The 576,716-nt window shown below is 41.5% G+C and overlaps 1 protein-coding gene and 1 long non-coding RNA gene across 12 annotated transcripts; one reads left to right on the forward strand and one right to left on the reverse strand.

Annotated features, from left to right (window-relative positions):
* Window positions 1–27,315: 27,315 nt before the first annotated feature.
* LDB2 (LIM domain binding 2) lies at window positions 27,316–416,130 on the reverse strand. Of its 11 annotated transcripts, none has more exons than XM_064584318.1 (9): window positions 415,611–416,124; window positions 272,285–272,387; window positions 113,542–113,714; window positions 106,212–106,334; window positions 103,461–103,544; window positions 37,480–37,603; window positions 34,374–34,519; window positions 31,648–31,790; window positions 27,316–28,700 (listed from the first exon to the last, which is right to left on the reverse strand). In XM_064584318.1, the coding sequence occupies exons 1-8, from the start codon at window positions 415,740–415,742 to the stop codon at window positions 31,686–31,688; spliced, it is 990 nt and encodes a 329-aa protein (XP_064440388.1). In that variant the 5' UTR covers window positions 415,743–416,124; the 3' UTR covers window positions 27,316–28,700; window positions 31,648–31,685. The 11 variants fall into 11 exon arrangements, with proteins under 11 accessions (XP_064440388.1, XP_045737389.1, XP_064440387.1 ...); XM_045881433.3 differs by having other exon boundaries at window positions 34,368–34,519; window positions 415,611–416,123; XM_064584317.1 differs by having other exon boundaries at window positions 34,368–34,516; window positions 415,611–416,122.
* LOC135363574 (uncharacterized) lies at window positions 140,844–155,506 on the forward strand. Its single transcript, XR_010409311.1, has 3 exons — window positions 140,844–140,963; window positions 141,233–141,324; window positions 155,045–155,506. It is a non-coding gene; the product is annotated as an uncharacterized LOC135363574 (long non-coding RNA).
* Window positions 416,131–576,716: the final 160,586 nt, after the last annotated feature.

The raw sequence follows: 576,716 nt of genomic DNA on the forward strand, positions 1-576,716 counted from the left end.
AAGCAATAACTGACAGAACCAAAGGATCAAGACAGTCCAGGTTTACGACTGGAGATTGCAATAGGGCTCTTTCCATAAATGACAGAACAGGGAGACGGAAGACCCATAAGGACGCTGAGGATTTGAAGATGTTGAGAGATGGCAGAAGCAGGATTCAAACCCAGGAAGTTCCACACCAGAGCCCTTACCCTCAGTCTAGCCTGTATGTGGTGGCCATGAGGACATTTCACTGTGTCACTGGGTAGAAGGGCACAATGAACCCATTCAGAATAAATTCACTGAGCAAAGAGTACCAGTCTTACCCAATTTTCAAAGATGTTTTCTTTCTTTCTTAGGGAGAAGGCTTGGGGGAGATGTCATTTACACAGGAGCTTGAAGACCAGGTAAGATTCCCCATCTTCCGAGGCCATCATTCTCCCAGAATAGGAAAAGGCTCACTCCTGCAACATGCACTGAAGTTGATATGGTCCTAGGCTTAGTCAGTCTCTGGAGGAATTTCTTGGATGAAACACTCTGATATCAAAGGAGTAGCTTTGAGCAATTCACATGGCATGTAGAGCTGGTTTTACATATGGCCAAAGTAGCAGGTTTCCTACACCCGGCCTGTGGATTAACATGCTTGGTGGAGGCCCCTCTGCCTCTTGTCTTGCCTTTTGCTTAACTTCTTCGTGCTTTCAAGAATTTTCATCCTTGAGCTTTAAAGTGCAGATGTCCCTCACTGGGTTGGTATGTTTGGGCTTATGACTACATGGTCTAATATAATGAATACTGAACTGGGAGTTCAAATCTCAGATATGCTGCTTATTAGCCAGACATTCAGCTACTCTGAATGTCAGCTTCATCTCTTTTCAATTAGGTTCACAATGGTGGTTGTGAAAATTGAATGAGATTATGTTTCCTACTCAGCACCTACTCATCTGGTCCTTCCCATCTTCTGCTTCCTTCTTTCCTAATGAATGAAGAAAAGCATGGAGAAGACCCAGGACGAGGACAGAGAGGAAGAGAAGGGGCTGGCAGTCCATGTGAAAGAGCTAATTTCTTTATCTGCATGACTGTAGACTGCTATCTTATTTTTTTCCCCTGCCAAAAGCTACTCTACATAAATAAAATCAGCTGAAATAAAATTTTTATTTTTTATTTTTTAAGATGTTGCAAAAAAAGCTTGCCCCAAGCAATAATGTTCCAGGCTATGGCAGAATTCACTCTAACTTTACTCCGAGTATTTGATCTTGGAGCAGAAAATTAGCAAATGGAATTGATAATGCTGTTCATCCTTGAAAGTTGCTGAAGGGTTAATTCACTAGGTAGAGGTTTAAAAATAACACCTGAGTTATTTCAGAGCCATTTTCCTAAAGAGGCTGGTGGAGCTCCTGAAACAATGTTCTTAAAAGCTTTTTCAGTCCTTCAACCCCCCAGAGATCATTTAAGGAGAAGAATAAAACTTTATGTGATGAGATGAGCACCGGAGGAGAATGTGATAAGAAGTGTTTAATGACGACATCAAGTCAAGTGTTTGCCAAATGTCTCCTAAATGCATTGACAAAAGAGAATCCACTGAAAGTCCACACGGACGTTCAAGAGAGGGGTTCCTGACTGCATCAGATTTGGACGAAGGATGGAAAGCCACACTTTTAAGTTAAAGTGATACAAGAGAAACAATGTCGTCAGAGGAACTGTTGCTAGTCCTTTGAAGATGTGATATTATTCATTCTTTTTTATGTTGCAGTATGTTGATCTATACAATGGGAACAATAATAATATTCACCTCAAAAGGTTGTTATGAAAATTGAATGAAAAAATTAATTAAAATGTCTTAGAATGGTGCCTGGCCTACAGTAAGTACTCAATAAATTAGCTATTCTTAATCTTATTAATTACTTTCTTCCATCAAACTGTAGCACCTACCATGTGCTTGGTGTTGCGGGAAGACATAGCGTATTAATTGGGCTCATAGTTGCAAAACAACAGAATATATGGTAGCTCATAGAATCTCTGGAAGGGCTGGCTATTGCCCAACACTGACAGCCACAATGCCAATTTCTTCCAGATGACTGCTCCCATGCGCCCTCTGCTCTTGCCTGCAGCTGTTACTGAAAGGCAAATGTCCATCTTGCTGGAGTGGCTTCCACGTGGTCTCCCCTTCTTCAGGATACTACATCTGAACCGAAATTTCTCATGAGTTCGCTGACTGGAGGAGCCTAGCTCACATGCTTAGGTGCCCAAGCTGCAAGGGAATCTGGTGATGTGCATTCTAGATTTTAACTTGGAGTAAGATTCCCCAAAAGCCATGACAAACATCCATTGGACCTAGTCTCTGCCTTCCAAGAGCTCATTCTAGCGCCCAAATCAGAGACACGAATAAATAATTACAATATCAGGAGCATGGATGTTTGTATTACTATTCAGCAAATACTCATTTTCATTCTGCTTGATGTTATACTTGGCCACGTGGCTTGTTTTTGTTTGTGGAATTGTGAGTGGAAACAATGGTTTGCTGTATCCAAGCAGAGGTCTTAAAAGTTCTCACACATATTCTCCAACTTTTATTTTGTATTCCCACCCTCTACCATGAGAACTTAACGTTCCTGATTAGGGATTTTTCTTCAGCCTGGGTACTTGAATGAGAAAAACATGTGGATCAGATCCAGACTCAATCGCAACCTGGCAGGATGCTCCTGAAATGCAACATGAGCAAGAAATACCTATTTGTGGGGGCGCCTGGGTGGCTCAGTCACTTAAATGTCTGCCTTCGGCTCAGGTCATGATCCTGGAACCTCGGGATCGAGCCCCACATCAAGCTTCCTGCTGGGTGGGGAGCCTGCTTCTCCCTCACCCTCTGTCTGCTCCCCCTGCTTGTGCTCTCTCTCTCTGTTAAATAAATAAATAAAATCTAAAAAAAACCCCAAAGAAACACATATATGTATTTGTAAGTCTCTGAGATGGGGAGGTTGTTATACACTGTTGTTGCAGACAAAGCTGACTCATGATACAAGGAGATACAGAAAGATATAGGTATAGACCATGTGCCAAAGGAAACCCAGGGTAGGGAATAAGGGACTGGAGACCCCAGGGAAGGCATAACAAAGGCAATTAACTTGATGAAACATTTTGGAAGCATTTAGGTTTTATCCAGGTAGAAAAGCACAGGGAAGTTTATTTCAGGATAAAATATCCATATACAAAGGCACAGAGGAGTGAAATGGTCAACCATGTTCTGGGAAATTCAGTATTTCCCAAATTGTAGTAATGTCATCTGCAAGCCACTAGTACAATTTTACTTAACATTTGTGTTCAAATCAGTTTACTTCTCTGCCTTACCCCCTTCCTTAGTATCATTATAAACAGAAATATTTCTAAAATCTCGTTTGTTTTACTAGTCATTTTTTTCTAATACACAATTAAAACAAATGCTTAAAAAGTTAAAACAGTTTTCCATATACCACCAAAGTTGTGTGCCCAATGCTGTGTTCGGCACCACTATGGTCTACAAAATATCCCGTTGTCCCTGCTATCTGCTAGCAGAACCCTGTTTCGTTGGGGGTGGTACTGGGCGTGACTAAAAATGTTCACTTCTCCAGACTCCTTTGCAAACATCCCCTGGGTGCCCACATGACCCAGTTCTGGCCAAAGAAATGTGAATCCATTGGGTGGTGCTTTGGGGAAGGCTATTGTTTTCCTGATGGAAAAAGACAGATTTAGCTGGCAGGTGCCTTTTGCATTTTATTATTCTGTTTCCTCTTCCTTTCTTTTCTGGAGCATAGATTCCGTCCCTAAAAGTGTAGCAGCCATGGGCTGCTATGGGATGAAAGGCATTTGCTAAGGATTGGAGAGCAGGAAGCTAGCAGGAGCCTGTTGCTTTCCTTCAGCAGCTACACTAGCCCCAGATCTATTTTCAGTTAAGTCATTACAGATGATGTATCCCACTGATACATATGTTTTGGGAAGCCCTGGGATTGACCCATAGGGTGCAGTTTGGGAGAGCAGGAGATGATGCTTCAAAGGCAGATAAGGGCCACATCCCAAAGGGCCTTGCAGAGCAGGCAAGCAGGTGCAGCTTTTATTCTGTAGACAATGGAGTGGAACAGTTTGGAAGGTAGGGCTTCTTGGATTTAGGGCCTGGTCCTAGTCTTCAGTGTGATTCCTGACTAATCATCTGGACTATATTTAGCCCTTCTTCCACTGTTATCAAACTCATCTAGGACCCTTATTCGAGATCTTGATTCTAGATCCAATTACATTAACCACGAGCTAGAAAAATCACAACAGCTCTGGACCTCAATTTGTTTAACTGTAAAATGCCATGGATGTCTGTATTAGTTTTCTGGGGCTGCTATAACAAAGAACCACACACTGGGTTCTACTAATATTGTCTCAGAGCTGGAAGCTGGAAGTCTGACATCAAGGCATTGGCAAGGTTGGTTCCTTCTGAGAGTTGCAAGGGAGAAATTGTTCCAGGCTTCTTTCCTAGCTTCTGAGGGCCTTAGACATTCCTTGGCTTGTAGCTAGTATTCTCCCCATGTCTTCACATCACCTTCTTCTGTATGTGTCTGTCTCTGTGTCCCAATTTTCCCTTTTCACAAATACATGGTCATACTGGATTGGGGGCATTCTTGACCATCTGCATCTGCAAAAACCTTATTGCACTGCAAAACTAAATCATCTGCAAAAACCTTATTTCCACATAAGATCACATTCACAGGTACTGGGGGTTAAGGCTTGAACATCTTTTTGGAGGACACAATTTGACCCATAACAGTGTCCATCTCTTGGATTTGTTCATAATACAGGTCATGCATTGGTATGGATTGGAAAACCAGGGGCTATGGAGGGTGAAGAATTGCAAGACATATGTGCTGGTACATTGAAGGAAGAGAATATGATAGCCTAAAGAAGCAAAGTGATGGAAGAGAAGCCCTGGGCCATGAATCAAGACACTCACTCACCAGCCAGTGTCTGGGAAAGCCATTTCCTTACTTTCATTTCAGTTTCCATGACTGTATAATAAACAATCCCACTGGTTCCCTTCTGCCAAGTGTCTTGATATTGTTGGATGCTCTGGGCCAACACTCTGAACTTCCACTGAAACATTTCTTTCCCCAGGGCTTTCTGACATTAAGCCCTGACCTAAGTCAGGTGGGCTCTTGCTGAGGTCTGAGTAGGAAAGAGCACAATGGTGGTAATGAAAGTAATAAGCTTATAACAGTAACAAAGCCAATTGGACCACTCTTAGAAAGGTCTAAGATATTATTTATCTAACTGATGAGAGGATTAGCTTGAGCTGAGAGGGTTTCTGTGGCGCGCAGCAGTTGATTAAGTTGGATGCTGGGGAATTCTCTACAGTGTGAACTGTTTGTTGTGGGAAAAATCTTGAGTACACAACCGATGAAAATGCAGGACAAGCAGTCCCATCCTTTATCCCTAGAAAAGACGTCTTATTTCTTGTTCAGTTTCTTTAATTGCTTTATGAAAAAGATTTTTTTTTTCCAGAGTAAAATGTTTTCAATATCGCCTGAATTTAAAATTGGTTACAATGAATCGTGGATCACCACATCAAAAACTAATAATGTATTGTATGGTGATTAACATAACATAATAAAATAAAATAAAATAAAATAAATAATAAAATTGGTTAAGGAGGTCAACACCACAAGACCCAACTTAAATGTCCAAAGAGCCAATCACAAGGATATTTTGCATAGATGCTGTGGGCTACCTGGAGCGAATTTTATTTCCAAGACGACAGTTTCATTTAAATTCATCTTGGAACATGAGAGGGGTTTCTATTAAATTAACAAGGGACAATTTCTTATTCTGCCTTTGCTTTTCTAATTAAGGATTCAGGTTTGTGGCTGCCCTTCCAGCCAGGTTCACTCTGAACCAGCAGACTCAACTGTTTGGAAATAGGACTTGGGCTCTGGAGTTTAATATTCCTTGGTTCAAGTCCAAGTTCTACCACTTACCAGTGCTGTGACTTTGGGAATTTCATTTCTGGGACTCAACTGTAAGATGGGGACAATAAAATAAAATAGCAAGTTTAATTTGATCTCTTGAGTGGATGCCCAATAAATCTTTAATTTCACTTATTTTCCTTTTATGGAATCTTCCTTCCAGGATTCTGCTGTACCAAATAAACCTTTGAACCTGCTGCATTTAGTCATCTGTTTGTCTGCCAATCTATCATCTATCTATCATCTATCATCTATCTATCTATATCTATTATCTATCTATCATCTATCATCTATCTATCATCTACTTACCTACCTATCTACTTTTCATCTATCTCCATCCATCCACCTAACCATCCATCCATCCATCTATCCATCCATCCAACCATCCATCCATATTTTGACCATTCCTTCTTCCCTTTTACTACCACCCCAAACGTATTCTTCCTGTGTTCTGTCCTAGAAGCTCTCTGGACATCTGAAATTTATCATATAAATAAATTCATGGGAGTATTTATAGAACATTTTAAACTCAGGAAGATCTTGAGGATTTTAGTCCATATCTCTTAATTTACTTATGAAAAGAAGTTGAGTAACATGGGTAATGTTTCATGGTTTAGTGGGAATATTACACTAATTTGTGTAGGTTCCCTGGCCTTGAATACAGTGAATCTAAATAGATAAAATATTTTTCCATGCTGTATTTTATCATGAGGAAAGATAATGATGATGATAATGTTGATGATGGTAATGATGTTGATGATAATAACAGGCATTCTTCTCAGTCCTTTCACACACCCAGGACTATATTTCTTTTTTACTTCATTTTATTCTCTACAAAACCCTTGGAGGCATATGTTGCAATTTTATATATGAGAAAACTGAGACATAGAGAGGTTAAGTGATTTGCCTAAGGTAACACAGCTGTTAAGTGGAAGAACCAAAATTTGAAAATTCCAACCAAAATTCTTTGTCAGAATTCAAATGCATATTCTTACTCTCTACCTTCTTCACCTGTCTAATCAGGCCAGAAAGTGATGATGAAGATGATGATGATGATGGTGGTGATGATGGTGATGGTGTTGATGATACCACCAAATGCTTATTGAGCATTTACTGTATGCCAAGCACACTTTTGAATATGAATTAACACATTTAACCTTCACACCAACCCAATGAAGTTAGCACTATTATTATGTCTAGTTTTTAGATGTGACTACCAAGGCACAGACAGGAAGTTAAGGAACTTGTCCCACAGCTGGCAAATGGTAAACCAAAATTCCAGCCCAGACACTCTGGTTTTGGTGACCCCACTCCAAACCACTGCATAGAGCAGCCTATTTTGCAAAGGCCAGGAGTCTTATAGGCTGGGCTGTGAAGTAGAAAGCAAGGCTGTAGGGCAGTTCCCACAGGAAAGCAATGTGTACACGTCTGGCTAATGAGATAATGTAGGCAAAGGTACGTTGTAAACTCTAAAACACAATCATGGCTACCACATGGCCGGCAACAGCCTGCCAGGTTGATTACCAGTCAGGAAGTCTTACTGGCTGTGCCTGGGATGCAGACTCTGTCCACTGACAGCTCATAACCAGAATAGTCTGGAACTGGGACTGCAGACCCAAATGCCCATGGCGCCAGGGAAACAGTGTGATTGAGTGAAGGTGTTGGGTAAGAAACACAGCTATTGTTTACAGACTAAACCCATAGGAAAAGTTTTTACTTCAAAAAAAAAAAAAAAAAGGCTGCTCACATTTTTCTTAACATACGAAGTCACTTCCTTTATTTTTCAACTCTTGAAAAGGAAAATATTGGAAATCTCACTTTCTTCATAATCCTCCCAAAAGTGGAGTGATAAATAACTCATTTGCTACCCAGCCTTGGAATGGGAGGCAGATGGGTGTTGGGGTAAAAGAGTGAGCTCTGGACTCAGCAGAGGGGGCAACTCCTACTCAGCAATTACTGGCACAAGTACCCTATATTGGTGAGGGTCTATGAGGAAAATCAAAACACATCAATCATTTTGACATGGAGAATGGTAAGGAATGGTTAAGCAGAGACTAGAGGACTGAGAAGACAAAGGAGCACCCTGAGATAATGCTGAGCTGATAACTGCAAGAGGCTGCCACACTGCTGGTGCTGGGGAATGAGCGGCAGAGGGAGGGGGCTTCCTAGAACAGGGAGCTGTGACATCCAATATGGTAGCCACCAGCTCCATTTGGCTTTTGAACACTTGAAACGTAGCCAGTCTGAGTTGTGAAATCCTCTATGTGTAAAATACATACGGAATTTCAAAGACTCAGTATAAAAAAAGGATGCAAGTTATCTCACTAATGATGTTTTTAATATTGATTACATGTTGAGATCACAGTTTGGATAGATTGCGATGAGTAAAATTTATTGCTGAAATTAATTTCTCCAGCTTCTTTTTTAAAAATCGTTTTTAAAGTGACTACCAGAAAATTTCAAATTACTTCCGTGACTTGCATTTGTGCCTCTCATTGTCCTTGTCTCAGACAGTGCTAATCTAGGACCTGAGAGAGGGCGCCATGGAGTGTGGACCCAGGCATCTGAGAGGGAATGCCAGCTGGCTGGTGCCTGAATATCAGTGAGGGCTACAGCTGTACTTGTTGGGAGGTGTAGATAAACCACAGACTGGAACCTCTGCCCTGTCCAGGTCAGGAATGGTTGCTGGGGTGTCAATGACAGGAAGAGGAAGGATCCAGGAAGGTGTGTGTTCTTTCTTCCTCCTCCAGCCTTTCAGACTCTTCGTCTCTAACACCTTCTATGGGCAGAATCTAACAGGAAACCAGCTGGCACAAAAGCAATGTTAGCAGAGTCCTCTTGCCAGCATCATAGACCAGACAATGGAAGGATGGATTTGGGTATGGTTTAATAACCAGCATGCGGGGCATTGTAAGAGTTACTTGTTTTTCAAGAGAAGCAACTCTACATTTCTTTTTATGAGAAATTTTCCAAATAGTTCCAAATGCTGCTGACTAATTAAATATTTTCCAAAACATTATGCATCCAAACAAATTAGATCTGTAGTTCACATTGCCTATGGGCAATAATCTGGGGACTTTAGTCTAGATGTCCCAAGATCCCCTCCAGTTCTGAGTGTCTGTGGTTCCGTGAGCCTTTAATTGAGTGTTTTAAAGATAATAGAAGTTCTCTGGAGAGAGAGCACTGTAGGCTGTGGTCTGGGAAGCCTTCCTGGAGTTGGGGAGGCCTGGACTAGGGACTTGGATATTCTTTCTTATAAAAAGACCCTCCTGCAATGTCCCTGGTCAATCATTTATAGCTTTTTCATCTGCTTGCCTCCAGGAGACTGCAAATACTGGTCCCAACATTGTTTATACCTGAAAGTGAGATTTACCTGGGTCACAAGCTGAGTTCCTGATCAGGGCCCAAACAAGGAGGCCCACTGACAACTCCCAAAATGCCTTAGAGACAAGTGATGACTTTCAGACCAGGGGTGGGGGATAAGGGGGCATCTCAAAACTGCTCAGATACAGTGGATCTTCTCTGTTGTGGTATTTTTGTTGTTGTTCATATCAAAAGGGGGTGAATCTCAAAAGTAGAAGTGTTTCCATTTCCAACTGTTTGTGTTTGTTTACTGATATGGGAGGAATAATATGTAATAAATCTTTCAGAAATTAAAATGCTAATGCTAATATTAAAAGTTTAATAAGGAAGACACTTTAAGTGTGCTTATGCAAATCTAATATGGAATGATTATTTGCATTTTAAAATTCTGAAAATTATAACCTGGATCATAATGTTGTCCAAGCCAGGCTTTCCTCTAAGGAAAAACAATATATGCATTCCTTTGTTTATAAGAAAAAGTAGTTGTAGGTATACCCTCTGATTGATTCACCCCTGATTTTGGCTCCTGAGTCTCATGGGAGCCCCACTCTCCTGGATGTCCCTTTCATTCGGCCAGCTTCACTGGAGCCCACTGAAGGCTCCAACTTAAAGAATCCCTACAGCCCCTGGGGTTTGGAACTTGGCAGTCTTCAGTTCATGCCCTGTTTCCATGCACCTGGTTGGAGGCTACTTCTGAATCTGGTTGGGATTAGCTAATGGTGGCATCTGTAAAGACTGTACATTCAGTGGACTTTGCTCAGGAAAGTGTTTCTAAACACTTCACTTGTGATTTACAGATGAAAGCAGGTCTATTGCACAAGCTCCAGCTGCAGACAATGCATTAACATATGAGCCAAAGGTGACTGACCCAGAAAATTGGCTGTGACATGGCTAGCCACCTCTAGGGTGACTTGGGATAAACTCGAGCTAACAGGGATGCTCCATGCTGAGTGGTGGCAATATCAACAGACCAATATTTTTGTAGAAATAGAAATTCAAGATAAATAAGGAAGGTACCTCATTCAAGGCTTCCTTTTGAAGCAATGACGAGTGTTTTCTTTGACTTTCTGTTGACTTTTGTACATACTCCAATTCAAAGTTGCTGGAATGCAATTGTATGGTTGATTCATTCTTCCACTCATGTATTTATTAAAATGTCTAGTATAGGACAATCACTTTGCTAGACACTGGGCATATGACCAACTACAAAACAGTCTTTACCGTCATAGAACATACTCCCTACCAGTGGGGAAAGACAGTAAGAAGACAACTGCAAGACAGTATGTACCTTCTGTGATGGAAGTAAGCACAGGGTGATATGGAAGCACAGAGAAGGCAACATACCTAGTCTGAGGGTGTTAGGGAAGCTTCTGGAAGAAGTGTGGTGTAAACCCAGCACTGAACAATACATGTGACATAGCCATATGATGATGGGTCTTTCAAAGCTATCCCAAGTTTCTTGCAATAAACCTCCATTTCTGAAGGTCACCTGTGCATGACCTTGGGTCTCTAAGGAATTTTTCCCTAGTTGACTAGTAAAAGTTTGGAGCTTAGTGGCCTTAGCAGATAAATCTTTGACATAGAGAAACTCTGATCCAAGCTTCTACCCTACCTCCAGCCCATGTGTTGGACATGTTTGAAAAGTGTGGTGGAGCACCCACAGGCAGTCATTGTAGAGAAGTCAGAAAAAGACAGTGGGTAGCTCAGACCCCTCTCTGACTCGTATGCACAGAACTTCAGGGAAGAATTCGATCTTAGAATACAGAAAAGAAAGTGGCATGCCCCCAGAAGTTTAGCAGTTCTTTCTAAATTAACATTGCTCTTTACTAGCCATGCACTTAGGTATGAGGTGAACCCCAACCTCAATTCTATTCAATTCCTGCCCTGACATGAAAGCTTAATTCAAAACTCATCTCTTCTCCAGGTGGAATAAATACTTTTTTCCTCCTGTATTTCCATAGTGCATGTTCTCTGTTCTCTAACATCATAGCTTTCTGTTGGGGGGCAGGTGGGAGTGGCCTATGGGTGTATCCAAAACCCTGAATAGATTGAGCACCCCCGGAAAGCAAGACCCACTTTTTCTCAAGTCCTTGCATATCATAGGAATTCCAAAAATAATTTTTAAAATGAATTGTTGTGTTGAATTTGCCTTAAGCCACAGCCACCATCCTCTGGACAGATAACTTGGCTTAGGAGCAGTTTTTATGCTTACTGGTATTTGGTTAGGAAGGTATCTACAGATGAAGAGAATGTCGGAGAGAATTTGAAATTTTAACACATATTGCTCCCAAAACTTGGCTGGAGCTGCACATGACACCTATTACAAAGAATCTGAGCTTTGGAGAGTTAAATTCTGTTCTGTTCTGTGACCTGTATTTCCTGCTGTGATGCTGTCACAAGGACTACTTTCCTGGGTCAGTGTCTTAGGTGACTCTTACAAGAAGAGGTCAAGGGCTATTATAATGGAGGGCCGTGAAGAGTGTGCACTCAATAAATGTTAGTTCAGTTCTTACTATTATCTCACAAATCTGAAGAATTGGAATCTCATAGGTGAACTCAAATGACAGAATACAACATGGTTTTGAGCTTTCTTCTTGTTCTTCTTCTCTATCCCTCCTCAATACCATGACTCTCTGAAACTTCACTCTTAGTAGTTCATTCCTTTGTAACTAACACAGTCCTATATTAAAAGACATTCTCTCCCCTGTGGGGAGTAACCATTCAGATCCTATGAATGAAGCTCAAAGATTGTTTTTGCTGCTGTTATCAGTATAAAGGCATTGGTCTTGGCGGACATGGAAGGGGTCCATTGCTTTGAAAAGGAAGTTTGGATCATAGCACTGGGAATTCAAGTTTTAGCACTAGGAATGTTTACTTTCTAAGAAACTGCTTAATCTTTGGACCCCAGTATTGGAATAGGGGGTAATGGGATATATGTGCCGCATTCCTTGTGGAAGGAGATCCACTAGCTTAGTGCTCCTTTAGTGTTCCTGACCTCTCTCAACCCTCCTGCCTGGGCAGTGGAGTGTCCTACTGGATCCATGATTTTGAGAAGGGAAACTAGATGCAACCCTCTGCCCTCTCCTTGCTCTTGTGAAGAAAACACACATTCTGCCAGCTTGGCTTCCTGTCACGTGGAGAGGCAGGCCTCCTGGGGAGGTCTTCAGGTCTGCAGGGCCACCTCTGACTGGCTGACTAAGTCTGTCTAATTCATTCCAGGAAAGCTGCATGCCTGCAGATATAAACCACATTCTCCATATCGGCATTTTCCATAATAAGGCTGTATTTTGATATCCACATAATTTAACCCATATTTAACTCTAAAATGATTGAAAACTTGGTCAGGAAAGTGGCTCCTTTGGGATCCCCCCCAACTCCGATATACAAAAATCATCATTCATAATTCCCCCATTGCCTTAGCTGTCAGGAAATCCAGATTCCAAATGGTTAAGTGGTCAACTTAAGTTTACTAATACACAGCAAGATGTAAATAAAATGCAAAAGGATTCTGATATAACTTTCCTACTTTTCTTGTATAAGGAACTGGTGAAATCACTTGACCAGCTGTGAATAAAAGAACTGTTTTTATTTGTCATGGTCCCAATTTCTCTTTATTTGTTGCTCGGGTTCTGCTGGTTTTCACCAGTTTATCCGCCATAACGTTGGTCCTAGGTCAGTCGCCAGGGTGTTTGCTTTTCCTTGTCTATTGACATGATGTGAGACTACAGACCAAAATCTTGGTTTCTGCATACCATTGTTCAAAACTAAAATTATAAATATAAGCACTTAATGAAAACTATTTCTGAAAAGGTATTGTCCCAAGAATGGATGCCTTGTGCCTTCACATGGCCCTGCCCATCTCAGTCTCTGATAGTCCTCTACATCTGCATTTCTTCTTTTCAAGTCTGCCTGGTGGTGTGTTTATATTCCACTCTTCTCGGCAATAAGAGCAACCCTTTGATTTGGGTCTGATCTGAAAATGGATTCCTCCTTTGAGCAGAAACTCAGACGCTATTACATCGACTATAAAAATGATTAAACATGTCTCTCTCTTTCCCAAGCACAGCAGCTAGAGTTTTATTGTTTAACCACTTCATGCCCATGGTAATGGGGTTTACAGCTTCACCTCCCCGAGCCTCCGATTTTTCAACCATGAGGAACCAAATATATGTTCTCTGGCCTCCGAGTCCCTATTTCCCCTTTCTTCCTTTCTAAGTGAATCAGGTATCCATGGAAACAACTGAAGATTAATACTCAAAATAGACAATCATTCCTTACTCTCTGAACAATACAACAAAAATAAAGACGGTATTAGGAACGATCTCAATTCTTACAACAAATTATGAGGTTCAGTTGCAGAATAGAAGTGGAAAGGAAGAAGTCACCCCTCTAAACATTTTTTTGAGCTTCTCAATATAAAAATCATGAAGTCCAGAGACAAGCAATTATCATACAAAGGAGCACCAACTTTCATAAGCACTGGATTTTGTCACTTAACAAATACTTCCTAGGATCAGGTCCCGCCAGATTTCAGTGGTGCTGTGGTGCCATCCATATTTTTATGATAGAGGGGACCCGGGTCAAGCTGGTCCTACTAGGGCCCTGACTAGAGCAGCTGCAGGAAGGTTCTAGCCCATTTTCTTGTTTTGTGTTCTTTGTAGCACCATAACCATCTGAGATTACTTACTTATTTTCTTTCTTCCCCAACTAGATTTGCTGGGAGTGATACCTGAATGATCTATCTGGATCACAAGCCACATCCTTGGCTATTGGAGAGTAGAACTCCTTGATTTCCAGTCCTACCAATATGTCACCCAACAAAGAATTAAATAGACCATTGTTACTAGAAGGAAGGAGAATGGGTGCTACAAGGCCAGAAGACAATCCATGTCAGTTACAGAGTAAGAGAGAGAGAGAGAGCACATGCAGATGCAGAATGACTGCACTGAGCCATGACAGAGGGAAGCAATGGTTCATGGAAATAGTGGGGAATGAGCTAGAATTCCTCTGGCTATAAAACTTGGAGAGTGAGTTGAGTTAGTTGACTGCACCTGATATCTAAGATACAGGTAGATGGCTGCTGTATTTTTTTGATTACCAATGGGTTGACCATTTGTCATATATTTATTAATAAACATAGTTTTATAAATTGTATCATACTCTGCCTATTTTTTCCTGTTGTATCATTTTTGCAATTAATAAATGATTTTTATTTTAATAGAAATGGTAACCATTCGTGTAGTAGATTTGTTATACTTAATTCTCCCAGTTAATGATTTCCTTTTGATCTTCATGTTGTGAAGAAGTTTTAAATTTTTACAACATAAAGTCAAATAATTTTTTTCACAAAATTTTCTCTATTGTTATTGTGCTTGGGAAGTTGGTCTCTTAGATCAGAGAGATATTACAGCTATATTTTCTTCTTATTTTATGCTTTTTTTTTAAAAAAAAGATTTTATTTATTTATTTGACAGAGAGAGACAGCGAGAGAGGGAACACAAGCAGGGGGGAGTGGGAGAGGGAGAAGCAGGCTTCCTGCAGGGAGCTCAATGTGGGGCTCGATCCCAGGACCCTGCCAAAGGCAGACACTTAACCAACTGAGCCACCCAGACACCCCTGGAATAGGTACTATTATGGGACTCATTTGACAAATGAGGTCTAGAAAAATTACTTATCTTTCTGAAAATCACATAGCTGATTAGAGGCAGAGTCAGAGTTTAGGCTTAGGTCTGTCTCTAGTACTTGTATATGAGAGAGTCCTCCAATTGCTTTGTGTATTTTATTTTTTTTTATCTTAGGAGAGTTTTATTGTTTTGCCCATAGATGTTTTGTGCTTTTAAAATTAAGATTATTAGAGAATAAATAAATAAAATTAAGATTATTTCTAGATATTTTATATGTACTTTCACTTTTGTTTATTCTATTTCTCTATGGTTATTTGTGACATATATAAATCATGCTCATTTTTATATTTTGCCATTTAGAAAACTGTTAAAAATGCTTCCAAGGGGCGCATGGGTAGCTCAGTCAGTTAAATGTCCAACTCTTGATTTTGGCTCAGGTCATGATCTCAGGATCATGCGATCTCAGGGTCGTGTGATCGAGATAGAAAGTGGGGGGTGGAGGGTTAGAGGGTGGAGGGGGAGAGAGAGAGAGAGAATGAGAATCTTTTTTTTTTTTTTTAAGATTTTATTTATTTATTTGACAGAGAGAGAGAGAGTAGGGGGAGTGGGAGAGGAAGAAGCAGGCTTCCCGCCGAGCATGGAGCCTGATGCGGGGCTCGATCCCAGGACCCTGGGATCATGACCTGAGCCAAAGGCAGCCGCTTAACCGACTGAGCCACCCAGGCCCCCCGAGAATGAGAATCTTATTTATTTATTTATTTATTTATTTATTTATTTATTTATTTAAGAGAGAGAATGAGATAGAGAGAGAGAGAATGGGAGGGGGGAGGGTCAGAGTTCGGAGAAGCAGACTCCCCGCTGAGCAGGGAGCCCCATGCAGGACTCGATCGCCGGACTCCAGGATCATGACCTGAGCTGAAGGCAGTCGCTTAACCAACTGAGCCACCCAGGCGCCCCTGAGAATGAGAATCTTAAGCAGTCTCCATGCTAGGCATGCAGCCCGACCTGGGGCTCAATCTCATGACCCTGAGATCATGACCTGAGCCAAAATCAGGAGTCAGATGCTTAAAAGACTGAGCCACATAGGCGCCCCTGAATTGTATATTTTAAATAGATAAATTATATGTTACATGAATTATATCTCAGTAAAGCTGTTGTAAAAAATAATTTTATATTCTTTCTGATAGGTACACCTATTATTTCCTGTTTCATTGTGATAGACACAACAAATACCACACATGGAATCATACGCTCTCATGAATGCTGGGTCTGGTCACTTAATGATAACCTTCTAGGTAACCTTCTAGGCTTGGATCCTACTGGACTTCAGTGGACCTGGGGCGCCATTTTGTTTGATTAGCTGAAACTTTAAAAATCACTAAATTTATTGTATTCTTATTATGTGCTTCTTTCCTTTCCAAGTATTTTCTTTTACCTGTATTACTATCCTCATTTTAATACATAAGCAAATTTAAAAATATTGAATAAACATGGTAGGAAGAATACAGTGGGACTGTTAATCCTTATAAAAATTTGAGGGACCCTCAAACACTGTCACTAGATGGAAATTACTAGTTTCAATTTGTATCATTCTCAAGCAACAAAGAATGGAAATTAAAAAGTCAAGCTTCAACTCAGTGAATCCCAAAAGCCCAGTGAAATAAAGGTAAGAAAAACAAAATAGAAAATACTCCTAAAAATAACAACGAAATTAATTAATTAATTTTTATATTGGTTTGAAGTGAACTTAAATCTCGGAAGAAAAATCATAACAGTGCTTTCAAAAGCACTCGGGGGTCATATAGTTATACCTAAACTATTTAAACTATTATAGAACCCAGAAAAGCCAGGATCCTTTCAAGCCCATTCTATGCAAATAGCATAATTGAGCAAAAATAGAACAAAGGAGGAAAGCAGTAGCCTATTTCCTCTCTGAACACAAACGTATGCAGCATAAATGAAATAATAACAAATATAATGTAACAGCATATTAAGAGAATAATTTACCATGACCAAGTAGAGTTTAACCTAGTGAAGTTAGGAAATAAATCAACAACATATATCTCACTAGTAGCACCAAAGGGAAAAGTAAACTTGATGATGTCCTTAGTTGACAAAATGGCATTTGCTAAAATTGAACTTCTATTGAGGATTGAATAAAAAGTATTAGAAAATCTTAGAAGATTGTCTCCTTTACCTATCATAGAACTGACAATATCATATTAAGTGAAGAAACACACAAGAATCAATTCCATTGAAACCAAGATTAATACAAAAATGCCTGTTATCACCATCACTATTTAACACAGTTTAAATTTTAGAAAGTGCATTAAGCAAAGTAATGAAAACAGAAGATACATCTGTTGGAAAGATGGAGAGAAAATTTTCAATATTCACAGGAAAATTGATTATATACTTTAAAAAGCACAAGAGAATGGAATGAAAAACTATTAGAATTAATGAGAAAATTCAGTAAAGTTGTCCAATGAAGATGTCAGTGTATAAAAATCACAGCAATAACCAGAGGATAGAATGGGAAAAAAATACCATAGGTTTTTATGAGTAATGGTTTCAATTTCCTTATTTCAAAATAGCATGCACATATTAATTTTATTTGCTCTTTGACCCAATTGTTATTTAGGAAAATGTCTTAAATTTTTGAATGTCTGGTTAAGAATATTTTATCTACATTTCTGTTAAACATTTTTGTGTCATTATATTGTGATCAATGTATGGAATCTGTATAATGACTGCATTGGCGAAATGCTTTAAAAGGCTTTTTTTTCTTGGACTTATTATTTGGTAAGTTTTTGTATATATTACTTAAAATGTGGCATACTTGTTAATTCTCTAAAGATAAATACACATCTATTAGTTCAATCTATTCTATTGTGTGGGAGTCAAATTCCTGGGATCTAACAGTCTCTATTGTGATGCTATGTTGCTTGGAATATAGTAGCAATTTTCATCAATATAAAATTTAATATTTTTAAGACAAATTTTAACGTGTCTAAAATTAATATATTTAAAATTAATATATTTAGAGAGAGAGAGAGAACACATGAGTGGTGGGAGGGGAAGAGGGAGAGGGAGAGAAGCAGACTCCCTGCTGAGTGTGGAGCCTGATTTGGGGCTTGATCACAGGACCCCAAGATCATGACCTGAGCTGAAATCAAGAGACAGCTGCTGAACCAACTGAGCCACCCAGGTGTCCCTAAGATTAAGACTTTTTAAGTTTTTTTTATTTTTAAGTAATCTTTACACCCGATATGGGGCTCAAACCTACAACCCAGAGATCAAGAGTTGCACATTCAACTGACTGAGCCAGCCAGACGCCCCTAAAATTAAAACTTTAACTCTTGATTTTTTTGTTTATGTATAACTGATAAATAATTTCCCATCTTTTAATTGTCATTTCGGGTCACTTTTGTTTCATGCATCTTTTCTTAATTGCTGAGTATCGATTCTTTCTGTCTTCGTCTCTCTTTCATGGTTTGCCTTTTAACAAGGGAACCTAAATCAGTTAAGCTTATTACCATAGCTCTTACATTGACCTTACTTGTATTGTCTTGTATTTTCTAATTTTTATATGTTCTTGACATCTACTTTGTCTTTTACTATAAAAATATTAATACAAACAATTCATAGTGTTGACTTCTTACTATGTGCAACATGTTTTGCATATCATACCATATTTAATTCATAACAACTTTTTGAGTAGGAACTATTAAACATTTTATTTTATTTTATTTTTTATTTTTTAATGTTTAAAAAATATTTTATTTTTATTTATTTAAGAGAGAGAAAGTGAGAGAGAGCATGATTGGGGAGGAGGGGCAGAGGGAGAAGGAGAAGCAGAGCAGGGAGTCCGACTTGGAGCTCCATGCCAGGACCCTGGAATCATGTCTTGAGCCAAAGGCAGAAGCATAACCAACTGAGCCACTCAGGAGTGCCAGAACATATTTGTTTTACAGAGAAGGCAAATCAGAGGGTATCAGAGAAGTTGATTAATTTGCCCCAGGTCACACAGACAATATGCATCAAGGTCAGAATATGGACCCAGGTCTAACTCTCTCTGGAGTTCAGATGCTTCACAATTCAATATTGTCTACCAAATATGTTTATTTAAAACAAAAAATAAAAACCAAAAAACTTTCTTGTCTTGGTATTTAGAGAAGAGAGGTCATTTTTTAATTCCTATTTTAATAATTTTCTGTTTTCTTCTAGTGCTTTTTTTTTTTATGTTTCAGGCTTTAATTTGGCTGAAATTTTTACATGTGGTCTAAGGTAAGGATATAAGATTATCATTTTGAAATGTATATCCAATTAGTTAAATGTTATTTAATCCCATCCTTTTCTCACAGACATAAAATACCCTAAATTTAGATACATATGTTGGTACATTTCTGAACTCTCTACTGACACATCCACTTTTGGGCACTGTCACACCATTTGCACTTCAATTTGGTGTGCCTTGGGGTCAGGTTCCCCTCATTATTCTTCATTTTCAAGAATGTTTTGGGCAGGGCCACCTGGGTGGCTCAGTCGGTTAAGCGTCTGCCTTCAGCTCAGGTCATCATCCCAGGGTCCTGGAATCGAGTCCCACATTGGGCTCCTTGCTCAGTGGGGAGCCTGCTTCTCCCTCTTCCTCTGCCTGCCACTCCCCCTGCTTGTGCTCTATATCTTTCTCTGACAAATAAATAAAATCTTTAAAAAAAAAAAGAATGTTTTGGGCAGCAGCTTCCATATTTGGTTTTGATGGCTGTAACATCAATTGTCCTCTGTTTCAAGGACAGTGGCTAGAAGCCATGTTAAACTGGGGGTCATTTTAAATCAGAAGTTATCCACGAACCTCTTTCCTAGAAATATGAAGCAGTGATTCATCTGGTTCTTTAAAATGTGGAGCCAAATTTGTGTACCTATTGGAAGGAAGGAGAGAATTAAGGATGTCGGTGGTCTCAGTGGCTAGCAAGATTAAATTTGCTAATGGAGACAATTTGCTCTCTTTTAAAAAATACTGTGTCCTCCCACTAAAAATTACAGCCTATGTGGGGAAGGGAGGCACTTGGGTGGCTCGGCTGAGTGTCCAACACTCGATCTCAGCTTAGGTCTTGATCTCAGGGTCATGAGTTCAAGCCCCGTGTTGGGCTCCAGGCTGGGCATGGAGACTACTTAAAAAAAAAAAAAATACAGCCTGGAGATTACGCCACCTCATTATCTGAATTCTACAGTAAGAGGTCAGCAACATTCTGACACTCTTGGGTGGTGGTAGAAGGGTAGATCTAGTGGTTGAGTTAGGGAAAAGCCCACCCTGGAGATTTCTCCTCTCACCCCAGACAGCAACTTTCCTTTCTAATAATGTTGTAAAGAATCTGTCAAGGTGCACTTGGCAAATACAAACTCCCCAAACCCAGTTGCAGAGGTAACTGGACTGAGTGCAAAGGAGACACAGATGTGCTACCTGCTCTCTTGCCTTAAGCAAAATCACAGTCCAGTCATCAGGCTGGATTAGCCTCCATTGCAGTGGAAAGGGAGGTTTTCATTGGGCCAAATGGGATGATCCTTGGCTGTCTGGTAGGTTCTTTTTTTTTTTTTTTTTTAAGATTTTATTTATTTATTTGAGAGAGAGAGAATGAGAGAGAGCGAGCACATGAGAGGGGGGAGGGTCAGAGGGAGAAGCAGACTCCCTGCCAAGCAGGGATCCCGATGTGGGACTCGATCCAGGGACTCCTGGATCATGACCTGAGCCGAAGGCAGTTGCCCAACCAACTGAGCCACCCAGGTGCCCGCGTCTGTGTAGGTTCTTGATGTCATCTCTCTGAATACGTTCTCATTGGCCAAATGCAATAGTGCACAGTGGCTTTTGGAATCATTAGCATGACTGAGCCAGTGGAGTTTTTCTGTAGCTGAGTGACAGTGGGAGCATCCAGGTGTGTACCTGGCTTGCTCAACCAAGACTCTGGCTCCTCAGGAATTTTTCTGGGTTTCGTGATCTCTGATGCTTGATTGCTCCTCTTAGCTTCACATATTGTACTTACCTTGGTCTTATTTAGAATAAAAGTTCAAAGCCATCGATGTAGCAGAGAAAGCACAGGCTGTGAGCCAGTCATACCTGAGATCAGATCTCAGCTCTGCTGCTTATTAGCTGGAGGTCCTTGGACATCTTCCTTTATGTTTGTTTGCTCCAGTTTCCCTACCAGTAACATGATAACATTAATGCGCCCGCTCCTTTCCAGAGTGGGTGTGAGGCTTACAATCCCTGCACTTAGCCTAAGTGCCTGGAATCCAGGAGATCCTCTGCAAGTATTGGTTGTGAATTATGATTCATCTGTTTTGCTGCAAGTATGGGCAGGTTTGCCTGGAAGTGAGGAATTTCCCTGGATGAGGGACATTTAGTGTTAACACTGGGATAGTTTTAGGAAAGTGGGGTGGGTCACCCCGTTGCAGGGACACCATCCTGAGAATTCCAGAGGCCTCTGCTTTTGAAATGCTTGTGATTTAGGGTGGAGAAGGCAAATGCAGGGAATCTGAGCCCTCCTTTACCATGGTTGGCTTGGTCAATATTCACACCTTTCTTCTCCCTGAGTGAGCTCTGCAGCTTTCCCAGCACAACAGATTTGCTAGTGTCGGTCAGTACTGGCTAGAGGAGGCCAAACGTATTTGATCCTTTAGACAGTGTCCAGGTTTTACACAATTCACTCTTTCTACAAAATGTTACATTTTCACTTTTGTGACAATGGACTTCAGCTAGGCCTCAGAAGTTAAAGCCAGTTCACACTCATTTGAGAATTTTTGCAGATTTGTCTGAAAGCATCAACACTTTCATGACAGAAGAACCTGCAAATCCCCAAAGAGTGAATACTACTTTTAATGAATGGCTTACTATCGGAGAAGGGCTCAAGATGACATCATGCCAACTCTGGAAGAGACACAGAGAAGCACTTCCATCAGAACAGGTTTGCTTAACTCAGGAATAAATATTTTCCAGAAATTCTTTGAAAGTCATTGGGAAATAAACATTTACTTTGTCCAGGATGGTGAAATTCTGGAAGGAAAAGATAAGGCTGGGTGGGGCCAGAGACATTGCTTTACCAGTTCCCTTAATTTATAGTTTTAATAATCTTTCAATGCCTTTTCCAGCTCAATGGTTTCAAGTGCTGAAAATAACTTCAGTAAACACCAACAGTGCTGATGTTTTAGGTTTTGTTCAAAACCCAAACTCCTCAATATTCCCAATGATCAGAGACATTGTCTTGACAGTAGTGATGGACAAAAGATGAAACCAGAGAGCAAATTGAGAGAGGCGGCCAGATACTTGGATGTATCCATGCGTTTGTCCGCTCTCGCTCTGCCATGAACTCATTCTTGCCAACACAGTCACAGCATTTGCTGTTTGCCCAGGGTTTTCCTGTGGCTTACCAGCAAAAGAACAGGGTTTGGAGTCTTGTGCTGGTTCAAACCTGACCTTGTTATTTTCAATCTGTAAGGCCTTGAGCAAGTTATTCAACCTCTCTGAGCTTCATACAAAACACTTGCATCCCCCAGTTGTGGTGAAGACTAAATGAGATGCAAAGCATGATACAGTAGAGCACAATGAATGTAAATTAAATGCCTTTAAACTCCCAGAGGTTTTATTCTCTGTGCTTTGTTGACACTTTGAATATATTCAGCCTTATATTCTTGGACAGCATTTTATGTACTTGTCCTCTAACCCAAGTGAATTGTAAGCACCTTGAGGGTGGGACCAGGTAAAGGAATCCCGAGTAATGCTCAGCATGGTGCTGGGCACATGGCAAATACCCAGTAAGTGAACTTTGATTTAACAAACTCTTATCAACCTTGGGCCAGCTTATTAATGATTATGAAATTCTAATGGGATGTAAAAAAGGGAGCTGATCAACCATAAATAAATGGCTTAATACATTATGGTATATTCCATTAGTGGATCATTATATGGAAATTAAAATCATGTTTTTAAAGAATAGTTAACAGAGGTGGCTCATGAGACAATATTATAGGAAAAGGGCAGGACACATAATTGTCTTTTCTGTATCTTATCAACACCGCAATGTATATGAGCCAAGAAGAAAAAACTGGAAAGATATGTATCAGAATATTAGCAATGTTTATATGGGGGTAGTGGAATTACTTTATTTTCTTCTTGTTCCTGTTTGTTCAGATGATCTACAATGAACATGTATTACTTATTCAGAACAAAAAACTGGTAATTTTTTTATGGAGAATGGAGGGGTACCCCATTATAAAATGAATTTCCCAAGGATGCTGCCAATGCCAATCCCGATTTGGGGACATTGAAATTGTTGGCCTTGTTCCCACCACAGCCCACCCCATGTAGAATCAGTGTGGGTTGTGTTATCCTATTGCATTAAATGCTCACCTCAAGGTTAAGAAGAAATGGAGAGAGAAAAAAAATCCCTGCAGGGACTGGGTCACTTATTTCTAAATCCCTTGTCAGATGCCCTTGAGATTTCAAGGTCTTAAATGGGGGCCTCCCTGCTTCATTCCATTACCAGGTAAATGGCAATTCTTGATCTCTGGCATCCTTTTTGACAACCCCTGAAAATACATAGCTAATGGTAGAAAGGTGGATACCAGGACCCCTCTCCCAGGCCAGGGAACACCTCCAAATACCCGACCTGCAGCCTGTGTACCTGATAGTAACTCTGAGAAAGTGGTTTAGAGTCAAGGGGACATGATGCTGTCACTTGTGAGCTCTGTGACCTTGGGGAAACTGTTTAACTGCTCCAAGTACCATCAGCAAAATGGGGGATGATAACATTACCTTACCCACAGGGATATTGCAAAGATTCAATGCAATCATACCTGCTACATTCCTAACCCAACCCACAGAGGATAACCACTACTGTGAATCTGATTAAACCAGCATGGTTTGGTGAAAGGAGCATTGGCTTTGGCCCTGCAAGCCCCCTTCACCACTTACTAGCTGGGTGACAAATGGGGTCAACTAACCTGCTTGAACATTAGTCCTCACATCTGTAAACTGGGGCCCACAATGCTAACTTCCAAATGTGGTTTTAAGGAGTAGAGAGCATGGGTGTAATAGCTACCATAGTCTGTAGAAGCCAGGCAGGTGGAGTGAATTAGTGAGTTGGGTTGAGTGGTGACGAGCTGAAGAGCCTTCAAGCAAGGTAGCTGTGACTCAGGACCAGCCAACTGTTACCATCCAGGGATTCAGAAATGTGAATTGTTGTTCAATCTGATTTGTTAAGAGAGGCATGAAATTTTAATTTGAAAATTACTTTTTAAATGTTGACAATTAATTAGAAGTTTTTCAGGCCATGTGTAGGTCAGCAGTGGTAGATTGGATTCCCACTTGTTTATTCACACCCTTGGCCATGGGACTTGGCAGGAGGCAGAGTAGATCTCCCCACCCCACTGATGTTGGGCTTGTCCTTATGACTTGCTTTGGCCGGTGGATGCAGGGTGAACAGATGTGTATGGGTGATTTGGCTTATCCTATTTTCACTTTTTCCAGAATCTGCCAAGAGAGGAGCATGCTCCTGGAACTCGCTGTCCCAGAATGAGATCTGAGGGGCTGACCTGATGCAGAGTTGCCCCAGGTGACCCATAGTCCCATGAGTGAGAAAAATAAGACCTCCTGTTGTTGTAAACTGCTGAGTTTTGGATATTTTTACAAAGCAAAATCTAACTCATGCACCACCCTTGGATACCCAGTTTGAGACCACCCAGGTAAAGCACCTTGCAAATGACTGATATGTAGTGTGTACTTAATAATGGTTGCCCTTGGGATTATTCAGGGCATGACAAATCTCTTGGGGTTCCTATAAGAGAAGTTAGGCTTAGGCCAATGCAATGCAATGTTTGTTTTGTGCTGATTTGACCCCTAAGAAACTTGAACCCGTCCATCTCTGTCTATTACCTTCTTGTATATCTGCAAGGATAACTGTCCCCCTACATTGTGCCTTAGAATTACAGACTGTAAAACTGAACAGGATGATACATGGTAAACAGTGTTTTCATGATTTCTTGCTTGGGAGTTTTTAACTATATATGTTCCATCAACATGTATGATAGAACTAGATATTAAGAATTCAGATGGAAATGATTAACAGCTCAGACCTGGGACAGTTTAGGGGGACAGTGAGTTGTATTCAGCAGCATCAACAAAACCTTGTAAGGAAAACCCTAAGGTAGAAGCAAGAACCAAGCGTCTCTTGGATCTCAGAGGGATCAGTAGATCCTGGCCATAGCTGGGGAGGCAGCTCTGCAGACAGGAGAATCAAGCCGGGCTTTTAAAGATGAAGAACTTTGGTTATGTAAGAAGGTGGGGGATGATTCTAAGAAGTAAAAACATATGCAAAGTCATGTATGACATGAGCAATTGGTGTATTCAGAAAATTGGGAGGAGCCTAGGTAGATGGCGAATCAGGTGCAAGTGGGGAGGGGCTAAAACCACAACAGGAAGGTAAGCGAGGACCAGGATGTGAACTGCACTGGATGTTGTAGATGTTTGTTTCCAAAAATGGCTGCCGTCAGTTCCTCCCCTTTCTGTATGCACACACCACTTACCCATCAAAGAGTAGAGGCTATGGCTCCAGGCCTTGGATCGGGGCTGCTTTGACGTATAGCACAAAGAAGTGACCTTGGGTTAGTTCTACCCTTGGCAGTTTACGTTTCTCCTCTCTTGGGATGCCGGCTCTTGGAATACTCCCTCTCAGAACCCAACCATCATTCTGTGAGAACTTTGTGGAGAGGTTACACGAAGGCACTCCAGTTAACAGAACTGGCTAAGCTCCTACCTCATAGCTAGCAGTGTGAATACACCATTTTGGATGTCCAGCCTGGTCAAGCCTCTGATGACTCCAGCCCCAGTCAGTGTGTGAGCCCCTAAGTGCAGACCACCCGACAGAGACCAGTGAGCTCTCGGAAAGGTAACTGATAATAAATTGTCCTCTTGAGTTTTGGGTTGATTTGCCATGCAGCAATAGATAACTGGAACAGGTGTCAAATAATATGTCATCAACTGTAATACATATTGGTGGCTTAGAAGACTTGACAAAATGGTGAGGTGGGTGGGGGATAAACTGGAAGTTCTCTTAGCAGTACTCTGGTGTGTAAGCAATAAAGTAGCGGTTCCCTATATGTCCTTTGGCTCTTTTGCTATTGTACTGCACATCTTTTCTCAAAATGCTAATATTCTAGAGAAGCGATGTGATATTCGAGAAAGGATGTAGGCTTTGTAGTCAAGAGAGATCCAGATTCAAACCCCAACTATGTCACCCATGAGTTATGAGATGAGACAAGTCACTTAATGGAGTAGACTGTGCCCTGTTTAGATGCCCTTTCTGAGACCGGCACACCCACACCAGCACACTATGACTGTTGCCTTCTATTTGGCCATCTTACTCTCTGCAGCACTGCCCTGAGCTGATGGGGGCCATCTTGTTCCAAAGGTTACAGTCTCCTATACCCTGCGGATGGCTCCAGACAACGACTGACTCGTACAGGTACACAAAAGTTGGGTGGCTCAGCTCAGGAAGGGGCAGTTCTACAGTGAGGTCTGTATTCTGAGCTCTCCCTTCATGGACCAGGTCCAGAATGTAGACTACATGAGTCCACAGCTTTTCTAGACTCTTTCCCCTTCCCCATCCTGTTCTCCCCGACTTTCTTAAAGATTCCTTTTCTTTCACCTGAAGAACACTCCCTCAGTCATCTTGTGCCCCAAAATCCTGATCTCAGGCTCTGCTTCTGGGAATCCCACGTGGCCTCCCTTAGCTTTTCTTTTTCAAATTCCCCTTTCCAGAATTTGCCAAGATGATAAATTAAAATCGCCTGGCACTTAAAACACATCCAACACATGCTAACAAATTTCATCTCTCATCTTCCTCACTGGTGGAAAACAAAGTGGAGAAACACAAGGGAATTTCTTTAAACAAAAAAGTCCTCGTGTGAATTTTCCAGGGTCTCGTATAGCAGCTTTTGAGAAAAACAGGCAAGCAAGATATTGATTTTTAAAAACGAAGATATTAATGCTAACTTTGTGAAGCTCTGAGGATGAGCTGAAATAATGTCCGTGGACCTGAAGTAGGGTTGGTTGGTGCAAAATATACTCTCAGCGAGTGGAAGCTACCACTCTTCCACTTGCCAAGCTCCAGAAGCACAAGCCAGATCTTCCTTGCTCAGAGCAGACACTCTCACATCTGCCCAAGTGAACTGCAGTGAGTAGGGAAAGGAATCAGACTTGACAAAGAATAATGCAGCTTTCACAAGTCCACTCCATGTGTAGGCTGGGCGCTAACTCCAAGCTCCAGACTTCTCATAATTGTGGGCAGATTTCTCCGCCCATGCTCACAAACAGCCAGATCCACTTGCGTTGGTCGTTAACACAGTTTATTATTGGCACACTTATCGGTAAAGCATACATAAAATACAGCTGTTTTATAACACACGGAGCCACTGTGTCTTTACATGTGTGGCAGAACATATTAATATGCAAATGGAAAAATTAGTTCTCTTATAAAGTTTCACATAAATACACTGGAATTGCCCCAAAAGAAAAATCCCCATAAAAGAACCAAGGGAGGGCTTTACAAAATATTATACAAGAAATATACTATGAAAAGAAACAACAGTCAACTCAGATACAATAAAAAACACAAAAAAGTTTCAGATTTATTAAACTGCCCACAAAATTAATGGATTACATGGCTTGAAAAGATCTGGATCAACAGCAATTTTACAAACGCATCAGTTCTCAACGGGCCAGGTAGGTGTCTTTCTTTACATAAAAAATCCACCTCGGCGTCTTCGATGACAAAAAGACATTTCTTGTTTCAGCACTTGGGCTCAATTGAACCAACTCGGGTTGGAGAACCGATTGACATTAGCTCACCCATAAATTACCCTGCTAGGCCCTCTTAGCTGTTACCCAATGAAGGAAAAGGTGAAGAAAGTAATAAAAATTAATAAGGATACACTTAAATTACTGTCCAAAAGCTGATTTTTTTTCTTTTCTTTTTTTACTGAAACAAGAAACTCTCAGATGCAAGTCAAAAAGCAGAAAATATTTTACAATATTAAAAAGTCATCTGTGGTTAGGGTCGGCATATAACGAGACCCTGAGCACTGAGGGCGTATTGACAATATGGCCTTGGTTGGGTTGGGCTGGGTTAGGTTGGGCGGGGCGGGGCGGGGCGGGGCGGGGCGGGGCGTGTAATTAACAAACATGTGGTTAACACCGAGCCAGGAGAAGCGCGAGCGTTCGCTCTGGTTTTAATTACCATCAGTGCCAGTATCTGTGTTACCTGCGAAGGCCTCCAGGGAAGGGTCATGGAAGTTTACTGGAATAATCCTCTCAATTCAAAAAGGAACAAAGAAAGAAACTCGAACTCAGATCATTGTGATTTAGAAATAGGTATTCGCATGGAAAAGTTTTTATTTCTCCTCCTTCCTCTCCTGTAGGCAAGGATCTGCAAGCGTGGGTGTGTGTACCCCACGGCCTACTGACAGTGGGTGCAGGTGCGGGTCAGTCTCACTGGGGAGCCTGGGGCGGGGCGTTTTCTGATTTGGTCTCTTGAGCGGCGGGGGGTTTACTGCTCCACGGGCTGCTGTTCCCCAGGGCGGGGGGGCTGTTGAAGTCTTCCTCGTCGTCCACGCCGTTGGCCGCGTCATATTGCGTGTTTTCTAATCTAGTGATTAGCCTTTCGTCCTCGTCCCCAAACTCACCTCCCATCAGAGTTGGCTCTCCTACCACCATCACATCCTGTGAACAGCAGCTGACATTATTACAGGGAAACCTTGGGACAGAGAAGCTCAGCTTAAAACACTAGCGGGAGGGGCTGGGCGATCTAGGACAGACACACTCGTGTACTGTGTCCCGGGGGTCAAGTCTCAAAGTCGGGGGGTGGGGGCGAGACGCATATTTGATTTCTACAGGAAATAAACATTGCCTCCTGATGGGGAACAACCACGCGAGTTTATGTCCTTAGTGCGCAGCCTGACCTCGGAGAACGAGCAATGCTAGCAATCTGCAGAAATAAAAAAATCGATTTTTCAAAATTAAAAAAATCCACGCTTTTAACTTGCCGACATTGGGGACTTCAGAGAGGGCTGTGGAACCTTCTGCTGGGTGCTTTCCAATACCGCCAAAACTCCGCCACTTTTTATTTAGGGCCTCTGAATGGTTTTGGAAACCAGCAGCCAACGTGGGGAGGATGCTGTTCTACGATATTCACGCAACTCATTCCGAATGGCATTTTCTCTGTCCCAAGGACGGTATACATTTTAATTGAAGACAGAATCTCTCTTTTTTCTACTCAGCCAGGCCCTTTTATGCAGCCAATATCCTTGACATTCTGCTACTTAATTATGGTAATTAATTTAGGTAAAGTTTTCGATAAAAACAATGTTCACACTGATTTGACAATTTGCATAGCTAATTAAGTCATTAGCAAAAACCTGCTGATTGCCAACAAGCCCTGAATTTACCATCTGTTATCTCATGGTGCCTGTCACCTATCCCCACACAGGCAACCCTGCCACCAATCTGGGCAGTAAAGAGAACCAGTCTGTCCAGCTGGTGCCATAAAAGGAAGATGAAGAGCACTAATTATAATTACATTGATGAAGCTGGTAGTCATCAGAAATGGAAGCGTGCAAGAAGAATCCATCTAATCACTCCTTTAAGTACAAACTGTCCTTCCATGCAAACAAGGAAGCCACCTACTGTAGCTGGGAGCTTCGTGGAGGCCACTGCTGGAGAGGGACGGGGGAGAAGGACGCATACACAGGGCACAGCTCCAGCCTCTTTGTTCAAAGGGGGCCGTATGGGGTTGATGGGTGACCTGGGCATGGGACAGGACACCTGTCAGGTGATACTGCTGGGCAAGCTGTGAGCAATGGTCTACTCAAAAGTGCAGTGACTCCAGGAGAGTGCCCAGTGCTGTCAGCTTCTGCCTCTGCCAGAAAAAGCAGGGCTGAGCCAGATGCTTTTGGGCATATAAGGGTGCGTTTCCTGACAGGGAGGCTATGCCTTGGACAAAATGCCTTGGTAACTGGGCAAAAAATTGCCCTCACTGGGGGCAAGAGAGGCTTTCCTGGGACAGTATGGTAGACTACTGCCTTTGGTCAGGAGAAGGTCCAGTGGACCCTCCAGTTTCCTTCTAGAATTCTGAAGGTGCCAACTGAACAGAACCCTTAATGTCCGCCTGGTCGATTTTGTAATGGAAAATTTGGTTTGTTTGATTGACTGATTGATTGGTTCCCCGAGAACTATGGGGAAGGTCATCAGTGGATTTCCAAACTGTGTTTTCTGACTAATCACTCTTGTGACTTGACAAACGTGATTTTAAAGAGCTATGTCCCAGGTTAAGTAAATGCCTCAAATACAAATTGGATAAACTCAGCGATCTAGGTGCTGGCAGGGAAATCAGCAGTGTGCTTCGAAGAACATATTGATTATGCAGCGAAGAGCCAGACGTGACACTGACGTGGACTCAAGGTGAGGAACAACACAGACAGACTCTGACTGGCAAGAGTACGGACAGGACTGGAGGTGGAATGGGCTCTCCAGAGAGGAGGGGACGTTATCGGGTTAGCCACACCGCCCGCTGAAGGTGTTCTGGACAAAAAAGAAAGCCACTTGGTTACAGGCAATCGGGAGACAGTGCTTATGGACCAGGAACAAAGGTGAGGGGAAAGAATAGGGCAAGACTGGGGAGAGGATGACGTGGGTTAATCTCATTTCATGACTTACGTGCAGCACACTTTGGAAGGGTTGGAACACACATGCGTGAGGTGTCACAGGACAGGAGAAGGGCGTGGGGACCGACCACGTGGGTCTGCATTAGTATCGTGAGTCCAAGGTCGTCGAGAGAGGCTGGGACAGTGTGGGAGGTAAGCATAATTTGGAAACAGAGGAGAAAAATCAGAAGGCAGCTTAAGCGTGACATTAGGAAAAGGTCCTCAACACTCCAGGTGCCTCCATGGCATCAGAAAAATAATGGTCATTCACGAAAAGTACTATGAAAATCGTGATTTGAATCACTCCAAATGGGGCCGGTATCAGCTCATAGTGTTTGGAACAGCTGGAAAGATGCCCAGGCATAGATCCTTGTCAGCATCCTAAATTTCAGAGAGATGCCACATTTGCCTTGCTGATTATAAAAGAAAAGCCTTAACCAGATACGTAATCCTGTGTGTACGCGCGGGAGGGATGGATAGATGGCAAGCTATGAAAGAGATGTGTGCTGGGGGTTCTTAGGCGCGTACGTACTTAAGGCCACTTACACACACTTACACAAGTATGCACAGGGCTCTGCCTGGAACCTACGTCTACGGAACCTGCAGACGAGACGAGTGGTTCTCTGCTCAGGCGGTCTCGATTTGTTAGCCTCGCACAAAATGAATGGAGACATAGTGCACATTCGGGGCCGCCTCTCACTAGTGGAAGTGGGCTCCATTATCCCCACCCGCACATCTTTAAAAATCCCCCCAACATTCAACATCGGCCGTGAGAGGTGCATTTCCTTCCCACGTGTGCTTTCTCGTGTGTCCCGCAGGAGGCAGGGCCGGTGTGTCTGAGAGTGACCCAGATGCCCTCGGCTCCCCGTGAGGCAGACCTCTCTGCTCCTCGCTGGAGGCCTGGAGGTGCCACCAGCTCTTGCCCATGTCACATCTTCTCACTAATCCCCCGTGCAAGGACCACCAACCTCTGAGGAGGACTGGAAGTGACTCCTTTCAGGGCCCCTCAATGCTTCTCCTTAAATTGGCCAGAAGGGGTCACTGCTGTAGAATGACACAGGTCTCCATCCCTCCCAGGGTTGAGGCTGCAGTTCGGGATCGCTCCTAGCCCCTGCTCATGGAGTGAGAAGCAGAATCCAAGGATTAAACCCTAGTCCTCGCCAGACGCACACGCTGCTGCCGCGGCAGCTAGGCGGACCACAGCTGTGGTCACGGTGGCACATAAACTCTGGTCATGCCTGGGAACGAGGCGGCCAGGGCTGCAGACCGCGTTCTGTTTTAACAGTAATGTCGTGTCGGTAGTTCAGTACACAGGGTTAAAAGATGTGGCCACTACAAGCCAGACGATGCTTATCATTTAATGTCCTTTCAACTGGAGTGCACACAGAAATGTGCACCTTTTTCCTAGCCTGGTTGCCTTTCCCTGCCCCTCTTGGCCCTCTGTAAGCTTTACTTGGTTAAAACCTCTTTTAATTGCATGGAGTGGGGATGGTGCTGAAATTCTGCTCTCACTTTCTGATGGTGCCTTGTTCTCACCAAGTCCAAAGGGTCTCAATTCACCAAGAACCCTCTGGACACAGGTATCCTCCACTAAGATGCAGTTGGGGGATTGGAGGAAAGGAGCATCAGGAAGTAGAACAAACTACGTGCCCTTTAAGATAAAATTGAAATGTTTCCAACGAGGCCAGGTATGTCGAAATACATGAAACTTATGCTGCTATTCTACACCTGAGGCAGACATCGAGGATGGACGGCTCACCAAACCCAGGCTGGGCCTCAGAATTCCACTCAGTGCTGGACCCTGTTAGCTGACCCCAGGAGACTGAGCTGGCAGGAGAGAGGAAACCTCTTGGCCATCCCTTGAGTAGACATGAGCTCTTCAATGACAGGGCCTGGGTTTTTGCTGTCTTTTGTTTGTTTACTCTTGGTATAGTGGGGGGCACATAGTCGGAGCTCAGAAAACATTTGTTGAACTGAGCTGAATTCTGGCAGCCACTGTGCCTTTAAGTAGTGATGTCACAGTTCCAGAATTCTCTGGAATGCACTGTCATTTGCAAGGGGAAACTAACAAATGTTAGTTTCTAAAACTCCAGGAGTAGATGAATAATGGGTTACTTGTGAGCACTTCTGGGTTGATTTATTTATACCAGGCCATTTTCTCTATGCATTTTCCAGTTTAACCAGGAGTGGGCCTAGCTTATTGGTACCTTCATAAAAAGACTGTTTTTCTTCTTTGATTTTTTTTTTTTTTTTCCTGACTCTTTAGCCCAGTTCAGAAAACAGAGGTGAGTCTGGCATTATTTAAAGACTATAATTCCTAGCGGTCTTAAAAACAAAATGGTACCTTCCCCACAGGCTGGCCACTCTCTCCATGACCCTTTCTTTCTAGTGCAGTGAGGATGAAAACCATACCCTCTGCCTACGGAAGACAGAAGAGTTTCAGTGGACCCGGGGATTCTCAGGTACTGATGGGGTTGGTTTTAGCCAAAGAAAACGGACTGATGGAAAGTGGCTAAAGTGGGTCGGGGACAGATCTGAAAGACACATTTAGAAGTAAGTGGAGAATCCCCATGAAAGAAGGGTCCACTCTCACATGGGGAGAGATGTGAGGACGACAGATCAAGAGGGGAAAAAAGGTGAGAAAGAGGGAAAAGGTCAAATTGCATTGGTTAAGGGAAGTAACAAGAAATAGAGCCCATTTCCCAAGACATGGCATCTAGAGGATGCCACCCAGCACCACGAAGGTGTTGGCGCTCAAACGACAGTCAAACGCCTGGTGACAGGGTGGTGTGGCTAGGGCAGCAGAGAAGGAGCACCCACAAGTAATCGTGGAGGGGACAAGGGACAAGAAATGCTTAGAGGAGCATGAGAATTTAAAAGCGATAAATGGTCGGACACTGGGCTGAGGGATTTGGAGTCAGGAAGGAATTGGGCAGACAGGACAGGACTTGAAAGTAAAAGTAATAGGAGATGAAGAAAGATGAAGAAAAGGCCCACGCGGTGTACACTCTTTGGGGACACCCGTCCGCTGTCAGCCTTGGAGTTCAAAGAAGCCCCCCTTCTCAGTGGCCCATTTCCTTTGTCAAGACCCAGAAATGAAAGAAAGGGTCAAGAGGTCAAGAGAGCTGAGACCAAACCAGGGGCCCACCCTCCCCCTGAGCTCATGAAATGGGTAAAGTGGAATCCACTGAGCTGCATTTTGAGTGGCCGGGAGTTAATTACCTGAGTCTTAAAATAGGAAGGGACACCCAGGTCGGGAAGGCCCAATCCAATTACAATACGCAGTCTGAACGCCGGGAGCTAGCTTCCAGTGGAGCACGGGGTCTCCAGTGATGGTGCCGAGAGCCCCTCTGTGCCACCAGGCATTGCTGCTAAGTGATATTTTAATTAAACCTTAAGTGACATATCTCCTGTCTGTGACTCTGACGGCTTTTTAATTCAGGTCCCTGCGCAGCACAGACTCTTAATATTCCTTTCTAATTCCCAGGTTGCAAGGAAGGGTTTCCATGGCAGGACTCCTCCCTCCCCTGCCCCCTCCCCCGCCTCCACCCCCAGCCCGGCCTTGCCCTCCCCCGCCCCCAACCTGCCCAGAACGGCCTGGCAGCTCAGGGAGGCTTTCGCGCGGGCCCCTGCAGGGGGGAGACAGGCAAAGGCAGGAGTGCAGGCCTAAGAGCAAAGCGAGACTTACAGGTACCTGACTGGACAGACTCAGGTTGGCGGCCGGAGTCTTCTTCTTGCCGCCGGTGCTGTTGGTGGTGTTCCCGGCGCTGCTGTTGGACGTGCTGCTCGTGGAGTTTTTCCTTTTTCTCCGCTTGGTTGTCGGCTGCCTTGTGGGTTCTGCTGCACAATGGAAAATGGACAGGGGATCAGTTCCGGGGCGACGGTCAGAATACTGTCCCTCCAAGGAGCCTGTGCTTGCGAATTGAAAAGAGTAGACTCTACATTGGTCCCATTTTTTTTAAATGTACGTGGAGTAAAGGGAGGAAGCGCTTGTTTTATTTTTAGCCCCCAGTGCGTGCAACCCTCTTCTTTGGTATCTAGATAGAATGATTTGTGTTTTATTGTGTTTCGCGAATGTTGTATGTCTGGAATCTATCCATATATTTTAAGGGCCAGCCGCAAATACCACTTTTATAGTTGAGTTAAAAATATCATTACCATTTCAAAATTGGGGAAAACATTTTTCTCTGGACTGTCGTGTCTTTAGAGCAAAAGGAGGGCCCAGGGCTCCCTTGGGTTGGCAGGGAGGGAGCTTCTGAGAGATGAGGGAAAGGATGAAGCCAAGTGAAGGGGGTGAACCTGTGTAGGAGCCGTGTCTCTGGGTAAGCGCCCAGCACCATCACAGCTGGAGATGCTCGAGTACAAAGAAGAGGAAGCGTGAGTTCTGTCGGCCATGGGCTCCCAAGCTCAGTTCTCAAGTTGCATGGTTTGGACCCTGATGTTTAAAGAATGCTACTAATTTCAACTTTCCTGAGGGAAAAATGTCTTAGTGGGCCACGGCCAGCATATTCATGAAGGGGAACTAGATCTTTTCAGGAAAGTCCTGTTTAGAAACAGGAAAATATTTTGGACTGGATGGATGGGCAGTGTCTTCTTGGAAGCATAGGGACCCGTGGTGATGTGCGGTCAGATGAATATTATTTATTTATACATCATGTAGTGAGTTTTATCAAATGTTTTCATGTTCTTCATGGTTTCTATGTCATGACTATCTTATATCCATAGCAACTCTATTAATTAGATGCTATTCTAATCTGTGCTTTGTAAATGAGAAATGTTCGGAAACTTTTTCCAGGCAGTTACTCAGTTGGAAATGGAATGTAAGAGCATCCTTTTTGCTAACCCTAGTCTTGACCCAACTCTGAAGGAGAGAAGGTGAGCCGGGGCCATATTGGAACCAAGTGAGAGGGCCTCGTGGCATTTTCTTAAAACACTTATGCTGCTTCTGATGGGCAGTGGCCAGGATCTCCTTTAAGGCTCATTTCAAAGACCACCTAGTCCACCAAATTATCCCTGACTTTTGAGGAAGAAGGGGATTATGTTCCTATTTATATACCACTTTTTTCCCTTCATGAATATTTTGTCTCTTATGATCAGAGATGTTCATCAAAGGGCCTAACATGTCTGTCCACAGAGAGTCATGGGTGCTTGTCCTGAAGGTTGAGGAAACAGGAAATAGAATTGGTCCAGCTCAGGGTGCCAGAAAAGAGTTGAGTTACACGTTCAAGGTCAAGCAAATACTCAGTTCCCCTGACAAACATCTTCTTCCTTTACCTCAAGAATTAAAATTGGCTACTTTTTTTTGATATCTGTACTTCTTTTGTGAAATTTGGGGGAAATATACCGACACTGCCTACTCTGGATTACTCCCATTGGCAGCAGGTAGCTGAGGTCATAGAGTCATGAACTCTGGAGATGTAAGCACTTATTGTGACACAGACCTCCTTCACTGATCAGCTATGAGACCGCCTTTGGCAAATTACTGCTTAAATCTCAGGCCCTGTACACTTAAAATGGAAGTAATATTAAATACCGCATAAGGTTATTGTGAGGATTCAGAAAGAGAATGGAGGGTCTGGGCGGGCTGGGATTTCTGATTGTTTCATTCGGTGCTGTACCCCTTAGTGACTGGAACAGTACCTGGCACCTAGTAGGGGCTTAATCAATAACTACTGAATGAATGATTGAGTTAATAAATAATATATAAATTATATACACATATGCTGGAAAATATAGGTTCTCAAAGCATTCATTGAGTGAAATATTTTTTCCCATAAAGCCTTATTGATATTGAAAGAGAAAATAATCTAAGCACATTCAATAGATTTGAAAAATAATGTTTCAAATATCTAAAATTCCTCTAAGACAGGGATGTAAATATTCTATGTAAAATGATGCTCGTAGGGTGGCTCCGTAGCGCAATGGATAGCGCATTGGACTTCTAAAATGATGCTTGTTTTCTCAGATTTCTAAATATGTACTTAGTTAAATCTACTATATTCATTTCCTATAAAATGCCTGGCCCATTACCAGTGGAAGGTGACCATTCTATTTTGTGATTCAGAAAGCTATGTGCTTCGTGTTAATAATTACTCTTTATAAAAATAATTTTTAGCGAACGGATACGTTTTGCTTTTATGATCAATGAGGCTCGACACACGCCCGGGAGTAAAAATGTATTAGATAGAATGACAATTAATGATGACTGGAAGCAGTAATTTCAGAGCCCCAGCAGGAGACTATAGTATCTAAACTGCATTCTAAGGAAGTGAGGAAAATGGAATCTTTTATGTATTCTCTTCATGATCAGAGTACCCTTTGATACTAGATCTATCTTAAAAAAGGGAGCAAATTTATTTATTTATTTTTCTTTATTTCCTTCCTTCCTTTTCCCCCTTCCATCCTCCCTCCCTCCCTTTCTTCCCATAATTTAGATCATTCTTAAAGAAAAAAAACAGGCAAAAGAACAATGGACCATGAGAAGACATCAGTCTTGTCCAGTGGAATAGCCACTGGCCTGGGAGACAGGAAACCTTGCTTCTGATTTCGGCTTTGCCAATGATTTTGGTAACATTAAATAAATCAATTGACTTCTCTGGGTTTCAGGTCCTAAGTGAGATGATAGATGATTCCTAAGGATGCTGGTACTTCACAAATTCTACGTCCCCACATCCAAATATCCATAAGAAACTAGTCTTCCTGACAAATTTATGATTCCTTCCTTCCTTTTCACATCCCTTCGTCCCCCAAAGAGGCCTCAGAAAATGCATTTAGAACAAGAGTGAAGAACGAGCTCGTACCTGGGGGTGCCACCATCCGCTGCCACTTCTGAAACAAGCAGGTCTTCAGGCAGTCTCGTGGACTGAGGTTGTAAGTTTTATGTCTCGACATCAGTTCCTGCATTGGCTCCAGTATTACACACAACTGCAAAAAAGTTCAAAGACATCCGTGTTTCACTACTTGATAATATGATTTGCAATAAATAATGTTAACAGCTGGAAACAATTAGAAACCTCAAAGGTACTTTTCTTTTTCCCCCTGGTTTTGATTTTCTCTGTCCAAGTTTGGAGGAAAAGAAATATCACCAACACTTGATAATGCCCACTTAATTTACTATTACTTATAATACCATATTACAGCTGAATGTGATTTACACACACACACACACACACACACACATACACATCCAGACACATTCTGTACAAACTGTTGGGTGGATATATGTAGCTCTATTCTGAATTCAAATGATTCTCTCTGGTTAAAGAAAAAAGCTCTCTTCCATGGCGCACAGCATGCTCTGATTTCTGCTCTGGTTTCTGCTGTTGTTCCTGTTTGTATAACCACACACTGTGAGTTACAATGCTAGTTTATGTAGATTATATGGCAGTGAAAGCCATCTTTTAAACTGGAGAACAAAGTGGCAACTACAAGTACTTTCTGGATCCTAATTCTTATCAAGGCCCACGATGAACACTATTTTATTTTTATTCATGTACTCATTTGTATTTTACACATAACGATAATGTCAGTAACATATGCCAACATGAGTTCAGAGTGGGAGCTTTTTCTGTGACTCTGTACACGGTTGCTTTCTTGTCTCCTTTGGCTAGATTTTTCAGATTTACTTTGGTCCAAGACATCCGATGACAAAGATTAATGAATGAGCAAGAAGGTAAATCCATTTAGGATTGCCTTGAACTTTTCTGAATTCCTTCTCAGTTGGAAGCTCATCAGAATACTGCTGCATTGAGAGTGCTGTATCTGAGAAGACAAAGACCACAACACAGCTGTACACATATTGGCAAAGCACCCACCCTTCCATGTGGAAAGACAGCATTTCATTATAAAAGGCAGATGTGCCCTCACTGCCCATCTTTTTTACCACTCCCTTCCCTTCTGTCATTACTCAGAGGACATGCTGCTTTTTGTCCACTGGTCCACTGGGTTCCCTCTACTTGGAATTCTTCCCTCCCCTCTTCTTGGCTAATGCCCACTCATCCTTGAAGACAAGGTTACTTCTTCTGTTACACTTGTGTACCTCTCCCTATGCGGGCTGAACTGGGTGCCTCCCTACAGCTCTCCCATGGCACTCAGCCCTTTCTGCTCTATGAACTTACTCATCCATGCTTTGCAACCCTCTGCTTCCAAGTCTCTTTTCTACTTGACCTTGAACTCTTTGAATGCCCAGACTGTGCCTTTTTTCTCTGTTTTCCTAGGTTTGGCTCAAGTGAATGGATGCATTTAAGGTGTTCTTATAAATACCGGAAGATCTTTTCATGCCAATGTTCCTGAGAGTATGGTCTAAGGAATACTTCTGTCAGAACCAAACGAGTTCCAAACGAGTTGATCATTAAAAATGCAGATTTCCAGGCTCTTCCCCTTCTGTTTCACTAGGTATGGAACTAGGGTCCTGAATCTGCCTTTTGGAAAAGCATGCTCATGTCTGATTCTGATACATAGTACTAAAGTTTGAGGTCTGCTTTAGGATGGATACATATAAACAGCAAGACATGTGCAAATTCCCCGTGGCTTCCAGTTTGAACTCCACTTTTTTCTCACTTAACCCCACTTGCCCATGCTCTTCCTCTCTTCTCAAGCCTAAGCATGATAATCAAGATTACCTTCATCTAGAAAAATTTCTCTGCTCTTTTTACCTATCGATGATCTAAACTTGGCCCAAACCGCTAACTCCATTGACAGGACAACTGCAGTCACTTTCCCACTGCAGTTTCTCAGGAAGAAGAGAGCAAGATTTTAAAGCCTGAATGACACAAGTACAGTGTGAGACAAAGATACACTTTGGCCAAAGAGACACTCAACCCTAGTGAACCAGGCTGTCAGGTAATGAGATCTGGATTAGTTATGGGGCATCTTCAGTCTTGTCTATCTTCTTGCTTCAGAGTCCTTTCTGAAATTTAAAATGTTGGTAAGGAAGACCCCATGAAAGCGAGGAATTCCTGTGCAATTAACTCCACATTCCCACACTGTGAAGACTCGATGTGTATCTTTCCTCCATAAGGAATTCCTCACTGGAAATCAAAGTCTATGCAAGCTAAAGACAGCCTCAGGTCTGCCCCAGCCACTGATGCTCACCAGTCCAAACAGAGCGAAGTAGTCCACTGTCATCTCTACAAACAGAGATAAGAGTGGATTATCCACCAAAGGAGAACCACTGCTAGATTCAGACAGGGTCAGAAGATGTTTGCATCTATTATTAAGCTAGGTTAGCAAGAAGAGGTTTCAGGGAAATTCTAAGGGATGGAAAAATGTTTTGTTTTGTTTTTTAATTAAAATAACAAAGTTAGGTTTTCAACCATTTCCTTTGGCCCATTCCCCATTTTTGAGAAATGGGCTTACCGTGGATATAAAAATACATGGATGGAGCAGAACAAGCACAGACTTAGAAGCCAAGAGGTCTAGGTATGGATTTTAATTCTGTCCCTAGGTGTGCATCCTTGGCTGAGCCCCTTAAGAGTGCTGGCTCTCAGTTTCACCTGTAAGACAATACCCATCTTGCGTAGCATTGTGAGAATTTGAGATGTTATGTCCGACAGGTCAGAGTTCAACAAACAGTAGATATGATGATTCTGTATTAGCAAGAACAGCACAGACTGTGAAACAAACACCGCTTCTATTCCTTTAAATCAACAAGCATTTATAGAGCTTCTTCCTAAGGGTCAGGCACTCTGCTTCGGCGCTGCGGACATAACGAGTAGGATAACATCATCTCTATCCTCAGCGAGGATACAGCCCCCTTTGGGATGATTTAAGCATATTAAGAAAACGACTCGGGTGTACAGCTAAGCATCTTTGGGAATCACATGTTTATGAAGCAAGTATTTTCATTACGTGACAAGTTAGATGGCAGAAGTGACCTCTGTGGACCCAGAAGGGCAGTGGGCATGGAGCATACCAGCAGGGAGAGCTGCATTTACTGAGAGAACCCTTAAGCTCATTATCTACTTCTTTCTTGTGGGGCGTGGTTTCCTCCCTGGGTTTTGGGCAGCACTTTTTTCAGGTGCTAATCCTCAGGGTTTATCCATTCCCCTTGAATGTAAAAATATCTTCCCATCGCTGTAACCCACCCCAAAGGAGTTCCTATCTCTGAATACTAATCAGGAATCTCCAAAGCCATTTTTCTTCCAGAGGAGGGTTCCCAGGCTGGAGAGGCAGGCTTCCCCCGGATTCGTGTGTGCAAACGAGCCTGCCGTAGAGCTGGGCTGGTTTTGCTGGGCTGGTTTTGCTGGGCTGCGTGCTGTAGGTGGCAGAACCACCTCAGACAAGAGGCTGACTTCTCAGGCAGCGAGCCAGTGCATTTTGGCAACAGCGAAGGCCTGGGGCGTTCTGAAATGCGATCAGGAAGACGGTTGGGGGAGTGGGCTCCCGCAGTCACTCGCCAGTTCCTTCTGGAGCCAGGATTCCTGCTGTCCCTGGGGTCTTGGACCCCCTTGAGAATCTGGGGAAGGCTAGGCAGCCTCTCTTTCAAAGTTTGTACAAAATATCTGGAGGTTTATGAATCCTCTTATATCCCCATCCATTGACTCTAAGTAAAGAGTTCCCTGTTTGTAATAAGTATAAACCAGTCTACATGCCTTTTCCTCCATGCTACACACACACACACACAGAGGCATGCACACATCAGTCAAATGCATATTAATGGGGCTAAGCATAACAACACAGAGTCTTTTGATTTAAAGGAACAATTGTATCTGCAGAGTCGGGCCTGCTACAAAGTTCTCAGTGGACCAGCCCTTTTGGACAAGGGAGGCCACAGCATTTCTGCAACATCTGCAGCAGCCTGCACCCAGGGCTGCCACTTAGTTTGGCTTCCTCCTGCTGTGGTGTTGGGGGATAGCGGGAGGAATTCTAGAACATCATAGAAGGGGCAGGAGTCAGCAAGGCCTGAGACCTCATTTTGAGTATGAAGCTCCTGAATGTGTAGTCCCTGCCAGGTCCATCTAGGATCCCCAAAAAAGATCTTGCCCATCCCAGCAAAGCTGCAAGTACACCTTTCTGCAGATTTAGTGAGAATTTTAAGTTAGGTCGATGTCCCTATGCTTCTGACGTCATTTTCTGGGATTCTGGCCCCAGCACTGACCCTTTGGTATGGAATCAAAACCTGGAACTACAAAAGCAACTTGCTGAGTGAGTAAAAGGATAGATGGATGGAAAGATAGATGGGTGGGTGGGTGGATGGATGGATGGGTGGGTGGGTGGGTGGATGGGTGGATGGATGGATGGGTGGGTGGGTGGATAATAGACAGATTGGCCAGATTTACAGCAAGGAGTCATTTCCTAATAGCAGACAAATCAAGCCTTGTCTTGGAGGCTTAGAGGTGACGTATTTGTGCATGTGATAAATAACGGATTGCCTCCCCCGTACAGAAGGCTTTGCACAAATGCACATGTGTGTACCCGATTACTGTATGTCCTGGCCAGGCAGGAAGATCTCAGCACATCCTGGGACTTTTCGTAGTAACAAAGGGCCCAGTAAATGTAGACAGTATTGTGTTTTGCTTTGTTTTCATCTGACAGTTCTCCTGGAGAAATTTGATTCTCCTTAGCTATGTGTTCACACTTATTCTTCTTGCTCAACTCCTTGCCCAAACCCAATTCTAGAAATAGGTGATGCTTGTCAGAGTGGGCGGTGGCCTATGAAAAAGCTGATGCCCTGGAGTTGGCATTTGGCTAACTCCCAAACCTAGGTCCTGTCTACTGCCAACATTTTGATTCAATGTTTTCTGGATGATGGATGACATCCTCTGAGCTTGAGCCACCTAATCTTTGCATATAGGCTTGCCCGAGGTTACTATTTCAATACCAGCTCAGGCCTTTGTTCATGTTGTTCTTCTTGCCTAGAAGACCTCCCCTCTTTCCTGGCCCTTTTAACCAGAGGTTGGCAAGCTAGGGCCTATGGGCTGAATACGGCCATGCTTACGTAATGTTGGTAGCTGCTTTTGTGATATGACACCAGAGTTGAATAGTTCTGACAGAGTTCCTATAGCCCACAGACCTGAAAATATTTACTATCTGGCCTTTCACAGAAAGGTTGCTGACCTCTGTTCTAAACCACTGCTGTTCAACGTAGGTGATCTGCAAACTATTTGTTGTGCTTCTGTCACAGGAGAAGCAGCTTGAGACAGAGTACAATTCAGTTCACTGCTTCCTTCACTGAGAAAGTCTTATGTCAAAAAAAAAAAAAAAAAAGTCAGATGAACTAAACAATGTGTTCAACAATGTAGTCGATTTACATTCCAGAGCAAGCTTCCTCGTCTTGTCGTGGACCACTAAGAGTTTACAGTCTGGCACTGGCCTGCAAACCACATTTGAATCTCACCAGCATGACCATTAATGTCCTCCAAGGTCCAGCTCAAAGCCCACATCTGTCTCTGACCGTGCCCGCCCGCAAGGGACCCCTGCTTCTATTGCACTTATTACTAATCTAGGTACAGCCCAGTGTTGATATTTGCATTGGGAATATTCCTTTCTTGTGGACTTGTTTCATCTTATCTACAGCAAGCCATATATCCCTTTGCTCTCCCTTCTATTTAGTACCGTATTAGGCATACTCAAATATTTGCTGAGTCGTAAGTTAATAATCACCATGGAGTATCTAACTTATGCCCGTCCCTGGAGTATGTATCTGACATATACTATATCATTAACCCTCACCAGGTCCTGGCTCACTTTTACAGGCGAGGAAACTCAAACTCACAGCCATTAAATCACCTAGAGCTGAGAGTGTGATTCTTATAATGTAGCCAAGGTTTTACAACCATTTGAAGGGCAAAGAAGTTCATAGTCAAGTCTGCCTGGTTCCAACACTGTGTTCTCAACAACTAACTGCTCTGTTGTCTACCTCTCTAAATAGGAGTGGCTTAAATCGCTGCTATACCAAGTTCAAAGGCTCTCATTGTCTTCATATTGCTCCCTGTACACGGTATTGACCTCTACATAGAGATTTAGGTCATACATGAGTGGTGCAGGCTTTGGAACCAGATTCATGTGGGTTCAAACCCCCAAGTCTGCCATTTACGAACGGTGTGTTCTTGGCCAAGAATTGCAGCCTCTCTGAATCTCCTCGTCTGTAAAATGGGGATAATGATACTTATCTCTGATAGTTTGAAACAACATATGGAAATACTTAATGCAATGCCTGGAACAAGGTCAGTCCTCAAAGGATAGAAATTGGTATTATGATAAAACCTGGTTGCATCGGTGGCTCTTTACTGAGCCAGGAGATCAGTGTGTGATGTGATTGGTTAGCTACTGGGGAGTAAATCATTTGGTCTCCTTGAGACTTAGGGGGTCACTAGATATAATACTCCAAGGGATGGTAATTAGGCCAACAGTTACATTGCATTTCGATGGCTAACGTCGCTAATAAAAATCCATTTTTAGAATTCAGTGATAAATACAGTATGTTCAAATCCACAAACCAGAGTTCTTTCTTTCCCCGCGCTCTCCAGTACCTTACTCCTCTGGCTGAATCTGAATTAAAAAGATGTCAGAGTGTTGGGGGTGGTTAAGAAACAAACTCTTATCTAAGATGAAGGAGTATCTCCTAATTAAGAAACACCTAACAGAAAGAGATCTTCCACTAAAACAATAAAAAGATACACAGAATCTAAAAGAAAAACAAAACAAAGCAAAATAAATAGATAATCACACCTAGAAACAGATAAGAATGAATAACAGGCATCCACTGGAGTAAAACCCACTCTGCCTCAGAGGATGAAAAACAAGAGGGAAGGAAATGTTTTCCCTTAGAAGCGATGCAATTCTAAAATTTCAGATTATGATTTGGGTTTATTTCCTGATAGGATTAAAGGTAGATTGGTTGTAAAATTCAAAACATCCTCTTTTTTATCTGAAGATTCAACCAGGGGAGCCTTTGCCTTTTCTCGTTTTGCAAATTGATTACTGCGGAAAGTTATCACATCCAACCCTGGAGACAGACAGCCCTCTTCTGCTCTGGGAGAGGAGGGGTGGTGGTGCTGAGGAGCTGGCTTTGCCATGGGAGCTGCCACTTCAGAAGCCATCCTTCTGCTGGAATGAGCAGGCCATGCACACGCATTTCAATATCTATGCCTTGATCTCAGTTTTGAGGCTCCCAGAAAGGACTCCTCTACGTGACCACTGGCTGCTTGTCTGACCGCCCCACGAGAGAAGGGCTGGGGCTGTTGTCCTGAGCTACGGAGGCCCCATCAGACTAGCCAGGCTTCAGTGTCTCTGCCATACTTGTCAGGCCAATGAACAGACAGTTCAAAGCCTTGGAAGTACATTCTCTTCCTTCTGACCCTAGGGCCCTCATTTTTCCTCTGCGTCCTCTGGTATGGGCATCCCTTTCCATAGTGCCCTGGTTATTTGTCTATTCGCTCTTAGACCCACCCCTTCCTTCCAGCTCTGTATTGCAGAGGACAGACCCCTGCACACTATTTGCCAGCTCTTTTGCCAACCTGCTTCGGATGAAGTTTGGCCAGTTGGAGGCACCGGGGGAGATTGGAGGGAAGTGGGTTGAGTTCGTTTCCTAGGGCTGCCATAACAAAGTACCACAACCTCAGTTCTGGAGGCTAGAAGTCTGAAATCAAGGTGTTGGCAGGGCCACACTCCCTACAAAGGCTCTAGGGTAGAATCCTTGCTCACCTCTCCCAGCTTCTATTGGCTCTGGCAATCCTTGGTGTTCCTTGGCTTGTAACTACGTCACTCCAATCTCTATCTTCACATGGCCTTCTCCCCTATGTCTCTGTGTCTTCTCCTCTTCCTATAAGGACCCTGGTCACTAGATTTCCAAATAAGGTCACACCATGAGGTTCCAGGTGAACATGAATTTTTGAGGGGTACTTTTCAATCTACTACATGAGTAAAGAAATAAGTGAGGGTATTTCTTGTCTTCTCTGGTTCAGATGGCCTCTCCAACAGCTGTGACCATAGGTCCACTATGGTCCCAGTTTCTACCAGGTGACCTGACAGTAATGCCTCCTGCCTTTTTACCCTGGAGTGGCAGTTGCTAATCTTAGGGTTGCCTCTTCTTCCTCTGGTTGCTTTTCCAGCTCCAACATCTTTGTACATAAAATGCCATATTAAATTTCCTCTACTAAATTACCTGGTGGGGGTTTTGTTCCCCTGGATAGACTCCAATTGACATTGTGGTTTGTAAGAAATTAGGCAATATATAAAAGATGAAGGACTTCAGGTATAAGAGGGCATCATAGGCAGTGGGGTTAAGCATGCAAATTTGGCTTGGGTTCAAATCCCAGCTACTTAATAACTGAGCGACCTTGGATGAATTACTCAATCTCTTGGTCTTTCCGGAAAGTCAGGATAACCATAGGACTTAACTAATTGGGTTGTTAGGAGAAACAACAAAATCCACTTAAAGTATACACCTAGGTCCTAACATATGCATGCCTATTATGATTAGTGTATAACCAAGTTGGGGGTGGCAGGGGCTTCATGGAAGACATTTTGAAACTTGTCAAGATGTACTTGAAATTGTATAGATGTTCCCTGTCCTATATGTGTGTGTGTGTGTGTGTGTATAGACACATATGTACAAAGCCTAAAAATTAGATTTTGGTAATATAACAGACAGCTAAAATGTTTAGTCAATATGTCTTTCCTATAAATAACTTGTCCTGACCACTGGGCCATTGCTTCAGATACCCTATCCATGGATTCTACCAGCATCTCTAAGTTCTACAGCATCATAGCTGGAATGTTTCCAAAGGAAAGAGAAAATATCTGCCTGGAAATACTCCACGATGATTAACAAACATCTAAGGAGTGCTGTCTGTCACTTGGAAGGCTATGAGTAAATTTCAGATAAATTTTAAAAATTCTTTTTTTTTTAATTTAAATTCAATTAATTAACATATAGTGTATTAGTTTCAGAGGTAGAGTTCAGTGATTCATCAGTTGTATATAACACCAAGTGCTCATTATTACATCACGTGTCCTCCTGAATGTCCATCGCCTAGTTACCCCATCCCCCTACCCCTTCCCCTCCAGCAACCCTCTGTTTGCTTCCTATGATTAAGAGTCTGTTATGGTTTGTCTCCCTCTCTGATTTCGTCTTGTTTTACTTTTCCCTCCCTTCCCCTATGTTTATCTGTTTTGTTTCTTAAATTCCATATATGAGTGAAATCATATGATAATTGCCTTTCTCTGATTGATTTATTTCACTTAGCATAATACCCTCTAGTTCCATCTACATCACTGTAAATGGCAAGATTTCATTTTTTTGATGGCTGCATAATATTCCATTGTATATATACAACATCTTTATCCATTCATCTGTCGATGGACATCTGGGCTCTTTCCATAGTTTGATTATTGTGGAGATTGCTGCTATAAACATTGGGGTGCAGGTGCCCCTTGGGATCACTACATTTGTATCTTTGGGGTAAATACCTAGTAGTGCAATTGCTAGATCGTAGGGTAGCCCTATTTTTAACTTTAAAGTTTTACTTAAATACTGTTTTCCAGAGTGGCTGCACCAGCTTGCATTCCCACAACAGTGCAAGAGGGTTCCCCTTCCTCTATATCCTTGACAACATCTGTCATTTCCTGACTTGTTAATTTTAGCCATTCTGACTGGTGTGAGGTGGTACCTCATTGTGGTTTTGATTTGTATTTCCCAATTTTAAAAATTGTTATTGACCAAATGGTGTGCTTTCAGACAAGTCAGACAGTGAAAGTGAGGACCAGTCACTCAGGGCTACTAAATGGCCTCTGGCCGACACTGTCTCTTTATTGTATTTAGGTTCTCTAGAGTAATAGAACCAACAGGCAGTGCATGCTTGTATGTATGTATTTTAAGGGATTGGCTCACATTATCGTAGGGGACAGCAAGTCTGAAATCCAGTTTCCATGGGCTGGAAACTCAGGCAGGAGTCAATGCTTCAGTCTTGAGGCAGATTCTCCTCTCCTCCAGGGAACCTCAGTTTCGCTCTTAGAAACTTCAATGCTTGAACGAAGCTCACTGAATAGTAATCTGTTTTACTTCAAGTCAACTGGTTATAGACAATAAACATACTTGCACAATACCTTCATAGCAAAACCTAGATTGGCATTTGATTGAATAACTGGCACTATGGCTGCCCTGAACTGAATGGTGGCTCCTCAAATTCACATGTTGAAGCCTAACCCCCAATATGACTGTGTTTAGAGAGAGGGCCTTTAGGAGGCAATTAAGGTTAAATGAGACCATAAACTGATGGCCTGGTGGCCTTGTAAGAAGAGGAAGAGACACCAGAGAGCTCTTTCTCATTGTGCACACACTGAGGACCGGCTAAGTGAGCACACAGCAAGAAGGCGGCCATCTGCAAGTCAGGAAGAGAGCTCTCACCAGAGGTCTCTACTGGACCATGATCTTGGACTTGGTAGCTTCCAGATTTATGAGAAAACAGATTTCTGTTGTTTAAGCCACCCAGTCTATGGTGTTTTGTTCAGGCAGCCTGAGCAAACGGAGCCAAGAGCCTAGCTGAGATGACACATAACACTGCCAGTCCTCCACTAGACTGTAAAGAACTAGAAAGCTGGATTGTGTCCTATGGTTTTTTTATTGTTATTTGTTATATTACCTAGCACCCAGCAATGGATCTAATGTTTGTGGAATTAATGAATGCTTGGCTACATGAATATGACAGAATGGACAACAAAAACAAATAGGTAATTAGACATCAGAAAATAGGTTAGCTCTTGCTTCATGCACGGCATGGTTATAGTTACTTGGGTACCAGGGAGGCAGCAGTGAACATCACAGGCACAGCCTCCCTTCCCAGGAGGGAGACAGGTGATAAACGAGACTCCCAGATGGGCTGGCAACGCTAAAGAAGGGCAAGGGCTGTCAGGAAAGGTTGCCAGGAAGAACTGATAATTAAGTTGAGACCTAAAAAGATGACTTAGGAGTCAGCCAGGTGAAAGAAGAGGCAGCTAGGACCAAGGTTGGGTGAACATCTGCAACTGAGGGAATACAGATGTGAATGCAAGAGAGAACACGGTGTAGGAGGTCACCCATAATGGACTCAGAGAGCCAGCTACAGTGGCAAGGCAGGCAGTGGTCAGATTTGTCAGGGCCTCAGCTTCTGGCCTACAGCAGAGAGGTGAGACTGATGTAGGCCAAAGCATTCTGTGCAGGATCTGCCCCCACCAGCGCTGTCAGCATGGACGCTGAACTGCAATATATGGTAAATATCATTCTGTTATTTCTTCCATCCACATTTCCTAAGCATGAGAAAAGCATCAGTATTTTGATGCGTTTGGCTAAACAAAAGCACCAAATATCCCCAAAGGCAAACGTTGGCTGTTTCGAGTCTCAAGCTGTGGAGACGGCCCCCAAGCTAAGTGCTGTTGATCACAGTGCTGGGGCGTTTGCACTTGTCGGCGCTGTTCCTCACCGGAAAGAGGTAGCTTTTGTAGCATGCTGGTTATTTCTCCCAAGAAGCCAAGAGACTGTGTACTTGCAGTGAGGTAACATTTAAACACTAGCATATATAAATGGGGCCTGATAATCTTAATACTGCGAGTAAGGGAATTTGCATATGGTCCTTGGGAGCTGTCAGTGACAGTTTCCAAGGAACATGGCTATCTTGTTCGTGCAGTTATAATCCCTTCTGAACATTAACTGCCTGGTTACGCCTGCCTCCTGCCCTGGTGTAAATACCCACAAGGCTGCTAAAGACAGCATTGTGCTCTGGGGTTTGGGCTAGCATCCCCACGGCCGCTGTTTGGGAGGATTTCTGGGCTATGGTCAGTGTGGGAATAGGAACTTCTTTCTCTTGGCCCTGAGCACCCGGTGCACGGCTATGTTTGGAATGCTTGCCTGCCTGCCTGCCTTCTTGGGAGCTTCTGCCAGGCAACAGCCCTCCAGCTCCACTCTGACAGAAAGGAGGGAGCAATTTCTCAGTAATGTGGCGCTCAGCTGCTCAATTGCTCCCGCCGGCCGTGATCATTGTGCGCCCGTGGAGCCTTGTATCAGCAGCCATTTCTCCTCCCAGTGATAGAAGTGAGATTGGTGAAAAGCAGGATTCGTGTTGACAATGGCAACACCGTATGAAAATGGAGTTGGCAGAGATTGGGATTCATTCATTTATTCACTCATTCATTCAACACATACTAACTGAACTTGTACTATGTGCCCCATGTGTGTTCTAGGTGCTGGGGATGTGGTTAACAGAAATAAAGAAAATCACTGCTCTTAATGCAACTACATTCCAGTGATGGAGACAGATAAGTAAGCATGAGATATACGTTAGTGATAAGCAAGCAGGGAAAGCAAGCAGGGAAGGGACGCAGGACATGTTGAAGTTGGGAGGATTGAGAATCTGGATACTCTGGCTAAAATCACTGCTTGGAAGAGTGGCTCCACAGAGCGGTCCGTGCCCTAATCCGTTGAGTCTGGGAATGTGTCAGGCTACGTGGCAAAGGGAGCTAAATTTGCTGATGAGCTGACCTTGAGAAGGAGAGATTAGTCTGAATTATCTAGGTGGGTCCAATATAATCACAAGAGCATCTAAGAGTGAAAAGGGTATCCGAGAGTGAGAAAGATGGCAGTATGAGAAGGACCTGATATGATGTTGCTGGCTTTGGAGAAGGAAGGGGGTCAGGAGCCAAGGCATGTGGGTGGCCTCTAGAACCTGGACAAGGTAAGGAAACAGATTCTGCCCTAGAGCCTCCAGAAAGGAGCACAGCCTTGCCAGCGCCTTGAGTTTAATGCCGTGAGATCCATGCCAAGACTTCTAGTCTACCGTCAGATGATAAATCTCTGGTAATTTGTCTCAGCAGCAATAGAAAAGGACTACAATCACCCAGAAGATGACATCTGAGTAAAGATCAGATGGTGAGGTTATATCTGGCAAATAAAAATATAGAATGCCCAGTTACATTTGAATTTCAGATGATAAAAATAATTTATTATAATAATAAATATAATAGTAATTTATTCATTATTTATCTGATATTTAGATTCAACTGGGAGTCCTGTATTTAATCTGGTCATCTTAATCTCAGAGGAAGCCAGGAAGTGAGGTATTTGGGGAAAAACATTTCAGGCAGAAGGAACAGCATTCTGAGCAGAAGGAACAGCAAGGGTAAAGGCCTGGGAGCTTTGAGAAACATCTAGGAGAGGAGTATGGTGGCCATGGAGAGAATGAGACAGGGGAGAAGATGAGTTCAGAGAGGCTGTGGGGTACTGGATCATGAAGGTCATTAGGAGGATGTTGGCCTTTGGTCTGAGGCGGACAGGAAGACATTGGAGGGTTTGGGGCAGGGGAATGCCAACATTTGGGGTCTCCTGAGAATGGAGAGATACTGACTGTAAGCAACTTGAGGACAAGGTCTAGTCTATTTTTGCATTGCCCTGGAGCTAGCAGAGGTGGGTATTCAAGCATGCACATGGTGGGAGGGCAGCAGGTTTTTTAATTGGTACAAGTCAGTGCTGTGACATCTGACATGAAACCAGAAAGGTATAAGGACGTTCGTGGTAGGAGAAGGGAAGATTTAAGAGGAAAGAAGTGGTTCATGAAGAGAAATCTGAAGTCTGTAAGGAGATCAGTAAGGGTGGGAAAAGAATAGATGTGTGGGGACTTCATGAAGGTGAAGACATTACAGACAAAGCTTGATTCTACTCTGGAATCAAGTGTTAGGAAACTCAGGGAGAAGAGGGGCATGTCCACAACTACTCCAGTTAATTCAGAGCAACAGAGTCTAAACTAAGACCCAAGGAAGCCATGTTTCAACTCTTCAGTCACATGAAGATTTCCTTGAAAAAGTTGCAAGAGGGAGGAAAACTGTGATCATAAAACTTTTTTAAGCAGCTTGCTAATGAATCACTCACTACCTCTAATCATGACTAGCGCTCAGGGTTCACCAGGCACCGAGCAGTGGGCTTAGTGCCTCCCATGGGTTTCTCACTTCACCTTCCAGCACATTAACTACACAGACATACAGATGAGGAAAGGGAGACCAGAGAGGGTAGGCAATTGGTCCAAAGTTACAGAGCTTTCAGGGACTCCTTAGCTTTGACTTCTTTGCACTTAGCCCCCAAACTAAGTGTTTACTCCTCTTAACTTTCATCCCCATGCTTATGAACACATCTCCATCATCCAGCATTATAACAAGCTGCCTCTCTAACAAGATTGGGATCCTGGTGGCGAGGAGAGTTGTCCACCTTTACATCATCAGAAGTTGACACTTAGTAGGTAAGCATAAAAACAAATTAATTCTGAATGAATGAGTGAATGAGTGAATGAATGAAGGAAGGAAATGTCCTCTTAGTCTCAATGCATACCCTTCAGTGTAAAAAGACTGATGAGGCCCGGCTGCAGGTAGAGCAGGCCACTTGTTCCTTCCTCCTCAGCAGAGCTGTTAGGTACTGAGGGTCCCTCCCCTTTGCTACTTTTTTTCTGGGGTTCCATGAAAACTTGAGTATGCATCGCCTCTAATTTCACTGTGCTTGTTTTCCTACAGAGAGTATTAAAAGTCTCAAGAGGGATCACGGACCGTAGGTCCTGTTTTTATTTTTCTTTCATCTATCTATAAGTTACACACATTGGAAGCTCTCCTTCCTTATCTGTCTTCATGTGTTTGTCTAATTGTTTTCCTTTCACTTCTGTGCTTTGAGAACATCCCTGGACCCCGGGCCCTTGACAGAAGATCTGTATAGGATGATTGAAAATCTGCTCCTGTTCTAGTCATTAAATCGATCCAGCAAGCAGGAGCTTTACCCTCCATCCTTTCTTCGTGTGTGCGCGTGTGCGTGTGTGCATGTGTGTTTCAGGGAGTTTTATGGTGGACTTCTGCCTGACCTTGCCCTCTTTGGCGCTGAATCCTTAGACTTGAGAAAGAATGGGTTCCTCAGACCTTCTGACACAGCAAGGAGCTTGGGGTGGGCATCTTCGTGCGAGCTGCCGGGACCAATTAGCAGAACTAACATGGAAGCCTTCCAGCAAGAAATAAGAAACAAGTTCACTCTAGGCCACTGCATTTGGATGGAGTCACAGATTCTCAAAAATTATTTATAAAACAGATAGCACAAGGCTCCTAAAATTACAGACTCTTGAAAGCTGGAAATCTCTTGGATATTTTTATAATCATAGAGCTCATAGGGTTCAAGAGGTTCTGCCTGATCCCACCTGTTGAGTTGGGTTCAGCCTGGGAACTGTGGTCTTTTCTCTTCTTGCTCAGGGTCTGTCCTTTCCACCACACTGTGACACTTGGTAAGGTGTTCCCCTTAACAAATAAGACAGTTTCTTTCCTTTGAGTCTGGTTTCAGCTCTCTTAGCTAGCACTTGGAAAATTCTTGCAACCTGAAATTCTCCCGTGGCATCCAGGACTTTCTGTTTTGCTCTGCTGTTATGTGTGGGCAAATCTCAGTTTGGCCACTAAGAAAAATAAGTACCTTGCAAGTGGGGTCCATCTCCATATCCCTCATGATCTGAGGCAGAACCTAATGCCCTAAGTCTTGAAGAGGTACCAGATCATTTCGGTTTAAAAGCACATATTCATTTGGTATGAACATAGACAGAATGGGGGGGTGGGGTCACCATATTCCTCCATTCTTATGGAATTTTTTGCATGATAAAAGCTTGTTTTGAAAGCCTAGAGAAGCTTCCCAACATGACAAGTTCCCACTTCCCCCACAGAAACACTCTCAAAGTTTGTTCTTCCTTGACTTTTACTCACCTGAGCCAGCACCTAAAAGCTCATCTATTATTTTGGGGGGTTTGGCACCCCATTTAAACTTCACAATAGCTCTATGACTTAGGTATTACTATCTTCATTTTGCGGATGAGCAATCTGAGGCTTGGCAAGATTTAAGTGACTCACCATTCGTAATTTATCTCATCTTATCTTCACAACAAGTGGGTTAGGACCTATTATCCCCATTTCCAAGAGGCTACCACCAGAGTTCCAGAGAAGCTAAGTGCTTTGTTCCCAGACCCACAACTAGACGTTAATGGAGCCAGATTTGAGCATAACTCCTTTTAATTCTAGAGCCACAAATGTGCTCAACACATAGCAGGTGCTCGGGGCACCTGGGTGGCTCAGTCGGTTGGGCATCTGCCTTCAGCTCAGGTCATGATCCCGGGGTCCTGGGATCAAGTCCCACATCGGGCTCCCTGCTCAGCAGGGAGCCTGCTTCTCCCCCTGCCCTTCCCCCTACTCGTGCTTTCTTTCTCTCTCTCAAATAAATAAATAAATCTTAAAAAAAAAAACACACATAGCAGGTGCTCAATAAACATCAATTAAAGAGACGAATTATTCCAAAGCTCACCTTCTCTCCACTGCCCTCGACTATTGCAAAGTTGTTAACCTCTTCCGTTGGCACATGGTTTTGAAACCAAGGCTGATTAAAAAGCATTCTGCCAAGTCCTTGTTTCTGGGGCCAGCTCTGGGCCGCCCAGTTCCTTTACCTCCCTGGAACCCTTTGCTCCCAGCCATATCTTTCGGAAGCAGCCTAGGAAACGACAATTTCCCAGTCTACCATCTTTCTTCCCTATCTCATGTGAAGCTGCAGAATGACATTTCCTTCCTCTTAATTTCTCCAAAAGGCAAACAGCACATTATTCAGGAGTTCTGCGTCAAATCCGAACACCTGATACGTCCGATATGCAAACTGCTCACTTTTTCTGTTTGTGCAGCAATGAGACCTTATCGCTCTCACTGCTCTTCCTTGTGATTATGAAATGCGTCCCCTATCACTCTTCACCTGTGTCCTTGGCAGCTCCCTGAGCTTCACGTGGCTTCTCAAAGGCTATTTGTCTTGTTCGAGTTCTTCTGGGTGCAAAATAAATCATGGATTTAGAGAAATCATCACTGTGTCATCCATGCTTGAGTGCTGGCATGGCTAATAGACAGACAGACATTCAAACCAGGGATGTGGTTGAGGAAAACCTTACTGTTGGAATCATTTTTATCTAGGAATGTTCTGTCCAAAAGCACCCAAAAAGGATGTCATTGCATAAGGCATCATATAAGGAAATATGTCAATCAGTCATTTTTCCATGGCCACTTTGCAGTCCAAACTGATGAAGGAAAGCAGAATAGGACCGAACAGGAGTGCCACACAGTTTTCATTTAGGGAAAAAAAGGTTCTAATAAAAGGCTGTTCTGGGGTTTCATTCTAGCTTGGCATGATCATTTCGTGCACTAAAAATAAACAGAGATTATGCATAGCTAGGGTTCTGGGGGGAAAAAATCTGCTTCTCTCTTTATCCTTCTCTCTCCACTCCTCCTTTTACTTTTTCTCTTTTAATTTTCAGGATGCCCAAAAAGAAGGCTTCAGGAGAATAACAAATTATTGATTTGAGGCATCACCATGTTTTCTCCAGGTACACACACACACACACACACACACACACACACACACCCTTCCATGTTTCTCTACCATGGCTAAAACAGAAATGTACTGTTTTTACAGAACTGAGGCTATTTTTAGACTAAATTATAGGAAGTTTGCTGCATTAATAAGTGGACAAGAAGCACAGAACCATAGCACATGGTAATATGCCAACGCAAAAGCTAACTTGGCCTTTAGCCAATGAACTGTGATTAGATGTTGCAGCCATGAAAGTAAAAACACCGCTTACAAAGGAATGATTAATAAGCTGACAAACTTGCAGGCACTTACTTCCTATTTTTTAGTGCCAGCTATATTAATACTAGCATATTTTCAACTTTATTAGTACAGTCTTGCAGCCTGGTATTCTTTGGTGTGTACGCAGAGGGCTTCTTAAATCAGCTGCAAATTTTCTAGACAGGGGAATATTTGATAAACATTGCTTTTCTTTCCCCCCCTGTCACCCTATAGCCCAGGTCTGTTTATTTCTCTCCAAGACACCTTGTACTAACAATAACTGTTATGTTTCCCCAAATCCAAAGCTGGAGGAAATCTTCTCTGACGGAGGGACAAGCATCTGGTGGTAGCTGCTCCATGGGCCAGTTAGTGTGACTTTCTGGGTCCTGTTGGTTGTTGAAGAGCTCTGCCCTTCACGGTGGCAAACCGCTCCCTCCATGTGAGTTTGACATTCCTTGGGTGTCAACCACTTCCTACAGGGGGAGCCAGTCAGTAGACTCCAATCCCCTCTCTGGGATAAACTCTTGATCATAGTCATCTAGGAAGATGGAATAAGATGAGGAATGATGGCATGGAATTAGGGTGATTAGCTTGGTCCAGTGTGCCTGGGACTGGTCCAGATTTTAAAACTGGAAGTCCCATTTCCCAGGAAAGCCCTCAGTCCCCTTCAAATGGGACATTTGGTTACCCTAGATCAAAGAGTCACCAACTTGACCCTGTGAGAAGCCAGGAAGGAGCTTGGGCCTTAGAGGCAGACCCAAATTCAAATCCTCGTTGGGGCCTACAAACTAACTGTGTTACCCTGGTGAGGCTTCCATGTCCTCGAGCCTCAGCGTTACCACAATGGGGTAACAATGCCTAGTCTTAGATTGTTCTGAGGTTTGCCTAAGATAAGGTATTTGAGCTCTAGAATACAGTGCCCTCTCTCCTGCCCATCCGCACACCATTTCTGAAGTTATAAAACCATTCATGTCTGTAAAAATGCAAATAGGATCAGCTACCCCTCAAATCTGAGGAAAGAAGGAAAAATCATATGTGTGAAAGTATCTGCTCATTTAAGAAGAGCAAACTTCGGAACCCAGGTCAGTGGGTTCCAAAGTAGTTTGAAATGGACCCTCAAGAGCGAGCACTAAGAAAGTAACAGCAAAGGACAGAGCCAAATCATATCCTCTACGGCGTTCTCCTCCTTTTGACTCTGAACTTGGTTTTATTCTTATCCATAAAGCTGCAACTTTTCCCAGGAGAGCAAGACTCCCACGGAGGAGGCTGGCCCCCTTCACTGTCTCCCTGACACCACGGCGGCCTTGTCTGAGGGATGTCACCCTGGCTGGACAGATGGGGGCTTATATAAAAGACCTTGACCTCCAATAAAATTTCATTTTGGGGTTACATAAAAACAACAATTACTGGGAAGTCAAAATTTTTAATTAAATGTATTCAAAGGGAGTACAGATTAATGCCTCTAAGCAAGACAGTATTTAATGCTTACAGGCCAGCTCATGCCTGCTAAAGCAAAAATCTCACTGCCAGCAAAGCTTTTAAGTATTGATATTTCCTGCATTAATAATACTCTAAACCACATTCATAACAATATAATTAGCAACACAATTCATATCACACAGCACATGAGGACTTGGCATTATTAATTATGCCAACAGAGCCTTTGTGCTGAGCACCGATGCTCCAATTTTAGCTTTCAAGGTAAACGATCCTAAACTTGGGGGTGGGGGCGCCTTGCAGAGTGATGCCCCAGCACAGTCCATGTCTGTCTGGTGACCCCTAAATAATGACAAACACTCTGTCCACAATGCCTTTGGGATGACACCCATTTTAAAGTCCAAGCCTCAGTGAATTTGGCTGTGCTCCCACATTTTCTATGTGGCAAAACAAGATTAATGTCCTCGCCATGCTTATTCTACTTCAGACTCTATCTTAAAACCCACCGGACATGATGATATTTTTATGTGGATGAGACACAGTATCTCAGTTAGGGTCTTAGAAACTGAGTCTTCACCCCCGCGGGGATTGCCCCACAACTTCTGTCTCCCCTCCTTGAACACTCCAGGCTGGTTTTGCAGCAATTCTCGCCTGTAGCCCTAGGAAGCACTGGGGTCAGCAAAGTTTTTTCATCAATGGTTCTGCTAGTCCTGAGTAAGGAAACGAAATGTGGAAACATAGTTGTGCTAATTTATATTCCTCAAGCAGCTTAAAAAGGAATCCCTTTTCATGTATCTTCCCAAATGCGATGTATTATCATTTAAAAAATAACTTTACCAGTTTGAGAGATGACAAATGCTATCGAATTGGTATTTTCATTTTCCAATGTGAATTTTGAAGAGCAGAGCTCAGTGGAGATCCCAACAAGGAGGAGGATATTAGACCCAGATTGCCTGAGGACAGACTCGGATGAAGCTTCTGGAGGAGTCCCCCTTGTCACCTACCTATCCCCACGCTGCACTGCTTCTCCCATAAAGACCTTCCTCAGCCTCCTGTTTACTCGAGGACTCTCAGCTCAGGTCAGCCATTGCAAGTGCTTCTCCACCAGAATCTAGCACCTCGTTGTTTTCTTACTCTTTATATTAAATTCAAATAGACACTATAAGAAAGAAAGAGTGTTTTTCAAGGATCCACTAGACATTAGGATAGCTTCTGGAGATACCCAAATAAATAGGCCCTGTTCTTTAACCCAGAGGAGCCCACAGCCTAATGAGGAAGATGGACAAGTAAAGACTAAATTATAATTCAGTATGGAAAACAAAAACATAAATAAGATCCAAGTAGAAGTCATAAAGTGCGTATTCTGTCTCACCCAACCTGAGTTACAAAGCATGAGTTGTGTTCCTCACTATAACTTTATGATCTGGGCCAGAGTAAAGAGGAGCATCTTGGCTGAGCTCTTACCAACTAGGTGAAACCCCAGTGAGGCTTGGCCCAAGGTGCTCTGGTCCCTCTTATCTCTCAGGACTGGCTTGGCAGGGATCCCTTGGCTCAGAGAAGGGAATTGTTCTCTTTTCTGGGTGAGGGTCAGAAAGGAGTCCCTAGAGAGGGAGATCCACTGAATGAGGTTTTGAGTGTGAAAAGGAATTTGCCAGGCAGAAAGGAGGGACAATCACGTGCAGATGTACAGAAGGACACAGTGCTATACTGTATTTAGGGGGTGTCTGGTATTGATGGGGGAAAGATTGGTAGGAAATGAATCCTTTCAAGACCGGGTGATAGGGCGCCTGGGTGGCTCAGTCGGTTAAGCGACTGCCTTTGGCTCAGGTCATGATCCTGGAGTCCCGGGATCGAGTCCCGCATCGGGCTCCCTGCTCGGCAGGGAGTCTGCTTCTCCCTCTGACCCTCCCCCCTCTCATGTGCTCTCTCTCTCAGATAAATAAATAAAATCTTAAAAAAAAAAAAAAAAAAGACCGGGTGATACACAGTTTTATGGGGGAAGAACAAGGGCTATGGAAAATACCAAGGAGGGACACTCGACCCCACACTTCCTGGGAGAAAAAGTTATCAGAGCTGGGACCACAAGTTTAGACGCTGATTCTAGTAAACGTGGAATAATAACAGTTTCTGTACTTAGTCTATTGTCCCAGCAAGGAAGTGCAGAGCTGGCAAACTGAGTTATCAGAGGTCCTACTGCATTATTCTGCTCATCTCTGAGCCTTGAGAAAGATCCTTGGAACATGATCTTGGGAACAGGCACTGAAGCACCATTTGCAAAGGCAGATGGAGCAAAACAGCATGGAAACTCATTCCCAGGAGACTAAGGGTACAAAGCAGCGATCATGTCTGCTTTGTTTTCTGCATCTGGAACAGAATCTGTCACACAGAATGTGGACACTCAAAACATAGCTGTTGCATGAATGAATAAATGAATGAATGATAGAATAGAAGGAAATATATATTATCAATATTTCCTGTAATGTATTTTGTAGATATTAAAAGTGTTAGGCAAAACAATTAAAAAAATCCCATGTTGAAGAAATTTGGGGAAATACACTGAGTGAATTAAAATTAATTAAGTTTTTCTTCACTGCAGGACTTGGCGGAGCTGAATTCCCAAGAGAAGGATACAGGATTTTCGAAACTTATTACTTACTGGGTTGGACCATTTTTTTGTAAATCAAAATTGCCATTTTTGTAGATAAATAATAGTCAAATAGTGGTAATTTTATATGATTCAACCTAATGTTTTGCTACTGAGCTATTTGATCAGGGATTTCTGTTTTGGAGAACAGTTCATAAAATGGGAATATAAATATTTTATCAAACCAGAACATATGCCCTTTGAGGAAGAAATGTATGTCATATTTTCTTGTATGCCACCCCCACTTCTAGACTAATAGTTGTTTAATAAAAAATTTTTAAATCACGCAAAACGTGGTGGATTTCTCTACAGGACAAGAAGACCTATCCACGGATAGCTGAAATGTTTCTAGGCCATCCCTTATATACGTAAGGATATACTATGCAAAACAGAGAAGTAGGTCCGCCGTAGGCCCTCGGTCAATGGACTGGTCTCAAGTATTTACAATGAGGGCCACTCTGCCATTTTACCAGCCCACCTCGCCCCATTCTGGAGTCCAGAGCCAAATAACACACAAATGTGATAAAACGAGAAATAATTATGACAACTGGGATGTTGGGCCTTGTGCCAGTCTCAGCTCTCCCCAGAATAACACATAGCTCTCATTTTTGACAGGTTAAAAGAAGGCAAGGATTTCGCCAGCCACAGTGATTGCAACAAAATCTTGCGTGCGTTTTGGGTGAGGGAGTCTGGTGAGCGGGCTGCTGCTGACTGAGCAAGGGGAGGGCAGAAGCGACTTTTGTTTCCAAAACAGAAAATCATTTGGATGACCAAAGAAGAGCTAAAGACTTTCACAGGCACAACACTAATGTGTTGTGATATATAAGGCATGGGTGGGATTTAGGGGCAGACAGACCTGAGTGAGGATCCTGACCACCTCTTCCCATCACTGTTATGTCTTGTCTTCTCCTGCTGCTTTAATAGAAACCTTGGTGCCTTTACTAGTGTCTGGGCTCTTGAACGTGGCAGAGACCCTAAAGGCTCTCTTATTCTACTCTATCATTCATTCATTCATGCATGCATGCATGCAACAACTATGTTTGAGTGTCCACATTCTCTGTGACAGGTTCTGTTCCAGATGCAGAAAACAAAGCCGACATGATCCCTGGTTTCAAGCCTGGTGTTACACAGTATTATGAGGGAAGAACAAGGGCTATGGAAAATACCAAGGAGGGACACTCAATCCCACAGTTGGGTGCAAGGACGGTGTCAACAAGCACTTCCTGGGAGAAAAAGTTATCAGAGCTGGGACCACAAGTTTAGACGCTGATCTAGTAAAAGTGGAATAACAGTTTAGTCTATGGTCCCGGCGAGGAAGTGCAGAGCTGGGAACCGAACTTGGCAAACTGAGTCATCAGAGGCCCTATTGCATTATACTGCTCATCTCTGAGCCTTGAGAAAGATCCTTGGAACACAGTTTTGGGAACAGGCACTGAAATGCCATTTGCAAATGCAGATGGAGCGAAACAGCATGGAAACCCAATCCCAGGCCACAAAGGGTGACATATTAATCCCTAAGCTTGGCTGGTTCCCTCCCCAGCCACTACCTCTATCTCCTGTATAGGACATAAAATGTGTGGCAAATATGGAAGATACTCATGTATTTTGTTTGTGTGGGAGCAGCAATAACAAGTATCCACCCTTTCTTCCTTGGCTAGATGAAACCACCATGATAGAAGTATATGGGGAGACATATCGCTCATGCTTCAGGGTGGAGGGCTGACAGCTGTAGCTTCCCAAACTGTGTGTGGCTCACCCCAGCCATGCCGCCTTCCTAGGCCACCAATGGGCCGTGAGCTCAGCTTGCTAGCTGGTAGGTCAAATGTCCAGGGCACTCGGCCACTGTCCAGAGAAATTGGTGCCTCTTCAGGATGCTTTGGTCTCAGGTGACACAAAAAACCCTGACACCTGGGTTAGGAGAAGAAGCCAAGGGTGTGGTGAACAGGCACCGTGTTAACTCAAATCGGCCTGTGTTGAGGACATTGGTTCCACTTAACAGGAAGTTGTCCTGCGGTGGAGAGAACCCTGGTTCTGCAATCCTTGGAAAACACGTGACTTAGAGGGCTCAGGTGAGGGAGAATGGCCAGAGAAAGAGGTGGCAAGGCTGCCGCAAAACTTCAGAAGGCCTGAGGTACAGGGAGGAAGGCCTAGAGAGACGAGCACAGGTTAGAAGCCACACAGGTCAGGTGGTTAATCTATTCCCCCATTTATGGACTGTGCAGCCTGAGGCCAGTTATTCAGTCTCTCTGTGCTCAAAATAAAGCACCGTTCTCAGGGCTGCTCTGAAAATTAAGCTAGACGATGTATGTAAAGCACCAGGCCCCATAGTATGTTGGCACCTAGCAGGTGCTCTGTCATCAATCACAGTATGACTCACTTGAGTTGTTGTTTTTCCCCCTGAAATTATATTTATATATTGCCTTTTCAGGGGTTTTTAAAAAGTTGATATCTGTTTCACTGTCATATGCATGTGTGTGGCTATGTGTCTGTTTTGTTTTGGAGAAAGGGACTTTCTTTCCCTTTAGATCCTTCCTTACTCTTGCGGAATGATTGTTTTAAGAACTCAGGCTCTTAGAAACATCAACTCTTTTCCCCCCTGAGTGACAAAGCAGGAAAACTATGAGATAATTTGACAGGCAAATTTGGTTTAGTTTTCACTAAGTAACAGTGAGTTTCCTTTGACCTCCCTTCTTTTAGAAGGAAATATGTAGACTTCCTTGGTTTCTTTCTTCTGTGTGAAAATGTAGGCATAGAGATTTTGCTTCCCAGGAAAGGATAATTCAGGAAAAAACAATGTATATGTGAAACATATTCCAAGCAAAAACACTTTTAAAATCCACAACAGGCTGGTAAGTCTTCCCTTCTTTACTAGAAGACCTTAGTTTCTGAATGAGAGCACAGTAAGGTGTTGGGAACTTGACATAACACAGTGTCTGAGGTCAACACTTGCCTTTCTCGTATGGTTTTATGTGGGCACGGATCATAACAGTTTACAAAGAGCTTTCATGGAGGATGGTTTATTGTTCCTAATGTCCTCCTAAAAATCCCGAGAGAAGGGTCAACGAGAGGCTCCCTTCATCATTTTACAGGCCCTCAAAGCAATGCAGACCTTACGTGCAATGTCCCTAGCCCCCTAGCTGGTCAATGCTGGAGTGGGGCTAGAATCTGAGTTTTCTGCTGTCTGTCCCTGGCTGCTACTGGTTTCTGAAAGCACCTCCATTCCACTTGGTTGCCTAGAGTATAGGACAAGGCAGTCACTTACTACTTAGAAAAGCCACCTCCAAGGGCAAGAAAGGGAGCCAAACTGTCGAGGGTGGGAGCTCGTTTGATTTATATCATGTTACTTTGTCTCTTTAAACATCAGGGCTTGGGACAAGGGACTTGGGCATGGGTGACCTGGCACCTTGGTGACCAAAGAGCTGGGTTGTGAAAGTGACCCTGAGGATGACTGCTCATGGAGGTGAGGCTCAGGGTCCCTCCTGCCTTTGTGCATGAAACTCACATCTCGCACTTGTTTGGCCTGTGTCCTGGGACTCCTTACCTCCCCTCTTAATGCAGCAAAAGAAGAAAGTGTAATCACTCTCCGATGGGCCTGAACCAAACTGCTAACAACAAACCCTGTTTTGCTTTCTCCCAGCATCAAGGAGGCATTAAGAATAAAGACTGACTTTGTGAGCTGGGCTGCAGAGCGTTGCGTATGACCTGTGAAATGAAAAATCCCTGCTCTGCGCCCAGAGCCTTCCAATCCCACTGTATGGGCTGTTTTCCTTTTATATCTGCTGGAAGGAGACCAAAAAAATCCAACGAGCAAAAAATATCACAATAGTAAAGATTCAGCAGGAGACAGGAGTGCTCTCCGGAGGCTTCATTCAACAAATTCTTTCCCCTCCCACCATCCTGATCGGGTTCATCAATTCTGATGTTTATTTCACCCATTTGTTGAGCACCTTCTATGTCCACATATAGCATCAAAAGAGGAATTTTAGAATCAGCCAGCTCCCACGAGCTGTGTGACCTTGAGCAAAAAACCTCCCTGAGCCCTCAGTTTCTTCATCTGTGATATACCACTTCTTGAGATTGAGTCAATTAATCACTCATTCATTCTTTCATTTGCCAAATATTTACTCAACACTTACTATGTGCCAGGCATTATTATTAAGTACTCTGCATGTATGTTTTATTTAATCATCATGACAACCCTGAGGTAGTCCCTTTTGTTTTCCTCATGTTACAGATGGGGAAACTGAGGCAAAGACAGGTGGAATTACCCATCTGGGGTCACACATCCTGTAAGTGGTTGAGTTGGGAACAGAATTAGTCTCAGTCCTGAGCCTGCTTTCGTGAAAAAAACATAAGACTCAGTCCCTGATCTGAAGATGCTCACAGCCCAGTAGGGGAGACAGACATGGAAACGATTAAGTGACAAGTAGGCAAAGTTTCACAACAGACATGGCATAGGGAGGAACCCTAAGCTGTCTTAGGGTTTGAGGGGTAAGGAGTAAAGATAATACCCTAAACTTTTTTTGTGAGATTGTGAGTTAAGCCTTGAGGGACACATGGATATTTTCTGGATGAAGGAGGGGAGGGGAGGAGAGGGAAGGCATTCCAAGTAGAGGGTGATGGGTATACAAAGGCAGAGAAAAGATCAGGCATGTTGGGAAATTGTCAGGAGTACAGAAGAGCTGTAGTGCAGGATACTTAGAAGGAAGAGAAGAGAAACAAAGCTGGAAAGATAAGCAGGGGCTTTAATTCTCTCTGGTCACATACACAGACCGCAGCAGTCTCTGCCCTCCTCCACTAGGGTAACCATGGTGATGATAGTGGCGATGCTGATAATAGATTAGATTTGCACAACACCTAGCAGTTTATAAAACACAATCACCTACATTATAGTGTATCATTTGATCCTGTGAAGAAGGCAAGACAGGGAGTATTTTTATCCCCATATTATACAAAAATAGTTTAACTTCCAATTGCTTACATGAATTTGTGCCAAATTTACTCTGCCACTCCAAAGGTCATGGTCAAACAAAGGGTTTTTTGTTTTTGTTTCATTTGGAGTCCAGGAGTTCACTGCTATCTCTCTTAACCAGTTAAGAAACAAACAAACAAAACAACTAATTAGATTCATTAAAGGCTCACTATTACTGTGGCAGATTTCGTGCTCATCAAATATCCATGTGCTCCCCTGTATCCCCCAGCCTTGCCTGTAGTTGAATTAAAGTCACATGACTAGTTGTGACCAATGGGGTGGGAGTGGAAGTGAGGTGTCACATCAGGCTAAAGTAGTTCATTGCTTTCTCCTAATTGTTTTTCCCCTGACACAGCAACCTTGGGCAGCATGTCTTAAGATGGAGGAGGGTGACCAACTCAAGCTGGACTTTCAGAGTAAGAAACAAATCTTCATTAGGTTAAGCCAACTGCAGTTTAGGGTATTATCTTTACTCCAGTATCCCCTATCCTATCCTGACTACTATGGTTTTCAAAATGTTGACATTTATGCCTTACCTTCTCTCAGTCTTTATCTCAAGTTGACAAATACTTCTGGAGAAGAGTGAGAAATAGAAATATTCCTGGAAATGCTGTAGAAAACATGGTACTGCTAATCTCATACTCCTGAAGAATAGCTGAGATCATTTCTATTTCTTGCTCAAAAGTCCTCAAAGACACTTCACTGCTTCAGCAGATAATTTCTGAATTACTGAGCATGGCACATAAGACATTTAGTGAATCTACCTGTCTTTTTTTTTTTTTTTAAAGACAGAGAGAGTGCATGTGAGCAGGGGGGATGGGTAGAGGGAGAGGGAGAAGGACAATCCCAAGCAGACTCCACACTCAGCATGGAGCCCGATGTAGGGTTCAATTTCATGACCCTGAGACCATGACCTGAGCTGAAATCAAGAGTTCATGCTGAGCCACCCAGGAACCCCAATCTATCTGTTTTTATATTTTATGTTCCACCAGCATTTCCTCCCAATGTACTTTTTTTTTCCTTTGTCTCACTGGACCACTTAGGTTCCCTGGATATGTCCTTCAAGAAATATTTACAGATAATCTCCTCTTCTCCTACTTAATTGTAAATTCCTTGAGAGCAAAGCCATAACAATCATTAGGAAAAAGAAATTATTCACAGGAAGAGCCTGGTACACACCAAAAAAAAAAATATGTATAGGACTGAATTTCACTGAAAAAAGGAACTATGAGAAAACAAAAAGAAATAAAAGGCATCCAGATCGACAAAGAAGAAATCAAACTTTCACTCTTCCCAAGTGACAGGATACTCTATGTAGAAAACCCAAAAGACTCCACCAAAAACATCACTAGAACTGATATAGGAATTCAACAAAGTCACGGGATATAAAATCAAGGCACGGAAGTCAGTTGCATTTCTATACACTAACAATGAAGCAGAGGAAAGAGAAATCAAGAAATCAATTCCATTTACAATTGCACCAAAAACCATGAGATACCTAGTAATAAACCTAACCAAAGAGGTAAAGGATCTGTACTCTGAAAACTACAGAATACTTATGAACGAAATGAGGAAGACACAAAGAAATGGAAAAACATTCCATGCTCATGGATTGGAAGAACAATATTGTTAAAATGTCTATACTACCCAAAGCAACCTACACATTCAATGCAATCCCTATCAAAATACCATCAACATTCTTCACAGAACTGGAACAAACAATCCTAAAATGTGTATGGAACCAGAAAAGACCCCAAATAGCCAAAGTAATGTTGAAAAAGAAAACCAAAGCTGGAGACATCACAATTCTGGACTTTAATCTATATTACAAAGCTGTAATCATCAAGATAGTATGGTACTGGCACAAAAACAGACACAGATCAGCGGAAGAGAAGAGACAACCCAGAAATGGACCTTCAACTCTATGGTCAACTGATCTTTGACACAGCAGGAAAGAATATCCAATGGAAAAAAGACAGTCTCTTCAACAAATGGTGCTAGGAAAACTGGACAGCCACATGCAGAAGAATGAAACTGGACCACTTTCTTACATCATACACAAAGATAAATTAGAAATGGATGAAAGACCTAAATGTGAGACAGGAATCCATCAAAATCCTAGAGGAGAACACAAGCAACAACCTCTTTGACCTTGGCAGCAGCAACTTCTTGCAAGACACATCTCCAAAGGCAAGGGAAACAGAAGCAAAAATGAACTATTGGGACTTCAACAGCATAAAAACTTTTGCACAGCAAAGGAAACAGTCAACAAATCTAGAAGGCAACCTATGGAATGGGAGAAGATATTTGCAAATGTTTTATCAGATAAAGGACTAGTATCCAAAATCTATAAAGAACTTAATCAAACTCAACACCCAAGAAAACAAAAAATCCAGTCAAGAAATGAAAAGAAGACATGAACAGACTTTCTCCAAAGAAGACATACAGATGGCCAACAGACACATGAAAAAATGCTCAACATCACTCAGCATTAGGGAAATACAAATCAAAACCACAATGAGATATCACCACATACCAGTCAGAATGGCTAAAATGAACAACTCAGGAAGCAACAGATGTTGGCAAGGTTGTGGAGAAAGGGGAACCCTCTTACACTGTTGGTGGGAATGCAAGCTGGTGCAGCCACTCTGAAAAACAGTATGGAGCAGGTTAAATAAATTAATATAGAGCTACCAAAAAAGCTAAATATAGAGCTACCCTATGACCCAGCAATTGCAGTACCAAGTATTTATCTGAAGAATACAAACATAGTGATTTTTAAGGGGCACCTACTCCCCAATGTTTATAGTAGCAATGTCCACAATAGTCCAAATATGGAAAGAGCCTAGGTGTCCATCGACAGACGAATAGATAAAGAAGATGTGGTGTACACATACACACACTGGAATATTACTCAGCCATCAAAAAGAACAAAATATTGCCATTTGCAATGATGTGGATGGAACTAGAGGGTATTATGCTAAGCGAAATCAGTCAGTCAGAGAAAGACAAATACCATATGAGTTGACTAATATGTGGAATTTAAGAAACAAAACAGATGAACATAGGGGAAGGGAAGGAAAATGAAAATAAGATGAAAACAGAGAGGGAGGAAAACCATAAGAGACTTAACTATAGGAAACAAACAAGGTTGCTGGAGGGGAGGTGGGTGGGGGATGGGGTAACTGGGTGATGGGCATTTAAGGAGGGCATTTGATGTAATAAGCACTGGGCGTTGCATGCAACTGATGAATCACTAAATTCTACCTTTGAAAGACAGGTAGACCCCAAATAGCCAAATATGTTAACTAAATTGAATTTAAAGAAAAAAAGAAAAAAGGAACTATGAGAAAGGATCATTTTGCTTGGGACACTTATAGATACCCAAGGCAGTTTAGTGGATTTTAGTAATGATACCAGTTAATGTCAGATGATTCTCTGGCTAGGGTTTTCAGTCTTGGAAACTTTTATACTTTTACCCCAAAATAAGAAAATAAAAAAAGAGTACAGAGAAGTATCTTATCTTTGCTCAATAAGAATTCTGTGCTTTACCTGAGAGGTTGGGCAAGTTACAGAACAAAAAATCGTGATGTCTACCCAATCTGTAGCACAAAGATTGACTAAAACAACGACAATTTGTTAAACATTAAAATTGTGCTCACTACACAAGAGAACCTGAGTATTTACATAGTTATGCGTGGGACACAGAGCTAGTGAAATCCAAGTATTCCCATGGTTGGAGTTCCCAAATCTTTTCTTCCTCTTCTTTGAGAGACATGATGGATGAGAGTCAAGTGTGTGTCACCCTGCCTGGGGCATTCCAAGTAAGGGCTGGACAGTAGGCCAGAAAGTCTGTCATATTTACAACCCCTAGCACACCAGCTATCCCTCAGTTGTACAAGAAAACTTTCAGGATCCAATGAAAGAGAAGAATACTACAAGAATGACCTTAAATTTCTCTTGATCTATCTAGGACATAAAATATAAATAACACCCAAAATTTGGTAATTTGGTTACCACATGTGGCACTACTCACAATGGATTGTGATGCATCAGAGCTGGGAAATGTTATTCTAGGGAATGTGTGAGCACCCTCTATTTAAAAGTTGTTTTTTTTTTTTTTCCTTCCTAAAGAAATGAATCAGGTTTGCTATGGGTGTTTCCTTTCCAAACTGTATTATGTCTCAGTCTTTTCTACATCCTGGCGTACTTTCTGGCAAGAACTGTAGCAGTCTGCTCTGTTTCCCAAGTGCCAAACTCACTGATGTGCACCTAACAGCAAATCTATAAACATCCCTCATCTGTGATGTTATCAGGAGAGGCAGGAGAATACAAAGAAGGTCAGTGCCCTAGAAGGCAGCCTTATTTACTCATTCACTAAGCGAATGATGACAGAACACCCACCATGTGTCAAGCAGAAGTATAGGCCCTTGGCATACACCACTGAGCAATACAGAGAAGGCCTCTGCCCAGACAAAGCTCATAATCTCAAGGGGTGGGGGGAGATAGAAAAGTAAGGAAATAAATAAGACATTTTGAATGTGGATAAATATCATGAATCTAATAAAACAGAGTTATATCATAGGAAACAGGTTGAAAAGGGGATAGCAGAGTTGGTGAAGGTCTTTCTGAGATAACCTTTGAGAAGGGCCCAGCCATGTCATGATCTGGGAGAAGAGTCTTCCAAGTAGGCTGGGGGGACTGCAATAGACTGGGAAAGTGGGGAGGCGGCAGAGGCCAGGTGATGCTAATCCTTATAATCCATATAAACATATTTGGATCTTTCTATAAGTCAAAGGGAAGCCATTGGAGGGTTCCTTTTGGACATTATTATTAAGGGATTAAATCTCAAAAGACCATCCTATTCATTGGTCTACCCTTCTTATTGCACTTTATTGCAATTTTTTCTCTCTTCTTCTCTCTCAATCATTCTCTCTCTTTTTATTTCCCAATACTGACTTAACACCCAGTCTATACTAGATACTGTGCTCAACTGTGGAGACACAGCAAATAGTGCATAAAAACCAAATTCCTGCTTTCATGGGTCTTATAATCTAGTAGAGAGAGATAAACAATTAAAAAATATATACAATGGGTTAGGAAATGTTAAGCTTTATGAAGGAAAAATGGAAGATCATAAGGGAAGATAGTGCCATGCATGTATATAGGTGCATGCTGGCTGTTTTTGACTGGGGATCATGGAGGACTTCTTTGGTGGGGTAATTGGAGAAAAGACTGGAAAGGAACACCCAGGGGAAAAACAGTCAAGGAAGTGGGGACTGCAAGTTCAAAAGTAAAGCAGACACAGCTGAGGAAAAATGGGTGACTGCAGGGATGGAGGAGGAGAATGGCAGGGAAGGCTTGTGGGGGCAGCTGAGAGTCCAGACCATATAGGTCTTCATGGGCCCAGGTAAGGACTTTGACTCTGAGACAGGAAAACACTGGATAATTTTGAGCAGAGGTGCTGCAACATTATTCAATTTAAGCTTAAAACGATAAAATCTGGCCGCTGGGTGGAAAACAGAGTGAAATAGGGAGAATAGTTGGATTGGTTTGGCCATGGGAGATGTGTAGAGTCATCTGACTCAACACATAGTTTGAAGATAAACCAGCAGGATTCCTCAGTAGGATGGCTGGGGGCTGGGGAATAAAGAGGGTAGTTGAGGAAATACCCCCAGTATTGGATGAGGGTATGTAAAAAAGGCAAGTTAGGGAAAGGGTAGGGGAATCAGGTTGATTAGGAACAAGGGGAATTTGACACATCTGTTAGACCTCCAAGGGAAAATGTTGAGTCGGCAGTTGGATCTATGGGGCTGGGCTTTAAAAGATAAGTGAGGCAGGAAATATAAATTAAGGAATTGTCAGCTTAGAAAGTGCATTGAGGGCGCCTGGGTGGCTCAGTCATTAAGCGTCTGCCTTTGGCTCAGGTCATGGTCCCATGGTCCTGGGATCGAGTCCCACATCAGGGTCCCTGCTCGGCGGGAAGCCTGCTTCTCCCTCTCCCACTCCCCCTGCTTGTGTTCCCTCTCTCGCTGTGTCTTTCTCTGTCAAATAAATAAAATCTTAAAAAAAAAGTGCATTGAAAGGCGTGGGGCCGGATAAGGTCTCCTAGGAAATGGGGGTAAAAGAGAGCCAAGAAGAAATCTATGCACTGAATCTTGGGGCAAAGGACTGAGACAAGGTAGCCAGTGTGGAAGGAGAAAAACCAAGAGAGCATAAACCAAGAGAAAACAGGCATGGAAAAGCAACATGAACTATATCAAGGGAAAGGATAACTGGATTTTTTTTTTTTAATTCTTTCCTTCCTTCCTTCCTTCCTTCCTTCCTTCCTTCCTTCCTTCCTTCCTTCCTTCCTTCCTTCCTTCCTTCCTTCCTTCCCTCCTTCCTTCCTTCCTTCCCTCCCTCCCTCCCTTCCTTTTTTCCATCTTTCCCTCCCCCTCCTTCTGTCCCTCCCTCCCTCCCTCCTCCTGTTAGTCTGAGATCCCATAGGCTAGATATTCTCTGGTCCTCATCATGGAACTGTGGACTATAGTTTTCCTCCTGATTCCCCCTGCCCAGTGCATGCAAAGACATAGCAGATAAAGATATCTAAGTACAAAAGAGATAAAATCATATCTAAGTACAAAATGCATCCCTTGCACTCTGTTATTATATTAAAAGCACTGCTGGTACTTTCCTTCCAACTTTTACCCGTGGAGAATTGAAAAGGCACTCCAAGTGAAGGTTCAGAATCATCAAAATGTGTACACGATCAGCATAAATGTCTCATTCTAGATGAATCCACTTCAATTATATATTTAATTCAGCTGAGAGGTCCCCAAAGAAGGGTTATTCTGTATTCACCGGCAAAAGTATTTCCAATACCCTCATGGGGACAATGATTTGCCAAAAATTCATGCAACCTTTTTTATATTAATGCAGAAAAACTTGAAGGTTATTAAGCCCATGCTTCTGACAGCCCCTGCAGTTACAAATAAAGCAGCTAATAAGAAGAAAAACTGCCCCTACCACCGTATTCCCAAATCCCCAGCCATCTTTACGCAAGAATGCTGTGACAAATGATACTTTTCACCTTTCTACCGTGCCCCTTCTCCGATTATAGATTTAGATGGATAACATGACCACAAGAGTTAGGCCCCGAAGCAGATGATTGCCTCTGGCACCCGCCGTATGCAATTCGGGTGAAATTTCCAAGAGCCAAATGAAATAATTGCAACAGGGTAAGTCTAACTCTGTAAGTGAATTTATAAAAATTAAAAGGTCTGAGAGGTAATGCTCATGGACCCATTTGTCACATTTTTGCTCATTAAGATTTAATTGAAATGAACTCTGGTAACTGTAAGAAAAGTTACATTCTTATTTTAGACTAGCAGATAAAAGACGGTAATTTTTTAAGCCTCCAAACTTGGGATGCAAACTTAGCATGCAATCATGCTAGAGAAATTTCATATATAAGAAATATCACTTAGTGCTATCAAAAATGGAGCCGAGTTTTGACATCTCAGGAGCCTGGGTATCTATGTCTGAAGGCACAATTAAAACAGCTTCTGAACAAACTCTAAAATGCGAATTGGCCCCCTACCATGTAAAACTAATTTAGAGGAAATGGAAAGTCAAAATATTGTTATCTAAAATAATTACCTTATATAGACAGAGTCATTCATTTATCTGCACTTCAATATATTTTATGAGAGAGTATTAACGTAAAGCACGCTCTTATGTAGGCATAAAAGACGGAGTGTAAGAACATGAGAGTGTCCTCACTGGGGTTTTTCTAAGGCTGCTAATGTGGATAATGCCAGTTAACAGCTTGCAAATGGTGAAACGGCCCTGGCTACCAGAAATTCCAGCTCCAGGCTCTTCCTCTCCCATTAGCACTGCCAAGCTGAGAAACAAAACAAAACCCAAACCAACCAACAAAACTGTTCTTGCCAAAAACCTCCTTTCTGCTAAGCCCCTGTGTATGTTCCACACTTGGGGTACTTGCCCTTGTTGCTCAGCCCATGCTTTTTATATATAATACACTGTCCTTGGGTTTCTAGGTCTGTCTTGATTACCGCCTCTACATCAGAGGGCTTCTTTTTGGTCTCCTGTCGGCATTCTCCATTTGTCCCTCCCCCCAGGACTGATCCTCCCCCACTATTCTGCTCAAGGTCTGCTTGGCTCCTTGCTCAAGACCTCCTCGGAATTAGCTCATCCACGGTAATGAGTTCAGTAATGTCCATCAAGGAAATCTATCTAAGCGTATGCAAACCATTTGAAAATAGAACTTCGCAGATGTAATGAAGGATCTTGAGATGATATCACACTGGATTTAGGGTGGATCTTAAATCTAATGACAAATGTTCTTATGAGAAAAGAAGGGGATACAGAGACACGCAAGGGGAAGGTGGCCATATAAAGATGGAGGCAGAAGCTCCTGGGGTGCCTGGGTGGCTCAGTCGGTTAAGTGGCTGCCTTCGGCTCAGGTCATGATCCCAGAGTCCTGGGATCGAGCCCCGCATCGGGCTCCCTGCTCAGCAGAGAGCCTGCTTCTCCCTTTCTCTCTGCCTGCCACTCTGCCTACTTGTGCTATCTCTCTGTCAAATAAATAAATTAAAAAAAAAAAAAAAAAGATGGAGGCAGAGGATGGAGATATGCAGCCATAGGCAAAGGAATGCCTGGGACCACCAGAATCTGGAAGAGATGGGAAGGATTATCGCCCAGAAACTTGAGAGGGAACATGGCCCTGCCAACTCTTTGATTACATACTTTTGGCTTCTATAACTTTGAGAGAATGAATTTCAGTTGGTTTATGCCTTCAAATGTGTCATAATTTTTTGCAGGCCTAGCCCAGAACTCTCACCTGAGTTTTTTTTTAACCCTCTGAGCTCCTTGGCACCTGTCTGTGAGGATGTCTTAAAAACACCTCCTTCTCAAGATACACCTCCAGCCTAAAGGCCCTGCCTGCTCTTTGATTCTTCTGCTACAGCTAGACACTCAAGACTTATATCATTATTCAAGAACTATCTACACAAGCAAACTGCACCCCAAAGATAAAGGCAGGAGCAAGACGCAGGCGCTAAGAGCATGGACTCTGGAGCCTGAGTTGGCCTTGAATCCTTGCTCAGACACTTGCTGTTTCTACTGGGGCAAGTTGTTTTCTTACTTGTTTCCTCACCCCTACCACAGAATAATAATAGTACTTAGCCCAATGAGCATTATGAGAATTGAAATAATTGCTATTTGTAAAATGCTTAGAATACTGCCCAACCCATAGGAAGAACTATTTGTTTATTTTTAAATAAGTAAACATTTTACAAACATCTGGAACTGTCTTGGTTCTTGACCCAAACTCAAGGTCAGCAAGTCCTCATCCTCATCCAGGGAAGAAAGCACAGGCACTGACCACATGGCTCTGGAGAGTATCTCTGTGCCCATCCGTGTCGGGTGCCAGAAGCCTGATCCCATAATTTACCATGTGAGTCTGATGTAGCCCACTTTCCTCCAGGGGGTTCCAAGGCTTCTAACCCCCAATCCATCTCCATCCCCTGAAATGATCTTCCTTTCCCACCTCTATTCTTTCCTGTCCCCCCACATTCGTCCCTGAGTTGGACTCAGCTTAGATGTAGCCTCTTCCAGATCTTGTCCACTGACCCCATGGGCTGAAGTAGAATAATCCATTTATTCATCTGTCTCTTTTATTTCACTGTCAGCTCTTCGAAAGCAGGAACTGGGTTTTATTCCTATCTGTACCTCCAACGCTTGGAACACTGCCAGCATATAGTGGAGACGCAGGCAATCTTTGTGAAGTGAATAACCATTTGTTTAGCAGCTTCTGCATCCCTCCGGGTGGTGAATGTCAGTATAGGCCTGAAAAAAGGATCTCAGCTACCAAATTATAGCCCTAAAATCCTCTATTTTAACAATTAGCTGAAAGCCTTTGGGGAAATGTAAGTTACTCACTATTTAGATTCCTACAAAGCACAACACCCTGTAGTCTCCTGACTGATTATATGCAGAGTGCACTTCACAAAGAGCACAGCAAAGTGTGCCAGTAGCAGAGATGTGATACTATGGAGATTAATGGCAAGGAATAGGATTTCTAGAGGATTAAGGGCATAGAGCAAGACCCTAGAAACTTGTGCCTGGAAGCAAATGAAGGAGATAGAAGCTTGACATCCTATGTGAGTAGGAGGTATTGGAATATCAAGACCTTTATGGGTCTTGAAACCAATTTTATTCAGCTATGACCTAGAACTGATGCTGAAATTTTATACCTGCCATTCTCCAATTCAGAGCTTTTTCTAGATATCATGGAGCCAATGAGAAAACAACTTCTAAGAGTATCTTGCAACCTGAGTGTCATTTCAAAGCTTATTCTAGTTTCATCTAGTTGCCCAGGCTACAGCCTTTAGGGGAGTTCGGTGTTCTCATTTTGATGACAAATTGATGGTGGAGGCAAAGCAAGGGTCTCCCAGGGGAGAGAACTTGTATCAAGTGTCTACTGTTAACAAGGAGGCCTCCACTCCTTCCAGCAATTTGCTGAGGAAGGAGTAGGAAACCAAGAAGGGCTACCCCTTTTTCTCTTCAAGTCCACATGCCATTTATCAGGGAACACTGGTGGCTTCACAGTAGATCCAGAAGGCCATTGCTGCGGCCATAACTCAGCTCTAAACCCTGCCTGCCATCTTCCATCTGGATTTCTACAATAACCTCCTGACCCATCTCCCTATTTCCACCCTTGTCCACCTCCCACCTATTCTCACTAAGCAGCTAGTCTTCCTGCTGAAACTAAATCAGACTGTGGGGCACCTGGGTGGCTCAGTTGGTTAAGTGACTGCCTTCGGCTCAGGTCATGATCCTGGAGTCCCGGATTGAGTCCCACATCGGGCTCCCTGCTCAGCAGGGAGTCTGCTTCTCCCTCTGACCCTCCTCCCTCTCATGCTCTCTGTCTCTCATTCTCTCTCTTGCAAATAAATAAAATCTTAAAAAAAAAAAAAAAGTTAAATCAGACTGTGGTGCTCCTATGCTGAAGTCCCACAGTGTCACTCAGAGTCAAACCCCAGTTGACTCTACAGTCTGCAGGGCCTTCTATGACCTGCCTCTGGAAAGGATTAGAAAAGCCACTTCCTCGTGGCCTCAGTGCCATTAAGCTCAGATCTGAAGGAGGAATATGGCAGAGTCCTGCTGACACAGCAGTTCTCCCTATGACAATCACAAATATTTTGCTGATAGGCAGCAAAAAATTAATGACTCTGGAAAAGGGGCCGAAGCCAACTGAAAATTCAAATGATGTGTGTGAGTCAAATCTGATATCTGGGTGAACTATATTGTGTGAGGCATGCTCTTTTGCTCTTTTCAGAGCTTACCCAATCTGTGCCCACAGGACTTTGGTACCAGTGGAGACTCTGGGATTTCTTAACCAATGTCCTGTCTTTGGGCGTGCACTGGCATTAGAGACTAAGATCCAGGTTCAATTCCTTCCTTTACCATTTATTCACCCACATGTGTTGTGGTAAACCCCCTAGGCCTCACTCTCCTCACCTGTAAGATGGGATAAAAATAATACTTTAGGGGATTATATGCATTCAACCCTATTTATCTTGAATTCTGTTGAGATACCATTTTCTGCAGGAAGCCTCCTTAGGCCTATAATAGAATTAATCTCCCCCTTCTATAATTTCCTTTTCTACTCATAATAAATTATCAAAATGTTTATCATCGCTTTGTATTTGTTTTGCACATCTGCCCTGTCCTCAAGACCATGAGTTCCTGGGTAGCAAGGAGATGTCTTATTCGTCTTTGTATTCTCAAACTGGTAATGTTTGTTGAATGAATAAATGAATGAGCTCTAAGGACTAATTGAAGGTATATTTCTTGAATGACAGTTAGTCATGATTTTTGTATTTCTGAGATTTTTTCCTTTATACTGGTAAAATATATCAGTGTACTGGAAGAAAAGGAACTGTTGTATATGAAGAGAGAAGGAAAACAATGAGAAACCATTTTATATGAGTAAGACTGGTGACAATCCCAATGTCAACTCTTGACATGATGGGAGTGATGGAACCTTCCACACACTCTTGGTGGGAGTGTAAATTGGCACAACCCATTTGGAAAACAAAGCTTCAGATGCTCGTGTCATTTCTCCAACAATTCTACTCCTGGAGATATGCTCTTGAGCAATTGTGCACACATACACAAGAATATTTATACAAGCTCTTCATGGTGGCACAGTTTGTAAGAGCAATAAAACTGGAAACTATCCAAAAGCTCATCCATAGCAAAACAGACATAAACTGTGGCATATTCCTACCACACAACTCCTTACAGTAGTTAAAATCAATAAATGAGAATTATGCTGATTTGCATAAATAAATCTCAAAATCATATTGTTGAGAAAAAAAAGTTGCCAAAAGATGTATACTATACTGTACACCATTTATATTAAGTCTAAAAACAGAAAATAAAGCCATATATCATTCCTGGTTTCGTTTAACCTACCAAATCCTGCAAGAAATGATAACCACCAAATTGTAGATGGTGGGGGTTGAGAAGAGTGAAATGGAGTTTAGGAAGAATCTTCTAATGCAATTGTAATGAGATTATTTCACAAATAAAAAGACTCAGAGAAAGTATGCCAGAAGGGTATTTTTTTTTTTTTTAAGAGATAGAGGCGGGGAGTGGCAGATGGAGAGGGAGAGAGAATCTTAGGCTCATAACCTGAGCCAAAATCAAGGGTCTATGCTTAACTGACTGAGCCACTGACTTTAGCCCCAAAAGGCTAAAATTTTTAAAAAGTTGTGTGGTAGATACATGATCATTCATGATATTCATTTAAAAATATTTCATAAACATTTTTTTCATAAAAAATTTTAGAAGTGGTAAACAAAAATCCAATCTCAACTATGAAAATGGCATGTCCACTAATTATTTTCAAGGCATCTGCGAGACAGCCTTCATACCTTTATTCATGATATAAACTCCACTGAACAAGGCTAAAAAGGGACCGGGTCTTCTGTTTATATTTGTTCTTTCCTTTCCACTATTTATTTTTTCTTTGTATTTTTGTAATGGAAATATTTTGGAGGGCGTAATACATTTGAGTTTCTTGAAGATATTGCAAAGTACATGGTTTTAAATACCTACTTCATTCATTAACAGAGTCATTTTCTGTTCCTCCCCGCTTTATAAGTCTTATGTATATAATACATTTGTTCATTCATTCATTCATTCATTCACCCATCCAACAGGTATTTGCTGAAGCAAAACTATTTATACCCTCTTCCAGTTCCTGAGGGTAGATTGTTGAAAGAGAGATCTTCCACTTGATTCAGTCTTTGTCCTTACTAGCTTGTATTATAGTTCTTGTATGTGTTTTAGTCCCTTGAAGGCAGCCGTGGAGAACTTCTCACTGTTGTGCCCGATACAGAGTGGATGCTCAGTAAACATAAATACTAACGGAATATATTAACCAATGGTGCTGACCTACGAGTGTGTTCAAAGCATTAAAAGACATCCCAGTCTTTATTACTCAAATTCCTTTGAAGTTTGTCTTATTGGGAATTTCCCCATCTCTTAACTAATGTCCTTAATTATAATTTTATTAATAAAAGTGTTTTTTTTTCCTTAAAAAGTACCTAACAAATTAAAAATAATCAAGCCTTTTCTCTTTCCTCAGTTCCAACTACATAGGATTCTGTCCTCTTCCCTCTTTGCTACTGGGCATATCTACAAAACAAAGGATATCTGTAGGGTAGGACAGAAAACAGCTTTAGAGATAGTTCTGAAACAGTGCTTACTGTTCTTCCCTCTTTGCCCCATCCCCACTCACCCCATTCCTGAGATGACAGTTCCTGAAACACAAAGTTCCCAGTAGCTAACTGCTTTAATACCCAAACCAAGCAAAGACACAGGCCAATCACTCTCAATGATCTCTGTATCACAGCTCAACAAACATTTGTTCAAACATCTTATTTTGATACTCTCTGCACTTGGATGGCTGAGAACAAACAAACTGAAAAGTACAAAAAATGAACAGTTATGTGGATGGTGTTTCTACAGGCGGGTGATGGCCCTCTGGCTGAAAAGGAACCTCTCTAACTTTGCAGCATCAGCTATAAGACAGACTCAGCCAGGCAGGGTCCAGGAGGTGGAGCGAACCAACTCTACACAGGGCAGGCTCCTTCACTGGCCTGAAATGGGTCAACCCCCAGAATATCAATCACGCTCACATATTTAGCATAAACAAACATCACTCTAAACCTCATGCATTCTGGAGAACCATGTCAAAGCAAGAAATAGCCCTTTTCAGGCATCAGGTAAGCAAAAAGGGATTTTTCTTTGGCAGATTTAACATTCCTGGTAAACTGAATTTTTTTTATGCTTGCCATTTTACAGGTGAGGAAACTGAGGCACAGAGAAGTGTTTATTTCTGGATCTTTATTGGGATCCAGATTGCATGGCCAGCTGAGGTCCAGATGAAGCTATACTCCTGAAACTGAGAGCATGGGCAAGGTGTTTTTCCTATTGATTGCCTCAGGCTTAAATTCTTTTTTTGAAAAGTGCCCTGCCCTGCCCTGGCCTCAGTGGCTCTTCACAGTAAAGAACAGGCATTTATAAAGGGCATCTACTGTATCAGGTTTCTGTTCTAGGCCTTTTGTGTGAATTAGCTCATTTAGTTTTCATGACAAACAAGGTCCTGCTACTATCCCATTTTACACCTGAGCAAACTGAGATCTGAGAGATTAAGTGATTTGCCTAAGGTCACCCCACCAGTAAATTGGCTGAAGAGCCAATAAAGATTAAATAAATAAATAAATAAATAAATAAATAAATAAATAAATAAAGATTTTATTTATTTGAGAGAGAGAGAGGGAGCACAAGCTGGGGCAGGAGCAGAGGGAGAGGGAGAGAGAGAATCTCAAGCAGATTCCCCACTGAGCACTGATCCAGACTCGGGCTCTATTTCACGACCCTGAGATCATGACCTGAACCGAAATCAACAGTCTGATGGTCAGCCAACTGAGCCACCCAGACACCCCTGAGTAGGGATTCTTAACCACACCCTAAGGCATTTAACCACTGCTGTCTGGATTATGACACCACCATCAGAAAGTGGGAGTTAGTCCCCTGTGACTCTCGCTCTCTCATCAACCCCAGTTAGACAACAAGTATCATTGTTGTAATTCAGTGGCCTGAATGTCTTTGAAACCCACCCTCTCCTTTCTGTTCCTATTGGGTGCCTCCTTCAAGATCTCACTCTTCCTTATTATGGAACCCTCCCCACTCCTTCCTGGCTTCTAATCTCTGACAAGCAGCTGGGGAGTCTCTCTCTCTAAACCACTAACTCTTAAGCTTGGTTACACATTGGAATCATTTGGGAAGCTGTAAAATGTCTGGGTGCACACACAGAGGTTCTGATTTAGTTGGTCTGGGATATATCTGAGCATCAGAAGTTTAAACAGCCCTCCCCCCCCGCCCCCCACTCCACCAGCAAGTGATTATGATATTCAGTGGAGCTAGAAATACTGATCCAAACACAAATATGAGTTTATAAATGGTCCTTCACCTATTAAAAGCCCTCAGTGACTATGGGATTGTCCAAATTCCTTAGCATGCCAGGTGATGCTGCTTTGCTAATGCCCCATGCTGAATTTCTATTTCTTTTTAAAAAGATTTATTTATTTATTTCAGTGGGGGAGGCACAGAGGGGGGGAGAGAGAGAGAGAGAGAGAGAGAGAGACCTCAAGCAGACTCCCCGCTGAGAATGGAGCCAGACTCGGCACTTGATCTCATGACTCTGAGATCATAACCTGAGCTGAAATCAAGAGTCAGATGCTTAACCAACTGAGCCACCCCGGCACCACCCCACCCCGAAGGCTGAGTTTCTAAATGCATCTTTTGAGACTTTTGACCCCAATCCCCTGCATGTGTGCATACATGTATACACACATGCACAAACTCACATACACATACTATGGGTACTCTAACCACACATGCCTTCTGGACACACCATGCTCTTTTCTGTTTTCAGGTGTCCTAGTCTGTTTGGGCTGCGGCAACAAAATTCCACAAGCCGGGTAGCTTATAAACAACAGAAATTTATTTCTCACAGTTCTTGAGGCCAAAAGTTCAAGGTCAGGGTGCCAGCGTGGTCTGCTGAGGGCCCTCTTCAGGATTGCAGACTGCTGACTTCCAGCTGTGTCCTCACATGGCAGAAGGGGTGAGGGATCTTTCTGGAATGTCTTTCATAAGAGCGCTAATCCCATTCATGAGGGCTCCAGCCTCATGATTTAAACTTTTCCCAAGGCCCCACCTTGGAGAATTAAGATTTCAACATATAAATTTGGGGGGACACAAACATTCAGACCATAGCACCAGGCCTTTGCATATTCTGTTCTCTCTGCCTGGAACAGTCATTCTCTCCTTTCTTGACTGCCAAGCTCCTGTTCGTTTTCAAAAACCTACTTTTATTTCCCTCTACCAGGAAGCTTTCTCTGATCTCCAACAGAATGGTTCTCCCTTCGGAGCTCACAGAACAGTAAATACATGGTTTTACTACAACACCCCTGATGCATAAGCAATTGCCTAGTTTATAATCCCTTTTTTTACTGTCAGGTCCTTCTGAACATGGCTTACAGGCTCTGTATCTTCTGCCATTAACCACTCCCACCACCCCCCAATCTAATCTCACATCCACTCACTCACTCCACTCCCAGCCATTGTCCCTCTTCCTCTTCCTGCCAGGGAGCCTTTGTCAAGATTGACCCCTGATTCCATAATGCCCCTCCCCTTCTCCCTTCAGTTCAAACTGCCTTGTCCTTAACTCAGTCCAAGCATCACCTCCTCAGGGAAGTCTTCCAAGATCTCTCCTAGACTAGAGATGAGTTTCCTTTGTGATATTCACTCAGAAAATCATGTTCCAAGGTGGAATTTACTTAGAAATTATACACACATTTGTTTGTGATTATTTGGTAGATGGCTCTCCACCACGATCGTAAGCATATGAGAGCAGGAATGTAACTGTTCTTGCTCATCTTTATATTTCCAGGACCTAGCACCATGCCTGGCACCTAGTAGGCATCCTATAAACATTTGTTATGAGAGAATGAATGCCAGGCACATAGTAAGTGCTCAGTATCCTTTTGTTATTATCACTAAGCTTGGTGAGAGCAAGCAACACATCTTCATTCTTATAATCCTCAGGTTCTAGAATATAAGGGCACTTAATAAGAGATTATTTTGTGTATTATCAAACCTAATGACTATTACTTCCACTTCATCTAATAATCAGCATTTAAGTATATCAAAAGTGTTTTTTTTTTTTCCATCATAAAGCCATGGACAATGAAAACTGTGTATTTGCACAGTCATTGCCACAGCTAGATATTGCCTAGAGCCACTGGGAAATTAGTAAGGAGATAATGGTTTTCAGAGGGGTGAAAGACCTCTAATAAGAGAAAACCTAAGTGAACATATGTAGTTAAAAGTTGAATCAACACATAAATATAATTACAGAAAACATGGTTATAACTACCTTTATTTAAATGAGGGAGTTTCTTTACCAATTTATAGCTAAATTTAACAAAGTCAGTCTACCAAACATTTTTTTAGAAAACAGAAATAACAACATAGGGACATTACTTAGACTCATAGTAGGGGGAAGGCAGATTCTAGAGTTTTCTGGAAAGCTCTACGTCCAGAAAACCCAAGTTAACCTTTGTTAAATAAATTTTTAAAAGGTAATTCCATGTGTTAGTATTATTATATCCAGAGATTATTCCAGAGAGTCATATTAAAACTATGGAACACTCCCTTCCATAAATAATTTGTGGGATTTTCATAAGTGGGCAAATCTCCCTCAGGATTCCAGGCATTGGCTTCTACATGTGCATCTGAATGGTAGAACTTCTTTGTATTAAAAACCTATATGTCATGTTCAAGAGACTCTTTGGGTACATGAACCAAATTACAAGGCATCGTGTTATTAAAAAACATTTAAAACATCCACTCAGAGATTCTAAAACACATAACAAAAAGACTAGAAGGCAGTCACATCACTTTTGCTCTAACCCTGAACACCAAATTTCTCCATAAGGAGAGAAACTCAGAGCTCCTAAAGTCCCCCAGTCAGAGCTGCTCTTTTGGAGGATCTCCAGATTGTCCCTCTTAGGATCCACAGAAACCCTGACAACAAGTCTCAGTGGATAGCAAAACAGACCAAGTTCCCAACTGATGGGATTGTTCAAAAATAGCACTGTTGCAATGTTATGACTGGGTCCCAGGCTCTCTTCTTCTTCCTCTTTCTCCTTTCTTCCTGGGCTTCATCCTTCATAATGATCCTCAAGGTTTTAATTACCAGATATTCAGAAGACTCACATCTTATACCCAACCACTTTTTTTTTTTGAGAATTCTAGATGTCTCAAATGCCTTGAAAGACAATATATCAAAATGCACGCACACACACACGCAGAAACCAACTCAGTGTCTCCCTACAGTCAACTACCCTGTGCCCACCCTACACAAAATCTTCATCCTATCTCTGCTTAGTGAAGGGAACCAGCATCCAGCCTATTTGATAAGCTAAAAATGAGGAGACGTAGTTGATCACTCCATCTCTGTCACTCTCCTAATCCAATCTAATCACCAAAATGTACTAACTCTTCTTTCCTAAAACCTTTCAAAGGCACCCACTTCTCTGAGTGAGCTTTCCTTCAACAACTTCCCATCGCTTTAGAGTAAATTTTGAACATTATATGGGCCTAGTTGATATCCCCAGCCTCAGGTTGAACCATACTCCCGATCTTGCTGTTTGCAGTCCATCCACATTAACCTTCTTTTGGTTCCTTAAACATATAAAAGTCCCCCATCCCCGCAGGGCCTGTATTCATTCTGGAAAGGTTTCTCCTCCACCTACCTTCAATCTCTGATCTCCATGACTTTTACTTTCTCTTGTTCGATATGTGCTTCTTTCCTTCCTGGAATTTATTGTGATTGTAATTTTACATTTCTAAGCTTTGCTCATTTAATGTGTATAACTCCCACATGTTAAACTATATTGACAGTAAAAAATAATAATATTCCAACTAAAAAGTGGGCAAAGGACCTGAAAAGACATTTGTACAAAAGAAGATACACAACTAGCCAACAGGTCCATGAAAAGATGCTCAGTATCACTAATCATTAGGGAAATGCAGATGAAAACCACAGTGAGACATCACCTCACATCTGTTAGAATGGTTAGCATCAAGGAGACAAGAGATACATGCTGGCAAGGATGTGGTGAAAAGGGAACTTCTGTGCTCCTGTTGGTGGGAATGGAAATTGGTGCAGCCATAATGGGAAACAGTATAGAGGTTCTTCAAAAAGTTAAAAATAGAAATAACCTATGATCCAGCAATCCCAGTTTTGGGAATATATCTGAAGAAAATGAAAACATTATGTTGAAGATACATCTGTACCCCAATGCTCATAGCAGCATTATTCACAATAATCAAGACGTGGAACCAACCTAAACATCCATTGACAGATGAATGGATTTATATATAGTGAAATATTCTTCAGCCATAAACAAGAAAGCAACCAAACAACAACAACAAAACAAAACAAAAAACATGAAGAAATCAAGCTATTTGAAGCAAAATGGATAGATCTTGAGGGCATTATGCTAAGTGAAATAAGTCAGACAGAGAAAGACAAATATTATATTATGTCATTTGTATGTGGAATATAATAATAATAATAATAATAAAAAATCAGATTTATAGCTACCAGAGGTGGAGAGTAAGGAGAGGGGAAATTGGAGGAAGGTGATCAAAAGGTCCAGTTACAAGATACATAAGTACTAGGGATGTAATGTACAACATGATGACTATAGTTAACACTGCTGTATGATGTATATGAAAGTTGTTAAGAGGGTAAATCCTAAGAGTTCTCATCACGAAGGAAAAATATATAGGTATATATATTTATATATTTTTTTCTTTTTATATATTTTGTGTCTCTATGAGGTGATGAATGTCAACTAAACTTATTGTGGCATCATTTCATCATATATGTAAGTCAAATCATTATGCTGTATACCTTAAACTTATACAGTGCTGTATGCCACTTATTTCTCAATAAAACTAGGAAAAAAGCTATAGTGAAGGCACGGTTCAAATAGACCAATTACCTAGAATGAATAAAGGAAACTTATTAGGAAGCCTCTTTCCAAAAAAAAAAAAAAAAAAAAGCGCCAGGACCATCAGATGGTTTCACAGGTAAATTAGGCTGAGGTAGTTTCATAAGGGAATTCTGCAAAACATTTAAAGGCAAATAACTGCAATGTCATTCACATTATTCTGGAAATACTTAAAACAAAAAGAGGAACATTTCCAAAATGTTCATGAGGCCAGGATACCAATAAGATTCAACACTGGTGAAGACATTTTAAAAAAGGGAACTTTAGCTAAATTTTTCCTTTGATTGCTGATGCAGAAATTGTAAATAAATATTAGCAAATGGAATCTGTGGCCCAGTAGGGTTTGTTCCAGGAATGAAATGATGACTTGCTATCAACAAATCTATCAAGATGGAACTTTGTACAGTGTTTATACACAAGGCATTGGCCTGGGTCCAATCTCAGCTCTGCCACTTACAGGTTGTCTGATTTTGTTCAAGTTACGTGACCTGTATGAATTTGAGTTTCCTTAACTTTGGAATGAAAATAAGAATAGTAATGAGTTCCAGACTGGGCAAGAATTAAATGAGTTGATACATGTAAGAACTTAGATACTGCCTTGGATATCAATTGCACCAAATAAATATCAATTATTCTTATTAAGAATCTTAACCATAATAATAAAAAGAAAAAATAATACCACCTCCTTGGACACTAGAAATACATGGGATAAAATTCAATATCCATTTTTTTTTACTTTAAATGGCTCTTAATAAAATAAGAATAGAGATAGATATTACCTTAACATGAGAAATATATCTATCTCAAATCATAAGCCATCATCTTGCTTAATGAAAAAATCCAGAAGCATTCCCATTAAAGTCAGACACAAGATAAGGATGTTAATTATCCTCACTATTATTTAACACTTTTCTGATGATACTAGCCAATGTAATTAGAAATAAAATATAAAAGTTGGAAAAGACTTGGTAAAAGTGTCATTATTTGCAAATGCTATAACTTAGCTAGAACACCCAAGAGGATAAACTTTAAAAAAGAAAACTATTATAAATATTAAGATTCTGTAAGGTCCTTGGGAATAAAGTTAAAACACAGAAATCAATAACTTTCATAAATATAAATGAAAACAATTAAACTATAAAATGGAAGAAAAGATCATTAGATTATTAGTTCCAAAGTTACCAAGAAACTATATGCCTTCACACCCCGCCCCAACCTCTCAGTTTCCCTCCCCAGAAGTGCTCAACATTGTCCTGGGACAGTCTATACAAATGCAAGCATATATTGAGGATATATACATACATGTCAGAAATGGAAAATATATACATATCTACATGTGTATATATATGGAAACAGAAAATATATACATATCTACATGTGTATATAAAACCATACACACACCTGCACGAACACACGCACTTACAATACAGATAGACAGAAAAAGAAAAACCTCAAAATATTACCAAAGAACACAAGAAAGACCTCAATCCTGGAAAGGGTACCGAGGATATTGGATACAAAGAACCAACATCATAACGATAGCAATTCCCCCAACATCAATTTGCAAATGTAACAGAATTTCAATGGAATACCAATAAACTTATTTTAAAATTAGATAATCTAATTCTAAAGTTTAGATGGAAAAATAAACAAAGATTTAAGAGTCCTATGAAGAAGAAGAATGATGTGATGCCAATTCTAGTAGATACTAAAGTACATTATAAAGCAACAGCAATTTGTTGTAAAGTCTAGTATTGGATAAAGAATATAAAGACAAATTAACAGAACAGGAATTGGAGTCCAGAAACAGACTCAAATACCTATGGCAATTTAAAATATGCCAGAGTAGTATTTCAAATCAGTGAAAACAATATGTATCAATCAACAAATTCTGTTTGAGCAATTGGACAATTAAGTAGGTTCTCCACACTTTATGCTGCCCAAGTCTCATGTGGATCAATTATTTAAACATAAAAAGTCCCCCCCAAATTTTAGAAGTGGCATTAGAAAACAAAGAGAAATGTATTTTTATTATTATAGCTCAAAGAGGGCTAATGCTAAATACAAAACACAAAACAGAAGACATAGGGGGAAATTGCTTCATTTAACACACACACAAAACAAAACCAAAAAACATTCAATGAATAAAGCACCCTTACATAAATTTTTAAAAAATAAAACTAAAACATGCAATGCAATTCCAATTATATTACAACAAAGTATGTACTTCTTTAAAATATAAAGCCCTGCATATCTATAAAAAAAAGAATAGCATCCCAATAGAAAAATGGATAAATTATGAGCAAAAAATTCACAAGAAAGGAAATACAAATGGTTCTTAAGTATACAAGGAGATAATAAATCCCTCTCGTAATAAGAAAGATGCATACTATAATGAAAATGAGGTAACATTTTTCACCTATAATACTGGAAAATAAGAGAAAAATTTGATAGCTTCTAGTTGTTGAAAAGTGTGGAAATAGTCATTTTATATGTTGCTGATGAAGCTGAAATCTGGTAAAATCTCTAAGTTGACCAGCTTGACAATATCCACCAAAATTACAATGTACGTGGTTTTTGACTTGGCAAATTTATTTCCAGGAATTTCTCCCCAAACTTTAGGTTTTTAGTTGCTCCTGTGAAAAACCACATATAAAAAGATATTTGCACATCATTGTTAATAGCAGAAAAAGATTAGAATCAAACTAAGTGTCTGTCAATAAAGCACTTGGTAAAATAAAATATGGTCTATCTCTAGTGTGATAGACCTCTTCAGGATAGATCTCTGCTGCTTTTATAAAGAATGCCACTGCTCAACACTCAGAACTGTATGCGTGGTGTATTACCATTTGCGGGCAAGTGTGTGTATGTGTGTGTGTTTAAAGCAATATATGCTTGCATTTGTATAGACTGTCCCAGGACAATGTTGAGCACTTCTGGGGAGGGAAACTGAGAGGTTGGGGCAGGGTGTGAAGGCATATAGTTTTTGAGTTTTGCACTAGTATATGAGTACGTTATCTTCTCAAATATAAATAACTAAATTTTAAAATGAGATTATCGAGGTTGGTTTAGTCATTTGCAGAACCTGGTACGAAGTCACAAGGCAATAAATGGCTGTCGTGTTTACAATTATGTGCTGAGTAGGAAGTGGATGATGATGGTGGGAAACGGAAAAATCGTGGAGCCAAATGATTGCTTCCCTTTGATACGGGGTCGTGTTTCTCAAATATTATGATGACCCATATGAAATAGCCAATATTTGGCAGTGTTTGATCTGCAAAAAATAGCAATTTTGTATCATTCAACCCCAAATTATTTTCTTCTGTATAAACTAGACTCTACTAGTGACTGTGATGGTGGCTATTTGTTCAATTATTTCTGGCCACCTAAACCCACATGGCTTACAGATTTGGAAAGCGAGAATTAAAAGAGTGTGCTGAATGATGAGGATCCTGAACTAAATGAATCAATTTGGTTCCTGAGTTTGGGATAGTGAGTAGCTTGGATTGCATAACAAAAGATATATTTAAAGTTTTATTCAAAACTCATTGATATCTGGGCGTGTGGGTGGCTCAGTCAGTTAAGCGTCTGCCTTCGGCTCAGTGTCATGATCCCAGGGTCCTGGGATCAAGCCCCACGTTGGGCTCCCTGCTGCTTCTCCCTCTGCCTGCCACTCTCCCTGCTTGTGCTCTCTCTCTCACTCTCTCGCTCAAATAAAATCTTTAAAAAAAATAATGAAAACTCATTGATTTCTGAGTTAGGATAGCAGGAGTTTGGACACTGAGGGTTTGGTTAGTGAGTGAGGAGGAGTATCTGTTTTCTAGGAGGATCTTACAGCTTACAGAGCATTTTAATATAAGTGGCCTCATGTATTCTTTAACTGAGGGAGGTAAGTGTTAGCCCACCCTTCACCCAGTTTTACAGAAAAGGAACGGTTTCCGCTTTTAACTGCAAACCAGAACAGATGCAACACATTTGGTGTCGAGGAAATTGACAAAGGACTAGACCCGCTGCCGGGGCATGGCCACTTTCAATACTCAGACCACATTTCTTGTTCTAAAGCAAGCTCTGGTCCTTCCTGCCTCCCATCTGTTAGTGAAATACCCAACGTCCTGAAGCTCAGAAGTTGAGTATAAATGGTAGGGTTGCTATCATCTCACATATGTTTGTAGATTCTGTTAATCAACATCATGAAAGCTTTCAATTTTCCCCTTAAGCTTCCCGCTCATGGTAAAACTGTTAAAAAATATGATAGATGGCCACAAATTTCTTCTTCAGTAAAGCGCTGACAGAATCAAAAGGGGGTGCTGGGAAAGGAAGGAAGAGAAATAACCTCATTGATTGGTTCCTAAGGCTACGGATACTTTTCCTAAGAAATCCACATTGTGAGGTTTCTGGAGTTGAGTTCTACTCTTAGGACAAAGTTTCCATGATGATCCTCGGCACTATTGACCTAAAAAGCAGTAACTCCCCTAGCTTATTTCACAAAGCTTGGGAAATAGGCAAAAAGAGGGAGAAATAAGTGGCCTTCTTGGGGAGACTTCTAGACTTAGGCTATGATTGGCCTATAAAAGATTTTAAGGCTATCAGAGGCAATGTATGTGAGATTCTCATGAGCCCAGAAATATTTAGTATCGATAGAGAAATTGATAGCTAGAGACCAGAGCAGACCCAGACATAAAGTAAGTGTCAGTAAACAGTTGTAGATTGAATGGATGTGAACGGATCCTGCAAACAGAGTACAAGACAAAAAGAAAACCAGAAGCCATTCTACACTAACAGACAGATAGACTTGGGTCAGCCTCAAACCACTTGGTTTCAGTTTCCTCATTCCCAGCATGGGGTCTATTAATGTTTTACTTGTGGAATTCGCTAATATTTCTGTTTTGTATTCCTTCTTTTTAGGATACTTAAGGAGAAATCCTGAGAAGTCATGCTTATCTCCATTGTCTTACAGATGAGGCACATTTATCAAACATGGTGAATGACCCTCACCTACTGTCACAGACAAGGCTGTCTATGAATTGCAAAGAAGAACATCAAATCCTTAGAGGAAAGCACTACAGGTGTTCTGTCTATCAGGTCAAGGATGGCTAACAGCCTTTCCATAAGCATTCTCAAGTATTCCAAGGTTACGCTTGGGTTTGGGATTTTATAAATGATTTCCTCTTTAAAAACCTCCAACTTGTCAAGGAGTGCATCTGGAGCTGAGTAGACTTAAAATTATTGAATTTCTAGTCATTGAATATCAGGTCCTGTTGTAGACATCAGGGGAGAAGAGACAAGGCTCCTGCTTTCAAAATATATTCCAGTGGCCTGCATGAAAGGTCAAAAGGGTAAAAATAACAGAACAACAGAAAGGCAAACTGATGACTATGCAAGCTAATTCACCAATGAAGATGCTACAGGGAAAAATAAGACAGATAATGACGTGTGGTAGAAAGTAGCTGGGGGTGGCTAGTCCACTTGAGATGGGCTGGCCAGGAAGGAACACGTGGAGAAGATGACGTGCCCTGAGACCTGAATAACGCTGAGCCAGCAATGCAAAAATCTGGCCAGAGTATCTCTGGCAGTGAGAATGATGAAGATGATAGAGCAAGTATCTACTGAGCACTTACTATGTGCCAGGTTTTATTTTAAGCCCTTTACCAGTAAGATTTTGTTTAGACCTCTCAACAACTCATTGAGGTAAGGGACTATTGACAAGGAAATTGAGGCACTGAATGAGTAGACCATTGCCCAAGGTTCTAGAGATAGATAAGTGATCTGATACAGAAGAACAGAGGCTCTGCCACAGGGAGGAACTTGGTATGCTGGAAAAGCAAAACTCAGGCCGGGGAACTGGACACTGCTATGGAATGAAGTTTGGGGGGACTGGATTGTGATCATATCCCGTAAGGCCTTCTCGGCCAACCTAAGGATTCTGGATTTTCACTGGATGATTTTAAGCAGATGATTTAAAGGGCCACCTCAGAGGAATGACATAATCTGATCAATGTTTTTCAAATAAATGCTCAGGTACTGGGAATAGTAGTTCAGGTGTGGTAGGGGTAAAAACCTGGGTGATGGGTAACAGCCTTGAGGCCTGGGATTTGGAGGAAGTCTGAGAGAAACACGGATGTAAAAAAGACAGTCGTGAGATGAGTTCAGTCTGGGCTTTGACCCCATTATGCGTAAGTGTCCCGAGTTCTCTATCCATTGCATCTGTTGACAATTGCCTGTTGGCAATTTGGCAGAATAGCTTGGTCATCTCAGTGAAAATGACTGACCTCATCCAGCTCTTCAACCCAGCTCTCGTTAGGAGGTGACATTTCTGCAGCATGACAGAGTGGTGAGGGCATCAGGCCAACATGGGATCCAGTCCCAGCCTGGCAGTTTACCCACTGAATAATGTTAGATGAGTCCCAGAACTTTTCTGAGTCTCTGTTTCTACTTCTGTAAAATGAGACCATTAACACCTACCTCCCAAACTTGTTGTGAGGATTCAATAAAACCACATCTGTGTCTTGCACATAGTAGGTGCTCAACGATACCAGGTCAATGCCCCCCCTCCCTTCTCCTTTGGGCGAAATATGGCAGACTTTGCAAATTTTACTTGTTTTCTCTTAATTATGGTACACATTTATTTTTTATTTTTTTATTATGTTCACCAACCAGTACATCATTAGTTTGTGACGTAGTGTTCCATGATTCATTGTTTGCATATGGTACACATTTATAGCCATTCTCAAGCTCATTATGTAGATCAACACCAGAGACTTTGATCTCAACTCCCTCCCTTCCTTTCATGTATTTATTATCCCCCTCTGTGTTTCTTGAACTCTGCTAGGGACAGATGATGAAACCAAACAATCCAATAACTCACCGTATTTAAATAATTTTGAGTTTTCTGTGTGCAGTAAGATACCTGTGCCAAGGTGGAGAGCAGCCCAAGACCAGACACAGAAAGCTTTTGGGCCTTACCACTAAGGAGTGAGATCTCCCAGCCCCTCTTCATATTTCAGGCTTCTTTCCTGCCTATGCTCTGAAATTCAAACAGTTCTCTCCTTGCCCCCTTCCCTGCATTATCCTGACACACTTTTGTACCCATTCTAGACAATTAGGAAGACTATTTCCCAGAATTAACTCTGGGCTCCATCTTGCACTTAACTGCAATCGTCGGCTTTTCTTCCCCCGGACTGCCAATTTCCCACCTTACCATCTCCCTTGATTTTCAGTGTCTTGTTAAACAAAAATTTCTTTCTCTTTCTCTGTGTCTGAGATTGGGAAATTACTTTCTTTAATCTGAACCCTATTTGTACTTATAAGACCAAGAATTTTAGAAGCATTTGTGGCTCTGAAATTGTTTTCAGTTAGGATTGCTATGCTAAAATACTGTTGTTTGTGTATGTGTGTGTATATATATGTGTGTATATATATACACACACATCTTTTAATGTTCTGATGGCCATTCCCTCTGGCTTGACTTTAGAAATCACTGTTTTCTAGGCACTGGGATATCTCTATGTTATGGTTATTTCCCCACTTCCTTAAGAGTTAACTACTTTAATTCCCTTATCATACAGTCATATGTACTACTTTTCTATCTCCAAATGCAATTAAAAGTGCCCTTCGGGTATTCCAAGTTTCAATCATTCGGTGTGTGGAGCATTCCCATGGCTCAGAAGGGCATTCTCTGCCTCCTCTCTGATGGAGCCTTTCTCTGAGGAGGAGGAGGAGGAGGAGGAGGAGAAGTGGAAGAGTCAGAATGAGGTGTGACAGCTTTGTTTCAGATGCCAAATGCCTCAGTTTTGAAAGCGTTGTTTCTCCTGCATGGTCCGGGGCCAAGAAACCAGTTCTCACTAGCAGGGGCCATGGGTAGCAGTCTGGGGGGACAAGCCAGACCCAAGCCCAGGAAAGCATGTTGCCCCAGACTGGCTTTGTGACCCGAGGCAATGACTGATTTTTATCTGTAAAATGGGAATAATCATACCTATCTCATTGTTTTATTGAGAACATATAGAAGTCCTCAAAACTAATGGTATTATGATGTTAATCGTTATTCTGGATGGTCCTCAGAAAAACTGGAGCTCATCTCTGAATCGGTTCATGTCACAGTGCTCTGTATGCAAGTGCTCATCAAACTGTGACATGCGCTTCTCCAGCCCTTTATTAGTGACCACTTGCCATGCAAGTTTGATAACACCTGAGCCACTCTATATCCTAATCAGTGGGATGAGTCTGTTGGTCGTGGATTTGGATGTCCTGGCAATGTCAGATTGCTATAGTAGTTTTAAAGTTCTTACTCTCATTTTCTGTATTTAATCACAGAGTGGGAACAGTTTGCAAAACCGCCACGAGCCATGGACCTCATCTTGAATAGCACACTTTAGGCTGTGAGCCTTTTGAGAGTCTACAACGTGCAAGCACTGTGGGAGGCACAGAAGGAAGATCTGCTGGTATGGGTCCTGCACCCTCCCCACCCCAAACTTCAGTGTTTACTAAGGGCTTTTGCCAGTCTGTCTGAGTGTGTGAATGGTGAACGGTCTGCCCTGGTCCCAGCCTGTTCTGACCACCAGTAACTATGGTTCATCTCCATTGCTGAGCGGAGATTCCTGTTCAATCCTCGGACTTGGCTTGACATTTAGGTGGGAAACAGGATTGGACCGTCTTCCTTTCTCGTGTCATAAGACCAAGGAAAATAACTTTGCTGGCGGTCAAAGCCTTACAAAAATTAAAAAACAAAAAAACCTTGGCAGATGTATCCTACAACCCAACAACTGCACTACTAGGTATTTACCCCAAAGATACAGATGTAGTGAAAAGAAGGGCCAAATGCACCCCAATGTTCAGAGCAGCAATATCCACAATAGCCAAACTGTAGAAGGAGCCAAAATGCCCTTCAATAGATGAATGGATAAAAAAGATGTGGTCCATATATACGATGGAATATTACTCAGCCATCAGAAAGGATGAATACCCACCTTTGCATCGACATGGATGGAACTGGAGGGGATTATGCTAAGTGAAATAAATCAAGCAGAGAAAGTCAATTATCATATGATTTCACTCATATGTGGAACATAAGGAATAGCGTGGAGGACCACAGGGGCAGGGAGGGAAAACTGAATGGGAAGAAATCAGAAAGGGAGACAAACCATGAGAGACTCTGGACTCTGGGAAACAAATTGAGGGTTATAGAGGGGAGGGTGGGGGATGGGGTAACCAGCTGATGGGTATTAAGGAGGACACGTATTGTGATGAGCACTGGGTGTTAAATGCAACTAATGAATTGTTGAACACTACATCAAAAACTAACGATGTACTATATGCTGGCTAATTGAACATAATAAAAAACAAAAACAAAAAAAACAAACAAAAAAGACCTTGGCAGGATTCCGAATGTTGACTCCAGCCACACTTACTCTCCTAGAGGCCACTTCATGTCATTCTGTTGGGGATCAGTTTCCAAAGCCAACCACCTAATTCTTCCAGGCATTGGACTCTACTCCTTTGCTACTGGTAGAGGTTACATGCGGGGACCAATATTCTTACAGTACAGTAATAACAATGAAAGTCTTCCTTCACTTGGGAAATTAAAGATATGGGGTCAAAAGCATTACTGTGAACCCCAGCTGATGATGCTGCTTATTTGAAGGGTTAGAATTATTCAACCATACCAACCAGAAGCTTATAAATAGTACTGAAGTTGCCCAGTGATAATGATTAAAACCTTGTAATAACATTTGTACTGGGAAGAGGGTGCCAAAAATATAGCACCTTGTCTCAGACTCCCTCTTGCTTCCTTCCTTGGCAGGTATTAATCAATCACTTCTCTGTTTTCTGATCTATCACATGCCTTCAGAATATTGGTGCAGAATTCAAGGCCATGACCAACACACAGAAGATGATAGATGGGATGAGACTCTCTTGACTTTCCAGTGTCATAATTTAGAGTTAAATGTGCTTTTCACGTGCATTATCATTTCAACCCTCACCTGTGATGAGTCACGATGTACATAACCATAATAGCTTCAAAGAATTAAGGCAGCTGGTGAATATCATATAAGAAGTAAGAGGCAACAGTGAAAGCTGAACCCTGACCCTCTGCTCTCAGATAGCAAAAGAAGGGACTGGTATTTATTATGCTCCTTCTGAGTGCCAGGCTTTTTATAAACCATACATTATCTCATCTTATAATTCGTGCCATCCTGTGATACATTATTCTTTCTGATTTCCAGATAAGGAAGTAGGGTTCAGAGAACTGGAACAACTTGTTCAAGGCCATTACAGATTGTAAGGGGGTGAGGATTTGAGCCCACATTTCTCTGAATCCAAAGCACATTTATTTTTCTTAGCACACAGACCCCACAGTCCAGCCTGCCTGTAGAGAGCACCGCCCAGAGCAAGACATGGCAAAGGTGTTTGGAGGAATGGTCTTAATGACAGTGGCAACTTGAACATGACTTCAGTGCTCGACCTTTAGAGAAATGATTAAATAAACAGTATCCTAGCACCTCACTGGAATATTTGCCACTATTATAAACGGATAATATGATGACTATGTAGAAACATGCAGAAGTGTTTACCAAATAACATTAAGAAATCATATGTATACTGATTGCATTTATGCAGAAATTATGCATATGAATGGATAAACAGTAAGAGGAAACACAAAGAAAATATCTTTTGGCTGGGATACAGGATAATAAGGTGTTTTAAAGTCACGTTAAGCATAATGCAGGAAAAAAGTTTATGGATCTCAGCACCAAGAAAGTCTGGCCAAAGAAAATAGACAAAAATAATCACCCATGAGGGAATTTGTCTTCAAGATTTGAAAGAACACATTTCCAAAATAATGAAAAGGGCATCATGGCATTTAGAGTAAAAATTAAATACTGATTCAGAGCAAGTGGAAGCAGTGATATTAGAATAAAAACTTCACAGTGGGAACTATGAGAATTTCAGGGGGGAATTTTGCAGCCTAGAGAGATCTGGAGGCCCCTTGCCATGTTCTCCTTCTATTTCCTCAATGTATTCAAATTTTCTGCTCTTTAGATTTCCTTGTGAGGTTCTAGGTAGTGATTTTGAAAATCACACACATTTTTCCCCCTAGATACTGTTTGGCAAGTGAATTCATCTGAATTCTATTGTGTTTTGGGGGGGGGTGAGGGGAGGGTGTCATTCAAAATCTAGTTTCCATTTACCAGCAACTTCCATTCAGGAGACACTGGGTACTGATTGCGATCTAGAGCTTCTGAGGTTCTAGAAGCACAAAACTAATCAATCTGTCTTCAGGTTGCTGTGTGTACTGGAGGAGACAGATGAGTGGAGTGATAGTTCTTATACAGGACCCACCAAGAGCTAAGCAAGAGAGCACGTGCCCAGAGCTCCAGGAGTAGTGGGGAGGGCAGATGCCCTGGCGGAGAGGCAGAGAGTCTCAGAGGAGGTGAGGCACAACTGAGTCCTGAAGGATGAGAAGGAGGTGGTCTGGGCATCCTGGATGGAAAGAGAAGGGTAGGAACAGTGTCCCAGGCAGTGAGTCAAGTCAAGTCCTATTGTGCCAATGCATGGCGGCAACAGACACACAGCATATTTGGGGAGCTGCCGGTGGTTTGTGTGGATACAGGATGCCATGTGAGATGGGGAAGGCATGTGGGGCAAGGCTGGGAAGCAGCAGGGTCCTGAGTGTGGAGGGCCTTGAGTGCCAAGGTCAGACAGCATGGTGAAGTAGAATTCCCTAGTGCCCTAGAAACCGCAAACAGTCCAATTTAAGTCATATGCTGAGACCAACGTGGAAGGGTATCCCCAAAGATATTAGGAGAGGAGGGAATTTGGGGATGCCCAGGTCCCCAGCTGAGGGGGCAGTGTGAACTGTAAATGGACCTACTTGTTCCAGTATCTTCAACATCTTGGGAAAGGGATCATACCTTATCCATTCTTGTCAACACCCCACTCCATCCCCTTTTGTGCCTGGCACATAGTAGATGCCACCAAAATATCTCTTGGTTAGATGATTGACTTAAAACTTAAAAACAAAACCAGAGTAACTTAAATGCTCAAGGAGGGAGAAAACTGTACAAGCCAATGTCTCCCTGCAGCGTGTAGAGCATGCAAGGACCATCCCCTTTATTGTTGATGGGAGATGAATGAAAATAGCACTTTCCACTTATGGCATCCTGGAAGTTTGCATCCTGCAGGTTTTCTTAAAATGCTTAAGGACATGGGGCACCTGGGTTAAGTGTCTGCCTTCAGCTCAGGTCATGATCCCAGGGTCATGGGATTGAGCCCCGCATCCTGCTTCTCTATCTCCCTCTGCCCCACCCCTGCTTGTGCTCTCTCTCTCTCAAATAAACAAAATCTTAAAAAAAAAAAAAATAGAGAGCAACTCTTTTTTTTTTTTTAATTTAGTTTATTTGACAGAGAGAGACACAATGAGAGAGGGAACACAAGCAGGGGGAGAGGGAGAGGGGGAAGCAGGCTTCCCGCCGAGCAGGGAGCCCAATGTGGGGCTCGATCCCAGGACCCTGGGATCATGACCTGAGCCGAAAGCAGATGCTTAACGACTGAGCCACCCAGGTGCCCCAAGAATGCAACTCTTGAGTTTAGCTCAGGTCATGATCTCAGGGTCGTGAGATTGAACCTGGCATTGGGAGTGTGCTTGAGATTCTCTCTTTCCCTCTGCCCCTCCCCCCACTGGCATGCATGCACTCTCTCTCTTTCTCTCTCTCAAATAAATAAATAAATCTTAAAACAAATTAAAAAATAAAAATAAATGCTGGAGGACATGGTTTCTGCCTACCTCCATTCTCTTTGTGGAATAGGAAATGAAATCAACATCAATTATTTCTTTTTCAATTTGGAGAATTGAATTTGTTAAAGCTATTTAAATTTAGAAAACAGTTACTGCATACAGTAAACATTCCCATGCAAGAAGTGCTTATAGGAAATTTGAAATGATGGCAATTCAAACCCTGAGTGAGAAAGGGCTTTCACTCTGATGAAACAAAAGGCAAGAATAGGAAGAAGGACCAAGCTGCTGGGTGTGTTGTCCCCAAGGGCTCTTCTCAGAAGCTCTGCGTGCAGGGGGCTCCAATGAATGACTCGACTCTTCCCAGTGACCCTCAGAAAAGCACACTTGGCAAATGAGAGATGGGACCTCCACATGCCTCCAGCTCACTAGAATCCAGAGAGGGGGGTGTAATACCCCATTTTTCAGATAAGGAAACTGAGGCTCAGAGAGGTCAAGTAACTTGTCCAGGGTCACACAGCTAGCAAGTGGCTGAGTTCAAATACATACGCCTGTCTGTCTGGTCCCCAAACCCAAGTGCCAGCATGAGGTGCTTTCCCTGACTTTGCTGTATTCTTGCTGGAACAGAACTCTCTCTAGAACCGTGCCACTCAGCTCGACTATACATTTTGGGCCATAACACCTAACTTGTGTTGGCACCTGAAACAAACTTAAAACTTACATTCCAGCCATGTGAAACTGCCTGGAGTTCCCCAAACCCACCGGCTTTCTCCATCCCCCTGTCACCACTTGTGGTGGACTCTTCATCTAGTCTACCTGGGACCACCTACTCGTCTTTCAGAATCAATTCAAAGGGCCATCTCCTCCTTGAAGGCTTGGATCCTCCCATGTCCACGCTCCAACAACCTCTCCCCTCTTCGTGCTTGGTGTGTGATCAAATCCCTACTCTGCCACTTACCAGCTTTGTGACTATAAAAAGCTACTTCTCTGTGTCTCAGTTTCCTCCCCTGAAAAATAGGCCTAAAGAGAGTCTCTAGTTCATAAGGTTGTCCTGAGTATTTAAAAAAAAAAAAAGACTTCCTGCCAAGTACCTAGCAACAGTACCTGGTACACAGTAAGTGCTCAATAAATGTTAGCGACTACGTCGATCATGGTATTGGGAGAGAATCTCTCCCAGCACAGATTTGGTTTTCTTTTGTACCTGATGTACAGTGACCGCCTTGAAAGTTGGGGAGACCTGGCACAAAGAAGTTGTCTAATAGATGCTTGTGGAGTGAACAGCCCCAGCCTGGACGACTATCACAGGGACACTGATCCAGCCAGCCCTGGTCTGCCAGAGGTCCCTGAGGCAGGAAGTGTGACCACGTCTCATCAGAGCCCCATCCCTGCTCGGCAACCACCAGCTGCTGCTCCACGGGGACCGGAGAGCCGGTCGTGGCCACACCCCTCAGGACAGAGCACCTCCAGCCTCGTTATGCTGGGAGGAGACACGACACAATGGCAGGCGATGTGACAACTCAAATCAAATGACAACATCTGCTCTGTTGTCACCTCCAAAGCATCAGGTCACCAGAGCCCCCCCCAAAGTGCTGCCAGGCGAGCGTCCGCAGACGGTGCCATCGCCGGCATTCGCGAGCTCAAAGCGCATCCACCGCGCTTCACCTGCGCCTTCCTCCAGCGCCCAGAGCCCCTCCTCCGGCAGCTCTGCAGAGCCCCCGACTGCAGGCCTCCACGAGAATGATTCAGAATTTCACGGCAGTCAAAGAACCTGTCTGGGCGAAGCGAGATGACTGGAATTGCTTACTTTCTGTACTGCTTAACTTCGTTACGTGAAAGACACAGCATATTGAAATTTCAGATGTCTGGACCATTTAAAATCTCCAGTCCTCCTTTCCAAAGCAGGATGCATGGAGTTAAAAAAAAAAAAAAAATATTCTGCTGGTTTAGAAGGCCATCGATTAATGTTTGCCAACACACGCGTCTGACCTCTTTTTCTGGGTGTGGTTTTGGAGCTCCTTGGTAACTATTTAAATAATACCTCATTGTGGAGAAAGGGGAACCCTCTGACACTGTTGGTGGGAATGCAAGTTGGTACAGCCACTTTGGAAAACAGCGTGGAGGTTTCTCAAAGATTTAAAAATAGAGCTACCCTATGACCCAGCAATTGCACTACTGGGTATTTACCCCAAAGACACAGATGTAGTGAAAAGAAGGTCCATATAAACCCCAATGTTCATAGCAGCAATGTCCGCAATAGCCAAACCGTGGAAAGAGCCGAGATGCCCTTCAACAGATGAAAGGATAAAGAAGATGTGGTCCATATATACAAGGGAATATTACTCAGTCATCAGAAAAGATGAATACCCAACTTTTACATCAATATGGATGGGACTGGAGGAGATTATGCTAAGTGAAAGAAGTCAAGCAGAGAAAGTCAATTATCATATGGTTTCACTTATTTGTGGAACATAAGGAATAGCATGAAGGACATTAGGAGAAGGAAGGGAAAAATGGGGGTGGGAATTGGAGGGAGAGATGAACCATGAGAGACTATGGACTCTGAGAAACAAACAGGGTTTTAGAGGGGAGGAGGGTGGGGGGAGGGGTAGCCCAGTGATGGGTATTAAGAAGGGCATGTACTGCCTGGAGCACTGGGTGTTATACGAAAACAATGGATCGTGGATCACCACATCAAAAACCAATGATGTATTGTATGGTGGCTAACATAACATAATAAAATTTTATAAATAAATAAATAAATAAATAAATAAATAAATAATACCTCAGATAAGCCCCTGAGTCTGGAGGCAAAGGCCTGGCTCCTCAGAAGGATAGGGGAGCTCCAGGTTTTAAAGCAGTTTTATAAATGAATGCACTGGGTGATTGCTCAGCTGTCTTACGAATATCAGATGGTAAGAGCACTAATGAAATCTTTGATCTCAATTCTAATCCAAAAAAATCTTCGGTGGTTAGTAACCACTAACCAGGCCAGGTCTCATCATGGAAATGCCCATGTGCGTGGTTATGGGAACTGAGTGTGAGGTTCTGCTCAGCTTTCACCTGCCAAGTGGCTCACAACCGCCTTGAGTTATTGCTGGGAAGGGTGGCTTCTATCTGGACACCAGAGGACCCCTCTGCAGACTCCCAGGAGCCCTGTAGGCCCTTCCTTGTCAGCACAGCTCGCTGAAACTGTGGCCGACCACACTCCGCTGGCCTCCCCCAGCCCTGGAAGGGGCCTTCTCCACGATAAAGGCCCAGCACCTGGCACAAGGCCAGGAAGACAGAGTGGGCTCAATGAAAGAGTCCTGAACCAATCAACAGAGGAAAAAGTGATGGAGGGAGTGAACAAAGGGAAGAATGGAGGCAGGAAGGACAAGTAGCTGCTGAGCCAGGATGCACGAGCAGAGGAAGTAAAGGAGTGTTAGGCGGACCCAGAGCGAGAGAAGAGAGCCAGATGCCGTGTTGCTCTCCATGGTTCCAGTATGAACAACAATGATGGACATACTAGGTGCTCAATAAATTATGCCCATGAACACTAACTGGGTGCTTTCTGTCCACGGACCCTGCGCTAAGCCGTTTACATGGATTGCCCACTTAATCTGCACGTGAAAAGAAGGAGCGGTCATTACTTGTGGCAAAGTGGTTAAGGCCCCAGTGAGAGATGATGCTGACTCCCCTGTCAAGGCAGGAGAGACACGGTCCAATTTCTGTCACTATCATTGCTCTCCCTTCTTACTAGAAAGGCAGCTCTGCATGAAGCTCATGGATTCTAGAGTCAGACAGCCCGAGTTCAAGTCCCAGCCCAGCCACTCAGTGGTAGAAGGCTGGGTGACTGAGTTCACTTCCTTGAACTCTCCGTGCCCGGCTCTCTCACACAAACCGTGCTAGGGCACATGGACCATTGTGAAAACTAGTGAAGTCAGGACATGCTGTAAGCACTACATTTAAGTGGTAGCCTTTGAAACAGGATTCCATATTGCCCAAACCCACACACCCTTCCTCCTGTCACTGTTGGGAGAGGGGTTGGTGCTAATCCCTTCTTCCCCACCCCCCCACTTGGCAAATATGATCTTCTCAGTCTTTGGGGGTTAAAATCAGAGAATCGCAGAATGTGGGAACGAGGTGGGCCTTGTTGACCCCAAGGTGAAAGTCACCATTTTACTGATGATAATAAGAAGAACTAGGGAGAGGGGAGGAAGGAAATTTAGCATTTATTCATCTATGTTAAATGCAGCTAAAAGATGTAATAGTGAATCTGTCCAGATTTCACCAGAGGGTGAGTGACCAAGTCTAGGACAGAATCCAAAGTCCCAGATTCCAATGTGGGGTCAGCTGAGGACACACAGTATGAAACATCTTTATCTGCCTGAGGAGAGGCGTCTTCAGATGGTTTAAACTAAACTGCTCATGGTCTCTGACAAGATGAAATGGCTAGCAAGGGAGGGCAGCCTTCTGAATTCCTGTGGCTAGAGCGTGCCACAGACCCCCACTTCCCCAGGCCTTGCTACCTACTCCCATTGCACCAGTGCTTCCATGGGGGCAGCTCTATATGCAGAGCCTGGAAGTTTGGAAGAACCTAGCTCCAGCTACCCTGCCTTGAGGCACTTGCTTGTCCATCCACCCTCCTGGAGTGGGAACCACAGCATCATTACTGGAGAACAACCTGGTTCAGGGCTGCCAAAATGGTGGTGGTGTTGGGGCAAAGTAGGGTGGTGCGGAGCAAAGCCGACTCCGGCTCTTGCCGTGCCTGGATTCAGACCAAGGGCATCTAGGCTGGATGGAAAATGGCTCTTCTCCCTCTCCCCAGGAGGGGCACGCTGCCATGCTCACGTGTAATCCTTTCAGAGGCTTCTGGCCTGGTCGCCCGGCTGGGAAGCTGCTCTAAGACCTGGATCCTAAGTTACTCTCCCTCCCGCCTCTCCTGCCTTCTCACTTCATGTCCCGGCATCATTCATCTGCCTGGAATTCCATCCCCTAATCCAGGTCCCTTCTTTTCCCTCTAACGGGAATGTCCTTCCTGCCCCCTTCCTGGCTTTACCTTTATTCATTCTTTCACACTCAAGTCAGGCATCATCTCCTCCATAAAGCTTCTCTGAGGTATTCTTCTGAGAGGTCTCCATTTTGTACTCCCATAACTCCACTTGGAAACTTCCATCAGGGTTATTTACCATTTTGTGTATAATGTTCTCTCTATGGGTCTGGCCCTCATAGGAGTGGGTTTCTTGATGGCAGGTACCATGACTTTTGTCTTTGAATCTTCACTCTCTAGCCCAGGGCTGGCACATGGCGTTGAGTGTGTGACTTGGAAGCCTTTGTTCAAGTCGTTCTTAATTCACCGAAGAGAAAGTCTGGCCAAAGCATTTCAGCATTTCAACATATGCAAAACGATCATATACAGAAGGTTGGGAATACAAAACAAAATTCACAAACCGGCACAGCGTTTAGGGGTCAAGAAACAACAGCATAAACTCCGTGATGGGGCAGGGGGCTGGAGAAGTGGCTGCCCACAGTGACAATGAGGGAACTCAGCAACTCAGAGGCAAAGGAATGTGGAACGTGGCCACGGACTTCTTGTGGAATCTGGAGGACAATGCTTGCTGCTTTATGAAGGAAACCATATCCTCTACCTGCAACATGACGACTGCAATTCTACACCACAAACCGGAGTGACAGATGTTTCCCTTTTAGACCAAATATGGAAGCCATAGTTATTATGTAGGCAGAGAATTTTGCCTAACTCCTAATTTTTAAAAATCAAAACTGACTTTATACCCAACCCAGAAAATCTGTTCCATGTTACACAGAGAGTCCCTAAGAAGACTTAGAAATAAATGTCTGTGGTTCCACCAACAGGATGAACGTCGGGGGACCCTCCTCAGGGACACTCCCTGGGTGGAGACACAGAGGAAGTGAACCCAACAACAGTACATCAGAAACTTGAGACAACCATGAGGGGCAGAGCGCCAAAACACTGTATGAGCAGACATTGCTGGCCTTTGCATAATTAATTCCAAGAGTCCTACAAACAGAGAGAGGAAGTTCAACCTTGACAAAGTCTAGGTTTGCTGCTTTGTTAATTAAACCCCATCCTCCATTGAACACACACACACACACACACATACACACTGTGGTGTAAGACACACATATTGTGCTATATTACCTCATTTTAACTCCTTGGTTCAAGATACATATACACTTCTAAAGTACTTTTCAAATTCACCAGGAAATGTAATCAACCCATTGGTCTTACCCTGAGGTAGTTGAGGGTGAAATTTGTTAGTCCCATCCTGGTGATGTTTTTGGACAGCTGATCCAGGACCTGAGGATCTTGTGCCTAAATAGGAAAAAGAGAATCATGTATTTTATCTCTGCAAGATGGTGCCAAGAAAGTCTCAGACTGGGCTACAGTTGCTAAGAAATGCAATCTCAACACTGTCGGTTTTTCTCAGAGGGAAGGTTGCTGGAGATAATTTAATTTACATTTTGAAGACACTTGCATATAATGGCTCAAGGACATGTTTGGATCAATGATGCAAGATCTGTTGCCAGGTAGAACTAAAATGAGTCAGGCATGCTTTTAGTCCTTGGGAGAAACAGCCTTACTTCCTCTGTGAGAGGTCCCCATGTCTTCAGGAGGAGGGTCATGAAGTCCTGTCAGGACACTTCCAAGTCTCTGGCACTCAGCAGAGGAGGCAGGGTCTCTGGATTTGGTAGAGCCAGGCTTTAGGATTGGCCTTTGTTTCCAAGACTATATCTGAAAACTTGGTCACTTCTATGAAATTATATGTGTGTGTGTGTGTGTGTGTGTATATATATATACACATATATATATATATGTATATATATATATTTAAGAATTCTAAATTTCTTCCCCATTAAGCTAAGGTTAGAAATAGATGTCCTCAAAAGCATCACATTTTCCAAATTATCTGCCACATTTAAAAGAGGGATGTAATGTTCCATGGGCAACCCCATATGTTCTGGTGGGCTACAAAAAAAATAAAAATTCTTTCTGGATTTCATTGTGAGATGAGTCTCTTGGTTGACACTCTTTCTTTCCATTTGTCTTTCCTTTTTTCTTAACTGGCAGAAGCAAACTGGAGCTAAGCAGAGAGAGACTCAATAAACATCGTTTTTGTCTTCATGTCTGTAGTCATGAGACTACCTAGGTTATCTTAACACTTTAATTTAGACTTTCCTGTACTTAAATTTCCTCAGAGTCATGCAACCAATTGACTTTGTGTATTTCAACAAAAAACCGAAAGTCAGAGAAAAGAGTCTGAGCGTGTCACTTCTCATGTCAGTTTCTGGGAAGGGGTCCTCTGTGACACGGAGCCAGTATTTATGGAAGCCCTTTCACGTGCCGGGAAGAGCTGGTTCTACAGATATGCATCAGGTGGTTGCGGCCAACATCATACACATCAACTTTGCAGACAGAGGACAGGATAATAATAAACGGAAGGAAGGATGTTACTGCTGCCAAAGCTGCTGAAAGCTGGTCACCACTACTTGAAGAGGACCTACTACGTGCCAGGCACTCTTTTACGTCCTTTACACGCATTAACTCTTAATCCTCAAACCAGTTCAGTGAGGCAGACTCTATTACTGTACCCATCTTATAGATGAAGAACTGGGGAGCACAGAGATGCCATGTCACTTGCCCAAAGTCACACAGGAACAGGGATACACATGTATGTGATCTCATTCCAGGGCCTGGGCTCCCGACTGCTACCGTCTGCTGCCTCTTGGTCTATTTTTGAGAACACAAGAGTGGCTACTCTGGGATGTTTCAAGGGAGTAGAGGATGTGAACTGGGCTTTGAAAGTGGAGAAGAACTTAGGGGTGTGAATAGGCGGGAAGATTGGAGCAAAGGAGTGGGGTGCCACAGCAGGAAGTACAAGGTCAATGGGAAGGGGAGAGATTGGGTTAACCGGTAGGGAGGAGAGGGTCGAGGACAAAAGCCTGGGGAGACAGACTGGAATTGGATAGTCAGGAGACAGATGGCTCCTCAGCCTGGGTTTTGGAGTCCGTACCAGCAGAGTTGAAATCTTGACTTACCACTTGCTGGCTGAGAAACATGGAGCAATGTATCAAGCCCGAACCTTGGGTTTCTCACTTCTAAAGCAGGGATAATGATCCTGCAACTCTCTGGGTTACCGGGAGGGTTAAACAGAATGTGTACAGATGCTTAGCACAAGACCTGGCATAGCAAACACCCAGTAAATATTAGCTACTCTTATTGTATTCTCTTTTGATTGTACAGGGTCTTAAAAATCAGGCTCATTAAGTCTGATTTTGCTCCAAAGCTTTTTCACAGAAACTGCTGCATCATGCATTATGGAAGAGGGATTTATTTAAGTCAATGCCTTTGACGCCTTCTTCGGGGGCTGCACTCAGCTAGCTCCTACCAAGTCTTACCTCTAAAACGTATCTCCAGATTGGCATCGAATCTGGCTGTGCACCTAGTTGGTGCTCAGTAAATGTGATGTGATTTATGGTTGAGTGAAACAGAGTGAACCCCAAATCGCCCGCTTCATTCCAACACCATAGTTAGGAATGATATAGACACAGATCTGAGGTACGTGAGCCCCACATCTTGTCAGATGGTTCTAATCAAAACTGGACACTGTTTTCCTTACTTCTTGTTTTATTTCCTTCCCCAGTTAATAGCCCAGGCAGAGCAGTACTTTATAATGACTCAGTGGAATTTAAGAAAAGTACAAACTGTTTATTGAGGTAACCTCAGTTTGGAGTTTAAAATAATAAAATATCAAAAAAAAAAAAAAAATCTCACAATGCACCAAACTCAGAAACAAAGAAGGGGAAAAAAGGGCCTATTGAATAAAATGGTTGAGGGGAAAACTCAAAATTGAGAGTTCATTACCCAACACGTGAAGACTGCTGGTGTTCTTTCACACAGAGAGAACTGGACTTTTCCTCCTTGAGTAAATGGGATGGGGGGGAAGGGAGGAAAGAGTAAAATAGTGCTGAAATTACTTACATGCATGGCTAGAATGCTCCTTGGGACTAACTCTCTGTATTGTCTAATGGTAAAGTGCCATGTTTTTATTCTCATGAGATCATCAAAGGTGAACTCCAAGATCAGTCTGCCTTCTGTACATACCTAGAAGCGACAAACAACACACTCATTTGCCTTGCACTTTGTGAATGCCACATTTTTGTAACTCACACGTCGGCTGCTCAGCATGGTCTCCCTGGCTGTCCTTGGGCAGCGCTGGATCTTGGCAAGGATGTGACACGAGTGCTTTTGCACAGCACACTGAGACAAGCATGAGCTCCAGAATCCGTGGGTTCAAAAGACAGCACAGCTGCTTACTGGCCATGAGCTACTAGTAACTTGATTGGTTGCTGCCAAAACTCCATGAGCCTCTGGGTTTCTTCATTTGCAAATATGGGAACAAAACCTATATTATTGCAGTATTATGTCAAAAGCTCCTGGCATATGGCATGTCCCTGCAAAAATCATACTCTCTCACCTCCTCTTATCTCTGTTTTCATCATTCTTCTACCATCAGCGCATGAAATCTGGTTCTAATCGTGGTTGTCCTACTCTGGGAGAAAGTACCTAATAAAATAATTCATGCTTAAGTGTGACTTACTACAAGGTTACCCAACCAGAAGAAGTTTTCATTTTCAGGGACAAATTCCAGGGGGACAATGTGTAACCCAACACCGTCGGGATCAGTTATTGGCATGTGGAAAATAGAGGCATTCTTAGAGTGTCTTCCTTCAATCACATCCTATCGGCAGTTACAAATTCTGCTTGCATAAAAGGCCAGGCTTTGGGGGAAGGGGCGGTATCTTTCTAAGAAAAATTTGTATTATTAATGAAACATAGAATTTGTGAGGCTCTCTTCTTTGACAGGGTGATCATTTCTTCTTTTGATATTCAGATCATTTTTAGCATATAGTTCCTATTTAATTTACCTATTTTATTCCACCGTTAATGACTTTGAAATAGGAGAAAATTCTAGGCAATCGGGCACCACTGATCCTATTTCAACTAAAAAATAACAAGTAGTGGTAGCATATGGGTCCAGTTTAAATAGTTACAACTAATTATTCCGTTCATCTTTGCTTTAGAGTAGACAGAGACCTTGACATCAGAAAGTACTAGATGCCCATCTGAACTCGACTTTTCACTTATTTTGGAACTTTGAGAAAACCAGATAAATTCCCTAGGTTCCAGTTTCCTCATCTGTAAAATGAGGATAATACTAACCTTACGTAGGGTTGCTGGGGAAATACATGAATGATAATGTGTGTGTGTGGAGATTGCCTGGTATTGTACGTGGCACACAGTAGGATGGCAGGAAATGATAGCTATAAAGATAAAAGGAATGCAACTAAAGAACAAAGAACCCCAGACTAGTGGTTGTCATAATGTGCTCTCTGGGACCTAGGGACCCAGGGAGGTGTCTCAGGGGCTCTGCTGGGAAGAGTTCAGCCTCCATCTAGACCACGTGATCTCCACCCATTTTCTCAATTCAACCAGAGCAGCTTCAATTTCATCCTTTCGATATATTGCACTTCTGATCAAGCCTTTTTGGAGAAAGATTTCCTATGCTAAAAACAAATATACACAGTTTTGGAAATCAATGCACTACACAAGTTTTAAAAATCATAAATAACAATTGACTCAATAGGGGGTATGCTCATTTCTGAAACTATAGTCCATGAAGATAATTAGCAATTGATTTCAACCTTTTGTGAGGTATTAATAACCATTTCTCTCTTTGGGAATTTGATACGGAAGGCCACCATTTATTGAGTTCCAACTATGTCCCAGGCACTGGGTTAGATGCTTTCTATTTAATTTAAGGTAGTATTTTCTTTATTATTTTTTCTTTTTTAAAATTTTTTTTTTGGAGAGAGAGAAATGTGCCAGTGGGGGGGGTGGGCAGGGAAGGAGAAGGGGAGAGAATCTTAAGCAGGCTCCACGCCCAGCATGGAGCCCAGTGGGGGGCTCGATCGCAAGACCCTGAGATCATGACCTCAGCTGAAATCAAGAGTCAGATGCTTAACTGACTGAGCCACCCAAGTGCTCCGGTAATATCTTCTTTAAACAAGCCAAATACCAGTACAAGGAGTGTGAGTAACATGTGTTGCCAGCATACTACTTAAGAGAGATGCTATTGACGTCCACAATTTTCTTTTTTTCACAGGTCTCAGAAGCACCATAGGATAATTATTGATAGGGCGCCTGGGTGGCTCAGTTGGTTAGGATAATTATTGATAATCTGGGTGAAGACCTTCAGCTCAGACCCCACTAGCAGAATCCATGGGTAATTTTAAGCATTTAGACACCTTGCCCCAAACCTCCTCAACTGAGTGGTCTTCAGAGCTTCCTCTCTGGCACATTAGCCATGAGCATTGTGCACTCAGAAATGGGGGAAGACTTTTGTTGTCCTCAAACCACTCTTCTAGAACATCCTTAGCATTGGAATTAATTCACCAAGGTTTTCAAAAGGGTTACATGGAGATTAAGCCACACAATCCCCCCCCCCCCGGGGTGTTAGCATGACAGAAGCCACCTGCTGTGAAAGCTTTCACAAAAGGGAGGTGACTGCAGTCAGTCAGGGACAGTTGAAATGTCTTGACAGTAGAGGACAGGGATATTTGGATGCTATAATCCTTTTTTTTTTTTTAAAGAAGGGGGATTATTAGATGTTTAAACAAATATTAGCCCAGTTAAATGTCATGCTTTTTTCTTATGTAATCTATTTGTTTTGTGTTTATGAACCACAAACCCAGGGCAGATAGAGGTTCTGGTTTACTTCTACTGGAATAGAATCTCATAATGAGAAGGCATAGATGGAATCCTTCTGATGAGTTACTCAGCTGGAGGATCTCTAAGGTCAAGTTAAATTGTATTCTCTGTTTACCATGACAGAGCAAACCAGTTAAGGACCCTTCTTGCCTTCAAACTGTCATGGGCCTACAAAAGGGAAAACTGCAACAAGCCCTGGGCTTCTCCCTTGTCAGCTCAAACCAAGAAATATCCAGAGCATATCACGTGCAAGAGAGGAATCCTTAAAATTGAATCCAAGCTGACTGTGTTGGGTGTTTTAAGGAAAATTAAATGACTTCCTTGAATGGAAGAATGGAGGAGAATTTGGTCACTCTTGGTCTCCCCCCGTCCCAGGTAGTTTTACCCATGGCCTTCTCCCAAGCCCTATTTGGCCTCCCTGCGTCCTGCTCCCATCACGGAAGTTAAAGGAAAGTGAAGGCTTTGTGATTTATTTTACATGCGACAATCAGCAAATGGAATAGAAGGGCCTAAGAAAAAATATATATATACTCCTTGTCTGGAAATGGTAAAAAACAGACATAGCTTATAAAGGGGAATTAATATTTTCTCTTTTCAGAAAAATTCTGTGCATTCCTCTTAATCAATACAATTAATGTAGCTTTTATCTAAAGTTGGCCTTTTTTTTTTAAGCTGCCTTTCACTTGGAATCCAAAATCAAAAGGGTCCCCAATTAAGAAAACATTTTCTGTTGTGCTGAATTCATGTTACCGTACTGTGAGCTCTGACATTTTGTTTCTGTGGTAACCAAAATCAGCTGATTAGTTGGCATGGCAACAGAAAAGATGTAATCCCAGCAGACACACTCTAATCAATGCCCCCAGCACAGATGGTCTCCGGAGGATCAACAAGAAAGAGGCTGGCAGGCATTCAGCGGATCACGTGCTAGCTTGAGACTAGGCCAGGAACAAGAGAACTAAAAAAGAACATTTCTCAAACTAACCGGTAGCTTTTTAACCCTTTTCTTTCTTTGACTAATTGTGAAGCAATGTTGACCATGCCGTTGTATAATACAAATGATTTTCATAGAGCTGTTAGGAAAGAAAATGTGCTTTTTAGGTAGAAGTGTTTACTTAGTTTTCTTGGTCTTTATGCATGAAATACTGCTTTCAAATTAACAATTGCATAAAGCTCATCGTATTTTATGTGGAGATACTGCATATGTAAATGCATATGGATACGTATATTAGAGCAATATGATCATTGATATTATACTAATTTGACTGGAGTTGGGATAAGGGTAGAAATGAATAAAACCTGGACTATAATGTTGTAGACAGGCTAAGATAGGAACGATGTCAAAGACATGAATAAGTATTCAAATAGGGAAAGTGGCTGGGGCACTTCCAGGGTACTTTCTATAGTAATAAATGATTGCATAATAAATAATCAAGATCAGAGAAAACATAAAGCCATGTTTGCAGAGTGATAAGGGTGTTTGGTAACGGCTGCAACTATTACTATTAGTTTGCAAAATCTAAAAAAAAAAGTAGCCCGATGTGTACCCCAGAGAGGGCTCCTCTCAGCATCTGCCAGTATTCACACCCTCAAATATAATTCAAGGGTCTTTGATTCTGAAAACCTTGGTGATTGCTCTCCAGATTATTAAGCCTTGTTTTCAATTTGATTCGAAATTGAATACAGAAAAGAAAGGCTTCATAATGTGTGTTTTAAAACTCTAATTACGTATTTATCCATAATCTATAATGTTCCTAGGATCAGGAAATTGCAAAATGTGCACTATACTCCTGAGGAATATTAAATATTACTGTTGATTAGGACTGCGACTGATTTTTGATTCACCAGTTGACCAAATTTTCATAAAAGAAACTCAGAACCACTGGGTCAAATGCTATTTGGGGAATTAGAGTGTATTGATAGTCTAAATTAGAACAATGTGATATGCCAGTACAAAATGTGCTCAAGTAGTTCCATGTTCAGCGGGCTCCCCTTTAAAAATAAAGCAGCAGATTCCAGACTATATTTCTCTTTGTGATACTGAAAGGTCACTAGCTCAATGTTTTATACTAAATACATTATTTTATTACACGAAGATGGGTTATTTTTAATTAATATAAGAACAAAAGAAAAATTGGAAGGATTCTTTGGGTAGTATAATAATCACAAAGGAGGGGGAAAAAAGAAAAAAAAGTAAAAAGAAAAAAATGAATGCTTTAGAATTTTCTAAAAATAAATGTGCATAATTAGCATCTGCACTAAGTCCACATAGCTAGGCTGCATTTCCCAGAAAGTGATATTTTTCATCGCAGTATGGAAATATTCACTATGAGAGTTGGGAAATGTATTGCCATAGAGTAGAGTGAGAGGTGACCTGAATAATTGATGTTTGGGGCTGAAAGAGCTGAGTTCAGGAGGAGGCTGCTCTGGTCTTCCCTGTGGCCATCTGAGAGGGAAGCATTCCTGGGTGAGGAAAAATTGAAACAGAGGGAAACCCTCACTTCTTGATTTGAATGAAAAAAGGCACTTTATCGATTCATCAGAAGAATGAGATTTTTTAAAAATTTAAAACCCGTCCTGAATATACAGCATTTTACCTTCAGAGCAGCTAACTATGCTCATTTATGAAAAAGCTTTGTCCTGGAATGAAAGAAATTGAGAAAATATAAAGGACTACCTTTTAGTATATATTTTACATGTATATAAAATATTACACGTTATCTTAACATTATTTATTATAAAATTTATTATAAAATATTATATTACTGTGATTACATAAAATATTTTATGTTTTATAAAAGGGATGCCACAGAATGCATTTTTATTTTCAATGGCTATAGGCTTTGGAAGTAGCTTCTTCACTACAGCCATTTTACTTAATTTCCATGGATTTCTTTTTTCCCTTAAAGCATAAGGAATTGGCATGTTTTTCTTGATTACCTAAACATAATGCTAAACCTAGACAAAAACAAAACAAAACAAAACAAAACAACAATAATGAGCTAGCTGAGAAAGCTTTTCTCTGTGGGGCTCTGACTTCCTAACATTTGAAATAGGCTGTGTTATCCATCTGAGATACAAGATTATGTAAATATTTTACATCTCCAAAATGAAGTGAGTGAGACATGGGCAGATTAAACTGTCATCCAGGTGATCATTCCTTTCCATGTAACTAAAATCTCTTCCCAGCACGGACTTCTGCGTACAGTGGGAATAAATATTCTCTGTCCCTGATTGGCAACTTTCCTTTCTGTTCAACTGTTAAAAAGGAAGAAAGAGAAAAACCCAACTTCTGCCCCACATTTAAAATGTCTATTGACAAAATCAAGATACCACGAAATCAATGACATTTGATGATTTGCTTTTGCATTTTATCACCATTTCCTTTGCCCTTGGTTTTTTACATCACCGTGAGCAACTGGGAAGATGAAGCTGCACCAACAAGATCAGTGGATACTTTAAATGATAAACATTTTACTTTTACTCTTTTGGGAAAACCGTGCACAAGTAACAAACACATCTTAGTCTTGTAATTTGGGCTTTTGCAATTAACCCTGAAATTCAACTTCTCAACTATAAAGAGGGGATTGTCACATGTGTTTTCAACTAAAAGAGATAGCTGCTGTCATTAATATTACAGATTAGTTTCACACTGAGTCTTCGTCAAAATGCAATAACTAGTGTTCATGAAAATAAACTTCTGTTTGTCAGATTCTCTGGCTAAATATTTGTTCTTACTAATTTTGCTACTTGGGAGAGGACATAAAGGGATTGTCTGTAGTGTTCCAGAAAGGTCCTTGCACACAGGGAATATTCCACATGTCAGTTGTCTGTGGATGGGAAGGGTCATAGGTGTAGAACTTATAGAAGACATTCTCTTTCACTTCACATCCTTCATAGAGCTTTGAATTGTGCCTCAAAGATTGTGTTACCCGGTCCTCCACCCACTACCCTCCCCTGTGTTTCTCATTTTCTCACAACCAACTTTCGGCTCTACTGTCCTCACTTGCTGACTGACCAACCACAGAACTTCTCAGAATTTGGGGAAACAAACTTTAAACTCTGAATTCCTTAGTTTCACTTACATTTTTATGTTTTTATGTTCCTTAAAGGTTACAACTAGTTGAGTTGTAGTTAGTTGCTTTTTTCCCGTTTGTTAGCATTTGAATTTAGCTTTAAAAAGTATTTAATTTTACAAACAAAACACAAATACTGACCACACAACAATGGGAGAATGTTCTTTTAGCTATAGAAGATTCTTTAACAATCAAGATTCTAATTTAGCAACCTGAGTTTAACAGGCAGCCAAAACTGTCTCTCTTAGTTTTGAGGCTCTATCATATTTGCTCTGTATCATTTGCACACATCTAAGAACAGTGTTCACCAAGAGTCTAGCCATATCACAAACAAAAGAGACTATTTCATAGTGCTGAGAGCGTCTGAGATGTGAGAAATCAGCTCAAAGTTCTTGAAGAAAAGCATAATTATTATCCTTCAACACACCCACAGAAGAACAAGCCAAATTGCTGAGTATGTCCTGTACCTTGGTAAACATGGGCTTCCCATGCTGGGTGACCATAGCACACTGGTCACAGTCCACTGTGATGGATGAATTGTGGTAGGACTCTTTCGAGTGTTTGAGGATGTAATACAGGTCGGTCACCCCTCCTTCAAACACAGTGCTAAAGTAGCGAGGGATAAGGGTCCTGCCGATAGCTGGGAGAGAAACACAGAGAAATAAACCATTAACAAAAATATCCAATGGCCCCACGCACCCCACACCATTGCCAGACCTCCAGCTGGATACAAATCATCTCAAGAAACCAATCATACCAGGAGGCAAATTTCTTTCTTTTATAAACAGCCATGACCCTTCTTGGTTGCAGTTAGTGAAATATAATCCCCAACTGTTCAGTAAAAATTTGTACATTCATCTCTCCAGATTTTGTGTTCATTGAAAGTCAATAATGTAAGGGTTAGTACTTCAAAAATAACGGGAACAAAAGCATTGACTACTTTAGATCTCGTGACTATCCTTTAAATGAACATATTTTTTAAAAAATAAAACACATCCAATAGACTTGGATTTTTCAGTGAATTGTTTATAGGTCAGTCATCCAGTCATGTTTTATTAGTAACAGTAGTCATAATGTAAATTTTAATAATGTAATGCTTTGCAATGTGTAAAGTATTTTGGCATTCTTTCATTGGATCTTCAGAACAACCTCAAGATAGTGGGGAACTGGAAACCAAAAGGATTATTATGCAAAAAAAAAAAAAAAGGTCATTAGGACTGTATCAAAGTCACATGACTTATAAGTAGATAATTGGGGTCTCTAACTCCAAATATGCAAACATTTACTCTTTTCAACACTATGTCTCCAACTGCTTTAATGATTGAGAATCTTTAAAAAGTGATCTGGATCTGCATATACAAAGAGGTCCATACCTATGTAAATACTGATTATTCTATCTGCTTCTGGAGCTGGATATCTTTCTAGAACAAAAGACCAATTTTAAGAGAACTTGATACCTTCCCCACTTGGTCTAAATTGGTCTCTTTGATTCCATGTGACCTGTCCTGCCCCATTTTAGTTTGAATGATTGGTAAGTAGCTGGGTTTCTCTGATATATGATGCTTAGAAACACCTAACAAGCCCTTGCTTTAGCAGAGATTTTAAATCTTCTTAAACTGAAAATCCCAACTCATAATATCAGGAATTTTGCCTATGTGCAGATTTTGAGGCAAAGTACTAAAGCACTCTCAAGCGATCCAAGGTTTTTAATAAATCTCTTACATTCGCTATATAATGCCTCCTGAAAGACAAAAATAATATTTAAGATAAATAAATTACCAAGGAGAGCTTTAGTATGAAAGATCATACAATCTTTACTTGAATGTTTTAAAATGTTTAATTTCATTTTAAAAGAATCAACGTTAATCCATTCCATATGGATCTATATCTCTTTTGTACATGGACTTGGGAAAAAAAAAAAAACTATAAAAAGAATATCCTGCCAAACTGTTTCTGAGGTAATCTCTAAAGAATCCTGCTGTGGATGACTAGTCTCTGAATAATTTATATAGTTGTTATTGCTTCGTATTTATTGCAGTAAAATCAATCAACAAGTGTGTATTAAATATTCCAGGATTTTTGGCAATTCCATTCTAAATAATCCTTACACATACATTTTCCAAATACTGCTTAATCCCCAACAGCGCATGTTCATTTGCTAAATATAATATTCAAACAAGAGTGTTTTGAGTCCACCATGTCTTTAAACCTACACACACAGCCGATATTATAAAGAAAATTTTGTTAATGCGAAAAACCTTATTGTACTTTGCTAAACAGATAAAATTAATTTAATGCATTTCAAATAGTCTAACCTAAAACTAATTTCCATAAAACAGCTCTAGTAATTTGACATTTTGGGATTTGTACTGTGGAGAATAAATACAAACCATAAAAATGTAGGTGTAGGGTGAAAATATTTCACTACAATATCCAAGGAATTGTCACATTAAAAAGGTTACTGTAAATAAACACCACTGGATTAGCCACATTATAGTTTATTCATCATGAATCTTGCACCATTTAATTCCCTTGGGGTAGTATCTAGTATATATTACCATCATTTTCATTCACAGAGTAAAAAAATTGAATAGGGAAAAAAGTTGCAACTTCTTAACTTTAAACCTCAATTTTTAATTACGTCTCCAACTCCAGAAATTGTACAAACTATATAGTAAATAGACGGAAATGCAGTTTTGCTTTATTTAGTATTTTCGAGCACTCTTGAAACTGATTGTTAAGGATACCTGAGGTTTGTGTTCAGCCCCTTTTCTTTGTGGGATAGCCCTGACAATTTATTTCCCCCATGGTCGTGTGTGGACAGTCACTCACAAAGCTCCATTACCCACTGTGGTAGCCTGCTATTGGTGGCCAGTGAACCATGGCAATGGCATTCATATCTTTGTGGGTGTAGTCTCCTCTCCTCGAATCTGAACTGGGCTCCGTGATCTGCTTCAATCAAAAGAATGCGGCACAAGTGACTTTGGGTCAGTATTGGGCTAAATCTTAAAAAGGCCTAGAGAAGCTTCTACCTTGCCCTCGGGTGGGAAGTCAGTGGCTATGTACAAAGTTCAACTGCTCTAAGACTGCTGGACCGTGAGAAGCCCAACCACTTGGAGCAGTCACATGAAGAACTGAGTCTTCCAGCTGACAACCCCAGTTGAGCAAACAGCAAACAGCCAGCACCAGCTTGAGTGAGTGAGGCCATCTCGGAAGCGAATGCTTGAGTTCCAATTAGCTGCCTCAGGCTGGTGTCACGTGAAGTGGATATGAGCTGTCCCCCATAGCGTTGCCCAAATTGCAGAACCTCAAGTAAATAAAATAAATGTTTGTACTTTTAGCCAATACGTTTTTAATGTAACAATGGATAATCACAGCACCTTTCAACCTCCTAAGCTACAAAGATGGGCAAATTAGAATCCCTTCCTGAAAGACAGAGAGGGCAGTCTTGCCGCTAAAAATGTGAATTATAGAAACACAGAAGCTTGTGTAGAGAGGAAAGCAGATTAGAGAGACAGAAAGTCTTTGTGGACTGATTTGGGACCTCATTATAGTTGGGACTGAAACCCAGTTCCATCCCTTGGAGGTCCCACTTCTGTGAGATGTGTACCTCCTGCTTCTTTTGCTTAAGTGAGTTTGTGTTAGCTTTCTGTCATTTGCAAACAGACGAATCTTGATTAATGCTGTCCCACTCCAGCATGGAATGGGGTAACAAACGCTAATGTAAGAGATAAAGGAAGTGATGAGAAAAATTAACCATAAGAGATAGCTGAGTCTTTTTGTGCAACATCCTGTGTCCGTAGCTGAAGGGGGTACAAAAGGTGTGTCAGAGACTGTATTTGTCTTCTATTCCTGCTGTTACAAATTACTACAAACTTAATGGCTTAAACTCTCCTTATTGATTATCTCATAGTTCCTGACAATCTGACATGGGTCTTGCTGAGCTAAAATCAAGGTGTCAGTAGGGCTGTGTTCCTTTCTAAAGGCTCTACGGGAGAATCTGTTTTCTTGCTTTTTCCAGGATCTAGAGGCTGGCTGCTTTCCTTGGCTATGCCCCCTTCCTACATCATCCACCAGCAATAGTGGTTGGAGTCTTCCTTGTCTGCCTCCCCCTTCCACTTTTTAGGACCCTTGTGATTGCATTGGACCCACCCAAATAATCCAGGATAATATACCATCACAAGGTAACATATTCACAGGTGCCAAGGATTAGGACTGGACATCTTTGGGCGCCATTATTCCACAGAGGCTATCTTTGCCAAAGAGTTTTGGTTCTACAAGGGAGAATATACAAAATATAACACACACACGACAAGCAATATATAGATAATGTGCAGTGAAGGCGACAAATAACCAGAAAAAAAAATCACATGTGCTTGGGGAAATCACTGTATAACTCATTCATTGATTTCTTCTATAAACATTCCCTGAGCCCAGAGTAAGCGTAAAGCTCCTTGGTAGGTGCTGGAAACAGAAAAATAGATTTTGTCCCTGTCTTTCACTCAGTTCTAACAAGAGAGTTAACAAATATGTAAGCATCTAAATAAAATGTGGTAATAGATAAAAAAAATGAACTTGAGAGTTTGAACTCTTTGCTAGTTTCTTCTGAATCCTGATTTCAATGTACAATATTATTATTTCTGAAGCACTGAGAAGATTAAAATGTCCTTTTAATTTAGTAAATCATGCAACCGCACCGCACAGCCTAATAGACATGACTTTAAATCAGTGAATACTTCAGAGTTAGATATGGTTGTCCCCTAACTCATCAGGCACACCAATTCTGAATCTATTCAGATTTTATACTGTCCTATTCATATGCTATACTTATACTTTACATTTATACTTTAATCCTTGGAATTAAAAATAATTTAAATATTGATATACCTAAATCTGCATTGTGTTCCCATGGAAAGGATAATGTCTTCAAATATTCTTGAATAGAGATTAAGACTATAGTAGATTATAGAAGAAATTCCATTTTTCTTACACATTTAGGTAAAGTTCCAAAAGTTGGGAAGGAGAAGTATGGTGAGCATGGTAGCACAAGAAGATTTTCTGTGAGTGAAATATAGGGAAGTTTAAAACAACATATATTATTTATCTATATACTTATGAAAGACAAGAAAATGACAGATTAAATTATTCAGGAACCTGAAATGTGTATAAAGAATGTCTAAACAATACTCTACATTGTAGGTAAACATTTAGAGATAGCTAAAAATTTACTCATAGCTAATTTAGATATTAAGCTCTGAATTCTAGTTCCTTGGGAGGTTTTTGTTGTTGTTTTGTTTTGTTCCCAACCATTGACCCCATTCTCCAGAAGTTCTTGCTGTTGGGGTTGATAGGCTGATGGTTCTGGGGGAGCAGTATCTAACTCCCATCTTTTCTTGTGATATTTGTGGATATTAGGATATCTATAGGATACTTGTAGATATTAGCTGATTTTCCCCCATTTAGAAGCCAAATGGTACATACTGAGAACTCTTAATCATTGAGAAGACATAAACTACTGTGCATCTATGGTTTTGAGCATTTCATCTCTATTAATCATTTTGAAATGCTTTTCTTAAACTCTTAAGAATGTGTATAGGTAGTTCACATGAAAGAGATTATCAGTAGAAAATAATCATACGGGAAAATGTTCAAACCAGTAATCAAAGTACAAAATAAAATAATAATGAAAAGATTAAAACAAAAACCTGGTGAGGTTGTGGTGAAACAGACATACTTGAACACTTCTAGGGAAATCAACATAGCAATTACTCCTTATCTTGAGACTCTCTAATTCTCTGATAGCTTATTAGGTGTAAATACCCTTGCCAAACTGCAGTTCTAATGTGCAGGTCTTAAGTGCTCTGAAGTTCTCCAAGTCTTTTGAGAAAATACTGTCTAATGTTATGGCTTTTTGATTTGGGGTGATCATTTACTATTCTAAATGCCTGTAATTTCTATCTTTCAAAGACAATTCACTTCAAAAAAATGAAAAGGGTTGAGAACCGTAATTAAAATGTGGAATGAGAGGATGTATTAGTATTAGTACCACTTAACACTTGGCAATTACTTAACTAATGATTTTTCTCCTCTTTGGAAAGAGAAAACCATACAACCACACATTTGTGTTTTTAATTAGGCAAAGTTAATTATAATAAAATCATCAATTACTACAGTTTCAAAAACTTTTTTTGTAAATGTAAGGATAAATTGGTTGTCTGAATCTGGGTAGTTTTACACAGTTGTTCTAAGGCTGCATTAGATCAGAAATCCACATGGAAATTCGACCACTGAGATAAATAATAAACACAAAGATTCATTAAACTTAAACTTACTAGTATTCAGAAATCAGCAAATGCATTATGCTAACATGTAAACAAAGATGCTCCTAGTAGTGAATTAAACAATACTGGTGATTTCATTTATAGTAAATAACCATTATAAATAGCCAAAACAAAGGAAATAAAACAGGCTTGAAATTAAATAGGGGTGATAGAGGTTCAAAGCAAATTCCTCTGTCTTGAAGGGAAAGCAGGTCAAACGAACTTTACTTTCATAAGTTGACATTTGAAATCTTTTATTAACATATCTTTTAATGCCAACAACTTTTACTTCTTTCTTCAACCAAAGCAATTATTTAAGTATCTTCTTTCTGATTACCTCTCTTACTATTTCAAAGATTCATTCATGTAATAGATGTTTATCAAGTACCAACTATGAGCCAGACATTGTTCTAGGGGCTGGACACTAACAGCAGGTGACTGAAGAAGCAGAATACACTTGGTGGTGAGGGAGGGCAAGCTGGTTTAGATGGGCTGGCCTAGAAGGCTGTAGTGAGGAGGTGTTAATGGAGCTGATCCCTGATTGCACAGGGCCATGTGAAGATCAGGGAACAAAATGGTCCAGGCCCAGGCACCAGCAAGGGCAAAAGCCCTAGGACAGGAATGAGTTTGGGTTGAATAAGCTTGATGTGTCATAGTATCAGAAAGAAGGCAGTGTGGCAGGTGCACAGTCAGGAGAATGAGATAACAGGTGAGCTCAGAAAAAAAGAGGCAGGACCAGACTATGCGGAGCTTTCTAGGCCATGGCAAACAGCTTGCAATTTATTCTTAGTGCAATGAGATCTCACCGGAAAATTTTAGCCAAGGATAAGATCTGATGAATATATTCTATTCTTCTTTTTTTTAAATATTTTATTTATTTATTTGAGAGAGAGAGAGAGAGTGCACAAGCATGGGGTGGGGGTAGTGACAGAGGGAGAGGGACAAGCAGACTCTGCCACTGAGCTGGGAACCCCTCACAGGTCTCAATCCCAGGACCCTGAGATCATGACATGAGCCAAAGTCAGACGCTTAACCCCCTGAGCCACGCAGGCACCCCATATCCTAATTCTATTCTTCTTAAATGTATTATTCATCTGACAACAAAATCCTAAAACTCCATAAAAAATATCTGATCCTCCTAGAAATCTAATAGGTGTTTTTTCTTCCGTTTTCTACCTACCAAACATTTTAATAACTGGACTAACACTTTAGTGGACCACCTTGTGCTAGATGTTAGACAAATAATGATGACCACAGCAGACCCCATCCTGCTCTTAAGGAGCATCTGAGCAAGTTGTAGAAACTTACAGGTAAGTGTGCCTCATTTCACATGAGCCAAAGTCAGACGCTTAACCCCCTGAGCCACGCAGGCACCCCATATCCTAATTCTATTCTTCTTAAATGTATTATTCATCTGACAACAAAATCCTAAAACTCCATAAAAAATATCTGATCCTCCTAGAAATCTAATAGGTGTTTTTTCTTCCGTTTTCTACCTACCAAACATTTTAATAACTGGACTAACACTTTAGTGGACCACCTTGTGCTAGATGTTAGACAAATAATGATGACCACAGCAGACCCCATCCTGCTCTTAAGGAGCATCTGAGCAAGTTGTAGAAACTTACAGGTAAGTGTGCCTCATTTCACATGAGCCAAAGTCAGACGCTTAACCCCCTGAGCCACGCAGGCACCCCATATCCTAATTCTATTCTTCTTAAATGTATTATTCATCTGACAACAAAATCCTAAAACTCCATAAAAAATATCTGATCCTCCTAGAAATCTAATAGGTGTTTTTTCTTCCGTTTTCTACCTACCAAACATTTTAATAACTGGACTAACACTTTAGTGGACCACCTTGTGCTAGATGTTAGACAAATAATGATGACCACAGCAGACCCCATCCTGCTCTTAAGGAGCATCTGAGCAAGTTGTAGAAACTTACAGGTAAGTGTGCCTCATTTCATCTCATTTAGTACTTTGGCATATTCAGGTAATACTGGGTTCTGATTCTGTCAGCCATATCACAGGGTATTTCTCTCAGATGTGTGCCTTTCATTGTGGGCAAAATTCTTTTATCCCTTTATCCAAAGTACTGACAATAGAATAGGGCAGGAATTGTGGTCCAGCCATGGCTGGACCTCTTACCATGAGTCAATGTCCTTTGGGTATGAAATTAAAATCCTTTACTGATTCACAGAATAAGGCCATGCTCTAGTTACTGATGCCCTATGGGCTGGTACAGGGTCAATAAGGTGTTAGAGTAATATCTAAACTAAAGTATGAATAGACATCAATCAGGCACATGGGGCCATGGGAATAGCATGCGTTAGGGAGCATCATGCATTTCCCATGATTTGGACTGCTGCCTAGAACCTTAGACGTTCTTGTCTGGATGAACTCCATTACATAGACTTGTCTCACTATTTTCCAGTGACAGTACAATATTCTTTTAGTTATCCAAACTTTAGCATGCAGTTTATATCTGATGGATTTGTTTCTGCCCTCTGTATACTTTTTATTTCAACATTTTTATAACGATATTCTATTCTTCAAGATGAACCTTATGATAATTTTGTCAAATTCCCCCTTCTCCCCGACTCCAAGGTTGGAAAGAGGTTAATTTAAATTCAGTTTGATTTATTAAGAAAGAGTTGGCATCTTTAAAATACCCAGTCTTCCCATACAGGAACATGAAATGTTTATCCATTTAAGTCTATATCTCTACCACAAAATAATTCTGTAGTTTTCTATATACAAATAACTAACATTTCTTGTTAAGATAATTCTTAAATATTTTAGTTATGCTGAATGGATAATGCAATTTTTTCATTATATTTCTATTTGGAACACAGACAATAGAATGCTCTTATTAATTTTAACAGTTTTTTGAAGAATTTTGCAAGTTTTCTAAGTGAAGAAATCTATCATTCCCAAATATGGATAGTTTTGTTCCTTTCTTTTTTTTCCAATATATTTATATCATTACTTTCTCATCCTATTGCAATGGTTAGAAGAGAACTAGGAAAAAGTATTAAATGAGGAGGGAAGTAGCAGATTTTCTTTTTTTCCCCCTGAATTTTTTAGGGAACACCTCTTGGATTAGGGGAAGTACTGTATGCTTATTTGAGATCAGATCATATTACTTATAATGGAAAGAAAATCAAATTATTCTTCTAATCGTTGTTTTTATGATTTTCTTCTTTTTTATGCTGATGGATGTTTAATTTGATCAAATGCCTTATCAGTTACTACTGAATTGGTGGTCTAATTTCCCTTAGAAAGCTATCTATTAATATATTTTCAATTATTGAATAATGTTTTTACTCAGCATAAACCTTGCTCTCTCTTGTGCACACATACACACATACATTTTTGTATAAACTTTTGCATAAATTCAACTTATGGATTCACTCATTCCTTTAACAAATATCCACGCAAGTGGTACCCTCTATAAGGCACTATCCTAGCTACAAAATTGGAATGTTAGAGCCAGAGAAGAACTGAAGTTTCGTCTGGTGATTCCCAGTAGCATTGTGTAATTCCAGTGGGCTTCTGAAGATTTTAAAATGTACCCCTAGATAGTTCCTTATTTCAAAAATACCATTAAAACAAAGACTATGCCTAGCATGTTTCTCTGATTGGAGTAGGAATTAACTCAATTCATGGTGATACTGATTAGCTCCTGATTAGTGATTATGAATAGCACTTAACATATGTGGAAAAAATATAATACAAAATACTAACAATTATTTAATAAATGTAATTAGGTTATCCATGATTATATTCCACACCCTCATTTTACTGCAGAGGAATGTGATAGCTAGAGAAGTAAAACTGCATAGCTACATGGAGCCAGGGTGGGGGAAAGTAGAATGCTTGTTGTAATCAACCAACATTGGTTTATTTTTATGCTTGAATTTGATTTTTATTAATCCTCAAATTACATAAATGATACACATGCAAAAATTAACACACTACTGTTGCAGAAACTCACTGTTTACTAGATCTGATATCTTTGTCTAGGCATAGAGCCAGCCCTCACTTTCTAAACTCCCTTTCTGTTGGGTGCTGCCATGTGATGAGTGGTAACCAGTATCCAATGGACATTTCCACTGTTTTAATTCTTTTCAACAAAGTAGACATCAAGAGGGAAAATTCAACTTCCAGACATGACAAGTAAAATCATTCTGTGTATAACTGGCACACTCTTCCCCACCTCTGACGATCAGATGCTGCAGACACGGCAAGGTATTCCATGGAACCTCCTGGATGGAAGAGCCAGGAAATGGGAAGAGCTTTGGGTCCCTAAATTGCTACCAGAAAGACAGCTGCTACATATTGGGAAAACCCATCTGGGCTTTGGAACAAAAGCCACTTTTCCATTGTGTTAAGCCACTGAAATTTCAAGATTTATTTGTCTAAGTCGCTAGGGTTAACTAATACAATTGCTAATAAGTCTAAAGTTTCTGTGAGCACCCTGTACCCACCAATGTCAGTGACTTCACCCCTTCCTAGGTTACCTTTGCTATCAGTATGTTATGTAGCCTTCTAGATTTTTAAATTATATACTTATCTCCATATATATGTCCCCATAGAAAACACATATCATTTTTTTTAAACACATATCATTTTGTGTGAGTTCTTTTTGTCTTGTTTTACATAGAAGTTATCATAATAAATGTATCTATATGGAACTTGTCATTTTTCAATCAATGATACATATTTTTGAGCTCTAAGGTTAATTCATTGATTTTAAACACTGCATTGTATTTCAGAGTACAGCTCTTTTACAGGTTATTTAGACATTCCCATGGTGAGGGATGCAGGGATTTATTTTCAACCCTTTCCAACAGAGTAGATGCTGAAGGGGGAAAAGATACATGTATATATATATATATTTTTTTATTTAACTAGTTACCAGCAATCACCCTTCCAAGTGGCCCTGATAATAATACATGTTTTACTCACAACTTCACCGTCACTGAATATTGTCAAGTTTTACTTCTTTTTTTTTTTTTTTTTTTTTTGCCATTCAGGTCACAAAGCGTGTCCCTTACAAAGGGACAGTGGCAGTCCTCAAGTCCTCAAAGCTTTATCTACACGTTGATGGTGAAATTAAGTAGTTAATCCAGTTCATGTGGTTATTACTCTGCGTGAATCATCCACATCTGATGTTTTCAGATGGTTTGCAGTTGTTTTGTTTGTTTGTTTGTTTGTTTTTAATTTTTCACCCCAAACCCATTCACTTGGCTAAAGGAAAAAAATGGCTCCAGGAAAGATAAACAAGGAAGACTCCATTCTTTGATTTTTCAAAGGTGCCACAAGTCAAGGATCCTTATGAAATTATTTCAATATGATTTATTGGGCCTTCTCAAACTTAAGCCCACGGAGATGCCACAAGTCATTCCATTTTTGTGTTTTAATATCAGCACAATTCAAAGGAGTTAGAGAAATTGTTGCCAGAGAAACAGACAAATGTGTGTGATTCCAAACTTAATAGAAAGCAGAGCTTGGCAACCTTTAGCAATGAATGCCAAGAGATGATTTCCTCCCTGTAGAGAGACTCATACTTGGGTAGAACAGGGCCTTCCCTCTGGGCTGGATATTGCACAAGACATTCCCTCTAAGGTGTTAAGTGGTCACCGAAATAGAAGCTGATAAAATATGACTTTTTAGAGTGGATTTTGAAGTCAAGGGAAAGGTTTGCAGAATTAAAATAACAAACGGGCTGTCTCCACCACCTTTCTCTTGACTCCACTTCAATCCCACCCACTTCCACAGTGTTTCCTGTGCTGGGTTTCTCAAAACCTTTGCCCCTGAAGCATCCTCTGCCTCACGGATCCTAGACTCCCCTCTTCTGCTTCATCCCATGTCCTAGGCCTCCTCATACCTTGTCTCTAGCACCATGTCCTCTGGCTGAGCAAGTGATTACAAACTTGGGTGCCACAGTGAAACTTCTGGATTTATATACTGGCTGTTCCATTTACTCACTGGGTGACCTTAGACAAATGATTTATGCTCTTTTACATCCCAGTTTCTTCGTGTGTCAAACAGAATGAGACAAGTCACTAGTTCAGCGAGCTGCTACAAGTATTCATAACATCATCGTGCATGTTCAGTGCTGGGCACAGAGTCCGACTCTGCTAAGCACCAGTGAAAGTCATCACTCCCATACCACCTCTCTCTGCATAGTCCATGCGACTTACCCACTGCATTGGAATCACCAATTTCACTGTCTTTCCTCCAGTGACTGCAGTTCCCTGAAGGCAAGGAACATTCCCTGATCATTTCAGTACCACAGCACATTCATGATGTAAACAGCTACTTAAGAGATGTTTGGCACATGGATGGATGTGGACTTGGTATGTCTATTGAGACAGCCTGCCAAGCTCAAGCTGGTTCTGCGCACATGCAGGTTTCTAATGCAGAGGCAAAACCACTTTCAGAGTTTAGGGCCAGAGAATCAAAACCACAAGAAGGAGAAAATAAGGTTTTAGGGCCCCATATCTGGAGTGTTCACGTCTGAATGCTCTAATCCTGATAATTAAAGATTAGAGACTAATCATTTCAAAAGATTCATTTTGGGATTAAGGTTAATTTCGGGTTTTGCAGGTAAAAAAAGCATCCTATCTGAGGAGACTACTTAGTTTGAAGGGGCTTCTCCCTTATTTTATCTGTGTGTACAATTCACAAACATTTGAAGTCAATAAAAAAATGGATGCCTCTTTAAAAAGAGAGAGAGGAAGGAAGGAAGGAAGAAGAAAGAAAGAAAGGGAAGGAAGGAAGGAAGGAAGAAAGAAAGAAAGAAAGAAAGAAAGAAAGAAAGAAAGAAAGAAAGAAAGAAAGAAAGAAAGAAAGAAAGAAAGAAAGAAAAGAAAAGAAAGAAAGAAAGAAAAGAGGAAAGGAAAGAGAGAGAGACGGACTCCATTTGCACGCCAAGTCAGCATTCCAGGGGCACTTTACAGGGAAGTAAAAATCCTTGGAAACGAGAAGTAGTAAAAGAGGGTCAGCTTCACATTCCACAGAAGTCCACTGGGGCCTGTGCCTCTGACCCTTAGATTGTGTCTACAAGAAAAGGAACAACCATTCTGACATGAATTAAATGTTGCATAGTCTTTCTGGCAGCTGGACTTAACAGCCAAAACGCACCCACCCAAGTCTGATAAAACCGCATGGGCGTCAGCTGTTGGAGTCTCACATGCTGTGTGCAGATTTTCAGAAAAGCTTAGGACTCAGGCAAGAGAAGGAAGCCTCTGGGCATTCTACGGGTTCTGGAACGGGTCTGGTTTGCCCGAGCCTTGGTGCCAGCCTAGTTACCAGTGCTTACACACACCGATAAATTTCCTCGTGCCATCAAGAACCCCCATCCCGATCCACCACTGTGTGACAGGCCCTTCCCTGAAACTCCCTTGTCTCCTTTCAGTGGGAAGGCTGTGGCTCTATTCCCCAAGACAAAATGACACTTACGGCCTCTGTCTGCACACCATCGCCTCTGGGAGGAGAGGTGACCCTCTTGCTAGAGATAAGGAGCACTGTGCATCTACTAGACCATGTGCCCCGCAGGCAGGACCCCTGCGTCTGGACGGGCATGGCTCTGGCTTCTCTCTGGCTCCCCTCTTTCTCCTCCGTTACTATTAAGAACTGATAAAAAGATCCAGGGATCCTTCTGGCCTTGCTCTTCCCGGGCCTCACCAGGCTGACCTCCTCCCAGGAGAGGGCTGCAGGGTCAAGAGCGTGGGGTTGGAACCACTCTCACCTGGACTCGAATCTGAGCTCTGTCCCACAGCAGCTGTGTGACTTCGGGCAAGTGGCTTAATTACCCCGGCCTCAGGTTTCTCTGTTGTCAAACGAGGATGAGAACAGTGCCAGCCTCATAGAGAGGTGATATACAGCACCTAGAATCATCCACAAAATGCTCTCACCTCTGGCTAAGCTCTATCTCCATACTCTAATTAATTTTTCCTCATAACAATCATCACTACTCATGTGATGTTATTTTGGCATGTTACCCGCTCCTTAGCAAGAATACAAGCTCAAAGAAGGGAGGAACTGTGTCTGTTTACACCTGGCTATATTCTCAGAACCAAGAGCCATGTGGGAGATGTAGTAGGCACTTAGCAAATAGTTATCGACTGGCTGGGCTTCGCATAGGTGCACATTAAGCCACTGACAGGATTCTATTAGTTTATCCTCATTATTATTATTAACTTGCCATAAGAATTAAATAACATGGAGCATACCTGAGTATTGAGTGTGTGCTCGATACATAGTGAATAAAATCTAGAAAGACAGGAAGAAAGCATGGGTGAAGGAGGGCCAGTGGAAGGAAGGAAAGAAGGGTAGGCATGTTCCCAAACAGAGATGCAGGGAGAAGAACCAACTTAATGTATGGGGAGGCACTGAGAGGAAATGGTGGGCAGTGCTAGGAAGGCGGGAGATGGGCCAGGGCCATGGAAATCCTTGGCCAAGCTCCCGTGCATGAGCGGAGCTTGTGGGTCGGGGAGACGAGGCCACCAGCGATCATTCGGTGAGCCTTTTGCTGCATTGGAGCTGCGTGGCGGTTGCAGTTGGGGTTTGAAGGCATCTCCCATGCCAGAGACGGTGCCTTTTGCTATTTCCCAGGGCTAGGAAATCAGGGATACGGACCTTTCTGCCTGCTCAAGTCAAAGGTCCTCAGGCTTCCCTGTAAATGAGCTGACTCTGTTCTCTTCCACCCTCTTGCTCACTAGGTGCTTAGAGAGGAATCAGCCTGGGGTAGTGCAAGAAACACAGGCTTTGGAATCAGACAAACAGGGCCGATCCCACTTCTGCTATTACAGGGAAGCCATGTTTTAGTTAATGGGAATGGATCCACTTATCCTTTTTATCTGCAACCTCCCACCCACAGCCCCCACGTAAGGACACACGCATTATGTATCCAGGGGGCTGGTCACATGCTAGTTCCATGGGGATAATATTCTTTTCTTTCTGCATGAACTTGAAGATGCATTGAAATAGAAAATGTACCCTGAGTGTCTAGCCAAGCTCCTAGGACACAGCCGTGCTCAACAGACTACCAATTGGGGATGCACAGTTAAGATATTGCATACAGCAAGTATTCAATAACTGCTTACTGAGGTGGAGAAGAAAGGTTAAAATACAGACACCACATCAAGGATCATATAAATCTTGTCTACATTCCACCATCTACACACCAAAAACCCAGATGATTCTAAGTGTTTTCAAAAAGGAATTTGCAAGATGGCTGCTAGATTTACAGATGTCAAGGCATGGTCTGCACACCGTGCTGTCTTCCTTTCTAGCAAACCCAGCACTAATTCCACTTATAGTCCACAGTTCCCGACTTGTCCAAGATTCCAAAGCTTGAAAGCAGCAGGGCAGGTTAACCTAGGTACATTGCTCCCGCCTTTCTCTGTCCTCTCAAACCTTTGGAATTTGTATGTATTCTTTTTGTTCGCATTTGAATGACTGCTAGTACGTACCTGGCTACTTTAACGTCTCTTCAAAATGTTTCTCCCTCCATCTCGCCCTCCCCCACCTCTTTTCCTTACCCCTAAGGCTTTTGTTATCAGAATTTCACCCCCTCCTCAGACGGAACATTTTAGCAGCATGGGTTTATGGCTACCGTAAAGAAGAAAGTTTGAAAGGCAAAGCCAGAGACGTGATCCCCAGCTTTATAACAAACCCCTGTCAAAACATAACAAACCACAGCCAGACATTAGCCGCAGTGACAGAATGCAAGACCATAAAGATGATGGAGATCAGACGGGACAGGCACTTTATAGAAACAAACACCTTCCTTGCAAACAGAGCGAGCCTAGCACTGAAAACCCTTCCTGAGGAAAAAAAAAATGGTTGGAAGAAATAAGGACAAAAACATAAAATTCAAATGACAATCCAGCCCAAGGAGATAAACCCAAGGCAGACAAAGAATCCAATTTTACTAAATCAAGCCGACATCGCCTCCTGACTTTAATTGACCTCAGTAAGCTGGATCCTGAACAAACATAAAATTAAGAAGTGGGTAGCATCCAGTGGAGAAATGGGCCATCAGTTTGGAGGTGTTTGAAATTTTACTCTCTCGGGACATCCTTGGTTCTATCTAGGAAATGTGAAATCATCCATTTCACTGGTGGTAGCTGTAGGGCCTGGTATGAGGTCAGAGATTCTGTTCCTAAGAGTACCACATGGAAGGTTCTAGATCTGAGGTCTGGATCCTGCAAAATGTCCAAACAACTGTTCAGGTTTCTATGGTGTTGTCATTATTGGGAAAAAAGTGAGCACAGGAAGAGGAAATGGAACTAATGTATGTAGCTAGTCACGATGCCAAGGAAAACTTTGTCTTCTACTACCCCAGAAGCATTACAAATGGAGGTAGCACCATACTGGTCTCTATTTACTGGAGCTCCTTAATTACTAAGGGTGGTACATTTTGAAAAATCTCCCCATGGTCTCTCTGGCTTTCCTCTGCTGGGTATTCTTTCTGATTCTTCTTCCTTCCTTTATTTCTTTCTGGATAACTTCTCCTCCTCTTTAACTCCCAACTTGGGAAGTGCTTCCTCCAAGGTGCCTTCTCTGATCTCCACAGACCAGGCTGGTTAGGTATATCTCCTGCAAATTCCATCGACAACCTACACTTCTCTGTTACAGGACTTACCACAGTACAGTGGTGCTCAACAAACTGCACCGGGGGGCAGGTGGGGCTAAAGATCCCCAGGTCTTATTCCCAAAAGCATTAGCTGCCGTAGGACTGGGACGAGGCCAAGGTCTGGAAGTTGTAACAAGTACCCCAGGTTCTTTAAATGCCAGTGATCCCCAGACCATATTCAGAGACGCTCTGTCTGATTTGAATTGTCTCTTTGTTCTCTTCGTCTGTAGGTTCCATAAGAACAGATGCTATATGTATCCATAGGACTTATGAGAGCACCAGCACCCAGTAACAGCCACCATATATATGTATGTGTGTATATGTTTGTATATGTATACATGTACATGCACACATACAGTTGAGTGAATGTGACATGAAGCTGTGTTTGTATATTATAGTTTGCTCTGTTCAACAGGTTTGAAAATGACCATGGCATAAAGTACTGGAGTGCAGTCTCTCATCGGCTCCGGTTATCATGGACCCTTCCATGATGGGTTGCCAAGAGAATGGATGGGGTTCTCAGAAAACAAAACAAAAGCAAAAACTCCCACTTACCATTACTAAGCACTAGGTAACATGCTGGCTGCCTCGATGCTGCCAGAAACTCCACCAGCTTTACCCAGCCGATTACTCCAGGGTGCAGACCCTGACCAAGCAAGCCTGCTACCACCAAGTGGGAGCCTCCCCTCGTGGCACTTCCACCGAGAGGGCAGATACTTCAATTTCCAACAACTGAGACGGCGGTGGGCCCGAGTGGCAAGATAATTGTGGGAAACGGATCTGAAAGGTGAAGTCTCTTTTCTAACATCCCCAAACTGTTCTATTTCTGAGACTACCCACACTCCACTTAACATGTTAAACTACAATTGAGTGCTGAGCTTTACCCAAGGTTCATTATAGTGGGGACTTTGCATGATGAATTTGTTGGAGATGAGGGATTTGCAGTAATCCAAGAAGGTAATTCCCAGAGCCACCAGGCCATTGTGAGCATGTATGAATTGATAACCAGGGTGATCATTTGTGCAATTTCAGGCTGTGGAGATATGAACAATATCTCGCTAGTGGATAATATCAGTTGTCAAGCATATGTTTTATAACCCCCAGAACTCCCTCTTGTTTTTGCAAGCTGCTGGTGGATATCTTTGATTTTTTTTTTTTTCTGGCTGCATAGAACTTTGAGAAGATTTTCTTCTTTTTTTTTTTCTCCTTTTACCAGAGAAGTTAATAGTAGAGAAAATTTAAAAAGACAAAAAATCAAGATAGAAGATAAAAATATTGTAAAAAACCATTTCATCGGCACTTTAAATACCATCGAAGGGGTTTTATTTATTTATTTTTTATTTATTTATTTTTAAAGATTTTATTTATTTATTTGACAGAGAGATAGACAGAAGAGCACAAGCAGAGGGAGTGGCAGAGGGAGAGGGAGAAGCAGGCTCTGCACTGAACAGGGAACCCGATGCGGGACTCGATCCCAGGACCCTGAGATCATGACCTGAGCCGAAGGCAGACGCTTAACCATCTGAGCCACCCAGGCGCCCCCATCGAAGGGGTTTTAAATGCACATTTGAATATCTACAGCCAATGTGGGGAGGATCTTCTCTATGTCCCATGTGCTGCTTTCTCTTCCTGAAGAATTGTCAGGGCTGGGATGCAATGGTCTGCTGCCTCTCTCTAGCCCTTGGTTGTCCAAAAGTTCCACGAGGCAAGGGACCACATCCCTCTGAATCACCTCTACAGTTCGAATGCCCAAAGCAGTGCTTGCAACAGTTGTCACACAATTAATGTGTTTGTTCACCACATTGCATCTCCAACAGCTGGAAGGCAGGGCTGATCAGGTAGATGGGATTAGGAGCCAAACCAGGCCGATATGATGCAGGAGAAGGGATAAGCCCACAGGCAGAAAGTGTAGGCAAGAGAAATCAGACAAGAAGGAGGGAAGTTCTGAGTTGTAAGAATTAAAAGACTCAGGCCATTTAGAAGAGGCTAAAATAAAACATGTTGAACACGAGCAGGGAGTGGGTAAGAAGCATGTTCCAAATCAACTGGCGTTGCCAGGGAATGTTTTTCCAGACTCTTGAGCGTTCTCCCTCATGGAGAAATCCTCATAAGGTGATACTCCTCACCTCTCTCTCTCTGCCTCTTCATTCACTCTGCCTGGGGGAAGCAAGGAGGTGAGAAATCTTATCAGAGTTTCAAGTTCAAAAGGAGAAACTGGCCATGTATAGCCCAGCTCCGTTCTCTTCCTTTCCTTGTGTGTATAAGCCCTACAGGAAATGTGGGTTCTGCTCAGCTTCTCCAGGGCAGACCCTGTCCTGCTCAGTGAGCAGGCGACACTGATGACTTGGGTAGGTGGGTCTACATATTCTTGGGTTTAATATTAGGAAAGCCACGGACAGCTGTCGATAGAAGCCATGTTCTCCAATAACTGTTTGTACCAGAATTATGGATAGTGTCTTTGACATCCGCCATCTCTTTTGTCTTATTTCTCAATTGGTTCAGACCTTAATGTTTAAAAAATGTGTCACTGGGGCACCTGGGTGGCTCAGTCGTTAAGCGTCTGCCTTCGGCTCAGGTCATGATCCCAGGGACCTGGGATCGAGCCCCGCATCGGGCTCCCCGCTCCGTGGGAAGCCTGCTTCTCCCTCTCCCACTCCCCCTGCTTGTGTTCCCTCTCTCACTGTGTCTCCCTCTGTCAAATAAATAAAATTTAAAAAAATAAAATAAAATAATAAAATAAAAAATGTGTCACTTATTGTAATCTCAAATCACTGACAAATAGTCGGAAGGTAGCAAGCAAGTTCCAACCCCAATTCAATTTCACAAATGCTTTTCACTCATCTCCTATGTGTACAGCACCGTGTTGCATTTCAGAGTGACTACAGGAGCACCAAGACAGCATTTCAGGCCAGGGTACCTCCATTATATTCTAGACTCAAGACAGAGGAGTAGGTCTCTGATGTCATGACAAATGATTCAGTGACAAATGCCACTGTCCAGGGTCCAGGTTCAGGTATCCAAACTCTTTAGTGGCCTGGGACTTCTGCAGCCCCAAATGCATCTTGTAACATGAGCTCCTTGAGAGCAAGAACTTGTGTCTGAGTCTTAGTCTTGGTCCCAGTGTGTAGAACAAGGCTTGGCTAAGAGCATCGTCATGGGATGACTGGCTAGCTGAATGGACAGAGGAGTCCTGCTGGATATCAGAAGATGTGTGTTGAGAGGAAAATAAAAATCATCTCCACTTCAAATGATCATACAAAGGACTTTGGCTCTCCTAACAATTCCGCTTGCAAATAAATTATGTAAATTTAGGAAGGTATTTTTAAAATTAATGGAGTGGGGATTTTTCCCAGATTAAGAACCATATTTCAACAGTACAAATGCGGGTGCTTTGAAATAAACACAGATGATGTCTGCTAGGCAGGTGGATAATAAATCTATACAAAGAGCTCCTGCCTCTTCCTACTATGAGTCTTTTCTTTGGGTCATACAGCCAGGAAATAATCGGTGGAACAGTGAAACTAGCTTTTTGATAGGGAAGGCTACTTTGATTTTCTAGATGAATGGGCCAGGACCAGTTGGAGAACCAACAGTGAATGCTTATTTAGACTCAGAGAAATCACAGATTAGATTATACAGTTCAAGGGGGAACAAATAAAGATAAAAACAAAAAGTACAAATGTCTGGCACGCAGGAGGCATTCAATGAGTATTGGTTGAATGACACACATGAAAGAGCCATATGCTTAAAAAGGAAAGCCAGGATGGGTACAAATCACACATCACTGACATGAACCAGTGCCTCAAGTTAGGGCGATGGCTTTTGTATGATGTTCCCTCCGCACCAAAGCCTCTGTCTTCAGGAGGCCTTGGGGATTAAAGCGAAAATACCAAAAAGAACAATAGCTATTGGCTAACTTCATACGACAGTTTTGAACGAAAGCTTTAGGGTTCACCTTTTACTCTGCAGACACAAGTTGTTAACGAGTTTGAGCAAGGCAGGAGCAGATCCAGATTTAAATATTTCTCAGCTTCAAATTTCTATGACCTCTTTTTTTTTTTTTTTTTTTTTTTGTTAACAGCCCAGTACAACTTAGTTTTCTCTGTTAATATTTGTATCAAATTACTGAGGAACTGAGAAGGAATTCTGTGGATCTAGGGTGGGGTGAGAGCATGCGTTAATGGGGAAGACATGTAAATCTCTATGTGCAGTAAGAGTAATTTGTGTAATTTCAGTGAAAACCTCTACAAAAACAGTCATAAAAAAGCTTCGTCCTAAGGTCTGGCATCCTTTATAATGGCCTAATTCTGACGAACTTATCACTCTACTGATGCCTCATTTTATCATATTTATTTTTCTGTAAGTACCTCTAGATACTTCTAAACTACTCCAAAAGATTATCACTGCTCCACCCCAAAGCCAAACCTATGACTAGGATGTCAGTTGCAAGAGGGAGGACCTTTGTCTTTTTGATAGTTCCTCAATCTCCAGCACCCAGCCAGCATCCTGGACAGAGCAGCACTCAATAACTACTTGTTGAATAAATAAATAAGTGGTGACTGCTATGAACTTAGTAAAATTACACTCATTGAGAATAACTGGAGGAAAGCAAGGGTGAAGAGAGGTCCTGCGAAATAACCAGAAAGGACAAGATGTTCTGCAGAGAAATGCTATTTTACTGCTTTCAAACATGCTCTTTGCAATCAATGACTATCAAGTGCTACCAATTTAACTGGTACTTGGGGAGGTACTTGAATAAACCAATATGGCTACATTTATAATGATCTTATGGCATACATGCCTTGGAAGCAGCTTAAAGTACTTGAAATATATACATAGTTGTACTTTAAAGAGTTTCACAGCCACACCCCTAACCCCCATCTCCTCTGCCATCTCCAGACTTTCTATTATTCATTCATGAAGCAAACTGGTTTTGGTCCCATGGGGAAAAGAATTTCATAACTAAGCCAAATTGTCATGATTTTGAATTTCAGGTGCCCAAATATAAGAGAGTTTCTCGCAACTGGTAATATGATAGTAGTAACAGCCTCTCGCTGTTGTTACAATAAACTCTTTCTGCCAATTTCAGAAGGTACCAATATAACCACTACCAATATTACTACTACTGAGAATGTTGCTAACAGCTAGCTACATGTAAGTTCTTATCATGTGCCAGTCATTAGATTAAGTTTTTCGCCTGTACTATCTCCTCCAACGCTCTCAATGACTTGAGAGGGTAGTATTATTATTATCCGAATTTTATAGATACAGTCACTGAGGCTCAGACAGATCAAGGTCACACATCTAGAACACCTGACTCCAAAATCAATCAATCAATCAGTCAGTCAATAATCTATCTTTTGCCATCCCTTTTTATTGTGCAGGACAATTATGAGTCTCTGGCAGTCTCCTTTAACTTTGCGCACAGTGGAATCCCCACTACACCCAGTATGGTGTCAGCCACACGGTAGACAAACAATGCTAGATTGACACATTACGTGAATAAAGGCTACAAAAATGCAATTGGCTATTTAAAAAAAATAAATAATTTCTTTCTCTGGAGAACATTTCGAAGGGAATACAACAGTATCTGTTTGGGATGTGTTAAATATGCAGGGACCTTAAAGATCATCTAGTCTAACCATCTGCCAAAAGTATCCAGCCAAGGTCAGTGTCTCTGAAATCTTTCGATGGAGACCCCATTGCCTTCAAGATGGAAGTCCAGACTCTTGAATATGATTTGTAAGGATCTTTCTTGCCTTGGTTGGTCCCTGCTTACCTCTTCCACCTTATTGCTTGCTACTTGCCTGCCTCTCTGTTTCTCCTCATTCTTCTCTGCTTCTCTCTGTGTCCCTACCGCCCACCCCCCTTCACAGACAGACACATGCTCTTGTTTCTAAATGCCTGGAACTTCTGATAGCTTCTCGAACCCCATAGCTTTACTTTACTCCACATCTTAGTTCATGAGTTTCCACCTGCTTGGAATGCCACTACCTTCCTCTGGTGAATTTATCCTTTAAGAACCGCCTCCAGGTAATTTGGGGCAAATGTCTCTTAGCAGTGTTTCTGCCATTCTCTCTGCTCTCCAGCAACAGAGCATGTCTTACACTGGATTGAACTGTGTACTTGATCCCCATGAGACTGTAAACTTTCTGAAGGTAGGACTACAACCCTCTGTCTCACTGCTGTAGCCCCGCAGTACCAGGCACAGAGTAGACTAGATATGTATCTAGTGGATGACTGAGGTAGACCCAGAGGCTGGGATTTCTGATGCCCACTGAGCTCTCGTCCATGAATATAACAGCTTCTCAATTGGGAAAAACACAAAAGCAATAAAGTTTTTGTGCAGTACAGTTTTCTGAATACTGGGGGTGGTTTTCATGTGGGAAGCAGTCTGAGCCACCCTGAAAACTCACAAACTATTAACCACAGTCCTGAAGCCTGCCAGTTTCCATGGCTTCTTTTAGCAAAGAGAAGCACTTCTTGATCCAGGCATGCTCTTTACCCAGTGATAGCATCCTTTATTGTGACAGATGCCTCGAAGCTTCTTCGGAAAGCAAGTCACTCCTGCTTCCTGCAATGTCTACATGCACCCGTCATTCTCGGCTGCTCTGCTCTCGAATCACAGAATGGCTCAACAAGAAGGGTCTGTGAAGACCATCTTGTCCAACACTGTCATTCTAGTCTCAGTTGACATAGGACAGAGCACTGAAATGCTGAAAGGCCCCCAGGGGGTGAGCAGAACATTGCATTTTTGAACCAAGCTTTTGTGTATTATCTTACCTTGTTGCCAGCACAACCTTATGAGGTAGGAACCACTATGAACTCATTTGTACAAATGAGGGAGGTGAGGCTTAAAGGTAAGTGGCCTGTCCAGAGTCACAAAGCAGCCAGAATACCTCATGTTCTATTATCCCCATCCACTATTCCAAATCACTGCATTCTAGTTGGAATACATATCAGTTCCTGGACTCCCTAGAGCAGGTGATTTTGGACCTTCATTACCAATCTAACCCCTGGGTTTCATTTGCTGCATCTTATTCTTTCTCTCACTGTTTGACAGTAGAGCAAGGCTAGAGATTGTCGTACTCACTCTCAGTGTACTGCCCTGGGAGACGTGTCATCGGGAAGCCTAGAGTATGAAATTGGTCATGAGTGAGCAGCATATGTGGACAGCTTTGAAAAGACCTTAGTCCTAAATCCTACTGACTCTACACCCCTATCCCACTTGAAACCTAACCAGGTCCTTAGAAAAGTCAGGGAAGTACAACTTGTACCCTTTTTCAGTAGTCAGTGCTCTGGCCAAAGTTTCATCTCATTGCAAATCATCACAAACATGTTTTCATTGACTAAATGTGAGAGCTTGTGCAAGTGGCTTATCTTCACCGTGTCTCATTTTGTCACCTATAAAATAGAATGACAAGAGTCCTTCCTTCAAATGGCTGTTGTGAGTTTTAGACAAATAGCTTGGGTAATGTCCTCCTTAGAGTGACTCTCAGGGAAGGTCAGCTAACCTTGTACTTAACACACATGAGAATCAGGAGAAAACTTCTCCTGCTCTCTTCTCTGAAGGCATGCTAACACCTGAATGGAAGTGCTGCAGCGAACGAATCCCTTCAGATGCCATAAAGGGAGGCTAGAGACAGGATTCCTTCTCTCTCTTTTTTTTTAAAGATCTTTCATTCTCTCTTTCTTTTAGAGACTGAGAGAGAGAGAGAGCAGGTGGAGGGAGAGAGACAAGCAGACTCCATGCTGAGCACAGAGCTTAACAAGGGGCTTGATCCCACGGTCCTGTGATCACGACCTGAGCCGAAATCAAGAGTCGGGCACTTAACCAACTGTACCACCCAGGCGCCCCAGACAGGATTCTCCAGCACTGTGTGAGGCTGAGCACAGAGGGCTTGCATCATGGCCATATTAAAGGCTGCTCCTGCTTCTATTTAAAGAAATCCTCCTGGGGAGGCTATATGAAAAAGCACCCGCTCTTCAACCTCTTCCCTGTTGGCTGTGTATGCGTAGTCAGGACTCCTTGGCAGTGAACACAATCCATGAGTCACACTGAGAGGCCAGTGACTGAAGAACTATTCTCTTCAGTGTCATGCCTACCACACCATAATTCCACTTTGCACTCCCTACTTTATGTGCTGGAAGCTTCTGGAAAGTAACTCCTTATTGAGAGTACTAGAAATGTGTGTCACGGTTATTGCAGTTGTCCATACTACTGGTGCAGTGTGCTTCTATTCTCTTCCAGCTTGGTAGAAAATGAGTAGTGAATGTTAAAAGCATTAGCTTCACCCACCTATTCTACCTTTCCATACAAGTGACCACTGCTACAGGTGCTCATGAGGACCTCCAGCAAGAAGGAAAGAAAAACTAACATTCATCATCATCATCATCATCATCATTACTTTTGACTGCCATTTATTAAGTATCAGATCCTTTACAATGACTGTCTCCATTTTGTGGGTGGAGAAATCAAGGCTTAGAACAATTAGATTATTTGGCCAAGTTCACACACTGCTAAATGACAAAGAGGTGGGATTCCTAGTGTGATAGGCAGCTTCTAAGATGGCTCCCAAATATCTTTGCTTTCTAGCATTCACTCCCCTGTGTAATCCCTTCCCTTTGGGTGTGGGCTAGATTTAGTGACTTGCTTCTAGCAATAACATAGAACGTCATAGAGGTGATGGGATATCACTCTCAGGATTTGGTCACAAAAAGACCGTGTCTTCCGACATGGCTGCCCTGTCTTACTTGCACATCCTGAGGGAAGCCAGTTACCATGTTGTGAGGGGCACTATGGAATGAATGTTTCTGGTTTGCAGACACCAAGGACCTAAATCTGCTAACAGTCTCAGGAGTGAGCTGACAGTTGAGTCTTGAGATGAATACAATCCCAGCTGACATCTTGATTACAGCTTTGTGAGAGACATTGATCCAGAGGCACCCAGCAAAGACACACCAGATTCCTAAACCATGGAAACTATGGGATAAAAAATGTTTTTTTAAACTGCCGCATTTTGGGGCAACTGGTTACATGACACCATTTAACTAATACACCGATTCCATTTGGTTGACTATAGCCTGGGTGTTGGGTTCTTTCTACATTTCACAGTAACCTTGGGACACTCGCCTTTACTTTATAATGCTGCAAGTCAATGATCTGGGAACCTCATCTCAATGATGGTCCACTGTGGGATATAATGCAACAAGACTAGGGGCTGGGAAGGTGAGAAGAAAGAGCAGAAAGAAGTTGGTTATAAAATTCCAAAGATTGACCTTTCTACTCTCCACCATTGCTGAGCTCTGAGGGGAAGGTCAAAAATTGAGAAGTGATGAGTCTACAAAGTATTGGAGCTCAGGAGTCTCCATTTCATTGCCCTTAGTGTGGCATATGGAAGGTGCTGCATGATCTGGCCAACACTGCCTGCCTAACAATAACAAGCATCCCATACTCCCATAGACCTCAGTGCTTTACCTACACAGCACCTTCCACCAGGACTGTTATCGTCTCCCATCACCCTTTTTTCCTTCCTTCCCACATCCATAATCTTTCTGGTGAACTCCTACATATACTTCAAAACCCAGTTCAAAGACCATTTCTTTCAGTAAGTCCTTACTGACATCTGGTGATCTGCCCCCACCCCAGGATCTCAGGCTGGGTTAGAGGAGCCACCTATGGCCTCCCATAAAACCAAATATTTCTTCTAATGTAATATGCATCACACTATTATAATTTCCTATATGGATGTCTTTCTTCCCTATTAACTGAGTGCCTGGAGGGCAGAGCCTATGGCATGTATATCTGTATCCCAAATGCACACTGGAGGGGGTCAAAAATATTTTTGAAATGAATAAATAAATGTGAGGGGAGACCATGGGAGGCAAAGCAACCCCATGTAGGAAGACTGAATGCTTTGCCCCTAAGATGTGGCCGCACAAAGAGGCTCGATGCTCTGGCCCTTTCAGTGAGTTAATACACATCCCACTGAGGGGTGGGAGAAGCTGCCTTCTGAAGCCTGGCCTGACCACCCAGCTACTGCAGGCATGGAGGGCCAAGAAGCTCAAGTGAAATGAACCAGCCATTTACGAGTTGATCTGCTCCTTCTCAGTGTGTACACCCCTAGGGAAACACATCCTGATCTGTGCATGGGTAATAAAACCCCAGAGAAGACGAGAAAGGTTCCTGAATGGGCCAGAAAGTCCCTGAGCTTTGGGTTAAACACCAGGAAATGAAAAGCAGTTCTGTTTCAAGTGTTTTGGGTTTAGTGAAATTGGATGATGCATCTTGCCTAGCACCTCTTCCCCTGACTTCTAAACCCTCATAAACTCTGTGAATCAGAAACATACCAGTTGCATGCTTCTGACTCAACTCATCAAAATGTTGTTTTGTAAGGATTATGTGAGTTCCAGAGAGCCCTTGAAAAATGGCATTCCTTTTTATTATTATTTATTTATGTGACAGAGAGCGAGAGACAGCGAGAGAGGAAACACAAGCAGGGGGAGTGGGAGACGGAGAAGCAGGCTTCCCGCGGAGCAGGGAGCCCGATGCGGGGCTCGATCCCAGGACCCTGGGATCATGACCTGAGCCGAAGGCAGACGCTTAACGACTGAGCCACCCAGGCGCCCCGAAAAATGGCATTCCTTTATCTCATGCCTCTAAAGCTCCAAATAGTCCCGCAGACATGGGAGGGTGCCATATGACGTAGAATCTCTCCAGAATCTCACCATGCCTTTGGCTCCTATGGGAGCCCTGGCCCAAAGTACTTGATTCTACCCCAAACTGAGAGCCAGTGAGTTTGCCTCAGATCAGTTCACCATGCTCTGTCTTCTTAATGATTTTAGGACAAGAAAAATAATTCTTGGGAAGGCCTTTCTCAACTTTCTGACTTGATAAAATGCTCCTCAACCTTCAGTAAGTCTAATCTTTTTTACCACACCCCCCACCACCACCATTAGAGAAAACCTGTCTTACGTGTGGTTAGCCATGTCTTTGTCCTTTTAAACAATCAGCACTTATAGGGAAATAGGGAATGGATTTCAGCCCCTGGATTCAGTTCAAAGAATTAGGGCCTGAGTGCTGTGTTGGGAAAGAATATGGAGCTAGTACAGGATGCCTTGTATTAAGCATCAATTAAAAGAGTATCAAGACTGATTTCTGATGTCTGCTTTGTTTGGACACAGGTGGAACAAGTGATGGGATGCAAGCTATGTATTCGCTATCCATGGATTGTGCTAGAAGGCAGTCAGACCCTTACCTTAAGGGCTACTGAAAGGTATGTGGGGAAGTTTATATCTATACCAAGCCACTGTGGCATTTATGCTTTTGAGTTCTTGTGTTGGGAGGGGAAGGAAAGGGAAGAAATCAATTCTGTGTCTTCTTTTTTATGCCATCACTTGACTCTTTTGTGTTGGATTGCCCTTGGTAGCAACCCCACTCTCTTTTATTTGCGGTTTCTAATCTCCCCCATTAATTAGAAAACCAGGTAACCAAGCCTTCTGAAAATGTGTACAAAGAATAAATACAGTTTCAAATCAGGGCTCACGGACTCCAGTATGAGTGAAATATAAGAGCTTTGCTGCATGGGATTTACCCTTTTGGGGGAGGGAGGGCTTTGGTGATTTTTTTTTTTATCCTAGTTTCTCAGACATGTTCCATACAAGCAGAGGCTCGCACTGAGAATGGTCCCTAAAGACTAGAAGAAGCATGATCATATAGGTGGTTAGCCATCTAGAACTTTTGCAGAGTTTACGATTATTTTATAGGTGGGCAGATGTAGCATAAAATACCATCACAAGTTACTAAAGCCACAGTTGAGTTACGTGGAGGGTCAAATCCAGAAAGTCATGATTATGTCATCCCCATTTCACAGATGAGAACACCGAGGCCCAGGGAGCTAAAGAAGGCAGCTTAGGGTCATGCCCAAGGCAGAGCCAAGATTCCAGTTTGCCTGTGTCCCTGGGGAATGTCACACCAAGGTAGACAAACCTGTATCCTTCTCTGCTGCCCCAGCCTGCCTACACTTGTTTCTCTTCTCCTAAAGTCATCAGACCAAAGAAACTGGAACCCCGGGGTGCCCAGAGATCACACTTAAAAGGCACAAGGCCGAAGGCAGCCGACCCTGGTATCAGTCTGCTGCGGGAGACTACAGGAATGTTGTGTTTCTGATAGGGCTCTGATTATTTAGGAGGCAAGCTGATCCCCAGACAGTAAGATTCTGTAATTTACCTGAAGATCTTTCCTGCTGTATGACAACTTCTATTTATGTACTTTGTTTTCATCTCTGCATCTTTATTCTTTGAGGTTAATAAGAAGAATCATGTTATTACAGCAAATCCACTTACACTTGGACAAGGGAGTGCAGGGGGGAGGGGAGAAGAGGGGGCAGTCTGAGTTGGTGAGAAACCTAAGCCATATAATGATTTTAGAGAGATGACATGTTTTTTAAATTTATAATTTATCTGCCAGCTAAAACAAGAAGAACAAAAAGCTCCAAAGCAGCTTGGTGTATTAGAGCTCATATACGTCAAAGCAGTTCAAACAGGATTTGCACAAAGGAGAGCTTAGAAGCCATTTAGAAGGAAAAGCAATATAATTGCCCTAAGACTTTAGGAAGCACTATCTGCACAGCATTCAAGTTTACTCTGCAATTTGCACTCCCTGATAACAAAGAATTTCCAGATAGAAGTCGGGTTGGATCTGCTTTAATTGAAATCGGAAACCCCCATCTGATTGCAAGCAATTTCCGTGCTAAGATTCCTCAAAATCATTTTGCTGTAGGAAAACAAAAGCTCGTATTGTCCTGTGGTAGTATATCACTGGCTTTGGAAACATTTTCCTCAGCCCAGCCCAGCCCAGCCCAGCCCAGGTAAAATATTCACAGAGTCTACATTTGTGGAGGCTAAATGAATGAGGTTTTAGTCACAAAAACCCGGGTTGTTTTTCTCAACCTCACATAAGGAATCCCAATTCTTTGTGAGAAAGGTTTGAATGCTCTAAGGAAATCTTTTCCTGGGCTGCTATTTTTTTTCTGCATCCCCTTTCCTTATAGAGAGGGTGGCTTTTCAAAGAGGGCTGGTACTCACGGAAGCAACTATGTGGGTGCTTAAATGATACACTGTGACGTTTTATTCATGAATTCCACAAATATTTCTGGAGTGCCTACTCTCTGGCAGGTGCGGCGCTGGCTACATGATCGAGGGAAGGTCCCCATCTGTCCTGGGGGAGTTTAAAATCTACTCAACAATAAGCAGATGATTGCACACATGAATGTATAGTAACAAATTGTGATAAAAAGAAGCCTGGATGCTCAGTGAGAGTATAATGGAGTGGGGGGAGGACTCAGTTAAGATAGGGGCATTAGGACAGGCTGTGGAAGGAAGTCTGAGAATAAGACAGTGGGGACACGGGCATAAGAAGGAATTATTCTTCAGTGTCTTAATTGTGGAGCTTTCTTCTTCCATTCTCCTACTGAGAGTTGGCCAAGATGTAGTAGCCAAGGCCGATGTTGAGATAAAAATTGAACTAGCCAGGCCCAGGCGCCTGAGTGGCTCAGTCGTTAAGCGTCTGCCTTTGGCTCAGGTCATGATCCCAGGGTCCTGGGATCGAGCCCCACATCGGGCTTCCTGCTCCACGGGAAGCCTGCTTCTCCGTCTCCCACTCCCCCTGCTTGTGTTCCCTCTCTGTCAAATAAATAAAATCTTAAAAAAAAAAAAATGAACTAGCCGTGCCCTCTGTCAAAGGAGAGGATGCTGAGCATGCTAGGTTCTGGACCCGGGTGCCAGGGTTCACATCCTGACTGCTACTTACTGGCTACATACCTTGGGCAAGTGACTTCACCAATCTCTGCTTCCTTGCCTCTTTTTAAAAATGGAATGTTAACAGCATTCACCTCATTGGATTATAGGGTTCTAAGGATTCCATAACTTATTATGCATGAAGTGTTTAAAATAGTCCCTGGTGTGTGTGTGTGTGTGTGTGTGTGTGTTTGCAAATATAAATGGAGTTTGTAACCTCCGGGGAAGGAATAGTTACATATCTAATCATAACCTAACTGAGGGAAAGGGCTTTATGACCCAAGCATCATGAGAGCGCAAAGGAGGGAACAATGGAATCTGCTAGAAAATGTATCTTAAAAGGCTCAGCATTGCAGAAAGAAACACATTAGGCCAAGCTGAGGGCTCTGTTCTTTGATTTAACATCCTTCGCTTTCATTTGCTTCATCTGTGTAATGGGTATTACAGCCTGCTGGATTGCTATAGCCAAAGGACGCTGCCACAGGAGAGTTCTCTGTGCAGGAGCACTAGGGGACCTGGAGGAAGCGCTTCACAAATACTTGCTGAATGAACGCACAAAGCGAGAGGAAAGCTCAGGAAGTCACCTTGACCCATTCAGTCAGATACAGCTCAGGCTTGCTCAGAGAGCAGGGAATCCTCGAAAAGGGAGGAATGAGTATTGTAAGCAAAACTTAAAGAATTTTCTAGATGAAAAGGAAATGGGCACAACTTAAATGATATCCAATGTGTCCATCTCTTCCTCTATTTTCAAATTGACTTTTGCAGCTTCTGTTCTGCCAACCCTTTCCACTGTACTGACAGAGTCTGTATCTTCTTTCATTTATTCATTCATTGGGCAAATATTTATCCAATGAATTACTTGTACCTGCCAAGCACTGTTTCTAGGGCATAAAGGTAGGCAGCTTACATCCCCTGCATGCAAGCTTATCATCTGGTACTCAACAGAAATCAGGGAAGATTGTTGCAATAAAACAAAAACAAGTGCTCTGTGATAGAAGTGAGCACAGGAACTTATGGGAGCAGAAGACCGTCTTCCATTTGGAATTTGCAAAATACCGTTTAAATGCTTTATTCCCTCGTGATGCAAAAGACAACAGTGAACTCAGGCTCGGCTTCTTCAACTTTGAAATAAAGTTTCAGAGAAGAGTTTGAGAGCTTTGAAAAAAAAATGGGTAACGTTTGCAGAAGGAGGAAAACAAACTAAATAAGAATTATAATCTTTACTTGGTTTCACATTTCTCCTCTTGAATAATTACATGTAGAATTAATTCTAGACAAAGTGTTTCTAACATTGTCTGGGGGAAAAAAAACTCGCAAATTTCTGTTGCCATGTGAAATAATTTAAAGGTTAAAAAGCTAATTGTGCTAAATTGGGTCTATAGAAATTTGGCATGGGCATGACTTGGCTTCAGAGAGAGCCATGAAACAAAACCCAAAGATAGGTATAACATGCTAAACACATACCTGGCAAAAACAAATCTTTTAATGAGAAAGGGATAGCAATTACGATGAAAGCAAATAAGTATAGAGGAAGCTGGAACCAAAGAATTTTTTTTCAAATGTTGAATGTAGCTCCCATTTCACTTAAATTTATTCCTTCAACGAATATGTAACCAGAGACCTAGCCATGCAACGAACAAGCAGGAGATGCGGAGCAGTGAGCAGATGGGTCTCTGCCTTCAAGGCACTCACAGTCATGCAAAACAGCCAGGGAAGACAAAGATGACAAACCTCATCCATTACCCATCTACTTCCAAACGACTTCAGAGTATCTCGCTTTGTCAGGGTGGTTAATTCCCAATTTTTCATCCATCCAACTATCTATCCATCATCTATTCATCATTTGTTAAGCAGCTACTATGTGCCACCCTGTTTTATATATTCTTGTAGCATCCCAGACTTTTTCTTTTCTTTCTTTCTTTTTTTTTTTTAGAGAGGGAGAGAGGGGGTGGAGGAGGGTCAGAGGGAGAGAGAGAATCTTAAGCAGGCTCCACCCAGTGTGGAGCCCCACATGGGGGCTCCATCTCACAACCCTGAGATCATGACCTGAGCTGAAATCAAGAGTCAGATACTTAACCCACTGAGCCACCCAGGCACCCTGCAAACTTTTCTTTTATAGTAGTTCTCTTAAGTAGAATATACTACTTCTAAGTCTTCTTATCCCTTTATTCTGTAAGGAATACAAGGTACATTGTGGGTCTGCAAATAATGATTTGTAGAATAAACAAATAGGTGAACTAATAGACTAGTAAAGCAAGAGAGGGGTAAATGGAGAATAGTAATATAGCCTGGGAAGTGCAGTAACAGAAACTCTCTAAATCGTTGATGGATTATACAAGTTTAATTGAACTATAAGACCACCTAAGTGTGTTGGGCCATTAGAGAAGCTTCAGAGATGGTCCTGACTTTAAGGAGAAGAAATATGCCACCAGGACAATATTAGAGATGTATACTCACCCCGATCCTCCCTTTGTTTCCCAGATCCGTGGGATAAAGGAAACTAATAGTAACAGTTAATACTTTTGGACCATTTACTGCCAACCAGGTACTATTAAAACCACTCGCTACTTGTAAACTAATTTAATCCTCACAACAGGTTTTATGCCATGGGTATTACTATTATCCCCGATCTACGTATAAGAACACTGACCGATAGAGAGGTGTGGTCCCTGGCCCAGATCTTACAGTTGGTAACTGACATACACAGGATTCAAACCCGGATCAGCTTGCTCCAAATTTTTCTCCGGAAAAGGCAAATTCTATTCTAAAGGACTCCTAACAAACTGTTTATTTATTATCTGTGTCTAACTTAAGATTCAGATTTGGAACTGGTCCTTATTAGGAAATACTGTCATTTTTAGTTCAAATGAAACCATGATTTCTTGATGACACTTATCATTTAAGTTAGGCCCATTTTCGCTCGAGGCTCAGAATTCTTGTCTTTGTGATGCAGTGAAGCAAACTAATGTTTCACTGTTCTCCCGGCAGATTCAGCCTGGCTTTAGTTCTCAGCATCAGACAGGTAACAAAGTGTGTGTGTGTGTGTGTGTGTGTGCGCGCTCACGTGTGCCTGTGTGTATGTGAGCGTGCACACGTTTTGAATTTGGTTTGACTCAGGGAGCTGGAGGTAGAGAAGTGGACGATGACATTTCTCTGAGGCGTGAACAGCATTGTAAGGGAAAGAAACAGGAAGGGCACTGTGAGAGAAGCAGACTTCATTTCAGGAGATGACAGGTGGGAAACAGGAAGTTGGTATCTGAGGAGTATCTACAGTGGCCAATAGCTTTCCAATAAAGGGGCTTGGGCGCCTGGGTGGCTCAGTCGTTAAGCGTCTGCCTTCGGCTCAGGTCATGATCCCGGGGTCCTGGGATCGAGCCCCGCATCCAGCTCCCTGCTCAGCGGGAAGCCTGCTTCTCCCTCTCCCACTCCCCCTGCTTGTGTTCCCTCTCTCGCTGTGTCTCTCTCTGTCAAATAAATAAATAAAATCTTTAAAAAAAAAAAAAAGAGTTATACTGACCTTATAGAAAAAAAGGGGGGGCTTATTGTTTAGTATCAATGAAAGGAACAGAAAAGGAATGTATGCAGAAGAAATCATGTTCAATAAGAAATGAAGAAAATATAAGGTTTGTAGTATGAAAGCCCAGGGTCGTGGGGTAACTATTGGGAAAGCAGGTGGTTTAGAAACCAAAAGGACACACACAATCACATAGAAAGAAAAGTCAGAGAGGTGGGGATGGGGAATAGGGCAGGCCTTAATATGAAATTATATTAACAAAGAGAAGTAAATAACAGCAAAAACAAAAACACCCCACAGTTACTCAGAGTAATCAAAGAAGTAAAGGAGAGTGACTTAGTGTAATGGAATTTCAGAACTAGTAGCCAAGGAAAAAAATAGGCATTCTGGCACGGAGTGGAGAGGTGAAACACAGCATGACTTCCAAAGCTGGTCTCATCTCCCGGAAATCATTGCCTTAGAAGAGAGAATCTCTTAGAGGGGAAATCAAAGCAGTTTCAGATAGTATAGGAGAAAGCAAAGGGGTCATGCCTACAATATCAGGCCATCTAGGAGTCTGAACTTCCTACTGTGATTATTATGACAATGAACTACATAGTAATTATAGGAATATGTTACAGGAAAATAATGTTTTAAAAAAGAAAAGGAAAAAAAAGAACACAGAAGATAAAAGCACAGCACCCCATTTCTAAGAAAAAAAATAAATGAAAAAACAGGAAATGTCCCACAAAATCTTCATGATATAGAACAATTTGACAAGAGCATGAATTCAGCAAGCCAAAAACTTAGAGACAGGATGAAAAAATACTAGAAGGAGATAAATTTGAAAATTAAAAATAAAATCTAATAAAATACACTAAGGAATAAAATAGTGTCATTGCTGAACTAATAATAATCCATTAAGAGTTTATTTTTCAAGAACACAGATTCAAGGTCCATTTTCTCCTCACTGCCAATGACTCTCCTTCAGGTGGCCATGACCAACCACTTAGAGGTGGTTCTCGTAAGGAAACTGATGGGCCTTTATTCTGTATTGTCATTATGTGTTTAATTATTGCCCCACCTAGACTGTGTGCTCCTGGAAACATTCTCTCTTACTATTCATTACATCCCCATGAGTGAATAGATGTTGAATAAACAGACAGATAATTAGTATCAAGACTAATGCCCTGCTTTCATGAAGGCTTAAGATGGACTAAAAAGGTAAAAACCAGGGGGAGTGGGGGCACATGAGAGAACTTCCTCTTCTTTATTTTTCCTAGGGAATAAAAAAATGTTCTCCTGCCTGAACCGGAGAGTTGTTTAAGATCCTGGAACTCCACCTTTGGTGCTGGTGGAACCACCTCTATGGGAATACCTTTTGCACCATGGACATCATAGATTTGTATATTTATTACAACAATTGTTCCGGTAGATGGCAGTAGGCTGTCTTGGTCTACACAATCAGTTTGTTATAACAACTTTCTAACAGATGGGGATAAAAGTATCTTGAGGGAGAGGCACTTTTTCCTGATTCCCATGGAGACTCCATATGTGCTAATTACAACAAAGCCCAGGGCAAGGATTCAGACATAACTTAGTTCAAATCCTCATTCCACTGGTTGCTAGCCGTATGATCTTGGAAAAGTAACATAACTGCTTCGAGATTCAGATTCCTGATTTATAAAAAAGGTTGACAAATTTCCTTTTTCGTAGAGAGGTATCAAGAAGTTGTTAAGACAACACAAGAAAAATATTTAGCATGGCTAATTGTCACAAAATAAGACCTAAATGTTACTTGATATTATTATTATTACTATTAGCATTATTATCGTATTAGCATTACTGTGAAATGGTGCTAAAACCTTGATTCCTTTGTATTTTCCATACTCAAAATCAGTGTGAAGATCGTGGCTGAAAATATAGTAATCATTTCAAGCTAATAAGATACACTTTATGTCTTAAGCACTTTAAGATATTTTGTATTTGCATGTAGACATTTTTAAATAACTTCTACATTTTGGTCTTTGGTGGAGAGTAATTAGTGATATTAAAAAAAGCTATCCGGTAATTCAGTGCATCTCACAAATATAGTGTAAAGAATGAATTTTGTATTATAGTATATTATTTAATTTACTGACTTTTTCTTACAGAGAGAGTCTTGAAATGCATTCTGAGAAATAATGTTTGAGTGCAATGGCAAAAATAGCACTCTGACTTGTTCTTCCTGTTTCTTTGGTATCTCTTAAACAACAAACAACTTCTCCAAGTGCTGCCTTTTTGAGTAATTGTTGTTTGTCAAAGTTTTGTCAACTTGTCAATTGCTCACACACAGTTTATGAACACTTTCGTAGCACAGCTGTCTACAGTCTGACGAAGTTCATCTCTTTGGGATGTCATCGAATATGGCAGCCCCATTTGAATAAGTACTGTTTACATCTAAGAGGAGAGAGAGAGTTCACGGGAGATTTATAGCTGCCATTTTGGCAAATTCTGATTTTTGACAGAATTTCTTTGAATACTGAATGCCAACCAATGTAGAGACACAAATGAATGGTGTCTGGGCTTCAATAGTTTATTCCAAGCTCCAAGTGTTTCCTTAAGGAACGGCTGATCTGATGTCATTAGCTCCTACCTCCAGCAAGATACCCATTTTTCACTACCAACCTCATCATTAGGTACTTCACACAAACCAGTTTCTGTCTTAGACTTTCTAATAAAACTCCTCTCTTTCATAATTCCACCTTTCGATCCCAATAGTCGTCTCTTATTAACTCTCTCTTTTCTATTCACCTTCCATACCGGATATTCAGGCCAATTAACCTTCCGTACATCCTTGCTTTTTCCTTCTTCCCTTCCCACCATCACTCTGTTACCATTCTGGCCACCTTCCGATAATCCCATTTCCTCCCAGGGACCCAATGATATAAAGACACAAGAACAAGCACTTAATCTGGAAAAAGAAAATTCCTTACTAATGTCGAAATAAAACAACTTCCTGCTCGACGTGTCACCTGTGTTCCATTTAGGCTCTGGCAAAAGGGGAGAAAGAGGGACAACTGAAGCCTGTTGATAAAGTACAAAATCTTGTAGGCAGTAGGTTAAACCCCAACAATTCAGACTGCAGCAATTCAAAACCTAAGTGAATTCACATGGCAGTTTAGGCTTTTTTTTTTATAATAACTGTGATGAATAAAGAAAGGATCGGTAAGGCAGATTCAAAGTATAAGCCAGATTATAGGAGGAATGTTTTACCTACTTAAAAATAAATAACGAAAAGCTAAGATAAATGAATAAAATAATAATAATAATAATAATCTGGTTAAGAGAGGCAGATTCAGAACCAACAGAAGCAGGACGTTTTCTCTCCAGAAACATCTGGGGTTGTGGCTGATCTGTGTGCTTTGGAGTCCCAAGCTTAAATCCCTGACATGCCATTCCATAGCTGTGACTTTGACCTTGATCTTCCTAAGTCTGTTGCCTTGTTTGTACAATGGGATGATAATAGCATCTACTTCAAGGGCTGTCTTGAAAATAAGTAGAATGTAAGTAATTATGAGAATCACCTGGGGTGGCTTACAGAGGACCAAGTTGCCTCAGGAAGTGGGTATCATCCACTCTGGAGCCCAGGGTTTCTTTCAGCACTTTTTAGTGAGTCAACAGACAAAATAAGATGTCCCTTAAGACTCTTTTCACCCACAAATTTCATTATTCTATGAAGTAACCAAGTATTTGAGGACTCCTTGATCATTAAAATGGAGCATGTAAAAATCAATGGGCTAATTACAAACATCTTCACCTTTTCATGAAAGCACATCTCCAAAGAACAGCTTCTAAGTTACTATGACTTTCTCACATTTTAATTTTTTTTAAATAGGCCATAATTTAAAAATTTCTCTTCCTTTTCTATTTCCCCGCTTACCATTTTGACTTAGAAAAACTCAGTTTTAGAGTATTGTAAATTGCATACTGACTGTGGATCATTCTTCATCATCAGATCATTCTTCCCAACACTTTACTCCATCCTTTTAAGAGAATTATATAAACACACACTTTGCCATGTGACACTGCAGAACTTTCCAGAAAAAAAATAGGGAGAGCAAACTTCCCTAAACCATTGACTTTTGGGCTTATCTGTGCGACTTGTTTTGGTCAAAGGAGTATTAGTGGCTTGACATGCCCTCCTATATCTCTGTCATCTGCCATAATAAGAATATGAACTGAGTGGCCATTAGCCCCTGAATGAATCTGACCTACAGACTACAGCCAAACTCTATCAATCCTAGCAGAAGCCATCAGAGTTACAGCTGATTTGTAGAGCAAGAAATAAATATTTGTCATTGTATGCCACTGAGATTTTAGATTGTTATGCAGCACCATCCCAATAATAGCTCACCCATTCCCTGGACTATCAAGTGAAAACAAGACTGAATTTGAGCTGTATCTCCTTCCTCTGGTTCTCTTCCCCAGTTCGCATGGTTACAAATAATAGAAAAGATATCAGGCATTAAGAAAAAAAGGGGAAAATGGTGCAATCACGTTAGAAAAGGATTTCAAAAGATTAAAAATAGAATCACCATGGGGCGCCTGTGTGGCTCAGTCGGTTAAGTGGCCAACTCTTGATTTCAGCTCAGGCCATGATCTCGGGGTTGTGAGATCGAGCCCCGCACTGGGCTCCACACTGGGTGTGGGGCCTGCTTAAGATTCTCCCTCCTCTCTCTCCCTCTGCCCCTCCCCCTCCCCCACTCATGCTTGCACACATGCTCTCTCTCTCTTAAAAAAAAAATAGAATCACCATATTAATTCAGTATACCACTACTATCATCTACGCAAGAGAAATGGAAACATATGTCTACACACAAACTTGTACATGGGTATTTGTAATAGTGTTATTCATAATAGCCAAAAGTGGAAACACCCAAATATCCAACACTTGAGGAGTAGATCAATAGAATGGGGCGTAGCCACATAATGGAATAATATTTGGTCATAAAAAGGAATGTAGCACTGATGCATAGTATAACATGGGTGAACCTTGAAGACATTATGCTCAGTGAAAGAAGTCAGTTATAAAAGCCCACATGTAGCGTAATTCCATGTATGAAATATTCAGAATAGACAGAGCCATAGAGACAGAAAGTAGATTAGTGGTTGTCAGGGGCTGGGGGAAGGAAGTAAGGAAAGTGACTGCTAATGGCAATGGGCTTTCTTTTGGGGGTAAAAAAGTATTCTAAAATTGGATTGTGGTTATGGTTGTCCAGATCAATGAATATAGTAAAAACCAAATAATGGTGTACTTTAAATAGGTGAATTATATGATACGTGAGTTATATCTCAATACAGCTGATATACAAGAAAAACTGAAAAACTAAAAGAGAAAAATCACTCCTGAATAGTGCACAATAAGAGATATGCAGCCCCCCTGGGGATTGATCTCCTTTTTGCCAAGCAATGGGTCCTGGGCTCCATCTGCCTCTGTCTCTCCCCTGCTCACGGTCCCCAGGATGGAGCCCATGATCCTCGAAAGGCAATCAAGTGTCCCCCATCAGACTCTTTGCTTCAGCGAGACAACCCAGTCATTCCATTCTGATTGTCCCAGGGCCATGGCTCATGCCAAGCTTTCTTTCTGATACCCACCTGAGTGAACTCTGATTCAGAAACCAATATTGTGCTCAGACCCTCTCTGTGAGTCTTTGTTGACTCTTAGATCCATGCTGAGAGAGGGGGGGATGCAGCCAATGTTTAGTATATTTGCAGCCCGAGTTAGTACGCCTTACAGGCTTACTCAGCTTTGTCCGACCCTAACCCTGCCCTCTCAACATATTTCTATTGTTTTATTTCTCACAGTATCCTCTTATTGCTCCCTAGTCTATCTTCCTTAGTCGAAGATAAATTCCTTAAGTCACTTTCTTTTTTTAGTGCCTAAATTAATAAATGTTACTTTATTATTTAAAGTTTTTTCTTATGGAAGTATAGTTGACATATACTACTACATAGTTTCAAGTGTACGCCATGGTGATTCAACAATTATATACATTGCAAAATGCTCACCATGATAAGTGTGGTCACCATCCATTACCACACAAAGTTATTACAATATTATTGACCATATTCCCTACGCTGTACTTTTCATCCCCAAGACTTATTTATTTCCAGTTACAGGGAAGTAAGTGTTCCTTGTATCCTTAGCCCTTCATACAGCATCACAGTACATAGCAAGCAAGAATTCAATATACGTCTGGAATTAAAGCAGCTGATCTCCACTGTGGAGACACAGCAACTTTAAAAGGGGTGGTTCTTGTCTTAGACATGAAGGAGTCGAACGGCAGAAAGCATTAGGTAACTTGCTGGAGCCCCAGAGCTAGTGAGTGTTACAACCTAGACTGATGCTCAGAACTGCAACCTCAGATTCCAATTCTTTCCACTCCCTCATCATCAAGGAAGACATTTCAGCTAGATCTGATGAGAATTCCATAGTACATGCAAGTGCCTTTCAGCTATTCAGACCACAGACTTTTCTGGGAGGAAAACATAGTCTAAGGTATGTGCTCTTGGGCAAGCACGCGCTGTTTGTTCATCCATCTCTGTCCCTCCCCGTCTCCTCTTTCTCAGTTCCCCAGTTGGGTGAACCTTCCCGCCAAGTCATACCAGGAAAAGCTCTACAACCTATTGTGTGCTCATCCTCTGCAGTGATTAATGGCCCCGGCTCCCTTTCACATGTCCTCAGGTCGAGTGAGAGAGCTACTCTGCAGTCTGGTAAACACCATTCAGTTCTTTCCACCTTGACAGTAAAGCTTATAAGCTGACTTGCAGAATCTTAGGAATAAAGTATATATACCATACAAGCCCAATATTTTCATGCATAAAGACTGTATCATATATAATCGGTCCTTTCAACTTAACTCCTTTTTTTCTTCCTTAAAATTTCTCTTTTTTTTTTTTTAACTGAAAACTCCCAATCACTCTAGTTTTTTTTGAACCCAGCCATGGCTGGAGCAATTTCATTTATATTTATAGCTGAATTCCAACTGCATATACTCCGCACATGATTAATTCACAGATGAAGGGCTCTGAAGTTTGAATGTTCCGAGGAAGTACAAAGCAGGGCAGAGTTTAGAAATGGTAGCTGAAGCCAATAATTTGAATTTATACAAAAAAAAATCAGAAATCACAGTCTCTTATTTAAAAATTTATGATCCCTTAGAAAACTACTTTTTTATGTAGAAAAGGAAAATATTAATCCTATGTTAACTAGGTGGTGGCAAGAAGCCAAATCTCAGCTTCAAACTTCATTTCTTTATATCTTTTCTTGGCAAACCCCCAGCAGGAATGCTACCCAGAACCCTCTACCATCAAGAGGGGACTATATTATCTGGCCTTGAGGATAAGCTGAAGTAAGACTTGCAGGCCTAGCTAGGTTTATCCTGGGAATGAAATACTTTCATTCCTCATGATGAAGTATAAGTTTATCCAAAATGTTCCCTATAAAATATATGACCAAAGTCTAATTGCTCCAATGTGTTATAAACTTTTCACTTTCCTTCGATTCCTAAACACACAGGCAGATTGGCATAGGTTTAAAAAGAAAGAAAGAAAGTTGAACAGATTTCTCGTATACAAAGAACTGCAAAACCATAACCTATCTTCTACATCTGGGTAGAGTAAGTTAGTCTAAAGGATGTTTTTCTTTATGCTTCCTTCATTAGGTGTGCATTCAGACCTACCAGGAACCATGGGAGCTGCTGTAGATCCAGACTGCCTGGATCCCGGATCTACCACTCACAGCTCTTAAGCTCCATGCCTCTGTTCCTCATCTGTAAAATGGGATGCCGATAATTGTGCCTACTGCACAAGTCTAGACAAAGCGCTTCAGATATAGAAGCATATAGAAAACAGGGAATCAATATTAATTCATTATTATTATTATCAGAACTTAGAGACTAGCACAAATTACTGAAAATTAAACTAATAATGAAAGGCATGCTATCAATTACCTCAGAAGTGCAGGCTGTTTGGAACAATATGTTAAAGAATTTATAAAGCTGGGGTGCCTGGGTGGCTCAGTCATTGGGCGTCTGCCTTCGGCTCAGGTCATGATCCCAGGGTCCTGGGATCGAGCCCCGCATCGGGCTCCCTGCTCCGCGGGAAGCCTGCTTCTCCCTCTCCCACTCCCCCTGCTTGTGTTCCCTCTCTCACTGTGTCTCTCTCTGTCAAATAAATAAATAAAATCTTTAAAAAAAAAAAAAAAAGAATTTATAAAGCTGGTGACTGTCACAGAGGAAACAATCTGTTTTAAAGAATATTCATTCTTTCCCTTTACCCTGTAGAGGTCTTGTGCTGGTGGTGGTAGTGCTGGGGAGTTGTCTCCCATTTCTGCCCCCAACTGTGGCCCATGTCCTGGATCTTTTCAACATTGCTCATTAACACAGAAGAAAGCATGCTCCCCTTGAAAGAAAGCTTTTCTGCTATTTAATCAAGCAAAGGAGTGGTTAGACGCACAGTGCCTGGAACCCACATGCCTAACTGCTAATCCCGGTACCACCACTTCCAAGCTGTGTGACCCTGGGCAAGTTCATTGACCTCTCTGTGCCAGGTTTCTTCATCTGTAAAATGGAGATAATGACAGAACTTGAGAGCGATGTGAGCACTCAGTGAGTTAATACATGCAAAGTACTTGGAACTGGGCCAGTAACACAGTAAATTCTAAATAGCGCATTTGCTACAATTATTATACACATTCTCCTTGTCTTGTCAGTTTGCTTATTGTAATTCTTTCATCCATCCAGCAAATTCTTTCATTCCTTGAGGGTTCACTGGTTGCATTGAGGTTCAGGTTGTGTGTTGAGATTACAAAGAATCTAAATTCAGGACAATTTCTCTAAAGATAGATGTTCAAAGGGAGAACAATTGTCTCATTTCTTTCCCATAGTCATTTGTACACTTTAAAAACAATATGCATTGGAACTCAACTTACACCATTTAATACTTGAAACAGATTTGTGTCTGTGTTTTAAAATACCAGTCCCGCAATGTGTAGCAACAGTTGGTAACTTCAACTGGATTGTGACATCTCTTCAAGTGAACACATTGAACGACACCCTCAAGATTATCAGAGCCATCTCAAATGTGACTCATCCTGATACTTTCATTCCTGTGCTCCCACAGTATTGTCATATAAATGCTCACTCTCCTTTCTCCTAGAAGAGACAACACTTCCCTCTCAAGTTCAGGTTCTACTTCCCAACCCAAAATGTAAAAGCCCTTCTAGAATAATACTCTCTTCATTCCCCGAATGTTATCACATTCACAAGCAATTCAGTTTTTGCCAACCTTTCTACCACTTTCTTCCTGTGTCCCTTCATCCCCAGAGTGTCTTACATTCATTTTGTCACTACAGCTGAAATAAAATCAACTTTTGCCTGGAGACTTTGGGAGGATTTTTCTATGTTTTACATAGTTTGGGGAATGACTGTGTGATGCGGGTTTGAGGAGGATCTGCATTTTGTGTTCAGTTCTGCTTCAGCAATCAGTCATTCATTCATGTGTGTCTGACGCGTGTGGTCATAACAGATAAGGTGAGGGTCAGATGTGACGGCAACTAAGGGAGACAGGACTCACAAGGACTTCGTTGTAACTCCACCGTTGGGCTAATCAAGTGTGTATTTTAAGTACAATTCTTTGCTTTTACTTAAGTCATTAGTGCCCATGAATAAATTAAAATGCTTTCGACTTTCCATAGTTGTTTTCACATGCCCCTCCAGAAGGCAAATTCCAGTCAGTATTTCCCCTGAGAACAAGGGTCTGGGGAGGAGTTTCGTCTGTTTCGGAGTTAACACAGGATGGCCACACTGAGCAGCTTTACTCCCTCAGCTGGCCCCCTTGGAGCATGGGGTTGTTTTCCGACTGACTTTTCAAAAAATGCCTAGACCTATAATACAACATGAAAGCTGAAGATATTTGCCCCAAGTAATGGGATTTAGAACAGGGATGTGGTCTTCCCTTGGCTTTGCCATAACCAGATCCCACCGTGGCCTTGTGTTCTCTTTCCCTTTGCCAAGGGATCCAGATTATTCCCCCAATGGACTTGGTCACTCAATCCTGACCAAAGAATATCAGCAAAACACATGATTTTACTTTGCTGGGGAAGGCACGCCAGAGTCAAAAAATCTCATTAAGACACTTGCTCCTCGAAAAACCTCATTAGCCATAATATCCAAAGAATGCTACCAAGGCTGTGCTTTCTTTTTTCAAGTAAAAAAAGCAATTTATTTTGCATGTTAGCAACACATACGCAAAGCACCTGAAATTAATGCACCTTCTTCAGAACTTAAAAGCCACTTAAACAGATTGGCTTATTCCAGGAACAAGGACTAGAATGTCAAGTGTGAGTCCAAAGAGGATGGAGGATGCTTTGTTGCTGAATGGGAAACCCTGAACAGTTCTGAACACAGGATACGGCCAGGCTGATGTATTTTTTAACTGCCCTCGACCTGACAGAGCCTTCTGCCCTGCCTTGGGGGATGAGGGTGGGGCCAGTCTGCAGAGACACAGATCAGGAAGGAGATGCTGAGACGCTGGACACCTCAGGAGTGTCCCCAGCCTCCACCTGTCTGCGGGCACAGGGAAAGAAGAAACAGCTTTAAAGAAGCCATATCCACAATACAGCAGGTGTGAAACAGGAAGTATCAGGAACTCCCACTTTTCAAGGGAAGGGGGCTCCTTCAGTGGCACTGGATTATATTCAATCCTTCCCGCAGCTCCCCCGAGGACACGGTTTTTATTTTTAGAGGAGCCTCCATTTGCTGACTGTCGTGAAGGGAACACTCAGGAGGAGCTATTACCAGTCACTTGTTTCGGTAAACACTGAATGTAACATATGCCTCTCAAGTAATGTGTATCCAAACATACAATTTACAAATAATTAACATCATGTTAATTAGTCACATTAATTTATGCCACTTTGTGGAATTATTTCCTCAGAGTGTTTAGGAACGCTGCCAGGAGCTTGAGCCAAACAGTGTGAAAATGTGTTGAAGTTGACTGTTGTGAGTAGCTGTGAAACAACAGCTTGAGCAAGTTGCTGCCGGGGCCCCGCACGCACGGATCGCGCCCCACCTTCGGGCGGCCCCGCCCCGCATGTCAGGTGCACGGCCCCTTTCCTGCCTTATGCCCTCTCTTTCGCGTTCAGAGGTCTGCTGATCGCTGCTGGGTGCCCACTGTCCCCGCCACCAAACATCACTGCCAGGTAGACGCAGGTGGGGTGGGGCAGGCGAACCCTGATGCGTTTCACATGCAGTGAAACTGTGCTGGCACCTGGGGGTTAGTGATAAAAATAAAATAAAATAAAACTAAACTAAACTAAAAATAAAAGTACTTCCTGTCAGTCAAGCTCCTTGAAGGTCGAATGGCAAAAGTAAAGTGTTAAGTTTCCAAATCAAGGGGGATCTGCAAGAGTGCTCATGTCTTTGAAATGTTGGCACCCTCACCAAGACGGAACCCCCACTCTTCTCAAAGTGCTTAAAATCGGGACAAAGGGATGGCTAACTCCAGCTGAGCCATTGAGGAATACAAAGAAAGATATTTAGAGAAAGCAGATTTGGCAGACTTTGCAAACAGAGTTCAAGTTCGGTAAGGACAAACAAAACCAAACAACACAATTAAGTCAAGGTAACAGTGCCCATGGGGGCCTTGGGCTCATTGCAGTGGCTGAGTCCTTGTGGGAGCAAGACCGCTCCATCACGTAGCTGGCAGGCCGTGATTTGGGAGTCTGTGATATAGGCCATGATTGCCCCTTCTCAGATCTGGTCACTGTCAGCAAGTCATTTCATTGGGGTAACTAAGTTGATAAAAAGAGATGAAATTCAGAGTTCTTTTCCAAACTTTGCAGTATAAATTCTAGAAAGCCCCAGGCAAGCCCTGCAATCCCTTCACTACTCTGTTTTGGGTGAATTTTTCTAAATTAATGATAGATAGCAAGACTAAAAATCTATAATCAACTTATACTCTCAAGATCCAAATATTAATGCAAAGAACTTGCCTAAAAATTTAAGTAGACAAGCATTTGAGTATGAAAACATTGACCAATACAAGGAAACTGTGGGCAGTGCAAGGAGCAGGAAGCTATGAATCTCTCTTGAGTCTCTGTACACTAGTGAAAACAAGATTAGAATTGGTTATCAACATGATTCCTTCCTTCCAAATCCCTGTCTCATCTATTTAGTTGCAGAATAGGTCATTGTAAGCTGCCCTACCCCAGCCAAATCACAAGAAACTTAGATTAGGTCAAGGGACAAAATGATGAAGAGTCTAAAGGGGCAATGAGGAGGCACTGTGAGATACCCACACCCAGCATTATCTCTGTCCTCATGCAGTTTAATAACCGAGGGAGAGAGGCAGGTGTGTGCATGACAAAACAATATAAAATACGATCATAATGCCAATAAAGTATCATATAAATGCCAAAAAAAGAGGCCTGAAAATGTGTTGCAGGACACAGAGGAGGCCGTGATCCGTTCCAAAAGTTTGGGAAACTTAGCCCAGAGAAAGTTCCTTTCTTGATATCTCTTCCTAGCTATCTAAAGAGATAAATTCTGAGCTTTATTTCCATGTGGACACACTGATACATATAAGGAGAGGGTATTTTTTTCCCCCATAAGAAACCCTTGATTCATTGGAATGAGAATCACATTTAGCCTATAACGTCCCCAAAAGTGGTGGTTAATAACAATATATTTTAAGTGTTGCTTTTTAAATTTTATTTAGGGCCAATTTTGATTCATTTTAACTTTGATTCAATTTAGTTCTCTTTAATATTTATCCAATAATGTTTCAGAATCCCAAAGATGTGAATACATGAAAGCTCTTCCCTAATGTCCAGGAAACCATTGAGAATATAAAAGCAGCAAAAAATCATCCTAGGGTTTAAGGACATTCTGAAACTTCAAAGAGATTCGAATGAAATCTGCACCTATTTTGCCCAATCTGAAATTGCACTCGGCAGGAGAAGCACTTCTCCCCATGCAGAAATGTGAAAATGCATTTGAAAAAATAGATCCATATTTTAATTAAAAGGGGCCATTCTGAGCCCAGCATGTGCAAGTGTGGCATTAATATTTGTGACACTAGCCATGGGGGACAGGGGGGCAAAGAGGGTCTTGCAACAGCAGCGGGAAGTCAAAGTTGATCCTTCTTGAAATCCAGAGTCTCACAGACATTAAGGGGTCTGCTCTTGCTTCAAAGTACTACCCAAAGACAAGGCACATTGATGGCAGGTCTGGAGACCCGTTAGGGGGGCTATGGCAGGATCAAAGCTGAAGCGGGATAGCGCTTCTGGAGAAGAAAATGCTTGTGGATATAGGTAAGCGCAGGGAGGTATGCGTGTGATAGGTGGTGTCAGTGCCCACTGTTCAACAGCCCCATATTTGGCATTTAACAAAAATGCCCATATTCAGCAAACTCGTGGTAGCCACTCCTTAAAGCCATAATATGGACACCAGCCACGATGGCTGGCAGCCAGTCCCAGCATACTCAGTGCTGCTGGGTTTATGGACATGGATATTTAAAATGTAACAGGTAAAAAAAAAAAATTAAATATTTGTGTGCATGAGTCAGTTTTTTTTATGTCAAATGGAGCATTTCTCTCTGTTCATTGTTCTGAGAGGAAAACCTCTTTTAGAAATGTAATCTGGTTCCTAAGAGCTTGGTTTCATATTGCCTTGACTTGTGTGTTAACCGAATGCTATAAGCGCACCCTGATAGTTCAGTTTTGAGTACCACGGGATGGAAGCGCAGGGCAGGAGAGGTGAGGGCAGGGCCCCCCAGCTCTGAACCCCACCAGGGAGGCACCGTCCAATATGGCAGCCACCAGCCACAGGGGGCCAGTGAGCAGACTGAGGAACTGAATTTCAGTTGTATTAATTTTAACTGATGTGAAGTTCAATTTCAAAATGGAAGCAGTGCTAAGTGCTTTTCCACCAAACACGCTTATGATGTTGCCAGGATTGTATTTCTGCTTAACTATTGCATGACATAAGAGGATATTGTCATTTTGTAGTGAGAGAGTCAGGTACATGGGTCGTTTCTGCTACTACACATAAACACCAGGCTATGTGTGTTAGTCCCTGTCAACGGATTGATTCAGCTGGAATGATCTTTATGTTTGCACCATGTAACATTAGAGTGCGTTTATTTAAATATTTTATGCAGGCAGCACAAGTTACAGGGATACCTACATAATTCACAATTCGGATTTAAGTGAAAATAATTGTTCTAATTATAAATGATTCAGTTCGTTTCTGGTGAAAACAAGGAAGTATAGACAGATTTTGGAAGAATGGAGGGGCGGACAATACATCAGTTCTGTGACCAGAAAAGTTAAGAAAAAAATGATTAGAAGAAGGAGTATCACAACTTTCAGGAGGAATGTCAATCGCAATTTACGGCAGCGGAACAAAACAAAGTTGTTTGTTGCGTAAAAGAAATGGAAAGGTAATAAAGTGAGCAATATAAAGAGATATTTTTCGGTAAACATATAGTAAATTGGAAGTTTTTTCCTCAACTTTCAAACCCACAATGTTGCTACTTGCGCGTTCCTAAAATGTAGTTAGTAGAAAATTTAAAGTTACACATGTGGCTGGCATTATACGTCCATTAGACAGTGTTATGGTGTCAGTAGATGATGCTGAAACTTCAAAATCTGTCCAAAGCCTGGTCCCACAGATATGGGCATTGCCCACCACCCCTCTCTTGCTCTAAGCAACCACCTATCTGGGTTCTTGGCTTCCCTCTTCCCTCCCAGTAACCCATACTATATATAGTGGCCAATGGGATCTTTTAAAAATTGCAATCAGATTTCTCATTCCCGCTATACTTATAAAATACGGAAAGCCTGCAACAAGGCCTATGGGCCCCACATAAACCAGCCACTGTTGCCATTTCTCATCCCTCTTCTCTGCTCACCCCCAACCACCCTGGTCTTCCTTCTGGTTATTGGAACGTGTCCAGGTTGTTCTCATCTCAGGGCCTTTGGACTCTCTGTGCCCTGCGTCTGGAAGACTCCTTCCCCAGCACTGTACATATTTGACAATAAAATACATAAACGGATGTGGGCATGGGGAGGGTGAATTGGATTAGATGTTGAAATTTCATCCATCCATTCAATGGTTTATCCATTCATCCATTTATTTTAGCGAACGAACATTACTTAGCCTTCTACTGCCGGGCACTAGGCTAGGAGTTGAGAAGCCAGATGTTGTAAAAACCTTCCCTTCATAGAAAATAAGAGGGAAAATGGTTTCTTTTTTTTTTTTTTTTTTTAAGATTTTATTTATTTATTTGAGACAGAGAGAATGAGAGACAGAGAGCATGAGAGGGAGGAGGGTCAGAGGGAGAAGCAGACTCCCCACTGAGCAGGGAGCCCGATGCGGGACTCGATCCCAGGACTCCAGGATCATGACCTGAGCCGAAGGCAGTCGCTTAACCAACTGAGCCACCCAGGCGCCCCAGGGAAAATGGTTTCTATTTGTGTTTTCCATTCTTCCAAGTTTTAGGGAGACGGAACTTCTCTACAGCTAAGTCACTGCAATAATTTTAGGCTGTCAGTCGATGCAGAAAAATAAAGACAAAACAAAAGCGAGGCCTGGACTGGATGATGTCCTAAGCGGAACATAAAAAGTTAATGATGTTACGAGTCTCCACCCGGGTTGGAAACAGAAAACAGAAACTCCAATCCAGAAGAGGTCAGCAGAGCAGGTTGCTCTTGGGCATGGGCCATATCTTATTAAGTTTTGCATCCTTGGTGCCAGATCTGCAGTAGGAATTCAATAAATTCCTGCTAGATTGAAATCATCACTTACAATAAGCTCTTAATAAGACTGTGAATTCCTTATAGGCAGGGGCTAGGGCGGTAGATGTCTGCATCCTTGAGGCCTTCTCTGTACCAGAGGCCCCATCACTGTTGAAGTGCACTGTGGCTAACACCTTAAGTCCCGAGCATGTCAGCCACGTGACATAAATGTGTGAAGCAGGTCAGGTGTGAGGCATCAGAGAGAGAAGGAGATTGGGGGGCTGGGGGCAGATGCGCCCCATCTACAGCGGCCCCGTGTTGCTAGATCTTCGGGTTTTTTATTCAAAATCCTACCATTTAGATTCTTACTTGAAGTCTCCGATTTTTAAACGTTGGCAATTCGCTCAGAGTGTTTGAAAGGACTTTGCAGGTAAACACAAATGCAGGCCACTTTTGGCCCCCTGTGTGGTCACAGCATGACCTTGGTGTTAGGAATAGGGGACCGGAATAAACACCTTTGAAGCATCGATTCATGCAGTAGGCAGTATACTATCCATTCCACTTCTATTCCACATCTCCTTACATTCTCCAACCTTCCAGGGTAGTGGGCCTCATTAGCTCCATTTCTTGGAGAGAACAATAGGACACAGAAGGGATAAGTAGTTCACCCAAGGTCGCACAACCAGGAAGCTAGTGTGGCAGGGTCTGAAAGTGAAAGCCATTGATCTTCCCAATGTCCTGGGCTGCCTTTTAATTACAGATACAAGACCAGTTCTTAAACAGAGAGGAAGAAAGAGAGAGAGAGAGAGGAAAAAAAAAAAAAAAAAAAAAGCCAACAGGTCTCTTATTAACAAGCCTACCAAATGGGCCAGAATTTTAGGATGGGCTCATCTTTGAAGAAACAGGAGCACCACCTGGGAAACGCTTTCCAAAGAATGACAGTATGTCCAGATTCTGCTGTACATTCTTCAAGTGTGTAAAGACCAGGCCTGCTTTTAAATATGCAAGCTGCATGTATGAAAAAGGTCTGAGATACCCTTGGCAGTTTGATCTTTCTGTCTTTGGCTTGCAAAGACTCATTTTGCAGACATGTGTTTTTGCTTAGAAATGCACAGAGGTGGATAAATCACTGGATCGGCGGCCCCAGAGCCAGCTCCATTAACTTTCTTGGCATGATCTCACCACTTAAGTCAACATGACTTAAGAGTTTATATAACATTTTATTAGGCTTTAATTCCATACTTTTCCTGAATTTCAATGTTCATCTGTCAGTTACAAAATAAATGTTACCCATGACTTAAAGACCAAAGTTTTCTAACTTTAATTTATTTTTAATTAATTTATTTGGCTAATTCAAATTTCAAGTATATAGGAAGGAGAGAGTTATGAATACTTATGAAGGAAAAAAATCATATATATATATATAAAATATATGTTATATATATACATGTAATGAACTTTAATGCAATCAGCCTTCTGAGAAAGATAAGTGGACATAAGTTCAAAGTTCAACACAAAAAAAGAAAATAGAATCACTTAACTGCGATTATAAGTCATGTGACCCTGGTGATTATATCTGACTTTGTCCCCCGACTCCTGCCCTCTTGTTCTGTAATCCTTTCTCGACTTATAGTACCTATGTAGCCCAGCGTTCTCATTACAAATAAACAAATAAATGAAGTAAATAATCTGACCAGAACTCAGTTGATTGAAAAGTTACTGTTTGGACAAAATCAATGGATCTCAACAAGGGACGATTTTGTTCCCCAAGGGACAATTAGCGATGTCTGGAGACATTTCTGGTTGTCATGACTTGGGGGAGTCATATTGGCATCAGGTGGGTAGATACAGTCTATAATACACAGAGGAAGTATGACATGAGAAATGCCCTGAAGAGATTATATAGTCATCTTTCATCTCAGCAGGAAAAGAAGGTGCATATTTCTCTAGTTTCTCTTAAGCAAAAATCTTATTTTTTCAGTTGTATATTGGCAATGCCTCCCACAGATGTAGAGAAGGCACAAAATTTGAGAAGGCTGAGCCCAAGACCCAAATTGTGCACGTAGTCTCAGACAAGGTCTTTAACTCATTGGAACTCAACTTCCTTGCTTATAAATGAGGCTGAGGATGATGATGAAACCTGCCCACCTGATCTCAAAGGATATGGAGAGAATTGAGAGATAATGCCTATGGGGCATTCTCAGACATCAGCACCACCACCATCATCACCAACATTATCCAGGGAAATTAAAGATGTCCATATGGAAGTACCATAGTTTCCATTTTCATTCATTCATTTTTCCACTCATTTATTCAGCAAATATTTACTGTGCATCTGCTACAGACCAGGCATCCTGCTAGGTTCTGGGGTTATACATATGAGTGAGACATCAACACCTTATCCCTTTACTGCATCAATTCCCATTCTCTGTCTTGTTATAACTGCTAGATAGAACAAGAGAAACAAATACGGGGATAGAGTATACAGACAAGTCCTGGGTTTCTTATTTCAGAGTCCCCTTCCTAACCAGTGATCCTCAAAGAAGGACACAGGTGAGATTACAAATGGCTGGAGACATAAATCAGCTGGAGTTTGGCCCAAATAGATCTGTCACAGGCTCACCCCATTCCAGAAGCACTAGGAAGATAGCCAGTGTCCTGCATAGGATTATGGAGAATACTTTCACAAGAAAGCAAGCCTCCCAGGGATTCAAATTTGATTCCCTTGAGGATTTGTAAATGAACTTCTGATTTTAAAGCCAAATTACATCCTGTCCTTTCCAACCTTCCTTCCAACGCTCAGGAAGAGCTGCTGCCCCCTACTTTCCAACACTCACAGTCCCCATCACAATGCTTCGCACATGACTCATCACATCATATGTGGTGCGTGTGTGCACACACGCATTTGCATATTTAACATATCTGTCTCCACTGCTACACAGTGAAATCAAGGAACAAAAGGAAAAGACTAAACAGTCCTAGACAAACAGCCTACTATATTCCAGGTACTATCACCGTGGCAATGGTTTTCAACTTCAGAAATCCAACGGAACTTCTGGGGAAGCTTTATAGAAATATGGAGGCTGCATAGCACAGCGGTCAAGAAATGGACGGAATGGGGTTGAGCGCCAGCTTCCACTTACTAGATCCGGACCTTAACCTCTCCAGGGGGCAGTCCTGCTTTTTGTTGGGGATGATAAACTTACCTACCCCATAGGACTCTGCTGGGATTATGCGAGGTAATGTATGCAAAACGGAACAGTGCCTCCCCCTAATAAATGTTTGCTGTAGATGCTACTGGTCTTATTGTCGTGTCGTCATCATCATCATCATCATCATCATCATCATCATCACAGAGGCCCTTGGCACTAGCCCAAGTGCATCCCATCAGTTTCAAGGAATTAGGGCCCAGATGTCAGTGTTTTCGAAGGGCTCCCCAAGGTTGAAAACCACTGACTTAGTATGCAGTAGGCATTCCATCATGAATGGGGAATAAATGAGCGATGGACTGAAATGAAGACCACATACCACAGAAGACCTACAGAGCAGAGAGTGAGTCAGGAAAGAATGGGAGCCAGAGGGATCTCTTGCCAGTAAGAAGTCAGGTTCTGTAGGACATTGGCCAAAGAGCTCATGGAATCTTCCTCTCTGGGAACTTTAATTAATGGGGCAGGTAACGTTCATTCTTAGAAGGTTTCCACACAGATTCTAGCCTGGAGCCAAAGGAAACCCTTGATGAACTATGGTCCCCTTCCAGCCTTGCAATTATTTGTTTCTCCTTTCTATAAGACACAGGTAGAAGGGGAGAAGGTAACTGCCTCTCCTAGAAAACTCTGGATTAATTCTATGCAAACTCTCTTTGTAAATACCTTTCTGTTTACATTTTGTCCCACAATGGTTTGGTTGCCAACCCACTCAGGCCAATCCTCACCACTGTGCCCAATACATACTGGACTGTGGCCCTTCACCACATCCCACCTAGTCCGGGAATTAGCATCTTATTAGTCTTTGCCCCAAACGCAGGAGATGCTCGTAATCATTTATTGAAAGATGAAAATAACCCCAATGAAGCTTGTCCTGATGGCAGGTCAACAATAAGTATGGGACAGAGACTTCTGAACTCCCTGCCTGCCTATTCCTGCTTTTTGTAAATCCCACCACCTCCCGCACAAAGTCTTGCGTAAATTAATGTGTGATGAAAATTATGTCACCTGATCATAACAAATAGCAAGGAGTATTTTAAAATGATACTCTTATGTTACAGAGTTTTATTTTTCACAAACAAGAGGATGATTTGGAACATTATAATAACAAACAGAAAAGAGGGCCCCGTCCCCCTATTGACTCGCTGGGCCCTGGAGGAGAAAGTGAACTACTCCAAGCATTGGTTTCCTGGAGCCCAAGAATAAAGAAAATAAAGATTTTCTCCCAGAGAGCTAAAAGCGCTTCCTTTTGTATACTTTCTTTGGTTCCCACAGTTTCCCTTAAAAGCATGTGTGACTCTTCTCGCTGAGCCACAGAGATGCTAAATGGTTTGCTCCGGAGTGAATTACAAGTCAAAATGAAAGCAGGAAGCATTATCCGACTTTGGTGGTACACTCACTCATAAGCAGTTAACAACTGGCTCTCTGGAAACAAAAAAAGCCCCGGTTGGTAGGGCTCACCAATTTCTGTGGTGTAAATACTCCCACCACGGTTGCTTTCAAGCTCTGGACGGGACATAACTGAGAACAGCGCTGGGAAGACCGCCCCAGGACGCTGCTGCCCGACTTCCCAGCCCAGCGTCACTCTCAGAGATGTCAGGGGGTGGCGCCTTCCACCTCCTCCGTACCAACTTCACGACATGGACAGACAGAGGTTTTGAAGCTGTTATACTTCAAAGCACGGTGCACGTTTCCATGAAGCCCTTTGAAGGCAAGATGGCAGCCCTTTGCGTTTCTGGCGTTGGGTGCCACGTGGCTAGTCAATATGAACAGCTGCTTCTAAGGATCATTCATACATATTTGTAATTCAAGATCCTTTCGAATGAAACTTGTCATGCCAGAAAAAAGTCCTCGTTATCAGGCTTCCTTAGATATTTTCGGTTAGACGATCTAAACTTCCCAGACTGTCAGGTTGATAAGAGCTGTTTCTCAGGCAACTCCAAGGAGCAAAATCTTTCCTTAAGGATGACATCGCTTCTCCCAGTGACAGCTACCAGCACAGAAAGGCATTCAGAGCAATGACCCCTGTATTAACACGGACCCTTGTGAACGAGTCAGTTTCCTCCAGCACTCTTGGCACACAGGTAGGGGCTGGAGGGGCAAAGCAGTGTTAAGTTGTGATGAAAGTGAGAGAGAAAACAGGAACTGGAGAAGATGAGGAACATCAAAATGGGGTAGGACAGCAAGGGTGCTAGGACATTTGAAGGAGTTAGGAACACACGTATGGAGAGCTGGGTGGGGACCAAGACCCCCGTTGTCAGATAGCAATTCAGAAAAAGCGTTTTTGAGGTTTATTTCTTCTGTTACCCATGAGGGTTTTTATTTATTTATTTATTTATTTATTTATTTGACAGAGAGAGAGATAGCGAGAGAGGGAACACAAGCCGGGGGAGTGGCAGAGGGAGAAGCAGGCTTCCCGCGGAGCAGGGAGCCCGATGTGGGACTCGATCCCAGGACCCTGGGATCATGACCTGAGCCGAAGGCAGACGCTTAACGACTGAGCCACCCAGGAGCCCCTGTTTTTTTTTTTTAATCAGGAAAGACCACCCGGTATTTCGTCACTTTCATAGATGTGATTTTTAAAAAATCCCCGCTATTTAAGTGTGCATTCCTTGCATTGCTCTTCCGAATGGATGCACAACAGACACACTACTTGTACTTTTGCATGATTCCAGGAACTTCTGACTAGCTTCTGCACAGAGACTCCCCATGTACTATGCTGTGTCCCCCTTCTTTTCAGTAGACAAATGTTAAAATAGTGGGAATGAACGCCTTCATGAAAAGAATAATCTACGCAACTAGAGTAGGCGCTTCCTTTTTCCCATTGCAGCAAAGCAGCTAAAGCCATAACCAGGAGCAATGCCCATGGGAGGTGGCAGGACGTAGCTATATGCAGACAGACACAGAGACCAGAACCGGCAGAGAAAAAGGGACCATAGTGAAGGCATAGCAAACTGGCGAAGAGATTTCTTTGGAGAGGACTGCCGTCTTCATATGAGCCTCCAGGGCATGGGGCTGACCACCTTTCAACCCCGAGCCTCCAAAAGAGGCTTCGGAGATGTGCAGAGATTTGTGAAGTACATTTCTGGCAGTTGGAAGTCGCAGAGCGCTGGAGGCTGACCCTCACCTGAGAAAGTTAGAGAGAGCCAGGGATGGGAGTGTGAGCCCTGAGGAGGGGCTACTGGGAGGCCAGCCAGGAAAGGACTGCTCCACTGGGCTGAGCGGCACCCGCCTCCAAGAGGCTGTGGGAGGCAAGTGTCATGTGCATGCTTCCCATGAGCCAGAAGTACAAAGAGAGTGAGTGCCGGTCCAGTAAAGACGTTCTGCAGGCATTGGCTGAATGGCAGGTCTCAGAATCCATTGCATCAACCTGGGTCAAGGGGATTGCTGGAGAGAGGGGACCAATGGGGAACACACAGGACCTCCAAAGCCCCCATGAGGGAACAAATCTACTTTCATCATTAGCTAGGCCTAGGCAGGGTCTCCCCTTTAAACATTTGCCAGACCCAGATAATACTCAGCCACTCAGCCAAGCGAACTATCGCAACACGCCCACTTCACCCACCTCAGACCCTGAAAAAGAGTGAAACAGCAGATGTAGACTGGGGGAAGGAAAGAGGCGAGCAGAAAAGAGTAGAAAGCAACACACTGCTTCCCTTCTACACATGCCTTCCAGTTTGAATTGGGTCTAAGCTGCAGAGGAGAGAGAATCTAACTCAAGTTCAAGCTTTGGCTGTTACTTAACATTAGATATTCTAGTTACTAAATTGAGAGTACGTCTGAATCTCAGAGTGGCAGAATCCAACTTGAGAACGAGCAGAAAAGATGTGGCTAGCGCTCTCCAGGGACATGGGAGTAAAACCCCTGTCATGGGTAGAATAGTAGCCCCCCCAAAATACATCTACCTGGCACCTGGAAATGTGACCTTATATGGGAAAAAAAAGGGGGGTGTTTCAGATGGAATCAAGTTAAGGATCTTGATATGAGATCATCCTGGATTAGGGTGGGCCCCGAATGCAATGACAAGGAAGAAGGGAAAGAAGAGGCAAGAAGGGAAAATAGACAGAGGACACGGGGAAGAAGGCCACGTGGACACAGGGGCAGACGTTGGAGGGATGTGTCTCCAAGCCAAGGACTGCCAAGAGTTCTGGCAGCCACCAGAAGCTCGGGCAGAGGCATGGGATGGGTTGTCCCCCAGACACCTCCCAGCTCTGCAGACACCTTGATTTCAGACTTTCGGCCTCTGGAATTATGGCAGAGTAACTTTCTGTGGTGGGAAGAAACTAGGTTTGTGGTAATTTGGGGTAGCAGCCACAGGAAACAGACACAACCCAACATAAATTTGAAGAGATGCTGGGAACACAAAACAAGGTCATGTTTTATCACCACCCACAGGACGTGTGTGGGCCATAGACAAATGACGGGGTTTTTATTTTCGCTGCTCTGGCTCATGCTGGGCAGTAACTGAGAAATGAAGCCTCACCAAGCCCACCTCTTGTCCCCAGATGCTGCCCAAGGCAGAATGAGGAGGCAAAGGGTGAGCACCAAGAAGGAAAGGAAACACCGGTGCCTGGAGCTCTCCGCCAATTTGTAACCAACCCCACGGAGGGTCAGAGGTCGGAGAGTCATGTCTCCTCCCCTGAAGCTCCTTTTTCTATCTCGGGAGGCAAGCAGGTCGCCACCGCACATCAAATCAGTGCAGACGAAGGCAGCCTCCCGCCGTCAGCACGAGCTACTTCTCTGCTGGTTCTCTGGGTCTTGCTTCATGTTCAAGACAATCAAGGTTCCACAGGTTTGCACCGTGGAGATGTCTCCCGAAGCTTGGGTTTTGTGCTGTCTGTGGTTTCACTCCAGTTACCTACTGTTAGGTGACAGTTTTATGGAGACAGGCCGTTAGAGAGAAAAATCCACCATATTTTGCAAAAATCTAAGAAATGGAAAGACTCAGGGGGTTTTAAACAGCAACGAATTGGACATCTGCCAGTCCAAAAACAGCACCGTAATCTCTCCCCCTTGACTCAATTTTGACAGAACAGGCGGCAGTTTGTTTCCCCGACAGAGCCTCATTGTGTCTTAAAAAATGGGGGGGAAGGCAAAGAAAAAGACCTTATTCCATCCACATTGGTGGCCCAGGGACTTGCTTTTTGAGAGGAGTGGGGGTGGGCCCATGCAGAAGGTGGTTGGGGCCCCTGAGCTCTATGTCCATCTGTTGGATTAAGATCACCATTGTGGGGTGAGAATATCAAAGATCACCAATCCCATTTTAATTTTGCTTGTGGAGGAGTAAAGTGAGGCAGAGAGTGACATGCTGAATGACACACATAGACAGGAAGAGGACCTCTGTCACAATGATGATCAGAGAGAAGCTCTTCCATTTCTAGGCCTGGCCTTGCTGAGTGTTTTCAGGCCACCACGAGCTAAGAGGCATTCCCGTGGCACCACAGGGTCTCCCAACTTGCTGACCAATGGTGGGAGAACAAGGACCTTAGCATTTCTTGAGCGCCCTCAGAGGGCAAGGCCTGGGCTCCCTGCTTCACGCTGTCCTGACAAGCCTCCAGGTAATGTGCATGCTACCATTCCCATTTTAGGGCTCAGGGCACTGGGGGAGGAATGATTCAGCTAGTTCCCAGCAGACCTGGGCTCTCCATTCTCCTTTGGGTGCTCCTTCTGCTACATCTGCGCTGCAGGATCGAAGAAGGTAGGAATCAAAGAATAAACAAGGGCTTTGGAACCAGGCAGAGCTGGGTTTCAGACCAGACTCTGACCTCGAGCAACTCACGGAGCCTTGTTTTCCCTTACCCTTAAGGCTGACTCATGCATAGCAAATAGGTTTCTTCTCAGGGAACGAGTGTCTAGAGAGAGGGGTTGAGAAGGACTCAGAGGTCAAGGGAGACCTGGAGGAAAAGAACCCTGGGATCAATTAGCAGAGCCTGCCTAGCTGCAGCTGAGGGAATGGAAGGAGCTATCCCGCACACAGCTCTTCCCGACCGGCCTTGGGTTTTCCTTCCTGTGCGCACTTTTGATGTTGCGGGAACACGCTGCAGGTCACCACATGCCTTTGGCCAGCCACCTCCCTCTCCCTGTGGACCTCTGCTGGCCTTCTGTACCATCTGGCCTCACAAAGGACAATGGCCCCAAACACTGGTCGAGGAAAAGACTAATTCAGTTCCTACTGAGGCTCATCTGTTCAGACATTCAGGAAGATCAATGTAGTAGTGGCCACAGTGCCCATGAGGGGACATCTTTTCTCTCTGCTTTTCTGAAAGTGCCTGAAATGAGGCACCTGGGTGGCTTAGTCAGTTAAGTGTCTGCCTTCCACTCAGGTCATGATCCCAGGGTCCTGGAGTCAAGCCCTGCGTTGGGCTCCCTAGCGGGGAGCCTGCTTCTCCCTCTCCTCCCCGCTCATGCTCTCTCTCGCTATCTCTGTCTCTCTCTAATAAATAAATAAAATCTTTAAAAAATAAAAATAAAAAGTGCCTGAGATTTGATGATTGCCTTTCTTTATTTACCTCTGTTTCTTGCCTTTTACCCACCCTTCAAGGCTTTTGTGCTTTGTGAAATCTTTCGAGGCCATCAAAACATTACCCCCCCTCTGAAAGTTCGGTCCTATTCCTTGCATCTGAATCCGTCATATGCTACCATAGGATACGTCTTGTGTTTGTGGTTATTTCAGGCTTCCTCCATATGGGTTTATGTAAATGGTGTAGCAGAAGGAACTTTGTACTCAGAAAGATTTGGGTATGATTCTTGCCCTTTTTTTATTTATGAGCTTGGCAACAGAGGGCATGTCTCGTAGACTCTATGAGTTTGTTTTCCTCACCTGTAAATGGGGTGGTAATATATGCCACACTGGGTTCTGCAGATGATTAAGCAAATTTACGATGCAAAGAACCTTTGCTCGTCACCTAGCACAGAGTAGGTACTCAAAAATATTACTCAATTAACAATGCATCTGCATCAGAAGGTGGTTTCACAACACTGAAAATTGCAAAAAACAACACAAAGACATGGTAATAAAAATCATTTCAGGGTCAGATTCACATGAGACATCAGAAGAGTAAAATGGTCAGGGTAAAGAAGATTCGACTCATTAAAGTACTCATTACAGTACTCATGAGATCATGTAGCCCATGGAGAGTCACTGAGTGCTGGGATGGAACGGCACAGAAAACCTGGATCCTGGTTCTGGGACACAGGGATGAGACTGGCTCTGCTGGAAGCCTCATGGCTGGAATGGGTCTGAGCAGATGGCCCTGTCCAACCCCCTCAATTTGTAAGAAAGGACACACTGAGATTCAGAAAGATGACTCGTTAGTGTTGTGCCGTGATTATCATGACAGCCAGCACTGAGCCTGAGATCTCAGCCCATCTCTGTCTTCACTGTTCCCAGACCTGCTTCTGAGCATCCTCTTGCAACTTATGCTCCTCTAGGGTCCATGAGACCCAAGCCATGAATCCATGTCTACTATTTTTCAGCTTCTCTCTGATCACCATTGCAAGGATATAGTCAGACATTGCCCCTTGTAAGCCTGGATCCTTAACAACAAACAAACAAACAAACAAACCACTATACAAAAGGTGTTATGGATGATATATTTGTGTTCCCTCCCAGATTCATGTGTTGAAAACTTAACCCCTAATTTAATGGTATTAGGAGGTGGGGCCTTTGGGAGGTGGTTCAGTCATGGGGGTGGAGCCCTCATGAATGAGATTAGTGCCCTCAGAAGGGGATGGAGAGACCAGAGCTCCCCTTCATCCATGTGAGGACCTGGGGAGAAGAAGGCGGCTGTCTGTAACCAGGATGGGGCTCTAGCCAGACACCAGATCTGCCATCACCTTGATCTCAGACTTCCAGCCTCCAGAACTGTGAGAGATAAATTTCTGTTGTTTATGAGCCACCCAGTCTCTGCTAGTTTGTTACAGCAGCCTGAACTAAGACAGATGGACATAGGGATTCAGTTAAGGTAATTCTCAATTACGGTTACAAATGCTAAACTGTTACAAGGCTGTCCGAAGAAAGAAATGGTAGATAACAGGAGAGAAGTTTAAAAATACTTTTATGTGTGAAGAGCATAGAAGAGACCCTGACACACTGCAAGTTACTAATGTAATGATAGTAATAATCATAATAACCATAATCACAGCAATCCTTCTCTTCATCATCACTGCACCCCCTCCCCATCACCGCCCCCCTCCCTATCACTGCCTCCCATCCCAGACCAGGAGATCGTATATAACACTATTTTTCAAGCCTAAGTTGGGATCCATTAGAGTTCATGAAATCAAATTATGGAGTTAAGGCCAGCACCTTGAAAAATGAAACGGAATAGAACAAATACAACAGAGTAGAATAGAAAGTCATCAAGATGCATTTCACATAGTAAAAGGATAGTTCCGTGAAAATTTTCTTCATATATATGCATGCATTCGTGTACTGGATCACATAAACTATGTTTATGATTTAGTCATGGTCAAAATGGCTTGAAAAACAATGTTGGGCAAAGTCTGGTGCCAGGAAGACCCAGACCCTGGAGGGCACGATGTTGCCTCTGTGTCTGTTCCCTCCTGCCTCCTGGCTTGTCCTGAGGCAACTCCTTTCATCCTCTGGCCTGAGCTCTGGCCTCTGGAGCACAAACCACCGAGCGAATCCTTCTTCCCCACGACAGACTTCAGGCCGTTCCAATTCTTCTCTCCCAAGCCCAGTAGTGTTTTTTAATGTCCCTTCAGCATCTTTTTGCAAAGTACTTTCACAAATAAGAAGCATAATTACTATATGATTTCTAACCCTTCCTACCTGCCAGATACTGTACTAATTGCTTTACATATTCTATTAGCCTGCATCCCTTAATGCCAGTGATAGAAAGACAAATCAAAATGGCTTAAGCAAAGAAAATATTTGCTCACGTGACTGAAAACTCAAGAGATCCACGTGCTGTTAGCTGCAAAGAAAGTCATTACAACTCTGCTTCCTTCGTTCCATGTTGCCTGTGCTTGGCTTTGTGCTGACCTCCCTCAGAGGCTGACTTTCCATGTGGTGTCCTACATCATAGCTCCTCTAGCAGAGAAGGAAAAGGGCTTCTCTTCCCCAAGAGCTGCAGCTGACATCCCAGTTATGGTTCTCTTTGACCTTGCTTGGGTCACTACCAGAAAATGGGGCCAATTCCACGGATCATTCATAGGCTGAGCCTGGGCTTGGGGGGTGCTCAGAAGAAAACTGAGAAGAAGGAAGTTGTTGCCAGGAATGGGGGCATGAATGTGGAGCCCCTTACCAGGGTCCTGAGAATTCCGTAAGCAAGATGTTATTCTTAGTTGTGGAAAAGAAGGTCAGGATGGTTATGTAATTTGACTAAGATCTCATGCCAAGAGGTGACAGAACTGGGACTCTAGCTCAGAATTCCCAATTCTTGTTCTTCGCCCTCTACCAGGCTTCTTTGATCTCACTGACCTCCCAGTTCCAGGTTGGCTGGGCCAATGGACCACCAGTTCCCTTCATCCCCACTCCCCATCCCAAATGTGCAGGCAGAGCTTCAGCTGCCTTTGGGGCCCCAGGGCTGGTTCATCTCATGCTTTCAGTCGACGAAAATCTGGACCCTGGTCTAGATCTCTGTCTATTATCTTATGAAGTAAATGGAGGCGTCTACATTCATCCTTCTGTAATTAAAAAAATATTTTTACAAATATTGATAAATATAGTGATATATTTGATCTTTACACAGATCCACAGAGGAGGGTTGATATTCTCTATTTTACAGAAGACGGATGTGTGATTCAGAAAGATTAAGTGACTTGAGTAACTTGTCAAAGCTAGACAGGCCTAATTAATGGTAGACCTAATTAATCACAGAGGCAGGATTCCAATCCAACTATCCACATAATTTCTAACATTTAATACCTGCCACTGTCCTGGACCATTGAGAGCTTTATGATCTTTATTTTCCTCACCCACATTTCACCTAGCCCTCTCTTCTAGGTTTTTGCCATTACTAGTATAATAACTCTACCTTCTGTATCTTGACCTAAATCTGAGGTCAGCAAACTATGGCCAGAGGTCCATCTCACTGGACTGGCCCCTTGCCTGTTCTTATAAATAAAGTTTTATTGTAACATAGCCATGCACATTAATTTAAGTATCTTTTATGGTTAATTTTATGCTATATTGCTAGAGCTGAGCAGCTGTGACAGAGACCCAATGGTCCACAAAGCTTAAAATATTTGCAATCTGGCCCTTTACAGAGAAGTTTTTCTTTTCTTTAATTTTCTTTCTTTTTTTTTTTTTTTAAGATTTTACTTATTTATTTGAGAGAGAGCGACAGAGCAAGGGAGAGAGAGAACATGAGCCAGAGAAGGGGCAGAGGGAGAGAGAGAAGCCGACTCCCCTCTGAGCAGGGAGCCTGGCACAGGGCTCGATCCCAGGACCCTAGGATCATGACCTGAACCAAAGGCAGATGCTTAATCGACTGAGCCACCCAGGTGCCACCAGAAAAGTTTTTCTAATCAAACTCATTGATGAGGAAGCTGAACTCTGCCTAGCTAAAGATCTGCTCTGCTGCCCAGCACTGGAATCCTTTACCAGGGGCTAGTGATTAGCACTCCTTATATTCCGTGCTTGTGCAGAGATGGCACAAGAACAGTTTCCTGATGGGAGCCAGTTGAAGCAAAATGGCAACCCCAGTTAAAGCAACCCTGTTAATCCATTCAATAGTGCGTTTTCCACTAACATAAGCCAGATGACCCTGACTAGCATTTCCAAATGTCTACCACCTTCTTTCTTTTTGGAAGACATTTCTTTCCCCATTTCTGCAAATCTCGTATTTTAGAGGCTGACTGCCATGTGTGTTCACACGACAAATATGTCCCCACACCTGAGCTCTTTGCTAGGCATGATCCAGGGCAGTTCTCAAGGGCAAAGTCACAGCACAGTGGCCTCCCAGTGATCTGTGAAGGTTCCACAATTAACTTCCTAATCACAATAGCCAAATCCTGAGTTCCAGGACTAACTGACTATTTAAAAAAAGAAAAAGAAAAAGCCAAATCAAATGCAAAGTAAAACGTGACCTAGGGCATAGAAACGTTAAAGACTGCAGACCATGAATTAAATCTGCCTGAGTTTAACTCCCAACTCCATGGCTTTCTATTTGCATGGCTTTGGGCAAATTACTTAACTATCTATATAGCCTCACCATAGCCTCACCTGTAAAATGGGAATAATAATAGTACTTCTCCGATAAAGGTTTCTGCGGAGATTAAATTAGTTACGATGGGTGTCCCCCCTCTAAGAGTACACTCGGGCGTATTGTAAGGGCTGTATGTAGATTTAGCTTTTGTTACCTCCTGAGCGTTTATCATATGCAGTTGTATGCTAAGAGCTCTGTATGTATGGTCTTGAACCTATAACCCTGCCTCTGTCACCTGATTTATGATACACTTCCACAGGAGAAAGAAGGAATTAGTTACAGCTGGTGTGTGGGGAACCGCGCGGCACCCACAGCCTGTGTTATCTATACCACATTCAGAAATAGATCTTTAACTGGATGATATCATTACTCAAATGCTTGGAAAATTTATTTTTAAAATACCACATACACAGAAACAAGAGCTTAGAGCTTAAACCCAATTTTCTTAACTTCCTCTTAAAAATTTTGGAGGAGGGCTTATTAAATTCACAGATATATCCCTGAGAGTACATCAGCCATGTGAACATCATCTGTCAAGTGTATCTTGCAAGAAAAATTCTTGCGAATCTCTATTCTGGGGTGCTTAGAAATACATTCCCTTTCAGCCCATCATGAGTTCCTTTATCTGTAAAGAGGCTCCCCGTTTCGTTGTGAGGAAGAAATGAGATTCTCCGGGGAAAACCTGCTTCACGCAGCCCCTGGCTGCTGATGCACGTGCTGCAGTCACCGCCAGAAACCTCTGCTCACCTGCCCCGTCCCATCAGTTCTGGGCTCCCTCAGCAGCCCGAGCCCAAGCACATTCTCAACCCAGGGCTCAGCCAATCCCCCCAGAAAAGGCAATAAACCTACAATTAGAACTCTGGGCTTACAGCGCGCAAACGGATGAGCATTCCATGCCAACACTGTCTGGGAACTCAGAGGGCCAGAACCCCAGACTCTTGAGTCGGAAGGGCCTGGTGGATGCATCATGGAGTCCAACGTCTCCCCAACGGCAAGCTGTGTCCATACCCCTGAGAACCACGCAAGAGCCCAGGGCACGGAGCAAAGCACAAAGATGCTACCACAGGCCCTAACCCATCTGTATAGAGCTCCTCCACAGCAGTGGGGTGACTGGGACTGTAATTCAATTGCACATGCCAGATTCAAGAAATCATAGTTGTTTTCTGCACAGGCTGAAAGCAGGCTGCAGCTGGCTTGCCCCTGTTTTAATGATTCACCTCTCTCCTTTAGTTTGAGCAGGAAGAAATGCTGCCTGGGTTCCCTGGATGCAGTTTGCAGAGCCACCTCCCAGCTCCCTGGCCAGGTGCACGGAAAAGACCAAGACTCCGGTGACACACACAGTCCACCTGATAGAGACAACAACAACCATGACTATTTACTGAACACTTACTGGGTACCTTAAAGATGTTTCTTCCTTCATTAGCAGAGACATCCCCTCTGAGGAAGGTACCATTATCATCCCTGTTTCTATAGCTAAGAAAACCAAGGCGCAGAGATGTTAACCAACTAGCTTGGGGTCACACAGCTCGTGAGTACCAGAAATCTATGAGAAGCCAATTCAGTTTGGTTCAGACACTACACACCTAACCCCTAACATTAATAACCCCCAGGATAACAGTGTGTCCAAGAAGACATTCTCTTGTGGCCAAGTCAAAAAAGGAGGAGAACACAAGGGGAAGAAAGCCCAGGGAGGGGGAGATCTGCTGGAAGTTTGGGGGTGTTGCCTGAGCCCTAGGCTCACTACCAGAGAGGCAAGAGTTAAAGAAAGGGAACCGTGCCCTTGTTTACTTGTGTTCTCGTTTCTTTTTCCAACTATACTACTGGGAAGGACTACAAGACTTTCCCACTCCTTATTAAAAACAGAAAATCTGTTTATGCAGCAGCTACAGCACAAAGGCAGATAGATATATTACAGGCAAAAAGAAGCCGAGCTATGGGCAGGACAGCATCAGTGCAGACGGGGCTCGGCGTCAGCCTGTCAACAGACCTGAGGATCTCTAATTAAATATTCGGCCTCTCTCAGGGTTAGGAAAATGAGAAACAATGGCAATTCTCATTCCCCACAGTGACAGAGAGGCAATGTTCCTTGAAGGAACGAAAAGAACTGCCTTCCTCCTGCTCTCCCTGCCCCCTCTTCCCTCCCCTCCCCTCCCCCCTTCCATCCTTCCTTCCCTCTCTCCCTCCCTCCCTTCCTTCCTTCCTTCTTTCCTTCCTTCCTTCCTCAACTCATCATCGAAGATTCTGGTTTGTGACCAAGGGGACTGGGATTCTGAAGGAGAGAGGTAATTACCACTCTTTTCCTTTTCAGCATAAAAGGCATGAATCCCTCACAGGAAATACTTTCACTTAAAATCTATAAATACCAAATTTTAATATGATGAGATCTGCTGACAACACCAGTCCAGCTTCTTACCTTTAAGAGTTTCTAGGTCCCCAGAGCATCAGCATGAGCATATTCCACGAAGAGACTGTGTTGAAAATACTTGTGGATACTGAATAATTGTTGAGTGAATAAATGAATTCTAGAAGTAGGAGCACTCCCAAATCCAGGTTATTTGGGCAGCCCTGGCATTGGATCTCGGAGCTGGGATTGTGCATCTCTTTTGAAATAAATCCCAATGGGAAAAGTTCTCCCAATGTGCCCTCTTGCCACACGTGCCCTCTGTTTAAGGATAAATTTTAGCGAGCTCTGAAAATTGTTCCATTGGCTTTTTGGAACCATTGGGTTCTTGCAGAGGGTTTGTGTTTCCTCATGCGGCTGAGCGCGCTCTTTCTCTTCTCTGTTATTATAATAGGTAAGTCCTGGGGTGAGTGACTTACTATAAGGAACATCCGGCAATTCTTGGACATACTTTGGTTGCCACAGACGGTGGGGTGTAATAGGCATCTAGTGGGGGGAGGCCAGGGATGCTACTGAACATCCTACAATGCATAGGACAGCCCCTCCTGCCCACCCTGCAACATAAAATCACCCAACCCAGAATGCTGTGATGCCGAGGTTGGGAAACTGGATTACCCTGACAAGAGGGTCTCCTGCAAAAGGAGGTGAGCTGTGGATATCATGATGAGAACATCTTTCCCTTTTCTGCATTTCTTCCTCACTTTCACAGTGCCCATTAAATTCATGGGATATCTGTGCCCAGAGTGCAGAGAGTCTCTAGGGAAATTAGAGCAAAGATCAATAATAATAATAACAGTAACGACTCACATTTGTATATTGCTTTACTGTTTACCAAGTACTCCCTCAGCATTAACTCAACTGGAGCTACACTGGGGAAGGAAGTTGGAAAGATTTCCCTAAGAATATGTCCCATTTTATGTGTTTCCAGAATTAACGGTTTAAAACAAATTAGAAATAGATTAAACGAAGTACCTTTGGTCAAACAGAAAAGCAATTACATGATAGGAAATTGTAATAATGCATCGCAGGCATCTGCTTTCCGAATCCCAACGCTGGCTGCGCTGCAGCGTCTATTGCTGGATGTACAACTGTAGAGAGACTGCCCTTCCCTCCTCTTTGAGACATCCAGGTAGGAGTGGAGCAGGTGATAGAAAAGGGGACCTAACTTTTCCCAGTGGTGATTCAGGAGCACCTATCTTTTGCTGAGCACCCACACATTGGGCTGGACTGGGCTTGGGGTGGGTACTTACATGCTATCGTTTCATTCCCGAGCACCACATTTTTGCAAGGTAAGAAGTGTCACTCACACATATTTGGTGGATAAATTGAGAAGTTCGGTAACTGCTCAGAGCGTGTCTGTCTACTCCCCCACACCACATGCATGATCTAGTACATCACTTGAAATCGGCAAATACTTGGTACCTGGTCCACAGAAGGTACTTAATCAGGATTTGTTGTTATTGCCATTCTCCCAGGAAAAAATAAAGAAGAAAGGACTATCTCATCTATTGACAGCACACGGCACACACACACAGACACACACACACACATCCCTACTCCCTTCTTTGGTGAGCTCCTCATCAATGGTAAAGGAGTAGCATATGGCTTCCATTCTTACTCAGCACTATGATACCAAAATATCTGATTAACCACCAATCTGAAAATGAGCTTCTCATTCGCTGTCATGTTTACATATATGGAAACTCAATAAACAATGGGGTATTCCAGTTACTCACTTGTGTCTATAATTCTAAATATTATCACTGCACTTCCTCTGTAACTTGGATATACGTACTTTTTAAACTTTTGTTTTGAAATAATTGTAGGTTCAGTTGTAAGAAATAACACAGAGACGTCTGAAATATTCATCACCCAGTGTTCCCCAATGGTATCATCCAGCACAACTCGACTACACTATGACAACCAGAGGATGGCGGCTGGCATGAATGCCATTGCCCCACCTTATTCAGATCTCACCACTTTTACATACACTCATACGTGTGTGTCCGTGTGTTTGCATGTTTAGTTTTACGCAATTTTATCACATGTGCACGTATTTTGTTTCATGGCATGGTAAGTACTCTGTGTAACTTCAATACAAATCAATAGCACAAAACGATGATGAAGCACATTTCTAATGTAGAGAGAATACTTCAATTCGTTCATTGAAGGCATTTTCTGTGCCAGGCACTTTTATAACAAAAAAATACTAGACATGGGGCGCCTGGCTGGCTCAGTCAGTGAACCGTCCAACTCGTGATTTGGGCTCAGGTCATAATCTCATGGGTCTGGGATGGAGCTCCATGTCAGGCTCCATGTTCAGTGGGGAGTCTGCTTGAAATTCTCTCTCCCTCTAACCTCTCCCTGTGCCCCTCCCCTCCACTTGTGTACTCTCTCCATCTCTCTCTCTGTCTCTAGAATAAATAAATAAATCTTTAAAAAAAAATACTAGATATGGGGCGCCTGGGTGGCTCAGTTGGTTAAGCGATTGCCTTCAGCTCAGGTCATGATCCTGGAGTCCCAGGATCGAGTCCCACATTGGGCTCCCTGCTCAGTGGGGAGTCTGCTTCTCCCTCTGATCCTCCCTCTCTCATGCTCTCTGTCTCCCATTCTCTCTCTCAGATAAACAAATAAAATCTTAAAAAAAAATACTAGATATGAAGCGGAAGAAAACATGGAACTTACAGTCTCCTGGGAGAGGCAGGAACATAGATAATCATGGGACCCAGTGAATGCAAAATGAAAGAAGCCTTTCAATTAGTTGCAAAAATAATCAAGATGAATAAATTATATATTTTGGTGGTTATTATATTGGCCTTGATCCCAAAGTCACTTAGACTCTTAACACTATACATGTCTTAATATATTGCAAGCATTCATGCAACATATGTTTAACATTTAAAATTATTAGCTCTAATGATCTATCAATATGGTGTCTGTGTATCTTTTCCCAATGCAACAAATTCAATTCAGTATGTTGAAACATAAAAATAAATCAACTCCAGATTTGATTTATTCATGCATAGACTTCCCCATTTCTTTATCATAAGATTATTTAGAATTCCATAAAATACATATATCTGTCTGCGCTTCATTAAACAAAGATGGTTGTCAGATGAGGAGGGAATATTTGGCATATTGACAAGTGCTCTTTAAGCTTTTATAAATAATGGCAAGAAGAACAGTATTTCGTACTCACATGAAAGCCTCTTTTGGGAGAAGCCAGAAAAAGTGTTTTATAACTGAGTAACATCATGTCTGCATACCTGACACACTCAGTTTCCCATCATGGGGTGTGTATCTGTGTGCTTAACAGGGTGTGTGTTTGTATTAAATCGCCTCACCTACCACTGAATCAAAGTGCATTTTTTTCTTTGCCACTCAAGCTAGTCCACTCTCTCCTGGAGCCTGTTCCCAATTCAGTGTTCAAGAGCCATGGGAAATCCTGGGAGATACTGATGCAAGGGGATAAGACAGGACTGCAGAGCATTTCACCTCTTTTCCACTCAGTCCCCATTACTGCGAGAGAGTGGGCAGCTAATCCAGTGGTGTTTTAACTAGGAGGGATCTGAAGTACACAAAGGCACAGCCTCTAGGACGGGGTCACAGCACACATTGGTGACCCGGCTGGGATTAGAGCCTGTACTCCTAGGTTCCTGCCTTATACAAGGCACAGTAGCAGGTGCCGGGGGGGGGGGGGGGGGGCGGTGGGGAGGTATTTGAAGAGGAAAGATCTATCAGCCAGGAAGCATTATTACCATCTACGGCACACCCAGCACAGGATTAGGCTCCAAAGAGACAAAGAGCTCTAAGACGTCATCCCTACCTTGGAGGAGTGTACAGCGTAGATTGGAAGCCAGAAATCAGAAACATTTCAAGGGTGATATAAGAATGACATAATACTTGATTTTAAAAAAGCATGTGGTCTAAGCTATAAACTGTAACAATACCAAAAAGAAAGGAGTAGGGGGTGGAGTGTGTACCTAGAGTTGGAGGGGGAGGGGCCCAGCGCCAGGAGAGCCCAGAACAAAGATCCTGCCTTTCAGAATTTGAATCAGATGAGCTGAAATTTGTTTCTTGGCCCCTCACTTATTAAAAGTGAGTTTGAGAAAATTCCTTAACCCCTCTGAGACTCAGTTTCATCTGTAAGTGGGGATAGGATAGTACCTACATGATATGGTTGTGGTGTGGTTTGTGTGTGTTAATACCTGGGAGGCATTTAACCTAGTCAGTAAGTTCTGAGGAAGACAGCCATGCGGGTGGGAGAGAGAGAGAAGAGGAACAGGATGGACGAAGAGCAGAAGGATGAACCGTGCTCAAGGGTGACCTGAAGCCAGGCAAAAGAACTGAGCTTCTTTCCCAAGCTGCAAAGGGTCTTCTGAGCTAACCTAACTGCATCAAAACAAATAAGCATATGGGCATAAAATAGGTAAACAAATGAAAAATTATTCACAGCCAACAAAACAGAAAGGAGAAAAGCACTGAAGTATGTGGGTAAGGATTGCAAAAGATAAATGGGGAGAGGGATGGCTGAATTGGATGGGAACGATGACCAAAGCTGAGAGACACTCACTGGGGAGAGAACGAGGTTGCAATCAACATCCCCCAAATTCAAAGCTTCGACTCAGCAGCATGGCTATGCTTGTCCTTATTAGACAAGACCCCTCCTCAGGAAAGTTCTGATAGCTTACTAATCTGAGGTTCTGCTTGATTCCATATACCTCCGAAACATGTTTTGTTTTTAGACCAAATATCTTGTCCCATATATTTAGGATGTTCATATAGTTTATTATCCAAACTGGGAGGATTTTGCTCTGACAAAGCTAAGCCAAATAAGATGTCAGGAAAATGGGGATAAATTGGAACTCTCCAGCCAAACCGGAACATGTGCTTGAATCACATAAAACCCACATAAATAATATTAAATTTCTGTTTTCAGTCTATTCTAGAAACACTAGGAAATGGCTGGACATATTTCACCATGTTTGGTGGGTATATTTGGAACTGTCTGAATTAGAATATGGATCTCTATAAAATTTACATTGAAGGATCTGGAAAATACCTCATAGATGTAGACAGACACTCCCACCCAGCATCTGAAATGATTATGAGAGGTTCTGGGAACTTCCATGTGGGAGAGATAAGCCACTTTATTATGACCAGCAGTGGATAGAGAAAGCAAACAGTGTTTTTAGAGCTCAGTCCCAGATCAGAAGTCCCCAGGCGGGATGGCCAAGCCTGCCAAACAATGGCACCCGGAGACCCAGTGAGTCACTTCTTGGTTCTGTAGCTCTATGGGGCATCTTAAGGATGAACTGTTATGACATTTATCTTCTCCATAGCAACACAGCAAAGGTCAACTCAAGAGTTAACATTTGTTGAGCAATTAATTTGTGCAGGCTTGCTGGTAGATTCTTTTCTTTTTTAATAACTGTACTGAAGTGTAATTGACATACAACAAACTGAACACATTATTGATTTGGGGGTATTTTCATTTGGTAACAAGGTATCCAATCTATATGTGCCACAAACAGGTAGTGTGCAAAGTATAATGTTGGGTACTGGTGGGGTTTTGGGGCTCTGGGGGGCACCTCTCCCTGGGCTTCGGGTGTCTAAGTGGAGTGAACTTCATTAGAGCAATGCCCTGGGCCTCTCTTGGGACCCTTCCTCACTTTCTCTCAGAAAATGTGGAATGAACTCTATTTGGCAAATTCTGGAAGTTACTGAGAAAATCCAGCTTCGCTTCATCCTATCCCTTCTGTGGGATAGACCTGCAGAAAGGATCCTTTCTCAGCTCCTCTGTGCCATATGCTTTCCAGGGCAGGGTTTGGAAGGGAGACAAATGCAAGGATTAGGGATAGTTAGCACTACCCATGTGCAGTGAATAAGTGTGTCTTCTCTGGGGTCCCAGATAGGAAAGCCCACTTGATTCAGGGGCCTGAAGCCCCATTTTCTAATACAGCCTTTGTCTTTATAAAGATAATTTTTGATTTCCATCTGCTTGCATTTTCTTTTGTTTTTAAACAAGTGTAGGGATGACAGGTCCTATCTATTAGGCTTTCCCAAATCTCAGCAATAGGAAACACAAGAAATACAAAGTATAGTCTCTGATCTTATTGCCAGGTTGTGGAAGCAAAAAAAAAAAAAAATATATATATATATATATATATATATATACACACACACACACACACACATATACATATAAATATATATACATAAAACATATATAAATATATATATACAAATTAAGAAAGTTGACAAGATCTTAAATACAAAAGTGCATCTTCTCAGTGCATTGTAATAATGTAAATGGTATAAGGTAATTGTTTTCAGCTTAAGTTTTCATCCTTTTCATTCATATGATCAAGAACTGAAAAGCAATGCAAAAAATAAAAGAATTTTAGTGGAGTGAAGAGGAATAGCCAAGAGTGAGGGAAGGAAGAAAGGAGGGAAGGAGGGAAGAAAAGAACAGGAGGAAGAGGAAGGAAGGAGAACTTCTCGAGGGCTGATGGCAATAATAGTAATCACAATAATAATGATGAGCACTATGTCTGCCAAGTACTTACTGTGGGCCAGGCCGTAGGCTTCCACCTTTATGAATGTCTTTCATCCCCACAGCAATGCTACAAGGTAGACACTATTGTTTTTCATGTCCCTTTCAAAGTTGAGGAACAGGTAGCTAAGAGAAGTCAGGGGACCTGTTTGCATCTGCATGACCAGTAAGGGGCAGGACAAGATGTGGATGTCCGTGCGCTGCCTTCAGTCCATGCGCTCCTAACCATTATGCTCTCCAGCCACTGATAATGGGTCACTGAGAGGAAGTGGGGAGGAGATGAGTGAAGGAGGGGGAGAGAGTTCTGTAAGGAGGAGCTGATGTGAATTAAGGGTCAGAGGAGGGTAGCCAAGGGATCTTCTGCAGGATGCCTGCTAGCCAGCCTGCCCAGAGTGGAGGTCTGTGCAGGGAGAGAGGACACAGATCATCCCTTTTCTGCTTGGAACATTTTTCTCTTTCTTGTTCCTTCCCCTCCATCAAAGCTAATTTCAACTTCACCTTCCTCTAGACTCTGACATGGAGGCTGAGAAATGCCATCTGCTCCCGTCTCATCTTTCTTTTACCAGCTGTGTTTAAAGACCACCTCTGGGAATGGGTACCAGTACTTGTCTTCCTAAAACTTACTGTGTGAGCAATTACAATAATCACCATTTACAGGATTCTTACAATACACAGGGAACTGCAGTATGGACTTACCCCATTTACTGCTTGGGAAAATAACCCAGGAAGACATTGTCTCTAGTTTAGGGAAATGAGGCTCAAGAAAGCTAATTAGCATGCCCAAGGTCACAGAGGGAGTAAGTATAGAAGCAGGGGTTTGAATCCTGTCCTATCCTGCCCCAAAGCCATGCTCCCACCCATTGCTGCACATTTAACCTTTCTCTACTTTTTCAGTAAGTGGCAGAGGGTATAGAATGGGGGAGGACAAATGCAAATGAAAATAAAAGAAAAGCAAAGAACCTTCATACAATCTAATATATATGCACCCTCCTAGCTTACTATTTAGAATCCACAGTCCCCAGTTTTTATACAACCAACGATAAGCAGAAACATCCACACCCAACTGACCTAATCGTAAACTTGGGAATTTACCATTCAGATGAAAAGTCACAAGAAAATAGAATGGTAGTAGGCAGAATTCTAGAATGGCACTGCAGGATCCTGGCCCCTGGTTATTCAATACAATACCAATCTCAGTGCCCCTGCAAAGGGATTTTGCAGACGTCATTGCAGTCCCAAATCAACTGTCCTAAAATGTGATCATCCAAGGGGTTTAATCCAGTCACCTGAGCTCTTTAAAAGCAGAGAATTTTCTCTGGCTAGTCATAGAAGAAGAAGTCAGAAAGATTCAAAGTGGGAGAGGGACTTGAGTTGCAGGAGAGGATGACATGGAGGGAATGTAAGACTCTCAGGAAACTGAGAGCTGTCCTTGGCCAATAGCAAGCAAGAAAATGGCCATCTTACCCTACAACCACAGAAATTGAATTCTTCTAACAGCCTGAATGAGTTTGGAGCCCAACCCAGTTGATACCTTGACTCCGGCCTTGTAAGAGTGTAACCTGAGCCCATTTGGACATCTGACTTACAAGACCTAGATTATAAATGAGTGTTATATTACACCATTAGGGTTGTTGTAATTTGTTAAACAGCAATAAAAATGAATGTAAGAACTTCACTGTATAGTGTGAATTATTGAAACACACTCTATTTCTCATTTTAATAAAATGTATGCATCCCAGTTCTGCAAATGTGAGAGCTGGGGAAATCCTATCTACTTTCAGTGGCATTAAGTTTAACCATCCGGAGACATAGGAGATGGGAGCCTATTTATAAAAGAAGATTTACAGTAATATGCAGGACGGACTGATTTTCCAGGCAAGTATGTACCTTTTTAAAAAAGTTTAATGTCATTTTGAACATTGCTCATCAACATGTTTATTTTATATAGACGGAGAGAAGACAATTGTGTAAGATAGTTGACAGGATCTGAGTCTTAAATAAGAAAAAGTGTGTGTTCCCGCATTGTTATGTTTTTAATCTGCCAGAAAAGAAGCAAAGCCTGAGAAACAAGTCAAAAAGTAATCAGATTATAGAAAAACATCCCAGTTTAGTTTCTGCCAGCCTGAAAAGCAGGTTATTTCATCTTTCTGGGGAGGAGAGTAAGAGCTGGAGAAAAAAGTATCATAGTGCCCAACAAAAGAAGAAAGGAAGGACCAGGCTCTGCCAGTGGACACCCCCTTCATTTGCCCACTGACCATTGAGCCTCATCACAAGATGGCTGAAAAAGACAACCAATGTTATTTTGTAAAGCACTTAGAATAATGAAAGTATTGGTAGATACCCAGGGAATGTTCATTCTTACCTCTCTGGACTACCCATCATAGGAGTGCTGCTTCTCTGCTCCTATTGTTTCTTTCCTGTGACACCAGCTCCATTAATTTAAGACCCTTGGCATGCTCAGCTGCACTCCTTCCTTCCTCCTTCAAAAAGTCAGCTCTTCTTCCAGAGGCCAACTCAGCTCCATAGGAGGAGGTTTACTGAAGAATAGCTTTGCCTGCACTCAGTTCTGGGATTCAGAAAGAGGAACCCTCATACCAAGTCCTCCAATCTGGCTTCTCAATAGTAAAGGTGATATTTCAGCCTAATTTTTAATGCTTGGTTTTATTTTTCTTCATGTTTAGAACCAAGATGGGAAATGGGGGTCTAGTTATTGCGATTTCTATTCTGAGCTCCCAACATTTCCAGGAAACTATAATTCATCTCTGTTTTATTTTGAAGTACATGATTGGGTTACCAAAAGCAGAGTCTCTGATTCTAGGACATGTCACTTGGTGGGTGTCCCTTCTTATTTACAAATCTCTCTAATAAATTATATTAAGCAGTTTTTCCACCTGACAATTCACCCACACTAGGAGTATTTTATCCCAGAGATAAATGAGAAATAAACCTAAATAATGCATATGGGGTCTAAAAGATAATAATATGGCACCTTATATAATCCATTAAAAAATGAGCAAATATATTTATCTTCAAATATACTTCTATTTTGGAAAATCCCACTTGGAGATAACTGTGCAGCTGGAAGATGTCACATAGGCCTACTTCCTGCCTTAATACTAATATTATGTTTTCCCCATCCCCAGAGCTAACATAATTGCAAGTATAAACTAACAGACTTAAAATGGTACCATGGTAATATTAAAAAAAAAAAAAAAAAAAAAGAACCCAAACTAAATTTAATTTGGTGGGGGGTGGGCGGGGGCAGGGATTAGGAAGCCTGAGATCTAGAGCCTGTGTTGCCATAGATTAGCAATGGGACCTTGATCATATCACTAGATGTCATTTATAAACTTCAGTTAACTATCTGTAAAGAAATTGGTTGGACTGTGATTTCCAAAGTTCCTTCCAGCTCTAAAATTGTGTCCTTCCTTGAGCCAAGTAACCAAGAACATAGAGTAGAATTGATCAGAAAGGTGGGGAAGTGTCTGTCCAGAAGTGGGTTAGCTTCTGTGGTGAGTACCACTGTCACTGGAAATTGCTCACACAAGGGGGAGGGGGGTGCCATGATAGAAAAAAACAAAATTATGGATTAGAGTATTAATTAATGTTAGCTGCTGTGGCAGATAAAACCCCCAAATCTCAGTGGTTTAGCACAACAGAAATTTGTTTTTGGCTCACTGACTCTCTGATGGGAAGGTTCAGCAATGACTTGAGAACCCCAACTCTTTCTGTCTTGTGGCCCCTTCACCCTAAGTGTTTCTAATCCTTCAATTCCATCCAGTATGGAAACACAGAGTGAAGAAGGCACTCCTTTGTAACCACTCAACTAAAAAGCAACACATATCGCTTCTGTCACATTCTACAGGCAGTAATTGGTCATAAGACCTTGCCTTGATATAAAAGGTCAAGAAAGAGGGTATGGAATTCTTGTTCCTGGCTGGGCATCCACTTAGCAGCAGTAACTTCCCTCTGTGGAAAATGGCAGTCAGTCTTTGGAGAGCAAGAGCCATATTTTCCCCAGTTAATGTGATGTGCTCCTCACAGATATGAACTTCTTATTTTCTACGGCAACTTCCACATTAGCAACTAATTTCTGCTTTATCTGGTTTTAATTATGTGACACAAGGATGCCAAGTAAAACAGCACCGTTCATGACTAAAATCAGACTAAACTCAGCTGAAATCTAGTGTGTGTTTTGCTCTGTGCGTCTTTTTGTTTTTAATGTATGTAAGCAGAAATACATGCCAGATAACTGTGAGAAGAAACGTGACAACAGCTACTTCAGCCCAACTGTAATAAGAATGAATACATGAAGAATGGCTGGATTCAGGTAGAATTCAACTCATCAAGAATATTCCACAAAATATGTATATATTCCTTGATTGCTCATTCATCATATTTTGGCTTATTGAGCTGCTGACAGAGTTATATTTCTTGTTTCGTGGGGGAAAAATACTTTGAAAAAGTGTCATGTTATTATCTGAATAGCTGAGCCCTGTTTTAAATTTGCTCTCTAAGGCAAAGAAATGCCTGGATTTAAAAATGTAGGTTTGTACCGAGTAGAAACATTAGGACCTTTGGATTTGAGATTTGATAACATCTCCACCACACATTATCATCTACCAGTGAAAATAGCTTATTAAAAATACGCATTTAGACCTTTAAGCAAACAAGTATCAACTACAGCATGGGTGGGGAAACTTTCTGTAAAGGGCAAACAGTAAATGTTTTAGGTTTTATGGACCATGCAGTCTCTGTCCTAACTACCCAACTTTGCTTTTCTGGCAGAAAGCAGCCATAGTTGATATGTAAACAAATGGGCATGGCCGTGTTTCCAGTAAAACTTTATTTATAAAAACAGGCAACCAACTGGATCTGACCCATAGGTTATAGTTTACTGATCCCTAACTAGAGACAAGATGGCGGAAAACCCTAAATGGAAAACTTCCTCAGCCTTGGATGGGAGAGGACCTCAGTTTTCTTCTTCCATTTCAGAGGTGGACCTTCCAGGTTTGTTTGGAACTTCCTTTATAAAATAAATAACATTTCCATTATCAACAGGTGATGAAGGGGAAGGGTATGTACCAGCTCCTAATGAACAGAGTTTGAGACCTAGGAGACCAAGTTCTAATTCTAGCTCTGTCAAGATGGAGGATGTGATGTTGCTTGCCTCAGTTAACTTCAATAGGTCTTTGTTTCTGCTTCCCTTAAATCAGGGAGTTAGGCAAGATTACCTCCAATATCCTTTACATCTCTCAAGTTCTTTTTAGATTGGAAAGCTAACTATGCTAGGAAGACTTCAGATTTGGACTCGCAGCTCTATAGCTTGCTACGCATGTCAACCACGGACGAGCTACTTAAATCCTCTAAGCCTCCATTTCCTTGACTGTTGAATGGATCCTGTACTCCCCACCTGACAGGATTAAATGGAATAATGTATGTGAGACTAAGTAGCAGGGGGCCAGAAGCAGATTGGATGTTCCAGTGTGAGTCCAATCGAGATGTGATTTCCATGACTAATTTAAAAAAACCTTCACTCCAACTACCCTGTAACACAGTCAAAGCTGCCCTTACCCCTTAAAATCTGAACGCATCCTCTAACAAGTGATCTTCAAAAACCAGGTAAAAGTAAGTAAAAAATATATAAATGTGGCAGATGAAGGATAGTCACAAGGTCTCGAAAATTCAGTTCCTGCAGGGAAGGAAGCTCCAAGCAGGGAGTGGCCATGAATGGGGATTCCCCCAAGTCCCTTCAGTAGATGCTCATAGAACTATGGTTCAATTTCCCCCTTCCCTATGACTGTTCCTTTATCTCAGACTGAGCCGAACATCCACATCCTAAGAGAGGGCTGCAGAATGCACAATTAGGATAAAGTTTGTTGCCTCCATTGTGCCAGTCCCCACACTGGCATCTTAGGACATTTCTTCTCACTGTTCCTTTACAACCTTGCCCTTCCCATTTTCACGGATGAGCTGAGGCCCCACAGGCTTACACAACTTGCCCAAAGACAAAACATGCAAGAGGACTGTTTGATTACACAGATTGTGCTTGTGCTTTTGGGCATAAATCTCAAGAGAAGATGAGACTCTGGGCAGAAACGGTGACAAACTGAGGCACAGAATCTGAAACCAAACTTTCCCATGAACCTACAAATCAAAGATTGTCCCTGCCAAACCACAGGACTCTCAGAAGATGGATAAGGTAGGGGGACGATCAGAATCTAAGTCAGGAGTAGTACCAGATTGTTCTTGACATTGGAAGAGAGCCTTGCACATTGTGGGTGAACTCCATGTGTTTTGAATGAATGAATCAGTGAAGGATTGGCCTATATTCACGTCGCCAGTACCGCATGGTCCATGGATAAAAATGACTATTGTTCTGATTTTTTTGTTTGTGTATTTGATGTATGTCCTTGCTCTTGCTGCAAGTCACATTCTTGTCCTTATTCATCCAGCGTTCACCTTTTCAAAACCTGACCTGTTTTCTTTGGCCTCTTATTTTTCTCCCTTTGCTCCTGCCTTTCATCCTCCTTCATCTGTATCCCAAATGCTTCCAGAAAGCTTGAGTACAAATTATCTTTTTCTTTTTTCACCAGCAGAATACGGGGTGAGAGGGTAGAATTTCTCGTTTTTATATACATTTAGATCGTACAACTTTCCTCTATAAACTTAAAGAAAAAGAAGCATTAACTTGAGATCATGAATGTGATGCCAAGTACTTCATGTTAAGAATCCTACTCTCGATCCTGGAAATAATAGTAAGAGGACAATTTAAGAAATACATAAACTAAGTTTGGATTTTGTTAGAAACCAAACAATACCAGGCCATACTAGGAGATGTATCTACTCATACCAGCTAATGTTCATTCAAGGAATCACTTCCCCTCTAGTGTTGCTTCTGTGCAGTGTGCTATGCTAGACTTGGAAAAAAGGACTCCAGGAAGAAAGTTAAAATGTGATTTTTAGCAACTGTTTCATGAATTTTCAGGATGGAGAAGTTAGCATGTTTTGAAACTGGGATTAACCTTGTTCATCATCAACAAAAGTGTGGGGAGTAACTGGTTGAGAAGGAGTCCTTGCTCGGGGCACCTGGGTGGCTCAGTCGTTAAGCATCTGCCTTCGGCTCAGGTCATGATTCCAGGGTCCTGGGATCGAGCCCCACATCGGGCTCCTTGCTCAGCGGGAACCCTGCTTCTCCCTCTCCCACTCCCCCTGCTTGTGTTCCCTCTCTCGCTGTCTCTCTCTCTCTGTCAAAAAATAAATAAAATCTTTAAAAAATAAATAAATAAATAAATAAATAAATAAATAAATAAATAAATAAATAAATAAAAAAGAAGGAGTCCTTGCTCAATTCAACACACATTACCTATATAAATGCTGGGAAATAGTTTCACACTTGTTCAGCACCTATTAAGTGTCAGGCATTGGGCTAGATTTTTTTATCTTAAAGTTTTAGCTTCAGAACCACTTTATGAATCAGATTAACAACAACAACAACAAAAGAGCCATAAAGACTTAAGTGAATTATTCTAAGTTACCAAATGTGGAAGTACCTGATGGGGATCTGGACTCAAGTCTGCTGGACCCTGAAGCCCTTACTGTTTTGGCAACTACTCTGCATACGAATGGCCTCTACGCAGCTGGGATAGGGATGGTCAACAGCAGACAGATGCAGGAACTTGGTAAGCAGACAAAGGAAATGACCATGAAATAAATATCTTTTGAATAAAGTGGGTATTATTTTGGAGATCTCTGATCCCACCAAATTCATTCAGGCAGTTCTCCTGCAGCCTCCCACCCATGCACAGCAGGGGAGGCAGGTCCCAGACACTGAGCTGCTGCTTGAGTCTCTGGCAGCTCTGCAGCACTCACAGGAGGAATCATGGAGCAGCAGGGACTTGCCTAACTGGTGGGAGGATTAGGACACTCCGTGATGTTACTGAATATTAGTAGGACAGCTCCCATTAGTGTTTACCACGGACCAGTCAGGCTGAGTTTTGTTAAGCATTTTGCATATAAGATTCCATTTCACCTGCATAACCCTTGGAGGAACTACTATTATTCTCATTTATTTATTTATTGTTAATAACTGAGGAATCTGTTGCTTAAGAGTTTCTTTTTCCAGAGCCCACAAGTTGGTCGGTAGCAGAGCTAGAACTCAAGCCCGGCTTTGCCTCATACTAAAATCTGTGCTCTTAATCTTGAATCTTTCCACGTATGAAACAACTGTACATACTGAAACCTGGTAACTATGTGCAATTCACACATCAGCCCAGATGCTCACCAGTGATATGTGTGACTCTAGTGAGCAGGATTTGTTGTGGGATATGAGCTGGGATAGGAGGCAGAATGCAACCCACAGAGGACAGAAGAGCTAGCTGCCAAAGATAGTGCATACAGGGCCAGAGAGATACCATAGCAATTTGTAAGAAAGGATTGGTAGTTAATGCACACACCACATCTGTGGAATATTATTGTATATAATGATTAATATATGTGGCTTCCTCTGTATCCTGTACACACACACACGCACTGCAGAGACAGAGGTACAGTCTTTCTCTACTAATCTTTTTCATGTCTATAAAGTTCTATAGAAGAGTCCACTCAGATATTGGCAAGGTGATATACATGGCCTGGGTCAGAGCATCTGACAGGTTCAGGCACATTTCCTCTGGCAAAGAAAAGCAAGCATGAACATCACACTAGCTTGTTTGATGGGGCACGATTCCAAGTCTGTTGTGGAGCCTATTCCAAACTGCACAGGCCACCCACTCTCGACTCCATGGACTGGGATCTGGATTAATCTGGTAAGTGGGTATTTCTTTGGGGGAAGGAGAGAAGGAAAGATAGACAAGGAGAGGAAAGCAGCAAAAGCATGACATCTTAGTAGCTCCTGAAGAAGTTATGAGGAAGGGCGAAACCTCCTCTTTCAGGTCCAAAAGAGGAAATCAAGTAAATTCTAGTCCCTTCTGAGCACGGGTGGAAAGAGACTTCTTTATCACTTGTAGGGAGGATGGGAAGGCGCCGTAACACTGTGCAGCTAAAGTGACCCCACTTGTACTTAAGGGACACTTAAGTGTTTAAAGCTGCTTAAATGCCAGGGACTGACAGAGGCCACAGCAGCTGCTGCAACTGCCCATCCCCTGGACAGATACGAAATTATAGGTTCTTGCTTTCCCTTTTATTCCATTTTCTTAAAAAAGCACAGAATGTCATTTTGCTCTATAATTACTGCTCCAGCATTAGATTATAATATGGGATCTGATAATAATTTTCTTAAAATGTTATAACGTAGCTTTGCTTCTCTCAGTATTGTGAGTGACTGGTCCAGGAGACCTAGTTTGGGGCTGTTTCAACTTAGCTGTGTTTAAAACACAGAATGGGTTGAATTTCAATAAGGTATTCACACAATGTAAAGTTCTCCACCACAAATCTGCAGGCTCAATGTCAAGAACAAAGAGGATCCGTAGCCTAAATTCAGAACCTCTGCCTTCTAATCTATTCTTGTCCCCAGCAGTCCTTTTTCTCTCCTAAGTCATGTATCCCAGTCTTGATATGTTCTTTTCAATACAGTTTTTGAAAATATGAAACCATATGCCAGTTTTATAGTTTGGGATTCTGCATCAGGCAGGGTGCAGTCAAAGAAACAAAACCCACCTTAGGTATTTCAAGCAGAGGGAATATAATGCAGGGAATTGTTTTCACAGACGGCAAAGGAGTTGAGACCACAAATAGGGGATACTGAGCAATGTAGAAATCATCCACAGTAGGAAGTTGCTCTGAACCTTGGAGCCAGAGGGAAGACAGGAGCTCAGGATCTAAAGCCACTTGGTAGGAGCTGGAACCCAACAAGAGCTGGGACATGTGAGAAGGGCTCCCATGAGAGCTGGATCAGAGGTGATGAAGCCTATGCTGGAGACAACACCCAAAACAGAGGGCAGGAGATATGCTAGCTTCTGCCCTTCTCTCTCCAATTTTCTGCCAGTGCCTACCTGTGACTAGGCTTGCCTGGTACCCAGAGGACAAATGAAAAGGGAAAATTCCAACTGATTCCTTCATGTCTGGTTCACAAACTACTTCCTCTATGAACCCTCCCTTTGGATCCCTCCATCCTTCAAGATAAACTTCCTCATGATGCCACAGTGACCATCCATGATAGTTGTATACGTATAACAGGTGTGAGCTCCCCAAAAAGAAGCACCACAGAGGAGTCTTTGTGGTATTACCAGGCCTTAGGCATAACAGATACAAGCCTGATAGACCTGAGTTCAAATCCCAACTCTCCCACTTACAAGATTTCTGACTCTTGTTACATTACTAAATCTGCCTCTATTTTCTCATCTATAATAAGGGGGGAATAAACTCATCCACTTAGGCCAGTGTGAGGATTAAACAATATAGCACCTAGCTCTGGAAATGAGGAGATTTTTACTGTCATGCTGTCTTCCTAGATTGCAAGTTAATTATGATGCATTTGGAGAGCTAATGTTTTCTGTTGGTTCATCTCCCTAAATCATTCACTGTATACTATACAACCTAATGGAGGTGACTACATCTGGCTAGAAAGTTCTAAGAATAGTTAGGCCTTGAAGCTGTAAATGTGAAAATCTATTTGCAGAGTTCTACCTTCCTTAACATCATTTCTAACGAGAAAATTGCAGTAGAAAGCAACTTCAGAAGGAGGCTGCAGAAAGGGTCAACCCACATTGGATGAAACCCATCTGTGCACTTAGTCAACTTCAGCTAGCCTATCAGATATACAGAAATGGTTGGGCCACTCTCAATTGGCCACAGTCTTCTTTAAAAAGAAAGCAAGGAAAACAAAAGCAAAAATAAACTATTGGGACTACAACAAAATAAAAAGCTTCAGCATAGTGAAGGAAACCATCAACAGAACAAAAAGGCACCCTACTGAATGGGGGAAGATATTTGCAAATGATATATCTGATAAGGAATTAATATCCAAAATATATAAAGAACTTATACAACTCAACACACACACACACACACACACACACACACAGAAGATCCAATTAAGAAATGGGCAGAGGACCTGGATAGACATTGTTCCAAAGAAAACATACATATGGCCAGGAGACACATGAAAATATGCTCAACATCACTAGTCATCAGAGAAATGCAAATCAAAATCAATAAGATAATCATCTTACACCTGTAAAAATGGCTAGAATCAAAAAGACAAGAAACAAGTACTGGCAAGGATGTGGAGAAAAAGGAACCCTCATGCACTGTTGGTGGGAATGTAAATTGGTGCAGCCACTGTGAAAAACAGTGTAGAGGTCCCTCAAAAAATACAAATAGAAATACTATATGACCCAGTAATTTCACTACTGGGTGTTTACCCCAAGTAAACAAAAACACTAATTTGAAAAGATTGCACCCCTATGTTTGCTGTAGCATTATTTACAATTGATATGGGAGGAACCTAAGTGTCACTGATAGGTGGATAAAGAAGATGTGGTATATATATAACAGAATATGACTCAGCCATAAAAAGGAATGAGATCTTGCCACCTGCAAAAACATGGATGGACATAGAGGGTAATATGCTAAGTAAAATAAGTCAGACAGAGAAAAACAAATACCATATGTTTTCACTTATGTGTGGAATCCAAAAAAGAAAAAAAAAATGAGCAAACAAACAACAGCAAAAAAGTAGAAACAGACCCATAAATACAGAGAACAACCTGGTGGGTTGCCAGGGGGGAGGGGGATGGAGAGATGTGCAAAACGGATGAAGGGGAGTGGGAGATACAGGCCCCACTTATGGAATGAATAAGTCAGGGGATGAAAGGTAAGCATAGGGAATAAACAGAAGAGGTGGGAGCAGACAGAAAGAGAGAGAGAGAGAATACACTGTCCTCACTAACTCATGGAGGAGTTTATCACAAGGATATGTGATATAAACAATGCCACACCAGTTACCGCCAAGATTTTCCAATCAAATACCAATGCATATTTAGAAGTCTGTGGTTTTTACACCTGCTATGATCATCCTGGGAGCTGGGATTGGTCTTCTTAAACGAATAGACAGCCTTAGGACTCAGGGGAAAGAGGGCAAACAGAAGTGTAAATCCTACCAGCTCAATTTGGTCAGAACCTTCAACTTGAGATTTGAAACATGAGATACTTATGAGGGAGAGAGACAAAATTATGCTTTAATAACTTAAGTTCATACTGGTGTACACTTGCTAAAGTTTAAAATAATGGCATTCTAGAGATGTTTTAAATATAGTTTAAAACCACTCTGTAACTGACCAGAAAGAAATAAACTTGAGTCAGATGGACAGTTTCTCCCGGGTTTCAAAAAAGCCATATCAGTTTTCCTCTCTCACCTCTTAACAATAAGCATCCCCACCATCATTTACTAATCATCTATTGTAGCCCAGGCACATTATGTTCCTTGATTTCTACTTCTTCTTGCATAACTGCAAGGTATACATCATTACTCAAACTTATGAGATGAAGGAACTATGATAAGAGAGGTTAGGTAGGTCCCCCAAGGTCAAGCAGCTTCCAGGTAGTGGGAGTGTGATTCCAGTCCAGGTCTCCTTGCTTTAAGGCTCTGTGGTGTTTCCTCTTTCAGCTGGACCATGGTAGCTAGGTCTCTTATGTGAGATAGTATTATTCTTTCATTCATGCAGTCATTCACTCAACAAATAGTTAATGAGGGCTCACCATGTGCATGAAGGGGTACTAGGTTCTGAAACCACAAGAATAAACATGGCACAGAGCAGCTTTGCAAATAGAAATTATTCACAGTAACTGTAAAGTTCTGTACCCCGAAGGGAAACAGGTCATTCTGTAAATAAGAACTGCATGTGTAGGTCTTTATATGATGCTATCCATTAAGCAGATGAGACTTGTTAACCACAGGACAGAAAGAAGGAGATGGAATCAGAAGTATAAGAACCAACTCCATTGTTTCTTACAAAGACAAACAGTGCAATATCCAATTTCAAGGTAAGAACTCTGGCTAGCACATCTGAGGATCAGTCTCAACATGGCCAGTCACTTTGGTGGCTTTTGTTTTAAGCCTTCTTTGGGGAATAGAGGTAGTTCAATGTCTTCTAAACTGATTCTACCATTTTCTCATTCTAAAATGAAAGGAAAGAGGCACCTAGGTGTCTCAGTTGGTTAAGCAGCTGACTCTTGATTTTGGCTCAGGTCATGATCTCAGGGTCCTGGGATCAAGCCCCACATCGTGCTCTGCACTCAGTATGGAGTCTGCTTGAGATTCTCTCTCTCCCTCTCCTTCTGCTCCAACCCCTGCTTATGCACTCTCTCTCTGAAATAAATTTTAAAAATATTTGAAAATAATAGGAAAGGAAAGGAAAGAGATGGGAAGGGAAGGGAAGGAAAAGAAAGGAAAGGAAAAGAAAGGAAAGGAAAGGAAAGGAAAGGAGAGGAGAGGAGAGGAGAGGAGAGGAGAGGAGAGGAAAGGAAAGGAAAGGAAAGGAAAGGAAAGGAAAGGAAAGGAAAGGAAAGGAAAGGAAAGGAAAGGAAAAGAAAGGAAAGGAAAGGAAAGGAAAGGAAAAATTTAACCTATATTCTCTTGTGATGATGATCATCAAAAGGAGTTTAGGTGTCTAAAGCACACGGGTTTTCAATGCCACTGTCTGGGACCCCCTTCTTTGCTTAAATTAATGCTTCTTCAAGCATCTTTTCATGTATTTATTGGCCATCTGTATGTCTCCTTTGGAAAAATGTCTATTCGGGTCCTCTGCCCATTTCTTAATTGGATTATTTGGTTTTGGTGTTGAGTTGTATAAGTTCTTTATATATTTTGGATATTAACTCCTTATTGGATTTGCAAATATCTTCTCCTATTCAGTAGGCTGCTTTTTCATTTTGTTAATGGTTTCTTTCAGTATGCAAAAGATTTTTATTTTGGTGTAGTCCCAGTAGTTTATTTTTTGCTTTTGTTTCCCTCCCTGAGGAAACATATGTGGCTGATGTCAAAGAAATTACTGCCTAAGTTTTCTTCTAGGAGTTTTACGGTTTCAGGTATCACATTTAAGTCTTCAAACCATTTTGAGCTTATTTTTGTGTATGGTGTAAGAAAGTGGTCCAATTTCATTCTTTTGCATGTAGCTGTCCAATTTTCCCAACACCATTTGTTGAAAAGACTGTCTTTCCCCCATTGTATATTCTTGCCTCCTTTGTCAAAGGTTAATTGACCATGTAAGTGTGGGCTTATTTCCGGGCTCTCTAGTCTGTTCCATTGATCTATGTGTCCATTTTTGTGCCAGTACCATACTATTTTGATTATTATAGCTTTGTAGTATAACTTGAAATCTGGGATTGTGATGCCTCCAGCTTTGTTCTTCTCTCTCAGTGTCACTCATCATCAGGGAAATGCAAATCAAAACCATAATGAAATATCATGTTACACCTGTCAAAATGACTAGAATCAAAAAGACAAGAAATAACAAGTGTCGGCGAGAAAGTGGAAAAAAAGGAACCCTCGTGCATTGTTGGTGGGAATGCAAGCTGGGGTAGCCACTGTGGAAAACATTATGGAGGTTCCTCAAAAAATTAAAAATAGAACCATATAATCCAGTAATTCCACTACTGAGTATTTACCCAAGAAAACAAAAACACAAATTTGAAAAGATATATGCACGCCTATGTTTTTTTGCAGCATTATTTACAACAAAGATACAAAAACAACCGAAGTGTCCATTAATAGATGAATGGATAAAGAATAAGTCTGTATCTATATCTTTATCTAATGGGATATTACTCTGCCATAAAAAAAGAATGAAATCTTGCCCTTTGCAACAACCTGGATGGACCTAGAAGACATAAAGCTAAGTGAGAGAAGTCAGAGAAAGACAAATAACACATGATTTCACGCACAGGAAGAATTTAAGAAACAAAACAAACCCAAAAAAAAGAAAAAAAGTCAAATAAAAAAAAACAGGCTCTTAGATATAGAGAACGAAACTGGTGGCTGCCAGAGGGGAGGTGGGTAAGGGGATGGGTGAATTACGTGAAGGGGATTAAGACTACACTTATTATGATGGGCACTGAGTCATGTATAGAATTGTTGAATCACTATATTGTACATCTAAAATTAATATGACACTTCATGTTCATTATACTTCAATAAAAAATAAAAAATAGACAAATGCACAAACAATAAAAAAAATTAATGATCTTTCAAATAGCTGCTTCCTATCCTGAACTTCATCTACATCCTTTCTCTGCCTGCTAATTACCAACGCTGTTTGTGGTTACACGGAGTTGAGTTTCTGACCTTTTCTCTTTGATATTCCAGTGACTTTTTTGTGGCATTGGTGACATCCTAAGATTCACAGTATTAAAGTATCATAAATATAATGTGAGAGTAGCACCATTTTTTTCATCCAAAGATGCAAAAACATGTACAGGGAGAGAGAGATCCTGTAGGAAAAGAAGCATCGTGCAAACATCAAAACATCAAAATATAGAGATGTATAGAAACGTATGTGGTTATAAATCCTCATCTGATAAAGTAAAAGTTAAATGTAAGTACACTGGATCATGCCTGGAGGATACAAAGCAGAAAACAATCTTCCATTAATTGCTAAGACCTTCAAAATAAACATAGTTGAGGTCTTCTTATCAAGTCTCTTGCTAATATACAAACAAACAAACAAAAAGTCAGGTGCAACCCTGTCACTAGAAATACATCAAGACTCAAATTCTATAGCAGCAGGAAAGGGGTTACTTCCAATCCAGCCTTGGAACGTGGAGATAGACCGGCACTGGTGCCCCAAGCATGTAATATTTATAACAGTCATACAACTTTAATTTTTTCTTCTTTGCTGTGGAAAGAAAGAACACTTCTCTTTTTTTTCTTTGTTGTTAAAGCTCAGCACTGCAGGGGGAAGAAAAAAAAAAAGAACCTCCTCAGTTTGGAATTTTCCACTGCCCCCCCATCCGTCTAGTTAGGGGAACGTAGCAGGGGATACAGAGCCAGGAAGAAGTGCACAGACAAGGATTTGTCGGTGAGTTTCAGAAACGCTTCATGGTCCCCACGGCTGATTTCACCTTTGCTAAGTTGGTGATTATGCCTGATTCACTTTTGCATTCTTTATGGATACGCATAGTGGCCCATATGTACACACACAAAGCGCGAAGCTGACTTCTGCTATAGAAACCCAAGGCAATTTGTTCCTCACTGTGAGTGCCTGAATTAATTCCTGTCTTCCTTTGGGTAAAAATTAGTATAAAAGTACTTACTCCCCAAATTTCCTTTTCCCCCACCTCCAAGCCCCATTTATTTTTAGAGTGAGAATTAGGTAATTATCTGGACCAGGCCCCCTGTAAGTCTCATAAAAAGCAAGCAAATAAAATGAGATTCAGGGACGTTGGCTTGGCTTTGTGGAGGATGTTGGCAGCTAGGACACCATGTCATGAGACGTGCAGGGAGTGAGTCCCAGAGAAAGAGCATCAAAGACCTGTATACTTATGAATCATGATTTTATATGAGCCTCATCAATTCTGGTACCTCAGAATCTTTAGAGAGGAGAGCCAGCCAGCCTAAAATCTTCTGGCAGAGTTGTCCCTTTGCACTATGGGGTACTTACTCCCTAGAGCAATGATTCTTTCTATAGTCTGCATCCCTTTTGAAACTCTGACGAAAATCTATAAACATTGTCCCTAGAAAAATGCACAAACACACAGACATATTAAAAAAATTTGAATATGTTTTCAGGGCACTGACAGGCCTCTGAAAGTCTGCCTAGGGGTTCCACGGACCTCAAGCTATGAATCTATGCTACAGGAATCTATGAAATAATCAAAACTCACTATTCACAAAACTTGAAAAATAATTATTAATAATAATAATAATAACAGTAATAATAATAATAATAAAATAATAGGGAGTTGGGAAGGGGAAGACAGATAAAAAGGAAAGGTAAGTACAGAGATTCCTATACCCAGAGTTTTTATCGTTCCATCCAAACTGGTGCCAAAAAGCCATGAATTTCTTGCATTGATAAAATGTCAGAGTTATCATCATAACTCTAGTGTTTATTAACTAATGATGATAGGCTGGCATCGTCCTAACCACGTTAGCTTTCAATCCGCAGGACAACTTCGCAGGTAGGTACTTTGGCCACACTCAGCAGATGAGTAAGCTGTGGCATGGAGAGAAGAAAGCCACGGATCTGGGCCATACGATGCTGGAGACTCCATGATGAGTAAGATGCCACTGGTTTTCATAGAGAGTTTCATTATCATGGCAGAGCCTGCGAAACCCACCCCATTGAAAGCTGCAATCCAGGTGAGCCCTGCCAAATCTTGGGAGAGCTGGGGGATGGTGGGGGGAATGCCTTGCAGGAGGCGGTACACAAGCCAACGTGGTAGATCTTCCCCAGATGTGGATAGCTTGGATGCCTGATTTAGTGTTTTGCTTTTTTCATAGAAACACTCCTCATTAAAATAAACATGAACTACTTCTCTTTCATGCACTGGGTATTCTCTCAGTCATATGTTCTACCACCAGCTGTGATGGTTCAATGTTCTCAAAACAGAGGGAAAAGAAGTGTGGAGAGAAGGGGGCGGAGGATGCAGAGGAAACCTCTTCTGAGTTTCTTCTCAAAATCAGAGGAAAGTGTTAATGCGCAAGTAAATATGGCAATGTGTTTGTGAAATGCTGTCTCACAAGCAACTAACAGGGTCAGGAATCCATTAAAATCATTCCACTAAGCTATCCCAAGTGTGCAGACCAAATCCTAGCTGAAGAAGCTTCCTCACTGGGTGGGCATTCAGCTCAGCTCTGCAGCTTTGGGGCCGAATAAAATAAAACCAGCCCCAAATTGCACTGACAGTCCCAGGAGCAGTCCACTGGAACTATAGTTTTCAGCTTTCACTTAGACTCGGTGGCACGATGTGACCAGCAGAGAGAGGGAACAAGTTTGAATGATTCATATTGTGTAAATATTGAAGTGGGCTTAAGGGTACACCCATAAATTGGCATCCCAGTTTGATTCCTATAGAAGGATGACAAAGGCTAGTATGTCAGGTCATCTGCAGTTCCTTGCCTTGGTTAGTATCAGCATGGGGACATGTGCCTTAGCAGAAAGAAAAAAAATGTACTGATGAGAATGGCTGCATTCACACTCCATGGGGACATGCACACTCCAGGGAACAGTGGTTTTCAGCCTCAGCTTTGCCCATCTCTCCCTAATCTCTCTGCAGTGATCAGGATTTGTCATAGAACTAGAGACACCAGCAAAGCCTTGAAGAGAATGGAAAGCCCAGTAAAACATTGCAAAAAGAAATTATACCCCCCAAAGCAATGCTTTAAAATATATCAAAATAGGTTTTGGCATGAGCAGCATCTAATCAGAATGGATCGAACCAGAGAGTGGCAAACGTTTTCTATCAGGAGCCAAATAGTAACTATTTTAGCCTTTGAGGGCCATACGCTCTCCGTGAAGACTTCTGCAATCTGCCCTCGCAGAGGGAGCGACAACCACAGGCAGTATGTCCGTGACTGGACATACTGTATGCCAATAAAACTTTATTTGTGGACACTGAAACTGGAGGTTCATATATCTTTCCTGTGTCATGTCAAAATCATTCTTCTTTTGATTTTTTGGCAAGCATCGAAAATGTAAAAACCATTCTTAGCTTGCAAGCCATGCACAGAGACTGGGCCTCCTTTGAGCACACATTGGCCAACCCGTGGATTAAATCCCACCTACACCGCAGCATCGGAACAATGGGATCCCTGAAGGACTCACAGGCAGTTCTGGGGTGACTCTGGGGGGCACCAAAGGCCTTGGAGCAAAGGGGATGGAAGGAACTGTGGGACTTGCCTCAGAGCAGAGGGATGTCTCAGTGCTTCATGGCTGAGGGGCACTAGGAGGATTCCTATGTAAAATAGAACCTCTGAATTGTTTTTGGCTCCGCAGCGGAAAGGAAACATTTTTTACACCACCATCCTGGCTCCTAGCAGGGCATTGAGTGGCTCTGATCATGGTGGGATACTGCAGAGCCTAAAAGCAGGCTTACCCTTGTCCTCATAACCACGGCAGCTCACACACGCAGGCAGCAGATGCTTTAGTGACGAATTAATGATTACTCTGACAACATTAAACAAAAATCATCGAGGTTGCCACTTACAATTAAGAAACTTTTCTTGAAGGAGTTAATAGCTATGAAAAAGAAAAGTCAGCCCCAAGAATCAGAATGGGTTGTGTCTCCACAGCCTGGTTTTGACGCTCGAGGATCCAGGGCTGTAATTCCGGGCTGAGGAAGAGCTGAGATGTGGGCACGCACCCAACACACATGAACTCACCACAAGGGCAACGGACCCCATTTCTCTCTGTTGTAAACTGGTCATGGAAGAAGGTATATAACCTCTGTTTCTGCACATCAAGGTGTCGGTTTGTACATTCTGTGATTGTGAACAAGTTTTGGGGGGTTTTTTTGTTTTGTTTTTTAAGAGAATCTATCAAGCCCATTCGAGAATGGGTCTAATTGACTGTTGCCACCATGCTGCCAACGGGGGTTCCCCAAGTCCCAAGCATCTGTATCCAACTCACTTACAGAGCTTTAGAGAAGACAGATTCTCGGGGTCCAGCCAGATTCCTTTGGATTCAGTACATCTGGTGTGGTGCCAGGGGATATGTATTTGAAGAAAAAAATAATAATGAAATATCACCCAGTTCATTCTAATATCAGTCCGGTTTGCAGCTCACTTCTCTAGTTAACAGACTATGTAATCTTGTTGGGGAGGGGAAGGAGTATGGAAATAGTAGCTTAGAATCTCCATGGACATCACAGTGGCCAAGAACAGAATGAGCTTCAAGGACTGCCAAGTGCTCTATTTCCGTCTTTAGTAACACTGAATTATAAGTTCTTCAAAAATCTTGTCTTTGCTAAATCCACCACACCATGTGTCTGCCCCAGTAGAACTATACCCTTCCAAAATATATTCATTTATTCACCATTTCCCCCCCAAATATATCACTTTCAACTCAACGACCAAAAAGCATTTGCTAAGCGTGAACTATACGCACTACAGACAGTTACTTGTGGCCTTCGATTGTGACCTCAGGTGCTATTCTCCACGTCCGTAATCTCATGCTGTCAAGCAGAGGATTACATGGCCAAGATGCTTCGCACCTCAAGGCTAGGGACACGCGGCTCCCTCTGCCTAGATTGATTACGTGCTCCTCTGTGGGCAAGTAACTAACCACTACATGTCCTTCCAAATCAGCTAAACTGCTGCATCCTCTGGGAGGCTCTCCCTGCCCTGTTGGTCTCTCCCCTGGACCACTGTGATTGCCTCCAGGTGCTCTCTCTGTCGCCCCTCCTGCCTCCTTCAGTGCATTCTGCACCCTGCAGCTGGAAGGACTTTTGAAAAATGTGAATCCGATCAAGTCACTCCCCTGCATAAAACCCTTCTATGCCTTCCTATTAAACGGAAGGATAAAGCCAACTTCCCGCCTTGGCCTCTGAGGCCCCTCAGGGTCTGGCCTCTGCGCCCGCACCCGACTCCTCCCTGTGTCTCCTTTGCTTTCCCTCCTGCACCCTCCCCAGCGACCCTGCTCTCCTCAAATCTGCCACCTGTGCTCCTGCCTTAGGGACTCGGTTCTTCCCTCCCCTCTGCCTGAAGCCTCTACACTGCAATCCCGACAAGAGTTGGCTCTTTTCATTGCCTGACCCCGTGTGCCTCCACGGAGGAGCTTCCTTAATCCCAGGCCCAGTGATGGCAATAGGGTGGTGGGCAGGAGAGAGACAAAGTTCCTGCTCTCTTCGATTTGACATTCTAGGGGGAGAGGACGGAGAGAAAACAAGAAATACACAAGACCGGCTTAGGCAGTGGTAAGTAATGTAAAGGAAATTAAAATAAGGCGATGTGATAGAAATGTGTTCACCATCACGGTGCCAGCCACTAGAAACCTACTCTGAACACTGTAGGCATTGAAGAAGTTTTCGCCGAGAAATGAGTTCCCCTTTATGTCTGTACATTCTTTCTTTATATTTAAACAAAATGGATCATAATTTATGCACCATCCTATGTTCCACTTTCTTCTGTTAATAATATATCTATGGGGGCGCCTGGGTGGCTCAGTTGTTAAGTGTCTGCCTTCGGCTCAGGTCATGATCCCAGGGTCCTGGGGTCGAGCCCCACATTGGGCTCCCTGCTCCGCAGGAAACCTGCTTCTCCCTCTCCCACTCCCCCTGCTTGTGTTCCCTCTCTCGCTGTGTCTCACTCTATCAAATAAATAAATAAAATATTTAAAAAAAAATAATATATCTTGAAGAGTTTTGCACATAATCACATGCAGACCTACCCTGTTATTTATTGTTTATTGTGCAACTGAGTTGCACAAATAGTTTATTTTTATTTATCCAGTTTCCTGGTGACAGACTGTTTCCAGTTTTGTTTTTCCTTATTTTTTGGTAATTCCAAACAACACTTCATCGAACATTCTTGTATATATATCTTGATACACTAGGCACCACATTAGTGAAGAAAATTGCTGGGGTAAAATTATTGGGTCAAAAGAATACGAGTAATATGATTTTGGTAAATGTTGCCAAATTATCCCCCAAAACGATGGTGCCATTTGAATGCCCATATGCCCCGGTGGATGATAAGGCGGTTTCCATACACCTCACAGGTGCCCCTGTTATCAGACTTTCAGTTTGTGGATCTGATAATCTCTCCTTGTTCTATTTGATTTGCATTTCTTTAATTATGAATGAGGTTGAGCATCTTTTCATATGTTTATTGGCCATTTGCATTCCTTTCTGAACTGCCTTTTTCATATCCTTTGCCCTTTATTCTGTCGGGTTGTTCATCTCTTTTCCTTGTTCTTCTCTGTGGGTTCTTTGTCAATTAAGGAAATTTGCTTTATGGTTCATATTGCAAATATTTCTTCCTGGTTTGTCATCTTTTTTCTTTTTATTTCTTTATTCTATATTTATTAGTGCTTTTCTATTGGGCCTACAGAGAAGTTTTTAATTTGTATAAATGCAAACATATTTTCTTTTATGTTTCCTAGGCAGTGATTTATTTTTCATGTAATAAGTGTCTCATCAGAAACAAAGTAATTGTCTTAATCTATCTGGCCTGCTATAACAAAATACCACAGACTGGGTGACTTGAAAACAGAAATGTATTTTCTCATAGTTCTGGAGGATGGGAAATCCAAGATCAAGGTGCGGGCAGATTCAGTGTCTGGTGAGAGCCTGCTTCCCGGTTCGTAGACATCTTCTTGTTGTGTCCTCACACGGTGGAAGAGTGAGGGGGCTCTCTTCCATCTCTTTTATAAAAGCTCTAATCTCATTCATAAGGACACCACCCTCATGACCTAATCACCTCCTGTGAGTTCCACCTCCTAATACCATCACATCAGGGACGAGTTTTCAACATGAGAATTTGGGGGAAACATTCAGACAATGGAACGACTGAACACAAGTCTATTGAAACAATTGAACACAGACATTCAGTCCATAGCAATTATACATTAGAAAGAATTCCTAGAGTCTTGGCAATAAAAGAACTCTTAAAGAAAACCAAGGAAAACAATCAATGATAATCTCTTCCCTGATATCTCTGATGGAAGATTAGCCAGCTTCTCCTTCAGCTTCCTCAGGAACTGAGTTTACCATTTTAAGAGACAGCCCTTTATATTGTTAAACAACTTTTTATTCATTTGTTCAAATAAGAGATAGAGGACCTGTGATAATACAAGAGGGCAGCATACACAGAGGTGTATCTTAAGGGGTTACACATTCTTCACTTTTAATGTGACCTAGTTCCTCCTAATACAAAGCCAAAACCCACCTCCTAGTGTTTTCTCATGACTTTGTAATAAAAAACATATTTGAAATAAAAGATTCCACCAATCTTTCCGATCCATGCTGCAAAAATCAAACCAACACTGCATGATAAGGATCATCACTAACTAATTGCATAGTAAATCCTGGTGCAGATTTCACTCTCTGGTGATATTATCAAGTAATAAGTATTTCTTTCTAGTTCATGGGAATAGGATGTACTTCTGTGAGTTTGCCTGTAAAATAAGTTCTGTATATCAATACCATTTCCACTGACTTTTATTATGTAATCAGGTATATGATGGTCTTGTATCAACATCCGTTATGCAAATAGAGATATGTTTCCATGGAGAATACGTGAGATGAAGAGGTATATAGAATACCTAGAAAAATAAAGAAACTGCACTAAGAATTGTGAGACAAATAAGGCAATAACGCCAACCTTCAAAAATAAAAACTACAGAGAAGACGAATGGGGAAGAAAAGGCCAAAGATAGATTTATAGCTTAAAACAATCATTACTCCAAAGAACATCAGCCTTTCATTGCTCACTTCTCTTCTCTCTAGGAGGAAATAGACAGAAGCTCCTGAGAGGCTAGGGTTCCCATGATGCACTCTGTTCCCAAGATGGCTGCTGCTGCATTCACTTAGCACACATGGATGGTAGGGTTGCCAGATTTAGCAAATAAAAATACAAAACACCCAGTTAAATCTGAATTTCAGATAAACAGTGAATAATTTGCAGTGTAAATATGTCTCAAATACTGTATTCTCTCTGGCAAGCCTAATGAACGACCAACTTCTTGTTTTCCCCTTGGAAATTCCAAACTCCATAAAGACGAATCTGAGGTAACCCAGAACATACAAGCTCTTTAAAATATGTGTTAAATATATTTGGTTATCATGTAAGAAGACATCCTTGCCCTGAGAACTTCCAAACATCTTAGAAAAAAACCGAACCACGTATTTCACTTATACATAAACACATTCTGACCTGAGAAACAATTACCACTTGCCTTCCCACTGGAAACTTCCAATGGGCTAAAAAATAAATAAATAAATAAATAAATAAATAAATAAATAAATAAATAAATAAATAATTTTAAAAAATCACCCGATTTGTCCTATTTCAAGTGATGTTTCATATTCAATCACATCATACCTGCAAATGAGATCTTGAATTGGAGACAAGTTATGGTGGCAGAAACTAGATTGTGTAGTGAGAAGCCCATAGAATCCTCTTAGCAATGTCTCCTTGTAAATATACAAAGTGGAAGACTTGAGATGAAAACAAAATCTCATCAGATTGTAAATAAAAGCAATCACTTTTGACATTTCCTGGACCAGTCTGAATACAAAAGCGGTTTAGGTAATGACTTCATAAAGAAAGTTAAAGCCCCTTACTGAACAGATATGAATAAATGTCCTCATCAGCTCACAGAAATAAAGGGACAAACGAGTGAGCAAATCACAGCCTGTATCAAAGAATACAAATATAAATAGCTCTCATTTTGCATTAAGTGTGTTTTATATATATTAACTCATTTGATCCTCAGAAATCAGTGCTGAGAAGCCTAAATTATGGAAGAATTAAATAATGACCCAAGTTTACATTGCTAGGAAGTAGCCAAGCTGGAATTCAAACCAAGGCAGGTAATATGATGTTTCCATTCTATGATGACACTTGCTCTTCAGATTATCTGACAGGCAAAAGGCAAAACAAAATGTTCTCACTATCCATGCAGAGCAAATCCAGTGGCCTCTCCAGAGGGCTTTTTCTAACTCTAGCAGAATCCTTACCGGGCAGTCTCAGTCTCCACAACAAAGACCTAAAGGCTCGCTAGATACCCTTTTAGCTGATAAGCCCAGTGTTAGTCTACTGACCAGCCTCACCACTCATTACAGAAGTGAAGCAAAGTGAAGCAAAGTGAAGTGAAGCAAAGTGAAGCAAAGTGATGGCAAAAGAGCAAAGTAGATTGAATGTGACCTGGCTGGAAGTCATGTGACTTTGGACAGGTCATGGGCCTCAACATTGACCAGAATGGAAACTGATAAAATGATAATGGTGGTCAGCCTAAGCAAGTTCCTACTACTTCTCAGGCACAAGGCCAGGCATTTAGCATGCACCTCACTGAGAACACTGTAATCATAACCCTTTAATGTTAGGTTATAGTCTACATATATTCTATATATATTCTACACAGGCCAACTGTTACTACTGCCCTTACTATTTATGCCCTTCCTATTTCAGCACATGGTCTCTGTCTTATAAGAGGAATGATTTACACCTCAAAAGGTCTGTAATTCCTGAAATTCTAGAAATCCGGAAGTGGGAGGAGAGAAAGAAAATGAGACAAAGACCAAAATTCCTTTAGGAGGAAAGAAATCCTTATGAATGGCTGCTGGGAAAGATCAAAACGAGAAAAGATCTGAAATACCCAATCCTTTGAGTTTCAAATATTTTATTCCCCTTTGCGTTGCGACATTGAAGTGCCAACACTATGCATGAACTTGGAAAGTTCTCTCCTTGGTTATCAATATATTTCCTAAGAAGGAACCATGAAAGGAAAAATCCATGCCTGCATGCTCCCCTTCACCTGACAGGCACACCACCCTGAATCACCTGAACATAGACTGTTTTAAAAGTCAGCACCAATGCTTCCACAGGCCCCTCTTCTTCAATGCCTTCTCTCTTCCAGGGCAGTTTCAAAGGGCAGGTAAGCATGAAATAAAGGCGAAAGAAGCTGCTTTTGGTTTTTAGGCTTTGTTAGACTTTAGTTTCCATGCCCAAGTGCCTCTCCCTGTAGACCCTGTAATGTGGGTTAGCATCATTCTCTTTTTATATACTTCATTCAGGAGGAGATGGAATTGATGACTTGGAGGTCCAGAAGCCTTCCCTGCATGGGGATCTGTGAGTGGGCCCAGTTCTCAGCAGCATTTACACATATACAAACCCATGGAGGAACACCAGCAACATGGCTGTAGCTTCATTCCTTACCATGATGTATGGGACTGCCGATGAGTGCCCTTGATGACTATTCACACCCTATCACTCCTGCTCCCCCACATTGAATTGCTCCTAGCCCTTGAATGCCTGATGTGCAATCCTTTCCCTCATCCATTTCTCTTACAAATAATTCTTCCATATGGAAAACTCCTTTCCCTCCCTTGCACAACTCTAATCATCCTGAATAGCTAAGTATAAATGTGGCATCCTCTAGGAAGCCACTCCTGATCACCAATCAGGAGTTGTCTTTTGCATCTATTTCTATATCCCAAGTGTCAGTCACCCCACATTGTCAGCATCTTCTATGTGCTAAGCCCAGCTCTAAGCAAGGCAGAAAATAAGTGTTGAACAAGCCAACATGGGGAGAAAAATAGCAACATAAGTAAGTTAATTTCAGGTAGGAATAAGGTCTATAATAGCTATCTCAAGATGATGTGGTAAGAGTAAGTGGAGGCAACTCCACAAAATTGGAAAACCAGATATGGACTTTCTAAAGAAGGAACTAATATTTTAGCAGAGTCTTGAAGCCTGAGAAACAGCCACCCATGGAAGGATCTGAGGCAGAATGTTCTAACTAGAAGAAGCTATGCAAAGATGCTAAGGCAGAAATGGGTTTGGTGTGTGGGAGGGACAAAGAGCTCCTTGGGGAGAATACTAGTGGTTTATTGGTATGCCGGTAAAATAATTGTCATGGTCAAGTTTGCATTCACTGATCATCTGATAGGCAGAAAGTGACTGGACATTTGAGTAGAGCTTTAGAATAAGAAAGTCATCTCCACCATTTATTGGCTGTGTGGCCTTGGGCAAGTTATTTAACCACTCTGATCATCAGCTTCGTGACACCAGCACATGACAGTTCTTTTTTTTTTAAGATTTTATTTATTTATTTGACAGAGAAAGAGAGAGTGCGTGTGCACGCACAAGCAGGGGGAGGGGCAGGCAGAGGGAGAAGCAGGCTCTCCACTGGGCAGGAAGCCCAACATGGGGCTGGGGCTCGATCCTAGGACCCTGAGATCAAGACCTGAGTGGAAGGAAGATGCTTAACCAACTGAGCCACCCAGGCGCCCCAACACATGACAGTTCTTAAAAGCAGACCTTAGAGTTAATGAGACAACTGCTATTTTGATAATTGAGTGGCAAATCATTTAACTTTCCTGAGGCTCATGTTTCTTATATGCAAAGTATGTCACATATAAGCCTAGCACTTAGGATATGGTCAATACATTGTGCACATATCATTGTTGTTGTTATTCATCTGTGTGGAAGGAATAACACTATCAACTCACAGGTCTTTTTAAAATTAGATATAATTTATGTACAGATCTTTTTAAAATTAGATATAAATTATTTACCGTGCCCAAACTTTAATAAGGATTTACCATGTTCGTGTAGTGGATGTTTCCTGCTTTGTATCTGCTCTGCAATCATTTCCCCATTACCAGCACCAAGAGTTCCTTTGGAAAGGACTTCTTCCAATGGGATATATTTAATGGGACTGCTAACTGGTGCCGCCCACCCATTTCCCCAGCCAGTGACCTACAGAAGCCAAGCAGATACTTCTTCCCTGGAAACTGAGTTTAGAGCAGTCAATCAGACTGAAAAAGGGTGGCATCATTCACTGTGACAATGGCGCCCAAGTAAGTCTCTTCCTGTTGTGACTGTTGTGATTTCTGTTTTCTCTAGTTTGTTTTAAGGTCTATTCTCCTTTCCCTATTAACTGTAGAAATTCCCCATAGCCTTTCAATACATTCTCTTTTGCTTACAATAACCAAGGTTATGTTATTTTGCTTGCAACCCAGAACTGTAATCATTCCATGTAGCTATATTCTTGCTCTTGTTATTATTATCATTATTCCTATTAGGAAAAAAGGTTTAACTCGACATTATTGTTGTTTATTATATTTTCTATGGGGGGGGGGAGTTATGACCTGCCCACAAATTTCCTGCCTAAATTGTGAGTAGATAATAAAATCAAAACAAGCGACATAAATCTTTACTCACTTTTATGTTTATGCCCACACCTGCTCTTTACACATATCTATTCTGTATGATTTGTAATTAAAGACCAAATCCTGGCAAAAGTTCAAGGCAAAAAAAAAAAAATTATAAATGATAGATTAGGCTGCTGGTTTAATGTCTATTCTCAAGGTCAATGACGTGGACCCATACAGAAAACCTCTGATAAAATATTAGTAGTAAACAACGCTTGCTAGCAAGCTCTCTGTAGAGAGAACAAGAGAGCTTAGAATCAAGCCTCCCCCACATGTGGAAGCCACAGATAGCTGTCACAAATTGCTCTAATGAAACACTAAGGGAGGAAGGGGGAAAATAAAGATGAACAAGCAGCATTCCAGAGGACCTAGAAGAGTCCTGTGTGTTTTCTCTAGGTCTGTGGCTCTGCGAGTCTATGATTTTATTGATTTTTAATGATTTTGTGTGTGTGTGTGTGTGTGTGTGCATGAAGATCATTGGTTTAGGAGGAAATTTTACCTACCTACACTATAATCTTTAACTTGCTCCAGTTCCTTACCTCTATAGTAGGTATAACATGACTCCTGTTATGAGTTGCAAAATAATTATGTATGCTCCTTTCACCATTTATACAAATACCATCATGACTAATTTACAGTTGCTGTAAAGAATAAAAGCGGTCCTGTGCCCATCCTGCCTCACCCCTGTAGAAATCTTACTGAAACACTTCTCGTGCCCTCGCTTATTACAATCACACTCCCTCTGGCTTCTGATTTTGTGGTTCCTCCTGTTAGCATGAGTTGGTATATTTTCCCACCCATGGAGGGTGGGTGTGACCATGTGACCAGCTTTGGCCAAAGAGAGCGAAAAGAGATGACATGCTGGGTTCTGCGCCAAAGTCTCGGGAGGTAGAACTTCCATTTCCCCTCAGGCAATTTGCTTTGAGGTGATGACCCAAAGCTGCCCCAAGGAGAATGACGTGCATTAAACCCAACCAGTGGTCTGGCGCCCAGGCCAGTCGACCTGCAGCCTGACACGGAGCTGTCCCAGCCTCCCTAGACCATGAAGCTAAAAAATTTAAAAATAAAAATAAATTTAGGGGCACCTGGGTGGCTCAGTCGTTAAGCGTCTGCCTTCGGCTCAGGTCATGATCCTGGGGTCCTGGGATCGAGCCCCGCATCGGGCTCCCTGCTCCGCAGGGAGCCTGCTTCTCTCTCTCCCACTCCCCCGCTTGTGTTCCCTCTCTCACTGTGTCTCTCTTTGTCAAATAAATAAATAAAAATCTTTAAAAAATAAATAAATAAATAAATAAATAAATAAATAAATAAATAAATTTAAAAATAAATAAAATAATAATAATAATAAAATGCTTGCTGTTTTACTCCACTTGCGTGCTATGCAGCAAGACTGAAACAATAGCCGGGCAATATATTAGCCCTTATCACACATTATATCATCCTTTGAGTGATTTTAAACTCTGAAAAGTCAGGGAGGGTCAAGATCTATCTGGTCCATTGTTGTTTCCTTCACTCTTCAGGGTTGTTCAAAGCACATAATATTTCATAGCCTGTGAGCCTACTGCATGTGTCCTTAAGATTAGCCCTATCCCTTCTCATTAATAAGCTGTGAATTTAAGAGAAGTAGGCAATCCTACTTTATTTTTTTTTTAATTTTATTTATTTATTTGAGAGAGAGGATGAGAGGAGAGAGAGAGAGCGCGCACATGAGAGGGGGGAGGGTCAGAGGGAGAAGCAGACTCCCTGCCCAGCAGGGAGCCCGATGCGGGACTCGATCCCGGGACTCCGGGATCATGACCTGAGCCGAAGGCAGTCGCTTAACCAACTGAGCCACCCAGGCGCCCAATCCTACTTTATTTTTTAAAAGATTTTATTTTATTCATTTGGGAGAGAAAGAGAGAGAGAACAAGCGGAGGGATAGAGGGGGAGAGAGAGAGGGAGAAGCAGCCTCCCCACTCAGCAGGGAGCCCCACACGGGACTGGATTCCAGGACTGGGAGATCATGACCTGAGCCGAGTACAGACGCTTAACTGCCTGAGCCACCCAGGGGCCCAGCCATCCTACTTTAAGAATGATAGCCACAAAATACATAAGAGATTATCTTTCACTTTTTCTAATAACTGTATAATGTTTTGTTCTTAAGTGAGCAAAATAAACAAGGCGAATCTTGTGGACAATAGCTCAGATTCTTATTTAAAAATATCAGAGAAAATGCTGTTTCTTTGAATGGTGCTGGCTCCAACAATGGTGGTCGAAAGAACTCCGAAACCGTGTATCCTATAGCCCCTGAGCAAGCCTTTCGACGGAGAACCTACCTTGCGTTAAGCCCCATATTAGGTCTTTGAGCTATGGAGAGAAAGCTGATGCCTGTTGGCCTTACGTCATCTATGCTATAGTGGGAGACACATTTCCACAGACATTTGGAGTTTGGTGCAGCGTTTGGACAGATAGAAAGTGAGTTCTCCCTATAGAAGCATAAAAGAAGTATCCAACTCAAGGGGCACCCGGGTGGCTCAGACGGTTGAGCATCTGCCTTCGGCTCAGGTCATGATCCCAGGGTCCTGGGATCGAGTCCCGCATCGGGCTCCCTGCTGGGCGGGGAGCCTGCTTCTCCCTCTGCCTCTGCCTCTCTCTCTCTCTCTCTGACTCTCATGAATAAATAAATAAAACATTAAAAAAAATTAAAAAAAAAAAAAAAAGAAGTATCCAACTCAAACCTGGGAGAAATCAGGACCAAACTTTTCTGAGCAGGTGATAGCTGGCTGCATTTTATTACTTAATTAATTAATTTATTTATTTAAGAAGATTTTATTTATTTAATTTTTAGAGAGAGAGAGAGAGAAAGCACATGCGTACAGGGGAAGGAGCAGAGAGGGAGGGAGAAGGAGCAGGAAAGAATCTCAACCCAACTAGGCGCTCAATCTTGACCCTGAGATCATGACCCTGAGATCATGACCTGAGCTGAAACCAAGAGTCAGATGCTTAACCTATTGAGCCACCCAGGCGCCATTAGCTGGCTGCATTTTAAGTGATGAGTAGGAGATAGCTGACTGAATAATAAAATTGAGAAAAATAGAACAGCATCTACAGCAACTCTCCTCAGAAACATCATGGCTAATAGGCTAACAAGGATCTCTCAATTAGGAAGTAGCTTATGATTGCAAAGTTCAGTGTTTATTCTGTATACCTTTAAGGACCACAGTTGTTTCCCATATCCTCCCATCCTCTAGGAAAATGATCATTTTCTATTTTGGCAAGCAATCCAGAATGAGGCAAAGTCTGTGCCACTTTTAGACAAAATATTCACAATTTCAACTTATTTGACTTCCATAATAAAATTAATCATAATCCTATTGTACTTCATATGAGGGACAGAAGCTGCATGTGAAGTCTAGAAACTAACTCAATAAATCTGATAATTTATGAATTATTTCACAATGCAAAAGACAATGTTTTGGGTCATTTTATGTCACTGAGAATTTTACCTTACCACTTCTGACATATAACTCAACTGCTAACTTTTATTATATACATTTTGGTGAATAACTGAGTTTAATAATGAAACACAATTCTAATTTTGTGCTCTAACCTTTTAGAGGAAGAAAAAATCCTATAATTAAAATATTATACAAAATGACCAAATGGACGCAGGGGTAATGTAAAATAAATCCCGGAATTTAATGAGATTTTTAATCATCACTAGTTAAGACAATTGGTTGGGCCTGTTATTTTCAGTAGCAAGCTAAAATCATTTCACGTGATAATTTCGAGGGTTAATTGTTGCAGTTTATTCAATGCAATCTTCTCTACCGGCTTTATTTTTATCTGCCAGAACACCAATACGCCATGATTAGCATAAATTAAACTAAATGAATTCTGTGGGTTACTAAATTATTTTACACTGGTCTTTTTTTTTTTCCTCTCCAAACATTTAAAGGTTAGGGATGGGTGAATGGTTTGATGGCAAATTCCAACATCCAGCTGCTCAGGCTCTGCTCAAAAAAAAAAAAAAAAAAAAGCTTAAAAACTAGGTGATTGATTTTCAGAAATCTCGGGTAGAAAAATACATCGTGAAAAATGTCATCATGCAAGATGCTGTATCATTATACAATGACCTTTTACAGAGGCCCACATGACTCACGGCTGGGAAGCAAGGAACTCGACATGCAAACTTAGATAATGCAGAATGAGAAAGGTTCCAGTATGTTCCTCAAATGAGCGATTTCCAGTGTTCAAACTGACACGCGGTGACCTTGGATGGCTCTGGTAACATTTGTGCTTAATAAAGTGAGTTTTATCTAACTTAAAGACTGCGTTCTTTTAACCTTGCCTTATTGGTGGTAACTCATCTTTCACTGAGAAGCTCACCATAGGGCCCCTTGACTTACACCCAACTTTAGAAAGAACATCTTGTACAGAACAGTCAGCCCGCTCCAGGATCCACTTCCCACCTACCTTATCACCATCCAGGACCCCTCCCCCTCCTCCCCACCTACATGGTCCCATGCACCCTTCCCCTTCCTACCCACAGATACTCCTTTCTCCTCACTACCTCACTCTTGTGAGAATTCACCTGCCCTCTATCACCTACCACTTTTCTCCCCTACAGATGTGGCCCCAGAGAAACTCCTTCCTCAGTCAGCATCATTTATTGTGCATCTATTATATGCTAGACTCTGGGCCTGTTGTTGCTGGGGATGCATTCTCAGACAAAGTACAATAGCTATTGCTTCACAGAGCTCAGAGTCAAAAGGAAAGATAGTAGTTACGATAAAGGCATTGACATCCTACATTTGGGAGAGTGCAGAGACCTATAAGAACAGGAGAAAGTCTCTTCTCCCTTTTCCAGTTTCCTATGTTCTCTCTGGAAGCTACCTCTCCTTGCCACACCCGTTTTTCTCCCTAACAGCAGGTGGGAGGGCCAACATCTTGGCTTTCACTGGAAGGGAAAAGTTGACAACAATAATGTGCTCCTCCTGCCCTGAGGCTTCCAACACTTTGGGGGTAAGAGCTAACTAATTCCTTCTTGACTCCCACGCTAGGGGTTTGGGTTCAATGGCAGCTCTCCCTTGGGTGACATGCTCAGTATTCAGACCCATGAGGAATGCTCTCCATGACATGTAAGCTGTCTATTCGGCCCATCACCAAGTTATCACTTATTTGTCCAGCACCCTGTTCATAACAAGTACCCTGTATTTCTTGAATAAGTCAAATGAATAAATATTCATTAATTAATGAATTATTTTAAGAATCATGATATAGTCAAATATGGTGGATGATGTTTAAGAAGAAAAGTGTGACCACACAAAATTATTCTGCACTGTATCATAACATAAAGAAGTTCAAAACTATCATGAGTCCACTTCAAGTACCAATGGGAAACTCAGTCATCATTTGTACATCAAATGCCTATGACAAAGGGGCCTTACGTCCCAAACACCTGAGACTGCCAGTTACGTGAGCACAAGGGGTCTACCTTATCCAACACTGAGTCCCTATTACTTAGCACACAGTTTTAGCACAAAAAGGTGCTCAATTAACATTTGTTGAATATATTAAATGAGCTAAAATAAACTGTTGCCTCACATAACATTTTTATGTTCAGGATTTCAGTACAACACTTCATCTAGTGGCCTGCAGAAGTATTTTGTTTGATCCGCACATTGTTGTTGTTGTTGTTGTTGTTTTAATTTTGATTTTTTTAACATAAAAATTTTAATATAAGAACATCTGACATTTAAAAATTTTGACTTTCACATTTCTTTGAAATATCAAAGGATCTAGAAATAGCGTAAGTGGGAATAATGGCAATGGGGAATTTGTCTGGAACTTTGTGGGGCTCTCTTGTTCAGATAGCGCATGAACTGTATACTTCACAATGGTCCCTAACCTGCCAGCCTCATGCATCCATACACCCCTGTAGATATTTGGCTTTGGGACCCTGACCTAAATAAGCATATTAAGGAATAAGCAAGAGAGATCATTTGAAATTAGGAGCCCCAAGGCTCTCTTAAATTCTTAATAATTTGTAGTTTAAAACCTTTGCTTGTTTTTTTCACAGAGAATTTAAAATACAGAGTGATGGGATGGGAAGAAAAGCAGCTTTAAGACATATTTCTGCCTTTATAAATAAAACTATAAATACTCTCAAACTAGCCAAGCAAGCTGAAAAGAGCAGGGTGGGGTTAGCTAACTTGTTCCCCACATATTCTCTGCTGGCCTGTGAGGAAGAGAAGGGATGACCCGTGAAAACACACAGCCTAGAAAATGCTAGAAGAATGCCTTGTTTGACAGTGAGATCAACTGGCACCTTTAAAGAGTGGAGTGGTTACATTCAGAGTCTGGCATCTGACAGTCAGATCATTCTTCCTTGGGTTACCCTCGTCAGTAACATGAAGCAAAAATTATGAGAGTCTGTGGAGGATCCAGACTTCCTGAGAAATCTGGAGTCATTTACGTGTGGGTAAAACCCTAGAAGGTGACACGAAAGACAAATAATAGCTATTGAGATGGATAAAATAGACTCTCCAAGTGGAAAGCAACCTTAGAAAGCCATCCCCTGAATGGCTGACAGGAAGGTTTTCCTGAGTGCCTTATTTAAGGAAATAAGTAAAAAAAGAAAAAGGAAAAAGGATATACGTTTGATTTGCGTTGGGACATAAAACTCAGCCATTTATCCTTAAGCAGTATTCAGACTGAGCTTTATCATTATGCCAAGAGCTGTTCTTGTTTAATTTTTTCACTCTTCTTGTTTTGAGTCCATTGTTTATTGGCTAAGAACCATCTCAGAATAATATGTTGAGTCAGCAGGGAAAGATGCAAAGCTGAGGGTGGGGAGTGATGGGCTCCAGAAAGGGCCAAGAGACAACTGGCTCTTCCCTGACTGCCTAAGGCTCAGAAACAATTCTATTGCAATCAGCAATGGATCCAGACTCCACGGATCTTGAGGTATCCTTAGCTAAATAAGCTATTTCCGAAAAGACCTAAAAGATACATTTCAAAACATACATTTAACCATTCGTTCATTCAACAATGTTTTTGAGCACCAGGCATCATAGGACCAATGCTGGAGCTCTTATAATCTAGGAGGAGGGATGCACACATGCAATATGGTAAAGAATATGGTAGAAGTATTTCTTTTTTTTTTTTTTAAGATTTTTTTTTTAAGATTTTATTTTATTTATTTGAGAGAGAGAAAAAGCATGAGAGGGGGGAGGGTCAGAGGGAGAAGCAGACTCCCCGCTGAGCAGGGAGCCCGATGCGGGACTCGATCCTGGGACTCCAGGATCATGACCTGAGCCGAAGGCAGTCGCTTAACCAACTGAGCCACCCAGGCACCCGGTAGAAGTATTTCTAGGGCACCTTAAAGTACATGGCAACAGGGGATGATTTGGTCAGAGAAAAATTTCAGATAGGAGTTAACCAGCTAAAAAAAGATGGGTAAGATGGTGTCCAGGCAATGACTACAGTATTCATGGTTTGTTCACCTTATATAATGGATATCTACCATGTGCCAGGCACTGTGCTTGGCTCCAGGCCAGTGTGCTGGGCTCTGGCCCTTAAAGATGTTCAAGTATATGGCACCATTAGGAAACCTGAACAGCCCAGCCCTACTGGGATGAAGTGTGAGTAAGGTAGAAAGAGAGAAGGAAGAAGGGGTAGGCAGGGCGACATTGCCAAGGTAAGGTTTAGGCTTTTCATTAAAACTAGAGCGAATGAAAGTCTTTACACATAGATGACAAGTCAGATCTGGGTTTTAGAAAGATTTCCATCGATGCTGTCTAAAAAACAGACTATAAAAGGCAAAGAGTGGAGTCAGGGGACCAGTTAGGAGGATGGTCTAATAATCAAGGGAATAACACATAAAGACCAGACTTCAGAATTATTACAAAGTGGGGTGCCTTGGTGACTCAGTCGGTTGAGCATCCAACTCTTGGTTTCCACTCAGGTCATGATTTCAGGGTCATGAGAGCGAGCCCCATGTCAGACTCTGCACTCAATGTGGAGTCTGACTGAGATTCTCTCTCTCCGTCTCCCTTTGCCCCTCCCCCTGCTCTCTCTCTCTCTCTCACAAATATATAAATTCTTTAAAAAATTATTACAAAACTATCATAATAGAGACACTATGTTTCCAACATAAGAATACGCATATAGATAAATGGGATAGAATAAAAGTACAGAAATAAATCTTCACATTTGCAGTCAATAGATTCAAACCAAGATGTCAAGACAACTCAATAGGAAAAGAAAGTCTTTTCAACAAATGTGCTGGCATAACTGAATATTCACACACAAAAGAATTAACGTGAGCCCCTATGTCACATCAAACATAATAATGAATTCAAAACAAGTCATAGATCTAAATGTAGAAGCTAAAACAATAAAACTTTCAGATGATAACATAGACTTTGGGGTAGGCAAAAATTTCTCAGGTATAACACCAAACTGCAGCCCATAAAAGAAAAAAAAAACCAAGGGGCACCTTGGTGGCTCAGTTGGTTAAGTGTCTGATTCTTGACTTTGGCTCAGATTATGATCTCAGAGTCCTGAAATCAAGCCCCGTGTCAGGCTCTGTGCTGAGTATGGAGCCTACTTAAGAGTCTCTCTCCCTGCCCCTCCCCCACTGCTCATGTTTGCTCTCTCTCTCTTTCTCAAAAATAAATAAGAAAAAAAGCAATGAATTTGCACTCATCAAAATGAAAAATTTTTATGCTTCAAAGGATGGTATTCAAAGAAGTGATGCCTCGGTGGCTCAGTCAGTTAAGCATCTGCCTTTGGCTCAGGTCATGATCCTAGGGTCCTGGGATCAAGTCCCACATTGGGCTCCTCGCTCAGTGGGAAGCCTGCTTCTCCCTCTGCCTGCCGCTCACCCCTGTTTGTGCTCTCTATCCCTCTCTCTCTCTCTCTGACAAATAAATTAATTAATAAATCTTTAAGAAAAAAAAGAAATAAAAAGAAAACCCACAGACAGGGAGAATATATTTTGAAATAATATATACAATAAAGGACTTGTACTCAGAATATATTAATAACTCTTACAATAACAACTTATAAGATAAAATAGTAAAAAGATAATAAAGAAATAAATAATAAAAAGACGAATAACCCAATTTGAAAACGGGCAGAGTGAGTGCACATGTCTCCAAAGATTTGTGAGCGGCCAAAAAGCACATGAAGAAATGTTCAACGCCATCAGTCACTAGGGTAATACAAATCCGCACCACAATGAGATGCCTCTCCATACCCACTAGGACAGCTACAATCAAAGAGAGAATCCCCAGTGTTGGAGAGAATGTGGAGAGATTGCAACCCCCACACACCGCTGGTGGAAATGTAAAATGATACAGCTGCTTTGGAAAACAGTTTGGCAGTTGCTCAAAATGTTAAACACAAAATCACCATGTGACCCAGCAATTTTACTCTTAGGTATCTATTCAAGAAAAATAAAAACCGATTTCTACACAAAGACTTATACACAAATGTTCATAGCAGCATTATTTATAATAGCCCAAAAGTGGAAATGACTCAAATCTCCATAACTGGTAATGAATAAACAAATGGCCGCATATCCATGCCACAGATTACTATTTGGCAATCCACAGGAAGGAAGTACTAATACATGCAACAACGTGGCTGAACCCCAAAATATTATGCTAAGTGAAAGAAACCAGACACAGAAGACCACATATTGTATGATTCCATTTATAAAAATGTTCTGAAAAACAAGCAAAAAAGGAGATTGTGGTTGCCTGGGGTTGGCGGTGGGAATGGGGAATGGACAAATGGGCACCAGAGGTCTTATTGTAGGTGATCAAAATGTTCTAAAACTGGATTGTGGTGCTGGCTTTATAGTTCTGTAAATGATTCAAAAATTATTGAATTGTATACACTTAAGATGGGTGAATTTTATGGTATGAATAAAAAACAGTGAAGCTGTTAAAAAAAAAACAGATAAGGAGTGGAAGGAAGTGATATGAACCAACAATAATAAAATACCATCAGCAGAACTTAGGAACCAAAAGATATAAGAGTGCATGGCAAAAAGAATTCTACAATTAAAAACAAGGACGACACCATTAGCTAATCTTCACTGAACAGCCATTATGCTGGACACTGTTACTCATCTCATATGAATTCCTGTAAAGTTTTCATAGAAACCTTATTAGGACTTAGAGACTACTATTATCCATGTTTTACATGTGAACAAACTCAGCTGAGGCACAGAGAGGTTAAAAAATTTTCTGAAGTTCACACAATCAGTGGTCACTAAGCGAAGCCATTTGTGGAGTAAATAGGACAAGAGGGATGAATTTCATAGGCTGCCCTGGCAATCTACTATAATGCTTGACAGTTCTGTTTCCTGACATTCATACAGCCCATCTTGATGCTCCCAGGTGGAAGAACATTCACATCTCTTCTTTTCCAGCTGTAGACCCTGGTAGAGCAAGTCGATTGGGCTTTTGCCATCATCTTCTGCAAGAATGTCCATTGACAGATTGGTTATTTTTGCCCAAGACCATCAGGAGTGCCAAATGGTCTTGGGATTAAAAACCCAAGATAGAAATTTAAAGTAGTTAGGGCTCACTCACTAGCAAGAAGACAATTAGCTTCCTTCCGACAAGCAGTTGGAAATAGCCATGGCAAAGTCATGGGGTGGAAATCCACTTCCTCCAGGAACCGGAAAGTCATTTGGTATCTGTTCTGTGCTAAGAAGTTTGTCTTGAGAAACTCTTTGTTTGTTTGTTTGTTTGTTTGTTTGTTTGTTTTTTAATCATCATTCAAACCAGGGTACTATATTGTTTGGAGGGTGATATGGGAAAGTAATAAGTACATTCCTAGAAATAAGCTCAAGAAGTGAACAGGTGAGCATTACATCCCTGACCACCTCAAGTAGTTGTGAGAAAGCCCACTCAACCAAGACTCTGGTACTCCGGCCAGGCACACTTCTGGGGAGAGTGGCACGGTGTGGGCAGCGTCCAGAAGACACCAGCTGGCCACCCAAAGGCTTTCAAGTTCTGTGCCACTTGTGTGTCCTCAGGCAGACCCCACTGCCTCTCTGGGTGGAACATGAGAAGGCTGGAGGAGATGGGTTCCAAGGTCTCTTCTGGCTAACATGTTCTTCTCTTCTAGATCAGTCTGTAAAACAGCCAGGCCCTGGATCTGACCCATTATAGTTAGAATAGTATATTAGTTCCCTAATCCATGGTAACATATTACCACAAAGCGGATGGCTTAAAACAACTGAAAAGTATTCACTCACAGTTGTATAGGTCAAAAGTTCAGACTCAACACTTTTGGCAGGGTGAGTTCCTTCTGGAGACTCTGAGAATGTGTTCCATGCCTTTCTCCTGCTTCTAGAGGCTGCTGACAACCCTTGGTGCCCCTTGCCTTCTGATGAAGATGTCATCTCAAGATCTTTAACTACATCTGCAAAGACCCTATTTCCAAATAAGGCCACATGCAGAGGTACTGGGCATGAAGGCTAGGGGATTTCTTTTGGGGGAACATCATCAACCTGCTAACAAACAGCTAACATTAATGAGATTTAATATGTACCTGGCATGTTTTCAGGCCCTTCAGGTATTGTCACATTTGATCTGTACCACAACCCTACACAGTATAAACTTGCATTGTATGCATTTTATAAATGAGGAGACCGAGAGTTTGAGTGACTAACCCATGCTACTGGGCTACTAAGCCTGGCCTGCAGAATGCCTCTTGAGTACACTTACCCAAGGGTTCCGTGCTGCCTCCCATTCAGGCAGAAGCACAGAGAGCCAGCTTTGTGCAGATTATAGGTGCTTTCAGATTCTTTCATTCATTAACAAACAACACAGTGGGTGCTCAGTATGTATTTATTGAACAGATAAATGCCTGCAGTGCCCCAGGCTCTGTACTGGACACTGGGGTACAGATGTCAATAAGGTTCTAATAAGCCCTGGTCAAAAATCAGAAATGGCTCTTCTCTAGCTAGGCCTAATTTGGGGTTGGATTACAACTAGCAATAATGCAAATATTCAAGACTCCCAGAGTCAGAGATGTGACACCAGAGAGAATAACCCTCTCTATCCATTTTTGGCTCTATTAATAAAATGATATCAAAACATAAACATCATGTGACTGTGACATATGGGTTTTTCACAGGGGTTTCAGCCATCTGTGGAGTTTCTCCCTCTTTATCTCATTCGCTCTCATATTAGGAGGATCACCTCAACTTTATTCTTTATTCTTCTGTGAGTTGGGGGCAATCACTCTTTCAACTCACAAGCAAGGATCTGCTGCCAGGAACATGGATGCATGGGAATGGGGTGGGGGTATTTTCAGACCTTTTTATAACCTCTAATGGGGAGCCTGAGTGGCAGGTATGGTATCCAATCACAGCTCCCTTGGCTCGTTGAAGGTGGAGTTAACGGCTGAGTCCCTCTTCTTCCTTAGTAGTAACATTTGAAAGGTAGCAGCATATGCTACCCCAAATAGCCACTTACACATGAGGATTATTTTTGAGCTAAAAACAATTGAGAAAAAGCAGATGCAAAAAAAAGTTCTTTACATTCCCCCTATTTATCTGAAAGTATATACATATTCAAAGTAATAGATGGTTAGACTGGTGTGGAGAACAAGAAATCTTGACCCTAGTCAATAATTTTAGTTTCTTCACTTTTTGCCAAAGCTGATGGCAAATAATAATGATAAGAATGGTGATGATGATGTCTAGATCGTTTTTCTCTCCCTCTCTCTCTCTCTCCTAGTTCCCTTTCTACAAGGACTAGCAATAGGTGAATAGCAGATGACTCAGCAGAAGGAATAATAGCTCTGGATTTTTTTTTTACAAGCCAGAAAAAGCAGGCCTGGTTAACTGGGTGTTAGCTGGGGAAGACTGGATTGTTACCCTGAATACAAAGCATATCCTTCCCACCCCACCCCCACCCCAAGCACATTAGGTGCATTCTGGAGAAGTCCTGGGTAATGCAAATAACTGCATATGGAGTCATTATTCATTGACTTACTTCCACTGGCAGGGAAGTTTTCCCAGAGGAAGAAAAATGATCCCAAACTATGATTAAAACTCATTCCTTAAGAATCTTAATAATCATATCAAAAAGCCTTCTGTATTTCTCAATGCATGAACATTTATCTACCCCACAGCCCTGCAAGTGAACAATGTAATCCATAGGATCATCTTACATTCATTTACTGCTGTTTCTATTATATCCAAATCTCTCATTTGCTAAATGAAACCGATTATGTTGCTTGGTATTTTGCCAAATTGTCAAGTCAGTGACTCCCCATGTGCACTTGTCCCCTTTAAGTATTTCTGAAAGTGGCAATGGGGGCCGCCAAGGCTCAAGGCGCCTAAAACACATCATCATTTCCCCCAAATATGGCTGCCACGATTAACTAAAATATCACTTTCTTTGCTTTAGGCAGGAAATTTTAGAAACTCAGTGTGATAACAGTGTTTATCCCCTGCAATCAGGAGCTCTATCTTTCAGTACCAAACACTGGGAAAACAAGTTCAATGTTATGTAATAAATGCCATTCAGTAGACAAAAATCTTCCAAAATGTGGAACCCAGGGAGGATTAATATAAGATACCAATGTAAGTTTAAAAATGCAAATAAATAAGAAGCATTGTTCCCTCTGGAGGGGGGGAAACAATAAAGGTGAGTTTTATTGGTGGGGAAAGGATATTGGTAGTGGTACATTTTCATTTACCTACTGGAGAATTATGTATTCGGGTTCTTCCGGGTGCTGGGCATTGTACCAGTGACGAGGGAAATAAAGGAAAAGAGGAAATTAGGACATGGGTCCTACCCTCAAGGAATTGCCAATCTAGAAGGGAAAGAGTTTTAATATGTAAATAAGTAAGTAAATAAATGTGTGTGCATATATTCTTCAATCCATTGAATAAGCTGAGTCTAATGCCATGAAAGAAGAAAATGAAAATAGTTTGAAAGAATTTTCAAGATTGAGTTTATGAATTTTTAGTGGCTGTAAACCAAATGTTATTCTGACAACTTTTACTCCTGCTGCTATCTTTAGGCATAAGACAAATGGGCAAAATTGAGATCTACATATTCAAGGCAGCCAATCTGTATATGTCTAGTCACTGACCTAATAGCTGCTCTATCATTTCTCAAAGTATATCCTGCAGATTACCAGCCCTTGAGAAAATAAACCAGAGGGTGGGAATCACTGAATACTTCTGCTCCACCTTAGAGATCCATGACAAATCTTTACATTTTAAAAGCTATATGAGGTATTGCATTAAGGAAACTCATTTAATTTATGAAAACTGGTCTTTCTCAAACTTAACTCATCATGGATGGAATCTGGAGGTAGCACCTATTGACATTCCATAAAATTAATGCTCCCCAGAACATTCTCTTGGAAATGCTATAGTCATAGATAATAAACATACATCTAATGCTCTTATAAGAATACTTATAGACCACTTGTACCCTTGACCCCAGTGACACTTTACAGAGATAAAACTGCTAAACCCTGCTGTGCACATTCCCAGAACCTAATGTTTATATATCGAAGCAAATTGTGCAAATTGAAACTCAAAATCAGTGGGTTCGTAAGAAAGAATAATATATACTATGAAAAGTTATGACCAAATGCAAAAGATAAAAAGGTTTTACACAGGGCAGCCAATCTGTTGTTAAACAATCTTTATGAACTATTTGGTTTCCTTATTTCTTCTTGACATAAACATGATCCACCTGTTTGAATCAATTCTTACATGATCACTTTTTAGCCTCAAGTTGTGGATCACTCCTTCAGAGAAGGCTAAAATAATTCAGCAGAAGACACGGTCAGCCAAAGGTAGTCACGTGCTTCGCTCTTAAAGAAAGTACCTACAGAAAGCCATGGGGAGTTCATTAGCTTGCCAGAATATATTCATAAGATCAATGAAGTAAGTCAAATAATGTTATTTCCATTATGTTGGTTCTATAGAGAATGAGTATCCCTTTAGCCCTTTGTTCTTTGATGAGGCCTTCTGTAGCATCAAAAATCACGTAAAAATAGACCTCATTCTCAAAGGGTACGGGTTTCAGTAATGCAAGATGAACAAGCCCTAGAGATCTACTGTACAGCATAGAGCCCACAGTTAACAATACTGTACTGTATACTTAAGAGTTTGCTAAGAAAAAAAAAAGAGTTTGCTAAGAAGGCAAATCTTATGTCAGCTGTGTTATCAAATAATAATAATAAATACAGACAAAAGATGGCAACTTTTGGAGGCAAGGATATGTTTATGGCATAGGTGGTGATGGTTTCATGGGTACATTCTTACCTCCAAACTTGTCAAATTATGCATATTAATTATGCACAGCTTCCTCTACATCAATCATACCTAAATAAAGTGGTTTTTAAAAAAAGAAATATATTGATGCAAAAAATAAAATGAAATAAAATATACACTAAAAGTTACTCCATCATCTATCCCATTGATTCTTTTGAAAATGCTAGTGTCCTAGTACCCCACTCTTCCTGCTCCTGGGCCATGGAGTTTTTACCTAAGTTTTCTCTAGTGAAATGATCATATTTACAGTTATACTTATTAATGTTACTAAGACTTAGTTACTATAGTTATTAATGTTAATTGTAACTCTTACATGAGGTAAGAGAGGCGGATAATGTCTGTAATAGCATCTGCCCAGAGTAATGCTGTCTAACTGTTGCCCATTATTATTATTTGCCAGTAACTTGAAATTCAATGTCTTCTTCCTTCCTCAGCAACACTATTAGGTAGATATTATTATTTTCCCCATCTTATAGATGAGGAGACTGAAGTTCAGATCCAGTTAAGGATCCTGGAGATAATTTTAAGCATAATCAAAGGCCAATTTAAAAACCTAGCATCTCTTTTTTTCTTTTTAAGATTTATTTATCGATTTTGGGGAGAGAGAGAGAGAGAGCACAGTGGGGAGAGCAAGAGGGAAAGCGAAACAGAAATTTCCAGCAGACTGCCCACCAAGCACGGAGCCTAACTTGAGGCTCAATCCATGACCCTGAGATCATGACCTGACACCAGATCAAGAGTCAGACGCTCAACCGACTGAGTCACCCAGGGGCCCCTAAAAACCTAGCTTCTTGTAATTCACAAAACTCTATCATAATCCTCCTTCCACAGATGAGAAAGAAGAGTTCAATAGCTCACTCTACGTCATATAGTCAATGGTGGGGCCTGGTGGGGCAGTCAGTTTTATATGTTAATTTGGCCTGGCTCTAACCTCCCGTAATTCAAATACCAATCTAGGAGGCCTTGGAAAAGTATCTTGTTAATGTGAGTGAGTTCCATAATCAGTTGACTTTAAGGAAAGGAAATTATTCTAGATAGCCAGATGGGTCTGGTTCTCTTAGTTGAAAGGCCTTAAAAGCAGAGCTAATGCTCCCCTGAGGAAAAGGAAATTTACCTATGGACTGCAGTATCCGTGCATGCCTGGGAGTTCCATCCTGCCCTTCCCACTGGGCCTGCCTGTAATTTTTGGATTTGCCTAGCCAGCCTCCACAATCACAAAAGACATCCCTTGCAATACACTTCCCAATATGTATCTGCTACTGGTTTTATTTCTCTGGTTGAAAGCCTGACCGAGATACCTGGATTCAAACCTAAATCTCTGTGTTCAGAGACAAAGTTTAGCTCTCAACTACTACCGTCATGGTAACCATCAAAACTCAGCTCATTTAGGTCAAATGGATCTTGGCTTTAGCAGGTCCTCATTGACTTCATCAAGCAGCTTTAAGCATATACACCTCTTATCCACATGATAGTTGAAGCAAATGTTCTTTTTTTATGTAATACTACCTTTCTTGCATTATTTCTAAGACAATAACAGTAATGCTAATAATAATTAACATTTACTAAGGAATTACCATGTTCCAGCCAAGGACCAAGACCTTTGAATTCATTATCTTGTTTAATGGGTGTAAGCTATAAAGAGGTAAGATTCTTCTCAACACAAGGAAGAATTTCCCAAGCATGAGAGCAATCCAAAGATTGGCTGGGCTGCTCCAGGAGACGGAAAAGTCTCCATCTGTCAAGATATGGAAGCCCACGTTCAAGTCACTTGACAGGGAAGTTAAGGAGGGAATTCAGCATTGGATGATAGCTAAAGACGGCAAACCCCAAATTCCCTTATTCCAAAACTCTGTCCCCTGGCAATTTAAATATGTCATTCACATCATTTCATTTTTTAAACCACTAATAAAACTGTCCTCAAATGACTGAGTACGAGCATGCTGGGAATTTTTTGCAAAATTATAAATAAATCAATGAACCTTTTCTTTTGTGGTTTCCCACAAGAGTAACTACAAAGATCTATAAACAGACACTCAAAATACTCAAGTTAAATCAGAGTGAATTTTCAGTTATCCACATGATAGTTGAAGCAAATGGACAGATAATCCAAAACAGCAGTTCAGTGCTGAAAATTTTTACATTTGGCCTTTAAACTCTGCACCCCACTTCCTCCATGATCAAAAGGTGACATGCCTCAAAAAGTATGTACTTCCTTGGTAAACTTCTAGTCCCTCCTATTTTTAAATCTGTAGATTAAATTTATTAGAATTTTTAATTAAATTATTAATAAGAATGAGCACCAATCTTTTTTAAAATTCTTCTGGATTCTTTAAAGTTCAAACCATTCAACTGAAAATTTGAGGCAGAAAAGGGCAAAACGATGGCACCCAAATGTTTCCACAGTACATGGCTTAGCAAACCTAAATTGTGAAGCTACTTTGTCATAGATGAAAAGTTCTTTGTGTCATAAATTGGCTCACATCAAACCTTCCTCCAGTGGACGGCTCCTTGTCTTATCTTGACCCGGAAACTCTGCCTTTGCTCTTTTGATAGCGTTGGGCTGCAGGCCAGTCAGTTTCTAGATTGTCTAAGCCAAAAGATTAGAGAGTGCCAGCACAGTGAGCTTTGCAGGTGGTTTCAGAGAATTTTAGGGTGCTAGAGATAAAGTATGAATCAACCAAATTCATTTCCTAAACCATGAACCATGGCAAAGTGAGAAAAAGCTTCAACTTCATTTCTGTTTTGTTTAAATAAAAATTTAAAACACCATAAAGTATTCCAACGCAAAATGAAACACCATGTTCAGGAGACCTCTGGACCAGAAAGTAGAATATTTGGGTTCCAGATACAAAATACAGATCTGCCAGTAATTACCTAGAAGATGAAAGGCAGATGACTTAACTTCTGGGCCTCCATTGGCTCATCACAACAATGGCTACTCCTTGTTGAAAGCTTTTTTCTTACTATGTCATAGCTGCTTTTCTAAGAGCACTTCTGCATTTCAACTCACAGAGTCTTCCCAATGACCTTATAAACTAGGTACCATTAGGAACCCCATTTTACAGATGACAAAAGAGAGGCACAGTGAATGACTTGCCAACGGCAGTGCTGTATAATGGGGTCAACTAAGATTCCAACCCACACTCAACCATCATGCTCTATTGCCTCTCAGCTAGAAAGCAGAATTGAATTCGATGTTCTCTCAGGATCCTTAAGCTCTTGTGTTCCATGATTCTCTGATACAGCAAAAATATCTATTAAATAGAAGATTTTAAGGTGCTAGCCTCAGAAGGAATGTCTATTTGAAGAAACATTCATCCTTTAAGATGCAGATCAAATGTCACCTCCTCTATTCCGTGGGTATATACGCCAGTATATCCTAAGAGAGATAAATAGTGCTTCCAGTCCTGGCTTTAGTGCCCATTGTATCGCATGCTACTACCATTAGCTTCTCTTCTGGGACAACAACATGACTTGCTCATCTTTGTGTGACCCCAGAAGCTATAACATAATAGGTGCTCAGTAAATATTCCATTTATTTTTAAGTATTTATTTAATAGCATATAAGTTGCACAGGTAGTAAGAAATGAATTGTGACCAAAATTTGGGGAAAAATTTTAAGAATAAGGTTTTATAATAACTGACCTCTGTTCCCTGACACCCATGAAGTCACTTCATCTTACGTCCTCAAACTGTCTTCTTGGCCTTATCCTTGGGACTTTGAATTTTCTTTTCTCTTGCCTGAAAGGCCCTTCACTTAGATCCTCAGGACTCCTTTTAGATTGTTGCTAAAATGCCAGTGAGTCAGAGTCCTCATGCCCTACTCCCTCCCCTCTCCTTGTCCATGGCATTTTCTACCACCTAAAATGGGACAAACATATTTTCATATAGCCTGCTTTTCCTGCATTCAAATGAAATTGCCCTCAAGTTGACAGCTTTCATCTGTCCGTCTACTGCTAGATCCTCAATGCCTAAAATGGTGCGTAACACGTTGTAGCTCATTAAAGACCACGTAGATAAATGAATGAATGAGTAAAATATTTCTCATCATACAAACACTGAAAATATTCCATAAGAAGCTTGCTGTGATCACAGTAAACTTATATGTGAAACATTAGGTTAATAACACAAAGTCTATCTCTGGTCAGTTTCCTGGCCTGCAGCTTGTTTATAAATGTTCTTAACAAATATTAAGAAAACTGCTGATAGGATGTGAAGCTCATTCCTTTGCTGTGATGTTTGGGCACAGATACTCCAACACTGAGAGGCAGGATGAGCAAATATGGGTGCATCGGATGCAGTTCCCCTGGGTAGAGGGGAAATCACCTTCCTGCTGGCAACTAGGTGATTGTGTTATTGAAAATCTGCCTCTCTGGGCACTCCTCAAGGTCACGAATCCTGTCTCAATCATCTGAGTCTTCAAAGATGGGGCCTGGCAGGCAGAAGGGGTGCTTTGCATGTTTATTGAGTGAATAAAGCCAGCACTGAACCCAGAGGCTTCTCTCTGGTCCTATTTCAAGTTCTCCATGCCTGGGGTGCACCCTCAGTTGGGTCACGGCAAAGTTAGAAAGCTAAGTCACTTCCTTCGGGAGACTCCCCTCCTGGAATCACATTTATAATCTGTACCTTCTAAGCCAGATCAATGTTTTAAAAATATATATATATTTTTTTTATTTATTTGAGAGAGAGAGAGTGAGCGAGAGAGAGAGCATGAGTGGGAGCATGAGCGGGGGGGTGAGAGGAGAGGCAGATGGAGAGGGACAAGCAGACTCCCCACTGAGCAGGGAGCTGACACGGGGCTTGATCCCAGGATCCTGGGATCATGACCTGAGCTGCCAAAGGCAGACACTTAACCAAATGAACCACCCAGGCTCTCTGCCATATCAATACTTTTTAAATACTCCCATCCCAATATTTAGCAAACCAAAATTATGATGAGGAGGGACTATATACAAATCTGAGTTCATTCCCTCCACAAAATTTGGCTGTTGAGACTCAAAAACGTTACATAAATGAATAACTAAAGATTTCATAGACAAGCTTCCCTAAGATGTGGGTAAGCACCTAGGAGGGACTTCCCAATGCATGTATATGCTGTCCTTGTCACTTAGTTCACTCGTAGGTATTGTGATTTTTATTTGAGAGGCATAGGAAGGGAAGCCCAGAGATACAAAATGATTTGCAGATGGTGGCACCACATGTCATTGGTAGAAGCTGGAGAAGTCTGAGGTCTGTTTACTCTGCTTCAGAAATCAGAAACTGATTTTAAAAAGGACTTGTCCTGTTCTCTCTTTTTGCAACTGCTTATCCATGTATAGGAGAAGCAGAACAGCTCCTAGTTTCCTGCTACTCATTCACTGGCATGGACTTGAGTTATTAGTAATGGTAAGCCACTGGTACATGAAATATCTGAATGTCTGTCTCTCTGGATGGAAGAGATAGATAGAGAGATAGAAAATAGATAGACTCTATATAATATATACAGAAAGGGAGAGAGGGACAATATACAAATGGACAATGGCCATACCATATATAAAAAGAGAACCTTGACCCACAGCCTGCAGCAACCTTCCCAGGCTTATCTACAAGAAGCCACCCAGGCAGCCAGCCTGCTTTAAGTCAGACTTGCGAGAAGCCAGATTTCTGCCTCTAGTGACAATCCAGAAAACAAAACAGTAACGTCTCTAATAATCAGCCTAAATGGGCCATTCTTGGCTAGTAAATAACCGAGTTTCCCTAGGTTTTGCCTCTATTTCCAACTTAGGACCAATTAGAAAAAGCCAAATATGCACTCCTAACCAATTCCATGGGATACTCCATTTCTAGTTAGCCTGCCTCCAGCTTCCCCACGACCACAGCCTCCAATCAGGGCAGGCCTGACACCTTCCCGTTTTCCGCTAGAAAGCTTTCCCACTCCTCTGCCTGCGTGTGAGTCTCTGCCGAAACCCGAGTGATGGTGGCTCACTCCCTTACTGGAGCAGGCTCTGAATAAACAGCCTTTGCTTTGCTCATGTGGTTGGTGTGGTGTATTTATATATACGTAATTAGTATATGTATTAGTATCATGTAATTAGTCAAATATCTATCTATACACACACATATATAAATTATATATACATAATACATATAATATATAATAATATATAATATATGTATCCCACATAATTAATGAATTATTGTTTACTTAATATTTTTCTTTACCTATATTCCTTATAAAGTCTTTAAATTTTATTTTAAAATTAATTTTCACATCGCTGTCTTCAATAGGGCAATAATGATTTTCTAATATGCACTAAAAACAATGCCTATGAAATTAAATCTCTTGCTTAAGTTACCACCTACCCTTCACATACTACCAGTACTTAGAGTGTAGGAATAAAAACCTTGTATTTGAACTCAACTCCACTCCTCACCTGCTGTGTGGCCTCAGACAAGTGATGCAACCTCTCTGAGTCTTGGGTCCTCCCCTGATGGATGCCCGTGATAATTCCAAAATTCCAAAAGGTTATGGTGAAGACGAAATTCAGTGGTACTTAGGAATGCACTAGGTATGCGCGGGTGCTCAAGAAATACACTTATATTTTAACAAAGGCAAAATAACAGAGAACAAGAAGGATGAGAAAAAAGTGCAGCCTAAAGAATGAAGTTGCTTGAGTTTGTTCAAATCCAGATGAGCATCTGCAGTCCGCCGTGGGTGAGCTGCACAACAGCCAGGAAATGTCCGTCCACATTAAGTAAAGTGCTGACGCTGAATAGCTATTGAAGCTGCCTTAGCCGAATCACGGTATTATCCACAAGGAAGGCTTTCAGGGGAGGGAGGACCAGCCTGTGATCATTTACAACCAGTTATTAGCAGTAACGTGTGTTCAATGGCTGCTTAGAGTGTCTTTGAACGTTGGACAGAGTTAAATCGAAGAAAGAAAAAAATGCAGCCGATGACAAGACAGTCTAGAATCCATCTTCGCACATTTTCCAGAAAAGACTGGGTCTCTCTCGAAAGCCTTAAGTGGACCCTGACAGTAAGAAATCTGGAACAGGGAAATTACATATGTACATTATAGGTGTCTGTGTATAATTTTTTTTTTAAAGATTTTATTTATTTATTTGAGAGAGAGAGAGCATGAGAGAGAGCACATGAGAGGGGGGAGGGTCAGAGGGAGAAGCAGACTCCCCGCTGAGCAGGGAGCCCGATGCGGGACTCGATCCCGGGACTCCAGGATCATGACCTGAGCCGAAGGCAGTCGTTTAACTAACTGAACCACCCAGGCGCCCTGTGTATAATTATTTTTTAATGTTTGTTCTAATGCGGGTCAGGGGGCTTTAGAAAAATGGCGTAATTAAGGTGGTTTGCTGGCAAGTTATTTCATAAGTAATTGCACAGATTAATAAATGAATGTAAATGATGGGTGAAGGGGCTTCGTTTTCTCTTGGGGTAACTTGGAGGCAGAACCAGGAAGTAAGGTAGATGCTCCCAGGGGCACAGATTGCTGATTCATGCTGATTCCTGCATCAAGATGCTGATTCATGCTGATTCCTGCAAAATGCCAGGCCACCGAAGATGGAACAAAAACGGCAGTGTTACCAGCAGGTGCCCCCAGGAGAGGAGCAGGAGACGTTCTATTCTGCAGAAAGGACAAACCACACTGGCAACATCCAAGCTAAAGCTGTTGTGCCAGGGGCGATATAAAACAAGACCAGGGGCTGCCTCTGTCCGAGGAGCCTGAGTCTATATGGAGGCACCCTTCACAGCCCCCCCTCCATAAACCAGGAGGACCAGGGCCTGGGAAAAGCGGCTGAGATGTGGCTCAGAAACCATTTGTCCAAGGCTCGCCTTGCCTGACTTTTCTCCTCTATTCTTTACTATTCCTCAAACACGAGAGATAATATCTTGCTTTTAAGGAGAGATACCTCCCAGTCACTCACAAAATCTTTGTTTTGCCCTTATCAACAAGCATGTCTATTGTCTCGTATCTCCCTCAAGCTTTTATCCAGCAGCCCGTTCTTCCTGTGCTAACACTAAACATACTAATTTCTAAAGTGTGGTTAAGTCTTCATCTCTTATTTCTTTTTCTTTTTAAAGTGGAGGCAGATCAAATAATAATAATAATAAATAATAATAATAATAAAGTGGAGACAGATCCTATTTAGTTAAATGGACTTACAATAGAACGTTAGTTAACGTGGAGAAGGAGTCTTGGTTGTTATCGGGCCCAACTTTTGTTTTGTTTTGTTTTGTTTTTAAGATTTTATTTATTTATTTGACAGAGAGAGACACAGCAACAGAGGGAACGCAAGCAGGGGGAGTGGGAGAAGGAGAAGCAGGCTTCCCGAGGAGCAGGGGGCCCGATGCGGGGCTCGATCCCAGGACCCCGGGATCATGACCCGAGCCGAAGGCAGACGCTTAGCGACTGAGCCACCCAGGCGTTCCCCCAAGTTTTACAGATAAATAAACGGAAGGTCAGGAAGGTTTACTTTCTAAACATTCTCAAGGCCATCCGATCAGTCCACCATTGACAGACTGTACCCATCTTCCTCCATCCTGTGGGAGGGTTGGGAAAAGATTTCCCCTGGGGCCACTGAGTGCTCTGTAGATTTCTGAAAGTTATGTTTGTTGCTAATTAAAGGAATAAGGAAATGGGATGGGGGTGGGGGGAATAAAAGAAGTATGGGATAACATGGGGAAAGAAGGAATAATAGATAAAATCTGCTTCAATGGAAAAGCAGGGGAAAACTTGGGGGCTGAGACAGGGCAAATCCTTCATGCAAGAAGACATGTCAGAGGTGAAGCCTTCCCTCAAGAGACTTAAAGAAGTCAGCTTTCCCAGAAATTTTGCTTTTTAGTGTATGAGAGGAGAGAAAGCATGAAAATCAAACAAGACACAACAGTATTAAGTATCAGACAAAGCATTAATATTAACCTGAAAAATGTTTAAGGGCTCAAAAACTAGCAAGGGAAGAAAAGGAAAAACTATAATTTCATGTTGCTTATATGAATATGTTAACAACAGGCAATGATGCATGTATATAATTATCAGTCTTAGTATACAGACTATAGCTACATTGACTATATGATCAATAGTCAATGATTTAGTTACAATGTGAGCCTCATTATCACATAGCACAATAACTAACATAATGTATCTATCCTTCATATGGATGTGATTTTTTTTTAAGATTTTATTTATTTATTTGCTAGAGAGAGAGAGCACAATCAGGGAGAGCAGCAGAGGGAGAGGGAGAAGCAGGCTCCCCGCCAAGTAAGAAGCCCGATGTGGGACTCGATCCCAGGACCTTGGGATCATGACCTGAGCTGAAGGCAGACTGTGATTTCTAGCAGGCACAGCATGAAAACATCCCAGGACCTCAGTCTCCTGGATTACCACCAGAATGACCTCCTTTTGAGGGCAAAGGCCATACCCTGTGCACCTCCGTATCACTCAACAGGTAGAGCCAAGGCTTTGGGCAAGATGAGAACACAATAAATATTTGCTAAATGACTCAGTGAGAGAAATTAATGATCTCACTAACTAATAAAGGGGGAGCAGAGGCTAAAATGAGGTGCTGCAGGAGTGTCTGCCCCAGGTGCCTGCATGCAAATAAAGTGCTAAACCCCCCCGTCAAGAAATCAAAACCACATTTAAAAATCAAATGAGATCCCTTTTTTATTGGAAGGACTTGGGTCTGGATCCATGGCCCACTAATGCGTGAAAGATGGTCCATGTCATTACCGGCCAGATCCTGAAAATATGGATGACAAGCCCCAGAATTACATAGAAAAGGCAGGAGTCTTTGCCTCCCTAAAAAATTCAAGAGCCTCCTTTTTCTTTTTGTATTTCTGATTTTTTCAGATTTCAAAGCAAATTTCATCTTTCACGTGAAAAACACAAGCCCTCCAGCCCTTTCTGCTCATGCTGCAAATTATGCTTCTCATATTAAAAGAGGCTTTATAAGTTCAGCCTTTATTTACCCCATTATTTATCATAAGGCCACACCGTTTAAGGATAACATGTCTTTGCTTACAGAGGATCGGCCAAAGTCACAGAGCTGGCTTACGTGAAATTCCGTCCAAAATTCAAGTTTAAAACTAACCATTTTCTCTTTGAATGGCAACTGAAAGAAAAAATACAACACCACCAGCTCAGCCAGGGAGCAGGAGGGGGAGGCGGGGAATTAGCAAATCTCTGAAAAATAAAGCTGCATAATCTGCTATATTTCAGTCTGCCTTTATCCTCCAAATCCCCCATCTTTGTTTAAGCTACAAACGGACTCTATAAAAATCAACTCACTGGCCTCCCCTATTATACACCTCCCTGCACAAATCAAATGAAGCCTGGCCTGAAAAGCTGATAAAAGCACACACACACACACACACACACACCACCCCACACATGAGCAAGCTGATGTATTTAGAAAGTGGTTATCATTTCTAATTCTTTCCTTTCTCTCCAGCAACCAGAGCATCTTTCAGGGGAGCACACAAAACTCTGGAGCTGAGCACACGTCACCCCTGAATTTGTTTTGAATGGGGATTTTCTAACATCGCCACCATACAAAGTTTTTCATCATTAGCATCGATTTTTAACACCTCGGGAGCGAAGCGAACGGTTACAGTGTAACTGTTTAACATCAGGGCATAACCAGGACCACCTCTTAGCATTTGCTCTCAAGACCCAGTTTTTCCCGGAGAAAAGCATTCTTCTTAACGCTGACAATGGCGCTGGCGTGCACCTTCCAGGTACTTAGGTCTGTCCTGTCTCATTTTGCTTGCGTTTTAATTTGTAAGGAATTCTCAATTCCGGCTGGCAATGTCAGAAACATACGGCTTTCTCATTGTGGATTTCTTCCTGATCACTGGCTTGGTGGGGGACCCTGAAATGCTCAGCATCTCTGTCTGTTGTCTCTCCGCTTTATAGGTCCTTAGCCCAGACCTCAGTGCCCCTGGGCCCAGCCCCACAGCACCAGAAATCTCCACTTCAAGGTCACCATCACACAGCTACAAGTGCATATGTCCACTCTTTGACTGATGTGTATCTCACCTGTGACACTTCACATCCACCCTCTCATGTAGTCCTCCCCCAAACTTTATCATCTTCTTATTTTTTAGGTGAGAAATGGAGGCTTAGAGAGGCTAAGTCATTTGCCCAGATTTTAAATCATGGGATAGAATCAGGGTTTAAATTCATGTAGGCTGACTTCAGAGCACAAGGGCTGACCCAATAGATTATCTCCTCTCATAGCTGCTTCCCACACTGGGCCAAGAAATGATGGGGATGAGACTGTCACGTCTCATTCATCATTGTAATTGCTGGTACCAGGTACTAAGCTCCTTGTTCTGACACATTCCTAGGACCTGCAACAACCCTGTTCTACTAAGTATTATCATTATTATCCCCACTGACTGTCAAGTTCATGGACACCCTGACTTCCAGTGAGTTCTCCGAGGCCATATGGACATGAGAAGCAGAGTTTAGTTTAGACTCATGTTTGTTGGACAGAAAGTTTTCTCGGTGCTTCCACAGAAGAGTTAGAATTAGAGGGAAAACAAAAACGTGGGGAGAAAACAAATAAGGGAATTACTCTTGGCCACCAAAGGTCATCAGATAGCAATATGGGAAAGGATATGCATAGGAGAAGGAAGAGGAAGTCAAAGAAAACAGTATGCCGGGCTCATAGCAGGGACTCAAGGAGGCATTTGTCACACTAGAGTGGAGTGGAATGGAATGGAATTGAATTAAAACACGTGACCAACTTTGCACTCAGCACAGGCCTATTCCAATTTCTGGCATATAGGTTTAGTCATTGCCATGGACTGAATTCAGATAGCCCTAACTGGGGCTTTGTCATCGTCAATGTGATGATATTTGGAGATGGGGTTTGGGGAAGTAATTAGGGTTAGAAGAGATTGTGAGGATGGAGTCCTCATAATGGGATTAGTACCCTTCTAAGAAGAGTCACCAGACAGTTTGCTGGCCCCTCCGCTCCTACTCTATATGCGAGCAAAGACCAAGATGGTAGCCACCTACAAACCAGGAGGAAAGCTCTCACCAGGAAGCAAACTGGCCAGACCCTTGATCGTGGACTGTCCAGTCTCCAGAACTGTAAGAAAATCAATTTCTGCTGTTCAAGGCACCAATCTGTCCTATTTTATTATGGCAGCCTGAGCTGACTAATGTATTCATACTTTCCTAAAACATCTTTGGGGCCCTCTTCAGCCTGCTTCAGTTTCTAAATCCCTTGGTCTGACCTAGACTCTCTTCAGCTAGCGACATTCCTCAGGAATTTTTTCTGCCCATCTGGTCTGCCTGCTTCCGTCCTAAAGCAGTCACTTCAGGGAAGCAAACCAGTACAAATCCAAAGCTATCTGAGGCAAATCCAACTCCTTTTTCAAAACCCACCCAGTTGGCCTTTCAAGCTGTGGGTGAGATACTGAGAACGTCCCAACAGGAATTCAGAGGCCTCGCCTTGACAAGTAGATCTGTTCCTTCAATGCAATTTTGTGTAAACAATTTAGCCTATCAATCTCAAGTTGCTCAGATTCCAATCTGTCTTATTATGGATTCGAACCTGCTGCACAGAGAAAAAAAAAAAGTCTCCCTCCCTAAAGAACCATGATTTCAACACCCAGCCTTATGATTTTCACCTCCCAGCTCTGCCTTTTTTCAAAAGAGCTTGGGACTTGGTTGGAGCTTTCTTTTATAAATGAAATACAATTATTACTTATGCATTTCACTACATCCTAAAATGGTAAAGGACAATATTACTGCACTCACAATAACAATACCTTTCTTTTTATCCCCTGATGAGCTCCAAACGTTACTTCATTAGTGTGGATTTGATCACAATGCTCTTTGCCACCATAGCGTGTATTCCAGAGCCCAAGGAAGCTGCAAATGCTGGATAATGTATGATTATTAACCTACATCAAGCAAATCACAGTGGCTCAGTATACTGTTTTTCCTCCCAATTCAGTCCCTCATTAATAACTTTAATTATTATGCATGGATAGAATAGGATTTATATAGTTCAGAAGCCTGAAATTGCCATGGCAAACTCATTACCATCTCCAGCTATAGTTCTATACAAAAGTCAAATTGGAAAATGTGAGAAATTGCCTAATACAGAAAGTTGTATTTTGATAGAGAAAGCCAAGATGGTTTTTCATCTGTTTGGACAAATACACACATCTGAAGTATCAGCTGTTAGGGACAAGGATGGTTGGGGGGTGGAAAGCGGGATGTATTCTTCCCTGAAAAGGGGTTTGGCAACGAAACCAAGCCAATGTAAGCTAAAAATGAGCACTCTGAACTTAGAAAACCAGATTATGCAAATCTGTACACTGTCCACCTAGCTGCTGTTTTCCCTCAATGGCTGACTTTGGAAGGTTGGGGAGAAAGACGTAGGGGGTGTTCGTAATCCTCTGGGCTAGCAGCTGAGGTTACACAAATTACAGCTGGGGAAACTACACTTGACTGAAAGTGGACACACATTTTTAAAAACCACCAGAACAAAAAGAACGTAACTGTGCATGGGACAAGCATGAAATCCAGGCCCCCTCTCAGAATGGAGCGTCCCGAAGAAAGATCGGCACAACGAAAGACATGGTCCAAGATCAGATGAGGCTGCTTGTTACATTGATGCAGCATATTTCCCCACATTTAATAATAATGCAAGGTAGGAATAAAAAGGGATCTAATCTAGTCACTCATGATTATAGAGGGAATTGGCATGGCATAACATTTCAACCTGGGGAAGATGCTGTGAGCTGCATGATTCAGACAACTTTTAACAAATGCCCAGTTATTGTCCAAGAATACTTGGCATCTGATCCTTGAGTAGTCTGGAAGTTCTTGACAAATATAATGTGCACAAATGTCATCTAGGAATTGGGTCTTGGGATCAGGAATCTGGCTGCCTACAGAACAGGCAAATGACTCTGGGTTCTAAAACCAAACATCTACAACGTGGGGTTTACTACATCTGCCTCAAAGGGAAGCTTTGGGATATGATGAAATAATGGGAGAGGAACTCCTGTGGAGACAGCAGCACTGTGTAAAAATTATTTGCATGGCACCAGTGCATCCAAAGTTTGCTCATTTCCCAGTAATCTGCTAATAGGACGATCGCCGCCTTGTGTGTGCAGGCAATGTCGTACTCCTTTCTGATACGATCCTTTCTTCTGTCTTAACTACTATACACAAACTACCCTAGTCATCAAGGCAATAATTAACTTCATTCTGATGTTGTCTAATCACCATGTTTACTTTTCATATCATCATCACATATTGTCTTATTTTTAAAAATATTGTTATTAGCGGTAACAGATAAAATAAATAAAAATCTCAGTTGGGGAAGCTATCTGGGAGAGAGAAAACTGCAGAAGACAAGGCATTTTTTTTTTTTTTTTTTTTTTTAGGATGCACCCTGGCACAGCAAAAGAGAGGAGGGTTTGGATTTGGGAGAAAAATACCCAACCATCTGAGTTCAAATTTTGACTCAAAGTTTCTCTTTACAGGCCCTCCAGGGCCCTTTAGATCTCCCCCTCCCCCCACCATGTCAGTGTCAGGGGACACTCATCTGATAAATGAAAATAATAATAATCACCTTTTTAGAGTCCTTCAACAGATTAGCTAGAAGAGATGCTTTGTGTGATATTCCTAGCCTAGCTGGGGACTCATAGTAGGTCTCCTCAAATGGCTACAACATGATGATGGCAAAAAAAATGGATTGTTCTGTCTGACCTTTGGAGCAAGATGTCTGAAAGCCCCCACACCGAGGCAATTCGTCCAACAGCTACATACCCAATTCTGTTGGTTAGTAAGTAAATGAGTGAATGAGAGAATGAATGAACGAATGAAAATTTAAGAAACATTCCAACATGACTAATCACTAAAAATTTCAGAAGTTGAAGCTCTGATCCCTAGAACAGTGCTTGGTGCTCAGAATTTGTGGTAGGGAACGAAATGGAACTTTATCAAACAAGATTCCCAAACACACATTGTGGCACCAATGGCCGCCATGGCCTGGTCCTCCACCTTCACGCCCTGCTACCCGGAAATGTTCATGGGCACACGGCCCTCTCCTGACCCACCCCTTCCCGCTCTGCCATCACAGGTACCCCTCCTCTCCTGCCTTCCCTCTGGCTGTTGCCCACATCCAAGAAGCCCTGACTTTCCCGCCATTTCTCACCAAAGCTAAGGAAGAACTGGTTCCTGTCTTCTAAGGACTCAAGTTGTAAAGCAAAATGTTGTAACTTGGGTACAAAAAAAAAAATTTGAACAGCCAACATTCCTTAAATTTGGGGGTTATATATCTAGATGGGACATCAAACTATGAGTGCCTATTCATATCAAAGCCCCTTGTATTTTGTGTTCTAGCTCACCTTCCTCTCCTGCACAACTCTGCCCAAGGTCCCCAGACACTGATGTGGTGGAGAGATGGGGAGGGGAGATCTAAAGGGTCCTGCAGGGCCTGTACAGAGAAGAGCTATCATCCATGGAGCTGGTCCTGGAGACAGGTGCAGGCACCGTGCCATGGCCTCCGAGCAGCCTGTGTGTGTCCAACAACACCAACCACGGCAGATGGAGGCCTGCCCCAGCCTCCTGCTTCTCGTCCATGGCTCCCTCTTCCCTCCCATTCTCTGGGCCTCAGCTCTAGGCAACAAGGGCCCCTCTACCCACCTGCTTCCTCTGGCTCTCAAACACATTTCATAGACTCCAACTCCCCTGCCTCATTCACCAACATGCACCCTTCTCTAACCTTCCATCCCTCTCAGGGGACTACCAAAAAAAAAAAAAGGCAATAAAGTAAAAACCTTTCCAAATAGAAAAATTATCTTTACCACACAGCGTTCCTGAGTTTGTCCCCTCAAAAAACAAGAGTGCAATCTTTACATTATCTATTTATTTATTTATTTGACAGAGAGAGACACAGTGAGAGAGGGAAACCAAGCAGGGGGAGTGGGAGAGGGAGAAGCAGGCTTCCCGTAGAGCAGGGAGCCCGATGTGGGGCTCGATCCCAGGAGCCTGGGATCATGACCTGAGCCAAAGGCAGACGCTTAACGACCAAGCCACCCCGGTGCCCCTGCACACATTTTTTAAAGGCTCTTTCCACCCTCAACTTTGACTCTATTCTTTTATCTAACACCTAATCTAATATTTCTGCAGCCATTTGAATGGCATAAATATAGCACGGAACAGGAGGGGATGTTAATACCTTCAGTCGAAAACAATGGAGAGGGGCGCCTGGGTGGCTCAGTCGTTAAGCGTCTGCCTTCGGCTCAGGTCATGATCCCGGGATCCTGGGATCAAGTCCCGCATCGGGCTCCCTGTTCCGCGGGAAGCCTGCCTCTCCCTCTCCCATTCACCCTGCTTGTATTCCCTCTCTCGCTGTGTCTCTCTCTGTCAAATAAATAAATAAAATCTTTAAAAAAAATAAAATAAAAAAAGAAAACAATGGAGAAACATATTGCCTAAGTAGAGGGGAGACTGAGAGTCACAGAATCTTCTTGAATGCATAATATCAAACTGTGCAGCTTTGAAAATATAATCTATAGCATATCTTCAGACCTTCAGATTCTAAAGTGTTGACAGTTTATTCTTCAGTTTATTAAGCAAACAAACAAAATTCTATAATTTGCCTCCTTTTGCTTTTAGGAAGTAACATTAAATGTGGTAGAAATTCATATCAATAAAGACCTCTACACAAAAAGATTTGCTATCAAATATTTAAATTTAAAAAAATTGTCAAGTGTTTTTCTGAGGTCTTAATTTTTATTTAATCTCCCATAAAAATTATGTTAACCAATTTATACTTAGTTTTAAATATAAATATTGGCAATATGGATATTTTTCTATATGTAAATACAGTGAGTAGGAATAGAAATTTAAGATACATTTCCTGTAATAATAACTAATGCTGTTGGGTGTACAGGAAAATGTATATATTTTCCTTACCTATTTTTGACAGGAGTTCAAACTGATATAAACTTTAAGGAACAAAATTTGGCCATACCTATTAAAAGTCCTTAAATATAGGGGTGCCTGGGTGGCTCAGTCGGTTAAGCATCTGCCTTTGGCTCAGGTCATGATCCCAGGATCCTTTGATCAAGCCCCATGTCAGGCTCTGCACTCAGTGGGGAGTCTGCTTGAGATTCTCTCCCTCTTCCTTGGCCCCTCCCCCCACTCGGTCTCTCTCTCTCTCTCTCCCTCTCTCTCTCTCAAATAAATAAATAAAATCTTTAAAAAAATAAAAAAATAAATAAATACAAAAATATTTTTAAAATCTATACTACTTTTATCCAGTAGTTTTTGTTTCGTGAATTTATTCTAAGGAAAAGAATACATTTGTTCACACAGATTTAGTGAGGGGATGTTCGTACAGCAGCACAAAAAAAATTAAACTAAACATTCAAAATAGAAGATCAGCTAACTACGTAACATTCATTGATGAAATAGGTTAGTACACAGGCACTTAAAGGGATAGCATAAAAGAAAATTTTATGATAAAAGATGCTGATTATATACTGAGTAAGGATAAGAGCAGCTTACAGAATGCATACAGGATGGTCCCAGTTTTGTAAAAAAAAAAAAAAAATTGAACATGGGAAAAAAAGATCACAAGTATATAAGCCAAATATTAAGTGATTTGTCTCTGAGCTATGGATAATTCTATTTTCTTCTTTTCTTTCTTTTTTCTTCTTTTTTCTCTTCCGTATTTTTAAATTGTCTTCAAAGAGCATATATCAGTGATTTTTTTTTTTTAACAAATTTATATTTCTTGAGGAAGGGACTTTAGAATGGGATTTACCTCTTATGGTTATTCAATAACCCTTATAGACAGGTGGTTCCTAGAGTCATTTAAATGAGTTTGTTTTAATCCCAAACTACATTCAATTTAGTTTAATAGTTAAGTTTCATAGTTACACTGATGGGTATAGAGTCAAAATACAGGACTTAGAATACCCAGAGTGGTATCGATATCTGGTGTGGTCAGTTGTTTGGGAGGGATCTGTAAATGGGACAAGTTGCTTCGGTAGAATATCAGGAAAACAAAGTTTTGGAATTCTACTAGCTATGTCATTGTATACGACTGTTCTTCACCAACCTCCCCACCACCAAAACTTTTGTTATTGTGAGACCAAAATAATGACAATATGGTTATATTTCTAAAAATGAAGAAGAGGAAGAGAAAGAGGAATGCTTAATAATAAAACATACAAAGAATTGTGAACAATGGAAATTATTTTTCCGCAACCCTCATTGCCCAAAACTCGAAGCGATCACCTGACCTCGATGACTTTTGAAATTTATTCCCACAGTACATGAAATTAATTTGTATTTAGCTACACGAAAAAAATCCAGATTTACATATGTCAAATGGAAAGACATGCTTTCGCTTTCACACTGTCTATGAAGGCTTTTAAGGCTACCAGAGGTGTCCTCAGCGGGACGTGAAAATCTGGTTCATATGTATTAAGTACAAGGAGACAGAGAACATTTGGCAAATTATTGAACAAATGTTAGGAGTGTTAAGTGTAGAATGAATGAATATGCGAATAGATGAAATAACATTTGCAAGCCCATATTGAATAAATTCTTATCGTGGATTGTTTACCCGTAGTTTATGCAAATCTTCCCAACTCATGCTGGCTGATAATTCTAGTAATTTGGGGTCCTTTGATGTAGGGGACAGCTAAAAATTCCGAACCCAATTCCTCCAAGTTGGAAAATCTCTATCATTTTAAATATCTGTCCAAAACTCTTTGTGATAGGAGAAAAAAATGAAAAGGTAATTTAAAAAACTGAAGAAAGAGAGAAAGATTGAAAGAAAGAAACTGCCTCCCTATTCCTCCAAGTGGAATTTTCAGCTGGGCTTTTCTTTAACTAAACCAATCTAGGGGACCCTCAAAATCATCTTCCTTCAGAATCTTGAATCTTGACCCACCCCCCCTCAGTTTCTGAAATTCCTTTTGATGATCTAAATATTTAAAAAATTTTCTTTTGCGCATAAATTTTTGGAGGAGTGGGCAGTGAGTACAACGCAGAAGAGGGAAAAAAGGGGTAAGTCATTATGGTTTTATTTTATTTTATTTATTTTCTTTTTAGTTGTTACGGTTTTAAACTACTCGAAAGCAACATCTCTTTTAATGAAGCAGATTGTATTTTATATCGGAACTCAAATGTCTGTCCTTTCAAAAATTATCATTAAAATGCATTGTAAAAGCATGTGTTCACTTGTTGGATGATAATGAGGGAGGTTCCTCGAATATGAAATAAAGGAATCACGCCATAACATGGTTATGATGTTGGCATGATGAATGGCAATAAAAAATGATGAATGGCAATAAAAAATTTAAAACTTAGAATTGGAGATGGGAAAATGATACCACAGATTTTATTGTAAGACCTCAATGACTATTTCTTGGTTTTGTTGTATTAGCACTCAACTATGACATCGCCATCTGAAAGAAATCCGGCTTTGTTTTTGATTCCTAAGAGACAGCTTCCATCATTTCTTTCCTGTGGATGCCTAACTGTTTAAATTCTTCTTTCATGTGGTTGCATTTGCGTATGCTCCCAGCTGACACTGCCCTAAACCAGCCACTTGTGAGCCTTGGAGGTCTATAGGTGTCTATCAGGAGGCATTCTCTGGTAACAGTTGCTTAGCTACATTGCAGATCTTTTGTTCTTTGCCCATGGATCCATCCCACCAGGCCTCCAATAGTGTGAGCTCTTCTTTTGATTGTCCCTCCATATCCTTTGCCCTGCCTGCTGCTAAAATCAGCATGCCAGATACTAATTCACGAACTTTCTGCATCATTCTGATTTTTGTCTCATGCTAATGTGATACCTGTCTAATATAATTCATGGACCTCTGGGGCATGCCCACTCCTTGGGCTTCTCTTGGTCATTGGAGAACTGTGCTCTGGTTGACTTTTTATCGATGTGTATGAATACATATTTTTCTTCTATACTAAGTGACTCAATTATTCTGTCTGTCTGGATTCCTTACTTGGCCCTACAGGCATATTTTCATTCATAGTTTTTTTTTTTTTTTTAAGATTTTATTTATTTATTTGACAGAGAGATAGACAGAAGAGCACAAGCAGAGGGAGTGGCAGAGGGAGAGGGAGAAGCAGGCTCTGCACTGAGCAGGGAACCCGATGCGGGGCTCGATCCCAGGACCCTGGGATCATGACCTGAGCCGAAGGCAGACGCTTAACTATCTGAGCCACCCAGGCACCCCATTCATAGTTTGACAGACTTTTCAGTTCTAATGACCACTTAGACTATTTCCTTTATGTAATCCATGAAATCTTAGGGATACTTAAAAAATTTTTATCTCCCATATTATAAATGTAACTTTCAGAAATGAGACCAAAATGCATAGCTCAACTCAGAAATACATGGCCAGGAAAGACTATCCCAATCAAAAATGCCACTTGTGGACCTAAATCAAGCCTGTTGTATAAAAAGTGCACACACTTTCTCAAGTAATCAGGATCAAAAACATAATTTGATAATTGATAGTAGTTATAATCAAGTTTTACAAATTCTATCTTAGTTCTGATTCAGATACACAGAATTACGGGACTTTTGTCACCTCCAGGGATGGCAAGCTCTGACTCCCATTCCGAGACAGACCATTTCATGTTGGACCACTGGTTTTTTGAAAGATTTTCCTTTTAAAGCATGACAGCCTATCAGCATGTTACCTCCATCACTCCTAACTAGTTCTGCTTTATTCATTCAATAAATACTATTCAGTGCCCACTGTGGTGTCAGGTGAAGTATTAGGTATTGGAGAGGAGAAATGAAAAGACTATAGTCTCTGTCTGAAGACAAGTGCAATGAGGTCCCACCTGAGCCTCATGCAAACAGATAACCGTGAACTACAGGAGCTACGCCATGACAGGTGCATGCACCACATAGGACAAGCACAGAGAGAAGGGAGCATTCGGTCCTCCGGGGAGAACTAGGGAGAGAGGCGGGAGGTAAAGAATGAGAACTGGTTCGTTCTATCCCCAGTCGAAAACTTCTTCACCTTGTCTGCCTGATGGATGCACGGCAACCCTTGTGTTCCCTTTGTCTCTTCTCCCCAGACATTTATTTTCCTAGATTTTGTTCACCATTTTTAACTTCCTCAGAGAGGTTTAGCTTGACCTGCCTTCTACAGCCACCTCTGTAGAGACTGGCTCAAGCCTCCCATTTACTCTCATGGCATCCCGCATACTTTGCACATACCACTTATCACCACTGAAATTAATGACTAATGAATATATCTCCATTTTGTTAGCTGTCTATCCCTTGAGACTCTAAAGTCTAAATCATTTAAAATTATCTAGATTCTAGAGTCCTGATTATAAACCTCATGAAAGCAGGGACCATGGCTGTCTCGTGGACCATATCTTCAGAAGAAGAGCAGATTGAAGGGCACAGAGGAACATAGTGCACATTTGTTGAATGAACACATGAATGATTAAGTGCACTATCTCTTACATGGCATGGTTTGGAATTCTTTTACCTACAACAAGATCTAGCTGGCTTAATGTGTAGTTAATAGAATTGAACTTATGTTTGCCGACTTGTCCACCCTGCTAGATCCAGGGGAGAGGCCCCCAGAGAATGGCATTTTATAAACCATAGATGCCTCAGAATTTGGAATTCTCTGTCAGAAAGGGTGGAGGAGGCCCTGAAGGGCGGTGACCACAGAGAGAGGATCGGAGCTCCACAAACAAGGGACAAGTGGTCAGGACCACTCCTCCCTTATTGACTAGTTACATTAAAAAGTAAAGGACACTCATGGAATTTGACAGTCCACATCCCATTTTTTATATGTCTCATGTGCTCAAAACCCAACAGGTCTTTTGAAAACCATGGAGAAGTTCCTTAAAGCCAAACCAAACCATTAATCATTTTCCCAAAATACCTTCTTTGCCTCCCTTGGGATGGACTTCTTTCACTCTGTTCCTTCCTCACTGACCCCACTCGCCTTTACCTCTGCCCACCCAAATTCTACACACTGTCTCTGCCAACAAGAAATAATCTCTATTCTTGGGCTTCACTGGGCACTTTACCCTTGTTTGATGACACTCGTCAGGAAGTCTTATATCATAACTATGTACTTGTCTCATGTGCCTGGTAGGCAGAATGGTAGGATGGTCCCCAAGATTCCCACTCCCCGGTGTACACACCCTACATAATCTCCTCCCCTTGAGGGTGAGTAAGACCTGTGACTGGGATGGGATATCACTTCATGCTATGTTACATTAAATGGCAGAAGGATTGTGCAAATGTAAATAAAGTCCCTAAGCAGATGAATTTGTGTTCACCCAAAGGGAGATTGCTGTCATCGTAGGCCTGACCTGATCAGGTAAGCCCTTAATGTCAGAGAGATTTGAAGGTAGAGAATAATTCTGTTGGCCCTGCAAGAGTAAGTTGCCATGCTGTGCAAGGGCCCACATGCAGGAGAGAGTGGGAGACTGCTAGGAGCTGAGAACATTCTCTAGTTAACAGCAAATAAGAAGGTAGGAACTTTCATCCTATGACCACAAGAAACTGAATTTTGTCAGCAACCTGAGCCTTAGATGGGCTCACTGCCCTGACACCTTGATTTCAGCCCTGTGAGACCCTAGGCAGAGGATCCAGCTAACCAGTGCCTGGACTCCTAACCCACAGAAAATGTGAAATAATAAATGTGTGTTGTTTTAAGCTGCTACATTTGTGGTAATTTGATAACGCTGCAATAGAAAACTAGAACACCTATCAGATAGGTTGTCTCCAATTTTTTGTACATAACTGAATTCAATGAATTTGTTGAACCTTCCTATTATACTTGGCTCTGAGAGATTTCAAAGATGATTCAAAGAACAGAATTAAGTAATATACGGTCCATAGAAACCGTGTGACTTCTAGACTATAACCACTAAAAAAGGAGGGTAGAACTTTTAACTAGTCACTAAGTAGAGTCTTGTGTTTTTTAAAGAATCGAGAGATATGAATTTGAATCCTGGCTCTATCACTAACCAGCTGGATTCCCTTGAACAAGTCAAAGTCAAGTCAACTTCTTTGTATGTTATCTATAAATAATCATTATAATAGCTACTTCTTGTTGATAAACTTCCCTGTATTGGGGACTGTATATATATTATTTGCAAATACCATTATATCACTGCCAGATAGGCATTATGTTCATTTTACAGATGAAAATAGTGAGGCTCATAGTGAAGCTCAGAGACCTTAGGTATAACAGTCAAGGTCACGTGGTTATCACAGGACAACTTTAATACTTGAAGCTTCTCTGTCGGCAACCTGGGCTATTTTCCTTTAAAGTGAGCAGTTACTTTGTTACTATAAAGTCCTTCTAATCAGATCATCCTGGAAACACAGCCTGAGTGTGCAATTTGCACAGCACAAGGCAAAGAGAGGGCCCTCCCCTCCCCCCACCTCAGAAGTGAGTCACATCTGAGTTCTTGGCACTCCAAACGTGTGCAGGCTGAGACAATGACAGAGACCCAGAGCCCAGGCAGGGAGATTGCATGGATTTAAGAACTCGCTTACTTAGAACAGTGGAGAAGGAAGTCAAGCGTGAACTTCTGAGCTTCAAAGATATTCTCAAGGCCCATTTGGGAATAAGCATAAATCTTCAAATTTATCCAAAGTTTAGCAAATTCACAATGACAAATGTAACAGTTCCTCTAAATTGAAGTTCATCTCTTGGCAGTTTTGAAGGCTTGGAGAAAATGCCAGCAACAAGGACTTGGAAGGAAATAAATCTTTAGATTCCCTGAAAACATAGATAGTTATTATGGAAGACATATGGAGGATCCCATACTGCGTTGAAAAAGAAAATTTATAAATGTCAGCTTCGTAGCAGCAATGTTGGAAGGATTTAAGCAATCTACACTTAACTATGATGAGAAAAATATGGTGGGGGAAGGCATTTGCCATTAAGAACTAATTATTCTTAACCTGTGCTGTTTCTGGGAGGAGCCGATGAGGAGAGGGAGAGAGAAGGATCCAGAATCCAGAGCAAGAAATCAGAATTTCTTTTCACCCAACAGATAAATTTAAAGATTCTCTACTGTTTAAAAAAGTTGCTGAGAAGCAGGATGGTAAGGACCACGACATAGGCATCTATGGCTGAGTTCTGAGTCTTGAGGGGCCTCACTTTCCTTACTCTACAGTACAAATGTCAGTAAAACACCTCCTTCCAGGCTCGAGGTGAGGATGGAATGAGACACTGCCATCCAGTCTTGCTCAGCCAATATTAACCACAGACCTCCTCTCTGTCCCTTACAGCAGTGGGCACGGAGGCTACGGAGAAGAGTAAGACACTGTCCTCTCCTTCCATTAGCTTACAGATGGTCCTGATTTATGAAAGAATTTTATAAGCTGCAAAGCATTATCAGAATGCTTGTCATTTTTAACTCATTAACCAATCCAGGAGATTACTGTTGGATACATTTGAAAAACACCAACACAAGAATCCACTAAGTATATGACTCACATTTTTTTTCAAATTATATCATAGCAAGAATTACTTATTTTGGACTAAAATTTGGAATCTGTATCTCTTTTTCGACAAAACCACAGCTAACATTAGAAAGTCTTGATTTTGGGTTTTTTTTTTTTTTTCATTTTCTTTCCAAGAAGAAAGAAGTAATAAATAAAATTGCAATTCAAAACCAGGGAAAATAGGGAGAGAAAAGGTATCATATGCACTCCTTGTTTCCCTGGGCATGGGTCATCTTTCCTTCTCTTCCTGAAGGTTCTGAATGCAGATGGTGCCAATTAGACAGTGCCCTGGTTGGCAGCAAAGACCAGAACTAAGAATGGGAAGAACACCGTGGAAATGCCAACTGTCAAGAGACACAAAGGGACCTCAGGAAAGATACTAGAAACATCTAATGAGAAAAATACAACTTTTTAGAACTTCCATAACTAATATCGATGAGGCAATGCTGAAGACGAGCCTGGATTTAATAAATCTTTTAATATTTTCACAGCTGGCCCTGCTTGCACGGGGCTGGTGGACCATTTTCTTAAATAAGGCATGGTGCTGGTCTGACATTAGTTTAACAAGGTAATTATCAAGTGAGAAATAGCTGCCACACTGCTGTGAACCTGAATAATAACTCTCATAATTACTGATTTGGGGGCCCATCCTCTTAAAAAAAAATAATAGATCTCTATGTACTAAAGCATTTTATAGGAAATGCATTTGGGTACAGTGTCTAGAAGTATGGAGAACTATTAAGGATATAATTAGCAGTTTATTTACATAATCCATCAAACACCATTTATCATGTCTCTTATGGTTCTATTGAAGAGAAATAAGCATAGGGACATTAAGCTATTTTATGCAGGCAACCTTAGAAAAGTTGATTGTTACTAAATTTTTTAAAGCTTAAAAGTTGGACTTTCCAAAATACCTCAAATGAAAAGTGAATAAGCGCAGCTGACTTTATCAAATGCTCCTGTTCCTTCATACATATGACATGACACACATTTCCAGAGGAAACTTTACATGGACAGATGTACCTTTCAGGTGACTAACTTCAGTTTTTGAACAATTTTGCCTTTCTGAAACACAGACACAAATGGTCATTCTTTCACTGAGAACTATTGAAAGTGGTTGATTTTTACCTGGAATGTGAGAGTAGCACAGAGATACCATGTGCATCTGTGAGGAAATACCTTCCCACACATTACTGACTAGGCTTGCCTCCTAATTCGATTCTGGAAGGACTCTTTTGTTTTTTCATTGCTCTCAATGTAACTAACCCATCCTGGCATAGCAAATAATGTATTTTTCAAAGTAAAACACAATCAAATTGTAAATAAGATTATTCAAAAGCAGGACGAAGTTAGACACAGGTACTTTTAGGAAAGTTTGTAAAAATAATGTAATGCTCTATTTGCTCTAGATAAGATGGAGAACTTGCCTGATAAAAAGGGAGTAGCTTTATTACCATTGTTCCCAAGTGACCTTACTTCCTCCTTCTACAGATCTTCAAAAATGATTCTGAGCCTCAATTGTTGTCAATTTGAAGTCCTCCTGCCTTATGGAAAAGCTAAAGACACATGTTACACCAGGGAAGTCATCATCAAGGAGGAGATGAAAGACAGCACCAATTAGGAAAGGACTAATTTCATAAAAATAAACAAGTACATCATGTGTGAAGCTGATTCTCTTGGAATGAATAATAAAAGCAAAATACCTGAAGGCACCAAGTTCTTTAAGCTCCTGAATTCAAATACTCCAACATGACTACCTTTATTAAACAATAAATAATAAAACACACCATGATGGGTGATTTCATCATGGAGACTTTCTTAATGAAATCCACCTGAACATCGCTTAATACAGTTGTAAAGAATGCCAGTTTAACCTGACAACAAATGCTTTATTTTACTTCATTTGCATAAACAAGGTGCATCTACAACCTGAAAATACAGCACAAAAGTGAAGATGAAGCTATATATTGACTTGTGGGGACGATGCCTCCAATAAGCTCACCCCACTAAACAAGATCACAAAGCAGAATTATACAAAGGAAATCCTGTATACATCTCAGCTTAGCACTGATTTTTCAAAATGTTTTATGTTAAAAAAATGATACCAATATTACATTTGGATATAGAGTCTAAAAATATAGAGGTGACCGTTATTAAGAACAGGTTTATAAACAAAAGCAGAAGGCATCTATTTAAAAAGATCTGGCTAGGACCTGCAAACAGTCAAGTCCTAGAAACAGTAGTTGACTAGAATTTTAGCTCCTCCAAGGCAAGAGATTTTGCTCATTTATCTTCTGATTGCCAGGGCACAGAAAGATGACACATGGAAAGTTCTTGAGAAATGTTAAATAGATAAATAGGTGTTTCAACTAAAATTACATCCATTAAGATTCATTCAATAAGATTCATGTACCTAGTCAACCATCGCTGAGGACTACTTATTCTGTGAAATTTGGTGGCACAACTGGACTTAATAGGAGATTGGCAGATTAACTAAGTGGTGAAATTACCAACGCATGGGCCAAAGCACTAAAGGAAAAAAAAAATCAATCCTGGTCTTGTGGGTTGGGTAGATGTGATCTTAATTTGGTGTTTAAAATATGAGTCTCGGAAGTTGCGAAAAGATGGCGGAGAAGTAGGGGACCCTATTTCAACTGGTCGCTGGAATTGAGCTGGATAACTACCAGACCACTCTGAGCACCCGCGAAACCAGCCTGAGATGTAAGATCTGGAATATCGCAGGCGGTTGGTTTTGAGGTACGAAGCGGAGAGCCATGATTCTGCGGGCAGATATCGGAGGATAAACAGCGGCGGCAGGGTGCCTGGACGTGGGGATCCTACACTGCCAGTGAGTGACAGCCTCGCTCACTGTGGACGGGCACAGACTCGCAGACCGGTAGCGTCGGGAAAGGACTTTAGGGCAGCCCCCAGGGTGGAGGACCAGACCGGCGGGGTCGCGCGCACGTGAACCGCAGCCCCCTGGACAGAAACCGGACTGATGGTCGCGCACACATGAACTGCAGCCTCCGAGAGGGAAACCCGGTGTGCCAGGGTCGCGCCAGTGAACTGCAGTCCCCAGGGTGGAAACCCCAAGCGGCAGAGTCGCGCACGCGCGAACTGGGAGTGGCTGGCGGTTTAAGAAGCACAAAGGGCAGAGATGTGCCCCAACCTGGAGGCAGGACTGGGGCTGCTGCGGAGGGGCGCACAACCCAGGACGCTGCAGTTTATAGCAGCACGGACAGAAACGGAGACGGTGTGGCCTGGAGAGCTCACTGAAGAACAGACTGAGGTCTCTCTGCTCTGAGGCAGAGGGTTGGAAACGGTCTCTTCTGCTCTGACTCGCGGAAGAGATGCAGAAAGCAGCCAGGGAAAGGCGCCAGAGAACAAAAGCCCCCAAAACTGATTCCCACTGAGCCCATCCCCCGCCACAGGGGCGCAGGGCAACTCCGCCCAAACAGGGTTGGCTGAGTAACAGCGCGGCAGGCCCCTCCTGCAGAAGACAGGCTGGGAAAACAAGAGGCCAGCAACCCTAAGGTCCCAAGAAGACAGGTGCATCTTGCTTGGGTTCTGGTCAATAATTTGGACTCTATACATTCCCTCAAACACCCATCAACAGAATGACTAGGAGGAGGAGCCCCCAAAACAAAAAAGACTCAGAGATTATGACTCATGCTGCAGATTTACAAATGGATGCAGACATAACCAAGATGTCGGAGATGGAATTCAGGCTAGCAATTGTGAAGACAATGGCTAGAATGGAGAAATCAATTAATGGCAACATAGAGTCTCTAAGGGCAGACATAAAAGGTGAATTGGCAGAACTTAAAAATGCTATCAATGAGATCCAATCCAATCTAGATAATCTAACAGCTAGGGTAACTGAGACAGAAGAGAGAATAAGCGATCTGGAAGACAGTATAATAGATAAAAAGGGAAAAGAGGAGGCCAGGGAAAAACAACTCAGAATCCATGAAAATAGAATCAGAGAAATAAGTGACACCATGAGGTGTTCCAATGTCAGAATCATTGGAATCCCGGAGGGAGTGGAGAGAGAGAGAGAGGACTAGAAGATGTATTTGAGCAAATCATAGCTGAGAACTTCCCTAATCTGGAGAATGAAACAAACATTCGAGTCCTAGAGGCAGAGAGGACCCCTCCTAAGATCAAGGAAAACAGGCCAACACCCCGGCATGTAATAGTAAAACTTGCAAATCTTAGAACCAAGGAAACCATCTTAAGGGCAGTTAAGGGGAAGAGATTCCTTACGTACAGAGGGAGGAACATCAGAATAACGTCAGACCTATCCACAGAGACCTGGCAAGCCAGAAAGGCCTGGCAAGACATATTCAGGGTACTAAATGAGAAGAACATGCAGCCAAGAATACTTTATCCGCAAGGCTTTCATTTAGAATGGATGGAGAGATGCAGAGCTTCCACGACCGGCAGAAGTTGAAAGAATATGTGACCACTAAGCCGGCCCTGCAAGAAATATTAAGGGGGGGGTTCTATAAAAGGAGAAAGACCCCAAGAGTGATCTACAACAGAAATTTACAGGGACAATCTATAAAAACAACGTCTTCACAGGCAACATGATGACAATTAATTCATATCTTTCAATAATCACTCTCAACGTGAATGGCCTAAACGTTCCCATAAAATGGCGCAGGGTTGCAGATTGGATAAAAAGACAGGACCCATCCATATGCTGTCTACAAGAGACTCATTCTGAACCTAAAGATACACCCAGACTGAAAGTGAAGGGATGGAGATCCATCTTCCATGCCAGCGGACCTCAAAAGAAAGCTGGGGTAGCAATTCTTATATCAGACAAATTAGATTTTAAACTAAAGTCTGTAATAAGAGACACAGAAGGACACTATAGCATTCTTAAAGGGTCTATCCAACAAGAAGATCTAACAATTGTAAATATCTATGCCCCCAACATGGGAGCAGCCATCTACATAAGCCAACTGTTAACCAAAATAAAGAGTCATGTTGATAACAATACGTTAATTGTAGGAGACCGCAATACTCCACTCTCAGCAATGGACAGATCATCTAAGCAGAAAATCAACAAGGAAACAAGAGCTTTGAATGATACATTGGACCAGATGGACCTCATAGATATTTACAGAACATTCCACCCTAAAACAACAGAATACTCATTCTTCTCGAGCGCACATGGAACTTTCTCCAGAATAAACCATATACTGGGTCACAAATCAGGTCTCAACTGATACCAAAAGATTGAGATTATTCCCTGCATATTCCCAGACCACAATGCTTTAAAACTGGAACTCAAATCACAAGAAAAAATTTGGCAGAAATTCAAACACTTGGAAGCTAAAGACCACTCTGCTCAAGAATGTTTGGGTCAACCAAGAAATGAAAGAAGAACTTAAACAATTCATGGAAATCAATGAAAACGAAAACACATTGGTCCAAAACCTATGGGATACTGCAAAGGCGGTCCTAAGGGGAAAATACATACCCATCCAAGCCTCACTCAAAAAAATAGAAAAATCCCCAACTCACCAACTAACTCTACACCTTAAAGAACTAGAGAAAAAGCAACAAACGATGCCTAAGCCACGCATTAGAAGAGAAATAATTAAAATTAGAGCAGAAATCAATGAATTAGAAACCAGAAACACAGTAGATCAGATCAACGAAACCAGAAGTTGGTTCTTTGAAAGAATTAATAAGATTGATAAACCACTGGCCAGACTTATCCAAAAGAAGAGAGAAAGGACCCAAATTAATAAAATTATGAATGAAAGGGGAGAGATCACGACTAACACCAAGGAAATAGAAACAATTATTAGAAATTTTTATCAACAACTATATGCCAATAAACTGAGCAATCTGGATGAAATGGAGGCCTTCCTGGAAACCTATAAGCTGCCAAGACTGAAACAGGAAGAAATTGACAACCTGAATAGATGAATAACCAGTAACGAGATTGAAGCAGTGATCAAAAACCTCCCAAAAAACAAGAGTCCAGGGCCTGATGGATTCCCAGGGGAATTCTACCAAACATTCAAAGAAGAAATAATACCTATTCTCCTGAAGCTGTTTCAAAAAATAGAAACAGAAGGAAAACTTCCAAACTCATTCTATGAGGCCAGCATTACCTTAATCGCCAAACCAGGCAAAGACCCCATCAGAAAGGAGAATTTCAGACCAATATCCCTGATGAATATGGATTCCAAAATCCTCAACAAAATCCTAGCTAATAGGATCCAACAATACATTAAAAGGATCATCCACCACGATCAAGTGGGATTTATTCACAGGATGCAAGGGTGGTAAAACATTTGCAAATCAATCAATGTGATAGAACACATTAATAAGAGGAGGGAGAAGAACCATATAGTCCTCTCAATTGATGCAGAAAAAGCATTTGACAAAATACAACATCCTTTCCTGATTAAAACTCTCCAGAGTATAGGGATAGAGGGAACATTCCTCAAGTTCATAAAATCCATCTATGAAAAACCCACAGTGAATATCATCCTCAATGGGGAAAAGCTGAGAGCCTTTCCCTTAAGATCAGGAACACGTCAAGGATGCCCACTCTCGCCACTATTGTTCAACATAGTACTAGAAGTCCTAGCAACAGCAATCAGACAACAAAAAGAAATAAAAGGTATTCAAATTGGCAAAGAAGAAGTCAAACTCTCTCTTTTCGCAGACGACATGATACTTTATGTGGAAAACCCAAAAGACTCCACCCCCAAATTACTAGAACTCATCCAGCAATTCAGTAATGTGGCAGGATACAAAATCAATGCACAGAAATCAGTTGCTTTCTTATACACTAACAACGCAACTGTAGAAAGAGAAATTAAAGAAACGATTCAATTTACAATAGCACCAAAAACCATTAAGATACCTCGGAATAAACATAACCAAAGAGGTAAAGGATCTATACTCTAGGAACTACAAAACACTCATGAAAGAAATTGGAGAAGACACAAAAAGATGGAAAAATATTCCATGCTCATGGAGCGGAAGAATAAACATTGTTAAAATGTCTATGCTACCCAGAGCAATCTATACCTTCAATGCCATCCCGATCAAAATTCCAATGACATTTTTCAAAGTTCTGGAACAAACAATCCTAAAATTTGTATGGAATCAGAAAAGACCCTGAATCGCCAAGGAGATGTTGAAAAAGAAAAACAAAGCTGGGGGCATCACGTTGCCCAATGTCAATCTGTATTATAAAGCAGTGATCACCAAGACGGCATGGTACTGGCACAAAAACAGACATACAGACCAATGGAACAGAATAGAGAACCCAGATATGGACCCTCAACTCCATGGTCAAATAATCTTTGACAAAGCAGGAAAAAACATGCAATGGAAAAAAGACAGTCTCTTCAATAAATGGTGCTGGGAAAATTGGACAGCCACATGCAGAAGAATGAAACTCGACCATTCTCTAACACCACTCACAAAGATAAACTTAAAGTGGATGAAAGACCTCAGTGTGAGACAGGAATCCATCAAAATCCTAGAGGGAAACATAGGCAGTAACCTCTTTGACATCGGCCACAGCAACTTCTTTCAAGATACATCTCCAAAAGCTAGTGAAACAAAAGCAAAAATGAACTTTTGGGACTTCATCAAGATAAAAAGCTTCTGCACAGCCAAGGAAACAATCAACAAAACAAAGGCAACCCACAGAATGGGAGAAGATATTTGCAAATGACACTACAGATAAAAGGCTGGTATCCAAAATCTATAAAGAACTTCTCAAACTCAACACTCAAAAAACAAATAATCAAGTCAAAAAGTGGGCAGAAGAGATGAACAGACACTTCTCTGAAGAAGACATACAAATGGCTAACAGACACATGAAAAAATGTTCATCATCATTAGCCATCAGGGAAATCCAAATCAAAACCACACTGAGATACCACCTTACACCAGTTAGAATGGCAAAAATGGACAGGGAAAGAAACAACAAATGTTGGAGAGGTTGTGGAGAAAGGGAAACCCTCTTACACTGTTGGTGGGAATGCAAGTTGGTACAGCCACTTTGGAAAACAGTGTGGAGGTTCCTCAAAAATTTAAAAATAGAGCTACCCTATGACCCAGCAATTGCACTACTGGGTATTTACCCCAAAGACACAGATGTAGTGAAAAGAAGGGCCATATGCACCCCGATGTTCATAGCAGCAGTGTCCACAATAGCCAAACTGTGGAAAGAGCCAAGATGCCCTTCAACAGATGAATGGATAAAGAAGATGTGGTCCATGTATACAATGGAATATTTCTCAGCCATCAGAAAAGATGAATACCCAACTTTTACATCAATATGGATGGGACTGGAGGAGATAATGCTAAGTGAAATAAGTCAAGCATAGAAAGTCAATTATCATATGGTTTCACTTATTTGTGGAACATAAGGAATAACATGGAGGACATTAGGAGAAGGAAGGGAAAAATGGGGGGGGGGAGGGAATTGGAGGGAGAGATGAACCATGAGAGACTATGGACCTGAGAAACAAACAGGGTTCTAGAGGGGAGGGGGGAGGGGGGATTGGTTAGCCCGGTGATGGGTATTAAGGAGGGCACGTACTGCATGGAGCACTGGGTGTTATACGAAAACAATGGATCGTGGATCACTACATCAAAAACTAATGATGTATTGTATGGTGACTAACATAATATAATAAAATTAAAAATTACAAAAATAAATAAAATAAAATAAAATATGAGTCTCAAATCCTTGTTCTGTTTGTGGATAAATTTGCAAATTGCTCTGTGACATTTCCGTTACTCCACAATACAAAATGAGTTGCTATAATTTGAGATTGTGATGGTGGAAACTTATTAAAACGGGGGAAATCATATGTGCAATGATGTGTCTGTGGTCTAAATAATCAAACCCCTCGAATAATAGTTGTACTATTGATCAGCCTACATCATTCATGCAACCCACGAAAATTTCTGAAAGCCTTATATTTGCAAAAAAAAAAAAAAAGAAAGAAAGCCTTATATTTGCAAGGTGTTGTGGCAAGGTGTTTTCTGTCATGGCTGTAGGAAACAGAGAGTCTTAGAAGGTCGAAAGAGGTCTTTGCCAGCCTGAGTCTTTTCTCTCTGAAGTGTATGTGATCACTCCCTTCTCAATGCCTCATGGTACTTTGCCTCACCTACTCTCCCAGTGTTGATGTTATTGCATTGAGCTCATTGTGTCTGTGTCTCTCCATTGTTGAACTGTAAACTCCTTTAAGGCGGGCATTTAGGCAGTTACCACCCTCATGTGTATATGCTGAGCACCGGCGCAAATGCTGGTGTAGTCAACTGTGGAATGCTTGCAACACGGACTTTGAATTTAAATTCAGGCAGTCTTCAACCTGCCCTCCCACCCACTGTTGAGGTGTTTCATTCTTTAGGTGGGGCTGGTGAGTACAGTTGCTGAACATAAAGAGAGGCAAGACCGCTGTGAATAACAGGGCCAGGTAAATCTCCTAGAGTTTTTTTTTTTTTTTTCATATGATGGGTCATGTTTACATCCCACTGTAGCTGCTCTGGAATTATCAAGATTTCATATCTGAGGATAAACTGGGTTCCTTCAAGTAGGGCTTCCAGATTTAGGAAAGAAAAACACAGGATGCCTAGTTAATTTGGGATTTTAGATAAACAACAAATAATTTTATAGCATAAATATGTCCCAAGGATTGCATTTGTGCACTTACATTTTATCTAGCAACCCTATCTTTAAGATGATGAGTAAATTGGGGGTAAAGAGGATTGGATGAGACATTTCTCAATAATTTTTACTGGCCAGAACATTTATTTTCTTTGCCCCCAGATAGTAAATACCACTAGCACTGCCTGCCATTGTGATAATGAAAAAAAAAAAAATGCCACATTTATCCTGTTACCCACCATGCTCTGTTGCCATCTTGGTTTGAGAACCATAGGAAAGACATAGGAATAGGAATATATTCCATGAAACCAAGTGTCAGGAAATGCATGTGCCAGGATCCCACAGATAACTCAGGCACACAGAGTCTCAAAAACAACTATATAATGTCCATTTCCTGGTTAATTTCTCATTTAGACCTCCCAACTAAATTCTTAAGGGCAGTCAGAGGCCTGACATGCTCAAGTCTGTGTATGTGACAATGAATTTTATTTTATTTTATTTTAAAGATTTTATTTATTTATTTGGCAGAGAGAGATCGCAAGTAGGCAGACGGCAGGCAGGCAGAGGGAGAGGGAGAAGCAGGCTCCGAGGACCCTGGGATCATGACCTGAGCTGAAGGCAGACGCTTCACCGACTGAGCCACCCAGGTGCCCCAACAATGAATTTTAACACCTGAGGAGAGATCCAACAATCATCCCAGATTTCTTAATAGTTTGACATATAAAGAGAAAATTAAAAGTCACCAAATCCTAAAGATCAAATATAAATATGATAATAAGTATACCTCTAACTTGTATGACACTTTAAATTTATTCAAAGCATTTGTCCATTATCTCATGTGTCCATTTGCGTGGTATTTATTAGTGATGAGAGAATGGAATGTCTGCTCCAAATCTATTGTTACAGCCAGTTTACAACTTTTGATATCATCAGTTTGAAATCACAAATGGGAAGACATTCAGTCTCTTTATTCCTTTTCCGAAGTCTGTCAGTTCATCTATCAGTTGTGAGCTTTCTCTTATGTCTTTTTTTATAGCTAGCCCTAGATTTTGTATCAATGTCACGGGAGTATTTTCTTTTTGAGCCACTTAGTTGATTATGTTAACTTAAGGTAGGAGTCTTAAATAGAATGAAATCAAAAGTCAATGAAAGAATTTGTGATGAACTGTCTTCCTTTCAAAATCGGTCGGCCTCTTTATGACAATGTCTGGCAAATAGCAGAAACTTGTTGAGTTCTGAATGAATGAATCAAGGAATGAGTCCAGGTGCAAATGAACTTCACATGAAAGTCTGCTTTTGTCCTAACTTAATTTACTCCAAATCTTGCCAGCCTAATGAAGACTGCCGTTTAAAAGGGTCACACGCTAAAATCACAACTTCAGAGGCTCGAGCCACCCAGAAACTATTTAATGCAGCTCCATGCAAAGGAAAGCACTTTTTCAGTCATCTGAGACAAAGACATCTATGTCAGTATGCAACAAAATGCCACAATCATCCAGTAATTAACCATCAAGGCTTACTCTGGGGAAGTGCATTCTTTCCTCTAAGATACGCTTTCTAATGCAAAGTCCATTTGCTTTCGTCTGGTCATCAGTGAACAAAATATGGAGCCCTTTGGTGCCTAATACAGTGGCTGGCACTCAATCAATGTTCAACAGCTCCTCGTTCCCTGCGCAAAATACAGGGTGGAAAACTCACTCTTTTTAGAACAGATCATCAGTGTAATAGTTTGGGACTTGTTTTAAATTGCCATCTTCTGTTAATGCAAGTTCGTCTTTAAATTCTTAAGGTTCCCACATAGAAAGAAGACAGGTCTGATTTGCCCAAATCCCGAGTTCTCCCTGCTATGTGCCAAATGACTGGATGAGTAATAGGAATTATCCTCTTTTTTGATTCCATGTATTTATTCATGCGGTAAGTATTTTCCACGGGCAGCACTAGGCGAAAGTTACATGTTATTTCATCGTATTTAATCTTCACAAGTACCCTCTGATGTTGGCATTATTATCTTAATGCTGCATATGAAGAAATTGAGGTTAAGATAGTTTAAGCAACATGCCTAACGTCCTGTCGCATGCCTGCATCACACAGCTGTAGTGAAACAAAGACTCAAAATGAATCTGCATGGATCCAAAGGCCATAATTTTGATCTCCACCTCCATAAATGTTTAAAAAATGAGGAGTTTTCAGAGAAACAAAATTACTTTACTGAGGAAGATCCCAAGGACCACCTGGTATTGTCTCTTAAGAAAGCATAGGGTCTTGGGCGCCTGGGTGGCTCAGTCGTTAAGCGTCTGCCTTCGGCTCAGGTCATGATCCCAGGGTCCTGGGATCGAGCCCAGCATCGGGCTCCCTGTTCGGCAGGAAGCCTGCTTCTCCCTCTCCCACTCCCCCTGCTTGTGTTCCCTCTCTCGCTGTGTCTCTCTCTGTCAAATAAATAAATCTTTAAAAAAAAAAAAAAAAAGAAAAGAAAGCATAGGGTCTTTAAGCACCAGCGACAGGAACCTGTGCCTCTTCAGATCTCAGGTGAATTCTATAGAGGTGTTGTTCGTAGAAAAGACACACACACAGATTCTAGCCTCCTAAACCCCTTCTTCCCATGTGCTGCAGGGCATGCTTTTTTGCATGTAACTATTTTAAATGGCCACATTTGTGCCACAGTATTATTAAATGCTGTGTCAAAACACCTATATATATATTTAAGGAGTAATTTTCCCAGAAATACATTTTTTAATTTTTTTTTAAAGATTTTATTTAATCATCGGAGAGAGAGAGCACACAGCAGGGGGAGAAACAGACTCCCTGCTGAGTAGGGAGCCGGATGTGGGGCTCGATCCCAGGACCTGTAGATCATGACCTGAGCCGAAGGCAGACACTTAACCATCTGAGCCACCCAGGAGCCCCCCTTCCAAGAAATACATTTTTAATCATGCAATATGGTATTAGAGAAAGAGAAAGTTGGGGAGAGGGTGGGGAAATGCTTTCAGAATTCCTATATAGCAAGCACAATAAAGACACAGCTGGGCAAGGTGAACCAATAAAAAACAGGAGAAAAATAGTAACCAGAGATAGTGAAGCTACTTGAGCCTCGTAGAATTTCTCTACCTTAGGGGGACACATCCAAATACACAACACATAAAAACACATACTACAAGACAAAATTGAAGAACTTCGTCAATATCGCAATGCTACCAGAGCTTTCAGGAAAAAAAGGGATGTGAGGAAGCAAATGTTAAGGAGAAACAGCAAGTACAGAAATGGCTCCACTGAGGGGCCGATGTGCAGTTCTTCACAATATCTAATAGGACCAGATGACTGAGGACAACAGAAGAAAATAATGGCATGGGGGATGATATGTCCTAAAACAATTTTCTTTTTTTGTTGTTGAGTGAAATGTCCCCCCCAGCAGCCACAGAGAGAAAAACAACAGTCTTGGACTAATGTGACTGTGTAAATGTGTAGTCTCATGAGAAATCTTTAGTCCAGACAGAATATGGAAGGCAAGATGAAATAAGTATATGATCGAAAATTAGTGGACCCACCAACCCAAAATTACAAACAGTAGTTAAAGGATTCATGACAGGGTGCCCTGGTGGCTCAGTCGGTTAATTGTCCAACTCTTGATTTCGGCTCAGGTCATGATCTTAGGGCCGTGAGATCAAGCCCCTCACTGGGCTCCACACTCATCCGGGAGTCTGCTGGAGATCCTCTCTCTCTCTCTCTCTCAACCGCTGTCTCTCTCTCTGCTCCTCCCCCCCGCTCATGCTCACTTGTACTCTCTCTAAAAAAATAAATTAAAAAAAAAAATTTTTTTAAAGGATTAATGATAATTTTATCTGAATTGTCCTAGATCTCAGTCTGGAGTCAGCAATGCTCACAGTAGAATTCAATCAAACAGTAGCCATTTAAGGAGCATTTTCAAGGTGCTGGAAACTTTATATACATCATCTCAACTAGCCTCACTTTTCAGGTGAGGTCACTGATGCTCAGAAAGTGATGCACACCAAACCACGGCAGTAGTAAAAGACAAAGCCAGGTTGGAGCTCAGGTCTCAGACCCCAAGACCCTGCCTGACCCTTTTCCCTGAAAAGCAGGCCAATGGGCAGTGCCCTGAAATGAGATGGCATTTTAGCAGTTACACCACTTTTTACCCTAATTTCCAAGTCAATACCAACCTAGACATGGCTTAGTGTTTGGAGTCTTCAGCCCCTCAAAGTACAAAGCCCCACACATTCTCAATCACCCTTCCCCTGTCTATTCCCTACCTCCTGAACATAACCTATGTACCAGAAATAACAGTGGGTTTCTGAGGAAAGCCTGGGAGGACGCAGTCTCTTCAATGCTGCATTTCAGTAGAAACTGCCCAGCAGAGGGGTCGTGTGACTCCCAGCTGACCAGCGAGTCTCTGCAGCAAGCTCTGCACATGGAGCACACTTGAATAGCACCTGCCTGATGGTAAGCTTCTCCCCGGCACAGAAGCTACGGGAATGCCAAGGCTGTGCATTGCTATCAGTAGTAATAATCAGTGCTGCCTACAGTTTGCTTCAAACGGTCTGAGGCTCTTAGACTGTGTCATCTCACTTAATTTTCATGCCAAGCCAGGGATAGTAGTATTACGTCTTGCAGATGAGGAAGTGGAAGTTCTGTTTACCAATCAAAGTATGAATTAGCATCCAAACGTGTTTGCTCCGTGGTACAACCTCCCAACCTCTCCAATGTCACGAGAACCAGGAGAACTTCCTCCTTGCATCTCTCCCAGCAAAGAGACATCTTCTGAATGAACCACCTATTTCCCACGGATGAAGAACATGGCCAACGTGGACCTGGACACAGCCTGGGTCTCCTGGGGGGTTACCTGTAGCATCACCCAAAGGGCGTTTGTGATGGTCACAGAGGGAGAGAATGGTGTGGACACCATTCCATTACGTGTGCAAAAAGGGGTCTAGAACTAGAAGTACTTGCCACAGCCTCACATCAACCTGAAAATGATCACTTTTGTACAAGATGGGGAAGGGAAACAGCACATCATGCTGGATTTAGCATTATAAAGGAAGCATACAGAGGGCGTGAGAACCCTCTTCCTCTGCTTCCTTTGCCTTCCGTGTCAACGAAGCCTCGGTAATTATTTGTGACTTATGTTCCTGGAAATGTGTGAACTGACAAATCCATTTCTTTCCCTTTAGCTACGGGATGATGTAGACATGAGATGAGGATAGGGAAGGGAGGGTGCCCTGGCTTTGACTTTGGAGTCAGCCGACCCGAGGCCCAATGGCTCACCAGCTGGGGCTCACTGGACCAAGCTTCCGTTTTCAGAAAAGGCACTTTTCAGCTCTCACAGTCTTCAACTACTGATCTGCCGACAAAAAGGGAATTATCTGTCTCGGGTCTCTTCCCCACTCGAGATTCCATGTCACGCAGGTAGAAAGCTACCTCTTGGAAACTGCCCACTTCTCCAGCTGCTGAAGGAACACCTTCCCAATGCTTCCACCAGGCAGGGATGCACAGCTCAATTTCATGGCCCGCTAACCTTATCCACCTGGCACCTCTCAACACCAACCTCACCCCCCCCGTCTCCCAGGAAGACATCAGTAGTCTCCATCTGGTCGTCATATCCCACCTGGGGAGGGAGTTCTCTTTCCCCACCCCACCACCACCACCATCAGGAGAGGAAAGGGGCTTGGGGACTGGAGTGATGATCAAGACGGAGGAGTTTTATGAAAAAGAAGCTGTATGCTATCTCCAAAAGCATAATTATTTCCTGAATTATTATGTCGCTGGTTCCCCCTTCTAGCTTAAAGTGTATCAGACCATATCCTAGAGCTTCTTTGAAATCACCAGCAGAGCGCTGTGGATTATGTTCTTCCCACCTTAGAAAGTCTAGCGATCTAGGTCAAGGAATTGTTTTGCTACCATTCTGTCTGGTGTTATAAACTTTTCCCCAAATGTCCATTATTCATTCAATCATTCATTCAACAAATATTTATTGAGCACCTATTGTGTACAAGTTCCTGTATCAGTCTGAGAATCCAGCAATAAATAATAGGAAGCTCGTGTTCACACAGAGATGACATTCTAATAGGATGGTGACAGACACCAAATAAATAAGCCAACACATATTATAGGATTTACTGTAGCTTAGAGATAAGGTATCTTAGAGCCAGACGGACCCTGTAAACACAGAGATGGGGAGAGAAAAGGAAAAAAAAAATTTTTTTTTCTAGTAAGGGCTAAATAAACCCCAACTGGCATATTTCTTGGTACCTAAGATAAATGTAATTTGGGGAAATTCTTTACATATAGAAATGTAATAGCCACGTCTTGTTTTCTTTCTCAGAAAGCCAGGGTTGTCAGCTCCCCAGGAGGTCTCGGGGAAGAGCCGTAGGCTCCCGCCCCGCACCAGCAGGTGCTTTCACAGCCTGGCACACACTGCCTGGACGGCGAATGGGTTAAGGTGTCGGCGCCAGAGCTCGGAGCGCTGCATAAACAGTGTGCGTCAGGCGTTCTAAGTGTGCTTCCTCCTCCTTGTCTCCCCGTCCTGGGCTGTCAATCACCTGTCACTTGCCCGCACATCAGCAGCATCGTGCACATCACCAGGCTGTCAGCAAAGAAGCTGATGAGCCTCGGCTCCAAACTGTCAATCATCTTTGTTTCTCTTCTCTGCTCAGGAAATATTTTGGCTCACAGAAACAAAGAAACCTGGACAACAATGGCTTATAGTCAGGCATTTACTCCTGTGCATGGGTATAAGTAAGATCTTAAACGGGTACTGATCACGCCTTACCCTCAAATGGTGTTGGGGTTGGGGGGGTGGGCAGAGGGAAGATCGAGACCCTATTGCATCAGTACAGGCTTTAAAACTAATTCTAGTTCCCTGAGCAGACCCTGATGGATTCACAAACCAAAAAAAACAAAACAAAACAAAAAAGCAGAAACCAAAACAAAGAAACCCACAGGAACACAAAACAATGGTAACTTGAAGTTATCTGAGCTTACGCCTCAAAAGAAAATGAGAAGGCTCAGAGGATGGATGACTGCATGGTTTGAAATTATTCACCATCGATCAGGCAGGCTTTTGGGGAGAGAGTAATTGTTGGATTGCAGAGTTCATTTATCTCCCGGGACTTCTGAAACAGCGGCTTCTGTACCCGACTCTCCTACTCTCCAGGGCATGAGGCTGCTTGGGGGCACCCACACACAGGAAAGCATGTTCACTCTTCAGGACCCCCATGAGCTGGGCTTGCCAGCGCTTATGACAGGAATCATTATGTTGAATGCAAAGACCCTCCAAAACAGCCCACTGTCTGGCATAACCAGCAGCCCCTCTCACCCAAAATACTTATTAGAAATGTCCCGCTCCCTTAAAAGCCCACAACAAATAAATCTAAAGAGATGCTCCTGGCAACGAGTTCCAATTGGACATCAAGTTTAAGTTGTCCTGCTCTCCCCAGTTTGCCACTTGGGCAAAATCACCATGCATGCATTAGCATAATTAATCAGCTCGTCATACAATAGATCCAAATACTACTAAGTTGTCCAAAGCTCTCTAAAGTTATAACAAACAAACAAACAAACAAAAAACTCTAGTGGCTTTGAAATACATTTAGCAACAATCAGATCTTTTAATCATGTTTATCATGAGCCTTATTATCTATCAGTTGCCCAATGCTCTGGATTGACAGTTCATACACGCGGTGGTTGGTTCCATCATCATCTCTATGTTTGTGACATTTGGGATGTTTTACCTTCTGACGGATCCTTTCATACGTGCAATGCCGATTTCTGAAAACACATCTCTTTCTGATCTAACCAGACATTAATTGCTGATGTTTCTATGCCTCTTAGTCTTATAGCACAACTAGCAAATCTGATCTCTGACAAGTTGGCTGAACCTAATCAGGACAGATCAGCTGCTACCCAAGGTGCCAGGGGCAGTAATTTGAGGATCTTTACAGAGTTATCACTCGCTGGAAAGACAAGGAACTATAATTCTGTCAACACTAATCCAAAACTGTATGTTCAAAGCAGCAGTGGCCTCTCCCCTGCCCCCAAGAAAAGCTAGCACTTGTCAAATAAATACCTGAGATAATTGATAAGACAAAATTAGGAGGCTGTGGCTGATACAGTAACTGTGAGAATTTCTTTTTTTTTTTTTTTTAAGGAAACTTCAGAAGCAGAACATTGGGCATGAAATGTCAGCTGTAAAGGATAAAGGAGGGTCACAGGGAAGAGGTGGATGGAAACCCCGTAATCCAGCTCCCACTTATCATTGGGTGACTTAGTTCATATTTGCCTCACTTGCTAAACAGACAGGTGCCCAAACATTCTCAGCCTTGAAGGAACGCTCTCTCAGCTGACCCAGGCTGCCACCCGGTGACAAAGCCTTGATGGGAAGCAAGAACCTCGTCAGCAGAGGAGGTGTTATTGTTAGGCTGTCAGCCCTGTGCTATTCTCTGAAGACCCCTGTGGTTTTCTTACAGGCGCAAAAAGAAGGGATATTAGAAAAATAAACTTCTTTCTTACTGTAGCGCTTTGGTCCATCTTCCAAACAAAATGAAAGAGTTAACGTGGCATCGTCTTCAAAAAACTCGGTGGCAAACGCGTCCCACCAGAGGTTGTCGCTATCCTGCAAAGAGACAGATCATTTATTTAACAGGCAAGAACAGAAACTACCTCAAAGCAGGAAAGGGAAAGGAAAAAGAAAGACAAACCCAGTTTCCACTTGCTTGTTACTCAGCATATGTGTGTGGGTGTCCTAGAAGGCAGGTGGGCGAGCGTGTGGTCACTCCTCAAATTAATTGCCTCAAATGGGGACCGAATTCCAATTCAATAAATGAGTGAATGCAAACTGAATGAAAATTAATTCTCCAGGACATATTTGGGGAGATTTAATAAATGTACTTTGGAACACAATGTGACATTCGTTAACAAAAAAAGTTTACATTTCACGTAAAATACATTCAACTTCTTTTTGGTCTCTCTTTCTCTTTGCTCTTTTAAGAATTTGATTTTACCACCATACCACAACGAGTTGAAGGAGAGTACATTTTTAAAAGATAATCGATTCAAAAAGGGGTGTGTGTGACTTGTAGCCCCACCTTACGCAAATGTCCTATGAGAAATGGGTATTGCCACATGGGTTACACAGACAGATGATACGCAGTGGTCCACGCTTGCACAAACCCCCATTACATGCACACGGATTGTTCTTGAGGACTGTTTTAAGATTATAGGCAATCTATAAGATTATAGGCCTTGTTGTTAACATGATTATTAAAATAAAAGCAGTTCAGGGCGCCTGGGTGGCTCAGTTGGTTAAGCGACTGCCTTCGGCTCAGGTCATGATCCTGGAGTCCCGGGATCGAGTCCCGCATCCGGCTCCCTGCTCGGCGGGGGGTCTGCTTCTCCCTCTGACCCTCCCCCCTCTCATGTGCTCTCTCTCATTCTCTCTCTCTCAAATAAATAAATAAAATCTTTAAAAAAAATAAAATAAATAAAAAAATAAAGCAGTTCAGCAGAATGCAAACTATCCATGCGAACTCTGTTTGTTTTGGGTTGAGCGTTTCTTGTTCATCCAGAAAACACTTTGAAACTGGCCCAGTTTAAGGCAGTTAAAATCATTGTTAATCATTGGGGGGGGGGGGTCCTATAAGAGCGAATCAGGAAGGTTACACCGAGCGTCATATTCTAAAAGGGGGCATCATACCTGGCTTCGTGCTCTGCATCTTGCCCCATGTACCCCCAAATTCTTAAGCACAATCTTTTCCCAGAGAATCTTTGGTCAGTGCCAGACTTTAGGAGGAGATGTTCTGCAGCTGCCTGTCAGACGAGGGAGGGGCAGCTCCCCACTCGGTGGCCCCCACTGCCGTGGCCCTGGTGGAAATACTGCAAGCCTCTCTTCTTCCCGTTAAGTTGCTCTGCTTAGGACAACATTAAGTTGTTGTCACTGGCAGGCATCAGGAACGAGCCTTCAGTCCTGACAAGAAGAATTAAAGGGCCACCGAAGATTGATGCTGTCTGTTCTCATTTCAGAAAAGCAACAGGTCAGGCAAATGAATTTTTTGGTCTTTTTTTTTTTTTTTTTCTGGCTTCCTTCCAATCACTACACCAAAAGCCAACACTTTTCTTGGTAAAACACAGTAAATATAAAAGCACCCAGGGGCGATTCATGACTCCACATACAAACTACCTCTCCTTTTTTTTCCCCAAAAACAAATACTTATTGAGCATTTATTATGTGCAGGTCCTCAGAGCATACAGCTGGTTGAGAGACTGGTCCCTACCCTCAAAGGGCTCAAACCCACGAGTAGGAGAGAGCCAAGTGAGCAACTAACAGGAGCCTCCCTCCAGACCCGAGACCACAGCACGAAGCCTGGGTGTTGTGGAAGCTGTCAGAGTTTCTAGAAAAATCAGTGGGCTTGGAAATGGAAGAAGCAGCTGGGGAAAAAAACCCCACTTAGGAGCCTGGGTACACTGGTTTATTTTATTTCAAATTGCTAGACAGATGGAAAAAGAATAATAATGGCTAACATTTATTGAGTGCTCACCACATGCCAAGCATTATTCTAAGTGCTTTATGTGTATCTTCCTTCTTACTCCTTATTACCACCCTGTTTCTTGTTTGTTTGTTGTTGGTTTTGGGTGGTTTTTTTGTGTGTGTTTTTTGTCCTTAGTCTCCTGTATAATTTAATTTTCTTGTGAGCAGGTGTTCTGTTTTGCATCCTGCGCTATCTCCCAGTTCCCTGAATGGTGTCAAGCCCATGGTATGACTCAGTAGAAGTTGTTCAGTGAATGAATGAAGCCTCTCCCGTTATGTATTATCCCAACTTTACAACCTCAGAAACCAAAGCACAGGTGGGAAATGGAACTTGCCAAGTACACTCAGCCGATAAATTGTCGGGCTGGGATTTCAACTCCGACCCTGTGACCTCCGAGCCCCAGCCTCTGCCTGACTCATTTCTCTGGCAGTCTTTGCCAAGGCAGAAGTTAGGACTTAGAAAGAAGGGAGGGAGAGTGAAAAGGGAATGTTTTGTCTCAGATTGATCTCTTTGTCCAGCTCCTTGCTTCCCGGTACCGCCCTGCTGCCAGGACTCACACCCAGGAGGATGCTCACCATCCTGCCTCACATTGTGCAGTACCCCATGTGGTATGACGTCAGCAGCAGAACTCACGCCTACAGGCAACCCTCAGACCCAGGCTTCATCCCAACACTCCCTCTTCTCAGCAATGTGAGCACGGACAATTTATTTTACCTTCCTGAGCCTGTTTCTTTACTTGCAAGTTGAGGAAAATAATAGGAACATAACAGTAATAATTTTATTGCAAAGTACATGTGACAACAACAACCATAATAATAATTATCTTGCAGAATTTGATGTGAGGAGTAAATAAATCCGTGGGTCTAAAGTTCCCAGAAGAATGCCCAGGACACAGTGAAGATCAATAAAATGCCCCTTCCCTGCCTCTACCTACCATCTTTAGCATCATTTTTAAGGGAGGAGGCGTTGCATGTTCTAAAGAACCGCCACCAAAAATGCACTTTCCAAAGGAGCCTGTTGATAAATCAAGCACGTTTCTTCTCATTCCAAATACTTGTAACGCATTTGCCTGGCGACAGCAACTGTCTGCAACAGAATGAAAACTCAGAACAGAGGTGTATGGACTCTCTTTTGCCCTAATGATTACTCAAAGGCCCGTGACTAGATCAGATCCCGCTCCTGCATTTGCCTGTCATCTAACTCTGGGTTTCTGGCATTCCTGCTAGGAAATGGAGCAGTGAAAGGCAAAAGCCCAGGGAGAACCCAGGCTGATCCGAAAGCCCTGGGAGCAAAAGAAGGACTCAGGCTGAAGTGAAGGGTAAAAAGTGCCAAGGAGCAGCCACATGGGGTCCACACCACCTAGACACGCCAGGACCAGCGGGAGCTGAGAAAGGCACAATGATCCGAGAAGGGGACATGCTCTTCGATTCAACCAACTGCAATGGAACATAAGATGAGTCAGTGTCTCAGGAAATGTCAGAACAGGTGTGGTAGGAGAAGGTTACATCAGGTAGCTCTATGCACACAAAAAAAATCACTTGGCTTTGGTTAGAAGAACATTTCAAAACTAAAAATGAAAAATGTAATTATTCCAGATGCAGAATAGTTACAAAATATATTTATATTTTGGGTTGGCTCGTTGAATGAATGAATGAATGAAATTCTTTAGTGTACCAGCACAGACCCACCTCAAGAAACTCACTCTACAAAGTTTTCAAGAGATCTTGATTGTTGCGACCCTTCTTTGTCTCTTGGCTGATATTTCTAAAATGGCACACCAATTTTTTGATGCATTTTTAAATTATAATTGTCAACTGTCCCCTGACACACACATATATAAAGCTTTTGAATTAGTCTTTAGTTATGAGAGGATAGGTGTTTATGGTAGGAAAGGGAATAAAAGGAGTAAAGCTTTGACAAAAAATTGTTAAATGTCAAGTACAGGCCAGTCTTGTGTTGACTGTGTGTGAAAGAAGCAGATGATGGAAGGAACACACGTGTTGGGGGGCCGTGGGTTAAGAGTAGTACCCAGAACTCAGTACTTTCTAAGGGCTTTACATGTGTTGTACACTCATATATTCACAACTGTCCAAAGTGCTACCAAGGGGCAGAGCAAGCAAACTTATAGAGAATTGTTATCTTTAACCTCTATGTCACACTGACGTCAACATGTGAATCCTGCCTCTTATTAGCTGGAGGACCTTAGTCAAGTCACCTGATTTCTTTGCATCTGTTTGCTCATGTATCAAGTAGGAATAATAATTTCAGTGCACTCTGAGGACTAAAAAGTAACCGCCTAGCACATAGCAGCTGTTCAATAAATGGCAGCCATTATTATTCATTATTGTTTCATTTGACTCTTAAAATTGTTATAGAGAATCCGAATTTCAGAAATCTTTACTCAGTGAAGATCAGACAGCTAGAAAATGGCAAATCTAAAGTTCACTTACAAGTCTGCCTAACTCTAGTACAGTTTTTCAAATTGATTTTATTTTTTATTTATTTTTTTTAAAGATTTTATTTATTTATTCATGAGAGACAGAGAGAGTGAGAGAGAGAGACAGAGGGAGAAGCAGGCTCCCAAGGAGCAGAGAGCCCGATGCGGGACTCGATCCCAGGACCCTGGGATCATGACCTGAGCCGAAGGGAGACGCTTAACCATCTGAGCCACCCAGGCACCCTGATTTTATTTTTTAGAGCAGTTTTAGGTTCATAGCAAAATTATGAGAGAGGACACAGATTTCTGTTCTATCCCCTGCCCCCGCACACACACAGCCTCCCACATTATCAATATCCCCCATCAGAGTGGTCCCTTTGTTGCAACTGATGAACCTACCAGTCTATGATTTTCTGCAAATAATTCTGCTTACAAAGTGATTTTTCACCTTAGGTTGAAGATGAAGGTGGTTCACAATGTAGACAAAGTGGCCAGCATTGCCTAGAGGAAATTCTGCCAGAGCAGATCTCTGACTCCGGCATTTTCAGATTTAATTCCTTTTCTCCCAGCTTCACTTGCTTGCCCTGAAAATCAACTTCCTCTTTATATACGTCTTCCTTCCATTTTGCTGCCTACTCGAGTTCCTGGGATCAGTTAGGCAATTTGGTGGAAGACATTTGCATAATAATGAGGCTAGGTGTCCAGGCTGGCTGAAATGCAGCTACAAAGGCTTCTGTGGAACCAAAGAAACCTCTGGCAGAGATCGGACAGTCCTGAGAGGTAGAAGCTCAGTTCTTAGCTCACAGCCGCCACACGAGCTGTGGGCAAGGATAATAGATCAGCTCCTCCATCATTCAACTTCAGTCATCTAGAATGATATGAGCCTTGCAAAGGCCACGGGTGCTCTGCTTGGCCACATGGGAGGAAGAGCAAGGGGCCAAGGGAATATAAAGAAAAATGGACTGCTCAACGTTCTGCAGTTGTATCTACAGGCTAGCTCTCCCACCTCTTGGCTGTAAACCTCGCGCCTCCATCTTTGGAGAAATGAAAGAACCACAAAATTCCCCATTCTCCTTGCAAAGCAGGCAACGTATAGCCAAGGTTAGCAAGTCAACCCGAAGGAGACTGCGTGAGTAAAGTTGCCAAGCAGTTTTGGGGAAAGGATTCCAAAGAGAAGCTAAGTCTGAAGTCTGAAGGGGATGAGGCTCCATCCCCTCAAATCAAACTAACTTGGAGATTAGCCAAGGAGTGCCTCAAGACTGACAAGTAGGTCAAGATCAACATTTTGGGACTTCCACATAATGGTGATGGTAAATGACATCCAAAAGAAACCAAAGGCCCGAGGTCTTATTCCTAGATGTGTGGGATGGGCGTGCAAGTCAGTTACTAGCAGTTATAATACATATGACATTTGGTATATGTATGGTAAAGACATTCCATCCAGGATAAAGCCATTCTTGCCACACTGAAAAGGGCCCAGCATAGTCAGTTTTCCTGTGTAGCCAAGGGGTCTCGGGCAACTTATCTTTCTGAACCAAGAGTTCCTGGTTAATCTTCACCTCCTCCCTGTCTTTGCATATGTTGCTCTTTTGGCCTCAAATGTGCAGCACATGCCAAGTCCCAGTCTTTTCATTCCTTTTTCACTGTCTCCTGTGCGAGGAAACCTTGAAAACTCTACCCCGTGAGCACGTGAATCAAATTATAATTGAATCACTGCCTTATAATCCTATAGTAACCTGGGAGATACTTAAAGGAGAGACGAGGCGTCAGGCATGGCTCCATCCCCAACAGAGCTCCCACCTATAGATTACCCAGTAAAGGAGTAGAAAAATGGAATGAGCCAATGGAGAGGCATTACCCACACAGAGTCCTCCTCTGGTGTCGTAGGAGTCCTGAGAGTCTAAACTCAGTGGCCAGGGAACCAGGATGGTGTTCAAGCTAAGCCCTCTCTGTCTCACTTTCTGTGAGCAGATGCGCTACCCCGCCACTTGAGAAGTTCACATGGAGACGGAAATTTTCAAAATGATCTCACGCCTGCATTGCCATTCTATTGCATCACCTTTTGGGTATTTTTCTTGTCCTTTTCAGCAAAACGTTGGTTAAATGAATACACTTCACTGACCGTAACTTAAGTAAGTGAGGTTTTACTTTATTAATTTTTTAAAATAGAGAGTAGAAGATAATGTGAAGACCCATGGGCCCATTATCCAGAATTAACAATTATGAAAACGGTATCTTATTTTCCTTTTTTGAAGGAATTAAAAATTATAAATAAAAATAAATGTTCTGGGTCCCCATATCTTGCTTTGGATTTTTCCTCCCCTCCCCCAGGCTCCCATAAACAACTGTCTCATGGAATTCATTCGGCATTTCTTACCCCATCTTTTATATTTATACACACATAGGACTCCATTCATAGATGGTCTTATTTTATGTTTTTAATATTTTATCTAAATGATATACATTATGTTCCTTTCTTTAAACTTGTTTTGTTTTTTTTCATTCAACATTGCTTTTTGGAGACCTATCTATTTTATATATTAGGGCTTCTTCTTCCCATAATAGTGCACTGAATGAATGTAATATATTTTACTTAAGCATTTTGCTACTAATGATCTCTAGACAGTTTCTAATTTTTTGCTATTACAACAATGCTGCGATAAGTATCTTTATAGTGTCCCTTTGTGCACATGTGTAAGAAGTTCTCTGGGGCATATATCTAACTTGGCTGTATGTAGGCATAGGGTATGTACTTGTCTATATTTTGGCTCTTACATTAGGAGGTCTCTGTACTTCCAAATTGAAGCCTTCTGGTCTGACTGATGCATGGGTAAAGATGAAACAAGGTGCATTTCCAAGCAATGTCTTTCCAAGTGGGATCTAATAAGAGGATCTGACATGAGTCTGATAAATAGAGTCCACCCTGCCAGGAGAAGGATGAGCATCTAAAAGTTCAAAGAAGATGTAATAATGGAATAATAAACTATTAAATTAAAAATGAAATTAAACAATTTGCCTATTATTCTCTTAAGGCACAGTGCATCTCAGGGGCTTCATTAACCAAAAGGAGGATTATTTCTTGATGCTGACACAAGAATGAAAGCATAGGCTCTTCGTGGTCCTTCAAACTAACTCATGAAACAGAATCAGCGTGGGAGGAGTTGGGGATCCCGCTCTGTGCACCCTGCCTGCCACAAGGCTCCTGACAGAAGCCATGCCTTCTCCAAGCAGACAGGTCCTCCCAATCCTTGCTGTTGTTTGGTATCCGAACAATAGATATTTCGTGTTTAGTGAATATTAATAAGTAAAAAGTGGATTCTTTTCCCAAAGCTGGAAAGCAGCAGAGAGCAGCCTCCAGGTAAATAAAGATGAAATTAACTCAGCCTAAACACAGGCAGGGGGAGTGGTGTCGACAATTCTCGTATATTTTAATTAGGCAAAAATGCCACAGAAGCTTCTCTACTCCAAACAAGCTCCTGTATGCATTTCTGTGATTAAAATCCTTGGTCCTTTTGTCCCATCTCACAGGTGAGTCCAAGAACCACTGGCAGCCAAATCATATATCAGGATGAGAGATGCACTCGGGTCAAATAGCAGAAGAGAGGCTTAATTACGTTTAAAAATCCACAAAAGCATTTTCCTTCCATCCCAGATTCTCTCCTGTTCCCATCTCTGTCCCTCTCCTCCAAAAACAGGATCCCAGGGCTAGGGCTGCCCCCCGGCATCTGTAACTTAAGCACTGACAGGTTATGTGGGGTTTTTGCCAGAGTAATTATTTTTCAATTCAACAATAATGAGAAATTACCATGGCAACCACTCGTCACGTGGCACACATACACCCCCTCTAAAGAATGAAACCATACATAAAGCATCTATTTCTTGAAAAATGTGTTTTTTTATTAAAATAAACTTAAACAGGTTAAAGTGGAGAGGGTGTATGAAGGGGTCTGGAAACCGGAAGATGAGAAGAACACTGACTTTCTTTAGTATCTTGTGGTTCTAGAAAATAACATCTTATGACCCTGCCTCCTTGTACACACACATGGATAGCACTCTATTAACTTGTATCTTTTTTTTTTTTTTAGATTTTATTTATTTATTTGAGAGAGAGAGAATGAGAGAGAGCACACATGAGAGGGGGGAGGGCCAGAGGGAGAAGCAGACTCCCCGCCGAGCAGGGAGCCCGATGCGGGACTCGATCCAGGGATTCCAGGATCATGACCTGAACCGAAGGCAGTCGCTCAACCAACTGAGCCACCCAGGCGCCCTATTAATTTGTATCTTACCAGTTCGGTCACTCCCATTTTGTACATGTCAGCTAACCTCTCTCAGAAGACACTGAAGAAAGAATGAGCGCGCTCAAGGACAGAGGCAGAAGCACACTTGGTCATCCTTGCTTTCCCGAAATTTCTTTGCCCATCACACTCCTGTATAGAGACAGGAGACAATAAAGAACCCCAACCTCATGCCTTTCCTTTCGTGGAGGCCCCCTCCCACCAAGGGAGTGCAGGTCATTTACTTTCTCTAACTGCAAAAGTCTTTTCACTTTCTGAATCCCTAGCCACTTTTTCTTCAAACCACGTTATCAAACTGTGTTTATTCTGAATTAGCCACATTTAATCATTGCAATCAACAGTTACAGAGCACTTACTATGTGCCAGTCACCATTCTGAACATGTTGAGTAATATAAACCCTTGAAATTTCACAGAGACCCTAGGGGATAAGTCCTTCTATGAGCCCCATTTTATAGATGTGAAGACCTAGGCACAGAGAAGTTCAATATTTGATTAAGATCGCAGAGCTAACAAGTTGCAGGGAATGCAAACACAGGGACCCTGGCTCTTGAGCTGGGGTTCTTATAACCACTCTATTATGATGTTCCTTCATCCAAAACGATATTCTTCAAGACATCTACTGTCTTCTTACTTGTCTCAACATCCAACTGTGCTAAGTGTGCTGAATGGTTGGGGCTCCCCATCTTGAAGAGAGAGCCCAAAACAAGGCTGTCCACCACATCTGTGGGATTTTACATGAAGACACAGGAATAAAAGTGATATGGTAGCATCAGTTGCTCAGACCAGCTGGTAACTGGGGGAGCATGTGATGGACACAGGGAGAGCATTCAAAATCCCCTCTTTTTATTTATCATGGGATTTTTTTTTTTTTTTTAACTCTCATGTCCCCGGGTTTGCATTTTTCTTCTCTCCTTGTCATCTGTGATTTTGCTCATTCTCGGCTAAATTGCATCTTATTTAACAATAAACATCAGCTCTCATTTTAACAGAAATTTTAAAACGCCGTATTATCAAATAGTAAATTGTGTGTCCTGATAGACCATCTCAGGGTTCAACTCGCAATTCAAGGCTTCCCTTCAGAAAGTGCTCACTATATTTCACTCTTTAGTGCAAGCGGGTGCTGCCTTGGGAAAGTGTATTAAAACAGAAAGACAAGACTTGGCATCCAGCAGACATGGCTCTTGAGCAAAAGATACGTCAGGGTCTTTTCCCCCAAACACCTGGGGAAATTCATGCATTTCAATCTTCATCCTTGACCCACTAAATCTTTAATTAACTGTGAACATTCCAAAGAGAAATGTTATTTATGATAATCTAAAAATAATGACTAAAATGTACGTGTTTTATGCACCCAAAGCTGAGCTTTTTGCCCCTGGACTTATCATAACTATGATGAAAGAATAATTTTCTTTTAATTCCTGTAAGCTTTATGAGGGTAGGATCTATATCCATTATCTTATACATTTTGCAGACAGCGCACAAAATACCTGGCCGATATGCAACAAATTAGTACTTGATTTTTTGATTATTTAAATTATATAATTTAACAAAATAAATATGTATTTAATGAAAACTGAGCATATTTTCAAAACTCTAAAGAAAATCAATAGTTGTCTTTTCGTGATGGTTGAATACTTCCACTGTCTTCTCCGTTCACGTGCCTGGTGTGCAGGGGTATTAAATATTTAATATGTGAATCAATGAAAATGCTGAGTTTTACAATAAATTATTTCCTAGTCTTTACAGCATCCCGATCGAATTGGCACAATTTAAATGAGGAAACTGATGCCTCAGGAGGTCACAGACCAAGTAAGAGGCAACATTGGAATTTGATTCCTAATCATTTTGATTCCTGGACATTTGGTTCTATCCACAGAGCTTCACCACCTATTCTAATCTGTATTATTCTGGCGAGGAGGACTAATGTTTTCTTTATAATTAAACTTCCTGTTTTCCACTCCAACATGGAGCCATGCACTCTAACATATCAAAAATAATATATCAATAATAATATGTTGCGTGGAACCCCACACAAATGCACTTTGAAAATGACACAGCAAGGCATTACTCTAGAAGCAGGGGTCTCGGGGCACCTGGGTGGCTCGGTCGGTTAAGCATCTGCCTTCAGCTCAGGTCGTGATCCTGGGGTTCTGGATTCGACCCCCTCCTTGCCTCAGGCTCCCTGCTCAGCAGGAAGTCTGCTTCTCCTTCGGTCTCTCCCCCACCATCCCTGCTCTTCCTCTCTCAAATAAATAAATAAAGTCTTAAAAAAAAAAAGCAGGGGTCCCTTTGGTGGCCCCTCTGTGGCAGTGAGCCCCATAGCTCATGTTACATCACAGCACCTAGATGCCAGGAGTCCTGAGATGCAGCATAATATGATGAGGCAGCAACTCGTATGTCTTAAGAAAAGCTCATCATAAAATCACGTACAAATTTTCTGTTCCAACATAAACACAGCAGGCAGGAGAACGTTTCTGGAAACGCTTGCAAGATGCAAAAGCTTGTTTTTGTGACCTGCCCAATTGCATGGGAATCAAATGAAGGAATAATTCCTGGAGTCACCACTAAAAACTGGAAGAGATTGGGCCAGGACTGAGGCATCAGGGAGCCACTGGAAAAGAAAACTCAAGTTTTTCCTTCTTCCTACTTGGGAAAAATGAAAAAAAGATTTTTGTTCACGAAGATAAATAGAAGAAAACGAGCATATTCAGAAGCTAGGCTTATCTTGACGATGGTTGAAGGTTTCCATTCTCTTCTCCATTTACACATGGGTTTACCAGAGGATTTAGATTCTCTGTAATCTGCCAGTGACCCCCACGCCTATACCTCGACTCTTAGCATCTCCCTGAGACCCCAGAACTGCGGCACCAGCTGCCTCACCGACTGCCCCACTGGGGAACCCAAGACGCGTCACAGACACAACGTGGCCGAAGCCAGACCCAGCCCCATTTCCACCCCATACCAGGCCACTTCTCCCCGGTCTTTTCCATCTCAACAACGTAATGCCAGTTTCCCAGTCTCCTACACCCACCTTTTAGGACACATTCTTGATTCCTCTTTTTTCCTAAGCCCACACTTCCATTCTGTCAGCAACTCCCATGAATCTACTTTCAACATTTAATGGACCCCATGCACGTTCCTCTCTCTATGCCACCACCGCTCATCTGGGCCTCCAGTAACTCCAGCCTGGACAACAGTAACTGCTCCTCGTCCTTCTCTCCACCAGGACCCTGGCGCCCCTGAAGCCTGTGCTCTGCAGAGAAGCCTGTGTGACCTTTAAACAACGCCACTGGTTGCATCACTCCCTGTTAGAGCCCTCCCATGGCTCCTCATTGCTGCTTTCACCAGAGAGCAGGGACCCTGCGTGGTCCGGACGTGGTCTTCCTTTCTGGCTTCAGTTCACTTCTGGATTGTGCATCCAGGCCCTTGCCACAGGGACCTTGCTTCTGCTCTGGGTCCACACTCCTGCTCCACCATAGGGCCCTTTGCATTAGCTATTCTGCCACCAAGTAGATGACTTTACTCTACCTGGTGTGGCTTTCTCTTCCTTGTCATTCAGATCTCAGCTTCCTTCTCATTTGTGACCATGCAATATATAGGATCCAACTCATTATCACATCAGTCGATGTTTTTCCTCCAGGAAGTACTTATCACTAGATTTTTAAATTTGTTTATTGTCTTCCTACCTCCTGGAAAACGCAAGTTCACTGGGAGCACAGGATCCTGCTGCCTGCTTTTCGGTGGAACCAGGCACATATTGGGTGCTTAGTAAATGACTGAATAAGTGAATATACCAAAAATGTGCTAAACAAACAAGAAAAGAGGAAAGATAAATCTATTGAGAAGACCACTTTAATTGCTTCCACAGGGCAGCCATTCCCAGACTCAGACTTGTCATAGCCCAGTTGACTGCAACTACATAATAGAGTACCAGGAACTTACCAGAATCTTTATGCACTTTAATTTTTTAAATAAATATATGCCATGAATTAAAAGCATTAAAAATATTTATGCCCTTTGACTCAGTAATTCTATTTCTGGGAATCCATCCAAAGGACATAATCCAAAAATATGTAAATGTCTTATACACAAAAATATTCACCATAGGAGCATTCATAACAGCATAAAAACTAAAACAATGTGCTGCCCTACAAGAGAGGAATGATTCAAGAAACCATGATAAGTCCACTAGAAAAAAAAAGAGGAATCGTTAAAAATAACGTGTGCCCATGGTTTATAATGACACAGAGGCATTCTTCTGTTCTAATGTAAAAGAAAGCAAGCAAATGGAACACAGAGCAGGACAGCATGGCAGAAGCCGAGTGCATGGTCAAAATGGCCGTACTAGAGACTCGGGGGAGGACGGACTGGTGGATAAGCAGGGTTGAAACAACTGGCTTTTCACATGGAAAAGAAAAATAAGTTTGATTCTACCTCACATAACCAAACGTAAATGCCAGATGGATTAAACATATACATGAAGAAAAAAATTTCAAGCCAATAGAAGGTAGAATATCGCGTACGATCTCAGCACAGGAGAAACTTGTCAACAGCACCCTACCAGGACAAATTATATGAGAAACAAGCCATCCATTTGAATGTATCAAAATATAAACATACCATATGACAAAAGACACCATAAACAATGCTACACTCTAAATGACAGGCTGGGAGAGAATTAATAACCAGAATAATCAATGAACTGTGAAAATCAGAAATCATGTTGAATCACTACATTGTGCACCTGAAACTAATATTACACCATATGTTAACTAACTGGCACTAAAAGAAAAACTTTAAGAAATCACAAATCAATCAAATATAAATGAGGAAAGGATGAGAAAGTATCATTTCCGGAAAATGGTCAATAAAGCTAAGAAAAGATTTTCTATTTCACTTGTAATCAAGAAAAGGTAAGTTAAAATAGCCATTGCACACCCATGTCATTGTGGAAAAATCAAAAAATTGAACACACATGGTAGGTTCCTTTCCACATGGTGCCGGAGAGGTGGGGACACAGGAACTCATGGACAGTGGTCACTGCTCATAGTGGTCCGCAAGCCCCTGGTGCACAGAGTGGGAGAATTCCAGCATGCTTACCCACTCTTCACCTACCACCCTCCTCGAGGACACTGAAACCTCACAAGCTTTACTGTTTCCCCCCTCTGTCCCTCCACCTGTGATATCCTCTTCACCCCACATTCTCCCACTCTTTCCCAACCACCTGTGTTCACTCATTAGGAACCCCACCCAAGTCTTGCCTCCAACTGGAAGCCCTCAGGCCTTCCAGCCTACTGAAAAGTCTCCATTTTAGAGACCGAGATACTTTTTCTTTTTATTTTTCAACTCATACGAACTTCATGCTGACCACTCCTCTAGCATTATTTTTATTTTATTTTACATTATGTCTAGTTATTATATTTTTCACATCTTAGCAATTAGACTTCAAACTCCATGGGTGGATACATTATCTCCTTTGGGTTGCTCTTTGTATTTCCATTGCTTACCTGGCACTCATTTATTGTGTGTTTAATTATGAACTGAGCACTGTGCATTATCTACTTCAAGCATTTGAGCATTTCCAGGCAAGCTACTATTATTATCCTCATTTTACAGGTGGAAAAACCAAAGCTCAGAAAGGCAACTTAATCTTCCCAATCGCACATCTGAAATGTGTTGGAGATAGTGTTCAAATCTATGTCATCTGATTCTAGAACCTGTCCCTTTTACCTGATGGGAGAGAGGGAGAGAAAGGACTGTGGGAAAATATCGGTAATAAGAGGTCCTATATAAGACTTGTTGTGTGTACGTTCATGGCTTCATTATCCACAATAGGCAAGACATAGGAACGGTCCAAATATCCATCAACTGATGAACAAATAAATAAACCAAATGTGGTATTTTCATGTAATAGAGTAGTAGGAAGATGGTGGAGGAGTAAGAGACCTGGATTTCGTCTGGTCTCAGGAATTCAGTTGGATAGGGATCAAACCATTGTAAACACCTACAAACTCAATGGGAAATCGAAGAAAAGAATAGCAACAACTCTGAACAGAAAAGCGACCACTTTCTGGAAGGTAGGAGGTGCGGAATCCGAGGCAATATTCGGGAGGATAGACGGCGGGGGAGGGAGCCTCCGTCGGCCGCTTCTGGCAAGTGATAGAGCTGCGGAGCACAAAATCGGAACTTTTAGAAGTCGGCTCCACTGAGGGACGTCACTCCGGTGACTAAGCGGGGGGTGGAACCCTTGTGGGACAGTGTGGTCTCAGGACTCTCGGGGTCACAGAAAGACCGGGGGTGCCTGAGTGCGACTGGAGACCGGCGGAGACGGGAGTGACTGATGGCTTTTCTCTGGGGACTCACTGAGGAGCAGGGCCCGAGTTCTCGGCTCCTCTGGGGCAGAGATTGGGAGGCCACCATTTTCACTGTCATCCTCCAAAGCTGTACCAAAAGCTTGCAGGAACAAAAGCTCCCGAGAGCAAACCCGAGCAGATTACTTACCCCAGACTGGGCAAGGGCGGGGCAATTCCACTTCCAGCAAAGACATTTGGGAACCACGGCAACAGGCCCCTCCCCCAAAAGATCAGCGAGAACAGCCAGACAAGACCAAGTTTACCGATCAATGAGAACGGCAGAACTCCAGCGCTAGGGGACTACAGCACATAGAATCCATGGCTTTTTTACCATGATTCTGTAGTCTTTCAAAGTTAATTTTTTTTAACTGCCTTTTTTGTTTTTGAATTTTTCTTTTTCCCTATTTCAATCAACATCTTATCAATCCCTTTTTTAAAAAACATTTTTATTTTTCATTTTTAGAGTCATATTCTCTCCCTTCATAGTAGTTACCCTTATTTTTGGCATATATATATATATATATATATATAACTTGTTCTCTCTTTAAAATTTTTAGATACAGTTTATTCTAACAGATCAAAATATACCCTAAATCTCTAGTGTATGGCTTTGTCCTAGTCTCCTGACTGACCACATTCTCTCCCTTTTTTTTCCTTTTTTTTAAATCCTCTTCTTTCTTTTGTCAAACAACTTATCAATTCCTTTTATAAAATTTTTTATAATTTTCATCTTTACAGTCCTATTCCATCCCTTCATAATATCAACCCTTATTTTTGTACATAAATAAGTTTTTCTTTCTTTAAAATTTTGGGAGGCACTTTCTTCTAACAGACCAAAATACACCCAAAATCTAGTGTGTGGCACTGATCTATGCACCAGCCTGATCATATTTGATTATATTCTGGTTTTTTTGTTTTGTTTTGTTCTGTTTTTGTTTGTTTTTATCTTTTTCTTTTTCTATCTTTCTTTTTCTTTTTTCTTTCTTTCCCTTTCTTTTCCCCCAGCTTCAGGTCTTTTCTGAGTTGTTTAGAGTATATTTGCTGGGGACGTTGTTACCCTGTTAGCATTTTGTTCTCTCAATCATCTACTCTCCTCTGGACAAAATGACAAGATGGAAAAAATCACCTCAACAAAAAGAACAAGAGGTAGTACCGACTGCCAGGGACCTACTCAATATGGACACTGGTAAGATGTCATAAGTAGAGTTCAGAATGACAATTATAAAGATACTAGCTGGGCTTGAAAAAAGCATGGAAGTTATTAGAGAAACCCTTTCTGGAGAAATAAAAGAACTAAAATCTAACCAGGTCGAAATCAAAAAGGCTATTAATGAGGTGCAAAAAAAATGGGGGTGCTAACTGCTAGGATAAATGAGGTAGAAGAGGGAATCAGTGATATAGAAGACCAAATGATGGAAAATAAAGAAGCTGAGAAAAAGAGAGAGAAACAACTACTGGACCACGAGGGCAGAATTCAAGAGATAAGCGATACCATAAGACAAAACAACATTAGAATAATTGTGATCCCAGAAGAAGAAGAAAGAGAGAGAAGGGCAGAAGGTATATTGGAGCAAATTATAGCAGAGAACTTCCCTAATTTGGAGAAGGAAACAGGCATCAAAATCCAGGAGGCACAGAGAACCCCTCTCAAAATCAGTAAAAATAGGTCAACACCCCGACATCTAATAGTAAAACTTACGAGTCTCAGAGACAAAGAGAAAATCCTGAAAGCAGCTCGGGAGAAGAGATATGTAACCTACAAGGGTAGAAACATTAGATTGGCAACAGACCTATCCACAGAGACCTGGCAGGCCAGAAAGGACTGGCAGGATATATTCAGAGCACTAAATGAGAAAAATATGCAACCAAGAATACTATATCCAGCTAGGCTGTCACTGAAAATAGAAGGAGAAATAAAAAGCTTCCAGGACAAACAAAAACTAAAGAATTTGCAAACACGAAACCAGCCCTACAAGAAATATTGAAAGGGGTCCTCTAAGCAAAGAGAGAGCCTAAAAGCAACATAGACCAGAAAGAAACACAGACAATATACATTAACAGTCACCTTACAGGCAATACAATGGCACTAAATTCATATCTTTCAATAGTTACCCTGAATGTAAATGGGCTAAATGCCCCAATCAAAAGACACAGGCTATCAGATTGGATGAAAAAACCAAGACCCATCGATATGCTGTCTGCAAGAGACTCATTTTAGACCCAAAGACACCCCCAGATTGAAAGTGAGGGGGTGGAAAACCATTTACCATGCTAATGGACACCAAAAGAAAGCTGGGGTGGCAATCCTTATAACAGACAAATTAGATTTTAAACCAAAGACTGTAATAAGAGATGAGGGGGGCGCCTGGGTGGCTCAGTCGTTAAGCGTCTGCCTTCGGTTCCAGTCATGATCCCAGGGTCCTGGGATCGAGCCCCACATCGGGCTCTCTGCTCCGCGGGAAGCCTGCTTCTCCCTCTCCCACTCCCCCTGCTTGTGTTCCCTCTCTCGCTGTCTCTCTCTCTCTCTCTGTCAAATAAATAAATAAAATCTTAAAAAAAAAAAAATTTTAAGAGATGAGGAAGGACACTATATCCTACTTAAAGGGTCTATCCAACAAGAAGATCTAACAATTGTAAATATCTATGCCCCTAACATGGGAGCAGCCAATTATATAAGGCAATTAATAACAAAAGAAAAGAAACACATCGACAACAATACAATAATAGTGGGGGACTTTAACAACCCCCTCACTGAAATGGACAGATCATCTAAGCAAAAGATCAACAAGGAAATAAAGACTTTAAATGACACACTGGACCAAATGGACTTCACAGACATATTCAGAACATTCCAACCCAAACAACGGAATACACATTCTTGTCTAGTGCCCATGAAACATTCTCCAGAATAGATCACATCCTAGGTCACAAATCAGGTCTCAATCAGTACCAAAAGATTGGGATCATTCCCTGCCTATTTTCAGACCACAATGCTTTGAAACTAGAACTCAATCACAAGAGGAAAGTCGGAAAGAACTCAAATACATGGAGGCTAAAGAGCATCCTAGTAAATAATGAATGGGTCAACCAGGAAATTAAAGAAGAATTTTAAAAATTCATGGAAACCAATGAAAATGAAAATACAACTGTTCAAAATCTCTGGGATGCAGCAAAGGCAGTCCTGAGAGGAAAGTATATAGCAATACAAGCCTTTCTTCAGAAACAAGAAAGCTCTCAAGTACACAACCTAACCTTACACCTAAAGGAGCTGGAGAAAGAACATCAAATAAAGCCTAAAACCAGCAGGAGAACAGAAATAATAAAGATCAGAGCAGAAATCAATGAAATAGAAACCAAAAGAACAGTAGAACAGATCACCGAAACTAGGAGCTGGTTCTTTGAAAGAATTAACAAGATTGATAAGCCCTTGGCCAGACTTATCAAAAAGCAAAGAGAAATGACCCAAATCAACAAAATCATGAATGAAAGAGGAGAGATCACAACCAACACCAAAGAAATACAAACAATTATAAGAACATATTATGAGCAACTCTATGCCAGCAAATTAGATAACCTGGAAGAAATGGATGCATTCCTAGAGACGAATCAACTACCAAAACTGAACCAGGAAGAAATAGAAAACCTGAACAGACCTATAACCACTAAGGAAATTGAAGCAGTCATCAAAAATCTCCCAACAAACAAAAGCCCAGGGCCAGATGGCTTCCCAGGGGAATTCTACCAAACATTTAAAGAAGACTTAATACCTATTCTTCTGAAACTGTTCCAAAAAATAGAAATGGAAGGAAAACTTCCAAACTCATTTTATGAGGCCACCATTACCTTGATCCCAAAACCACACAAAGACTGCATCAAAAAGGAGAATTACAGACCAATATCCCTGATGAACATGGATGCAAAAATTCTCACCAAAATGCTAGCCAATAGGATCCAACAGTACATTAAAAGGATTAGTCACCACGACCAAGTGGGATTTATCCCTGGGCTGCAAGGTTGGTTCAACATCCACAAATCAATCAACGTGATACAATACATTAACAAAAGAAAGAACAAGAATCATATGATCCTCTCAATAGATGCAGAAAAGCATTTGACAAAGTACAGCATCCTTTCTTGATCAAAACTCTTCAGAGTGTAGGGATAGAGGGTACATACCTCAATATCATAAAAGCCATCTACGAAAAACCTACAGCGAATATCATTCTCAATGGGGAAAACCTTAGAGCTTTCCCCCTAAGGTCAGGAACGCAGCAGGGATGTCCACTATCAGCACTGCTATTCAACATAGTATTAGAAGTCCTAGCCACAGCAATCAGACAACAAAAAGAAATCAAAGGCATCCAAATCGGCAAAGAAGAAGTCAAACTCTCACTCTTTGCAGATGATATGACACTTTATGTGGAAAACCCAAAAGACTCCACCCCAAAACTGCTAGAACTCATACAGCAATTCAGTAAAGTGGCAGGATATAAAATCAATGCACAGAAATCAGTGACATTCCTATACACCAACAAGACAGAAGAAAGAGAAATTAAGGAGTCGATCCCATTTACAATTGCACCCAAAACCATAAGATACCTAGGAATAAATCAAACCAAAGAGGCAAAGGATCTGTACTCAGAAAACTATAAAATACTCATGAAAGAAATTGAGGAAGACACAAAGAAATGGAAAAACGTGCCATGCTCACGGATTGGAAGAACAAATATTGTGAAGATGTCAATGCTACGTAGAGCAATCTACACATTCAATGCAATCCCCATCAAAATATCATCAACTTTTTTCAAAGAAATGGAAAAAAGAACCCTAAAAATTGTTAGGAACCAGAAAAGACCCCGAATAGCCAGAGGAATGTTGAAAAAGAAAAGCAAAGCTGGTGGCATCACAATTCCGGACTTCCAGCTCTATTACAAAGCTGTCATCATCAAGACAGTATGGTACTGGCACAAAAACAGACACATAGATCAGTGGAACAGAATAGAGAGCCCAGAAATGGACCCTCAACTCTATGGTCAACTAATCTTTGACAAAGCAGGAAAGAATGTCCAATGGAAAAAAGACAGTCTCTTCAACAAATGGTGTTGGGGAAATTGGACAGCCATATGCAGAAGAATGAAACTGGACCATTTCCTTACACCACACACAAAAATAGACTCCAAATGGTTGAAAGACCTAAATGTGAGACAGGAGTCCATCAAAATCCTAAAGGATAACACAGGCAGCAACCTCTTCGACCTCAGCCACAGCAACTTCTTCCTAGAAACATTGCCAAAGGCAAGGGAAGCAAGGGCAAAAATGAACTATTGGGACTTCATCAAGATAAAAAGCTTTGCAGAGCCGAAGAAACAGTCAACAAAACCAAAAGACAGCTGACAGAATGGGAGAAGATATTTGCAAATGACATATCAGATAAAGGGCTAGTATCCAAAATCTATAAAGAACTTATCAAACTCAACACCCAAAGAACAAATAATCCAATCAAGAAATGGGCAGAAGACATGAACAGACATTTTTCCAAAGACATCCAAATGGCCAACAGACACATGAAAAAGTGTTCAACATCGCTCAGCATCAGGGAAATCCAAATCAAAACCTCAATGAGATACCACCTCACACCAGTCAGAATGGCTAAAATTACAAGTCAGGAAACGACAGATGTTGGCAGGGATGCAGAGAAAGGGGAACCCTCCTACATTGTTGGTGGGAATGCAAGCTGGTGCAACCACTCTGGAAAACAGTATGGAGGTTCCTCAAAAAGTTGAAAATAGAGCTACCATACGATCCAGCAATTGCACTACTGGGTATTTACCCCAAAAATACAAATGTAGGGATCCGAAGGGGTACGTGCACCCCGATGTTTATAGCAGCAATGTCCACAATAGTCAAACTGTGGAAAGAGCCAAGATTTCCATGGACGGATGAATGGATAAAGAAAATGTGGTATATATATATGCAATGGAATATTATGCAGCCATCAAAAGGAATGAGATCTTGCCATTTGCAATGACGTGGATGGAACTAGAGTGTTATGCTGAGCAAAATAAGTCAATCAGAGAAAGACATGTATCATATGACCTCACTGATATGAGGAATTCTTAATCTCAGGAAACAAACTGAGGGTTGCTGGAGTGGGGGGTGGTGTAGGAGGGATGGGGTGGCTGGATGATAGACATTGGGGAGGGTATGTGCTATGGTGAGCGCTGTGAATTGTGCAAGACTGTTGAATCACAGATCTGTACCTCTGAAACAAATAATGCAATATATGTTAAAAAAAAAAAAAAAGATAGCAGGAGGGGAAGAATGAAGGGGGGGAAATCAGAGGGGGAGATGAACCATGAGATATGATGGACTCTGAAAAACAAACTGAGGGTTCTAGAGGGGAGGGGGGTGGGAGGATGGGTTAGCCTGGTAATGGGTATGAAAGAGGGCACATTCTGCATGGAGCACTGGGTGTTATGCACAAACAATGAATCATGGAACACTACATCAAAAACTAATGATGTAATGTATGGTGATTAACATAACAATAAAAAATTTAAAAAAATAAAAAATAAAAAAACGAAGTGTCAATAAAGAAGCGTGTATATTACCATTAAAAAAAAAAAACACTCTAACAGATACCTGGAAAACATTATGCTAAGTGAAAGAAGGCAGACACAAAATGCCGTATTTGTATGATTCTATATATTTTATGTGTTGTATGATGCCATATATTGTACGGATTCATATACGTATATATACATATATGAATACATATACATATATGGCATTGTACGACACATAAAATACATACATATACATATATGAATCCATACAATATATGTAGTATCCAGAATCCTGGCTCCACCATTTAGTAGCTGTGTAATCTCAGGCAAATTACTTAAACTCTCCATGTCTGTTTCACCACATGTAAAGATACCTCACCTTTCATCGTGAGGATTAAACTAGATAATTATGGACTAGTGACTGGAACAGAGTAAACATCCACTAAAGAGCACTATTATTAAGTGGTGGAAAAAGTCCCAAGGCCAGGGCTGCTGTGAATATTAAACAGTATTTATCAGTAAGGCACCTTATGGTACAGCCTGCATACTTTGCAACCAGACAGCTTGGGTCTAGACAACAATGCCAGCACTTTTTTGCTCTGTGACTCTGGGCAAGTTACTCAGTCTCAGTTGCCTTCACTGTGAAGATGGGAACAATAATGGTAGCTAATCGTAGAGCTGTTATAAAGTTAAAATGAACTGATACGTTCGGAAGCTTAGCACAGTGCCTGGCATTCAGTTAGCACTGGTTAGTTATTATCCATCATTATAGCTCTGGCCATCAGTGTTAGCTGGTACAAAAGACACCCAAGATAAAGCTTCCAATTTTCAGAAAATTTACAATCCGATTAGACGGTTGGTGCAGTATGACCACTGTCCGTGGATTACAAACAAGGCGCCCTCCTCCACCTATCTCCCTCACGAGACTGCAAACCCCTTGCGGGAGGGATCACGTTTATTTTTCACCGTGTTCCTTGTGCTTTACACAATGCCTGCCTGGGAAGAGTGAGAGTGCCCATCTATCAAAGTGAATTCTCATGCAGCCTGATGGAAGCAAAGTCTCTATTTTGCACACCAACCTCAAATCCACAGTTGCATGTGGTTGGGGCTACTTTGCATCTCAGCATCTCAGAAAGCTCTGCATTTAGCTATTTGATTTGCTTCCTTGTCAACTAGAGATCACAACTTGCAAGGCAAAGAGAGCTTTAGAAAACTGTGGTCTGGGGGCGCCTGGGTGGCTCAGTCATTAAGCATCTGCCTTCAGCTCAGGTCATGATCCCAGGGTCCTGGGATCGAGCCCTGCGTTGGGCTCCCTCCTCCACGGAAAGCCTGCTTCTCCCTCTCCCACTCCCCCAGCTTGTGTTCCCTCTCTCGCTGTGTCTCTCTCTGTCAAATAAATGAATAAAATCTTTAAAGAAAAAAAGAAAAAGAAAACTGTGGTCTGCCTGCCAGCTCCCATATTTGGTCCAGCAGGATTTTTCACTTTCCCCCTTCCATCTCCATGGGAGGCAAGAAACTGGGTTGTAATTCTAATCCTGAGACTTTGCTGGGTGACTTCAAGCAAATACAAATGAAAGAATCTGACAAAATGTCCCTAGAAGATGTGCTTGTGCCTCAGTTTCTCTATCTGTCAAATATAAGGATACTCTCCTTATATTTGGGTACTTTCTAAGGGTATTTTCAAAGGCATCCTTCCAGAACACTGATTTCTTCAGGGATTTATTGCTCACCAAAAGGACCTGCCCACCATCCCCACTCTTGCCTTTAGGGAAAACATTTTGGGGGATCTTGGTCTGGGCTAAAATGGAGGCAGCATCACCACCAAAGGAGGTAAAAGGGAAGATTTCTCATGTCATCACCTTCCAGGGTTCAAGAATAGTCTCCATATGGATGGCAAATGGATTTCTTTTTTTTTTTTTTAAGATTTTATTTATTTATTTGACAGAGAGAGAGATAGCAAGAGCAGGAACACAAGCAGGGGGAATGGGAGAGGGAGAAGCAGGCTTCCCGCGGAGCAGGGAGCCCGATGTGGGACTCGATCCCAGGACCCCGGGATCATGACCTGAGCTGAAAGCAGATGCTTAACGACTGAGCCACCCAGGTGCCCTGCAAATGGATTTCAACCAAGTAGCCTCTCTAATGAATTGGTGACGGTTACCTAGGAGTCTGAATTCATTCATACCTGCAACAAAGACACATGGAGCACCTACTATGTGCTAGACAATGTTCTAAGCATTAATAATAAAGCATTGACCAAAAAGGACACAAATTTCTGTTCTCATAAAGCATATATACTAGTGAATGACAAGCAATAAACTTTTAAGTAAGTGAACTCTATCATTTACTAGAGAGTGGCAGGCTCACAGGAGAAAAACAATAGAGTAACAAATGAGAACAAGAATGAAGTATGGGGGGTGGGGTGCGTCTGGGTGGCTCAGGTGGTTAAGCATCTACTTTCAGCTCAGGTCATGATCCCGGGGTCCTGGGATCGAGCCCCGCATCAGGCTCCCTGCTCAGCAGGGAGTCTGCTGCTTCTCCCTCTGCCCTCACTCCCACCACCCCCACTCTATCTCTGTCTCTCAAATAAATAAATAAATAAAATCTTTAAAAAATCAGAACAAAAAACACCTGAAGAGAGCCACACAGAGATCTAGAAGGATCCTGGGCAGACATTGGAGGCAGAGGGGTAACAAACCTGACCTCAGCGCCCACCCATAGGCAACTACATCAAACAAAAATCTTTTCAAGTATCTCAAGATGAGGCTTGGCCAGTTTAGGTGAGGAAACAGCAGTAGCCCCCAGCCCAGAGATGGGAAAACCGGGATGTATTTAAGGAACTGAAAAGAGGGCATCTGAGCCAAATATTGGGAGCCAGGAGATAGAGGCCAGCCAGGAGCCTGGCGAGGGCATGGGGTAACTCACTACAAGCAATGAGACCTCACGGGGAGGTCTGAAGCAGGGAAGTGTCGTGATCAATTTAGTATTGTCGGTTCCAGGGACCCCCTATGACACGGCCAAGTAACCTCCACTCCTGACTACCTGTGTGACCTTGGGCGAATTCCTTTGCCACACTGGGCTTCAGTTTTCTCACCTGTAAAACTGGGCGTGGGGAGAACAACAGAATCTACTTCATGGGTTTCAGTTGAGGATCCAATGTGTGCAAAGCACTTAAACATTGTGCTGGGAACAGAGTGACTCGGGGAACTCTTAGTCAGAATATCACTCTTCTCAAACAAATATTAGCTATTCTTTCCTTCCCTTTCTTGTGGAAGCTTACCAGTGCCCCAGTGACATTTATTGCCAGGTTAGCTTTCCTATCTACCTTCCTTGTCCCTGCCATGCCTCCCACCCCCATCCCTGCCCCGGGCCAGCCCATGCCTCTGCTCCCAGGGCCCTGGTTTCCTCCTTCTACTGCATCACCTACCGGCCAGCTTCTCGGCACACCTGGTCTTTATATTATTTATCAATATTGGAAAGAAATACTTCTACTTGAGAATGAATGTCAAAGAGGCCTCCTTCTTGCTTCAGTACTTTAAGACCCTAAATGTGTATGTTAATTCTCTGTCCTGTCTTGGGAATGTCTTCTAAAACAATCAACTGTCATCTTTGAGGGTCATGAAACCACACCCCACCCACTGAACACCCCCAAAAGACATTGTACTATGTCCTTATCAGCCAGGTAATGCCGACCCAGTTCCCCTACAGGTACAGCCTTGCTTCCCAGCTTGTGGCCCAGAGAATTTCTACTAGGCTACATGTGCCAGAGCTTGACTTCCTGCCCCTCTCAATCCCTTGTCCCCACCACCTTTACAGCAATACTTCCATCCTGCCTAACTGGCAATGCTAGCTTCTGGCTCGGGGCCTGGGACTCAGCGGTGTCCCCCTCCACCCCATTAATAGCTGTGGGAGGGTTGATGCACCACAGTAACATCACATACATCTTGGTTCATCCTTACGCCATGTTAGTAAAATCCACAGCACAGACAACCAAGGCTCAGAGAGGCTGAACAACTTGTTCAAAGTTACCCAGGAAGCAAACATCAAAGTTATAAACCACATAAGAATCTTGGAATTTCCAGTGGCAAGATCTCTAGTTTGAATAAAAGTGCCATTTGCCAAAACTTTAAATACGTTTTAGATTCAAAATGTGCAACATACACGTATATACAATAACATCGCCTATACGTTCCTGGACTTAGCGTTATCACAGTAATGTGGTGAGAGTAACAAATTAAATAACTAACAATCATTGATTATTTTTTGGGGGCCAGGCAGTGTGCTGGGCCCTTTATAGAACTGTCTCATTTAATTTTTGCAACATTCCTAGGAGGTAGATCTGCCAATGTCCAATTTACAGATGAAGAAAATAAGGCTCAGAGAAGTTAAGTAATCCAACCAAGGCCGCCTAACTAGTGAATGATAAAGGCAAAATTCAAATCTATGCAGTTGTGATGGCTAATTTTATGTATTGACTTGGCAGGGCCACTAGGTAGCCAGATATTTGGTTCAACATCATTCCAGATGTGTCTGTGAGGGTGTTTCTTGATGAGATCTGTATTGGCAGATCAGGTGAAGCAGATTGCCCTCCTTCGTGTGGGTGGGCCCCACCCAATCAACTGAAGACATGAATAGAACAAAAAGGCTAAGTAAGAGAGAAGTTCCAACTGCCTGACTCGTTGTGCTGGGACATTGGTCTTCTTCTGCCCTCAAGCTGGAAGTTACACCTTTGGCTGTTCTGCTTCTCAGGCCTTTGGACTCAGACTAGAGCTACATAATCAGCTGTCCTGGGTGTCCAGCTTGTCACCTTACCCTGGAGCTCTTGGGATTTGTCAACCTCCATAACTACATGAGCCAATTCCTCATAATAAATCTCCTTATATATACACGTATATCCATTAGTTCTGTATTTCTGGAGAACCCTGACTAAATATAGTGGTATACACCTAAGCTCTAGATGTTACTATTCTCTGTATTAAGTCACAATAGAATTCCTTTTACTCCAGGTAGGGAAGAAGCATTAATTATCAATACTATGCAGCAAGGAACTCACTAAAACAGTTTATTAGATGTAATTTGTTTTGTTCCAACATCCCAGAAGCAGCTTTTTTCCCCCCTGCTCATTTGTATTTCAGGAAAACATATTACAGATGGAAACAGGGAGATGGCTCTGGATTTCTAGGAGCTTGGGTGGCACTGTACCTCTGACACAATTTGCATGGATGACCTTGTACAAGTCATTTCACCTCTCCAAGGAGGTAAAATGTGGATTACTTACACCTACGTGCCCCAGGGTGCCGTGAGGCTTAAATGAGATCAGATATTGATTATTTTTAATTTTATTCTTCCCCAAACCACAAAAAAGTTAGCAAGCAAGGGGAACCATTGGCTTCAGGAGCAGAGCACCATGCAAAGTAGATGCTAATTCTATTTAATCTGATTCTTGTCCAGTCATCTTAACTGAAGGCTAAAAATGATTCTGCAGTAATAAAGGGAATTATAATGCACAATTGTAGAAGCTTGGAGAGCAATTCCAGCACAGAAGCAAGTGATTATACATTGCAACAAATTAAAAACTAAAAAAAGGGGGGTGAGGGGGGAGGAAACGAAAGACCGCTCAAATCCCTTAAGAAACGCTATTCAATAAAGCAAACTCTATTTTCCATAGAATTCCAATCAAGGAGCATGTTGGCTCCTTGGAAGCAATTAGAGACATCTATGATTTAATGAAAATGCAAAAGCCAAGGACAAACAAAACAACTGTGTAACAAGAGGCCATCTCTCATATCCCCACCACCAAACAGCAGGGCATAGAAGGGCTGAAAAGCTTGTACCAGAGACACACAGCTAATATCAGCTAACATCAGAGGCATGATCCCCCAAAAGTCAGGTCTGCCTTGCCTTTTGCCAGAACACAAAGGAAATGAAGCTTTAAACAAAGCCAAGTCCAGGCATAAATACCACAGCAAGTGAGGACAGCCTCCATGGGTGGCCATTCAGACCTGTGATCTCATGAGGAGAAAATGCGAGGTCTGGCTTCTCCTCTCTTTGGCCTTGGTCAAACCCTAGCCCTATTCCTTATGCAGGATTTGGTCATCCTTGGGGCCCCCCTTTGTCAGCCGTAAACCTCAAATGTAATTTTTTTACTTTTAAACAATCAAATATAATTTTCATCTGAAGCAATGTCCCTCACTGCAGGAACATGTAAGTCACTCTCCTATGACTGGAACTCTTTGGGGTTCAGAGGAAGGAGATAAATATATCTCCTGACATGATCCCCTACCCCTCAGCCCCCACGCCTTGCTCACCAGCTTTCTGTCTGTTCTTCAAACACCATGTGGTAACTTCCCTTTCCACGTATCAACATCTTGTCGTTTCCTCTGCCTGTAAGGCTTGTCCTCTAGGAGAACTGAATCCTCATTATTTAGGTCTCAGCTCAAACATCGGCTCCTGGAGAGAGGCCTTTCCTAGCGCCATCTCAGGAAACTCCATTGACTCTTACCATGTTTGATCTTCTGAGCACTTACCACCATCCCAAACTAGCTGCACTATTAATACATCTGTGTGTTTGTTTGCAGGTTCAACGTGCCCCCTTCCTGGATCATGAGCCCCAGAAAAACAGAAATGTTGACCTTCTTTGTTATCATTATGTCTCTCACACAATTCCTGGCACCGAACAGGCATTTAATACCATCAATAGAATGAATACATAAAGCGGTGGGTTGCTTGGAATTTGAGTCTTTGGAAAACCTGCTTTATATTATTCGTTGGTTCGTTCAGTATTGCCACGTGTTGAGTGTGTTCCAGGACCTGGAGCTAGAGTGATGAATTGAACCTAGGTCTCCGCCCACAAGGAATTTGAAGTAGAGGAGAGAGGAGAAGGAAGCAGCCCACCACAGTAGCATGTGAGGTGAAGAACGGGTCAGAGCACACAGGAGTGGCCAGTACTTGACAGTTGGTAATGCTCCCTGACCAGAGGAATGTAATTCCAGAGGTCCCCACTGGTAAGTAAGTGGGTGTATTAGTTTCCTGTGGCTGCTAAGACAAATTGTCACACATTTGGTGGCTTAAAACTACAGAAACTTATTCTTTCATAGCTCTGGCGTCTGGACATCTGGAATCAAGGTGTCAGCAGAGCTGGTTCCTTCTGAGGGCTGGGAAGAAGAATCTTCTGTGCCTCTCTTCTAGCTTCTGGTAGTTGCTGGCAATCTTTGGCATCCCCCGGCTTGTAGCTCCATCACTGGTCTCTGTCTCCATCTTCACATGTGCTTCTTCCTGTGTGTCTGTCTCTGGGTCTCTGTTTTCGTCTAAGGGCACCGGACAATGGATTCTAGCCCATCCTAATCTAGCAAGACCTTATCTTAACTAAGTACATCTGCAGAGACCCTATTTCCAAATAAGGTCACTCACTCAGAGTTTCCAGCACCTGTGGTGGCCGAGGTGGGTGGGGGGTGAAGACAACACTATTCAACCCAGTACAGTTGGCTACACCTTAGTCTCTGATTCCGGAAAATATATTTACTTTCACGAGCACCAGATGTCTGATGGATTTAGTATGACAGAATTTTACTCTCCGCTGAACACATGGATATGCCAAAGTGTGAGGAATGACCCACATACTTCTCCCCCTGATCTATTCAATGTACCAGAGGGGGAAAGGAGCAAACTAGGTCAGTGGCAGGCTGCCGACTCTACTTACCGCCATGCTTTCTCTCCTCCAGCCTCTCCGGCTGAGGGCTCAGTCACACGCACCTTAGTTTTATTCTTGGACTCAGCAGACTGTTCTGTGTTCAACCAAGGCGCCGTACAAGCCCAGTAAAGTGCTCTCTCTTGGAGATACTCTGTGGCGAGACTCATTCTGAAGCACTCAAGGGAGCTAAAGAAACTGCCACAAATTATAACTACTTCTGTGTAGCCTCTGAAATCCTGGTCATGTCCCCCCAACCCCCCTGCTGCCCATTCTTGTTTTTAAGCTTGGTTCCTGGTCTCTTGCTCTCCGTTTCCTCCTAGTCCATTCTTTCAGGGCTTCCTTCCAAGGCACAGTCTTAGCCCCTGTCAGTGATGGGAACTGAGGTTCCCGAAATCCATACTAAGTGCCAGTCCTTGAGACAGCCAACTGGTTCCCTCAGTGGAGGGGATCTCAGCCACCTCTAGGCAACCCGAACCCCAGAGATGTCCAGGAAGATCCACAAAGAGGGCCTCAGTGGAAAGATAACAGAAGTAGAAATCAAACAGCCCAGAGTCCAAATCTGAACTCTAATCTTTATCAGACATCTCACTTTAGGTCAGTTGCTTAACCTTCACTGTGGCCATTGTCTCATTTATGTCAATTCCTACCATATAGGATTAAAATATACATAAATTTAAAAAAAATAAGAAGGCATTTGGCACAGCTCAAGACACATGGAATACGTTCAATAAATGTTTTTGAATTGCTAAGAAAATTGGAATGCCTAATATAGAGCTAATAAATAAAGTTGTAAGGGGGAGGGAAAATATACTGGATTGAGGTCTGGAAAGAAATACATATATTTTCATTATATACAAATACATTTTGTTCCTCCATGGCTTGTACCTTCTTGTTCTTCAGGTAACTTAAATATCAACTCCTCAGGGAGGTCTTATCAAAAACGTTTACCTAAAAGAGGACATCTCTCCTCTATTTATTCTCAGTCCACTTTCCTTATACCACTTATACAAGTAATGATTTTGTTCATTTGTTTTATTTGTTCATGTGTTTATTGTCTGCCTCCTGCTCTACATTTTTTGCTGCATGAGAGTACTAAGTTCATCTTGCTCTAATCCCAGTGCCTGGAGTAGAGCAACATACTCAATAAAATTTGTCAAAAGAAAGAATGAGGAAATCAATAAATCCTGTCACAGCAAATAGAGAAGCTGCCATATTTTTATCATTTTAACTCTTATTTTAAAAAATGGAAGAGGGTTGTGCATTTTGAAGAAGAAAATGAAAGAAGTCAAAGTAATTTCTGCTAGTGGGATTATCAAAGCAAATTAAGAATGTCAGGAACCCAGTATATAATCTAGAATAAGCATCCAATGGATGCCTAAAATTCCTGGACATTCCTGGCCATCGTGTTTTCAGTCAAATGAACTGAAGGGAAGACATCAAGGGGGCAAGGAGGAAATTAGCTTGCCCTATTCCCTCATTTCCCTTGGCTACTTGACATTAGGACTGGTTCACTACCAGAGGGCCCTAAGTATTAATCTTGTTAAAAAAAAAAAAAATGGCCTTCAAACACTTGAGGACACAACCATGGTTCCCATGGCCCTTTCTCTTCTTTGAGCTAATCATCCTTGGGGCTTTCAACTCTTTCTCCTGTAACTGGGTTTTCATGTTCTCTCATCATCCAAGATGGCGCCACTAAAGTGAAACAGACATTTAACTTGCCACCCAGTCTCCTTCCTATGTAGATAACAGTTTGAGGAAGAAAAGACAGGCACATAAACCCAGGCCATCCGTGCTTAGGAAGTGCATTTAGATTTCCATAAAGCCATGAAAGGTTTCAGATGACACATTTGCTTCAAAAACGACAGATTCTTAAATCAGAGCGATTTCAAGAAGATCAGGCATCCTGTGGTGCACTTAGGGAGGGAGAGCAAATTGCACAACCATTGCTCATCTGAGCAGCAGTGAGAAGTCCTGCCAGCAGCAGCACAAGTTCAAATCCCTGGGCCATCTATGCCAAGTTCTGCAAAGAGATTCCCCTCCAGCTCACTGCCCCCCACAGCTAGATCGCCACGCTAACTCATTCTTCCCGTTGTGTTTCCCTGAAAAGGGAAACATAAGAAAGATAGAAAATGAGCTTTGTGAAAACCGTGCATTTGTCCTGAAATTTCCCTCCTCTGAGTTATAGGTAGACAATGAGATTGAGATGAAAGAGCATTGGCCTGGGAGTCAGGTTCTTTAGGTCTAATTTTAGAACTGGAAGGACCCTTAGATATGAGCTAATTCCAGTCTCTCATTTTCCATTAGAGGACACTAAAACTTAGGCAACCTTCATTATGTATTTATCTGTGTGATCTTGAGCAAGTTGCTAAGATTTGCTGGCCTCAATTTCCTAATCTGTAAAATGGAGATGATAATGTTGCCCTCCCTTAAGTAGTTGTGATGATTAAATTATATGTGACAATGCATGCCATATGTCTGGTAGGGAAAAAAAAAAAAACACTTCATAATGGCTAGCTCTTATTATTTTTCATTCAGCAAATATTTATTGGGCTTCTGCTACGTGTCAAACACTGCTCCAAGTAATGAGGACACAGCTAGAAATGAGACAACCCTGGCCTTATCCTGCTGAAGAGATATGCAAGGACAGACATTAAAACATAAATTCATAGACACTCTTGATTACAGCCCGCTAAGTGTTGGTGCTTAAGATCACACAGCTAGCTGCTGGTATTCCTGAAACTAGGATTCAAGTCGACCAGCTTAGAGAGTCTTAATTTTCATAAGTGCTCCTGTCATCCATCCCACCTTCCTCATCCATACACTCTGAGGGAGCTCAGTGAGCTATAATGGCAGGTGTCACGAGAAGTCCCCTCTCCTCATATTTGATGGGCCAGATATGGACTCAGTTCTGAGAGTCCTCCCTCTAAATGAGATGTGGACCATTTGGAACAAAGTCTGTGGACTGGCATGGAAAAACAATAGTATATAAGGAACGCTTTGGAGATGGAAGGGGGGGTTGGGAAGAGCTCTGGTTCGAGAACCAAACACGCCTTGTTTCAACCCAAACTTGACTATCCTCTTTACAAGCTATGTGACCTTTAACTGCTAAGCCTCAGTTTCCTCATCTGTAGATTGGGGCTGGTAATTCCCACTGCATGAATTTCAATAATTGCCAGCTATTGTTAGGAAGGAGAGAGGGGAAGTAAAAATACAGGGGTTCAACACAGATCATGTCCCTTCTCTATGCAAATCCCCCCAGTAGCTTTCCAATCAATGTAGAGGACAAAGCAGTCTCTAGAATAGCCCACAGGCCCTCAGCTATCCAGATGGTCCAATATAGTCACTATCACTTCTCTGTCCTCACTTCCCTCTACACCTTCTCTCACACTCTCTACTCCAGCCATACCTCATTATGCCTGCACACACCAAGTACAGGCCACCATGGTGCCTTTGAACTGGTCACCTCCTGGAGAAGGCAGGATATTATAATGATTAAGAACATGGGTTCAAGGTCAGATCCCTGGGTTTGAATCCCAGCTCTGCTACTTAGTGTATGGTTTTGGCAAGTTACTTAACCTCTGTGTTTCAATCGCCTCATCTGTGAAATGAAAATAATACTACTACTACCTATCTCATAGAATTTAAGCTCTCTGTAGGGGCAAAAAAGAAATAAGAACAAATGCAACTTATTGAACAGTTTCTAGCTGCTGGAAGGTCAAACCAATATATGGTACCAGCACTTTGCACACCTCATATCTAATCCCCACAACAATTCTGAGGTAAAGTATCACTTGTCTCATTTTACAGATAAGGAAACTGAGGCCAAGAACAATTAAAGCACATCCGGGACTCAGATCCAGGCCTGGCTGGCTCCAGAGGTCTTTGTTCTCTTCACCTATCCTAAATCCATTCACTCTCTCCCAGTTCAGCTTCAGGCTCCTGTCCCTAAAATAGGTCTGCAGGGGTACACATTTGGACATTGTCCCTCTGGGCCTGAGTTTCATAAAGGGGCCCTACATCTTCTTACTTGTCTAGTAAGCATGAGTGAGCTAGAAAAGTTCCATGCTTTCCTGCCTTGCAGAGGCACAGTGGGCAGACTCCCACCAGCAGAAGGCAGCTCGACCCCTCCAGGACCCACCGTGCCTAGTGGCCATCTCATAAATGACTGGGTAGAAACCTGAAAGCACTTCTTCGGTGACTTAAATCCCCCCAAACTTTATTCAGCCCACAACTTCTGCCCACAACCTTGCAATGAGTGAGTGAATATCTGTGAAGAGCTTGGCACGTTGCTGATGGTGTTAGATCTTGTTTTTCTTTCCTCCTCTGGCCAAGTGTCTATCACCTCCCTTCCCTCTGATCCAGGCAGAACATGAGAGAGCCCTGCACGTGTGTGTAAATCACAGACACACAGAGCGCTCACCTGGGAGGTCAGGTTGCTGGAAATACAAGGCACTGGGGCCTGGGCTTACAGGTAATCTCTGCATAGGAAGTGTTTTATGACCCACACTGGTGACCAGGTGGAGGGACGGGAGAAGGTACGGACATGCTCAGGGGCAGAGCGGAAGCCTCTAAACAAACTTATGTCCTAATTCCACTTGAAACATGGCCACGTACAAACAGTCCTGTTTCTCTGCCAGGGGATGGAAGAAATCAATAGACTAAATCCACTACAATATCAAAGAGGCCAGGGCGGGAATAAATACTTCTTCATCATAACCCAATCACGGGGTGCCCATGGCCCTCACTGTAATACAGGGTACAAAATCGAATTATTTCTTAAAAAATCATCTTCTGGGGCCTTGTGGTGGAAAACGTTAAATTAGGAAGATTACTAGCAGGCAGGGAGATATTCCTAATGCCTTTTTCCTGGACCAGTGCTCATGGCAATGATGATTTAAGATCTACCTTTTACCAGCCATATGACATTAAGTTTTCTCAATACCGCTAATGTTATAGTACCTCTGCTACCGGAATAATAACAATGATAATGATAATGATGCTGATGACAATAGTGATAATACTCACCACTCCCTGAATACTTTTACATGCACCAACACTAAGTGATTGACATGCTTTGTGCCATTTAAACCCATCAACGACTTTGCGAGGCAAGTACTCCATTATCCCATTCTACAGATGAAGACACTGAGGCTTAGACAGACAGGCAAATCACTCCCAAAGATGTGCTCTTAGAGCCATTGCTGTATCTCTCTAAATTTGCTCCACTCCATGGATCTCAGTTTTTGGACCTGCAAAATTACAGGGTTATACAACAGATGAAGCAATATCTAAAGGAACATTCCAGACTTCCAGACCACTACCCAGTCTTCAGAGGGAGACAGAAAGCACCATGTCGTTCCAGGGTCTCAGAGACTGGTCCCAAGCCTGGGGATCTAGGTCAACAACCTCAGCTCATTTCCTTCTTCCCTTCATGAAGACTGGCTCAGGACCCAGAAATGGTTTCAGAGGCAGAGGTGGCCCAAGGCTGGGAACCCAACACTGGGCTGTTCCTGAAACCCACATCTAATCTTTCTCTCCACTGGTCAGAGTCTTGAACAAAATCCCCTACCTAGAAAACAAAGTTCAAATTCCTTAGTACACCAATCGAGGCTCTCTGGGGTCCAATCTCAACCTGTGATACTAGCTCATCAATCTCTTTCCTTCCAACTTCTGCCCACAAATCTATCCCCAGCCTGTTCCAGACCTCATGAGCCTCTGGCCCTCTTTTTATTCTCCCTAAAGTAGTGACAGAAAATATCCAGTCAGCAGGCACTAACACATCTATCTGGTTAAAAGTCCAGCTCCTTGGGCATAGCCTGCCACAACCCTTTGCACCTCCACCCACCTTTAAATATACTCCATTCCCCTACATTTTCTGATTTTTCTGCAATAAGTGACTGCTCTGGTCTAGATGCCGGTGTCCCCCCAAAATTCATATGTTGAAGCCTAATGCCCACTGTGCCGGTAGTAGGAGATGAGGCCTTTGCTTATGTCAGGGGGGTGGGGCCCTCAGGAATGGGATTAGTGCCCTTAGAAGAGAGACCCTGGAGCGCACCCTAGCCCTTCCTTCCCCCTGCTGTGTAGGGTCATGGTAAGAAGAAGGCGGTGTGCACCTGGGGGTTTGGAGGGAGATCCTCACCAGAACCCAGCCGTGCTTGCACCCTGATGTTGGACTCCAGCCTCCAGAACTGTGAGAAAGAAAGAAATTTCTGGGGCTTTTCAGTGTATGGTATTTTGTTATAGAAGCCCCAAGAAACTAAGACAATGAGTGGTTCTTTATGACTACGGAAAAGAGGCATTTTTCAATTATGAATAACAGCACGGGAAGATGCTTACACAACAGTGAAGAAAGAAGAGCCATAGAAAATTAAACATATACATGCAGATGTATATTTAAAGTCCCCAATTTTGTAAATATACATTTATTTTTTAAAAGCCTAGAAGAAATTCTCTGGGTGGTTAAGTTAAAGGTGACACAAAGAAAACGTCGGTTGGCATGATAATCAGGCTCCATCCTGGAGTCCCGAAGACCCCAGGCCAAAATTACCCTGGTGCTCAGAAATAACAGAGACCGAAGGAGCACAAATCGATTTCAACCTTTTCCCAATCGCTTCCAGGGGTCTGGCAGGCAAGGCCACAACAGAAGAGGACAGGGTCAACTCCAGGGAGAATCCCTGGTGCTCTGCTGAGAGACACAGGGGCCTGGTGGGGAGAATGGACATGTCACCAGAATACACAGTTGCAAGTGCCCATTCTGGTGCCACAAACAAGCCAAAATGTAATGTGCAAGCATCGCCTACTCGCCTACTGTGGCTTCAATGGCAGGGCAGGCAGCCTCAGCATTGGGTGAGAGCCGAGAAAACAATGCTCTATAATGTTCCGTGATAATAAGCTCTAGCCAAGCAGGGGAAGTGGTTCCTGAGAAATGCATGATGAATAAACAGGGCAGCATGGAGAACATATTTGCCGGCTGGCATGCAGGCTCACACATGGCTGCAGGCTTGCTGCCTCCCCCGGCCTCCCATCCATACCCACACCAATGAGGGAAGGACCTAGCTCCTCTGTCGTTTCTCAAGAAATCCACATTTCAGTGTCTGTTCCTGGAATCACATTAGGTATTTTTGCTTATCCAGAAAGGTTAAAAACTCCTATGACCCCAAACCAGCTTCATTTTTCTCCTCAAGTTTTGAAAGCAAAACTCTAGGGACTTTCCCCAAAATGAATTATGCAGAAGATATGATAAGATGAGATTCCACCTGCTGCTAAGGGACTTCCCTTAGAAAAAGGTAATCAGATATTCATTTCCTGATATTAACAACCACTAAAAGGGTGCTCTGATTTCTGGAACAAATACCTTAAGAAGAAAGTTTAAACATATACATTTTAATTTAATTTCTTCCCAGCCAGAATGTAATTGACAGAATCCTCCAACCATCATGATCCACGGGCTTCTGTAACTCCTAAGTTGGTCGATCTACCAGTATGACTTTTTGAGGTTCTTAATCCTCTTATCAACCACTCAAGTTTCCAGGGAGACTCATTAGCAGAGCTGGCAAATGCTGAAGTCGGCATCATTACCAACCACAAAAGTTTGGAGCATCTGCTCTCCTCTATGTTTATTTGTTTATTGTCTGTCTTACCCCAACTAGAATGTGAGTGCAATGCAGCAGATATTTTTATCTGTCATGCTCACTACTGTAGCCATATACCACCTGGCACTTGGGGGTACCTGATATGTATTTGCTAACTATTAAAGGGGATGAGAATATGATACCCCAAAAATATGCCACTTTGGCATGAGGACAATTTTGAGCTGAAGACAATTGTGAAGAAGCAGATAAAAGAAAGTTCTCTGCCCTCCCCCATATGACTAAAAGCAAGACATAAATTTGTAAAGGCAACTCCCCCCTTCATCAGAAAGGACAGAAGTCAATCACCAGAGACAACTCTAGACCTGTCTTAGGCCAGAAACAGCACCAGAGGAATCTACATAATGAACTTTGCTACCTAGTACTTATCTTCCCATTGGTTCCCCCATATATTTACTTACCCTGCAATTGCCACCCCTAGAAATACAAAGTCCTTTTCTTTTATCTTGTTACTTCTTTTTTTATTATTTTTTATTTTTAAAGATTTTATTTATTTATTTGAGAGAGAGAATGAGAGAGAGAGAGAGCACATGAGAGGGGGAGGGTCAGAGGGAGAAGCAGACTCCCCGCCGAGCAGGGAGCCCGATGCGGGACTTGATCCTGGGACTCCAGGATCATGACCTGAGCTGAAGGCAGTCGCTTAACCAACTGAGCCACCCAGGCGCCCCTATCTTGTTACTTCTTAACAAATGTATTTTTTATTAAGATGCTATATAAGCCCAAGTTCTAGCCACCTCTTTGAGTTACTCATCACTGAGTGCTCCCATAAAGAAGGACATTGCAAATGCTAATAAACTTCTTGTTTTTCTCTTGCAAGGCTGTCTTTCATTGGCCTATTTTGCAGTGCCCCAGTCAGAGAATCTAAGATTCTAAGAAGGAAAAGATTATTTTCCTTCCCTACATTATGAATTTCTTATGTACTGAGAAACTGGAGCCTGGGGACTGCACCCAGTCCTACCATAAATGAATTTTTAGTCTCCCTGACTGGGTGGTGACATGCACACAGAAACACACATTCAAAAAGAAATCATGGCAGTATATTCGAAGGGCCAAATGGTCGGCACAGACATTAAGGTTTAAGAAAGGGGGGAACCATGCTGTCAGACAGGAAGTTCTCTTGTTGCATTTTCTCCCCTCTCAGTGTTGACATAAGGCTTAGAACAACTGGGAACTCCTCAAATGGCTGAGCCTTCCTGTCCTTGGAAAATACTACACATGCCTCACCAAAAACCAGAGGCGTCTGCCTCTCCTTACCATACCGAATTGAATTCCAAGTCCTGCAGACTCTGCTCCTGAATCATTCACAAAGGCATCCGTGCCACGGGCAGAGTGATGACCCAGCACGCCTTTCTTCCCTCAGCCATTTTACCTCAGAAGCAGAGTTGCCTTATGAGCACTGAAAGGGAGGGGGCTCCTTTGTTGATATTTGAATAAAGTAAGTCACAAAATGGAAATGAAAATATTCCCTCTGATATAGGCTGATTTTTTTAAGACCGCTATGAAGAGGGGAAAAAGTACCAGGTGCCGAAGAGGCATTTATTCATTTCCTCCTTCTTTTATTCAGTAAATGTGTGGTGACCAGCTATGTTAGGTCAGGGATTGCACTAATGGTGGGGACAGAGAGGGAACTGTAAGGACACAGCCCTCCCTCAAAAAGTGTATGGCCAACTGAGAGAATACACAATAATAAATAGGTAACAAAAATACAGGGTGACAAGACTTATTGTAGGTGAAACCCAGGGCACCAGAGCAGCAAAATAGGGGCCAATCTCCCTTCAAACCCTAGTTCTGCCATCTAGAAGATGTGTGGCACTGACAGGTCACTTCCTACTGTCCAGTCTTCATTTTGTACTCAAAAAGTGGGAACATTTTGGGGCACCAGGATGGTTCTGCTAGTTAAGCATATGACTTCAGCTCAGGTCATGATCTCAGGGTCCTGGGATCAAGCCCCACATCTGCTCTATGCTCAGCGGGGAGTCTGATTCTCCCTCTCGCTCTCCCTCTGCCCCTCCCCCTGCTCGTGTACTCTCTCTCTCATATAAATAAATAAAATCTTAAAAAAAAAAAAGTGGGAACATTTTCTTGCCTTGTAGGACTACTGTAAGAATTCAGTGCACTTCCATATATAAAGGGCTTAACAAAGTTCATGGTCCACAGTAGGCAAGCACTCACTACATTGTAAATATTGTTACTAGAAATAGGCATGTAAGAACCTGACTTTGGATTTGCTTCCCACGACTTAGGTGTGAGTGAAAGCTCAGGTCACAAGATACATGGATCTCATTAGTCTCCTTCTGTCCAGCTGCAGAAGTACTTCTCTCCTACATCTGATGGAAACTCCCTGTGTAGTATTGAAGTTTGAGCACTGGGGTGGGATTTAGGCACCAAGACCCAGACAGATGTGTGATATTTGGCTTTAAGAAAGTCCTGAGCGCTTCCTCACTTGCCTTTCACCTATGTATGGTTAAGAGTAACTAGGTTGTGGGGCGCCTGGGTGGCTCAGTTGGTTAAGCGACTGCCTTCGGCTCAGGTCATGATCCTGGAGTCCCGGGATCGAGTCCCGCATCAGGCTCCCTGCTCGGCAGGGAGTCTGCTTCTCCCTCTGATCCTCCCCCATCTCATGCTCTCTCTCTCTCTGTCTCATTCTCTCTCTCAAATAAATGAATAAAATCTTTAAAAAAAAAAAAAAAAAAAAAAAAAGAGTAACTAGGTTGCTCCTTACCATTCTATTAGAATAAGGCTGTAACCTCTATGGGGATAGGACGCCCAGAGCTGGCTGGAGAAGGACTTCGGGGGAGTGATGGGAAGGTGGGAGAGTGTGTTCTGCATTATCCATGCCACGTTTCTCCACCTCAGGCAGCCCAGATAAACATAAAATCAAAGTCAAGAAAGTACTTGCTATGTCATTCTTCACAGAGCCTTCCTGTCTCTGGAAGATCCATGGGGTGGGCCTATCGAGGTGTCTAACCAGAAACCAAGAGAAACCAAGAGGCAGCTTAGATCCTAGACCCGTCTTCCAAAAATTGTAAGCTCCCAAGATACCCATCCCCAACAGAATTCCCCAGGACCAGCTTTTGCTCCCTGCTAGAATTCTAACACCCAGCGCAGTGCCTGGCAAAGAGCAGAAGCTAGATAAGCGTTAGGAGATGAACAAACAAAAAAATGAATGAATGAACGAACGAACGAATGAATGAATGAACAAATGAACGAACTGAGGAACAAATGAATAAAGGAAAGAAACAGCTTGGGATTTGAAACTGCCTTCTTTCAAATGACACCAACAGTGAGTCCTTAAGAAGGGCCAAATGTGTCGGGTGGATGCTGCCTTGAAGCTAAGGGCAGCAAAGGGGTACCACTGTGCAATTAACTCTTTCCAGGCCAGGCTAGTGAGGAAGGGGGCAGCCCCAGCAGCACAGCACAGCCATTATGCGAACTGTAGGGGGTCCACAAAGCTGCCAGACCGGATTTCATTTTGGAATGAACTCTATGATTTTTTTTTTCTGCTGTTCCAGCAGCGGCAACAGCAGATTTACTCTCCTAATTATGTTTGGCTTTGGTTAAATTAGTTTGCATTCCCTGAGCACACATGGGGTGGGGGAGGGGGAGCAGGCAGGGGAAGGAGGTGGCCAGAGAAGATGTCAAGAGGTGGAGAGAATCTTCTTAGAGGATGATGCACACAGCAGAATGATCAATCACGCCCCAGGCAGACGCTGGAGAACTGCAGCACCGTGGTCCAGGGATCCCGAAGGGATGGTGAAAGTGTTCTGCCTAACCTCTATTCATTCATTCATTCACGCTACAAATATTTATTGAGTGCCCAAGATGAGTTAGACATCAAACTAGGAGGTGTGGGGAATTGCAGCGAACCAGGCAAACAAAGGTTCTCTGACCTCATGAACCTATATTCTAGAAGGGAAGTGAGACAAGAAACAAGCAAAGAGATAAGCAAAACTTTCAGATGCCGTGAAATCCGTGTAACAGAATAAAGTGATAGGGACTATCTGGGGTAAGTCCTTTATGTGGTTTCTGTCGGTAGTCTCCACCAGCAATAACAAAAGTAACACAACTACTCTATATTCATGTACTCAGTGCTTAACCACATTCCAGACACTTACCAAACGTTTTACTTAATCTTCACGACAACCTGAGATGGGTATAGTTATCCTTGTACAGATGAGGAAACAGAGTCTCAGAGAGCTTTAGTTACCTGCTCGAGGACACACAGCAGGTGACCTCAAATGCAATGCTGCCCCTATGCCTTCGGAAGTTCTACAGTCAACAACAGTCACCAGCGATGAAAGCCCCCACTGACTACCAGACACACCATCCTGGCAGCTTGGCCTCAACATCAGCACTGTTACCAGATGCATTTTACAAACTGAGACCTGCAGAGCCTGATTAGTTGAATCAGCACGACACATCCACGAAGGGGTACAGGCAGGACTGAGACTCACGTTTTATGGCCCCTCAGTCTTGTTGCCTCTCCAGAACATACTACAAAGCAGTCTGATGAAACTAATATATTTTTTCCTTGACAACCAGGAGGAAACATTCTGATGTTAGAATGTTCTGGAGTCACCGTCCATAGACCCCATGCCCAAGACTACCATTTCCTCTGAGCTGTCTAGCTTCTGTTCCAGGTAACCAGCCTGGAGCTAAGCTTAACACGCTTGCAAAGTTACTTCGGGGAATAAACTGGAAACAGAAAAATGCCTAGAATCCAAAGCCATGGGGCAACTATAAAAGGGCCTCTTGTTAAGCTGTGTTATCCTCAGAAAAGACACAAACAGGCAAGCCAAGACTGTGTGGACATGAAAGCTGTCTATATCTTTCCACCAAGCCTTCATTAGCATCCTTTCTGCTCCTTGACCCTCTGTGTCCTATGTCCAACTGCCCGGCTCTGGAAATCTATTTACATAACTAGCTGTCTTTACCAACTGCTGAGCTAGCTTCTCCATGGATAGCCCAGCCAACATTTCACACCACCTCAACAGTTAAGGGCATTTTAGAATTTCCATGATAAAACCTGTTCTTCATTCTTTAATACCGTGTCTGTTTTTCACATCTGTAGTGAACTCAAACCTGAAAGGGGGATTGTCAAATCAGAATTTTTTTTAAACAAAATGCCATAACAACTAGAAGCAGCTGCTTTTGATTTATAAACACTGTAATCTTCCCCAGGTCTTAGTTGTTTTTTTTTTTTTAACAACATCCAGATCAGAACCAATTTAATTTTGAAAGATAGCTAATCAAGTAATTTGTTGTAGCACCTCTCTGGTTCTCACTGTTGCAAAGGGGGTTGGGAGCGGCATACAGATAAACTAACACTTCACTCAAGATTATAAATGGACCCTTCAGGTATCATGAAGTGCTTACCTATAATCTCCAGAAACACAATAACTTCTATACATTCATTTCACCGCCAACTTGAGCATTTCAGTGACTCACATGCAATGATATGCATTATGCAGTTAAGACCTGAAGCTCCACACATTTTTTATATGCAGTAATTCTTTTTAAACTTACTAATTTTTTAGAGACTTAGATGGATGAATTCCCAATCCTGGAGGAGTCAAACAATCTCATTCTTCATTTTGCAGTTTTCTATACAGTAGTCCCCCTCATCCACAGGGATACATTCCAACACCACCAGTGGATGCCTGAAACCATGGATAGTCACGAATCCTATATATACTATTATTTTTTCCTATGCATACATACCTATGGCAAAGTTTGATTTGTAAATTAGGTACAGTAAGAGAGTCACAATAATAACCAATAATAAAATAGAACAATAATGCCAATATACTGTAACAAAAGTTATATGAACGTGGTCTCTCTTTTCTCTCTCAAAATATCTTACTGTACTGAACTCACCCTTCTCCTTGGGATGATGTGAGATGATAAAGTGCCTACATGATGAGAGAAGTGAGGCAAATAACGTAGGCATTGTGATGCAGTGTTAGGCTACTACTAACTTTCTGATGACCCCTTGGAAGGAGGATCATCTTCTTCCGGCCACACATGACTGCAGGGGAGTGAAACTACAAGAAGAAGCCATAGATGGAGGGGAGGGGAGGGCTACTGAACTTCCAACACTCTAACATATACGCACTTAATGAGAAAATGGGCATGGATTTGAGAATTTCACATATTTTGATATCATTATAGTCACTCCAAGTTCTTCATTCACTACACTTTCATTAAGCATTACTACATGACAGAATATAGCCTACCCTTGGAACTCATGTTCCAATAAAGACAGTAGGGCAACCCATTGACTTGTACTTAGCAAATACTTATATCCCTACCGAGTGCCGGCCTCTGTTCTAAGTGCTTTATAAATATTGATTCTTCATAACAATCCTGCGAGATAGGAACTGATTTGCCCCATTGATTTCTTATTCTTTAAATTTGATCTGACTTGAGCCCTAGCCATGAGATTCTATCCCTCTCTACTGCGTTGGAAAGAAACAGCCATCACATCACACAGGGCAAATTTTTCAGATCTATTTCACATTCTAAAGCAGATAAAAGCGTCATGGAGGGGATGACTGTTCCTGGTGTGGTTAGTCCTCTTCCCCAAAACCAACTAACTAATTACTGTTTCTGGGAAACTTCCCATTTCCTTTTGAAAGATTCATCATGATTATGGGGAAAATACCAAGCCCAAAGACATTGCCCTGCCAATCTGGGCAGATAAATGTGAAGACCTGGCATTCCTCTTAGGTGTCCATGTCCCTGTCCCCTTCCTTTTACTCCAGCCATCTCTAAAATTAAATAGCTCTCTCTGCTCAGTGACTTGTGGGCAGGAATTAAGAAAGCTTCTGCAAGAAGCTTTCATGGGAGGAAGGAGAGAAAGCATGTGATGATACATTCTATGAATGTGTGCTCAAAGTGTTTTCCACATATTATGGTAGAAATAAACATGGGTTTGGGGGTTCAAATCCCAGCTTTGCTCCATGCTTGCTGTGTGACTTTGAGCAAGTAATTTAACTTCTCTGAGCTGTTGCCTTGTCTGCAGGAAACCTACTTTATAGATCTTTATGAAAATTGGCTAAAATTAAATTATGTGATACAATATAAGCATAATGGCCTATTGTGGTCACTTCATAAATGTTGGGCCCCTCCTCATTTCCTCATACTTCCATGTATATTAATCTATTTTGTCTTTCCAGGGCATCCTGCTACCTTAAGTACCAGATAATAAATAAGTAAATGTTTAAGAAGAAAAAAAAAGACCCTCCTCACCCCAAAGTCCTGAGAAGGAAATGCTCCTATTTTATAGACTTGCCAGGGTGGGCTGATTCCCACCCAGGACACCAATCCTGTCCCATTTGGCTGCCTCTAAAAAAAAGGCTAACAGTTATTTTCTCATATAATTGCAAAGTAGGAAAATAGTCCCAAGTGCAGGAGGGAAAACTTCAGTCTGGGAGGTGCTGATTCTACCACCCTGGGGAACAAGGTAGACAATCCCAAGCCCTCCTCACACCCAAAAGGAAAGAAAGTGGACCCCAAAGCAATGCTCCCCTTGGTTGAAATGCACTGTAACTGGATTATCGGTAGTATAAATCGAGGTTGAAATGGCTATTTTCTTTGTACAGCTAAAGCATTTTATTTTCCAAGTCAGGAAACTTCATTTCTAAATGTGCTCAATAGAAACTATAGGTTTCCTTCCTCTGACAAAAGAAAAGCAGCTGAAAATTGGCATACGTGTTGCCTCTAATTTAAGCTTTTGTGCCCCTTTTCCTGGTCCTTATGGTTTAGGAGATTACACGCAGCTCTTGCCCCAGGGGGAGGGAACAGTATCAAAGCACCCTCTAACCAGGGCAGGATGGGTCTTGGGACCCTAGAGCCTTAATTCTGAATTCTTCTGGCTTCCATGGGCTTCCATCCAATCCTCAGTGTTCCTTGAGGTGGTGCTTTGTGCTTAATTATACTTAAGGGTTTGGTAGGTGGGATTTCATTTGAAGCCCAAGACTTCGAGCCATCAGCTCTTGGGGTTGTCATTTCAAGCTTCTCATATCTCATCACTTGGGTCTTTACCTGAGATGTGTTTTTACTCAAGTTAAAGGGATGTTTGTCTTGTAAGCAGCCATTTATACACACAAAAAGCGAAGTGTTTTGTTCAAGAAAAAAAAAAAACATCTGAATAGACCTGAATCCTTCCTGTAAACAGTTCACACATTATTATGAAGGGATCTGTAATGATTCTATCTGAAACCTCTGTTTGCAGCCTAAGTCACTCTGTTGGAGTGGCACATGCAACATGCTTCTGGAAGGGATCAGAACCACGGTATGGTGAGAACCCCCACGCCAACTGGAGGTTCAAAGGGGCTGGAGCTAACTAGAGCAGGCAGGACCGGATGGATGTCAAAGCCAACTGAGATCTTCAAACGCTACACACAGTCATTAGAGCAATTAAAGCTCTTTTCCCAGCTTTTCAGGAAAATCTTAGATTTAACAGCTGAAGGCCATGAAACCACATTGCCTCTCTCTAGGTAAATAGTACCATATCCGAATTCCATTCACTTTCTTCCAGAAGAAGGGCCTTGGCAAAAAGGGGAAGCAGTCTTCTGTCTGGCCAGAATAGGGCCCTTTTGGGATTCACTAAAGATCTGGGATCCCACAGCAAACAGCACAAATACATGGCGTCCAGAGGGTTGGGGGGGCGGGGCTGATACCCTGGGGCAGAGCTGGGATGGTTTGGCTATAAACCCCCTGGAATGCCAGGCTGTGGTCTGTATGCCCTTAAGGCACCTTGGCTGACAGAAGGGGGGGGGGCAGGAGGTGCCCAGGCTAAAGGCAGAGGTGTGATAATCTTGGGATGACCATCTGAAGATAGCTGCAGCTCCTCCTAAGCAGTCACTTCACCTTCAGCTGGCCAAACAGATGTCTACGAAAGGTGCATGTCTCATCTTCGCACACCCTCCTTAATGCCTCTCCAGGTTCCCCAGCCTCTTTGCTTTCAAAATAAAGGCTAAGGTTTGGAGTTCTGAACATCCTGGCCTGGAGCCCTGGATTTGTGCCTGGGATGTGTGACCTTGGGTCTGTTATTTCTCTGGGCCTCCAATCCTTCACTGATCAAAAGTAAATAATTGGAGTATTCCCTGAATTGAGCTGATAACATCAATAATGAATTAATACATGAACTTAAAATACATATTAAGTTTCAAAAATGTTAGCTATTATTAGGTTGACCCTCATGAATCTTCAACCATTTTTGACATAAATGACCATTTCATATGGTTCAACCACTTATTAAAGTTCTCGGCTTTACTGAAACCTCATTTTTTTCTTCTCTTGATTTACCTCAAGCATCACCAGCTCCTGGAAGCCTCCCACGAGGCCCAGTCTGGGGTCCTTCCCCCATACACACACGTGTTCACTTACTCAACAGCAGAGTATTAAGCACCACGGCCAAGTACGAGGAACTGAAAATTAACAGTGAGCAAGGTCAATATGGCCTTTCTCTCAAAGAGCTTAAATCCAGAGAAGACAGTCAACCAAGTACTGACCATCAATGGAGTAAGTGCCTCTCCGGGCAAGTAGAGGGTACTAGGAAAAGACACACTTGACCACAGAGGCCTGATGGAGTGCATGGGTTGAGAGCAGGGAAATCTTGGAAGTAATCTTTACGCAAGACCTGAAGAGTGAGTTGAGATTGGTCAGATGAAGAGAAGAAGAAAGATTGTTCCAGAAACATCTAGACCTTTCTGTGAAGGTCCAGAAGTGAGAAAGAGAGAGCCTGGGAAAGAGATGGTGTTGGTTGTGGCTGTTTTGAGACAGAGCCTGCTCTGAGAGGGCAGGAAAAGGAACTACAAGTAGCAGAGCCCCAAGCATAAAAGGACTTGTAAGTCACCTGGAGACTTGTGGGCAAAATTTAAGGAGGCAGTTACTCTCAGGGCCATGCAAGGTTGTATCTGAGTGCAAGTACCTACTTAGTATCTACCCCCTGGGTATCTTGCTCGTCTCATTCTAGTGCTATCCTTGTTGGGCTTTATCGGGAGGCCAATAGGAGACCCTAGGAGGGAATTCAAAAGGAAAAAGACACCTTCCCAGCAGTATTTTAGACAGTTCACTTTGGCTCAGCTTGGCTGATGCACTGGAGGGAAGCAGGGGAAGGGCAGAAAGCTGGGACAGTTATTCAGGCTGTGGGGGTCCTTTATATGGGTGCCCAGAACACACTGACTTTCTCTCTAGCATATTACTCATGGTAGAGACTTCTAATTGTTCCTTTATTTGTTTATTCCACTAGACTGAATCCCTTGAGAACAAGGACCTAGCAGTCTATCCTACCACCCTGACCTCCAGGACGGGCACCGTGCCTAGTACAGAATGGTACAGACAGTCAAAAATTAGGAACTATTATTATTATGACTATTGTTATTGAATACTTCCTGCTGAAATCCAGATACACAAATGCTCTCGCTCTGGTGCCACATGGTAAACTGATTCCATGGAATACTCATTTTCGGAGAAACGGTAAGGAAAGTTTTGGCCATTTGGGGGGAGGCCTATATTCAATGTTTGAAAAACATTTTCTTAAAAACGTGAAACGGGGTTAGTATACACACATATATTTCCAAACTCTGCTGAGAGGGCCTAGAATCAATAGCACCCCAGTAGCAACACGCACAATGAGCAGCCAGATTCTCCAATAAAGAGGAACCAGGGCTCCTTGAAAAAAAAAAAAAAAAGCTAATTCTAGGGCTGGGGCAGTAAATACAAAAGATAAGCCTGGAGTACCTTGTAATGTCAGAAAGTAAGGAAGCATGCACACACACACACACACACACATAACATACACACACACTGATGGGGATATGGGACACAGGAACCAACCGGAAGAGCTTCTAACGGCCCCTGGTGGGACAATCTGAATAAAAAGATAAATAATATAGGGCACCTGGGTGGCTCAGTCATTAAGTGTCTGCCTTCGGCTCAGGTCATGATCCCAGGGTCCTGGGATCGAGCCCCACATTGGGCTCCCTGCTCGGCGGGAAGCCTGCTTCTCCCTCTCCTACTCCCCCTGCTTGTGTTCCCTCTCCCCTCGTCTCTCTGTCAAATAAATAAAATCTTCTTAAAAAATAAATAAATAAATAAAAAGATAAATAATATAGTGTTGGATTATAACCCATAGTATAAAACAAATATCCATGAATCCATACTGATATAAATACATGGTTGAATAAATAAAAAGGAGAGAAGAGACAAATCTCTCATGCAGAAGAATTTCAAATAATTTCTGTAGATACTCCCCTTGCAAGGACATGGAGTATAACTTCCTACCCCTTGAGCATGGGCTATACCTAGTGACTTCTTTCCAAAGAGTATGACACGGAAAGAGGGAAAAACAAAAGTAATTTTATGATGGAGAAACCAGACAAATACTACTTCAGCCAGGTGATCAAGCTTAACATTCACACTAATAAACCATTGATAATATGTATCTTTGAGATGATACAATGAGAGGGGCACCATACATCTGTGGTCTTCCTCCCAAAAACAAATACCCCTATCTAGCCATGAAAAAAAAACATAGGCAAACTGAGAGGCATTCTGCCAGACACCTGCCCAGTACTCTTCAAAACTGTCAAGGTCATCAAATACAAGAAAAAGCCGAGACTCGTCCCAGTCAAGAAGAGCCTAAGGAAACATGATGACTAAATGTAATGCGGGATCTTGGATGGGAGCCTGGGAGCGTTACATAAAAACTGAATAAATCTGAGCAGAGTATGGACTTTAGCTAATAATAATGCATTAATATTGGTTCATTAGTTGTGACAGATGTATCACACCAGCATAAGATCTTAACAACCAGAAAAATGGGCATAGTGTATGTGGGAATTCTCTGGATGATCTTTGCAACTTTTATGTATATCTAAGAGTATTTTAAAATTTTTATGTCTATTTTTAAAAATTAAATAGTGCCTTTACTATCTGACTTCTCAGATACTTTAATATGCTGAGATACATTATGAATCTTCCCAAATTAATATGACTAAGGGACTGAATAGCTGTTATATTCTCTTGGGCCCTGCCTGGTGTTCTCTAGAAGAGTTGGGAATAGTAATAATAATAATACTAATAACTAACATTTTTAGAAAGGTTCTGAATGTCATGGTTAACAATGTAGTCCCATGAGCCAGACTGCTTGTTCACATATTAGCATCAGCATTTAAAAGCTGCACAATCTTAGACAAATTGATTTAATTGTGCCTCAGTTTCCTTAGCTGTAAAATGGGATTAATAATGCTACCTGTCTCACAGGATTATTGTGAGAATCCAGTGTGTTTATTTGGATGAATGTGTGGTCAGTACATAGTAAATAAGTCAACATAATGCCCTCATTGTGACTTCTTGAGGGCTATCCATATGTTGTTTCCCTACATAGCAAATACTATCATATAAGGTAGTAACCAGCTACAATTTTATAGAGAGAGAGAAAAAAATTAAATAACTTGCCCCAGGCCTCACAGTTAAAGAACTATGGGGTCAGACCCATCTGGCAGGGAGCCCAAGGCCAAGTTACAGGACTCAGGATACTGGAAAGAAGCAATAGGACCCTGAGTACGAAGACCCCAGGATAGGGAAGAAGTTCCAAGGGATAAGAGAGAGAAACTAAAAACATGAGCATCACAACTAATCTTAGTCTACTCTGCAATTTCATAAACACCTTCCTGGTTATTAATTGCCATCTCCCAAGTCTTGGTAGGGAGACCACCTCTGCTAATGCCATAAATACCCCCAATCTCCCTCTCCCCACATCTTCTAAGGACCAGTGCCTAGTGGACCCTTCTCTACCCGGCATCCTCTATAAGGACAGAATTTGTCCCTGAATGTCCAGTTCCGCCCCTGAAACATGGAAGGCTTCTTGTACACTTTTCTTTCTCTGCCTCTGGCTTGGAAAACTGGACTCGGTAATCTGCGGTCACTTGAAATTAAGTGACAAGAGATTCTAACACGCTTACTCATCCTAAGACTGGGATTTTCATCTGTCCGCCAACTACAAAAGTAGGAAAAGAAAAAGACCATTCAAAGCTATCCAATAGGAATGATTAAATCCTATAAATCCTGTAAGAGTCAGAAATGGATCTAACACACGGTGTTCTGTGAATCCCCAAATACTCAACATGGTGCCTGAAGCCCTTGCAGCAGACACATGGCAACCTAAGGTCCTAGGTTGAGCTGGGAGCTTACTAGGGATGGAGCTCTTCTCTAAGGCCAGCAAAGAGCTACCCTTGTAACATAACACACATGCGCACTTCCTTCTCCCGTGACAAGCAAATACTTCTCAGAGCCCATCACCTGTAAACACTGAGTCGGAGGGAGATAATGGAAAATTCTCTCCCCTGGCTGTTTCCCCTCCTTTTCTTCCCACTCTCTTCTCTTTCTTTCCAGGAACTTAGGTTCCTGTCAACCTGCACCCTATGCTCCAGTTTTATGTTGAACTCGATCTCTCCCCTCGCATCTACCAAGGATTTATGATCAAACAAAATAAAACACCAAAAAAACGAAAACAAGAATTTGAAAAATGGCATCTCCAGCTTCCTGAGTCTTCTTAAATTGACCTTCTTCTCTTCCAGATTCTTAATTCTATAGTCTATGCCAATTGCTTAACCTTTGGCATATAAGTAGAGTTGTCAGATAAGACACAGGTTGCATAGTTAAATTTGAATTCCAGACAAACTAAGAATACTTTTTTTTTTTAGTGTAGGTATGTCCCATTCACTATTTGAGGTATACTTACACTAAAAAAAGTATTTGATATTTATCTGAAATTCAATTTAACTAGGCATCCTATATTTTTATTTGTGAAATCTGGCTACCCCATATATAGTATAAATTATTTTTTTCAGTAGATTGTTTTGTTCAAATGGTATCACACACAGATGCCCAGAACATGAACAAATTAAGATGAAAAGACTGAGATCCAGGAGGGGAAAGTGACTGGACTCTGCTGGGTCCAAATGGGAGCAACAGAGCGCAGAAATGAATACAGACTTCCAGAACTCAAGACATAAGTTTCTTTACTATGGGGAAAAATTGTGAAAAACTGAAACGGGCACAAAAGATTCAGAGTTTCCTGCCCATCTGGGTTATCTCCACCGTATGTTGTCTTTGGGTTATCCTACAGCTCTGTAAATTGTAGAAAACTGATAATAACTTAAGTGGGTTTTGTCAGTAGATGCGTATCAGTTGTGTGAGACTGATCACTGTGCTGGGGACGGAGCGGGTTCTGCATCTATTTATATACTTACTTCAAGGTTCCTTAGTGTATATAAACATGTGGCTCTTTGAATTCTCCTTTGAACCAGTTGTAATGTCGGACCAGTTCCCTCATTAATTAATGAATTAAATGAATCTTTGATGTGTTTATAAGATGCACTCTTCTACCTCTTATAAAAAAATTCTCTTTGGGCAGTTTGTCATTCTTCTCTGCAAGAAAGTCTAAGTGGAGATCGTACCTAAGCAGCTGCAGGGGTGTTACAGAGTCACGAAATGAAAAGACACGCACTAGATGGACAGGAATGGGAGAGAACACATTTCCGATAGAGAAATCAGATCACCGCACTCCCCCGGGGAGAAACTCCCTGCCCTGAGGACCAGGTCAGAAGCCCCCACCTCGGGGGCAGTGCTCCTTGTCCACCTGGGCCTTTGCACCTTGGAGACACCCTCCCTCACCACCTCTTCCTGGGGCTCGCATCGGCTCCCCTTCCGCTCTCAGTCTAGATGGATGCCCACCCTGTGGCTGCCGTGAGCCCCTCGGGTTTCACGAGCCATAGCACTTTTCTTATTGCGTTGCAATTACTGTTTAATTGTCTGGAGCCTGCATTAGACTGCTCACTGGGAGGGCAGGGACAAAAACTTGCTTTGATTTGTTTACTTGTGCCTCCCCAACTCCAAGCAGAGGGTGTTGGCTCACAGTGAGACTCAAAACACACAAGCACGGAAAGAATAAATGGAACTGGGAGCCTAAGAGGATCCCTTATGCACATGAGAGGGGGAAGCTAAGGGAAGAAGCAGCAAGGAAGGCTCAGACCAGCTGCATTTTCTTAGAAAAACACTTTGGGGGACAAGTCACTAAGCTACCTGCAACCCTCGGACAGTGATTCACCCTCACTCAGTGATTGCCTCCCATCTAACTGCACAGAACTAATTATTATATTACTCAAGAGAACAGCAGAGCAACTTTCATCACTCTTTATATAAAATTAAATTATAATACTGGGCAGGGCCACCTAAAAGCTCACACTGCTTTATATCCTTTCTAAAAAAAAAAAAAAAATAGAATCTCCCTATTTAAAAAGGAAAAAAAAGAATATTTTTTGAACCCCACTTACTCACAATCTGGAAAAACCCAATCCATTTAGAAAAGGTGCTTCCAGGAAAAAGAGACTCCCAAACCCTTTCCTAATGGCTTTTCCCATCCCTCCCTTTAATTACCAAGTAAAAGCTCCCATAGAATTCCAGGATCCTAGAACTCTTCACAATTCCCCAGAGGCAACCGGAGTTCCAGCCCTCTCTTTCCAAAGTGCTCCCTCTGGAGGCTGCGGTTTCCATTTGTAAGAGCCGGTCCCTTTATTGCCCCACACAGGTGAATTAGCTAGATGGGTGTTTAGTGCAGAGCTGAGTCTCATTGAGCATTAAGGGCGGTGCTCCCCTACTACCCACTTGCCCCTCTTGCCAACCACGCCATCTCCACTGCGGGTACCAGCCGATGACTCCTTAGGAGGAGGAGATCTGAGACCTAGTGCTGCTAGGTCCATTCCACCTACACTTACTTCTCTTCAGACAAGGCCCAGCCTGCCACTTCTGAATGCCTACTGTTCCTTTGTCCTTCAACAGCCATTATTCCCGGTCCGTCCTTTAAGTGAATACAGCCTGCTGGCAAAAGAAATCCCAGAAAAATATGCAAAGGCCAGGCTGGAGTCCGGATGTGGGTTTAATGCTTCCAGAGGGAGAACTCGGGATTGTGCACCAGGAGGCAGGTGGGTGCCCAGGGTGGAGCTGGGTGCGGGGAGGGGGGCAACCCACGCATCTGGCTGGATAGCTGCCTCCCACCACTGGCTCGAATGTCCCCATTTCAGGAAACAAGTAGGTCCAGCTGCAGAGACACCTCAGGTATGAAAGAATTCTAGGGAAGAACAAGAGCTAAAATGTGCTGAGGGCTTCCCATGCACCAAGCACTGGTGCTAAGCACATTACACGCATTCTCTCATCTACTCCTTTCTGGGTTTGTGGCAGGAAGCATTTCCATTCTCATTTGAGAAATGAAGAAAATGACTCTTAAAGATGTTACAAAACGTCCCCAAGGTCTTATAACATGGTGGTGGCAGCAACAGAATTAAAACAAATCAAAAGTTAGCGTCCAAACTTATAACAATTAGGATGTATTTGTTTGGAAATTAGGTGTTAGGGTTTTTATTCCTGCTATCTCATTTCTCTCTCAATGGTACTCCAAAGCATTTGATTCCCTTACAAAGCATAAGGAAGGTAGGGAACTGGTCCCAGACCACACAGCTAGGAAATGACAGAGCAGGTTTGGGGAGAGATCTGCCTACAGCCAGCCGTCAATGGAACTGCGGTGGGCATGGGGTGAGGCATTAACTCCCAAATTCATGCAAGAGGCTCTAAGTATCAGCTCCTGGCCACCAGAAGCATTGATCTCAGGCCAAGGATTCTTAAGAGAGAAATCCTTTGAGCTGAAAGTACCTGAAATAGGACCCATCATTGTATGCTTCCTTGAGATTTGAGCTGAGTCATAGAACATTCTGGGGGCAGTTATCAGATCCAGAGACGCCCTCTGCCACTGGCTTTGAGAACAAATACAATTCACATCTCATCGCTTACAGGAAAGACTTCACAGGACTGACGTCTTAGGGAAACTGTTAGAAGCAGGTATATCTCACTGTTAGGACCATCCCTCTTGGACTTCATCAGGAATAGCACGAGTCCTGCATGCATTGGGCAAATATCACTTAGCTCCGATTCAGAAATCACTGACCCCAGTTTGTTGGCCCATGCACTGTGTACTCACCTCCTATTCCCTTTTCAGTTTAAAAGCTCCCAAGCCTGTATCAAGGCATTGACTCAACTTACTGAATTCATCAATTTCTTGGGAACCAGATAGAAAAATATTACTGCTCTTAATAGCACAGAAGAATGCTGACTTCCCAAGAAACCAGCACTGTTATAAATACTTTGTAGGCGTGTTTGGAAATGAGAGGAGAGCAAGTATAAATTAATATCACTGAAGAAAAAATGGTTCAGAGTTCAAATTATAAAGGAGGGTTTTTGACCACGGGGCAAAGTCTGTTTTTATTTTAAAATTAAATCAGAGCTCATTAGGCAGGTGAACCCACCAAAGTGCTAACAATTGATCAGGAAGAAAATGTATCTATCTTAGCTTTGCATATAACCAACAATTTTCAACCATGTTGTCATGAGAAATAGGGCAAAAATGAAATAAGAACTGAACTAAAGTAAGGAAATCTGGGTTACAACTCTATGCCTTTTTTTTTGTTGCTTAACCTCACTGCATCTTGATTTCCTCATCTGTAAAATGGAAATAATCATACTTATTTCAAGTTTGCTCATGTTCCAAGTGAGATGAAGAGAACAATGAATTTAGCACTGTGTGGAGCGCAAAGTAATTGCTTAAGCAATGCGTAATTGTTGGTAACGAAGTTTGCCATTCTCTTAATTTTTCTTATTAAGTGATATGGGTCTGAAAGAGTTTCCACATCAGCCAAGTGTTAGGAATAAAGAATCCACAGCCTTCTACCTTTAAAACTTGTTGAGGTTACCAGAGGAATCAATCAGATTCCTTAAGAATGTGAAGTGATTTCATCACTTGACTGAATACCCTTAGAATATAGTTATTTTTTTTAAAGATTTTATTTATTCATAAGAGACAGAGAGAGAGAGAGGCAGAGGGAGAAGCAGGCTTCCCGCTGAGCAGGGAGCCCGATGCGGGATTCGATCCCAGGACCCTGGGATCATGACCTGAGCCGAAGGCAGACGCTTAACCATCTGAGCCACCCAGGCGCCCTAGAATATAGTTATTAATTGCACTTTGCAGAAAGTTTGTAGGGTTTTTTTTGACCCATGTAGATGTGTAAATTGAGAAGATAGATGGATACATATTTTCCTATTTTACATATATAATATACATGCACACATACATAATATACATACAAAAATATATACATATAGATATACATCTATACATACACACATGGGAAAATGAGCACATTCACACACACATACACACACACACACTCACATAGAATGAGAGGGTGAAACAAAGGGAAAAAGACAGAGATAAATCCACATTTGTAAGGGCCTCTGCCAGGGGTGAACAGGATGCAAAATGACAAGTAAAAAAGAACTAACTCCTCTAAGTTGCCCTTTGCACCTTACCATTGACAGATTTTTTTGAGACCGATTATGAATCACATAAGCGATTTTATTGTGTTCGGTTTATGCAAATACAAGCAGAGGTTGGTCTTGGATGAAGGTGTGTCCCCCCCAAAAAATTCAAAAGCAGGCACACAAAGCTCAAATGACATCACTTGCCTTGCAGGCAATGTACAGGTCTGGTCTGCCAGGTAGAGCAGAGGGAGGCAATGGAAATCCCTGCGGACTGTGGCAAATGGGCTGTTCCAGGGGAAGGAGGGAAACCTATATTGAGTCCAGGCAATGTCTTGTCATGTGGGAGCAGAGCCAGGTATTGACTGAGCTTTCTTGTTTTATTTTGTCTTGTTTGCTTGCTTATTGTTTACTTGATTTTCCTTATTCTTGTTTCTGTGCTTAGTGGTATACAACTGGATGTATTAGTTTGCCCCAACTAACATAACAAAGTACCATGGACTGGGTAGATTAACAGAAATGTATTTTGTCACAGTCTGGAGGTTGGAAGTCCTTGATCAGGATGCCAGATCAGCCGGTTCTGGTGAGAACTCTCTTCCTGACTTGTAGAAAAGCCACTGTGTCCTCACATAGCAGAGAAAGAGGGAAAGCTCTGCTATGTCTTCTTGTGAGGACACTAATCCTATCCATGAAGGCGCCCCCCTCATGGTCTCATCTAACCCTAATTACCTCCCAAAAGCACCATTTCTAAATACCTACACATTGGGAGTTAGGGCTTCAACTTACAAATTGGGGCTGGGTGCAGGGGGAGGGACACAAACATTTAGTCCATAACATTATGTTCAAATATTTAAAAGCCCCGGTAGGCCAACAAAACTCACTCTATACTAGGAAGTGTTCATCGACTCAAGTCATTGGTTGGTCAACCAGATAGATCCTACCCACCATGCTTCACCATGTTTTATCACTTTAAAATCACAACACACACACACACACACATGCATATATGCACACACTTGCTTTAGAAATTCTGTCAGATGTTTATGCAGGGGTCCACCCTGTCCTGGGGAGGGAGAGATGGAAAATTATGTTCAGAGTCATGACCGGCTCCCTTGATTGAAGAGAAGAGAAAATCCAGGGTACAGCAGGAGGCAAGCTGAGGCAGTTGGGTATGAGGGGAGGGCTTGAAGTCTGTGATCAATTTCATTCTCGCTGATTCAAGAGGCAATTGGGAGCCACTGCCTACTTCTCAGGAGGAGAAATGCTATGACAACAATATGGCAAAGAAAGATGATTCCTCTGACTATATGTAGAAGCGACTCAAGTAGGAAAAGCCTGCAGAGAGAAAAGGCAGGTGGAACCTATCACCAGACAGTATTCTTAGGACTGTACTATGGGGACACATTATTCTGTGGGTTCGTATGCACTGATTTCTGGCGTGGGAATTCTCCTCCCTCTTCTCACCCACCCTCTCTTCTCTGCCTGACAGCCGGCTCCACGTCAACCACAAAGCCATCTGGGCAGTGTCACAACCTCCATGGAGCTCTCGAGATGGTTATGAGTGTTATCATGACATCTCCCAAACACTTGCTCTGTGACCAGTTGTATAGAGAGATTTCTCCCATGATCCTCACTGTGGCCTGAGGGAGCAGGATTATCACTGACATTTGCCAAGATAAGAAACTGAGTTGCAGTGAAGAAAAGTAACTTTCCTAACATCTCCCAAGTATGGATGGGCTTCATCATGACTTGAACCCAAGCCTCTCTGGTTTCGGTTCCTGAGCAGACAGTTAATACCCTACTACCTTGATTCCTATTTCCTTAGCCCAAATTAGCCCCTCTTCTCTCTGGCTCCAGAAGATCACTACCATACATCTGTTACAGCTCGTACTGCATATCTTATCATTAATTACCTCATTCCACATCTCTTTCTCCCCTTGAGACTGTGATCTCCTTGAGGGCAAAGACCAAGACTTTCTCATCTCTGTGTCCTCCACATGCCTAGCTCAGTGCCTGGCTCATGGTGAGGACTCAGTGCATGGCAGATGAGAGCATGAATAATGCCCGTCAGGCTGGTCTGATTCTGGGCACCAAGAAGGACAACTGGACACTGGTAATCTGTGGAGCTGGATGTAGATGCACCACAGCCTTTAAGGGAGGGCACTGTGACAGAGGACCTGACTTATGGGTGATTTGGTCTCCACAGATCTGCAAACGCTTTCTGCAAAAGTTCATAAGGACTCAGGAAAGAAGACTGAGAAGTCTTAAACCTGAACTCTGAATCCTCAAGGCCATGGAACACCTTCAAGAACTGCACACAGATTTTGGAATTTATAGCTGTTCCGTGTTGAGAGGAGGTGTTGCGTGGGGGTTAAGAACACAGGCTTTGCAGACAAACTGCCTGGATTGGGCTCCCGGCTCCTTCTCTCCCCAGTTACATCACTAAAGGTAAGCTGTGTGACCTCTCCTTGTCTCCACTTTCTCATCTATAAAATCATGCTAATAATTATCCTGTAGCATTAATTGAAGATTAAATGAGTTAATATACTAAAAAGACTTAACAAAAGGCTATAAGGTGTTAGCTTTTATTAGCATTTTTCTATTTCAAGTCTCCTGGGCAGAAAGAGCTGTGGATGGGAAGTTAAGAAAGCTGTTTGTTGTCCTGGATCAGTCCCACCCTGGAACCACACTGACAAGTCCTTCTTCCATGGGGTGGTGGCCCTGTTTTAAGTTCTCACCCCTGAGATATAAACCCAAGATATATATGTCATCTCATCGTCCCATCTGTAGAATGGGTTATAAATTCCTGTCTTGTTTACTTCGCAAGGTTAAAACTGAATGTGATCATGCTTTGAAAAATGTAAACAGTTACTGTGTTATTATTATTATTATATTCACAAGTAGAACATTTCAAGAGCCATATGGCCTTAATTAATCATGGCTAATAACGGAAGTCATCCTTTGAAGCAGGAGTAATGCTGGATGCTAAAAATAGCCCATATGCAAGGATGGAATACAATGAAAACTCTCTGAGTATGTCAGAAACAGAACTGTCTTCTGCAGGGATGTGAAGCATGCTTTCACTCATTCTTGCCTTGCTTTACACGTGCGCTTTCTTCTTGCTTTCTTACTATTCCAGCCTTGCCTAGCATAAACTTCCCTGAGGAATAGCTGCTATTGGTGAATCACGGAAGATTATTGGCTGCTTACAGCTAATGAGCTCTTTCATTTGCTACATTGCAGAAAACCCACCAGATCTTTCATTCTGACTCTCATGGACAAGTGAGCTGTAGAGAAATCAAACCCTGCCCCCACTGGTGCCCTTTTGAAATATTATAGTCAGAGAAACTAACTAAATGGCTAAAATATAAGACACAGCTGCCTATCTGCCTCATCCAATCTTGGTTTGTCTGTGTCCTTCAGATATCCATTTATCTATCAACTCCAGCAAATGAGAAATTGCCAAAGAGTTCAAAACATGGCTTAAGTAAATAAATAAAGACTACATAGGAAGTCTCTCTCTTGAGCTGATGGGGAATTTTCCTCCAGAATTTAAATATTTACGTTCACCTGCAAAAGGTGAAGGTAGGCTTTCTCCAAAGCATTTTTTCTTCTTCTCCCAATTCTATATGTCAAGGAGTTTCTATGCTAAAAAAAAAGAAAAGTATTAGAAAACAGACACCTTTAAATATTCAATGTAGTTTGTATAGTTATTTAAAGAGAAAAATGAAGAAGGAGGAAGAAGAGGAGGAGAAAGAGGAACAGGGAGGGAGAGAGGGAGGGAGGGAGGGAGGAAGGAAGACAGGGAGGGAGGGAGGGAGGGAGAGAGTGAGGGAACTCAAGATTCCTGAAGTTAGCAGACATCTCTTTCTTCAAATATGCCTCTCTGGAAAACTCGGGGATCTTCAATTACAGCAAAACACTAGCAGAAACTTCTCTTTGTCTTTGGATCTCAAATGCAACTCTAGATAGAGCTCCCCAAGAGAGTAATAGATATAATTTTATTAGTTTCAGCAAAGCACAGACATAGCTGCTCAGCAAAGACTTTCATAAGAGGCAGAGAGAAGGCGGATAGGGACAAAGTCCTGAGACAAATAGAAGAGCAGGCAGATTTTATTAATGACCAGAGGAACCTGGGAGCCTGAAAGTTTAGTGCAGTTGCCTCTTTTGAGGTCATATTTTAAAAAGAGAAAGAGAACGTGAGATGATTATGAACTCTCTTTCAGTATTCCTTAAAACTGCTTAACTGTTCCTGATAACAGGACTTTCAAAGGAGAGACTTAAGACACAGTTTTGATGTAACAACTTTTATGCCAAAAGCAGAGGTCCATGGAAGCCCAGAGAAATAAAGGTTGTCAGCATTTAGGGAGTTTTGGCATGGAGATTTGTGACACAGAGAGAGAGAGACAGTGGGAGGAAGGGAGGGAGGGAGGGGAGGTGGGAGGAAGGAAGGAAGGGAGGAAGAATGGAAGGAGGAAAGAAACCCCCATAAATTCTGCTAGCTTAGGGCAGATGGATTGTCTTCCCCACTTGCTAGCAAACTTTGTGAAGTGTTGAAACAATGTATTTTCCCTGTCTATCCTAGGCACTTCAGACAGCAGCATGGGGCAGGTCCTGGTATACACTGAGGCCTAGCTCTCCACAGAAAATTTATGTTCCTTTTGCAAAGTGGGATTGTCACTGGGAGGTGGCTGCCCATCTAGGACTAATTGACAAATCCCTTTTTGCATCCTGTGGTCCTGTTTTAAGTTCAGGATTTTTAAAAGTGGGTGTCTTTCTCTTTCTCTCTTCTCTTTTTCTACTTCCTCAGACTGAAAGTCTCAGATCACTCCGATACTAGAGGATGGCAGAGCCCCAGATGGAAGGAACTTGGATCTCTGAATCATTAGGTGGAGGAAAATCACTCACTGTCCTGAAAGGGCTACATTGAACCATATATTACATGGCCGACACTGACATTTTGAGGTTGGTTTGTTACAGCAACTATCCTTATCCTAACTAATACACTATTTTTGTATATGAACTTGAGTTGTGGCTATTTTTGCTTAGCGTGAAGGTTTAATTCAGCTCGTATAATAAAAACTGTAAAGCAAACCTGTTCAGCAAATGGAGATTGAATGCCAATATTAAAGGCTGTCTAAGAATAAGGGTGAAGAATTGCTGATAAGTTCTCAAGCTTTCTTTGAGATAGAGAAGGGCTGAACATTGGGCAGGCATAGGCATGAATTACTATGCACTGAGACTTTTACGTACCCACTTCACTTTTGAAAGTGGCTGCCCATCACCACTGGCCATGAGTGCGTCTCTCTCCTTTGTAGGGATTTACAAAGAGTCTTTGAGCAAAGGACTTTAATCAAGGTCAGTGCCTCCAGGGACAGTGACTACAGTCCTTGCACCTAGACCACTCAGTGCTCCTGCTTTAGGAAATGATCTAAAGCCTCTGCTGGCCTGTCAAAAAAAAAAAAAAAAAGAACTACATGGGAATCGCTGATAAACTGGTATTGATTTTCACAGATCACCCTTGTCAAAAGGATTTATTGATGTGTCAATGCGTGTTGTCGAGAGGATCATAGCAGGATGGCTTTGAAGGATTTATAAGAAATCTACAGGCTTTAATACACTTGGCGGTAAATAACTAACAAGTACTGCACATATCGATTCTTGTCATGTGGTCAATGCAATCTTTAGCCCACTAATTGTCAGTATTGACAAACAGTTCATGATCTAAATGAGCAGCTGGACATCTGTTCTGAGCAGAACATTTCCAAATGGCGTTTTCCTTGCTGTTCCCAGCCTAATGTTGGCGCAGTCTTGCAGGTAATCGGCTGTAGGCCGAGGGAAATGTGTGGCAATTAATTCTTCCTTGCTGTCAAATGTCACTCTAAGTAGAGAGAAGGGAGGCAGGGAGAACCCGGTCAGAGCGCACAAGACTGGAACCTAGTTCCACGACACATACCGAGCAATAACCTTCCAGGCCCATCTCAAATGCCGCTTCCCAGGAAAAACCTTCCAAAAATCACACCATACATGGGGTTTCTAACACTTCAAACCCTATAGTATTCCCAGCAATGAATCCCACGTTATCTACGTGGAACCTTATTCATTTATATATGTTGAATTGAATTTATCTTTTATGTTATGACTAAATCTTATTTTTTTCAATGATAGACAAGCTCTTGAAATTTGGGAGAAAGATACAGGATTTCAGTGTAGATCTCAATGAAAAGATGATGAAGGCTATTATTAATGGTTTCCCTGGAAAGATTTACAGTTGAATTTTAAAAAGGCTTTCCGGGCTCCACAGAACGTCTAGGGAGTCCATGAACCCCCAAAACAAATACAATCAAACCCAGGATCAGATTCCAGTTCCATTATGTCCCAGATATCTGACCTCCAATAAATCTCTTAATCTGTCAATCTACCCATCCTTAATACAAGAATAATCATTTACAGCATAGGTATCTTGTAAGGATGAAGTAGATTGATCCAAGGGATGTGTTTTGCACATAGTATCTACTCCAAAAAAATTACTGGTATCATTGAAAAAAAAATTTTTAAGATTTTATTTATTTATTTGACAGAGAGAAACACAGCGAGAGAGGGAACACAAGCAGGGGGAGTGGGAGTGGGAGAATCAGGCTTCCCGTGGAGCAGGGAGCCCGATGCACAGCTTGATCCCAGGACCCTGGGATCATGACCTGAGCCGAAGGCAGACGCTTAACTGACTGAGCCACCCAGGCGCCCCCGCTCCTTCTTTCTGGAAACTTCTAATCTGTTTCTGTAACAAACACGGTCCTGGTTCCTTTTTCTTTTTCTTTTTTTGTTAATTTTTATTTATTTGACAGAGAGGGAACACAAGCAGGGGGAGTGGGAGCAGGAGAATCAGGCTTCCCGTGGAGCAGGGAGCCTGATGCGTGGCTTGATCCCAGGACCCTGGGATCATGACCTGAGCCGGAGGCAGACGCTTAAGGACTGAGCCACCCAGGTGCCCCGAAGATTTTTTTTTAAGATTTACTTATTTATTTGAGAGAGAGTGAGCACATGTTGTGTGGGGAGAGGCAGGGGGAGACAGAGACAGAGAGACTCTCAAGCAGATTTCCCACTGAGCGCCAAGCCCAACACAGGACTCAATCTCATGACCCTGAGATCATGACCTGAGCCTAAATCAAGAGTCGGACACTTAACCGACTAAGTCACCCAGGCGCCCCTCATTAAACATTTCTGAGTTCATTTTTTTTCCTTCATGTAGTAAACATTTGTTGAACACTAATCAGGAGTCAGGTATGGACATAATTGCTATGTCCCATGCCATCCAAATCCAGCAGAGCCCCTTGCTTGCCATAGCTGCTCAATTAATGCTTTTTAATAGGTTGATTGAGATCCTTACCACTGGATAGAACAGCTGTTAAATCATTCCACTCTATTATTTTAATCAATCATTCAAACATGGCTATTGACTAAACTTTTTAATACTCTGTTATAAGCCTCTATTGTGTACTCATTAAACTTGAAATAAATCTTTTAGAGAAAGGGTATTTATCATATTTTCTATGGTGATCATCCAATTTGTTATTTCTATGGAATGATATACTTTTTTTAAAGATTTTATTCATTCATTTGACAGAGAAAGAGGAGAGCACACAAGCAGGGGGAGCGGCAGGCAGAGGGAGAGGGAGATGCAGGCTCCCCACCAAGCAGAAAGCCTGATGTGGGGCTCAATCCCAGGACCCTGGGGTCATGACCTGAGCTGAAGGCAGATGCTAAACCGACTAAGACAGCCAGGCGCCCCTCTATGGAATGATATATATTTTTTAAAGATTTTATTTATTTGATAGAGAGAGACAAAGCGAGAGAAGGAACACAAGCAGGGGGGAGTGGGAGAGGGCGAAGCAGGCCTCCCACCGAGCAGGGAACCTGATGAGGGGCTCGATCCCAGAACCCTGGGACCACAACCTGAGCCTAAGGCAGACGCTTAACCGACTGAGACACCCAGGCACCCCAGGAATGATATATTTTTAAATTCAGTTTTCCATCCCTAAATGTATACTTGCTACCCCTTAAACATATAAATTTAATTTAACAGAATAACCATTTCATTTACATTATAAGGCAGACACATATTGACTTATATATAGATCTGCTGTAAAACATTTTGTTCTCCATTGGGGAAGAGTGTTGTAAAAATGTAATTAGTAAGTGCAGGTAGAAAGAGTAAAGCCAGAATATGTATACTTGATCTGTGAAAGTGCTTTTCTAAACTTGGAAGACTGGCCATACAGACACAAAGAATATTGTTTTATTCTAGTCAACAAAATTATCAGGGCTCTTTCATAGGCTTATGGAAATCTTTCCAATTATCTTTATCAATTATTTTCCTTTTAAGCTCCCAATCACGTGCCATCATGCCTTCATCTTTATTTTGCTGATGGGGACACTGGTATTTTCACAAATAATCTGAAACTCTATCACCTAGATGAATTCTTCTGTCCCATCTTCTATAATTTCTCACTGTATGTTCTGATAATTGAGGTTTAGCACATTGACATTAGCAAGGCATACAGCCCTGTGTGTCTGGAGACAATGATGGACACTCGGTTGTCAGAGATGTAGCTTCTTAAGGAAGTGATATCCTGTCTGATCTTACAAATGTCTCCTATGTCCAATTATCACCAGCCATTTGGGTGAGTGACAAGATATCAAGGGGAAATTCTTTCCAGATCAGTTTCACTCCCTCTATCCTTCCCTTTCCTCTGAACACAGGAAGGGCCCCTTATTAGGATCCAAGAAGCATGACATTAACTTTGTGGTTGCAGTTAAAATTTTAATATAACCACTGCTTGTTTGGTTTCCCCCAAATCCAAATCTGATCATCTGCCCACCAGAGGAATTACAAATCTTCTTTGACCCAGAGTTTAGTCTCTTACAGTCCTACACCTCTGACCCTCAAGGGAAAAACAAGAGCAAAAATGGTAAGTACTTAAGACTGAAATCAATAAATGATATATATATTTATAAAATTAGGGAGAAAAACTTAAGAAAAGGTAATATTCTGAAGTCTTCGGCTTTGAAAAATAAGTTGATCATGAGCTAGGATTGGGAAGATTAATTAAAGAGAACAAAGCATAAAAATACTATGATATTTCATATTTCATTATTATGAAAATGCACAACAATAATTGCATTCACCAGGGGCGCCTGGGTGGCTCAGTCGTTAAGCGTCTGCCTTCGGCTCAGGTCATGATCTCAGGGTCCTGGGATCAAGCCCCACATCGGGCTCCCTGCTCCGCGGGAAGCCTGCTTCTCCCTCTCACACTCCCCCTGCTTGTGTTCCCTCTCTCACTGCCTCTCTCTGTCAAATAAATAAATAAAATCTTTAAAAAAAAAAAAAATTGCATTCACCAGAAGCTTTCTTCCTAGAAACACTAAATATTATGCCTACATTTCCTCATTAATCTTCTTCATAATCTGGCAAGATGGTTAAAAAGCAAAAATTAACATTCAAATTTTACCAGCGGGCTATAGAGTGTAGATGATGATGTTGATGGCAGATACTTCTGACTCTTCTGTGTGCCTCAGTTTACTACTTATAGGATAAGAATATTCATAGTATTTTACACAGAGGGTTATTGTGAGGATTACATGAATAAGAACACAGAACAAGCTTAGATGAGATCCCAACACATAGTAAAGACTCAGTAAATGGGCGAGGATATTATTACTATTAGAATACAGGATATGCAAACAAGAGAAAGGCACCTTCACATTTCCTCTGGAGCCTCAACAGGCAAGAGAGGAATAACCCTCTCAATTCCATTCTGCAACCACCTACTCAGCAATGGCACTGCAGAATGCACCAAAAACCCATAAAAAGAGTATTCTGCATTTATATAGCATTTCTCATTTATAAAGCACTTCTAGGTATATTCTCTTCTATGACCCTTGCAAGGTTTATAGAGAAGCCAAGGTTATTACATTTAATAAGTGAGAAAACAAAGAACCAGAGAGGATAAATGACACACCCAAGGTCACCAGCCAATTAGAAGTCAAGACAAATTCAAAACCAATTTCATTACCTTGGAGTTACCTGCAATGAGTATCTCTGGGCTTTTTTCCCCCCCTACACATACTGACATACTGATCTTCCTAATAGAACTTTGATTTCCTTCTGGAAAATTAGCCCACTTTGATGGCCTGGTTTTTTTGTTTTTTTGTTTTGTTTTGTTTTGTTTTAAGATTTTATTTATTTATTCATGAGAGACAGAGAGAGAGAGAGATAGAGGCAGAGGGAGAAGCAGGCTCCCCACGGAGCAGGGAGCCCGATGCGGGACTCGATCCAGGGACTCCAGGATCATGACCTGAGCCGAAGGCAGTCGCTTAACCAACTGAGCCACCCAGGCGCCCCTGATGGCCTGGTTTGATGGTAAACCACACCACCTATGGGAGCTGAGAGACTCCTTCAGGCTACTCTTTCAGATCTCTTCTCTTCCTGCCTCAGTGCAGCCATGTGTCAGTAGGGAGGCCTAGATTTGAACAGTCCGATGCTCTCTCCTATGACTCTGAATTTTAAATAGTCAGAAACAAAGTCGGAAGAACGAGTGGTTTCAATCCAGTGATTGCAACTGGATGACAGTATGACATCATTTCCGCTGCTAATATCCGATGGAGTCTACCAGCCCAGCTCTCCCAAGCCTGATTCCTCTGCCTCCCTGACCATGCTCCAGCAATCCCTGCAATCCTCCAATAAACTATCTCCTCACTTAAGTTAACAACAGTGGCAACCTGTTTTCTACAACTTGAGAGCCCAAGCTGATGCAACAATGCCATCCCTTTCTTTCTCTCATCCATTCTATCAACAGACACACTGAGAATTTAACAATTTATCAGAGAACTTATCATCTGCCATGCTAGGAATTATGGTCTGGAATATAATCAGGATGAAAAAAAATGTGAGCATCTAAGTGAGTTAAATCAAAACATAATAATAAAATATGATGATGTGCCAGAGTCATCATACACAGGAATACAAAGAGATGGGCATCAGAAAACAGGCAGATCAGAGTTAACTAGAGAGAAAACAAAGGCTTCCTGCAAGGAAGAGTTTCACCTGCGTCCTGAAAAATGAGCAGGATTTGCAACGCATTCAAACATGCAGAATCTAATACTGGGAAGAAAAAAATGTTGGTGCTCCATTCAAAGCAAATTTATTTTCCTTCTAAGAAGCAATGACGGATTTATGGAGAAGAAGAAGATGTGGGGAAATACAATTCTATATATTTGGATCATTAAAATGTATTATTTAGCATTTGTTCATATCAAGCCTGAAAATTATCACAGAGCAGGAGAACAGGAACTTTAATAAACATTTGTAATTGCAAGTCCAAAGCAAAGTATTATGTTTTTTATTGCAGTCATCAGATTTATCACTGGGATGAGTGTAAAATCCTGCTGGGTTTAGAACCAGATTTTCCAACTAAAAGCTATAATTATACTATACCGGTCAGCACTCTAACCAGACCAAATTCTTCAGATTCAAAAATCACCTCTAAATTATCCCTCACATGAGTGACATCTTTGGAGGCAAAGAAGCATAGAAGACCCTCCTTCAGTTGTTTTTCCTATGTTCCAAAGTGTTTCCATTACCCAAAAATTGTCACTAAGGTCTTAAGTACCTCTGAATTTTTGTTGAAGCTATATAGAATAAATCCAAAAGGTTTTATGGTATTTACTGAAATCTATTATCCCTTCCAGCAAATCTCCATTTTTCCCAAAGCCTGTTTTGTAAGATCCCCTTACCACAGGGCCTTTGTACAGGCTACAGTTTCTGTCTAAACTGCCCTTCCCTAGGGGTGCCTGGATGGCTCAGTCAGTTACACATCCAACTCTTGATTTCAGCTCAGGTCATGATCCCAGGGTTGTGGGATTGAGCCCCCCATCAGGCTCTGTGCATAGCAGGGAGTCTGCTTGAGATTCCCTCTCTCTCCATCTCACACTGCCCCTCCCCCCTGCATGCGCGCCCTCTCTCTGTCAAATAGGTAAGTAGCAGAGGAATGAAACTGGACCATTTTCTTGCACCATACACAAAAATAAACTCAAAATGGATGAAAGACCTAAATGTGAGACAGGAATCCATCAAAATCCTTGAGGAGAACACAGGCAGCAACCTCTGTGACCTCGGCCACAGCAACTTTTTGCTAGACATGTCTCCAAAGGCAAGGGAAACAAGGACAAAAATGAACTATTGGGACTTCGTCAAGATAAAACGCTTTTGCACAGCAAAGGAAACAGTCAACAAAACCAAAAGACAACTGACAGAATGGGAGAAGATATTTGCAAATGTCTTATCAGATAAAGGACTAGTATCCAAAATCTATAAAAACTTATCAAACTCAACAACCGAAGAACAAATAATCCAGTCAAGAAATGGGCAGAAGACATGAACGGACATTTCTCCAAAGAACACATTCAGATGGCCAACAGACACATGAAAAAATGCTCAACATCACTTGGCATCAGGGAAATACAAATCAAAACCACAATGAGATACCACCTCACACCAGTCAGGATTTGGCAAGGTCTCAGAGAAAGGGGAACCCTCTTACACTGTTGGTGGGAATGCAAGCTGGTGCAGCTACTCTGGAAAACAGCATGGAGGTTCCTCAAAAAGTTGAAAATAGAGCTACCCTACAACCCAGCAATTGCACTACTGGGTATTTACCCTGAAGATACAAATGTAGGGATTCGAAGGGGCACCCACACCCCGTGTTTATAGCATCAATGTCCATAATAGCCAAACTATGGGAAGAACCCAGCTGTCCATCGACAGATGAATGGATAGAGATGTGGTGTGTATGTACAATGGAATATTACTCAGCCATCAAAAAAGTGAAATCTTGCCATTTGCAACAAGGTGGATGGAATCAGAGGGTATTATGCTAAGAGAAATAAGTCAATCAGAGAAAGGCAATTATCATATGATTTCATTCCTATGTGGACTTTAAGAAACAAAACAGGATCACAGGGGATGGGAGGGAAAAATAAAATAAGATGAAATCACAGAGGGAGACAAACCATAAGAGACTCTTAACCATAGGAAACAAACTGAGGGTGCTGGAATGGAGGGGGGTGGGGAGATGGGGTAACTGGGTGATGAGCATTAAGGAAGGCACATGATGTAATGAGCACTGGGTATTATATACAATTGATGAATCACTGAACTCTACCTCTGCAACTAATGATGCACTATATGTTAATTAATTGAATTTAGATAAGAAATAATTATTAAATAAATAAATTAGATAAGTAAATCTTTTTAAAAAGTTGAAAAAATAAACTGCCCTTCCCTACCCCCTTTCTTCCTCCCTCTGTAACCTATCCTTCCAAGCTTCAAGTCAAGCATCATCTTTTTAGAGAAGAACCCCTTTAGAAGCCCTTCAATTAAAAAAAAAGAAGCCCCTCAATATTAGATCCTGGTTGCCTCTCTCATAGCTCACTTTGCTTTTCCCTCATAAGTGAGAAAGTTATGATTATATATTGGCATAATTATTTGATTAACGATTCTCCCCAGCTGGACTGAACAATTTAGAGAGCAGTGACTATGAGTTGTTATTCCATTGTGTCAGCTTTATGGAAGGAATGCATCAATGAACAAATAGAGAGTTCTAACATATCTGCTTTAAAATCCTACCACTTCCAAAGACAATGCAAATGCCCTATATGTGGAGATGGATGAAATCTGTTTTCCTTTATTCAATGTATTTTTCCAAAGTTCAAAAATGTCTTTGTCATGGATCACTTTTCGCCAATTATATCTCAATTTGTAACTCTGATGACAGCTTGTTAACTCATCCTGTTTTCTCTTTTTTGTCCTTCACAGAAAGAAGGGCACAGCCAAATCTGATTCTCAAATGTACAAACTCTCATAGGCTTCTATTTTTCTTTCTCTTTATGTACGCACTCTCAATTTCTGATTTCCATCTCTAATTTTTACAGATTTTGTTTACATATCCGATGTCATACATACCATCCCAAGGAGATACACTGACTCCGTCCTCTGTAGGACATCTGCACCCTGGACGTACATTTATTCTTGCACCCATCACCCTGTATTATTCGTGTTGGCTTCCATCTGCATTGCCTATAGGACTGTGAGCCCCTTATAGGGAGGGACAGGCCATATTTGCCTAGGAATTCCTATTTTTGAGCACCGTGCCTGGCATGTGACACACCTCCGGTAAATATTTGTTCAACTGAAATGCTTCAAGTCATTTTTTTGGAAAGGATTGCTCTATCGGCAGATCCAATTCAAAATCTTGAACTTGACTGTGTTTAATCTTACTGTTTCATTTTCTTTCCAGCTCACTTTCCTACTCCTTCCGGATATTGAGATGTAATCCCTGTTTTCTCCTGTCTTCTACATAATTTGATGTCACGAATATGATTAATGTGCTACTCAACCTCTTGCCCACATCACTGATAACAACGTTAAAGAACAGTGGACTTGTTACTAAATGCCACTCCAGCAAATGGCATGTCTCTCTGCCCCTTGTTTACAATTCTTAATCTCTTTTAGGTTCCATGGGGATATCCATTTCTACGACCAGTTTGAATTAATTTTGCAAGTCAGATTTCAAGAGATCTGAAGAGCCAGAACAAAGGCCCGTTAGGCAGGACCAAAAGCAGTACCAGCTGATCCTGAGCTGTAGGCTAAATCGACATTCAAACCAAATGTGTATTGTCCTGCTCTAGAATAATCGCACAGATTTGTATAGCACTTTCTGTGTCTAGGGCCCTGTTCTAAGAATTTTATATGTGCTGGTATTAACCAGAGCAACCATATGAGGTAGACACTACTATTATCCCCATTTCACAGATGAGAAAACTAAAGCACGAGAGATTCAGTAGCTAGTGCCAGGATTCAAGGGAGGTGGTCTTGCTGCAGGATTTGTGCCAAGCTAAGCTGGTTCTAGGAAACTTGAACTTCTTTGTAACCACTCAATGTGTTCTGGTTATCCATGGTCGCATTTAAAAAATACCCTCAAACACGATGCTTAAACAACAGCCATTTGATCAGAGCTCATAATTTTGCATGTCAGTGGTTTAGCGAGGTGAATCTCTACATAGGACCAAAAGGGTTCAAATGGGGTGGTATTCAGCTGGAGACCAGGTTAATCCGGAGGGTCCCTGAGACTTTACCACCTGCCTGGCACCTTGATGGGGACAGCTGAAAGCAGATCCGTGCTGAGATCCTCTTCTTCTCCACGGAGTCATGGGGCCTCTCCACATGGTCCCTTAGCAGGGCAGTCACGCTTCCCGAGAATGACTCGGTGCTCTGAGGGACCAAGGTGAAAACTGTTGGTCCACTTCGCGACCAGGTCCAGAATTGGCACAGCGTCACCTCCACAATGGATCCCCGACTAATATAGTCCCAGGCTGGCCTGAATTCAAGAAGAGGGGAAACGGACCCCGCCTCTCCATAGCAGAACTGTAGCCAGCTCAGTTTGCCACATCGAGTATTAAAAAGACAGTGGGCTTTTAGGCAGTTGAACCAAAATACAATATTATGTATTTTACTTCCTATTTTTCATTCTTTCTTTTTAAAATTAACATTACTTCTTAGAAAGTAAGGTGGAAAAGCAGGAGCCAAGAATTCTATCAGGCATTTTTATCGAAGTTGTTTCAATAAGCACCTAACTGAGCTATGTCGAGGCTCATTATGGTGAGAGCTTAAGTCCCTGCATAAAAAATGAGTACAGCAAGGCTCAGAGAGGTTAAGGAATGTGCCCATTGGGGACTTGGACTTAAACCCAAGAAATAGGTTGTATTTTTCTTTTTAATTAAACTGTAGCTGCTTCTTATGATTTTATAGGAACATTGATTGGAGCGAAAGAGAAGACACAGTGTATGTCTTAGTGACACCCACACAGCTTAGCGACACGGTTATTTGAATTTGGTATGAACTGAGCAATGTCGCTTCCCTCCCAGCACCTTTGTCTTCCCAATTTGTAAAGTGGATGACTTGAGCCAGATTAGTGTTTTCCAAGCTAATGTGTCTTGAAATCAATGTACAAAAGCAAAATCAACATTTTTTTTAAAGTGAAGTAGTATAAAATAAAAAATAGAACATATCTTATGTAGGTAAGGGGAAAACTGAATCTTTGGTTTCAGTTATGGTTGCCTATTTGCACGTGTGTGTGTACTAGGTCATACCAAAAAATGTATTTCTCACTGTAGATGATAGAAGAATTTGAAAGCCCCTGGGTTAAGTGACCTTTTATGATTCTTTCCCAGATCAAAAAGCTATGGTTCTGGGAATGGTCATGATTTCAACCATAATTTTATATAAAACATTGACTGTAGCCAACTTGCTTTGAGTAAGATGCTGAATAAAATGACTATTTGTTAGAATATACTTTACATACTTATCAGCTCATGTATTATTATTCAAACTCAAAAAATCTTCTCTACTTTAGGTCAAATTTTGTTTAAAAAAAAAAACTTTCCCTGTACCCAATCTTCCTGCCCTCAGGGCAAAAAAATTCCTGCCAGCAAATATTCCCAACCCCTAGCTCACACATTCTGTATTCATCTCAAGCAGTATTTTCTTTAAATGAAATTTTGCTACCTCTAGAAATTAAACCTCAAGAGAATCTTTTAAAACACAATGTGAGCAATAACATATTGATGCTAAATTAATTCAGAGGATACAATCTGCAGAATTAAAGAAGTGATTTGGGGATACAAGTGTCGAATTTGGGGAGTGGGTAAAGCGAAGGAACCTTAAGTTTCCTTTTATGTTGAAATTCCATGACTCAACAGTTCTACAAACGTTGACAGGCACATATCCTGAAGTGTTAAGAGTCAACATGAGGGCGCCTGGGTGGGTCAGTTGGTTAAGCGACTGCCTTCGGCTCAGGTCATGATCCTGGAGTCCCTGGATCAAGTCCCACATCGGGCTCCCTGCTCGGCGAGGAGCCTGCTTCTCCCTCTGACCCTCCCCCCTCTCATGTACTCTCTCTCTCTCATTCTCGCTCTCTCAAATAAATAAATCTTCAAAAAAAAAAAAAGAGTCAACATGAATTGTGGATGACCTTGTTTCTCTGATCCGCTGGATTCCATTGGCTAGAAAATGGGGCCTGGTCTTTTTTTTTTTTCTCTCAAATATAAAATAATGCAGACTTTTCCCTGTGTATTTGGCCAACAAGCAAGATACATGTTTTACTCTAAATGCAAAGGCACTTTATGTCAGAAAATATTGAGTTCCTAAACTTCTAGAAATTGGTACTCAGTAAACAGTACCCGAGGAGTAAAACTGAAATGGTCTTTGGGGAAAATATATAATACCATTTGCTCAAAAAATTTAGAAATGACATCACAAATATCATCTTCATTTTTTTCTGATCTTAATTTTCACATAATAATACATTTATGGGGCACTTCACTATCTTTAAGTCACTTTTGCATTCATTTATTCAAAAATATTTATTAGGTACCAAGTTTGTGGCAGGCACTGCTCTTGGCAATGGTGAACCAGACAAGGTCCCCTGGAGTTTACAGCTCAGCAGAGGGGGATACTAGATCATTGCAAATTGCAGTAATGTTATGAAAAAGAAAAACAGCTTGTGATCATCAGTGATGACTTCAGATGTGCAGGTCAAGGGAACCTCTAAGGAAATGACATTTGAGCTGAAATCTGAAAGGCAGGAAGGAGTGAGCTCCGTGGAAACGTGAGGGCAGAGTTTTCCTGGCAGTGAACTTGCTGGGGCAAAGACCCTCCAGAGGAAACAGGCCTGGAGCTGAGCAACGGGAAGGCAGAGAATAAAGAATCTCACATACCCAACACTTTCTTTCCATGCATAAAAAAGCTTGTTCTTAAGCCTTCTGACCCCAATCCCTGGCATTTCAAACACAAGAGAGGCTTGAGAAAAAATACAGTAAAGGTTTGGGGCACAGTACACATTCAAAATAGTCTGATAGTTTTTAACTCTGATTTATTTTTAAAGTCACTTTAGGACAAAGATCAGACTGATAATGTCGGACTGTATAGGAATCTTTTTCTTTCCCTGAAGCCTGATTTCTCCAAATGCCAACTTTCCATTAACATGGTCTTGTCACATTCTAAATATTTACAGCTTTTTTTACTTCTTAATCATCATTTGATAATTTAAAAATGGGTTGATTAATCACCAAAGGCTTTACAGCTGCAAAAGAAAAAAAAAGTCTATTTTTGTGAATGTGTGAAACTGGAGTGGATTTTCCCCAAAATATTTCACCCATGTGGCACCATCCCCATTCTCCTCCATCAGTCACTCCTCCCCCTCATTCTGAGGACTGGCAGCAGGGGGATCGGTGTGAGGGAAAAGGCACCGACGGAGCCGGCCTGGGGGCTTCGAGTGCCCAGCTTCAGTATACCAAGCGCTGGTTTTGTTTTTGTTTTTCAAAAAGGCTGAAAATAGACCACAGCCTTTCAAGCCACTGGCCTTTGACATGGAATATTTGAAATAATTCTATCCTTGGTACGTGAAAATGGAAGCCATTCTGATGTGTTTTTTTTTTTTTTAAAAAATAAAGAACTTATCGGTAAAAATCACCGGGCAAATTGTTCAAGTTCTCTTAGGCTCACTTCCTAGAACAGTGACACTCACGCCTCTGTTATCAAATAATGGAATGTTAGAGCAGGAAGGAAAGAATCCTACACCTCATCTCTGTCCTGAGGCTTTGGACAGGACGTTCGCTCTCCCTCGAATATTCTGGCTCACTCTTTTCACCTGACATCCCTTTAAAGAGCTTTCAGGTGAAGTGGCTTTGGCCCCCAAAGAGACCTAGACTCAAACCTCAGCTCTTACTTATGACTTTGGGGCTCGTTTGTAAAATGGGCCTGAAGATGACTTATTTGGATTGTAAAAAAGGAAATGTTAAATGAGACGAGCTATGTATAATTGTCGTGTACAGCTGAGCTGCCCTCTCTGCCTAGGATTGGCCTTCTGAATATTAACAATTATTTTTGCAATAGAGGCTTTTTAATCTGGAATCAGAAGGCCTGGTAGTTAGTGGGTTAATAGAGCATTGGTTAAAGTAGATGTAGCATGGCCTTCTGGCCCCAAGCTTTGGGCAAGAACCAGTATGTTCTACAGAGGGAAGGAAGCAGGTCAGCTAACCTAGGGAGCATGGTAAGTGGGGGGATGTCTTAAGATCTTCCACTATATTTTTTTCCGGCCTCAGTTGAATATTTTCTCGGGATCTTCCCATACCCTCTAGGTAATCTTAGGACTCTCTGGCTCCTATACTAACAACTAGTCTTTACTGAGCACATATTACATGCCAGGTAATACTGTGTGTATTTCACACCAGCCCAGTAAATGGGTGTTGGTGTTTTCTTTCAAGATCACACAGCTGGTAACGTCGGTGTGGCTATGACACCAGACCCAGGCTAGCTCCAGACTTCGAGTAGGTAATGCCATGCTGTCCTAGTGACCTATCACACCCACCTCTGTCGGGATCCTCGGCACACCTGATCTAGGCCCACTTCGTCTGTCTTCCTGGGCAGCTGAGCTCCACCAGTGAGAGTCACCACAGAATCCGATACATAACAGGTGCTCAACACATTTGAGGTTTCCAAACCCCCATTTTCACCCCAATCAGAGAGTGGCGTCAGGAGAGGTTTAGTGACCTGCCCCATGGGCAACGCCAATCTTAGAACGCGGGTCTCGCTCCACAACCACTTTCTAGTCACCTCGTCAGGCTATGGCTTGTGTTGGTTTCCTTGCTCAACATCTTCCTATTCATTTGACAGCATCTTGTCTCTGAAGTCCCCGCCCCAGTCCCACCCCTGGCCAGGTCTTAGATTCTGTTTCCCTGAACCTGATTTCCATCTATGATACAATGAGAGTTTTAAGTACATTAAAAAAAAAAAAAAAAAGGTGTTAATACTAAAACCTCCAGAAAGAAAACGCAGAAGCCTGGCCCCCCGCAAGCCCCCATCTGTTCGAGCAATCACACCGGCGCCCACCGTACCAGGCTTCCTAACGACCTCTCTGGCTGAGGTCCCACAAAGCCAGACCCTTGAACCAAAAAAGAAAAACAAATGAATAAATAACTAGCTCTGCTGATTAGCAAGGTACTGCAGCTGCCAGCAAAACCTCCCACATCCAACTTACCTCGTATCATCATCCCTGATGTTTGTTTCGTCTTCCAGCCGAGATGAAGAGAGAACTGAATTGTGCTTCTAGTGTACAATCTTACCTAATTACGCCAGCTGATCACGTAAAAGTAATGTTTGCACACAGATCGGGAAGATGCTTACAAGAACCAGCTGGTTGATAAAGGCCATAAGTGAGGATTTGATTCCTTTTCAAAGAAGTGTTAACTATTTACATCTGTCTTTAAACACGGCACCACGCCACCAGTGACCATGTGGGGCTGTGAAGGTGTACTGTACTCGAGTTCCACGGGGTGGGCAAACAGGAGCGAAGGAACGCCCCAGGGTAACAAGTGTAACACCATCGTTCACCACCTAGGACACCGTGGGAAGGAGGACTGACTACTGCCTTTTGATTTTAGACACAGATGAAAGATTAATGAAAGTTACTGGGAGAGAATGTGTGTGTGTGTGTATACGTGCGCGTGCACGCATGCGCCCTCAGGAGCAGGTGTTTTCTTACAAAGCAGAAGGGTACCAGTTAATCACCGCTAGCTTCTGGACATAGAAGACTAGAGCTGGAATACCGGCCACGCCACATGTCACCCACATCCCATGGCCAAGTGACTTCATGGGTGGCTGTGCTGAGAACGGTCTTAATTAATCCACACAACGGTATCTTATTTAATCCACATAACGACCTTATGTGGGAGGTTATCAAAATCATTTTTTTTTTACTTGAGAAAAATTAAGAGTTTCTGTCCAAGAGGCAAAGTGGAATTTGAACCTAAACCTGTGTGATCTCAAGTTTGTCTGAACCCCAAAGTCCGTGTTCTTAACCCTTAATTTCTCTATTTGACTCTCCTTGTTCTCTCACAGGGCAAACTTTGGGTGTCTTTAATCCATCCAATTTCTGAAGCATTTACCCACAGCATGAGTGTTCGTTCATGCTTTTTAAAATGAAGGGGGAGGGGCGCCTGGGTGGCTCAGTGGTTAAGCATCTGCCTTTGGTCCAGGTCATGATCCCAGGGTCCTGGGATCGAGCCCCACATCGGGCTCCCCGCTCCGCGGGAAGCCTGCTTCTCCCTCTCCCACTCCCCCTGCTTGTGTTCCCTCTCTCGCTGTGTCTCTCTCTGTCAAATAAATAAAATCTTAAAAAAAATAAAATGAAGGGGGATTTCCTTAGCTCAACAGATGTTGTCAAGTGCCAATCATGTGCCAGTACAAGCCTGGGTCTGGGGATACGAAAGCGAGTAAGACAGTGGGCATCTCAGTCTTCTTAAGGGCCACACAAGAGAGACATAAAGGAATATAAGCATTACACTATGGGGAAATACACGCTAATGGCACCAAAATGATAGCCGGCATGTGGCAGGTGCTGAGCAAAAACATGTGGGATAACAGAGAAGTATTTGCAGTGCAGTGGGAGCTGAGATACTAAGTCTAGTAAGTTCAGAAAAGGCAGGCTTCCTGGGGGAGGTTGCTAGAGAGAGAGCCCTTGTAAAAATGAATAGCTCACTGGGCATGTAATGTGGGAAGGACACTCCAGGCAGAGGAAAGAGACCTGTTTCATGGTATAATGAGATTTAAAGACTTGGAATAAGCAGCTCCAATTATTTTTCTGAAATACAAATCTTAGATGTAGTACCATTCATTGAATAAAGAGATAAACCAAAAAACAAACAAACAAAAACAAGTAATAGTGCAAATGTTAACTCTGAGACAGGAGCTGGGGTTTTCTAGGAGCAAACCCAAAGCATGAGGAGCACTTTCCCCAAGGCAAGTATGGTACTTTGAACATCTATGGGCTCCATCCAATCATGATCCTTGTGGGTCTTTGAGTGACCACATGATATCCAAAACAAAACCAATGCAAGACATTGAGGATAATGCAATGATACATAATCCAAGACCTTGAAGATAAAGAAGAAAATCGTTCTTTCCTAAAGGTAATGAGGCTGACACACAATTTAGCTCTAACTCTGTTCATATAATCCGATGGAGAGTACCATAACTCAGCATGTCTTCCTATGGGCTTCCTTCCTATCTATACCCATGGCAGACATCACTGTTTGATCTATTGCTCTCACCTGGAATCTAAATTCTTAAGGGCAGGGAACTTATCTATTTCTTCGCTGGTATTTCCCAGTTCGTAGAACATTGAGCACATTGTAGGTGCTCAATAAATATTTGTGGCATGAATGAATTATCACTACTCTTTTTTTGTTGTTTGTTTGTTTTTTAATACTGAGCCCAGGGCTACTGCACTTCCAGGAGCTAAACCAATCAATAGGAGGCACCTTGTGAGATGAAATCGATTGGCTTTTCCAGTGAACTAGAAAACACCCTGGACCCAGCTCGACAATTTTGAGCAAAAGATTTCACTCTCCATGATTTGGTTTTCTCACAGCTGCCTCGTAGAATCATTATAAGAATTAGATGACATATGAGATGTGATATATGGCCAAATTCTTTCCCAAGGAGGTTAATAAATAGCAATTTTATTTTCATTTTCTCTAGAAAGTCTTAATAAAATTAAAGAACTCCAAACTTGGTTTATTTATAAATCATTCTTAAACCAATTTTTATATGCAGGTGTATACACAACACACACACATATATATTCATTATATATTATCACATATAATAATTCTGCATATATAAATCAGCAATATCAGTAATACTGGTTTAGCTCTACTGTTTGATCTCATCTATTTATGGATTATAGATTAGAAGAGAAATATGTCAGCAGAAGATGAAAGAAAGAAAGAAAAAAAGAAAGATGATAGAGCCAGATAGACAAAAGACAAAAACAATATGCAGATCATAATTGGGGCAAAGTGATTTTAAATCACACACTTAACACAATGAAAGTCATCAGAGCACATTTAGTCCCAATAGTGCAGTATCTATAACCTTCCAGGCTTTATTCCAGTGTAAATAAAAGCAAGAGGACAAAAATGTAACACAGTTTCGGTGATCCTAGCCATTTAAAACAAAGAAGTAAATATTACATTTGCAGGATGCTGATCTACATTTCCTACTTCCACAAATTTGTAAATACTGAAACTTCTACTCCCAGAATATGAATATTCACCAGCAAATGGATGGATTAAATTGTTATGCAAAAGACATTGTCTCTCTGATGCATTGCAATTCCCTTTGCCTCACTCTAGTGAGCAAGGCTCCGCCCGCAGATGGTTTTATAAGATAGACAGAGTTCTTCTGCAGCATTTCCAACAACTGCTAACGCGGAGTTCTAATGCATGCCGTGAAAAGGGAAAATCCTCTTTCTAAGCCCATATATAATTTATTAGTTTATTCATTTGACTGCAAACGCTTGAGAAAAATCTGATTTTTTTCAACAAGCCTAAACATTTTGGGAAGGGCCAAGGACATAAAGATTAAAAAAGAGAGAGAGAAGAAAGAAAGAAAGAAAAGAACAGAAAAAGTATGCTAAATGCAAATGGAAAGAGCCTAGGGAGGCTTCTGGACTAACATTTGAACTGCAATATCTTGGCGGGTAATTCGAGATTGATTAAATAGTGAACGAGGCTTGATTGGTGTAGAGGTTCAATCATAATCATGATTCGGAGACGGAACCTAAGAGAGAGGAAGATTCCCCGTGAGAACCTCGAGTCTCGAGTCGAGAAAAGGCATTTAGAGAATTCTCCTGCGCTATTCATCTTCACACCCTGCCATACTTAGAGGAGCGCTCATAAAGTAAAAACAGCGCCCCTTCATGTTTCCACCAGGAAGCGTGAATCCAGCTCCAGAGTTGTGCTTTGCGGCTCTCTCCCCGCCAGCACTCCGGCCTCCCACCGGGAGAGGAAGCGGTTCCCCGGTGGGCGGCCTTACAGCTCAGGGACGGGCTTGGGAATGGGGGCAATGTGGAAAGGCTGGATGCAAGCTGATATTTTCAAAGAGAATTTGGAGTTATGAAAAACGAAAGAAATAAGTACTAACACTCATCTAAAAGACACCATTCATTATTTGCTCTTAAACATATTCAGAATTTTCCTACCCTACTTGGGAAGGAAAAAAAAAAATCCACAGGATGAGAACAAGCATAACAGGTTAAGAAAAGTCTACAATTCTGACATGTTTGGTTGGCAATAGGCTTGCAAGGCTTTCGATTTAGTTCATAAGATTTGCTAAGCAGATTAGTGTTGAAGTGTCCTTATTTTTGAAAATGGCAAAAAAAAAAAAAAAAGCAATCTGGAATGTGAATAGATCATAAAAATTCTCTTGCCTGCATACAGTTCGATATTCAGATTTTGCCCGAACTGCAAAATCAACATTATCTTTGTTTTTCTTATTCCAAAATTTTGCACATATGTCTGTGCTTTAATAACTGGAAGGGTGAGGGTGGGGGAGGAATCCGAGGAGGAATCACACAGATTCATGGAAAAGCCCCAGGGTTATCAGCATCTGGGATGTCACCCTATTCCCGTGACACACTAGACCTCAAGGCCCTTGGGTGATTTCCCAGCCTCTCACCTCCTGACATAACCTCCTCCCACCAGGCAGGCAGGCACAGCTGGTTTTCTCCTCTTTTGACTCTTGGTTGTTGCCACTTTTATTCTTCTGGTCCGTCCTGGAATCTTTCTCTTGCCCCACCCCACCTTCCGCCAAACCATTTCCTTTCCTTCCAGCCCAGAGTTCATTTTCTCCCCTTTCCCAGTCTCTCTCTCTTTCTCTCTCTCTCTCTCTCTCTCTCTGCTCTTCAATCCTTTCCTTCTAGGAGCCCCACCCCAGCTCTTACAGACACTCCTTATAGCCTCTGTTCGTAGGATGTCAGTGGCAAGCCATCATCTTAGGACAAAATAATACCCAAATTTCTAATCAGACATTCAAGGCCCACCTCCACTTGGTGCCCAGAGGGTTTGTGTATTAACACTTCCTTTCATGCATTCCTTTCCTCAAGCAGAGGACTCACTGTTTCTTCTCTGCCCTTGAACTTTTGCCTTGAGAATTTTGTGGATATTGTTCCCCTCGTCTTCAATACACTTCTCTCCATCTCTTTCAGTGTGTCTCTCTGGATCTCTCTGGGTAGGAAGGGTGTTTCCTTCCAACCCATAATCTGTAAACTCGCTCTTGGGTGTGCAATTGTGTGCCCACATTCAAGGTGCCAAATCTACAGCATGATTTCATTGGAGCTAGATTATGAGACACTTGAGGACAGAATCCCTAAAAGGTTTTTCTTGCATCTCTCCCAGAGTTTAGGCAGAATGTGATAGATATAGAGAAGTAGTATAATGATAGAAGGAGCAAGCCTAGAAACTTCCATTTTAGAATTGTGGCAGAACCACATACATTTTTTTTTTAGTTCCATCTGAAGAGATGGGGAAGGAATAGAAAAGGTGCAATTTCAGAAATCAAAGGGAATGGAAGAGGTAAAGTGGATAAGATATTCCAACCAATTTTGGAAGATAAGAATTGAATGGAGAAGTTGTAGAATCTTTATTAAATGTGGAGACACCTAGGCCATGGCTGTCTGCAGAAAGGGATAACATGAGAAGTGAGCCAGTTTATCCTACAGAACCCCAGAAAGGCTCAGAACGTGGATGCATGTCTGAAGAAAGCACGTGAAGCATGGGATTGGGAAAGGGGGCTCTGTTTACAGAGGATTTACATACTTACATAGATCCCTGGCCCCGACCTCCACCTACCTACCTGGAACTACTAAATGCCTCCTCACAAGAGCAGGTGTCTCACACCTTAAGCAGAGAGTTGGAAAGTTCTTGTTTGTAGAAACTTAAAGGATCCAGAAAAATAACTCTAGAAACTCATGTGAGTCCAGCTAGTGAAAACACCAGCTGGCTACCCAGTCCCCCAGTGGTGTGACCCACCAGGCAAAAAGCTTTACTCATGCCCACAGAGCTTATAATTAGCTTTCTGGCAGCGTGTGTTTAATACAAAAGGATAACCAAGGATCCCCAGATTTAAGCAAAGTTTCCAACATGAAACAGAGAAATGGACACAAATAAAAGGGGGAGATAAACCCAAAGGAAAGAGACAATGCAGGAAGCAGAAGAAAACTTTTTTTGAAAAAAGCACCATTTGATTTTTAAAACCATGTGTCTGTATGCTGCTTTGATAAAATATATGTCAATATAAAAATAGAGTACATTTTGGGAACTATAACGAATTTGGGTTTAAAATAGGATTCCCATGCTTAAAATCTATGTGTGATATTAAAAAGGAATTGAATCTCTCTGACCTCAGTTTTTGCATCTATAAAATTACCATGGTAATATACTAACTCATAGGGTTGTTTTGAGGATTAAAAGGAGCACTGCGATATAGTGTGTATATTCTGTGCTAAATAAATGATAGGCGTCTAGGGAAGTTTTTATTACCAGTAGTTCTTGCCATGTTTGGAGTGGTAGACCCCTCAGAGAACTTGATAAAGTCTCTGTATCCTCTCACTAGAAAAACAAATACACGTATGTACACAGACAAGAGTTTACACATAATTTCAAAGGAACCTCAGACTCTCTGAAGCCTGAACTAGAACTCCCCAGGTTAAATAACTGATCTAAACAAAAAAGTCCTTAAAGGCAAGGATGTTCTTTTCATTTCCTTTAAATCAACTGCAGTGTTCAGCAAAAGAGGCAACTCAGTGAACGGGGTAGGAACTGTATCTAACTTTGCCTGTGCCGAACGGAGACCACTTTGCACAAGTAACAGAAGAGTTCACTGACCAGAGGAGGTCCAACCTTAACTCCCAAAGCCCGTCATTCCACTTGGGCCATGAAAGGAAGATGGCTGATCCAATGAGCCTGTGCTAACCTCATGCCTGATGATGCCTATAATTTTCTACAGCTCCAGGGTTTGGAGTAGGGGCTCCTAACAGGTTCCAGCAGAGAGCAGAGATAGAACCTGAGAAGACATTGTTTTCTCCTACAGAAAGACGCATGGATCTCCTAGAAATGCTGAGCAGCCTTTCCTCAGAAAGGACTGACTGCCTCCATGGAATCTATTACTGAGCAATCAAGCACTCATTAAGAATTTATGCAATGGGGTTGAATAAAAAGATATAGAACTTATAGTTGGACTGACCTGGCTTTGGATCCTGGCTCCATTACTTCTAAACTGCATGACCTTGGGCAACTTATTCAGCCTCTCTGAGCTTGTTCTTCTAACTGAAGCACAAAGAGCATGAGGAAAGATTGTACTTTCCTTAGGAGTATAGGAAGAGCAGTGAGGAGGCTGGTGTGGCCGGGGTAGAGTGGGGGTGGGGGGAAAGAGAAAAAAACTCAGAGAGCCAGGTCATCTGGATCTCACAGGGCAGCACAACGATTTTAGATTTTCTTCTGAGGAATGTAAGAAATCATTGGAGGGTACTGAAGAGAAAAGAGACATGGTCTGACCTACATTTCAAAAACTTACTCTGGCTATTGTGTGGAAAAGACTGTGGGCACAGAAGCAGAAGTTCCATTGGTGGCCACTATAATCCCGGGACTGAGGATGGTGGCCTGGACAAGGGCAGTGATGGTGATGGTGCTTATGATAAGAAGAGTCTGACTCAGGATAGCTTACATGCTCTAAGATGAAAGAAATAACAGAAGAATCCAAGTAGCTGAGGACAACCTCATAAAAGAATGTGGCTTCCGCTATGAAGAATGAGACAGAGGAACATGCTAGTTGTTCCCTTCTTTCTCAGTAATTGGACACCCTGGATTTTAGTTGAGCACAATGGCCCAGGGGAAAAAAATTAGTCTATATATTCCAGTCTCCCCAGTAACCAAGTGAGACCGTGTGACCATGTTCCAGCCAATGGGATGTCAGTTAAAGTAGTGTATGCATCTACCAGGATATGCTCTTAAGGGAAGAGAGTGCTACCTTCCCATTTTTCTTCTTTTCTACATGCTGATAATACAGGCATGACCAGAGCTGGAGCAGCCATCTCCATTGGACATAAGTGCAAGCACTCAGGACAGAAGACTTTGTCCTCAGCGATCCTGATACATCCTCACTAGCCCTGGATTGCCAACATCTTGTGAACAATAACTAAACTTACAATTGTTTAAAACACTATGATTTGGGATATCATGTCACTCAAAATTGAGCCCAATCCTAACTGAATCAAAGAATAATAATTTTTGGGCGCCTGGGTGGCTCAGTCGGTTGAGCGACTGCCTTCGGCTCAGGTCATGATCCCCGGAGTCCCGGGATCGAGTCCTGCATCGGGCTCCCTGCTCGGCGGGGAGTCTGCTTCTCCCTCTGACCCTCCCCCCTCTCATGTGCTCTCTCTCTCTCATTCTCTCTGTCAAATAATAAATAAAATCTTTAAAAAAAAAAAAAGAATAATAATTTTTAAGGTGTAACATTCTTTAAAGAAAATGTTTTGGTTATTTGCCAAGCCCATGGACACTAACTCTACTTCTACAGTATAACTTCAAAACTCATAGTGAAACAGAATTACATACCTTAAGTCTTGGAAATTGATTAAAATAGAGATCAATAGCTGGCTTTGAATTTTTGAGCAGCATTTTGACAGTCTACCTACAATGCTCTGAGAAAGGCTATTGCCCAGATTAGGACCATCAGACTCAAGGGACCTCTCTAGGTGCTACCAATACTGCTGACAAATAGGAACATAAATGACATTGGAGTTGGCTGGGGATGAAATTTGGAGAACCTCTCACAGTCCTAGAAACCAAATTGCAGGACAATCTGAACAATTTGAAGAAAAAAAAAAAAAACCTGTAGGTTAAGGAACTCAGGAAAACTTAGTATCTACCCAGCACCTACTACACAATTCTGCAACTTGATTTGAATATTCTTAGTTGACTCCTAAGGAAAGTGAAACAGTGATAAGATCAGATAAACCTCCAATTGAGGTTTAAAAATAATTATTGTATGAGTGAGTGAACTTTGCAAGAGATCATAAACCTAAGGCTGTAATGTATTTTGGCCTGTTTGGCCTGTAATGTATTTTAGAAAAAAGTGAATGAAATCTCAAATTTTCACAAACAGGATTTCCAGATTCTCTTAAGAAATCAGATCTGGGGATGCCTGTGTGGTTCAGTCAGTTGGGAGTCTGCCTTCGGCTCGGGTCATGATCCCATAGTCCTGGGATTGAGCCCCGCATCGGGCTCCCTGCTCCGCGGGAAGGCTGCTTCTCCCTCTCCCATTCCCCCTGCTGGTGTTCCCTTTCTCGCTGTGTCTCTCTCTGTCAAATAAATAAATACAATTTTTTAAAAAAAGAAAGAAAAATATATATGCTTATGTAACCACCATGCTTACCAAAATGGGAACATTTCTATCACCCTAAAAAATTCTCTTGGGGTCCTTGCCAGTCAATCCTACCACCACCCCCAGAAGTAGCCAAAGTTCTGGTCATTCCCCTGTTCATATAAATGGAATTATTACTATATACTTTTTTGTTCTGGCTTCTTTCCTGTAACATATTTTGAGATTCTTCCCTGTTATTGCATGTATCTGTGCTTCATTCCATTTTATTGTTGAGTAGTGTTCCATAGTATGGACAAACCCAAATTATTCATCCATTTTCCTGCCATGGTTTCTGGCCATGATATTTTAATGTGGCTAACAATATTTGTGTATAAGCCTTCCTGGTGACATAAGTTTTCATTTCTTTGGGGTAAATACCTAAGAATGAAATCACTGGGTCATAGGGGTAGATATAAAGTTTCATTTTATGAGGAACTGCCAAAGGGTTTTCCAAGGTGGTTGTACCATTTTATACTCCTAACACCAAGATCTGAGCGTTCTAACTACTCTCCATCCTCACCAATATGTGATGTTTTCAGTCTCTAGATTTCAGCCATTTGGTACATGCGGTGTTTTGCTTTAAGGTGACTCAAAAAATAAATCGAATTTTCAGAGGTAGGATTTTCCTCCCAGCTTCACCAGATAGCTGTCCTCCTCAATTTCACACTTACGTTAGTTGTGCATAGTGATGTGCTGGTAAACATTTAACAATGGGAACTTCGGGGTGGGGGGGCAGTGGAGAGCCCTGGTTTATAGCATTTGCTGATTTCTGTGGTGTAAATATACCCACTGAGGACAATTTTAAGCTACCAACACTAAACACAGAATTGGAAAGAAATGTTCACCCTGGGCTCTTGTGAGCCTGCTCCAACACATTACTATCTGGTACTTCACAGTGAGATTCAATTAATAGAAAAGAATCTGCATTTTCCAAAGATAAGGACTATGAATAAACATGCCATGGTGTGAACCAAGGTCACGAACAAAGAAGAGAGAGGGGGCTTTCCATTCCACTACTGGCTACACTCGCAACATTTGAAGAAATTCAAATTATTGAACTTAAGGGACTCAAATCTAAACCTCATTTGCACTGATTGGAAAGCTTGGCTGGGAAGATGAACCTGGATAGTGAAGAACCCACTGGACTCTGAGGATGGCTGAGTTTGAAATCACATGCACACTGTAGTTTCTCCCAGGTCCCAAGGAAGTCCACGGGTCCATTTGCCAACTTGGCAAATTTATCTCCTCTACCTTGTGGACATCAAGGCCTCTCAAACTTGGGCTTTATCTCACCTAACCATTGGTATTTTCTACTGATGCCTGCTATAAACTGGGAGCTCTCATGGCTCAGACAGAAGCCAAGTCCTCTTTGCTATCAGATTTCTTCCCTTTCCAGCATTGCTCTTCTTGCCTAATATACCCTCTTCTTTGCTTTGCCATTTTCCCATCCAAATCATTCCTGCCTCCCATTGTTGAATTCCATCTGGGTACCAACCTTATGCTCTGAATTTTACGTACATGGCATCATTTGACCCTTAAAATAGTATCCCCATTTTAAAGATGAGATCCCTAAGGCTCATAAAATTTAAATCGTCACACGCTAAGAGTAGCTCTTAACTTAGCTCTTTTAATGACCAAACTTAGATTTTGAACATAACTCTTTTTACAACCAGAGCCCAAAGGCTTCCCATTTTGTAGGCAAGCCCAATTAAAAGCCCTAGAACTCACTTTTAGATGGTCCTAAATTATTAGCCCTATGGCAGATCAATCTTTTGCGCACACAGAACTGCTACACCATTACCTGCTTGACACAATCCCATACCTCATCTTTCATGTCCCACATAGTGCTACTCCAGGCCTGTGTCGATCCTGGTTTATGGAATTATTCAGTTCAGTATCAAAATCCTGGCCATTTACTATCTGTATGGCCTTCGACAACTTAACTAACCTCAGAAATTTGGAATAATAATACCTACCTTGAAGAACTATCCTATAGATTTAATAAAATAGCATATCTGAAGCATCAAGTCGGGCACATGTGAGGGGTTAATTGAGTGAAATGGTCACCATTATTATTTAGGTCACAGCCTGTAGTTGATTGTTACAGTAATGGCCCCCCAATATATGATCTCTCCTGCATCCATGCCTTGGCATCATCTCTCCCACCTTGACTCTGGGATTGGCTTTGATCCACAGAACACTAGTAAACAGGATGAAATTAGAGACTTGGAAGTCACTTGTACACTGGGATTGCTTTCTTGAAATGCTCCCTCCCCATGAAAAAGCCTGGGCTAGACTGCTAGAGACACGTAGCTTAGCCCAATACCCAACACCAGTTGGCAGACATGTACGTGGGGCTATCTGCACCCATCCAGCCCCAGGAAAGTTGCCAGGACTGCAATCACATGAGTGATTCCGATGGAGACCAACAGAAGACCACCTAGCCCAGTGCAGCCAAAGTTGTTAATGCACAGGATTTTAAACGAATAAAATGGCAGTTGTTTCAAGACACTAAACATAGGAGCAGTGTGTTAGAAATGTGTCCTTCATATTTGACCTTTCCAGCACTTAGCACTCTAGCTCATACATGGAAGGCATCTGATGCACATTCAGTGAGTTCTGTAGAGGAGAAACTTGTGCACAAAACTGAGATCTCTGAAGGCAAAATCTAGGCTTCATGCTTCCATGGCATCTCACATAGCTGAGACATAGAGAGGGTGCAAAATAAGGCTTTCCTCAGTAAAAGAAGTTCGACTCCATTTGCATTTAAGGAAAATCAAAGTTTTGTTTATATGAACAACTAAGATTTTTAAGCATCTTCTTGAGCAATGACCTCTCTCACAACCTGGACTTTTTCTGACATAGTTGTGTATGAACTAGACTTTTTATCGAAGGGCACATTCCAGCTCCGAAGTTGGAAGAAGCTGACCTTCTCCCTAATTAAGGGAAATGAGAAATGGAGATCAGTGAGCAACAGATGCAGAGACTCAAACTAACCTGCTTTTCCTTCATCCAGGCCCCCTACTGCAAATCCCTTGGCATGTGACCACAAGGGCACTTTTCACCAGAGCTGTATTGACATTTCTGTGGCTCCACATCTGGAAAAGCAACTTTTAAACTTGATTTCACAAGCACAATTGTGGCTCCCTTTTGGCCTTTAAAGACTGTGAAACCTACAGCTAAGAGCTTTGCTCCAAGATTTAGGAAACGCTATTGGGAAGTTAGCATACTTCTTCTTGGTGAGTATTTATTTACAGAAGGACACCCAGAGTGGACTGTCACCCTTCAGAGAATGCATTTGGGGAAGCACGTCGCTGCAGAGCTCCCAACACACACTGAGATCACAAACTCTGGCTCAACCATTTCTCTGCCTGGCAAAGTGGGCAACTTCCAATGTGAGGCTAAGGACATTAACCTGTCTTCTGTTAATATCAATAAATGATTCAGCCTTCTGTGCAACAGCAAAAGCATGGTTCTGAGCATCTTGGAAGAACTTACTCTACGTGTCTGATAGGTCTATAGCCAAATCAGTGACTCTGCCTCAGAAGTTGCCAGTTGTCTTCATCTGTTAAGCCTCCTTCCCTGGGACCTAGGAGGAGTTGCAATTGCGTCCTGTTTTCAAGAGAGAAGAGCAGCTTCCCCAGATGTGCTGCAGGCAGGATTGCAAATATGCCAGCGATTGGAGAGGAAGGGAGGACAGCAGAACTAACCATTTTCTGAACATCTTATGTTCCAGGCATTCAATATACATGCTTATATTTAGGACTAACCATGACCCAGCTTGGAGGGAATTATTTTCATTATACATAAGAGGACACTGAGGTTAAGTAATCTTCCCAAATTGATCAATATGTCACAATTTAAGTTATTTGTCCACCTTAAGGAATTTGCCATGATTCATTGGGGTGGAGGTGGGCAGCTAATTAATGGTAGAACAGATGTTTAAAACTAATCCAGCCTATGTTCTTTATAAGAAATTTTAAACTGAAAAAAAAAAAATACCGTTATTGAGAGTTGCCTATGTGCCAGGCACTGTGCTATGACCTTCATGTCTTTTTTCTTATTTAAACTATGAGGAAATTATTACCCTTGATTTGTAGATGAAGAAACATCTCTGCCTGAATCTGGCTCTTTGTGAACAGGCCCATTATTAGTACACACACACACACACACACACACACACACACACACACATGCTTTTGGGGTGTTTTGAAAGAGACCAACATTTTCATGGATCTCACTAAGTCTTTGGGTTGAAAGGGACTTCTAAACCTTTGTGTACTAGTAATAAATACCTTCTCTTTCTATAGCCTTCTTTAGTTTATAAACCACTTGCAGAATCATCATCTTGTTTTATCCTTCCAACAACCTTATCCAGAATGAAATGTAATCGCTTCACAGATGAGGAGCTAAGGATGTAAGAAGTTGAGGAACTTACTCCAAATCCATCAGGCAAAGTCAGGCACTGGACCCAGTGTGTCCTCAGCACCAGTGGCAAACTTCACAGACACATGACTTTCAGTGACAAAGTGTAACCTAAGTTTATACATGTACTATGATCACAGCTATGTAAACTATATATACACACCTCCCATTATTTTTGAATGAACCAGTAGATGCAAAAATGCATGCAATATTTTCTATCTCATCTTGCCCAGCCACTAAACATATATCTGGGAAGCTGTAAGAGAAGAAAGCTCACAGAAGGTAAACACTGGGGAAAGGAGAGAGGGAAAGAGGGAAATAAGGCTTTAGCAGCACGTCAACAATGTCAAGGCTACTTGGGATTGTGGTGAGTGATAGAACGGTTCAGTGGCTGGACCATGAACCTTGACCTTGCATGACATATTTGGCATCTCTCAGTCTCAGACCAAGACATCCGACTCACAAAGACAATCAAATATATTACAGCACTTGGCACAGTATGCATAACATGCACAGACTACTCAGAAAACAAGAGCCCTTAATATGACACAGAACTTATCCATCGTGTGGTCTAAGAATGGACAAAGAGATCTCCTTCTCTTCAACATGAAGCAACTGGGGTAAAGCCCCATTCTCAGCTCACAGCTCCTTGGTTCCATTCCGAGGAGACCCTACAAGGAAGCAACTGCGCCAGTAACAGCTTTGATTGAGAGTATCCAAGGGAGTCTGCTTGGTTGCTACAGTGTCCCCCCGTTTCTGCATGCACACCCTAACCCAGGTTCCACGAGATAGACTGCATCTCATGCAAACTCATAACCTGTGAAATTGTGTTTTGATTGGGTACACCACATATGCCTAGCCTTATCTACCCAAGTCCCTAAGGAAAATTATAGAATACCATTTTTTTTTCTTAGCCCCCGTAGAAAAAGATTCAGTTATTACATTTTTTAAAATTCAGGGCAGGCATAACCAGAGCTAGCCTTGACATTTCTGAACAGAGCTGAATTTCCAGGGAAAGCATAGCTAACACAACCAGTATACCAAGGTCTATTTCAGGACACAGAAAAGGTGAGTGGATTCACAATATCCCAGAAAAATCAATATTTTCCCTTAAATATCTGAAGCAGATGAACCAAATATTTAAATTAGATGATGACATGATTTATTCAAATTCTCCCACCTGGTGAAACAACTTTTTCAATGGCATTATACATCATGTGTGCACCTACTTAACAGGTGTTTGATAATCCTTTAGAAGATGTTACATGTGAATAAGATTCTAATTCCTACATAGTTACCTTTGAACGAGAACATTACTTTCCATCTTGAAAGCAAACAACACACAGAAAAATACCAGACTGTGTTGTATAGTATGTATTCAAACCCAGACTTAACGGGGACCTTTCCCCCACCTTTACCCTTCTTTAAGACTGGATGGAGTGTGTGAAAAATGGTTTGTAAACTCGGAAGCCCTACACAAATATCAGTTGTTGTGCTGGAAAATAAACTTTACATTTATCTGAGAATCAAACAACTACAAAAACTCCAGAGTTGGGAGGAAACCAGGAGGTCACAAAGTCCAACCTCCCATTTTCAAGTGGGCCCCTACAAATGAAAACCAGATGACATTTTCAACAGACCACTTTCAAATTAAATGTCAACTGCATACGATGCAGCCTAAAACATCATAAACTCTTAGAACACAAAGCTCTCCCCCATTTTCTCCAGGAGGCCATCAAGGAATTCATATATTCATTCTAGAAGTCTATAAAGGCATATTGCTGGGTACCTCTTGGGGAACTCATCTATTTTCATGGCTTTGGTGAGCACATTTTAAGGTTATAATCCTTCCACATGCTTTCAAGAGTCACCTTTGTAATTCTACCCACATATTATATTTGACTCATAGTCAACAGATATAAAGCATAATAAAGCAACCTAAGCCTGGAATCCCAATTGCCAGTTGGGAATTTAAAACTTTGGCTGCCAAATACTTCCAAAGTGCAGATTATAGTGGTTTCTTGACATTGAAGGAGCTCGTTCAATGAAAGGAAAGTCAAGAAAATCATACAATGGGTACAGAATGCCAGAGAAAGGGAGAAAGAGCAAAGAGAAGCTGACCCAGCAGCAGAAACTAATTTTCAAAAGAGACTTTAATCAGTCTAGTTTTTCATCAATTTAAAAGAAAAGATTCATGTTCTGAAGTGTTATTTAAAATGTATAAACCAGCTAACTTACATTTGTATACTTTAACAAAAATGTGCTTAATTTTTTTAGTATACACATTTATTAAGACACTCAAAAATATTTTGAATACACACCACGACTGACATTTGAATGGAAATTTAAAATTTATGGAAGACACCCATAAACATCGTTGTGTGTGGTACTTTCCATTGCCTTTGGGCAGTGGATATTAGTAAGAACTCCATCTAACCAACAAGACTTAAGAGCTTGAGCTCTGGGGACCACAGCTTGGATTTGTATTTTTAAAGCTCAACCAATTTATCTCTTTGAAGGAGCAACTGGACATAGTTTAGAGGTCAATTTTAGGGACTAGAGATTCCAGTTGGAACTCAAGCTCTACCCGTGTCAGGGCCCAGGTTCCTCACCTGTAACATCGGGCTATAGTGGAAATTAAATTAGTGAATGTACGTAAAACTCATGAAGCATCACAGAGTTAGTTTACTGGAAAGGAAAACTGTTATCATTATACTAAAACAAAAAGGAAACACTGCAGAGTGACAAAGAACCTCCATCATAATCTCATCACACAACCATATTTTTTTTTTGCTATATTTTTTTCCTTTCCTCATTGTTAACATAATTGTCATCATCAGTATATACAAATCTGTGCTCTGTTGTGTTTACTTAATATAGCATAAACACTTTTCTCACAAACACCATGTTTGATATCTACATCCAGAAAATTTATTATAAGTAATCATCTCCTTAGTTTTTAAACAGTAAGTTTGCTTCCAATTTCGGTGTTAAAAATAATGCTGCAAAAAACATCTTCATGAATTTAGCATTCTCCACGTACTAGATAATTTTCTAAGAATGCATTTTTTATATGTATGATTCTTAAGAGCCATGTCTTTTTTCTTAATTATTAAGTCCCTGAGACTAGTAGAAAGTCTGGTTTAAGAAATATTTGGTGAATGAATGAATGAATGAATGAATGAATGACTTCAACAGATTCTTACATGTTAATTATTGGGTGAAAATGTTTATCTTGAACATTAAAATGTAAATGTCAAGTGGTAAAAATACAGGATACTCTTATTCTATACATTGTTGAAGCTATCAAATGGCATAAGAATGGGGCCACATTATTTTTTAAATTTTTATTTCTTTGAAAACCTAGGTGTGCCTTTCTTTTTAGAAGAAATTAATGGTGGGTCAGCAAGCAGGTGTAGAGATTAAAACTAAATCCCTCACTCCTCTCCCTTTCCCTGGGGGCCTCATTTCAAATTCCTTGGCCAATGACATCCTTTCACTAAAAAGACATCCTTTCCATCAAGCTTTATTTACATTTCTGCAGCTCTACATCTGGAAATGGGACTTTTTTTTTTTTTTTTTTAAGATTTTATTTATTTATTTGACAGAGAGAGACACAGCGAGAGAGGGAATACAAGCAGGGGGAGTGGAAGAGGGAGAAGCAGGCTTCCCGCTGAGCAGGGAGCCCGATGCGGGGCTCGATCCCAGGACCCTGGGATCATGACCTGAGCCGAAGGCAGACGCTTAACGACTGAGCCACCCAGGCGCCCCTGGAAATGGGACTTTTAAACTTTATTTCACAAGAACTCTGTGGCTCCCTCAAGGCCCTTTAAATAATAAAGATATTAAAGATTTGTCTTTTATTTTTCTTGTTTTTTTTTTCTAATTCTGCTTTTTATGATGTAATTGGAATATGTCCTTGAGGCACAGAAGTTTTTAATTTTTAAGGAATCAAATAATTGACTCTTTGCATTCAAGAAAATATTCCCCATGCTTTTCCTCACCTTGAATCTTGTTCTCAATGACTTCTGAAAAGAGCGGTTCAAAGTGCTACTTCCCTGATCTTATTGCCCAGCTTCTTCGCAACATTAGCCCATTCTTCAGAGCCCCTGAAAATACAGCTCTTCCCTGGCTCTTCCCTGACCTCCGCAGCCTAATGTTTTCTTCCACCTACATTTGTTTGATTTCAGGCTTGATAACCGTATTAAACTTTCAAAGCAAATGGAATGTGGTCTGCGGTTAAAAGGTACAAGAGGGAAAACTATATCATGTCCTGTTTCTGCTAATGGTAGGTCAGGAGCAAACATCCATAAGCAGCTGCAGTGAAATCCACTGCCCACAGGGAGGACAGTTCACTCTGGCTCTTTAAGAGTCAATGCAGTTGACATGTTGAGTGAATGTTTCAGCCCAGCCCCAAATCAGAGGCCACTTCCCCAGATTTGGGGTCTCAATATCACCATGCTAAAGCTGGGGGTGGGGTTATATCAGATTGGTGGTCTTTGTTCTGTGCCCAAGAGAAGTGAGGTGCAAGGTGTGAGCGGATCCCCCTACTCCCAAGTTGACACTGAGCTTCCATGTTACAGAGTAGCCCCAGTAACCACAACCACAATGTACCAGGGGCCTCTGTGGTCCCCTTTCAGCTCTGTCATTTGAAGATTCGATGGCCATACCTGTTTCTTTTGAGCATAGGAGAGTGTGTTAGCCCTCCCTCTCAGTAACAGCTTTCCTATCAAAGGAAGTCAGACAACAATGTGTAGGGCTCACTCCCCTCTCTTGGCTTCCGTTGGCAGGACCAAGGACCCGGCTCATGTTAGGTGCTCAATAAATGTTTGTTATGGTTGCTAATATTAGTTATAATACAGGTATTTACAAAATACAAAGTTACCTTTTATCCGATATGCACTGCTCCTTCCAGCAACAAATTCCTTAATCACAGCAGTTGCAGGTCATAATAATCATACCGATAACAGCATAACGACCTACAGAATTCCTACTTATACATGCTATCTCACTCAGTCCTCATTTTTCAGGCCGGGTAGGTATTACTAATCCTGATTTACTAATCCTGATTTATGGGGTCATTTATGAGGAAGCAGAGTGCCAAAGAAGTCAGTTTGCCCAAGAAGAAATGAGCTAGTAAGCAGCAAGGCTGGGTTTTCAGGCCAAGTCTTTCTGATCTCAACTCTCATACTTTTTGCACACTCCACACTGTCTCTAAGACCTTGGCCCATTCCTGGCATTCTTCATATTACCTAATACACTCGGTTTGCCACACAGTGGTTAGTTAACAGATGAGAAGCCTCACCTGTGACAGGGAAGCCTGCAACATGGCTGACTCAGGTTTAATCACTTCAAACAATGAACAGCCCAGTAGTTGCAGGTTTTATAAACAGAAGGCAAAGTAAATTCTTTCTTGGGCGGTTGATAAGCAAAAGATCAAACTCTCAACAGAACTAGTTGCATCTTAACTTATTGGAAATGGGGCTAAAGATTCTAGCTATCCATTTTTTTATGGCCTACATGCATAGAAATCAGACTTTTGAAGGATGTGTTGTTACCTTCTGTGGTAGTTTGAGAGAATATTTCCAGAGCTATAAAAGCCCTGAATATGCAAATTTTGGAAACACTTCTATGTTAAAAATACCGTAAAGCAACCATGTGTAAGCATTGCTCAAAGCAGGTAGAAGGCAATGCCGCATTTGCAGCTTGTAGGCTCCCCAGAGCTCTTTATTAATTCTATCATGTCATTTACACGAAAATGGGCCCTCCTTTGTATTAAGATGCTAAAGCCACATCACATGGACAATGCAAATGAGTCAGCAAAGAGAGCTTTGTCATAAAAATATATAATTTATTTCAGCAGTTTCTGTGGATTTTTGATATCAAAGTCTCTTTATGACACTGACAGTCATCAAGCGGATGTTTGTCAAAGTACATTTCCCAGATGTCTAAATAAAACAGCTTTTGCTTTGATGAGTTTTATACTGAGAGCTGGAGAAAGACTGTGTTCTATTTGAATTTCTCTACTTTTGGAGTATGTGTCATATCTTTCTCTTTTCAATTCGCCTCTCACCCAAAATTTGAAGAGTTAATGTTCAAGTTAGTTGGACTCCAGTTCATGAAAATCTCCTATAAATGTCTTTATAACAAGCGAGGGAACAATAAGGTAGAGGGCAGAAAAGTGTCTTTAAAATAACAGAGATTCAACCGATAAATGGGAAAAAGCAAGGACAATTCAGAAACAAAATTTAATGACTTATAAACATATAGAAAAATATTTATCCTCAGTAGTAAACCACAGAATACAAATGAGAATATCAACACCAAACAGGTTTTATCTACTAAATCAGCATGTGTTTCTTGCAGTGATATTCAGCAGAGGCCAGAGTGTGGTCAAATGACCATACTAATACATATCCATACTAATAAGAGGATCAGTTGTATAACCTTGGTGGAAACTTGGTGGATACTTGCTATGAAGAGTCTCAGAAATGTCCACACTCTCTGAATTTGTGACCCCCGTAAGGTTGTTACCCAAATTATGGAAAAATCCTTATAATCAAAGCTGTTCACCACAATAGCATTAATATAGCAACAATCATTAAAACTCTAACAATAAATTATCTTATTGACTGAAAAAAATACTCAGTAAGTTTTGTGAGAAATACTCTTTGAGAAACTCTTTAAAAGTAATATTTTTAAATGTTTATTATAAAGCAAATGAGAAAAGCAAAATATAAATATATAGTACAAATGCCATCTCTCCTGAAAAAAAGTAAAAGAAGGGACACCAGGGTGGCTCAGTCAGTTAAGCGTCTGCCTTTGGCTCAGGTCATGATCTCAGAGTCCTGGGATGGAGCTCCGTGTTCATCAGGGAGCCTGCTTCTCCCTCTGCCCCTACCCCCGCTTGTGTGCATGCTCTCTCTCTCTCAAATAAATAAACTCTTTAAAAAAAAGAGAGAGAAAAGAAAAAATACTGCAAAAAAAAGTAAGCCAAATACTAATTGTCAAGGTCTTTGGGTGGTGAGGTGTTGGATGATATTTATTTTTTCAATCTACTTGTCTCTATTCTTCTTATACTCTACCATAAGCATATATTACATTGAAACTAAGTGCAGAGTGAATTATAAAAGGCAGAAAACAGAAAACAAAACAAAACAAAATTACATGAAAAGCCTTGATAACAAGTCATTGCTTAACATTTATCACTGCCCCCATGTCCTCATGTAGCTAGGACTGGGGCTGTGGAGTCACCGGGTGGAAGCTGCAGCCATCAGACCGGGGACAGGTTTGAGAAAGAAAAGGGGATGTCGCTCCCAATGGCCTCATTTTCTGGGGCTGTGAGCTGCCTGACGTCACTGCCACCAACAAAGGTTCTCCTGGGCACTGGCCTAGGAGTGTGTGGCAATAGGGTGCTCCCATCACAGCCCCCCACCCCCATGAGGGGAGCTCAGTGAAAATGGCTTGGAGGATAGAGAATGCTCCTAAAAATTCCTTCCAAGAAAGTGGTCGAAGATAGCGTACCCAGGAGCTGACCCGAGGTCACAGCCTTATTCAGCACAGGGCAAATGGCCATGACCAGAGTCCAATAAATATTCACCCAGCGAATGAAAAGAAGCCACCCCACGTGCAGCAACCTGGTGAAATGAACCAAGGTGGTGTCAACACTGCTGGGAGCACCTTCCAACCAGCTGCCAGGCAGAGCAAGGAGCATTCTCTCATTTGATCTTCACAAGAAAAAGAACAAAAACACACACTTCTCACTCCATTGGAAACCAGGGCTACGTAACACGGTTCCGTGCAGATTACACAGTCGGTTTGGAGAAGTCCCACAGATACATACCATGATTTAATTAATGGCATTTTTACCCAAACTAATTTGAAATTTTAATGCGTTAAAACAATGTCAAGAATCTCAGTATCCGACTACTTAACACAACTTTTTAGAGGAGACGGCAGATGTGTTCCATGTGTTTCCAGAGAAACAAGAATGTTCACATGGATGGAAGCTGCAAGAAGGCAGAGCCTAGATTAGTATGTGGAAGACTTTTTCACTTTTACAGACCTCCAACAAAGCAGCGGGCAGCCTAACCCTCCTCAACTTGCACAGGAATTTAGTAGTGGCTGCAGGGCTGTGCACTAAGATTTAGGAGCAACCATTTCCTCCCTAAGCTTTCTCCCACCTCCATCAGACTAATCCCCATCTTGGTAAATGGCACCAATACCCACCTATTCACTGAAGACGAATTTATGAATCTTCTCTTTCCTTTACCACCCACATGCAGTCATCAGCAAAATACATCTCAAATTCATTCACTTCTCCCCAGCCTCACCACCTCCACCCTCCTCCACTCCAGGATCTTGTCTCCAGTGTGCAGCGCTGGAGAAGCCCCCAAAATGTCCACACTCTTTCCCTGCTTCCTGAAATTCACTGTCTGCACAGCTGCCAGAATGACGTATCAACAGCAAATCAAATCATACCACTCCCCTACTTGTCTCCTTCCAAAGGCTTCCCAAAGCACCACAACTGAATCCCAAACTGAAATTCTTTCTCCTGCTCTACAAGGACAACTAAATTCCAGCCCCCAACTGTCTCTCAAATCAAATCTCAGGCTGTTTGCTTCAGTCATATTGGCTTGCTCTCTCTCCTTTTCCTTCTGTGCTTGCCATTGGCTTGCACTTAGAATGTTCTCTCCCAAGATGTTCACGGGGCTGGCTTATTCTTGCATGGAAGTTTTTGTTTCAATATCAATGTCTCAGGCGGAGACCTCTCTAACTATCCTATTCCAAAGTAGCCCCAAACATAGGGGGGCTACTTTGGAATAGGATAGTTAGAGAGGTATCTCTTATTTCTTCCTATTACTTAGATCAGTCCTTGATACTTTCTTTTTTTTTTTTTTTTAATTGATTTAGTTCAAAGCAAGCTCTATGAGAAAGGGACTGTGTCAATCTCCTTCATTGCTTCATTCAAAAATCGCTTTTATGTCTGGCATAAAGCAGTTGTTTAATTAATACAAATGGAATGCATGTTAGATATACTGTATCATGACCAAATTCCACACAGGGAGAACACAAAGACACTAGCTAAGGAGCCGAGTGACTCACTGGGGAGCGTTCCTAGAGAGTTGTGTAACTTCCTTCAAATCCTTCTGACCCAATTGATGTATTAACACTTTGGGAGCCACTTAACAATACAGTGACTAATGGGGTCTCAAGTGACATTTCATGACATGACTGTTCCCTTATCAAAAACGAGCACATTCTTTGAAGTGTAGCCATTGAAAATGACTATCAGGACTACATGAGCTCTTGTTCATATTATCCTTCCTGTCACTCTCTGACCATCTTTACCATGGGTGGAGATCCTGTCCCCTCCTGGAGAGTCAGCATCTGGAAGGCAGCTCTACATCTGCTCTCTGCTACACGCGACCCTTCCTGGTGCACAGGCTAATCTCATGCGTGGCACTTCCATACTGGTGACGGCCTTTTTCAAAACCGTGCCTGTAACAACGTTCTCAAAAAAGTGAAGCCCATTCAGCCTAAAAACGCCAAAAAATGGGGGCGCCCGGGTGGCTCAGTCATTAAGCGTCTGCCTTCGGCTCAGGTCGTGATCCCAGGGTCCTGGGATCAAGCCCCGCATCGGGCTCCCTGCTCGGCGGGAAGTCTGCTTCTCCCTCTCCTGCTCCCCCTGCTTGTGCTCCCTCTCACTGTGTCTCTCTCTGTCAGATAAATAAATAAAATCTTAAAAAAATAAAATAAATAAAAATAAAAACTCCAAAAAATATTAATGAACCTGGCATCCATTCATCCAGGTATTTCAACAGGTGCTATGCTACAAAGGTCCTTTGGAGGGCGTTAAGGTTTGGATGTAGGAGAACACAAAGGCAACACTAGAAAGAACGAGGGCCTTTGGAGCTCCTGCATAGGGTAAGGGTAAGAGGCCCTTTCTGTGAGTCTGTTATTGAAGCTGCCAGTGAGCAGTTTCCTACACATAGAAACACCTAGCCAGAGGCAACACGGGGTAATGAAAGGATCACAAGCTTTGGAGTCCAATAGACCTATCCAAATCACAGCTCTACCATCTACTAGCTGTGCTCCATGGCCAAGCTATTTATTTTAGCTGAAGCTCAATTTTTCCTACATGCAGAAGTATTATGGTAATATCTATGTCATAGAAGTATTCAGAAATTAAGTAAACTTATGTATGGAAAAGCTTCTAAAAGTCTTGGCATCTAGGAGATGCTTAATTTAAATGAGCTTATTTCCTCCCTTTCCTGAGCACAGAGGAGGATGCTGTTTTCACTGCAGAAACTTTGCAGGATTTGAGGATGTCAGATTTCCCACACTGCAGAAATTTGAACAGTCTAAGAATCAAAAAGAAAAGAAAACAAAACCATCACTCGACATCACCGGCTTCGGAGAAAGAGGTCATACCAAATTTCTGGAATGGAAGGAAGGTGGATAGTGGAACTATTAAATGAAGTAAGGGACATAGGAAAAGAATAAATGGCGAGTTCAGTTTGGGATTTGATGAACTTATGATGTCTGTTCAACATCGAAATGAGCATTTTCAGGAAGTGGTTGGATATACAGGTCTGAAACTCTGGAATGAGTTCAGGTCTGCAGGTAGATACTTGGGTGTTATGGATGATAGAGGTGACATTCAAAACCATAAGCATGTGTGTGTGTTTGTATTGAGGAGGGAAAGATATCACCCAGAAAGAATGTATCAAGAGGGGGAACTTGTTAAGAATAGGAAATACCCTCCTTTATGGGGGTGGGGGGTTTGAAGCAGTGGGATGCTGGTGAATGTTTAATGCTCTTGGGGTTGAAGGGGGGCTGATTTTTAACACTTGTTAATTTCTATGTGTCAATTCTCCACCATAGCCAATTTCAAGCTACCAACATGACATCAGCAAGTTCACAGAGTTTCTGAAAGATTACCAATAGGTTTTCACAAGCATTTAGGAACAAGACGCAGTATACCACACATGGCCGGAAGGAAATTCTGAACAGTAAAACAGTCAAGGAAGTAGAAGAAACACTGGAACAAAAGTCCCATGAAAACCAAGAGTCTTGAGTTTCTCAGTAGAGACTGTGGCAATCACAACAGAAAGGCTCAGTAAGTAAACACAAAACATATCATTCGATTTGCCAACATGCAGGTGAGTGATGCCTCTGAGAGACAGATTCAGCAGCGGGAGGGGAGCGGAAGTCAAGCTGCGGGGCCTTCACAGGGAACAGATGGGAAAAAAGCGGAGACAAGCGTGGACAATCCTTTCAAAACACTGGCTTAGAAAGGGCAGGAGAGAAATAAAGCAATGGCCACAATGGGATGCAGGCTCAAGGTACAGTCTGACAATAACCTGAGAGGCATGAGCCATTAAACAAAGAGGAGCATAGCAACCACAACATGGCTGAGGACAATGGCCACCATGTCAACAGGACAAGAAGCAGGTCAGGTGGTCAGGAGCGCCACCATCTGCTAGAGAAAGAAAAAAACTTCTGAGAAACGTTCCTCCACCTGCTCTGTTATTACCATCTTGAACAGGAAAGAGATAGGGATGACCCTGCTTGATTTCTAAGGCCAAAGACAGTTGGGAGCAATCCTGATTCTGTCACATTCAAGCTTTGGGATCTCAGGCAGGACTCATTTCCTCAGCTGGAAATTAGATCCAGTAACAACTTCACCGGGTTTTCATGAAGATGTGACTACCTAAAACGTGCGAAGGACCTATCAGGGTGCCTGGCATAGAGCAGACACCCTAAGTACATTTTAGTTTCTCTGTTCCACCCCTTACCAAGAGCATTGAGACATTTAAACAAAAATGGCAAAGGTATCCTGTGTTTTACCCATGACTGCGGAGGAAGGAAATGTTTCTTCTGCTGGTAAGTCATGGAGCTCCCGGGGCATGAAGGGATAAACAGGATGGAACTTTCCTCCCCTCCTCACACCCATCTGTTGCACAATGAAGTGGTAAATTTTTATATGCATGGGCTGAGCTAGGTACTGCCACATGCAGGGAAATCCATCCATAAAGCACTTGGAGAATCATCTGGACAAAAGATGTTACATGAACATCAAGGATCATTACCAATCCCATGTTCTATAAGGTATGAATCATGGGAAGAGAGGAAGTATGCATAACTTCAGAAGATCATACCTAGGAAATTAACTTGCTCCAGCTTTTCCTAATTTGACATCAGTTATTTTTAGGGTTTTATGATCTCATTTCTTATATGAACTCAATACAAGAGTAACATTTGTTTTAAATCTCTAAATGGTTCCTTTGGGGCTGAAAACTTAGCTTTATTTATTTTCCTATGGTAAAGATAAAGTTAGGTGGTTACAAAAGTGTAAAAGTCAGTCACTAATATTTAAATCCAACAAACTGATCCAAATATTTTAAGTAACAGTGGTTACTATACCAGAGAATTCATATAAATATTGAATTAGGCTTATTTATATTAGTTGGTCAAAATTTGGAAAAGGGAGAAAGGAAAGGTCACTTTAAGTTTAGTAAAAACTGTGGCTCACATCTCCATAACAAGATCAGTAGGCACCACTTCTCAGTAGGGAGCAAAGGATAAAAAGCCCTTTAGTTTCCAAAAACCACTTTTATTTTTTCAAGTATGTATGCACTCTAATTCTTCCTATTGCATAGGGGAATACTATTCCTTATGTGATATTATGCTAGAAAGGTTAAGAAGCCATGTTTCTATAATTTTAAAAGTTATGAATTTTAGTTAATAAATTCACAAATATAGCCTCCTTATAAAAATATTAAAATATCAAATAAATCAAAAGTCACAATCAATATAACTCTCTCTTGTAGGTCCTCTCCCTCCATCTAAAATAGTTATTATTGGGATGCCTGGGTGGCTTAGTCAGTTGAGTGTCTGACTCTTCAGCCCAGGTCTTGATCTCAGGGTTGTGAGTTCAAGCCCCACAAAAAAAAAAAAAAAAAAAGAAAAAAAAATTATTATCATCATTTTGTCTTATAATTTGGATGTTTATCCTTCAAGATATTGTTTATTGTCCTGTGCATTTAAATACACACAATTACATATACATATTTTACACACATAATATTTATGTGTGTGTATATATGCTTTATATAATATGTAGCAATTATACAATTATATATATACACATATAAAAAACGTTTGTATGGGGGAAAGGAATTTATAAGTAATACACTCTACATTTTCTAAAACTTGCCAATTTTTTACACTAAACAATAATTTTTAGGCCTTCCTAGGTTAGTGTATTCTATATTATTCCATGCAATGTAATATTTTACCCTATATGGAAGCACATAATCATTTAGGCTTTTGGTCCTATTGGTGAAGAAATATTTGCAATACATATATCAAAGAGCTCTAGTCTCAATATATACATCACTTCTGAAAATCAGATTAAATAACCAAATAAAAAATTTGGCAAAAGATATGGATAGCCAGGTTGCAAAAGAAAACACAGAGAAAAATATACTCAACCTCAGTATTATCTAGGTCAGCAGTCTTCAAATGGTCCTCAAAATCATTTCAGGAAAAACTTGAGATCAAAACTATTTTTATCATAATTTTATGTTATTCACTCTTTTCTCTGTTGACATTTGTACTGAGAGCACACAACAGCAGTGGGAAAAAAAAACAAACAAAACCTGGGGAGCCTTAGCACAAATCATGGCACTGGTAGCAACTATAGAGGAGTGATTGCATTCTTTACCACCATGCACTTGGAGTTAAAAACAAAATATGATGAAGCAGTAAAAATTATAAGTTGCATTATATCTCCACCATTGAGTATTTGCCTTTTTATTACTCTGTGTGACAAAATGAGAAAAGCATGAATGCTATCTCTAGGAAAAGCATTTGTGTGATTGTTGTAAGCTCCACTAGAGGCTTATTTCATTCAATACCATTTTAGTTGAAAGAACTGACAAACTATAGTTATTCAGATGTATATTTGGCAGACATTTTCTCCGAAATGAACAAAGTGAGCTGATCACTTCAAGGAAAACAACTGACGGTATTTGTTGCCAACAGTAAACTTTGAGCTTTCAAGCAAAAATTAAATTATGGTAGACCTATATCTGCCACTCTGAGCTTGACAGCTTCCCAATACTTAAAGACTTTTCTGATGAGACTGGTGGTGATATTAACAAATGTGATTTTTTTTTTTTTTTTGCTCTTGCATAATGAAAAATGTCAGATTTGGAAGACTGGCAAAATTCAATGAACAAATATTTTCCAAATAACCTACACATGGTATTACAAATTCATGAGTGGGTGAAAGATCCATTCAAAGTGCAAGATAGACTAATGAATTTTAATATTACAAAGCTTTCAAAGTTCAATGATAAGGTTTCACATTCCACACTGAAGCTCATCTTCAAGAAACTATCACTTGTAGAGTTTTGGTAGAGGAACAAAGAAGAATTATTTCAAAGGCCTATTAGAATATTCCTCCCTTTTCCAACAACAAATCTATGCAAGGCCAATTTTCTACAGACTTTCTTCAACCAAAACAACATATCAGCAGATTGCATGCAGGAGCTTATAAGACTCCATTCTATAAAGCAAACGTGCAAAACAATGCCAGTCTTCTCACTTAGCTTCTAATTTGTGAAAATATAATTTTTTAATTTAAAAAATGTCATTTATGTTAACATGTAATAGGTTTAGTACTGTTATTTTTAAATGAGTAGCAACTTTTTTTTTAATTTCTCAGCTTTAATTTCTAATATGGTGACTCTTGATAGCTATTACCCACAGAAGTAAAAGCTCTGAGGGGTTCTCAAAATTTTTAAGAGTGACAGGGGGTCCTGAGACCAAAATCTCTGAGAATCTCTGGCCAAGGAAATGCAAATTAAATTTAGATATTATGTTTAATCCATCAACTTGGCTAAAATTTTCAAAATTAATAATATCAAGTGTTGGTAAGAGTACATACTTTGATTGCTTCAGGGATCATAAATTGGTACAGTCATTTTGAAGGACAATTAGGCTGTATCTACTATAGAGGTTGGCAAACTTTTGCTATGAAGACTAAAAGAAGGGGAAAAAGCCTTATTTATATTTAAAGCCTTATATATATATAAGATACCATTTGTAATAAGCAACAAAAATAAGAAACAGGTGGTGGGTGTTAAGAAGTGCACTTGTGATAAGCACTGAGTGTTGTATGTTTTAAGTGTTGACTCACTAAATTGTACACCTGAAACTAATATTACACTGTATGTTAAATAACTGGAATTTAAATAAAAACTAAAAAATAAAATGTGTATACTCTATGTTCAGTTGTTATGCTTTTAAGTACCTACCCTAAAGAAATGCTCATACCTATATAGTATCTAATATGTGCTGGGCAATGTTCTCACCACTTTACATATATTAACCCATTTAATTCTCACAAGAGTCCTATGAGGTAAATACTGACAGTTTGTCCACTTTATATATGAAGAAACTGAGGCCCAGATTGGTTAAGTAACTCGTCTAAAGCCACATAGCTAATAAATAGATGTTGGCTGAAGCATTACTTTATATAGCAAAAATCTAGGAACCACCTAAATATTTAGAGACTTTAAACATTAAGTTTGTTCTGGTTCGTGTATTTCCTCATATAGATCTCTTTAAATTAAGTGGTTTCCTGCCTTCATTTCTTTGCCTATTAAAATTTGCTGAGTTACATTCGAAGTGTCACATTCTCCTTAAAGCTTTGGTTGACCATGCCAGCCCATAATGATCCCTGTTCTTCTTAATCCCCAGAGAACACTATCTCTGGAGTGTATGGAGTTTAATATTGCCTTGATATGTCTTCTATCCCCTGGCAAACCAGCAATTCTTTAAGACTTGAGAATAAATGGATCTAAAGCTCCCTTTTTATTCATTAGTCTGTCACCATCTCTGCCACCTCCATGGCCACCAGCTCCATCCAAGTCACCATCTTAGCTCGTCTGACTTGAAAAAAATCTCCAGATCAATGGCCCTGTTCCCATCTTGCCTTCCTGCAAACTGTTCCCTCCACAGGGTCCAGGGCGAGCTTTATACAAAGTTCAATTCGGACAAAAAATTTAGCTCTGAAGCCTCTAATGCTTCCCATTGGATAAAATTATAAATCTTCGCCATGGCCTCAAAGCTTGACTTCATTCAACGTGACCTCATTTCCTACTGCTGCCCTGGCTCACCTGCTCTGGGCACCCAGGGAGTGAGTGGGTGCCCTATCCTTCCCTGTGAGGGACTGAGACACTCCTGCTGCAGAGCCTTTGCAGGGCTGTTCCCTGTGCCAGGATGCTTTTCCCTGAGATGTTGGCAAGACTCATTCTTCCACTTCATGAAGGTCTTTGCTAAAAGGTCCCCTCATCAGGGAGGCTATCCCTGATTATCCTGTCTAAATGAGCAGACCATCACCATCCAGCGTCTTTACTCTCTCTTCCCTTCCTCACCTTAATCTTATCACTTACCAGAATCCAGTATATGGTATGTTTATATGTGCATTTGCTTACAATCTCTCCCCTCAACCCAACCGAAAATAGTGCCCGGGACATAATGCTCCATAAATACATTGATGGAATGAGCCTCGGGCTCCTCCCTGCTCACCTGGAGAGAATACTGTCCCCCACAGGATTCTCCTTAATAATTATTGTTTGGTGACTAAAGTACAGCAAGTAATGCCAGGCATGCTGCTACACACCTTCCCCGCCTGATCTCCCGTAATCTCCACCACGACCCCAACGAGAGTGCCACGATCAGGATCTCCCGCTTTACAGAGGAGGAAACTGAGGCTCAGAGGGGGACAGGAAGTCATGGAGGGCACCGTCACAGCCAGGAGTTCCTCCAGAGTTAACCGGAGTCAAGTATGGGCGAGCACACTGGAAGCCCGGAGCTCTCTCCAACGGCAAGGGACTGCTGTTTGCACGAGTGCTCCCCGCGGGGCTCGGGGCAGGATGTGACGATGGCCCCTGAGCCGGATGTGCGCCCGCGTTGACGTTCCGGGTGAGCAGCACCGCGTCACCGTGCACAGCGGGGCCGGGCAGGTGGGAAAAGGGCCTTTTCCCCACCAGGGACTTTCTTAAACAGAGTTTGGGAAGGGTGTTTGCTAAGACCGTTTTCTGATCAGATAACAGTTGGACATGAATTCTTCTATTTTCAGCTGGCACCGAACCCGGTCCCGGCGTTATCACCCGCCGGTTATCTGGGTCGCCTGGAAGGAACTCCGGGTAAGGTACAGGAAAAAGGTGGGGGTATTGTTGGGGCTTCCTGCTGGCCAGCACTGGCCTATTGTTGCGTTTATTTTTTTAGACCATCGCATCACAATTATTTTGGCAACATCCTTTTTCCACCCTGGACCCAATACAATATTTATTGAACTCTGCAAACTGCGTCAATACACAGTGCTTTCCGTATTGTTGCCCACGCTCTTTGGGGCACTTTTTAAGTTTTATTAGAAGACTGTGCTAATTGCCATGTGATCAGCCAACCCTCCAAATTCGAAATCATACATTTTTAAACCAAAAGAAGCCTCCAGTAGAACCTGGCTCAACCCCTACGTTTAAATAATAATTTATATACTGCTGTTATAATATATAAATATATAAATATATATGTTACATATATATTTATATATATAAATATATAAATATATAAATATAATATATAAATATATAAATACTATTTATATACTATATAACAGCATAGCGTTTCTTGAGATTACGATGTGCCAGGCACTATGCTGGGCATCATCTCCTTCAAGTACTGCCTCCTCCATGACTGTTAATATATTTCCCATTTCACAGTTGACAAAAGTGAGTGCAGAAAAGGGGTTTAGTTACACTCTCAGTAAGTCACAGAAGTGTCCTCTGGTCTTTGGAAGCCCTCCCGCAGACCTCTACACTAGAGACGAGAGGAATGACTTGTCCTTGAAACGTGTTGCCACTTTAACTTGTGATCAGCCGAGTTCCCTGAGTAACGGCCCTGCAGGGCAAGGATCCCATTCTTGTTGTCAAGGCTGGTAGTATGCCTGCCTGATTCATCCGGGTGCCCGTTAATAGGAGCCAGTTAACTGCATTTTGAAAGCCATAAGCAATATGGCAATACAGAAGCTGCCGCGATGCCTCATTCCTATTTTCCCCTCCTAATTACTTCTATTTGATTACAGGGGCGAGACTTCACAATGGAATCAACATCGTGAGAAATGTTCTTTTTTCAGTAGGTTCACATCGCTTTTATTTTTTTTTTTTCCCCTAACACTGTCACTTTGGATTCTTTAACTGTGGTGGGACCAGATTCAGACACTCAAGAGACTCATTACAGAGAACGGGTAGAGGTGGGAGCGGCCATCTTCGTTTCATTTCATTCAAAATAGGAAGCTGAGGCCCAAAGAGGAGGGTGCCTTTGTCCCGGCCACACAGTCACTTGGTGGCAGAGGATTACTCAAAAAAAGAAGTAGCGTTTGTTGAAAACCTCTTATGTGATGACACATTTCATAATGAAATAATAATAATGATAGCAATAATTTAAAAATAATAGCTAATATATATTGAGCTTTTATCATTTGTCAGGCCTGATGCAAAACGCTTAACACAAATTTTAAACAAATAATAATCATTTGAGACAAGTACTATTATTATTCCCATTTGACAGAGGATGAAACCTCTCAGAGAGGTAACTCGGTCGTGGAGATAGGATGCAAAGCCCTAGCCCTCTCTGGCAAGATGGCCCTTGTTTCACTACAAACATGGGGAGAATGCACAAAGAATGTCACTCTTCAATGCCCTAACCTAGCTGGAATGGATCTTCCTAACTATGGATTTCTGCTGAGACAAACACTGAGAAAGATAGATAGGTTTCAGTAGCCTGGAAAGTAATATTATCTGCCGACCCCACAGGCACTTTCCTTTACCTGTACTTTCCTGTACCATTTAAATACTGATGGGACTTTTAAAAAATGTGTTTAAAAGCGCTTCCAGACCAGTTCAGAGCCTTGATCACTTGAGTAGGTACAGAGAGACCCTGTCACAAAGAAAACAAATGTTTTGTATGAACAGATGTGCAACCCTCTCAGTTCAATGAATATCATGGAAACCCAAAGGTGTCTATTTAATTAATCCACCTCTTCTCAGAAAAAAAAAAAAAAAAAAAAATGCTGCCCAGTCATCTATGAATATAGGATGCCAGCATGGTGCAAGGGGTCAGTTTTTAAATGTCCATGCCCGGGCGTCTGGGTGGCTCAGTTGGTTAGGCGACTGCCTTCGGCTCAGGTCATGATCCTGGAGTCCTGGGATCGAGTCCCGCATCGGGCTCCCTGCTCAGCAGGGAGTCTGCTTCTCCCTCTGACCCTCCCCCCTCTCATGCTCTCTCTATCTCATTCTCTCTCTCAAATAAATAAATAAAATCTTTTACAAAATAAATAAATAAATAAATGTCGATGCCCTTATAAATAGGGCCCAAAGGCTGCCACCCATCAGCTGTGCGACCCCAGACAACTCACTCAACGTCTCTGATCCCCAATTTGTCCATCTGTAAAAGTACAGGTAGTCTGAACAAAATTAGTGGTCTTTCCCATCCAGTGCTCTGTGGCTCCTTGACAAAGTGTTCTAAGATGATCTCATTCAAATAGCACTTGTTTCATGACCAACCTATTCAATGAGAGACTCTATAATGCTGAAGCAACATTGGCAGTGGTCCACATTTGTGGACTAAGTTGCAGCTGGTGGATTTATTTCATATCTAGCAATATACTGATCTCAGCAACACTGTGGTTCTTTACCACATGAATCCATTATCTGCCCAGTGAAAAAAATTTGAATATCCCAGAGGCATAACTATGGCTACAGAAAAAAAAAAATCAATCTAAAATCATTTGCCAAAAAGGTAGGCATTAATCCTGAAACAAGGATTCTGGAGCTTAAAGGTAATTGACATATTAACTAAAAGGACCCCCCCCCCGCCCCCGGCAAGAAGTTTACTTCATTAGGTGTGAAGAACTTCTCCTCATGCTTGACAATAAGACTATAAAGAACATATTTATTAAAAATAATCATTGAAAAGTTCAGAACAATTTTTGTCTCACCACGGGAGTCTTTCTAGTATCTTCTATCTACTTTACAGATAAGGAAATGCAAGAACAGACTCATTAAAGTGATCGAAAAAGGTAAAAAAAAAAAAAAAAAGGAATGTAGGGTTTGTGACGTTCAGTCCTAACCCAGCCAGTTTTGTCCAGATCACTGTAGCTCAGGGTTCTCAACCATGGCACCAATTGATATTTGGGGCTGGATAATTCTCGGTTGTTGTCTTGTATGTTGTCTGATGTTTAACAGCATCCCTGACTTCTGCCCATTAGATGTCAGTAGCTCTCCCCTCTGTTTTTGACAAGCAAAACTATCCCAACATTGATGAGGGTTCTGTTTGGGGGCAAAATCTCCCCAGGTGACAGCCAGTACTACAGATGTTCAAAGAAGGACAAGATGGATAATAAGTCTCCAGTTCCCATAAGCTGAGGTCTGGCTCAGGTCTCCTCGCCCTTTCCCAGGTGACTCCACTGGCTTCCAACTTTCTCGTCAATTCCAGCCCTCTTCTAATCATAGTAGGATCATGCTGAACCCCTGATTTAAAAACTCGCAAGCGTTTCCTTCGTGGGCTGCCGAATCACACAGACAGCCTTGTGTGGCCTCCAGTCATGATTTCAGCCCCAGCCCTGACGCTCCCATTACACAGCAGCTGCACACATTCCCCAGACACACTCTGCATGGCCACTCCTCCTTTGCACATAGTGTTCCCTCTGCCCACAATGCTGTTCCTGTCCTCCCAGACAGACTCTGTGATTCATCCTCCTGAACCCATGCACCTGCTGGGAACATTCCACAGGTGCTCAAGAGGCTATTAGAATTGAACTGAATGGAATTGGCTTCTTTTCAGTTGCCGCAGCCCCTGACCTCAGTCAAAGCTACCCAACCACCATGGACCTCAATTACCTCATCTGTAAGATGGGCACTGTGATGCCTTCCTCACAAGGTTTTTATGGGAAATAAAGAACATCAAGTGGCTGCCACATAATATGTTTTCAACAAAAAGTTCTTTTATCTTGCTGTTCTTACCAGTCCATGAAAATTGTTTTACAAGAACGGGCTCACTTTCTTGGCTACAAGATCTTCACGAGTTTGGTATACAGAAATAGAACTAAAAGTCTTCAAGTCTCTTTCTTTTGAATCCTGAGTAATATTCCGCTTTTTCCATTTTTGGTTTTTGGATTTTTCCCCTAAATATTCGGAGACAGGAATACAAGTTTGATACCAGCGTAACTATAGAAACAGTCCTATCTTGTGGGAATCAAAGAGCCCTCCAGCTCTGGCCCTGGGTGAGTTCTCTCTAAACAGTGCTATCTGCAACCCACACTGTTTGCAACCGTCAGTAGTTTTCAAAAGGCTTCCAGTTTCCCACGGGAATATAAGGAAATTGGAATTATTAAACCAAACGATAAGAGAAACAGGAACAATGCCACAGCCCTCCGCCCCTGAAGTCCAGCGAATTTGAAGTTCTTTGTGTAACGCTTATAAGGATGCCAAGCCCTGCAGAGATTGGTCACCAGGAAAAGGAAGAGGATACTGAGGGTCACAGCCACTTGAGCAAAGGAACTATCCATCACCAACACTTCCCGGGCAGCCTGCACGTTTCCAGTCACAGAGGGCACCAGATCCGGCCAGCCAAGGACAGAGGAAAAAAACAACCTTGGCTTTGCTTTATTAGTTAAGTGAACAAACTCCTTAAGAGTAATGATGTATTGACTAATGATTCTGACATCCAGCGTGCTGAGAGCTTACATGTTTAAAGGGCAAGAGTTACAAATCAACAAGTTATTAATTTAATTCCTCTTTGAAAAGGTGCCAGAGGTAGAGAAAGCAGAACAGGAGGAGCATTTATTATGTTGACTTCAATATAACTTCACCCCCTACCTTCTTAGCTTGTGAATTTTAAACATGAGGGTGTTGAAAGTATCGGCTGAGGCAGCTTCTTAAAATGGGGGTCCCTGGGCCCACACTCAGCTCTTCTGCTTTGTTAGATCTTGGTTTGGACCAGGGACCGTGCATTCTTACCACTCACCTCCCACACCAATTAACTGTGATGCAGGTGGGCAGCAAACCACTTGGAGAAACACTGCACCAGAGCCGATAACTGTGTTCTCTCTTATTCAACAGCCGTTCCCAGAACACATTTTTCCATCTCTCTTGCATGGTGCCGGGGCAGTTGACTGAGCTCTGTCCGGTGTGGGGAGAAGCAATCTGGAGCACTTCTCGGCCTGGCTCAAAGACCTCCTGCACCATCCTCACACCGTCTGTGGTTGTTGGCTGGTTGGATGCAGAGGACCCCAGGGAAGCTCTGGGCAGAGGAGACAGCATAGCTGCGGCCTGGAGCGGTCCCTGAGTGATTAAGTGGAGCAGAGTCCCATCCCTACTCCCACCGACCCATGCTGGATGGTCACAAGACTGAGAGAGAGGGGCAGGGGGAGAAGCAACAACTTTATTTTATTAAGCCATAGAGATTCTGGAGTTTTTCATAGCGTGGTTTGTCTAACCTGACAAATACACATTACTCTTCTCTCTTCCACAATTTTATTAGATCTTCATTCTAAAGATCCAAGGTAAATGTTTTAAGGGCAAAACTGGTAAACAGACTGAAGAAAGTCCAAGTTGATTCATCACATCAACATCCAAACCTACCCTCAGATATGAGAATGCAACTGCCTTAAAATAGAACAGGTCTCTTGGACTTTCTTTGTACATCCCAGTTTACACCTTAGGTCTCTACCGACCTTGGTGCCAAACTAATACAGTCAGTGTTAGACTCCAGTGAAATGCAGAGACTAAAGACTTGGGTAGATAATTTTCCCCGGGGAAATAAAGGCCTCTCTCAGGCACCAGGAATACAAAGGAATCTGCCATAAAGCCGGGAACTAGGGAGCCATAGCCATCTCCTAGGAAGGGGCCCGTGTGTAAACTTTACTTGGCCATCCTGAGGCCCCCTTGGGCTCCACAAACGGGTCTTCAGAATCCGCTGCCCTCGGCTCTATGGCAAGAAGCCTCTGCCTCCTTAACCGTGTGACTGTGTCTGATGTTTCTGATGTTTCAAGGCTCAGGACTCTCCAGCAGCCCCACTGGAGACTCATACAGGGAATCTTCACGAGCCAGCCCCAGCGATAGTAAGGATGCTGCACAGCCTCCAAGAGCAGGACCATTTTCCATCTGGTAAATATGCCCTCACCTGTGAAGCCAACCCTTCAGATGGGGGAGGAAGCATCTACAGCTCCTCCCTTTCTCCTAAAACCAAGCAAGCCTCCCATCAGCAGAGCGGCTGAGTTAGGACATACGATTCAGGACTCCACCACGTGGCTGTCTATGGTCACTCTGGGAAGGGTGCAATTTGACTTTGGAAAAGAGAAGAGGAGGGTCATTCATCCCAGAGAGCTCAGGGACAGAATCTTCCAACCTCACTTCCAGCCACCATGGTCTTCTGACTGCCCCACGGACATTCCAAACTCATTCCCACCTTCGAGCTCGCTTCTCTTTCAGCCTAGAATATTCTTCCCCAACACCTTCACGTGGTTCACGCCCCCGCCTCCTGCAGGTGGACCCTGCTTCAGTGTTCCCTCAGCGAGACTTCCCTCGATTGCCATTTATAAATCAGTTGCCCCCCCCCAGTCACTCTCTAACCCCTTGTCCCATTTTATTTTCCTTCAAAGGCTTTATCGCCACATGGAAGTATAATAATTGTTGTTCTAACCTAACAGGATATCTACAGAGGACTGGGTGATAAGAGCTGGAGAAAAGCTGGAGCTGGTGCAGACTTATTTTTTTTTTCTAAGTGTCGTTTAAAAACAATCAATACACAAAAAAGGTCTCAATATGGAAAGTACACGTGATACAAGGTTAATGAAAAATGTGGATTACAAAGCAACACACTCACTTTCAACTACACTGGAAACAGTGGGGATAAAATAGATAAATAGGAGATTTAGATGATGGAATAACGCATAATAATAGCTCTTTATTTTTTGAAATTCTATATACTACTTTATATTACTGTATTTTAAGAATGCATTTAATAAACAAAATAAGTACATAAGTATATGAATCAAGTAAATAAACCAAAGACCATTGTAACATTCCAAAGACCATAGAGGCTATCTGCTCTCACACCCTCATTTGCCAGATGAAGGAACGGAGCCTCAAGGGAAAATGAATTGCCCAAGGTCACACTCAAGGTTAGTCAATGAAGAGAGAGAATCAAAAGCTGAACTTGGACTCCAGGCCCCAGTGCTTTCTCCACTGCATTATCTTTCATAGTCAGTCAAACGAAAGAGTCTCTTGAGAAGGGACAAATCCTTCCAAAGCATGAAGAACAAAGTAGTCATAACCATGCACACACAGAGTGTAACATAGAAACATTTCTCGTTCATGTGGGACACTCACTTCCTGCCCGAGAACCTCACTTTGGTGCTCTTCTTTGGCCTAATCACTTAACCTCTTGGAGGTTCTGTTTCTTCTCCTGGACGATGATGATGATGATGATGATGATGGTGATGATGATGGTGGTGGGATGATGGTGCTGGTGATGATGTTGGCAACGATAATGATGATATTAATGAGAAGGAGAATAATGCAGATGATGTCACTGGTGATGATGACTGGTCCTGCCCTTTGTCAGGCACCATGCTGAGTGTCGTGGTGCTTCATAAATTTGCTTCATTTAATGTCCATGCCACTACGAGGTGGGCATGGTTATTGTTATCTGTTATTACGATCCCCTTTTATCGGGTGAGGAACTGAGGCCTACAGAAGTTAATTAACTTCCCCAAAGATACTCAAGTAGTAATGATTAAAATTAGAAGTTAAACTCAGGCAGGCCAGCTACAGAAGTGGAATGCTAGTACACACATTGCAAAAATCCTAACAAATAGTTCACAAATGCCTGAGGTTTCAGGAAAAGTAGATCATGCTATGCCGACCCCTCTGAAATGGATGTAGCAATATTGGCCAACCTTCTTCAGAGCAGAGACTTGTTATGGACTTCATATCTGTGCCCCCCCACACACAAATTCATGTGTTGAAATCTTAATCTCCCAGTCTGATAGCATTTGGTGACGGGGCCTTTGGAAGGTGATTAGGTCAAGAAAATCAAGCCTCCCTGATGGGATTGGTGTCCTCGGAAGAAGTGAGGTAGACTAGAGCCTGCTCTCTCAGCCACATGAAGACACAGCAAGAAGGCAGCTGTGCAAGCCAAGAAGTATGTCTCACCAGACACCAGATCTGCTAGTGCCTTGATCTTGGACTTCACAGCCTTCAGAACTGTGAGAAATAAATATTTGTTGTTTAAGGCATCCGGTCTATGCTGTTTTTGTTATAGCAGCCCAAACTCACTAAGACAGAGATTCTTCTAAAGAAAAAGTGAAATCATAGGTATGGGGCAGGGGGGTGCTTCTGAAACTACCATGTCCTATAAACCCAATGTAACAGCATTAATTCATCTAATAACTTCCCAAAGGAGTTACAGTTACTACCACCTTTCATTTAAAAATGAGAAAACTGACTCATAGCCCAATAACTTAGCCAAGGAATGGTTGGTTGGCCTGGGATGCAAATGCAACAGTCTGGTACTACCGCCTGAAATCTTAACCACTGAATTAGGAGTGTTTCTACCAATCACGACTATTGTTGAAGCAGGAAGTTCCTAGGTCACAAGGATACAGCTCATGTGCTTCATCTCTTGGGTTGGGAATTGGTCATATGCTCTCCCCAGGATACCTTCGATCATCCTCCATCCTAACAACCTAAAGAATACCCAGCTGTTCCCAGTTCCTAATTTGGGAGCAGTCTAGAAGAACAATGTGGAAACCCAAGAGCAGCACTCAGTAAGTTCCTTGGGGCGGTTTCCCCTCCTGCAGCCTTTCCTCCGTCAGGCATCTCCGTCTCTGGGGACCTGTTCATTCAGGGTGACGGTGACATGAGTTGATGTGAGTGGGTGCCCAAGCTGAATGCTAGCCAGCAACAACATGTAAAATGAATACGGCTGCTCTCCACTGAGCCCAAATGCTTCACTGGAAAAAGCAAGTCACTGTATTTTTTGCAAGACAGCTGCAAAAACAGGCCACTGAATTCAGAGGCAAGTAGGAGATGCAGAAGAGGCAGGGGCTTCGCAGTGTTTGGGGAAAAAACAGAACCATATTAATGTGGCCGAAGTGCGGAGAAAACCCAGGAGCTCCACAAAGACAGTGAAGACGCACCAGGAGCCACAACATTCTTTGTAAGAAAAGGCTTTAAATCCTTTTTGATGCCTATCTAGATTCAGAGATTATTAGAATTGGAAGGAATCATAAATGCCACATTAGCCCATTCCCTCATTTTTTACATGTAAGAAAAGTGATGGCCAGGAAGGTAAGTGACCCCCTCAAAGAGACATAGCTGATTAAAGGCTCTGCAGCTACGCAGAGGGCGGTGCGTGTGAGTGGAGGGTGGCATTACCTGGACGGAATGGAGCCCTCCCACTTCCCTGAAAATGGCCCCTCCCCCACGTGCAAAGTTCCTTTCTGATCTGGCCCCATTATTTCCGCTGCCCACCTCCCTCCTCACGTCCACCCTGTGTCTACAACCCCAAACCCCTGGCTTTCCTTTAACCTGTCAAGCCTGCTCCTGTCTGAGGGCCTTTGCACATACCTCTTCCTCTGCCTGGAATGCTCCTTCCTCAAATACCCAGATGTCTCACTCTGCAGTGTTGCTGGAGCCCGCTCAGATCTGGTCCCGTAATTGTCAACTTTTCAAGAATTTTGTGAAATAATTGTTAATTTACAGCTGAACGTTACCATATTAAAAACAAAGGTGGGGTGCCTGGGTGGCTCAGTGGGCTAAGCATCTGCCTTCAGCTCAGGTCATGATCCCAGGGTCCTGGGATGGAGCTCCACAGAGGACTCCCTGCTCGGGCGGGGGGAGTCTGCATCTCCTTCTCCCTCTGCCCCCTCCCCCAGCTCATGCGTGCTTGCTCTCTCTCTCTCTCGCAAATAAATAAATAAAATCTTGAAAATAAAACTGAAAAAAAAAAACAAAGGTAATGAATGCTCAGTGCCTCCTAATTATTTTGCTGCATCTCACTGTTACCTGTGCCCTTGAGATTATTTGTGTGCATTGTATCAATTTGGTGCGACTACAACTCCACATTCACAGCTTCATGTTGGTAGCTTGAAACTGGCTATAGTGGGCATATTTACACCACAGAAATTGGCACATCCTACAAACCAGGGCTTGCTTTCTTTATTTTTCTAGACTTACAAAAGGAATGGACAAAAATGCTAGTAATGTAGATTAAGCATAAAAGTGTGTCATTGTGACTAGAACAGTATCTGAGGACATATTTTTCCAGTATCAGAAAACTCTTGTCCTGTTCAGAAGAACAGTAATTGCTCAGACGTTGATAAATGGGTGAAATTCAGATATTCATCTCTGTTGTTTCACTTTTTCTTATTCATTAAGGTAAAAGAAAATACCAGCCAACATTCATGTCAGAACTACTCTGGTCAATTAAAATTATAGTTTGGCTCCGATTACAAACAAGAGTTCAGCAAAAATCAATGAAAGCCTTTTGGAATAATTAACTGGCCATATAGAATTTATCATAAAGAGTATTGTGTATTTTATTATTATACATGAACTGTGAACTATATATTTTTCTATCAGTAAAGTTCATTTAAAAAAAAAAAAACCCATGTAGGGCACCTGGGTGGCTCAGTTGGTTAAGCGACTGCCTTCGGCTCAGGTCATGATCCTCGAGTTCCGGGATCGAGTACTGCATCGGGCTCCTTGCTCAGCGGGGAGTCTGCTTCTCCCTCTGACCCTCCCCCCTCTCATGCTCTCTCTCTCTATCTCATTCTCTCTCAAATAAATAAATAAAATCTTTTTTTAAAAAATTAAAAATTAAAAAAAAATTTTAAAAAACCCATGTATGTGTAACATGTTTTTTTGTTTTTTAGAGAACCAGTTGCTAGTTATCCACACACCTGTGGTCTCTTGCATTTTATCTGGGTCTCTGCTTAATCACCACTGGCTCAGAGAAGTCTTCTTGGACCACATTAGTGGGGTCCATCATGGCTTCCTATCCCCTGACTCCACTCTATTTGCCTTCCTAGTATTTTATCACTACCTAATGCTATATCATATATGTATCTGTTTACCTGTTTGTTATCTGATTCCTCCACTGAATTGTAAGTTCTAAAATGGCAAAAAAATAAAAATAAAAATAATTTGTTTTGGTTACTGCTTATTTCCCCCTGTGCTGGGAATAGATGCCTGGTACTTAGAAGACACTTAATAAATATTTTTTAAAAAATGAATGAGTACAACTGGCCTTCTCAGATTCTTAGATAAATTCATGGCATCGTTTGTTATAGGTCAGTGTTGGCAGGAATCTAGACCCCTCTCATAGTGTTACACTCAAGAACATTTGCAAGTAACCTAGAAATCAGTACAAGAAGGAAAGAAAGAAAAAGAAAAGATTTTATAGCTTCCAATCAGTGTTGTGTAACTAGCCTCTGACTATTACATAACTTTCAAGATTGTTCAGTAAAAGGTGACAAGATCGGGGCGCCTGGGTGGCTCAGTCGCTAAGAGTCTGCCTTCGGCTCAGATCATGATCCCAGGGTCCTGGGATGGAGCCCCGCATCGGGCTCCCTGCTCAGCGGGAGGCCCGCTTCTCCCTCTCCTTCTGCTGCTCCCCCTGTTTGTGCTCTCTCTCTCTCTCTCTGTCAAATAAATAAATAAAATCTTTTTTTAAAAAAAGGTGACAAGATCTATAAGTAAGCTTCTTATGACATTTGTAAACAAAGCAGGGAAGCCACCATATTTGAACAAAGACTGGCCACATCCACTGTACGGTGGCTTTCCTGCTTCTAAGGCCACATCTTAAGAGTCCCATTGACAACCCAGTAGCCAGAAAAAGCAACCAGGCAAGATTGATGCCATTGTCCAATGAGGCATCAGACAAGTCAAGAGACTGGACATCAAAAACACTGTGAAGGAGGATAGGCTGAGCCCCTGCAAACAGTGAGTCCAGCAATGAGAGGACCTAGAGCCATGAGCTAATTAGCTCCCAATATTGGGAAAGTGGAGGGAGATCTCACAGGAGAGAATGAACTTGTTCCGTACAAGCTCAGAGAAGGAATTAATGATTGAAAGCGGTGAAAAAAACGGACTTTTGAGTTTAATTTCTTATACTCCTTCTAACAATTGGAACTCTCACACGATAGGAAATATTGTCTGTTCACCTGAAGATTTTCTGACAAAACTTACTCTTTGTCCTTATGCTTTCTACACTTTTAACCTTATGCCTTAGAAAAAAAATAAATTACTTGAATTCTAAAAAAGTTTTCTAAAACAAATAACATTTTAAGATTTTATATTTTTAGCATATGCTTGGTCTTAAAACTTTATATCTATCCTAAGAAATCAGCAGTGGTGGCAGATAGCTTTTTTCATGATTTTCTTGATGTATAATATACAACTATAACATTCACATTTTTTCATTTTTAGTGAATGTACCAACTTGTGCGGTCATCAGCACAGCCCGTTTCAGCACCTCTTCCTCGTGCCCAGTGCAGAAACTCCTGTTCCCATCCCATGCCCACCCTCATAATCACACAATATGTGTGTGGTCTTTTGTGACAGACTTCTTTTATTTAGCATGATATTTTTGAGGTTCATTCATGCCTGTAACATGTATTAGACTTCGTTCCTTTTGATGGCTTAAAAGTATTCCATTGAAGGACACCTGGGTGGCTCAGTCGGTTAAGCATCTGCCTCCAATTCAGGTCATGATCCCAGGGTCCCGGGATCGAGTCCCGCATCGGGATCCTTGCTCGGCGGGAAGCCTGCTTCTCCCTCTCCCTCTGCCTGCCACTCCCCCTGCTTGTGCTCTCTCTCTCTCCCTCTCTCTCTGACAAATAAATAAATTGAATGGATATACCACATTTTGTTTATTCACTCACCAGTCAACAGACATATGGATTATTTCTGCTTTTTGACTGTTACGATCAATGAATAGCATATTTTTGAAATATCTTCAACTCCCTACATAATCCAGACAGAGTTGTGCAATACCAAGAACCCATCGAAAACACAACAAAATTGGAAGAAGACAAAAACGCATTTATTATATATACCCTGGTACTACGTAGGCTGGAAAATATGCAGATCTTAAAGTCCAGTTTTTCATCATACTTAATGAAAAAAATGTTTAGGACATATTTTTAGGTGAGAAAGTAGGTTACAAAATAATAAGTGCAGTAAAATCATTTATATCTATATATGACTTCATTAATTCTAAGGATGCACATATTTTCCAATATCAATGGCTCTGGGCTCTGAATTCTCAGTGCATGTTTCCCAATAAGACTTTAATTTACCATCTCTGTCAAGCTGTTGTTGTCTTTGCACATGTGCAGATATTAAAAACAGAAGCATCAGAATTTGCAGAACAGGTGTAAATGACTTAGAAGAAAATGCAAGACAAAAATGGATCCCTCTTTAACCTCTCGGAATCGATGTTTCAAAGTAAGAGTCAGGGAGATTGTGCATCCAACACAATTAGCTACATTCCTGAAAGCTGAATTCAAAAGTAGGCAAGCTCTACATAATGCAAAGCATGCTCAGAGTCCAGCCCCAATTTATTTTAATGTGTTATTTTGAAGAATGCTGTCTCACCAACATATTTGATGGCACAGAGATTATACTACATGGAAAATCATGGACAGCTATGAGTCAAAGAATAATTCTGAAAAGTTAGACAGTGAATATGAAACATCTTAGGAATACCAAACCTATTTATATTCCTGTTTATGTATGCACAAGAGTGATGTTGGATTTAAAAAAAAAAAAAATGTCAAAGGCTAAAAGAGCTTTTTCAGTAAGTACAAAATTTTTATTTTATTATTCTATGTGGTAAGAAAAGGTGACATGAACCCCCAAACACAAGCAGGTGGGACAGATCACCAACAGCCCCAAGACATTCATGCTATCAGAGTCTGGGCAGGAAGGAGCAGAAGGAATCTGTGGCTCATTTGATGGAACAGAAAATAAGTGAACCAAAAATAGCCAACAGGTATTCGCTGGAAAGTGAGGCAGGCCAATCTGAAAATAGCCGCTGAAACTGGTAGGAAAAACACCAGAAAGTTAATACCAAAAAAAGTTCACCAATACTATACAAGGAGGGGTTGTGGCTAGAATGGAGCTTCCAGGCTGGCTGCAACATTCTGATCTCGGCTGTAGCCAGACGACCTCATGCTAACTCCGTAAGCTATATGAAATTAACGGATTGATTTAAAAATAAAGTTTTAGAAATTACCATGGTTACTTGATGAAAAGCAGATCCTGTGCCCTACTCCAGACCTACAATATCAGAGAGCTCAAGAGTGGAGCCAAGGAATACTTAAGACATTTCAAGTTTGTGGAGTGGGGGGGACTTATAATTGATTCTACTTAAAATTATTTTTAAAAATCAACTGCATTTTAGAGTGAATCATAAGTTTAGTCAGTACCAACATTTCTTCCAATTTTATAAAAGGAAATTTTGTCCAATAAAAGAGCGTCTATCTAGAGCCATCTCCCGATCTAGACTCACAGAGAGGGAGGCCTAACTTTCTGGGCGATGACTCAGAGCTCTCGACCAGAAGGGCCGGGAAGGCCTGCAGAGCGGAGAGACATCCTGTTATGTAAGCCACAGCCAAGGGCAGGCCCTCCCCAGGGAAGACAGTCGCAGCCAGTCTAACTTTGGGGGGTGGGAAAAGGGTGCTTGCTTATCAGGCAGCACACACACTAGCAAGGCCATCATCCATATAGGGAGCTTTAGAATCTAGAAAGTACCCCATATCCTCCTCCTCCTCCCATTCTGATTTGAGACGCTGAGAACCTTTGGTAGTGGGTAAAAGATGCATTATAGGAGGAAAATGAAGCTCAGTGAGGGAGGCTAGACGCATAGAAATGGCGCGCTGGGGCTTTGACCCACATCTTTGTCCCCGGTTCTGTCACCCTCCTATTGGGCTTTTCCGCAGCCAACTTCAAGCCACAAGATCATCCTGCATTACCATGTTTTAGTTTGGATAAACTGACTATGGAGACAGAAATTCTTAAGTACCCTATGTGCAACAATTTCTTAAACATTTAGTATTCTGGGTCTATTTCTTCCTCTGAAACAACTACCGAGTTGATTGATAATTTATGCAAGGATGATGTTCTGCTGCATTTAAATCTAGGGGTACGCACCTCTGCCCTAATGTCGCCTCTAATTTTTCCTCCCTCATTTTCCTTGAAGGAGTCAATACTTGGTAGATACAAAAGAGTAAGGGCAGCTAAAGCCTGAAGTGTAAAAGATAAAGAGCTGCTAAGGTCACCCGAATGTATCCATACTGCATGGGTTCTATATAGTATTTTTCTCTACTAATAGATGATCAAATGTAAATCCTAATGTACACTCCATTTTACATGCAATATGGGTTAGTTACTGTTGCTATGGAAACCTTCACTTTTGCATTTACTGATTTTAATTCTGTGACATTTGCTGACTTTAGTACAATGTAAAGTTTATAAATATAAAGGTTTATAGAGAGTTTTTTTAAAGTATTCAATTTGCATAAAGAATTCCATCACAAATCTCTAGGTACATTAGGGGGAAGGCATTAAACCTGCCAACTAACAGTAATAAGCAAACAACAGGCTCTTTCCAGAAATAACTATTTCCATTGAGCCTCAAAAATCTCCTTCCACTAACCAAATGCCCCATCCATTGTATAAGCCTTCCAACCACTGATTCAGTGATAATTTCCCATGTAGATTTGGAAAGTAATTTTATTTATTCAAAACACTTTCAAATTTGTTACCTCATTTTAGCTTTAACATTCAACTGGTGAGAGGGACAACCAGACAGGGTTTGAGGAAAGAAATGACCTTACTTTAGGGACTACAGTGGACCCTTGAACAACACAGGTTTGAACTGCTCAGGGCCTCTTATGCATGGGATTATTTTCAGTAAATACTGTACAGTACTGTAAATGTGTTTTCTGTTCCTTATGATCTTCTTAATAAAATTTTCTTTTCTCTGGCTTACTTCATTGTAAGAATATTGCAGGGGGCGCCTGGGTGGCTTAGTCGGTTAAGCATCCAACTCTTGATTTTGGCTCAGGTCAGGATCTCAGGGTCCTGAGATTGAGCCCCGCATGGGGTTCCACGCTGGGCGTGGAGCCTGCTCGAGATTCTCTCTCTCCCTCTCCCACTTTCCTCTCCCCACCCTATGCCTGCTGGCTCACACTCTCTCTCTCTCTCTCAAAAAAAAAAAAAAAATTCTGTGTATAATACATATACCATACAAAATACATTAATCAACTGTTTATGTTATCAATAAGGCTTCCAGTAGGCAATGAGCAGTTAAGTTTTGGGGGAGTCAAAATTTATACATAGATTTTCAATTGCATTGGGGTCAGCACCCCTAACCCCCATGTACTTCCAATCCAGGGAAAACAACCCTTTGACTTTCAACTATATCTTCAAGGGGCTCATTGAACAAATCATCCCCTTTTCCCTCTTATTCCCAGTCTGGGTCATCCTTGCATCCTCAGAATCTAGCACAATTTCCACATGTGGAATAAATGCATACTCTCTAAATGTCCATACATTTTTCTAATTCCTTGATTATTGTCACTTAACAGACATAGAAACTGAGACCCAGAATCATTACGCAAGTCATCTAGCAATTAACTGGGAAAATAAATGCATTGATAAGATCTGATCAAACTGACATGCATTTATGATGCTCACCCAACTCGTTTGGGGCATTCCCACAGGCCTGGCGAAAATCTACCTCCCTGTTACAGAGTCTCAGAGAAATGAATGATTTTCTTAGTCTCCCCAGGGAAAGCCTGGATTCAGATAGCCACACACATACATATTTAAATATAAAAGAGAGCATGTACAAGAAGCATTTTAAGTGGTTCCATCAAAGTCTGTGCATGCAATAAAAAGAACAAATTTAACCAATATTTATTGAGCTTCTATACTGTGTCAGACACTGCTTGGCAATCTTAGAGTAGTGAAGTGTCCATAGTTGTACCTGAAGAAGGAAAGGGGATGAAAGAGAACTGTAATGTCATACTTAAGGCTTATAGTGGAAAAGAAGACAGGCCAACAAAATGGCAAATGGGTTTAAGAGAATCACAAGAGCTTCTCAAAGATAAGAGGCACTTGAAAGAAAACAGGACCACTAATCACCAGGAAGAAACAGGGAAATAATGAGACTCAAAAATGGGGAAGAGAATGAACTCAATCAATCTTTGCCTTAAAAAAAAAAAATGCAAAGAATGTTGAACCAACTGGTAAGTAATGAAGATATTGTGAAAGTAGAAGGTAATCAAAAGTAAGCTGGGCAAGGAGCTTGGGAAATACACCGCTCAGGGGATGTGGATAAGGCTACAAAGGAGTTTGGCAGAATTAGTGAACACAGAGGATGCTGGTACAGCTATTTCAAGTGGCTTCTGGGAAGCAGGTAGAGTGGAGAGCATTAAACTATACACTGATTTGGGGCTTGAGGACACAGGTACATGTTGTTGACAAGAATGGATAGAGATGAAACCTGAGAAGAGTCCCTACTCTTACCCCAGCCTCGAGACCTCTTCTACTCAACACCATCCACAGCCAATCCATTCCACCAAGCACTGTCCCATCCACGTTCATCTGTCCCTCTCCAGGTGACCCAATGCACTGTCATCTGTTTCTTGGAAAACTATAATATCTTTCTCTAACTTGTCTTCTTGCATCTGCTATTAAATCCTTCCAAAACATTCTCCACTCAGCAGCCTAAGTAATGTTTTCAAAATGCCATTCCAATATTGTATCCTCTTTCAAACCCCCACCAAAAAGAGTACACTTCCCATTGCTCTTAGCATGATTTTTTTAAAAGGCCAAAATCCTTAACATGGTCTACTCATAGTCAAACATGATGTATCTTTAGCTTCAGATTACATCTTACATCTCCTCCTTGCACTCTGCACTCCAGAGAGCCTGGCCCTCGGCTACCGCAGGACCTTAGCACTTGCTGTTCCTCTTTTAAAATGCCAATTTGGTGCCCCAAATCCCATTTTCTAATTAAATCTCATTTGTTCTTTAAATCTCAGCTAAAACCTCACTTCCTCAAAGAAGGCTTTCCTGACTACTGCTCCCACCAGCAAAGATCAGGTTTCTTTATGGTATGCTCTACAGAAAGATGCTTGATTTCTCTAGTGCATTTACCACAGTGTTATATAGTACACATTTTATACATTATAGCTGTATATTAATTATTATGATTATTTACTTGCTTTATACCTCCCTACCTTGGTTGTAAGTGTCCTACAAGAAAGGCCCATGCCTGTTTTTACGTACCACTGTTTGCTAAACACCTGGCCCCTACTCAACATACATGCACTGAATGAGAGAATGAATAAGATTTTAATGGATCTGCTCAAGACATGTCATGGTTCTTATTATTACAAAGTCAAGTCCAAACTCCTCAGCAAAGCTTTCAAGGTCCTCTAATAGCACACTCTCTTACATCTGAGAAGACAGAAATTTAGCAGGAAAAAGTGTGATGGTTAATTCTACATGTTTTTGTTTGTTTTTGTTTTTTTTTGGTTAATTCTACATGTTAACTTGACCAAGCCATGGAATGCCAGATTATCTGGTAAACATGATTTCTGGGTGTGTCTGTGAGGTGTTTCCAGAAAAGACTGGCATTTCAATTAGTAAACTGAGTAAAGCAGATGCCCTCCTCAGTGTGAGTGGGTATCATCCAATTGGTTGAGAGCTTGAATAGGACAAAAAGGCAGAGGAAGGTCGGATAAACTGCCTGACTCATTGAGCTAGAATATTGATCTTCTCCTGCCCTCGGTGCTCCTGGGTCTCAGGCCTTCAGACCCCAACCGGAATCTACACCATCAGCCCTCTGGTTCTCAGGTCTTCAAACCACACCACCAGCTTTTCTGAATCCCCGGTTTGCAGATGACAGATCATGGGACTTCTCAGCCTCCATAGTCACATGAACTAATGCCTTCCAATAATACATATCTTCCTAGATAGACAGAAATAAAGACAGAGACAGAGAGAGAGCCAGAGATGGAGAGGGAGAGATATCCTAGGATTTCTGTTTCTATGTGGAACTCTGACAAATACCAAGTGGTCAGAGAAGGAAAGGTATCTACATCAGAAGCAAGAAGCAAATTTAACAAGTCTGTGAAGCCCCATTCACACTGCATTCTGTGAACATGGGGTCCAAGCATGGGATGGATGAGATCGGTACCTCTTTCAGACATGCAACTCCCTTCACACCTGCAGGAGACTTCCCTGAGCAGAGGTCAGCCAACCTCATCCTATTCCTGCCCCACACCTGTTTGCTTGGTGGCATCTTAAGCCTTTGTTCCTTCCAGCTGGGATTCCCTCCTCCTTCCTCCAACAAATCCGAATCCTATAATTCCTTATAGAACCAATTCAATGCCAACCACCTCCATGACACATAGCCCAAACACTCTACTGTGGTTATTGCATTATAAGGCGAGAAGACAATTTAGCACTTCTTTAAAATTCTTCATGTGTTCAATCAATATTTAGTGAATATCAGTCAGATTCCAGGTCCTGTATTAGATTCTGGATGATTAAGTTAAATAAAAACAGGCCTTCTTGTACAGTTGGGCAGTTTCCACACTGCAAAAAGACAGCTGGCCAAGAGAATAGGAAGAGGAGGCTGAAATCCAAAACATTTCACCAAGTCCTTTGGGGCTAGTGTCTGCCAGGAAAACCAGACAGTTTTCCCTTTGTGCAGAAGGGCCGTGGGCTCACCTAGAGGGAGCACCTTTCCCTAATTCACATAAACATGTCCTACAGGCTCTGCTGTGCCTGGAAAGACAGACATGCTCATGCTTTGTGGAGCTTAGAGTTACTCGTGTTTAAAATTCTGAGCCTGCTACTTCTCTCATATTCTTCCTTCTGTCTAGAGCATTTCTTCTGCGCTTGGCCCTGTGCTCTGTATGGCTGATACAAAGATGAGCCAGGTGTGGTCCCTGACCTCAAGAAGGCCACAGTGAAGTGATAGTCAATCACTGTGATGGGACACTCACAGTGGACTCTCAGTGTACACATACTGGCTCCCACTTAGGAACAGAAGACAAAATCATCAACCAATGAAAAAGGCTCCTCTCGTTGTGACCAAAGGCCTATGTAACTTCTCTGGGCCTCAGTTTCTTCATCTGTAAAGTGGGGCACTGTCTGGAGAATCAATAGAATTGAGGAGTGAAGATTAACTCTGGACTTGGGTGCAGCCAGGTTCAAGCCACAGTGGGATTCTTGCTCTCTGTGAAACCCTGTGCTAATTACTAAACCTCTTACAGCTTCTGTGTCCTCGTCGGAAAAATGGAGGTAATAACACTCCCAGTACTATTATTGGTGTGCGGCTTAATTGAGACAATGATGTCTCATAGCACTTAGCTATGAGACTGGCATGCAGCAAACACTCAATAAATGTTCACTACAGTTTTCATTGTTCCTGCTGTCGAATTCTGAGACTCTGCTTCATTCTCATTAAGTCTCTGCCTTCGGTTTTAGGGATTCCTAACCATTCAAGGGTCTACGTGATCTGTTTCTTCCTCAATTTTTCTGTTTTGTCTAGCTAGATACCATAGTTGGAGGAGGGGGATTTTTTTTTTTTTTTAAGATTCACTAAGTAACAACCTAGAAGTTTCACGAAATTACTACAGTCAACACCTTTGTAAGGATGAAGTTTTCTACCCTACACACAAACAATTTCTCAGGGCCAAGGAGAAACAAAAGGATTATTTTTGCTCTATCTTGGCTTTTAAGTAGGCTTAGATAGGTTGCCTTTTTTCTTTCTCTCCCTCATCTGAGGTTTAGATTATAATAGGCTAAAGGGCCTCCTTGCAACCATCACATTAATGCTGCAGCCATCATTTTATTTTTTTTTTAAAGATTTTATTTATTTATTTGACAGAGAGAGAGCACAAGAAGGGGGAGCAGCAGAGGGAGAGGGAGAAGCAGGCTCCCCACTGAGCATGGAGTCCGACACGGGGCTCGATCTCAGGACCCTGGGATCATGACCCGAGCCAAAGACAGACACTTAACCGACTGAGCGCCCTGCAACAATCACATTAATGCGGCAGCCATCACTTTAATGCCGCATGGCTTTATCTCCCTGGGTTTGGATATTTAAGCATCTTAATACCTCTAAAGATCATCAGATATGCAGCATCGTCAAAAAGTTAGGAGTGCCCTAAATTAAAAATAGGAATATCTGGGTCACAAATTACTACATATCATAAGCAACTTAGAGTGTGAATGTGCACCTGCATGTTTGCACACGTGTGTGCACACGCTTGTGTGCGTGGCAATACTAGTTTCTGCTGGGATAACTTCCATCCTTGCTGCCCTCGGCAGCCCAGTCTTGCCCATCAGGACCCTGGACCCCTTTCACCATAAGCAGATGTTTAGTTGGCTGTCTTCCCCACTAGGCTATGAGCATCCTGAGGGCAGGGCTTGCTTGTCCTCCATCACCGAGCACATAATAAAAAAAACTCAATAAGTTATTGAGGGATGAATAAGCCAATGCAATCCCACCATAGACACTCCAGGGTGCCATAGTACATGCTACTTCTTTAATGGTTTTAAAATCAAAGCCGTCATAAAAGTAACAGCATTCTTTCGTCTCTCCCTTTTCCCCTGCCTCCATTAAAAAAAAAAAAAAATCACAGGAACTATGGAATTAGGACTGGAAACCATTCCCCATGCGTTCTTTCCCCACTCCCTACCCTCCTGTTATACCAAGAGTATCTGGTATCCCTTCAAGGAGGTCTCTGGAGACCTGGTAATATTATATACACGGTTAGGCTCCTTGGTACAATGGAGTGAATTAAGGCAGAGATTTCAGTTTCTAACTATAAATGTCTTGACATATTTTCCTGACAGACAAACGCCTGGAAATATAATAAGCTATATTTTAATGTTTATTTGTCTCAAATACAGTATTTTTTCAACAGACAAATGCGAAGTTTTGAGTCCAGAAAAAAACAGGTTTAAATCACCATCCCAGCAAGCAGTTTTTAAAATAGTACCCACAAGTGATCATTTCAAAGCAGTTTAATGCATTTAGCCAACAGGCATTAACAGTCTTTCCAGAATAACCTAACACCTTAAGCTTATTTTCTAGTCTTGGTTCAGATGAATTTTAACCTTTCTAAAAAAAAAAAACAAAACTGACAGTACAGGGCACCCACTGATCTCTGTAATTTTAGTACATCCTGCATTTGCATTTTGAGGTTCTTTTATGGTGACAGGAAAAAACAATCCTGGACCTTCTTTAACGTGCAGGTTTTAAGACAATGGTGCACAGAGCATTTGGAGGAGAAGTGTGGTTCTCCAGCTCCAGCCAGTCGGTGTGGAAAAGCAAGACGCCGTGACTCAGCAAGTTGCCTTCACCAAGGAGGGTGGGAGAAAAGGAACAGAGGCTTGACACAGAGTCAATAACACATTATTTACCTTGATTTTATTTTTAACGTAGTAGATTAAAAACAGAAGCAAACAGTTCACCTAATCAGGGACTCTGGGGCCAACAAGAGAACCTTGCCATTCACATCTCATCTACACCAGAGCTGTTGGGGGAGGGTAGAGGCTCAGGAAGAAGGGAAGATTTATCCAAGGCCAGAGGCTCAAGCTTAGGGAGGAGAGTGGCTGTGAGAAGAGTTCAGGAAACCCACCCATAAAATGAACCAAATCTGTGGGCCCGTGACATCACATGAAGAGCCACGGAGGGAAGGGAAGAGTCGCTACCCAATGCCACCCCAGTCTTGCCAGTTTACCTCCATGGTCCCATTTCATGTTCAAGATGCCCCTGATGTTAATTGCTGCTCTCAGTCCGCCACCTTGGAAACTGAGTCTCTGAGACTCACCTTACATGTCCTGGATAGGGTAGGATTTCAATTCTCTGTCATCTCCCTCCCCACTCTGCCTTTTCCCTTGACTCGCTGGTACATCACTATGGGGTCCTTGTGCCAGGCTGTAAGGAGGTTTTTCCCAGAAGGCATAGCCCATCATTTCCGGTTTCCCAATCCTGGCAAAGGCAGGAAGAAAAGTCAGGGCTGGAGACCCTGGGGATCCATCCTCTAAAATGACTGCTAAAAGTTTCATGAACCACATCTTGGGCCTCACTGGTGGACAAATAAGGTGTCCCTGGGCAAGTTACATAATCCTGGCTTACGGTAATTTTGCATCTTTAAAAAAAATGCCATGAAAATCCATCCTTTGCTTCAGACACACTAGGCTAAAAATAGCTCAGTCAGCCAGTAACTGTGTAATTTTTCCTTTGTGCATCTCCCCATTCACTGATTCTTTTCTCACAGCAGACAAATATGCTCCAAGACAGATCGCTAGTCCCCACCCTGCACAAAGTGACCAGAGTGATCTTGCCCAAAAGCAGATCAAATTATTTCACACACACACACACACACACACACACACCACCCAGGCAAAAATCTACCTTTATCAGTTCCCTTTGTCCAATACAGTAGAAGCTAATGTTGATTTAATCCTTACCATGTCTGAGGTGCACGTCTAAGGGCTTAAAGGCCTTATCTCATTAAATTCCCCCAAAACAATCCTGTCAGGGAAAGACTACTATTGTATCATTTTCCAAATAAGGAAACCAAGGCACAGGGACACGAAACAATCACGTCAGGGCCCTGTTTGTACTCACCATGTTAAGTCCAATAGATAGTCTCTGAAAGATGAAAACCAAAGCTCCTGGCTTGGCATACTAAAGCCTTCACCGGCGGTCCCCCACTTCCTCTCCAGCCTTGTCTCCTACCACCTTCACCAACCCTACCTGACACATATATATATGCATACTGAACAGATTCCCCCAGACCCTCTCAGCCCCAACCATGCCAAAATCCTCACCCTTCCTCAAACAGATGATCACCTTTCAAGGCTCAATTTCTTCTGCCAAAAACCTTCTTGCCACCATCTTTCTCGGATTGGCAAATCCCCACTCATCCCTGAAGACCCTCCTTCTTACAAGTCCTTACTGTGTTCTCCCTAAGCTCCTTCACCACAGGGATGCCACCCTCTTCATCTCTAGGCCCGTAAGACCACATAAGGTAGATGCTCAATATCCACGAAACGGAGAAGCCATGACAACAACAGTTAACACTCACAGGGGGCAGGCACTATGCTAACTACTTTATAAGAATGATTTCATTCAGTCCTCATCAAAACCCAAAGCCATAGTTTCTATCACCATTCCTACAGTACCCAGGAAGGCAACCGAGACACGGAGGGGTAAATTGATGCACTCAAGGTCATACAAATAGTAAGAAAAATAAGTCTGCGTGACTCCAGAAGTTAATCGTTTAATGCTGGTGCTGTGGTAGGGGATGATATTGCACACCACAACACTGTAATAGAAGCACATGTGTATGAAGCTTATCTATAAAATGCATATTACCCATATTAAAACAGTGATAACTCAGAATCTGGTTACAAAATGGCTGCCTCTGTGAAATGTGCCTTTAAAAAAAGACCACTACTGGCCACAGAGAATGTAAATTGTCATGAAGGATACAAACATGAATAAGATAGTACCTGACCCCAAGGATCTCTTCGATCCAGTGGAGGAAATAAGATAACATTGCATACAGCTCATGACATAGCTCACTTCTTGAGATTTCGCTTTTCTCCTTGAATCAAATATATGTCCTTCAAACAGTGTCATAAATTAACTTGCTATATCCCAACCTACTGGTTCTAGATCAACACTAACTCTTAACATTAATTCAAGCTCTTTCTTCCCAGTATAAATTGTACAAAATCTTTTGATTTATGGACCTTGCACAAGGTTGCATGTCAGCTACCTCTTGACTCAGAAATAACACAAGAGAAAGAAAAACAGGAGGGGGAAAAAGATCTGTCCTCAAATGGGAGGGGAAATCCTTAAAAAGAGACAGAGAGCCCTCGGTGAAGGTTTCTGCCTGGTATTAAATGCTAATCATAACAGTCACCATAGCTAAATCCTTAGTACCAGCATCCCATCTTACTGGGAGACAAGCTTGGTTATTAAACATACTAATTCTTGGGGTGCCTGGGTGGCTCAGTCATTAGGCAGCTGCCTTCGGCTTGGGTCACGATCCCAGGGTCCCGGGATGGAGCCCCGCATCGGGCTCCCTGCTCGGCGGGAAGCCTGCTTCTCCCTCTTCCACTCCCCCTGCTTGTGTTCCCTCTCTCGCTGTGTCTCTCTCTGTCAAATGAATGGATGAAATCTTTAAAAAAAAAAAACCTAAAACTAATTCTTTGAGTTTAAATCATGGTACAAAGGAGCCAGATAATTTTTTAAATATTTATATGGTGTTAATATTTAAAACATAAGCATAAGTGTAAAGAATTCAGACAACTAAAAATATATTTTGAAAAGGCTTAAGAGCACAGTGAAACACTCATAATTTTAGTTAAAAGAGTTAGATTCAAAAAAGAGCACTCAATATGCTCCTAGGCATGAAAAGTTTGATGTATATGTTTTTGCGTATTACATGTATATACTAATATGTTAACAGCAATTTTTTGCATAGTAAAATTAGAGAAAATTTGTATTGACCTCTTTGCATATTGTTGTATTTTATAAATACTCTATCTTGTTAATGTACCATGTTTTTAACATCAGAAAAATTAAACAGATTTTAAAGCACACCCAATTTTAAATAAAATTGGCAAAGAAAACAATCACACATTCTAAAACAAGGTAGGTTAGTGATGTGTTTTTCAACATCAGTAGCATGATGCTAAAGACTGATACAATTTTAGGGCAATCAGAAAACTGGAAAAGGAGAAAGGGGTTTGAAACATAGACATTTTTGGAGGATTGAAGAATTAGTGGTTGGTAAGAGTATTTAATTTGGCCAGTCCCTGGTTATTACCAGGCAACTAGTGTTATGATCTACAAAACCTGAGACCATTTAGCAGCACTTCAGAGTCTAGATAAGCGCCACCTGTGTCTTGGTTTCCGTGCTTCCAAAATCAGGAGCTTGGACTAGATATCTTTCGTGTCTATTCCAGCTCTGAAATTCTAGGATTCAGCTAATTTGAGAGTGGTCGGCTCCATCGAATGTTCTCCATCAAAACCTTTCAAAGGTAGGAGACATGCACCAACTGCTTAATTTCAATTTCAAGCAAGAAATTTTAGCCAACTGCAGGGTAATCATGGCTAAAATTATAAGGTATAAGAGGACTTTGTGTGTGTGTGTGTGTGTCTGTGTGTACTGTCAAATGGTCAGCCTTGTTTATTAGTTTAGCTTTTGCTTGTCTACACAATTTTCAGTCTCAAGATAAAATCCTCGTAAGTCCTAAGAAATGACCCATATTGGGAAGCAAAATTTAACAAGCCCTACCCTCTCCGAAAAATAAATATATATATTGTTATATTCATATATATATATGCAAACAATTTAATATCTGAACGATGCAAGATACTTGACTAGAAAGATTGATAAAAAGTTATTAATATGGCATGCTCAAAAAAAATCACAGGTGACCTGGTCAAGGGGATGAAGTGCAGGAAGGTATGTGTAATTTAAAGAATTCAATAACGAAACATCAAGGAAGCCCTACACGGAGACTCGTGGGACAGATCAGCACCTTGTTAACACCCAGGTGCATCTCTAAGGAAAGCAGAAGGAGGCAGCTTTCCTACCCATCACCCTGATCCCTCTGGCCAGAAAGATACCGCATGGTACCATTCAGCCCACTGCCGCCTCACTCGTGTGCATTTTCACCGTGTTAGGGAGTAAGCCACAAGGTGTCACAGTGGATCATCTGGCAGGGCTATTATCAGTCCAGACGCGCAGGTGATGCTTCAGGCTTCCGAGTAGTGCTGACACAGCTTCCTTGGAGAAGTCTGTGCAGAGCTGCATATTGAGAGGTGCACCTCTTTAGGCGGAATGGCCAGTCCAGGACAGCAAGTGTGTGTTCCCCAGCCCTCCCTGGGGGCCCCATTTAGGTGGCCCTGGAGAGGTGCCGCTGGTTCAAGGGAACATTTCAATGTTCTGTTGTCTCCACTGAGTTCTTGGCAGGAGCAAGCCCTGAACACAGCTTTCTCCCAATGGCACCGAGCGTGTGTGTCCTACACATTGGTCAATTCCTGATCCTTAACTATATATAGGTAAGTCTCAGAGATCATTATAACCTGGATTTGGGGGGAGAGCACGGCCACGAGAAGACACACGATTATTATGTCAGCGCTACTGTATAATAGTGAGAAACGCTGATGGCGTTATCTTATATAAGAACACCAAATCCATGAGTCTTACAACGACATTACAAGTTTGACTCATAAGATTGCAGTGTGCTAGCACAAGCCACATAAAAAATATTTGTAAAGATACTTTCAGGAAATCAAGCTGTCTTACATTACTTGTGCGACTTAATTTGCTGCCGGGATAGAGAATAGGGGCCGCAAATCATCATCATCATCATCTTCGTTCCCATTCATTGAGCATTTACTATACACTGAAATCCCCCCTTATCTGTGGGAGATGCATTCCAAGACCCCCAGTGGATGCCTGAAATCGTGGACAGTACCAAACCCTATAGGTACTATGTTTTCTCCCAGAATACACACCTATGATAAAGTGTAATTTATAATTGGGCATAGTAAGAGATTAACAACAATTACTAACAAAATAATTATAACAATGCGATGTAATAAACGTTATGTGAATGTGGTCTCTCTCTCTCAAAATATCGGATTGTATTGTAGTCACCCTTCTTCCGGTGAAGATGGGAGATGACAAAATGGCTATGGGATGAGGCGAGGTGAGGTGAATGGCGTAGGCGTCCCGATGTAGCGTTAGCCTACTATTGACCTTCCGACAAGATAGCAGAAGCACGGTCATCTGCTCTTGGACCTCGGTTCACTGGGGGAACTGAAACTGAGCAAAGCAAAACTGCGGATAAGTGGGGGAGGAGGCCTTCTTGTGCCAGGCATCTTACATCCATTAGCCATTCACCTCCCAAGCTAAAACTCAAGCTAAGAAAACAAACCCTCAGGAAAGTTAAGAAACTTCCCTAAGATCACACAGTAAGCAAGAGGCAAGCCCGGGGTTTGGATCCAGATCTGAGTTGCTCTAAGTCAAACTTCCGTTCAGATCTTTACATTCCAGGCACGTCACTCTTTTCGCTCCAAAGGAAAAAAACACTGTTGGAAACACTGTGCATATTTCCTAACTAGAAGGTGCACACATACACAAACACAATCCGATTGGGGAGAGCATCTCTCTCTCTCCGTCTGTCTCTGTCTGTCTCTCTCTCACACACACGTACACACTAGTTAGCAAACACAAAGTTATTAACCACAAGATCATACGCTAATATAACTTTCCATATTTTCTGTTGTGCAAGTCATTTCAAATAAGCTAATTAATGGCCCTAAAAGCCCTTTCCCAAAGTGCACAGTGCTCCAGGAAATGTAAGGTACGCTCATGATTCATCTCATAATTCATGGCTGTGGGCCCCTAGGTAGATCCAAAGAGAGAGAAGCGGTAGATACATCAAATGAGAAAAAAACACTAAGATAAGTGTAAATATTTTTAATCAGAAGTCGGGAGACTCCCAACAGATTCACACCACCCAGAAGGCAAAATTCTCAGGTCAACACTTTCTTCTCAGAAGAAATTCCTTTTCCAGCCTTCTTTTTTCTGCAGGTCTGGCTGAGCATTCTATCCATGAACGCTCACCGGGCTATTAGGCTCACAGATTCTTTTCCAACTGTAACTGTTGGTAAGATTCAAGGTAAAGTCCAGTATCAATGTGGATAGTACCAATACAGTGAAATCTTCTTTACTCAACCGGTATATTTTGCATATCAACTATGTGCTAGGGAGCACTGTGGGGGACAACTACGAACAAGACAAATGAGTCCTCTGCCTTCACACAGCTCATATTCTATGGGGGACAGGCAGATGCTTCAGAAATAAACTAGAAGCAATAAAATATCAGCTTGCTATAATTTCTATGAAAAAAATTACCAGGACATGTGATAGTAAGTGAGTGGGGTGAAGGGAAGTCATTTTAATTGAGGTGCTCCAGGAAAGCGTCTCTGTGAAGGGGCCATTTAGGCTGGTCAATAGAGGACCTATGAAGTGCTGGGACTCTTATCCTTCATTGTCACTACCTTCTTTGAGATATTTAATTGATTACCTGCAAATAAAGCCAACGCCATGCCAAAATCTAATTCAAATTAGATCTGCTAATACTTCATGGGTTATTATAGAGGAATCTGTATATCCATCCTATGACTGAGGGCAAAGGTGTTGAGACGTGAACGAGCTTGGAGAGTTAATAGATCCAAAGATGCTCTTTGTGACTGGAGTCTACTGAACATGTAGAAGGAGATAAGACTGGACATCTGGAAGGAGCAGATCAATCCATTCTTACAGCTAGAGCAAGGAGCTTATTCTAGGTGTAAGGGAAAGCTGAAGAGTGACGTGATCGGATTTATGCTTCAAAAATATCACTTTGGCTGCTTGTGGGGAATAGATTTTAAGGTGGAGAGAGGGAACAGGGAGCACAGTTAGGAAGCCATCCTAATCCTGAAAAGAGAGGATGGGGTTGCGATGTCACCAGAACAGAGTAGCTCCCTCTTCTTCAGAGGGGTCTGTCAAATCTCTAACACTGGGCCTTCTGTTTTTAGTTGGAAGACTAAAACTTCAAACTAGGTTAGTCAAAAGTGGTGGTTAAGTGAGGGCAAGTCAGGGCCTCCAAAGGAGAGTGGGGGGCCTTTACCAAACACATGCTTTGGGAGAGAACACTGAATGGGTAAGTGAGAAGATACAGCCCCCAGGGATGCCCAGGTATGGACTCAAGTCTACATGTCTGTGAGCTTCACTTTTCCTGTATCTGTTACAGGACACCAGAATGCATGAGTCTCAGGCTTGGGGTAGATCAAATAAGGAAACCCATCTAATGTCCAGTAATGGGCAGGCATTTACGGTAAAGACAAGGGCCTCACTGGGAGCTGAAGTAGGCTGCAAGGGTAGGTAGGGAACATCACCTCCCAACAAAGAAAGGCAGAGACACGAGGTGTGGAGATTGCCTCTTGAAAGAGGATCACACTAGGTGAGTGGGAAGCCCCTGTATGCCTTTATTTCCCCTAAGATTCCTCATTGAGTACCTGCAAAGGAAGCCAACACCAGGCCAAATTCTAATCCTAATTTAATTTCCTAATAGCTCATTGTTTAAGACAATCAAAACACCATCTTCCACAGAGTATGCCTGAGAAGGGTCAAGCACTGGATGGACACCTAAATATTTTTAAGGAAAAAAATTAAACTTTTAGATGATTATGCATAATAATTCCACAACCATTCCAGTGACTCTTCAGAGAAGACCACTTCAACGAATACTGAAGACACTCGTTCTTCAAAAGGGAGTGTCATTTCGGTTCTTTTTTTCTCAATAACCAGGGTATATGGTCCATCTCTGGCACCATCCTTTGGAATTGCACATGGTCCCTTTCAAAATCAGTCAGGAATCTGAGAGACAAATAGTCAAATCAAGTTAGGTAAATGAGGTCACCTTTCCAGCCCACTGCCAAAGTCAACCTGTCCTAGGGGAGAAAAAATGAATTTATTCACCAAATAAATTTCTACAGGTGAAACTAGAATCCTAGCTAGTATTTCTCAGCTCAGGAGAGGTGCTACAGCAGAAAAGTTAACAGCACAACCTCTAAAACTCAACTAGCATCTGTGTGACCTGGGACAATTTACTTAACCCTTTGTTTCCTCAGGAAAAACCCAGTTAGCAGCACCTACCTCCTGAGGTGATTATGAGGATTACAGGCGCTAACCTACAGCAAGCACTCAGCACCGTGCTCAACACATAGTGAGCACCCATGGATGTTAGCTATCATCACCCTGACCACCTTTCTGAAGGACATTTACCCTTCAGTGCGTGGACACACCCATAATCCACCGCCTATTAATCTATCATGGCACCTCATTGTAAGACTCGGTTTGTATGTGTTCCTTCATTACCAAATTGTAAGCTTCTAGAGGACAGAAAATGTTTTAATCATCTCTATATTTCTAGGCTCTGGTATTGTCATTGCCTGAAATACGGCAATTCTTGAAGAAATAACTGAATTTTAAGTATTAATAGTTTCCTATGTCCAGATGCATGCTCCTACAATTTAATTTTTTTAAAAATTTAGGTTGAACTGATGAAAGAAAGAAGAAGAAAAAAGAAAGAAAGAAAGAGAGAAAGAAAGAAAGAAAGAAAGAAAGAAAGAAAGAAAGAAAGAAAGAAAGAAAGATCTTTGTCAGATAATGACAGAGGTATATGTAATATCTACATCAGTTGAACATTCGTTAAAGCTCTGCTTTCTGACACTTTAAAAAAGAGATTGTTTTCCAAGATCAATTGTATTTTGAGACCCACCAACCAAACCCAAATAAGTTTATGAATCTTATTCTTGACAATGGATAAAGTTGGATATTTGGGGTTGTTTGTTTTATGTTCCGTTTGCTTGTTCAGAAAGGAGGTGCTCTGTGTTCCTCATGAAAAATGAGTTAATGTGGACAAATGTAATAAAAAGAGATTTATAGCCCTGTTCTCCATACAATTTAAATTAATTTCTTTCTGAGACCCAAACAAAAAGCTAAATGCATAAAAAATGCATATGGTTTTAAATCCTATATCATAATTGACACACCAAAAAGGGAGGTATTTAAATGTGCATTGATTTTAGACTGATATGAAACAGTGTTGACTGTGAGTTGAGAGATTTTTTTTTTCTTCTTGGCCTCCTACTAATAGTTAGTTTGCAGCAATTTTTAATTAAAAACAGTTCCCATAGTAAGAACATGCGGAGAAAAAAAAAAGACGTCAGGAAAATAAAATCGGTACAAGAGTCCTGCAATTTGTTTTCTGAGGTCATGTAGAGGTTTTGAAAAATAAGAGAGTTTGGAAGTCCTCATTTTTAAAAGTGCACTTTTGGTTTCATTTAACATTTTCAAAACAGCTTTCCTTACCACTACCAACGCCCCCTCCCCCCACTCCTCACAACCCCCTTCAGAAAACCTTGGAAGTTCTCTGTTTAACACTGAAAATCATTCCTATGACACAGAGTAACAGCAGGATTTTTCTTTCTAAATTTCTAGGAAAAAAAAAATCCAAGTTATCACAAAGCGTTTCTCATGTTTTTCCACCTATCCAAAATACCTAATCTCATTTTAACTAGACTCCATCTGAACATCAAGGATACTAAGCTACTCCATGAATAAACATGATGTTACAACGTGAAACCCTGTGACTGAAGTATATAAAAATGTAACTGAAAGAGAAGAATGAGAGCCCCCCAGCCCCTCCCACGCCCTCCCCAGGGAGCTGCAGAGTTGAGCAAGGAGGGGTGCAGGCAGCAGATTTAAATTTCAAGGTCTTCAAACACTGTTCGCGTTCGTATTAAATCCTGTAAAACCAAAAACTGTAATTCTAATAAAAACCTTGTGTGTGTGGCTTCCAATTGTAATCACAGTTTTCGCTTTTGGAGTGGGATGTGTAATGTTGATAAAAGAAAAAAAAAAACCTCGAAAAAGAAGAAATACATAATGGAACCTACACTTTCCTGGAGTTTGTGGTGTTTTATTAAAATTAGCGTATTGCCAACAGGAAAAAATATATATATACTTAAAAACAGCTTTGTTGCAATGGAGTCATGTTGGGTCATTTGAGAAAAAAAAAGGTACAGAAAAGTTAGCTACGAGAATGAAGATTTTTATAACTTGATAAACTTTCTTAAATTCTATAGTAATCCAACATTAGTAAAATCCTCTCACTAAAAATGAAGGTCACTATAATGTGTCCCACATTTTACCTATATTTTTCATTTCACAGACCTCAGGAAATGAAAAAAAAATACTGTTTACTGTTAACTAATCACTGAAGTTTTTACAGAACAAATTCTGGTATCTGTAGACCATGTTTTTATAGCCTATCTGACTGCACTCTGCGTGCAATGCTAAACTAACTATAAAATTGTGTAGCTGTGTTCTTCTCAAATACATTTGGGACAGCAAGACCATTCAAATACAAGAATTTTGGAAGACGTCGGGTAAATCATGGTAGCACACACAACGGAAAATGTCACCCCCTTCCTCCTGCCTGGGAATTACAGTACCAACAGTGATGCAGAGCTCAAAGAGTTTCTCTTAATTTCATTTAAAAGGGTGGGGGGAGAACACCCACACATTTCTTTATGAAATTCCACTAAGATTCTGATGTTGCAAATAAATTTCATTTCCCAGAACAGCCAATAGCATTTAAAACATTTTTTTGTTGTTTCTGGTGGCTTTGTAATACATTCATGTTCCTTTAAAAATGTCCTATAAGGGATGCCTGGGTGGCTCAGTCTGTTAAAAATGTCCTATAATCTCTGAGACACTTGCTTTCCTTTGCCACAAAGATTAGGGACCTAAGTCACCTCATGGATAAAATAAAGGTGGAGAAGGTGGGGATGAGCACTTTTAAGGGGAATGGGAGGCTGATGCCCAAAGCAGCTTCAGGGCACACCAGGCCCCCAGAGGCACTGGGATTGTGTTAATTCCAGTGACATAGTTCTCGAACTCTCTCTCCTCTTCCATCTACTGATTCACTGATCGGCAAGTTAACAAATGTTTACTGAGTACCTACTTTGTCCCAGGAACGGCATGCTCCAAGCACTACTTTAAAACAAGACTGTCCGGGTCTCTGCCTTCAGCTTTTTCTCCACTATGACTTCATTGTTTCAGTACTATTTGTGAGTTCGAACTGAACAGCATGAGCACAGAAATAATGTCTGTGCTCCTCATGCTGGTTCACAATACTTTCTCGTACAAAAGAAAACCAAACCCAGGACTTTTGCAGCATCTGAAATTTTTAAGAATTTTAGCGGTATCGCGAGGTAATTTTTAGATGAGGAACCATGATCTACGCCAAATAGTTGTAGGAAGTGACAGAAACAAGAAAGGCACAGGATTAATTTCCAATCCAACGCTCTTTAAACTCTCACTACCCAGTTTCTGAAGGACTTTGATTTAATTGGAAGAAATGCACCAATTGCAGGAGAGAATGCCCTGCGGTCAGCTACAGAAAGAGAATAGGTAAGTCCCCTGCTTCTTTACCACTTTCTTTCCTTTCCATAAAGAAGGAGGTTTCTAGAAAATTGCTACTAACTTGACTACAATTTATTCATCAACAATGATCTGCTACAATTTCTTTCTAGCCAAGTCTATGTTCAAAAAGGAATGGGGACTTGAGAGTATTACCCAAATTGTGTGTGTGTGTGTGTGTGTGTGTGTGTGTGTGTGTGTGTGTGTGTGGTATTAGGACTCAATGAAATAACACCATGTAATATAGGATCAGGAACCAAAAGACAGAGGAGAAAGAAGTGAGCCTCTCTTGCCAAAAATGATTGAAGGCCTTGGTTAAGTTACAAAAGTCACTCAACGATCTATTTGATTTTGTGTGTGAATAACCTGGTAACTCTTTCCTGGCTATTCTTGCATTTTGTTTCAACCATCTCTAGGACTCAGAACAACTTTACATCAAGAATCATCATTGAAGGCACAATGTCACTTCCTCACAAAAAGGGGTTTTTTTTTGTCTAAATATTTTCTTTTCCAACTACAAACTATGATTAAAATTTAATATTGAATGTTAATATTTAAATATCTTAGGAGAAATTATTTTATTCTCTCCTTTTTTCATATGAAATGAAAACAAATTTATGGCCTTTGGGTTCCATGACATCATTTACTTCTTGGCAAAGAGAAAAGAAGTGTCAGGGCGATTATTTGTGTAATTGTAAAAAAGATCTAATTAAGGGGGGGAAATGTTCGGGGTTGGCTCTAGAACATACCAGAAAACACTTCACAGTGCTTTTTTGGTCACGGTCAGAGAGGTTTTAAAAAATCTTTAAGATTTGTCAGAGCAAGCTTTTCTCTCCAGTTTCTTGAGCTAGGAAGTGGTTTTTTTCTACTCAGAGGAAAATCTTTAAAAGTAATACCCCATAATCCAAAAGGTAGGAGTTCCTGAGTTCAGCTCTCACAAAAGATAATGTGACTTTTTTTAGGAAACATACTACGAAAGGGGGACTTTTCAAAGGTTTTCTTTCAAATGGGAAACAAATGTGGGACCTTTCTGCATCTGCAGATTTCCGTGAGGGCCAGGACAGGGAAGTGCCCCAGATCATCTAGCTCTGAACTGGCCAAGTGATAACTTAGGAGCACAGGGGAACATAGGTATGAGGGAAATCTGCCTGTTCTCCTAACCAGGGAGGATGGCAGAGAAACCTCATGCCACAACTTCTCAGAAACTTTCTAAAACATAAGCCGGACGCAGGTTATTTTTAAATCCTGTTGCTGTTCAGGAACTGAGCCCTAATGGCCCTTGTTCTCTTGTTTTCAACCAAGTATATTTTTAAGACCTTTTTTAACCCCAAATTTGTATTGCAATGAATGTGTGTTGAACTATAAGACATTTTCTATCCCCCTAATTCTGATAAGCAGGCTATGACAACCAACAGTTTCTGCAAGAATTTCAGAGTCCCGCAGATAGTTCCAAAAAAAAAACTGAACGAAATATACAAACTGTAACACACACACAGCACCACACAGGAATATCATTTACTGCCAACAGGTCACCACCCTAAGCAAAACAGGGTTTACACTTCTGTAAAAGCTACTGGCTTTGGGGGAGAGCAACAGTATCGATTATATTTAACTTCTATGATGTATTAACATGTAAAGAAAATAGTGCTAAAGACAACCCAGTTTTGGTTGGTTTTTTTTTTAGGAAAAAAAAATCAGTCCTTGTCCAGCAGTTAGCCAATCAGAAAGCAGGTCACATCTTGTTAGCTGCATTAAATACATTAAGCGTCATGAATTCTCCATGCTCTGTTGACAATTTAAGCAAGTGTGTTTTATTTTATCATACAACATTAAGTGAGTCCCCTTCCAGAGCTGAGAGTCAATCTTCAATCTAAAATTCCACCAAAGCTATTCCCTTAAAGCTCTTTGCCATCAACCCTCTGGGTATTTGCACTCGGGCAGAGAAGACGGGAGTCCCAGAGATTTCTACTTCTTAAAGTGACTTTGGTGCACCTATAACAAACTCCTCAGAACACTTCAACACAAAGCCCCAACTCACAGGCAAATGGACAGCCCAGCAGCAGGACCTGCCAGCCTAGCTAGCACACAGAGAAAAAGTCAACTGGCATTAAATATTTAAATTGCAGGAGGCAGTCTGGAGTTTTGCATTTACAAAGTTCTGAAAGTCCTCTCTGCTCCCAGAGTTGCTGGCCGAGAAGGCAGAGGCTCACTCCCTCTCTCAGGCACAAGATTACAAATATGCAAAACTCGAGCTGACTTGAATGCAGAGCCAGCTCCCGGTGGAAGGTAGAGCTCTTAGCGAGACACTCCCATCAGCGATAAGAGAAAGTCGAGAACCCCCTTGCCCCAAGCAACTGGTTTCTGAATTTAACACGGAAATATACAAACAATGTATCCCTCCAGGGTTAGTTCTGAAAAGTGTAGGGGGTTACCCTTCTGCCCCCTCCACCTCGATTTTGATGACTTTGAAAAGCAAATACAGGTCAAAGCAGACTTCCTCTGGGGATTTGTTAAAAATTTATTTTGCCAGATGCAAATGATCCCCCAAATCCCTGGGAATTATATCTCACGAAACACCAACGGGACCGACTCAGAGCCTGCAAGCCCCGGAGTTCGGGAAGAACAGCATTTCTGGAGACCCGGCAGGCGAATCAAGTGCTGGGTTGTCTATTTCAAGATTCCGGCAGAAACTGTCCCCAGCTCCAAGAGTTGCTGTGCCTGGAAACCCAGCGTTCAAACTAGTGGATTCATCCTGGCGCTCATTTCCACGTACGTGGTAGTATCTGGTGGGACACTTCCCACAGAATTCAGCCAGCAACCCAGGAAAAGCCCATGCAGTTTAAAAAAAAAAAAAAAAAAGACACAAACACACACCCAAGGTTGAAGTACTTACCTCTGTGCGAGACTGCAGTCTCTTGTTCATCTCATAGATTCGGTACTCTGGCTGCACCATGTATGGTGTATGTCTCCTATAAAATGGGCCGAAAGGAGAAGAATAGAAGGGGTCATGTGGTGTGCTGGACATCTTGCCTGCTTGTCGAAAATCAAGCTAAACAGAGTATCAGTAACGTCCATGCAGAGCACATGGGCTGTGTTCCTCACAGTACAAAGTAGACGCACGCACACGCTCACACACACACACACACACACAGAGGCAGGCAGGCAGGCAGGCTGAACACACTGGCTGGGAACTGCTGTCGGAGCCCTCTATAGCAGGAGAGGAGAGGGAGAGCGAGAGAGGAGGGAGGGAGGGAGGGAAGGAGGGAGGGAGGGAGCACGGGAGAGGAGGGAGAGGGAGAGAGCAGGAGCTTCGGAGAGGAAGGGAGGTTGGTAGGGAGGAAGGGAGGAAAGGAGGGAGGGAGGGAGAGAATGAGAGTGAGAGAGAGAGAGAGAAGCTGGATAGCTTTAGGCACCACTGCTTGTTTTTAAAGAAGCAGTTTGTGGAGAGGTCATTTCCTGTCCACACTGTAGACTAGTTCAAAAATATAATTCTCCTCACAGTCTGACAGAAGTCTAAGGTTTGGTTTTAATTTTTTTCCTCCAGCCAGGACCCTTCACAACCTGATTGCTAAGCTTGTTAGCATATAGGTGGTTTAACCGCTGCCTGAGCCACTCACCCCTGATAGCCACACTGTTGTAATGTATCAGAAATGTGATTACTACAAAATACAGAAACACCGCACCGGGGTCCCAGATATTAGAGCCGGTGATTCACTCCCATGCCAGGATTTCCCTCTGCACTAATTTCCCTATATAGTTTTGGTTTTACTTGCTGTTGTTCCAAGGGCTTGTTACAGGTTTTACATTTCACCCCCTCCTCACCCCCGCCCCCCCCCCCAACAATCAACCCTCTTCCCAGCCCCTCCCTCCTCTCCCAAGGCTTCACTCAAGCAGGTTTAAGGGGGCCTGGGTTCAGGTTACGGAAGCATTTTCAGGTAAAAACAATCATTCGGAATGTGGAATGCCTAAGATACATTCATGGAGCAATGGGTTGGTTTTTTTGGGTTTTTTCCTTTCTTGAAAAGAAAAAAAAAAAAAAACTACTCCCAAAGCCAACTTCCAAATAAGATAGGAAAAGCAAGAAGGAGAAAACTCCCACAAAAATGACCATGGAAAATTCAGTTGAGTAGGAAATTGCAGATAATTGAATGGCTCATCCCCAAATAACATGTCCAACTCTGATGGAGGCAAGGTCTTTATTTTCCAAGATTGGTCAAGAACATAAATCTTTTCGCAACTGAGGTATATGATAACTGGACGAAAATCCGCACAGCTCAGGGAGGGGTAAGGATCTCTACCAAGAATTAAATGATCTATATGACAATCAAATTCCACTGGAACCAATGATAACCAGACATATACCCTTAAACAAAGCCCAGACACAGAAAATGTAAATGTATTGAGCTAATACCTAGCTAGGTCTGTAGTATTAAGAAAAGAAAGCAGAAACCACCAAAAAGGGTGACGCATGCAAGACCTGAATGTAAATGCATGCAAATGAGACATTTCTTCTTTTTAATAAGCAGATTAATTAACTTTCTGCCCCAATCATGGCTTGGGGTATCTCCAAGTCACTAGCCAACAGGGGATAAGGTATTGCTAATTCTGTAATTTACACTCTTAAGAATACTCAGGAGTAGAAATACCCCCAAACTGCTGTCTTGATCAGTCCCTTTCCATGATTGTATGAAATGTTTGCAGAGTCCACCCCAAACTTCCAGTGCAACCCAACACAGTAATGTCCCTTGCCAGGATGAGATTAGGGGAGACATTACACTAAGGCTACTTGGAACTTGTCTGAGAAGACCCCAGGGCAGGCCAGCATGCTTGGTTTCAGGTTTCATTACAAACCCAAAAGCTGGACTAAATTTGCTGCAAGGTTTGTCAAAACACACAACCTTCTAAAGACAGGATTTCAAACAAATTTGACTTGATTTATGTTTTGGAATGATGGCCACTGCAAAATCTAACGGCTCATTGTGTTTAGATTCCCAAACTAAAGACGTTCTAAGAGTTTAGTGCCTGCCTGAGTTTATGTGTTTACGTGGCTGGTTTTTGGAAGAAGCAGCAAAGTCACACCTAGCAGGCATGTACAGCCCAATATTGATCACAAAAAGGAAAAGCTCAAAAATCCATTTAGGGAACTCCTTTCTAATAAGGTAAAATTTTACTCTCATTAATTCTTGCAGACCATTCCAAGTTATAATTGGAAATAACCGCTTCCTGTTAATACCTAAAGACTCCAAATTCAGAAATATCTGAAAGTTTATCATGCTTGGGCCACATAGTTTTTCATCTCTATTACTTCAAGAGTCTCCAAACTGGTCTCCCTGCTCAGATCCACAATTCTTGTGCTTCGTCCTTATTATAATCAGAATGTTGACTGCAGAAAAGAAAAGCTGATTTTGCCCCACATCTTTCCTTCAGTGTTTCCCTGCCCCCAGTAAGAAAACATCCATGCTCCCTAGCATGGCACACAGAGCTCCTTAACACCTGTGTGCATGCGCGCTCTCTCTCTGTCTCTCTGTCTCTATCTCACACACACAGCATTTATTTGTTTGTTTGTTATACTTGGTCTTCCTAAAGTTACAATCTTGTTTCATGCATGCACACAGTTGTACTTTTATCCCTTGTTTCCCAGCAAACTCCTACTCATCTTTCCGTCTAACTAAATTGTCTCCCCTCCTCTGGATCTTTTCATTATTCCTTCATTAATTCATTTATTCCGTAGATATTCCATTCCCAGCGGAAGGGAGCATGGGCCACAGCCCTGGCCAGAGCATTTTGCAACCTGGTTGCACCCCTTCTCTGTGCTGTGAGAACTTGAGCAAGTGACTCCATCCCTCTGTGAGCCTGTCACCCCATTTTTAAACTGGAGACAGAGAGAGTGACGATCCATAAGATCGTTGCAAAGGATTAGACAAGATAATGCACTACAATGTATTAGATAATGCAACACATGTATAATTCTCAAAAAATGTTATTCTTCCTAATATATGCTTGGATGCTAGGAAACTTTGGGAAGTCAAGGTGGATAGCAGACATGCTCCCCACCTTCCTGCCCCTTGCGCTCCACTGAGGGTAAGAGGGGAGACAGCGTAGGAGAACTAAAAAGACTTTGGGAACATAATTTCAAACTGTAGTGTGTTTTATGAAGGAAATACAGCAGTTCCCCCTTATCTGAGGGGGTACGTCCAAGACCCCCAGGGCATGCCTGAAACCAGCATTAGCACTCAACGCTACATATACTATGTTTTTTCCTACACATGCGTATCTCTAATAAAGTTTAATTCATCAGCTAGGCACAGTAAGAGATGAACAACAATAACTAATAATAAAATAGAACAATTAGAACAACACACTGTAATAAAAGTCATGTGATTATGGTCTCCCTCTCTCAGAATAAAAGTCATGTGCCTATGGTCTCCCTCTCTCAGAATAAAAGTCATGTGCCTATGGTCTCCCTCTCTCAGAATATCTAACTGTACTGTACTCACCCTTCTTGTGATTATGTGAGTTGATAAAGTGCCCATGTGTTGAGAGGAAAGGGGGTGAATGACGTGGGCATGTGACGTAGTGCGGGCCTGCCTTTGACGTTCGGACCATTTCATCAGAAGGAGGGGCATCTGCTTCCAGGTCACAGCTGATCACTGGTAACTGAAGCTGCAGGAAGCAAAACCATGGAGAAGGGGGTGGGGGGGACTGCTGTAAATAAAAGCAAGAGTTAGAAAATAATGTCCCCGTTTGGGTCAACACTGTGTGTCTTCTGTGTTCTTCCACTGGAGAATTTACATGTAAATGTGCTAATTGCTATCATTTATTAAGTCTTTACTGTGTGGGAGGCACCATGCTGAGTGGTTTATACAAATATTCTTTACTGATCTCACAATAAACCTATGGGATTGATTCGACCACTCTCTCCATTTTACAGATATGGAGACTGGGGCGTCAAGATGCTATGAAACTTCTTCAAGGTCATACAACTAGTAAGTGATAGGGACAAGATTCTTACGCATTTCACTGCTGGAAGCCCAGGTCCATCTTCATCATAGGGCATGTCTGTTCTTTGACCCCAATGGCCAGCGTGGTACTGAGCCCACAGTAGGTGCTCAAACCATACGCACCTAATCAAATGGAAGACAAAAGGATGAAATGTCTCCCATTACCTGGATTTTATTCTTTGTCCTGCTTAATTTCAGGCATCCGCCCCTACTTCTATCCATTCTCCCTAAAGCCTTGCCAAGTTATTCCCACTCTTCTTACTGTCCCAAATCTTCCAGAACATACTCCCCAAATTGGACAGTTAGGTCTTTAATGCTTTGCACAATTAGGTCACCTGGTTGGTTTTGCCACTTCCCTGTTTCTGAAGGGACCAGCTATGATTCATTTGATTCTGGCCCAGGGCTGAGCATGATAAGTGAGAGAAATGATGTGCTCATTTTAAGGCTGCAAATCAACTCCTTCGGGAAACCATAGGGAAATTCAATAAGCAATGTTTGTATACCATAGAAGAATGAACAAGCCTAACCCCTAGTGTGACAGTTCTATTACCCCCAAAGACTGAGCCATGAGTTTACATATAATTTCGCATGGTAAGTATTGAATAACCTCCAAAAGTCCTCACATAGACATTCAAGGTGACTGAAAAGCTGGCCTGACCTTTAAGCTTGGGACCTCATCTCGCCACATTCACACTAGGTCTAACCCACAGAGTGTTTATTTTTCCTTTAATTTGAAATACTTACCAACAGTTTACAAAAATAAAGAAGTTCATATAAAATCCAGATTTTCATCTTGTCTTGAAAATCATAAGCTCTGGCAACCCTCAACCCTCGGCCCCCTCCCTGCCTGGACGGTGGCAGCACATGGGGAGACCTGACTCCGAGTGCTTGTGTCTCCATCACGAGATGGCCTTCTCCAGCCAATGTCCCTAATTTCCATTTACCTGCCTGATCCCTCCCGGGATCTATGCAATTGCACTATCTCCAATTCGTCTACAAGCTCTGTTTGCTTCAGAAAGCTAGTTTTCTTACCACTCTTCATCTCCCCTCCTGGCCTTCCTTCCTTACCCATTTCTGCGACCCCTGTCTTTTTCTTTCTGCCTCTTCATTCCATAAGCATTCAGCGAACATACACGTGCAAAATACAGCTGAGAGGGGCGCCTGGGTGGCTCAGTTGGTTAAGCGACTGCCTTCGGCTCAGGTCATGATCCTGGAGTCCCGGGATCGAGTCCCGCATCGGGCTCCCTGCTCGGCAGGGAGCCTGCTTCTCCCTCTGACCCTCCCCCCTCTCATGTGCTCTCTCATTCTCTCTCTCTCAAATAAATAAATAAAATCTTTAAAAAAAAAATACAGCTGAGATGTGGCAGGGGGATAAGGACAAACAAAGATATAGAAGGTGTGGTCTATTTTCAAGTGACTTCGAGATAGGCGAACATGTGCTTCCTTCATTCATGACAAGTATGTATTTAGCCCTTACACTGTACTAAGCACTGTGCCAGGTGCTGAGCATACAGCTCCAGGAACAAAATAAAAGTAAACACAGAACCAATCCCCAGCTCAAGAGTCTTTACAGCAGTCTTGAACTTCTAGAGGATGAACTTTAGAGCCTCATGGACTTGGCTTGAATCTTGAATCCTGCATATAGCTGTGTGACCTTGGGCCTTTAACCTCTCCGTGCCTCAGTTTTCTATTCTGTAAAATGAGGCTAATAACAATCCTCTGGTTCTTCTGAGAATTAAGTAAGTTAATATATGTCAATTGACTAGAAGAGTGTTTGGCATTTAGTAAGCGTTCACAATACTGTTATTATAAGAAGAGGTGACAGGGATTCCCCAATCTCAGCACTAAATGTAAAGCGACACTGTGAAGTCTAATAGACAGGCTGGGATAGGGACTAGGGAATTAACAGTAGAGAAATGGAAAAAAAAAAAACCCTAAGGCATACTATGGTAGGCATCTTCAAACTTATAAATGAAATGCTAATCTACAAAGAGCCTCCAAGGAAGGAGGGACTCATTCAAACTAGATAAATCAAGGAAGGCTTCACAGAGAAGTTGGCACTTGTGTTTAACCTCAACAGATTTGTCAGAGAGACAGACATGAAAGTCTGAGAAAGGTCATGCCAAGCCGAGGGGACACCATGGAAATGAACATGTTTGATGTCAAGCAAAGTCAAGAAACTTGGCGAAAGTAAGACAGTAAGAAGCTGTTGGAGCCCAATTCTGGAAGACTTAAATACCATTTTAAGGAAAGTGCAATTTATTGCATGGGCACCAGGGAGTCAGAAAATGACAAGGTAAGTGCTTTGTTTGAGCAAGATGACTTGCAGACACAAGGAGGCTAGACTGGACTCAGCCAGACCCAAGGACTGAACTCTGGATTGGGAAGTTGATTTCACTCAAGGGCATCCCTAGCCTACCTGTGCTCAGAAACTTCTCTCTGGAACATCTGAAACAAAAGACCCAGAACAGAGACTGAAAAACTTCTCTTGTTGCTCTTGGCTCTCACCTAGAATTAAAATGACTGATGACTTTGTGGGATTCCTAGAGGAAATCTTCTTGTCAGTACCAGTGGCCATTGCTCAGGCATTTCAAACTTACAAATAGAGTCAGTCTGTGGTTGAGGAGGGCATTGCTGACAATGCCAAAGAGCTCGAAAATCTGTCTCCACCCTGCAGTTGTGAAGACGTATTGGGCTTCCTTTCTTGTGGTGCTCACTGTCATTCTCTCATGTCCTCTTTACTAAACCAAATCTAATAAGTAATTGTAATGACCAAGGAAGGCTGTAGCCACTGAAAACAACTCACTTCTCAAGTATCAAAAGTAAAATCCAACCCACAGCATGGACCATCCAACACTTACTTCATCACTCCAGAAGTATTCGCTGAGGGCCCACTGTGTGCTGGACCCTCCTTCCTCAGACTCGGTACGATCTGGCCCCCTCCTCCCCTGCCAGCCACATCTACACCTCCGTTTCTTCCCATGACTCTCCTTCTGCTTCATTTCCAGTACACACCCAGCCCATTCCTCTAGATTCTAGAAACCCTCCTCTCTTTGTCCCTGGCATTACTATCTCCTCCTTAGCTTCCAGTCTCAGCTCAAGATACTACCTCTTTGGAGTGCCATCCATAATCAGATGATCTAAAAACCCATCCCTGACCCCTCAGTTTCTACCGCTGAATTCTGTTGGTTCAGTCTCCACCCCGATCACTATTTGTAACCAGGTCTGCATTTGCTGTTTGCTTGTATGTTACCTGTGTACACTATGAGCTTGTGAATTCTGAGTGTGGACGATGTGTTGGTTTTATCCACCCATTAACACTCAGAATTTAACATGCTGCCTGGCAAATGTGGGTGCTCAGCATATTTTTGTAAAATAAATGGATGAAAACTTATCAGAATGAATCCCGGGAGAGCTGTCCTAGCCATTTGCACCCCCTAATTCCAGGCCAGGCTCTCCATTTAATAAGGATGTATAAAAGCTCTTATTCATTCATTCATTCATTCATTCATTCATTCATTCATTCATTCATTTTTTCATTCAGAAAGCATGTATCGGGGACTTACTACAAGTCAGGTACCATGCTAAGTACTGGGTAAAAATATTAAAGCTTCAGAGACCCCTTTCCCAGGATCCAGTTACCTATCAGGCCCTTTGTTGTCATGATATTTCATGTAATATCATTCTCTGTGCCGTCAGGGGCAATGGGTATGTAGAATGTCAACGTCAAATCATAGTGTAATCTATTTTCAACCCACAGGAGACCGTGTAGCCAAGTGTCAAAGCACTGCTCTTTGGATCCAGTTTTTCTCTTCCCCATTGGGTGAACTGGATTCCACACAATTACCGTATGACTGACGTTAGCTTTCGTTTTAAAATGGAGCTAATAGTACTAATTTAATATGGCCATTATGGGAATCAAGGAAGAACGCTTAGTAACAATAACTAATCCCTTATATAGCTGTTACGAAATGTCAGGCATTGTTCTAAGCACTTTATAAATATTAACTCATTTAATCCTTACAGCAATCCCATAAGATAAAGACGATTCTTGTTCCTATTTTATAGATGAGGAAGCATAAGCACAGAGAGGCTGAGTAACTTGCCCATGGTTACCCAGCTGGTAATTGGTGGGATGGGCACTGGACCCAGGCAGTCTGACTTCTCTCTGTATATGCTGTCAACCAATATGGTCCACAGCCTTTGTCCATCTCTACACTAGCTTGTGAGCTTCTTGAGAACAGAGAACTGACCTTTTCTAGTATATGGCCACATAGACATGCAACACATATTGTCATGAAGAAACAAAAATATAAATGAGAGCATACGGTGTATCATTTGGGACTCTTTTTGTTTACAAGTAAAAGAAAACTTATTCTAAAAGCCATAAGCAAAAAAGAAAAAAAAAAGTGAATTTATTGGTTTATGTCATTGAAAAAGCTAGAAGTATCTGAGTTCAGTTACAATAGGATCCAGAGGCCCAAATGCCCTACAAGCTCTCCTCACTCACAGATAGCCTTCGTCCTTATGTGACCGCAGACAGGGCTGAGCTTTGATCTGTCCAAATTAGCCCAGCCAAAAGAGAAGTTTCCTCCATGAGAGTTTTAATAAAAATGCCAGTGTTGGGCGCCTGGGTGGCTCAGTCGGTTGAGTCTGCCTTCAGCTCAGGTCATGATCCCAGGGTTCTGGGATCGAGTCCCACATTGGACTCCTTGCTCAGCTGGGAGCCTGCTTCTCCCTCTTACTCTCCTTCTGTACTCTCCCTCTCTCTCAAATAAATGAATAAAAACTAAAAAAAAAAAAATGTCAGTGTTGACTCTCATTGCCTGGTTTGGGCGTAAATACCCACATCTAAACCAATCATTGTGGCCAAGAGAGTGGCCAGTCCTAGGTCACATGTTTGCCTTTCCAGCCTGAGCCAGAGGTTCATCCTTCTAAATCTAGGGGCCTGACCAAATGGCAGGGCCCTTAGCAGAAGGTAGTGTAGTGGGTTGAACTGTGTCCACCCAAAATATATGTTCAAGTCCTAACCCCCGTTACCTGTGAATGTGACCTTATTTGTAAATGAGGTCTTCTTGGAGGTAGTCAAGTTAAAATGAGATCTTATTGGGTTAGACTGGGCCTAAATCCAATGGCTGGAGACACAGAGACAGAGAGAGGGAAGACAGCCATGTGAAGAGGGAGGCAAAAACTGGAGTGATGCCCTTATAAGCCAAGGAGCACCTAGGACTGCCAGAAACCACCAGAAGCTACGAGGCAAGGAAGGATTCTCTCCTAGGGCCTTCAGAGGGAGCATGGCCCTGCCCTCTAGAACTCTGAAAGAATGCATTGCTGATGATTTAAGCCACCCGGTGTGTGGTACAGGGACTCTGGAAGTTTAATAAACAGGAAATGGATCTGGTACGCAAAGCTTCTGATATCCAAGCGCAAAGATGCCTGCTTATCTCAAAACAATGTGAGTTGGAAGGGAGTGCAAGGAGAGACCCTGTGTGTTGTCTCTTCCTGCACTAGTAAGAGTGATAACAATAATAATAATAATAGCATCATTTACTGATTGCCTACTAATTGCCATGCAAATGTAGACTTTGGTGCTTTACATAAAATTGTATCTTTCACAATGCCCCTGCTGAGTTAGATAGCTTTCCCTGTCTGCATGAAGGAGCTACCATACACAGAATATGGTCCTCCTTCTGAAATTCGGGTAAGATCGCTGAAGGCCAGTTCTATATCTTACTAATCTTTATATGGCACCCTGTCCCCAAATCACACACACAAGTGCACCTGTATATTACACCACCAAGCTGTGCTTGCACGAAATGAAATGGGTGGCAAATATTTCACAAAGAAATAAATGGCAGCCTATGCTAGCTAAATCTCTGTGGCACTAAAAACTATGACGTGTGGTATCACCTTTTTCTCCTGCTCTGTTTTACCCCACTTACTTTTCGTGCTGCCTACCCCCCACCCCAACCTGCCAGAACTAGCCTCCCTCAGCCAGATTTCACTCCCCGTACCTCCTGCCTCTCCTTCCCTTGGAGCTTCACGGAGCTTCCCTGTGCAGATTGGCTGCAGACCCCAGGACACCAGCAGACACGCTGAAACCTAGAGGAAAGACAGCGTGGCTCCCCAAAGCCTCCCAAGCCTGCCAAGGATGAACTTCGATGGTACAACTTGGACCTGGACAATCATTCGTGAACAAAGGAGCCCAGACGACTGTGCCTGCTCGGAATTGACTTCTGAGTCCTTCTCTTATTGAAACTGACATCGGATGCGCGAGTATGTGTTTCTTTCATAAAAGCCCTATCCTAACCCAAGATCAAACAATTTATTTTGGAAAATAACTGCACATAATGGTACATTTTCTAGAACTGGCCAGGTTCCCCCTGTCATTTGCCATCGGCTTTGAAGTATTTAATAGCTAAGGTAACTTGAAGAAACTCCCGTGTTCCTGAAAACTGCACTTAGTGTCCCTACTATTTGCTGGGGACTTATCATTTACCCACTGCTTTATCAGTCCACTTTTTGCTTTTATCTGCTTATTTCCCAAGTGGATTGTCATTACCTGGTTCTCTGTGCATCATTTTTAAGACCTGTGGAGGACTTCCCTACATAAATCGAAGCTAACTGATCTAACTGTCCCCTAGAGTTGATATTTGCATGATTTCCAATTTTTCTCTAATACAACAATTCTTGAATGAATATTATCATATCTTTTTCCCCAGCTTTATTGAGGTATAATTGACCAATAAAAATTGTATCTATTTAAGGTATACAGTGTGTTGATTTGATATATATACACACTGAAATGTTTCCCACAATCAAGCTAATTAACACATCCATCACCTCACATGGTTACCTTTTTTTGTGGCGATCCATATCTTTTTGTACATCCACATTTATCACAACAAAATTCTAAAAGTAAAGTCATTTTAAGGCAAAGGGTATGTGCTTAGTGAACCTTTAGTTGTGCATGTTACCAAACTGCCCTATAAATGAGTTAGATGGATCTAATCCACCCGCAATTTTGACTTAGTTTTTATGTTGGGAAGCATGATTCATCCTCGTGAAAGAAGTTCTACACAATACTTCACAGCATGAAGGAAAACGTGAAACGCACCTGGTTTTCTCCATACATACGCTAGGAGAGGACCCAGCAGCTTACCTCTGTGAAGGTATGTGCAGGCCCCCCACCTGCGATGCCTCCACTGGGAGCTGGTCAAAGGGCATCCATTGTGTGATGTGCAGTTTGGTGGTTGACAGATCCCTGGCTCTTTTCTAATTTTTCACCATTATAGAAAAACAATGACCTGATAGTCATCCTTCAGGTCTGGATGGAAATGTCACTTTCTTAAGAGGCCTTCCCCACCTCCCCAGTCTCCATTTCAACTTTTTCTTTGACTCATTAACTGGACCAAGAGGCCCTGAGCCCTCTGAAGAGAAACTAGCACCCACGTGTCTCTTGCACTTAGCACATCATGACAAGCTAAGTCTGGATGCATCTATTGATATGTACCAATCATTTCAAAACATATATGTTGTGAGATGTCTTATCAGCTACAACCTAATTTCAAAATGGATCAATATTTTATATACACAATGTCCTGTATGCTCGGTTCAATTGAATAAACATTTGTTGGCATCATGATGTATCAGGTACTAGGCAAGAGTAGGGGACTATGATGGTTAACTTCATGTATCAACTTGATCAGGCAACAAGATGCTCAGATATTTGGTCAGACATTATTCTGGTTATGTCTGTGAAGGCATTTCTGGATGACATTAACACTTGAATTGGTAGATTGAGTAGAACAGATCGCCCTCCCCCAGTGGGCCATCCCAGTGTGGATGGGCCTCATCCAATCAGTCGAAGGTCTAAAAAGAAAAAAACTTGACCCTCCAACAAGTATGGAAGAATTTTTCCTGCCTTCGAATTAAAACTGAATTGACTCTTCCTAGGTCTCAAGCCAGGCTTCAGACTGGAACTGAAACAATGGCTTCCTGGGTCTCCAGTTTGCTGACTGGACCAGTAGATCTTGGGATTTGTCAGCCCTATAATCACATGAGGCCAATTTCTTATAATATAAGTCCCTTATAAAGTTAGAACCAGAGACAGAGATGGAAATAAACATTCTTTAGTTCTGTTTCTCTGGAGAACGGGACTAAGACAGATTTTGGAATTGAGAGTGGTTCTAGAGGAACAGTTTTAAGGATAAGTTCCTGAATTGTGGTTTCTGGAGTTGGCTCTCTAATCTGATCAGATTTAAAGATGCTAATGACTCTATTTATGGTAGTAAAGAGAGCACTGACAGTCGAAGACATGATCTTGCAATAGAGACACAAACAATATCACCAGTGGGTACTTCCTAATAACCCACTTATGAGAAGCAACAATCTGAGTGACTGTCTATACGATGCTGTTAAACATTTCTGTCAAACTAACAAATATACTAAGATTGATCAGTTGCTCCTAATGTCACCAAGCAAAGTGGGGAAAGAAAGGGATGAGCTCAGGGATTCAAATTCTCAGCTCCAGCACTGAATAAATGACCTGAAAGCTTTCTGCGTGTGTTCGTAGCATGTTTATTATTAAAGTGAGGACACTGGTTGGGAAGGAATGGAATCCTGAAGGTTGAAATGGGGATATGTGGGATAACTATGAAGAGGCTGGGAGACATTGAGCCCCTAAATTCTGGATAAGCCTTCTTTATTGGTGAAATGTGTCTCTTCACTCCAGAGGTGAGCTGCCTCTCAGTTGTCTGAGGGGATTAACCCTTGTCATCTGAGGAAACAACAATGGCCTCCCCTGAGGCAGTTACTATGCAAGACAATACTGATTATCCTCAGACCCAGCCCCCACTCACTACCCTTCTTTGTATCTAGACCTGTGACTAGACTCAAGTCCCAGAAGGCCCTTAAAGGTGAGGCACAAAGTGTGACCTATGAGGACATGCACTCAATTGCGAAAGAACTGCTCGAGTTTTCCAACTTACACTGGCAGAAATCTGGGGAACATGTGTAGGAATAGATATTAAGGGTATCAGATAGTGGTGGAAGGAATGGAAAGATGGATCAGAACAATCTGGGCTCCCTAAGAAGAGACTCTGCATTTAATGCTGCCCCTTGAGGAGTTAGAAAGGACTCTAACAGTTTGGTTCCTTGGCTGAAACATGGAGCAAAAGGGAACCCGCAGCGAGGGAGCTGGAGACTCTGGACCTGCTTGTTTCACTGTAGATGGAGGGATTTGAAGGCTTACAGAGATTGGGAGTGGATTTGTCATTTAAGACCTACTACTCACCAATACTGCAGGGGACACGGGTCCACAAGACACCTTTCACAATGACTGAAGTAAATCTATGAGTGGAACATCAGTGACCTTGCAGTGATCATTACTCTCCCTAGTTCTGACCCCACAGTGGGTAGGGTCAGTCACTAAATCAAGAAGCCTAAATTCAGTGGGAATAATTGGATCCCAGCGTGACACAGGCCAAACGGAGGCCCTCAGTTGCCAAAGGCAAGGTGGATGTGGTTACCATAATGGAAAGCAGAGTCAAATCAGCAGTCAGGATAGTTTGACTCACAGAGACCTATAGCATTGACTAGTTGTTCATGGTATTCCTGGAAGTGAAATAAATGGGAAGTCTACTAAATTCTTACTTGATCTGTATAAGCAGAAAAGTTCTAGGTTAAGTGAAGAAAAGTATAACTTTAATCTTAAAAATAGAAAGTCATGGCTCCTCAGTCAGTTCTCAGACTTGAGCCACTTTACAGACCCAAAACACCTTGAATGAGAGGGAGGTAGTATCCCTTTGAAAAAGGGTCATAGTACACTGCCAGAAATTTACAACATTTATCTTTCTCTCAACCGTCCCCCAAAGGAACCTATGGCCTCCTATCTATAACTGTGCATTGGGGAAAAGAAAATAATCAGACCTTTTGGGGACTACTGGACCCTGGCTCTGAACTGACACTGATTCCAGGAGACCTAAAACCTCTCTGTGGTTCCCCACTCAGAGCAGGGGTTTATGGAGCACAGATGATCATGGGAGTTTTAGCTCGGGTCCCTCTCATAGTGGGCCCCCTGGGTGTCTGAACCATTCTGTGATTATTTCCCCAGTTCTGATGCATAACTGGAACAGACATACTCAGTACCAGGCAGAATCTCCACATTGGTTCCCTGACCTGCGGAGTGAGGACTATTATGGTGGGACAGGCCAAGAGGAAGTCACTAGAACTGCCTCTACCTAGGGAAATAGTAAAAACAAAAAGCAATACTGTATTCTGGGAGGGCTTGCCGAGATCAGTGCCACCATCGAGGACTTGAAAGATGCAGGGGTGGTGATTCCCACCACATCCCCATTCAACTTGCATATCTGGCCTGTGCAGAAGACAGATGGGTCTTGGAGAATGACAGTGGGTTACTGAAAGCTTAATCAGGTGGTGACTCCATTTGCAACTGCTGCATCAGATATAGTTGCATTGCTTGAGCCAATTAGCACATCGCCTGGTACTTTTGCACTATTGATCTGGCAAATGCTTTTTTCTCTGTATTTGTCAATAAAGACCCCAGAAACAGTTTGCTTTCAAGTGACATCTGCCAGCCAGGCACCTTCACTGTCCCTCAGGTGTACATCAGCTCTCCAGCCCTGTGTCATAATTTAGTTCACAGGGATCTTGATCACCTTTCCCTCCTACACGACCCTACATTGGTCCATTATATTGATAACATTATGCTGATTGATCCTAGTGAATAAGAAGTTACACCTACTCTAGACTTATTGGTTAAAACATTTTTGTGTAAGGTGAGAAATAAATCCAACAAAAATTCAGAGACCTTCTATCAGAGTGAGATTTCCAGGGATTCCGTGGTATGGGCCATGTGGAGGTAAACTGTTGCATCTGCTGCAAAAAAGAGGCACAGTGCCTAGTGGGGTCTTTGGATGTTGGAGGCAACATATTCTTTATTTGGGTGTGTTAATCTGGCCCATTTAACAAGTCTCTCAAAAAGCTGATAGTTTGGACTAAGTTCCAGAACAAAAGAGGGCTCTACACAGGTCCAGGCTGCCAGGCAAGCTGCTCTATCACTTGGGGCATGTAATCCAATGGGGCTCGGAGTGGCAGTGACAGACAGGAATGCAGTTTGGAGCCTTTGGCAGGTTCTTAGGCGTGAATCATAGCACAGGCCTTAGGATGTCCAAGCAAAGCCTTGCCATCTTCTGTGAATAACTACTTTCCTTTTGCGAAACAGCTCTTGAGCTGCTATGGGACCTTAGCGGAGACTAAATGCTTAACCATGGGCCACGAAGTTTTCCCCTGTGACCTGAGCTACCCATCATCAACTGGGTGTTACCTGACCCACCACGCCATAAAGTTGGGCAAGCATAGCAGCGCTCCATCATCAGTGGAAGCATGAAAATTGTGTTGCATTCGAGCCCAAGAGAGTGGAATGTGCAAAGTCATAGAAGAATAGATCAGCAATATGTGATTAGAAACTCCAAATTCCAGAAGAATTATCCAAGCATAGCCACATCAAAAACTATCCACGTACATTGTCTGGTATGAAATAACAGAAGGGGCGTGAAAATGATATTTTAAATTAAATACTACTTTTGATCCCAATGGCTAAGAAAAAAATTTTAGGTTGCTTTATGGGTGATAGATGATTCAATTTGATGATCCAGGCCACAATCAGATGCTCGCTATGGTTGGAACCGGGCACTAAGTATTGAGAGGGACACAAAACGCATGCCCTCGAAGTGCTTACAAAATAATATGTGTTCCTAGGATGTGATTCTCAGTGAGGACTGCTGAGTGGTCAGGATAAAAGCTGAGGACATTGGGAGTGCAGAGTAATTCATTCCAATCCCTGGGAACTAGGAAGTCTTCCCATAACTGTGAACATGACTCTATGGGTCATTTCTTCTTGGGATCACCATACCACACTCGTTTATTGACTCGTTTCTTCTGAAATGCCAACGCCCTTTCCCTGAGAGAGCTACACAAGAACTAGTCAAGAGTTGCAAAGAGGAATTAAGTGAGAGATGACTTGAAAATGTAAGCAATAAAATAGAAAAACCCCCCAGATATATCATATATTTTATATATCACATTTAAATAAAACTGAAGGAGCAATCTATTTGCTAAGTTGTAGTTTTCCGTTTATAATTATAGTAATAATCATTACAGAAAGTTTTAAAAATTAAAAAAATTAAAAGACAGTTAAGAGGAAATTCTGTCCCCCAGGAAAATAATCACTAACATTTTGGCATATTTCTTCCTAGTTTATTTGAAATATGATTGTGATAAGATTATATTTAACATTTTGAATCTTTTTACTTAATATTATATATATGTATATGTATATAGAACCTTTTTCTCTTATCATTAATCTTAAAAAACATAATTTTAAATAACTGGATGATATTCTAGTTTATGGGAATACCACAACTGATATAACCACTTTCTTCTTGTTGGATTTTTAGGAAATTTCCCATTTTTTGCTCTTTTGAAAAGTACCGTGATGAATATTCATTTGAAGTTTCCAGCACTATTTCCTAATACCTCCTTTAGAGATACCTTAGGCCAGGTTTTCTGAGAGGCAGACACAAGACAAGATTAGAAATGCAAGAGATTTATCAGGGGAAGTGCCTGAGGGAAAATGGGGAGGGAGCTGGGGAGGCTGGCCCAGCTGTGCCATCATGATGCAGATCTAACCCCTACAAAAAGGAGGGGAAGGGAGGAACGTTGGGTAGAAGAGTCTTAAGACATGCAGTTCTAAGAAAATGCCAGAAGTCTAATGGGGAGTACTCAACCAAAGTTACCCATCAGAAGCGTCCTGCATTTTCTTGCAGGAACATCCTGCCTATGTGTCCCTGCTGAGTTCAGCCATTGGCTGCCGCAGCCCATGGCAAGAGTGGCCTTAACTGGGCAGCAATGGTGGATTTCAGTGAGCAGCAGCTCGGATGTCAGTCAATTACGCTCCTGGCATTCAGAGACCTGAGAGACGCACTTTTGTGACCACCAGGGGAGAGATTCCCATGAACGGGATTCTAGATTTTAAAGGCAGAACCGATTTTAAGGCTTTTGAACAGTATTAGAAATTCTTTCCTGTTCAATAAGCATTCTGCCAATTACGAGTACGAATTTTTATTTTATTAAAAAAAGTCTCTACTATTTCTCTAATCTTGGGACTATCTGTTCGTACTCAGCGACCCTTTTCACGGCTGGGTTCTTGATAGTCCTATGCAAATTTTTGCAGTCATCTTCTGACCAGGCTCTCCACTTGTAAGCACCTCATTTTGTAATCTATTCTACACTCCACTGTCCAAATAATTTTACTAAAGCTTGATTCTGACCTACCACATCTCTGTTCAGAAATCTTTTAAGGATCAAAGAAACATAAACTCAGTACGGAATTTCCACCATATAATATAACCCAAATTCTCCCCCAAATATTGCTAATTATTGAATGCATTTGTTTCCTAGGGGTGCATTCTATATGTGCATGCATTTATATATATAAATATGTACAAATTATATTTATAGTACATTACACACACACACACACACACAGTTCTGGAGGCTAGAAATCCCGAAGTAAGATGTAGACAAGATTGGCTTCTGAGCAGTGCTCTGAAGGAGAATCTGTCTCCTGTCTCTCTCCCAGTTTCTGTAGCCCCAGGCGTTGTTTGGCTTGTAAATGTATCTCTCTAATCTTTGCCTTCACACGGTGTTCTCCTTCTTGTGTCTCTGTCTTCACGTGGCTGTCTTCTTATAAGGACACCAGTCACATTGGATTAGGGACCCACCCTACTCCAGTATAACCTCATTTTAATTTAACTAATTATATCTGCAATGACAATATTTCCAAGGTCACTTTCTAAGGTATTGAGGGTTAGGACTTCAACTTATCTTTCCCAAGGATATATTAAGATCTTCTAGAAAGTTTCCCCAGTGAACAGTAAGAAAGATTATCACACAGGTTTTAAGTGAAGCTAAATGTATTGCATTGAAAGGGTTATTACTTTATTCTAAGATTATGTCTTCCTTATCTTTTCAGTATTGAGACCTCCTTTGTTTTAGTAAACAATAGTGACAGTAAATAATATAGGATTTTGAAAGGAAAAAAAAGACAAGCTGGCAACTTCGGAAACATTTTTGAAATTTTACTTATTAAAAAAAAAAAAAAGCCGGGGCTCCTGGGTGGCTCAGTTGGTTAAGCGACTGCCTTCGGCTCAGGTCATGATCCTGGAGTCCCTGGATCGAGTCCTGCATCGGGCTCCCTGCTCGGCAGGGGGTCTGCTTCTCCCTCTGACCCTCCCCCCTCTCATGTGCTCTCTCTCATTGTCTCTCTCTCTCAAATAAATAAATAAAATCTTTAAAAAATAAATAAATAAAAAGCCTCCAAAATCTTTTGCTTATACATCCTAATTAGGAAAACAAATTGAATGACTACCAAAAAAATGTCTTTTATTTATGTTTTCTTTGTATCTGAATGCTAACTATTCCCAGCATAGGAGTTTTTAAAAGATTAAATAAAAATGAAACAAATAACACTATGAATGACAATTTGTGAGAAATCTTACTAAAGTTATTATAGATAAATGCTTAATGATAACAATAGGTTTTGGTGAATCATAGCCTAACATAGGGATATAGTATTTAAAAACTAGGTTTTAAGTACAATTTATCTATATAGTTGATTATCATAGTTGTCAAGACTGAAAAATTACCTCGGAAAAGTTGGTACATGCAATATGTACTCAAGAAGAAGTTTATGGTTATTGATAATGGACATTAAAATTCATATTTTAAATAGCTTTCTTGATAATATCAAATTTCGAATTGGGCAGATCAGCAGTTTTATTATTTTTAAACCCTACATATGTATCTTGATTTACAGACCCAACAAAAGCAGCAGTGAAAATCCAATTAAATATTAATAAACCTGAACTCCTCTCTTATATTTTGATAAAATTAGAAAATCACCATCAGGCAAATACCACAATTATTGTTACAGGAAGGGGCTAGTGGTGCATGTTAATCTTAGTGGGTAAAGGTATGATGAAAATAGGCTGTATGCATGGTTTCAAACTCTCTTCCCATCATAAACTTTTTAATTGCTGAAAAAAAAATTAATAACTCGGGGTGCCTGGGTGGCTCAGTCGGTTAAGCATCTGCCTTTGGCTCAGGTCATGATCTTGGGGTCCTGGGATCAAGCCCCACATCAGGCTCTCTGCTCAGCAGGGAGTCTCCTTCTCCCTCTCACTCTCCTTCTGTGCTTCCCCCCACCCCTCTCTCTCAAATAAATACATAAATAAATCTTTTAAAAAAAGTAGTAACTCAGGGCGCCTGGGTGGCTCAGTCGGTTAAGCGACTGTCTTCAGCTCAGGTCATGGTCCCAGGGTCCCGGGATTGAGCCCCACATCGGGCTCCCTGCTGGGCGGGAAGTCTGCTTCTCCCTCTCCCAGTTACCCTGCTTGTGTTCCCTCTCTCACTGTCAATTAAATCAATAAATAAAATCTTTTAAAAAAAATTAATAACTCTACAGTGGACCTGGCAGATGCCATCTCAACCAGGTGGTCAAAGTTAGCATTACCAGTAACAAGACACATTGGCATCATGTGCATATGATACGAAAAGATGTACTGAGAAGGGCACATTACTTCTGTGAAGTTATTGCCAAAAATGCATGACCTTAGTCAAATCACAAGAAAACATCAGACAAACCCAAAATGAGGGATATTCTACAAAATAAGTGACCAGTAGCCTTCAAAGATGAAAAACAGAGACTGAGGAACTCTTATAGATTGGACAAGACTAAGAAAACATGGCAATTAGATCAATGTAGAATCCTAAATTGGATCCAGGACCAGAAAAAAGGATGTTAGTAGGAAAACCAAAGTTCAAATTCAGTCTGTGGATTAGTTGATGGTCCTGTATCAGCACTAGTTTCCCGGCTTAGATCATTGTAATGTGATTATGTAAGATACGATAGTAGCTGAGGCTGGGTGAAACGCATAGGAGAACTCTATGTACTATCTTTGCAACTTTTCTGTAAGTGTAAAATTTTTTCCAAATAAATAAAATTATATATACCAGTAGAACTTGTAATATGATTTTCCCATGCCTGGTTGGTCCTCTTGCCCAGTCTATGTTAGAGACCTTGCTCTGTAGAGTCCTCACACTGTACCTTCTGCTCCAAACTGTGCTTCCAGTTCCTGGGCTTTTGCTTAAGTTTTTGTCATCAACAGAAACTCACTCTGCAGTTATTTGAGGCCCTACTGTGTGTACACACAAGTGACGTCTGCAGTTGTTGAATTCAACACTATCATTACCAACCTATCCCTCATTCTAGGTTGGCCAATACCTCTCGTTCTAGGTTGGCCAAACATCCTTCTAAAAGACTCTCTCAGATGTGTGATGATTCCAAATTGATCTGGTCAAAACCCAGAGAAGGAACACAGATACTGTAGTCTTATGTTCCTTTTACAGTTGAAGAAACAAAGTCCAAGATTTTAAATATGTCTGCCGCAGACTAAAGGAACATTTGCTCTTGCCCTTCTCTTCAGCCACATCCCTAAATTTAGTACTTACAAGAACATCTTCCTTTGATGAATTCATCATGTCACCTAAGTTGAGCAGTCGTTCTCAGCTTCAATGCTGACATCTGCAGGGAAGCCTGGGTTGAATGTGTTCTCACCCAAGGACATGCTCTACGAGTAGGTTGCTGTGATCATTAATTTCATGTGTCAGTTTGACTGAACCATGGAATACCCAGATATTTGGTCAAACATTATTCTGGGTGTTTATGCAAGGGTGTGTTTGGATGAGATTGTCATTTAGTCGGTGGACTTTAGAGTAAAGCAGATTGTCTTCCATTAGGTGGGTAGGTCTCATCCAATCAGTCGAAGGCTTAAATAGAACAAAATCCTGACCTCTCCCAAGTAAAAGAAAATTATCCAACAGACTTCCTTCAGACTTTATCTGAAACATCAACTCTTCTTGCCTGACAGGGCTGTAAATATATTAGTCATAGAGTTCTCCAGAAAAGCAGAACCAATGGGATCTATATCTATATATCTCCTATTGACTGTTTCTGGAAAACCCTGACTAATATAAGTGTTCTATGGTGTTTTTGATGTAAGTGGGATCTCTTGTTACTTCTCTTGCTCCCCAAAGTCATTTAGGGAAGTAGCCAAAGGGCAACATAGTTGGGGTATTTTCCAGTCTGATTATAACTATTACACAGTATGGATTAACTTTGAAGCTTCTTCTTGAAAATGCAAAATATGTTTCAGCATGCAAGGAAGTGGTTGGAATATTGATGAAAGTACTTTAAATACAAACTCCTCTTGGTCTATCAGAAATACATAGGCTATCTACACACTGACCACTAGCAATGTTTAACAGAAGTATACTCATGTCTTTGCTTTATTTAAAAAGAAAACTTGTGGTTGTCATTTCCTTTTCCTGTTCCAGGATGTATATGGGTTACCACCTGTCTCCTAGTCACTGAGTAACTTTAATTTTGCCTTTGGAGTATTTATTATAACTATATATTTCCTAAGACAAGTTAGTATTTCAATATCCCTTTTAGTGACCACGTAAACAATGTCGTTTTAGAATTCTACAGTGTGCCAAGCTGCCACAATGTGGTCAGTGACCCAGATCTTAGATCACATTCCCCTGCAAGGAATGTGTTCTTCTGAGCCTAAAATGTTGAAGATGGTTCTCTTTTGCCATTAAATTCTTCATATCAACTCCTTTGTTTCACCTTCTGCTCTGTTAAAATCTAAGACATAATCCTAATTATTTTGCTGTATGTGAATTTGGATGCATGAGTTTCAGTAGTTTTAAAACTAAGCTTGTCATCTACTGGAACCTAATTTGATTACACATTTTCCTTTCCAATGCATTTCCTGTAAGAAAATTGGACCCATCCATTTTTGCTATTTATATTTTGCTGCTTAAGATAATGGTGAAATTGGATAATGACCCAAGATCCGGGGGGTGGTGGAGTTTTGGAAGATGGTGGTGGTAGTGGCCTGAGGGTTCCTGCTTTGGAAGCTAGGTGGTGACTCAAGGGGAAGGGGATGGTGGTCTTGCAGGGTGGTGTCAGTATGTCATTAGTAAACAGGAAGTGACCCACCCACCCCCATCTCTGGAATATGATTGCCTATTTAGAATTAAATAATGAAAACATAATTCAACACACTGGCTGAGTATATAGAAGGAAAAACTGTCAATCAAAAAGGGGCATTGACCACAGGATGAAAGCCACCATTTTGCAGTGTTTGCCAAGAGCTGGCACCGCGTCGCACATTGCGTGTGTTCTCATTTAGTCCTACGGCGATCTTAGGAAGTGGGCACTCTGATCCCATCATCCCCTTTCCGAGATGAGGGATGTAAATCTCAGATATGTTGTCACTTGCCCAAGATCACAGAGTTAGTGGGAGACTGAGCCACAGTGAGAATTCACTTGTGTTATTCCAACACCCGCTCTCTGAAGCACCATCCTGAGCAGCACCTGCAACCAAGAAAGCCACTAAGGCAAACACTGGTTGTGCCCATTCAAGAACTGCCGGGAGAAAAGCACTCCCACCCCCACCCCACCGCCGAATTCATGTTGACCTGGCAGCGATCTCAACTGTGAAAATCAGAGCCAGACACCATTAAACATTTTCACCTCTTTCACGTATGCTCTGTTCACTGAGCATGTGGGCTGGCAAAGGTTTGACTTCCAGTTTTGTTTTATCAGAGGAAAGATGTACCAGGGCATACCTGCCTGGGCGGGGGGAGGGGAGGTTCTTGCTGTAATCTGGTATAAAGCTACTCTGGTTTACAGAAAACAGTCTCTCCAGAGGTGACTGACTGACTTACAGATAACAGTCGCTCCAGAGGTGACTGAAGTAGTTCAGCCTCTATCATTCCACTGCCTTGGGAGCACTGATAAAATATCAAACTCCCAAACTTACTGAGCTAGGGCCATACCCCCTGGAAAAGTCACCAGAGTCCCTGCCACCTTGTGAGGTTTGCATGGCCACCCAGGAACCAGCCAGCTGGTCAATCCCAAGGATGCATTTGTTTTTAGTTGCTACTGAAAATAATCTTAGAAATATATCTATAAAAATCTATTTAATGCCCACTTTTTTTTTAAATTAAACAAAGCTCCTGGCTTCTTGCCTTAATCACACAGACTCTGTTCTCCTCCTGGACATTTCCTCCTCTTTAAGCAGGTAATGCCATAATCGAAGGTGATTTCCCTTGCAGAAGGATGTGAACTGGGGAATTTGAGGGATGACTGCCCCATCGCCCCCTACCTCCCTCTAGTGGCAGCTTCCGGGATGGCAGGTGCACAGATGTAAGTTGTAAACCACACTGCAGGGCGCCCTTGTTTAAAATCTTCCAATGTCTCCCCATCACTTAGAATAAAACCCAGTTTTTTTTTACCAAGCTCTACAAGGCCAAGTAACATCTGCACCCTGCTTACCTCGAGCGCCTCTTTCCTTCTCACAATACTTGCGCTTTAATTCTAACTTCAAATATTCTCGGCTAGTTTAACCACTGGTCACTTCGCATTTGCTTTTCACTTTCCGGAGTTTTCTTCTCCCAGATTCTTTACACCTGGCTTCTGCTCATCACTCAGGTCTCTGCTTAAATACCACCTCTTCAGAGAAGTCTTCCCAGACTCCTCCAGCTAAGGAAACCTTTGTTCATCACATTGCCTTATTTTATTAGTTCTTCACGGCACTCATCACTACTTTACATTTTCGTGTTTATCTTCGTATTAAGTTGTTTCTTTTGCAACTTAACTGGCAGCTCCATGCCAGGACACTGCTTGTATGGTTCAGTTCTGCATTCCTAGTGCTTGAAGTCACGTGGGCCAAAGGGTAGGGAGGGGTTCCGTGTGCATTTGTTAATAAATCGATCCTGCCATTCTCCCACCCAATATCCATGGCAGAGAGAATTAATCAATTGTGGTGTTTTTTCCACTGCATATTCCAGCACAGAGTGGACAATTTGCTAGTTAGCCTGAGTTGATCCTATATGCAAAAAAAAAAATTCTGGACAAAGTAAAGAGCTACAGGTAAAGAAACATAGAGATGATATTTCAAGGGGAATATTCTTATAATATTGCACTGGGAGAAAAAAAATCTCGATGGAAAAGATATTTTAATGTTAAGCACAGGGCCAAGAAGGTAACAGAGAAAGGACTGACAATCTGTCAATAGAAACATTAAATTTTCTGTGACACAGTGGACCAAGGTAAAAGATAAGTGAAACATTCGGGGGAAATATTTGCAAAGTAAATGACTAAGGATTAAGAACCTTAACTTTTTTAACTGTACAAATTAACAAGAAAAAAAAAACAGTGACCTAGAAAATGAACATGAGATACCCACAGACAATACACAGGTGCGGAGGCCCGAGGAGAGTGTCGAGGGCGAGCAGGATATACCATTCCAAAATGCGTCACTTGGGCATGGGGAGTAGTTTGAGCTGAAGGCAGTCAAGACCTAGCCGACTCAGAAAAACTTTTACCTCTCCCTTAACTGCCTAAAAGAATTTAGATAGAGGCTCTGGCCCGGAAAGAGAGATAATACCAGAGATAGCTTTTATCTGAAGGACTTACCTATAGGACCAGGCAAACATCTGCTCTTCTTATCTTCCTGTGAATTGCCCTCCTTCCCTTGGAAGCCCCAGCTCCTATCCCACTCCATAGCTCAGGATGGCGTATAAGTTCAATTGCCTGACTGTCTTTGCATCTCATGTTTGCATGGGGCTCTCATACATATGAAATTAAATTTGTGGGTTTTTTTTCCTGTTAATCTGTCTTTTATCAGCTTAATTATTCGACCAGCCAAAGAACCTAGAAGAGCAGAATGAAAAAATTTGCCCCCAACAATGAAGAAAGACATTCACCCACACTTACAATCCAGAAAATGAACTCAACATAGATTTTTTTTTTTCTTTTACATTAATGAAACAAAAAAAGACCCAAAGCAGTCATGGATGTGGAGAAATGGCCTTTGTTATCGTGGGGAAGAGTGTAAAGTTGTACTGCTCTATGGGGAGGTAATTTGTCAGTACAAAATTTATACCGCATATACACAACAATTTCACACTTAAGTGTTTACAATAATTGACGTTTCTTTGAAAATGAGTGAGATGAAGTATTTTTCATGTTAATTGCTTATCTCCATATTTTCTTATTCTGAACTTGCCAGTGTATGACCTCTGCCTGCTTCTCTACCATTAGATTGTTATCTGAGTAAGATTTGGAGACACAGAGAAGCACAAGGAGGGCACTGAAATTTGCTTTATCACACAAGGACTATTGAACTCCTTTATCATTTCATTTTCGATAGTGAAGCCAGTTGCACTGAAACAATAATATAATCACAATTGTTTCTCAGCAGGGGCCCCATCCCCAGGAATTTGCATCCCTCATAACTTGCTAAAAGGATGTAGTGATTACATTTACATTTAAAAAAAACTGTAATTCATCATGCATTCTTTAATTCAATTAGCAAACATTTATTGACCACCTACATCTGCCAGGTCCTGCTTTAGCCATCTGTCCTCAACCCTTTTGCTCTTACTTATAAAATATGTACAACCCCTTAAGAAGCAATGTCAGAAGAATCAAACCCAGCCATCAGGGTCCACAAAAAAGATGCGCAAGTTTGCACATGGTCACATATGAGCCAGAAGGAAAATTCTGTGATTAAAATTTAAAAGGCAGAATCTTGAAAACTTAAAAACTCTCCACAAATTATTAAGTCAAAAAAAGTTAACAAAATGTTATGTGTATAATGTTCCCACTTTTGCTAAAAAAGTACATATATATAAATGCATGTTTATATGCATGAATTTGCACAGGAAAAGTTCTGGAAGGATATATTCAAAACTTATTTTCTTAGATGACGGGATTCCAGGTTTTCATTTCCTTTTTCCTCATTTTTGCTTCCTAAATTTTCTGCTACTAATATATACTACCCCAGTTATCTCAGAAATGCAAAAGTTCCTTATGTAGTAGTTGAAAGTGGGCTCTGTAACCAAATGTCCTGTTCCCTTTCAATTTTTTCTTGGTCACTTCCTAAACTTATGAGTTGGAGAGTTAGTTTTTAAAAGTCATTTAGCAACCCCAAACCTTAGTTTTTCACCTGAAAATAATGTTAATAACTAATAACTACCCCCACAGTTTTGTGGTTTGAATCCACTAATATCAAGCCCTTAGCACAGAGAGAACTTCACACTTGGTAAATACTCTCAATGTTAGTTCATTTATTTTTTCTTCTCTTCTCCTTATATGGCAAATGTTAGTCAATTAAACATTAGGAAGTCTATAAAAGCCATAACTATACAGCCAGGATTTTCCAGAATAATCCCAGTTTCAAGTATTTCGTCCTATTGCCAGACTATATGTACTGATCTTATTTTCAGATTCATGATTTTCATCAGGCTCATGTTCCTTTGTCCATCTTACCCTAATATCTAATAGTTTTGAGCACTTACTATGTGCTATCCAATCTTCTGAAATGAGAAAAAAATAACTCTGAGAGTCTGACCCATAGCTGTCTGCTCCTTCAACCCTCACTCATAACCAAAGCCTCTTATATAGTTAACTTGAGATATTTATCTGCCTTCCTTAATACCTAGGCAAACTTAGTTAATTGGATTAGTAAAAGTGCTTCTTAATGAATATATATTTTTCAATCATAGTGATATTAAGGATTAAATATTTAAAAAATAAGGAAAAATCCTGAAGGCATTTAATAAAATAAATATATTGATACTAAAAGATGGTAAAATTGCATCCCCCCAAAAAAGAAAACTACAGGCTAATCACACTAAAAAGCTTCAGTAAAATATGAGCAAATAGGGGCTTCTGGGGGGCTTAGTCAGGTGGAACGTCCAACTCTTGATTTCAGCTCAGGTCATGATCTCAGGGTCGTGAGATTGAGCCCTCCATCAGGCTCCACACTGGGAATGGAGCCTGCTTAAGAGTCTCTCTCTCTCCCTCTCCTTCTGCCCCTCATCCTCCTACTTGCACTCTCTCCTTCTAAAAAAAAAAAAAAGAGCAAATAGCCCACTAAAAAATATACATTAAAATCATATGTCCATATATTCGAGCATCCAAGAGTCCCTCCACTGATAGATGAATGGGTAAAGAAGATATGGTATATATACACAATAGAATATTACTCAACCATAAAAAAAAAAAAAAGAAAGAAAGCTGGCTATTCACAACAATATGGATGAACTTAAGGGGTAATATGCTAAGTGAAATAAGTTAAACAGAGAAAAACAAACATCATATGAATTCACCTAGATGTGGAGTCTAAAAAACAAAAGAAAGAAAAAATTAAAAAAGAAAGAAAGAGTTATAAATACAGAGAACAAACTGGTGATTGCCAGAAAGGAGGGGGATTCGGGGATGAGTAAAATAGAAGGGGACTAAGAGGTACAAACTTTCAGTTATAAAATAAATAAGTCATGGGGAAGAAAAGTACCACATAGGAAATATAGTCAATAACATTGTAATAACTTTGGTGACAGAGGGTAAGTACACTTACCATGGTGAGCACTGAGTAATGTATATAATTATCAAATCTCTATGTTGTACACCTGAAACTGATATAACATTATATATCAGCTGTACTTCAATTAAACACAAAAAAGTGTTCATTTTTTGCAGAATATAAAAGTGTTTCAATATTAGAAGTTGTATTTATATAATTCATCAAATTAGTAGACCTAAAGAGAAAAATTAGATGATTATTTCCAGAGATGAAGAAAGGGCATCTACCAAAATCCATTTATGGATTTTACACATTTACATAAAAATAAAATGATAAAACAAGAATTGGTGGGTATTTCCTTGGCATATATAAAAATTACGTATATAACCTTAACACCAAAGCCACTAAAATTAGTAATAAGAAGAGTGATGTCCATCATTTCCATACACAGATGCTCATGGAATCCATTGCTATCTAACATTTGCAATGACTAATATTTCCTACAAAATGTTACATAGCCTTGGATATCACACTTCTTGTTCCTGATGTTAGTGGAAAAGTCTCTGGCTCTGTTGCTAAGGTTGTATATGTAGTTTTTATATTTATTAATATAACAAAATAGAAAATTCATATAATATATTAACTACCCTGACATAATTTTCTATAATCCATGCATATTCATATGTTAAAGAAAATTCCTGCAAGACCCAAAAGTAGATTTAAACAAAAGGAAGTCACCCATGTTCCTGGACAGAGATACCAGTTTTTCCTAAGTTAACTTATAAATATAACACAATCCCCAAAAGAATCACAGCTCGTGTTTTTTTCTCAAGCTAAACATGTGGATTACAAAATTCATTTGAAAGTTTAAACAAACGAGAATAGCCAGAAAAACTCTGGAAGAAAAGAGGTAGGAGAGAGGCTAGCCTTCTCAGAGATGAAAACATCCTACCAAGCTTTTGTAAATCTAACATGCAATATTGGTGCCTGAAAAGACAGGCAAACCAATGAAACTGAAGAGCAAACAAATAAATAGACACAATTACAGAGGCACCTGGCTGGCTCAGTTAAACGATGACTCTTGATTTTGGCTCTGGTCATGATCTCAGGGTTGCGAGATCGAGCCCCGAGTCCGGCTCCATGCTGGGCATGGAGCCTGCTTAAGATTGTCTCTCTTCCTCTCCCTCTGCCCCTCCCCTCCCCCACCAAAAAAAGAAAAAAAAAAAGACACAGACACAATTACAACAGCAAATTTAGTATATGATGAAAGTATCTTCTCAAATCAGTGTCGACTAGATCAACTTTTTGATAAGTAACATAGGGATAACTGGGTAGTAATATAAAAAAGATAAAAAGATATGTTTCTTATACTGCACACCAGGAGAAATTCCAAATGGATGAGATTTAAGTGTAAAAAAATTAAAACACAAGTACTAGAAAAAACATGAGTGGATTTATACTAGAACTTAGTGTCAGAAAATGTTTTCTTATTATTCAAAATCCAAAAGAACCATAAGAAAAAATAAACTGTATATATATAAAAAGAAACTTTTGCATAGGAAAAGATACCATAAACAAAAAGGATAAAAGCCAAACTGGCAAAAATCTTAGCTCCTTATATAACAATAAATTGTGTCAGTAAATATCCCTAACACATATAAAGCTTCAAAAAAATTTTTTAAATAACTATAATTTTATAGAAAGCAAGCTAGAGAATAAACAAATGGTTCACACACAAAAAAAATTAAAAGACTTAATCATATGAATAGTTGCTCAATTTCAGTCATAATAAAGGTAATCTACTTCAGATTGAGATGTCATTTCTTATCTATTAGGCAGCAAATTCAAATTTATTAGTTTGACAAAAATTCTGTGGACAAGGCTTTTTTAGGCAAGGAGGCACTTTCTTATATTGTTTATGAAGTGAAAAATGGTACAATTTTTATAGAAGGGAATTTCGTCATATCTGACAAAATTATATGTGCATTTAAGCTTTGATTCAACAATCCCACTTCTAGGAATACATCCCAAAGATACGCTGACAAAATACAGAAATAAAGGAAGAAAGACAAGACTATAATTCCAAGATCATTAATTTCAGTATTAATTATAATAGCAAAAACATGGAAATGACCCAAATGCCCATCAATAGGGGATTGGTGAATAAATTCTGATACAGTCCCACAATGCAGTAATATGAAGCTTTATAGAAGAATAAGGAATAGCTCTATCTATATGCTATTATAGATTTATTTTTTATTTTTTATTCTTATGTTAATCCCCATACATTACATCATTAGTTTTAGATGAAGTGTTCCATGATTCCTTGTTTGTGCACAACACCCAGTGCTCCATGCAGAATGTGCCCTCCTCAATACCCACCACCAGGCTAACCCATCCTCCCACCCCCCTCCCCTCTAGAACCCTGTTTGTTTTTCAGAGTCCATCGTCTCTCATGGTTCGTCTACCCCTCCGATTTCCCCCGCTTCATTCTTCCCCTCCCGCTACCTTCTTCTTCTTCTTTTTTTTTTTTTTCTTAACATATATTGCATTATTTGTTTCAGAGGTACAGATCTGAGATTCAACAGTCTTGCACAATTCACAGCGCTTACCAGAGCACATACCCTCCCCAGTGTCTATCATGCTATTATAGATTTATACCCAGGATATGTTATATAAAAAAAGCAAGGTAAGAAAAATGTAAATAGTATGCTGATTTTTTAAAGATTTATTTGAGAGAGAGAGCACGGCAGTGAGAGGGAGAGAGAAAGACTCTCAAGCAGACTCCCTGCCAAGAATGGATCGTGATGCAGGGCTCCATCTCATGACCTTGAGATCATGACCTGAGCCAAAATCAAGAGTCTTAACCAACTGAGCCACCCAGATGTCCCAATAGTGTGCTATTTTTAAGTAAAGGGAGTATGAGTTGAAGTTCATACCTGCTTATAATAATAAAAAGCAAATGATAAAAGTGTAGGGGAGAAAAAATGGTCCTCTATCCTTCTAGGTTCTTTTGACCAGTCTATGAATTAAATTGACACAGATTAACAGAAGAAAAATAAATTTAATTACATATATGCAGGAGCCCTAGAAGAATATGAGACCCTCAGGTAATCAGCAATTGAAGCTTATATGCCATTCTGTGCTAAAGAGAAAGGATTAGGGGTCTGAGACTTCAAAGGAGAGAAAAACAGTTTATAGGAAATTAGGAAGAGCAGATATTTGGTAAATTAATGCTTGTTATTGCCATGCAGAGACAATGGGACACAGAGAAGAATTTGCTCTCCAGGCTCTACTGAGCTTACCCTGACTTAGCACACCTAACCCATGCTCTTTATAGTTATCCCTAGTAATAGTTTTCTTCTGGACCAGCCCCTCTATCTAAATTCTTTTAGGCAGTTAAGGAGGAGGTAAAACATCTTCCTAAGTCTTTTGGACCTTGACTGACTTCAGTTCAAAGTAATCCACATGCCAAATGGCACATTTTGGGGAGGCTCATTCTCAACCCCTTCAGAAGATAAACCATAAAATCAAAAGAAAATGGGTACATGTGGAGGATTGGTTTTGTAGGTTTGACTCTCAAATTCATACAAATTATTTACCTAATTTAAAACAAAATTTAGGGGTGCCTGGGTGGCTCAGTTGTTAAGCGTCTGCCTTCGGCTTATGTCATGATCCCAGGGTCCAGGATGGAGCCCTGCAACGGGCTCCCTGTTCGGCGGGGAGCCTGCTTCTCCCTCTCCCACTCCCCCTGCTTGTGTTCCCTCTCTCGCTGTCTCTCTCTGTCAAATAAATAAATAAAATCTTATAAAATAAAATAAAACAAAATTTAATCTTAAATTATCAATTACTAATAATAGAATGTGTTGTTTTTTTTAAAAAGAAAAGATAAAAAGAAACAGCAGACCCACAATGGGGGCATTTGCCCCATGACAATAAACCAAGACTTAATTGCAAGAATGTGACCTTTACCCAATCTGGAATTTCCTGATTAGCATTAGTGAGGTGATCAACGGGATAGACTTCTGCCCTTACCCCAAAGGAAAGGACCCTTGCCTGAAACAATTCTTTTCTTTTACTAGTAACTTCCTTGTCCCAACCCATTTCTGCCTATAAAAGTCTTTCATTCCATACAGCTCATCAGCCCCTTTCTGCTTGCTAGATGGGATGCTGCTTGGCTCACGAATTGCCGCACAAAGCCAATTAGGTCATCAGATTTACTCAGTGGAATTTTCATTTTTTAATAAAAGTAAGATGAAACAGGTGAACTTCACTGCGTGTCCAGTTTGTATCAAATCCACAAGAGAAAAAGAAATTCAAGCAATTATGAAACAGAGTGAGTTGATTTTTTATTCCTAGTGGGATATTACCTTAAGGACAAAAAAGAACTGTCCCCCACCCCAACTGTATGTACAGTTTTTCAAGTAATCATATTGTTTATGACAGTATTATTTGGAGATTGCTGTATTTGCTTTGAGAAAAAATGCAGTTGAGTAATTATGTCAAATATCAATTTTATTACGGTAAAGGACGAACTATGAAATAAATGATCCATTTTCTTCAATATAAACAAACTGGAGGAAAAAGAAAGGAAGAGAGAAACATCCTATAGATTAAAATAAACTTAGAACACCTATCGAACAATCACAATAGACAGACCCTGTTGAATTCTGATTCAGACAAAAAAACCGTTTTTTAAAAGGTGGCATTTATGAGACAATGGGAAATTTGAATAAGGCTGGAGACTTGATATTGCTAGCTTATGGCTATTTTGTTTATGTATAGTAATGAAATGGGGTTATGTTTTAAAAAGAGTTCTGGGGCACTTGAGTGGTTCAGTCTGTCTTCAGCTCGGGTCATGATCTCAGGGTCCTGGGAGCAAGTCCTACATCGGGCTCCCTGCTCAGTGGAGAGCCTGCTTCTCCCTCTGCTGCTCCCCCTGCTTGTGCTCTCTCTCTCTCTGTGTCAAATAAATAAATAAAATCTTTAAAAAATCATAAAGTTTAAAAAATAAATGAAATAAAAAGAGTTCTTACTTTTTAACATACACATGGATGTATTCATGGTTGAAATGATATGATAATGAGGATTAAGTCATAATAATAACAGAGGGCAAATGGGTTGAAGTACAGATGAAATAAATTGGCCATTAGTTGATAATCATTGAAACTGAGTGAAAAGTACATGTGGATTTATTATATGATTCATTCCATTTTTGCATATATTTAATATTTTCCAAAATAAAACAATAAAAAATTATCAACATCATAAAAATAAACAGATTGCTAACATTTGTTAGATTTATAAGTATAGCATAAATTTACAAGATGAAACTACTATCTTAAGGAAGAACTAAGTTTTGTGAATCTGTAACTTTAATAAATTGAACACCAATTGTTTAAGGCAAGACAACTTCTGAATAGTGTTTTCCATGTACAAAAACCAATCTAAGGGGCAATAAAATGCAAACATACGGACTTGGAGGAGTTGAATACAACACATGGACTTGGAGGAAAGCAGCCTGGACTCAAATTCCTTCTCACCTCGAACTTCAGTTATAAAATACAAAGTACTTAGAACAGTACCTGGCACTTAAGTAACACTCAGGAAATTTCAGCGATCATGATTATCATCAGCCTGGGCAATGGAAAGAGAATGGACCTAACTCAAATCTTGACCCCTCCGTTTATGAACTAGGGACAAGTTATTTGGTTTCACTTAAGAAATAGAGCATCTTCTGTGTGTTAGCTCTGAGAAACTAAGTCACAGATGTTGAGGTGGTAATAATCGACAGCCTAAAGTAAATCTCTGTTTCTTCAGTTCTAAAATGGTTATCCTAATAATCAAAGATCGTAATGTTTCCCTGAGTGATTTTGCAAATGAACTAAAACTGGTTCCAACAATCTAAATAGAAAAATCTGCCCCCCCAAAAAAATCTGTTTGCAGCACCCCAGCTAGATTAACATAGCCTAAAAGAATGGAACTATTTTGCGATTTTGTTCACCATGCTAACTGCTAGTGTGGATTTGTTCTCTGAAAGGACCTATCCACTGCCCTCTGTTCAACAAACTTCTGGTCTTTTCTGTTTACCCCAAAAGGATTGCATTAATTCATAAATTGCAATTTGGATTTATAAATCAGGCCCTACCCCATTTTGTAATGTGATCTATCACATTAAGGGTAAATTCTGATCCCCAGAAACCCAGCACCCATCACTGTCTCTCATGCATTCAGTGAATCATTTCTACTTCCTACGTGGTGCCACGCTCTGAGCTAGGAATTGGGATAATCCCTAAACGCAGAACCAAAGGAGCTTATGTTTTAGCAAGAGGAGAAAGACTGTAAACAATACACCTTAAATGAATAAATTATATAGCATGTTAGATGGTGAAATATGCATGGAAAAAATTAATGAGTAGAGGAACATAAAAGAGGTGTTTATTAACATTTGCTACTTGATTTTTTTAAATATATATTTGAATATTACCAGCCTTTGTAAATAGTTGTCTGTGAATAACTCCTGATATTTCACAAACAATTGTTTCTGCTGACACCCACTTAGTTTACTGGTAAGAGTTTATGGAAAAACACCCTTTAGAGTTCACAATACTAACATATGGTGTCCCCAGTCTTTCAGGGAAAAAACCACACCTCTTGCTTCAGCTGAGTCCAACAGAAGCCATACTCCCACATCATACTTGGTAAATGTTTCCTCCCTGAGTGTCCTAAACTGGTAGATTGCAGCTTGGGCTGGTTTTTTATTTGTTTGTTTTTTGATCATTGACTTTCCTACAGAGCACAGGTTCTTTGTTGCCTACTAAAAATTCCAAGCAAATTTTGAATGTACAGCGAGAGCTCTCCACTAAGGGGTACCAGGACTGTGGATGCCAAGAGAAGAATTCAATGCCTCCCTCTGTTGCTAGGTGCTCCTGAATGCTCACTTTGCTGCCTGCTCTGGTCCCTAGGCCAATGCCAGTCAACACCATGCAGCAAATCTGATTCTTCCTCAGTGGCTTTTGCTATCTGGGATCTCTTTACTGCCATAGCAGTCATAGCTCTGTAACCATGTGTGACCTATAAAGGGGATTCTGGTCACCTACCCTAACCCTACTAGGTGGCCGAGAAGTTCCGTGCCTATCTTAACATTGGCCCACCCCCTCCTTGCCTGCCCATCTAGCTTGATTTTTCCTTTCTTGTGTTGGCTCCCTTGTTTGTGAGGGGATCAGAATATTACATCCCAAAATATGCCACTTTGGCATTAGGTTTATTTTGAGCTGAAGGCAATCAAGAAACAGCAAACACAGGAAGAGCTCTCTGCCCTCTCTCTTTCTGCCTAAAAGCAGGGCATAAAATTCCCTTTTATGGGAAATTTACAAATTTACATTTGTAAAGGTGTCCTCCTCTCAAGAGACAGCTCTTATCATCTGAGAGGACTTTAATCTGCATAACAAGCCTTACTAATCAACTCTTATTTACCTTACTTTCTTAGTCCCCTTCCCACAATTTTCCTCCCTCAAAGCCCCATTCCCAGCTGTCCTTTACTCTCCTCCATACTTATGACTCTTTGTTAAGATGGTGCTTTATTACTCTTTGTTAAGATGGTATATTAGCCCTGGGTCTAACCATCTCTTTGGGGTATTCACTTCTGTTCTGTGAAGCCTCCATATGCATGTAAAAGTAACCTTCTCTCCTGTTAATCTATCTTTTGTCAGTTTAATTCACAGACCCCAGCTACTGAACATAAGATAGTAGAGGAAAAGTTCTTGGTTTAGGGGGGGTTCTACCCCTTCTCCTACATTTGCAAACTCAGTTGCATTAAAATCACCTGGGAATTTTTTTAAAAAGTGGAACCTAAGTCTTACCTTGATGGAATTATGTATGAATAAAAGCTGGAAGTCAGTATTTTGTAATGGTCTCACAGCTGGCCTCTGGACTCCATATGCAGCTAAGAAGAATGAATCAGGGGCCACAGCTTTTCAGTAAGGTAACATCTGGTTGTCCTCTCTCTGCTCTAGAACTTCCAACCAGTTTGGTGTTTTTGTTTGAATCACTCTTATAGTCTTCCAGAACTGGGGACCTACCATTCATGTATTGATTCCTTTGAGCACGCACGTGCTACAGTTACTCCTCCAATCATTAACAAGCAAAAAGAGCTTGAGGAATTCAGCCATGGTTGGATGTCAGGCAGCTGGGACTGATGCATCACTCAGCTGTCCAGGAAAAGGAAGATACTTCTCCATAATCTTTCCTTTGACTAGCAAAACCTACATTTCCCTCCAGAGTCAATTCATTTATCACTTCCTCATGCAGCTTTGATGCCCCTTCAGAATTTATATCCACACCCAATCTTCCATGGCCCTTATACTATTATATTGACTGGTTTACATGCCAGAGGGGATCAGAATTTGTTACCTCGAAATATGCCTCTTCGGCATAAGGATTATTTTAAGCTCATTGTTTTTAAGAAACTACAGACACAGGGGAAGCTCTGATAACTAAATAGAAGTAACATTTTGTAAGAAACGTGTACATGTATTAGGAAAATCTCCATTTGTAGGGTGTCTCCCTCACTGTACCAGGAAGAGGGGGTGGCCAAATCTCTAGAAATTCTTACCAATGCAGAATGCAAGGACTTAAATCTTCATTACAATCATACTTTTGTTCACTGTGCTTTCTGGAGACCTCCCATAAGTGGTGCACCAACCTGCAACATATTGCTTTTGTAGAAGGTGATTTTTACCATGATGACCTGGGCCATTTCAGACACTTACTGCTTTTCCTGCATATCACCCATGTATACCAGAGGTAAACATGTTATGAAACTTGTTTTTCTTCTGCTAATCTTTTTATCGCAGGAATGTCTCAGCTAAGAACCTGGAAGGGTAGAGGGGAAATTATTTTTCTTCCCCCACAATGTCTTTCTCCCCTAAGAGGCTGTAAGTAAGATCTTTAATGGCAAGAATAACATATGGTATTTACTGTTGCAATTTCCAGAACTAAAAAGCATGGTAGACCCTAAGAAATAAAAAATAAAATGCTTTCCAAAAAAATGACACCACCTATAAAGAACGCATCCTTGCTTTAAAAATATTGCATATAAATCTGAGTCTTTCAGATCAATCTTCTTGTTTGAAGAAAAGACAGAGATTGAGGAAAAGTAACATGATACTGTCAGGAAACAAACATAATGTGGATTCTTTGGACAGCTGACCTGGTTTCTTTAATAAGTCAATGGCATGGAAAAGAAAGGAGGGAGGAGGAGGACTCTTCTAGAAGAAAAAAGACTTAAAAATACCACCAGATGCCATGTGTAAACCAATCATAAGACGTTTTGAGATGGTGAGGGAACTCTGAGTAGGGAGACAATTGAGAATTACATGATATTAAGTTATTGTTCACTAAGTATGAAAACAGTATTTTGGTTGCATGCAAAATGTCCTTATGTAAGGGTAAAATAATGTGATTTAAAAGATTCTCTTTAAAATACTAGAGCAAAATAAATAAATAGAACAATCGATAAATATACAAATAAGGCATAGTTGGGGTACACAGTACAATAAATATATATTTGGTCTTTGTCTCCTGTTTCTGGACAAGTGCTCCAAAAATTTTTGGAATTTCCTGAGTCTTTTGTTCTTCACAAAAGAAAACCCTTTCAACCCCACCTGAGTTTATGCTAGTGAGGCGATTCACGGTGGTGTTCCTAGATAGCTCCAGGATGGGGGCTGGTCACTAGAGGAACCAACCGTATGATTAGAGGGTTAGAACTTTCAGCCTCACTCCCAACCTTTGGGGAGGGAAAAGGGGCCTGAAATTGAGTTCAATCACCAATGCTTAACCATTTAATCAACTGCGTCTGTATAATGAAACCCCATATAAAAATCCTAAAGAAACAGTTCAGGGAAGCTTCTGGCTTGGTGAACACATTGATGTGCTAGGAGAGGGGTACCCATGGAGAGGGCATATGAAAACTCTGAGCCACCTCTGCCCCCATAGTTTATCCTGTGCCTCTCTTCCATTTGGCTCTTACTGAGCTGTATCTGTTATCATAAAATGATAATCATAAATAAGGCTTTTTTTTTTTTATTTTGAGTTCTGTTTGTCATTCTTTTGAGTTATCAAATCTGGGGGAGGTAGCCTTGGAATACCCAAATTTGTAGTTGGTTATTCAGAAGTGCAGGTGACCTGGGGACCCCATTTGTTCTGGCATGTGAGGTGGGGGCAGCCTTATGAACCCTTCACTTGCGAGGTCTGTGCTTACTCCAGGGAGTTAGTATCAGAATTGAATTGAGTTGTAAGTCACTCAGTTGGTGTTGGAGAATTGGATAATTGGTTGTTGTTGAAAAATTACACAGAGTAATTATGACAAACTGTTGATAATTGTTGAATCTGTGGAATGGGTATGTGATGGTTCATTACTCTATCTTTCTACTGTTGTGCATTTCAAACTTTCCTAACAAAAACATTACAAACTTAAAAGAACACTCTTTCCAGATTAATTTGCCCATTCTAACAGAGTATTTGCAAAATGTAGACATCCTAACAAGATGTAGTGGTATCTCATAGTGATTTTAATTTGCATCCCTTTGATGGACTGACAATGTTGAACATCTTCATATGTGTTTATTGGGCATCTGTATATCTTCTTTTGTGAAGCATTATTCCAGTTAACTTTCCCTGAGGAAATGAAAACATGTGTCCACAAAAGGACCTATGTAAGAAAGTTCATGGCAGCTTTATTCATAACAGCAAAAAATAAAATAAAATAAAGGAAACAACTCAAATGTCCATCAATAGGAAAACAGAGAAATGGTGACATGTGATTCTATGGAATATTATACAGCATTAAAAAGAACAAACTATTGTTACATGTAGCAATATAAATGAATCCTGAAAACAGTGTTCAATTTAAAAAGCCTTACACAAAAGAATACATAGTGTATGATTTCATTAAGAATTCCAAGGTCGGGCAAAATTGATCTGTAGGTATAAAAATGAAAACAATGGTTGTCAAGGGAAGATTAATGGAAAAGGATAGGAGGGAACTTTCTGGGGTGACAGAATTGTTCTATTATTTTGAGTGGGCTACTGGTTACCCAGGTGTATACATTTGTCAAAACCCATCAAATTCTACACTTTAGATCTGTATATTTTACCCTATATAATATACTCCAATTTAAAGAAAGAGAGAGAGGAACTACTTAACACAAAGGAATGTGTTGTTAGTGGTGGCATTTCAGACATTAGCAAGGGAGGTATTTTTTAAGGTGCAAGGACACACCTATCTGGTCTTTCTGCCAGGGGTGAAACTGTATGACTCAGGACTCTTTATGATCATCCTGAGAAACCTGAATTCACCTTTGCTTAGGCATCAAGGCAGGGCAGTCAGCCATCCCTGAGTTCTGAACTTCTCTTGCTATGGTAGCAATCCAGAATCTTAGTGTGACACCATGGAAACCATGCTTTCTCTATAGGCCACACAAGTGACCCTGCCTCTGACATCCTCCTTGGATAAAGCAGAAGAAATATTGTTAGTGATGAGTGGGCTGCATTTGACTGGAAGGAACACTGTGGATAGGCATACGTTGCTTCCCAATTCTAAGAGCTTATCCCATGGAGATCAGTGTTACCGGTTCACACAACTTACCTAGCAGACTTCTCCAGGAGTAGGCATGAAAGCTCAGTTGTGAGAAGGGCTAAGTGAAAAGTGAAATTGTTTCTTAAATTTTGAGGTGGCTATGTATTTTGGTGTTTATGAACTCAAGATATACTAGATTATTAGTATTTGTCTAGATCACAGTAAATGATCATTAAAATATATTCATTCTCCCCTGAGACGTTAGGGGCTGCCACCACAAAGTGTCACAGACCAGAGGGTTTAAACAACAGAAATTAATTTTCTCACAATTCTGGAGGCTGGAAGTGTGAAATCAAGGTATCAGCAGGTTTCATTGCTTTTAAGGTCTTTCCTTTTGATTTGTTGATGGCCGTCTACCTCTGGTCTCTCCATGTGGTCACCCCTCTGCGTGTGTCTGAGTCCTAATCTCTTCAGATAAGGATGGCAGCCATATCAGATTAAAACCTCCCCACCATAGGATCTCATTTTAACTTAATTACCTCTTTAAAAACCCTATTTCCAAATACAGTCACATTATGAATTTAGAGGGACACAATTCGGCCTATAAAACCAGGTGAAATAGCTCTCATCCCCATTTTGCTCATAAGAAAAATGAGCCTCAAGAAATTAAGGGACTAGTCCGGAGCTGTTTAGCTGGTAACAGGCAAAAATGGGTGTGATGGCCCTTGGGCCTCTCCATATTAATGCAGCCTGGCTGACTTCCAACTGCCAGTCTCTGGTCCTCATTCACGGGGGCACTTTCTTTGAAGCTTGGAAAGTCACTTTGCCTGTCTCTCAGCAAGAAGTGCCTGAAATTAACAACCCCCGGGGAGCAGCCCTCAACTAATTACTGATGGGAGTCTGTGTATAAATACCTCAGCTCCTTGCCCTTGGGTGTAAAACCTCTGAGACGAGCATCTGCAGTTCCACATTTCTTCAGTGAGATCAAGCTTTTGCTGCCCTTCGTTGCAGCTGGCTTGATAATATACCCTTTGTTGGCCTTCCTGTGTATAGGTCATGCTCCCCAGCTAGCATGCCCCTCACTTGCCAAATAAACTCCTTGACTTTTGAGTCGTGTGTCAGAGTCTGGTTCTAGGGAACTCAAACCGAGACAATGAGATTCAAACCTAAAGCTTTTGACTGTACGAGCTGTTCCAGCACACTCTAAATCGTAGGTCCAACTGTGCAACCGTGATATTGGACCATTTTTTGACCTATACAAATGGCAATACCATACAGTTCGACTGAACGGTAGTAGCACATCCATATGTATAGTACATACTACATATGCATATGTGTATACATATAAATAACCACGTGAAAGTGCAGGCACAGAAAAAATACACATATATACATGTAATATAAACATCACACACTTTTTATAATGCCAAGAGACCACCCACGTGATCTTTTTAAAGCAAACTCTGTGTCTCTCCACTTCATTAAATTTTTCAATAATTTTATCACTGCCATGGTCAAATCCAGGTTTCATAGAACAGTATTGATATCTCATTATTTTCCGGCTCCAGCCTTTTTCCCTTGGCTTGTTCTCTGCCCACTTTGTTCTGTTCTGATAGTACTAAACTGCTTAGAATTAATAACAAAAGAAAAAAAACAACACTGTACTATCCCCCAAGTCTCTGCCCTTCCCCACTGGGAAACTTTCTACCATCTTTCACAACTCAACAACCAGAGGCTTTTCCAGATTGAATGAGCCCAGCCCTCCCAGGACCATCTCTTCACCTTAGATATGAATCCCCGATTGCATTAATCGCACTGAACCACGATTATTTTCTATCTGCCTGTCTCCCTGTCCGATGGTGAGCTCCTGAAGCCAATGCCTGGCTGTCTGTATGTCCAGTGTCTGTCATATTGCCGGGGCGCCACAGGCACTCACCAAATGACACCGAGTGAAGATAAAGTCACACCTTGAACCTTGTTATCTAGGCTTCAGGAAAGCATTGTGCAGAAGGTATATGGACAATACCTGTTTCTTTGTACTCAGAAAACAAAAATAAAGGCATACGACCTTCTGATAACATGATCCAAAACAGATTTGCATATTTGATGGGAAGTATCCCGAGAAAATGGAGCTAAGTGTGAAGTGTCAAGTCGGACTGCCTGGGTACAGCCACTGTCTAGTGATATGACCATAGGCAGGTCTCTTTAACCCTCCTGTGCCTTAGTTGCTCCAGCTGCAAAGGGGATAATAAAGGGACCCCCCTCAAAGAATTGTTGTGAAGATGTTTCAGTCCTGGCAATAAATATAGGCGATTCTAGGATCGCTATAATGCTAGCAATTCCGTGGCATTGCCCCTGAGAGTTCATGCAAACACCAAGCCCCGGTTTGTGCAGCTCTACTCAGGCAGGGATGCATTAGTTAATAGAGTGAGCGTTCATATTTCTGCATATGCTGTGACCAGGAAAGCAGCAGTGATGAAGACTGACCCAGGACTTCTCTTCACGGAGTTTCTTGTCTAGTGAAGAGAAACAAACAAACTGGTGCCTCTAATATCACGTGAAGTGTTTGAGCCAGTGAAGAGTCTTCTGAAAGCTCATAGAGAAGACAACCGCCTTCAATTAGGGGAGCGGGCATGTCATGCAAGCCAAGGGCGAAGAGTGAGCTAAGTTAAAGGGGCAGGGAGCTGAGAAGCTATGTCAAAAAGTGTGGAGGCTTTATCTGAAGAGCACTGAATTTTAACCCGGAAAAGAACATGATCTGCATGCATCCTAGTGGGATCACTCAGGTGCCACATGCAGAATGGAACTTGGCTGGGAAGCCGAGAGGCAGGGCGGGAGCAGGCCGATCTATAGGCAGCATTTGTAAGCAGCCATCTAGGCAGGAGCTGATGGGAGCCTGAATCGGGAAAATGATCCTGGATGGGGCGCCTGGGTGGCTCAGTCGGTAAGCATCTGCCTTCCGCTCAGGTCATGATCCCAGAGTCCTGGTATGGAGCCCCACATTGAGCCTAGCATCGGGCTTCCTGCTCGGTGGAAAGCCTGCTTCTCCCTCTCCCACCCCCCCACCCCCCCACTTGTGTTCCCTCTCTCGCTGTCTCTCTCTCTCTCTCTCAAATAAATAAATTGGAAAAAAAATGTTTTTTTTTAAAAAAGAAAATGATCCTGGCATGCATATTAGTTTCCTAGGGCTGCCATAACACAGCATCGCATGCTTTGTGGCTTAAAACAAAGAAATAGATTCTCTCACAGTTCTGGAGGCTAGGTGTATGAAATCAAGCAACTGTCAGAGCCATTCTGTCTCTCCGAAGGTTCTAGGGGAGGATGTTCCTTAGTGCTGCCTGGCTTCTGGTGGTTGGCTGCAATCTTTCGTGCTCTAATCTCTACCTCTGTGTATGTGGCATTCTCCCAGCGCATCTTTTTCTCTGTGCACAAATTTGTCTCTTTTTATAAGAACACTAGTCATTGGCTTAGGGCCCACCCTAATCCAGTATGACCTCATCCTAATTGATTACATAGGCAAAGACCCTATTTCTAAAAAAGGCTCACATTCACAGGTACTGAGGTTTAGGACCTGAACACATGTTTTTAGGGAGACATGTTTCAATCTATAAATGAATGGAATCAAATAAATTTGGGAGATATTACCGGGTAACTGATTCATTGGGGATGGCGAGGGATATAAAGGAATCAAAGATATTGTTCAAAAAGCTGACTTGGGTAAATAGTGCATGAATAGTGAATTCCTGGTGAATAGTGGTGCAACTTACTTATAAAGGAAACGGGGAGAAGAGCAAATTTCAAGGGACAGATGATATGTCCAGTTTTAGACATGCTGCTGGAGATAACACTTTTGGCTGACTTCAAAACCCTTTAGAGCCAACTGTCTGAGTAGGATTTGAGAATTGGGGAAGACTGGATTTCTTAGATGGTAGAGCATCAGCAGTCAACATTAAGAAGCAAAATTTGAGATGATATGGGGGAGGAATGTTTCAGTAGATTTGAAAGAACATGAAATTTGGAATCATAAGGTTTGTATTCTCAGTGCTTAGCAATTATACATGAAAGAATCTCATATATGTCTAGGACCACCAACTTTCTAGATTAATATAAGGATGACTCATCTTAATATTTGGGTAATACTTCAGTTTATAGACTATTACTATATATATATATATGTATGTATATTGCGGGACTTCTCAGGGCCTTTGATGTGCAAACGCATATACTGAATCTCTAACAAGAGGTATGGAATGAATGATTATTTGCTAAATTTATGTGAACATAAACCTTTCATCACAAAAGACTCTGAAGATAAGCGTATATATATATGTGTGTGTGTGTATGTATATATATATATCTGTGTATATATATATATAGACAGATATATCCCCATTTTCCACAGCTCAAAAGATCACCCTCCTTAGAAAGTAGAAGTCTGTGAGAATGTATGGACTTACACCCTTTATCTTAGCATTGTCTAATATTATTTTTCCAGAGGAAGGAAGTAATATATCTTTGAAAGTGATTTGATGCCTTTAGATTATAAAGTGCTGTATGAAAGCAGGAAAATGACTGCAAAAGAGCATGAAACAAATTTTTGAACCTAAAAATAGAATTCCAAATATTGCTTTTAAAATGTTGACCAAATTAAAATCAAGTAAAATAACAGATTTATCTCCAAATATTTAAAGGGGAAGGAGTAGCCTTGCACTTGTAATACCTAAATGTTATACAAAAAACAAAAAAAAATGTTATAACAAAAAAAAACCCCTAAACGTTATATAATTCCCAAAGGGCTTTTGGGAATTATATAATCCATTTTTCGTTTTCCTGGATTAGCTATATTTAATTTACTGCTTCAAGAAATTTACTCCATATAGGTAAATAAATAGTACGTTTTTTATTTTTTAGATTTTTCTTGGGTTTTAAAATTTTTTATTTGCATATTCTAAAAATGTGTATTTCAATAATCAAAAAAATGACTACAGATTAATCTGCATTTAAATATCACCTTTTTAGAGAAGAGGGGGTGATGGTGGGAAATCTTAGATAAAGTTAAATGGATTTACTTATTGCAGGACTTCTCAGGGCCTTTGATGTGCTAACGTATATACTGAATCTCTAACAAGAGGAATAGCATGAATGACTATTCGCTCAACTTATGTGAACATAAACCTTTTTTATCACATAAGACCCTGAAGACAAGCACATCATAAAATATACTTTGGGAAACAATTATTTTTGTATCAAAATGGATGAACATTTGCCTAATTTTGAGAATCAGTAGACCAGAGATTCCTGATTTTTCTCCAATATCTAATTTGATATTTAACTTTAATATGAGCCACCTTTTTTAAAAAATGTGACTTATATCTCAGGTCCTACAATATGAACTGAAGTCAATCAGTAAGGGAATGCATTACATGTTGGGTACTGTCCTGGGTACCAGGCTTCTGAAAGAATACAAGTCAGCAAATATGTCTGTAAAGGAATGTGTCCTTTCCGACACGAAGTCTTATGCTCATCCGTCTTTCTAAAATCTACATTTGAGAGCTGCAATCCTTCTTTCTTCTTATAGAATTAATTTAAACTCTCTTTTCAATGCTCTTTCACCGGGCAGAGATCTGAGAGTTTGTCAGATCGATGTCCTCACTGTAAAAGGGAAGCATGAGACCAGAGAGGAAAATAACTGATCAAAATTATCCAATAGTTCAAGATGACAATGACACACACGATCTAAGGCAGCGTTGGCCAATACAGGGTGTGCAGGTTACTTCTCTTTCTTCAACAGAACCCTTCCCCAGGGCAAGAGAGTGTATAGAGTGTTCAGGAAACTCCAGGAGGAGGAGAAACAGAGTGAAAACAAGATAGAAATTAACACCTCGACAAGCTGTCCCATTACATGCATATGACACATTGTTTCACTTTCTAGCTCTATACACGTCTCATTTTTAAGCCCTTGGAGAACAGGGAATATGTTTTGTTCCTTGTTATATCATCCAAGCACATTACACAAAGCAGTTCCTGAGCCTCCCATTTGCTAAGCACCTATTGCCTACAGGCTAGAAGGAATACAAAGCAGAATGAATGAGTCCTCTGGCAGTCCCACTCCCATGCGCCTGCTCCTTTTCTCCTTTGTGGTCTCTTCTGAACTAGAGCGCCCCTCTGCCTTTTCAGACTCCTCTGCTTCCAGTTTCTATTAGGCAGTCTTGTTTTTCTCCCTGAATCAAACCACCAGCATTGAATCAAGACTTGCTACCAAACAAACCAGCCTAAGTGATGCTTGGGCAAGGAATTATCTATAGCATCGTAGCAGAATCCAGCTAAAGGAAACACATCATACATTTAACAAAAAAACAAGATTGTGACTATGTCTCAAGGCACAGTGAATAGCAGGGCTTTGAGATATAAAGAGAAAAAAAAAACTACTCACACACGGCAGACCATTAGGCCAGAAACTAGAAAACGAGAGTGATCCGTTAGTGTGGGATGTGACACACCAGAAGGGTCTGCTGTCAATGAAACATCCGTCTTCAGATCAGAGGCATGGTGTCTGGAGAAACCTGACAACCCCTGCCATCTGAATTTCATCACTGACACCTGGGCGCTGCTTTCTCTACTTTATAGTTTATGACAAAGTCTCCAATAAAAAGCTTCTGGGACTTGGGCTCTGAAGACACATGTCTGTAATTTCTCTTGTCATATTCCAGGAAGTGAAGATAAGGCATGGTCACTGTCAGTTGAAGTGAAGCAGGGCAATCCTTTAGAGAGAAGCTTCGAGGACAGACATGGGTGTTTACACATGCTAGCAGCATGGAGCACAAGTTCTCTCTTCATAGGATCTTGCCTACCTAATTTCCTTCTGCTGGGATCATTCACCTGCCACATCTATACACTCGGTCTGCACCAGACCGTCCCCCATTTGTTTCACAGACCCTTGGGTAATCTTCCGGTTGTTCTGTCTCTGTAGTTAAGACCCACACTTACTGCCACAAAACTGTCTGAAGGACTGTCCTGGGTAATCTCTGAGTCGGCTTGTAGTTGTGGGATTTTGGACTTTGGAGCCGGGAGAACTTGAATTCAAAGTGCAGGTCCAGCCCTGCTCATGTATTCCCAGATAACACAGGGAACTTCCCCGAGCATCCCTTTCTGTACCTGTGGGGGGCAATAGTCGTGTCCAGACAAAATAATTCGTGATCTAATGGAATGATTGGAAATAAGCCAAAGGTCCCACAAAGCCTGGTTACATAAATTATGGTACATCCATACCTTGGGGGAGCTTCTTTCTCATTTCTGATGTTTCCCTTTGATGTGGAGGAAAGTCCACTAGCACAGTAATTTCTATCTCCATCGCCATTTTCACTCTTCCATAGGAAAGGAGGGGTGACTCTTCTAATTGGTGAGTTTGGAAGAGTAAACTGGGCGTACTTAGCCAGTTCCTCTCTCCAACCTTTTGGGAATGAGATGCCCACAGGGTCCTTCATAGGAGCAGGACCTACCTGCCCAGCACTGGCTAGGGCTGGGTAGGAGATTATAAAATTCTAAGGTTCCACATTAGGAAATCTACCAGTTTTCAGCTGTTCACTGTTGTATCTACCATCAGCCTCATCAAAGATAAAGGTGATACTCATATCTCAAATAGTTCAGAACTCAGGTAGCCAAGATGATGGCTATTTTGTGGGTATTCTCAAAGCTCCAACATAATAGCATGGAATATCATGCTAAATGTTTAAAATAATTTAATAGATACATATTTATTGACAGAATGATAGAATGATGTTCATTCTATACCATTAGGAAAAAAAGATTATGAAATAGAATGTATGCTGTAATTCCAGTTTTGTTTCAAACACCTACATTTACTTATATGTAACATTTAACAAGAGAAAAAAGTCTGAAATGGCAGCATGAACACTTAATAGCAGTTATCTTGGGGTGGTAGATTTATGGATGTTTTAAAATATTCTTTTAGATTATATGCATTTTGAGTCTACAACCAAAGCTATATCCCCATTTTATTGATAAAAATCCCAAAGTTATTCATTTGCTAAAAAACCAAAGTCATTTTTAAAATTGTCAAAATCACAAATGCCTCACGATTACCTTTTCATGAATTCATTGCTTGGTTTGTTAGCTCAAGTCAGAAGTAATTATATATTTGGTTGGGGACCATCTGGTGTCACTGGCTTTAAATGGGCAACTTTCCACAGGCTGTAAATCCCTCTGAGTTTCAGAGTAGTAAAGAGGGAAAAAAGCTACTTCAAATCGAATAATGCTATATGTTCAGTATGTTTCAAATAAAAGGAAAGGAACCAGGTGATTAATAAAGAGATCACATGAAATGTAGAATCGTGCAGCTAGAAAGAACCACCGGGTTGTTCTAGCCCACTGGAGAGGAACCGTGGCATGTCGTTTCGGTCGGGTCTCCCCATGGCCGACAGTGGTCTCAGTAATGGCCTCTTTCTTTCCCTGCTAGTGTGTGTCTATGCTGCATCTTTCATTCCAAGAAGCCACTACATGTATTAGCTTTGGCAGGACAAATGACACCATCGGCCCATCTGTCCTCTATCTGAACCATTTATTTCACAGATGAGCAAATTGAGTATTAAGTGACTTTTGAAGAGTCACACAGCCAACAACAGAGCCTAACCCCTAATCTTCAGCTCACCCAATGAGAACACTTTTTTTTTTTTTTAAGTGATCTCTACATCCCATGTTAGGCTTGAACTCACGACCTTGAGACTGAGCCAGTCAGGCTCCCCTCCAATGAGAACACTCTTAATGAGCCCTTTGCATGAGCAAATCACTGTCCTAGGCTTTGTGGAGAAACTTAGATGAACAGGATATTCATCTGCCCTCAAGATGTTTGCAATCTACTTGGAGTGACTCTGATGCATGGCGGAAGGTAATAAAAATCATGTAATGTGGGGAGAAAATGGTGTACCATGAGAGGACAAGGGACAAGAGGGGTATTTGTGGTCAAAAAGATTGGGAAATCCAGGGCTCAATTCAACCTACTACACCTTGAAAAACAGTATGTTACAAATATGAGCCCAGTTTTATAAACTCAACAAACACTAACTGAATAAATTTGTAAATGAATATTAAAAAGGATATAAGAGCTATAAGGACAGCTAGCTAGCTAGCTAGAGAGAGATAGTGTTTTCAAGGAAATATCCCAAATAAAAACACTCCAATAAGCACATATAACTGTGAAAAAAGAGTAATTATCCAAGCATGACTATTTTCAAATTTCCTCTTTAGTATGTGCTTGCTGTCCTTCATTAATTTTGTTGTTTACTAGTTCTCACTAGGCAATAGGTTAGTGAGTTAAAGGAGAATAACTAAAAATTAAGAAAATCTATCCACTAACTTATTTCTTATCTTTTATGAATGAGAAAAGACTGTATTCATCCACTCTTGGAGGTGTAGTAACTCAACATTTACTTGAATTACTTACTGGCTCTTAAAATGTTATTCAGAATATTCTTATTACCATAGAATTTTTAGGAATGTGCCATTATAAAGAGTTAATGCCTTAGAAGTGTTGAAAATATAATATAAATAAGGTTTGATGACTAAAGAAAAAGTGTGAGAAAATATTTGTAAAACAGATGAACTAAGAAGAATAAGAAAATTTTAATATGTAAAGAGCTTCTACAGATCAATAAGAAAAAAGAGATTCAGTTTCTTAAAAAATGCAAATCCTAACTAAGTGAATAAATAAAAAAGACCATGGTCCTAAAAAGAGTGTCATCTCAGTATTAATCAAGTAAATAGATATTAAAACAATGAGATATATATCTTACCTACTCAGACTTCAAAGATCAAAAATTGCCTAGTATTGATGAAGGGGCATGGAAACACAATCTCACATACCAGAGGGAGATTTGACAATATGAATCAAAATTTCAATGTGCATACCCTTTGATCCAGTAATTGCACTTCTCAGAAATTATCCAAAGGAGTCAATAAAGACCATGTGAAAAGATGCTTAGTAGTAATAATGAAAATACTAATAAAACAACAGGGGGCACCTGGGTGGCTCAGTAAGTTAAGCATCTGCCTTTGGCTCAGGTCATGATTCAGGTCCTGGGATCGAGTTCCGCATTGGGCTCTCTGCTCAGTGGGGAGTCTGCTTCTCCCTCTCCCCCTGTTCATGCTCTCTTGCTCTCTCTCTCCCTCTACCCCTGTTCATGCTCTCTTGCTCTTTCTCTCTCTCAAATAAATAAAATATTTTTTTAAAGATTCTATTTATTTATTTGATAGAGAGACAACGAGAGCGTGAACACAAGCACGGAGCCTGATATGGGGCTCGATCCCAGGACCCTGACATCATGACCTGAGCTGAAGGCAGATGCTTAAAGACTGAGCCACCCAGGCACCCCTAAATAAAATATTTTTTAAAAATAATGGGACAATAGTAAATAATAGCTACTGATTGAACTACCTACCAGTGATAAGCATTTTACACTCATTAACTATTTTAGTTCCAAAAAAATACTTTGAGGTAGATACTGCTATTATCCCCATTTTACAGTTGAGAAAACTGTTTTTTAGAGAAGTTAAACAATTTAACAAATTTCCTTGGGAACTATGAAAGCAAACTGTACCGTTGTTTATAGTAGTAGACACTTGGGTGCATCCTAACAGATCAGGTGTTAGAGTAATAAATCAGGGTACATTTACCCAATGGAATGCCTCTGTTGAAAGGTATGAAACACATCTATCTATCTATCTATCTATCTATCTATCTATCTATCTATCTATTGACATGAACAGATAACCATGATATATTATTCAGTGGAAAAAGGAGGATAGTGTATATATAATTATTTAAATATACATAAGACTTTCAATTATGTATATCAAAGTATTCACAGCTATTATCTCTAAGGAGAAAGATTATGAAGTTTATTTAATGAAATGTGTATTATTTTAATTTTAATAAGAAGCATGTGTTACTATAGGGTTCTCCTAGACAAAGCACCCCTCTTCTTTACCTGAGTCCTACTTCAATTGTGATATATGACAAAACAGTAATGAAATTAGGGCCATAAATGACATTATCACTACTAATGAAGTTTGTATCAGAGATTCCAGCCTCCCCCAAACCCCAGCCCCCAACCTTGGGACACAGTCTTCAAGGCTAAGATTACTGCAGGGACCAGGCTGATACAAAGATGACTGATTCTTTCCCCCTTCATACTTGCCCGTCAGATCAAGTCCCTTTTCTTCCTCAGCTAGAATAGGGCAGAGTGAGATCAAGGCGATATGGGGAAGTCAGATCAGAGGCGGAAGAAGTCTCCCCCCCCTACAAATGCTTCTTTATGATCAGTAGTAGGCCCAAATAAGGGTCCCCAGAGATAGCCAAGTCTTAATCCCTGGAACTTGGCAATATTTTACATGACAAAGGGATTTTGCAGATATGATTAAGTTGAGGCTCTGGAGATGGGAAGATTATTCTGGGTTTTCCAGGTGGACCCTCAATGTCATCACACGTGTCCTTATAAGAGGCAGGCAGAGGCAGATTTGACTACAGAAAAGGCAAAGACTAGGTGACAGTGGAAGGAAACAGGAGAGATTGTGAGAGGTGATGATACGGGCTGCTGGCTTTGAAGATGGACAGAGAGGCCAGGAGCCAAGGAATGTAGAAGGCCACTGGCAGCTGGGGAAGGGCAAGGAAACCGATCCTCCCCTCAGAACCTTCAGAAGGGAACAGCCCGGCCAACATCTTGACTTTGACCTGATAAAACTGATTTCAGACTTCTGACTTCCAGAACTATAAGGCAAAAAATTTGAGTTGTTTTAAGCCACGAGGTTTGTATTCCTCTGTTACAGCAGCAATGGAAAACCAACACATGATCCTGAAAAATGCAGTAACTACATTTGAGATTTAAAGAGAGTATTTAGAGGGCTCTGTTAAGTATAACTTAGTAGGAACACACATCCTTCCTCTTCCTTGCAATTATGCAATGTGCTGTGGAAGAAGAGATGTATTTGGAAGAGGATAGTCAAGTATTTTGAAAACCAATTAAAATAATTTAGACTCAATACAGTAGGTTATTTGCTCACTAATAAATCAATGTGTTCATTCAAAAAACCAAAAAAAAAAAAAGAAGAAAAAGAAAAACAATTATGCAATGTGCTAAACTCTACTTAAATCAGGGACCTACTTCTGCCTCAAATGCCATGGGTTCTTATTTATCCGGCAGGGTGGATAATGAGAAAAGTGTATCAGCCAATTGTCCAGATATCAGAGCTTCCTTTTAAAGTGCCAAAAGTTCAACATCTTATCATTTGCTCGAAGTTTTTTTAAGAAAATCATATATTCCCAGTTTTCTTCAATACAACACCCTGAACAGATTTGAGCCTTCTTCTTCTTTTTTTTTTTTTTGTAACTAAAGGTCATAAGTAACTGTATAAGGTAACATCCTTGTATGTAAATGTGGTTAATGTACTGAGATGTAATATAGGATTGTCAATTTCTATTTCAACTCCCGCCTCCCGAACATCTCTGGTGTATGAACTCTTTGGCCAGATTATTATAATTGCTCCGTCTCTTTCCTTGCTCTCTGGATGACTAGGACACCTCCATGCTGTTGCTTCTGTGCCTTCTTGTAGCAAGCTCTAGCCTTTCTTAATTGCTGCTTCTGATGTACAATTAATTAGGAAATCGGAAAACTAACTTGTAACCACAGTTTCTGAAATAAATAAGAGTTCAGCTTTCTAAGAGGCTATCTGGTGAGTGAACTGCATACATGCTTCTATATGAATTCAAGACGTGGATGAGTTAGGGACCCAGAGCCTATGCAAAGGCCCTGTGGCCTGATTTCTAGAACCTGAAGCTATCTATTTTTCTGCCAGGTTATGAATTCTCTGAGGCAAAAGTTGTATCTTAACAATAAACACTTAAAATAGTAATTATTTATTCTGCACCTACAATTATGTATCCACCTATGTGCCAGGCACTGTGTAAAATACCTTACAAATCTCATTTAATACACACACACACACATACACACACACACATGAGATAGTTATTCCAGTCCTCATTTGACAGAAATGGAAACTGAGATCAAGAGACAGAGTGACTTGTCTAGGGTAGGACCAATAAGGAAATGATCCCCTGTTCTAGGAACTAGGCCACCCTGTCTTGCCCGTCAGTGATACAACGGCCGGCACTTAGTAGGTGCTCAGTAAATGGTGCTGATGAGTTGAACATGCTTCACCACACTGCCTCTCTCCAAGGAGCGCAGGGCCCGTAGAGCGCCTTCAGTAGAGTGCATGGCACATAACACCCAACTCCAATGTTTGCGAAATGAAAAACTTGAATCACATCTGTCACCGCATGCATCTCCCTCAAACACTGCAATAAAAGGGCAGCGCATTCACCATGGATTCCCAGGAACAGAAACCACTAACAAATGTATCTTGTTAGTCTGCTGTCAGGAGCAAGATTTTTATCAGGAATGTTGTATTTCTGAAGACACCGGAATAATTTCCTCCTAATAAATTTCCATCTTATTCCGAGAAGCTGAGTTTCTGCCAGGAGCTCAGAGCCTCCTGGGGGTAGGGCTTGGGCAGCTTTGTACTGCTGGATTAGATGTGTGTGCACGTCTCCAAAAGGCAGGCATGAACCCAGCTCATGGAAGCACACTGGGGCTTGTAAATCAACAGCACAGGCACACACAGAGCGTGGGGCTGGGTTCCTAGCTCCCATTTGAAAGGACCTGAAATTTGGCCTTAATGGGATTTTTTCCTCTCCTGCTAAAGGAGGAAGTAGGTTTGTGTATGCATTCGTTCTTTCAAAGGGGAAAGGAAATATTTTCCTATATCCATTTCAGGCTTGATTCACGGAAGTTTGAGACACTGTTAAGGCTGCCTGGTCTGGGTTTTTCTATTTTTCCATTTGGGGGTTTTCTCATATATTATCCATTTGCACCAGGACCCACTCTAAATGTGTCAAGAAAACACACCCAAGAAGGGAATTTCTGAAGGCCCTAGTGGATTAATTTCTGTAAAGGGGATAAAATCGGTTTGATTCTTTAAATGTGGATGGCATTTCTTCAAATAGGTGAATAAGTTCAGTCTCTCCCTTCTTTCCTCTGTTTCCAGCCCTTCCCCAATTCTTTAATAAACCAAAGTTGAGTTTTAGATTCCTTTTGCTCTTTTTACTGATGCCAAACTATATTTAAACCCCCAAATTGTTTTCTCTCCTCCCCAGGGATCACCAAGCAGGCTCCTCTGAACAACGAAGGCAATGAAGAGAAATGGTGTGGAATTTTTTTTTTCTTTCAAAAATACCGTCCCAGCTTGCAGGCTAATTCCATTTGTGATTTAGAGGGGCATGGCACCTTCCCCCCCAGAACTGCCCTGGGGAAAAGGATGAATGGCCATCCCAGTGTTGCATAAAAATTAGTATCAGGCCACAAATTATTGGACCCTATTAGGTTTTCTTTTAAGAAAATTAAGGTTATATATCACAGTCTTCCAAGAGGCTTGGGTGCTTTGAATCCTCCAAGTTAAAGGAACATTTACGATTTCCTGAAATCTAATAGTAAATATGATTAGAAGACAGGGCTGGTTGTTACAAACACGGCTTCTCTTTTGCGACAGCCTCACTTTAAAAAAATAATATATAAAAGATGATGGATCTAACAGCAGAAGAATTTTCAGCAAAGAAAAGGGATTTCATATGATTAGCAAATCATATGTCATGAGCCCACCACCAATCTGCTAATCCATCAGGTCACCAAGAAATGTAAGAGAATATATGTGTGTGTGTGTACATGCAAGGATGTGTGTATGTTTGTATGTGCACGGGTGTGTGTGTGTGCGTGCAACACGTGCGTGTGCGTGAGTGTAGGTGCCTGGGTGTTTCAAGACACACAAGGGCAGTTAATATCTCCTTCAGCCAGACATATCTGTGTTAATGTGTCATGTCTACTTCTTCAGTAATCAAGTTTAAGCCAAATTGTTATTGTCTTTTTATATCTTTCAAGTAGCAAGTTGATGCTAAACTCCAGTGTTCATGTGCTAATGAGGAAATCTATACATTATTGCCTAGCATGTGACTATGCTTTTCAGATTTCATCTTAATTTCATAAAAAGTCTAGCCAGGGACACCTGGGTGGCTCAGTCAGTTAAGGGTCTGCCTTCGGCTCAGGTCATGATCTCAGGGTCCTGGGATCGAGCCCTGCGTCCAGCTCCCTGCTCTCCGGGGAGCCTGCTTCTCGTTCTCCCTCTGCCTGCAGCTCCCCCTGCTTGTGCTCACTCTCTCTGTCAAGTAAATAAATAAATCTTAAAAAAAAAAAAAAAAGTCTAGCCATATTTAGGCAGAAAGACTGTTTTCTCAGGGCAAGTGCCTGCCTTATGGATGTCCTCATACCCTCCACAATGACTCCCTTCCAGAATCATAGTCCATATTCCCCTGCATCCCCAGCCACGCCCCTCTTCATTTTCTGTTGAGAGAGTCATGAGGTACATGACCTTCTGCTTCTGGTTCAAGCTTCAGTTACAAAAGGAAGGTTGTCCCCTACAGCTGCTCACCCCAGCAATGATTATTCTAAAGGAAGAGAGAGGGTGAGTATAACCAGCTTGCTCTCTCCTGGTCTTCACCCCTTCCCACTACCTCACAGTTCCAAGAGCCCATCCCCCACAGGCTGCTCTCCTCCTGATGGTGTCAGGGAAAGAGCCCGTGTCTGGGAGTAAAGAGGCTCGAGTCCTCCTTCCAGTTCTGACACCAACAGGCAGAGCTAAACTCACCAGCCTCCCACGAGCAGCCGTGAGCTATGATTAGCCCTCCAAGTGTGTGGCTTCACTTCATCCTCAGGATGCCCTATGAAGTAGGCACGAATATGACCCCATTTCAGGTCATGAGGCTGAAGCTCAGAGGGGGTAAGTGATTTGCCTGGTGGAGTGGTTGACATGGAACCCAGGCACTGGGGACCGAACATTGCTGACAGTGGGCTACACACAGCCCCGGGGTTTTTGTTAAATGAGAGGGTTGCTCATTCAGCCTCATTTCTACATTTCCTTCCAGCTCTGATATTTCACGGTATTCTCCGTCCCTTTAGTCTGCAGGTTGCATTATAAAGAGGAAGACAAAGATCTGGATATCTGCAGCTCCAGACTGAGGTTAGGAGTGGGGTTCTCAAGCACAAGAAGTTAACACAAAGCCTAAACAAAATGTAAGATTTTTTTTAAAGCCCCATCCCAAAATATTAACAGTGGGATTACAGATGTCTCTGTTCTTAATTTCTGCCTGCCGAAAATAGATACCACATGTGTACAACGTTGCCTTTTCTAAGCATCCTCTGTTACAGAATTGTGCATAGTATTTATTCGTTTTGCTGAAAAAGACTTAGAAAAATAAAAATCTGGAAAGATACGTAGCAAGTTGTTGACAGTATCTTTGGGTGGTCAGGAGCTTAAAACCCTTTTTCTTGTTTCTGGATCTGATTTTTCCACGAATTTATATGACTTCTGTAAAAGGAATAAAGAACAATAAGCTCAAAACAAAACAAAATAGAAAACCCACTCATCTGCCCCCCCAAAACACACACACACACACACACTCTAAAATCTTTATGATTCCAAACCGAGGAAGGAAACAGGGTGAGGTGTGGCGGGGGGCGGGGGGGGGGATGCAGAGGAGAGATTTCTCTGACACTGAATCTAAATTGCACAAATTCCCCTGTGCTTCATTGAGGCGAGTTACCGTGGGGAGAGGAAGTCTTGGAAAGACTTTCCCCTGGATTCCTCCAGAGGATTTTCTTCTCCAAAACAGCTGATGACCTGAAAATGAGATAATAGAGCCTGGACCCTCTTTTAATTACACACTATAGCTTCACAATTCCTCCTTTGGAATTCTGAAATCCAAAACACCCTGAAATGGGACGTTTTCTTCAAAATTAATTTAAGCTGTAAAACCTAATGGTTAATGATGGTCTTTATCCCACTTGGTGTGTTTACTGATATATTTTCTTGTTGGAATAATAAGGCTGGAATACCAAGTGCCTCCCATAGCTTCTCCTGGGGGTATCAGGGAGCATATCCAATGTATATACACTGAGTTACCTTTATAAAACTTTAAGAATTCTGAATTCCAAAACAAACAATCTGATCCCAGCATCTTGGCTGAGGGCTGAGTGACCGGTATCTAGCTCAACATTCAGTGCTATTTAAACCTTACAAGGGGACGTAGCTCTTTTGTGTGCATGCAGCTCCCTCTCACAATTTTCTTGCTAAGGTTACCCTTCATGACACACGTCATATTGGATTTGCCAAAGGAGCACAGAGTACAATCTTGGGAGGATGGGACTAGGAAGAAAACTTCTGTGAACAGAGTAAAATTTTAAGACAAGTGAAAAATAATTGCCAAATGAATAAACCACTTTTTTTTCCATCTCTGCCCAGAAAATAGTCCTGCATTTCAAATTAGAACTGCCTTTGCATGTTCTTATTTTATTTTTTAAGGTTTTACTTATTTACTTATTTATTTATTTATTTAGAGAAAGAGTGCAAGTGAGGGAGGGAGGAGTGGAGAGGGAGAGGGAGAGAGAGAATCTTCAAGCCGACTCCCCGCTGAGCACAGAGTCTGACTCGGTGTTTCATCCCAGGACCCTGCGGTTACGACCTGAGAGGAAACCAAGAGATGTTTAACCAACTGAGCCACCCAGGCGCCCCTGCATGTTCTTATTTTAAATGTGATTTTCCATTATTGGTAATATTGCACATGGATAGGATACACGTATAGGATGACAAAGTTGGGCATATTTTTACAGAGGGACGCTTCAACCTTCATAAACACTCCAAGTGATTATATTCACTAGCATGCCAAGGACCATATCAAGAAGAGAAATCACTTTAGGCATCCTAACTTGGGTAAATGAGTCTCTTCCATCAAATATTTATTTTCTCACCTCACAACACAAATAATGTGGTAGAAGAAAGATGCTCCTGCGGTGATATCAATACAGATCAGGCTGCTTGAAGAGAAGTAGGCATTCAGCTTACAGTCGAAACCTTTCGCGAAGCTGAGCTACCAAATTCGTGGGCATTTCCTCCTATCAGATCACAAACCCATCAAAATAGTTTTTAGTCTCAGGCACAGACCCAGTCTCTTATTCACCTTGATGAGCTTTCTGTGGATCAGGATAGATTTTCTTTCCTCTCTCTCTTTCTCAGGAAGCCAAGATCCAGATGAAGTTAACTGAAATCAGCCGAGGGAACTGTTCTGGACTGAATGTTTGTGTCTCCCCAAAATCGGTATGTTGAAGTCCTAATCTCCATTGTGGTGTTATTTGGAGGGGGGTCCTCTGGGAGGTAAGTAGGTTTAGGGGAGGTCATGTGGGTGGTGCTCCCAAGATCCGATTCATGTCCTTACGGACAAGGAAGAAGGACCAGACCTCTCTCTTTCCATCATGTGAAGATGATAAGTCTGCAAGAAGGCAGCCTTCTGCAAGAAAGCTGTCACCAGGATCCAAATCATCCGGGACCTTGATCTTGGACTTTTCAGCCTCCAGAACTGTTAGAAAGAAATGTCTGTTGTCTGAGCCACCCAATCTGTGGCGTTTCGTTATAGTAGCCCAAGCTGACTGAGACGGGGACCATATCTTTAGAGAAATTCATACATTGACATTTCACAGAGCAATACTTGGTGATATGATTTCTTGAGAGTTAATTGCTTTGGTTTTTTTCCTTCAATACTGAATACCAAGCTCTGCAAAGATAAAAAACTGGAAAAAAATAAAAATTACCTCTTAGCTCCACTGCTGAGCTTCAAGGTTTGTTCATTTGCCTCAGGATCCCTGAGCACCAGAATTTGGCTTCAAAGAGTCTCAGTGCACAGCTCAGGTGCAGTAATGTTGGAGCAGAATTTTGGTGAGGACAGAATTCAAGGGATGAGAGAAGGCAACTGAGACATCTTAGGAGAAAGATGATCTAAGTAGAGAGGTCTACAGCAAGGGCATGGAGGTCCGGAGGGCCTAGGATTCATCCTGGCACTGAGACGGGAACGCTGTGGGTCCCAGAGCCAGTTTCTTTGACCCTCTGAGCAGTTTCTCCATATTTGAAGTGAAAGCATTCAGACTTGCCTGTTGACATGAGGATGAAATAGGATCATGTACGTAACAAGTTGAGCAATGTGCCAGGCATGTGAGAACTCATAAATTGTACTTTTTATGATTTCCCCCGACACCCCAATCTTACCTCTCCCCAGCCGTGCACACCTCCCGCCTTGCACTTTTAGAATAAAGAAATGAGAAACCACAGTTTCAGACTTACATTTGTGGGTGAACACAGCCCTCCTTGCTCACTTCTCGCAGAAAGCTTCACAATTAAAAACTAAAGTAACACTTTCCCTCTTCAGATTTTTATTTTAACTGGCCCACAAAATTTTTTATCCAACTTTACCTTTCAGAACCCCTGCAGCCGATGGCCGGGAAGTCCGATGAACAGCCTTTAGATGTCTAGGATTCTTGAATTTTCCACTGCTGATTAAAATTCTGTCTCACCCATAGCCTGATCCCACAGGCCCCTAAGTGCAAAGCCTGCAGAGCAGAGCCTGCTCCATTTTATTCATTTATTCATCAAACGTTTATTGAGCATCTTCTATATGTCAGGCACCATGCTAGGCTCTGGACCAGCTCGGTGAACAAGATAACATTTCGATTCTCGGAGAGCTCACAGTCAGAAGGGGAGTCAGACATATATATACATATATTTTTTTTTAATTACAGCAAAATGAGGAGATGCAATGATAAAGCTTTATCAGGAAGCAGTGAGGAGAGAATTTACAGCCCCTCGAGAGGGTGCAGGAGGGGCTGTAAAAAAGCCAACCGCAGGCCTGAGCTTGCTGATCACATGGTTCAGAGGTGTAAGACTTGTCAAAAGCCTCTCTTCTCCGTCAAGGAGACTTCTAAGAATGCAACCTTCCTTCCCTCTCCCTATTATCATTTCTTATTATTAATAATCACCTCTCCCACTTTGTCATTCACTGCTGTGCCTCTAGCACCTTAGAACACTGGTCTGGTACCTAGTAGATGCTTGTTATCGGCTGAATGGCATCCCCTGCAAAATTCGTATGTTGAAATCCCAACCCCCAGTATCTCAGAAGGTGACTGTATTTGGAGATAATCTTTAAACAGTTAATTAAGGAAAACTAAGCTCATTAGGCTAAGCCCTGAAACAATCTGGTCCTTATAGGAAGAGGTTAGGACACAGATATGTGCAGAGGGAAGACTGCATGAAGACACAGGGAGTAGCAAGCTTCCTGTGAGCTACGGAGAGAGACCTCAGAAGGAAGCAGCCCTGCTGACACCTTGATCTTATACTTCTAGCCTCCAAAATGGTGAGAAAATTCATGTCTATTGTTTAAACCACCCAGTCTGGGATACTTTTGTTATGGCCACTCTAGCAAAGTAATACAATGCTCAAAATGTATTTGCTGAATAAATCAACGAATAATGTTTGCATTTTAACTAAGATGTATCTAGATAGATGATTGATGGATGGATAGATAGACAATAGATGATAGATAGGTACATACGTACATACAGAGATACATAGAAAGACAGAAATGAATAGATGCATATGGATAGATACCCTTCCTCTGCAATCAAACCGTGGAGTCCTGGCAGGCTGCTAGCTTCTTAAGTGACGCGTAGGAAGTGCTCAATAAACGTGTGTGTGTTTGTGGATTAACGTTAACTCACTCCCAAGGGTCAGATTGGATGATTTGCTTCTTTTTATTTTTGAAAAGATTTTACTTATTTATTTATTCTAGAGAGAGCATGTGAGAAGGGTGGAAGGGCAGAGGGAGAGGGAGAGAGAGAATCTCCAGCAGACGCCCTGCTTAGTGCTGAGCAACACTGGCTCAATCCCAGGACCCTTAAGACCATGACCTGAACTGAAACCAAGAGTTCAATGCTCAACCCACTGAGCTGCCCAGGGACCCCTGTTTTGCTTCTTTTTAAAATAACCACATTGGGAAAAGTTTTGTTCAATTTTGACCCTGCGATGTAATTGCAGGTGACTAAAAGGAGAGGAGAAGAGGATGGACGCCAACGATCACCAGTCCCCTCCCCTGTGCCACCCATCGGGTTGGGAGCTTTCCCACAACTGTGTGGCTTAATCCTCACCACGATCTGTGAGGCAGGTATGAATATCCACGTTTTACAGATGGCAAACCTATAGCTCAGAAAGTGCTAGTGCCCTGTTGGACATCCTACCCCACGCCCATGGATACAGGTCTAAAAATCGGTGTGTGTACAGCATTTTTCTCTCATTGACACTTTTATGTGTGTCTCATTGGCTCCTCTCATCAATCCTGTGATTCGGAAAACCTAAGTGACTCATCCGGTGTAAAGTATGCTCGCTTAATTCATTTAAAAAAAGGTTTTCTTGCTATAAAAAAATAGAAACCAAGTTCAGATGCATGTAACTCATGAGGCATGTTGATAAAGCAACTAGAGTATATGTGTGTTAAATATAAATGAAATGAATAGAACAAACGAGAGTGTTTCTGGATGGAAGGATCCAGTCATAAGGTGGGCCAGTGCCAGCAGTGGGTTGGTAATTCATGCCCCCTCACCGCACCCTGACACGCACACACCTGCCCCCATTGGTATTATCCATTGTGGTTTCACTCTGGCTGTGGGTGTGCTCTGCCCAAGAAATACGGATAAAACCTGTAGGGGCTCAACAGATGATGGGCCAGCTACAGCTGGTATCCAGCCATACTTGTCCCCCACCCCCAGTCTCTCCAACAGAGCGAGGGGCTTCCATCTGCCACGCCCCTCACTAAACCGCAGTTCTAAGCCTCCCCCTCACATTGCCAGTGGGGAAGACTGGCAATTTTCTATTGCATTTTGCGGAGTTTTAAATATTGATCAAATAAATGAATTCAAGTATCTCACTTTGGTCTATGAGCCTTCTTGTTCTGTGGCCTGTGGGACAGCCTGCCTAGTGTTGTACTTGAGACCACCGAGGTGATTTCCTACACAACACTTACCGTGTGTCTATCTACCTCCAAATTCCTTTTCCTCACCACCCTAGGCTCTTCACCTGTGGGCCTACCAGAAAAATCTATCTTTCTGAAAGAGGAGACTAACCAACCCCCAAGAGAAAATAACATGGTGGAACTTTTGGTTCTATACAAAGTCTGATTTTGGATCTTCATTTACATCAAAGATACATAAACTTGAATCAGTATTTAATCACAAGTATAGAGTGAACCATTTGAAAGTGGTCCGAATGAGGTGGGTTCTTGCTCCATCCCCACAGCTCCTGAGCTCTGCATTTGGATATGCACATTCCTCTGTCAGCCTCACTCACCCCATCTGAAACCTGGAAATGGTTTTCTGAGCTCTTGCTTTCCTGCCCGGGGAGGGGGGTGGGGGGGGTTGCAAATGGAATACCAGCTAACTCCCCCATTGCACTAACCCTGTGCCTAGCACTGCTCTAATTCTCCCAATAGCCCAAGGTGGTAGGTACTCGAATTATCTTCACTTTACAAAAAGGAAAACTGAGTTACCCAGAGGTCACATGGCTTGCCTAAGGTCACACGGCAGGGTATGGGTGGAGCTGGGATTCGAACCCAGGCCCCTGGGCTCTTAAGCACAATGTCAGTGCCCTGCAGGACAAAGCGTTTGGTCGTGGCAGATCTAGTGACACGCTGTCCTCCCAAGCCCTCCCTGGGATTGCCTCTCACTGTAAGGTGGCCGAACAGGAGCCAGCTGAAAGGTTAACAGAGGGCCAAGAGCAGAAGTTTTTCTGAATGAGCAAACAAATGAATGAACCAGTGAGCAGCAGGCTGGGCATCACCAAATCCTGAGGAGAGTAACCACTTCTGCTGGGCCGAGTGTGAGGCCTTCACGGAGAGGTGACAACGGGATATGGTCTCCCAGTAGAGCCAGGGGAAGGAAGAAGGAACTCTGCCCCCACAGGACGAAGACTCTGCCACTAACAAGCACCCCAGGAAATGTTAGCTGTGGCCATCACTACTGCTGGTTGTTAAAAGTGTCCTCAGGTACCTCAAGTTGGTTCCAAATTCCCACCATATTAATTTTCCATCTACCTGCCACCTCCCAAATTCTCCCTCCATTTGTGAATGCAAGAGCATTTTTCCAGAGTTTTCCTCTGCTCATCCATGCCCTCAGGGTTTCATCCCCAAGAGGTTAATCAAAGGATTTTCCTAAATGTATCAAGTCTCCCCTAAAACAAATGCTAAGGCCAGCTGCTTATAATGCCTTTGTGCTCCCTGCTCCATAAATTCTCATAACTGCTCTTGTTGGTGAGGTTTGTTGTTGTTGTTTTTATAACTGCTATTGTTTTTGTATGAGCATATCTGCTTTCTTACATAACGTTTGGCTTCAGCTTTAATTCTCAGAAGAAAGATAAAACCTCTTAATCTTGGGGCTCTGATTGGAATCACTCCCCCCTTTTCTGGAAATGCAGAGAGAAGCCTGAGCTCTTGCTGAATCTGGAAGCCCAGCCAGCGCTTCTGGGAGAAGCCAAATTGTAGCCTGCCATGCATGGTGAGCAGGGAAAGGAGAAGTGGGGAGAGGCAGCCTTGCCAAGGGTCAGAATATAAGAACAAGAGCTGCCCTCAGGGAAAATTTCAGCGGAATGTTTGCATTTTAAAAGAGGCTTCCAAGAGAACCTTTCTTCCCACAAAACAAACAACCATGGTCATGGCACTTCAGTGGAGGTCTTTAGTAGAAAGGGTCAGCTGGGACTCCCAGAACCACACCACCAAGCCCCTTTACTCAGCCCGGTTTCTTAATATGGAGCACCATCCAGATTGGAGAAGATGAGGGGACTACCTCTGGCAGACAAGGAAACATCCACCTGTGATAATTTCAGACTAGGAGGGTTTTTTTTTTTTTTTAATTTTTAGTCTTTTACTCTAGTCTAATTTTTCCTCTATATTTATGGAATCATAGACACACTGTTTTGTTTTGTTTTTTTTCTTTCGGAATCAGAAAGAACCTTGCAAATGTAAACCAATCCTTGTATTTTGCAAAAGGAAATAAGTCCAGAGAGGTAAAGTGACTTACCCAGGGCCACACAGCCAGGAAGGGGTAGGGCTAGGATCATGGTGCACCCTGACTTGGTACAAGTTTCTCAGGGATTGGGAATCACCAGACCTAGCTTTCTAGAAGGAGTACCTCCCTCCCACAGTGGGGTCCTTATAAATATCCCTTCCCTCCTGATTACAAGATTCTCTTTCCTTTGATACCCACACCAACATCAGGGCAAATTTTCACCTTTGGTTACAGGACAGACTGAGGCTCAGAGAGTTCAAGACATCCACACCAGGTCTCAGGGAGGGTGAGTGAAGGTGCCAGATGTCAAATGCAAACTCACCCCCAAACCCAGGCTGCCATCATTATCTTAGCCCAGGAACATCCCCATTTCTGCATTATCCCCCGTCCAGTCATGCCCTGAGATCTGATAATCGCTCTGTCACCTGTTGGATCCTTTCTTCTAGCTGGTTCAAGTCTTTGTCCACTGGCGCATGCAGGGCCCCGAGAGCAAGTGCCCTCTTACACCTTACGCCCTGGGTGCCCCCCTGGTGCCCCACCCAAGCCCTGCCTTGTTGACACAGCTTGTTGCCTTTAAACTCATTCTCCACTCTACGGTGAAGGATATTTTTCAGCCCATAATGCCCTAATAATTTTAATATTTCTATTTAAAGGTGCATGTTTCTAGCTTCTCTTGAGAAGAGAAGTGACTCTTCATGCCTCAGTCTTTCTTCTCAGTAAAATTTATTTTCTCAGTTAATAACACAAAATAAAGGAAACCGTGCTTCACCAGTGCACGTCATTGTCAGTAGGATGACACCAGATGCTGGCGTGACCGTTGTCAGCTGGAGCTGAGACGCGTGCACCACCTGGCAGGGGCAGGAGTGTTCCATGGTCTTCACCCCTCCCCTCCCCCCCGCCACTGCATCCCTCCTTCAAGCCACCTGTCTGGCCTTCGGGATGTCTGAGTTTGTGCCTCCTGATAGAGTCCTCATCTGTCCCCACCCTCCATTCTCTCCACTTCCTGTCTCCCATTTTTAGGCAACATTGAACAGCTTGCGTTTCCTCCATATGCCTTCTCAGCCTGAATCTGAGCCTTGCTTATTCATAACACACAGAACATGTACTTTACCTGCTGACCCCACTGGATAATACTGCCTGACGCGACTCCCAGCAGGGACGTGAGAATGCAACCCACCCCAAGGCCGAGCACGGGGTAGAGCTCAGCAGATGTTTTTAGAAATAAGTCAAACCGAGAGGACTACCACAGCTAACCCATTGACACGGATTCAGATTCTCTTTGGCTTTGGAAACACCTGCACTTTCAACAAACACTATCCTTTTTTTTTTTTTTTTAATTCTTATGTTAATCCCCATACATTACATCATTAGTTTTAGATGAAGTGTTCCATGATTCATTGTTTGTGCACAACACCCAGTGCTCCATGCAGAATGTGCCCTCCTCAATACCCACCACCAGGCTAACCCATCCTCCCACCCCCCTCCCCTCTAGAACCCCATTTGTTTTTCAGAGTCCATCGTCTCTCATGGTTCGTCCACCCCTCCGATTTCCCCCGCCTCATTCTTCCCCTCCCGCTACCTTCTTCTTCTTCTTCTTTTTTTTTTTTCTTAACATATATTGCATTATTTGTCAACAAACACTATCCTATGTGCAATTCCAGAAAAGATCTTTGTTTGGAGTTAAACCAAGTCAAGTTCAAACCCCAGCCTTGTCACTTATTTGTGACTTTGGGCTGGTTACATTATCTCTGTGAGCTATAGTTTTTTCACCTTTCAAAAGGACCTAACATCTATTCCGTCCTTAAGTATTATGAAATCAGATGTCCACACAGTAACTAGTATGTAAGTACTTACAGCAGCTTCATTCACAATAGCCAAAAACTAGGGGGATAAATAGGGGCCATCAACAAGTGAGTGGTTAAGACAACTATGGTATAAGCCATCTAATGGAATTCTACTCAGCAATAAAAAGGAAGATATCACTGATCATTGCAAGAATGTGAATGACTCTCAAAATATCACTGATCATTGCAATAATGTGAATGACTCTCAAAGGCATTTTGCTGAGTGAGAAAAGTCTGATGCACGTATGATTCCATTTATATAAATGCAAACCAATCCATTGGGACAGAAAGCAATTCAGTGGTTGCCTGGGGCTGGAGTGGAGGGACAGATGAACTTTGAAGGGGCTTGAGGAATCCTTCATGGATGATGGACATGTTCTGAAGCCGGATAGTGGTGGTAGTTTCGAGGGTGTATGCCATTGTCAAAACTCATCGAATTGTACACTTTAAATGCATGTTGTTTATTGTGCAAAAATTATTCCTCAATAAATTTGAAAAGGAAAAATTATTAAAACCATCACCCCTACAACGCTCAGCAGCATTTACTAGTAATTGAGATTCCTCTGCTAATTTTTTGGCAGTGATTCTTATTTGAAACATGTAAAAGAATAATATGAAGACCTGTTGCATTTGGTAGAACTATATAATTCCATTTTTCAGACCAGTTATTTGACACTTCTCAATGCAATCTTAACAAAGTCATTGTAATACTAAATTTAGTACAATAGTGTTTATATGTACACATACATTTAAACTATGCATGGGTAGGCATGCTATAAAAATAGTTAATAAATTCCCTAGTGAATGACCAAAAGAAAAGAAAAGACAGTGCCTGTCTGGTTTGCTGGTTGTGTGGGACAAGTGCCCAGAGCCCCTGGAAGACAGGAGGCTTCTGTCACAAGAGTGGCCCATCTTTACCAGGACAGGCCTGGATCCCAGGAACCTTCATCACCAGCTCATGTTGCATTTCCTGTCCCTCACACTTCCATGGGCCCGAAGGAGGCCTTTCCTCTAGGTGTGCCTGGAAAACACAACAGCATCACTGTTCTCTTGGGTTTCAATTTTCCCCCATGTCCAGTAGACAGGGTTTCCCTAACAAGGAAAACAAGACCTCATCCTAAGAGATAAATGGGGAAGGGGGGTAGGTGGGAGTGGGCACCATATTTTATCTTACCAAATATCAAATACCTGTGTCCCACGGTCTGCTCTTGACCTCTCTCTGCAAATCCATTCAGCTTTTCAATCATTATCTTTATAGGCATCTACCTATCCCTTACCAAAATGCAATAAGCAGGGTGATCATTTTTCTAAAGATGAAAACGACATCTCTATTCTCCTCCTCTCTCCCTCCTAAAGCTTGTGCTTGTCCATTATGTTAACTGTAGCTCTTTTTACCTCTCTAAGGTGGCTCAGGGCTCCGACTTTATCTGTAAAAGTTAGGGAGACAGAGAGTTAAATCATCAACTAGAGAATTTGATCACAGCAGACCTAGACTCCTGGTAGTTCAGTGCAAATGAAAACAGCAAGCTTCTTTTTGCCTTAATTATCTGTGTAATTACCTTAGCCCAGAGAGACAGGTGCAGAAGCTCAAAAAAGGTGTGCTTTTTTTTTCTCAATCCTTTGGTGGCATAGTCAGGAACGTTTATTATGTGCCAACTGTATGAAGCAAATTTGCATTAAATATTGAAAGTGAAAGGTACTCAAGAGACTTATTATAGATGTTGCTTATGAACCTTTAAATAACCCAGCTACAGAAACAAGATCTTTGGAATACCTGATGTGTACCAGGCGGAACACCAGTGGCAAGGATTCAAAGACATACGATATGTGGACCTAAGGAATGTATAGCCTAGTGTGTAAGAATAAGCAAGCCAAAAAAAGTGGGGGAGGTATAGTATTTTTGTGGCATGAGTCTAGGGAAGGAAGAGTTGAAGTACATGAACGGTCCACCAACACTTGATGGATACTTGCTCCATGCCAGGCATTATCTCTTAGACTTCTGTCCTCCAGTCATCACAGAGTTTTACAGTGCTACCTCTTCCATGAAGAACTCCCAACCCTCCAGACAAAAGGAATCACTCCTTATTCAGTGCTTCCAACGTATACAGCTATTCAGCATTGGTACCATTCTGCCCTATGCAGAACTGACTTGTTTGCAAGTTTGTTTTGACCACTAGATACTTCTTGAGGTTTAGAAGGCTTGTCTTACTCATGTGTTTATCCTCAAGAACATTCATTACCTTGACTTGCACAGAAGGGTACAAGCAGTTCCCTATAAGAAAGACGTGTGATCAGAGGTCATGACTGAGGAGGAACCTTGACTCCCTTCCAAGGACACTCACTAGAAAGCTTTGTCCTGATTAACTTACATTGGCACTTCAGGTTCAACCACTTGATTTTGATAATGTAGAAAGGATAATTCCATATCTCAAGGGGAGACCCCTACTAACCGAGTTCACATGATTGAGGCATAAAACTCTTTTAGAGTCCTCCAAAATTACAGAATATTCCTCTCTCATTTTTTGTTTGTTGTCGTGGTTGTTTTTAATCCCAAAAGAGATGGAAATTTGGGGGAAACAAGGCACAAAACAAAGGGACAATAAGGTTATGTTTTATCTCGAAACACTGTTTATTTCCTGACAAACACAAGGCCATAGCAAATTGAGATGTCACTGGCCCAGCTGCCACTTCTCTGCCCAAGTGCGATTCTTTCATTGTGCGAATGATACTCCATCTTGAGCTGGTATGGAATTACTTAATAATCTGAGGGCAATGGAGAAAAGGGGCAGCCATGTGTTCTCAGGTCAGGTGGGCAATCCTTCTCCATGTTTCTGATCCTGCATGTTGTCCTCCTTTAGAGAAGAAATAGACACCAGTCACAACTCTCTTTGCTGCTGTGGACACAGAAGACCAAGTGTCTTGCATTTTTATAATTGAAGCATAGAAAACAACCTAGCAGAAACCGTAAACAAAGAGGGTTTGGACAAAAGATTATTCTGGGGTGATATTTTTCTCTGTCTTTGATGTGGTCTACTTATGGAAAGGAGAACATAATTTTTTTTCTTAACAATGTCACAGTCTGCTGGTCTCACTTGCTGCCTATGAGCAGAAAGTCATCCCATGATAACATTTTAGGGGCTCAGACCTACAGAGGATTTCCCCCCAAGTCTCCTCTAATACTGACACCAATATATAGATTTACACTGAGAATGATGTCCACTGGGCCACAGTGCCCACTTTGGCATGGCCAATATCTTCCTCTTGCTGCAGGTCAACCTGCTCAGGGAGCCATAACCCAATTACAAAGGGCTAGATGAGCACAGATTGGAACAAAATGAGTTTGTTGAAATATTAGAGTGTTTATCTGATTGGTTCCAATGAAGATGTTGTACCATAAGGATCATCGTCTCATCAAGATCTGAAGACACAAATGTGGGCTTCCGTGGGCTCCTCTGAGAAGAACCCTCTCCTGTTTTCTCTGGGACCCCTTCATGCTTCATCATGGATCTTCTCATTTGCCTACCCATTCATTCAAGTTGCAGATGTGGCTTATGACTTCTTGGACCTCATTCTCTCTCCTTAAAGAGACTTTGGACATCTCTGTCGTGATTTTTTTTAGCTATTAATTTTGTATTTGAGCTCTCAGAGGGCAATTTTATTTCCCCTCTTTCCAAATTTGTGAGGTATCACATCATAGATTATAAATTTGACAAAAATAAGGAATCAGAAAAATACTTGTTGAGTATGAAAAGGTGTTACTGGAGCTGGAACTTCAACAAGGTTAATTGAATGGGTAGAGCTGGGATGGAAGTACATTCTATGAGAATGGAGAAATGTGAAAAAATGGGATACAAACTGGACAAATTTCTGCCATCTCTGGGTTGTTTCTTGAACAAATTCGGATACTTCTGGGCTTTTTGTTCATACTGACTTTTTGGAGGGTGGGATTAGGGACTGAAATGCCCTTTTCCAGCTGTCTAATTCCTTTATTTTCCCTTTTAATGTAAATTCTAGTTAGTTAACATACAGTGCAATATTGGTTTCTGGAGTAGAATTCAGTGATCATCACTTACATACAACACCCAGTGCTCATCACAGCAAGTTCCTTTCTTAATTCCCATCACCCATTTGGCCCCTCCCCCCCACACCTCCTTCCATCAACTCTCAGTTTGTTCTCTATTGTTAAAAGTCTCTTGGGAACCTGGGTGGCTCAGTCGTTAAGCGTCTGCCTTCGGCTTGGGTCATGATCCCAGGGTCCTGGGATCGAGCCCCGCATTGGGCTCCCTGCTCAGCAGGAAGCCTGCTTCTCCCTCTCCCACTCCCCCTGCTTGTGTTCCCTCTCTCGCTGTATCTTTCTCTGTCAAATAAATAAAATCTTTAAAAAAAAAGTTTCTTAAGGCTTATTTCCCTCTCTCCTTTCTTCTTTCCCCTTTCCCATACGTACATTTGTTTTGTTTCTTAAATTCCACATATGAGTGAAATCATATGGTATTTGTCTTTCTCTGACTGACTTATTTTGCTTAGCATAATACACTCTGGATCCAACCATATCATTGCAAATGGCAAGATTTCAATTTTTCTGATGGCTGAGTAATATTCCATTGTATATATATACTACAACTTCTTTATCCATTCATCAGTCGATGGACATTTGGGCTCTCTCCATAGTTTGGCTATTGTTAATAATGCTGCTATAAACATCAGGGTACATGTACCCCTTTGAATCTAAATTTTTGTATCCTTTGGGTAAATACCAGCTAGTGCAATTGCTGGATCATCGGGTAGTTCTATTTTTAACGTTTTGAGGAAACTCCATGCTGTTTTTCCAGAGTGGCTGCACCAGTTTGCATTCCCACTAACAGTGCAAGAGGGTTCCTTCCTTTTTCTCCACATTCTCACCAACACCTGTTGTTTCTTGTGTTGTTAATTTTCAGCTAATTCCTATTCTTCTTTTGATATTTCAATATCCAAAATGAAATAGTGGGAAGGACACTGGAAGGAAAAAAATGGTAGAAAGGAAAGAAGGAAGGAAGGAAGGCTGCATTTGTAACCCAAACCCTGGATTCAAATTCTGGCTCTGCCACTTACCACCTATGTCACTTAGACAAAATTTTTTTTTACCTTTTCAAACCTCAGGATTCTCTTCCAGGAGAATATTACCTACTTCCCAAGATATTAACAAGATATTGACCAAGAGAACATATATACAAAAACCTAGAACAGAGAAATAACTAATAAAATGTCAGTCAAATCAGATTCTGAAAACCTAGCTAGAATTTAACCACCAGTGTCAAAACTTACCTGACTTCCCAGCCACAGGTGATTCTCCACCTGCATACTCCAATTCCATGTGTCATGCACCACCATTATAACACTTACCGTGTCCTACTGTTCTTTCTTAGGTCCACGTCCCTTACTATTTTAGAAACTCCTCAGTGACAGGCACCAATACATGTTCACTCATGAACCCCCAGACCTGAGATGGTTTCTTACACAAAGGAGGTATTTACAAATACTTACCAAATGAATGAATGAATGTCATCAAAATCTCCAGACCTAACAGACTCAGAAAATAAAGGTGTCATTATTATTTCTGTTATGAAAAATTTCTCCCACGCTGTGAAATCCTTTTGCTTTCCAAAGCACCAGCACATATGGCATTTTGGATTTCAATTTCCAAAATACATTTACAATTAACCTCACCAAGGCAGGTCTTTGTGGGCTCTTGATGATGTAAAATTACCCAAGAAGAGTCTTATGCATATAAGAATTGCAATATCTATTAGTTTCTTCATGTCTTCCTTTTACAGAAAGGAAGAGTGAAGCCCTAACTCCTAATTGATGTCAAAAACCACATTTCCTCTCCATGGTTTTTGGTCTTTTATTGCTTCCTGTCATCAATTATAATTTTACAACAGAAATTATTTCGTTTTCCATGTGTTCATGAAGATTTTAAGAGTGTAAGCTGGCTTCTCTTATGTGTGCACAGAAGGAAAAAAAAAGTGAGGCGATCTGGGGAAAGAGAGTAAGTGAAAAAAAAAAAAAGGGGGTGAAAAAGGTCCCTAAAAGGAATTCAGAGCTTAAACTGGCTCACTCTAAATTCTTCATACTGAAGGCCAGAGCAGATTCAGGGTTTAAAATTAACGTGTGGTTTGTTCAGAGCCTTTTTCTTTGTTTTAGCTTGAGAAAGAATATGATGAAGCAAGTTCAGTGGATTTTCCCATTAATAGTATTAAATGAAATGTTAATTTAATAAAATGCACAGATTTTAAGTGCAGTTTGATGGGTTTTACAAATGCATATACCCATGTAAATACCACCCCAATGCAGATATAGAACATCTTCATTTCCTCAGAATTTTCTTTCCTGACCTTTTTTGGGTCCCCTCTCACACCCCGCCCCTAAATCAGTGGATCTTAGTATTTGGAACTCCATGGATTATTTCTTAATACTGGATAAAAGCTACAGACCTTGCCACACTGGGATAGGCAAGTTGGCCATGTGAGTGGATACTAAGTTAAGGACGGCAAGAAACTTTTATTAATTCTTTTATTTATTCATTCAAACATCTTCATTGAGCCTTGACTGGGGGCTTGAGGTAGGTATTGGGCAAACAGTGGTAAAGAAAAATGGCATTGTTCTTCCCTCCTTGATTTATAGCAAGGAAAAAGGCAATCAACAAGAAAGCAAGCCAATAAAGATAGAATTTCAGACTGTGATAAATGCAATGAGGTAAACTATCAGTCTGGGAGTAGTGACAAAGAACAGCACAAAGAAGCTATTTTGTAGATTCAGGGAAGGCCTCTCTGAGGAGGTGACAATTTAGTGGAGACCTGAGCATGAAAGAAGCTAGCCATGCCAAAAAGTAGAGAAGATCTTTTCAGCAGAGACAGCTGTTTGCTGCTGCCCTGTCTTAACTGTCCTTCCCTTTCCCTCTACCCACTCAAATTCTGTCCTTAAATACAGAATGTTAATTCCACCCATTCACAAAGCAGTCCAAATATTAAAAGAAGATTCGCATTTTCACATGATGTTACTTTTAATTCTTATGAGAGTAATTTTATTGGTTTTCTGTTGGTTGTGCAACAAGTAACTCCCAAATCTAGTAGTTTAAACAATAATGATAACTTTATTATCTCTCATTATTTTTGTAGTCAGGAATTTGGGAAGGATTTGGCTGAGTGGGTCTGGCCCAGGGTTTCTCCTGGAGTTGTAGTTAGGTTTTAGCTAGATCTGGAAAAGCAGGAAATGGGCAAGGATTCTCTTTCTTAATTTGACTTCAGGGATTCTCCGCGTACTATCTCTGGAAGAACTACTTTGGGCTTCCTTACAGCATGGCAGCCTCAGGGCAGTTGGACTGCTTCCAAGGTAGTTGAAGGATTCAGGAATGAATATTCCAGTGAGAAGGACAGATGCTGAATTGTCTTTTATGACCTAGTCTTAGAAGTCAGAGTGTTATTTTCACCATGTTTTATTCATCAACCCATCAAAATATTTCCAGAATATATATAAGCTTGATGGGAGAGTAGCAAGATTCTAGCAGAGCATATGGGATAAGAATATTATTGCAATTATCTTTGGAAAATATAATCAACCACGGGGGTGTGGGCAGGAAAGATAGATAAGAGAGGAGAGAAGGGATTTCAAGGAGTGTGGGGATGGAGAATGGCTCAGAGGTCAAGTACAAGGTGGACACATGGGCACATTTAGAAGGTTCATAAAGAGAAAGAGAGTATAATTTTGGATATGTTCAGTCATCCAAAAAAAAGAGTGAGAAAGAAAAAACTCTGACTCAATTGAATTAAGCAGTAGGAAGTATTTTCTTATATCACATGAAGTTCAAAGGTAAATTAGGGATCAAGGGTGGTTGATTCAACAGTGGCTTAACAATACCATTTAGGACCCAAGTTCTTTCCATAAATCAGCTCTTCCACCTTCAACATGTCAGATTTCCTACAAGATGGCTCCCTTTATGGCCTCAAGGTGGCTGTAATAGATTCAGGCTTATATATAATGCATGATATGTATACATATGCATATATAGATACCATGTTTTTTCTTCCCAAAATCTCTCTTAAGTGTGAAGAAATGCCATGCAGACTTTCCATGATTTCTCACTGATCAGCTCTGGGTCACATGCCTACCCCATAATCAATTACTAGTAGAGGGAATGAATGGATTGTCATAATTGACTCAGGATGTTCTGAATCATATGGAACATGTTTGGAGACAGGAAGAGAGGTCATTGATGGTAAGTAAATGACAGGTCAACAGACTTGGGGTCTTGATGAAATCAAATAATTGCTAAATTGAGAGTATGAAAGTATGTTGGAAAGAGAGGGGATAGTTAGAGACAAATGCTTGAAGTGAAGGCTGTGACAAGGTATAGTGTGTGGCTATGACAGTGGAAGGGTAAGAGAGTTGAACATCAAAGATCATGGAGTCAAGAAGTTAGAGAAACCAAGAGACCAAGCAAAACACGATCCATGGGGATATTAAAGACACCCACAATGGGACAGAAATAATGGTAAAAAAAAAAAATGGTGAAAAAGCAATTAAATGCTTTGCTACAAGATCTATAACTTTCATATGTCACATGTGAACACTTATATGGCCTACTCCAGTACAAACTTATAAGAAAATATTGATGGAGTCAGAACTTCACCAGCCTCCAAATGATCCCCTTGAATGACGGTCTTCTACTCTGTAGCAAGAGTAATATATCTAAATAATCTATTTCTTCACCTTAGCATCCTATTTAAGGTCTTCTAACACTTCCCAATGTCATCAGGATAAAATACAAACTTTAACATGACTTACAAGGCTCCTTAATGTATGGTTCCTGCCATTAATTCAGGTGATTTCTCCAAACTCTTAATCATACATTTTAATCAGAAAAATATTTTTCAACATGCATTCCTAATATTTATCTGTTTATTCACTACTGTATTAATACATTATTTTATTATAAAAGATATACTAAAATAAAAATAAAATGAAATAAATAAGAGAAATTATGTGAGTAGCTACAGTATAGAAAGGCAAAGAGACTGTTTCTGAAATCTACAGTTATAGTTAGAGACTCCAGCACCCATCTCTCAATAACTGATAGAGCAACTAGATTTAAAAAATCAGCAAAATATAGAAGAATTAAGTAGCACTAGGAAACAATAAGATCTAATCAACATTTATAGGGCAATAGCAGAATACTCATTCCATTCAAGTGCCCAAAGAACATATACCAAGATAGACCATATTCGAGGAATAAAAGAAACCTCAATAAACTTAAAAGAACTGAAATCAAAGTGTGTCCTCCAACCACAGTGTAATCAAACTAGAAATCAGTAATAGGAAGAAAAGAGGAAAAGCTCCAAACACTTGGAAACTAAATAACACACTTGTAAATAACCTATGGGTCAATCTAAGTGTGAATGGAAATTATAAAAATATATAAAATGAAACAAAAATAAAAATACAACTTACCAAAATTTGTGAGACACAGCTGAAGCAGTGTTGAAAAGGAAATTTTTAGCACTAAATGTAGACATTAGGAAAGATAAAAATTTTCATATCAATAATGTCAGCTCACACTTCAAGAAACTAGAAAGAGAAGGGCAAAATAAACCCAAAGCAAACAGAAGGAAAGAAATAATAAAGGTAAAGCAGAAATCATTGAAATTAAAAACAGAAAAACAATAAAGAAAATCAATAAAATAAATAGTTCTCTGAAAAGATCAATAAAATCAACAAAACTCCAGCAAAACTGACAGAGAAAGAGAGAAGACACAAATTACCAATATCAGGAATGAAACAGGAGATATTACAGACTCTTCTTCATGCATCAAGAAGAATATTGCAACCATTCTACACATATACATTTGTGACAGATAAAATGGACAAATCCCATGAAAGATATGAATTATCATAACTCGCCCAATATGAAATAGCTAATGTGAATAACCCTATAACTATTAACAAAGTTGAATTTTTAATTTAAAAAACCACCAAGAAAGAAATCTCCAAGCCCAGGTGGTTTTAATATAGAAATCTTCCAAATGTTTAAAGAAGAATGAAAACCAATCCTACACAATTTCTTTCAGGTATAGAAGAGGAAGAAATAATTCCCAATTATTTTATAAAGCTAGTATTACCAAAACCAGACAAAAACAGTACAAGAGAAGAAAGAAAGAAAGAAAGAAAGAAAGAAAGAAAGAAAGAAAGAAAGAAAGAAAGAAAGAAAGAAAGAAAGAAAGAAAGAAGGAAGGAAGGAAGGAAGAAAGAAAGAAAAGAAAACCTCAGATCAATATTCCTCATGAATACAGGTGCAAAAATTCTTTTTTTTAATTTTATTTTATTATGTTATGTTAGTTACCATACAATACACAATTAGTTTTTGATGTAGTGCAGGCACAAAAATTCTTAATGAAATACTAACAAATAGAATTCAGCAATATATAAAAAGAATTATACACCATGACCAAATGGGTTTTTTTTTCAGTGATATAAACCCGGCTCAATATTTTTAAATCAATCAATGTAATCTGCCATATTAACTGCTAAAGAAGAAAAATCACATGATCTTATCAATTGATGTAGAAAAAGAATTAGACAAGGTTCAACACCTATTCAATATAACATACTCAGAAAAATAGGATAAAGGAGAACTTCCTCAACTTGATAAAGAGCATCTTAAAAAAAAAAAACTATTAACATTATACTTAAAGGTGAAAGACTAAATACTTTTCCCTTAGGATCAGGAACAAAACAAGGATGTCTGCTCTCACTACTCTTATTCAACATGTTAGAAGTTAGCCAATCCCACAAGAAAAAGAATAAAATAAAAGCCATATAGTTCATAAAGGAAGCGATGAAACTGTTAATATTTAAAAATGACATGATTTTCTACATAGAAAAGCCCAAAGAATCTATATTAAAAAAAATTCCTAGAATCAGCCAGGTCATAGGATAAAAAAAAAACTTATAAAAACCAATTGTATATCTATATGCCAGCAATGAACATGTGGACACAAAAATAAAAAATACAATGCATTTATATTAGGTAAAATACTGCAGAAATGCTTAGATATAAATATAATGAAGTATGGGTAGGATTTGTATTATGAAAGCTACACTGCTGATGAAAGAAATTAAAGAAGAATTAATAATTGAAGAGATGTACCATGTTTATGGATTTGAAGTTTCAACATAGTAAAGATATCAATTCTTCTCAAACCCATTTATAGGTTTAACACAATTCTTATCAAAATCTCAGCAAGATATTTTGTTAATGTAGATACAGATTGTTCTAAAATATACATAGAAAAGCAAAGAAACTGGAACAAGTAAAACAATTTTGGGAAAATAAGAATAAAGTAGGAGGAATCATTTTACCTGACTGCAAGACTTACTATATAGTTATAGTAATCAAGACTGTGTGACAAGAATGAACACGAGGATAGACACATAGATCAACAGAAGAGAATTAGAAAACACAAAAATAGACCCATACAAATAAGTTCAACTGTTTTTTGACCCCCACAAAAAAAAGTGAATCAGTAGAAGTAAGGCAGCCTTTTCAATAAATGGTGCTGGAGCAATGTCCACAATAGCCAAACTGTGGAAAGAGCCAAGATGGCCATTGACAGATGAATGGATAAAGAAGATGTGGTATATATATACAATGGAATATTATGCAGCCATCAAAAGGAATGAGATCTTGCCATTTGCAACGATGTGGATGGAACTGGAGGGTATTATGTTGAGTGAAATAAGTCAAACAGAGAAAGACATGTATCATATGACCTCACTGATATGAGGAATTCTTAATTGCAGGAAACAAACTGAGTGTTGTTGGAGTGGGGGGGGGTGGGAGGGATGGGGTGACTGGGTGATAGACACTGGGGAGGGTATGTGCTCTGGTAAGCGCTGTGAATTGTGCAAGACTGTTGAATCTCAGATCTGTACCTCTGAAACAAATAATGCAATATATGTTAAGGAAAAAAAAAAAGAAGAAGAAGAAGGTAGCGGGAGGGGAAGAATGAAGCGGGGGAAATCGGAGGGGTAGATGAACCATGAGAGACGATGGACTCTGAAAAACAAACAGGGTTCTAGAGGGGAGGGGGGTGGGAGGATGGGTTAGCCTGGTGGTGGGTATTGAGGAGGGCACATTCTGCATGGAGCACTGGGTGTTATGCACAAACAATGAATCATGGAACACTTCATCTAAAACTAATGATGTAATGTATGGGGATTAACATAAGAATAAAAAAAATAATAATAAAATAAATGGTGCTGGAGCAGTTGGATGTGAAAATTACCTTTGAACTTTCTTAGATCTTATACAAAAATCAATTCAAAATTGATTATGGAATAAAATGTAAAAACATAAAACTTTAGGAAAAAATGGAGAAAATCTTTGGAATCTGAAGCTAGAAAAGTGTTCTTTTAAAAAAACGTTTTATTTATTTATTTAAGAGAGAGAGAATGAGCATTGGGGGTGGGGAAGAGGGAGAGGGAGAAGCAGACTCCCCACTGAGCAGAAAGCCCAATGCGGGGCTCAGTCCCAGGACTCCGAGATCATGACCTGAGCCGACGGCAGACGCTTAACCAACTGAGCCACCCAGGCACCCCTAGAGAAGAGTCTTAGATTTAACACTAAAAACACAATCCATAAAAGGAAAAATTGATTAATTGGACTTCATCAAAAGTAAAAATTTTTGCTCTGTGAAAGACCCTGTTTAGAGAATGAAAAGACCAGCAATATATGGGAGAAAATATTTGCAAACCACGTTTGAACAGGGACTAGCATTTAGAACATGTAAAGAACTCTCAAAACACAACAGTAAAGGAGCATACAATCTAATTTTTAAATGGGCAAAATACCTGAAGAAACATTGACTAAGGAAAATATACAGATGGCAAATAAGCACATGAATAGGGCAATGCAAATTACAACTGTAATGAGATATCTCAAGTTAAAATTAAAAAATAGTGACAACACCATGTTTGGGGGATGATGTAGAGAAAGAGGATTACTGATATAGTCCTGGTGGGAATGTAAAACTATACAGTTACTCATAAAAAAGGTCAATTTCTTAAAAAGTTAAGTGTTAAGCATGTAGCTATCAAATAACCCAGCAACTGCATTCTTGGACCTTTGTCTCAGAAAAATAAAGACTTAATGTTTACACAAAAACCTGCACATAAATGTTTATAGCAGCTTTATTTATAATACCCCCAAACTGGAAACAATCCAGATACCTTCAATTGATGAGTGTTTAAACATAGCGTGGTACACTCATATGATAAAATACTACTCAGCAAAAAAAGAGCACAATCTATTGATACACAGAATTATAATGAGCGAAAAAAGTCAATTCCAAAAGTTTACATAACTTATGCTTTCATTTATATAAAATTCTTGAAATGACTAAATTATATAAATAATGAACAGATTAATGTCATCAGAGGTTAAGGAAACAGTAGGTTAAGAGGGAAGTGCATATGGCTATAATAGTGAAACATGAGGAATCTTTGTGGTGATGGAAATAATTTGTATCTTGACTGTATCAATGTCAAGATCCTAATTGTGATATTGTACTAGTTACCAGAGTCTACCATTGTGGGAAACTGGTCAAAGTGTACACAGGATCTTTCTGTATTATTTCTTACAATTGCATCCCAACCTACAATTACCTCAAAATAAAGTTTAATTTCAAAATTGCCAATTTATAGGTCTAAAAACCAAAACAAGATAAATGCAAAGAACACCAGATTTGGCTGTTTGACTGAAAACAAGAGATTAAGAATTGAATCTTAAAAGCAAGCTGGGAGTGTGGGGGGAGACATTAAAAACTTATTACCACAATATGAATTACAAATAACTTCTCACCAGAATAAAAAATATTTGAAGACAATGGAATGATATCTTTTATGTGTTGAAAGAAAAAATTGTCAATACAGAATTATGTATCTAGCAAATATATCTTTTAAAAAGGAAAGCAGATTCTGCCTTCTAGTAACAGTGGTGGGGTTAGTAGAATTGTAAGATGGGTCCCATGACCTCTGGCCCCTCATGTTACATCCTGCAGAATCCCTTACCTTTGAGTGTTGGCTGAGACCTTTAACTTGCTTCTAATCAGTAAGTATGGCAAAGGTGATGGGATGTCACTCCTGGAATTAGGTATATGCATATATATATATGCATATATATATATATATATATATATATATGCATAAACACATACACACACATTTTCCTAGTATGCATGAGACCTAGGAGAGAGACTCCTCTTGCTGGCCTCAAAGACACAAAACATCATGTTGTGACCTGCTTATAGAGAGTTCTACATAACAGGAACCTGTCACTGGCTTCTAGAAAATGGAGACCTCAAGAAATGGAATCCTACCAGCAATTATATGAGCATGGAAGAGGATCCTGAGTTCCAAAAATGACTGTAGACCAGCCAAAATCACAAATGTGACTTTGTGAAATCCTGAGCAAAGGGCACAGTTAAGCCATACCCAGGCTCATGACACACAGAAACTGCAAGATAATAAATCTGTGTTGTTTAACTTGCTAAATTGTGGTAATTTGTTATACAGAAATGGATAAGTAATGCAGGTGAAAAAAACTTGACTGGAAACTAAATAGTGATTTAATTCTTCTCTTTCTTGTACAAGAATTTCAGATAACACTGATAAAACCTAGACAAAATAGTCTTAAAAATCACTGTAAAGAAACTTAAGTAACTTTCAAAACACTGAGATCTACAAAGTATGTTCTCTGACCACAGTATTATTTAATTAGAAATTAATACCAGTAAGACATTGAGAAAAGCTCCCTTATACTTGGAAACTAAATAAGTTATTGCTAAATGATCCATGAGTCAGAGAAAAATAAAAAGTGGAATTAGAAAATACTTTGAACTGAATGAGGTTAAGAATATAACCTATAAAAAGTTATCAGAGGCAATTTGCAATGAAATTATATCTGAAATTCTTATGTAAGAAAGAGAAAACTTAAATTAATTGTCTATTTTCCAATCTTAAAAAGCTAGAAAAAGAGGATGAAATTAAATCCTAATAAAGTAGAATGGAAAGATTGTAGTAGAAATCAATAAAATAGAAAACAAACAAGGAATAGAGAACATAAAAAATTTAATAAAATAAAAAGTTAATTTCTTAAAAAGATTCATAAAACTGATAAACTCCTAGAGACACCGATCAATGACAAAGAAAAAATAAAAATAACCGATCTGTTATGAAAGAGAAGCTATCATTAAAAACTCTATACACATGGAAAGGATCATAAAAGAAAATTTGAATAACATCATGCCACTAAATGCAGCAACATTGATGAAATAGATGAATATATTAAAATACAACTTAAGGGGCGCCTGGGTGGCTCAGTTGGTTAAGCGACTGCCTTCGGCTCAGGTCATGATCCTGGAGTCCCGGGATCGAGTCCCGCATCGGGCTCCCTGCTCGGCGGGGAGTCTGCTTCTCCCTCTGACTCTCCTCCCTCTCATGCTCTCTGTCTCTCATTCTCTCTGTCTCAAATAAATAAATAAAATCTTTAAAATACAACTTAACAAAACTTATAAAAGATGAACTACAAAATCTGAATAGACTCACATTTCTTAAATTGAATTTGTTATTAAAAAAACCTTTTCACACAGAAATATCTAGGGGTAAGGATGCTGAGTTGCTCAGTTAGTTAAGTGTCTGCTGTCAGCTCAGGTCATGATCCCAGGGTCCTGGGATTAAGTCCCACATCGGGCTCTTTGCTCAGCAGGGAACTTGCTTCTCCCTCTGCCTGCCGCTCCCCCTGTTCGTGCTCTTTCCCTCTCTTTCTCTCTCTCTCTGATAAATAAATAAATAAATAAATAAATAAATAAATAAATAAATAAATAATAAATCTTAAAAAAGAAAAAAATTATAAAAAAAGAAAGAAAAACCTCCAGGGGTAGGTGAATTCTATCAAACAAGATAAAGTACTACTCCTTAAAGACCAAACAGCAGTTCCACACAAACTCATTCAAACAAAAAGTAGAGGATGGGGTACTTACCTACTTATTTTGTGATAATAGCATTATTTTGATACCAAACCCTGACAAAGACTACAAGAAAAAAAATATACACCAACATCCCTCATGAGTTTAGATGCAAACATACTTAGAAAATATAATAGAGCAATACATTAAAAGGATAATACATTATTACTAAATGGGATTTAAGCAAATTTGGTTTAACATTTGAAAGTCAATCGAAGTAATTTACCATATTTACAGAATAAAGAATAGCTATACGGTCAACTCAATAAATGTATAAAATTCTACTTTCATTCATAATATTAACTCTTAGAAATTTATAATAAGAAGGAAAATTATTCAATCTGATAAAAGACAACTACGAAAAATCTAGAGCTAAAGTCATACTTAACAAGTGAAATATTAAACCATGTTCTCATAAGTTCAAGAGCAAAGTAAGGTTACCTGCTCTCACCACTTCTGTTCAGCATTGTACTGGAGGCCCTAGCCAATTCAATAAGGCAATAAAAAGAAATAAAATGCATAAAGACTGGAAATTAAAAAGTAAACCTTCTCTATTTGCAAGTTGTAATTGTTTATATAGAACATCGTAAGGAATCAACCCATCTCCCTCTCAAAAAAACTGTGAATTTAGGTCTCACAATTCAACAAGCAAGACCAACCTTGAATCATTTATTTTTCCTATGTACTATCAGCAAACAATTGGAAAATGACTTTTTTTTAATTCCAGTTATATTAGTGTCAAAATACTTAAGACATTTAGAAAAAAATTTAATCAAAAATAGACAAGAACTCTCTTCTCAAAACTTTTAAGTCTACAGAAAAAAAATTTAAAGAACCTAAATAAATAAAAAGGTATGACCTGTTTATAGCTAAAACACTTACTATTGTTAAGCTGTCAATTCTCCGCAATAATTCAACACAATCCAAATTATAATGTTAGCAGGTTTTTTAAATAGAAATTTGCAAGATATATCTAAAATTTATATGAAAACACAATCTAGAATAACCAAATCCATCTTCAAGAAAAATACAACTAAAGAATTATAGTAAGTAATTTAAAATCTACTGTAATGCTCTAGTCTTCAAGGAAGTGGCATTTGCATAAGGATAAACAAATCAATTAATGGAACAGAATGTAGTTCAGAAATAGATCCTTTTATATGGTTAATTGATTTTTGTCAAAGGTGCAAAGCAATTCAATGGAGAAAGGAAAGTCCACTCAACAAATGCACTGAAACTAAAAGTATCCATATAGGAAAAAAAAAATGCCTGTATTCTTACCTCATACTATTAACACAAAGTTAATTTGAGGTGAGTCATAGATCTAATCATAAAAGCCAGGAAGGTAAGTCTTCTAAAAAGAGAGAGAGAGAGAGAGAAAATCTTCACAACTTTTTGATAAGCAAGGATGCCTTGGAGAGGATACAGAAATCATGAACTATCAAAAAGAAAAAAAAAATAGATCATAGTTTAACAAAATTAAAATCATTGATTCATCAGAAGATATCCAAAAGAAAACAGTCAAGACACAGGGAAAAAATACTGGTATACATATATCTGATAAGTTCTTTCAGAATATATAAACTCAATAATGAAAAATGTAAAAAAAAAAATGAGTTGAAAACATGAACACTTCACTTTAAAAAAGATATGGGAATGACCAATAAGCATGTGAAAAAAATGCTCAACTGATATTGGGAAACACATAAATGAAAATGAAAATCGTAATGAGATATCACCCATAAAAATATGACTAAAATTAGATAGATGTAACATGAAACATTGGCAAGGATGGAGAGCCAATAAAACACTTGTACATTCCTGGTGTCAATGCAGAATACTACCACTACTTACAAAGTTAAAAATTCACCTACCCATTGATTCAGCCATTTCTCTCCTGGGTGTTTATACAGGAGAAACAAAATCAAATGTCCACTTAAATGTGTACACAAATGTTCATAGCAGCCTTATTCACCATTGCTAAAAACTTGAAACAACCCAAATGTCCATCGATAGGAGAATGAATTTTAAATTTGTGGTTAATTTATACAGTGAAATACTATTTAACAATAAGGAAGAACAAACTAGTGATAGAAATAACACAGGTTATTAGGCTGAGCAAATAGCAGTTACAAACACACACACACAGATATACTGAATGACTGCATTTATATAAAGTACAAGAATGCAAAATTAATCTATGGTGACAGAGGTTAGGAAATGGTTGAACTGTCCAGGGGGGTGGGATTTATTAAAAGAGGGGGCATAAATAAATGTCCAGGTTGATGAAAATATCCCATATTTTGTTTGAGGCAGTTATTATATGATTGTACAAAATTATTCAAAACTAATTGAACCAAATACTTAACATCTGTAGAGTTTGTTGTTTGTAAATAATATCTCAATAAAAAGGAAGCTAAAATAAGATTAAAATTTCAGCGAGCAATATTTTATATATTCTTCAACACAATGTTTCATACCACTGGTTTGTTAATAGCTTGAGCATAATCTGTTCAGTATTATTAACAATAATTAATAAAAATTTATTTCTCAAATTGCCTTGGCAATTTTACCTTCCCCCACCCAGGCCTTCTTGTCTAATCTGATTAGACTGTCATTGTTTTTAGGAGATAAAATATCAGCTCTGCCATCTTGGTCTTCTTTTATGCTTCCTTTAATAGTATTATTGGCAATACAAGTTGGTTTCTTCACCAGGAATGTTTCCAAGTGGCTTGCTCATTTTGTGAAGGTTAGTTTGGTTATAACTAGTTTGATCAGTGTTTTTGATTAAGTCTCATTAGCATCAGACAATTGGAGACCTCTGCTTATCTCACATGGGAACTTAACTAAGGACCTCAGCACTAATCAGCACATTAAAAATGAGTAAAGCTTATTTTATTCTTATAAAGAATAAACATAAATGGGGGACCTACCTATACACAGTGGGTCATCTATGTGCCCACTGTGTTATCCTGTTCTATCTTCTCATTCCCCTGTTTTTTTATTACTACTTATCATTTAGGTCTCAGATCTCGCTTCTCTGGCAGGTTTCTCTGCCTCTTTAGGTCTGAGTTAGGTGCCTCAGGGCTTTTGCGCAAGGGAACAGGCTATTATAATTCAGGATAAGCCTAGGTGTCAACATACTAATTTAGACAATAGGGTTAAACACACTCCTTAAAATCTTCCTTTATTAATTATTAAAATAATTGATATCGCTAAATATGTTCTAGTACAAGCACAGGGGATTCAATAGTGAACCAATCAACCAAATAACCTCATGCTCTCATGGCACTGAATTTCTGGTGGGGCAGGCAGACAATTAAAAGATAAATGACATGGGTGATAAGTATACAAGAGAAAAATAAAGCAAGAGAGGATAAGAAATATAAGGTGGGAGTGGGGTCGACAGTAACATCTGATGGTCAAGGAGGGTCTCCCTCAGAATGTGATCTTGAGCCAAGACCAGAAGGAGCCACTCAAATATCTGCAAGAAAATTGTTCCAAGAAGAGAGAGCATCCTTCTGAATGAGCAAGGGCAGAAGCAGGGAGACAAGTGGACAGGTTCAAGATTATTTTCAGAGTTCGAGTTCTTAGATCTTTCTGCAGCTGGATTGGATGTGAGGGAGCAGGAGGAAGAGGAGTAAAGAGTAATGCTCAGGTTTGTGCTTTCAGCTCATCAGGGAATAGCTGGTGCTGCTTGGAAGGACAGGGAAGAGGGGGCTGGTGGGGCACACCAAGTAAAGAGTTCACATTTGAGCTGATAGATTTGCACTGCTAGGTATGTAGTGGTCACCATCTTAACTTTGAGGACATTCAGGCTCAGCGTAATTTACTTGCTGCAGTAGATTGTCTATGCCACCCCTATGTAGTGTGACTTTTGATACTGTCCTTCGGGGGGAGGGAGGCTATTTCTCTGCCCCCTTGAATGTAGCCTTAGATGTGTGACTTGCTTTGACCAAGCTGGGTATTAACAAATGTTAATGCAAGCAGAGAATTGGACAGCTCTCTTGCCAATACCATGCCCTTCACCACGGGGGCAAGCTAGGGCTAGCCCACTAGAAGATGAGAGACACATAGCCAAATTACCCCATCTGCCCAGCTGACCGCACTCCAACCACCAGACACGTGAACAAAGTTACCTTAGACCATTCAGCCCTATCAGAGTCAGCCCAGACCAGAAGGTGAGAAATTCAAAAAGTATGTTTGAATCGCTAAATCATTTCAGCAAAACCTGATTGATATACTTGCCTCAGATCCAGAGATGGCGAATGGCCAAATCAGGATTTGTGGCTTCCTTCTCCTAAATTCACTATTTCTCAATTATTCCAAGATTAGTCCCTTCTAATATTAGCTCAGAGAATCATAACCAGAAACATTCTGGGGCCATGTCCTCCAAGCTGCTATCTTAAAGCAAGTGTGCATTAAAACCCACTCCAATTGTTAATGTGCAACCTCTCTCTCTCTCTCTCTCTCATTGCTGAGACAATGTTGCTGTAAAAGCAACCAACAGAAATCCAATTCAATCTCTAGGGAAATTTATAGCAAAAAAATCTTGCTATGCCAGTGCTTTTTCCATGACAATATGAAGCATATGGGATCTCAGAAGAAGCATCTATCACAATATGTTGCAAAGCAGTGCAGGAATTGGCATTTTCTCCAATTCCTCAAAGTATAGCTAAGAGCAAAATAAATGTAAAAGTATGAGGTCCAGCTACTGCTGACATGCTGTCCCTTTCAAAGCATTCTACTGGTTTAAGGAAAAGAAACCCAAAAAGCCCCCCCCCGAAAAAAAACCCCACAACCCAAGACTGCACTATCAGTCTCAGAAGTCTCTGAGCTGAATCCTAAACGCAGAGCGTATTCAAAATTGTAAATAGTATCAAGAGATGGAGCCACTGGAGCCCCCGAGAAAGATTCAGGGGCTGAAGGATAGCATTCTGGGGCCCCAGATAGAATGAGGAGGAGAATATATACTGCCCAGCTTGACTTTAGAAGTGAGGAGTCCTGAGCTGTAACCCTTACTTTCTTACTACGATACTGAATGACTTTGGACAAGTCCCATAATGACCCATTAAGTCATCATTAAATATGAGCATGTTAGCAGAGAAGTTGTTGTTTAGAGCTAGGGGTGAGCAGAGGGCAGTGCCCCAAGGGAAGAGCACAAGACTAGTAAATTTTGATGTGATGGAATAAGAGATATGGGAGGGTCTTCTGGGCCACTGAGAACAGAAGGAACCAGGATATCCTTAGTCAGCCAGAGGAGACAGGCAGCATGTTAGTGCGTGACATTTCAATGCTGAAGGGAAGGAGAAGGGCCGTGGGTGTGGAGGGCACCTCACTGCAGGTTATGCCACCTAATGCATTAGATTCACATCCAGTGCTATTGGCCTTGCTTCACCAGTGAGGAAACTGAGCCAAAATGTGGTATGTGCCTCGTTCCGATCCCATAGTGAGTGATGGAGCTGAGATCTAAATGTAAGCTTGTCTCTGAACCCCATGCTTTTATTATCTTAGTCTTCTTAGAATATGACTTAAAAGTAGTGTCTATAAATGTATTCTGAAATATTATGGAAAGGATAACATGGCACACTCTCTGGCAGAAAGAAAAAAAAAGGTAGTTAATTATAAAACACAATTTTCAGTGATGAAATGGATTCTTTTTCTTCTTGCCCCCTTCCACCAAATCTCACATAGCTTCTCTCTTTCCTCCGACTCCTGGTATCAAGAATGGGAGAGACTAAAGCAGGAGTGCTTGGGAGTGAAGGGCCCAGAATGTTAGATCTTTGCTTATGGGTCTCAGTTTCCAACATCTCACTAATGCTGCAAGCCTGACACCTTACTGCTTCCCGGTGACCTGCAAGATCAGTCCTAACACTTCAACAACACGAGAGAGAAGGCCCAGAAGTGGCTCTGGGGTTGGATATAATTTTAAAGGGAAGCCTGCTCCCAGCTTTTAAATCACTTAATCAAAGTTGTATTCCTAACCTTTTAATTAATATTTGACACTAGATGAAGTGGTTTAATTCCACTTACGTGGGGGGGTGTGTGTGTGTGTGTGTTACATACCTGAAATTAAATGAAAATCAACAGAAACATTTCTCGAAATGAAAAGGCTATAAATCCAGGAGTTTTATAGCCTTTACTTTTTTCAATTTGTAGCCCCCAGGTGGGACACACATACAGGACAACCAATAGGATAACAACCATTTGATGGTAACTAGAGGCCAATAAGGATATAAAGCAGCCCCATTATGTGTTGGGATCGAGGTGGATGCTGGGAAGATGGGAGGCACAGGATGGAGTGCCTGCCAGGAGTTTCTGGGAAAGGCGTGTATACAAAGAGGGTGAGGTTAGATGAGAGTCCTAAGAAAAGCTTTACTAGAGAGTTAGGAGAATTTCAGCTTTGCCACTTATCAGACCTGTGACTTCAGGCAATTTAATCTCCCAGGGCCTCAGTTTCTCCCTCCAGCAAAGCAGAAAACAGGTTTCCACCAGCCAGGGGAATTAGACACACAAGTGAGATGCTGGTTCCCAAACTCAACTCTTCAGAAAGATCCTCTGGAGAAGCTTGTCCAAATACAGCCCCCTTTTCTGAAGCTTCTGGCGCCTGAGACTGTGCTTACAACAGGCTTTCTAGTGGTGAGGAAATCAAGGAAAGGGGCTCAACTCCCCTCCACCCCACCCCGCCAAACAGACACCAACAGATACCCACCATGCTCCCTGTGCATCCACATAAATATTTTTACTTCTTATTTTTAACTCTTCACTTGACTTTTAAAGAAGTTGCAAAAAAAAAAAAAATAGTACAGTGAGTTGACTTCTACTCTTGCTTCTGTTTCCCCAAATATTAACATCTTACATAACTTTAACACAGTGATTAAAATCAGAACATCAACATCGATCCAATATTATTCATAAATTGGCAGACCTTATTTAAATTTTGCCAACTGTCCCACTAATGTTCTTTTTCCAGTCCAGGATCTAACCCAGGTAAATTCAAATAAATTAAGTATGGTGTGCTTGCCAGGCAAATGCCTCATCCTGACAAGTGTCCGACAGTCCTTCTAAACAGATGCCTCATCCTCATTTCACATGGATGCTCTAGAACTGCTGTTAACACCCCACATGATCCTTATAATCAAGACATTGGAGTAAACATTGAGAGAGCGATTTTGATGCTCTTGGCATATATTAGTAGGATAAGTAGAAGCTCACTCAAAACAAAATTTCACATTTGTATGTAAGGAATCAAGAATGATGAAAAGCAGAGAGAAGATTTGTAGAGAAGAGCTTGAGACAATCTGACTCTTGCCCTTGCTTTTCCCTTGAGGAATGCCATCCTGAGCCATAACTGCCAGGCATGACCCTGCCTATCAGTCAAGGTCCATTAAATGAGATGATGCATGAAAAGAATTTCGCTCAATGAACACACAGGGAGGGCTCAATGAATATTGTTCATAATGTGTGTTACTCTTTCCAAAGCCACTCAAAAATTCTTTCCAACCAGGAAGTGTGATAGTCCCAATTTCCAACCCCCTTCCTGTCCTTTGAATCTCTCAGATGGCTTTGAATACATCCTAATTTATATTGTAGTGATCTGTGTGCTTCTTTATCTTACTGCCCCTACTAGATTGTAAATTCTGATCCTTTTACCCCTTGTGGAGGCTTCCCAGGCTTCATGCAGATCATACTGCCAGGAGCTGGCCTCCCAAACGCACTGGGGCACCCAGCCAGCAGGCCCTCTGATTTAATTTATCACCAACACGCTAGGCTTTAACTTGTTCCAAGCATCTCTGTATAAAGTTGCCTTTGTGCTCAACAGGGGCAAGCACCTGTTCTAAACTAGTCTCATGAGAGGCAAGTTCTCCCTTCTTCAGGAGGGAAAAAAGAAATGCCCCTATTCAGGCAGCTTACTTATGGAGAATGAGGACTTTGGGGCAACATCTGTATTTTGGGTACTGTAAGTTGCCTTTAGGGAAAAAAGAGACAAAGAAAGTTTAAGGAGGTTGATAATACTTCCTAGCAGTTTGGTTCTTCAGATCTTCAAAGCACTTTACACAAATCAACTAATGAACACTTCATCACACAGCATGCAGCCTCCCCCCGGGGAATTGGAAGGCTTGAGACTTCAGTCCTACAGCCAGAGACTTGAAAGGGGCTGGGCAATTTGCAGTTAACAATTGCATTTATGATTGCACTTTCTAAAAGAGAGACAGTCAAATCTCATGCCTTCCACTAAGCGAGTGCTGGCTGGATGTTTGTTGACTGACTGACTGAATCAAACTGATGGGGTAGATCATTAAATGAGGCACTTCCTTTGTCTTCCCCCTTCCTCAGGTCTAATCAATAGGGCACAGGCTGAGTTCATTCTAGAAAATTCTTTCCAATGCTGCATTAGGTCATTTTATGTAAAACCTTTAGGGGCACGAGTCCCTTATAAAAATCAATGAAAGTTATGTGCCTTGTCCCTAGGAAAATGCTAAGGGCACACATAGTGCTGCCAAAGTTTGCATGACTTTCCAGAGCCCCCTCTGAAACCCAGATTCAGACTCTGCTTCGGGTTTTGTCTGGAGGCAGCCAGCTTAAAAAGGATCACCTATGTCTAGGTTTGGGAGGCACAATTTATTCTGCCAAGAATACTTTGGTTTTGCTGGTTTGAAAGCAAAATTTAGAAGTGCAGTTGCCCTTTTCAGATTAGACATCAAGAATATTCTAAAATGTTATATGAATATGTTTCTTTTTAAAATCATTCAATGAAATAGAGTGCTTTCTGGTTGCAGTGACCTTAGGGACTTGTTTTTCTTCTTCTTAGGCTCATTTAATGACATATTCTTATATTTGGGAAAATAAGAAATGTACTGCCTGTCTTCTTAGTGAGTGGATCTGTAGTGACTAGGGAAGACTTTTCTGAAAACTTCTTGGCAGCTCCAACAGCAACATTAAGTAAATCCTCCACAAATACCCCCCAACAGAGCTAAACAAATCATGTTAGGGAGCCCTGACATCCCCAGCACCTAATTCCCAGTCTTATTGAAAATCAGGAAGGAAAACAGTTTGTAGGCATCTGGATGGAAGATGAGCTTCACTTTACAGGAAAAAGTGAGCATTTCCAGGAGGAGGCTGGGAGAGGAGCGAAAAGATCAAAAGGGAGTTTGAAGCTGCTCTGCTCTTGGGAGTGGCCCTCCAAAAACAGTCGCTTGCATTTCAATGATTAGCCTTGAAATGCAGAAATCTAAGATTCCTTCTGGAAAAACAACAACAACCAAAAAAAACCTGTGGTATTGACAACAGCCCAAATCTCAAAGAGCCTTCTGGTAGGGTTTGTTGACAGGAACACAATATCACTGACACTTGCAGAAGGGGATGAGTCCTCACTTCCTGGTGATGTTTTTGGGGAAAGGAAGGAATTGGCAAGTTTGGGGCTGAGAGAAGATTCTAAGAATTAAAGCCAAGGATAAAAGGGTTTTCCACACTTCTCACCAACTGATGTGCATATTTGCACTTCCACCGGACAAGGTGTCCCTAAGTTACTGAGAGGTCCAGCTGTTTCAGATATAACAGAAACTTAGGAGTTCGAGTCCATGGTCCTTAGCTAAAGTGCTCAGATAAGAAATGACCAGCCAGAAGGGCATGTCTCCTTCCAGAATTTCTTGTCAAGCATCCTGGATTCTTTCCCTTGACCCATCACAAAGTTACCTGAATCTAAATGCTCTATCCAGCTATACCTGCTCTTTGCATAACTAAAAGCATCCAGGAGCAAGAATGTCCTGCTCACCTCTCTGCCCAGCTCAGCCTTGGGGACCTTCCTTCTCTGAAGCACAATGAGGCTGTAGGGAAACGGTGCCACTGAGTTAAGTTCCTGCCCCATCCTGAACTTGAGAGTTGTGGGGTCAGATTTGGGTTTGGATCCTGGCTGTGACACCTCCTTGGTTCTGAGAGGTAAGCACATTCCTTAAACTCTTTGAAACCCAGTTATTTCATTTATAAAATGGGCTACCATGCCCATTTCATAAATCTGTGATGAGAATTAAATGAGATATTTAAGTATATGTAAATATTTTTAATTTAAGTATATGTAAATACTGCCTTATTCCATAAATGATTTGCAATGGTACAACAACCCCCCACACCCCCGCCATCACCACACACACACAAGCCTACATTAAACTACAAAAAAGGGAAAAAAGAGAAAGAATTAAAATGAAGAATATTAGAGATTTAATAAAATATGCTTTTCATTAAAAATTATATATACAATGATATATACTCGTTTTTAAACTTGAGGTCTTGGAATATGTTTATATTTTAGAAGTCATTTTTTTTTAAACTTCAGAGCAAATGTACAGAGGTTGAAGAAAGCACAAGATATGAGCTTTTCCATTTATTTTTCAATTTCAATTACTTCCTGTCCTAGAACATGGAAGTTGAGATATCATCTATCTGGTTCTACCACAGCATGGTGACACTCAGGTCAAGATGCCAGAGAGGGGCAGGAAGGGGCGGGTTGGTGTGGACCTTAACCTCACTAGTATCAGATTTCTTGCATTTGAGTGGTACTTGGTAAACCCCTGTTTTCAAAACTGGAATTGTTATGCCCCTTCTATGCATGAGGAAAATGGGCTTGGAAGAAAAAAAAATGGCTTTCCCCAAAGTCACACAGCTAGTTAATGAAGTGGCTAGCACTCTGCCCCAAGACCCTGCTCAGAGCCTACACAGTTCTATGAACCTTTTGAATCTCTATTTTGCAAATTTTCTCTACATTGCAGTTTTCTTCTCTTCTCCCCACTCAGCTGTGGTTCCATCTGGGGTCTTGTTTCTTATTAATTATATTTTTATTTTACCCAAGGATCAAGATATTAACCTCCTAGGGTGATTCTACCTAGCAACAATCTGCTGTGGAGATGAGGGGGAACATTCTCACCCACATCTGGCATCTTAGCTCTCCTCTACACAGATGGATGGTGGTTGGTGCCCCTTGGCAAGGTTACTTCTAATGATTTCTCCAAACATATGTATTGCATGCTTTAAACAAAATTCTTAAATTCTGCTATTTTCATATAAATGAAAATCTAAAGCGATCCTAATGCTTTCTTTTTCCAGGGAAGAAGTGTGAAAATACCATGATCAAATCATAGATACTACTCATTTTCCTCTTCTTCTATTTCTGCCATTACTGCTAGATGACACGGAGTGCCAGGCACTGTACTAGGTGCTTACTTGCCCTATTGCATTAAGCTGCACAATGAGATAAGAATGCTTATCACTTTCCAATGAAGATATGAGGGTTGAAGGAGGCACAGCCACTCCAAGTTGTGGAAGTAGCAAGTAATAGAGGTAGGATTCAAATCTAGTAATTTCTCACTCCAAAGCCTGCACTCTATCCCACTACTCCTTACCGCTGTCTCTGCTCCATGAAAAGATACTACCTATGATTCTAGAATTGTTGACAATATATTGGTTTTCATAGTATAGGATTTTGGTTACAGTGGAGGAAATGAATAACACAGAGAACCTTACCACTTCAGCCCACTATTTGGAAACAACCCCAACCACACACACACACACACACACACACACACATCTAAATTTATGTGTTACATGTTAGGTATCAAGGATGTTAAAAATGATTAAGATCTAGTTTTTAGAATTCAAAGTTTAATGGGGAACAAGAAAGTTATACCTTTATTTAAGAGTGTACAAAACCGGGGCGCCTGGGTGGCTCAGTTGGTTAAGCGACTGCCTTCGGCTCAGGTCATGATCCTGGAGTCCCTGGATCGAGTCCCGCATCGGGCTCCCTGCTCGGCAGGGAGTCTGCTTCTCCCTCTGACCCTCCCCCCTCTCATGTGCTCTCTCTCTCTCTCATTCTCTCTGTCTCAAATAAATAAATAAAATCTTAAAAAAAAAAAAAGAAGTTAAAAAAAAAAAAAGAGTGTACAAAACCAAAATTCAACTGAGTAAATTTGAAGATCTAATTGGCTTTCTTCAGTGGTTCATGAATTGAGCAGCATCCCATCTGGCATCTAGAAAGGAGCTCTGAGGAGCCGTACAACATGGAAGGTTGTTGGAAAGGAAAGAGGCAGAAAAGGACGTTTCTAACAAAGAGTAGATTGTTTCAGGCAAGGTACCTTTCTTTGGGGGAAGAAGGGCATCTATCATGCAGATCGCCTCCCCAGTGTTGATTAGGACATTTCAGACTGACTGGTTAAAAGGTCACGTTCCTGGGAGAGGTTGAAACTGCAATTAAGTCTTGGTTTGTGGTCCTGGGGACAAGTGGTTCCATTTGGGCCTTTTTTTTCTTTTTTTAACCATCCCCCCTCCTTTTGATCAGACTCTCAGCCTAACTGAGAGATATGATCCAAATTTAAGGCATTTGCACCACTCAGCCACCGCTCTATAGTTCCTATGGCTTTTACTGATCCTATGTGTGATATTCATAGGTCATGATTTCATGTTCACAATTTTTTTAGTTGCTCATTTTCTTCAATCCTTTTCTGGCATTCCAGTTTGAGGGAGATCATTTGCTTGGTGGTTAGTGGCTGCAAACATGCATTTAGAGCTTATGAGAAAATACAGCACACTGGGGCGATTACTATGACTACTATAAGTAGGATAATTCCCAATGTCTGGAGTGTACCTCAGACCCATGGTCCCCAAGATCCAAACCAATCAAAATCAAATCAGTCAAAGAAAGACCCTGTTGAGAGAGTCACCTTTTTAAGCCAAGTGGCTTGCTCAGTAATCTTACATAATTGAGTTTTAACTTCCCCAGAAGCATTAATCCAGGTGTAGCAAGTGGTATTTGGCCATAACACAGACGCCTTCTTTGCTCAGCTAAAAGGTAATCAAGGGCTATCCTATTATCAAGAACAACTTTGGCCAGAGAGTCTAGGGGTTTTTCTTGGACAGCTAGTGGCCTAGCAGCAGAATCTGCAATATTTTCAAGAGTTAAGGAGAGGTTCCTGATCATATTCTCATTTGCACTTGCTCCTAACCAGGGAAGTGTGGATCTACCAAAGGAAGTTAATTTTGAATCATGAATGTGTCCTGGTAGGTCCTTTCTAACTCAACAATGTAAATTCAGGGCAGTTGACCAGTGAGGTGTCTCAGTCTGTCTATGAACAGTGAGGGGTACAACCAGATAACCTAAGAGGTATTGCACAGTAATGTGCCAGCCATCTAGGCATCCATGGACACAAGGAGAATGGAACCATCACAGTCAAAGTTAAGTCCTGTCTGGGCACAAATCATCTCCACTAAAGTGGCACTGTTAATGGTAGGGATTATTGCATTTACCTGTTCCAACCAGGGATCAATTAGATTTTCACCAAGACTGAAATAAAAAATTGTTCTAAGTTCCAGAGATTACCACCCCTCCCCCCTTTATCAACTGCCTGAGAGATGATGTTATCTTTCCAGGCTAAAGCCAGGGTACAGGAAAGAAAGAGAAGAAAGGTTTTCATGTTTGGTTAAAGTATGAAGTCTTGATCCAGCCTCTTGGGAGGCAGCAGCCAATCTCTTCTCTTCCTGGTCAACTTGATTTTGAGGTCTCCAGTGTTTGTACAAAACCAGACGTCAGGTGGAGTTTTTTCAGCTCTAAGATGTGTACTCAAGACTCAAGTCCCCAATGTTTAGTGAGGAGGACTTGGTATAGTCCCTTCCAAGGACATCCAGGGGCAGTTTTTGTTCTTAGTGATTCCAAATCAGAGGGTGGGAGAAAATTGGAACCATGAATTTGGAGAGTCATAGATAGATATTTGAGGAAACTAGAAAGACTCAGGATCTAGTCTGATTTACAGCTATATATACAAAACCTCAGAGACAACAGGATTAAAATCTAATATAGAACAAGGTGCAAACATAATTTTTTTCTCCATATTCACCTCCATTTTTTACCAAAGATAATCACAGTAAAACTAATTTGATTGCATTAAGCTTAGCTTGACTCATTATGTAAGTGAAGAAAGAATAGTGATTGACCATCTAAGCTATTTTTAAGACTGCTATGCTGGAATCTTCCATAAGGAATCTCAGATTGAACTTGTAAGAGTCTCTGGGACCAGGAAACCAAGGCAAGGACTTGCCATCCGATTCTACCTGATAAAACTGTCAGGATCCCTGTAAGCAAGACAACAGGCCAATTTTTCTAAGGGGCTTTATTGGCTTCATAAAGTCAACCTTAGTTCTCAAAAGCTGTCTGGTCATATATGAATCTATGTACATCTCTTTAAAATACAACATTCTATTCAAAGCTTTGGAAATATAGCCAATGTTTAGAACAGATTGTTTTTTTACTTATATATATAACTAATTATATTGCTGTGGAAAGAATACTCAAGAGTTTCCAAATTCTGGAGGAATCAGATAGGAAGAATAAATAAATATTTCATCTTTGTTTACAAAGGTATACTTTACCATATTGCTGTAAGCCATAGATAGCTTAAGAGAAAAGGTTTCCTTAAATCTAGAAAAACAAAACATTAAGGAATCAGAAATGTCTTAGACAAAAGTCATAAAAAATTACAATCATCCTCCTAAATTTATTCAGTCCTGTATTATTAATTCTTGTTCTGCTTGAATCCATGTTTTTTTCTATTGGTTCTGGAAGTTCTTACCCAGTTCCATTTTATGATCTCAAAGTTATCAGAAACCTGCATTTACCAGAGTCCTTTCCATGAATCTCCTTGAAGATGAAGCACTTTTGCAGGAACACTTTTGCAAAATCATCTGAGTAAAGCAATAACTCCTGGTAAATAACAAGACTTAAATGCCCATTATTAAATGTCTGAGAATTCATTATACTGAAATTGACAAGGAAATTTGGTTATTTCTGTAACAGGCAACATTTTAAGATAATAACTAGAATTATGATGATAACATTATACCAGGACATATCAGACTTTAGGAATTTCATACAATTTCTGGAATACTTATATATCTATACAAATACAACACAAAGAAAGTTAGTATTTCTTCTTCTTTGACAAATGCTCCTCATGTAATTTAAAATATCACATAAGTCTACTAGTTTAACATCTCTTTTTTTACAAAAAGAGAGAAAAAATCTTTTGAGATATTCCAGGGACCTAAAAATTCTTAAAGTTAGCTCAAGGTGAAAGAGACTTTATTTAGAATTTGATTTGGGGAAGTTTTATTAAAAATATCAAGAGGCTTTAAGGGCACATTAAAGCATCAGTTAAGCATCTGCCTTCAGCTCAGGTCATGATCCCAGCATCCAGGGATCGAGTCCTGCATCAGGCTCCTTGCTCAGCGGGGAGCCCGCTTCTCCCTCTGCCTGCTTGTGAATGCGCTCTCTCTCTCTCTCTCTTTCTCAAATAAGCAAGTAAATAATCTTTAAAAAAAAAAATCAAGAGGTTTTAGAAACACTGGTCAAGTAGGGTCACAGCTCACTGTGAAGCAATGCTTTCTTATTTACTTAACTATACTGACAAAGATTTTGCAGGTAAATATAGAAAGTTAATAGTTGTACAAATAAGAAAAGAAACTTAACTCTTTTAACAGAGAAGACTCTGCTTTCTTAAGCAATCAAAAGACCTAATAAAGATAACACAGGAAAGTGTTTTGGCAAGACACAAAATCTTTGTTTTCTAGGAAGATTACTTAAAAGGTAAGGAAAAACTTTTTATTTTTTTTATTTTTTATTTTTTTAAACATTTTATTTATTTATTTGTCAGAGACAGAGAGAGAGAGAGTGTGAGCACAAGCAGGGGGAGCGGCAGGCAGAAGGAGAAGCAGGCTCCCCGCTGAGCAAGGAGCCTGATACGGGACTCGATCCCAGGGGATCATGACCTGAGCCCACCCAGGCGTCCCAAGGAAAAACTTTCTATAATCTCTTATCAAAAGCAGACCAAAGGTCCAAGAAAACTGTCCTTTGAGCAGATGAAAGTTAAGTCTCAGTTGACATAAGAACATTACTGATTTTAAAGCTTAATGTTATAATCCTTTTAATAAAGTCTTTTGATTTTAGCCAACTTGACCATACAAGACAAGATTCTGTTCTTTCTTCCCAACTTTCTATTTACTTAGTTCTTTAGTCTCCTCCTCCCCATTGTAAAACTACCAGTTTTACTTTCGGACAAAATTACTTTATTTTCCCTCAACCAAAAATGCACCTCCATTCCTCATACCTTCTCTTACTGAAAACACATACCCTACTTTCCTTGCATATAGAGATGTTTTCCTTATTTCTAATAGCTTTAATTACATATACTAGAATTTTTAACCCTTTAAAACCTTAATTTTAGTGAAAATAAAGAAGTAAATAATTGTGAAATGTGTTTTACATTAGCATTCTGTGGCTTGGCAGACTTACAAATACATTTTTTAATTTCTTGAACAAGAAATAATAATTTTAATTTCTTGAAACATATGCTTTCTCGTAGTAAATTTTTAAGTGTGGCACAAAACATGCTTATTAATAGACCCAAATACCTCTAAGTACCTGTAAAAGGAAGCCAAAAGTGATAAACCTATGTTCAGTAATTAATGTTTCAGTATTTCATCTTATTTAGAAAGGATGTATACATTCAATGACTATCCATCATTTAATTTAACATAGCAAAATTTTAAGGTTTTAGGTCAGCAAAAAGGTTTGGGGAAACTCTTTTTAAAATTCCCCTAGGGGTGCCTGGTGGCTCAGTTGGTTAAGTGTCTGCCTTTGGCTCAAGTCATGAGCCCAAACCCTGGGATTAGAGTCCCGCGTAGGGCTCCCTGCTTGGTGGAGAGTCTTCTCCCTCTACCCCTGCCTCCTGCTCATGATCTCTCTCTCATGCTCTCTCTCACTCTCTCTCTCAAATAAATAAAATATTTTAAAAAAATTAACCTAAAAACTTTTATCCTACTTATATCTATTTAATTATGTGTTGTAAACAGTTATGTTTAGATTACCTACAAGAACTTCATGAGACATTAGACAAAGTCAGCCATCATACCAAGCTATTTTTCTTGCTGAAAAATTTTATGAGATAATATGAACTTATTTGATTAGTAACCCAGGTAGAATGAAAGTGTTATATTTAATGCTGATAACTCTAAAGACACACCTATTTTAATTAAACTAACACCCTTAAACTAGTTTTACCAGCTATTACCAAATAATAAATATTTTCTCTGAAATTCATTTAGGTCAGTTTCTATTACATTTCTGAATATTTAAATTATGTAAGTGCTTAATCTTCTTTAAGCCAAGTAAATAGAGCTCTTCTACACAGTAACATTGGCAATACCATCTGGAGGGAGAAAATACCACACATCTACAACTGAACACACAGACAGATACAAACAGATACCACACAGCTTCCATTCTAAAATTTTAATCATGAGATGGGTATTGTGGAGAAGACACGTAAGTGTTTATTATCATTATTATTATTATTCACTTGTTTCAAATATTCCTTTTTCTGTTTTCCTTCTGGTAATAATTACCTCCCTGAAATTGGTTTTTTTTTTTCTTTTTTTAAAGATTTTATTTATTTTTTAGAGAGTGAGCGAGAGAGAAACAGCACGAGAGGGGAGAGGGTCAGAGGGAGAAGCAGGCTCCCCGCTAAGCCGGGAGCCCAATGTGGGACTCGATTCCAGGACCCTGGGATCATGACCTGAGCCGAAGGCAGACGCTTAACCATCTGAGCCACCCAGGCGCCCTGAAATTGGTATTTTAAAGAGATGACTTAGATAAGAATTCCCAGAGAAGACTGGATAAAACATTTACAACTCAAAGGCACAGGGAAAGAATGCAGGCTCCTCCGCAAGGACTTTTGTTTCCTTAAGGTCAGAATTTTTACAATACTTACAAGCCTGTGAGATAAACAGGCAAGGTTAGGACACACCCATCCATCTATGTTGGAATGTTTGGGGGATTTTTCCCCCTCTTGGTACATTTAGCTGAGGGAAGAAGAGCTAAATATATTCCTATCAGGATCTGAATATCAGCTTCCAATTTGACCAAATTTCTGTTCATAGGGTTATTAAGTCTTTCCAAGTATCTTATAAGCTTTCAGCCAGGACAACAGTAATATTTCTGGTAATATTAAACAGCCCCATGGACTGAAAGGGTGTCCTCAAGGAGGGTGCAAAAGATATTGCTTTCACAAGATCTAAGCACTCCCAAAGATAACTAAAAGAACTGACAACCTGCATGTCCCAGGTAGGCAGAAATCCAAGGCAAGTTCTTTGGACACAAAATGAGATAAGCAAGAAGGCAGTAGCTATCCCTGGGAAAGAAAGGTTTAATAACTGTCTGGATTTGGAAAGGAAGCGACACATGAAATTTTATTTCCTCTCTTGATTGGGCATTACAGTCTGAGATTCAGGAGAGCTGATTCTGGTAAGAATTCTCACACTTTGCTGGTTTCTGCCAGTTTTCCCAGGACCCCCTCTGCAGGCTCTGGTGTCTGCCAGAAGGTGGCAAGGTGTTTTCATTAACTTTAATTTTAGTTTTGAGTGAGAAAAACTGAAAGGACCCCATGGGAAAAAAAAAAATTTTTTTTCTCCTTTTCCTGCCTCTATTCTTGCTAGGATCTGTACCCCTGTCTTATAAATGTCTCCGCACCAGTGATGTATATCCTCCTTGTAAAGGTCAAGGAGTTAATGATTTCTTGGACTCTCCCAGCACAATAGATAATGTCTAAAGAGTGACCGGGTAGGGTCCTCATGCTTGTTTCCTAAGACCACTGACCCCAGACACCTTGATGCCAAGACCCCTGGCTCCAGGACATAAGTGGCTTATGAAGGATCCCTGAGCACTGTCTTTGTTTTGACCAGTTCCTGGATGCCTGAGAGGACATGTACACCAAACCACCATCCTCAGTAAAAACCCCATAGCCCAAGCAAATATAAGATTCTTTCCTCTCCTTTCTGAGTCTCCCAGACACCCCATCTGCCGTACTCTGTCACACAATTCAATAAACTCTACTCTCACTTCTCTCAGCTCACATTTGATTTCTCTCCTGTACAAAGCCAAGGACCCTTTTGGCTGGTCCTGCGGGACCCTCTCTGCGTCCTTGGACTCAGCCTGCATCAGTTGCCCTTTGCTGTTTAAGGGAATAATGCCCCAATTTACCAGAAAATTCCTCAGAGCCTCATCAACTCTGAGAGGGGCCCAGCCAGAGGCCCTTTTCTGAAGGTACATAAGGGGGTGTCTAGAAGGCCATTCACTTGGCAGACTTTTGTTTATGGTCATGTAGTCTTTTTCAGAGTGGAAAACAGTTCCGACATAGGATTAGTAGTATGCCTATAGTCAAGTAAAGGAGGATGGAGGGAGCAGTAGAAATTATGTCATTCTTACAGTCTTTTGTTTTAGGTACCTTTAATAGTGTTAGTTTTTCATTAGCCTTTTGCAACAAATTTTTCAATGATGCTATTTTGGAATTTTGAAACCTTTTGGGGGCATCTGCATCCCAATGAAAATAGGTATGCCATTCTGTTTGTTTGACTTGGGAATCTTTGCTTTCAAGTGCACTTCTTAAATTATCTTGTGTAATTGAAATATTTCTCATAATGGCCACTGTAATTCTAGGTTGCTTTTGGTGAGATTTCACCAGTTTTATAGATATCTACAGCTTCCAGGACCACAGTTCTTAGATATAAAATAAACAATTGTGCCAGAAGGTAGTGTGGTTCACTCTTTAGAAATTAAAGATCCCATCTTTTTAGGTAGCCTTTTGGGTCTCTTGATCCAGGTTAACACCTAAGAGATGTGCCACAGGGTTGGGGATAGTGTGGTGTTTTACAGTGTACTTCACTGTACAGAAATTTTCTTGAGGTTGGTGAGTAACCTGGTGTCAATCAACCTGCTCTGTGACCAAATTATCCTAACACAGGAGTCTTTGAGTTAGGTGGTGAGTGCTCTCACATCTTTTAAATGCTCAATCTGTGCCCACCAATTTTGCAGCTGCTTCTGAGATTCCCATTAGCAATAGCCTTTTTCTACATATAGTGAGATAAACAAACACGCATGCCTTAATATACCAGCAGTAACCAATGACCTAAGAACAGGGGAAAGGACTGAACCAGCAGACTCCAAAGAATGGGGATTGCATACTGATTCCAAACAAACTGAGGACTACAGCTGCCACCAGCAGTTCCCAATGGGGAATCTGCGGAAGGATTCAAAGGGCTGGCCAATAAAAGGCTCTGTGTATACCTCCAACAATTCCCACCATGGAACCCAAGAAGTCCCAACATCTGCAGTCAGCAAGCTGGAGACCCAGGAGAGCTGATGGTATAGTTCCAGTCCTAGTCTAAAGGCCCGAGAATCAGGAGAGCCAATGGTGTAAATTCCATATCAAGTCTAAGTCTGAACACAAGACAAGACTGCAGGTGTCCCAGCTCAAAGATGTGCAGAGAAAGTGAGTTCTACCTTCTCAGCTTTTTTGCTCCATTCAAGCCTTAAAGAGATTAAATGAGACCCACCCACACTATGGATGATCTGCTTTACCCAGTCTACAGACTCAAATGCTAGTCTACCTTAAACACCCCCACAGACACACCTAGAATATAGAATAATGTTTAACCAAATATCAGGGGGCATCTTATGGTCTAATCAACACAAAATTAATCATCACAATGTCCCAATTTTGTTCCCAGAAAACATGGTCAATAATGCTAAGAAATGTGTCTAATATGTTTTAAAAGCAGAACCTTCTAAAACTATACCACACCATATAAGCATGTTAGTATTTGATTCAGCAGAAAGGCAATGAGCATGGTAGAAAAAGCAGCTTTTGGGGCCATGCACCATGGGGCTCAAGTCCTGGGTACTTTTTACCCCCCTGGCCTTGGGGAAATGTCGTACTGTTTTAGAACCTCTGTTTTCAGATCTATAAAATAGGGATGATCAAGGGTAATATTCAAAATATTTAACAACTGTTTGGTACACATACCCACCCATTAAAAGAGAATCAGCCTTCTAGGATTGGGCCAGTATGTGCCACTTACATATCCACACTGGAGACTATGGCACCCACTTCATGGGAGACACGTGAGAATTAATAGGTACAGAAACTGGCCCATGGAGATGGTCCACATGGGCCAAACAGGTCAACAGCTCATATTTTGTCTTCCCATACCTTTGGAAAAGATGCTGTCTTTGCTTTCCAATCAGGTAGATAAGGTTCTCCCCATCCTTGCATCTTTGTTGAAGTTGAAGAGCAGGCTCTGACGGATTATTTTTGGTCCACACAGTCACAGTGAAATAGGGGCAGGAGCCATACTGGCCATAGAGATCTTAGTTTTACAGAGGCAGCAAACAGAATTTCTTCTGAGCATTTTGGCAGGATTTTAGTGCAATTAAAAATGCACACTCCCTTATGTGTGAGACTGATTGTGTCTTTCTCCTTTCCGTGCACCTTCTTGACAGCAGGGGTGAGAAAGCTCGGCATTTCCCAGACTCCCTTGCAGATAAGGTTTCAACTGTAAACTAGATTCTGTCAATCAGAAGTATCCTATGAGATGTGGAAGGCAAAAACGAGACAGACACTTGGCTCCTACTGTATCTATGGTCATCACTGCTGTGGGTGTCAAAAGTCAGGGCACAAGGCATCATTTATTGGTGCAGGTCAATTCTGAAGTAGTGGCAGCAGTGGTTTCCTGATCCCTACTGAGTGCTGATCTTGGCACCTCTCATCCTGTCTCAACAGTGGCGTGGCCCTAGTAGCTGACATCCATGCAACAACTTCTCAACCAAGCATATTGGCTCAACAGTATAATTTTGAGAATCATTCCTGAAAGTCCCAACTGAGTCCTTATCTTCTGGGGTAGATCTGATGTTCTGAAACTAAATATAGACAGGTTATATTGTTGATCTCATCTTCTGGGAATTTAGCCATAGATGTACCTGTAATCCATGTATGTGCAAAAATGCATACAGAGCATTCACCAAAGAATTGCTTCATATCAAGAAAGAGCTGGAAATAACTTAATTGCCCATTGACAAGGATTGACTCAATAAAATATGTTGTATCCACACAGTTCAACTTTATACTGTTTTTTTTTTTAATATTTATTTATTTATTCTTTTTAGAGAGAGAGAGAGAAAGCAAGTGAGAGCAGTGGGGGGAGGGAGCAGAGGAAAAGGATCTCAAGCCAACCTCACACTAAGTGGGGAGCCTGACCTAGGGCTCCATCTAAGACCCTGAGATCATGACCTGAGACAAAATCAAGAGTTGGATTCTTAACCAACTGAGTCATCAGGTGCCCCCAATTTATTTTTTTAAGGAAATAGATCTAGCTATGTGATTACAAAAAGAAGTGTGTAACAGAATATTAAGCAATGTTGTTAAATATTTTAATTTTTGCTTGGATATCCACACCTACCGTTCACAGCCCATATTCTTGGGAAACGGTAACTCTACCTCTGGCTCTTAGGTGAGTTCTTGGCTCAGGTCTAACTAATTCATGTAGCTGCATCCCTTTCTAGGGTGATTGGTTCTGATAGGAGCATGTGACCCAACTCATGTCAATGAGATCTGAAAAGAAGCTGGCTTGAGCCTCCAGGGAAAAACAATAATAAAATTAAAGGTTTCTGACTCTTCTGAGAGAACTTCAAGAAATAACTTCTTTCTCTGCCTAGATATGGACATATCAGTATGTGGCCCTGGGGATGTTAGCAAGTCATATTTCAGCCAAGATGGGAAGCCAGCCTTAGCAATGACACCATGAGTGGCAGAGCAGAAAGAGAAAAACCAGACCTCTGATAACATAATTAAACCACTGAGTCAAATCAACCTTGAACCAAGCTCTTTTTCTGAACTTCCAGTTATACCAGTCTACAAGTCCTATTTATTACTCAGGACAGTATGAGTTTGATTTTTAATTACTTGCAGTGGAACATGTTCTGTAAATTAAGTGGGGAAAAAAAAAAAGCAAGGAGCAAAACAAAAAAAAGTGTAGAATGTATTACACATTTGTGTTTAAAAACAAAAAAATTAAAAATTCATATATACAAATGTGTTTGACTATGCATAGAAAATTTTTGGAAGGAGACACACAACTGTTCACTGTGATTATTTCTGAGGAGTGAGTTTGGGAGCTCTGCAGCAAGAGGGAGATTTTTCATTATTATTATTTTTTGCATTTGAACTTGTTTAATCAATTGCATATATTGGTTTAATAATTCTTTTGAAATATAATCATTAATTCTGCTCATGCAGAAGTATCTCCAAAAAGGAATTGTTGGGATCTATTTAATGACCATACAGGCAAAAGAAAAGGCAGAGGAAGGAAGGGAAGAAGCCCCTCTCTGGGTCACATGGTCGCCAATGGGACTGGGGGCAGAGAATGTCATCAGATCTGTCCCTCCCTCTTAATCAAGTGTCATTCAGGAAAAGGCAGCTGGCTTTAGACTCATGATATAGCAGATGCTGAAGACTGTCTTCAGACAACATGCCCTGAGGTTTGGTTGACCTCCTGCAGTTAAGCTGTCTCTAAAAAATCTGGGGGCTATTAAAGGAGACATGTTCTTTAGTTGCCCTGTCTTTATACAGTTAAAGAACCTTGGCATTCTGTGTCTGTGTGAGAAGCCAGTGGGAAACCAGGCACCAGTTGTTATTTACATCAGCCTCCCCAGTGGCAACAACTTCTGAGCAGACAGTGAGAGCCAACCTCTTACAATGTTCTTCCTCACACCAAACGCCATTAGTCATCACAAGAAACCTTGCCTGGCTTTGTCATCCTCCCCTGTCCCGGTGCTTGCTGCTCCCTGGGCCTTGAGGGCCACTGTAGGCTGGGTTTCCTGGGAAGCAGGCCCTGGAGAGACGTTGGTGAGCAGGAAGTTCATGACGTTCATGAAGGAGAACCCTTATAGAAGTGGGCAGAGGGAAGCTTGGGCTGTGAGTTTGTTTCTCACATTACACTCCACATTCTAAGGAAAAACTCTGCTTTTCCTCTATTCTCCTACTCACACCACCTCACTCTGGTCACCGAATGTGTGTGGTTTCTACACCAAGCCAACCTTTGACACCAGCTAGGGGTTCTACAATGTGACTCAATTCTGACCCTGTCTACCTGTTAACATTAAGGGCTCAGTTCTACAAGATTGCCCCTTCAATCCCCTTCAGAAGCCAACTTCAAGTCCAGGGCTTCTGGCCTACCAGCGATAAGTCAGAGGTTCCCCCGAACTACTCCTCAGTTTTGATAATTTGCTAGAAGTTGACAAACTCAGGAGAACAGTTTACTTACTAGATTCTGGTTCATTATAAGAAGATACAACTCGGGGCGCCTGGGTGGCTCAGTTGGTTAAGCGACTGCCTTCGGCTCAGGTCATGATCCTGGAGTCCCAGGATCGAGTCCCGCATCGGGCTCCCTGCTCGGCAGGGGGTCTGCTTCTCCCTCTGACCCTCCCCCCTCTCATGTGCTCTCTCTCTCATTCTCTCTCTCAAATAAATAAATAAATAAATCTTTAAAAAAAAAAAAAGAAGATACAACTCGGGAACAGCCAGATGGAATTGATGCATTAGAACTAGGTATGTGGGAAGGGCCTCGAAGCTTCCACGCCATGCCCCTCTCAGGAACACCACCCTCCCAGCACCTCTGCAGGTTCACCAACCTGCAAGTTCTCCAAACCCTGTCATTTAGGATTCTTATGGAGGCTTCATTACATAAGCACAATTGGTTAAGTCATGGACCATTGGTGATTAATTCAACCTCTGGTCCCTCTTCCCTCCCTGAAGGCTGGGGGATGGGGCTGAAAGTTCCAGCCCTTTACTCACCAGGCTGGTTCCCCTGGCAACCAGCACCTTCCCCAAGGCTATCCAGGAGCCCCCAGCCACCAGGCATCTCATTAGCATACCAAAAGACGTGAACTCTACAGAGATTCCAAGGGTTTTAGGTGTTGTGTGCTAGGATATAGAGGCTGGGGGGAGGGAACAGAGGTTCAGTCTAACGGGGCCTCAGCCAACCCAACAGGAACTCCAAAGCTGTGATAGCCCTTCAGAGTTGTTCCAAATTGAGGTAAGGGGCCAGGCCTTTGTCCCCACTTTAGTTAGTGAACCCGCACCCAAGGAAGAGGAGCCACCTGGCGATAGCTGAGAGCTATGACAATCTCGAAGCTGAGGGCATAAATTTTTCAGGCATGAACAGATCCTGGGGACACGTCACAGCAGCCCCTGCAACATCCTCATGTTTCCCAAATCCCCCTGCTCTCCTCCACGCCTGCTCCCTTAAACACCTTCCAAATAGGGTCATCCGTGTCCAGCTGATTTCAGTATCATGTCCTGAACTTTTACCTACACTTTCTGTCACTATTACCCAGTGAAAAACCATGTGAGTTCACCTCTGTGCTAAGCACTTCACATTCATTATTTCATGTGATAGTCCAAACAACCTTTGAGGTCAGAACTATCTTGCCCCCATTTAACAGGTGAGGAATCTCGGTGTGGATTAGGTTAAATAATTTAGCCAAGGTTACATTGCTAATAACCACGTGTTCCTAAATACCATCAACATTGCCTATGGCCAATGGATATTGAAGGCCAAGCTCAAAGGGAAAAGAAGTCCCAACAGGGCAGTGTGAGAGGAGCAGTGGAAGGAGAGAGGAGCCAATCAAAATGGCAGTTCTGGGTGTGTGGGGACCCAGGTGATTTCCATCCAGGCCCATTAGTCCCTCTGCAAACAACCCTAAATCACACAGGCTCCAATAGAAAGACACAACCCTTGGTCATAACTCCCTCCAAAGTCTCTCGAATACAGAATTTCTGGTCACCACTGGCTTGACTCATCCCTGCCCCTTTCCTTTGTGGCTCTGGAAGTCCCATTACATGGAGAGAAAACTCATCCCAAAGGTACCAAAATGCTGGCTATAAGTAGCCCTGGTCTCAGGCCAACTCCTGTAGGTTTACACTATCTCACTGTGTCTTGACAACCCTCCCCAATCTGCTTAAGGGAGCATTAAAAAAATTACTATTATTATTCTATTTTTTAAAAAAAATCAGATGAGTCTATTTGTAAAGCTAGAATATGTAGAATAGACACCCCCCCCCACCCCCAAGTCTATCCTAGTCATTGAGTTAAAGGGACTAAGGCAGTGGTGCCCATGATTTCTAGTCACTGCACTTATTTTTTAAAAGGAAGAAAAGAAAAAAGAAGCCTAACGCTATTATGGTGGCTAATTAAATTTCTTCTTTGCCGTTACAATGCATTCAGTTTTGAGGATCATTACTTTTCGGGTAGCTTCTTTCAAGAGCTTGGTTTAAGGTTTTAAGTTAAGGAAACCGCAAGGCAAGACTTAAAGCCACAGGCCACGCTTCTAACCAAGGGCAATGTGTCTGGTGCTTAAGGGCACTCCAGGAAGAGAACATGATTATGGAGCTGCCATTTTTTCAGAAGTACAGGAACTGCACAGGGAGGGGGACAGCTACTCCCTTTACAGGAGATCCAATGAGTTGATAGATAGGGGTGTGCTTGCATATAGCCTTTAGCTAATGCTCAAAATTCAGGGTGTTCATTTCCTACTTAATATTCATTTATTCACAAAAAGACAAGAGTTGCCCTGAGGGTGCCAGATACTCTGATGTGTATGGGGGTGGGGTGGAGGTGGCTCTGGGAGGAAGCCCCGTGGTGTGGGGCACCGGACACGGTTCTTCTGACGCAGGGCGATCAGGCACCTCTCTTTCCAGATCCACGTTCAGTGTATTTTTTAAATCGGCCATTGTGGACTCTGGACCCCACGGACAGGGCAAACACCGTGATCAGGGCTCCTTCCCTGGCCCTGCAACAGGGTGCTGAAACCCAGCACCACACCGGCTGGGTTTCATTTTTCCAGATGAGAAACTCAGGCAGAGAGAGGAAGGGCATTTTTTCCTTGATTTTCTTCAGTGCCAACACACTGTTTGGCACACCACAAATACTACATAAGCGTTTATTAACGCACTAAAATTTTTTTCTCCTCCTCCCCGAGTTTCATACAGGTAAGCTGTACAAAAGTGTAAAAGATAATACAATTATACTAAATTAACATAGAGTTGCAGAAACAGGTACCAAATCTGAGAAAAAAGAACATTTAGTGTCACAGAGAAAAGAAGTTACTAACATATTTCACTGTAGCAAGTGGTGAGCACCCCCTTTTTTTTTTTTTAAAGGTTTATTTATTATTTTAATGAGACAGAGAGAGCATAGGGGAGGGGGCAGGGAGGGGCAGAGGGAGAGAGAGAATCTCAAGCAGACTCCCTGCTGAGCACCTGGGGCTCCTCAGATCACGAGCTGAGCCAAAACCAAGAGATGCTCAACTGACTGAGCCACCCAGGCGCCCTGAGCACCCTTTTTGTTATTCAGATTAGATATTTGAACAGGATCCTTTCTAGATCTCCAAAGTTGTGGCTCAAATCTGCAAAGCCATTTTGGACTAAGTTTCCCCATTTTGAACAGTAAAAGATTTCATTCATTGCACAGACTTTTCAGGCGCTGAACAAAACGTTAATCCAAAGTGAAACTGATGCTCTGTGCAGCCAAATATTTAGGTAAAGGCCAAGTCCAATTTCAACAGATGATACCTGCAAGTTAAAAAAACAATCTGCTGACATTTGGAAATGTGTGTTGGCCACAGTGAATAATAACAAAAGTATGTTTTCCATTAGAAAAAGATAGAAATTGGATATAAGGCCCGAAAGATAAGGGGTACCCACCCCTATTAAATAGCTCATTTTTAGCCTTACCTTTTTCAAAACACCCTGAAAAAAAGAAAAAGAAAAAAAAACCTGCTAGTGATACGGAGAAATAATACAACGCTAGTTCCTCACCAATACTGTATTGCAAATGTCCCATTGGTATCACACTACAAACAAAACCCCATTCCGAACCTTCCATGTATAACTTACATTCTGCCCTCCGCCACCCCCCCCCCACATCCTCCCACTCTCCACTGTGGTAATGATGTGAATGCGCAAAAGTCAAGACTGGGTTAAGAGGGGACCAAAAAGAATGTTTTAGATGAAATCAGATGTGACCCCTGGAATCAGGAGCATTTGCTGAGCATGGTTTTAATTACAGGGGTTCAGGCAGCTTCCAGATACCACTCTGCTGCAGTGTCGAGCACCTCTAAAAACGTGCTCGGCCTGCCAGGCTGCCAGTAGGAAGGGTTTATGGCCTCGCACTCCATTAAAAAAATAAATAAATCAGAAGCCCCCGAGGCAGTCGCATGTTCAGAAGCAATGAAATTGCAACCTGTTTACTTCTTCGTCATTTAAATTCCCAGCCCAGGCACAGCCTCACCAGCTAAGTCTAAACCTAATTGTGAAGGAATTAAAATTCTTTTGCTCTGATGCAGTCAGGCTTCAAGCATATGGCCTGTAGCTGAAGCCCTAGGGCTCATCTTGTGTTTTCTGAGATCTCATAAAATTGCTGAACCCTATAGGAGGGAAAGAGTTTTGCATCTTAAAAATGTGTGGGGACTTCATTACCAACTCAGGCTCTTTAAACAGGGCAACCAGTTGTCTAAGACCAAGGCCACTTCAAGATGCAAAGGAAATGAAGTCCATAAATGTGGAAGAATGGATCCAATATCACAGGGTGGGGGAGGGGGAGGATCTCTCTGTCACTGGATAAAAAGAGCTGAGAGAGCTGAGGACTGAAGGCGAAAGAATAGTCACTAGTCAAAGCCACTCGTTTTGAGAAAGAGTGCCACCCATCAAAATTTTCCTCTTCAAATAGTTGAAGGGTTGGTGTGACAGTTAATTTTATGTGTCAACTTGGTTAGGTGATGGTGCCCAGTCATTTAAAAAAAAACACCAGCCTACATGTTGCTCTGAGGTATTGTCTAAATGTGATTAACATTTTTTTTTTAAGATTTATTTATTTGAGAGAGAGAGAAAGAGGGAGAACGCATGCAGGGTGGAGAGGGGCAGAGGGAGAGAGGGAATCTCAAGCAGACGCCATGCTAAGCATGGAGCACCCTGAGATCACCACCTGAGTGGAAACTAAGAGCCGGATGCTTAACCGACTGTCACCCAGGCGTCCCTAGATAATGATTAACATTTAAAGCCGTAGACTTTGAGTAAAGCAGATTACCCTTTATAATGGGATGGGCCTCTCCCAATCAGTTGAAGGCCTTAGAGGACAGAGCAAGATCCCCTGAGGAAAAAGGATTCTGCCTGCAGAGTGCCTCCAGACTCAAGGTCACAACATCAACTCTTCCCTGGTTCTCCAGTCTGTGGCCTGCCCTGCAGATTTCAGACTTGCCAACCTCTGCAATCACGTGGGCCAGTTCCTTAAAGTGAAACTCTCTCTCCATGAATACATCCTGATATAAAAATGCATCCTGTTGGTTCTGTTTCTCTGGAGAACCCTGACTAATGTGGTTGATATGTGAAAAACAAAAAACAAAAAAACAAGGAGAACTCATGTTTGATGGTGCACCGAGCCTTTCTTTTGATTTTCCCCCTGTCTCTCTAATCCTGAGACAATCACGTAAAATAAGCAATTCCTCAATTTTCCTGCTTAGAAAACTGAGGTTTTGATCTTTCCCAGAATCACGAAGCAAGTAAGTGGTGGATGTCACGTTCACTCAGGTCTGTCTCCTCTGCCATGTCCCTTCCAGGACATGACCTGCCTCCCTACAAGGCTTATCTGTGTTATTCCAGGAAGCAGAGCAAGGCCCTCCACACAGACAAGCTAGTCTCAGAGAGAGAACCATCTGTAGAGAGAAGTCAAGGTCAGAGAAAGTCCTAATGGCATTCAAGGGCATGGCTTTGGTCCGTTCTTTCTTTCTTTTCTTTCTTTCTTTCTTTTCTTTCTTTCTCTCTTTCTTTCTTTCTCTTTCTTTTTTTCTTTCTCTTTCTTTTCTTTCTTTCTTTCCTTTTCTATTTTATTTTATTTATTTGAGAGAGAGAGCCAGCATGAGGGCCAGAGGGAGAGGGAGAAGCAGACTCTCCACTGAGCAGGGAGCCCAACCCAGAGCCCAATCCCAGGACCCTGGGATCATGACCTGAGCTGAAGTGCTTAACCAACTGAGCCACCCAGGTGCCTGGCTTTGGTCCTTTCTGAGACCAGTGTGACCCTGTCCTCCACTGCCAGGTGCATGTTTTATTTTGTTTTTTTACCCCTTTTATTGAGGTATAGTTGACGCACAATAAATTGAACATATTTAAAGTGTGCAGTTTGATAAGTTTTAATATGTATATATCCACATCAATATCACAATCAAGATAATAAACATATCATCACTCTCAAAAGCTTTCCCATGTACTTTTATAATACTTTTCACCTTTCCCACTTCTACTCCCTTGTGCCAGCCACCACTGATCTGCTTTCAGTTACTATAAATTAATTTGTATTCTCTAGAATCTTATACATAAAATGGAATCATACAATCCATATTCTTTTTTGAGGAAGGAGGACCTGGCTCTTTTCAGACAGCATAATTATTGGAGATTTATCATGTCGTTCTAATGAAGGATAGTCGGAAGAAAGGCAGGCAGGGACAACCTCCCCCCACCCCCACCCCACCGAGGAAACCATCCTTAATAGGATTTTACACCAACCCGGAAGGAGCCCTCCACCCTTTCCCACGGGATAGGTACAGGACAAAAACCTGATTGGGTGACAGGCACGTGGGTTAATCAGATTAAAACAGCCCACCAACAAGCCCACAAAAACTCTTAGACTTAGAAACTCCCATGGCAACCCTCTTGGGTCCCCTCCCTCTTTGGGAGCCTTATACGACCGCTCAATAAACTTTGCTTTACTTTCATTCAATCAACTTTGCTTTGCTGCCCACCACTGTTCATCTGGTCTACCTCCCACCACTCTTCATCTGGTCTACCTCCATTCTTTGAAGCAGCATGACAAAGAACCGTGGGCAAAAGAAAGCCTGCAATAGGTCTTTTTTTTTTTTTTTTGCGAGAGAGAGAATGAGAGAGAGCACCAGAGGGAGGAGGGTCAGAGGGAGAAGCAGACTCCCTGCTGAGCGGGGAGCCGATGTGGGACTCGATCCCGGGACTCCAGGATCATGACCTGAGCCGAAGGCAGTCGCTTAACCAACTGAGCCACCCAGGCGCCCCGTGCAATAGTTCTATATATCAATAATTCACTAATTTTTATTCCTGATTATTATTCCATTGTAGGAATATACTACAATCTGTTTATTTATTTATCTGCTGGTGGAAATCTGGTGGTTTCCAGTCTGTGGCTGTTCTAAGGATTCATGTATAGGTTATCATATGGACATCTGCGGGGGTTAGCAGACTCTGGCTTATTTTGTACCTCCCACAAACACAGGCATGTTCACGCATTTATTCATTTGTTTATTGTCTATAGTTGCTTTTGCATTGCAATAGCAGAGTATGTACCATCTTGGCTAGCAAAGCCTAAAATATTTACTGTACATTTTCCAAACCCCTGTTCTTGCATACATTTACAGAGTGACTGAACATAAAGTAGGTTTTCAGCTTTTCATAGAGATGGCTAAACTGTTTTCCAAAGTGGTTGCACCATTTCACATTTCCACCAGCAGGGTATGAGAGTTCTAGTTGCTCCATATCCTTGCCAAAATTTAATATGCTCATTCTTTTTAATGTTGACCATTCTAATAGATGTGTAATGGTTTCTCATGGTGATTTTAGTTTGCATTTCTCTGATTACAAATGGTACTGAACCTCTCTTTTCGTGTGCTTATTTTTTCTTTCTGTATCTTTTTTTTTTTTTTTTTTTTTTTTTGGTGAAGTCATGTGTTCTACCAACTGAGCCAGCCAGGTGTCCTGCTAACTTTTTCTTCTAATTTCAATTTCCAATTGTTCATTGCCTGTAATATAGAAACACAATTAATTTTTGTATATTGATCTTATGTCCTGTATATTGATCTTATGTCCAGGTACATTTTCTGTAGGTTTCTTTGGATTTTCTACATGTTGGATTATGTCAATTTTCTGGAAGACATTGGGTAAAATTGGTATTATTTTTCCCTAAAATCTTTGATAGAATTCACTAATGAAGCCATCTGGGCTAGGCATTTTCTTTGTGGGAAGGTTTTTTAACTACAAAATCAATTTCATTAATAAATCTGAAGCTATTTTGGTTGTCTACTTTTCCTTCAGTCAGCTTTGGTAGTTTATGTCTTTCAAGGAATTTGTCCACTTCCTCTAAGTTATTGGATTAATTGGCATAAAGTTATCATCATTTTCCCTTATTACCACTTTAATATCTGGAGAATCTATTGCTATGTTAGGTTTGTATTCCTAATAGTGATAGTTGGTCATTTGTTTTTCTCTCTTTTTTTTTTTTTCTGATCAGTCACCCCTCTTCTAGGAGAAAAAAAAAAAAGGAAGAAAAGCTTTTTTTTTTTTTTTTAAGATTTTATTTATTTACTTGAGAGAGAGCACATAAGCAGAAGGAGGAACAGAGGAGAGGGATAAGCAGACTCCATACTGAGTATGGGACCTGCCATGGGTCTCAATCCCACAACCCTAATATCACAACCTGAGCTGAAATCAAGAGTCAGTCACTGAACCCATTGAGCCACCCAAGCACCCCAAGAAAGAAAAACTTTTGAATGCAAATTGTTTTTCTGTTTTCTATTTCATTAATTTTCACTCCAATCTTTACTATTTTTTTTTTCTTTTTACTTTGAGTTCATTTGCTCTTGTTAGTTTGTTAAGGTGGTAGGTTTGAGACTATCTTCTTTTCTAATAAAGGTAGGTGTTCAGTGCTGCAAATTTTCATTTCAGTACTGCTTTAGCTGCATCCCACAGATTTTAGCATGTGTTTTTCTTTTCATTCAGTTCAAAATACTTTCTTATTTGCCTTTTGATTTCTTTTCTGACCCTTGAGTGTGATACTTAGCATCCGATTATCTAGGGATTTTCAGATCTATTTTTATTACCGATTTCTAATCTAAAGTAGAGATAATATTTTATGTTTATTATTGAGACTTTTTTTAATGGTCCAGAAAATCATCCATTTTAGTAAATAGTCCATGTACACTTAAAAAGAATGTTAATTCTGCCATTATTGGGTGGAGTATTTTACACAGGCCAGTTAGGTCGAGTTGGCTGTGAGCCGTGCAAGTCCAATGTGCCTGGCTTACGTTTCTGTCTGGTTGTCCTATCAATTACTCAGAGAGGAGGGCTGAAATCTTCTTTATTTGCTGCTTTCTTTCATTCATCTTTCAGTTCTATCAGTTCCCACCTCATGTATTCGAAGCACTGTTGCTATGCACAAGATAACTCCGGTTCACTCACAACTTTAAAAAGTCAAGTAGAGCATCTTGTGGCCCCACCTCACACCCTCATGAATTATTGACAGTCCCGAGGTCTTACCCTCTTCCTACATGACTGGAATTAACAATGCATCTTCCAAACTAAATTGCTTCAGAAAAGAATTATCCAAGCACACAATTTTAAAGCAGCGTGTTTTTCTCTCCTTGTGGTCCTTGAAATCCCATTGGAGAAGCAAGACCATGACACTACAGCAAACAACGCAAGGCCATTTATTATTAATAGCCAGATCTGGCTCAGAAATATTCTGCAAGATTCCCAAAGGGGCTGGAGTTTAACCAGCACTGGGGCTTATTTGTGTGCTTTCATCCTTTTGTTCTTCCTCTCAACTCCCTTTTCTCTCTCCCCCTCCATCCCCATATCCTTCCTTCCTTTCCTTCCCTTCACATTTACTTTGTATCTAATCAGAGTCCATTCCTTTGTCAAGACTGGATTCAGGCAAGATCCCTGACCTCAGAGTGTATATGAAGAGAAGCTGACTTGGAAGAAGTGGGACTTGAGTTGAGCCTTGAAAGACAATAGCTGAAGGACATATTCTGTAGGATGAAGAATGGAGTTGACACATTCATTATGAAAAGAATTCTGTGCTTGTCTGTAAAACTTGAAATTTTCATGTCTTCTAGGTGATCCTCTTGATCAAAAAATAAAGGTGCTTGTTTGTTTTGTCTACCGTACTATTAAAATCACATATACTTAATAAATATGGGGTAGGGAGGAGAGACTAAATGACAGAGAAATAACCATTCCTAATTATGTCACCTATGTCTAACCACTTTAGATATTTTGGTATGTTTCTAAGTTGTTTCCGTGTACTTAAAAAAAATCATTAAATTTTATATCCTGATCTTTTTCTGACATTCTCTCTAGTATCTTCTATTTTATTATAATTTTAGTCAAGGTAATTTTAAACATAGTCTAATCAAGTGGCTAAACAAAGTTTAAAATTTCCCTAATGTTTTATATCTAGATTGTTACCATTTTTCCCTTTTCAAAAATATTCTGCCAATACATTTTTATAAACTCTGCATTTATTATTTTAATGTCTTATTAAGTGAAGGGAACTTTTAGAGATTATCAAGTCCAACCATCTTGTCTCAAAGACAAGAAACTGAACTATGGGTAATTAACTGAGTGGTTTTGGTTTTTGGTTTTTTTTTTTTCCTCTGAGCTATGCTTCTCAAACTTTAACATGTATGGGGATCACCTGGGGATCTTATTAAAATACAGATCGTTATTCGGTAAGTCTGGGATGGAACCCAATATTCTGCATTTCTGACATACTCCCAGGTGATGTAGATGATGCACAAAATATGATTCACACATCAGGTAAAGGATTTGAAACCAAATGTGTCTGTCTGCAAAGCCCAAGCATGAAAAACTACCCTATGCTGCTTCTCTTACCTAGGACACACTACGGTGGCTAACTAGGACTGATGTGTAGAAGCTTTCAAATGTAACTGAAATTTAATTTAATTATCTTAGTTTGAGGATATCCTTTCTACCAGCCGTTGAAGATATGTAAGCTCTGACTAAATATCCAATTGGTAGAGAGGTTTAATGGAAATTCAATGATGGAGGGGACCATCTATCATCCAGTGACCTTGAAGGTCCTCCCAACCCCAAAGTTGAGGTTTTATTATATATGTTAATATACTAAATACTTGGAATGTTTATCTGAACAGCTAGCTCCATTTTCAGATAGAAGTTGCATTGCCAGGCAGAACAAAACAGATGAAATTAGGATTTTTTCTCTTTTATTTTCTTTTTCTTTTTTTAACCAGACTGGGTAGGAGTTAGAGACCCAAAAGATGGCCAGAGTTGTCACATGAAAGAAAAATCTTCTCTCCCTCCCTTCCTCTCTCCCTCCCTCTCTCTTTCTCTCTCCTTTTCTCTCTCTCTCCTTCTACACTTTTGGAAAAATAAAACCTCACATTTGAGAAATTTTCAGAAATATAATTTGCATTTGAAGAAAATGTCAGAATTATTTAACACAAGATGGGAAGCAAGAGTGAAAATGTAAATGATTGGGGTCTCTTTACAAAAGGAAGATAGTGTCGCTTCTTAGTACAGACACATTTCTCTTTACAAGGTTTTCAAATGATAATGTTCTCCTTGAAACATGTTAAATGTCTGAGTCGTAAATTTCAAATTGTCACTGCATGATGAGCTCCTGCATGAGAGGAAGAAGGACCGCTTGTTTTTTTATGCAAGCTTCACTAAAACTCCTGAAAAATTCCCATTCGAGTTGTTGGTTTTACTTAAGCTTTCCAAAAACTGGAGACCCTGCTTGGTGATACACAGGTGCCCAGATGAGAGAGACCATGTCTCAGAGATCTGTCCTGGTTAGCCAACAACTATGACCTCCTTCCAGTGTTCTGGATTCCTATTCCCAGGGACCCGTCCAGCTTCTCTCTGGGGGTTGGACACCCGCTACTCATTATTCACCTTCCTTGTCAAACCAGGTGCTCCTCCTGATCCTGAATACATTCATTTCATTTCACGCTCCTCTCCTCAAAAGCACAAATCAGATTCTCCAACACCTGATCTCTACTCTTACATCATGTCCATCATGTCCCATTGATTTCCCTATTCCTAATGGTTCAAGAATTTAATCTCCACTGTCTCCATTCAAGTTCTTGCACTCCGCCTTTCTGATGCATCCTCCACACTGATGCCAGCCCATTCCTTTCAAAGGGCAATTATTATTCTTCCTAAGTGTGAAGTCACACTGGGGCCTGGAATCTGTGACTGACTATAGCCCAGAGTTCATACTTCCTCACCCGTCATTCAAAGCCTTCTATAAACTGCCTCCAATTTTCCCATTCAGCCTCATCCTAATCTAAACAACAGTCTAGCCACACAAAAGAACACACCAATCCTGAAAGATATATTTAGGAAGTTAAGTTTGCACTGTGCTTTTAAGGCTTTGGGTTCAAGCCCCAGCTCCACTTTGTCCAAGCTGCGTGGGACCTTGAAGTCAACTCTGAGCGAGGCTCTCATTTTTTAAAAGATACTAACTGTGCCTATCTCCTATAATCCGTGCAAGGATTCAATTTAAAACTTAGAGCAGAACTTCCAATTTCTTCTCAGGCATGTAGTGTTAGAACAAGTGTTGTTCCTGATCTTACAACAGAAGCAGAATACACTGCAGGCTCATGAATTTTCTGTAGTCAGTCAAAGACCTGAGGCCCCAGGGTAATGGACTAGCTCACATTCTAGGGAGAGACAGTCACCTGCAAAGGGGGACAAGACCCGAGCACTTGCTTGCCCAGAGCAGATGCTCCCCTGGGGCAGGTGCAGAAGGACACCAGGAGGAAGCATTCAGCTAGAATAGCTCCTGAGTGGAGGCTGCTGAGAGAGCACAGAGCCCTCAGGGCCACAGATACAAAGGAGTATATACACATTTGCAGGATTTTTCTCCAAGGACGGCACTTGGTGAAGATCTTGAGGAAGTGTCCCTCATGACTCAGGCCTGGGACTGGGGAATAGCAGCCACTGGAAAGTGGACATAACATACCACCAAGACCCTTCACACAAATAAGGATGTCATTTATTGGATAGTCTGATCTACCTTGCATTCATACAGGACTTTATTCTTTACATACTATTATGTATTTGAAGGCAGGAATTCCTAGCTTAATTTTTTTTTTTTTAATAGAGAGGGAGAACAGATGTCAAATAGTTAGGTCCCTTTTCCAAGGGCACACAGCAAGTTTCTTTAGAGGTAGTCCAACAATCATGGTCAAGAACTTTTGTGTAAGTCTACTTTCTGAGTTGGTAGGAAGCATCTGTTCAAACATGAGATGTTAAGGTTTTTATCACACATGGGTTCATTTTGGATGACTTACTGCTATCCTGTTAGGATAAAGTAGGGGTTAATAATCCCATTTACAGATGAGAGAATTGAGGCTCAGAGAGATTAAGGCTCGCCCCAGATCAAAGGGCAGTATTGTAAAGGTGAGGCTGGAAACAAAGAGCTGGGTGAGGGAGAGATAGTCCTTAAAGATTTGATCCCAGGGCGCCTGGGTGGCTCAGTTGGTTAAGCGACTGCCTTCGGCTCGGGTCATGATCCTGGAGTCCTGGGATCGAGTTCCGCATCGGGCTCCCTGCTTAGCAGGGGGTCTGCTTCTCCCTCTGACCCTCTTCCCTCTTGTGCTGTCTCTCATTCTCTCTCTCAAATAAATAAATAAAATCTTTAAAAAGAAAAATTTGATCCCATGAGCAATTTGAAACTGTAGATATATTTTAAGAACACGCAGACACAATCTAATGTAGTTTTAGGTTACCTTTATAGTATTTACATTTAGCCACTTAACATCCACTTCTTCTTTTTGGGAGTGGCAGCCACACCCTGCTTTGCCTTTGAGGAAGCTATGGCTTCCCTATTGGTAGCCTGGAAGATTCTAGGGAGGAGCATGTGCCAGGCTCCATGCCCTGGCCCTTGGTCAGTTCACTGTGGGTCACATGTCTTGGGTAGACCCAGTCAGAGCCAAGGCCAACAAAGCCATTCTCAGGTTTCTACTAGGCTGTCATTTTTACTGGACTCTCCCTTTCTCTGGCATAGATGTTGATAAAACACCACATGGAGAGCAGAAAAGCTCCCAACTCAGAAGAACCCAAGTCCAGAAATGAGTCCCAGCAATGTTTTTGAACTCAAATCAAGGCTTACTTAAAGTCAAATCTACCCATGGCACTTTGCAGTGAGCTATCAATCTCTCCCTCCCTTATACCCTGCCTTCTTAAACTGTTTGAGTTAGGTTTTTAATTTTTTTTAATTTTTAATTTTTTAAATTTTTATTTATTTGAGAGAGAGTGAGTGAGTGAGAGAGAGCAAACAAGCCGGGGGGGACAGCAGAGGGAGAGGGAGAAGCAGGGTCCCCACTGAGCAGGGAGCCCCACATGGGGCTTGATCCCAGGACCCTGGGATCATGACCTGAGCTGAAGGCAGACACTTAAGAGACTGAGCCCCCCAGGTGACCCTTGAGGTGGGTTTTTAAAAACTGCAATGGAAAGACACCTAACTAGTATACACTTTCATGGCTGTTAAATGAACAAAGTTATAAAAAATAATAATGACAAAATTTGGCAAGAGTATGAGAAATAGGCTCTTTCTTACACAACTTAGGTAAATATAAATTGACATATATATATATATATATATATACACACACACACACACACACACACACATATATATGTATATATATACACACACCCAAACATATATAAACCATACCTAGCACTCAAAAATTTCACTTTAAAAATGTCATCTGGGGCACCTGGGTGGTGCAATTGCTTAAGTAATTGACTCTTGATTTTGGATCAGGTTGTGACCTCAGGGTCATGAGATCAAAGCCCTGCATCGGGGTCCACGCTTAGCGTGGAGACTGCTATTCCCTCTCTCTCTGCTCCCCCCCCCCACTCATGTGCACATTCTCTCTCTCAAATATATAAATAAAATCTTTAAAAAAATAAAAATGTTATCTTACATAAATCATCAAGAATGTGTGAGACAAGTTAGTTGGAAAGAGACAAAGACGTTACAACAAATACTGATGCATCTCTACAACATAAACTAAACAGAATTTAAAATAATATTGTAGAATATTAACATGTTAAAATGTTCATATCAGTGAGTAAAATATACACTATAAATTATAAGTACAGTATAATTTTATTTTTGCTTATAAAATTGTGGATTTATATGCATATAGAAAGAACAGGGAGGCTATACCCCAATACATTACCAGTGGTGGGAATATCAGTAAATTTTAAACATTTTTCCTTTCTGATATTTCCTTTTAAAAACATGTAATTACTATGAGCTACAAAAATAACATTTAAACAAAGCTTTTTAAAGAAAAGTAACAGAAATTGCATTACAGAAAAATTAGAAAAACAAAAGGAATGACCCTACTCATAAACCTGTCATTGCAATACAGTCATTCTCATGGAACTGGTATGTTTCTTTGCAGGAATTTTCTGGCTATTGTTTTTCCTTTGTGTTGTAGCTATTAGAGTATACATACCATTTTGCATCCTGTTCTTGTCATTTAAAGTTTTGTGGGTGTTTTGTGTTTTCCCAGATTATTACTAGATATTTCCCCCAACATTCATAATGGTTATGTACCATCCCATGGATTTACTGTACTTTATTTAACCATTCCCATATTGTTGGACATTTAGGCTAATTCTTCAAAAACAAATCCTGCATTGCTGTGTATTGGGGATGGTTTCCTTAGCAGAAATCCCCAGAAGAGAACCCATTTCATCATCTGAGGAAGGACTCTTCCAAAAGCACGTGTAAGGGACAGCTAATCACATAAAAGCCATCACCTGGGCTCCTGACTGCCTCTCACCAGAATTACCCCTTACTATGAGATCTTTGGGAGCAGCACCTTCTGCCCAAGCTCCTGCCAGGACTCATCTTTTAAGTGCAATGGAAGCAGAGAGCTTCCGAAGCCCAGAAGGAGCTGGGACCAGGCCAAGGGCCTGCTGGGGAAAAGCTAAGAAACAAGAGCAGGATTAAAATCTTTCCAGTTACTTCTAAGTGCAACTTAAGGCTTAGCGGTCATCACTTGAATCAATATCTGACCCAGAGCCTGAGTGACTGAGGAATTGAGTCATTCCCTCATGTCCAAGGCCAGAAAGTGGAGACTGTAATGGACAGGGAGGGTCCTTCCCCGGTGAAGGAGGGTCTATAATGCAGGGAGGCCAGCCTTGGGTCAGAAGGCCTCAGTTCCACCAGCCAGATATGTGACTCCAAGAAGGTCTTCCCGACAAAATGGGGCTAATAAAACCTGTCTTCCTGGAAGGCTGAGAGCCTTCAATGAGAAATGGATATGAAAGTCCTTTGTAAATTCTAGAGTGCTGTGTCCCTGTGAGGGATGAAGACTGTCCATGCTTGAAAAGGGTAGGAAAATGACAGCATGCTTGCTCACCACACTTAGTGTCTAATGGGTGTTTCTTCATTGATTCCACATTTACTGAGCACCTGCTGTGTGCCAGGTCCTGTTTTAAGTACTTTGGATGCAACAGTGAACCAGACAGATAAGGCCTTTCCTGGAATGTTACATCCTAGTGGGTGGAGACACAGAGCACAGTAAAAAAACAAGTAAGCAAAAGAGAAAATAAAGTGGGTAACAAAAAAATAATAATAAAGTGGGATGCTAGAACAGAGAGTACAGGAGTAAGGAATATTGTTTTTTCTGGAATGAGAACATAGAGTCTCCAGAAGGTGACTGTTGTAATGAGGTCTGAAAGGTCCAAAGGAGCAAGCCTCCTGAAGACATAGGAGAAGGTGCCCCTCACAGAAGGAACAGCGAGGGCAGGATGAGGGAACAAAGTTGGAAGGTGCTATAAACTATTTGTGCCCCATCCCCCACTGATATGTTGAAACCTAACCCCCAAGGTGATGGCATTAGGAGGTAGGGCTTTTGGGAGGATAGAGCCGCATGAGTGGGATTTGTGCCTTTATAAGAAGAGACGTCATTAACTAGACTTATTGTGATGATGGTTTTGCAACATACACATATATTGAATCACTGTGTTGTATGCCTGAAACTAAGAAAAGAATCACCATGAGTTGATAATTGATGAAAGAGGATGAACAGTAATATGGCAGTTTACCTACAACATTCTCTCTACTTTGGTAGGTGCTTGAAATTACCCAGAAAGAAGAGACACCAGAGCTTCCTCTCTCTGCCATGTGGGGATTCAGTGAGAAGGGCTGCCATCTACAAGGCGGGAAGATCTTCCTCACCAGTACCCAACCATGATGGCATCTTGATCTTGGACTTCCTAGCCTCCAGAACCAGGGAAAACATAATTTCCACAATTCAGGCCACCTGTACCAATGTTTTGGTATAACAGCCTGAGAGACTGAGACAGACATAACGAGTCCACAGGTCTGCATAGGTTAGTTTAAAACAAGTCTCAATGTTCCTTGGTCAACAAAATGTCTTCAGTCAACATAGTCTTATTAGGGCTAATAATGCCCCCAAGGAAAAATAAATTGGTTCCTGGTGGGAGTACAAAAGACCTGACATTTTCTATGTATGAAGCACAAATACATATGCAATACATACATAAATGTACAGTTTATCTGTGTTCAAATACCTTAAAAAGGTCCTTAAGAGTCAATAGTGAAAAATAGGTTAAGAGATACAGAGTTAGAGCCAGTCAAGGTCCACCAGGGGGTCACTCAAAGGGAGTGAAAAGTTTTCCGTTTGTAGTAGGAACATGGGAGTCCTAATCTTCCCATGCTGTGCTGTCACTATCACCTACCAGAAGCCCCCAAGAGGGACCCACAGCGAGAGCCAGTCTTAGAGAGGAGGCTCATTACCAGCAGAGTTTGGTCATCCCAGCTCAGCTGTGAGCACCAGAAACTGCCCCCAAAATGTGCTTCTGTAAGACAGAACTTGCTTTCCCTCTCACATCAATGAATTTCAGAAGTAAGGAGTCCAAGCCCGATATGGCAGCTCCACAGTGACCTTAGGCCCTGGTTCCTTCCTCATGATCTAAAAAGGGTTGTTCAAGCTCAGCCATCATGTTCAAAGTCCAGGCAGCTGTAGGGAGGAGGATCAGCAGGCACACCCCACAAATTGGTATGCATCACTTCTACTTACATCCCATTGCCAGAACTCATTCATATTACACACCCTCCCTCTTTCCTGCTGCATGGAAGGCTGGAAATAAAATCTTTTAAAAAAATTTTTTTTAATTTTTTTAAGATTTATTTATTTATTTATTTGAGAGAGAAAGAATGAGAGAGAACACATGAGAGGGGGGAGGGTCAGAGGGAGAAGCAGACTCCCTGCCGAGCAGGGAGCCCGATGCGGGACTCGATCCAGGGACTCCAGGATCATGACCTGAGCTGAAGGTAGTCGCTTAACCAACTGAGCCATCCAGGCGCCCTGGAAATAAAATCTTAGAGTAACAATGAGCCCAGCTCACAGTTGGCAATCTCTTATAAAGAAAGGAGGAGAGAACAGATGACAGGAGACCATCAAGAGTCTCTGCCACAGTGTGCAGGTCCCATGTGGACCCCTCTCTCCCTGGTGAAGGAAGATTCTTTAAACAGGCTTTCATGAGTTTCTGTCTCTGGGGCCTCCCTCTGGCACCTACTGGATTTTCTAAGGTGGCAATAAAACAGTGGGATGTGAAGGGCATGTTTTCAATGGACGAACAGGCTCCAGGCACCATTATTTCAAATACTGGAGCGAGAAAGAGAGAGGGAGAGGAGAGGCACCCTTCCCTATTCAGATTTATTTATATTCTCCTGTTAAAATTCTATCCTCCAGTAATGTGATTTGATTATCATTCTAGAACCTGACTCATCCTCCACACTATTTTTTTTCTTGCCAGGAGATGGGGGAGGAGGAGGAGGAGGGAAGAAGAGGTCACCAAATGCAGTCGTGCATGGAGGGATGTCTCTAGGGAGAATGTCTGTAGGGCAAGCCTGGGAACCTAAGTGCACTGGAGGCCCTAATAGACGAGCAGATTCCTAAAGGGATAACTTGGGCACAGCATGCTTAGTGCTGTAATCAAGGTGAGAACGATATACTGATTGTGGGAGGAAAGAGGGAGGTTCCATAGAAGCCAGCCATGATGACGGAGGTGCCAGAAATGGGAAAGAGGTGGGGCGCCTGGGTGGCTCAGTCGTTAAGCGTCTGCCTTCGGCTCAGGTCATGATCTCAGAGTCCTGGGATTGAGCCCCACATCGGGCTCCCTGCTCCGCGGGAAGCCTGCTTCTCCCTCTCCCACCCCCTCTGCTTGTGTTCCCTCTCTCGCTGTGTCTCTCTCTGTCAAATAAATAAATAAAATCTTTAAAAAAAAAAAAAGAAATGGCAAAGAGGCATTCAAGGCAGAGCAAAGGCCTAAAGGGATGAGGTGGGAAACACATTTGGAGGGCACTGGGTAGTTTGTTTGCAGTGAAGGTTGTATGAGAAGGTGGTAGAGGTGGCTGGCAGAAGAGAAAAACATGACAAAGATGGACTTAGCTGAGGGAAGTAGTAGTAGATATGACTCAGTTACTCAGCTCCAAATGTCCTCTGTGAAGCTAACAGATTTTGGCCGGTCAGGATCAAAGAACCCTGACTTAGAGGTGATGGATAAGCCCTGAGCCTGGGGAGGCCTTGAGACTAAACCCCTCCGATCCAAAGAGCTGCAGGACACGGGGTGGCCAGACACCTCTCTGCAGAACCCACTCCAAAGCATTGCTGAAGCCCCAGCAGTTTGAAGAGTGTCCCCTAAGATTCATGTCCACCTGGAACTTGAGGATGGGAGCTTATTTGGAAATAGGGTCCCTGCAGATGTAATTAGCTCACCTACCGTGGGTTAGGGTGGACCCTGAATCCACTCTGACTGGTGTCTTTATAAGAGGAAAAGACATACAGAGATACACAGGGAAGAAGGCCATGTGACGAATGCAGAGTTTGGGAAGTCAGGGAGAAGCAAGGACCGCCAGCCACCAGCAGAAGCGAGAAGAGGTGAGGAAGGATCCTCCCCCAGAGCCCTCACAGGGAGCAGGGCCCTGCCAACACCCTGATTCCCGACTTCCAGTCTCCACAACTGTGAGAATACATTTGCTGTTTAAGCCTCCCGGTTCGTTGTACTGGGTTATGGCGGCCCAGGACGTGAATACAGCAGCCCTGTGAGGCACGGTTCTGTGCGTGTCCTGGCAGCAAACCAGGGAATCAGCAAAGGGGGAGGTCTCCACAGGCCTGTGGGCCCTCCACGCAGGGACCAGGGCTAAGGGGGAAGTAGCCTAACAGACCAAAGAGGGAAAAGGCAGAGAAGAGGAAAAGAGCCGAACTTGCAAGTGGTGGGACACCTCTCCCGCAGAGGCCACTGGACAAAGTGCTCCATTCCCTCAGAAACAAAAGGAAGCATGTCACACGCGCACTTCCGTTGCTATGGCAAATCCATCCTCCCCCAAACGCTACCACTCTCGACTGTAAATACTCTCATAAATGTCGAGCACATAAAAAGCAGGAATGCCCTAGTCATTCTTGTTTACCACCCCTGTTTTAGAAACAAAATTAATTTGTACAATGTATCAAAGTGAATATGCCCCGAAGTCTAGAAAGCTGGTGAGCCAGAAAGCCAACTTTAGACAGGACACACTCTAAGGCTGGTTCTGGCAGCTGGGACAAAACAGGGCAAAAATGGCTCACGGGCTCGGGGATTTGTAATCCCTGCTCCTGTGGTTTAGATTCAGGTACATCTCTCTATACCTTAGGATCCTCACCTGCAAAATGAGCAGGTTGAATTGCCCAAGCTAACCTCCTTTCTGACACCGGGGCTGGGCCTGAGTGGCCAGTAGCTGAGATGTTCCCAGTGACAGTCCTCTGCCTCAGGGGGAGCACCCAGGGGCTCTGCTCGCCACTCGATGGTACAGGAGGAGGAAGGGCACACAAAGACAAAAAATTGCAGAAGGATTTTTACAGCATCATCCAAAAAGCCCCTCATGGGGTCCAAATACCTGCTTCTACTTTTTGTCTATCATTGTTTACAAAATACTATTCTTAATAGTCATAGCTAATGTTTATAAGCCCTTATTCTGAGTCAGGCCCTCTTCTAAGCACTTTTGATATTTTAAATGTTACTCTTCACCTCATATCTATTAGGTAGGTACCGTGATCTCCCCCATTTTATTGGAGAAGACACTGAGGTACAATGGGGGTCCATGGTGGGCCCCAAATGCTGTTAGCTCCCATGTTCTGTGTTTTTTTTTTTTTTAAATGATTGGAGGAAAGGGCACTTCATTTAATATTGAGATGATTAACCAGGGCTCAGAGAGCAGGACCACTGTTCTGCTGGACTTCCCAGGGAGAGCCCCTCCATCTCTTGTTCTACTTCTTTCCCCACCCAGCCCATCCCAGGTAAAAGAGCCATCTTGCAAGGCACTCCTGAGCCAGTCAGTTGAAAATTCACACCTAGGGCATCCAATGCCCATCATTCAACATCACACAGCTTGTGTGTAAAAGTGATATAACTGCCCCTTCCTGCTCCCACGTATTGTCTCATTCCTGGTGCAAGGGTCGTTTCACTGAGCCACAGGAACTCCTGGGGACTTCCAGTCCGGTGGCCATGTCACTGCAGCCAGCCAAGAGGGGCTCCAGCAGCTGTGGTAGGCCCCACGCTCCCCACATGCGGAGGAGGAACTGAGGCACAGTTCACCCAATGTCTCAAAGCCTCACTTGGTAGAACCAGAACCAGATCCAAGGCAGCCAGACAAGGCACAACTGGGATCCCTGCAACTGTCTCTGGCATGATGTGGTCCTTCCCTATGTCCCTCTGACTTCTCAGCTCCAGGAAACATCTTCCTCAATCCCTTGTCAAAGACCTATGGCAGAGAAAGTTTGTCTGTGTGCACTCCCCTCTTTCCTCTCCATCCCAGGGAACTGATCCTGTATCTCTGCTGCTCTAGAATCACTCTGCTCTGTCCAGCTTGACACCCTGGCAGTCCCAAGCCATGCTTCTCATGTTGAAAATGGTCCCTGCTGCATTTAGACCGTGCGTACCCACCCACCCAGTTTGTCTCATCAGTGCATCCATTCAAACCCTTGTTGAGAACTCACTGTGTTCAGAGAGTCAAGATTTTACACTTTTCAAAGAAGAGTTCAGACAGTCCCTTGTCCTGAGGGCAGATTCCTGGCTATAAGGACACTTCTTGGGGGATTCTGTTAAAATAAATAGCTTCCTGGATCCCCTCGAGGAGAGTGGACTCTAGTTCTGAGGTGGAAACTAGTGTCAATACACTCTCAGGGGACAAGATGTAACTGCTGTTTGGGTCCCACTGCTCTGGACCCCCCGCACCATTGGGGTTCAAGTGATCTCTTTGGGTCATTGATCACCCAAGGTTACACCCAGGCCTTTTGACAACTTGCTCTTCTCCAGGAAGAGTGCTTTTCTCTTTAGCAAGCTTGGAATCGTCTTCCCACCCCTTCATTCCTGGCATTATTTTCGGAGAACAATGATTCAATACTGTCTCATGCTGTCCTTCCAGCCCACCTCCTCATTCCTGAACTAACTGGGGCTTTTTCACTCTTCAACCTACTCCAAAAAAAAAAAAAAAAGAGAGAGAGAGAGAAATAAGAGAGGTAGAACAGAGGATTCCTTACTGGGGCTTCTGCTCTCCAGTCTTACATACACACAGCGAGGTGCTTGTTCTAACTCATGTTTCCACTTTAGGTCCCTAACTATAAAACTCAGTCCCTTATCCAAGCTTAATAGGTTTCAATCCACAAAGTATCCTTCCACAAACTGATGGGAATCTTCACTGGGGAGGGTCATATTTATGCCCCAAAGTAACTTCGATGTGATGGAAAGGACCTCCTTATTCCAGGGTTAAATGTTTCCAACGCCTTGTATCATCAAAGCTTACCCAGGAAGAACAGGATTGCTCCTTCACAGTGGCGGACCCTGGTCCCTGATCAGAAGGAAACGCTTCAGCTTGCTTCTGCACTCTCTGTCTCTGCCTCACCTGCATCCCTGCCCTTCATTTCTTATCCAGAGCTGCTGTGGCTTTGCTTCCAGGCTTTTGGTTATTTTGGTGAACATTTAAGATCCAAATGGACGAGGCTGAAGGCTCAGTGGTGTACCAGCTACAATGCATCATCTCTCCAGCAAAGCACATTCAGGAGGAAGACACCAGAGCCCAGCAGGTTCAGCCACGTGCTTCCAGAGCACAATTCTGCATTTCTCTCTCACCAGAACACACATTTTCATGTACCCAATGCTGCCTCAAATTCAGAGCCTTGTTCTTTCTCTTTGGGGAGGACAGGTCCTCATCTATCTTCCAGTCAGACCTTGCTGCCCTGGCTCTGTTGACCCTGTCAGTAATCCTGTCCTGAGCCTGTCCTTACAAAGGATCCCCTGGTACCTCTGGGTCCCCATGTCCTACATGGAACCCACCAGCTTCTCCCAGAAGCCTGTTCCCCTTCCTTGCTCCTTGCATCCTCTTAAGATTTCTTCCAAAGTCCTCTTTAACCATGCATGCTATGCTCATTCCTAAACACAAAAGAACTGGGATAATTTATTATGCCCCTCTTTTTAATATTCCCCAAGGTACAAAGCAGGCCACACTCAGCAACTAAATTCAATAAATACTGAATTGGAAGGAATGTACTTAAGTATAAAGGTGTTTGAAAATGTAAAAAAGGCGAGGGATTATGCTCTCTTAATCTTCGCTACAATTATCACTTTCCAGAAAATGCCTTAATAGTGACAACTCAGGACCTTTATATATAAATTTCCAAAGTTAGTTCTCTTCCAAACAGTAGTTGAGAAAATGTTCTGCAGTCAAAAGATCTGAATCTGAAGTTTATCTTTGCCTTATTGAATTTGAACACAAGGCATAATCTCTCTGAATCAAAACAGGATGATAACAGTAATAATAATAATAACTCAAGCTTATTAAAGATTCTAAAAAGTATACCCTTGTGGCGAAGTGCACGGCAAGCCAACATGCTGCTCTCAGACTCTACCCTCCACGACGTCACCTGGTAGAGGTAACCACTTTCTCCTTGTGGTCCTACTGTTCATGATCTTCTTTCCCTGCAGGCAGTACTGAAATGACCCCACCTAACCTCTAAGTTCCTTATTGATTTCTATAGGTTCTGAGGGAGCATGTTCAGTGATTATTTATTGAATGAAAGGATGAACTTGCAACAAACGTGGTCATCAGGATTGTGTTTACATCTCTATGTTCTGTTAAAATCCTTCATTTCAACTTGGATCTCCTTCCCTAATTGTGTCCTGAATTCTGATCAAGATGGAAAATGTACTTAATATTGTAAGGACTCTCACAAAGACATTTCCACACATCTGCTTAGACTTTTGCCCTTACCACCAACAATGAAAATATATAAATACATGCATGTATATGGAAAGATTATTCTGAGGAACACGGGTGGGGAACTGAGTCAGGATGAGAAATAACGATCCCTTGTTACTGACCTAACAAAAAGCTGATAGCTAATCAATTCACCAAGAAGTTATCCATTGTTGAAAATTCACCTGAAATGTGATCTCTAGCTGTAACATGTGTGTGGTAAGATGGCGTGTGAGGTTTTGCTTTTTTGCAAGCATCACTGCTTCTCTCCACACCTCCCCCTCACCACTTCCAAGAAGTCCCTTGATTCATACACAGGTCCAGCTCCTCTCACTCATGGAGATTTAGTAGTTGAGGCCCGCCTCCAAGCCATAAAACCAACCTGTCACTGGGGCGAAATAACTCACATGGGGTTGGGAGGGCTGGGGAGAAATCCATCCAGAAGAAACCAGATGAGAAACATCACTGGGACACAACCGGGCCCATCATTTGCAAAGTCTTCACCCTCCACGGTACGCCCGATTGGAAATCAGGATGCGAGGATGCCTGATCGCTTGGCTCCTTCCAGCTCCGTGGAGCCAAAAGCTTCACTCACAGCTACTCACGCCAGTTGCCTGCTGACCTTTTATGGGTTGCAACCCGCGTGCCTGACTAACTGATTTGTTCCAGCTGCAGCTATATTTTCTACCTTCCTTGTTACTTAATTGATCCTGGCTGTGGCTGGTCCTGCAAAGAAGCCCTCTTGGACCTCGCAACATATGCTATATATCCTGTATGTACTCCTGTGTCCTGACAAGGAACATAAAAATCAGAGATGGCAGGAGACGAGGGGAGGGAAAAGTCAAACGCAGCAGTATGAATGCAAATCACGTGGCTGGCCTCGTTGGGTCTCTCCACCCACTGTCTTCTGCACCCTGGACCAACCAACCCTCTTCCTACAGACAGCACATCTCTGGAGACTCAGATTTTCTCTTCAAACTTTGAAATCCTACAGTAATCACCTACAGACCTTTAAGGACAAAGGAAAAAAACAACAACAAATGGTTTCCTTCATCCATTCTTTGTTCTTTTCACCATATGTATTAAGTTCCTAACTTGGAACTTAAGGACTTGGCATAGTGTTAACCTCCAGGGAAACAGAAGTGAATTAGAGAGAGTTCTTGCTCTGCCATAGCTCACATTCATGTGGGGGACAAAGACGCAAAAACAAATAACCAGAATATTGTGGCACATGACTTCACCTAGATCAGCAGTTGTCTGTGTATAGAAGGGACCCCTGGGTATTCCCAAGACCCTTCCAGAGAGCTTGTGAGGTCCAAACACTTCTTATAATGAAACTAACACAGTTTTGACTTCTTTACCTTCATTCTCTTTTAAGTGTACAATGGAGTTTTCAAGAGACGACATGACACGTAAAGTCACAACAGATGGCAGACAGATAGGACAATTCAGCTGTCTTCTATTCAGCCAGACATTAAAGAGATTTGCAAAATTTAATGTCACTCTCCTCATATTGCTTTGTTTTGGAAAATATAGTTACTTTTCATAAAAATGTTTTACTATGTCATCATATAATTGGTTTACTGTGATTTTTAAATTAATTAATACATTTGTAAACAAAATCTCAGAATCAATTTCTCATATTGTAAATATTGATAGAGCACACATACACAGAAGCTCTTTGAGACCTCACTACTTGTATTTTTTTAAGATTTATTTATTTATTTTAGAGAGAGAGCACATGTGCATGTGAGAGAGGGGAGGGGCAGAGGGAGAGAGACAGAGAATCCCAAGCAGACTCCTCGCTAAGCATGGAGCCCAATGCGGGGCTTGATCTCACAACCCCAAGATCATGACCTGAGCCAAAACCCACTGAGCACCCAGGCGCCCCAGGACCTCACTAATTTTAAAATGATATATGAATGTGGAGAAGTTACAAAGATATTACTGAGAGATCCTATGTATTCTTTGCCCAGCTTCTCCCAATGACAATATCTTATATAAATATAGTACATTGTCAAAAAACAGAAAACTGACATTGGTTCAGTACTCTTAACTACAGATCTTACAGGTACTTCATCAGTTTTGTATGTATTTTATGTGTATGTGTGTAAAGTTTTATGAAATTTTATCACACATACAGATTCACCTCACTGTAACTTTTACCATCACCACAAAGAAACTTCCTCATGTTCCTCCTTTAGAGTCACACCTGCCTCCCAACCAGAATTTGCAGTAGTGGCTGATCTGTTCTCAATCACTATAATTTTGTTAATTTAAGAACATTATGTACGTGGAACCATATAGCATATAACCCTTTGAGACTGGCTTTTTTTTGCCATAATGCTTTTGACATCCGTCCCAGCAAATGTGTGTATCCGTAGTTCATTCTTTTTTATTGCTAAGTAGTATTCCCTTGAAGATATGCACCAGTTTATTTATTTACTCACCCTTTGGAGGACATTTGCACTGCTCGCAGAGTTTGCTATTGCAAATAAGGCTACAAATAAAGAACCCTTATGTGCAGGTGTTTTTGTGTACATGAATTTTTATTTCTCTAGGCTAAAAACTCAGAACCTTGTTGCTGGCCTGTATGGGGAATCTGTTAGGCTGCATGAGCATCGGTCTGGGTTTCCAGTATTTTTTGTTTTGGTCATTCTAATGAGTGTGTAGTGGTATCTCATTGTAGCTTTAGTTTGAATTTCTCTGACAGTTACTAATGCTGGACATATTTATGGACTTATCCATATGTCTTCTTTGTTGGATCAGGTGTGTAGTCAAGTCTTTTGCCCTTATTCTTTTTGAGTTGTTTGTTTCCTTACTGTTGTGTTCTGAGAATTCTTTATATATTCTGGGTACAAGTCCTTTGTCAGATACATGATTTGCAAATATTTTCTCCCAGTCTGGATTTTTTTTATCCTCTTAATAGATCTTTTGCAGAGCAAAACTTTTAAATTTTAATGAAATCCAATTTGTTGATTTTTTTTCTTTTATGAATTGTGCCTTTGGGACCAAATCTAAGAACTCTTTGCCTAGCCCTAGGTCATGAAGGTTTTCTCATAAATAATTTTTAAGGATGTGAAGTGTCCTGAGACCAGAGAGTTTGAGAACCATAAGGCTAGATGTTATGTGCAATACTTTCAGAGTGTACAGAAAGACTCTTTTTCAATAGTACTAATTATAATCATACTTTATTTTGCTCCCCACTTTTTAAACAACCCAGAGAACAAGTCTATTTTGTTTTGAGAGTTGGAAGAATACAAAGTATTTTGGAGTCCCTCGTTTTAGAGACATAGCCGGAGAAGTTCAGGGACTTTCCCAAGCTTACACAATTAATAAGGAGCTGATACGGGATTCTAAACCAGGCAGTGTGTCTCGGATGGATATGCTTATCTCTCTTTGTACTATTTTCTGTAATCCCCTTTTCCCATCAACATATCTGGTTCTTTAACATCTTCATTCAATACTCTCCTTTCTTTTGACACCCATAAATATCCTCCATTTACATGTAACGAACATATAGAGAAAAATAGAGCACCGTTCTCTCTTAGAAGCGCATTCATTCCTTCCTCAATTCATCTTTTTAGCATTTACTGAGTATCTGTTCTGTGCCCATTGCTGTAAAATGCTCTGAGAATAAAAAGATGAAGCACAATGCCTACTCTCAAGGAGTTTCTGTCCAGAGAGATAAAAAACAGCAGTGACATTGTGCACTTTGCACAAAGATGGTGTGCCAAGACTCTCAGTGAAATTTGCTGAGTGCTGCAGTTGCAAGGTCCCATCCATTTCCAAACTTCTCTTGCACATAGTGGCATGTGTATTGTAATTTTTATTGTGGTAAATAAGGTCACAGGATGAAGACATGAAAATAAAATGTTGCAGGGTCTAGAGGAGGATGCAGCCTGACGCTATAGATGGGAAGATGGTAAAGGCCCAAAGGAAGAGGTAAGATTTAAGATAGGTTTTTGGAGGATGAGTTGATGTTCAGAGAGAGAGAAAGGAGTGTTCCGGGAAGAGGTAGGCGCATGCTCAAAGACATAAAGCCAAGAAATAATGGGAAAAAAAGGAAATAATAACTGAGATCTAAAGAGTGATTTATACTCCTGTCACAAGACGATGGTTGATTAGTGACTGAGTAAATGGTACAGGGGAAAGCATCAGGGGATGCAGAGGAGGGAGAGAAAACCTCATGGGGAAGGTCAAGTTGGAACCAAAGAACAAATATCTGCAAAGGCTAAAGATGTTTGAGGCTTTTATTTTTAATCTATTGGGATGGAATTTGTGAAACTTGAGGATGGAGAAAGTTGTCCTAGGGATATTTGATAACCTGGGAATAAGCTTCTTCTACCTCTTGGGGAAATGGAAGACCACTAAAGTATTTTTCAGGTATACGGTGACGTTGCGTGCATGAAAGCCCTTAGGAGAAAAACTTGAGAATCTCACATGGCCTCCGTATCCCCGGGAAGGTGGTCCAGGCTCATGCTGCCTGTTGTAGCACAAGAAGGTTTAGAGCACCAACGCTCCTGACGAGTTCATCATGGGCCACATCCGGCAGGTACGGATCAGAGCTCTGTGGCTCTCATTTCCTATGGTCTTAACACAGAGACAGGAAACCGGAGATTTCAGTGCAAATAAAGTATGGCTTGAAAAACCTGTATTTCATGTAAGCACATCAGTAAGTGGCTCTTTTTTGTTCTTTTTGGCAGCAAAAATCATAAGAAAAATGATTACTAATGTATGTTTGTGTAAAACTAATTTTAATTTTGGTGGGGGGGGTTTTCCCCCCACATTGTCACCACTTTTTAAATTCTCATTTTTCCACCACATTGTCACCACTTTAAATTCTCACTTTGCAGTGTTAGGGACTCTCGGAGTGTAGGCACCAAGAGCACCCTTAAAATATTTTTAAATTGAATAGATCAGTGATAGTTTTAGTTTCCCTTGCAAAAATATTTCACAGGCAGATACTTTTCACTCAAAGGCAGGTAAGAGAATATAGGTAAAGGAAGGAAATGAACCAGTTTTATATTTTCTTTTCTAACTAAGATTTATTTAAAGAAGGACCAGAACTGAAGCTTATAATTTGGCAGCCAGTAGGGTTGAAACTTGCTTCATTTCAGGTTGAGATATAGACTGCCCTCTGTGCTCTTTATGGCTAGAAAATGTGACTCTACCCAAAGATTTTAGGCAGAAAGTTATGTGTTTATTCATCAAAACCTTCTAAGTGGTTTCTCTTCCTCTCTTTCCTGAGCAAAGAGGGACCCATCAAGTGAAAGGCTGGTCAACACGATTAATTTTGTTTCAGCAGGTATTTATTAAGCCTCTGGTGTCTACCAGTCACTGGGATGAACGTCGGGAGGCAGACACGTAAGAGTTCTCGTTCCTGCCCAGAGGATGCCTCAATTATAGTGGGAGGTGGGAGTGACGGATGCTGTGGGAAAGAGAGAAAGGACATTTGGCCCCAGCTGGCAATGTCAGGAAAGATGTCCTGAAGGAGAGGACAGCCTGAGCTGAGACAAGAGGGACAAGACAAGACACCAGGGGTCTGGGAGGGGACACGTGTGCAAGGAGAAAGGTGCTTTGTTTGGAGAGAGCAAGAGACAGCATGGGGTCTCTTGGCAGCCACGAGTAGTTTCCAAAGCCTAGAGCAGAAAGTTTCTGCTAATCAAGGAGAGACCATTAGAGATAATTAAGAGACCAAGTGTGGAGGGTCTTACTTCCAGGGGAAGCACCAGTGCATCAAACAGGGTCCTGGCAAGTACAAACCGACAAGACCACTCATAGCACAGGGTCAAGGGACCAACAAAGGGCACTGGACACTGAAGGACTGAAGCAGTAGCAAGTAGGCAAAGCCAGTACCACTCTCAGGCCTGGGGGAGCAAGGGAAGAAAGTAGTGAGATCTGAGACTATGAAGACAGTCACCCACCACGGGATGTTGTATAGGAGCCCAGCCAGGGCTGGGAGTCTGACACTGCAGCAGGGAGAAAGTGGGCAGCCCATGCCCCCAACTCCCTCTCCTATAACCTCCCACTGGCCAAAGCCAATCAGGAGCCCTGGGAGGTAGGGGTCAGCCCTCGGGACACAGAGCAACCCCATTGCCACCTTCCATATCCAAACACAGCCACAGTCAGTGTTGACCTTCATATAGGTATGAGCAACTTTAGTTAAAAAATTTTAAAGGGACAAATACCATGTGAAACATGGTGTTTAGATAAATGTTACAGACACAGGTAAATTTCATTATAATAAGCTTCAGGTAACAACTGAGTGACTTCCTATATTTTGTTAAAAGCGTACAAATGCATTGCTAAAAACCACCTTCTTAGTGTTTCAGACCTAGATCTCTTCTTCATATAAGCCCCAGGATATTTATTTGATTCAATGACTGGTTTATGGGAATTTAGCTGAGTTTTCTCTCCTGATTTATGTTTAGGTGAGGGAAATTAGGGGAAATAATGTTGGTGGAAAAACAGAAGATGAAGAGGGAAACATTTGCTCAATGCTTACTATGTGCTTGTAATCACAATCTTCACAACCATCCTCTGGTTTTCTCATACATTGTAGATGAGACTATATCAGAAGCACATTATGTCACTAATGGGGACAGGATTCAAACCTGAACACCAAAGCCCATCTTCTTCTCACAAATCCAGTGTCTCTGCATTAACTTGTCATGTGGCCTTATAAGCCAAAAGTTCCTCTTGGAAAATGGGGAAAATATCTTTTCTATCTTCTCTCCCTTCCCTTCCTTTCCCTCTCTCCCTCCCTCCCTCCCTCCCTTCCTTCCTTCCTTCCTTCCTTCCTTCCTTCCTTCCTTCCCTCTTCCCTCTTTCCTTCCTTTCTTTCTTTCCTCCCTCCCTTCCCCCTTCCCTCTTTCCTTCCTTTCCTTCTTTCTTTTCTTTCCCTCTTCCTTCCTTCCTTCTTCCTTCTTTCTTTCTTTTCTTCTTTCTTTCTTTTCCTAAATTCCATGTATCACAGACAACATTTTTTTCATCTTCCATCCCTGATGTTTTCTTTAGAAAATGAATCCTATATGATAACCTTTAGTTTTTGAATAATTATTAAGTGGATCAGCACTGCAAAAAACACCTCTCTAAGTGGACAATCTATGTAAAGAGAAACTATAACAAGATAGCAAAAACCCACTTGCGTAGGCTCCTAAGGAAGAGATGAGCTTCGCTACACAGAATTCCTTCTTCTTAGGGATTATATCCATGAAACATGAACTGAAAAGAACACAAGAAGGAGGTATATGTGTTCTATTTTACCTATTCTGGTTCAAGGACTATTTGAGTTTTAAACTTCTGGAAAATTTTATCTTCTCTGGATTCATGTTTTGCCTGCAATCCAGTTATTCCTCAAATGCTTCACCTGAAAAATCATCAACAGAACTATTGTGGCAACAGGAAAAATCCCCGACTCGACAATTCACACATGCTGAGAAAACCCAGTTTTAAAGCAGTCAACTTAGTGTTAAATAAATCGGAGAGTGAAGACCAGATGTTTCCACAGCCCTTCCCCACTTACTCCTTCATTAAAGATGGCACTTTAGACCATCTGAATTTCCAGGTATCCCATGAAGTATTATTTACTACATGGACTCCTACTGAGCACTTCTCCTTAAAGCTTAGAATTGAAAGAACAGACCCAAGTCAAAGGTCCAGGACAGTGCCCAGCACATCAGAGGACAGCCAACAAATGTGAGTCCTTATCACTCTTGCCAGATAAATAGCCACCTCTAAGAGTTTTGAATGTCTTCTGCGCAACTGAATTCTTATTTCAAGCCTCTCTGTCTCATGCATTTTTTCCCCCCTGTCTGCTGCGCTCATTCAGTCAGGCATTAAATGCTCACTGTGGACCACCCAGGCTGTCCCTTCTCCACACTCAACTCCTAGAATGTCTGAGCCACTGTCCCCAACAGGCTGATACCTCTCAGTACAGCCTCTGTCTGTGTAAAATGTATCAAAATATAATTTTGATACACTCTAAGTCAGATAATTTGAAATCATGGATTTGACCAAATTGAGAGGGCATTAATGGTGCACACTGGCGCAGCTAGGTCTGACTCTGACGGGATAACCATAAAACGCCTTTCGGATCAGTGCTCCATCAACTGTATGATCAGGTACAAAGTTTCCTTGCAACCTGTAGGGCTTTGATATGCTCTTCCCTCAGGTCATAAAACCTCCTCCCAACATCTTTCAAACTCAAGTCTCATTTTTTTTTCTTTTTCTTCTGGAGAAGTTTGAACATATGCAAAACTAGAAAGAATACTATCATGGACTCCCATCTGCTCATCAACCAATTTCAATACTATCATTTCATGCTCAATGTTGTTTGCTCTGAGGACCTGGGAGTGGAAAATAAACCACACAAAGAGTTGGGACTTTACCCAAAGGACAACAGGGAGCCCTTCTTGGGTTTTAAACAGGAAAACGTCATGGTTTTCAGCCAAGTTTGTTCTGGTCTTAGGAAATGGATCAGGAAGGGGCAAGACTGAACTCAGGGATACAAGGGAGGAAGGTGTTGCTGGAAAGCTGCTGGAAACGTAAAATGTAGGGGAACATTTCAACACTATGCTTTGGGGCAATTTAAAACAACAAGTCATCGACAAAAAGCACAAAAATCTGAAAAACGTGGCACTAAGTAGAACTCAAAAAGGGTATTTATTTACAATATTAGAGCTGAGAAAGAAGGCAGAGGATTACCTTGTTGGACCTCAGCTGGGAAGGTGCATGTGAGTGACTCAAAATTTTTGCCACTTTTTACATATCTGCAGATGACCGTGAAAGTGCCATGAGTATTGATTTTGAACTTACAAATAAATTTGTAACCACAAATAGATGGGATGAGCTTGGTCATGCTGTGGAAGGCACACTTTAGCACCAGCCAGATACTGGAGGGAAAAGTTCCCACCCTGGGAGTCTGAGAAGGCTTCTTGCAGAATGGTATGGTTTGAGTTTGTTCTCGAAGCACAATTAAGACAAGCAGCTATAACTATTCCAGTGCAAAGAGGGTTTACCCAGCAAAGAACATTGTTTATGGTGCATTGATAATTAAACCTGACCCTCCATTGCCATGCTCCACCGACCTTCAGTTAGAAAGACCCAGCATACGTGTGTTGTTAGTTTAATGAACAGCATCTCCACCACCGCCCCCCATACAAATTTCCAGCAAGTCTATATGGTTCTTTAAGAGTTATTACCGTGGGCGCTCACATTTCCAGCATAAAACTTCAAATGAATGTTTCTCACAACCACTTTGCTTTCTCATTGAGGCTGTTCAAATGTCAGTGGTTTTAGCACTGAGCTTAACCTTTACGCATTTTCACCAGAGTTTCAGAAACACAGCCTGTGCTGGATTTCCCTTACGGCGGTGGGTGGGAATGTTTGATACACACAGTTATAAGCCAAGAATTCTGGCAGTGCCATCAAACTGCCTTTCAGACATCATACATGTTTGAGTGCTTGCAATAAGGCATTGGTGCTCGTCGCACTCAAATGCCAAGCACATGATAGTCATTTGTTTATTTACTCATTCAACAAAATATTTACCAAGAGCCTACTATGGAATACTCTTAGAGGCAATGGGAATACAAGACTGAACAAAATGAAGCACCTGTCTTCATGGGGCTTATATTCTCATGGAAGAGACAGCTCATTAAACAAATAATTGATCAGGTGGTCATAAGGGCTGTATATAAAAAAATAACTACCATGGTAAAAAAGCTAGAGAGCACTGGAATGGATGGGAGCCATATTCCAGTGGATTCCAATGAATGGGGACACTATTTTATGTGAGTGACTAGAAAAGAGTCTCAGGCATCTCTTCTATTTCAGAAATACTGTAAGATAATTTGACCTACATGTGAGTGGTATACAGTTGATATTCATTATGTGTGGGTTCTGTATTTGCAAATTTGCTTTCTTTCTAGAATTTATTTGTAAGTTCAAAATCAATACTCATGGCACTTTCACGGTCATCTGCAGATATGTAAAAAGTGGCAAAAATTTTGAGTCACTCACATGCACCTTCCCAGCTGAGGTCCAACAAGGTAATCCTCTGCCTTCTTTCTCAGCTCTAATATTGTAAATAAATACCCTTTTTGAGTTCTACTTAGTGCCACGTTTTTCAGATTTTTGTGCTTTTTGTCGATGACTTGTTGTTTTAAATTGCCCCAAAGCATAGTGTTGAAATGCAATCTAGTTTTCCTAAGTTCAAGAAGGCTGTGATGTGCCTTACGGAGAAAATATGTGCGTTAGATAAGTTTCGTTCATTTACTGTTGGCTGAGTTCAGTGTTAAGGGATCAACAGTATGCATTAGATAAGGTGGCTTTAAACAAAAATGCACATAAAACAAAGTTATGTATTGATCAGTTGACAAAACAGTTGCAGCTGGAGGCTCACAGGAAACTACTCCTATACTTCCCCTAGAAGCAATGATTAGGTATTCACTAATTCAGTGTTCACAGTAACTTTATAGAACATAACTGCAGCCGAGGATGAGAACTGACTGCATCTCTCCCCTGCTTTTCTTTCCACAACCACATATTGAGAGTCACCTTATTATTGTTGGAAAACCATGGGCTTTAGAGTTAAACAGATCTAGATTTCAATCCCAGGTCTGCCACTTGTGATTTGGGACAACATCATTAATCTCACTGGCCCTCAATTTTATGATCTGTAAAACAGAAATAACACTTACAGGGTTGTAAGTAGGACTGTTGTAAAGATTAAATGAAATAACAAATGAACAATTATTTAGCACTAATTAAATTAAAGTCACTTTAAAAATATTATCTAGATTTTCCATGTTGGATATGTCTTGCTAGTGGAAATTTTAAAATGGAAAATAATCACATGAATCTATTTTTAAAAATTGAACCAGTTTTTTTAAATTGAAAAATATTGCATGCATATGCTAAAAACACGAATGATACAAAAGGGCATGCACAAACAGTGAGCCTCTATCTTACCCCTTGTCTTCCACTTCTTCTTCCCAGAACCATTATTAACCTTTGTATATATTTCTAGAAGATTCATATGCAAACACAGGTATTATATACATAAATACTTCAGGGGGAAAAATCTTTACTTAAAAATTAGGCATCCTTGTAACTCTTTAGATTTTAAAAGCAGTGGTTATGGGGCACCTGGATGGCTCAGTTAAGCGTCCGACTCTTGATTTTGGCTCAGGTCATTATCTTGGGGTCATGAGATTGAGCCCCACGTTCGGCTCCATGCTGAATGGGGAGTCGGCTCGAGATTCTCTCCCACTCTCTCCCTAATCCTTCCCCTCTCCCTCTACATAGATAATGAATGAATGAATAAATAAATAAATAATAAAAGCAATGGTTATAACAACTCTGGGATTTTGCACAATGATTTGTCCTATGTTGCTCTCAACGAGGGATTTGTCCCCTCAATGCAAATACCCTGTTAGAAGCAGTTAAAGAGTGAGTTACTTCATTGGCAAAGGATATTCATCTAGTTCTGTGTCCTCATACCCATCACCCCTCATCCCTGCCACCGTGGCTCCATATCTCAATCCACACAGTTGATTTCCTCTCTACTTGCAGGCATTACCCCATTCTTCCCTGCTAGGAGAATTCCCATCACTGCAGAAATTAGTTGGCAATATGTCCCAAGAGATGACTTATGATTGGACTAAAACAACCAGTATACTCTCTCTCCCATTTGCTAAAGACTGGCTTCAAAGTTCTATATGACCCAGTTCCCCAGTACAACATAAAGAGGACTTTCTCCCCCTCCTTTTTGGGGGAGATTTTGGTGTAGAAGGTGGTTCAGCCATCTTGCATGTCTCCATGAAAAGAGGCACTGCCAACCCACTGGGGTTGGCCAACTGCAAAGATGAAAAGAGCAGACTCTGGTGACATGGTTGAGCTGCTAAACCATTCTTAGAGCACCCCATCTCTGGGCACAGTAGGCAACAGCCCTTGCTCTTTTAACCTTTTTTTTTTTTTTTTTTTTAGAGAGAGAGAGAGTACATGTGCGTAAGTGGGGACTGGGGATGGGGAGAGGGGAAGAGGAGAGGGAGAGAGAATCCAAGCAGATTCCACGCTCAGCATGAAGCCCAATGCAGGGCTCAATCTCTCAACCCTGTGATCATGACCTGAACTGAAATCAAGAGTCAAGCATGTAACCGACTGAGCCATCCAGGTGCCTCACTTTTAACCATTTTTTGTTTAATATCCTGTTATTTGCAGCCAAAAGCATCCTAAGAAACAAAGTTCCAAGACTCATTCCAAGATCTTTTGTTCCAACAACCCACTTGGATGAGCTTCTACACCTGGATGTTCTGCATTTCCATACCTCCAGCACCATTTCATTCCTCTTCCTCTGGCTCTAGTTTCATAATACCCCTGAAATCCCCCACTCTTACCAGCTCAGATGCCAAACTTTCTTCCTGAGGGAGCCGCCAGGCATCTAGGAAGAACCACAAAGTGTAGACCAGTAAAATAACCACAATTCATTGTTCAAGTCATATAATGGTGAATTGGTTCAACATTCATTCATTTTTCATTTGTTCATCAAGGATATGTTAAGCATCCATTTGTTAAGTACCAGGGACTGTGCTTGATACAGAAATATAATTGTAAATAAAAATGTTCTCTGCCCTCAGTGAGTTTATAATCTATTGTATGATGAAATAATCATACAAATCAATGCATAATTGCAAACTATGAAAAGGAATATGCAGAAAAGCATGGGGGGCTCAAGACAAATGGGCAGGAAGATGAAGAAGACTGTCAAGAGGAGGGTTTCTTCATCCAGGCTTAACAACTCAGTGGGTTGGGGAGGGGGCTTGAACTTGAGTAGGAAAATAAGAAAATATTATAGCTTTATTTTCACTATCCTTTAACTGAAACTTAGCATTTCCTTCAATTTATAAATATGGCCAACAAATATGGTAGTATCACAGTGCTTACAGAGATCTTGAAATAGTGTACACTTATCACTACTTTAAAATTATTATAGTTATACCTGCCTGATGTTTAATGAATAAATAAAGAAGTATATATAGTGACACAACAATTTTTTAAAAATATATTTTGATAACTTATTTCAATAAAATTGTACTTTTGTGTGTTTTGGGATTTAAAAACATTATTCTGAGAAGAGGGTACATAGACTTCATCAGACTGAAAATGGGATCGTTGATACAAAATTGGTTAAGAATTCTTTTTTTTTTCTTTCTTTTGAAGTGATGTAACAAGGTAAGTTACTAAAAAAAAAAAAATTTGGTGTCATCATCTCCTTCCCCTACCACTACCCCCAAGTCTTCACTGTGTTTCTAAAGCCCCATGTAAAAGTCACTCCAGAGGAGTTGGGACCCAAGGGAAGAGCTGATAGATAGAAACAGAAATAACTCACTCTGGCAGAGGGAAAGATGCCCTAGTATTAGGAAAAGGTTAGGATTTGAGTGGTTCCTGCCAATAAAAGTTAGTAACACCCCTTTTGCAGTACCATAAGGAGGTGCCAGGACCTAATCTCCACAGGTAATCAGCTGGGCAATGTGATGGGGGCTGGCATCACATAAGAAAGTTCCTAGCCTTGGCACTGGTGCCAATGCAAAGCATGGCATAGAGGAGTGGACCTTCTGAGCTTGGAAAATAAACACTGCAGCAGTGATCTTGATGTCTTAAAGACTAGAGACCTTGGACACTCCCTAACCCTTGTTCACCAGAATGTTTTAAGAAGAATAGACATGGAATTTTTTGTCTTCCCAGTGAGCTGGGACTCAAAATCTTATTTTTTAAAGTAAATAATGTGCCATTTCGTATACCAAGTGTTGTAGTTGAAAAAGATTCATATCCTCTTTATTGAGAGCTGAGGATGAATACAAGTTAATTGAGTAAGGTTGGTAGGGTCAGGGCTGTTCTTGGCAGAAAGCAGCATATGCAAAGTCCCAGCAATTAGAAAGAGCATGCCATTAGAGGAAATAAAGGTCAGTGAACCTCAGGATAAGACTGAAGAGGAAAGTGGGAGCCTGTGACTATAGAACCTTCTTTACTACAGGCCATGTTAAAGAATGTGGCCTTTCTCACAACGACCCTGGAATAAGTATCGAGGCTTTAAGTATGTGTTTAGCATGGGGTGAATGGAAAAGAAAGGCATGAAATAATTCAAATTGCATTTTACATAAATCTTTTGGGCTGCAGTGTGGAGAAAGTGTTGAAGGATAAGAATAGATAAGCAGAGGCTCTTCAGCCTGTTGCTAAGTTGTCCTTTGAGAGGTGATAATAACTTGAATTAGAGAGAAGGCAATGAATGGAATGAAGGGGAATGAGGGGATTCAAGAAAGAGGGGATGAACCTGACAAGATTTGGGGATGGATCAGATCTCCAGGATGAAAGATGTCAGAGTGCCTGTTTCATAAGCATGATGGTGTGGCAGTCCCTGAGACAGTATCATTGCCTGAGATAAGGCTCCCTAGGGGAAGATCAAATTTCAGGCAGAAAGAGGAGAGGAGAGAAATCAGGAGTTCGGTTATGAAAATATTGAAAATGAGGTGATTTTGAGACATAGCAACTGAAGCTGAATAAGTAGTTGGATATATGGGTGCAAGAGAGGAGTATCTATTAGCTGTACAGATTCATGCAAAGATCTTCAAATTTTCAGATTTTAAGCTACTCCATATCATTTTTAGCCCTCAAAATGGTAATGATGCTAAAAATGATGGTGATAGTGATGATGATGGTGATGGTGATGAAGATGGTGATGGTGATGAGGGTGGTGGTGGTAAGGATGGTGATGATGGTGATGGTGATAAGGATGGTGATATGGAGATGGTGGTGATGATGTGATGATGATGGTGATGAGGATGGTGATGGTGATGATGGCGGTGGTGGTGATGATGGTGATGGTGATAAGGATGGTGATGGTGATGATGATGGTGGTGGTGAGGATGGTGATGGTGATGATGATGGTGATGGTGATGATGATGGTGGTGGTGAGGATGGTGATGGTGATGATGATGGTGATGGTGATGATGATGGTGGTGGTGATAAGGATGGTGATGGTGATGGTGATGATGATGGTGATGGTGATGATGATGATGGTGGTGAGGATGGTGATGATGATGGTGATGGTGATGATGATGGTGGTGGTGATGATGGAGACAGTGACAGTGATGATGGCAGTAGTGATGGTGATTGATAATGCTCATTGACAATTACTCTGTTCCAAGCACTTTGGTACACTATTTTATTTAATTATTTTAACAACATTGTATGTTTTGTTACTATCCCTTTTTATGGTTGAGAAACTGAAGCCCAAGCCAATTGGCAGCAGTGACATGATCCACACCCAGACAATTTGTTCTCTAAAATAGGGACACTAATCATATTCACCTTATAGAGTTGCTGTGAAAATTAAATTTTAAAAGTATAATAATAGATATTTATGAAGCACTTACTATATGCCAGACACTATTTTAAGAGCTTTGCATGGTTTGACTCTTTTAATGCTCGCAACAACATTATGAGGTAAATACCATTATTCTTATTCTCATTTAAAAGATGAGAAAATGAAGGTGCAGTGGGCTTAAATAATTTGTAGCTGACTAAGTCAAAGCTAAGATTAGGAACCCAGGAAGGTTGGCTCCAGAGTTCATGGTGTTGACCAGTATGTCTCACTATTCAGATTCATAAAGCGTTTAAGATTGTTCCTGCTACATGGCAAGCATTCAATGCCACCGCCAGGAAGTTAAAACAAATTTGTCTCAGGATTTAACCAAAGATGCTTTGCAAAAGATGAGGAGCTAAGCCCACATTCACATTAAAGGGAAATGTAAGGACACCTGTCACAAAATAGATGCTCAATAAATATTTGTTAAATGAGTAAATAAATGAATAAACTTTGGGAAAGAGTAGTAAACTCACAAAATATAAGACTTGTTCTGCCACTATCTCTTGGATATGTCACTTCTCTCCTTAAATCTCTGTTCATTCATTTGTAAAGCGTGTTGATTGAACTACTCAAACTAGCATATGTGTTACATGCTATTATTTCCTACTCCTGTCCCCGGACAGACATTGCTAATCCATCATAGCACTGTTTCCCACTGTGCCCAAGCCCACCTTCAACACTGTTCTTTGAGAAGTGACCAAGGACACCACTCAAGATTCAACCTGGTAGCAGACTCTGAACTCCATGGTGCCTAGAGACCCTTTCAGCTATAACATTCCATCACTTTCTGAAAAAAAGGAAAAAAAAAAACGGTTCTGCTTTCTTAAGATCTTCTTCTGCATTAATCTGCTGCTTTCAAATGACTTCATTCCACTCCATTCTCTTCAGGCCATGAGGGGAGAATATGAACCACATGCTGAAAGTACTGCAATTTGTTCACACATCTGACTGGTGATGTTAAAACTGCCGTGGCAACTGGTGGCCACGTGCTGCTGTCAGCAGCATCCTTCAGGAGAGGCCTTCCCATGTGTCCTAGGCATTCCCAGAGTCCTCAGAAGTAATCGCTCTATTTGTTTGTTTGTTTGTTTGTTTATTGCAAGCATTCTGCTCTTCCTAAATCTGTTTCCTCTCAGCCTGTTCAGAGCTGCTATCTACCAGCACCAAGCAAACCAAATTGAAAGGGCTACTGCTGACAATCTCCACCTCCCACCACAATCCCAGAAAAATGGGACTTTATGATCCTCCCGGGATTGTCTAGCCCCTTCTTGCGTCCTTCTGCCTTCTTTCTGCAGCTGTGCACTGGGACTTTAGGAAGTACTTTGACCGGACACACATTTTAAACAGATTTGGAGCTATTTCTCACCATCTGCTTTTAAGTACTGGAACCAACAACAATGTCTTTGAGTATCATTTTATATTTCTCCCAGCTCCCTCTCAACACTGTATCAACCCTATCACCAACCTGAATTTGGACTAGGGGACAACACTATTTATAGTATGATTCTATACATGCAGACACCAACCATACCAAATGGACATAGCTGGATGCCTGCCATCAACCAGGCCCCAACACACTGTGTAGATTGGCCATCAGGTGGGGTCTCTGTCCAAGGCTGAACTGGAAGTCTGAGATCCCATTTAGCTGCCTACTCACTATGTATGACCATAGGCAAGTCTCTCCACTGCTCTGAGCGTCAGCTTCTTTATCTGTTAAATGCTTCCCTGGAGCCATTTTCTCCCAGCTATGGGAATAAGACCGATAATGCTCTGGAGACAGGATGTGACTGGCAAAGTGAAAGAGCAAGAGGACAGAATTATAGGGCCCCCTATCTCATATGTGGGTGGGGAAAGTAGGCTGGGGAAGCACTGCAGCAAATAGCAAGTTTCCAAAATTTGACTCTTCCTGTAGCTCTACTGGGTGGTGAATGGGGATGGGGTACTTCCTATTCCCAACCAACAGATAAATGCTGAGACTGGGTCTTTCCAAATGAGCCCAGGAAGATGGCTTGCAAACAGGGAGTGAGGCAGTGAGGTCCCTGCAGCTCCTGCTTCATGGCCCTCCCACAGGCCATCTCATACTTTGACAGTTTGCTTCTTCAAAGCCAGGAGGAGAATCCCTCACTACTTTTGCTAAAATAGAGTCTTACATAATGCAGTGTGTGGGAGTGAAATCTTATCACCTTTGCCATATTTCTCTGGCTAGAAGATTTTACTGTACTCAAAGAGAGGTGATTATAGAAAGGTGTGACTCACTGGGTGTCAACTTGGAATCCTACCTACGAGGACAGCCCAGGATCACCCCAATGCAGTGAGCCTGAGGTCATCACCTGACCTCAAAGGTCCCAATCTAATCCTGCCTTTGCATAGCACATTTACCAATGAGACTGTTCCAGTTGATAAATCTGCAAATATTTATTGACAATATAGCATATACAGGAAGTGTGAGGATCTTGAAAATTACAATAATCATTACACTAGAAACAAATGTGATGAGTTTTGTAATTTATAAAGGACTTAAACTTGCCCTCTTACTCCATCCTTTCAGCAACAGAGAGGGGAAATACCATTATCCCCATATTTCACATGAGGAAACTGGAGTTTGGGCAAGTCGGATGACATAGTCAAGATCACACAGCTAGTAAAAGGCATGATCAAGATGGAGCTAAGCACCCCAGGCTCTGATCTCTAGGAGCATATCTCTGGCTAGGGAAGTATAATAAATGTGTATCTCTATGAAAAGATCCGAAACAATAAGTAGAATATGTACTTAGAGCCATAGGGTCACTATGGTCTTAAAGAAGCTTTTAAAAAGGCTGGTCTGGCCCTGGAAGATTTCATAGAACAAGTGGCTGGTGAACCAGACCCTGAAGAACAGGATTAATGTACTTAATGGGGTAGGTGAAAAGATGGGCATCCAAGTGGAAGGAATAGGATAAATAAAATGGAAAGGTGTAAAATTATGAGGGTTTCCAGGGCACCAGAGAAAGGCCGCTCAAGTAGAGAAAGGTTTCTTTAGGAAAAACACAGGCATTCACAACTCCAGAAGCCTCTTTGGGGATTTAAGAACGGTGGTACCAATGGGCCCCCAAACCCCTTCAGTCTTCCTCAGATCTCATGCCTAAGCAGCAGCCTGCAGACCTGCCCAGTGTGAGCTACCTGGAGTGATAGGGAAGGCTGTAGGCCAGAGGTTGGGGCAAGGTGGGTGCCTCCTCAACTGCCATCTGGTTCCCTGTAGCCTCCCAAGTAGGTGGCTTTGATCTCTCTGAGCCTCAGGTTCTACCTGTGCAAAAATGGACGTTAAAAATACCTACCCTGCAGACTTGTTGAATAGAAAAAAAAAACAAGATCCTATCTGCAAAGTGCCTAGCTCAGTGTATTCAATAAAAAGGGGCTATTATATAAAGTGAATTGTTCTATTAGTTGGTGTGGTACAGGGATACCCCCCATAGTCCCAGACATACGTTCTACATACTCTCCATGCCTCTTCCTCCATCATATGCCCCCAAAGTCTTTTAGCTTATCTTCAGTTAAAAGATAATTGATATTTTAAAAAATTGCTTCTTTTACCATCTGGTCATTGGTGATAAAAGTGAAAAATAAATTCACAAGTAGCTTGGCATAGAAGAAGGTCTCTTAGATCAGAGCAGCAGGACTCAAGCAGGAGACAATGCTTGGAGACATTTTTAGTTGTCATCACTGGGGGATGCTATGGCATCTAGGGGGTTGAGACCCAGGAAGCTTCTGAACATCCCACAGTGCACAGGACAGCACTCCCACCCACCCTCCCACCCCCCCACCCCCGCCATACATAGCAAAGAATTATGCAGCCCAAAATGTCAACAGTGCTGGAGTTGAGAAATCCTAGACCAGAGAGGAGGATATCTGAGTCCTGATCTTAGCTCTGCCATGCATAAGTTGGGCGATAAATAGACACTTGACTTGTCCATAAAATGAAAACTTTGGCTTAGATCTGCCTGTAAGAAAGTGAAGAAAGAAAGTTATAGCAAAATCATTATAAAACTAAATGTATTCACTTTGTAATTCTGTCCTTTTTACTGATCTTAGAGTCTGCTTCATTGGAGAGAAGTGATATATACCCCTTCTTCCAAGAGTGATTGTGATTGTTAACTGGATAATCACATAAAAATATTCTTTTCTTTTAAAGATTTTATTTATTTTTTTGACAGAGAGAGAGAGGGAGAGAGAGAAAGCATAAGCAGGGAGGAGGGGCAGAGACAGAGGGAGAAGCAGGCTCCCCATGGAACAGGGAGCCTGACACAGGGTTCGATCCCAGGACCCTGGGATCATGACTTGAGTCAAAGGCAGATGCCCAACCAACTGAGCCACCTAGATGCCCTTAAAAAAAAATTCTTAACAAAATAAAAACCAAAAGTTCCAGGTCAGTCCCACAAACTTCTAAAATTTTGTCAGTGAGATCCAAAATTTGAGGAACAATCAGCCCACATGATCTCAAAGACCTGTTCCAGCTTCAACAAACTATGATTCTGTAAGAAACAACTAAAAGAAATTGTTAGAGAGATTCTGCTCCCTGAGGTTTTAACGCTTTTCTGAAAAACACATCGTATTAACCAAGGTTTACAGAGTAAACCAGAAGTTACTCTATGTATTCCAGGGATGGGAATTAGGGGAGTGCACAACTGTTGGAAGAGCTGGAAGGGAAGACAGAGAAGCCACCACTGAAGGTCAAGGAAGCCGGTGCTGAAGCCCTCGGCCTGCGGCACTGAAGCAGGTGGTCCTCAAGGATTTGTCAGGAAGTCTCCGTGAATTACACCCGCAGGCACACATCTACCACAACTGCCTCCATGGAATCATGACTTCTGCTCTGCAACCTTCCAGATCTTGTGTGGGTCCTCTCATAAGTGAGTTGGGGGAAGGGGATTTCGGGATATATATAGTCTCCAGTTTTCTTCTGTGATGTGACAGAGACCTTAGAAAGGATGCCAGACTGACCAAAATCTAGCACACACACTGTACAGACCAAGATACCATCCCATGCCTCCACCCACATCCTTCTGCTCCAGTCCCCACACAGATGCCGGGGTAAACTGAACCTGGATTTGAACAGCTTGCTTCTGTTGCAGTGGACAGGAATTTTTTTTTTTTTTAAAGGAGCTTACAATGAGTTAAACAAATCAACATTGTTTACAAAAATGTCTGACTTTTAAAATAATTCCTGTCCTGATTTGCAAAGACTGTTGGGATGCTTTTTGGAGTTTTCAATTCCCCATTAGCATTTTGTAAGCCAACAAGTCTCTGCGATTCAGATCCTGTGACCATCACATTAAGCTATAGAACATTGTTCTGCTGATGCGGTAATTGCCTGACATGGCTACCTGGTTCCAGCTCGTGCTTAGTATGCAAATCTGCTCCAAGAATATGTTTGCCGATCACTTTTCTGCCCATAGAAACTGCCCCTTTGCAGAAAATGTATTCCAAAAATGACTTGCTATTTTTTGCCTTTAAAACCAAAGTTTGCGAGTCCAGTGGTAGCTGAGAGCAACAACATATGCTTATAATTATGATTACCATCAGGGAATTCAACCTTACTGAGAGAAGCAAAGGGAAAGAGGCTCGTGGAGGGGGAGCACAAAAGCTCTCTGAAAAACAGCAGAGGAAACAAGCCCAATCAGGTTGGCTATTCCTGGGTAATGGGAGAAACTTGATTGTGGAAAGCAGTGCTGGTTTCCCTCCGGACTCTAGAAGAAATGTTGCGTGGGCAGAAACAAGAAATGCTGACAAACAAAATCAAACTTTAGGGATCTGCTCTCCAGGGCGGGCCAAAGGAGGTCTTCACAAAAGGCCAACCCTGTCTCAAGCAGCTCTCCCAGTGTGGACCTTTAAACCAGGCCGCCGTGTGCTCCAGCCCTGTGTGACCAATCCACTGCTCTGCCCCCAGGGAGGGTGGCAGGACCTCTTCCTTCTCTCTGCTGGTTCCCTGTTGCATTTCTGGATTCCAAACATGAGTTTGTAGTAAGAGAAGTAAGCCTGAATCCCAGCTCTGATGCTGAATGATCTGGGCAGGTGATGTAGCTTCTTTGACCTTCAGCCTTTCAAATGGGGATGATAATGCCCACCTCAAAAACCATCATAAGAATGAAATAAAATAGACAGCTTAAGGGTATGTCTAGGGCCCACTGGCCACCCAGTAAACGGTGACCACTGCTATTCATTTGTTTGATTGGCTTTAAGCTTCTTAGTATTGGCTACTACTTATTACTCCATGGTTTCTTACTTATTAATTAATGTATTCAACAAGTATTTATTGAATACCTACTATGTGCCAGGCACACTGGAGCTATGATGTTATGCAGGACAAATATGTCCCTATTCACTATCTAGTAGGGAAAACAGATGGATTAATAGGACTTTGCAATAAATTGGATAGGTACAGCAAAGGGCCAGAGAAATTCCTAAGAGGGAAGTTTTACCCAGGTTTGGGGTCCATGGAAGTTTTCCTAGAGGAGGTAACTTCTGAGTTATACCTGAACAAGCATTAACTCAAGCTAGATACAGAATAGTGTGGAAGAGTAGAGAGGAAAGGAAAAATAGAGCTTCAGACCCCAGTGACTACAAAGACCCAGAGTGAAAGACAGTAAGATGTACTCCTTAACTGAACCAAGTTTTGTGTGGGTGAATGGGGGCAACAGAGACGTAGAAAGGGACCATAACCAGCCCATGGGGCACATGGCCACTTAATAGGCAATCAGGCTTAAGTGTTCTTACCCTTTCCTGAATCTGTGTGCCCATTATGCCCTTTGGCTTTCTGGGTACCTCCCATCTCCCTCCCCACCCCACCTCCATTCCCTGGCATTTTCATCGTGAATCTGACAGTAGATAGAGGGACTATGGAATCTGTTGTCTTCTAAATGTGTCCAAAGTTCCAAAAAGATTTCCAACCATTGCCACCGACCCCTGCCCACTCCCCATGCTGTGAGAGGCAGCAGGGGCTAACACCTTTGCAATCAGACAACTGAAGTTGAAACCCCATCCACAGAGAGCCAATGTCAACTTGCCTAACATCTATGAAGTTCCCTCATATGTATGAGATGGTAAACTTACCTCACAATGTTGTCAAGAAGACTAAATTAAGACAATAAACTGTAAAGTGTCCAATACACAGTAGGCACTAAGTAAATGTTAACCCCCTTGTTCTTGGCTCAACAGCAGGTGAGCCAAAGTAAATCCCTCAAACACACAACATCACACTCAGTGTCAGCTTTAACTTCACTTTTCCATCATCTACCTTAATATTTTCTTTCCAAACCTCCATAATATCCAGTGTAGATGTTCCATTTAGCCTTTTGGTTTAGGACAGAGTTTGCTCAGTTCAACCTGAGAAAGCATGAAAAGGGTACATGTAGAGACAAAAAAGCAGGAATCCTGACTGTTTAACCAGGCATTGCGAGAAGAGAGCAGGCCTCATGGACAAGGAACAGGATGTGGAAAATGAATGGCTTTTCAGAATCCAAAGATGCTTTGGTTCCATCATGTCTCACCAGCAGAGTTCGCTGGTCAATCTGTAGATTTCATCCATTATTATGACATGGTTTACCCTCTTGGGTTCTTCTCTCTGGGTATCTTTGGCTCCATACTACCAGTTGGTCAACTCTCTCAGTTTCAAGTTCCTGATTTGGGCACTGAAAGTTTTGTATCCCAGGGAACCCTTCAGTGAGTTTTTAAATGGAAAGTCCCATATCCTGGGACCACCCTTCAGTCCCTGGCAAACAGGGACAGTTGGTCCCAGTGAGGGACTTTCTACAAAGGAAATGTGGTTGAGGCATGACTTCCCACACAATACAGATCAAGTAGCCTGGAAAATCTTCTTGACATTGAAGAGCAGTCTATCTCAAGGACCATTCCATTGGTAGGTAGGATTCAACTGATTTCTATTAAAACAATGTTTAAAAGAAACATTCTGGGGATGCCTGGATGGCACAGTCAGTTAAGCATCTGACTCTTGATTTTGACGGAGGTCATGATCTTAGGGTTGTGGGACTGAGCCCCCACAATGGGCTCCACACTCAGTGGGGACTCTGCTTAGGAGTCTCTCCTTCTTCCTCTGCCCCTCCTCCCACTCACTCTCTCTCTCTCTCTCTAAAATAAATAAATAAATCTTAAAAAGAAATAAAATAAAATAAACATTCTGGAATCAAAAATCTCTCTGATCTGGTAATTTGTAGGTTTTAAGTTTTTAACTTTTATTCCTTTTCCACTTTCTAAGCTCACAACCAAAATACTACCACTTGGTCCCAAATCAAATATGATATTCTTGCTCAAAAGGAAATATGTAGATAAATTTAGTAGAGACTTCAAGCAGATTTATAGAATAAGGGACTCACAGGTACAACCAAGGTCCCCCAGACTGAAAAGAAGTATATGTGCTGACTGACCGTTATTATTCTATCAACCACTCCTTAAATCAACATTTAGTAGGAAAATGTATTGGGCAGTTACCACATACCAAGCTACCCAAAGTCAGCCATGCTGTGAGGGTGGGCATAGTCCTCTAGACTACCAAGTCTGACTAAGATTTCTAATGCCAACTGCAAATTTGAGGGCTTCCTGGAACTACTCTCAAGTTTGATCATTTTCTGGAAGGACTCACAACTCACTTAAAGCTGGTAGGCTCACAGTTACAGTCTATTACAGGGAAAAGACACCTTAAGATCATATGAGAGACAAGACACATAGGGCAAAGTTTGCGAGGGTTCTGAAGTGAAGCTTTCTTTATCCTTTGGATACACTCTCCTCCAGCATTGATGTGTGACAATACACACTCTGACTATTAACCCAGAAGCTCACCCAAGCTTTAGAGCCCAGAGCTTTTATTGGAGCTGCATTTCTTGGGCATGACTGATTGACTGATTACTCATGAGACTGAACTATTCTTAGCTATCCCTTATCATGGAGGTGGAAATCAGGTGGCTTGAGGGGCTTAGCATGAGTCAGCTAATTAGCATAATAAACAATCAGTCAGGAAATTCCAAGGGTTTAGAGGTTACCTCTACAGGAGCCAGGGACAAAGACCAGATCTCTCTTTCTTTGGGCAAGGTCCAAATCTTTGCTACACACAACCTTGTGATGTGCACTTTGTATTCATCATCTCATTTAATCCTCATAAATCTGTGAGTAATTATTATTATTCCTATCATTTAATAAGGAAACAGGTTTAGAGTAATTAGCCCGCTAGTGGGTTATAGCAGAACTGGGATGGGCACCAGTTCTGTCTGGTCCATGGCCTGAGCTTTCAGCCACTGTAGAGTGCTGCTACCAGATGTCCAAGATTTGTGCTAAACTCTGGAGATACCAAGATGAAAAAGACAGAGTCCATGTATTTATTAAGGGCTTGACAGGAAACAGATGACCTATGTATACTTATTAGCTAAGGAGACTTTAATGAAGGGACCATTTTCAAAAGTATAAGCAGTACCATGGGATGTTGCAGTACTCTGATGCTAGCAACAATGGGGAGTGTTACCTCCCCCAGAAAGAGAAGTCAGTGATCACTGGATCCCAGAAATAGTAGGTATAACTCCTGGACAGGAGCTGTGACCATAGTAGAATATACAAACAGCCAATGCACAACCTGGCTAGGGGATGTGGGTGAGAAACACCCCAATCTCGCTTTCCTCCTTCTGTCAGGTTCCCCACCATTATCTCCCATTGGCTGGAACCACCTGGACAGCTGAGTCAAGAGATCTCACAGTTGCAACACATACAAAGTCCTGGACACAGATCCGGGTGGAAATGTGTAGACAGTAGATCTGCAGGGATAAATGGAAAATATCCTGCACCCTTTCACTCCCCACAAACCCTTAGTATCATACAGAGAAACATGTAGATGTGTAATTGCTATCTAGGGGATGAATATCATCATAAACAGAGAGAAGTGCAGTGGAGGAGATAAGAAATCATCAACTAGGAGAAACACTTGCATCTTTTTCTTGAAAAATGAGTAGACTATCATTTGAGCAAGAGAAGGATGGATATGCATGAAGAAATTTTTGTTTTCCTTTTTTTCAGGGGGTTGGAATCAGCAAAGGCATTCAGGTCTGAAACAGTACGGAAAACTGTATTTAGTACACCAGGCTTAGTAGACTCTCTAGGGAGAAATAGCTAGTGATGAGGTTGTGAAGTTAGACTGGAGTCAGACTGTGGAGAGACCTTCAAGTTACTGATTAAATAAAGAGAATTTTGTTCCCCCTAAGACAATGGGGAGACATTCAATAATTTTATGATGAGATTTTAATTTAAGAAAGCTCCTTTTAACAGTTTGAGAAAGGAATAGAGAAATATGATTCAGTGGTCAAAGATCTGTTAAGTTTATTATTAAACTATTGCAGTGGTTTAGGTAAGAAGTAAGGAAGATATAGCATAGGGAAACTGTCTGGTCAGACCCCTTGGATGCAGAGGAAGAAAGTGTAAAATACATGCAGATTACTGAAGTGGAGCCAGGACCACACAAAGGCTGATGGCACAATGAAAAGGAAGGTCACTGCTAACAGCTTGTGGTGATCAACAGTACTTAGGTATTAGGCATTTGAAAGGGCAAACATTTTCCTTGCAATATCACACATCTCTCAAGAGACACTCTTATTAGATGGGTGTTGTATCTGGCATCTGAACTCTAAATGGTTACAGATTTCTAAAATTGTAAGACCAATAGAAAAAGGAAAAGTGATTAGATGATGGGCCAATAAATAATGAAGAAAAGTTAACTGCAGTGGACAAGCTTTAAAGTTGTGTGGAAAACCTTTGTATTTCCAAGAATGAACTTTGAGTAGTTACAGCCTTAAAGATGAAAAACTATCTTTAGTGGTATGATAAGCATTATAAAGAAGGAAATATCCAAATTAACCCAGTTTGGGATTTATTTAGTGAATAAACCCTGATCTAGCATTTAGTAAATACTAGGCATCATATATCATATCATATAGCCTATCATATCATCTTATAATCTTTTTTGATTCTCATAAAAACTTTATTACTGTTATTACTATTATTATTATTATTGTCATTATTATCTTCATAGTATAAAAGGATTCTGTTTCCATTTCTTATACCTATCCAGGCCAGGTGGCCATGAACAGTGATGTAATTTGTGCACTGCCCAAATATGCGTGTCTCAGGAAATGAATCAAGGCCAAAATCCCCCACCACACTGTGAGATCTGGCTTAGGCTAACATTCACTTAAAGAAAGAAACACATTTTGCTATTCACCCACCCAGCAAAGTTGCCTTTTTCTTAATTTACACAAAAGCTGGAAGCTGAACCAAATTCAAAGTTTCCATTGAGACCAGAGCCCTGGCCAGGATTCTGTCTAGGTGACTATGATCTACACAACGTTTTTAACCCTTTCTTATCAGTCAGGACCTCCGTTCTAAAGTTTCAAGTGTAGGATCTAGTCTCTTGACACCTGGTTCACCTTCTGCTCTGGATTGATCGTCCCAAGTCACAAACCTACCCAGGTTCATATGGTCTTATTACCTTCTCAGAGCATTTATGCCACATTAGGAGATTCTATCATGCCTTCGCTGCAGGGTCTGCTAAGCAATGTGTGACATTCACTTGAAGTCGGCCCCTGGGTCAAGGAGGCCAGATACGGGTAAAAGAATGGAACTTTCTACCAGAAACCAATAACCTAAGATTATCTGGAGGATGGAGGAGTAAGATGCCAGACATGTAAATCCACCAGCTGTAGCCTTACTTTACCCTCTCTTCCTGAGTTTGGAAACCCAAAACAGAGCCTTTCCGGACTCCAGGAATATAAGAGCCAGAGCCTAATTCTTCATAGAACCTGAAACTTCCCAGAACCATGTTCATAAAGCTACCACCACTTCCCTCCTCAGCCTCAAACCATACTTCCGTAGCCCCATCCAGGAGATTCAAACCCTTTGTAACTAATTCCAAATAAAGACTCATTCTCTGGTGTTGGTTCTAGGTATATTTTCTCAGGAAAAAAAAATAGGTAATATCAAGATATTCATCTTAGTTGCATTTTTAAAAAGAGGGAAAAAAAATGAGTACAATCCAAACAACACAGGCTTGGGGTCAGATAGAAGGGAGCTCAATGTTAGAGTAGTCACTTCCTAGCTGTGTGTCCTTGAACCAGTTATTTCACATCTCTGAAACTGTCTCAGTTCCAAAATACGTAATATTGAGGGTACCAATGATTGCCAACAGGGTTGTTGTGAAGTGGAAAATGGGATCCCCCAAAAGAGTGCCTACTGTAGTTGTCGACAAATAACAGCACTTAATGGGGCACTTGGAAGGAATCAGAAGCACAGTCTCTGCCAATATCCAGGAAGGGCTTTCTCTCAGGTAGCAGGACAGGTGACACTAGAGAGAACCCATGGGTGACTTTCTACCCTGATCTCTCCCATCTGACACTAAGCCATAAAGAATGAACACTTAGGATTGTATATGAAAAGTACCACTTGCCATCCACATCAACATAAAGAACCTCTTGAATTCTAAATTCCTTATGTAGACCAGATTACCCATCCATTCAGAGTGGAGAAGATCTGCCCCATTGGCCTTGGAAAGAGGTGCACTTGAATCCAGAGTCTGGCTCTGTCTTGAGTAAGCTCAAGCAGCTGTGTAACCTTGAGCCAATCAGGTCCCCTCTTCGAGCCTCAGTTTCTCCTTTTTATAATGGGGCTGGTAATCACAAATTTTCAGAACAAACAAATTTTTGCCAGGAATAAGAGATCCTCGATATGGGATGCCATATATAGTAGGGGCTCAGTACATAGGAATTCTCTGCCCTCCCTGCCAGAGACCAGATTAACCAATAGTGAGGTGACACCAACTATACCCTTCACAGTTATTTCTAATCCTTTATTCTCCAGTATGTTCTGGGAAATGATTTGTTGATATTTGGACAAGTTAACAACATGGTTTTGTTTTATGAGCTGCCAGTACTAAATGTTGTCTCTATGCACTTTCATCGTGTTTTTATTTGAGCTTCTACATAAACTTCTCTTCTGTGTTGATTTGACCTTTTCAAACCTCGGTTCTCTGAGCGTTGGAGACAAGATGAGGATATGTAGAGTGACAAAGCTGAAGTCACGCCTTTGTAGGCTGAGAGGAAAGTGAGTTCCAGGCAAATGGCTCCTAAGCCAGAAAAGCCTTTAAAATATTAAATGAGGAGTTAGTGACAGGCATAACTAGCCTCTTGTGGCGAACCTCCAAATCTTAACTTAGTAAAGTTGGTTTTGGCTATAGCAAACCAGCTGTCACAAGCGTTGGGAGACCATTAATTATGTATGAGAGCACTGATAAATTAATGCCTAATGGCTAGAAAAAATTAGGAATTCTTATTTGTTTAATGCACCCTCTTCCCACTTTTATGAGAACCCCATAGGAAAATGACATTGAATTAAGTTTGTGGAGGTGTGGAAGTTGAATAAAATGAACAGTCACAAACGCATAAATGTAGATCTCATGACTAAAAGCTGGATGACGATCCTAATAGGCAACTCTTATGATGGAATGTCTACCCTGGCATTTTACACTGCTGTCCTGGGAAACCACTCTTAATGGGCCAGGCGGGCTTATCATAAGGTCCCTTTTGTACTTTAGTAACCAAGAAACTTTGGATCTGTTCTACAATATAGCACCTGATTCTGAGTATCTGCACTATAATGATAATAGCTACCATTTATTGAGCACTTATGAAGTGACAGGCATTTGCAAAACTTTAAGACTATCCTACTAATTAAAGTATGATGTTAATAAGACATAAGGAATAAAATAATACACTAAAGCAGGACAACCTATGACCTAGACTTGAAGGACACAGGGAAGGAGAGGATTTGGGGTATTTCAGTCTTGTGCTCAATGCCCTAAAGGGTCAGTTGAATTTGGACCAACTCTGGCTAATGCAAATCCCCTTTAACTATTGGAACTCTCAATTAGCAATACTGGAGAATAGTTCCTGCTACTTCGGTCCCGACTTATTACTAGGGATGAGAGCCGGCTGATGTGGGTGGACTGGAGAATAGGCTGGTTGGAGTTTGATTGGATGCTAATAATGTGGAGCCCATGATAGACCAACTGTAATAATGGCCCCCTTTCTCATTTCTCAATGTACCCATTCCCTTTGCCGTGTGACTTTACAGTTCTTCTCACTGAAGAGGTGAGGTCTATTTCTCTACACAGTGAATATGGTTGGCTTTGTGATTTACAAAGTCCAACAGAAAGCAAAGGTGATCATGCTACAGTTCTGAGCTTGGCCTTAGGAGGCTTTGGTTCTTTCTGCTTGTTCTTGCACTTATGAACTGCAATGAGAATATGCTTGGCTTAGCTCCCTAGAGGAGAAGGCACACCAAGCAAAGAAGATGCCTCCATCATCCCAAATGAGGCTGTCAAGGATTAGGCAATAGCCAACCAACCCCCAGATTTGGAGTGGGCCCAGCCCACATTAGCAGAGCCATCTATATGACCTGTAGCTGTTGGTAGACACATGAGCACACCCAACCAAGATCAGCACACCCCAGCCCAGATCAGCTGAACCCTGAAGACTCACAAACCAAATACACACTTATTACTATTTGCCACAGAGGATTTGTGGTTGTTCATCATACAATATTGTTGTACCCATGGATAAATTATATAGAGCCTTAAAGAAACTACTGCTTCACTCTACATTTCTAAGAACAAATTCATTAATGGTACCACCATTTGTAGTTCATGTTACAGGGTTCTTGGTGGAGAGTCAGGAGAAGGAATATTAAAGCTTATCCAGACTGTTTATTCAATCTTAAATAGAAATTCTAGCACATTCAATTCTACTCAAGTGGCAAAGATTCTTTCTCAGCAAACTTAAGGTCCTCTGGTCCTCTCTTCAAGTAGGCCTGACCTTGGGCTTCTAGCACTGTCCTTGCAGAGTCCAGTTGAAGCAAGAATCCTGCTAAGTCAGTTAAGAGAAAATTTCTACCCTCAATATCTGATCAAATTTCCTTATCCCCCCCTTATCCCCCAGGTGATGTCTGATGACCCCTGGCCTATCTTCAGCAAGAATCCTCTTGAGTTGGTTTAGCAAGAATCTCCTTATCCCTGACATTTACTCTTAGTAATTTTCCATCCTTTGGCTCCCCTGATCCCCACCCTACTCTTTGGCTATAAATCCCCACCTTTCCTTATTGTATTTGAAGTTGAACCCAATATCTCTCTTACTGCAAAGCCCTACTGAAGTAGTTCCTATACTCATCACGATAATCCTGCATAAAGTCTGCCTTGTTTTAACAAGTGTCAGAATAATTGTTTCTTTAACATAAGACACATATATAAAATATCTATTATGTGTAGGACAACTTGCTAAGCACGATTTTGTTATTTGGAGGAGGAATTCTCAATCCTCAATACACTGGGGAGATAGAGCAGGGCCATGCTTAGAACTTCCCTCCTCCCTCTACACTGAGATGCTGTGGCCATGTTTCCCTCATCACCTCTGGAAAGAGCCTCTGTTGCTAATGACAGAAAATTATATCCTTTAGGTGTGTTGGGTGGAAAAATTGAGAACCATCAACCTAAATTAAGTCAGAGCTAAGTTTCTATTGTCAAATGTAACCATTATTGTTGGAAATGGAGGACTCCTGTGTGTTACTATAGCCTTGGCCTGCCAGTCAGTAAGGAAAAGAATGACAATACTCACAAGTAACCATGATTTGCAAGGATTTTTTAGTAACAGACTCCGTCAATCAATGTTTTCACACCATGAAAATTCCCAGATAGACACGGTCTTTCCTGAGCCAACAGATGATTATTCATTCCAAAAAAATTATAAGCGAGTTTCTCAATAATGAATTTGTTTTTGATTCCTTAATACAAACATAACATCAAGTGTTCATTTGTTAAATGCCATGCTTGAAACTAAGCCCCATGATGAGATTCTTAACCCAAGTGAGGATTAACAGGTGACTAGGTATGGATCCTGGATCTGTACAGCATATGAATAATTAGCAACCATAAAAATTGGCTAAAATACGCACTCCCTAAAATTTCTAGTCTGCATTGCTAAAATCCACAAAATCCCTTTAACTGTTAGGAAGAGCCTTTGTGATAAGCAGAATATTCCCTGTGATGGTCAGTTTTCTGTGTCTACATGGCCAGGCTATAATACCCCAAAATTTAATGAAACACTAATCTAACCATCTGCCGTGAAGGTACTTTGTAGATGTGCTTACTGTTTATAATTAGTTGACCTTAAATAAAGGAGATACCCTTGATAATGTGTTAGGCCTTATCCAATCAGTTGAAGGCCACTAAGGTTTTCCAGAGAAGAAATTCTGCCTCAAGACTATAACATCAGCTTCTGCCTGTGTTTCCAGCCTACCAGGCTGCCCTATAAATTTTTGGCTTACTAGCTCCAACAATCATGTGATCCAGTTCCTTAAAATAAACCCTCTTATATATATATCTGACACTATA

This window comes from Mirounga angustirostris, unplaced genomic scaffold, assembly GCF_029215605.1.
Source record: "Mirounga angustirostris isolate CCGP_5_RB_7025 unplaced genomic scaffold, mMirAng1.0.hap1 SCAF_2, whole genome shotgun sequence".
In the NCBI taxonomy this organism is placed as follows: Eukaryota; Metazoa; Chordata; class Mammalia; order Carnivora; family Phocidae; genus Mirounga; species Mirounga angustirostris.

Coding starts and splice junctions, on each gene's coding strand:
- LDB2 (XM_045881428.3), bottom strand. CDS start 415,742: ATGTCCAGCACACCACATGACCCCTTCTATTCTTCTCCTTTCGGCCCA. Junction 106,335..113,541: donor GGAAGCCCATGTTTACCAAG/GTACAGGACATA, acceptor TGTCGCTTCTAG/GTATGTACAGAAGGCAGACT. Junction 103,545..106,211: donor GGAGCATTCTAGCCATGCAT/GTAAGTAATTTC, acceptor TTTCCTATTTAG/GCACAAGATCCTCAGGTCCT.